This window comes from Muscardinus avellanarius, assembly GCF_963383645.1.
Source record: "Muscardinus avellanarius genome assembly, chromosome: 4".
NCBI classification, from domain to species: domain Eukaryota; kingdom Metazoa; phylum Chordata; class Mammalia; order Rodentia; family Gliridae; genus Muscardinus; species Muscardinus avellanarius.
This window is the reverse complement of record NC_137789.1, coordinates 40,859,325-41,351,638: the sequence shown is the minus strand read 5'-3', so window position 1 is coordinate 41,351,638 and position 492,314 is coordinate 40,859,325. Positions and strand designations below refer to the sequence as shown.

General features: G+C 39.1%; 2 protein-coding genes and 3 pseudogenes across 5 annotated transcripts; 2 read left to right on the top strand and 3 right to left on the bottom strand.

Annotated features, from left to right (window-relative positions):
• Window positions 1-18,463: 18,463 nt before the first annotated feature.
• On the top strand, window positions 18,464-19,900 carry KCNS2 (potassium voltage-gated channel modifier subfamily S member 2; the record flags this gene model as incomplete). Its single annotated transcript, XM_080693537.1, has 1 exon — window positions 18,464-19,900. The coding sequence occupies one exon, from the start codon at window positions 18,464-18,466 to the stop codon at window positions 19,898-19,900; it is 1,437 nt and encodes a 478-aa protein (XP_080549663.1).
• Window positions 19,901-47,130: 27,230 nt separating this feature from the next.
• On the bottom strand, window positions 47,131-370,485 carry STK3 (serine/threonine kinase 3; the record flags this gene model as incomplete). The annotated part of the gene is given in 15 exon segments (XM_080694746.1): window positions 47,131-47,289; window positions 122,695-122,870; window positions 144,232-144,424; window positions 177,277-177,402; window positions 179,619-179,756; window positions 265,249-265,416; window positions 266,118-266,282; window positions 312,079-312,193; window positions 322,742-322,870; window positions 330,894-330,974; window positions 362,802-362,838; window positions 362,841-362,978; window positions 362,981-363,122; window positions 365,859-365,910; window positions 370,445-370,485. Coding segments are annotated over 15 exon segments (1,860 nt in total).
• On the top strand, window positions 155,844-156,322 carry LOC308262502 (prostaglandin E synthase 3-like; annotated as a pseudogene). The gene has a single exon. The product of its transcript is annotated as a prostaglandin E synthase 3-like (transcript).
• On the bottom strand, window positions 295,588-306,255 carry LOC308261918 (ubiquitin carboxyl-terminal hydrolase 21-like; annotated as a pseudogene). The gene is made up of 5 exons: window positions 306,228-306,255; window positions 304,164-304,325; window positions 298,174-298,277; window positions 297,904-298,088; window positions 295,588-297,505 (listed from the first exon to the last, which is right to left on the bottom strand). The product of its transcript is annotated as a ubiquitin carboxyl-terminal hydrolase 21-like (transcript).
• Window positions 370,486-370,789: 304 nt separating the features above from the next.
• Window positions 370,790-372,304, bottom strand: LOC308262285 (TATA box-binding protein-associated factor RNA polymerase I subunit B-like; annotated as a pseudogene). The gene has a single exon. The product of its transcript is annotated as a TATA box-binding protein-associated factor RNA polymerase I subunit B-like (transcript).
• Between the last annotated feature and the right edge of the window lie 120,010 nt (window positions 372,305-492,314).

The following is a 492,314-nucleotide window of genomic DNA, read 5'->3' as shown; positions in this document are numbered from 1 at the left end:
GACACAACCTCTTCGAAATGTTAGATTATGAAAAATGTCAAAGCCAGGGGCTGGCTGGCAACGCTCCTGCTGATTTTATAAAGTTGTCTGTGGATTTCTATTTGCTTAGACAATAGGCTGGAAAAATAAGCATATATAACCAGGGTTTAGGGACCTAAGAAATCAATGTTTCAATCAGGTTAATCTGACTTTGCTTTGGCATTTTTTCTGGGCCATTCCTGCCTTTAGATACTCTATCCTATTATTCAACCATTTCACCAGCCATGTGACCCAATTTTGAGTATGAAAGAAAATGTCTCTTGTTGTGCTGCAGACTTCTACCATTTTTTAAAGCAGTTCTCCTCCTCCTCCTCCTTCCTCCCTCTTCCTCCTTCTTTTTCTTTCTTTTCTTTTTGCATGTGTGTTACTGGGTATTGAGCCCAGTGGTGTTCTACCTCTGAACTACACCCTGCTCTTTTCATTTTTATTTTGAAACATGGTCTTGCTAAGCTACTGTGCACTGGCCTCAAACTTGGAATCCTCCTACCTCAGCCTCCCGAGTGCTGGAATTACAGCCACGGGCCACTATGTCTGGCCACAGTTCCACTTGTTGATGCTTCACTAGATTTTATTTACTTGCCCTTCTTCCCTCGCAGGACCTCTTATCCCTAAATTGTCGACTAAACCCAGGGCCCAGCCAGTCAGCAGAAGCTCTCTGCAAATTCACTGCTGACAATGCCCCTTGAAGCATACTGATTATTTTGGATGAGGGAGAGGTGTCATTTCTTGGGCTTTCAAAGTCACCCACTCATGATACATAAGAGCAGTGCTGGGTTCTTGCATAGACACAAAAATGGAGTCTCCCACAGTTTGTCTGTGAGCCCCAGGGTAGCCCTGCTTGTACCCAGAGTGTCCCTAACTTCCTCATGAAAACAGCCCCTCTGGCTTTCCAATTATAGGCTCTCTGTGTGCACCGGAGGCCCGTGAGGCACTGATGCTCTACCATTCCCTCCATCCTTCAATTTCTCCCTCTTCTTTCCCAGGGCAACTCTACCACCAACATCTTCCATGTTCTACAGCCAACAAAGGATCTGTGCCTGCCACTTCATGTAAATAGGTGCTCAGCATCCCACACAAGGGCCAGCCATTCAACCAACAGCTAAGCCTCCAAACCCCACTTTGGATTCCAACTCCAGATTTTTCTGGCCCATTGTAGCCCATGTGCCAACGCATGTGTTTCAATTTTAAGGCTTGAACACTATGGTCAAAATGGCTCTGAGGCCTCGTACTGCCCTTAAGTCCCCCTTGACTCACTCTCAGCGGTCTTTGAGCTCAGGGCAATCTTCTGCACCTTCTCTGCCAAATGCCTTACAGGCCAGGCAGGGTGGTGCAGGGAAGGCCTCAGCGGCCCCTTCTCAGCCAGTGAGCACCATGCATCCCAGGGGAAGGACATGACCTAAGGCAGAGGCTCAACGCTCAGATTTTGTTTAGGATAGAAGGCCACTGAATCAAACTTATTTATTTTCTCTGCACTGTGATTCCTAAGTTTTTCCACATTATTCATAATTTGGGCTGTTAGGAAAGGGAAAAATTAAAAACCACTGATATAGAGATAATGGAATATCTTGGTGGTTATTGCATTAAAATCCAGACAGCTTAAAAAAAGGGAGGGAGGGTTGGAAGATCTCAGAAGGTGATCTCTCAGTCAAACTCTGTATAGCTCAAAACTGGGAAAGTTCACAGGCCAAGGGGCAGCTAGAACACTGAAAGCCCCACCTCCCTTCTCAGTGAAAACACTTGAGGAGACATGTGCACACTGTTCTTCGCCTTTATTGAGAGGTGGGAATTGCCCTTTGGATTGGGGGATCTCCAGCCATCCCTAACATGCGGCTCCATCCTCCTTTACCCGTCTGTGTTGCTCAAAGCTGTAGTCCTCCCTCAGTATCCGCAGAGCATTGATTCCAGGCCTCCCGCTCAAGATGCTCAAGTCCTTCATACACAATGGCATAGCATTTGCCGGGCGTGGTGGCGCACGCTTGTAATCCCTGCACTTGGGAGGCAGAGACAGGAGGATCGCGCAGGTTCGAAGCCAGCTGCGCTGGCTTAAGAGACTCTGTTTCCAAATAGAAATATAAAAAAATGGGCCTGGGAGTGTAGCCCGGAAGTAGAAGGGTTTCCAGGAACCCCAGTACCCCCCCAAAAAAAAAGGCATAGCATTTGCATAGAACCTCTGAACATTCTCCCAAGTACTTAAAATTTTTTGTTTGAGACAGGATCTTCCTGCTTTGCCTAGGCTGACCTCAAATTCATGAGCCTCTTGCTTCAGCCTCCCAAGTGCCCATATACTTTAAATCAACTCTAGAGGCCGGGCGTGGTGGCACACACTTGTAATCCCCGCGCTTGGGAGGCAGAGACAGGAGGATCGCGCAGGTTTGAAGCCAGCTCCGCGTGCTGGCTTAGGAGACCCTGTTTCCAAAATAAAAATATGTAAAAATAGGTCTGGGAGTGTAGCCCAGAGGTAGAAGGGCTTCCAGGAACCCCAGTACCACAAAAAAATAATAATAATAATAATAAACTCTAGGTTACTTATAATACCCAATACAATGTCAATACCCAATACAATGTTATGTGAATAGTAATTATGCTGTATTATTTAGAGAACAATGACAAGGAAAAAAGTCTATACATGCTCAATGCAGATACAATATTTTTTTCAAAAATTTTAGATCCACAGTTGGTTGAATCAATCTCTCCCTCCCTCCCTCCCTTGCTACTGCTGATAACACACAGTTGAATTAATAATAGTAAATATGTCTATGATATGACCTGGTGTGCTGTTTTATATTATTCTTCTTATTTCTTACCTCACTCAGTAAGTACACACACGTTTGCATGTCTACTGAAACAAAGCCATTTGCAGAAAGTATGGGGGCTAGGAGGAAAGAGAAAGATGGGGTAGATTCTGAGGGCTTCTTTTCACTGGATACTTATCCTCAAATCAATAGGCACTTTGGGATATCTCAAGGTCCTAAGATGAAGAGTATAATTTTCATCAGCATATTCTTTCATGAAAGAATACAGTGATCTTTCATTATTACATTCTGAATTAATATCAATACTTAGATGAAGCTGACAGTATTTCCTCTTTAAACCTCCATTTTACTTGCTGAGTTACCCTTAGTCAACAACAGTCTGAAAATGTTATGTGGAAAGTCCCAGAAATAACCCATTGATAAGTTTTAAATTTAGTGCCATTCCGAGTAATGTGATGAAATCTCACTCTGTCCTGCTCTATCTCACTCAGGAAGTGAATCATCCCTTTGTCCAGAGTATCCGTAATGTATATGCTACCTGCCCATTAATCACATAGAGGCCGTCTTCGTTCAAAACTGTCATGGTTTTGTGGTGCTTGTACCCAAGCAACATTTATTTTATTTAATAATTTACCCAAAGTGAAGGAAAAATTATAGTAAAAGAGGCACTAGTACATAAAACATGGAAGGAAAGGTTAACCCTGATACTGTGTGATAATGCTGAGGGGCATGTAGAAAAAAAATAGTATGCACAGGTTTTACTACTAACGGTGGTTTTAGGCATCCGAGGAGGGCCTAGAGGCCTTGAAACATCCCCCACAGATAAAGAGGTACTATTGTGTTTTTAACAAGCCATGAGTATTTAAATGTGCCTACTTAGTATATCCCACATAAATTTGAGTGTCCTAATGGCCCTCTCAGCTCTTATGTAGACAAAAGAAAGAAACATTCAGCTCTTAAATCTTCAAGGAATGGAGACTTAGACATGGATTTTCTGGATGAGGTGGGTGAGAATTCTGCAAATCTCTGACAGCACTTTCTCATGAGAAGCTACCACCCTGTGTGTTGAATTCAATGCAATAGAATCGTTCAGTCTTCCTACAGCTTTTCTAGAGTCAACAAATAACTTGTAAAACTCCCTTTCTGAAGTATGCAGGAACAACCAACACACCATATTGACGCATGACCCATGGGTCCCCATTCACACTCAACCCGTTCCCCCATTCAACTCAGATTCTCCTTTCTTCTACTCCCTCTTTAGAGTCTGGAGACATGGGCACCATATTTCTTGTCCTGCTATGTCATTAACAACCAGGTCCAATCACCCAGCCTCTTCCATAACAGTTTGCTCTTGGTGTTCTCCACAGGCCATATTTCCTCAAAGTTACAAGTTAAATGTTGGTTCTTATCACAATTCCAAGACACATGGGCAGCCTGGGGTGACACTGTCTCTCTCACGCTGGGGCCTAAGAAAAGCCTTTTGTTATGATCAGTATCATCCCTTGAGACAAAGCTGAGAACACACCTATCTTCAACCTATGCCCTGGGCTCAATCTAGGGGGCCTCTTGAATGGGACCAGGGAAACTGCCTCTCAATTCTCCCATCCAAATGCTTCTCAAGTTGAGGTGCACTGGACCCCACACTATCCTGGCTGCCCTAGTTTGAACTCCATTATTCAGCCTTGCTCAAGAAAGGTGCCAAATTGCTTCTTTTTGTTCCTCAGTCTTGATTAGCTGTTAGCAACAGAAGAAATTCAAGAGGCTGGTCCAGTTTAAAATTCAACTTCAAATTGCTCAGGCACTCTTTGCCAAAACTTGCTGATTTTTTCCCCACAAGGATTGATCCAAGTGCCTCTCATTATCCAAGCTAGCTTCTACTGCTCCCTCAGGGATGCCTCCTGAAGCGGCCTCTCTCACCGCAATGTGCAAAGACATGTGCGCCAGTGACAGCTTCCTAGTTATGGATTCACAATGTAAACCCTAGCTGCCCTCCACTCTCCCCTCTACTCCCTCCCTCTAGGGCTATAAGGTAGGCAGCCACTAAATCAGACATCTGGTGGCTTGAGAATTGCAAATAATCTCTACTGCTCAATACCTTTTGGCCTTTTCTCTGTCATCCCTGAAGTCTTCCAGTGGAACCGCTGCCAGCGCATCTCAAAGTCCTTGTCTCTGGTTCCTTGCATGAAGCTTCCCGTGAATTGCTTGCATTTCTAGTTGAAATCAGTTTGCATACAGAGTTTCAAAGCCAACTTGATTGCAAGCTTCTGGCTAGCAAGCTCTGATCCAGGGCAGCTGTTCCAAGCAGAAGCAGGGGAACAACTTGAACTAGTCCGAGTGTGCTTTTCATTGACTCACTCCTTGATAAACAGCTCCTGTTTCTTAAACAAAGTTGGGTGGCTGTGAAGATCAGGCTAAATGCTAATATCCAATTTGCAAGAAAGAGTTTTTGGAGACATTTTCCATCGAATCAATTCATGTGGCCCTGCCTGTATTTTATTTTCCATATAGTATTGGGACCTGAAAAACATACTATTCTCTAAAATAATAATTCTGATGTCCTGTCCTCAAAACTATATATTCTTCTGTAAAACAATACTTGTTATGTCAGGCTTTCCTGTGGCATTCAATATTTCATCTGACTCACCTGCATATGTTTGTATTATAAGGCCAACAATTTGGCATTCCCAGAAGGTATACCTATGGCTCAGGTCTATGATTATTATTTTTATCTAAAAAGCAGGAGACTATGCATTAGGCAAAATCTCACTCATCAGTCCCCCACATGTAAACTTTCCAAAGCTGGGTCTACTTGTGGTTCTTTCTGCATGGGATTACATTCTAAAACACATTCAAATCCATCTTTGAAAGAATGAAGGCCTTTTGTAGCATACACTAGTTAGCTCTTCACCATGCCTGCTTTCTCCTCTCCTGACCACACAGCTAGATGACATTTCCCAGCTTCATTTTCGGTTAGGAGTGGTCATATGACTGAGTTCTGACCAGTGAAATATCAGTGGCTATGATGTGCACCACTTCTCGATGTAAACTATAAAATCTAGTGGTCACATCTATAACCATTCTCTTTCCTCTTCTCCTGCTTTGATGTCCACAACAGTGCAAGAATGTGTTGAAGATGGGAAGGAGCCCAATTCCCTCAATCGCTTGCAGAATTGCTGCCCACCAATTTAAAACCAATATTTTGGACTCTCTGTAAATATGAAGTAAACTTCTCTCATGTTCGAGCCACAGTGCACTCATTTATTACTGCAGTTAGCATTGCCTTAAATCATACACCACAATGAGGCTTTTTTTAATGGGGCCACACACCCTACAGAAAAGCTTCTTAATATTCTTCTTCAGACACTTTCTCATCTTCTTCCAATTCAATCACTATTCCCTTCTAAAAGTCTGTGTTTTCCATTCCTGAACCTGTCTGCACCCACAATTCCCTGAGAGATGTGCTGGGCACATTCCAACCACTGTTCTTTTGAGGGGATGCCTGCACTCTTTCTCTGACATCCTGATATGCTTCAAAGCCTTCCTGGCAGCATGGAAGTTCTGCTCTAATAAGTTATATATATTCTCCTATAACTTTATTTAGACCCAGCAAAGGCAAACATCTCCCTATTCCAGACTAGACCTAACAGATGATTATTTAAATTCCCAAATAATCTAATATAAAAGAATTAAAATAATGTGGTATTATTGTAGTGTTTTATTTATTTACTTATTTATATAGTAGAACTGGCCGGGCGTGGTGGCACATGCTTGTAATCCCCGCGCTTGGGAGGCAGAAACAGGAGGATCGAGCAGGTTCGAAACCAGCCACGCGCACTGGCTTAGGAAACCCTGTTTCCAAATAAAAATGTAAAAATAGGTCTGGGAGTGTAGCCCGGAGATAGAAGGGCTTCCGGGAACCCCAGTACCACCAAAATAAATAAATAAATAAATAAATAAATAAATAAATAAATATTAAAAAATATAGTAGAACTGTGGGATTGAACCCAGGAATACTCTATAGCCAAGTTACACCCCTAGCCCATTTTATTTTATTTTTAAATTTTGAAACAAGGTCATGCTAGGTTACTGAAAGTCTTGTTATGTTGCTGAGGTTGTCCTCGAACCTGAGATCCTCCTGTCTTAGCCTCCCAAACACTGAGATTACTGGTATGCACCACCACATTTGGTCAATGAGTACTTTGAAAACACTATTTGTTGCATCCATCAGGATAGAAGAGACCATGTTAGAGGAAGCCACCAACACTCTTCACTTTACTGACAAAAGCCAATCACAGTTCCTCTCAAGCGCACAAAGTCTGCTTTGGATGCAGGAGTTCCCCTGCAGGTGGGCTCAGGGAATCTGGGCTGCTTTGATCCTGGGGCCTCTTCATCTCCACGTGCACTTGCGTAGCAGAAGAAAGGAACGCTGGGTCTTGCACACTCGCAGTCAGATGCACTGGCCCCTCTGTGCCACATCATCTCCAGCCACATCTTGCAACAAGTCACATGGTTCCTCCAGATTTGCAGGGCGCAGGGAAATGTCATCCTCCCATATGCGCCAAAGGAGAGACTGGATACGAGTGAGCAGTAAGCTCCACAAGATCCCCTTTGACATCTTTGATTTCGGTTTCTTAATATTTGTGCTATGAACTTCTGGCAAGTCCAAAATTTTCTCAAAAACAATCCTGTAATTTAAACTATTTTCACTGAGTCATTTGGACTCCTTATTTCCAGCCCCAGATAGTTAGGATGTGTGCAGTGCAAGGAAGCTAATTTCCTTTCATGTAAACCAGAGCAAAGGACACGAGACTCTCAGAGGAGACTGCTCCTTCCCTTGGGAGATGCACTCGGCGGGGGAGGCCGGTCTGGGGTGGGAGATGGCCACGGGTGGTGGCATCTCGAGCATCCTGCTCCCCACCAGTCCTCTTCTCAAATCACATTGCTTCCTACCACGACAAAAATATCCAGAGCCTCCGTCATTTTAGCAAGATTTAATTAAAACTGCCCTAAATTAAGAACATCTAGTCATTGTTTGCATTCCTAGATGCCTATGTTTAGTTGAGTCGCGCGTAAGCAGAGAAATGAAAAATTAGCTTAATTTTTTGGCTGTGGGGAGGAGTGTGAATTGGTTTTCTGTCACTCGTGGCGAACATCGCGTGTCTTCCCTCAGCTGGGTTTCTCCGATGGGATTGCTTCTTCCCACCCTCCTGAAGCCGCTGAGGACGAGCTGCAGCTTGGCTTTGACCTGAAGAAACCTCTAAAGCCCACAGACAGATGAGCTCAGGGGCAGGGGCTCCTCCCAGGAGCAGCTGTGGCCCACCCAGGCTTCGGAGCGACTGACAGCTGCTCCCGAGTGGGCTAGAGTGGAAGGGGGGGCTTCTCACATTTGAGCACTCGTCGCCCTCAGAGTGGAGCTGAGTGCTGGGGAGGTGTTCAGGAACCTCCTGTCTTGAAAAAAATGACTCAGGGAAACTTCCAGAATCCCTAGGTGGGAGGAACGGCTGTCTTGAGGCTGTGAACACGATGTTTAAGAACACAGCCCCTAGAGTGAGCCTGTTTTGCTTTGAATTCCAGCTCTGGCACCGGAAGCTCTGTAACCTTGACAGTGCACAAGCTTTCTGTGCCTACCCTGCAGATATTCATAGTGCACGCTCCACAGGCTTGTGGTGAAGATGGACCACATTCCTGCATGTTCCTCTTTAGAACAGTGCCTGGATTATAGTAAGTGTCCAATAAATACTGGTCTTTTATAGTGATTGCACGGGACCCTCCTTCTTTCCCCAGCACTGACTTCTGGGAAATTCCCATTCTGCTTCCCGTGGCTGTCTCCCAGACTTTCTTCCCGAGTGGCTTCCTGTTCAGACACTGGAGGGCTTTTGGCTTTATTTTTAATCCAAGTAGCTGGCCACTTTGATGGACAAGTGTGCAAGCAATGCAGGACCAGGGCTGAGAGGCATCAAGCAGGGTGGGAGCCCAGACGCAAGCCGGGGCTTAGGTCCAGCAGCAGGGGAACGGCCTGGAGCCAGAGAATCTCTCAGCAAACCCAGAGCAGACTCAGGCCCTAGAAGTAACCATGGAAACAGGAGCCCACAGAGGCATCCAAGGTGTGGGATGGGTAGGTGGGTGGATGGATCGATGGGCAACGGATGGGTAGAAGGGTGGGTGGATGTCACTTTCACGGCAGAAGGGTGAGGGCCAGGGGCAGCAGACATGAGCATGTCTGAGCTGGGGGAGGTTTGGGGAGCTGGCAGTGTGTCCTAGGTGGACAGCTGGGCACCAGAAAGGACAAACAGATCAGGGCAGAAAGGGAATCTCTCTGTGACAGTTCTCCCAAGCTCCTAGAATGTGGAAGGAGTAAAGGCCAAGAGAAGAGGATGGGAGAGAGGTCCTAGAGTGGGGTCCTTGTCCTTCTCCCTTGTGTTGAGGGCTCCCTGCCTGCTTTGCTTCCTTCCCAGCCCCTGCTCTGGGCTCCTGCAGTTGCAAAGTGCAGTTGGGGAAGTTGTATCCAGTAGGCCAAGCACCTCTCCTGCCACTGGTGATACCAGAGGTGTCACACCCAGCACTGTGATGGCACTGGAGAACCCTGCCACTAACTGTAAGTGCATGTCCTGGTTCTATGATTTCTAGGTCTGGCTCCCAGCCTCTGAAGCCTGTGACCTACCCAATATCTTCCATTGCCGCCTTCTTCTGCTAATTTCCTGCTGCCTCAACCCAGAATCTGGACCAGCGCTGTTCTTCACAGGTGCAGTGTGGATTAGTTCAGAACAAAACCATCATTCTGATACAAAGGAAACAGGTCCTGTCTAAGACTCAGAGACCACTCCTCAGTGCCAGCCCAGGTGTCCTAGAGAGACAGAGCATCCTGGGCCTGCATTCCAGAGTGAATTCCTTCCAGCTAAGAGCAATGCCTGGGAAGACAGGATGTTTACCAGCTTCTACTTGTCCACAGGCAATAGGAATCACCAGCATCTCCAATTTCTGTGACCTTCTTTTTCTTTCCAGAATATTAGCATCCACCCTGTGGGTACATGGGGTGGTATGATTGCATTCTGGACAAGCAGCCAGGACAGAAGCCAAGTCCACCACTTCTGGATCTGGCTAGAAAACATCTCGTGCTATCCTCCACACTCTTTCTCTTCCTTTATCTCTTGATTTGGTGCTGAGGAGATGGTCAGGCCCTAGAAGCTGACAGGGCTCTCGATGGAAGGTGCTTGGACCTAGAATCCCAAAACACCCAACAGGGCTATAACACAAATGAGAAACAATCATTGTGTCTAGACACTGAGGCCGGGGATTCTTTTTATACCCATTAGCCTTGATTCATCCTGTACCTCCTTAAGAGAACTTAGAATGCAGATTTTGGAAACCTAGAGACATGCTTGAGTCTAAAGATGCCACTTAATGGGCATCAGTAAGATGGAGGTAATAGTACACCCACGGGAGGGCAAGAGGCAAGCAGAGACTTACAGAGAGCTGAACACATTGTAAGAGCTCGTAACCGGCACCACGGTCCACATTCTAGTCACTTGCTATGTGCCAGGCCTTGGATCTTTACTGCTTCTGTTTATTCTCATAATAATCTTATGAATTTGGAGTTATCCTAGGTTTAATGATGAAGAACTCCAGACGTGGAGAGAGGACATTGTGTCCAGGACACCTGGCTGAAGGAGCTGGATTCTGCCAGTGGAGCTCCAGGATGCATCTGAGCCAGCGGCTTGGCTTCCCTTCATCAACACCCCTGTTGCCATTGTCCCCCTCCACTTCCTCCACTGTCTTCATCCTCATCCGTCACCTGCCATGGCAGATGGTGGCTGAGCTGCCACCGCTCCGTGAACACGCTGACAGCCTCGAGCTAGGTTGTCTGTATCGCAGCATCCCACTGGACTGAGAGAGAAGAGCCAGTAGGAGCAGCTGGGGGCCTCAGTACAGCTGTCCCTCACCCAGAGAATCCTGCCAGGAGAGGAGAGACAACAGAAGTCAGGACACACCTGAGGCCATGGAGAGGGAGTCCCTGAGGGTATGGGCCTCAAACTCTGTCTACACTGTGGGATTTAAGAAAGACCTAGGGAAGAGGGAGAAAGATGGTGGGACCCAGAGGCAAGCAAGGGTGAGGCTGCAAGGGGCCCTAGAGAGAGGTGGCTGACCCTACTTATGTGGCTCTGTTGCCAATGGTTGTGGTGACCCTAATTATTCCAGCCTTGCTCCCAGGATATCCTGGGGCCCTTAGCGAAGAGCCCAAGGGGGAAGTGCCTAGTGGGGTTTGTGGGGGGAGACCCCACGGAGAAGAAACTTGAAGCAGGAGCATAAGAAGTGAGATTCCAGCCTCCAAGGCAGACCCTGGGCATGCTGGCATCCTGGGTGGGGAGGAGGATCTGGTCCCCCTTTTTAAAAATTTAAATTTAAATTTGTATACTTTTATTGGTGTGTTGTAACTATACATTGTATTAGTCAAGACTCTAGAGTAGCAGTTCATAGGATATGTATATTATAAAAGGTGAGTTATCTAATCAGCTTAACTCTGAAGGAGTATAATCCCAAGTGGCTGCCTACACCCTGACGGCCATTGGAACCAGCAGCGAGTGGTCCAAGAACTGGAGTCTCAGAAAAGGAGCGACCAAGGAGCAGTCCCAGCCCAAGAGGGAAAGGCCAGGAAGCCCCTCAGAGCAATGTGGTGAGAGTCCAGCTAGAAGAACCCAGGGCCTAAATGAAGTCTGACATGTCCAGGCAAGAGAGGGTGCACCTTCACCAGGAAGAGCAGAGCTTTCCTTCCCCTCTTCCACCTTCTCCACCCTTTATTCCATCCGGGCCCCTAGTTTATTAAATTGTGCCCTCCACATCCAGGATGGGACTGCCCCGCTCAGTCTGCTGTCCCCCACGCCAAGCATCTCATCAACACACCTGAGGCCACGTAATCCCAGGTGTTCTGTAATCCCACCGAGCTGACAAACCAGATCAACCGTCACAGACATCGTAGATTCAAAGTGAGACCTGCACGTGTCACCTGGCGTATTTCCCTCAACGTCCCGCTCACTCACCTTCCCTCCACATATGCGATGGTGAGATTGATGATCATATCTTCCCATATGGACGTAGCATTATGTGAACTATTTCCTTCCTCAGCCCTCCTTCTCCCCTCCCCTCACTCCCTCAATCCCCTTCCACTGTTGTACTGGTCTCTCCTCATTCCTCTGAAGCCTCTTTTGTTTCCTATTTTCTCTCTAGCTTCCACGTATGAGAGAAAGCATACGACCCTCGACTCTCTGAGACTGGCTGACCTCACTTAGCGTAATATTCTCTCGTTCCATCCATTTTCCTGCAAATGACATAATTTAGTTTTTTCTCTGTGGCTGAGTAAAATTCCACTGTGCATATATGCCACACGTTCTTTTCCATTTATGTGTTGGCAGACACCTAATTTGGCTGTTGTGAACTGGGCTGCTATGAACAAGGGTGTGCCTTAACACTTATTAAGGGACTTCTCAACAATCCTGCTTCCTCCCGTCCGCCTCCAGGGAGCACGTGGGCATGGAGGGGCTGTCGTTGGAGAGGGGAGGTAGATAAAGCCAAAAGGCCTACACAAGGACCCACATATACTTAAAAAGACCTCAACCCTACATCCAGAAACAATGCAAAAGCTGTATATGTTTACTGTTGCCTCCTGACAAAGCACTTGATGAGGAATTGCATTCATAATGTGCTACAAAACTTCTAAAATCATTTCCCCCCAACCTTTCTCCTAATTGTGCCCCACCTTCCCCACACAAAGGCACATCCCTTTCCTCCCCACTTCAGCCTTCCCAAGGCGCAGACCTGGTGTTCCCACTCTGTGGTGCCCTCGCCTGCGTCCCTTCTCTCTCTCTCCAGGCCTGTCTCTACCCCAGCAGATTTCCATTGTAAATCCACCCAGACAGGCCTTGTCCTCAGTTCCATGACCACTGTACACAGTATGAGAGCTCAAGAGCTGAGCACCTTCTAAGGAGAAGAAACTGTGGCTAATACTAATAAAAAATTAATGGTCTCAAAGCAAAGGATTCTGGGAAGAGCAGGAGGTAGGGCCTCTGGGAGTGACAGAAAAGCCCAGAGGCTTTGTGACACCCTCGCTGAAGGCAGGTGCCACCCACCAGTTGGGGGTGGTTGGGGTCCTCTGACAAGCTGAGCCAGGCTCTGATCATCATGCTGTCTGCTGGGTGCATGCAGCTCTGTGTCCATGCCCCCAGTATCAGGCTGCTCAGACCCTCTCTACCGTGGCTTCTCATTGGAATCACATGGAGACCTTTAAGAAAATGCTTATTTCAGCCCAGCCAGACGTGGCGCCACACCCTTGTAATCCCAGTACTTGGGAGGTTGAGACAGGAAGATCGCAGGTTCAGGGTCAGCCTCAGCTACTCAGTGAGGTTAGGTTATCCACAACTTGATGAGGCCTTGTTTCAAAATAAAGAATAAAAAATAGGGCTGGGGGTATAGCTTAGAGGTAGAATGACCCTGGGTTCCATTCCCTGTACTGTAAAAAAAGAAAGCAAGAAGAAAGAAAGAAAGAAAGAAAGAAAGAAAGAAAGAAAGAAAGAAAGAAAGAAAGAAAGAAAGAAAGAAAGAAAACACTGATTTTCATTGGTCTGGGGTGAGACCCAGGGCATCCAGGAGTATTGGCTATTTTAAAAGATCCCCAGGTGATTCAAATGTGAGCTCAGGATGAGATCCACTAGGTTGCTACAGCCATTGGTTGTAGGGGAGAGGACCCTAGAGCTTGGGGGAGGACCAGATTCCAGCCCCAGGTACAGCAATGCTGCTCCTCCAGGATCCTTCTTGATCCAATAGGAAGAGAGTCGGGGCCAAGGCTCTGGCTGGCACAGAATAACTCAACCGAGCAGGAGCAGTTGGAGCCTCACTTATTCATCATTTAATTATGTATTCACTAACTACTTAATGTAAGTGCAGTGAAGGCGATGACAGGAAGTGACTGAGGGTCCAGGTTAGACTGGGCAGCCCGGCTTCTCTGAGAAGATGACCATTATATCAAAGCCAAGAGCGGAAGACAAAGCCTGCCACGTGAACTCTCGGGGCAGCAGAGAGAACGCAGGAGCAAAGGTCCTACAGGGGGAGGGGAGGAGGCACCCGGCTGAGGCACAACAGACAGAGAAGAGACTGGTGATGAGGTTTGCGAGGCGGGCGGGGCTGCACTGCAGAGGGCTTGGAGTGGCGCTCAGCAAGTGGCTTTCCTTCTCCTGCACAGGAAGCTCCTGAAAGATTTTTAGGAGGAGAGAACATGACCCAGTTGTGGTTTGTTTGTTTGTTTGTTTGTTTTTGTTTGGTTTGGTTTGGGCACTGGGGGTTGAACCCAGAATCATTCTACCTCCAAGATGTAACCCCAGCCCTTTTTATTTTTATTTGTTTATTTTGAAACAGGGTCTTGCTAAGTTGCTGCATGCTGACCTTGAACCTGCAATCCTCCTGTCTCAGGCTCCCAAGTACTGGGATGACAGGTGTGTACCACCTTGCCCGGCTCCAGATGTGTATTCAAAACACTCGGGCAGCAGTGGGTGTGTGGCTGGTGGGCAGCAGAATGGACACAGCACACAGTACACGCCACTGGGGTCACAGGCCCCTGTGATTACAGCCCAGGGGAAAAAGAGGCCTCAGCTCCTCCCTGCAATGGGGAATGTAGGTCAGGCAGCCCAGATCCCTTAGCCAAGCTGCCAGTGCGGCCCCCCTCGCCTGTCAGGGAGGAAAGCTGAGTCTGAGATGTGTGGGCTCTGCTAAGATCCGCGTTGGCAGGGGAGACAGATAATAGTTACCCAAGTGCAAGGATCTGGGCCACTGCTTGAGTCCCCTTGTCCTCCTTCCAAGGCTGACTCTGCCCCCATCCCTCCACCCCCTCTCGATCTCCCTAGGCCAGCCTCACACACGGCTGGGAAGCAAGAGGCTATATTTTAAGATCAGGGCTCAGACCTCTAAATAAACCATAAACAAAGCCAGCTTCCCCGGTATAGGAGGGAGACGACTCCATGTCTCCTCAACGCAGTGACTGGGAAATAAGCAAGTGGTTCTGCCTGTCACATACGCTTACCCCTCTGCAAAGGCGTCTGTCAGACCCAAAAGCTTCTGCCTCAGCCTTTCCAAGAAATAACTGATGTGGCCCAAACTCCAAGTTCACTTTGGTGTTCCAGGAAAGGTGGCCATGGGGGCTTGTCCCTTACTGCAGCCTCTTCACAGGAAGAGCTAACCAGGATCAGGTCCAGACAAGGAGCCAGCATATAGCTAGGGAAGAGAATGGGGCAAGGGGGAGGGAAAGAAAGGGGGAGGAAGGAAAGCAGGTAGAGGGCTCCACAGGAGTGGGGCCAGGAGCAGTGCTGTGAGGGGCATGGAGCGGCCCCTAAAAGAGAGGCGGGATGGCAGAGCCCAGAGGCCAGCCAGAGCCCCAGCAGTCTGTGGGTGGGGTGGCCGTGGGTGTGGAAGATGCAGAGACAGAAGGCAGAGGAGCTCTCTCTCCATGGGCAAAGTCTCCCACGACCACAAAGGAAGCAAGAACAAAACCAGCCAGGAACAGAAGGAACACGCAGATAAATACAGCAGGGGAGGGAGGAAAACCCCAGACACCAAACCCCAGTGCTTCCAGGAGAAGGACCCTCTCCAAACAGCAGGATGGGGGTTTGTGCAGGGAGCTCAGCTGGAAGAGTCAGGAGCCAGGAGGAAGGGACAGAGTGGCTGGGAACGGTGGCAGGCGGCACACAGATGTGTGGCAGGGAAGCCAAAGGGGCCTGCAAGCTTTGGAGTGGCCACAAGGGTGAGAGGGACCAGGGTGAGGGCTGGAGAGCACGGAGGGGGGAGGGTGTCACGAAGGCTGTCCCCCAGGAGCTGCGGCCCAGGGCGCCCACCTGCCACAGGGAAACCTCGCAGCCACCCTCCCCAAGGAGTGGGAGGGGACTGGAAAAGAGGGAAAGCGGCAAGCCCTCCTTACACAGGCACTGAAACACACACCTTTGGCAAAGTGGGCACACCCGGCTGCGCTCTCAGGGGCGAGAAGGAAACCCAGCCGCCTTCAGACTGCAGCCCAGCCAGGTGTGGGTGACTTCAAAGGATAGGTCAGCAGACCCAGACAGAAGGTGAGGTGAGAGCACACCAAACAGACTGGTCAAAAAAGACATAGAGACAAAGACCCCCATGCCAGCTACTGCTGGTTCATATCTCTCCCTCTCTCTCTCTCTCTCTCTCTCTCTCTCTCTCTCTCTCTCTCTCTCACACACACACACACACACACACACACACACACACACCTCTAGCATCAAGCAGAGAGAAAGGAGGATCATGTGGCCCTCACGCCCTGTTCTCTCTCCCACGTGCCTGGTTGGAAGGCCGCACACTTGCAGAGGCCTGCAGGGGTCTGGTGATGGGGGTGGGGCCCTCTCAGCAGGGATCACGGTGTGCTCACTGCACAGAGGGAGGGGAGTGGCTGGTGCAGGAGTAGTTTAACTTGGATCCAGGACCTTGGGTCCCCCACCCCCATGAAGCCAGACCAAGGGTCCTCTGAGGCCCTGCGGGGAGGCCCAATGCATCTACTGCTACCCAGAGCACCTCCCTAGCTAGAGGGCATTGCAATGGCCATGTGCTTCCCACAGCAACAGTGGCAGCTGCACTGTGAACCCAGAGCCACCCTGCAAGGGTTCTCCCAGGCCTCTGACCAGACAAGCCCCCACCTCCCTACTGAGCTCACACACCCCACAGTGCTCCAGCTGTTGCCAATGGGGACCACACAGAGGGCTAAGAGACCAACAGGAAGGGGCTCCCAGGGATCAGAGGTCTGTTTCTTAACTCAGCTCAGACAGAGGGGCTTCAAAACAACCCTAGGAGACAGGAGCTCAGGTCTGGGCCACAAGTCTTGGGGATGAGGATGGGTAGACACTGAGCACATCTATGCTGTGCAGATACTGTGCGCCTAGCACACCACACTACATATACACACGGCATACACCGAAGCCTCCCCGGGTCACCCCTGCACTGACAACAGCATACACCTCCCATCAGAGGACCCATTTTATGATGCTATACACATAGATAGTGGAAATTCCTACTATTCTCAACACACACACACACACACACACACACACCCCGCACCTCCAAGGGCCCAAACAGAATTCCAGGGCTCCCTCCCACACCAATGGGGCCGGCATTTCTGCCCCACCTCGCCGACCCGGCTGTTCCTCCATAGTGAAGCTGAGCTCAACCTCAGGCTTCCGTGTGACCCCTCCTCCCCTCCACCTTCCTTCGCCATCAACGCCACCCCCAGGCTGGGGGAAACTTTTCTTCAGGTCCCTAAACGGGGAAATCTGGAGATCTCTGATTTCTACCCCATCCCACTGCCCGAACACGCCCGAGCCCGCCCCTCACTCCCTAGCTGACCTCCCACCAGACCCAGCAGGGTAAGGTCACAGAAGGCAGCCCTCGGCCTGCGTCCTGGGAGAGGTGGCCACAGCAGCTGTCGCCGGAGGCTGTGTGGGGCGCAGGGAGAGGTGCCAGTCCCGCGCCAGGCTGGGGGCGCAAGGGGGTCTCGGTGACGCGCCAGGCTGGCGAGACTCTGGGCCGAGGCGGGAGCTGTCCGTTCAGCACCACCGCGCCGCGCCCCGCGCAGGGCCCGCGCCCGGGGCACCGGCCGGGCTCCCGCTCCCGCGCCCGCTCCGGCTCCGCGGCGCCCGCGGCGTGGGTCCTGCCTCCCTCCGAGGGCGAGGGGCGCGCGGAGCCGGGGACTGCCTGGGGCTCCGCGGGAGTCGGGGCCACGCAGCCACCTGTGAGCCTCCCGCAACTGCGGGCGGCGGCGGCGAGCGGGGCCGGAGCCCGGCGGAGCCGCTGGGGGACCCCGCCCGCCGGCCGGCCGGGCGCACACACAGGCGCACTCACACTCGCACCCGCGCGCACACGCACAGCCAGCCGGCCGCCGCGGCCGCCGCGATGCTCTCCAGCGGGTCGGGGAAGTTTCCCGCCGGCCTCGGCCGCGGGCGCCCGAGCCCCCAGGTAAGCCTTCCGGAACGCGCAGGGCGAGCCCGGGCAGCCCCGCCGGGGAGGCGGCGCACGCGGCCCCGGGGCGCGGCGCCAGGAGGGCGGGGGATCCCCGGAGCGCGGGCGAGCAGGGGCGCCAGACCTGGGGGCCGGACTCCGGGGACGCCGAGCGGCTCCCCCGGCCCCCGACCCGGATTTACGGACCGGCGCGGTGCATTTCCCCGCCCCCCCCCCAAATCTACGCGCCCCCTTTCTCGGCCCAGCCCTGCCAGTGCGCAGCTCTGCTCGGGTCCCGCCTGTCTGCGGCGCGCGGGCGGGGGCGTCTCCTCCGCCTGCCCACGGGCAAGGTCAGCGCCCAGCGCCGCGGGTTCCTGGAGCTGCGGGGGCGCGACCCTGACACCCCAAAAGCAAACAATAGCCAGGACTCCTGGGGTGGGGGTGATGCGCTGCCATACTAGCAGAAACATCCACCCTGCCTTTGGCTGGGAAGGGGCCGCTCCCCGCAGAGCCGCCCCCCACCCTAGTGTCCTTCAGCACCCAGAGGGTCGCCTGGGGAGGGCTGGGCCCGCCGGAGACTGGTGCGGCCAGGAGATGGGGGCGCGCAGGGCGCTCACGCTGTCGCGGTCGGCTGGGCTTTCAGGTGTAGCGCCCCCGCGCGGCGCGGGCCGTTGGGCATCTCCAGCATGACCGGCCAGAGCCTGTGGGACGCGTCGGAGGCCAGCGTCGTCGAGGATGCAGAGATCCGCATCAACGTGGGCGGCTTCAAGAGACGCCTGCGCTCGCACACGCTGCTGCGCTTCCCCGAGACGCGCCTGGGCCGCCTGCTGCTCTGCCACTCGCGCGAGGCCATCCTGGAGCTCTGCGACGACTACGACGACGTCCAGCGTGAGTTCTACTTCGACCGCAACCCCGAGCTCTTCCCCTACGTGTTGCATTTCTACCACACCGGCAAGCTGCACGTCATGGCCGAGCTGTGCGTCTTCTCCTTCAGCCAGGAGATCGAGTACTGGGGCATCAACGAGTTCTTCATCGACTCCTGCTGCAGCTACAGCTATCACGGCCGCAAAGTGGAGCCCGAGCAGGAGAAGTGGGAGGAGCAGAGTGACCAGGAGAGCACCACCTCGTCCTTCGACGAGATCCTGGCCTTCTACAACGACGCCTCCAAGTTCGACGGGCAGCCCCTGGGCAACTTCCGGAGGCAGCTGTGGCTGGCGCTGGACAACCCTGGCTACTCAGTGCTGAGCAGAGTCTTCAGCATCCTGTCCATCCTGGTGGTGTTGGGATCCATCATCACCATGTGCCTCAATAGCCTGCCGGACTTCCAGATCCCCGACAGCCAGGGCAACCCAGGCGAGGACCCCAGGTTTGAAATCGTGGAGCATTTTGGCATCGCCTGGTTCACGTTTGAGCTGGTGGCCAGGTTTGCTGTGGCCCCTGACTTCCTCAAGTTCTTCAAGAATGCCCTAAACCTTATCGACCTCATGTCCATTGTCCCCTTTTACATCACTCTGGTGGTGAACCTGGTGGTGGAGAGCACACCTACCTTGGCCAACCTGGGCAGGGTGGCCCAGGTCCTGAGGCTCATGCGGATCTTCCGCATCTTAAAGCTGGCCAGACACTCCACTGGCCTCCGTTCCCTGGGGGCCACCTTGAAATACAGCTACAAAGAGGTAGGGCTGCTCTTGCTCTACCTCTCGGTGGGGATTTCCATCTTCTCTGTGGTGGCCTACACCATCGAAAAGGAGGAGAACGAGGGCCTGGCCACCATCCCTGCCTGCTGGTGGTGGGCTACCGTCAGCATGACCACCGTGGGGTACGGGGATGTGGTCCCGGGGACCACGGCGGGGAAGCTGACTGCTTCCGCCTGCATCCTGGCAGGCATCCTCGTGGTGGTCCTGCCCATCACTTTGATCTTCAATAAGTTCTCCCACTTTTATCGACGCCAAAAGCAACTGGAGAGCGCCATGCGCAGCTGTGACTTTGGAGATGGAATGAAGGAGGTCCCCTCGGTCAATTTAAGGGACTACTATGCCCATAAGGTCAAATCTCTCATGGCAAGCCTGACGAACATGAGCAGGAGCTCACCAAGCGAACTAAGTTTAAATGATTCCCTACATTAGCTGGGAGGACTTATCCTCAAACCCACATTGCTGAGCTGCCTCTTGTGCCTCTGGCACAGCCCTGGCACCTTAGGGTGATGGCGGAAGGAGTCTGCCCAGGCCCTAAGGGGAAGAGATGCGTGGGATATGAGCCCCAGGTTGCTTTTAGAGTACTTAGTACCATTCTTAGAGGGTGGTGTGTCTGACACCACGCCTTGCACCTTTCAGCAAAATGACACTCATTGATCTTTGGATTGTGGGCATAAAGTGTTCATCTTTCTGCCAGATGAGTACCCAGAATGCCAATTTCTCTGTCTACTGTGTACACTATACCAGTGCTTGTGCCCAGTTACTACCTGTGAGTCATTTGTGTTCCTGTTTCTGAGGTTGTCGTGTGAGTTTTGTACAAATAGCCCCCCACGAGCCTGTCCAGTGGGAAGTGCATCTATCTCTGAGGTCAGCAAGGATATCATGCGATTTTGCTCACAATTGTGTGAAGACAAAGTCTCAGTTCTTTATCCACTGTTCTTGTTTAGTTTCAATCCCAAATCAAGGAGAATGCAAAGTGCAGCTCACGTGACCGAAGTCTGTGAGTTGATTTTCTGGGTGATCTGTGGCTCGCATGGGTGCACCGGACACTTTTAGGAAGTTGTACATGGATGTTCAGCTCATACATGTTACTCTTTAGAGAATGTTACTCTGTTAACTGTAGTGAAAACTAAAGTTGTTGCTTTCTCTCCCCAAAATCAGATGCATTAGGGGCAAGGACTTCAGCTAAAGAGAGACCAAACCCCAGGATGCCTAAAGCTGAGTCGGTGCTGGCTAAGCCCTTTTCACACAACGGCCAGGCCCCCACCTTCCTAGGTGGTCAGAGAGACATTTATTTCTGGCTGAGGTTCCTGGTCTAAGCTGTCCGACCAAAGTTTGCTGTGTCTTAGATATTAGCATGTTTTTGAAATGTGTATTTTTAAGATATTTAGGAATAAGGTCTTGTTGTCTTTCTCAACCTAGAAGAGATTCTCTGTTGTGATGTCTCCCGGAGGTGGGCATTTTTAAGTTGCTTAGCAAGGCAGTAGCTGAAATACTATTGTTGCCTGCTCCAAAAGCTCACAAGATGAGGGACCTTTTATTTCCAGGCAGAATTTGCTCAGATAACTTTGCTTCTAGGATACGGTGTGTTGTGTTTGATGTTAGGATTGCCCCAGAGTTCCTGACATGACTTGGAACCTGGTGATATCAGAAGTATATACTCAACACATAAATGTGCATGAAGGCAGCATGGCTGACCCAGGATGGAAATACTACCGTTTTCATTTCCATTCCAATTGCCATTTATTGGAGGAGGATGGGTAGAGGTCAGGAGAAAGGAAAGAGTTACAAAGCCAAAAATCATTACTTCATAAAATATAATAAGTGATTGTAAACTTCTTGAAAAACTTAAGGTTATTTAAAAGACCTTTAAACTGCTAAGCTTGTGTTGAAGAGAGACCACTGTGTCCTTCTCCACAATGCCCTGGCTCCTCCTTTTCAGTTAACGGGCACATACATTGTGAAGGGGAACCTGGGCCCCTTTGTACGATAATTCTTCCATCATCTTCTAGGTAATCTGACGGTTTTCCAGGTCGCTTTCATTATTATCCAGTCTTTGGTAGGGCTGTAGGATCCAGAGACCTAAGTATGGAGTTAGGCAGGCTTTTTATCCAAAACTTGGGCCTCCCGATAAGAGGTCCATTTGTGTTTTAGTTGGTCGAAGGTACTCCATGCCTCATAGGGGTGTGGAGAGGACCTTCTCAGAGGGCTGTGTGTACTTGTAGTTGTCATGGCTACTACAGTGTGGGTGATTTGGTGGATGTATACACTGGCCACTTAAGCTCTTGAGTGTACAGTTCAAATCCTTCCATCAGACTTCAGTCTCATGGAGGGGGGCAGAGAGATGGCCACCTCCTAGTGCCTACCTGCAGATGTGTTTACGTCTGTTTCTTAGAAGCATCAGGAGATGAGTTAAAGGCCACCGACCAGTGAGTCGGGAGAGCAGAGTTATTTTTCAGAATTTGCACATGAAACTCTTGGCTTGGGCTGATGTTTCCAGCCCTGGAGGGCAGAAAGTTTACAAAATCATCCCAGCTGCACCGAGGCAGGTGTTGGTACAAATTCAGGAGGACCATTCAGTTTGCCAAGGCCGATGGCCCTGGGTCACTGAGCATGGGGTCTCCGGTCACTGACCGTGAAGTTTGTGCAGAGTGGAAGCAGGGAAGGAGAGAGGATAACTCAGTCACTCTCAGGAGGATTTCGCTAAACAGGTTTACCACCAAAGAAAGAGGTATCCCTTGTGGTTACCTTTGCAGATGTGAAAGCTGGAAAACTTGACATTTCTTTTCGGTAATGACTTGCATTTTTCTGGTGCCTTTCATTGGGGGAATCCCAAAGTGCTTTAGAGACTGTCTTTTTAACATCTCTTGTGTGTGTATATGTATATATACTTGTAAAAAATATTCCTTTGCCTATTGATACCTTGAGTCACTTCTGTGCATGAGGATGTCCCAACAGCAATGAGTTCTCCAAGTGGTGGTTTCAGATAACTGGGAGAGAGACCAACCCAGCTTGCTTAAACAGTGTTGAGAATAGATGAGGACTGAACTGTGACCAGGGAACCTTCCCCTTCTCTGGAGTCCCACCAAGGTGTGAAGTTCACAAGTGCTGTCTCGAGACAAGGCCTTAGACTGGCCTTGCCAGATCGCACCTCGTGCAGCCATTTCCTCTAGTTCCTCTAGCTAATCAGGGCGGGGCGGGTTAATTTTATGCCCTGTCCTTAAAGGCCATATGCAGAAAGTGACATATTTGGCCATCAAGCTGTCAGACTGACCTGTGAACCTCCTTAAGGAGAACACAGTAGAAACCAGACCACTCATTTCCAGCTGTGGGTTTGACAGCAATTTCACTTCCAGTGTTTGAAGAGGATTCTTTTCAGTGCCACTGGGAGGCAGAAGGGCCAGGCTTTCCTTACACAGAGGGCCCGAGCATTTCAAAAGGGTTGGGTTGGGAAGTGATGCACGGTTCCTGCACGGATGCACATTGGTTTTCCACGAAACCCCTATATTTCCCGGGTTTGCGATAGAGGAGGGGCATGTTGTAATGCCGAGCTAACTTGTAGCTCATCAGGTAGTAATTGGTATTTAATATTTGGATTTGTTATTTCTACTTATCTTAGCACTCAAATAATTGAGCCACCTGCTAATTTCTGCCTCGTTTCAAAGAAAATGATTTGTTATGCACTTTGGGATAGTAGCAATCTGCACGGGCTGTGTGGTATCCACTGAAGGCTTAACTGGTATATCTTGTATGTTTCAACAGCATGACTTATTACAGAGTTGTAATTTCAACCATTGAGATCGCTGTATTTTCGATGTCAGTATTAACATCCATTAACACACTACTGTGCAGGCATCAAGGCGACCCCTGCCGAAGCGTTGTGTCTGATGGCTGCACCTTCATCTCCGTGCCTCAAATTGGGAATGAACGGCATGGCAGGACTCCAACCTCACGAAGCATGCAGATTAAACAGCAAACAATTATTTACACTCCTTGAGGCCCTTCAATTACATATGGAGTGGCAAACACAAGGACATTTGGAATTGGGGGACCGCATTTCCTGAGTGAGCCTGGGCTGCGTGAGCAAAGGTTGGGGAAGGAAATAGTTTCCTCTTTGCAGGCAGATGGAGGTGGGGTCCCCCACCCACCTTTTTGTTTTGTTTTGTTTGGTGGATTAGGATCTAGAGCCGCCACTGTGCTTGATGGAAGGAATGGTCCTGTGTTCTTGGAACCAGAGGCCCTGCAGGATGCTTCTCCCGCACACTGCCCCGCTCAGCATTTCTGATGTTCTGTCCTGCGAGCACTGCTGTCCACGGCCATTCTCCCTGCTCCTGGAGTAGCTCCCTGAAACAAAATTGGGTACTGGGTCACCCTGAGTGTCCTGGCTGGTTGGGTGTGACTATGGCTGGGGATTCCTGGGGCCTTCCCTTACCTCCGCTTCCCCTGCGCTTGGGGTCTGAGCCCTTTTGAAGGCTGCTGGGGACCAGGAGGAAGGGACTGGGCTAACCGGCCTCAGCTCCTGGCTTCTCTGAGCCCTACCTTCCACTGCTGCAGAATGAGGCGCTTGGATTAGATAATCCTTAAGGCCCTGCCCAGCTGTTTACCTCACTGTAAAAACAGAGTTTCTGCAAGCTTTGTTATGCCCTCATTATAGCAGTGAGCTGATCCCGATATCCCTAATTTATTTTTAAGCGGAGCAGAGGGACTGCTTACAAACATATTTCTATTTGGCTTCATTTTTCTCTCCAGCAGGCAGCCACAAGAGAAGAAGACAGTTTCAGGGACAACAGCACCAGAGAAATGCTTGGGCTAGTGTCTGTTCCAAGTGAATAGAGTTTTTAAATCATCAGCAGTGATCTCCTTTGGGCTTTAAATTATTTACACTTATTTACACATAATTCAGATTCCTGCTATTAAAAATCATTAGGCACAAAGGAAAATCATACTGATCTCACTTGGCTTTAGGGCTAGCTGATTATTTCTGTTCCCTTTGTGATGCCCCAGTCCCATGAGGTTACAGGGCTGCACCCAGGGCCCGGAGCGGAGATGATGGATAAATCTCCCACCCTGCATATAACTTACCCTGCGGAGTGGCCGGATCTGCAGGTGTCTTCTGCCTAAGCCAAGGCTGAGCCTTATCTTAGTCCTCACCTGCTCACCCAGTGGGGTATGGCTTGTCTCCTCCCCCAGCTGGGATGGAAACAGATGTGAGGGGTAATTGGGGCCAGGATGCCTTCTATCTTAAAAGGCAAATCTAGCCATGATTGTGCATGCCCATAATCCTAGTATTTAGGAGGCAGAAAGAGGAGGATGGCAGGTTCAAGGCCAGCCTCAGTAACTCAACAAGACCCTGTTTCAAAATGCAAAATAAAAAGGGCTCAGGGTGTAGCTCAGAGGTAGAATGGCTCTAGTTCAATTCCCAGTGTCTGCCCATATACACACACACACACAGAGAGAGGCAAACAAAACAAATACTTTCTATTGAAGAAAGACCTTACCACACTTTTACCTGGCATTTCTCCCCAAGGACCTGATGTGGGTATCACAATCCATAGATATAGCAGAGCTGAAAAGTACCCAATTTCCCTCCTTGTGTGGCCTGGTTTATCAGTCCCCCGTCCTCCTGGCCAGATTCTCCCCAGCAGGTGACGAGGTGAGCAGCTGCCTTGGAAGCAGGCAGACATGAGCAAAGGCCTGGCCTCCGAGACCTGCGGAGCACTGGCATCCCCGGCGCTCAAAGGGATGAGTGAGCCCCACGAGCTTGGAGTTTCTCCTGGCCCTGAGAAGCTGGCATGGTGGTCTCCACTCCCGGTGCTCCCCCATTTCATCTCCACAGTCAGCCTCTGATCCTGCTTCTCATGGACCTGTTCTTATCGCACAGTGCTTTCTCAATAGCTAACTTTGGTGGCCTTTCTACAGTTCCAAGCCCCTCAAATTCTATGACCCCATAGATCAGTATCTTAAGTTCTTGGCACCTCTCCTTTCTGGTGTGTGTGTGTGTGTGTGTGTGTGTGTGTGTGTGTGTGTTGAGTGGGAATTGAACCCAGGGACATTCTACTTCAGAGCTATATACCCCAGCCTGAACTTTTTTTATTTGAAAACAGGGACTCACTAGGTTGCTGAGGCTGACCTTGAACCTGGGATCCTCCTGCCTCAGCCTCCCAAGCATTGGGATCACAGGCGTGCACCACCGTGGCTGGCTTCCTCACTGATGTTCGGATGCTGTGTGTTGCTGGTTCTTCATTCTCCTCCCTTCTCTAGCACATAATGCTCACCCCCAGTTCTGCGCATGGCAGCCTGTAGCCAGCACTCGAATGACTCTGTGTCCCCACCATGTCTCTCCTGGGATCCCTGCCCCAGTTACCCACTGCATTTGGAAGTTGCCATGTCTGAAACGGAACTTACCACTTCCACTCCAGACTTCTTCCTGACCTCGTCCACATCTGGTTAAAGGGACCCCAGCACTTCCAGCCACTCGGTGAAATTTCAGTCATCTCTAATTCCTCCCCATGCGCCTAATGGGGCGTCATCATAGCAATCATTTCCTATGCGCTCATCGCCTGCCAAGGATGGCTGGTTCTGAGTTCCAGACTAGTGGATTCCAAAGGAGACTGGTGGCTGTCCAGCGCCCCTGCGCACCCAGCAATGTGTTCTGAGCACACTGACAGCCGGCTGTGGTAGGAACAGAATTGGATTTTTTTTTTTTTTTGGTGGTACTGGGGTTCCTGGAAACCCTTCTACCTCCGGGTTACATTCCCAGACCTATTTTTATACTTTTTTTAAAATTCGGAAACAGGGTCTCTTAAGCCAGTGCTGCTGGCTTCGAACCTGCGCGATCTTCCTGTCTCCGCCTCCCAAGCTTGGGGACAGAATTGAAATTTTTAGGGAAATTTTTTGCACTCAAAACTCTTCCTTCCTTTGCCTCTGTCTCCAGACATTTAAAAAATTCGTAGCTGTTTTCAGACTTAGTATGAAAAGAACCAAGTTGTCAGCAGTCAGATGCCCCTCTGTTTCTTCCTAAGACAATTGACTAACTGCTGAGTACCATATTATATTGAAGGAATATAAGTGGAAATCATATGAGGAGCTTTTTAACAAAGTAGACCTCTGGGCATCACTCATTTACAAACAGGCACTTGAGGTCGGACCGGGAATCTGCAGTTAAAAACCTTCCAGGATATTTTATTTATTATTTTAATTTTTCATTTAATTTACTTTATTTCCCTGTGGTGCCAGGGATCCAACCCAGGGCCTTGTGTATTCTAGGCGAGCACTCAACCACTGAGCTACACCTTGTACTCCCAGGTGATTTTTATTCTGAGACAGGGTCTCACTATGTTGCCCAGGCTGGCCTTGAACTTGTGATTCTCTTACCTGAGCCTCCCAAGTAGCTGGGATTATAGGCGTGCTCCACCTGGCCAGGCTCTGGTGATTGGGAAGCAGGTGGTCTGCAGAGCACTCGTGGAGAAACAACGTCTGGGAGCGCTCCCTCTTCCCCACTGGTCTGCCTCATTCCGCACCCAGCTGGGCCTCAGGTTCACCCATGTTTTCATGACAGCTTTGTCACGCGTCGGCCCCTCGTATCCCTTCTAAAGGCTCTCGCCTCTCCTCCTTACACCATGCTTTGTTCACTTCCAACAGACTTCTGTTCAGGCGCACCCACCTGATCCTTCCTTTCCCGCATCCCCACTCCCACACTGCCCTGGCTCATCTTCCCCCCCTCAGCATCTTAGACCTACTGGTGACTTCTTTGGCCACTTTGTTAATACAACCACAGACAAAAGAGATGAGGACATGGAGAATCCACGTGGGCCCATTAAGGGTCTAAGGTAGAGAAAAGGGCTCATTCAGAAAGGAGTTGCCTTTCGATGGGGCGAGATGAGGCGGGTCACAGAGACACAAGAGACCTGTGCAAGGGACACAGAAGTTGATAGCACACAGGGCCTGGTGATCAGAGTGTTGGATGGATGAGCTCGTCACCCCTCCAGAGAAGGGCTGAGGAGTCCCCAGTCCAGATGGACAGTGTCCCGAGCAGACATGTGGCTGTCCAGAAGTCCTCCGACATCCAGGAATGGGGCTTGAGCAGGCCGACTGGGAAACACGGCAGGAACAGAACTGGGGTCCTTGGGGGAGGATTTTTGCACTCAAAACTCTTTTCATCGCCTACATCGCCAGACATTTAAAGAATTCTGAGCTATTTTCAGACCTACTATGAAAAGAACCGAGGTGTCAGCAGTCAGGCGCCCGTCTAACTGTTTTTTCCTAAGAGGAGAGCTGGCACGACGCGCTTTTGATCTATCAGCCTTCTATCGGCTTCCTGGCAAGCCTCGTGAGCGTGCCCGGCCCACCCCACGGGAGCAGCGCAGAGGAACCGCTGTGTTCAGGGTCAGTTACCACGAAGGCCGCTCTCCAGGGACTGGATTCTGCAGTTTCTAAATACTTTATTGGTGCGTTGCAGTTATCACTCATACTGAGGTATACAGTGATAAGAATATGCATACACACCAGCACCCAGATCCCATCCCAGGCCCTCCCCTTTCCGTGCATCTCATTGAGATCGGTATCGGTAATTTTGCCTGTATACACATTTAAGCTGTTAGCTTCATTACGTCTCTATCCCTCTTTTTGTGGAAAGTGTGGGAAAGGAGGAGAGGAACCACAGCGCACAGAACCCAGGGTGTCCCCGGGCCTCCCCACCGACTCCGAAGAGAAGCCAGACAGCTTTCTGTATGCCTCTCTCTGATCTGAGATTTGAGGACTGCTTTCAGAGCTGGTGGGAACCAACAGACCCCAGAAGTAAACCAATTCCACGCTGGCCTGGGAACCTGGGAGCCAATGATCTGAGGCTCAGAAGGAGGATGACGGTGTTTTGCGCACAGCACTTAAATATATTGCCATGTAATTTTCCAATTTTAAAGCATGAGATCACTGATTATGCAGTGGCTTCTCCAGTTTTTTTTAAAAGCCCTCTGTGCGTATGTGTATATGCGTATGTGTGCACACATGTGTGGTGTGTGTTTACAGCCCTCTTATGCTAAAGATAATTTAAGATTCCAGCCAAACCAAACTCTACTGACCTTCGCATTTACTAAGATTTCCCTCTATCCGAGGGGAATATGTAAATGTGTGTCAAAGCTTTAGAACTAGCAAGATGCTTCTGTGTCTCGGGGACTCATTTATTTGCGCTGACATTTCAGGGAAGAGTTTGATGCTTGGAAACTGCAATGTGCAGATGTCACGTATTCAGTGAGGCGGAGTGGAGTGCTGGCCTCAGCACACGGCACCCGAACCGCCCCGAGCGGGCGCCATTGCAAAGCCACCGGCCGCTCGTGCTGGGTGCCACGGGCGTGCCTTCTCCACCCTCCGCCCCGCCTCCACGGTTTCTTCTGGGCGCCCTGGGTGAAATCGCACTGAGGTGGCCTCCCAGGAGCAGGTTTGTATTCGTCACGGAGGGATGTGCACATGCATGTATCTGAGTGTGCACGTGTGTTTGTGTGTCCGTACACCCATGCGTGTGTGTCAGTGTCTGTGTGAATCTCTGTGTGTGTCTGTGTGCTGAGTACACACGTGTCCACACGTGGGCATGTCTGTGCCTTTGTGTGTCCCTGAGCACCGGGGCCAGAGCAGACAGGCAGCCTCCTCTTGGAGGGCAGGGCAGGAATGGCCGCTCTCCCGGGCTCCCCTTTCACGATGTTGTTTCCACAGAGAGGCTGTCTCCACACTGCCCCCAATTTAAAGTGACAATTGGGTGGCATTTAAAGTGAAATTGGGTGACAGGAGGAGACACTGTCGCCCAGTGTCGTCTCCTCCTTATATTATCTCTTAGGAAGAAGTCTGACGTTTTTATTTATTTATTTATTTATTTATTTATTTATTTATTTATTTTTGTGGTACTTGGGATGGAACCCAGGGGCATTCTACCTCCAAGATACACCCCCAGCCCTATTTTTTTATTCTTTATTTTGAAACAGGGCCTCACTGAATTGCAAAAGGGCCTCACTAAGTAGCTGAAGCTGTCTGAGAACCATGATCCTCCTGTCTCCGCCTCCCGGATGCTGGGATGACAAGCGTGGGTACCAGCCCGGCTGGTTTCTTAAATGCATTGTCATCTCGCATCCTAATGAGGTTCAGTGTGATGTAGACACACATGGACACAGCACGTGGTAAGCTTCCTCTGGATCCCACTTAGTCCCTCCCCTTCCTTGAACACGATGGCATCAATAATCTGGTATGCACATATAACAGCATTTGAAGCGTTTCCTTCATTCTCCCTCCTCCCCCACCTCCCTTTCCTAGACCCCTCTCTGTCACTCCACTGGGGCTTCTCCTCCTTGATCTGGAGCCCCTCTTGCACCCTGATTATCTCTAGCTTCTACATATGAAAGAAAACGTATGACCCTTCACTTTCTAAGACTGGCTGATCTCACTTAGGATAATACTCTCGAGTTCCGTCTCATTTTCCTGAAAATCACATACTTTTGTCTTTCCTTATGGCTGAGTAAAATTCCATAGTGTGTACATCCCACAGTTTCATAACCTATTCATCCACGGATGGGTACCTAGGGTGGGTGGTTCCAGAATCCGACTATTGTGGATTGTGCTACTATAAACATGGACATGCATGTATCACTCCGGGGTATCTCTTGAAAGGAATTGAAGCCAGAATATTATAGTGATGTACGTAATCTATCATCCATGTTTATTAAGTGATATCTGATCCTCCACCTATTCCCCCCACAATAATCTGGAAGCTCCTGGAGTGTAGGGAAATTTATCTCTAGCACAAAGTAAATGCTGACAGATAAATGAATCAGGGCGGGGCGCCCTTTCTTTGCCACAGTGCAGGACAAATCGCTCGGCTGCGGGGAGCTGACTTGATCTGCAGCTCAGCTGATTCAAGTGTCCTGAGGCCTCTAGCACCCCCCCCCCCAGGCTGGACACCTGTGATGTCATTGTCACGGAGATGACAAGGGACGTCCTCCCTGCAAAGCCCAGCTCTGAATGAGCGCCGGAACCGAGGAAGGGTTACTGGATGTTCCCATGGGTGATGACTAATGCATGAGTCACTTTACAGGTGAATAATGTCAAAGGAATCTCTAAATAAGCACATAATTCCTCGGGAGCGGGGTCCAGCAGAGATCACCCACATTGTCAGACTTTGGAGCAAAGGTCACTAAATGTGGCCGCAGTCAGAATGGCAAGTATCCCTTTGTGTAGCTCAGAAGAACAGACTTAGCATTAATATTTCATTACTCATCCTCGAGAAAAAATCAAAACAAAACAAAACAAACAAACAAACAAAAATAAAGCCCAAAAACCAAATCTGGGTCCTTCATTGAAATGTATCCTCCCTGTGGTGAGCTAAGCAGAATGCGGCCTGCATACTGATTCAGCCTGCGGTTCACTGCCCAGGGCTCCAATGGCACAAGGCGGGAGCTGTGCAGGCCTTGAGAGCAGGAAGCACCTGAGTTAGGACTGACAGGGCCAGCAGGGCACGGGAGGAAGGAACGCAGTCCAGATTCCTGGGGCAGGACCAGGGACAGCTGCAGCCAGCCTCAACCCTGCTCCACTGGGCCAGTAGATCCTGACAGAAGAAGGCAAGGGGAGCACACAGGAGGCTGCTGGGAGGTGCTCAAGGACTGGTGGGGCTGAGATGGCCAGAGACCCTGGCTTTTTGGCTTCTAGGCTGGCAGTCTCAAGGCAAATTCATCCCATTTCAGTTTTCCAAATATATTTTTTCTAAGTTTTAAGTGTGGCAAAATGTATATAACATCAGATTTAGCATTTCAAGTGTGCAACTCAGGGGCAGTAGGTGCATCCACACTGGTGCAGCCATCCTTTCTGCTCATCTTTAGAATTTCTTTATCACCCCAAACTGAAACTTTGCCCCTAAACCATAACGCCCTGCCCCTCCTCCCCCAGTCCCTGGCCCATGTTTTCTACTCAGTTTTATTTCTCCATGCAAGTGTGTGTGTGTGTGTGTGTGTGTGTGTGTGTGTGTGTGTACCACTGCCTATTGGTACAGTGCAAAAAACTTACAGAGATCATCATTAAAATTCTAGGTCAGGCCGGGCATGGTGGCGCACGCTTGTAATCCGAGCATTTGGGAGGCTGAGACCAGAGGATCGCGGTTTGCAGACAGCCTCAGCTACTTAGTGAGGCCCTTTGCAACTCAGTGAGACTCTATTTCAAAATAAAGACTAAAAAATAGGGCTGGAGGTGTAACTTGGAGGTAAAATGCCTCTGGGTTCCATCCCCAGTGCTGAAAAAAAAAAAAAAATCTAGGTCAGACATTTACTAGCTATGAGAATTTGGTTAGGTAATACCATCTTTTTGAACATTTGGCTAAAAAACAAGGATGATGATGGTGATGTTAATAGTTAATATTCAGCTAAGCACTGTCCCAAGGGCTTTACATGTATTCAGGCTTTTAAATTTCCTAACAACCCTTTAAAAGCTGATGCTCAGAACAAAGTGTTGCTGTGCCTTTAGCAGCAGTCCTTGCAAGGTGCCAAGTAGATAGACCATGTAACAGGAATATCTTTTGTGCCAGGCAATGAGTTTTATAGTCATGGATTCATATTGACTTTTGTCATAACACTAGAAGTTAGATAATACTTTAATATAGTTTTAAAACGTATCAATTTGTAATTGTATAATAGTTGAATATATTTATCATAAAAATTAAACCTTATTTAAAGAACTCCAAGCCAGCATGACTATGGCCCTCTGTCAGTTCTCTCTGCTAAATAACTGCTATTACTGCATTAGTATATATCCTTCCAGAGCTTTCTGCAGAATTATAGGCAGATTTTTCTTTTTTGGTCCTGAGGATTGAATCCACGGGCATTCTACAAACTCCAAGCTATATTCCCAGCCCTTCAAAAAACTTTTTTGTTTTGAATAGGGTTTTACTATGTTGCAGAGAGTCTTGCTAAGTTGCTGAGGCTGGTTTTGAACCTGTGACTCTCCTGTCTCAGCCTCCCAAGTTCTGAGATTATGTGTGTGACACAACACGGAGCTACATACAGATCTTTATACTTATGAAACTGAAGAGTGATTTTGTGGATAGCTTCATTCTGGAAACTCATTTATTGAGAATCTACTACGTGCCATTACAAATTTGGGGGACTCCTCCTTGGAGCTCCACCTTCTTGGCTTCCAGCTTTGCTTCTTATCTCCTGAACTGTTGTCAAATGTGTTGGCCATTCCTCTTGCTCTGTCTGTCCCCCAAGATTTTATCTTTGCCCTCCCCCATGTGGCACAGTTTTCATGGCTCTTAAGAATTCTTCTGTTCCTCTTCCTGGCAATGGCAGCCTTCATTTCCAAGTCTCCCTCTCTCATCCAGCCCTGGACTCACGTCTCCACGGATGCCTGCTCCCGGGGTGTCTCGCAGTCATCTAGAACTCAACACATCCAACTCTGGCTCACTATCATCTTACCCTCAGACTCACTCCTACTCCAGTGAGTTGGGGGTGGCCCACTCTGGAGTGCTCAGGGCTATGTCTGACTTGTCTTTTTTTTTTAACCTCCCATATTCATTTAAAGTCAACCAGCCCCCTTGACTTGATTTCCTAACTAGGTCTTGGGTCTGCCCTTTCCTCTCCATCACACTGCCCAGTCATAATCAACCTTCAGTCCCCTTCCCTGAACTCACACAAAATCCGTCCTCTCCCGGTTCTCCAGGCTCCTCTTACCCCTCATCTCAGTCCTCCGGAGCTACGGCTGTATTCCTAGTTGAGACAAGGACCAAGTTCTAATTGCCCAGCTATCTTTGACACATAAGAGTTTAGAATTCACTTTCCCTGAATGTTTGCTGAATGAATAACATTTCTAGAAATTCTAGGTTAAACCATCAAGATGCTTTACCTAAGCCTCTCAATTTTTTACCCTGATTTGTAATGGTTTAGACTTGGGGTGCCCCCAGCCCTCACAGAAACTGGGTGGCAGGGCTTGGTTGTAATCTCAGCAGCGGGTGAATCCACTGTCATGATCTGGGTAGTGGCCGGGCCAGTAGGCCTGGTTGGAGAAGGTGGTCTCCGGGGCTGGGCCTTGGGTTATATATTGTCCCTCCTCCCCTGGCTTGCTCTCTGGCTTCCGGTCACCATTGCACTCTCCCTCTCAGCTCCCCGCCACATGCCCTGCGATATGCCACCCCCAGACTCACATGGACAGAACCCCAAAATCTCCAAGGAAAACTGAGCAAATAAATCCTCCTCCAAGTCATGTGTTCAGTTTTTAGACTGTAGCCATGAAATGCTCACTAATACATGGTTTAAGGGAAAGAGTGTGACAAGGGAAAGCAGCTCTCTGGCTCCTACATGTGCATGTGAGCTCACTGAGTTCTTACCATGAAGTTCATCCCTTGGTGTTTCAGGTGAGAAGCATTATAGATGTCATCTCCACTGTTCTCTGCGGTGAATGTGGGTCTGTTATCAATGCTTGGATTTTGCATATTAATCTTATGTATAACCAGTTAATATAACATATGACAAGCTTCATATAAAATTGAGAAGTGAAACCATTAGCAATATAGTATTGCTCTAAGTTGACTGCACGCAGCATGTTTTCATTTTCACACATTAACTCAATATTCTATTTTATTTATTCATTATTTTTGTGTGTGTGGGTCTAGGGATGGAACCCAGGGGCATTTGGCCTCTGAGCTACACCCCTGCCCTATTTTGTATTTTTATTTTGAAACAGGGTTTCGCTAAGTTGCGGAGGGCCTAAGTAGCTGAGGCTGTCTGCAAACCGCCATCCTCTGGTCTCAGCCTCCCCAGTGCTGGGATTACAAGTGTGCACCACCACGCCCGGCCTCAATATTCTATTTTATAAAGCATGTTTTTAGTACTGATTGGTTTCTCATAATGTAGGAAGCCATGAGACAATTCTGAAAAATAGAGATGCCCCTTAGTTTTCATTCCAATTTCTGTACCACTAATGATAAGAACAAAAAGTAAATGTCTCCTAACTAAAGAAAAAAAAAAAAAAAGAAGATCCTTTTTCTTGTTTCTGTGACGCAGATGTGAGGCATTATTCTGTTCTGCAGGAATCCGTCTAGACATGCTTTCCACAGAATTCTGAAGATGTGACTGTTTTCACTCCATTTCACTGAATACAGAAGCTCGTGCCTCTCTCTTTAGGAATTGGGTGGGTTCCTTCAGATCTTACAAGGTGGCTGGATGTGGGGGATGTGGCAATATTTGTCACTTAAATGTTCATAGCTGAGAGCATAACTGTTTGTTCAAGGGCAAAATGAATGCCTTCCCAAGATGCGGGTTTTTGGGTGCTGAATGATCTGAGTCAGTTTTGGGAAATGACCGCCATCTCCTGTTGTGACCGCCAGGCCCTTCTCGGGAATGCAGCTTGTTTTCAGCGCTTCTTTCTGCCTGCCTGTCTGTTCACTCATCTGTCTTCCCATTTTCCCACCTCACAAGTGCTGAATGACACTGGAGACACTGATGAGCAAACAGACCTGCTCATCAGGTCTGATGGGGACAAACAAGGGCATTTAGCAGGTGAAAACTAGGTTTATAAGACTTTCGGCCATTTCCCTAGACTCAGAATTTAAGTCACATTTCTTTTACCTGTGGCGCACTCGGTATTCAACGTGCCGCTGTTAAGCACTGTTACATGGAGGCCGGTGCTGGTGCTACAGGGAAGAGCAAACTGGGGGCTGGGCCCTGGCCTTCAGGCAGATGGCAGTCAGCAAGGAAGACAGACCAGGTAGATCAAAACCCGATGTGGATGGTGCGATGGCAGTGACCTGAGTCGGGGTGTTTGGAGATGTCCCTGAGCAAAGCTGATGGGGTGAGCAGAAGTTGGTCACTTCAATTTCAGGAGATTGGGCAGGAGCTCTGGCAGACATGGCTCACTGAGGCAGTGTTGAGACGAGAGAGGGAGGCAATGCCCTGGTCAGAGAACCATGTTTGCTTTAATGAACTTCCACTTCAAGGTGGAAATCTAGGGCACTGTAGATCGACTGAACCAATAGATGTGTGTGTGTGTGTGTGTGTGTGTATGTGTGTGTGTGTGTGTGTGTGTGAGATCTACTAAAGGGGACAGGCCTGTTAAGGGGCTGCTGCAACTGTGCCAGCAGGACATGATGAGGGCCTGGACAGAGGAGGGGACAGAGAGGAGGACGCAGACTGGAGAACTATTTGGAAGCCTGAGTTGACAGACTGGTGTGAGTACAGACAGTGAAGCCGACAGGAGGACCCCGGGCGTCCAGCTTGGACGACTGCATGAAAGATGGCGGCACCAACTGGACAGAATGGACGGGAAGATGCTGGGTCACGCTGAAGTCGAGGTGTGTTCGGGGCATTAAGAAGGCCTGGCTGTGGAACTTTAAGAAGTCTGGCCTGAAGGTAGAAGGTTGGGGGCCATTGGCATATATAGGTATTTACTGAATTGAGCTGATGCTGTTGGTAAATATTGAAAACACCATCAAAGATAGACCTGAAGATTCACCCACGTGTTTACCCTGAGAATATGGATCGTTAAATATCGATATTCGATTGGATATTGATGGTGTGCTATCCAGTGGCGTCCTTAGAAAAATATCTCTTATCTAGGTACTAAAATAGTTGGGTTTTATGCTTATCTTTTGTTTTCTGAAGTTTGAAAGTTTTTATAATTATAATATAGCTAAATATATTGTAGTGTGTGTGTGTGTGTGTGTGTGTGTGTGTGTGTGTGTGTGTTACTGGGGATGCAACCCAGGGGGATTCTGCCTCTGAGCTATACCTCCAGCCCTATTTTATTTTTTATTTTGGAACAGAGTCTCACTAAGTTATTGAGGCTGGATGCAAACCTGTGATCTTCCTGTATCAGCTCCCCAGGTACTAGGATTACAGGTGTGTGCCACCACGCTCAGATATATAACTCAGTGGTTTTAGTATATGTAGAGTTGTACAATCATTACCATCATCAATTTTAGAACATTTTATCACTCCTGAAATAAACTCTGTACCATTTTTTCATTCCTTTTTACTGCTGAATCATGTTCCCTGTGGATAGACCACATTTTATTTAATCTTTTCATCAACGGGTGGGTGCTTTTATCTAATAGATTATCACTATCCAGTAGAAATATAGAATGAACTGTAAACATGAGCTATATATGTAACTTTAAATTTTCTGGTAGCCACATTTTTAAAAAGTAGAAACAGGTAGATTCTAATAAGATATTTTAACCTAACATCTCCAAAATATTATTTCAGTAAGAAATATACATATTTAAATATTGAGATTTTACATTTTTTGTACGAAGTCTTTGAAATACAATGTGTATTTATTTATTATTTATTTTGTTGTGGTACTGAGGGTTGAACTCAGGGGGCTTTTGCCTCTGAGCTACACCCCCAAGCCCTATTTTATTTTTTGTTTTGAAACAGAGTATCCCTAAATTGCCAAGGATGGCGGTGAATCTGGATCCTCCCATCTCAGCTTCCCAAGTACCGACATTACAAGTCTGTTCCACCAGGCCTGATTATGATGTGTTTTATGCTCAGAGCCCATCTCCATTTGAACCAGTGACCTTGCAAGTGCTAGTGGCTCCCCTATCGCATAGCACAGTTAGACCATGTTAACTCGTCCTCTTCTTCACTTTGGCTTCTAAGAAGCTTTAGACCAATTTATACATAGTAAACAATCTTTCATTAATATGATCCAAATTGCTTTCCTACACTTGGTTTCCACTCATCTTTTCTGATTTGCCTTCATTTATGGTACTTTGTTGTACCTGATACACTTTCCTTTGTAATTGCTATGCTAATCTCAGTGGTAGAGCACTTGCCCACCATGCGTGGGGCCTGAATTTGATCCTCAGCACTGAAAGAAAAGAAAAAAGTGGAAACTGTTGCTAAAATGAAGATGAGCTTTTCACGTAGGCACATACTGGTGAGCTGATATGAGAGCTGGTTGTGATCATGTTCCCTCAAGAGCTCATAAATTGGTGCTCGGAGTTGGTGTAGTTGAGTCCTGAGGACTGTAACCGTCCGTAGATAAACCATTGCAGTGGTTTGCTGGGTGGTGACTGGGCTGTGTGGTCTGGCTGGAGAGGTGGGTCCCTGGGCTGTGGCCTTGGGGACTGTGTTGTGCCTCTGAATCCTCTCTGCTTCCAGCCTGTGACGCGAGGAGCAGAGCCCCTGTGCTCTCCCTCTCTCTGCTTCTCGCCACCAGGCCCTGAGCTCCTTAGGCCCAGCCTCACATGGATTCAACCCAGAATCTCCAAGAAACTATTATATACCCAAAACAGACAGACTGAGAAAGCAAGGGAAACCCTCCTCAGTGCAGTTCCTCTGAACACCTTTATTGGAAATGAACTTTCTCAGACACTGAAAGATATAATAAGTATTCTTTCTCATCTCTGTGCCTTCCTATAAGTTTTTCCCTCTCCCAAATTCCTTCTCTCTGTCCTGCCTTCCCAGGCCTCTAGAGCAGGTTTGAATAGCTCTTCAGCGAGGCTGTCCTCACTTGACTCCCAGAGGACTGTGGGTGTTTCTCTTACCGCGGGACCACCCTCATGCTCTGGACCTGGCTCCAGGTCCTCAGCAACAGCTGTCACCTTCATTTCTGTATCCACACAAAGCTGGAACATGGATGGTAAGTAACAGATGTTTGCTAATGAGTATTCCCTGGGTGTCAGCTGATATTATGAAGGCCTTTTTCGGTCTCATTTACTTTTTTTTTTTTTTGGTATGTGTGTGGTATTGGGGATTGTGAACCCAGGGGCATTCTACCTCTGAGCTACACCCTAGCCATATATATTTTTGCTTATTTATTTATTTATTTATTTTTTTTGGGGGGGGTCTGGGGATGGAACCCAGAGGCATTTAACCTCCAAGCTATACCCCCTGCCCATTTTTTTATCCTTTATTTTGAAGCAGGGTCTCACTGAGTTGCGGAGGGCCTCACCAAGTAGCTGAGGTTGTCCGCGAACCATGATCCTCCTGTCTCAGCCTCCCGAATGCTGGGATTACAAGCGTGCGCCACCACGCCCGGGTTATATTTATATATATTTATATTTATATTTATATATATTTTTTGAAAGAGGGTCTAAGTTGCTGAAGCTGACCTCAAACCTGCAATCCTCCTTTCTCAGCCTCCCAAGTACTTGGATTACAGGCGTTTACTTTTCACAACCCTCTGAAAGGTTGTCCTTTAGATAATCCCTTATATGTGGGGTTAACTCATCCATGGTTATGCAACTAGTTAGTATGAGCTTCAAAGGCCCCTAACTTCAAAAAGTTCTAATCTGTCATATAGATATGCTTGTCTTATAACAATCTCAAGAACTAAAGAAACGAATTTTTCTCTATTTGAACAGGGCAAGGATAGACTTTTTCTGTTGTTGCTGTTCAACGAAGTTAGAAATGGTATGGTACCATGGATGAACATTCTATTTGCATATATTTGCTGCCACTACTTTGGATAAGGGCCCAGGGGACTGGCAAAGCATTAGAATTCATTGAACAAGAATAATAAAAAAAACCAGGAACCCATTAAATTTGTGTGAAATTAAAATAATTGTGCATTCAGAACTTTAAAAACATTTTGTTTGGACTTCTGTGACTGCCTACCATATTCAAATTCAAATCATACCCCAAATCACTACTGATTTGTTAAAGCAATCAATTTGCTCTGAAAGACTGAAAAGCTTTGGGACAACTTTTTAAGGCTTGGGATCACCAGTCCATTATCAGGCTCTACCACTAGCTATAATTTTCAATGACCACATGGGAACTTAGTGATGGTCATCAGCTGGTATGCTTTAAAAATAAACTTCTTTACACTCTCTGAAAGGTCAACGGAAAATGAATTCATGGATTTGCACGTCGTTTCATTAATAATGAAACAGTTCTGAATTTTGGATTCCTCAGTGTATCTTTTTTTTTTATATCAAAGTCTTCTGTTCCAAGTGCTATTATGTCTTCTCATTTGAATATTCTTGCCAAGAATATTTTCTTTTAAATAGGAAAGAAAGCTGTCATGGAATAAAGGGAAAGGCTGAAAAATGCACAGCTGCAGGACTGCCCCCACCCCACATGTTCGGCGCTCACTGAACATTAGAAAGAGAATATTGAAAAGCTGAGCACACTAGTCTCAGGTTTTATTTAGCTTCTATGCAACTAATTACAGTTCACCTTGGAAAATTCTATAAAAATTTAAAAGACAACTAGTTGCTTGGTTTAAACATGGGCAGATGCTGGGTTTTCTACTAGAAAAAATTTAGAACTCATTAGCTTTTAGTGCTTTCTCATAAAAAAAGAAATATAGGGTATGACACTATTTTGTAATTTTTGTTTAAAATTGTCATTCACATCATGTTAAAATTTTTTTTCTTTTGCTCTCATTTCCTCCCCCTTCAAATCTTTCTCTTTTTATTGAGAATATTAAGTGGCTTATGAATAGAACAATAAATATGGAAAAATACAGAGAGGTAGACAGGCTTTGTGTGTGTGTGTGTGTGTGTGTGTGTGTGTGTGTGTGTGGTACTGGGAATGGAATGCAGGGGCATTTTACCTCTGAGATAGGGTCTCACTGAGTTGCAGAGGGCCTCACTAAGTAGCTGAGGCTGTCCACGAACTGCGATCCTTCTGTCTCAGCCTTCCAAATGCTGGGATAACAAGTGTGTGCCTCCATGCCCAGTTGGTAGGCAGGCATTTTAGGGATTCAGATCTGTTGGCTGCCTGGGAGCTAGAGGCATCTGCCTGGCCAATCTGAATCTTTTTGTGTAAGTGTAATTGAACAGGTCATGAGGACAGGAGGTGGGAGGGGCTGAGGGCATTTATGGCACTTTCTATTTTAATTTCTTCCAGAATAGGAAGGATGGGAGTCGTGCCAATCTCCTGGGATCTTATACCCATCTCCCCTGTAGGTGGGACACCTACATATGGAAAATCCAGTAGGGTCAGGTCCAAGACCCAAACAATGAATCACATTCACAAGAACCCTGTGAAAAAATAAACAAATATTATACATGATGAAGAACCATATCCTTCCAAACATAGTGAAGGAACTCATACCCCCTTTAAAAATATTTCCTGTTTTTATAAATAGAGGATCAGAGAAATGTAGGTTTGTGGATCATAGCCTCCTATAAAGCTATCAATATAAACTTGATTTTTAGCTTCCTAGAACCAAAATAAATTGAAACAAAGTCAATGACATATTTCATCTTTATAAGGACCAAGTATGCTAAAACTTTGGTGAAACAAAATTTTGGGGGGATAAATTTGAAATTTGATGTTCTTCACAAAAGGTACAATATATACTGGCCTTAACAGTCATCCTTATGATGAAGAAATAATCTTAAAGAGAGAAGCTGGACATGGTGGCATATGCCTGTAATCCTAGTACTTGGGAGGCTGACATAGGACACAAGTTTGAGGCCAGCCTCAGGAAAATTTTGAGATCATGTTTCAAAATAAAAAATAAAATGGGCTGGGAGTATAACTTAAGAGGTAGAACACCCCTAGGTCCAATCCTGGGAAGGAAAGTGACCCACCAAAAATTAGCTTAACACAACTTTGCTCTATACCTAAAGGAAATACTTTTAAAATAGAATAGTTTGCAGGGCGTGGTGGTGCACACTTGTAATACCTGCACTTGGGAGGCCGAGACAGGAGGATCACACTGGTTCAAAACTAGCCTCAGCTACATAGTGAGGCTCTCAGAAACTTAGTGAGACCCTGTTTCCAAATAAAACATTAAAAAACAGGTCTGGGCGCATAGCCCAGAGGTAGAAAGCCTCTGGGTTCTGCCCCCAGTGTCTGTCTGTCTGTCTGTCTGTCTGTCTGTCTGTCTGTCTCTCTCTCTCTCTCTCTCACACACACACACACACACACACACACACACACACACACACACACACACAGGTTAGTATAAATCACTACCTAAGTTGATTAGGGCCTTAGGGAAATCATATCTGGGTTCTGAGCATATAATTCCCTTTAGAAGTAACAATGAATCTGCTTATCAATGAACAGAACCTTTTTCTTTATTCTTTCAGAAACAATGCAGTAAATTCAAAAGGGTTTAAGATTTATTTTAAAGCTAGTATGTGTCCTATGCAAGGAACTTTGTTCAGTATTTTACATGCATTAGAACATGTGGCTTATAAGATTTCTGCATTATTGCAGATAAAGAATCTGAGACATAGATTGAATGCCCAGGACAACAAAAGTGTACAGAAAGAACTGGGATTGCAACTCAGGTCATTTAACTTCTGACACTAGGCTCCTCCTGTGCTGATGAATATTTTTTCAAAGTACTCAACATCAAAGGCAAACTGTAAGGGAGAGAATAGAACACATTATAGTTTATAAAAAACAGTGTTCAAGGCACAAGAACTTCACATGTATCCTAATAATAAAGGAAAAACATCTTTTTGTATAACTTATCTTGAAAGCTTGGATACATACACCCTGTATCTTCCCCCAACATGTAGCAAGGATTACATTTCAGAAAATGTAGGTTTCATTGAAAAACCAACAAGGTAAAATCAGCTAACAATGAACTTCTAAGTTTTATAATTATCTTCTAAATAGACCAGCAGGAAGGCATAGCAACATTGGCCAACATTCTAGAGCCAGACCTCCTGTGTTTATTAGGCAATGTGGTCTAGTGGAAAAAGCAGATTCTGGAGACAGATGGAAGTTTAAAGCCCGTACTGGCATTAACTAGTGTCTGACCTCATTTAATCTCTCCAGTACTTCTGATCTTTTCCTTTCCATGATAAGAAATATGGGAATATGCATCTTGTGAAGTTTTGAGATAAGGTATCAAAAGTACATGGCATGGCTAAAAAAAAAAAAAAAAAAAAAAAAACCAAAACCAAGTTGATATTATGGTTGTTTCAGTGATTGGATGCTAAGAAGAGGCAGCCTATATGATTAATGCAAACAATTTCATTGTTGGAACAATTGCATTTAGTAAAACTTTAATACCAAATTATATCTAATATTCTGGCAAGCACTGTAAGGAAACAAGATGGATAAAGAATGTCTTGGCTTTCAAAAACTTCACAGCTGGGCATAGTGGCACAGACCTGTAATCCCAGTACTTGAGAGGCGGAGACAGGAGGATCTCAGGTTAGACGCCAACCTCAGCAACTCAGTGAGCATTTCCAAAAAAATAAAAAATAAAAAATAAGTCGGGGGGGGGCAGTGTAGCTCAGAGATAGAATGCCTCTGGGTTCAATCCCTGGTACAACAAACAAAAACTTTACAACACAGAAATAAGATAAAAACATGACAACAGAGTTTGTTTCAGTGGGAGAAAGTTCTCAGATAAACAGTCACAGGTGATGAGGTCATAAACACGACCGAGGGGTACTGCAGGTCTTGAATACTAGGAGGCAGAGTTCACATTCAACTTGGGAAGCAATATGGGATGAGCAGAAAAGTGAGAGAAAGAAAACCACCCAGAACTTGTATTTAGGTAGCTTAGTGAAATGGAGAAGGCAGCGGCCCGCAGTCTAACTAACAATCGATTCGGCCCACGATAAGAAGAGCATGCCCTTGTAAGTGTTTTTCCAAGACTGGGGGGAGAACTGTTGGTACTGTGCTTTTCCTCTCGGAGTCTTTCTGTGACCCAGAAAGGAAGCGGGTTGTGGCTGGCTGAAGCTGAAGGTATTCTGTGTGGACATGGAACAGGGAGAAGCGGACCGACTCCTTGGAGGACATGTCACCCTCCAGTGTCTCTGACTACCCAACTAAGGTACAGAAGACCCTTGGATCCAGGTCTCATCCCACTGCTCATACAGAAAAAAAAAAATGGCTCTCAGTAGACCCCAGATTCCTTGCCTTCTGTGCCAAAAAAAAAAAAAAAAAAAAAAGAGAGCACCTGGTACTCCAAAATAGCTCTTTGATGAACTATCTAATTAAATGCCTGTGCCTGATAATAGCTTAGTAAAACATTGTAACTCTGATTATCTTAACTGTTCTATTTAAAATATCAGTATTTTCAGAATTTAATCATTACTCTTTAACGTATTGGACAGGAAACAAAAATAGCAATCTCATTGAGTGTTAATGTGTCAGTAACTTGAATAGATTTCCTATGACTAAGTTAAAAACATCTCATTAAAGTATTATATAATTCCCACTAGAGAAGTTAACATATATGTCAGCATACAGCGTGACTTTAAACTTTGGGGGTGTGATTCAGTAAATAAGCAGAAGAAAGAAAAATTAAAAGCATGCAAGTAATATATGTAAGATTGTTCATCAGTGTCTGACAGAAATGCCCAAATAATAGGTGTCATTATTTTGAAATCTATCTAAATATTTTCTTTTCTAACTTATATTGGCCGAAGTAGCTCTTATTTTGAACATAAGCCTATTTAAGCTGAAATAAGTGGTATAAATGTATTACTGCAAGTCTGCAGAAATGAGTCATTTAAGTTTATTAAATCAAATACAAAACTCTCATCTCAGGACAATATATACGACAATACTGGCTTTTCAGTGAGATGAAACCTTGACTCATTAGCTTCAGTTACATTCATAATACTGTATTTATTAAAGGATGAGGGCGTGCAGAAAGTACGCTTACCTATTTTTGGAAAGTTCTCAGCAGCCGAGGTCAAAATAAGAGGTTTCTTCTAGTTATTAAAATAACTAAAAAATTCTCTTTCTTAAATGTCATGATTAGTTAAGGCTTAAGTAGATCTGAAAGTTTCTTTCATGCCTTGTGTTTTTTCAAAACTTAAAATTAATTTTGTTTTGGTAGGGGCAGAGAGTAAGAAGATAGGAAAAGTTTCAAGACTGATCCTCCTAAAATGTCTTAAAGAGTTTTCCATACCTTTAAAATGAAACAATACCTATTGCTTTTAATTCCCTTAAAAAATGTGTGTGCATTTGTGTGTATTTAAATAGGGATATATCAATAGAGTACAAAGTCTATTTACATACAAATTACAATGTGATTGGAACAGGACATTAAAAGGAGGACTCGTGTTCATGCTGCATTAGTAAAAGTGGCTAAGAAACCTCATTGAATTAATTTGCATAAATGTTCTAATTTAGCAAACTGGAGAGAAACAGTTTTCATAAATTTTTGTGCATTTCACATGGGTAGTTGTGCTTGGAAGACAGAAAATCAGTCCTTTGATTCTTCCATCACATCAGGCAAGGTAAAAACAATTAATAAAGGAAAAAAGTATTTGATCAACTCAAATGACTGTCCCAGATAGACTCAGAAAAAGGTTAGCTAAAGAAGTAAGATAAAAACAACTTAGTCAGGCACGATGGTGCATGCCTATAATCCCAGTTTTGGGGAGTATTTGGGAGGCTGAGACAGGAGGATCACAGTTTCAAGACCAGCCTTAACAACTTAGCAAGGCCCTCTGCAACTTAGTGAGACCCTGTTTCAAAATAAAAAAAAATAAAAATAGGGTTGGGGGGTATAGTTCAGAGGCAGGATGCCCCTGGGTTCAATTCCCAGTACCATATGTGAGGGTGCATACCCCCATATAAAAGCATCTTATTAATGAACAAATTTCCAGCATATGCAAAATGAGTGTCTTATTTTTAATATTTTTATATGCTTTTCAGTATTTATCAATATTTTCATAATCTTAACACTTTTTTTGTTGTTGTACCAGGGATGGAACTCAGGGGCATTCTACCTCCAAGTTACACCCCAGCCTGATTTTTTAGCCTTTATTTTGAAACAGAGTCTAAGTTGCAGATGGCCTCATTAAGTAGCTGAGGCTGGCTGCAAACTCAGATCCTCCTGTCTCAGCCTCCCAAGTACTGAGATTACAAGTGTGCGCCACCATGCCCAGCTTAATCTTATACTTTTTATACAGTTATACAATATACTATTTGCAAGGACTTAGCAGAGACAAATGCCACTTCAAGGCCTTACCTAGGGGAACAAATGCCATTTTTGAGGGGGTACTGGGGATTGAACCCACAAACATACTACGAAACAGGGTCTTGCTAAGTTGCTGAGGCTGGCCTTTGAACCTGCTATACGCCTGTCTCAGCCTCCCCAAGTACTGGAATACAGGCATGCACCGCCGCGCCTGGCACAAAGCTATTTTAAAATGGAATAGAAGGTTTCTGTGGCAGGCATTAGTGAACTCCAGCCACATGAGATGGCTGCCCTTCCCTATTCCTTGGAGGTAGGTGCCCATGTTTCTAGTTCTGAGTGCTGAGCGGTGGCTCATCTGATACGTCGCTGGCAGCTAGCATGAGTGAGACTCTCCAGGGCCTCTCCCAGTGATGGACCGCAAGTGGCCCTGGGTGTGGGCTGCAGGCGCGGGTGCTCTGCCAGCCTGGGAGAGACCTGTCGCTCAGTCAGGAATACTTGTGTCATGTGAAGCACTTAATTTTTCAGGTTGCCGGGTGTATAATCTAAGCCATTTTGCCTAATATACTCCTTGCTTGGAAGAGAGACGGTCTAGGCCATGAGTCTTAAAAATGACACAGAGATGAAAAGTGCTGGGTGACATAGTAAATTTATTTGTCTTTATGACTTACACATAGTAATTAAACACATAAAAGAACAAACACTGTCAAGATGGCCATATGTAGCTTAGGAAACAACTGGTCCCAGTTCAATTATACAAATGTTCATTTAGCTTAGAAATGAGTTTCTTTTTAATGCTTTTAACCTTTTTTTTCAGTCCCCAAGGCTGACACAGTTTAGTACAAATGATTTTTGCTATTTTATTATCATCAAGCACATGATGTCAGCCAACTCCCAGGAAACAAATGAAATATACAAAAAAGTCTTGTGACTACATAGAGCACATTTCCACAGAAATAAATTTGATGAGCTTATTATAGTTTGATTCCATTTAGCTATCAAACCTACACATAAAACAATACCAACAAATTACATTTGTCTTAAGGTTTCATTTCTTTTAAAATACTTACTATACTTTTTTGTGCAAGTATTTCATTCATTTCTTTGGTTTTAAACATTATAGTTCTATTTGACCTAAATATATATAGATTTATTTGTACCAAATATAAAAAATCAAAAGATTAAATTCCAAAAAGGTAAAAATGGAATTATTGCTTCAATATAAAAATGTCTAGTCCATTTGGGTACTATTGCTATTATTGCTTTGCTTCTATTAAAAAATAACCTGGAAAATCAAGATATGCATCCCATAGTTCTCTGCTAAGTATAATTTGGTTGTACATTATCATTTGTTGATATGCTCCTACCTTCACCAATCAATCAAAGCTTTCTGATCCAGTCTTAAAAAAACAAAATGAACTGAAACAGCATAAATAAATAAGTCTACTTAAGGGGCTACAATAAATAGGCTTTCATAGGAGTAAGGAATACTGTAACATAAAGCCCTCAGTGCTGTACAATTAAACAACAGCTTTGGATCCTCAAGGTCTCCAAATCCAGCCTTTATTTTAGAACATAGTTTTATTGCAGGTATTCAAGCTGATAAAGAGAAGAACATATTTCTACTCTTCTCATTGTTTAAAAATGAAAACACGGTGGATACCATTGTAAATGCTAGCTTTTGGGAATTTATCTAGTATGTACCATCATTAGTTTTTGATCTTAGCCTAGCTGTAGAATACAAATCTCAGGGATTAAAAAAAACACAACATACTATTCTTCATTTCTTAGTGGTTTCTTGGTCTCCAGAGTAACTATTAGAAAAGAAATTAAACTCAAAAGTTTTGCTGCCTCCTTTTCTTCGCATCCATTGCATCCAGAATGGGCTGTCTTTTTGCAGTGTATCTTTGGCGAAGTTCTTCTATTTCTCGTTCCATCATGGGGTCCAGTGCTTTTAACCGCATCTGCAGTTCTTCTAAACTTAAATTTTTTAACTAGATGTAGGAACAAAAACAAAGACATTAATATGATAAAATTGTCCATGATACGTTAAAGTCAAACAAGCTTTACATAAGTGATTCAGCAAATTCATTACATCATTTTTGAAGTGTGGTTCAACAATTAAAACAGTAATTCCTTCCCTGAAGAATCCAGAAGCCACACCTTGCAAAGCCTCAAGTAATCTGCAAGAAAAACAAAGTGTCTGCTTCTGGGAAAGAGCAAATAAGAAAAATAAGCTGATGAAAGGTATCTGTCTAAAAAAAGGCACAAAGACAAATCTACAATCATCAACAAACAGACATTTAAGACCGAGCCTAGGACAGTCACTTTAACCCCTCTCTTCTCCAGTTGTGGGTGCTGCAATAATCACTAACACTCACAGAGATCACCCAAGAACAGGGGCAGGATCTGACAAAGGTCGAATAGTTTTATTCCCCATTTTATTAAATATTTAAATGTCAAGCACCCAGTAAAACACAATGACATTATCCAGAATATTGTTATCCCAAGTATTTTGACAAAATAGGATTTTAAATTTATGCTTCAAAATATCCCAAACCAGATATAAGCTGTGCTGTCTACCTTCTGATGTGGCTTTGGCTAATCTGAAAATGAAGTACCTGTGAAATTTTCACTGTATACATTAGTTTGATTATGTTGGTTCGGAAGACAAGAGCAGGATATCCTTTCCTGGCTTCCTGTGCAACAGCAGGGGAGAGGCCTCCTGTCATGTGGAAGGGGATAAAATCTGCTCTGCTACAGAACAGGAGCTATGGTATCTGAGCTTTACTGCCTTTACTTATATGTCAAAACAGAAAGATATGGCTTATCTCCTGAGAAACACATTTTAGGGCTGTCATGAGGGGCTTATAGGATGTCCTATAATACATAATATTTTACATATTATATTACATATTATTACATGGAGCTTTTATCTTGTTAACATAAAATTCAAAACTAAATATTATAGCAATGGTGGTGGGTAGGTAGTTAAAAAACACAATGATTTTCAGAATGCTGTCATTACATAATCGGCATTTTGGTGGGGATGGTGAGGGAGGCAAAGAAGCACTATTTCGTTGCCCTCAAGAAACATGAGATTAGCTGGAAGGGTTGGAGATCTCATGCAGTAAAGCCCCTTTGCGTGTGGAGGACACTGCCGTGGGAGTATCTAAGTCCATGAGCAAGCTGCTCATGAAACACTCTGCAAGTTCACGTGCATATTTTTCTGAGGATGGCATCTATGTGTTTTGAACAGAACCTCTCCCCCCATAAAAAGGAGAGGCTCACATAAACTCAGTGAAATTCAGGGAACGCATTCCGGCCCAGTCTCTACTCCCTGAGTTCCAGAATAGGGACTGGCTGGTCCTTGAAAAGAAGAACACTTTGAAGGGTGTGGAGGGCCCTAAGGAGGAGGCTGTACCATGTTAAGTCAGAGAATAAGGGGCTTGGGAGAAGACTCTGTAGTGGGGGCACAGGAAGTAAGGATGAGACCAAGTAAAGCAGGTTTGGACTTTGAGAAGCGATGATCAATTCTGGGGCAGGAAAATTATATAAGACCAACCAGACTTAGTTTTAAAAATGATAAATCCTACAGCTCATCTTTTGTTTTAAGATGAAGACTATCTTTGGTTATTTTATGAGTCAAGCTACAAAACACTCTCATTACTTATAGCCACCCAAAATAGTAACTAAAAATAGCATTTCTCAGCTGATTCTCCACTTTACTCACCATACCTGGCCCTAAGTGACTCCTGCTTCCCCAAATCAAATCTACTCTCATCTGAAAAAGATTCTGAGGATACTGAAAAGGATGAGTCACAGCCTCTGAAGGAAATCAAAATAAGTTCCAAAAATACTTTGTGGAACGGCAGTATTACGGGAAAGAGTGCACAGTCTCCATCAGGAGGACTGGAAGGTGAGCACCACTTAACTTTGGGGTAAAATTCTGGTATGTACAAAATAAGCCCTGTATTCTTTAGTCATGTAACAAAAGAACCTGGCTTTTGATTTTATGCTTTCATATAACATACACATATTTCATACTGTTATGCTTCTAATCCAAATATTAATCATGTACCAGTTATGTGTTCAGTTCTGTTCAAATCACTGTGGGGATAAAGATTAAACCAGAAGTTGAAGTGCCAATGTGGATACACAGTCACATTTCCCTAAACACACACACACACACACACACACACACACACACACACTCCCCCCCCCCCAGCAGACTCTACTAACGCTCCGATTCTACTTCAGTGTTCTTTAAGATATAATTTCTATTCAGTCCACATTAATCTTTCCCATCTCTGAGTTTCTATGTCACACTCATGATTTAAACAACACAATTTAGTATTGGATTCTAGAATCATGTAGAGATTGTATAGACTCCTAGAAACTATCCAACTATATTGCTAACTACCATGAAATGAAGGTCAATGATAAGTAGAAATAAGAACAGGTAAATGGGTTTCTACAATTCTAAGGAATTCAAACTAAACAATTATTATTTAAAAATTTCTTGCATTAAGATATTCCTGTGAATATCTTGTGCTACCTTCACTGGGGGTAATCTGCCAGTAGTTTATGACTATTGCATTATAGTAATGGATTGAATTCAGGAAAGAAAGCACTAAGAAAAAAAATTCTTCTCCTTTAACAGAGTTTTATATTTCCAATATGTAAAACTTGTGAGAAATAGGTCTGTGATGCTGGAGAACCTTATCTGGAATTGTTAATAAATTAGGTGTTCAACATAAGATAGCAAATAATCTTAGTTCTTTAAGTGATAAAACTTTGTCTCAATCATTTTCTAGAATGTAATTCATTCTTCAGATGAATATCCATTTCCCTAGCACTATTTGTTGAAAAGACTATCTTTTCTAGTGTTTTTGGCTCCTTTGTCAAAAAAGCAACAGCTTTAAGTGTGAATATTTGTTATGGTATCTTCTATTTCTTCAGTCTGTGTCTGTTTTGTGCCAATATCATGCTGTTTTTGTTGCTATAGCTCTTTAGCAAGATTTGAAATCAGGTATTGTGATGTCTCCAGCGTGATCTTTATTGCTTACAACTGTTTTGGCTAATCTGGGTCTTTTGTTCTTCCATATATGTTTTAGGACTGTTTTCTTCTAGCTCTGTGAACAATGACATTGGTTATTTTGATAGGGGTTTCACTGAATCTGTATATTGCTTTTTGTAATATGGCCATTTTGACAATATTTATTCTGCCTATCCAAGAACATAAGAGTTTTTTCTATTTTCTAAGGTCTTTGATTTTTTTCTTCAGTGTTCTATACTTTTCATTGTAGAGGTATTTTATCTCCTTGGTTAGACTTATTCCTAAGTATTGTATTTTTTCTAAGGCAATTGTGAATGAAATTTTTTCCCCCAGATTTCTCAGTGGATTCATGGTTGGTGGTAGAAAAGCTACTTATTTTTTAAGTTGGTTTTATCTCTCGCTATTTTGCTGAATTTGTTATCAGCTCTAAAAGTCTTTTGGACTTTAGATCCAAAGTATATGCTTTATTATCTCCTTAGTATAGGATTGTGTCATCTGCAGAGATAGTTTTATTTCTTTCTCTATTTAATTTCATTCTCTTGCCTTATTGCTGTCTAGAACTTCAAGTACTGTACTGAATAGGGATGGTGATAGTAGGCATCCTTGTCTTGTTACTGATTTTAGAGAGAATATTTTGTTTTTCTAGATTCAGTATGATGTTCAATTCAGTTTATCATATATTGCCTTTATTGAGGGAAGATCCTTTTATCTCTAATTTCTTCAGTGTTTTAAACATGAATGTCCATTGAATTTTGTGAAATGTTCTTTCTGCATTTATTGGGATGATCATATGATTTTTGTCCTTGGTTCTGTTTATTTGATGAATTATATTTATTGACATATAGATGTTGAACCAATCTTGCATCCCTGGGATGAGACTAACTTGATCATGGTGCATAATCATGATATGGTTCTGAATACAAATTGCTAGTGTTTTATTTAGAATTCTTGCATTTATGTTTGTCAAGAAGATTGGTGTGTAGTTTTCGTTCCTTGACATAGCTTTATTTGGTTTATACCAGCCATAAAAAACCCAAAATCATGTCATTTGCAGGAAAATGGATGGAACTAGAAAATGTTATGCTGAGATGATCAGCCACTCTCAGAATGTCAAGGATCATGTTTTCACTCATATATGGAAGCAAGAGAGAAAATAGGAAACAAAAATGACTTTAGATAAATGAGGAAGGAAACCAGTAGAATAGTGGAAAGGGGTTGGGGGAGGGACAAAAAGAGGATTTAGAAAGGAAACAGTTCAAATGATACGCTGTCCATATACGAAGGTATCATTACCAATCTTACTAATAGGCACAGGGTAGGAGACGGGAGTAATGGGATCGTATGTGGAGAGAAGTACATTAAGCGCTGTGTGCATTCATGTTTGTATCACTTTGAACCTTACTATGATGCATAATTACAACGCACTAAAATATATATAAAACATATATATCTGTATTCGTGTGTGTGTGTGTATGTGTGTGTGTGTAGAACGCACATAGAAACATACTGTGTAAAACAGAGGACATAGGGCCTAAAAAAAATATTTCCTTGCCTGGCATGGTGGCACACACTTGTAACCCCAGCACTTGGGAGGCGGAGACAGGAGGATCGCACAGGTTCGAAGCCAGCCTCAGCTACTTAGTGAGGCTCTCAGCAACTTAGTGAGACCCTGTTTCCAAATAAAGTATAAAATAGGTCTGGGAGTGTAGCTTGGAGGTAGAAAAGCCCCTGGGTTCCACCCCCAGTACCACACACATACACACACACAAATTTCCTTGATGATGAGTCATCATTAGTATATATTACTAGTCTGCGTCACATATTAGTTTTGTACTTTTCTGGCTTTTTATTTTCATTTGAGGGAATAGTGTCAGCTTTTTCCTGGATGTCATGGGACATATACTTTTCTATTTCAATATCAAGTCTGTTCATCTATGGGAAACTCAAAAAGCAATGAAACAATCTTACAAGGCATCACACTAGATAAGAAGAGGTCATGAACGAAAGCCCAAGGTGTGTTAGGATGACAGAACATCACTCTAGTGCTGAAGCTTTTTATACCTATTTCTACTGCTTGCATATTATTAAAAACCTGATTTCAGATTTTTGGTTGTGTATGATCGAGGTTACAGGAAATTTGACTTGTATAAAAGCTACATATTTAGCTATGTCTTCAGGTAGTTTGTTAGAGAACTTCAGAGGATTTTTTTACTAAAATATTGATTAATATTTTCTATGAAATAAGCGCTGTAGATACAGAGATGAAAACACTACTTTTTTTTTTTTTTGATGGTACTGGGGGTGGAACGCAGAAGCTTTCTAACTCCAGGCTAACCTCCCAGATCTGTTTTATACTTTATTTGGAAACAGGTTCTCACTAAGTTGCTGAGAGCCTCACTAAGTAGCTGAGGCTAGGTTTGAACCTGTGCGATCCTCCTGTCTCAGCCTCCCATGAGCGGGGATTACAAGCGTGCGGTACCATGCCCAGCTTAAACACTACTTTTTCTTTTTTTTTTTTTTTTTTTTTTTTTGGTGGTACTGGGGTTCCTGGAAGCCCTTCTACCTCTGGGCTACACTCCCAGACCTAATTTTTATACTTTTTAAAATTTGGAAACAGGGTCTCCTAAGCCAGCGCGCGCGACTGGCTTCGAACTTGCGCGATCCTCCTGTCTCTGCCTCCCAAGCACGGGGATTACAAGCATGCGCCACCACGCCCGGATTAAACACTACTTTAAAACACTACTTTGAAAAATGAGTGTTAGCTGGGCATGGTGGCACATGCTTGGAATCACAGCATTTGTGAGGCTGAACAGGAGGATCTGGGTTCGTGGACAGCCTCAGCTACTACTTAATGAGGCCCCTTGCAACTCAGTGAGACCCAGTTTCAAAATACTACAAAAAATAGGGCTGGGGTAACAGGGAATGTGCTGGTACTGGAAAATGACTTTGGAAAACGTATTGGAAAATAGCTTTGGTGCAGCGCAGACACTCAGGCAGGAAGGAGGAGGCAGCTGTTACCCTGCAGAGTTCCTGGCACCAAAAGTGATTAGCAAGAACAAAAAAACAGTTGTAGCCGGGGCCTTCTATTTTAAAAACAAGTTTACCTAATAAGTAACTTCTAGCAGAGAGGCTAAAATTCCCCAAAGATGTGGGAGGATGGTACAGGTCTTCCTCAAGGAAGGCAGATACCATGTGACCCCTGACTTTGTTAATCAAGTAACACATTTTGGGTCTTAACAAAGACTCGGACTTGCACAGGAAACAGGGGCATGTCTACACCTGCATCAGGTCTGGAGCAAATGGAAGAACTAAAGAGGATGTAAGATAGTAAACCCTAGCCAGGCGTGGTGGCGAACGCTTGTAATCCCTGCGCTTGGGAGGCGGAGACAGGACTCCTGATCGCGCAGGTTTGAAGCCAGCCGCACTGGCTTAAGAGACCCTGTTTCCCAAAATAAAAAAATAAGTATAAAATAGGTTGGGGAGTGTAGCCCAAAGGTAGAAGGGCTTCCAGGAACCCCAGTACCACCAAAAAAAAAAAAAAAAAAAAAAAGTAAACCCTCATAATCATATCTAAAGGCTTTCCCTGGAGTTAATGGGTGGATCAGGAAAACTATTGGTTAAGCAAGGATGAGATAATAATCTTTATAAAAACTGTTCAGTATTTAAAAACTTCAGTGTCTTTTCAAGGCACTCTACTACATCCCTCAATGAAGTGCTTTAATCTTTGTCCCTTCTTTCTACCTCTGTAATAATAAAAATTGCTTAAGCTTGCAGTACAGTTCTGGCTATTCTTTTCTAAAATTAGCTAAGACAAGAACCCGGGGCTCCATCTCACACCGTTTCATGGGGAATGCTTCTGGGTTACATTCCCAGTACCAATAAAAAAAAAAAAAAGAAGAGTTTGCAACCCAACTGGAAAGACAGGTCCATGCACAGGTAAATCATTAAAGGGTAGGAACATTGAAAAATTGAAATTAGGATGGGGTAGAGGGAAGACAAATAGCATGACAAGAAACATTCAAGGTACAATAATAACAACGAGGCAGGAAAGGATGGGCAAGGCCAGATTAATAAAGTCAAGTGTGTTGCTATAAATTTTCTGTGACAAGAAAAATGCTCAATGTGGCAGGAAAATATCTCCAATAACAGAGAAAACAGATTACCATGGGGGGAAAACAGAGGCAGGAAGACCCATCCATAGGTTCCTCCAACAGTTTAGTAAGAAGATGAGGTTTGAACCAGGGCAATGAAAGTGATGATTGGAAGAGGAAGAGGAATTTGAGAGATGTGAAAGTAGGGCTTTCTTTGCTAACTGACTGATGATGAAGGCTCAGGAAACAGGGAGCCTTAAGCCAAGCCTGTGACCCTCTGATTCTTGCATTCTGCATGCCTGAAAAACCAGCATCAAGTGGGCAATGCTGAGGCCTGTGGCTGACTTGAGCAGCAGCCAGACCCTCTTCATCATAGTTGCAGAGGGCTTTAGAGTGCCTGGATGGCTGAATATGGGGAAGCGAATCCCAGGGAACCCATTCCGTAGGTAGTTCAATGTGAACAGAACACCTCTATCCCTTCTCAAAGCAAAGTCTTTCAAAGGAGTCACTTTTATGTCCTCAGCTCTGAAATGGGTGGGGATGGCCATTTCTTAGATGCCCTCAGGCATCTCTCTATTGTCCGAGTATTTGACTTCTTGAAATGGTGCTAATCTCTTCAGCAACCATACCTTTTATGGCCTCAACTTTATAAAGGCTTTTTTTCTGGTAAAATTGCAAGCTTTCCAAATCTTTCTGTTCTACTTTTTGCTCCTGACATTGCAGCTGGTAATATCTATGCCACAGCCTGAATATTGTGCCATCCTGAAACTTCCTCTACCAGATAAACTAGTCCATTATCTTTAAACTTGGCGTCACAGAGTCTCAGGCCATGGACTAAATGTAGACAAAATTCTCTGCCATAGTAACACGAATGGCCTCAAGCCAATTTCCAACAGAGCCCTTATTTCCATCCCAAGCCTCAGGAGCACAGTCTTTGCTGCTCACATTCCTATCGGCAATCTGGCCTTCCAAGCTCATACCAGAATTGTCCATTAGACTCCACTTAACTCTAGGGCTTCTCCAGCCTGCAGAATTGTCTATTAAGCTCCACCTTAAGTCCTAGGGCTTCTCTAGCCTGCATCTCCAAACCTTCCCAAAATCCTCTTGCAAGCTAGTTTCAAAGGCTTCTGAATTTCATGGTAGGTATAGTCACAGCAATGATCTCACTTCAATGTTATTCAGCTGTCACTGTGATAAAATATCCGAGAAAAATAACTTAAAAAGGAAAGATCTGTTTGTTGTGTTTCAGAGATTTTAGCCCATAATCACCAGGCCCCATCATCGTGTGGCTTGTGGTTAGGCAGATTATCAACACAGCTGTGGTGGAGATGCACAGCTGCTCACCTAGCAACTGTGGTCCGAGAGGGCCGGGCTGCTGCTCAATCCTTGTGGTCATGAGGGATTAGGGGTAGAAGGAGCATGCCTCCAGTGACCTACTTCTTCCAGTTAGGCTCCCACCCCCTGACGTTTTTAACACCTCCCAACAGTGCCATCGGTTGGAGATCAAGTCTTCAACATATGAGCCTTTGGGGGACATCTCAGATCCAAACTATTACACTTGGGTAATGAGACAGAGATTGACACCATCAGTAAGGTAGTATATTTAATGAAATTGATTTTAGTCCTGCTGAGTCTGATGTACAAGTAAGGCACCCAGGTGGAGACATCAGATATGGATTGTAATTTGGGCTTTGAGAGGTCAAGAGAGAATTAAGCTAAAGATATAGACTCAGGGAACCATTAGCATTTAGGAGTCATTAGCAGTGAAACCCTGACTGAGGAGATTATCCAGGGAAAGAAAAGTTTTCTCCCTGAGCTTACAATCTGTCTACGGTATCCAACAGAAAGTAATTCCCAAGTATAGGTATTTTCAGTGAGTAACTTTTCTAATAGAACAATAATATCAGTAGGTTTTCTAAATAACTTGAGATTATGATATTGCTATTGTTTGGATCTGGGTGTCCCCCAAAGGCTCATGTGTCAAAGGCTTGTTCCCTAATGCAACAATGTGCAGAGGTGGGATTTTGGAAAGTGATTGGATCATGGGCTATGAACTCATCAATGAATTAATCCATCGAGGGATTCATAAGTGGATGGATTGTTAAGAGGTAGTAAAAACTGTAGGAGATGGAAGCTAGCTGAAGGTACTAGAAACATGCCCTTGGGGACTACATCTTGTCCCTGGTCCCTTTCCCTCCCTCTCCTCCCTCTTTCTTTGCTTCCCAGGTCCACCAGGTGAGCAGCTCTGTTCCACAATACCCTTCCTCCATGCTGCTCTCTCCACCACCGCCGGTGGCAATGGAGCCAGACAACATGGACGGGACCTCTGAAACTGTGACCCAAATAAATCTTTTCTTCTCTAAGTTGATTTTCTTAGTTTTTTTTTTTTTGTCACAGTGATGAAAATATGATTAACAGACACTGTATTGAAAAAAGGTTAAGTGATAGAATTTTTCACTTTTCATACAGTAGGTATCATTATAGTCATAAACTTCTAGCTGGGTTTTCTGATTAAGTTATAATCAGACTAATAATATATATTATCTGATATTTAATTTCTATAGTTTTATTAAGCTTTCCAAAGGCATGAAACTGTTTTTGGAGGGAAACATGGCAGAAGTGGCTTTTTTAATGGATTAGAAAACAGTATTGCTTAATGCCTTAGTAGTAAAAAGACGCACAGAACAAATATAATTTTATAGAGATTCATGAAGATAAAATTACTTGGTAATATCATACAATCCATTATCACCCTTTTATAATGCTAATCCAAATTAAAACAGGTTTTTCTGCCTAATAATTATAACATTAAAAGGAAAAGATGAGCTTTTTGAATATCAATATTATCATGACCAAAGTTTCCTTTGATACAATCAGTTTTCCTGAAAATCTTTATGAAAAAGAAGGAAAATCACTTTAGAATTCTTATGTTTATGGATCAACAGAGTCTGTGGTAAATCAACTTAATTTTTGTAATATAAAAAAGAAATGCTATAATTATGCCACCTCTTAACAATGTATTAAACACAAAGTACCTTATGACCACAGCTATATAGCATTTTACTAATTCCAAAACAAATGCAGATGTGAACTAGAGTTGAAGCAACAAGTCTCTGATGTACGTTTGTCCAAGTTGAGAAGTCAAGTCACTAAACAGAAGAATTTAAACCCATATATTGTGGGTTTCACTGCATGTGAACAAATAAAGACAATGAATTACTCATCTGGAAATGGTTTGTATATGTTTTAGGCTAATTATATTTCCTAAAATTTAGTTTTGAATTTGATGATGAAATAGGACTTGTATAACAAAATGGTACCCTAATTTTCAAGTTTTTATCACTGAGAGAATACTAGAGTTTGAAAACCTTTATAAACATTTTAGATACACACTTAAGTGTATATACAAGGGAATAGAAGAACTTATCCAAAAATAGAGTCAACAAATAAGAAATGTTCAGGACACCCGAGGCTCCCCCCTATTCACTAGCAACTTTTCTTTTGATATGATAAATACCAGGGGACAGGGCACAAATATATTAGATACATTTTGGTACTGGTGGTTGAACCTGGGGACACTACCTTGTAACTATGCTCCAGCCCTTTCTATTTTATTGAAATGGGATCTTGCTAAGTTGCTGAGGCTAGCCTCAAACCTGCAATCCTCCTGTCTCAGCCTCCCAAGTACTGGGATTACAGGTGTTCTCTAGCTGGCTAGTAAGACACATTAATAAAGACAGAGAAGAAAATAAATTTCCAGAAAAAGGCTTAATATAAGATCAAGTTAACTGTGTGAACTTGAGAAAAACAAATTTTGGTATGGATTGTTAAGAGTCACTGTGACTAGTCATCTGTTTAACAGAAGATTATACTTAAGTCAGGAATGCAAAAGAGAACCTCAGAGATAATCTACTCTAACCTTCTTATGTTAAGTGAAGAAATAAGAACTAGCTTGCTCAAGGTCACATTCCTGGTTGGTGGCAGAGCTGACCTTTGAGCCACGTGCCCCTGCCCTCCCCTGCGCTATATTGTCTATTAGTGTTGTGTTACTATAAATTTGTGGAGGGGAAAATCCCAAATATGCCCTTTCCAGTCCTATCCGACGACATGTGTGTGTGTGTGTGTGTGTGTGTGTGTGTGTGTGTGTGTGTGTGTGTGTATGTACTGGACCATGAGTGGGACCAAACCCACTAGACAGGAAGAAGTGTTGTAAAGAATGCAGCTGTCAGGCACAGGGACTGTCTCCTGTCTGGTTCATCTGGTTTGATCTGTAAACTCCTGGGGAGGGGATGATCCACAGTAGGCTCAGGGTATATATATCTGACCCATTAGATCTCAGTCTCAATACTTCGTGCTTCTTTCATGAATGACCCAACTGGTTTTCTTGGGTGGTTTTATAGTAGAAGAGAAAAGAGGAAAGAAGGCAGAGGAGGGTGAAAGCACACTCACTGTTTTCTATGGAGGACAAGCACACTGTTTCATTCTGTAAATTCAAATTAAGTAATTATACATAATTTCACTGGAAATTTGGTTGTATTTCTCAATAGCAAGTTATTCAGGTAGAAACCCACAGCAACTAAATTTGATATTGTTAATCTTGTTAGCACTGTCAGATAGTTAAAAATGTGAAATCAACCACAAGTGGGGTGTGCTGCTGAGAGATTCCCAGGATCTTCAATCTGAGCTGAAATGAAAATGTTTTTTAAATATTCAGCTATAATGGCCCATGGTGAGTTGAAACTTTGCATATAACATTTTCATGAAAAAGTTTTTTGAATTAGAGTAAACAGCATAAATTCAGCAAAAGGTAGAATTATCACCTGCTTTAAGTTTCAGGTTAGTTGGTAGGCTAGGAATTTCCCCAGGGTTTTTAGTGGTGGAGCATGCCTATCAATAATCCCAGCGCTTGGGAAGCTGAGACAGGAGAACTGCAGGTTTGAGGCCAGCCTTGGCAACTTAGACCCTGTTTCAAAACACAAACAACCAAAAAAGGCTCAGAGATAGAATGTCCCTGGATTCAATCCCCAGTCACACACACACACACACACACACACACACACACACACACACACACACACAGAATGGATAGATATTTGTTCATCAGTTAAATGAAAAAGTTAAAACTACTTTTCAATAAGTTTTAAGGTTTTGTTTGAAAACTGGTCGAATTTGGTATATTAATGGTAGCTTGGATAAGGAACACATTTTGTTACTGGTATCCATGGATTATCATATTTCATCCAGAAGGCAAGATAATAGGTCAGTATCCCCAAATCATTACATTGCTCAGCATCTCTTTTTTATTTTTTTATTACTTTGGTGGTACTGGGGTTCCTGGAAGCCCTTCTACCTCCGGGCTACACTCCCAGACCTATTTTGTATTTTTGAAACAGGGTCTCTTATGCCAGCGCGGCTGGCTTCGAAACTGCATTATCCTCCTGTCTCCGCTTCCCAAGCGCGGAGATTACAAGCCTGCGCCACCACGCCCGGCATAATCTCTTTTAAAAAAGGAAAAAGAAAACCCAAGTAAAAGGAATGCAAATTAATAACTCAATTACTAGCTCCTTTGTATAAAACAGTAGTAACAACTCAGAGATGTTTTGAGAAGATAGAAAATAAAGATATATCAATTCACTGATAATTTTGACAGCTTAAACTTTTAATAATTAGGATTATTTCTGAACTCTATTGAAAAGCTGCTTGCTTATTGTTGTCAAGAAAGAGTTGTCAGTAAAATGAGAACTTCATTTAAGTTTACATATCCAGTCTACTATAAAACTTAAAATATCACATTTAAGTGCAAAGGTAGAATTATTTTTGTCTTTTTCTTGAGGAGAACCCTAAGATTTTCATATTATTTTGTTTTGTAAAAAAATAGTTCTAATGCCACGAGAGATTCTTTAAAATTCTTAATCTTAAAAAAAAAACACCCTCCAAAAAACAACATGAAACTTAGCAGAGACAGATAGGATAGTATAGTTTTAAAATGCATAAATGTGATAATATTTCGAGACTCGATGAATCTATGAATTTCTGGAAAAATCAATATGTCAAAATAAATGATACCACCATGATGAAACAAATGGTCTTACATGTTAACACATTTAGTCAAGTAGTCAATCAAGAAAATCCTGTAACAAGGTTTGCTGTGTTGACTGGGAAAACAATTTCTTCCTAGCAACTGTTTAAATAAATCTCACAGATGCTACAGACCTTATTAGTGGCCTGTGATTAAAAAAATATGGATTGCTAATACTGTATCCTGACTCATCTATTTTCCCATTTGCTAGCAATTCTAAGAATATGAACTATCAACAGAATGGCTAACAACAATAATTTTCTATGGCAATTTTAATGCTGAATTGCCTATAGCATTTTTAAGATTTACCAGTGCATGCCTCAGACTGTTTTGAGATGTTTGTGGCCTGGAGCAACATACTCCCTTTTCCTTTAATATTCTAGTTTAGCTGAAATTTTTACTGTGTTGAACAGAATCTGATTTGGTTTTAGAAAACACTGTTCATGAAGGCTGCCATACTTGTTTTACTAAAACAAGAGCAGGAAACACACCAAAGAACTAGCAAAACTCATTCAATACACTGATCAGTTTAGATATATAAACAGGTAAGGTGCTTTCAACCAATCAGATTGATCAACAGGGATAATACATAGTACTTAGGATTGAAAAAAGTCAAAATACTGATATATCAAGGCATTTTCCAGATTTAATTTCTGCCACTGAGAATATGTTGAAGTTTCAGCTTACCAAGCTACTATGTAGCCTGTCTAAAGAAAAATCTATATAAGCGTTTAAGATATGCATTTATAAAAATAATTAAGATAGTGATAATTTCAAGCAACTGATATATTATAGATGGTATACACCTGTAGTCCTAATACTTGGGAAGCTGAGACAGGAAGATTGCAGGTTTGAGGCCAGCCTTGGCAATTTAGTAAGATTCTGTTTCAAAATAAAAAATGAAATAAGGCTGGGTGTGGTGGCGCACGCTTGTAATCCCCGCGCTTGGGAGGTGGAGACAGGAGGATTGTGCAGGTTCGAAGCCAGCCTCACTGGCTTAAGAGACCCTGTTTCCAAATAAAATATAAAATAGGTCTGGGAGTGTAGCCCAGGGGTAGAAGGCCCCTGGGTTCCATCCCCAGTACCACCAAAAAAAAAAAAAGAAAGAAAGAAGGTTGGGGTATAGTTAAGTGGCAGAATGCCCCTGGACTCAATACCCAGTAAACATCCTCATACTCTCATGATTACAAAAGATGGATTATCATAAAATCTTCTAGCAGACTCCTCTTCCTCATGACACTATCTACCCTGTCTGAGCTGAGCAACCATGTCTTCAGGTGACTGAGTGACTATAAGTATTCTGGGATTATAACTTCAAACAGCCACAAAGTGTTCTGTTTTGGCTGATTAACCTTACAGCATCTGGAAGAAACGTAAGACATTCAGATTCTGACCCCCTCACCCCCCCCCAAATGAGAGCAACCTGTTTCTTATGGATATTAATGAAAGAGAAGGGGAGAATGCCAATTATTAACCCTTTATAATAGGTTGAATACTACCCCAGGTTCTGTGTGTTTAATCTTAACAGTCACAGTAGTAGATAGATAATACCAATCTCATTTTACAGGTGAGGCCACTCAGAGAACAGGTCACCTATCCGAGATCACTCAGCTAGAGGTGCTTGTGCAGGTCCACAAGAAAACATCAAACTCGTTCACATTAACGGGACTGGACCCATGAGCTATTTCTTGGGTCTCCTAAGAGCTACAAAAGCACTTCAAAATTCAGTTATCATGTTAAGCAGCTTTTAAAAACAGATTACATATAGATTAAAAGTAGGGAAACATTACTCTTTTAAGAGTTCCTTCTTCCCAGTTTGAAGCTAGTATTTTATTTATATGTATTTTCGTCACAATTAATCTTATAAAGTACATAGGCTTATTGAATACTTTTTAATTGAACCAGCTGCTTAGTCCTTTGGGATAAGTCCAATAATCTTATCAATAAAAATATACTGTGACAATGCCGGGCGTGGTGGCGCACGCTTGTAATCCCCGTGCTTGGGAGGTGGAGACAGGAGGATGGCGAAGGTTCGAAGCCAGCCGCGCGTGCTGGCTTAGGAGACCCTGTATCCAAATAAAAGAAAGTATAAAATAGTTCTGGGGGCATAGCCCAGAGGTAGAAGGGCTTCCAGTACCACACACACACACACACACACACACACACACACACACACACACACACACACAAATATATATATACTGTGACAAAACCAGTAAGACATGCCTCCTCCTCATGTGAGTGGGACCCTGTCTTTGTTCATTGTCCCACAGTGAGTTTGGTGCTGTGTTTAGCCTGGACCTCAAAGATGAGCTACAAACTGATGAGCATTACAATTACCCTGTCTTGGAGAAATTCTGGGCACTCACTTTTAAAAAAGGATGATGAAATTTTATTTGCATTCCTCAATGGTAGTGGAATACCATTTCCTTTTATGCATTTCAACTTCTAGTAAGTAAATTTGCTAAAAATATTAGAAAAAAATTGGTTCCTGTACAGATCTGCTCTTAAAATATAACTTTTATAGATATGTATAAAGATGCAATATTTCTTTAAAGTTATGGGCCCAGGAAAATAAGATCTAAATAACTCAAAATTAATCAGTACTTAAATCTATCTGGATATATTAAGGACAGATAAAAAAAGTTTCATTAGCTCTGTCTGATTTATTACCTCAGTAATTCTGAATAATACTTTTTTTTTTTATACTGGAGACAATATCCAGACGCATTCTACCTCCAACCTATACCCCAGCCCTATTTTATTTTTGATTTTGAAAAAGGGTGGCCATAATTCTACTGCCTCAACCTCCCAAGTGCTGGCATCACAGGCATGTGTCCCATTTGATTAGCACTTTGAATAGTTTAAAACACTGGGGAAGCGTAACAGGAGCTTAACAAATAATGTGATTTTCTTCATATACTTCAATCTTTTGAAAAATTAACATTTTGACAAATATTTGTTTATGGAAGATCACAAAACATTATAAAACTATTTAAAATATATTTGTAATGGGGTGATATGTCTGTGGAACTATTATATACATTTAATATAGTTTGATTTTTCTCCAATTACACTTTTTTAAATTTTTTTTTTTTTTTTGCAATATGGTACTAAATTTTCCTGACATATTCCTTAAGGAATCTTGGGCAGATTTCACTAATTTCTGGTCATGTTTAGTTGTTAAAAGTCCAGAGCAATTATAACTCCCATCTCACATTAAAAATGACTTGCCATTTGCCTTTAGCGTGGGCTATATGCAGAACTTTCCCCCCATCCCTTCCCAAGGTCTGGTTCCTCTGGTCCTGGGAGCTGGAAAGGAGACAGCAATCTTCCCGGGTGGACGATCTTGTCTGCAGGGGAGAGGTCCCTGGTCTGGTAGTGGTTTGGCTGATTACTGGTGGTGTGTACACATATTTACTGATATGTTAAATCAGTATTATTCTGGTGCCTATCCCTCTCGAAAAGGGGCAATCTAACCCTCTTCTGGGTTGGTATTGCCTGCTCTGGCCCAGAAGCTATCTGGGCAGCATTATCACTCCTGAATTCCTACTTAAAGCACAGAGATCATGGCAATTCTGCTCCATACTCTCCAGGGCTCCCCTGGTTTCTTCTTTCCTAGCATAGTACTGTTATCCTACAGGCCTTGGGGTCACCTACAGAAGTCTCCTACATGCAAAACTCGTTTGGAGAGGAGGCATCAGTATATAAGTTAATACACCGCCAGAATGCCAAGAACTTGCTCACTAAGCTGTTTTATGGCACGTAAGGTGAACCAGTTGCAGGTTCAACTAGCTTCATAAGAGGCTGGCTGGATGCCAATCTCCCTTTCCTACAGGCACTTCTATTCTCTATGAGCAGCTCACTGGAAAATCAAGTCCCCTCACTTGTTTTCACCTAGGTAAAGAGACAGCTACTGTCTTCCCCTTGAACTAGACGGAATTCTATTAGGATAGGGATTTTGTCTTGTGAATAGCTGCATTCCAGTGCCTAGAACACTGCCTGGAACACAGAGGTGCTTATTAAATGTTTACTGAATAAAGGAAAGTGGCAGGACTCTTGGTAATCATTGGAGGGAGGAATCTGGCCTCAGTTGTTGGTGGGTCTCTTGAGAACATGGGGTCCCTGGAGTCTGGTGCCAATTCTGCAGCAATGCAAAGTCCTTTTCAACACTGAAGTACCTATCTAATTACTTTAAAAACCATGTGTACACATGTCTATGTGTGCTTCCAAGTAGGCAAACTTGTAACTGAACTAAAGAAAAAAAGAGTATCTAAGAAAATCAGTGTATTTTCAGATATTGTTAACTACACTCCAGGATATGGTCCTGTGCTGCACTACATTTTCATTCGGCAATTCTGATAATACACTTATTTTGAAAATAAAGACAGTCTTGGAGAAGTCTATTCTGTAAAAAAGATCTTTAAAATGGTAATAATACCATATTTTACTCCTTGGACAAACATGTACATGGAAGGAAGCATACAGGGCATAACTCTTACTACTATTACTGAGCATGACCATTTATGTAATTTCCTACTGCAGGGATAACAAAATGTTTATTCTGATTATTTAAATTATACTACCTTCATATCAAAAGGATATAAAAATTCATTTTATCTATAAAAGTTTATTAATAAAATAGATTATCAGTGAATCTGATGAAACAAATAGATTATCAGTGAAACAAATCATGAAACTCAGATTTTTATGAATAACGTTTTTAACATTTTTGTGTGTGTGGTATTGGGGATTGAACCCAGAGGCATTCTACCTCTGAGTTATACCTCTAACCTTTAAATTTTTTTTCACTTTGAAACAGGGTCTTCCTAGGTTTCTGAGAGCCTTGTTAATTTGCTGAGGGCAACTTTTTAATGGTGGGGCAATGCAAAAAATAAGATTCCTAACGCTTTAGTTTTGAAGTATCTAAATCTGTAGTTCTTTTAAAACACTGCAGAATAAGGATCAGTAGTTTTCAGAATGGTCTGAAAGATACTTAAAATATGAACTTGAAACATAGCAAATATGTTATATATAATATATAAAAATATATAAAATAATATATATATATTTATTTTTTGATGGTACTGGGGTTCCTGGAAAAACTCTTCTACCTCTGGGCTACACTCCTAGACACCTATGTTTTATATATTTTTATTTGAAAACAGGGTCTCTTAAGCCAGTGAGGCTAGCTTTGAACCTGTACGATCCTCCTGTCTCTGCCTCCCAAGCGCGGGGATTACAAGCGTGCGCCACCACACCCGGCTAGCAAATATGTTCTAAAACTTAAAAGGCAATAATAGCCGGGCGTGGTGGCGCACGCCTGTAATCCCCGCGCTTGGGAGGCAGAGACAGGAGGATCGCGCAGGTTCGAAGCCAGCCGCGCGCGCTGGCTTAGGAGACCCTGTTTCCAAATAAAAATGTAAAAATAGGTCTGGGAGTGTAGCCCGGAGGTAGAAGGGCTTCCAGGAACCCCAGTACCACCAAAATAAATAAATAAATAAATAAATAAATAAATAATAAATAAATAAAAAATAAAATAAAATAAAAGGCAATAATAAATGAGATCAAAGTTCTTCATTCTTACTTGCCACAGGAACTTAGAAAATAAAATTTACCAACAAGGGAAACATTTCAGCATTCTCAGTCTTAGAACGGCATGGTTTATTGCTACACCAGTATTTTCAGTTTCCCACCTATTAAAAGACAAATACACAATTACAATTAAAATTTCATAAAGAAATTCAGGTATTTAAAAGGATTAAAGGAAAAAAAAGAAAGGTACATCTTAAAAGACCTTCAAAATGTAAAATCCATACCTACTTTAATAGCCTTGTGCAACCTTAACGGCCAAACCAAGCTGCACGTGATGGCCCACACCTATAATTCCAGTACTTAGGAGGCAGAGATAGGAGGATCATGGGTTTCAGGCCAACTTTAGCAATTTAGTGAGATTTTCTATTTTTGCAGGTCTGGGGATGGAACCCAGGGGCATTCTACCTCCGAGCTACACCCCCTGGCCTATTTTTTATTCTATATTTTGAAACCGGGTCTCACTGAGTTGCAGAGGCCTCACTAAGTAGCTGAGGCTGTCCGCGAACCATGATCCTCCGGTCTCAGCCTCCTGAATACTGGGATTACAAGTGTGTGCCACCACGCCCGGCTGAGATTTTCTTCCAAAGTAAAAATTAAAATAGGCTTCAGGGTATAGCTCAGAAGCAGAATACCCTTTGATTCAATCCTCAATAAAACACACACACACACACACACACACACACACACACACACGAATGAAACTAAAGCTGACAGTTTCTGTCTTGTCTTTTCTTTAATATTTGTTTAAAAATATGTTCATAAATGCTATTAATGAAAGAAAAAAGAAGGTAGAAAATGAGATTAAGGGGACATAAAACTAGCAAATCATTAACTTAAATGTGCCTATGAGCAAGACGCCAGCTTTCGAAAATCAATGCTGCACACTCATGTTCACTACAGCACAATTCACAGTAGCTGAGTTATAGAGCCAGCCTAGGTGCCCAACAGCAACTGAATAGATAAAGAAAATGCCGTGTATACACATAGTGGAGTTTTACTAAATAAACCAGAAAGATAAACAAAATTGGGTTACTGCAGAAAAATGGATTCAACTGAAGAGCATATTATGTTAAACAAAACAAGCCAGACTCAGAAAGTCAAGGGTTTTATGTTTTCTCTCACATGCGGAAGCTGGGACAAAGGGGTCTCATGCAAGAAGGGAGACCATGTGTAGAGAAAAGGGATCGAGGTGTGTGGGGGAGGGAGGCAAGGAGTGACACTGGGAGTGATGTCGATCATTCGGATTATGTTAAATGCACCAGATAAATGCATACAAATATGCCACAGTTAAACCCATTATTCTGTATAACTGATATTCAGCCAAAAAATGCTTCAGACTTTCAACATTCAGGTTTGGAGAGAGGATAATAGTGTTTGTGAGTTACACTGTCATCTGAGATTTGACATCTAATGTCAATTAATCACTGAAAATAAAGACAAGAAAGTAACATGTTACTGTCATCTGCAAACACGATGGCTTAGAGGCATTTATCACAAACTAAAATCTTCACACTTGGATGACGATGGTAAATGAATTGTCCTCAGAAGCTTTACTTTTCTGTGTGGAGAAGCATCTGAGAATGGCATCAAATTAAGTTTTCTAACATTGTTTTTTTGGTATCAAGTAATGTAATAGAGAACATGGCATTTAAATTTTACCTCTAATTTACCTTGTGGAATGAGTACCTTCCCAAATGTTTCCTGAGGTTGTCAGTGCGAGGACTGAACCCATCTGCTATCTTTTCCAAGCAAGGCTTTGGCTTGATTGTCCCTTGAGACAGACACCTGCTTTCTGAGTTACTTAATACTAATGAAGGCACGGAAATGGAGGCAGAGACTGTGGCTGGGGGGCTTCACAAAGAGTGGCTGATCTGACTCTGAATCTATGTACTGGGAGCCAGGAGACTGTGGTTATGAGTGGAAACGTGGAGATCAGCATTTGAGCTCTGGTTTGAATAATATACATTAATAGAAAGTAGTTTTACTAGTAAATCTTTACATTTCATTTTACAGGATGAAATTTCAGCTCAGTCTTTAAAAAGTCCATTTTAATAAGGATAAAAGGAAAAATGCATCTTTAATTACTAACCAAATGAAAGACATACTGTTGGTTTACTTCCTGTGGAAAAAATAATAAAATAGCTATGTGGCTGTTAAATTCAATGTGTTCCTGAGGAACTTTCCACAAAATATTGTTAGCAAGTGACTGATATATACTGTTATTCAAAGAACAGCATATGCATTGGATAAGTACTCTGGTATTATCTTTTGTATGCACAGACAACATCATGTAACCCCCAATCCCAAACAAGTGATGCAATAGCCCTAGGGATGGGGACCTAGTGCTGACACCAAGTACTGGCATTCTTCAAGCATTTTTTTTTTTTTTTTTTTTTTTGCGGTACTGGGAATGGAACCCAGGGGCATTATACCTCTGAGCTATACCCCCAAGCTCTATTTTTTTTATTTTGAAACAGGGTCTCACTGAGTCGGAAAGGGCCTCACTAAGTAGCAAACCACGATCCTCCTGTCTCAGCCTCCCAAATGCTGGGATTACAAGCGTGCACCACCATGCTCAGCTCTCCAAGCATTCTTAAGTCGTAATATTGTGAGTAAAATTTAAGATTCAGAGTAGAAGTGCAATGCCAGAAAGGATAATTCTGAAAAATACTGTATGTGAAGGAATTAGCTACACACAAATAGTCTCAGATATTGCAAGCTGGTTCACACAACACTGCCCTTTTCTGGATGCCCATGTTAATCCTAGTTCTCCTGCTACAGTTCTTTTAACCAGAGTGCATGATCTTGCTTTGCCATCACCAACACACCTCTATCGCATCATCCTAGCTGCAGGAAACAGGCATGGCCCTGACTGCTGCCCTCCTCACGGTGTGCTGGCTGCCTCTGCTCACCCAGGCTCACCCAGGCCTGTTGAGTAGCCCACCCTCACTCTCACAGTCACTCTTAGGTCCCAAGTGCCAGCTGTGAGGGACCATGCTGCCAAAAGAAGAGGACTCTTAAACCCTGAGGCAGCTTTCAGATTCGGTTAGCTATCTTCTAGTGTTTTAATCACCAGAAATTGTTCTCCACTGGTCTTTAATGAACATCAGCCCCAATCATAACTAATATTAAAGGACATATTTTCTACTAGGCAGCAGAAATTTCCTCTGTCCTGAGCATAAAAAAAGACACTAACTCTTCAGAGTTAGTGGATTTTTAACCTTATCAGAGTGACCAAATGTTGAATAACTGGCAACTACTCTGTAAAATCTTAAATCTTGTCAGTGAAGTAACAGAATACCTGAAGAGTAGCAGCAAAAGTGGAACCAAAGAATAAAATAAAATAAAATAATCCTGAATAAATTGAATTTTAATCCAAGCAACTTTGAATGGGCAGGCCTCTTCTGAAAAGGGTGGGTGTGAAGTTCAACAGTTTGGCTCAGGGAGCCTGAAAGCGTTGTGAAGCGAGAGGCTTCCAGTTAGATCACTGGTCGGGAGAAGTCAGGAGGGCGGGTCACTTACAGGTCAATGGTGTTTGAAAATGAGAAAACCTGAGGCCACTGAGCTCCAAAGATATGAATGGTGGTGTCTACAGAAACCCCTCTCAGGGCAAAGCTTCATCCCTAACAAAGGCCCAGGTCGCTGGCTATCCAGCACCCTCTGGTGGCCAGATATGACCTGCAGATTGTCTACTTTTTTTTAAAGCACTGCACAATACAATTACAGACACATAGTTCATTGGCTTTAATAAGTTTTTCTAGATAAAGGGGAAAGTTTTCTTAAAACCTTTAAACTGTATTTAGATGGTATAGAGACTTGAAGATGATAGATACTTGAAAACTAAACTAGAAAGGTATGCTGAGTGTTTACTTCCTAGAATCTTTATTGACTTGCTTTACAGTAGGTAGGGGAGCTTATAATTGGCCACAAAAGGCTAAGATCTAATAGTTTTCAAATCATAATATATTTATAGTGTTTTAAAATTTGTATATAATGTTCATATATATTGTATGAGATGGCTCCACAATAACTCTGCGGACTGGGTGGAGACTATTTTGTAAATAAGCATTATTTGTACTTTGCAGATAAGATTAATGAGGCTTAGAATAATTAAGTAACTTCCTTAAGTAACACAATTCCCTCAAAATCTAAGATGTTCCAATAATTGAATCTAGAATGAATTAGCTTAGGTCTATAGTCTTTATTCTTTGCTTTTCAGAATAAAAATGAAATTTTCACAATAAACCAAAAAATTTAACTTACACTAAAATTTGGCTTCTCTTTGTTTCTGCTTTATCTACATGAAATAATTCAACAGTAATTACTATCACTGAACTAGCAAAATCCACATAAGGAGAAAATAAAAATCAGAAAGTGAAAAGTCACAGAAACCAGTAAGAACAAGTATAGTTCATAAAATCCACATTGAGCTGGGCAAAATGGTCCACAACCTAAGAGATTAAGATAAATGATTACACAAAGCACTTAGTATTTTTATAATTAATTTTGTAAAGTGCTTTCAAAAATTTGTTACTCTTTTATAATCCCTAAGAGATCACTGGGTGACATCATAGTCTTTACATGACTGATGAAGAACATTTCAAAAAGGACAGTTTAAAAGAAAACATCTTGCAACTGGAATCACAAGACCAAACCCAAGCAACACCACTTAACATTCCTGCTCCCCCATTCTGCACCAGCTCAAATGGGGGACAGGTGCTGTCCTGATTACAGGTATGTTACCCCTGAGCAGCTTCTTAGAAACTTAAGTATAATTCTTTATCTGTGTGCTTTTGTTGTGTGTGGTACTGGGGGTGGAACCAAGGGCCTTTTTATCTCTGGGGTACACTCCCAGACCTATTTTATATTTTATTTGGAAACAGGGTCTCACTAAGTTGCTGAGAGCCTAAGTAGATGAGGCTGGCTTTCAGTCTATGCATCATCCTGTCTCAGCCTCCCAAGTGCTGGGATTACAAGTGTGTGCCACCACGCCCGGCTATCTGTACACTTTCAAACTGTTAGTCTTTATAAAGTGTTGACATACTTAGTGTGAAATATATATTTAGTGTGAAATACTTTCTAATATCTCACATATTAAACAAATAAATCAAGAAAACGAATCTTGTCATGACTTTCATACAGTTATCACAATTCCATAATAGTTTCCTTTTGAAAGCCAAATTTCTCAGTATGGAGAGAATAGTGTCCACTCTTTAAATTGGTAAGCATCCTTCAGCTTACTCCACACTGGCTTCCGTCCTCCTCAGGTTTTCTACACTGCTCTTTTGAAGGCAGCAAAGTCAAATGAATTCCTTTTTGTTTCTTATTTGCTCCTGCAAGATATATTTTATATTCTTTCAATGCCTTCTTTTTAAATTTTTTATTGGTGCATTATAGTCATACATCCATCCTCTTTTTATTTTCTTTTGGTGGTACTGGGGTTCCTGGAAACCCTTCTACCTCCGGGCTACACTCCCAGACCTATTTTATACTTTTTATTTGGAAACAGGGTCTCTTAAACCATCACGGCTGGCTTTGAACCTGTGCGTTCCTCCTGTCTCCGCCTCCCAAACGCGGGGATTACAAGTGTGTGCCCCCACGCCTGGCCCATACATCCATCTTAATGGAGTACAAGATGGTGGAAACATACATGCACACACCACTCAATTAGCCCTTACCTAATTCCCACACCATTCTCTCCCCCTCCCTTCTTCTCATGCTTGACTTAGAGAATGACATTGATATGCTTGTTAATATACCACATGAACATTAGAGACTCTCCCCTCCCCCCATCCCCTCAGTTAGGTTGCCTTATTTGCTCATCTATAGTAGCTTCTTCTTCATCTAGGGTTCCTCCTATGACCTATTTTCTCCCTAGCTTCCACATATTAGGGAGAGCATCCTATTTCTTATTTTTTGTGACTTACTAATCTCACTTAGCATAGTGTTCTCCAGTTCTGAAAATCCCAGAATAGCCAAAGTAGTTCTCAGCAACAAAAACCATGTAGGAGGAATCACAACACCCGACTCTAAAGTATTCTACAAAGCCATAGTAATAAAAACGGCACGGTATTGGCACAAAGCAGATGCACAGACCAATGGAACAGAATAGAAAACCCAGAAACAAATCCACATACTTACAGCCAACTGATTTTTAACAAAGGGGCCAAAAACATACACTGGAAAAAAGATAGCCTCTTCAACAAATGGTGTTGGCAAAACTGGTTAACCATATGCAGGAAAATGGAAATAAACCCCACTTTCTATCCCTGCACAAGAGTCAATTCCAGATGAATCAAAGACTTGAAAATTAGTCCACACTTTCTCAAAACCTTTTCTGGCCTATTTTAGCTTATTTCCAAAGCTCTTAATTTCGTAAGCACAATGAAAAAAGTTCTAGAACTAAATACAGTAGATCTCTTATAAGATTTTTCTGAAAATGACTATTTTTTTAGAAAGAAAAAATATTAGAAATATTGTTCCTCAGTAAGATTGAATACAATTTGTTAAAGAATAGACTCAAATGAGTCTTGAGACAAAGCACCATTAGTCTAAAATATTTAAAAACTAAAATAGTAGAATTTCTTAAATAGGTCTTTTAAAGTATCATCTAATATCTACACTACGATAAAGAAGTGAAACAAAAGATTGTCACAGTGGCCCTGTGGGCTAAGAAGCTTGAGAATCTTGTAAGCAACAGATTTAACAATGACAACCTTTTTTTTTTTTTGCCAGAGTCGAAACAAAGAGTACTAGTTCTTCAACTAGAATTTCTTGGTCTTTTTGCCTACGACCTTCTCAGCTCACCCCCGCTGCACCACTGGCTCTGACTGAACTACTTTTTTATCATGAGTCTGTCATGGTTAAATATAGTAAACAGAGTAGCATGATGTTCTAGTTCACTTCAAAGTGAACTATTTAGAACTCTAAGGACTATGTAGGCCTTCCATACACTTAAAAGAAAAGGTAGATATACTAGGCAGAGAGAGTATAAAGATTTGACTTTTAATCCAATATATACTTACATGTAAATTAAAAACTTTTAGTCAAAACATTAGGGAGTAAAAGATTAATGTTCATATGAATTCAACATAATAATGTTCTCTGTTTTATCCAGATATGTTGTCAAAATCAGGGGTGTGGAGGGAAGGGCAAAAATCATGTGGTGATTTTCTTACAGACATGAAAACATGGGAGCACCTTGGTCCACTGCAGAGAGTGTTAATGCTTTGGCAGATTTGGGGTTATACCTAACTGGTATAACCCCAAATCTACCCAGTGTCACCAGTTAGGTGATGAAAGATCCAAGATAACTGTGAGGACTAATCAGAACCGTAAAGGGCACTGACGTGGGTCGTGCAACAGAATTATTTTTTATATTTATCAGCAATTTTATTTTATTTTATTTTTGGTGGTACTGGGGGTGGAACCCAGGGACTCTTCTACCTCTGGGCTACACCCCCAGACCTATTTTATACTTTATTTGGAAACGGGGTCTCACTAAGTTTGCTGAGAGCCTCACTAAGTAGCTGAAGCTGGCTTCGAATCTGAGTGATCCTCCTGTCTCAGCCTCCCAAGAGTGGGGATTACAAGCGTGCACCACCATGCCCGGTGTATCAGCAGTTTTAAAGAATATGGGTTAATGTTCTGGTTGTGCAACCCCCACTGTACCCTATAACTCAGATTTTCATCCCAAAGGAAAAAGGGGGAAAACTGATTCCAGGTGGAAACAACGTAACTCTCCCTGCCCCTTTTAAAATAGAGAACTGACAGTCACATTATGGGCAAACAAAAAACACAAACGCACAAACAGATTTTAGTGTTGCAATAAAACAAAACTTACCACCACAAAATTGTGGCATTTTAACAACATGAATAATAGACATTAAGCAAGTGATAATTATTCATAATTGATTTCATGTAAAACAATTAACAAAGCCAAAATTATTTTTATGGTCAACTCAAATTGTTTTCAAATTCTCTAACATCTGTAAATGATATCACCTCTGATGATCTCCCCTACAGCCATGCATGGCTTAATACTGTTACACCAAAGAAGTTTAGAATATACCACCCTCAATTATGGCACTCTGGCATATTGATTTTTTTTTTTTTTTTTTTTTTTAGTTAAAGACACTTGGAAAAGAGCAAGTGAAAGAAGACCCTAAAAGAAGGAGATGAAATTCCCATGTGAGATAAAGCCTCCTGTGCCAGATGGAAAGTGTTGTTCTTACCATTAAGAACACTTGACTGGACCCAAGAAGAATCTGCACCAACACAGCATGTTTAACCAGTCCTCTTCTTCCCAGTCACTTCTCTACACAATTACTGACCCTAGCCCAAGGCCCTCTGCTTTGTCACATTTTCATACTTTACTATTCTTTGTCCAGTTCAGTGTAAGTGCTCAACTCTAACTGCATTGGTGGGTCTTCACCAAGGCTCCTGTGCCATGTAAAATTTTCATTAAATGAACCAGTATTCGCTTCTCCTGTTGACTCTTTTTTTCACTTTCAATTTTATTTATTTATTTATTTATTTATTTATTTATTTTTAAGATACCTTTATTGGTACATTGCAGTCTCACATCATAATGTAAATCATATTGACAGTGACATACATGTACACCGTACTTGGTGGGCTCCCCCCACCTCATCTTTCCTTCTTCCCCATACAGAGTACTGAGATTGACATTAGTATTTTCAAATATGTACACATAGCTGATGGCAGTAATTACTTCATTGAACCCCAGTCTCCCCCTCCCCTTCCCTTAGACCACCTCCCTGGCTCCACTGAGGTTTCTCTCCCATTACCTGAGAATTCCTTTGGTATCTCAATTACTTCCTAGCTTCCACATTAGAGAAAACTTATGAACCTTCACCTTCTGTGACTGGCTTAGCACACCTAACATAATGTTCTCCAGGTTCTTCCATTTCCCTGCAAATGACATAATTTTGTTCTTTTTTATTGCTGAATAGAATTTTATTGTGTGGATATCTCCTAGTTTTGTAATCCATCCATCTGTTGATGGACACCTAGACTGGTTCCATAATTTGGCTATTGTGTACTATTATGTTATAAACATGGGTATGCATATATTACTATAGTTCTCTTATTTCAGCCCCTTTGGAAATACACCCAGGAGTACAACAGCTTAATCATATGGTGGATCCATTTCTAGTTTTCTGAAGAATCTCCATAGCAGCTAAACTAGTTTCTAAGCACTTTTAATTTTAGTGATAGTACCAGATAACTTTATAAAATGGCTCTGATACTTAATATCTCCACCAGCAACATAGGAAAAAAACACACATTGGAAAAAAGCTAGCCTCTTCAACAAATGGTGTTGGCAAAACTAGTTAATCATATGCAGAAAAATGGAACTAAATCCCACTTTCTCACGCTGCACAAGAGTCAACTGAAGATGGGTCAAAGACGTATAAATTAGAACAGAGACCTTGCAGCTACTTAAAGAGGGCATAGGTCCAAAACTTCAACAAATAGGCACAGGTAAAAAAATTTCTCCTGCTTACCTATTTGTATCAATCTAATTTTCAGGCTCAGATAAAAATCTCTAAGGTCAAGTTTTGCCTCACCTACAATATACACAAATCCTTTAAAGACACGTCTTAACTCCAGCTCCTTGGAGCCAGTGCGCTCTCAATGCCCACGCTGAGGACTGAGGGCTCCTGCACAAATCCCACTGAAGGTTTCTCCCCCAGAGTCCATGAGCAGTTCATTCAGCTATTTTCCCACTCTGTTCTTCACCCAAAGGGGCTGCCCCGATAGCTGAGAAACGCTGGACGGCCGGGAAGGTTGAAACTCCGTGGTACAAAGTTGTAGTAGCTGCCCTAGTACAGTCTTCATACCACAGAGTGGCTATGAGAGAAGCAAGATACAGGAAATGGAAAGGACATAGAGACGAGGCTCTAAGAGTTGGTTTCAGGGTTCCTCAACCTCAGCACTAGTGACACACGGGGCTGGGTAATTCTTCGCTTGCAGGGGCTGGCATGTGTGTTCTAGGATGTTTAGCAGCATCTCTGGCTTATACTCACTAAAAGCCAATAGTAGTCTTCAAGTTGGAACAACAAAATGTTTCTAGATGTTACCAAAAGGCCCCTGGAAGGCAAAACTACTTCTAGTTGAGAACTAATGGGTCTACTCCAGGGTCTTGAGCATAAAGAGGAATAGAAAGAAAATTAAAAGAGCAAGATGCTTGATTCAGATGCTTGGGGCATGTGTAAGAGTTAGAGGCTCTTGAACACTTATTTCTCTTTGAACATTCCTCAATGTAATGGAAATTTCAGATCGAACATGAAAACAAGAATATTAGAGGTTAGAGGTGAGAGAAATCTATAAGAAAGAATTCCAACCCCAAATAATCTGTCCTTCATTAACACAGCTACTAAAGAGCATTCAAACTCTTCTTAAGGATCTGGCTCATGACCTCTCAGGATGTAAAAGTGGAATTTGGGAGTGGGGTGGAAAGACTGAAGGGGAATTTGGAAGCAAAGGCTTACCACAGCTACACTAAGCTTAAGATCAGATCAAGTTTCCCTTCTGAATGCAGCAAAGACCTGGAACGTGTGAAAGGGTTGGACTGCACCCTTTTAGCCAACTTTCCCAAGCCTGGGGTTCTCACTAAGGAAGCTGCCAGAACCTAGAAAGCCCCTTACTACTCTCCAGTATTCTCAGAAGGACTTCAATTGACTAAAACTAACTTACAAAGGCAAAAGTACACTTTATTTTGTGTCTAGTCTTCTCTTTTCTGCCTAAAAATGTATAAAGTTGTGTGTGAAGAAAATCAGATGTGTTCTTTCGGTTTCTGAGACTCTCAAATAAAATAGAAATATTACAACTCATTTTAGAGTTGTTCTTAAATGCCTAACACAAAGGTGGGCACAGCTGGCTCCCTGTCCTCATGTCTCCCCTTTAAAAATTCTCTTTCCCTTTTGGCTCGCCCATGTACACTCATGCCCACATTCGTGCCATCGGAGCTTTCCTTTAGAAGCTCTTATATACTACTGTTATCAGAATCTGTCTTTATCTTGTTCTCAACTTTTTCCTGTTCCTGATGAGACAGCAGTGTATTTATCACTAAATGCATAAAATCCTTTCATCTCTGATGATCAAAGAATGCATGCCAAGAGTAGCAGTGGAGAAAATGTAGGAAAAAGGATGCTGTTCTGAGTATGACAAACCTCATCCTTCTCGCTGTTTTATGGTGAAAGCTTTGATTGACTTCACCTTTGTGGATACTTGAGGGAATTTCTTCATGCATGATAATGCGAGCCTGTAGTTTAGCAGGAAATTTGAGAGGAAAATATACTCACAGTAAATGAAAACAAGGGAAATCTCAATACAGAAATAGGAAATATAACAACAACAAAGCATGATCATTTTAGAAATGAAAATTTCAATATAAAGTTTCAATAAAAAATTTGCTAGATGGGCTTAGTTGCACAATGGAGATGACAAAATATCTACTGGACTAAAACCAGTAGAAATTACCCCATTTGAAGAAGAGGGAGAAAAGATTGAAAATAGGTCAACAGTTTTAGGTATCTTGAGAACAGTATCGAAAGATCTAACATAAACCTTTCCTTGAGTCCCAAAAGGTAGAGAATGAGAGAATGTAGCAAGAAGAGAAAAAAAACACCTATATTAATAATAGCCAATTAATAATAGCTAAAAATATTCCTGAATTTTCCAAAAATAAATATTTACAAATTTAAGATGCTCATGAACTACAGAACAACATCAATCACAAAAACATATGCCTAGGTTTGATAAAGAAGACCAATAAAAATGACAAACTACATACTGGAGATTTATTTCCTTCCTTCCTTCCTTCCTTCCTTCCTTCCTTCCTTCCTTCCTTCCTTCCTTCCTTCCTTCCTTCCTTCCTTGGTGGCATTGAGAATCAAACTCAGGGTAGACCTAATGCATGCTAGGCTAGGCAAGCATTCTACCAATGAGGTACACCCCCAACCCCACGAACAGCAATGTGAATTATCAGAATTCTTCCTAAAAAATGTGAAGCCCAGAAGACAAGTGAAAGATTACTTTATACATTTGAAGGAGTGGGTGGAAAGTATACTTTGCTTTAAATATAGGAGCACAGAGAGGTCAAAGTGATAAATGTAAAAAGATATAGTATGCAAAGAGTAAACATAAAAAGGCTACAGTGACTATATTAATAATAGGGCAGGAGCTGGGCATGGTAGTGCACACTTGTAATCCCTGCGCTTGGTAGGTGGAGACAGGAGGATCGCACAGGTTCGAAGCCAGCCGCGCTGGCTTAAGAGACCCTGTTTCCAAATAAAATATAAAATAGATCTGGGAATGTAGCCGGGAGGTATAAAGGTTTCCTGGAACCCCAGTACCACCAAAAACAAATAAATAATAATAACAATAATAATAATAATAATAATAATAATAATAATAAGGCAGGGACAGAGGAAGTTTATCACCTATCTAGTTGCCTCAATATATGTGATCCCAACACTCATCAAGAACAAACAAGCAAGCAACATCTTCAAATGTATCATGACACTAATTCAAACTATATCAGATAATCAGGATGATAACATCTCTCTATACCAGACAATCTTGACCAATGTACATTACATAGGCTAAACAGTGGAGTTTCTATCTTGGAATGCCCTCTACTCTGTTGCACTGTCCCCTGCAAAGAAATAAAACAGATTTCATAATCTACTAAGTCAGGGATTCTCAATTTAGGGGAAAGATTCAGGATATGCTCTTGTGTCAAGATAGGCTGGGGAAAATACATGCAAACAACAAATATGGCAGAATGTTAATATATGTTAATCTAAGTGGTGAATGTGTAAGTCATCACTGTACTATTTTCAGCTCTTTGAACATATAAAAATTTCATAATAAAAATTTTTCATAACAAAAAATGTTGAAGGAAAATTAGTTGGGAGGGCTTTATTCAAAATACTTCCCATTGTTACATACTTCTGAAACATGATTTTTCTCTCAATAAAAATAAACCCAAAGATTTGAATTCTAAGAGCAACTAAGAGCAAGGGTAAATGTTGTCAAAGTAACTTTGCACAATTCTTTCTAAATGCTCCTGATTAAATTAAAAAAAATGTAAAAGGTCAATGTTTTTCTATAGTGAGGAAGGGAAACATACATACAAGGACAGAGATGAGCAATATCTAGAATGGCTTAGGATGCATTTTCTGGCACATAGGTCACTTTGTCCCTGTGAGATGGCTCTTAGGAGGTAAATCTCAATATTTGGTCAGCAACTATTCAATTCAATAACCAATATTCAAACAGCAGTCCTGCAGATACCTCCAACGGCTTGATGTCTCTCTACATATGTCAAACAGAGAGAAAAATAATTACTAGCTACCTCCCAGAAATTCTAGAACATTTAATGAGACAGGGAGCCAGACCTCCATGGGAGTCAATTATTCCCTGGGTAGAAATTATGTTATTTGTGAGATGCTGTAACTCTAAGGATAATAAAGTATTGTGCAGGCATTACAAATAGCTATTTATTGATTTATCAAAGTATTTATATTAAATCTTTCAGAAAAACATGCTAATCTAGTAACAAGTGGTTCAATATTTTATAAAACTGTTTGAGCTTGACAGAATTAAATCATCATACAGATTTTTAATGTTTCTTCTCTGATTATTAGAGAGTGAGAACGAGAGCGAGAGTGAGAGAGAAGACCAATCTTTTAGTACAAATGAGTTTTAAAAATAGATAAGGAGAAAGGTCTCAAACTGAATCCAGACCTACCAGAACCACCTGCTACCATCAACTAAGTATTTCATTATGCCAAGTCCGGAGTGTCAGGATGTCAAGGCAAGGTTAGAATCTTGCCTTGGTCAGAAAAGATATGAATCTGCTGACAAAATGTGATTCAATTCTTATAAAAAAATGTGGCCCAATTGTAATTTACATGATTAATACAATACACAGAGACACCAACCAACACGTACTTGTGGATTAGTGAAGTCACTAGCTCTTTAAATAGTTCACACAGGATGGTCATGCTCGCATGAGTTAAAATGGGTAAAATTGATTTTTTACACTGGATTAGCCACACAACATTAATCATATAAAATATTTCCCTGAATGTCTTGGCACAAAAATGGGCCAATGTGTTCTGTTGTGGCTATTTTTTTCCAAAGTAAATTTAGACAAGGGGCGAGGGGGGACGTTAGAAAGTAATCACAAATTTCAAAATCAATAAATTCAAATTGTTTTTAGGGCGGTAAATACACAGGCCTGCCAAATGCTTCAGGAAATTGATGTACAATCTGTCTGGCAGCTGGACCATGTGAAAAAATTTTAGGAAAGACCTGAAAATAACCAAGGCTCTGAAGGTTCAAGAAATCTTGTTTTAGTAAGACCACTTTCCTGGTTCATAAAAATGATAAAAAAAAAAAAGCCAGGTAGAATAACCAATTTAACTTAGGGCATGGTGAATTACCTTGGGTATCTTAAACTGGTACTTTCATTTAGCTCGGGCTCAGAAGAAATGTCTTTCCAGGGTGATTAAGACCAGCTGCTGGGTGGCATGGAATTAAGTTATACAGCAGATCCTAGGGGTGTGTCTGAAAATAGGGGGCAAGACAATCTCAAAAACCCTAAGAGTGCTACCTCCTCATTCAGTGAAAATTAGTCATTTTTAAAATTGCCTTTTAAGATCAACCTCCACTTTGAACACTATGTAAGAGGATTTAGTTTTACAATATATGTGCTACTATGGCTTAAAACTTAATATACTTTATCCTAAGTTCCATAATTTTTCAAAACCAAGAAGCCATTTAAAAGAGAAAATAATTTCCTTCCTATAAAAATTGAGGGAAAATGCCAAACTTTGTCATTAAAAGTTGTTCTAGTTCGATACCAGAGTATCATTATTCTTTGGGCAGAAGCACTTATTTTATTGTTCACTTAAACATTACAAAAATAATACATATTAAATTAAAAACTCAAACAATATCAATATAATAAATAAACACGAAAGTCTATTGCTGACTCTCTACACCCAACCACATAACCGACCAAGGAAAACTACTGATTTGCTGTGTAATTTCCAGGTCTCTCGCCTTCCTTCCTTCCTTCCTTTATTATAGCACTGGGGATGGAACCCAGGGACATCTACCACCAAGCTACACTCCAGCCCTATTTTTATTCTTTATTTGAAACAGGGTCTCACTGAGTTGCAAAGAGCCTAAGTAGTAACTGAGGCTGTCCTTGAACTGTGATCCTCCTGTCACAGCCTCCCAAATGCTGGGATCACAAGCGTGTGCCACCATGCCCAGCACAGATCTTTTTTTTAACAAACAAACATATTCACACATAGATATTTTGATGAAAATGCAATATTTCTGTCTTGCAACTTGCTTTTATTGTATTAGAGAGTGTATAATGTGTAGCCTTCTCTATCAATATATCCATCACTTTGTTTTCAGTGGGGCAGATATGTATGTACACATGTATATGTACACATGTATATGCATGTACACACACAGGCTCACATACTTGCAGACCGTTTCCCAATACACACACACGCGCATGCACACACACATGTAACTGCTAGGTTCTTTCATTTGTTCATACATTCCTTATATCAGCCTTCACTGAATGTCTGCCATATTTGAGGTGTGATAATTGGTGAGAGGTACGAGGGAGCAACTTCAGGTGCTCCAAATACAGATTGGATGGGGGTTAGGAAGATTCTGCAGGAGGTAAATCTAAGATTAGTACTGAAGGGTAGATGAGGTTAGCTAAAGAAGCATATGAGCAGCCCCTTTAGAACAGAATGGAATGGAATTGGACAAACGCACGAACGACTAGCATGTGTCCTTTCATATGAAGGGCTCCCATCTTTTACTTTTTGTCTTTTTCAAAGTAACTCTAAAGAATACTGGAACTATGCTTTCCAAAGTGAAGTTAATGGTGATTAGTCATAAAGATACTACATATAATAGGAAACATAAGATTTAGCATTTTAAGACTTTCCTTTTGTGATTAATATACATGTGTAATATATATATGTACATGTATAAATATACTAAAATTAAGTACTGTAGCATACTACATATTGAAGAATAAAACAAATCTGACCTTTTTGATATTCCTGAAAAAACATAGTCTTTTATGTATTTTATTATAAACTCTGCTTTAATGGAAGACCAGGAAATTCCTCACATAAAACAGGTTGATTTAAATTTCATGTGGAATCAATATTATTACCCTAGAAGCCAGATTTATTTTAGTCATTCAAATTTTTATGTAGCATGTTTTATGGACAAACATATAACATATTATATGAAGTTCTAGAAAACAGATAAAGACATTCCTTATTCTCAAGGACATGACGTAATTAATAATCATCACACAGAGCTGGGCAAGGTGGCATGTACCTGTAATCCCAGTTACTTAGGAGGCTGAGATAGGAGGACCACAGATTCAAGACCAGCTTCAGCAACCTAGTGAGATCCTGCTTCAAAACAAAACAAACAACAACAGCAACAAAAAAGAGCTGGGAATATAGTTCAGAGGCAGAATCCCCAGTACCCCCACCCCCCAAAAAAGGATTACAATTAGGGGAATTGTGAACTGTTTAATGGAAGATACCCTTTAAGCTGTGTTCAGTTAGTAATGCAGAGGTAAAGGGCACTCCAAAACAGCACAGAAAGACACAAACATAGGGCACAGACAATTGTAGAAGTAGAGGCAAAGAAGTAGAAGTCTGCTGTGCATGTGCAGAGGGTAGTGAAGTGGCAGGGTGAGAACAGAGCTTAGGGTGTCCCAGAGACGGCAGCTTTGGGAGACAAGGCTGGCGAGGCAGAGGAGGGGAGATTCTGGAGCAGATCAGTTGCATACTAAGAAGTGTAGCCTTTATTCTAAAGAAAGTGAAGGGCCATTCAAAGTATCTCAAAGTGAATGGTGTGGTCAGAATAGGGATGCATGCGTTAGTGTGGAAAAGAAGACAAGAGCATGGAAACAGAATAGAGGCCCATGATGTAACTCTCAAGGAGAAATAATGCTGAGTTGAGTTTATTATTTATTATTATTTATTATTACAGCAGTTATGGAATCTGGAAGACGGGAAAAGACTAAAAGACACACTTTGAAGGCAAAACTATGTAGGGAAAAGAGCCCTGGGATTTGAATTGTAACTCTGGCATTTGGCAAGTTTAACTCTGTAAGCTATAGGTTCCTCATCTATAAAGTAGGAATAACGTACCTACCTGTGTAAAAACCTTTGGGAAAATATAGGAAGTTATCTAGATAAAACCTATCTGCATGCTTATTTATTCAACATGATGTAATGATACAAAGAATAAAATGTAGCTCCTATCTGGCTAGGGAAACATACAAAAACTAAAGTGCCAATCACAATGTAACTGGTCCTGTAGAGAGTGACACAGAGCACAGAGGAAAGGGTGTGTGTGAAGGCGCTGAGGGCAGTGCCGGGTGCCAGTGGACCTCTCTCTAGTCTTCAGGCTTGATCCAGGTAACTCACAACTTTGAGTTTTACTTTCACTTGAATGACCGCATTCCCCACTTTTCCACATCAAGTATAGTCCATCTGCCCCAGGACACTGTGTGCTGTGTGATTTATGGGGGTGAAAATAATAAAGTCAAGAGGAAGTGGTGGGGAAAAAAGGTGAGGTGAAGTGGGGACAGGGAGAGAAAGAAAGATTAGAAGAACATGAATGAATTTTAGGTAAATACCTTCTCAGGAAATAATACTTGAAAGAGAGCCAGATAATATTTAGATTCCTAGTGAGACAGTGTCAAGGCAGCAAAATCCAAATGAGGGAATCTCATGAGTCCCAGGTGCTGTGTGGTGAATTTTTTCAGTAAGTGAAGCTGGGTTGAGGTGGCTACTCTGAGTGTCAATGCTGTAACTGAACAAGTCTTAACTCCAAGCAACAGACGTGTAGACTATGGTTTAGACTGTTTGTGTGCATTCGTCTACTGCCAAAATGATCTCATTATTGAGAAAAAGAGAGAAAAACTTGATTTCAAATGGTTTAATCCTTTTATGCATCTATAAATTTACCTAGTTTATTTGAAAATACTTATTGAATGCTTGCTTTGTGGAAGGCACAGCAGGGGATGAAAGAATAAATCTAAATGATACAGATTTGCCACGAAGAAGCTCTGAACTCATTAATAAGTTAACCACAGAGGAGAAAGTGATAAGTTCAATAAGAGGGACAGATAAAATAGCATATGGTATGCTGGAGGGAGAGATTACTGAGCTGAGATCAAGGACATGCTACTGGCATTAGGACAGAGGGGGTTATATTGTACTATTCATTTGACAAACCTTCACTGAGTATATACAATATATAAGCCACTCACCTAATGGAACGAGACCTTGGTCTAATTTCTTCACTTAATTCACTAGTAACTTAGTTATCAGAGACTTAAACAGCACACCATATGCAAAGAGGAAATTTTAATTGCTATCTGCAGACTCCAAATCCAGTACTTCCTACTATTTCACTAAGTCTCCTCCAAATTCCTCAGTTTATTTTGTAACATACAATCATTATTTCAAAAGACATTCCATTGCTGGGTGTGGTGGTGCACACTTTTAATCCCTGCACTTGGGAGGCTGAGACAGGAGGATCGCACAGGTTCGAAGCCAGCCTCAGCTACTGAGTGAGGCTCTCAGCAACGTAGTGAGACCCTGTTTCCAAACAAAGTATAAAATAGGTCTGGGAGTATAGCCCGGAGGTAGAAAGCCCCTGGGTTCCAACCTCAGTAACACACACACACACACACACACACACACACACGCATTCCATTTTATTCTTGCATTAAATTTAATTTGTTTTAAAATGTCTCCTCTAACAATGAAAATGTGTCTTCATCTCTAACTAGTAGCTCCTTCTGAAGCAACTAAGAACAAAACATTGAATCCTGTGGCCATACAGCCATACCTCACTTATAGAAAGACTCTATTATCAGGGCCTTAGTAGATACCACAGTTGGAGAGCAGCACTAGCTTTAGGAAGACCTGGATTTGAATCTCAGCTCTAACAGTCACTAGGTATATGATCACGAGCAAAGTTACTCATTTTATATAATCTGTGTGCTCATGTTTTTCATGTTTCTTACTTTATGTAATAGCTAAGAGGCAAGGTGAAAAACTGGTACAAGTTTTGGTATAACTGTCAGAACCCTAGAGTTTCTTTATATATACTAAATTGCCACTCAATCACTTAAGGAGAAAGTTGAAAAACTGGAAACTAGGGCAGTACCTGTCTGACTCTACCCTTCTCCCCTCCATCTGTGGCACAGACCAGTCACTGCGTGATAGCTATGAAATAATGAAGGCACGCTAAGTAGCCTGGCTTCACAGAATCTATGCATGACGGGGAAGCATGGCTTCACCAGTAACCTATGCAGATGGAGCTACTGGCAAAAGTATAGTCATTTTACTGAGATAAGATATTGAAAATAAATTTATTCTACGAGGCACAAATGTGCTCTTAGAAAGAAATAATCTTGAGGGTGGGATTCAGATACAAGTTTATTGTAGAATGCCTTTGTTAAAAGACAGAAAATGGTGTTGGAATTGTCCCCTCCATACTCCCAATTTCTTTGAAACAATGCGGTAAAAAGATGTCCATGTTTCTTAGTTATTAGGGTAGGGTGTGGAGAGGGTAAAAAGGAAGAACAGACAATTTGGCACTGATTCTTTTCCTACTCCCAAATGCTGTAAACCAGCTGGCAATGTTTAGTAGCAATATTCTCATCTGCTAGGCACTGAAATTAATTTCCCATAATTGGGTAGGAAAAACACACCACATCTCAAAGAATGACATACTGACAGGGAACTTAGTGACAGACACTAGTGGTGGATATGCACATAGATCCAGAGAATATGAAAGCAGTCAAAGATTCACCTAGGTGATCTAACCAGATTGGACACAAAGCTGAAGAAGTAGAGACAAACTGAGTGTTCTCAAAATAAAGACAAAACTAAGAAATAGATGATAGAAATCAGAGAAGTGGTATAGCAGATGTGTAGCTGTTCCCCAAATACCTGGTCTATCTTTCTTCCATTCAGGATAAAGATAACACTTTGCAGTCTGTCTTGCAGCTAGATATAACCACAAGACTAGCTGGCCAGCATTGTGTGGCAGCTTCTGGGTACCTTCCTCCAAGAGAGCTGAAGCACCCCATTCCTCCCCTTCTCCAGCTTGCTTCCTGGAATGAGGTGCTTTCACCTTTGACCACTAAATGAGGGCAGCACCCTGGGAAAGGTGAGTGGGAGCTGAAAGGTGCAGGCCTTTAGACACAAAAAGTATTTTTTTCTAATTTTATTAATACTGTCAAAAATGCCCTTAAAACTATCTTTTGCACACACCTGTTTTCTTAGATTACATTGCTAGAAGAGAGCAAAAAGAGAGTAAAAGGATATGAAAGCACTCTAAAGATTCTGACACATCTAACCAAAGCGCTCTTCTGAAAGTTTAAATATATATGTTTACTGACATCCCAGCCTAATATTAGAAGCTAATTCCATTATTGACTGTTAGAACCCTTTTTATTTCAAGGATGTAGATACCATGTTATAAGTAATTTTTCCCAATTTACCTATTTATTTTTACTTTTTTTCAATTTAGTTGATTATTTTATTGTGCAAAAACTTAAAATCTTTATGTAGTACAATTACATTTTTTTAAAGTGACTTCTATCTTCATTACCATACACCAAAAAGCCTTCCTCTATATCAAATTATAAACATATATACTGAGCCGGGTGTGGTGGCACATGCTTGTAATCCCAGCATTTGGAAGACTGAGACAGGAGGATGGTAGTTCGAGGACACCCTCAGCTACTTAGTGAAGCCCTTTGCAACTCAGTGAGTTGCAAATAAATAATAAAATAAAAATACAAAAATTAAAATAAATAGTAAAAAAATAGGGCTAGGGGTATAGCTCAGAGGTAGAAAGCACCTTGGGTTCCATCCCTAGCACCGCAAAAAAAAAAAAAAAAAAAAAGATTATATACATATATACCTATATTTTTTCTATTAAAATTTTGCTTTCATTTTATCTTTAACCCATATAATTTATTCTGTCCACACATTTAACTGACTATACCAACAGATGAAACACATTCAATAACATATATTAATAAATATTATTTTCCTAACAATTAAAAATTTCATTTTATTTATTTTCATTTCCTGACCCAGTACTAGACCATTTTAATTACTGTGACTTTAGCAGATGGCTTCTTACTATCTGCTCAGACAAGAAATTAATATTACTTCTTGGTTTTCAAGAGTCTGTCATGCTATCCTATTGACCCTATGATGTAAAACTGAAATGCATTAATAAAAGAATAGAAATATTTTAAAGTCTGTTAGGTTTATTTTATCTAAATAAATGTTAGAAAAAAGAAAAAACCTGAAATTTTAGTTGTAATTGTATTAAATGATGGGAAACAATGGGAAGAGTGGGTCACACAACTTTAAAACATTAAGGTCTCCCGTCATTTCCACAGTTATGGAATGCCTTCCATGTACTCAACTGCTTTTATGTCCCTTTGTTAGGTTCATACAGTTAGTTATAGCATTTACTTAAGTTCATAGACAAATTTCTCAAATATGACTGTAGATCTTTTAGACATAGTTGAGTTATGATAAGTAGGATCTTTAAACATATACTTTTCTATGCTAATACAGAAAAAATGTTAATTTTAAAATTATTTTGTAACTGAACATCTTACTGGCACACTTTTAAAAGTAGCTCCTACTGGGTTTTCATAGGTAGACAATAAAATGTTTTCAATTTCACATGATGGTATTCTTCACTTCCTTTGCTATATTTACACTTCATCTTTTATTTCAAAACAATATTAAATAATAAAAGTCATAAATGACTTATTTTTTTGAGCCCTGACTTCAGTTCTTATGGGATTTTCATTTTATAACAATGTACAATAGCTACTGTGTCTTTCTTTTGACCTTTCTTACATTGGCCTCACCTTAAACCCACAAATATATTTCAAGTTTCTTGAAAGTAAAAACTTGTGTTTTGCTGATCTTTATAATCACTGCACACCAAGCACAGGGTCTTGTATAGAGAAAATGAATCATTAAATGGTGGTTCTCAAATCTGGTGAACCACTGGAATCGTGAGTGTGTGTGTGTGAGAGAGAGAGAGAGAGAGAGAGAGAGAGAGAGAGAGAGAGGGAGAGGGAGAGGGAGAGGGAGAGGGAGAGGGAGAGGGAGAGGGAGAGGGAGAGGGAGAGGGAGAGGGAGAGGGAGAGGGAGAGGGAGAGAGAGAGAGAGAGATATGCTGGGGATTGAACCAAGGGGAGCTGCACTCTCAGCCCTGTTTTATTTTATTTTTATGTGGAAACAAGGTCTTTGTAAGTTGCTGAGAGCCTTGATACACTGCAGAGGCTGGCCTTGAACCTGTGATCCTCCTGTCTCAGCATCCCAAGTACTGGGATTTATAGGTGTACATCACCATACACAGCCACATGAGAGATTAAAAAAAACAGTAACTGAAAGTTGCATAAGCCATTTATAAACTATAAACTTCCTATTCACAGAGCACAGAGCCTAAAGGCTTCTGAGGTGACTCTGATGATCCAACAGGTTAGAGACCTGCTAGTCTAATATTTAAACTTCTGAAGATTCTGCTACAGAGTAGGCATATGATTTTCAAAACAAATTTCTTCATGATTCAGATAGTGGTAGGTTTGGGAATTACTGATTTAGATAATAAGTCAAAAGGAGATCAGAATTTTATGTTATTTCTTTATGGAAAAATAGCGAGATCACATATATATATGTATATGTATATGTATATGTATATGTATATGTATATGTATATGTATATATATGTATATGCCAATCCTCTTTGCCACCTCTACTTCCTAAAAGTATCATTGACAACTGCCTAGTGGTATTCTTCCACACCTTTTCCTTGCTCACACAAAATAAACATGAGTGCGTGTGTACTTAGATTTTATCAAAACAAAGTAATAGGAAATATTATTTCATAACTTAGTATGTTTAAAATGTTCATAATTAATGATGAATATGCTCAGGACAGTCTTATTAATAAATAAGAACACTTATTAATAAAATAAAAACCAGTATATTTTATTTCTTATTCTTTAGCAAGTATAGGAAGAATTTTGGGAAACTCAGCTAGGAAATTCTAAAACTAGAAGTAAAGTTAATATACTAAAGCGTATGGGTTTATAGGTCAAAGAGCATCTTAAAAACAGTGCTAATATTGGAAGGCTATAAAAATGACATATAAAGCTTTCTTTTCTACACTGATAATAAAGTCATTAAACTACAACAAGAACTTTTATAGGTGTTACTTTGGCTTAGCTACTACTCATCTCCTAGGTGAAAGTTATTTTTAATATACAAATGAAACTAAGGTTCAACTGACCTCCACTTAAATCCTTTACCAAAACATGAAAGGTAGCACTCAAATGCACGCCTGAAATAAAAAATTCTGAACAGAACTGTTAGTAAGAGGAATGTAAACTACTGGCTAAGACACACACACACACACACACACACACACACACACACACACACACATAATCATGAAAGACTAAATTATGACTTTATAACATTATTCACTTGTCATTACTAAATTGTCATAAAAGTTCTCTGAAAAGCCCAATACAAATACTAATGATGGTTAAATACTACAGATGAATATTTCTAAATCAGTAGTATGTTGAAAATTAGAAGATAGCATAGGAGTAGTAGAGAAAAATAAAAGAGTAAAGTAAAAATAAAAGCAACAAGTAAAATAAGTTATTTTCCTCTCAAAAATTAAGTTGTGGGTACAGTGTTGTGTAGCTGCAATTCCAGTACTTGGGGGAGGCTAAGACAGGAGGATCACAAGTTTGGGGCCAGTGTGGGCAACTTAGTGAAACTGTTTCAAAACAAAACATAAAAAGGGCTAGGGGTATGGCCCAGTGGTCCCATGTTCTTGAGTTCAATTCTTAGTATCCCCTACCCCAATGAATCAAGTTGCAATTTAGTTTACTCCACAAGTATCTTTCTGGATTTAGAGTTTTAAAAAATGTTTTTCCTCTTGTGTGTCTGTTAGAAGGATATTTGACTCTATGAAGTTGAAATGGGGATCAGAACATGATAGAGAATCAAGTTAATCTGAAAGAGGTGCGAAACTGAAGAAAGGTCTAATAATCAAATGTGACTGTGCTGAAAATAATGAGAAGAAAGGGTTTTAAAAAAAGGGAACAACACTCAATGTGGTGGGTAATGAAAATCAACAAAACTTTTTTTTTTTTCCTGGTAGGAATAGAATGGGCTTTATGGGAGAGAAAATCAGAAAGATGTACAATATCAGATGGGGGTTGAAACTTATATATTTGGCAAGAGGCCTGATAAAAGGAGAGGGGAGTAATGACTAGGTGGTAGCCATGCCTCCAAGCCTGCACTCACCCCTATTTCCTAATTCCTCTGACACAGAATAACATTTGCCCCTCTCCCCATCCAGACTTGGCTCATCACCCAATGCGGAGTCCTGTCTCCTCCTCTTTTCTTAGGGATTCCATCCCACTGACTCTGTCTTTAGTCAATCTTCAAATCATGCTAGTAGAGCTTTTCTTTTCTATATAAATACTCAGGTTTTTCATTTCATATCTAAAAAAAAATAACAGAAAGCTTCCTGGTTGAGGGCAGTGGTGTATACCTATAGTCTTAGCTACTTAGAGAGTAGAGACAAGGAAGATTTCTTGAGCCCAGGATTTGGAGGCAGCCTGGGAAACACAGTGAGACATAAACCAACACCAATAAAACTTCCTTAACTTTAAGGTCCCCTCTCATGAATGCAATGCTGACTTCCTACACATCAAGTCCAATTTCAGTTTTTAGTCCTCTTATCATTTAATCTTGCTGGTCTTTTCTACATTTACTCTTTTTTTTTTTAAATCTTTTATAGTGAGGATTGAACCCAAGGGCATTCTACCTCTGAGCTATACTCCCAGCCCTATTTAATTTTAATTTTTTTGTTTTGAAGCAAGGTCTAGCTAGGTTGCTCAAAGTCTCACTAAGTTGCTGAGGCTGGTCTTGAACCTTTGATCCTTCCATCTTGGCCTCCCATGCATGGGAACTATAGGCATGCACCACCATGGAGAGAGAGGGAGGGAGGGAGGGAGGGAGGGAGAGAGAGAGAGCGCGCGCGAGCGAGCGAGCACACTGTAGAGCTCACTTTGGGTTGTGTCTAAGAAGCACCTCTTTCTGAATGCCTGACCTTACTTATACATCCAAAACTGATTCATTACGTTCCACCCGAAAAAGTTACCATTCTTTTATTGTCCCTCTCCTCCTTATCCTCAAGCTATTTAGGCGAAACATCTGGAAGTTATTTGCGATTTTCTCTCTCCTTTACTTTCCAGATCTGATTATTAAGAACTAGTGAGTCTTTAAAAACTATTCCCTGCTGAGTGTGATGCACACACCTGTAATCTCAAAATTTGGGAGGCTGAGACAAGAGGACTGCAGGTTTGAGGCCAGCCTCAGCAATTTAGTGAAACACTGTCTCAAAATAAAAAAATAAAAAGGGCTGTAGGTTGGGGGAAGAATGCCCCTGAGTTTAATTCCCAGTACTGAGAAACAAAACCAGACAAAACAAACAACACCCCAAAACAAAAACTAATCCACAAAACTTCCTCCTTCTAGTAATCCTATTACATTCATTCATTTCTCATGTGGACTACGTCATAATGCAAATCTCCTCCTCTGTTTACTTACTGATGCCAGGGATTGAACCCAAGGCACTCTACCTCTGAGTTACGCCCCCACCCTATTTTGCTTTTTTATTTTGAAACAATTTCAGCTCTTAACTTGTGTGGTTTTTTTTCCCACTTGTCTATCTGGTACATTCCTACTCACTCCTAGGTCAATGCTAACTTTTCTAACCCACTCCCTTTCCTCAGGTAGACTCTGTTGTTCCCTATATATTCTCAACTGTAACTTTGAAGACACATTAAATGAGTATCTTCTTGCACTGTAATTGATTATATGGGAACCTTAACTACTTAAGCTGGTTCAGAATAGGGAATTAAAATAAGTATCATTTCCCAGTCAGTAGTTATCAAATATTCTCCTAACATAAAAAGCTCTATAACAACATATGCCCAGACAGAAAGGTCTACTAATTAATTTTAAGCTATTGGGGATTAAAGAACAAGGGATCATTTCTTTTTGTTTTATCATTGTCTAGTACAGTGCCTAGCATACAGCTTTTAATATAGGCATTGCTTTTGAATTAAATCTTATTTAAATTAAGAATCTCTGTAACATTTACCCAACAAATATTTCACTGTACGAATATTGTGTGAGCAACCATCAGCTAGAAAACGCCGTTGGAGTTAGGTTACAGTGCTGAACACAAAAACCATGATGTCTGCTCCAGAAGCACTTAAAATGTGGAAGACAGTTTTAAAAAGAAAGTCTTAATGTATATAACAAAAGCTTGGTGAGAGACTATGAAAAAATATATTTTTTATTCCTCTTGAGGAAATCAATCCTAAACAGTGCTTAGACAGGCAAAAATGTAGGCAGTCAAAGACAGAGAAGTGGTGCTAGAGATAAGGAAACTGCAGCACAGATGCTCCAGAAAGAAGAATGGGGGAGGAAACTTGGTGAGATGCTGGGAGCCAAGCTGCAAGAAAGATTTCTAAGAGAAATTTAAGTTTTGAGATTTCCGGGAAGATGGCGACGGAGAAAAGAGGGGCTTACGAGCCCTGCTAACAACCAATCTCTATTACTACAAAATCAGTGCCTTTCATAGTCAGAAAACACCATCAGCAGAGAAACAAAAAATGTAATTACAAGGGACAGAGAAAAAGAGGGCTGGAAAAACGAGACACATAAAGAAACCAGATCTCAGTGCTGCGGCTGGAGCTGCGGCGCGGAGCAGCAGGCACCATCTTTCCTTGCAGCACCAGGCCCCCAAAGGAGGGGGACTCAGAATGGAGCTCAGAACCACAGAGGAGATACGCCGGCCTCACGGCCGAGGACGCAGCAGCAGCACCTTACTGCCGGCGGCAGCAGCAGTGCCTTACTGCCGGCGGCAATAGAGCCATACTGCCGGCGGCAGCAGCAAGCTCACCGAATGGCTCCAGACCAACGCACTCAACAGCCCACCAGGGTCCAGAGAGGAGCAGCGGACAGCGAGCCGAGGTGAGCCGCTGAGGAACAGCCGGGCGGGATTTGGCAGATTTCTTGGTGCAGGGAGCATCTAAAGCTCCCAGTGGCTGGGATCAGCACACCCTGCAGGGACTCAGAGCGGAGCGCAAAAACAGAGAAGAAATACGCCAGCCTCACGGCCAAGGGCGTGGCAGTGGCACCATATTGCAACCGGCAGCATCAGCAGCGAATTCACCGAGTCCACTACAGCTCCATCGGCGCATTCAACAACAGTGAGTCAAATTGCGGTCCCTAGAGGAGAAATCCCAGTACTGTACTCCCAGGGACTTGACCCAGTGGGGGAGTGGTGGTGGCAAAGATATCACACCATAGGAGAACGCCCAACCTGGCACCCCCCATGGTATAAAGCAGCCTCAATTGACTCCCTGGATCTGAGACTCTGCCATACAACCTAGTAAAGGAGTAGTGGGGACTGAGATACCACAGACTCGAGATCCAGAGCACCTTACATAAAGTCTTAGTGACCCAAGGGAAGAACCCAGAGAAGGCACAAACTTCCAAAATCATGGGAAAGAGGAATAACAATGAAGCAGTGAATGCCCACAACCCCACAACATCAGAACCCGATAAAACAGAAATTCAGAGATTTCTAGAAGATCAAATCAGGAAAATAACTGTAGAAATAATAGAGGTGTTTCAAAAAGAATTCAGAGAGCCAAAAAGAGATAAAAGATGCAATTAATGAAGTAAAGTCCTCAATTCAAAGTACAAACAACCGATTAGACCACATGGAGAATAGAATCTCACTCTTAGAAGATGATCAATCCAAAAATGAACGCATAGTTTCTAAATTAGAAAAAAAAATCCGACAGCAGGAATCTGACATTGAAGAAATATGAGCCCATTTTAAGAGAGCTAACCTAAGAATAATTGGAATAGAGGAGGGAAAAGAAGGTGAAACCAAAGGGATCAACAATCTCTTCAAGGAAGTAATAGCAGAAAAATTTCCAAACATTGAACAAGAGGTTGATACACAGGTCCAGGAAACTTATAGAACCCCCTTTAGATAGGATCGAAGAAGAGGATCCCCATGCCACATAATTGTCAAAATGACCAATGTGGAAGCCAAGCAGAGAATCTTAAAGGCAACAAAAACAAAGGGCCATGTGATATTCAGAGGCAAACCAATTAGAATCACTCCAGACTTCCCAAACCAAGTCATGAGAGCCAGAAGGGCTTGGAGTAACATATTCCAAACTCTGAAAGAAAACAACTCCAGCCAAAAATGTCCTACCCAGCAAAACTTTCTATCAAATTAGATGGGGAAATAAGAAGCTTCCATGACAAACAGAAACTGAAGGAATTTATGTCTTCAAAACCAGAGCTAGAGAAAATACTCAAAGAAATTAACTACAAAGAAGAAATAGGTAACACACACCAGAACCAGAGAAACAAGATTTTCCATCCAACAGACAACTAAGATTGGTTATCTGTGGAGATTCATTATTTATGTTAGTCTTTTACCTATCTCTAAATTGTATTGTTTGCTTTTATTGTTGCTAATTTTTAGGGTTTCTAGTTGGAATATTAATATACCTTCAGATATAGCATTTAGAAATATTTTATCCCATTCTATTAGTAACTGTTAACTCTGTTTACATTGTCTTTGGATATACAATATTTTTTTATTTTTTAGGGAGTTTGTTTACCAACTTCTGTTGCCTGTGCCATTGAAATCATATCCAAGAAATCACTGCCAATTTCAATGTTGTGAGGTTTAATGACCCAGATTTTCTTCTAAAAGTTTATAGTCTTAAGATTTATATTTAGGTCTTGTATCTATTTTGAGTTAATATTTGTATATGGTGTTAGGTAAGGGTCCAATTTTATTCTTTTTCATGTAATTATTATTTTTCAACAATATTTAGTTAAAAGATTATTATTTCCTCCACCAAATGTTTGTGGAAACCTTGTCAAAAATACCTTGACAATATATGGTAGAATTTATCTCTAGGCTTTTATTTAACTCCAATGGTTTATATATCTGCTTTTATAACAGTACTACACTGTTTCAATTATTGTAGCTTTATATGGTTTGAAATCAGAAAATATATATCTTCTAGCTTTGTTCTTTTTCAAGATCGTTTTGGGTATCTAGAGTCCATATTCCACATTAGGATAGATTTTTTTCTGAAAAATTAAATAAATGTATGATAGTTTTACCAAAAAAAAAAAGAAAAAGAAAAAATATTCTCAGGTAAGAAAGAAAGCAAAAAGAAATATTGAAATATTTAAGTTATCAAAAGCTTGGTATCAGACAAATGAAACTGTTATGTGAGATTATTATTGTTAATTTTGGATAAATTGCTATAATACTAGATGTCAACCACTAAAACCAAGCATGGGAAGGAGGGATGGGGAGAGAATGAGGTGGGGATCAGGTAGGGGCTAATTGGGCGATGTGTGCATGTATGTCTACAAAAGTTTTTTTTTTTTTTTTTTTTTTTTTTGGTGGTACTGGGGTTCCTGGAAGCCCTTCTTCCTCCGGGCCACACTCCCAGTCCTATTTTATATTTTTGAAACAGGGTCTCTTACACCAGCATGGCTGGCTTCGAACCTGCGCGATCCTCCTGTCTCCGCCTCCCAAGCGCGGGGATTACAAGCGTGCGCCACCACGCCCGGCTTAAAGTTTTTTTTTTTTTTAATCCCATTATGATGTATGAGTACAGTGCACCAATAAAAAAATAAATAAAAAAATTAAGTTTTGGAATCCCAGTTACTGATTCAAATTTTTACGATGAATAAAACCACTAAATTAAACACCTGTCTTCTAAAAGCACCACATTCCTGTACCATAAGACGACAAAAAGAAAAAAGAAGTTCCAAATAAAACACTTCCCAGAAGAAAAATCCATTCCATGGCACATTGACTAACATGGAGGAAATAGATTAACTAGGGAGGTTTTTCCTTGCACATCTCTAGGCTATGTGAAAATGAAAACAATTGAGACTCTGAAGTCTCAAAAGCTATCACAGCTCTATGAACTCTGTGCCAAGCAACGTATTAAATGTTCACTGTTGAAACAGGAGGAATACATTTTACCTTTTTATTTGAGATACAAGATTAGATTCTAATCTCTTTTGGTTTTCCATTCAGATGAGCACTGTAAGTGGGATCATACTTCTATATTATAGGTACATTTTTCTGAAAGTCTGTGAATACTTTAATTTAAAAGCCATGGACAGCAACCCAAAGGAGTTCTGACCATGCAAAATATTTTATAAATAGTTCCATGTGCACTGTTCATCTGGAGCCTCACTAGAGATGGATAATGACCTTGTATTTTGTACTCATTTACTCTGAATTAGCCAAACCTTCTGTTTTTAATTACATACTTAATTCACCTAGCATGGTCTAATTACAGAAAACAAAACATCATTTAAACAAAAGGTGGCCTTGAACTTAATCTATCAAAACACCAGTTAGTTCTAAAAGTTTTCAGTTCTTAACAAACTGCCAAGACATGCAATAGCAATTTTCCAAATGTGATCATACGCTTCTACAGCAACAGATTTACTACATAATCAAACATCTGGTATACTTTGAAAACTTGATGTGTCGGCTATTTATGCAAATCTGTTTAAATTCTGATAGACCTTAAAAATCTTAAAGCTGAAGTTCAAACTACATAATTAATTTTTAAATCTCTAAGGTCATTTTGGCCTTGAAATGATAAATTATCATAATCATAGCTACTTGTTTACAAAACAGTCCAGAACTTAGTACATGGAGTTTTCCCTAACTCCCCCAGTATAAACTAGCAGCCTTTCTCTGTGACATCATAGCACCTTATATATCATTCAACCACAGTAATCATAATGCTGACTTGTTTAAAAGTGTGTCTCCTAGATTGCAAATTTTTTGAAAGCAACACTGTGACTTTTAGACAACATGGAACACAGCACCTGACACTGTGCAGGTCCTTAGTATGTTATTCAGAGTAGTTCTATTTAAACACAGTGCTGTAAAACAATGTCTATTACATGATATTGTTTATAGAAAATTCTAAGAAAACCACCAAAGCCTATTCAAACTAATAAATGACTCTCACAAGGCTGCAGCATACACATTCAAAATCCAATGTTTCTATACAATAGTAATGAGCAAACCAAAAATAAATGAAAAGGAATTACATTTATATTAGCATTAAACCAATAGTGATAAGTATAACAAAACAAGTATAAAACCTATATTTCAAAAACTACAAAAATTACTGAAAGAGAAGAAGACCAAAGCAAATGGAAAGAGATCCCATGTTCATGGGTTGAAGGACTTAATACTATTAGGATGGTAATACTTTCCAAATTAATTTACAGAATTTAGAGATTCATTAAAACCTCTACTAAATCTTAGCTGCCCTTTTTGCAGAAATTGACAGACTAAACTTAAAATTCATGTGAAAACAACAGGAGGAGCTCTAGATGAAGAGGGAAATCCTACAGAGGGGCAAATAAGGCCACCTAACCAAGGGGATGGGAGGGGGAGAGGGAAACTCTCTAAAGCACAGGGTGTACTTATGCATATCAAAGTCAATCGCTAAGCCAAACATGGGAAGGAGGGATGGAGAGGGAATGGGATGGGGATTGGGTGAAGGCTAATTGGGTGAGGTGTGCATGTATGTCTCCACTATCTTTTGTCCCATTAAGATTATGACTACATTGCAGCAATAAAAAATTAAAAAATACCCAAAACATACAATGGAATATTATTCAATCTTTAAAAAGTAAAGAAATCCTGTTACATGCTACAACATGGATGAACCTTGAGAAAATTAAGTAAAATAGGCTAGTCACAAAAAGACAAACACTGTACTAATGTGAGGTATATGAGGCAAAGTATCTAAAATAGATAAGGTATCTAAACTAGTCAAATTCATAGAACAGAAAATAGAATGGTGGCTACCAGGGCTAGAGAAAGGGGGAAAGGAGAGTTGTTTCATAGTTATAAAGTCCTAGATTTGCAAGATGAAAGAGTTCTAGAGTTCTGTTTCAAAACAATGTGAATAAATTTGTTCTTTTTATTGCTGAGCCAGGGAGGAAGGGTCAGGGAAGAAGGCTGAGGTTCATTAATGGAAATGCTACCTTCAACTATGTGTATACATGTGGATATAACATTGTTAGCCTGAACACTTGGTTTTGGGAGGGAGGGAAATGAGGAGGTGGCAGCAAGTACTGTGTGAATGTATGCCATTGTCCATATGCTCTACATTATGATGCGAGATTATACTGCACCAGTAAAAATAGAAAACTGAAAGCTGGGTGTGGTGGTGTATGCTTGTAATTCCAGCATTCAGGAGGCCGAGGCAGGAGGACAGCGATTTGCTTGTGATTTGCGGACAGCTTCAGCTATTAGTGAGGTCCTTTGCAACTCAGTGAGACCCTGTTTCAAAACAAAGAATAAAAAAGTAGGACTGGGGGTGTCGCTCAGAGGTAGAATGCCCGGGGTTCCATTCACAGTACCGGGGGAGGGGGACAAACAAAACCTGTGAATATACTTCACACTACTGAATTGCACATATATATACATACATATATATATACATACATATATATATACATATATATATATATATATTTTTTTTTTTTGATGGTACTGGGGTTCCTGGAAGACCTTCCACCTCTGGGCTACGCTCTCAGACCTATTTTATACTTTTTTATTTGGAAACAGGGTCTCAAGCCAGCACAGCTGGCTTCGAACCTGCATGATCCTCCTGTCTCCGCCTCCCAAGTGTGGGGATTCCAAGTGTGCGCCACCACGTCAGCCTGAATTGCATACTTACAAATGGTTAAAATGGCAAATATTATATTTTTTTAACAAAAATTTAATTAAAAAGTTAAAAATCTGCCAAAACAATCTTGAAAAATAACAAAGTAAGAGGATATATACTTCCCAAGTTCAAAACTTACTACAGAGCTATCTATAATCATCAAGACAGTGTGGCAGTGGTACATGGATAGGCTACAGGTCTTTGGAACAGAACTGACAGTTTAGAAATATACCCATGTATAGTCAAGTGATTTTTGAGAAGGGCTCTATGACTAGTTTTCAGTGAATGGTCCTGAGATACCTGGCTGGCCACAAGCAAAAGAATGAAGCTGGACCCTGACCTTATGCCATATACAAAGTTAACTCAAAATGAATGAAAGACCTAAATATAAGATCTAAGCCTGTAAGACTCCTTGGAAGAAAACATATGTATAAATCTTTTTGGCCTTAGTTTAGGTAATAGTTTCTTCACTATGACAGCAAAAGCACAAAAGAAGAAAAGAAACTGGATCTCATCCTACTTTTAAAATGCTGTTTCAAAGGACATTGTCAAGACTGAAAAAAGGACCTGCATAATGGGAGAAAAAAATTGTAACTAAAATAACTGGTAAGAGACTCACATGTAGAATATATTAAAAACCCTATAACTCTAGATATAAAAGACTTATAACTCAGTTTAAAAATTGGATCGATATAGACATTTCTTCAAAGGTTAGATAGGCAAACACACAATGAGTACACAAGAAGTGCTCAACATCATCCAGCATTAGGAAAACGCGAATCAGAACCAAAACGAGATACCACGTCACACCCACCTGGATACCAAGCATCAAGAAGACAATAGCACGTGCTGCAAGAACACGGAGATGGGAGTGTACGGCAGGTAAGAACACAAAACGGAGCATCCACTGTGCAAAAGAATGTGACAGGTAACATTTCCTCAAAACGTTAAAGAACTACCACATGATTCAGTAGGTATATACCCAGGAGAAATGAAGACATATGTCTACAAAAATGTACACAATTATTTACAGGAGCATTATCCATATAGCTAAAAGGTATAAACAACCTAAATGTCCATCAGTTGATGAATGGATAAACTGTGGTTTATTCAGAATGAAATATTACTCAGACATAAAAAGGAACGAATGGACCTTGAAAATATTATGTCAAGTGGAAAAAAAACTTGATACAAAATGTTACATATCGCATGATTTCATTTAGATAAAATGTACAGAGAAGGCAATTAAACAGATTTAGAAGACAGAAAGTAAAGGAGTGATTGCCTAGGGCAGAGGGTAGTAAAATAGAAAAGGGAGAGACTAGGGGTGCTAGGTTTCTTCTGGTAATGAAAAATTTTTAAAATTGATCATGGTGATGGAATGCACTAAAAGCCACTAAATTATACTTATTACACAAGTGAACTGTACATAATAACTCTATAAAGCTACTAAAAACATACACTATGTTTAGAATACTAAACCAAAGCCTGTTCCTTGAAAAGGAGGGACTAATGTGAAAGTCAAAGGCTACAAATGACTGAAGTAAGACCTTCATATCTACATAGTCTTTCTGGTTCCTGATTTGATTGTTTTGAGAAATAGAAACAACTTGTTTATATTTTAAATACACTACAAAACAGATACCTAAACACTGTCCTTCTCAGATAAGAATGTGTGGCTAGAAAAGTGATCATGAGTAATTAAGGAAGCAGTATTTAAGACAGTCATTGCATAAGAAAAGGCCAAAAATTTGAGGAAGGGTTGAGTTCAGTCCAATAAAACAAAAATCTTGATGTAGGCTTATTAAGATAAGAGCTAGGGGCTAAAAGAGAATTCATAAAAAAACAGGCCTAGAAGTATGCAAAAGACAGAAAAGAATAGAAATTAGAACTAAGGTTCAGAAACGCATAGCAGGTTGAGAGAACAAATGGAAAAAAAGAAACACAATTAGTTCCTCTCTTTTTTTCTTTCTTTCATTCTTTCTTCCTCCCTCTCTCCATCCCTCCTACCCTCCCTTCCCCTCTCTAAGCTTCTGTCTTTAAGTCTCCACATTAAGACCTGGAAGGAGAAAGGGGCAGAGAAAACGCTTGTTATCAGGCCTTCCTCTGCACTATGGTCTGAACCGGGCAGGTATGGGGTGTTGGTGGGGAAGTGTGTGTGGGAAGCTGCTGAGAAGAAGAAATTCCAGAAACCACTTTCCGTGTTCCATTCTGCAGTAACATGTCACCTCCACATAACGTGGTCCTGCTCTCCAAAAGATTGTTTATAAAAAAAAATCATTATTTCAGCCGGGCATAGTGGCGCATGCTTGTAAATCCCTGCGCTTGGGAGGCGGAGACAGGAGGATTGCGCAGGTTCAAAGCCAGTCACGCTGGCTTAAGAGACCCTATTTCCAAATTTTAAAAAGTATTAAAAAAATAGGTCTGGGAGTATAGCCCAGAGGTAGAAGGGTTTCCAGAAACCCCAGTACAACACACACACACACACACACACACACACACACACACACACACACACACACAATATCATTATTTCATATTACTGTAAAACTTTTCATTTTCTAGCACATTTTGTGTGTTACCTATACAGTGAAGACTGTCAAGGTGATTAGGGCTCTTAAGATCCTGAGGCCAGGAAACCCATGCTAAAGTACCTGACTGGGCACTAAATACAACCAAAACTATTCTTGTAAGAGGGAGAGAAAGATTTCAAACAGAAGAAGGCAGTCTTGGAAGTAGAAGAGAGGGAGAAGGTTCTACACTGTTGGCTTCACGGATGGAGGAAAGGGTTATGAACCAAGGAACGCAAGGAGTACAATTCTTGAAGCCAGAAAAAGGCAAGGAACTCAAGATTCTTCCCCAAAGTACACGGCCCTGCTGCAGCCTGATATAGTCTGAAAACTCAGTTTGGATTTCTGGCCTCCAGAAACAAAAAAGAAGAAACTAATATGGACACTCCTCATCTTATGATGGGGTTACATCCTGATAAACCCATTGTAAGTTAAAAACACACCACATCTAGTATACCTTGCTCACTGAACATGAGCGCTATCAACATAGTACACTGCAGAACACAACCTATTTCTCCTCATGGTCACATAGCTTATCAAGGGCTATCATCATGGCCCCTGCCCAGCATCATGAAGGAACCAGGAAATGATAAAAATCCAAAGCACAATTTCTGTTGAATGTATACAGCATTTATACCGTTGTAAAGTTGAAGAATTGTACAGAAAAGCATAAGCCAGTGGCTCTCTGTACAGGTTTTGGTGCCTGGGAGTGAGGCAGTGCTGAAACAAATACCTAAAATTACGAAAGTAGCTTTGGAATTTGACAACGGGCAGAAGGTGGAAGAAATGTGAGGTATATGGCAAAAAGGCCTTAGAAAAGACTCTTGGTAGTAATTTGAACGTTAAAGTTTCTGCTGGTGACAGCTCAGAAGAAGAAAGGTGCAAGCTGGGCATGGTGGCGCACGCTTGTAATCCCAGCATTTGGGAGGCTGAGACCAAAGGGTTGCGGTTTGCGGACAGCCTCAGCTACTTAGTGAGGCCCTTCGCAACTTAGCAAGACCCTGTTTCAAAATAAAGAATAAAAAATAGGGCAGGGGATATAGCTCGGAGGTCAAATACCTCTCGGTTCCATCTCTAGGCCTGCAAAAAAAAAAAAAAGTACATAATAGAGAAATTCTAATTCATCTTGGAGAATGCATGTATTATCATTTACAAACTATTGGTAGAAATGTTCCTCAGCTTGGAAGGCAATGAGAAATTTTTTCTTTTCAGAAACTGAAAGGTGCTTTTATTTTTGTTGTTAAACAGTCAAAAAGCTTAATTGACTTGTGTTCCACAGTTATATGGAAAGCAGAACTTATAAATGATGAATTTGAGTATTTAGCTAAGGATATTTTCAAGAAAAAGACTCAACATAAGATCTGGAATCTTTTATTGCTTATGGTCAACCACAAAAAGAGACAGATTAAGAGAAGAACTATGCAAAAATCTAAGCAAAAGGAAAATAATATTTTATAATTTGGAAAGTTCTCAGCCTATCAGATTTTAAAAGATGTTCAAACTAAGGAAGATACTGTTAGGACAGCATGTTCTGGGTAGAAGGTCAAGGGTGTTGCAGAACAACTTTCTGCTACTGCTAAAGTGATTGTGTGACTCATGGATCTCCTTGACCAACTCATCAGAAGCCACCAGGAATAGAGAATTATCCAGGAAAGATCTGTGAGGGACCCTCTTGTTTAATGAGGCCAGTGCCTGCAACATACACAGATGGCTCCACAATGTTTTTAAGAATGTTATACTAGCAGAAACACTGCTGGCTTAGATGGAGTAAGGAGTAGGATAAAATATAGGAAGCCTGTCAATACTCCCAATACTATAGGCATGAAACAGGCTTGATAAAACTATGCAGCTGCAAATGTGTGCTTTTCTTCAAGAAAAAAGGTTGACTTGGAAGGTAGAGAGGGCAAATCCTTGGGCCACAGAAGTTACTCCCAGGCTTAAAACCCTATGGAATTTTTTTTTTTTTTTTTTTTTTTTTGGTGGTACTGGGGTTCCTGGAAGCCCTTCTACCTCTGGGCTAAACTCCCAGACCTATTTTTATATTTTTATTTAGAAACAGGGTCTCCTAAACCAGCGCGCGCGGCTGGCTTCGAACCTGCGCGATCCTCCTGTCTCCGCCTCCCAAGCGCAGGGATTACAAGCGTGCGCCACCACGCCCGGCAACCCTATGGAATTTTTGCTACTTGATTTTGAGATTGCTTGGGATTAGTGACTTCCTTGATCCTTTCATCATTTCCCAAATAACTTGTTTTCTAGTTTTATAAGACCACAGATAGAGAGGAATTTTGTCCCAGGATGGGTGATAACTAGAGAGTAACTTGTGCCTGATTTAGATGATGAAATCTGTGACTTTTGAGCTGATAGTTTTTAGATAAGACTCTGTTGTTGATATGATAATGGGTTTTTTGGGAATATTGGAATGGAGTGAATCCCTGGGGATCAGAGGGAAGATTGGTGAGATGAATAATGACCCTCCAAGACATACATGTCCTGATTCTCAGAACCTATCAATGTTATTTCATCTGACAAAGATTTTATAGATGTGGTCAACTTAAGGATTTTGCTATGAGTAGATCATCATGGATTATATGCAATCAGCATATAATCTTAAATGCAATCAGCAGTGTCTTTACAAGAAAGAGGCAGATGAACATTTTACCAAAAGAAAATGGTCACTGTGACAGAAGTAGAAAGAACAAGAGAAAAAAGATGCTAAACCACTGGCTCTGAAATTGGAGGAAGAAGTTTTGAATCAAGGAATGCAGTTCCTGATGTTAAAAAAACAAGACAGACTTTGTGCTAGAACTTTTGCAGGGAGCGCAACACTGCCAACAGTGGTAAGATTTAGTTCAGATTTCTGGTTTCCTAAAATGGTATATTACACTTATCCTGTTAGAGTAATCATCCCTCTACTAGAAAGGTGGAAAAATAGTTGGTGGCTCATGTTGTATGATTTCCTTTTTTATATGAAATATTGATAGGCAAATCTATACAATTAGGAAAGAGAACAGTGATTGTCTAAGTCTTTGAGGAAAAAAATATTGTGTTGGGGGGAATGGGGAGTGACTGGGTGCAGTTTCCTTTAGGGGTAATAATGAAATATTTAAAAATGATTATGGTACTAGTTGCACAACTGTGTATTAATTCAACCACCATGAAGCTGTATTCTCTAGATGGGTGAATATATGGTATGTGAAATATATCTCAGTAAAGCTGCCATAAATTTCAAAATAGTTGCAACTATATTTATTTATTTATTTATTTATTGATTGATTGATTGATGGTACTGGGGTTCCTGGAAACCCTCTACTCCGGGCTACACTCCCAGACCTATTTTATATTTTTATTTGGAAACAGGGTCTCTTAAGCCAGCGAGGCTGGCTTCTAACCAGCATGATGCTCCTGCTCTGCCTGCCAAGCACGGGGATTACAAGCGTGCGCCACCACACCTGGCTCGACTATATTTTAGACTGGCTCAACTATATTTTAGACTGATTTACAAAAAATAAAAAGAAATAATTGGGGGAAATATATATAGAAAATCAAATTTAAAATAAGGTTCTTCATTATGGCTGAGTAACATTCCATGGATGGAACTAAACAAAATTATGCTAAGTAAAAAGTCAGCCAGTAATAGAAACTGAAGAGTCATATATATGTACCTATGCTCATAGCTGCACAATAAGCAATTGACAAACTATGGAACCAGCCAAGATGTCCATCATCAGATGAACAGATTATAAAACTATTGGATATGTAAACAATGGAATTTTACTCAGCCATAAAGAAGAACAAAATTATGTCATTTACAGGGAAAAGGATGGAACTGGACAACATTATGCTAAGTGAGATTAGTCAGTCACAAAAATTAAAAAATGGGATGCTTTCCATAATATACAGAAGTTAGGGAGGAAAAGGGTCATAGGAGAAACTCTAGAGGAAGGAGAAGAAACCATAGATGAGGAAGTAAGGTGACCTAACTGATGGAAATGGAGTTGGGGGGAGGAAAATTCCATTATGTACATAATGTACATTCACAAACATATCAAAGTCAATCACTAAGCCAAACATGAGGAGGAAGGGGGAAGGGAATGGAGTGGGAATTGGGACAGGGCTAAATGAGTGATGTGTGCATGTATGCTTTTACCATCTTGTACCCCATTAAGATGTTTGACTATAATGTACCAATAAAAAAAATTTCACACGCTTATAAAAAATTTAAATCTACCCGGGCGTGGTGGTACATGCTTGTAGTCCCTGCGCTTGGGAGGCAGAGACAGGAGGATCACACAGGTTCAAAGCCAGCTGCGATGGCTTAAGAGACCCTGTTTCCAAATAAAAATATAAAAAAATAGGTCTGTGAGTGTAGCCTGGAGGTAGAAGGGCTTCCAGGAACCCCAGTACCACACACACACACACACACACACACACACACACACACACACACACACACAAAATTAAATCTAGTTGTATGTGTGAGGGGATGTATATTCCTTTAAAAATATAGATACATAACATTAAGACAGGTTATTTTATATAAGCTACCTTATGAACAAAAATGTTTCAAATAGACAATTATTATACAAATTGGTAAATTTAACGAAAACACCACAATAATATAATTTTATTAAGGAGAATTACTTTGACATACTTTACATTTTGACTTGAAAGAATCCTATCTAGTAATCAAAAAGCCTTTTTAGCAAAAAGGTATAAATAAAATATCTCATAAAACCGAAGCATTGGAGTTCATTACTTCTAAAATTTACATTGTCCAAACATAAAAATAAATACAAGGGAATAAAATGAATACAGAACGAGAAGTACTATGACAAACAGTATTTTAATAAGATTGTAATCAAAAGTTTATTAATATGATTTGCCTGTGTATTAAATTAAGCCAATATTCTATATTTTCAAAATTTATTTTTCTATTCAGTTACCACATAATAAAATTAACTTGAAAATTAATGTAATATTTTCCTATAACTTGCTAGGATTTTATTTAAAATATAATATCTGTTTACTAACATTTATTCAACTCACTTTTTAAAAATAAAAACAAGTTCTCTAATATTTTGTTAAGACTCAATATCAAAATATTTTGTTAAGTTAATAATGTAGGATAAATTCAAAAGAAAGGTTAAAAAGGGAAAACACTAGGATATAAAGTGAACCTTGTTAATATTGGTGTCCAGGTTACTCACAAATATAAATCAAAGCAGAAACTGGAAAATGAAAGAAGGATCTTGATGCTCATTATTTTGATACACAAGGGTTTCTATAGAAAAGATTATTAAAGACACTAGATGTTGTTTTCTTAAGTGCTACTAGGTATTATTTAACAGCCAAATTCAATTTAAGACCTAACCCAGAGGTACAGCACAAATATGCAAGTTCTATTTCTATTTATGTGAGAAGACAGTTATGTATGTTATTTTTTCCTTCCAATTTCTCAATCAGTTTTGCGAATAGTTGAAATGTTTTTACTAGGCCAAATAGCCCCATTCTCCTTACCTCCACCCACATGCTGTCCTTTTTTTTTTTTTTCTCTTATAACATCAGACAATTTTTTTTATTTTTTATTTTTTGTGGTATTGGGGATGGAAGCCAGGGGCACTCTACCTCCAAGCTATACCCCCAGCCCTATTTTTTATTATTTTATTTTGAAACAGGGTCTCACTGAATTGCAAAGGGCCTCATTAAGTAGCTGAGGCGATCCTCCTGTCTCAGCCTCCCAAAAGCTGGGATTACAAGTGTGAGCCACCGTACCTGGCTTCAGACAATTTTTTTTCAAACAACTCTTAGTAAGTCCTAACTGGTTATTAGACTTATTCATGGCTGCTCTCAATGAATAGGAAGTAACATCCTTCTGAATTAGTAATGATTTATAAAACATATTTAAATAGTTTTTTAAAAAGGTGGAAATCACATATGCACAAATAAGAAATGAACAAATAAGAAAATATCAAACTGAAGGTAAACACGTAAAATTTAAAATTCTTGCAAGCAATTAATTTTTTTTTAACTAGTAGGGGCTGGTGGAAATGCTATTTGTTTTAACTTTGCAAGCATTTGATTTGACTCGGTGGCAAACTAAATGACTATGTTGGAACTTAAAGCTTAATACCTACATAAAATAAGTCAGGAGATATCATTTACTCTGAGTAAGGAGGGAGAAACAAATGATAATATAGGATATTTTTCAAGTGGATCCCTTGACCAAGTTACTTTGTAAAGAGGGAATAAAAGGCACATAGAAGATATTTAAAATACTGCTGCTAAATAAATAAAATATTAACAAGTAAGAGGGGATATAATTGTTAGTATGTTATTCCAGAAAATACATCTAAAGCTGGTCATGGTGGCCCATGCTTGTAATCCCAGCATTTGTGAGGCTGAGACAGGAGGATCATGGTTCATGGACAACCTCAGCTACTTAGTGCGGTCCTTTGCAACTCAGTGAGACCCTGTTTCAAAATAAAGAATAAAAAATAGGGCTGGGGTGTAGCTCAGAGGTAGAATACCCCTGGGTTCTATCCTGACCCTCAAAAAAAATGAGAGAGAGAGAGAGAGAGAGAGAGAGAGAGAGAGAGAGAGAGAAGAGAAGAGAAGAGAAGAGAAGAGAAGGGGAGGGAATATAAATACACAGACATTCATAAGTATTTTAGGACATTTTTTTCTGAAAGGAAAGCTAACTGATACTACCCTAAATATGAGAAACTACATATTTTGTTAATTACGTTAATATAAAACTGAATAACAGTATCAAATCCAGAATTCTTCCTCTAATTATTACCATTATTTTTAAAAATTAATCATAAATTGTTTCCCCAAAATGATTTAGGTAAATATATAGGCATAAAAATTTCATCTACTCTCCTCTGGAAATATATTATCCATCTGAACATAGAACACAGAAGTTGAATAGAAAAGCCCAATTGTTTTAAAAGTATTTTTTCATCTCTAGAAGCTGGTTTTATTATTTGATGCAAATGTTAATATAGGACAGATTTTTCCTGTTATAAAATAAAGATAATTTTAAAGAACTATCCATTTAATTTAGAGAATATGCATTCAATTATTACAAATGGCAAAACTGAAATGCATGATACTGTCTTCAATTTTTAGTTATGAAATAAAACTGGAGTGAGCAGGACATGGTGGCACATGCTTGTAATCCCCACACTTGGGAGGCAGAGACAGGAGAATCGCGCAGGTGCTAAGCCAGCCTCGCTGGCTTACAAGACCCTGTTTCCAAATAAAAATATAAAAACAGGTCTGGGAGTGTAGCCCGGAGGTAGAGGGTTTCCAGGAACCCCAGTACCAACAACAACAACAACAACAAAAAAAAAAAACTGGAGTGAAAAAAATCCCATATCCATCATTTTTAAAAATAGCATTTAGCTTGTTAGATGAATGTGAAATTTTTTTTAACTTTCAAAGTAATAAAACTATAAATGAAGATGATGGCATTTGGTTGGCCTAAATTTTTCTAAGTTCTTTAGCATTAGTTCTGTTTGTTTTTACAGTTAAACTTACACAATCAACTTTTATAAGATAAATGGACAAAGAAATAATAAAATATTACTACAGACACACAAGATAAGTCTAGCCGGGCGTGGTGGCGCACGCTTGTAATCCCAGTATTTGGGAGGCTGAGACTGGAGGATCGTGGTTCACGGACAGCCTCAGCTACTTAGTGAGGCCCTCCACAACTCAGTGAGACTGTTTCAAAATTAAGAATAAAAAAATTGGGCAGGGGGTGTAGCTCTGAGGTCAAATGCCTCTGGGTTCCATCCCCAGACCCGCAAAAAAAAAAAAAAAAAAAAGACAAGCCTAATTTTTTGATAAGTTTCATTACTGAATTCTTGAGGACACAAACAAGAGCTAAACAAATACATAAATAATAGGCATCACATTTGGGCAGTACACACTTAATACTTTATTAATATCAATAAGTTCATACTAAAAGTAGGCAAAACCTCACTATCTGAAATTCTTCTCTTCAAAGAGAAAATCTTTAAGTCTTTAACTTATCTGTAAGAATTATCAGTCTACTCATGATTCTATGATATGTACTATGGGCCACCAAAATTTGTGTGTGTGTGTGTGTGTGTGTGTGTGTGTGTGTGTGTGTGTGTGTACATGTGTGAAACTGGGGATTGAACCTAGGGGCACTCTACCTCCAAGCTATTTTATTTTTTATTGTGAAATATGGTCTTGCTAAGTTGCTGAGGCTGGCCTCAAACCGTGATCTTTCTGTCTCAGCTTTCCAAGGATTGGGATTATAGGCATGAGCCACTATACCTAACTACCAGAAATTTTATAACCTCATATAGAATGAATTCTGAATGTCAGTCAGACACTGCCATTCAAACATAACTTCAATTAAAATTCAACATTTTCACTTTTATTTTATTATTTTTAAGCTTTGCATTTCCACTATAACCTTTTCAATCAGTGGTGCCAGGTCAATTCCTCTATGGGTAAAATAATTAAGATTTCATTTATTTCATGTGTTTATTTAGATTTCATGTATTTATTCCCTTCAATGCTTCTCCAGGGCAGCTACTAGTACTTAGTAGTTACTAGTACTTAGTGCAAGCACACAAAATCTTTATGCATAAATGATGAATGAACAAATAAGCTATAATATTTCTGTAGAGACAGAAACATGAAATACTCTAAAATGTCTCTTTAAGTCGTTTATTCTTATAATGGTGAATGAGAGCTTTTGGCTGCCCCTGACGCCCAAGACCCCACCCCTCTGTCCTTCTACCTGGCCCTTTCTTCCTCTCAAAGAGCTAAGCCAGAAGAGAAAGCACAACAGCTGTCTCGGGACACTTAGGTGCTTGTCCTGAAAAGCAGAGTGAAGAAGGAGCAGGAAGACTTAAATCAAACAGACATCAACATTTTTAACTAGACAGAATTTTACTAACCAAAATGATCAAAAAGTTGTAGTGTTTGCCTAAAGTACAAAAAAATAAAAATAAAAAAGAGCTGGAGCCAGGCGTGGTGGCACACGCTTGTAATCCCAGCATTTGGGCGGCTGAGACCTGAGGATTGCAGTTCGCGGACAGCCTCAGCTACTTAGTGAGGCCCTCTGCAACTCAGTGAGACCCTGTTTCAAAATAAAGAATAAAAAATTGGATAGGGGGTGTAGCTTGGAGGTGTGCCTCTGGGTTGGATAGGAGATGTGCCTCTGGGTTCCATCCCCAGACCTGCAAAACAAAAAAGAGCTGGGACCATAGCTTGGAAGTAGAATGCCCTTGGGTTCAATCTCTAGTAAAACACACACACACACACACACACACACACACACACACACACACACACACACTCTTTATTTATACACTGTGGCATCAGCAAAAATTTTCAAAAACCTGCTAACAATAAAACCTGAAACTACTCTTTAAATTCAAAAGTAGACTGACATTTTCTCCTACCAAGCAACCAACAAAATCCTCAGGTGACAGCTGTAATCTGCCTGCGCATACCTTCAGCCCACTTGTTGAATGTCTATCCACAGCACAATAGAGCCAAGCTCTTCTGCTACTTCTCTTGCTTGTTCACTTTTAATCTGCAAGAAGCCATTTTTTTCCTCAGAAATCCTTTCTATTGGGCAACAATCTCTCTTTACTTCAAGCCTTTCTCAGTTGATTTCATGTTATATCTTTCTATGTAAGATATTTCCCAATTCACAGCCCCATGCTACCTTTTCAACTACCCAGTGGATATATATGTCCTCAGGATATGCAAACTTAACACATCCATGACAGAACTCAGTAGCTCACCCTCTAAAACCTGTTCTTCACTTTATTTCCAGTCTTTATTTCAAAGGCAATATCATCAGTCAAATTCTGTGTGTGTGTTGGGGGGTACTGGGGGTTCCAAGGGCTTTTCGACCTCTGGGCTATACTTCCAGACCTTTTTTTTATACTTTATCTGGAAACAGGGTCTCACTAAGTAGCTGAGGCTGGCTTTGAACCCGTGCGATCCTCCTGTCTAAGCCTCCCAAGCGCTGGGAATTACCAGCGTGCACCACCATGCTAAAAAATCTCCCTCCTTACCTTACACTTCCCTGTACATAACTGGTTATCAGATCTGGATGAGTCTAAATGATATGCTTCAGATGACTTCTTGAATCTTGTCTCTCTTCTGGAATTCTACTATTTTTGCCTTAATCCACTTTGCCAGTTTCAACTGGTCCTTCATTCAGCTCTTCTAGGTCTCCAGTTCAATGCATGCTTTACTTATTCCTTTGATAATAATTCTAGCTACCCACTATCCAAAGAATTAGGGATAAATATGTACAAAAAGCCTCAGCTTGGTATCCTAGGCCATTCCTACATCACAGCCAATATTACTCTGTTTAAAAGCTTCCTAGCATGATCCAGGGCAAAATATTTCCTAGTAATTAATGGAAACATAAGAGTTTAAAATGGAGTCAAGAGAAAAAGTATAAGTAACAATAGTCAGGGAAGAAAATTATACAAGTGAGGGTTACTGATGTAAAGTGCAGAAAGATGCTCACAGGTTGACTAAGCTCTAGAGAATTCTGTTAAACATGACTTCAAAGGTGAAATTCTAGTGTACTGAAAAAGCTGCTCTAAAAATGATGACGACTGAGCTCAGGGATACATAACTTAATTTCCTTAACTCAGTTAAAGACTATTTTTTCTGGAAGATTATACTTATAATTCTATAATAAAGGAAAATGGAAAAACAGATGTTTGCAGACTTTAGATGCAATTCACTGATTTCTGCAAACCAAGGGAGAATTTATCTGCACTACATCTTGATTGCCCCTTATACAGATATCCTAAGGAAAACACAGTGTTCATAGTCAGGACACTTGCTAAACTGCTGAGGCTGACCTCAACCTGCGATCCTCCTGTCTCAGCCTCCCAAGTACTGGGATTTCTGACATGTACCAATACCCTCAGCTAAGAATGATTAAATATTCAAAGCCCCCAAAAAGGCAATTTCAAGAATTTTGTGCCATCATTCACCTTCCCTGATGTTCACCTGAGACAGAAAATGTCTTTCCATCAAATAGTATAAATAAGAGACTATAAATAATGTGAAAATGACTGTTTTATAGCTCTGCTACATTAGCAAAGATAATTTACCACTGACTACTTACGTCGTTAGTAAAAGTATTCACTTCAATAGTACCAACCATGACTGGGTTGTGGCCTTTCACATAAAGGTATTTACATTTTTGTGGCCTTGACTATTATATATATATATATATGTCTTTATTTGCATTCTGACATGAAGATACAGTTAAAAACTAAATCAGAGGCTCATGGAATTATAATTTGGTACTATAACCCAGCTTCCTGGGTTAACAGCATATTACATATCAATTTTTAACACATACCTTTACTTAATTCAGAAAGAAAAAGGTTTCTTTGTTAAGAACTATGAAATAAATAAATGAAATTAAGGTATGTTTTCAAAAAATGTGTTTGTCCACAAATACACAAATTAATTTGATACTGTCTTTCATTTGTCTCCTTGTAATATGTCTATAATTCTGAGAAAGAAAAGTTTCTACTACTTGTGAAATAAGACTTTGGTTTTGAATCATCACTCTTAGGTTTCAGATTTTAAAAACAAAGCAGTTGTTTACAAGATAAATCTTCCAGCTTAAAGAATTCAACTTAATGATAGCTTTCTATTTTAATGAGCAAGAAATACTATGGAAAAGGTTGCTAACCTAATGTAAGAACATGAGAAAAATGTGTTAGTGTTAGTTCAACCAAGCCAATAAATCTAGCAGGCTCTAAAAGAACAATCTACTTCTAACTATGAGAGATATACATCAGGAAGAATGATGGAAGTCAGTTATCCATTACAGCAACTTATTTAATATCTAATGGTTTATTTCAAGAGGTAAAACTTGTGGGTTGTCAGTCTTAAAAGATGATAAATTAGATTGTCTTTTCTTTGCTCCCGCATTCCACTATTGGGTAACACCTTTCTTGATATAATCATCCAACAGTCCCCAGTGCTTATTAAGTAAACATCTATATAACAAGGTTATAAACAGAAACCCTTGCAGTCAAATAACTTCCCCAGACATCAATACTAGCCAAAACATATGTTAGAGTACAATATCTTTGTTTTTAAATGTAAGGTTGCCAATTATTCAACACCATCTTCTAAAGAGATTACATTTTAAAAAGAACAAATTGCTATAAGGAAAGTTTGTACTTTTTAGAACTCTTTCTGTTAAAACATTTTTCTTTTTGCCGTGTGCTTTAAACATCTTAATAAATTCCAACATGGTGACAAAAAAACACATACTGCACCTGTGCTTTCTGTCTTAATTAATCCAATAAGCATAAACCCTCTCAGTTTCATTTGTAAGGGAAATGATGATATAATGAGTTTTAACATAAGGCATTAATTACCTAAATAAACAGAATTAGCTTAATGTTTTAGTAGACTTTGCCTGAACACAACCATCAAATAAAAACTTCAAAAACCATGAATTACTTAAAGAGCATACTAAGAAATAAGAAAGCAAAATGCTCTATTTCAGGTAGCCAAGTAGATTAAACTCATGAAAGAAACCAGAGGAGCAGTTCAGAGATGCCACAATTTTTATCTTTACTAAAGAATCAATTAAATTTAGTTTAGCTGCTTCATGACTATTAATTTCTACTTGTGCATAAACACTTATCGTTGACATAGACCGCCACTTTCCTTTCTCAACAGAGGTTCTGGCTGTCTTAAATGTCTCAGTCAACTGATGGTCAAAACCTTACAACGATTCAACACGGACCTAGACAATCACATGACACAAACTCTGCACACACCACACCATCTGTTGGATTTGACTGCCAGCACAATTTTCGTGAGCTGGCAAAGGACCGAAATAGTCAAGAATTCTGCAAGTATTTCAAAGTGCAGGCTTCTCATTAATTTTAATTTCCTGTTGGCTCTACAGGGAATGAGTGAGTAGTGAAAGCACAATGTGCCACATACACTCAAGTTCACAACATATGTACACCTGTAATCATAAACTCTTATCCAGGGCTATCCACTGAACCGTTGAGATTTTGTGTGTTTATTTCTTCTTTACCCTGCAAGAAATAAATCTGAAACAACTACAGTTATCTTTTTATACTTTGTTAATACTCTTGCAAACATATGGAAATACTTGGCAATAATCATTTAATTAATGCAAAGGTAATCAATGATAATGTGCTTTTAAAACTGTCACTCACATGAAGTGGTTTCCTCAGTTCACAGAACTAAGAACTGAAGAGAACAAGCAGTTCTTTGACTTAAGGATACTGGACAAGGGGAACATTTAGCCAACATCTCTTTAAAATGCAAAGGCATCATCTGTATTTAAATGGAAAAAAGCCAGCTAGCACACAGCTAGCAGGTGAAAACTAGTCATTGCTGCTGGCTCAGTTTTCCTCCATAGGGCTTTCTATGTACAGGTGCCCGCCTATGTTGCTGAGGGTTTTCTAGAGGGCTGCCTCACTGCCATGTTTTTGCAAGCTCTTATAGTCCACTGCAGTCTCATTTCTTTTTTCTTTTCAAAAAAAACCGAAGGCTTTATTGGTGTATTGTAATTATACATCACAGTGAAGTTCAAAGTGACACAAATATATGTCCTGGTGTGTTTCCCTTCAGATCCCCACCCTGCTACCCACTTCTCCCCATTCATGTCAGTGAGACTGGTGGTGATACCATCATATAAGATGTAGCATTATTTGAACTGTTTCCTTCACCAGTTCTTTTTCTCCTTTCCACCTCCATCCCTCTATCCCCTTTCATTGTCTACTGTTGTTCTTTTGAGCAATTATCCTCAATTATCTCTAGTCTCTTTTGTTACCTGCTTTCTCTCCAGCTTCCATATATGAGAGAAAACATGTGTCCCCTGACTTTCTGAGACTGGCTGATCTCATTCAGCATGATGTTCTCTAGTTCCATCCACTTTCCTGCAAATGACATTAATTTCGTTCTTCTTTACGGCCAAGTAAAATTCCTTTGTGTTTATATTCTATTACCCATTCACCTGTTGACAGATACCTAGGTTGGTTCCATAATTTAGCTGTTGTGATGTATGCTACTATAAATATGGATATACATATATCACTATAGTATTCTAATTCTTTTGGAAAATACCAAGGACTAGTAATAGCTGGGTCATCATGGTGGATCTTTATAGTAGTTTTGTTTTTTAATTACTCCTGCACAACTGCTGGTAGTGTAGAAAGTTGAGAAGACCCTGGGAAGAAACTATTTCCCCAGAACAAGAGAAGGTACCTAAAAGGGCCATGGTGGCATCAGCAGCAGGGTTGACACTTTCTCTGGGTTAACCACCTTCTGCATTTTGCACAAAGACTTTGGACCACACTGACTTATCAACCCAGAAATAGGAGGAGGAGCGCAATGTAAATGTACACCACTCTCAATATGTTCCACTTATAAAAAAAATTAAATTAAAAATAAAATAAAGGATAAAAAAAGAAATGCTAACTTACAAATCCATTTGAGCATAAAATAAAAATGGTTGATATACCTAATTTCTCTTATACTAGTAATTAATGTCAATCCAGTTTTTTTAAAAAAATATTGAAACCAATATAGTGGATTAACAGATGGCTTTTAGTTTTTGTTCTTATTCCAAAATCTTTACATTAAACAAAATATATCTATTTAAATATGATACTGCAATTTTTGCAAAACAAGATCTACACGAGCTCTATTTAGCACTAAACAATCTGGATGCTAAGGCTGTTTGGAAATAATTCTAACAAAAACTGAAACATTAGACTAGTGCTATAATAAACATATTTGCCTTTTACATTTGTTTTGGAGATCTTCATAGGCATACCCGAAACAACTATTTTTTAGTAGAGTTAAAATTATAAGGGCAATTAGCCCAAATACATTTCATCTCCTACCTTTATATAACCTCCCCCTGGACTGGTGACAATATATATTCTATTAGCATCTCATTATGTCCAGGAACATGACTTGAAACTATTCACGGAAGATACAAAAGCCAAATGCTAAAGATTTTATAAAGCTGAATTGCAATATAGGCTTTAAGATAAAGAATGTTTCCTATTCTGCACATCTGTCTAGCAGGTGCCTCCATGAGTAAGCTCTGACCTTTAGGAATCTGCTTTGATGCCTCAAAACACAGTAAAGTGTTTTCTTTCATTTTTCTTTCTTAAAATTGATTTTCATTGAGGCAGAAGAATAATCATTGTATGTCCTGAAAACATAGTCACAACAACTTCAGCCTATTTTAAGCAACTTCTGTTAAATAGGCATTGGAATCACATAAAATCCAATTCTCTTTTGGAAGGTAGCCTCGAAATACATCATAAAGAGAGGCGATAACATAAACCTCACCATACTTTATACTTTGATGAGTCAAATTTTTAAACATTCGTCATCTAATAAACGAGGGAATGAATACAACCAGATTTCTCTTATTAACAGCTGCTGCCTTAAGTGAAAATCTAGTTTGTTATTAGTCCACCTTCCTACTTTGTGAGCAAAGTATTATACCAAATCACTCCCGCTGTGCTCACCAGGCCTCCTCCCCAATTGCTTTCTGTCCCCTTAGATACTTCCCTTGTCTTTACCACACTCACTATGACTCTCAGCAATTCTTTATTCATTTCTGCCATCCTTCACTGATTTTTTATTTACTCCCATTTACATTCCTCTCAGTGGCTTCTACAAATATTTTTCATTTCCACAAAGTGATGAAAGGGTTGAGCATTTCCCAATGACAGGTGTAATAAATGCTGGAAGAACTATTCTAGTCATTCTCTCACTCCCTGGTCAGGCTATCTGCCCTGTGAAAGAAAATAAATTATTCTGCAAAAATTGGATCTAGTCATAATCCCTTGAAATCTTTTTCTACTGGGAGGTCCTTCCAACCTCTATTAAGCTTTTGCTTTTAATCATTTAGTTCTTTACTTTAACCAAAATAGTACTCTTCAAATTAAGTAAGTCACCTATTTCTGTTGAATAATCTTTTCCAATGTTTCCACATCTCTTCCTGCTGTTTAATTTCTTTTCCACTTTTTAATTTTTTTATTTCAAGCCCACGCCACATATTTGATTACCTATGTCTAGTCAGCCCAAATACACACACACACACACACACACACACACACACACACACACCCCTACATGCTATGTTTAAGATTAATATTCTTAAGAGCCTTTTTTTGAGGGGGGGAGTGGTACTGGGGATGTAACCCTTCTACCTCCAGGCTACACTCCCAGACCTAGTTTATATTTTATTGAGAAACAGGGTCTCTTAAGCCAGCAAGGCTGGCTTTGAACCTGCAAGATCCTCCTGTCTCCACCTCCCAAGTGCAGGGATTACAAGCATGCGCCACCACACATGGCTTTTTTTTTTTTTTTTTTTTGGCAGTACTGGGGTTGGAACCCAGGGGCATTCTACCTCCAAGCTATGCCCCAGCCCTATTTTTTATTCTTTATTTTGAAACAGGGTCTCACTAAGTTGCAGAGGCTGTCCATGAACCTGAATCCTCCTGTCTTGGCCTCCCAAATACTTGGATTACAAAGCTATACCACCACACCCTGCTCTTTCCTCTTTACCCAGGTGTGTTCTACCTCTGAGCTATACCTCTATACCTATTACTTTTTTTTTTTTGGTGGTACTGGGGTTCCTGGAAGCCCTTCTACCTCCCAGACCTATTTTATATTTTTAAAGTTTTTGGAAACAGGGTCTCTTAAGCCAGCGCAGCTGACTTCGAACCTGCATGATCCTCCTGTCTCTTCCTCCCAAGCGCAGGGATTACAAGCGTGTGACACCACGCCTGGCTTACATTATGTTTTGAACAGGGTATTGGTTAAGTTACTGCACACTGTCCTTGAACTTGCAATCCTTGTACCTGCAATCCTACCATCCCAGCCTCTCAAGTAGTAGTAGATTGTTTGCAAAGATGATTATAACAATTCCTTCCATTCTACAGGACCCTATGCAATTTGACTTTGCTCTACATCCCTAGAATTGGGCCTTCTTTTCTGACTAACACAACACTGTGACAGTGATGCTATGCAAATCCTTTCCCCACACTTCTTCTGTATTTATTATTGTGATCAAATATGCATAAAATTAACCATTTTCATGTGTATCATTCATTGGCATTAAGTACATTCACATTGTTTTACAAAAATCACCATATGCATCTCCATATTTTTCATTATGCAAAACTGAAACTCCAGGCCCACTTAACAATAACTCTATTTCCTACTCCCTCCATTTCCTTGGAAGCACTATTCCACCTTTTGTATCTATAACTTTCAACTACTCCAAGCCTCTTATGTAAGGAGAACTATACAGTATGTCTATTGTGACTAGTTTATTTCACTTAGCATAATGTCCTCAAGGTTCATTCACACTATAACATACTGAAGAATTTCTTTCCTTTCTAAATAATAACTCATTGTATATATAAACCATGTGTTTTTAATCCATATACCCACTGATGAATGTCTGGGTTGCTTCCACTTTCTGGCTATTATGAACAGCTACTATAAAAATGGGTGTACAAATACCTTTCTGAGTCCCTATTTTCACTTGTTTTGCATACACCCAGAAGTGGAACTATGAGATCACACAGTCACCTTATGTTAGTCATTTCTGAGAAACTACCATATTGCTTTCCATGGCACCTGCACTCTTTGACACTCCCACCAGCAGTGCACAAGGAAGGGTTCCAATTTCTCCACATCCTCATCAACACATTATTTTGTTTGTTGATAATAGCCATTTAATATGCATTAAGCAGTATGTCACTGTTTCTTTGATTTGCATTTCCCTAATGTTACTAAGCACCTTTTGATGTGCTTTTTAGCCATTTATTTATATTCTTTGGAAAAAACTTTATTCAAGTCTTTTACGTATTTTTGAAATGGACTGTTTTCTGTTGATGTTTGGCTGTTCATCATACATTCTAGGTATTAACCTCTTATAACCTATGATTTGCAAATATTTTCTCCCATTCCATAGGTCGTCTTTCTTTCTGTTGATAGTGTCCTTTGAAGCACAAAAAAATTTAGATTTTGATGTTGTCTGATTTATCTATATTTTCTTTTATTGCCTTCTGGAATCATATCCAAAAAATCATTGCCAAACCATTCATACATACATACAAACATGTAAGTATTTGTGTGTGTGTGGTGTGAGTGTGTGTGAGTGTGTGTGTGTGTGTGTGTGTGTGTGTGTATAACTGAAGATGAAACTCAGAAGTATTCTACCTCTGAGCTATGCCCCTAGCCCTATTTTATGTTTTACTTGGAAACAGAGTCTCATTAAGTTGCAGAGGGCCTCACTAAGTAGGTGAGGATGGCCATGAACCTGCGATCCTCTTGTCTCGGCTTTCCAAATACTGGAATTACGAGTGTGTGTTACCACATCTGGCTTCATATACATATATATATATATATATATATATATATATATATATATATATATACACACATACACACACACACACACACACACACACACATATATATATATATATTTGTTGTTGTTAAATTTTATAATGTTTGTTCTTACATTTAGATCTTTGATCCACTGAGCAAATTTTTTAAAGATTAAGAGTCAAACTTTATTTTGACTCTGGATGTATTTTGAAACTGGATGTCTTCATGAAGACATCTAGTTTTTCCAGTACTATTTATTTAAAAGACTGCTCTTCTCTACTCATTCAATGGTGTTATAATTTGTGTGTCCAACACACCCAAAGGTCTATGTATTAAAGGCTTGGTCCCAAGGGTTGCACTATTGGGAAGTAGTGACATATTTGAGAGATGGGGCCTACTGGGAGGTTTTTAGGTCACTGGGGACATGCCTTCAAATGTGACTGTGGGAGCCCAGCACCTTCTTCTTTCTCTTTTTCTTCCTGGACAAGAGGTAAGCACTTTATTCTGCTATTGGCTTCCTGACATCGTCATTCAGCACTTCTACCAGAGCTCTAAAAACAATGGGCTAACCTAATCATGGATTTGCTTCAGGTATTTTGTTAGAGTGGTAGGAGGCTCACTAATACAAATGATCTTGACATCCTTATAAAAAAAATCTTTTAACTGTAGATATGAGGATTTAATTTGGGGTATTCTATTCTATTATCCACTGGGGTATCTGTCTGTCTTTATGTCAGTACAATACTGTTTTCATTACAGTGGTTTATAGTAAGTTTTGAAACCAGTACATATGAGATCTTTGATTTTTCCAAGTCTTTTTCATTATTTGGGGGTCCCTTCGGCACATCAAATAAATTTTCACATAACAATTGCTACATCTACAGAAGCATCATTAGGATTTGGATATAGTGCATGGAATCTGTAGATTACTTTGAGTAGTATTAACTTCTGAACAATATTAAGTCTTCCAATCAATGAATAGGTGTCTTTCATGTACTGATGTCTTCTTTAATTACTTTCAGTAACATTTTGCAGTTTTCAGTGTCCAAGTCTTTCACCTCCTTTGTTAAGAACACTCCTAAATATTTCATTCTTTTTGATGCTACTGTAAATGAACAGTTTGTCAATTCTAAACTGAGGTCAAGTGGCCTTGCAACTTTTGTTCTTACCCTCCTAGAAGGCTACTACTGCCACATAAAAATCTCAGGCTTGCCTGATAGAATCATATGGCCTATTCAACACTACCAGAAACATGAGCGGGTAATTTGAGAGACTATTCAGCTACCTCAATGATATGACTACAGCTACCTGAGAAACCCAAGTGGAACTAGCAGAACTGCTTAGCTGAACCTGCCCAAAATGGTATCCCACAAAATAGTGAGCAAATCATATAGCTGCTATCTTAAACCATTAAGTTTTGGGATGGTAGCAAAATCTAACTGGAACAGAATTAAATCATTTTATTTGTTATTTCTTAACATGATGATTTATTCATAAGTTATAGCTAACTCATTTCAAACCATTTTCCAGAGGCTATTAAGATTTACTCCAACCGAGACAAGACAGAGTTCTTTGATGCTAAATACTTTACATTATTCATCATGTCCGTGAATGATTTAAAGATTCAATGTCAGTATCCTAAATAATTTATAATTTTTAAAAGTAAATAGTTTAAAATAAAACCTTATTAGCTGGGCATGGTGGCACATGCTTGAAGTTCCAGTACTTGAGAGGTTGAGACAGGAGAATCACGGTTTGTGGACAGCCTCAGCTACTTAGGCCCTCTGCAACTTAGTGAGACCTGTTTCAAAATAAAGAATAGAGACCCTGTTTCCAAATAAAAATATAAACAAATAGGTGTCTGTGAGTGTAGCCCCGAGGTAGAAGGGTTTCCAGGAACCCCAGTACCACCAAAAAAAAAAAAAAAAAAAACCCACAAAAAATAGAGCTGGGGCGGGGGTAGCTTGGAGGTAGAATGGCCCTGGGTTCCATCCTCAGTACTGCAAAAAAGCTCAAGGTCTATACAATAAATATCTTTACTTATTTTTGAAACTGAGTATACTGTCAGAAGTATCTCATTATTTGAATAACTGAAAATTCTCTTGCAATATTTGTCATTAAAGTTTTAAGAACTCCTAAGTACTTTTTTAAATTTGAGCCAGATTTAATTGACTATAAGCAACTATGGTCAGGTGCAGTGGTGCACACCTGTAATCCCAGTACTTGAGAGGCTGAAACAGGAGGACTGCGGGGTTCAAGGCCAGCCTCAGTATTTAGTGAGACCTTGAGCAACTGAGAAAGGCCCTGTTTCAAAATAAAAAATTTAAAAGGGCTGGCTGGAAATATAGATTAGAGTTAGAACACTTCTGGGTTTCATCCCCATAACAACAACAACAACACACACACACACACACACACACACATATTCTATAATTTTATATACGTATTTTGTATTTATAAACTCTGTCTCAATGTAATGATAAAACACAGGAGAAAACACATCAGAGAATAAAAATGTACTTACGAAGTCAAAGTCTCCATCTTGAGGAACTTTCCAGTTATCAGGAAAAACATTTTTAGACATAGGGAAGGATTCATGCATGTTCTGATTACAATTTTCATGATTCTTATTCTTGAAGTCCTGCTTATCAAAGTAGTCCATGAAAGATGGTCTTTGTACTTGTGGTGAAGTTGCATTTCCTTAGGTAAACAAAGAATATAAGGATGGTATAAGCTATTACATTTATAGAAACATGATCTTCACTGAAGCATAATATTTTTATTGAGTCATATAATAAATTTGTACTGGTCAAATTCAAGGCCAAAACAATTCATGAAGAACAAAGTAAAATACAATATGAGTTAAGAATCCAGACCAAATACAATTTAAACCAATAATTAGGAAAAGATCCAGAATATTCTTAGATTGTAGAAAAATTTAAGAATTATAGCAGAATATAATTGTATAAAAATAATATATACATTTAAAATTTGCCACAGAAAATAAATTTTTAAACACTACGTGGTTCAGGTGTTCTTTTTTACATTTATGCCTGCATTATTTTGTAAGTAAACACTTTCAGCTGTGAAATTGTAAGGGTTTACCCAGGTTCCTCACATTTATTTCATTACTTTCTCGTTGGTCCTCTCACTAGTTGATTCCCTACCCTCTGGACTTTCATAGTTATGCCTGCCATAGTAACATCCATGTCTCCCACAGCTATTTCTCTAGCCCAGACTTTGCTCCTAAGTTTTATATCCATCTTTGCAACTTGCTATTATTCTACTTGATCTGCGGTGAGTTCGAGTTAGCCATTACTTACTTAAAAACGAAATACAAGAATCTTCCCTTCAAAACAGCAGCTCTTTCCGCATGTTCCCTGTCAAGGTCAACATTATTTACTCAATCTCTAAAGTAATACATTTAAAAATTAATTCAGATAGCCGGGCATGGTGGCAAACACTTGTAATCCCAGCATTTGGGAGGCTGAGGACTGCGGTTCATGGCCAGACTCAGCTACTTAGTGAGGTCCTCTGCAACTCAGGGAGACCCTGTTTCAAAATAAAGAATAAAAAAATAGGGCTGGGGGGTATAGCTCGGAGGTAGAATGCCCCTGGGTTCAATCCCCAGTACTGCAAAAAAAAAATTTAATTCAGATGCATCTCTTACCATATAAAACTGATCATTAAGTCTTACTGTTCAATAAAGCTGTTTACATTAACCCTTTTGCTCTATTGATCACCACTACTTAGTTTCTCCGTATCCCTTGCTTGGGTCCTTGTAGAACTTCCAAGTGAGTAACCTTGCTTTCAGTAAGCCAGTTTTTATTTTATACTGTCAACATAGGGAATGGGAAGTTAGTATTTAAGGGATATAAAGTTTCAATTTTAGAAGATGAAAAGAGTAGCTGTGCCCTATGGTGCACACCTGTAATCCCACTTACTGAGAAGACAGAGGCAGAAGGAATATAAATTTAAGGCCCAGTTTGACAACTTAGATCCTGTCTCAACAAAAAATATGAAGTGCTGGGGGTGTAGCTCAGTAGTATAGCACTAGCCAAGCATGTGTGAGGCCCTGGCTTCAATTCCCAGTTCAAGAAATTAAATAAAAAGAAAAAAGAGGGAAAAAAAAGATAAAAGAACTACAGAGATGAATGGTGGTAATGGTTGTACAGCAGTATGGTCTTAATACAACTGAACTGTATACTTAATAATGGCTCAGATGGTAAATTACTTTTCCAGCTTTTTATTGTGGCAAAATACACATGCATAAAACAAAAGTTAACCATTTTTTAAGTGTATGGTTCAGAAGTGTTAAATATTACATTGTTACCAATCTCTGGAATTATTTTCATATTGCACAATTAAAACTCTACACATAAGCCAGGCATGGTAGTGCATGTTTGTAATTCTAGTACTTGGGAGGTTGAGACAGGAGCATCACAGGTTTGCAGTCAGCCCCAGCTACTTAGTGAGGCCCTCTACAACTTAGGGAGAACCTGTTTCAAAAATAATAATAATAATAAAAAGGCAGGAGTGTAGTTCATAGATAGAATGCCCTTGGGTTCATTCCTCAGTTCCTGGGGAGGAAGGGGTCTACTCATTACAACAACTCCACATTTCTCCTCCTCCTCACCCCTGGCAACTATCATTTTTACTATCTGTTTTTATGAACCTCACTACTCCAAATACTTATATAAATGCAATTATTTAAGTATTTGTTTAGCTGTGCGTGGTGACACAAACTTGTAATCCAAGTACTTGGGAAGCTGAGACAGGAGGATCAAGGGTTTGTAGCCAGCCTCAGCTACTTAGTGAGGCCCTCAGCAACTTAGTGAAACCCTGTTTCAAAATATAGAATAAACTGGGCATGGTGGCACAGCTTGTAATCCCCGCACTTGGGAGGCAGAGACAGGAGGATCTCACAGGTTTGAAGCCAGACGTGCTGGCTTAAGAGACCCTGTTTCCAAATTTTAAAAAATATATAAAATAGGTCTGGGAGCATAGCCCAGAGGTAGAAAGGCTTCCAGGAACTCCAATACCACCAAAAATGAAAAGAAAGAAAGAAAGAAAGAAAGAAAGAAAGAAAGAAAGAAAGAAAGAAAGAAAGAAAGAAAGAAAGAAAGAAAGAAAGAAAGAAAGAGGCTGAGGGTGGAGCTCGGAGGTAGAATGCCCCTGGGAACCCCAGTACCACCAAAATGGATGAATGAATGAATGAATGAATGAATAAATAAATAAATAAATAAATAATAGGGCTGAGGGTGGAGCTCGGAGGTAGAATGCCCCTGGGTTCAATCCCTAGTACTGGAAAAAAAAGTATTTGTTTGTTTTGATTATTTCACTTGACATAATGTCCTTAAGGTTGACATATTGTAGTGTATGGCAAAATTTCCTTATTTTTCAATGTTTTACTACTACATTGTATATATTACATCACGTTTTGTTATCCACTCATCTGTCAAAGGATATTTGGATTTTTTCCATCTTTCAGCTATTGGGAGTCATAGAGCTATGATCGTGACTATACAAATATTTACTAAAGATATTGCTTGCTGATTATGTACATTAACCACTTGTGTGTGTGTGTGTGTGTGTGTGTGTGTGTGTGTGTGTGTGTGTGTTACTGGGATTCTTGGAAACCCTTCTACCTCCAGGGTACACTCCCAGACCTATTTTATTTTATTTAAAAAATTTTTTTTGGTACTGGGGTTCCTGGAAACCCTTCTACCTCCGGGCTACCCTTCCAGACCTTTTCTTTTATATATATACTTTTTTATTTGGAAACAGGGTCTCTTAAGCCAGTGCGGCTGGCTTCGAACCTGCTCGATCCTCCTGTCTCTGCCTCCCAAGTGCAGGGATTATAAGCGTGCGCCACCATGCCCGGCTCCCAGACCTATTTTATACTTTTTTTTTTTTTTTGGAAACAGGGTCTCTTAAGCCAGCGCGTCTGGTTTCGAACCCGCGCGATCCTCCTGTCTCTGCCTCCCAAGCCCGGGGATTACAAGCGTGCGCCACCACGCCTGGCTAACCACCTTTCTTTTTAAGTAAGTTAATTCTTTATACATGTAGAGATCCTTATTTGCAAGTGATCTTTTTTTGTGTATGTGGTACTGACAATTGAACCCAGGAGCATTCTACCTTCAATCTATACTCCAGCCCTCTTTTATGTTTTATTTTGAAACAACGTCTAAGTTGCTGAGGCTAGTCAAACCTATGATCCATCTGTCTCAGCCTCTTAAGTACTGGCACTAATGGCCAATCTTATTTTTAATACCTATACAGATGCCTTTTTCACTTTCTTGTGAGTGTTTTGATGGTTAACCTCTGATAAGTGAGTCATTATGATACAATTTAGATATGAGAATAATATATTACCAAAAGTAATCTCTTTATTTTTTATTTTTAAACTATGAATTATATATTCTAAATGTGTTTGTCTTGACCCTTTATTAAACTGTAAAGCCCCTAACCTTTTGATTAAATAATTAAACCAACAAGATGACTCTATTAGTGAGTGTTTCTATCTACCCTGAGGTTCAATGCCTATGCATCTGCAGAGGAGTCATGAGATGCTACATGTTTTTTCCTCATTATTTTTGAGTTAGTAGAGGCTGCTGGCATTTTATCACTAGCAGTTATTTGTTGGTGATAAAATACCTTAAAATTATTCTGACTACTACAATTATTAAAATAATCTGTCCCAGTAGAAGTAGAAAGAATATGATATTCAGAATATGGGCATATTTGTGGAAAAATATAAGATTCTCAATACAACTGTTTCTCTAAAAACCAGTCTTTAATTAATTAATTTGGATGGTTTAAAATTAAATATGTTAAATATCTGGAACTCAAATCATACCAATGAAAAGGTTCAAATTCTGAATATATAAATATTTTGAATATATAAATATTCAAAATTAGACTATCTGTGGTAAACCCTCAGAACACAGAGAACTCTCATTCATATTCTACTTAAAAATAATAATAGTAAAAATTCAATCAACCAACCAAATACGCAAAAAAAGCCTCTTTATATTCAGTTCTTAAAGACAATGGCCAACGCTGCCTTTCAGTTACTGGTCAGAAAAGACTTTACTAACATATTAAAAATTAAAATACATATAAAATGTTTTATTTTAAGGATCAGTAAACATTAAAAATAAAGATAAAGACATCGCAGTTATGGTATCTATTTTCAACTTTGTTCCCTGAAATGGGAGAAAGGAAAGGAAGGAGGGAAGGATGGGACGGGACAGGACGAAGGGAGAAATTCGTTAATTTGACAAGGTTATTTATATTACTGACATTTGGACAGGACACATATATTCCATTAACATTTTCAACAGATCTTAAGTATCTTTGATTAGTCTTTGATTAGGCTTTATCATTATAAGACATATTTCTCTATCTTCAGAAGTAAAATTTGGTTCCTATGGTAACCTCTTATTCCAAAATAAGGTCTAGAAACTTAACCTCAGCTATTCTCCACTTCTACCCTATTTTCTAAGAATAAAAGGAAAATAAATCACATTAAAGTCTAGCTAAGCTTAATAAAATTTAAAAAAATACTTGACTAAATCAAATCACAAAGTAGGAATAAATAGATAATTCCATAAAGAAATCCTTTGCTTAATATCAATTCCTCCTTCCTTTCCTTTGATTTTTTTGGTGGTGCTGGGCATCAAACACAAGCATCATGCATACTAGGCCCAAAATGCACTGAACTACACCCCTGGCCCAACAAGAAGAATTCTGTAATGAATGGATTACACATTTAGATCTAAGTTCTGATTTTTACCAGAAAGTCTTAAATCTGTCACACACAAAAAGACATCTAAAAACATTAACATTCAGTATAATAAGGGTTATCAGCATTTATATAATCAGAATCAGAGGCAAGGATTATGAAATTTGGAGACACTAACTTGGGAGATTAAGAAACTAGTGAAGATCACCATTATAACTACACTGGACAAATGTACAAATGTGTTTCATAGAAGCATATTTATAGATAGCATTCTTTAAAAAGTAAATTCAGTGTGTAAGTCTTTGGTAACACACACACACAGCCAGGACCACAATGCTCTTACTACTTCCCCTTGGCTTCACTGCAGCCATTCTAGCTATGGTCTTCTTCATTTTCTCCTCAACTGGGAGGTAGGAAACTCTTCATCCAGAATCACCTATACTCTGGCGCTGTAATGAAACAGTCTATGGCATTTTTATATACTAGGGACTCTTGATTCATACCTTTGTATCTGAGAAAATTCACCCAAAGTACTTTAGAAATAAAAGGGAAACTGATCTTTTTCTACTAGAAACTAACATTTATGGAGCATCTCCTCTAGTATGACCTATATATTAAAAGCAATAGCAGCCGGGCGTGGTGGCTCACGCTTGTAATCCCTGTGCTTGGGAGGTGGAGACAGGAGGATCGTGCAGGTTTAAAGCCAGCCTTGCTGGTTGAAGAGACCCTGTTTCCAAATAAAAAAAGTAAAACAGGTAAATAAGTCTGGGAGTGTAGCCCAGTGGTAGAAGGGTTCCATCCCCAGTACCACCACCACCAAAAAAAAAAAAAAAAAAAAAAAAAAGAGCAATAGCATAAATAGCATACACTGGGAAGAAGGAAACAAAATCTCAGAGGTTACTTTTGTATTGCTATGGAGAATAAACTAGGAAGAACTTGAATCTTTTATAAAAACTTTCACAATAAAAAGTAAGATTGGCTCTGCAGGCATTCCTTTAGAGACAGAGAAAGTAGGTTAAAGGCTGAAAGGCAGTATTCTTTTCCACAGGGAGCCAGAAAAGTAGAAGTGTTGGTAACTAGTGGCAACAGAAAGGGCCACAGAAAGAAACTCCAGACCAAATCCTGAGTTTCATTCTGCAAAGTTGCATTGCAGAAGCCTACTTTCCCATCCCTAGCACTTCTGCACCTGCTTCTAATACTATTCCAGTCAGAATCTTCTAATTCATCATATGAGCTATCATGTTTCTCTCAGTGAAAAAATGGCTTATTTAATATTAGAAGTCCCCTTTCCTTCTCAGGGGTGAGAGATTGGCTCTCTTGTAGATAAGAGGTGTTATGTAATATCATTCTGGCCAGTGATATGTAAAATAAGAGTTCCTAAGAAAGTTCTGTTTTCTTGATTATAGCACCACTCCTGTTTCTTGCCTTTTCCTCCTGCCTGAAATGCAGACTTGATGGCTGGAGAGCAAGCATTTATTCTACAGGCAATAGGACGAGTGTAATACTCTACAGATGTCATCACAGAAAGGATCTCTAAAGATATCATGAAATCACTTTACATGGGCAGAACATTCTGCTTCTGGATTTCTCGTTACGTGAGAAAAGAAATTAACCCTATTTTGTTTAAACCACTGTTACTGGGGTTTTCTGGTCCATGCAGCCAAGTTCAGGTCTTAATTGATATATCTTTCTTTATAGGAAGAAGGAGGAGCAGTAATATTCAATTTTGCTGTGGGAACATCCCAATTTGAAACTTGGGACCCACCATTATACCTGGGTAGCTTAATTATCACTGCATTTCAGACACATTATAGTTTTAAGGGTCCTTTATAGAGTATCCTAAAAACCTATAGTGAAATGCCTTAGGGTTCCACAATCAAAATTTTGGAAAATAACCCATTTTTAAGTTAGAAATAAACATTTCTACATAGACTTAACAAAAGTCTACAATTCAATTTATTTCATTAAATAGGCTGTTTCATTAGAGTCTTCTTTTTGGATAACTTTATAATGAGATATTATTAACCAAAATAAGCTTACATATAATCTTCTATTCAAATGTTTGTGCTCAATGTCCAAATATTTCCACTGCTTAATTTAAAAGCTAGCATTAACATTTAGAGTATGTCTTTGTTATACACAAAGAAAAGTTATAAAATACTTTCAAGGTTTCTTAAGAGGAAAATAGATAAAATTTGTTCTGAAAATTAATGGAAGAGACAGCTGTGATTGCCTAGTAATATTTAACTATACAATATAAAACACATGCCACAGTAGACAGCTGAGTCTCCAGGGAGATAGATACATGTTCACAGAAGTAAGACAGAGCGGATGATGCTTCTGACTTACATTTACTTAAAAGATGAGAAAGAAGAAGTAGAAAAGGAAGAGGAAGAGAAAGAGAAGGAGGGATAATGCTGGGTTCTTCAAAAACAGAATGAAGCAGGAAATCTCAAGATAGTAACCACTGTCATATGTGATTGTGGATACTATGGCAAATACTTTTTTTTTTAACTCAAAGAATAATAACATAAAATGGACATCAATTTCTCAAGTTGCAGTTAAATTTGACCCCAGCCTATAAAAATATTTTTACTTTAGGAATAAATGTAATGTTTAAAATTATCTAGTTCCGGGAGAGAGGAAAGATGGTGACCGAGTAAGTAAAGCAGTGTCTATGAATACTGCTGACACTTGATCTCCACAGCTTCAAAAATAATGCCTTACATAGCCAGAAAATACTTACAATTGAGAAATAAAAGCTATAAATACAAGGGGCAGAGAAAAAGAAGACTAGAAGAAAAACCAGAGAGCAGAAAAGAAACCTACCTGCCTTGTGGCAGCAGCCACCACACTAGCGCCATATTGCCTCACAGAAACAGACTTCAGGGATGCAAAGGAAAACAAGGGGCTGAAACGACCAGTTGGTTGTAATTCAGCAGATCTTTCAGCTCAAAAACTAGCTAAAATTTCCAGTGGCCAAGCCCATCACACCCTCCAGGGATTCAGAGCGGAGCTCAAAACCAGCAAAGAAATACGCCAGCCTCACGGCCAAGGGTGTACCTTTGGTGCCATATTGCCAGTAGCAGCAGCAAATTCACCACGCCCGTGAAAGCTCCAGATCAGTACACACCAGAATCATAAGTGAAATTGCAGACCCTACGGGAGAAATCCCAGCGCTGCACTGCCAGGGACTCGCACAGCTTTGATAAACTCTCTGGGTCTGAGATCTTGCAGTTCAACCCAGTGAAGGAGTAGTGGTAGCAGAAATTACCACATCCTAGTCACAGTTACCCGAGGGAAAACACCCAGCCTGGTGCCCCCAGGGTCTTGCACAGCCATGACTAACTCCCTGGGTCTGAGACTTTGCAATACAATCCAGGGAAGGAGTGGTGGTGACTGAGTTTATCACACCCTCCAGAGATCCAGAGCACAGTAAGTAAAGTCCTGGTGATCTGGAGAAGAACCCAGAGAAGGTGGGAATGGGATCTGCTACTGATCATATCAGAAGCTCAGACAGACTCTGGCTCTGATCAGTGGAAAGTGTGGGGAAAGTCTTACACAAAACACTAAACCCAAATGAGTAGGATCTCTAGGAACACCACAGACATCTCAATTGTGGTGAACAGGGTGAAATCAGACTAGCCCAGCCCTAGCTGTGGAGAAAAGAGACTCCTACATTGAGTTTGGTCACAGAAGCATACGCTACCAACAGAGGTAGGGAGAGACCTAGAATCCAAATCAGTAGAAAGTGTGTAGGGTGACCTTCACTCAATATTAAATCCAGCCCCATTGATATCAACCATCTGCATAGACTGAGAAGACTCAGAGAACCAGACTCACAGAGGGAAAGGTGCCGGTGGCACTTGGTATATACACAGAGAGAGACTGCAAAGGATCTATGTATGCTAACTAGTCATTTATATGCAGAGTCGCATTAATTCATTGTTGGGTTGTTTGAGTTTTTTCGTTCTTTTTTTATGTGTGACAGTGTATACCTGGCTGTTTTTCTTCTTTTTCTGCGGGGGGACTGTGGGTTTTTTTTTTGTTGTTTTGTTTTGCTTTTTGTTTCTCTAACTCTCTTCCCAAATCCTCTTTCAAGATTCTTCCCTTCTATACACCTACTCTCTCCTCTTCCTTTTCTATCTTTTTATCACTCCCTTGTCTTGTATTAAATCCACTTCATATGACTAACCAGAAACTCTACATTGGATACTAGAAAACTATTACATTTGTACCATCTCTAATCTCTAGTATATACTACCTAACCAAACTCATATATATACACTATTTGACCCTATTTGAGATCATACCCTATTCTTCCATTTACTCCTTCGCTTCCCTCCTTACTCAACCTTCACTGTTGATTACAATACAACTTGCCCTTGAATATACCAGCTGACACCTAAAGACTTCGAGAAACCTACTAAAAGCAACAGGTATAAACTTCTGAAATGATAGGAAGTAGGAACAAAAATGGAACAATGAGCTCCCACAACCCCACAATAACAGAACCTGATAACACAGAAATACAGAGATCTCCAGAAGACCAAATCAGGAATGTAACTGTAGAAATAATACAGAATTTTTAAAAAGAATTTAGAGTCTGAAAGAAATAAAGGATGAAATCATTGAAGTCAAGGCATCAATTCAAACTATAAACAATCGGTTAGACCACATGGAGAATAGAATCTCGCTACTAGAAGATGATCACTCCAAAAACGAACACATAGTTTATAACTTAGAAAAAAAAATTGACAACAGGAATTGGAGATTGGAGAAATATAGGCCCATCTTAAGAGAGCAAACCTAAGAATAATCAGAATAGAGGAGGGAAAAGAAGGTAAAACCAAAGGGATCAACAATCTCTTCAAAGAAGTAATAGAAAATTTTCCAAACACAGAGCAAGAGGTCGATACACAGGTTCAGGAAACTTATAGAACTCCCTTTACTTTATTTTATTTTATTTTTGCGGGTCTGGGGATGAAACCCAGGGGCATTCGACCACCGAGTTACAGCCTTTGCCCTAATTTTTATTCTTTATTTTGAAACTGGGTCTCACTGAGTTGCCAAGGGCCTCACCAAGTAGCTGAGGCTGACTGCTATCCGCGATCCTCCGGTCTTAGCCTCTCGAATGCTGGAATTACAAGCATGTGCCACCAAACCCGGCTCTAGAACTCCCTTTAAACAAGATCAGAGAAAAGGTTCCCTACGCCACATAATAGTTAAAATGACCAATGTAGAAGCCAAGGAGAGAATCTTACAGGCAACAAAAACAAAAGGCCAAGTGACATTCAGAGGCAAACCAATTAGAATCACTCCAAACTTCCAAAATCAGGTTATGAAAGCCAGAAGGGCCTGGAGTAAAATATTCCAAACTCTGAAAGAAAACAACTTCTAGCCAAAAATTTCCTACCCAGCAAAACTATCTTATTAGATGGGGAAATAAGAAGCTTCCATGACAAACAGAAACTAAAGGAATTTATATCTTCAAAACCAGCACTAGAGCCAGGCGTGGTGGTGCACACTTTTAATCCCTGTGCTTGGGGGGCAGAGACAGGAGGATCATGCAGGTTTGAAGCCAGCCGCGTGAGCTGGCTTAGGAGACCCTGTTTCCAAATAAAAATATAAAAATAGGTCTGGGAGTGTAGCCCGGAGGTAGAAGGGCTTCCAGGAACCCCAGTACCACCAAAAAAAAAAAAAAAAAAAAAAAAAAAAAGCACTAGAGAAAATACTCAGAGTATAACTACAAAGAAGAAATAGGTAATACACGCCAGAACCAGAGAAAGAAGAATTTCCATCCAGCAGACTACTAAGCAAAGAAGAATAAACAGTATTTCAAACAGAAATAAAATCTTATATGTTAGAAATTTAAAAGAATCTTTCAATAATCACACTGAATGTAAATGGCCTCAACTCCCCAATAAAAAGACATAAAGTGGCAAAATGGATTAAAAAACAGAACCCATCTATCTGCTGATTACAAGAAACACAACTTACAAGTAAAGATAGTAACAATCTTAAGGTAAAGGACTGGAGCAAGGTAACCCATACCAAAGGAACTCGAAGCAGAAGTAGCAACTATGATATCAGACAACTGAGACTTCAAGCCTAAGCTTATTAGAAGAGACAAAGAAGGTCATTTTTTTTTTTATGGGTAAAAGGAACAATCCAGTAAGAGGAAATAACACTAATCAACATTTATGCCCCAAACATAGGTGCAGCTACTTTCATAAAACAAACTCTCTGTGACATGAAGCCACACATAAATCCCAACATAATAATACTGGGAGACTTCAACACCCCTCTCACACCATTAGACCAATCATCCAGACAAAAGGTCAGTAAAGATGCCTCAGTCCCAAAGAACACCATTAATCAAATGGACCTGTTGGACACATAGAATATTTCACCCAACTACAGTGGAGTTCACATTTTTCTCAGCTGCTCATGGAAACTTCTCCAAAATAGATCACATCCTGGGTCACAAAGTAAGCACTAGCAAATTCAAAAAATGTGACACACTTCCCTGTGTCTTTTCAGCATTAACTATAAGAAATCAACTACAAGAAGACCCAGAAATCAACTATAAGAAGACCCAGAGGAACCACATAAACATGTAGAGACTGAACACCACTATTCTGATTGAAGAATGGGTCATAGAAGACTTACGAGGTGAAATCAAGAAATTTATAGAAAGAAACAAAAATAAAGATACAACATATCAAAGCCTATGGGACACTTTGAAGGCAGTATTAAGAGGAAAATTTATAGCACTGAGTGATCATATAAGAAAAACAGAAAGTCAAATAATCAACCTAATGACACACCTCAAAGCCCTTGAAAAGCAGGAACAATCTAACCCCAAAGCCAGTAGAAGACAGGAAATTATTAAAATTAGAGCAAAAATTAATGAAATAGAGAATTAAAAAAATACAGAAAATCAACAAAACCAAAGGTGGTTTCTCAAAAAAAGTGACAAGATAAATAAACCACTAGCCAACCTAACTAAAAGAGAGAGAATCAACCCAAATTATGAAAATAAGAGATGAAGAAGGAGATATTACGACTGACAGTGTAGAAATACAAAGGATTATTAGAAACTACTTTGAAAAACTATACTCCAACAGAATGGAATATCTGGAGGAAATTGACAACTTTCTAGATATATACAACCTTCATAAACTGAGTCAAGAAGATAAAGAAAATTTTGCTGGGTGTGGTAGCACACACTTGTAATCCCAGCTCTTGGGAGGCTGAGACAGGAGGATAGCACAGGTTCAAAGCCAGCCTCAGCTACTTAAAGAGGCTCTCAGCAACTTGGTGAGACCCTGTTTCAAATAAAGTATAAAATAGGACCTGGAATGTAGCCTGGAGGTAGGAAAGCCGCTGGGTTCCACCCCCAGTGGAACCCAGACATGATACTATATTTAGAAAACCCAACAAATTCAACCAAAAGGCTTAGAGAACTGATCAACAAATTCAGCAAAATGTCTGGATACAAAATCAATCTTAAAAAATCAGAATCTTTTCTATACACCAACCATAAATCTATTGAAAAAGAAATTCAGAAACACTTCCACTCAGGATCTCCCACAAAAAATAAAATACATAGGAATAAACTTAACCAAATAGGTAAAAGATCTCTACAAAGAAAATTAGAAAACAGTGAAAAAAGAAATCAAAGAAGATCTTAGAAGATGGAAAGATCTGCCATGTTCATAGGCAGAATAAATAACATTAAAATGGCCATCCTTCCAAAGTGATCTACAGATTCAATGTGATGCCCATTAAATTACCAAGATCATTCTTCACAGACATAGAAAAATCAGTCCTTAAATTTATTTGGAAAAACAAAAAGCCCAGAATAGTCAAAGTAGTTCTTAGCAACAAAAACAATGCAGGACAAATCACAATACCTGACTTTAAACTGTACTACAAAAGCCACTGTAATAAAAACAGCATGGCACTGGCACAAAAACAGATACATAGACCAATGGAGCAGAATAGAAGACCCAGCCAGGCGTGGTGGCTCATGCTTGTAATTCCCGGGCTTGGGAGGCAGAGACAGGCAGATTGCGCTGGTTCGATGCCAGCCTTGCTGGCTTAAGAGACCCTGTTTCCAAATAAAAATATAAAATAGGTCTGGGAGTGTAGCTTGGAGAAGGGTTTCCAGGAACCCCAGTACCAACACCAAAAAAAAAAAAAAAAAATAGAAGACCCAGAAACAACTCCACACACTTACAGCCAAAATTTATTTTTGACAAAGGGGCCAAAAACATACATTGGGAAAAAGCTTGTTCAACAAATGGTTTTGGGAGACTTCCGGGAAGATGGCAACCGAGAAAAGCGGGGCTTAAGAGCCCCGCTAACAACCAATCTCCATTACCACAAAATCAGCGCCTTTCATAGCCAGAAAACACCATCACCAGTAAAACAAAAAATCACCAGGCTCCAGAGAGAAAACGGACTAAGAACAGAGCTCAGAGCCACAGAGGAGATAACCGGCCTCACACCCGAGGACGCGGCAGACGCGGCAGCAGCGCCATACTGCCGGCAGCACCAGCGAATTCACGGGAGGGCTACAGCAAGCCGAGGTGAGCCACTGCGGAACAGCCAGGCGGGATTTCTCCGCGCAGAGAGCATCTAAAGCTCCCAGTGGCCGAGCTCAGCACACGCTGCAGGGATTCAGAGTGGAAATCAAAACCAAGAAGAAAAACACCAGCCCCACAGCCGAGGGCGTAGCAGCGGCGCCACATTGCCACGGGTGGCAGCAGCAGAGAATTCAGCGAGGCCAGTACAGCTACATCTGCGTACTCAAGAACAGTGAGTCAAATTGTGGGCCACAGAGGAGAAATCCCAGTACTGTACTCCCTGGGACTTGACCCAGTGGGGGAGGGGCGGTGGCAGAGATATCACACCATAGGAGAACATGCAACCTGGCACCCCCCCACAGTCTAAAGCAGCCTCTATCGACTCTCTGGGTCGGAGACTCTGTGATAAAACCCAGTAAAGGAGTATTGGGGTCTGAGATACTACTGACTCGAGATCCAGAACACCTTAAGTGAAGTCATAGTGACCCAAGGGAAGAACCCAGAGAAGGCACAAACATCCAAAATCATGGGAAAGAGGAATAATACTGGAGCAATAAATGCCCACAACCTCACAACATCAGAACCCGATGAAACTGAAAACCAGAGATTTCTAGAAGATCAAATCAGGAAAATAACTGTAGAAATAATAGAGGTGCTTCGAAAAGAACTCAGAGAGAGCCAAAAAGAGATAAAGGATGCAATTAATGAAGTAAAGGCCTCAATTCAAAGCACAAACAACCGATTAGAACACATGGAGAACAGAATCTCGCTCTTAGAAGATGAGCATTCCAAAAATGAACGCATAGTTTCTAATCTAGAAAAAAATATCCGACAGCAGGAATCTGATATTGAAGAAATATGGGCCCATTTTAAGAGAGCTAACCTAAGAATAATTGGAATAGAGGAGGGAAAAGAAAGTGAAACCAAAGGGATCAACAATCTCTTCAAGGAAGTAATAGCAGAAAATTTTCCAGACATAGAGCAAGAGGTCGATACACAGGTCCAGGAAACTTATAGAACTCCCTTCAGACAGGATCGGAGAAGAGGATCCCCACGCCACATAATTGTCAAAATGACCAATGTGGAAGCCAAGCAGAGAATCTTAAAGGCAACAAAAGCAAAGGGCCAAGTGACATCAGAGGCAAACCAATTAGAATCACTCCAGACTTCCCAAACCAAGTTATGAGAGCCAGAAGGGCTTGGAGTAAAATATTCCCAATTCTGAAAGAAAACAACTTCCAGCCAAAAATGTCCTACCCAGCAAAACTTTCTATCAAATTAGATGGAGAAATAAGAAGCTTCCATGACAAACAGAAACTGAAGAAATTTATGTCTTCAAAACCAGCTCTAGAGAAAATACTCAAAGAAATTAACTACAAAGAAGAAATAGGTAACACACACCAGAACCAGAGAAACAAGATTTTCCATCCAACAGACAACTAAGATTGGTTATCTGTGGAGATTCATTATTTATGTTAGTCTTTTACCTATCTCTAAAGGGTATTGTTTGCCTTTATTGTTGTTAATTTCTAGGATTTCTAGTTGGAATATTAATATAATTCAGATATAGCATTTGGAAATATTTTATCCCATTCTATTAGTAACTGTTAACTCTGTTTACATTGTCTTTGAATATACAATTTTTTTTTAATTTTTTAGGGAGTTTGTATACTCCTCTGTCGCCTGTGCCATTGAAATCATAACCAAGAAACCACTGCCAATTTCAATGTTGTGAGGTTTAATGACCCAGATTTTCTCCTAAAAGTTTATAGTCTTAAGATTTATATTTAGGTCTATTATCTATTTTGAGTTAATATTTGTACATGAGATTAGGTAAGGGTCCAATTTTATTCTTTTGCATGTAATTATTATTTTTTAACAATATTTAGTTAAAAGATTAATATTTCCACCACCAAATGTTCGTGGAAACCTTGTCAAAATAACTTGACAATATATGGAAGAATTTAGCTCTAGGCTTGTATTTAACTCCAATGGTTTATATATCTGCCTTTAGAATAGTACTACACTGTTTCAATTATTGTAGCTTTATATAGTTTGAAATCAGAAAATATATATCTTCTAGCTTTGTTCTTTTTCAAGATCGTTTTGGGTACCTAGAGTCCATATTCCATATTAGGATAGATTTTTTTCTGAAAAATAAATATATAAATATATGATAGTTTCACCTAAAAAATAGAAAAAAATATTCTCTGGTAAGAAAGAAAGCAAAAAGAAATATTGAAATGTTATCTTTAAGTCATCAAAAGCTTGGTATAAGACAAATGAAACTGTTATGTGAGATTATCATTTTTAATTTTAGATAAATTGCCATAATACTAGATGTCAACTACTAAGCCAAGCATGGGAGGGAGGGATAGGGAGAGAATGGGGTAGGGATTGGGTAGGGGCTGACTGGGAAAAGTGTGCATGTATGTCTACAAAAGTATGTATCCTACTATGATGTATGAATACAGTGCACCAATAAAAATAAATAAATTAATTAAAAAAAATGGTTTTGGCAAAACTGGTTAACCATATGCAGAAAATTGGAAATTAATCCCACTTTCTCAACCTGTACAAGAGTCAATTCAATATGGATCTAAGACTTAGAAATTAGACCAGAGACCTTGAGGCTCCCTGAAGCGGGCATAGGTCTAACACTGCAACACATAGGCAAAGATAAAAACTTTCTCAACAAGACCCCAAAGGCACAACAAACTAAAAGGTGATTCAATACCTGGGATTGCATGAAACTCAAGACCTTCTGTACACCAAAGGAAACTGTCAAGAACCTCAATTGAGAGCCAACAGAATGGGAAAAGATTTTTGCCATCTACCCCTCCGATAGAGGACTAATATCTAGGATATAGAGAGAACTCAAGAAACTCAACACTACAAAAACAAATAATCCAATCAGAAAATGGGCAAGCAAACTAGACACTTTACGAAAGAAATTCAAATGGCCAATAAATGCATGAAAAAATGCTCAACATCACTGACAATCAGAGAGAGACAAATCAAAACTACCCTGAGATTTCACCTAACTCCAACTAGAATGGCAATCATTCAAAACACAAACAAGCCGGGCGTGGTGGCGCCCGCTTGTAATCCCCGCGCTTGGGAGGCAGAGACAGGAGGATCGCGCAGGTTCGAAGCCAGCCGCGCGCACGGCTTAGGAGACCCTGTTTCCAAATAAAAAATGTTAAAATAGGTCTGGGAGTGTAGCCCGAAGGTAGAAGGGCTTCCAGGAACCCCAGCACCACCAAAAACAAAACAAAACAAAACAAAACAAAAAAAACCCCACAAACAACAAATGCTGGTGAGGAGGTGTAGAAGTGGGAACTCTAAAGCATTGTTGGTGGAATTGCAAATTAGTGCAACCACTTTGGAAAACAGTAAAACAGTATGGAGGATCCTCAGAAGAATGGGAAGAAATCTTCCATTTGATCCAGCAATACCACTTTTGAGTATCGACCCCAAAGAAAGGAAACCAAACTACCAAACTAATGCATGTGTATCTATGTTCATAGCTGCACAATCCACCATAGCCAAACTAGGGAACCAGCCAAGATGTCCATCAACAGATGAATGGATTACAAAACTGTGGGATATGTATACAAATGTAATTTTACTCAACCATAAAAAAACCACAATTGCAGCATTTACAGGGAAATGGATGGAAATGGAGGGCATTATGCTAAGTGAGATGATTAGTCATTAGTCATATAAATTTTAAAATTTGGATGTCTCCCTAATACAAAGAAGCTAGGGAGAAAATGGGTCATAGAAGGAACTCTAGACAAAGTAGGAGATTCCAGATGAGCAAATAAGGTGACCTAACTGAGGAGATGGGAGGGGGAAGAAGGAAATTCTCTAATGCACTTTAACAAACACATCAATGCCAATCACTAAGCCAAACATGAGGAGGTTGGGGGAAGGGAATGGGGTGGGAACTGGGTAAGGGCTGATTGGGTGATGTGTGCGTATATGTCTCCGCCATCTGGTATCCCATTAAGATGTATAAATACAGTGCACCAATAAGAAATTAAAAATTAAGCCTGGCATGGTGTCACACGCTTGTAATCCCTGCACTTGGGAGGCGCAGACAGAAGGATCACGCAGGTTTGAAGCCAGCCTCACTGGCTTAAGAGACCCTGTTTCCAAATAAAAATATAAAATAGCTCTGGGAGTGTAGCCCAGAGGCAGAAGGGTTTCCAGAAACCCTAGTACCACCAAAAATAAAAAATAAAAATAAAAATAAATAAGAGTTATTATATATTAAATTACCTAAGTAGGCAGTACTTAAATGTGATTACACTTCAAAGGAAAATTAAATCTCAATTTTTTTCTACCTCCAGGCTATACTCCCAGACTTATTTTTATATTTTACTTGGAAACAAGGTCTCACTAAGTTGCTGAAAGCCTCACTAAGTAGCTGAGGCTGGCTTCGAACCTGCGTGATCCTCCTGTCTCAGCCTCCCAAGCACGGGGATTACAAGTGTGCACCACCATTCCCGGCTCCTATTTTTTATTCTTTATTTTGAAACAGGGTCTCACTGAGTTGCAAAGGGCCTCACTAAGTAGCTGAAGCTGTCTGCAAACCACAATCCTCCTGTCTCAGCCCCTCCCGAATGCTGGGATTACAAGTGTGCACCACCATGCCTGTCTTCAATATAAAAATTTAACAGCCAATAAAATTACAAAATGGATGGGTAATCATTTTACTTAGTGTAAATATTTTAGAATTGTGTTAGCAGAACTTATAGTAGAAAGTAGTTCTTTTATTTGTAAAGAAACCTTGACTATTTTTATTTAATATTCTTATTTTTAAATTTTTCATTGATGCATTGTAGTCATACATCTTAATGGGTTACAAGATGGTAGAGACATACATGCACAATATTATTTTATTGGGTTTTTAAGGAATAACTGTTAAATTCCTACAATATTTTCTTTAACATAAACTACTTACATTTTGCAAATTTTTTTTACTGCCCTAACACATGTGATGTCTTTGACACTTTTATTTTTTCATAACTATGCAGCATTAAAATTAATAGAATTTACTTTTTTCTATTACTAGTAACTTTTATGTTATAATGATTGCTCTAAAGATGAATTCTTACTGTCATATGAGAGTCAGGATCAGTGTAGAGGAATGAAAGCAAGTCTTGGCCACTAAGAAAAAATACAGACAAATTAAAAAGACAATCCTAAACCAGGCATGGTGGCACACGCTTGTAATTCCAGCATTTGGGAGGCTGAGACAAAAGTGCGGTTCACAGACAGCCTTAGTACTTAATGTGGCTACCTAGGAGATGCCCCAGATATATGTGACTGGGAAGAGCAGGAGTGAGAGGGTCAAAACAGTCATCACTGCTAAACTAGTTCTGGAGAGTTTTTCTTGCAATATGCCTGCAGGGCTCATGCTGTTTGTTTATTTAAAGAAATCAACTTTTAAAGCATTTTGTCGCTTTTCTCTACTTCCCTTCTAAAAGTTTTTGAATAATTTTGCTTCCTAGAATCAAATCATCAGTTTTTAGAGGTAAGGAAAACAGGACAGGTCTGTAATTTCTAACTTCATAAAGATATAAAAGAGAAAGCAGAGCATAATTTAAACTGACAAGAATGACAAAATTTAAATCAGACAACAAACTTGAAACTCCAATAGAAAAAGAGATGGAAATCAGAACCCTTGGCATAGGATGTAGTATTCTAGAGAGTTTAGAAAGCCAAAAATAATACATTGCTCCAATCTTTTTTGGGAACAAAAATGCTAAAGACATATTAGCAAATGAGGCTTTGACTGATGTAATATAAGCTAACATCTATCAACTAATTTAAGTTTTAAGGAAGATTTATATCATAAAGAAAAAGCTAAAATAACTATTTCCTCAAGAACATCTTCACATTTGTGACTATTTGTTATACTACAGTATAACAATCCCTGGAGGTTAGACTAATATCACTTGATTCGATTTTAAAGAATATCAACATTCCACATCATGAAATTACATCTAACCTGTAGAAACTAAAAATACATGAGAAGTTGACCCATGGGATGTAAAATTAGATTCCATGAAGATTAATTTTTTACAACTGTGTATATATGCTGATGTTCAATTATAAAACTACATGAAAAAGTTGTTTATATAGTTTTGGAGAAAACTCAGTAGCTCACTTGAAATATAGTAATACACTCAAGATCTTCTAACTGATCTGCTAAGAATACTAAATTGAGTAAAAGAATCTTACCATCTTACAGAAAAGTGATGCTACAAACTGATGGTAAATGTGTTAAATACCTTAATATAAAAATCTTTTTTATCTACAGGACACATGACTTATACCTTAACACCAGGTGGTTTGGGGGGGGGTACAAATATCCTATGTGTTTGAGAAAGCCATGTGCTGGATGCAGAAAGCCTATTGAAGACAGGAACCCAGCAAGAATTTTCACGAATTAGGCTGTTTTTCTAAGGCAAAGGTTCAGAAGATCCATCGGTGATGAGAGGCAGAAAATTGATTCTTGTATCCCTCTTCCAGGACTAACCATATATAGTAATCTGCACCTCCTGTTTCACAACCCTCCCCTTTCAAAGTATACGCCATGTGGACTGTTTATTAGAAAATGTGAAGCAAGCAGCAAGAGTACGCCAAATGACTTAGAGCTATGAGGTAGGACCTCACAGGGTGAGAAGCAACACAAGGGCATCAGCAAAATAAAAGGGACAGCAAAGAAAAAATACAAACATCAGAGAGGAAATGTCAACATCGACTTCACAGTACTAGCAAATCACTTGAGTATTTACAATTTTCTAGGCTCTCTGATGGCAAAAGTCAAGTAATCCTGGTTTTATGTTACTTAGAAGCAATGAGATGTAGTAGAAAACAACCTTGTGCTTACACTGAGACAATAACCACACAGGACTAGAGTGGTAGGGGGGAAGGAGGAAGGTTGAGTAGGTATGAAGAGGTACTTAGCCTGATTTTGCTTATCACTGTGAAAGCACAGTGTCCTGCATTGTCGACTGAAGTATCTTCAAAACATAATTTTAAAAAGAAAAAAAAATGCTAGTTTATGAAAAGACTAGCACCAGTTTTGTAAATGACAGGGGTCAGAGAGAATGTCTTTAGTCTTCATTTCAGCCCCTGCGGCACCCTGGCATTGTGCCTCACACATGGTAAACAGCAGTAACATGCACAGAACTGAAACTTCTCTGTGAGCATCCTGTCTCTTAATACTGCTTTGCAGTGTTTCTTATTTTCTTCCCACTTCAGACCTTATTTCTTTCTATAGCTGGTATTCTTCTGTCTTTGTGGCTTAACTGATAATTCAGACAACATGAAATAATACTATGTTGTATTTATTGGAGCAGAATTCTAGGTTTACTTCTTTAATTGAAAAAGAAAATGTAAGAAACACTATCTTCTTCTAAAATACTTTAAAAATTAAATTATGGGCTATAAACCTTCACACACACACAAAAAAATGTTACATAAACCTAAGTTAAAGATGCATTGCTTTGTGTTAAAAAGCAAATTTTTAAAAAGTTGGCTTGTGTAAGCCTTTTCTTTCTCTTTTTTTTTTTAACTGTCAAAGCCAAGAAACAAAAGTTTCCATAATTGTCTCTAAAAAGTAAGACAGAACTGTTCTGGTTGCTATATAAGTACACATGCAAAATAGAGAACTAATGGTCAATGGGGAAAAACCACATACTTTTCATAGTTCCATCTTCTTCTTCCTCATCCTCGCTGTTGATAACCATGGTCCCCAAGTCCGACTCTAACATGGTGCTGCTATGTTCAATCATGGTCTGGGCCCCTTCACTCATCGTGCTTGTGGCCCGCATGGTGCCCACACTTTCTGAACTAGTCTTCACCATGGTGTGGGAATCCAACTCATCTTCATCCTGAAAGCAGATCACCACAGTGAAGAAAGACTTCTCCAAGACAATTAGATTTCTTAATTCCTAACAAGAGTATGTATGTATTTCTTTTTTTTCATTTTTAATTTTTTTATTGGTGCATTGGAGTCATACTTTTTGTGTGTGTATTGTACTGAGGATGGAACCCAGGGGTATTGTACCTCCGAGCTACACCCCTAGCCCTATATTTTATTCTTTATTTTGAATCCAGGTCTCACTAAGTTGCAGAGGGTCTTCTCACTAAGTAGCGGAGGCTGTCCACGAACTCAGTTATTCCTGTCTCGACCTCCTAATTACTGGGATTACAAGCATATGCCACCATGCCTGGCTTATAGTCATACATTTTAATGGGGTAAAAGATGGTAGCATGTATTTCTAATAATGATAAAAATACTACTACTATTAATTTTTAGATAAACACATGCAAAAAATGTTTAAGAGCCAAAATTATACAAAATAACCTAAAGCTTGAATAATTAAAGCTCAAACAATATAAACTGTTTAATGAATAGGAAACTGTTGTTTTAAAATAAGGATTAATGCCGGGCATGGTGGCGCACGCTTGTAATCCGCGCGCTTGGAAGGCGGAGACAGGAGGGTCGCACAGGTTTGAAGTCAGCCTCGCTGGTTTAAGAGACCCTGTTTCCAAATTTTATACACACACACACACACACACACACACACACACACACACACACACACATATATATATATATATATATATATATATATATATATATATATATATATATATATTAGGTCTGGGAGTATAGCCCGGAGAAGGGTTCCATCCCCAGTACCACCAAAAAATAAAAATAAAAAATAAAAAAAGAAGGATTAAGATAGGCAAATTATCAACAAACACATAACAATATCATGACAAAGTAAACACACAAAAGACAGCTCCTCTAAGACAGAACATGTTGGTACTTTTTTATAACAAACATAATAATGTTCATAACCTCAATAACAGCTTTCTCCATAAATTGTGATAAAATATACATAACATAAAATTTATTATTTTAATCATTTTAGGTGTATAGTTTGATGGAACTAAGTATATTCATAATGCTGTAAACCATCACCACTATACATTTCCAGAACTTTTTGATTATCTCAATAAAAAATTCCATACCCACTAAATATTAATTCCTCATTCCCCTTTCCTCAATCCATTACTTTTATTATACTTCTGTCCTACAAATTTGCCTGTTCTAGATACGTCATATAAATAGAAGGATACAATATCTGCTCATTTGTGTCTTACTTAACTTAGCACATTGCTTTCAAGATTAATCCAGGATGAAACATGTTGTAATTTCATTCCTTTTTAAGGTTAAATGATAGTCCTTTGCATTCTGTTTTTCCATTCATTTGCTGATAGATATCTGAGGTATTTACCCATTTTGGGGAATGTGAATAATGCTGCTAAGAACACTGGTATGTAAGTATCTTGAGTTCTTGTTTCAATTCTTTAGGGCATACCCAGAAGTGAGATTGCTAGATCATGGTAACGCCATACTTAACTTTTTTTGAGAAACTACCAAACTGTTTTTCACAGTAGCTATATTATTTTACATTCCCACTGCTACTAGGTATATTCAGAAACCCTTATACCTGGGTTTCTGCATGTAATACCTCATATCTGAAGACTGTCTTATCTGACCTTCCAAAGTCAGGCAGATGTTGTTTTAAATCTTGTCTCAAATCACTTACTCTGCATCACATCTTTAGGTAAACCATTTAAACTTCTGGAACTTTAGTTTCTTCCCCTGGTGTTATGATGACTAAATGAGCAAAGGTATGCAAAATGTCTGCATACTACCCAAAACACAGTTTCATACCCTCCTCAAAGTTTACAACACTATACTAACCTTTCTTAGATACTATCTGTATCACAATAGTCTTCTACTTGACAATCTATAATGGCTCCCAGATCCTCCCACATAAAAGCTAAGTATTTTGAGATTTTAATGTTCTGTATGTATTTATCTCATTCTATTTCACCAATCCTATTTTTCCATTGTTCAAGTATCTTCCAGCATGGGCAGGCTAAACTTAACAGAATCTTCCTCCATCATAACCCCATGTGATGCCATGCTCATTAAGACTCTTTGATCAATACTTCTTCTCCATCAGAATGCCCTTCTCTTTATCCATTAAAGTAAGTTCTACTGAAAAATTATCTATTACCTCCATGGCTAATTCAGTCTTTGTTATTTTCCTTTTCAAATTTCTGAAGAATTTACAACCTATATTATATATTTTTGCATTTAAATTTATGATCTCTTGATTTATAAAGCATTTTATAAATGTCTTATAGTACTTCTCAGTCCAGTAAAGTTATTTTATCCTGTATTCAAAACACAGGAAGCATCTGTTTACTTTTTTAAGACCCTTTATACTTATAAAGAAATTAGTTCAGCCTCTGATTTCATATCTGAAAAATATGAGTAAGAGATTTCCTTAAAATCACATACCTGTTTAAAAGTAGAGCCTGAATTAACAAAGCTTAGATTTCTTAGCCTATTATTCATCACCTGCATGTACCTTTCTTATATTTAAATATTATCCACTTGAATTTATTAAGTTAGAGGCACAGGCTTACAATGTCAACATCTTGTGTCACCAGCTCCAATTCTGAGATTCACACAGATTATCCAGCTCATCACCATCTCCTACTCAGCCTACTGAAACCGCCCCCTAGCTGCTTCCCCTATCTCACAATTTGCCTCTCAGTCACAATAGGCACACTGAGCATCTTCAAAAGAAAAATCACACCATGTTACTCCTTTGCTGCAAACTCTACATTTGGCCTCTGATCACACTAAGAATAAAGTCTAAAATCTTCGTCATGGCCAAATGGGATCTGGCCAAGTAACAACAGCCAGGCCCATCTCCTATCAATTCCTTCTTCCTCACTGAGCTCCAGTCATGCTGGCCTCCCTTTCTAATTCTTAAGCATGTTCTTCTTTGAGTCTTCAAATTGGCTAATCTCTCAGACTGGAATGTGTGTTCATGAGACAGCTTGAGCATTTATTTAACTGAGGTCTCTACTTGGATGTCACCTCCTCATTAGGACTTTTTCTGACCTCAATTTAAACTGAAACCTCCATCACTCTATTCTTTTATCCTTGAGTATTCTTCACAGCAGGTATCTGGCTTTCTCTAACAACACAATGTAAGTTTGATGAGGCAAGGGACTTCTTTTTAACTTCTGAATTGCCACCGCTCAAACACCTGGCACATCATAGGTGCTGGATAAATGTTAAATGAACAAATTGACTTACTAATTCATTCAAGGACCATTGATTACACGTGTGTAATGTGAGATATAATGGACCAGGCATTGAAAATACAAAGATGGGTAAGGCACAGTTTTATTCATTTTGCTTTTAATGGAATCTGTGGTTTAGGAGAAATCTCCTGGCATGTCAACAATAAATTGCAAAAGTGTTCTCTCTTAAGTGCTCTAAGAAAAGTGTTGACAGTACAATGGGAATCCAAGAGCAGAGCTTCTAATTTTGCCTTTAACAAGTAAAAAAGTTCTCACAAAGAAGGCTTCTCTTGAGTTGTCTTTATTTTTCCTTAAGCATTTCTAAAATGTTTGATTAACATGTAATAGGTAAACATATTCATGGGGCATATTTTGATATTTCAATAGTTATACAACAAGTACTGAAAAATCAGGGTAATTAATGTTTCTCTCTCCTTATTGTTATTTCATGGAGACTTCAAGCTTCTCTTTCCTGCTTCTTGAATTAAGTCTTAAAGGATGAGTAGAATATATACGTAACACATGTACATAAATTTGGGTGGGGTGTTTTATATTATAACTTCTTTTCACATCAGAACTGTAAGCAGACATATCCTTTCTTAGCTCAGACTGCAACTGAAGTAGCTGTCACTATATTCCCATGGCACCTCATCCTTATGCTAATCATACACTTACACATTTGATTGCCTAAATTCCCCTATTGAACTCTAAAATTTATAACAGCAATAGCAGCTCTTCCTAAAACCCAGTACAAAGCACTATTTTTATTATGTATTTATCAAATGAATGTTAAGTTCTTCATTAGTAGACAATATCAAAGCACAGAACTAAGGACACTGTTATGTGAAGTTCTAGTGATAAAATTTTATTTAATATTTAATTTATTTAATATTTATTTAATTTATTTAATATTATAAACACAGAATGGATACTGAAGAAAGTTTGGAAGGGGAGATAATGCTACTAACTAAAGTTATCTGGTTGATCATTTTATAATGATAAAAACAATTACCACTGATAAGTTGGAAGCACTATATTAAAGTCTTTTATAGACGACTATTTCTCTTAACCCTGTGAAGTATTATCTCTCTTGCAAAAATGATAAACCTGAAGCTCAATTATGCTTAAATATTTGTTCAAGGTCATACAATAAACAAGTGGAGAAGAAGGACTCTAAGGAGGTCTACCTGATGTTAATGTTCAAGACTTAACTTCTAATTATGTAAAGTCTTTAGATTATCTACAGTACTTTTTGAGTCCAATTTAACTTATTTAGTAAGTTCACTACAGTATGTTTCATTTTGCTAAGATGAGGAAAATGACATACACATAAACAGACTGATTTGCACTTGATCAAACAGCTAATAAGTTTAAAATTTGGGATCTTTCTTTCAAGTAGGCCCCACCAAAAATACAAGAAAACATTGCTTTAATATTTTATCATGGTTGCAACCAGTTTATTCCCCAAACACTCAAATCTATTTTTGTATGTATGATTCATTTGTCTCTTATTCTTGTAAGATTCAGTGCTGTGACCACTGGAAACATAACATCTGGTTAGTATGAAATAGGACTTTCCGCCTGCCTATAGTCCCCACTGCAGTTACAAAGGGATAATAAAGCTTGCGCCTCAGAATTCCAACAGTAGTCTTAGGTAATTTATAAAATTGTAAAAAACAAAAAGAAAAGAACTGATCAAGTTGGGAAAGAATAGCTCTTACTGCATATTATTTTCATATATATAGTCTGTTTGCTAAAAGATGTTAATCTAATTTGCAAATTCACAGAAAAACAGCAATGGAAAAAAACAGCATGAATACTCAATTCACTAATGAAAGGGTAGCACCTAAACAGTAATTAGTTAAGTACAGATGGAATGAGAACTAATTTATTACAAAATTGAAAACTCAAACATTAATAATTTGGTGATGGTGTTGAAAACTTTTTAGCAACATTTTCTACTTCTTAAAAACCATAAACTCTAAATTTATTCTTGATATTTTAGAGTACTGTTAAAATTTCATTAGATACTTTATATGTTTTTATAAGAGAGCAGTTATTTATAATGTTTTTTAAAAGTTACACTTCATTTATATATACTCTATTATTCCTCAGTGAAGAAAAGCAAAGAAAAACATGTTGATACTTTAAATAAAAAAGTCTGCAGAACAGATGCTTCCCTGCTGCAGAAAGCAGCCAATTCCAGTAAGGAATACAATAGCATTTTCAATCAGTGGCCATCATGTGCCAGGAATGCAAAACAGAGTCCTGATGATAATCCAGCCTATGAATCATAAAACCCACATGGAATAAAAATATTTGAAAACATTATTAGGAAATCCTACTCCATTGCTAAGAGGGATTTATGCTATAACAGTCTCAAAAATAATAAGAGACTTTACATTGGGTATCTTCAGGTTATCATATCTACTAGCTTAAAGGAATTTTAAATATCCAGTAAATAACTGAATGATCTTAAGGATATTTACATAAACATTTTAGGAAGTATTTGTCATCTGTAACACTAATGAGATAGTTAGGCTGCTCCTTAAACAGATGACCTGAGAAGTATTCTAATCAATATCTATTCTTAAATGATATTAAAGACTTCTTTGTTGTAATACAACGACATAACAGTACAGTATCAGTATAAGACCAATGACCATAACACCATATATTCAACTGGACAATGCCAATGAGCAATCTTTCTACCACAGCATAAAAAAACTTAATTCTTTTCGAGAAGGGACATATGTTTCCTCTAATATGCCCAAACTAGGGAGCACTGGGGATACCAGAGGGACTCCAGACAAGGGAAGGGAAATCTCAGCAAAGTTTGAATGGAAAGCTAGGAGAGGAAGAAGACTGAATAAGGGGCTACTTCCAAATATGTGTAAAAGTATGAATATATATCATGTTTACCCTGGGCATTCATTGTTGGGAGGGAGGAAGGGAAAATGGGGGGGGGGCACCAAGTACAGTTTAAATGATGTATGCCATTTACTTTCAATAAAAAAGAATTTTAAAAAAAGAAATGGATTAAAAAATAAACTTTTTTTGTGTGTGGTACTGGGGATGGAACTCAGTGGCTTTTCTACCTCTGGGCCATACTCCCAGACCTATTATATACTTTACTTGGAAACAGGGTCTCACTAAGTTGCTAAGAGCCTCACTAAGTAGCTGAGGCTGGCTTTGAACCTGTGCGATCCTCCTGTCTCAGCCTCCCAAGCGCAGGGATTACAAGCGTGTGCCACCACCACACCTGGCTATAAACTTTTTCTTTAAAAAGGAAAAAAAAAAAACACAATCATGAGTGAACAAATTACACAAAGGTGCAAAAGTAAAGCAGTCTAGATACCTTTAATACCTCTTAAAGGTGCTAATGAAAATTAATGAAGAAAACACCTCCACTGAAGTTCTATACATAAATATGAGAATACCAATGCCAATCTTGTATGGGGAAGGAAAGGGAGTTGCGAGGAAGCTCACCAAGTGCTGTGTGCAAGTATGTCTCTATCACTCTGAAGTAATTATGTGAGACTACAATGCACCAATAAAAGCGTATTAAAAAGGTGCTAATCAAACAGCATGATAAGTGTAACAAACACAAATAAATGTACAGCTGAGCTTTCAAGATAGTAAGAGAAATCTCCAAGTGCCTGGAACAGATACATCTGTGATAATAAGCTAGATCTGACCTTAGGGCCTCCCTGGGACATGTAATAATGGGGATGCAGGATTGGTTCTTAAATATGGCTTATATTTTGATGGGTAAAGAGGAAAAAAAGGGAAGTCTTTTGGCTCTCTTCAAAGTAGAATTGGAACTCCTACCTAAAGTTGGAAATCTTGAAGGTCTGCATTCTCAGCAAAAGGGTAGATGAAGAAAACTTTACACATAGGAAAAAAAAGATGACATGTCTCACCTGAGCTAAGGTTAAGGATACATGGAGGGAAGCTCCCTTTAGAATTTGCCACTCTTGTTTGGCTTTGTATTTACATTACCCACTTAGTTCAGGGAACCTCATATTCAGAAATGAAATTAATGGAATGGTCTCAGTATGGTAGCATCCCACATGCCTGATGAAAATAAATGCAAATCCCTCCTTGAGAATTCAGCCATACTCAACCCTCAAACCAGAATTTACATCATTTTTTGAAATAAAATCCAGCTAAACAAAAGCTCACAATCCCAAAGATACATGAATAAGCATGATGAGAATGGTTAGAAATAATGATCAACAGAATTAAGATGCCTTTGCCCCTTAGAATTAGGTTAGTCCCTTTAAAAAGCTGGATTATACGATAAAAATGAGAAAAATAGACATTGGCAATCTAGATTGGGGGGGGCACAAAACTAGAAATATTCTGGCGAGAACAGAAAGTTATAAGTGAGTTTGCTAACATTAAAGAATGGCCTAAAATTTATGGAATGCTTTAAATCCTGGGAGCAAGCATATGTTGCTTGGCAGAGAGAAAAGAACCCTGGAAACTAAAGGATGAACTGGAGAAGGACAAGACTGAAGAAAGAGACTGGAATCAGACAGGTTTTACTGAAATCTAGATTTCAGGCTAATTAAGAGTCCATACTAAAAGAGTCACAATAACAGAAGTGTAAGTCAAATCTGTAGGAAATCATGTAGGAAAAATTAACATATTCTAGAAACATTATGACAAATATAATGGACTAAAATAATTTAAATATTCTGGACATAAAGAACAAATTGTCTCTAAGGAGAAAGTTGTAGAAGACTCCAATATTAATAAATGAAGATGAAAAACAAAAGATAATGCCAGTTATCTACAACTGAAAAGTGACTAAATAGACTTTGCCACTTCATCCTATGATGAAAAAATGAAAATTACTTATTTGTGGTGAAGAGGTCGGATTAAGAAGTCAACAGGACAAGTGCGATGTGCATGGCAACTTCAAGGAGATGAAACTGGGACCTTGGGGACTGCTGATTACTCAATACTACCCCCACTAACCTTGCATTGACATATAAATCTGAATTATTTCAGTTAGAAAAAGCAAAATATCAAAAGCTTTTACTGTACATTTGATTAAATGTCCCAAAATCATGGAAAGGCCTATTAAATACCACTCTTCTCCAGCAAGGTGAAACTACCGAAGTGACCCAACTCCCAAGGTTTCACCTCCAAGTATGGTTAAGAACAGCACTTATCCTGTTGTCCCTGCTATAACATGCATGGTTGTATCTGTTATTTCCACACAAGGAAAATAGTCCACAGTAGGATCAACTGGTTAAATCTTTTATCAAAAGATACTATGCTCAACCTAACTAATCTAAGAACTACTGAGAAAACATTAAAGAGTCTGCTTGATATAGCTGCCCTTAAGCATCACTTCCATGTCTGACAGAAAAAAAAGTATAAACTGGGTATTCAACCACTAAAAATTACTAATAATTCTAGTATTCAAACACTTCAAATTACTAAGAATTGTAGTATCTGGAAATCTGCACAGGTTGAACTTTCTTCCCATTGCTATAAGTAGGTGGTCCTTCTATTTCACTACAAAACCAGCACAATAGCTTATGACAGCTGCTGTCTTTGACATACCTGTCTTTAACAAACAGAAATTTCATGGATCCTAACTTTTTGCATGTTCACAGGCATGTTTTAAAGTTACATCAAAGCTTTCAGGATCTTCAAATGTCATAAAAAAAACTTGCTCATCAGTACAAGAAGCCTAAATGGTGAGAAGGCGTGTGGGCAGAACTTCAGAGGCTCCATGATGCAAGCCTGCACAAGTTCTTGGCATTATACTAAACGTTTCCAAACAAAAGATTATCTTCCATCCCCTGTGCACAATACTGATTCACAGCAGAGTAAATTTAAAGGTAAAAGCAACTTTAACCATGACTTTTATTTTTCTTCTCACAGCCAAAAGCATGTAAAAGGATTAACAAAACATAAAAAAGCTTATAAAATAAAATATTTTAGAATTAGGAGTAACACCTTTTAAACCTATTGTTTTTGCAAGCAGTTCATAAAAAATCCACAAGAGGGCACCAAAGACAAAAGTCTAAAATTCTATTACCAGCGATTTAGACAAATAAGTTCATAAAATAAGTTATTACATTTATTAACATATCATCAATACTTTTCAGAATAATCACAATATTTTAACTGCTTTCATGTCATATTTTTAAAAAGCAGTTATCTTTTTTTTTGGGGGGGTGGTACTGGGGTTCCTGGAAACTCTTCTACCTATGGGCTACACTCCCAGACACCTATTTTTTTATATTTTTTAAAATTTGGAAACAGGGTCTCTTAAGCCAGCGAGGCTGGCTTCGAACCTGAATGATCCTCCTCGTCTCCACCTCCCAAGTGTGGGGAATACAAGCATGCGCCACCACGCCCAGCAAAAGCAGTTATCTTATAAAACACTTTATATTCTTTTTTTTTTTTTTTTGGTGGTACTGGGGTTCCTGGAAGCCCTTCTACCTCCGGGCTACACTCCCAGACCTATTTTTACATTTTTTTTTAAATTTGGAAACAGGGTCTCCTAAGCCAGCGCGCGGGGCTGGCTTCAAACCTGCGCGATCCTCCTGTTTCTGCCTCCCAAGCGCGGGTATTACAAGCGTGCGCCACCACGCCCGGCAAAAACACTTTATATTCTTAAGGACAATGGATGTTATACACAATAAAGAATGGTCATATGACATTATCATTGCATTCTAAATTGCTTTTAGTAAAAAAGATTTATGATTATATATCTTATGTTCCTATAACTAATACATTTAAGGGCTAATTTTATCTTGAAAAGAATTTCTTGTTGAGAAAGTTTTTATCTGACAACAAACCATAAGGCGAATCAATACATGGGATTGCATGAAACTCAAGAGCTTCTGATCAGCAAAGGAAACTGTCAAGAACCCCAATCGAGAGCCAACAGAATGGGAAAAGATTTTTGCCACCTACCCCTCCAATAGAGAACTAATATCTAGGATATAGAGAGAACTCAAGAAACTCAACACTACAAAAACAAATAATCCGATCAAAAAATGGGCAAGTGATCTAAATAGACACTTCACGAAAGAAGAAATTCAAATGGCCAATAAATGCATGAAAAAATGCTCAACATGATTGGCATTAGAGAGATGCAAATCAAAGCTACTCTGAGATTTCACCTAACTCCAACTAGAATAGCAATCATTCAAAACACAAACAACAACAAATGCTGGCGAGGATGTGGAGAAGTGGGAACTCTAAAACATTGTTAGTGGGATTGCAAATTAGTGCAACCATTTTGAAAAAACAGTATGGAGGATCCTCAGAAGAATGGGAACAAATCTACCATTCGATCCAGCAATAGCACTTCTGGGTATCTATCCCAAAAAAAGGAAACCAAACTGCCAAACTAATGCATATGTATCTATGTTCATAGCTGTCCAATTCACCATAGCCAAACTATGGAACCAGCCAAGATGTCCATCAACAGATGAATGGATTACAAAACTGTGGGATATTTACACAATGGAATTTTACTCTGCCATAAAAAAATACAATTGCAGTATTTTCAGAGAAATGGATAGATGCTAAGTGAGATTAGTCAGTCACAAAAAGTAAGGACTCGGATGCTTTCCCTAATATGTGAAAGCTAGGGTGAAGGGGGTCATAGGAGGAACTCCAGGTGAAAAAGGAGATCCTATAGAGGAGCAAATAAGGCAACCTAACTGTGGGGATGGAGAGGGGAGAGAGGGAAACTCTTTAAAGCGCATGATATACTTATTTATATCGAAGTAAACCACTAAACCGAGCATTTGAGGGAGGGATGGGGAGGGAGGGAGGTGGGGACTGGGTGGGGGCTGGCTGGGTGATATGTGCATTTATGCCTACACAGTTTTTTTTTTTTACCGCATTATGATGTATAAATACAATGCACTAATAAAAAAAAAAAAGATAGTTTTGACCTTACAAATCCACTCTACCACCCCCTATATCTTAGAGATCAAGCTTTAAAAACTACGGATTTTGAGGAGAGTGAGGGGAGGATGGGATAGGGAGAAAACGCTGGAGCAGCCATCAGAGAGGAAAGGGCTCCACTGCCTCTGCAGCCAGCCAGGCCCGCCCACTGCTAGCCTGTCCCCTGCCCTGCTCACCATGCAGCCTGCTTCTGCAAAGTGGTATGATTGAAGGGACTATGTCTTCATTGAATTTTGTGTTGAAGAGAGTAAAGATGTTAATGTAAATTTTGAAAAACCCAAACTTATTTCAGTTTTGGAGTAAGTGATAATTTTACACATTTAAATGAAATTGATCTTTTTCACTGTGTTGATCCAAATGACTCCAAGCATAAAAGAACAAACAGATCAAGTTTATGTTGTTCACAAAAAGGAGAATCTGGCCAGTCTTGGCCTAGGTTAACAAAAGAACGGGCAAAGCTTAATTGGCTTAGTGTGGACTTTAATAATTGGAAAGACTGGAAAGATGATTCCGATAAAGACATGTCTAATTTTGATCATTTCTCTGAGATGATGAACAACATGGGTGGTGATGAAGATGTAGATTTACCAGAAGTAGAGGGAATAGATGATGATTCACAAGACGGTGATGATGAAAAAATGCCAGATCTGGAGTAAAGAATATTGCCGTCACCTGGATTTTACGAGAGTAAATAACCTCTGCAAGATTTAATAATTCAGAGAATTCCTGAGTTGATATCTCTAAAGGCAAATGTTGTATTTGCCTCCTTTAACCCATTTTTCAACATGGTTTTTTAAAGGCTTCGCTAAGGGTTGACAACCATTGTATGGGGCAATTTTAAGTCAGATAAGGCAATATCCTTATACATGAACATTTCCCAGACTTCTATGGAGCTGTTGAGGTCCTAGACAATTGATATTACAACAGCAGTTGTGATAAATAAAGACATTTCACCTAAAAAAAATTTTTTTATTCTTTTTTTTCTTTTCTGTTCCTTTCTGAAAGTATTCAAAAGCAAACAGAAACTTTAATGCACATTTAAAAGAAGCACCATTACTTACATAAATTTAGAAATATTAAGTTATTTTAAGAAGTCAACTTTAAAAACATACAACTGGCCGGGCGTGGTGGCGCACACTTATAATCCCCGTGCTTGGGAGGCGGAGACAGGCGGATGGAGCAGGTTCGAAGCCAGCCACGCTAGCTTAAGAGACCCTGTTTCAAAAATATAAAATAGGTCTGGGAGTGTAGCCCAGAGGCAGAAGGGCTTCCAGGAACCCCAGTACCACCAAAAAAAAAAAAAAAAAAAAGACTACTTAAAACACTAAAATAATAATATTAATTTTAACATGCATTTTACATTACCAAAACTCCAGATATAAAGGAAATTCTAGATCTGAGGATGGTCAGAGCAGAAAAAACCCTCTCCCCTAACCAAAATATTTATATCAAATTTTTGATTTAAGAACTGTCAAAGAAGGCCAGGGCCTGGTAGAGCATGCCTGTAATCCCAGTACTGAGACAGGAGGATTGCAGGTTCAAGACCAGCCTCAGCAATTTAGTAAGACCCTGTTTCCAGATAACAAATAAAATAGGGCTGGGGGTGTAGCTCAGAGGCAAAATGTCCCTGGGTTTAATCCCTAGTACAATTTAAAAATTGCAAAAGAAATATCTCTTGAATAAGTATGTACCTTACTAATTCTAAAATGTAAATAGAAGCTGAGTATTCCTTATCTGAAATGCCTGTGACCAGAAGTGTTTCAGATATATATATATATATATATATATATATATATATATATATATATATATATATGTAGCAAGAAGGTAATTTTATACAACAGCTTTAGTGTGCCTGAATTTTTACTGCAACCCATCACAGAGGTCAGGTCTGAAATTTTCTGCTTCAGGTGTCATATTGGTGTTTAAAATTTTTAAGATTTTGGAGCATTTTTAATTTCATACTTTCAGTGTAGGAATGTTCAAATTATACGTTCTGTGTTGATGATATTTTTTTAACAACTTAAAAGCAATAAGGAGTGAAAATCAAATAAAACCTGTAACAAAGCAACTCATATATTTCTTGATTTAATAGATATTTACCAATTAAATATTTACATAAAAGACTATGTACCAATCAGTGTGCTAAGATATAGTCTTTTTCCTTAAGGAATGTATAGTTTAGTCTAAAGTTAAGACAAATGCCCAAGCATGGTGGCACACGTTTGTAATCTCTGCACTTGGGAGACAGAGACAGGAGGATCACACAGGTTCAAAGCCAGTCTTGCTGGCTTAAGAGACCCTGTTTCCAAATAAAAATATAAAATAGGTCTGGGAGTGTAGCCCGGAGGTAGAAGGGTTCCATCCCCAATACCACCAAAAAAGAAAAAAGAAAAGAAATAAGACAAATGGAGTGAGATTAATATTAGAGCGTATAGCATGGAAACATCAGAATGCACACAGCTGAGCCCTGTACATGTGAGTATGGCAAAGACACACGATAAAATGCCAAATACAAGAATCAATTGCTTCCCTATGTGTCAGTTATAAACATGTGGATTATATATTTAAAAAAGAAATCAGATGCTCTCCCTAATATGCAGAAACTAAGGAGAAAATGGGTCATAGGAGAAACTCTAGATGAAGACAGAGAATCTATAGATGAGCAAATAAGGTAACCTAATTGAGTAGGTAGGAGGGAGAAGAGGGAAATTCCTTAATGTACATGATGCACATTCAAAAACACATCAATCACTAAGCTGAACATGAGAAGGAGGAAGGGGAGGGAATGGGGTGGAATTGGGGAAGGGCTAATGGGTGAGGTGTACATGTAGCCTCTACCATCTTGTACTCCATTAAGATGTATAACTACAATGCACTAATAAAAAAAAAGAGAAAAAAAATTTAACTCTCAAAAGTTCCCGGAGAAAAAGCATATACTTGAGCTTGAGTCTAATAGGTATCAAAATTTGTATGGGATTTATGTATAATGATGCAAAAAATAAATGTATAAATAAACCGAGTCTCATTCCATGTTAATAAATTAAAAACTAAATATTAAGACATCATTTATTTCTATATTAATGTATAGATTCAATTTCATCCAAAAAAATTCAAAAAGAAGCTGGTACAATGATGCACATCTGTAATCAACAGTAAACTTGGGAGGCCTAGAGAGGAGGACTGTAGGTTTAAGGCCAGCTAGCAGTAACTTAGTGAGATCCTGTTTCAAATTAAAAATAGAAAAAGACTGAGTGTGTAACTCAGATAGTGCATCAGTGGGTTCAATCCCCAGTACCAAACATACAGAAATTCCAAAATGTTAATTTGTGAATGTTGACAGAATTATCCTAACGATTACACAGAAAGGCAAAAGGCCTAGAATAGTCAACATAATAACATACCAGATAAGAAAAATAAAGTTGGAAGACTCACATTGTCCAATTTGAAAACTTCTATAACACTGTATTAATCAAGATGGTGAATGTACATGAAGTACATAAACAAACATGTCAAAGTCAATCACTACACCAAACATGAGAAGGAGAGAGGGAGGAGGGAATGGGGTGGGATTGGGTAAGGGCTAAATGAGTGGCATGTGCACGGATGCCTTTATAATCTAGTACTCCATTAGGATGTATGACTACAATGCACCAATACAATTTTTTTTAAAAAGATGGCATAGTATTAGCAAAAAAAAAAAGACTCATATATCAATGATAAGCCAATGAAACAGATTAAAGAGCTCAGAATCAGACCACACAAGTATAGTCAACTAATTTTTGAAAAAATGGACAGCTGCAACTCAATGGAAAAAGGATAAGTTATTTTAAACAAATATTTCTGGGATACCTGGACATCTGTTAGCAAAAAAAAAATTTTAAAGGATCTAGATACATACTTTAAAGCTATCACAAATATTAACTAAAAATTTATCAAAGACTCAGACGTTTATATAATATGTGAAATGATTAAACTTTCCCAAGTAAACACACACAAAAATATAAACCTTGAGTTTGGTATCGAGTTTAGACACCTCAAGTATGACCCACAGTTAAAAAAACAAAAAAGCTTATAAGGTGATATTACGTCTAAAATTCTCTGCTCTGTAAAACTTTAAAAAAGTAAAAGATAAGACATATAATAGGAGAAAATACAGAAAAAACACACACGTTGGAAAGATATTGTAACTAAAATACACATAGAATCCATAAATAAACAATATGAAAATAAACAACATTGTCAATGACTGGCCAATACATACATAAAAAGTTATCCAACAGCATTATCATTAAAAAATTACAAATTAAAAGAAGTAAATAACACTGAATACCTACTAAAATGCCTAAAATACAAAATCTAAAAATATGAATTCATAATGTACTTTAGCAGAAACTCATTCATTGTTGGTGTGAATGCAAAATGATATAATTTCAGAGTTTGGCCTTTTTTTGCAAAGCTAAACACATTATAAAATCCAGCAAATTGTTAATCCTAGGAATTTATTCAAATGATGTAAAAATTTGCATCTACAAAAGACAGAAATGCAAATATTCAAAGCAACTTTATTCATAATTGCCCTAAACTAGTAAGTAACCAAGATGTTTTTCAATAACTAATGAACAAATGGTGTTACATCCATGAGATGCATCCTATTAAGTGATAAAGTAAGCTACTAAGCTTAATAAGTAAAAAAAATGGGCGAATCTTAAATGCACATTATTGATTGAAAGAAGCCATTCAAGCAGGGTGGTGCACGCTTGTAGTCCCAGTACTTGGGAGGCTGAGACAGGAGGATCGCACAGGTTCGAAGCCAGCCTCAGCTACCTAGTGAGGCTCTCAGCAACTTAGTGAGACCCTGTTTCCAAATAAAGTATAAAAAAAATAGGTCTGGGAGTGTAGCCCGGAGGTAGAAACGCCCCTGGGTTCTACCCCCAGTAACACACACATAAAAAAGAAGCCATTCTTGTTTTTTCTAAATATCAGTGGGTTGTTCAAATGTACAAAAATAAAGATCAAATGAACTAACTAGTCATTCACTAAATATTTTATACATATTATATCAAGTACCATAAGTACTCAGGAATCATTTTTTTCCATTAGTAGTAATTAAAGCACACAGACTTTAAGTGACTCATACTAACTTTAAGTGTCTCTGTACTAACAAGAACTCTTTATTCCATTATCTAAACAGAATTTTAAATTTCTTTGCAATCTGTTGACAGAATAGATACCTACAAAATAATCAGATACATGTGTTTTTTTTTTAATGCACTTAAGTATAAATTATTTCCAAAAAGGCATCCTGTATTCTCTAAAATAATGTAAACTCTCATATGATGGGCAAATCACATAGATTTACTTTATATTATTGAGAGTATTATGATAAATATTCCTTTATTAGCAATAAAATGATATATCTTAAAGTTTTATTGCACAAAGGTAACTTGTTTTTGAATGCATAGGAAGAATTCAGGTACTTACAGTAAATATAAACAAATACAGATATGTTAATCAACTCATTGACATTCAGGAATGTCTTTCACTAACATTCAAAAACCAAATTCTTTCTCACTATGTAATACAGCTGACCCAGCAGCAAATTTTTATCACTGCTGGGAAATGCCAGAAAAAGAAGATCTTTGATATACTTAGCAATGCTTAAACTAACACAAAAACTTTGATATCAGGATTAATCTGCTATAGAAACCTCTGTTTGCAATTTGTTTAATTTTAAAAATCTGTACAATTATCCTAGCACCTATCAAAACATGTCAGTTTGTCAAAATGTATTCTCATCAGACAAGCCTTTTCTATAATAAATATAAAAATCAAATTCATAAGGCAGTTTTATAATAATGTTTCATACTTTTCCAGAGTAAAAAAGCATTTAGAGAGTTTTTTCATAATAGTTACAAGGGCACAGGTGTACAGCACTAAAATTTTAAAAAACATAGCTTGAAATGGTTATCCTACACTGTTTCACTTTCAAAAGCCTCACACTGAAAGTTGATTGAAATGTTAATTTAATTTTAGGCCACTACTTTTCTTCCAATTGTAGTAAGCTGAACTATGCAGAAGAAAATTAAATTTGGAAGAATGTTAAGCTGATATTAAAATAACCCATAAATTATTTAAAAATTGTACTCATGCAGAATGGAAAAAGCAGAATCCACAACTGGCTGGAATATTAACACTGAATATCAAATATAAATGATCTAATACCACAATTCAATAGGGTGAATTTCACAGTTTTGAATTTTTTAAATCAGGAAAAAATTTGATATATGTCATTTCAAATTTTAGCTTTATAAAAATTTTCAATGGTCCAAAGTCAAATTTGTTCTTTGTTATATTAGCCCAATTACTGGAGAAGAACTAATCCAGGGTCTGGACTAGAAAAAGCTACAATAAGAGCTGTTAGAAAATATAGGTCCTCTGAGCTAAAAACTAATGCAGAAGCAAAATGTGGCAATACAAATCTCCCACCATGCTAAAAAAAACCTTTCATCTATGAAATAATCAAACAATGGAGGAAACCGGGTGGGGTGGTTCACTCTTGTAATCCCAGTACTTGGGAGGCTGAGACAGGAAGATCGCAGGCTCATAGCCAGCCTCAGCTACTCAGAGAGGCCCTCTACAACTTAGCAAGATCCTGCCTCAAAATAAATAATAAAAAATAGGGGTGGGGTGTAGCTTGGAGATATAATGCCCCTGGGTTCAATCCCCAGTACCATAAAAAAAAAGGGGGGGGGTAAAGAATGAGTAAAATTTACATTGCAAAGAAATTGGGATAGCAAAATATCAATCCAAAATCTTCTGCTATATCCTAAAATACAGCCAATTTTCAGTACCATAACTAAGTATATTTGGCCAAATGAATCTTCCAAATTAGAACAATTTTTTTTTAAAAAAAGAACCAGCTTGAGGGAGGGGGGGTAGGGCACCAAGTAGAGTTTAAATGTATACCATTTATGTTCAATAAAAATTTTGTTTAAAAAAAAAAAAAAAGAACCAGCCAGTGTCATGACCAAAGGTAACCTAAATAAGCTGCCAATTCAAACTAAGAGGCATACAAACAACAATCCTGATTTCCCAGATCCAGATGTTAAGTACGGTATCAGTTAGATATGGTTCATTATTCTACAACTGTTCTTACACAAGTGGTGGTGGTCCAAGACAGTACCTTTTGCTCTACCACCTAAGAAAATGAGGTTGCAAAAGATTCTCTGATTGAAAAAAGAAAGGTATCACTTACTTTTATTCTTTTTTTTTGTGGGGGGGGGGTACTGGGGATGGAACAGGATCATTCTACCTCTGAGCTACACCCTTAGCCCTATTTTTCATTCTTTATTTTGAAAAAGTATCTCACTCAGTTGCAAAGGGCCTCACCAAGTAGTAGCTAAAGTTGTCCTTGAACTACGATCCTCCTCCTGTCTCAGCCTCCCGGCCTATTCTTATCAACTATAAATTTGGCATAAATTGACTAATTTGACTTGATTTCTTATAATGCCACCATACACTGCTTGTACCACTTTGATTTACAACTTTAGGCAATAAAATAGTTTGGGACAAACTACAATTTTTCTTTGGATTGTGCTAATATGTGGATACTCAAGAATTTTTTCATCACTGAAATATATGAAGTATTTTATAGATTTATTTATAAAGAGATATTAAATATATTACAAACTTAATGTCTAAAATTTAAAACACTTAATAACTGGCAAGTGGCAGACACTTCCATTAAAATGCAAGATACAACACCCAGATATAATAAACCTATTGTTCCCCAAAACACTTCTAAAACTAGAAAAAAGGCAGGTAAAAGAATAACCCCATAAAGACAGGCAGCACAAGATAAGAGATGACAGCAAATAAGGGACGTCAAAAAACTGGGAAGCTAGAAAAAAAAAATCAAAAGTTAGAAAGCAGACAAATTATATAAGTAGCCAAAAACTCAACAGACCCAAAATACCCAAAATGGAGGCATGCAAGGAGAAAAGTTATGAGATAGATAGCAAATTCAGGCTCCAGAGAAAATAACCCTAACTGTGTGCATGTGTGTGTGCATGTGTGTGTGTGCGCGCACACAGTACTGGGGATGAACCCAGGAGCATTCTACCTCTGAGCTAAACTATCAGCCCTACTTTTTATTCTTCATTTTAAAATAGGGTCTCACTAAGTTGCAGAGGGCCTCACTAAGTAGCTGAGGTCGGCTAAGAACCTGGGATCCTCATGCCTTAGACTCCCAAATACAGGGATAACAAAGAAAGAAAGATTATGAGGTCCAATAACCAAACAAAAGGAAAACAGGAGACCTAGAGGGAGAGAAAGTAAAGAAGAAAGTCAATGAAAGTTACCAAGAAATTGAAAAAATATAATTACACAGAAATTGAATGGTATTAGCAGACTGAAAAGTCAAAAATACTTCTCGCAATGAGTTTTTTGTTTTGTTTTTGTGGTGCTGGGGACTGAACCCAGGGGCGGTCTACCTCTGATCTATATCCCCATCCCATTTTATTTTTTGTTTGTTTTGAAACAGGGTCTCACTAAATTGCTGAGGTTGTTCTTAAACCTGAAATCTTCCTGTCTCAGTCTCTCAAGTACTGGGATCACAGGCATGCACTATCACAACCAGCTGAACAATACATTTTTAAAAACAGACACCAAGGCATATTACTGTGAAAGTTTTAAGTAGCAGGAAGACTATAAAGAGCCAAATTCTGATTCACAGGATTAGGTATTACAATAGCATCTGTCCATTTATCTGTTCACCTGGACTGGATCCATAATTTGGCTACTATGCTGCTATAAACATGAATATTTATGTATCATTATAGCATTTTGAATTAATTCCTTTAGAAATATGAAGGAATGGTTGAGAAGCTGAGAGAAAATGGGAAATATAATGGACTTTAAATAAAGAGGAGGAAGACAATAGGTAGTAGAAGGAGACTGAAGGAGTTAGGGCAGGGAAGAGGGAGGACTGAAGGAGGAAGCAGTTCAAATAATACTACTGCAGTATGTGAAGGTGTTACTATCAGCTTCACTAACATGTGGGAGGGGGGAAGGGGAGGAATTTGGAGAAAAATGCTCCGTGTGTGTGTGTGTGTGTGTGTGTGTGTGTGTGTGTGTGTGTGTGTCTCACACTGAACCTCACTATGATGTAATAACTGCAATGCAGTTATTAAAAATAAAACAGCATTGACCCTTGCATGGCCATGGTTGCTGAGCAAGGAAACAGATCAAGGCCTTAAAAATTGGAAAGGAACATTATTTCTAATCCAGAATTTTACACCCAATCAGTCAAGGGTAAAGATAAAATAAAAACATGGTCACACACGGAAGATCTAGAAAATGCTAATGTTAGAAAACTGCTAAGATATATATATATATATGGTCCATCAAAATAAGGAGGTAAAACAAGAAAGCCAAAAACAAAATTTCAGGAAGCAGGGGATCAATTAAGGAAGAGAAGAAAAGAAGTTTTCAAGATAATGTTGCTGGGTGTGGTGGCGCACGCTTGTAATCCCCGCGCTTGGGAGGCTGAAACAAGAGGATCTAGGTTCAAAGCCAGCCTCAGATACTTAGTGAGGCTCTCAGCAACTTAGTGAGACACTGTTTCCAAATAAAATATAAAATAGGTCTGGAGTATAGCCCAGAGGTAGGAAAATACCCTGGGTTCCACCTCCAGTACCACCAAAAAAAAAAAAAAAAAAAAAAGATAATGTTGAATGGAAATCTGAGGATGACAACCACACAGACTTCCAAAGAGTAATCAGTTCACAGTAGAGGACACTAGAGAGCTAGAAATAGAATGAATGCAGAAAAGAGAATGGTGCTATGTTACCAGTGTTTGAACTTACACAGAGGACTTTACAGCTCCTGCAAAGAGTACTGACAGTTACATAGAAAACAAAAAAGAACAATAAAATTTGAGATAATTATTACTCCCAAAAATCACAGAAAGAAATAGCATGCAATCTTAATGTTATGATCTTTGTAAATAGTATTAATAGTCATAACTATAAAAACACCAAGAAGAAATTTTAAAAGTGTCATTTAATTACATAGGAAAAATGAGAAATAATAAGCATTCAATTTTTAGAAGATTTTAATTTGTGGACACTAATTTTATCTCAAATATTCCCTACTAAATCTAATTTACTTTTACTTTATAAGAAGTAAAGGAATGGGAACAAATAAATTTTCTTTATCCAAAAAAGTTTTAAGTTTAAAGCTACATTGGTACAAATATCTACCAACTCTTCCCAACACATGAGACCATTTGATATTTGTTTTAAAATGCTTAAAAATAAACTTTGAGAGCCGGGCGTGGTAGCACACACTGGTAATCCCAGTACTGGGGAGGATGAAACAGGAGGATCTGGGTTCATGGCCAGTCTCAACTACTTAGTGAGGCACTCCATAACTTAGTGAGACCCTGTTTCAAAAATAAAGAATACAAGCCAGGCGTGGTGGTGCACGCTTGTAATTCCCCTGCTTGGGAGGCAGAGACAGGAGGATCGCGCTGGTTCAGAACCAGACTCACTGGCTTAAGAGACCCTGTTTCCAAATAAAACTATATAAAAAATAGGTCTGGGAATGTAGCCCGGAGGTAGAAGGGCTTCGAGGAACCCCAGTACCACCAAAAAATGAAATGAAATAAAAACAAGATTAAAAAATAATTTAAAAAATAGAGAATACAGATTTCTGGGAAGATGGCGACTGAAAAAAAGCAGCATTTACAAGTTCTGCTAAAACTCGATCTCTGTTGCCACAAAATCAGTGCTTTTCATAGCCAGAAAACACTATCAGCAGAGAAATAAAAAATGTAAACACAAGGGACAGAGAAAAAAAGACCAGAAGAACAACCAGAGATCAGAAAAGAAATCAAGCCCGCAATGCGGCGGCAGAGCCACACCAGCACCATTTTCCCTCACAGCACCAGGCTCCAGAGAGGGAAGGTAAACAAGGAGCTGAAGTGAGCAGCTGCAGAACAACCCGGTGTAATTCAGCAGTTCTTTCAGCGCAAAGAACTCCTAAAACTCCCAGTGGCCAAGCTCATTACACCTTCCAGGGACTCAGAATGGAGCTTAAAACCAGAAAAGAAATACACCAGCCTCACGGCCGAGGGCGTGGCAGCAGCACCATATTGCCAGCAGCAACAGAGAGTTCACTGCACCCCACCACAGCTCCTGATTAGCACGCATAATAACCGTAAGTGAAATTGTGGCCCCCAAAGGAGAAATCCTTATATTGCACTCCCAGGGCCTTGTGCAGCTTTGATAATCTCCTTGGGTCTTGTAGTCCAACCCAGTGAAGGAGTAGCGGTGGCAGAGATACCACACCTTAGCCACAGCTCCCTGTGGGAAAACGCCCAATCCGGCATCCCCACAGTCTCGTGCAGCCTCTATTAACTCCCTGGGTCTGAGACTTTGTGATACAACCCAGTAAAGGAGTAGTGGCGGCTGAGATTACCACAGACTCGAGATACAAAGCATCCTAAGTGAAGTTGTAGTGATCCAGGGAAGGCACAAAATTCTGAAATCATGGGAAAGAGGAACAACAATAGAGCAATGAATGCCCACAACCCCATATTATCAGAACCTGTAACACAGAAATACAGAGAACTCCAGAAGATCAAATCAGGATTATAACTGTAGAAATAACACAGGACCTTCGAAAAGAATTTAGAGAGAATTTAAAAGAAATAAAGGATGTGATCTTTGAGGTAAAGTCCTCAATTCAAAGTATAAAAAATCAATTAGACCACATGGAGAATAGAATCTCGCACCTAGAAGATGATCACTCCAAAAACGAACGTATAATTTATAACTTAGAAAAAAAATGTAGACAGCAGGAATCTGACATTGAAAAAATATGGGTCCATTTTAAGAGAGCTAACCTAAGAATAATTGGAATAGAGGAGGGAAAAGAAGGTGAAACCAAAGGGATCAATAATCTCTTCAAAGAAATAATAGCAGAAAATTTTCCAAACATAGAGCAAGAGGTCAATACCCAGGTCCAGGAAACTTATAGAACTCCCTTTAGACAGGATCAGAGAAGAGGTTCCCCACGCCATATCATTGTCAAAATGACCAATGTGGAAGCCAAGCAGAGAATCTTAAAGGCAACAAAAACAAAAGGCCAAGTGACATTCAGAGGCAAACCAATTAGAATCACTCCAGACTTCCCAAACCAAGTCATGAAAGCCAGAAGGACTTGGAGTAACATATTCCAAACTCTGAAAGAAAACAACTTCCAGCCAAAAATTTCCTACCCAGCAATACTATCTATCAAATTAAACAGGGAAATAAGAAGCTTCCATGACAAACAGAAACTGAAGGAATTTATGTCTTCAAAACCAGTGCTAGAGAAAATACTCAAAGAGATTAACTACAAAGAAGAAATATGTAATACACACTAGAACCAAAGAAACAAGATTTTGCATTCAGCAGACAACTAAGCAAAGAAGAATAAACAGTATTTCAAAGAGAAATAAAATCTTAACTTGTTAGGAATTAAAAGTTATCTCTCAATAATCACACTGAATGTAAATGGCCTCAATTCCCCAATAAAAAGACATAAAGTGGCAAAATGGATTAAAAACCAGAATCCATCCACCTGCTGCTTACAAGAAACACACTTTACAAGTAAAGAGAGTAACAATCTCAAGGTAAAGGGCTGGAGCAAGGTAATTCATGTTAAGAAGCCATCCTAACAAATGTGAAGTAGTATTTCACTATAGTTTTTATTTGTATTTCCTTAATGATTAGTTATATTATGATAATGATGAGTGACATTCATGTGTTTATTGGTTATATAAAAATCTTTGGTGATTCATTATTTACTTTAGTCTTTTACCTATTTCTAAATTGTATTGTTTGCTCTTATTGTTGCTAATTTTTAGGATTTCTATTTGGAATATTAATATACCTTCAGATATAGCATTTGGAAATATTTTATCCAATTCTATCAGTAACTTTTAACTCTGTTTACATTGTTGTTTGGATGTACAATTTTTTTATTTTTTAGGAAGTTTGTTTGTTTATTCTTTTGTTGCCTGTGCCTTTGAAATCATATCCAAGAAATCACTGCCAATTTCAATATTGTGAAGTTTTATGACCCAGGTTTTCTTCTGAAAGTTTATAGTCTTAAGATTTACATTTAGGTCTTTTATCTATTTTGAGTTAATATTTGTATATGGTATTAGGTAAGGGTCCAATTTTATTCTTTTTCATGTAATTATTATTTTTCAACAATATTTAGTGAAAAAATTATTATTTCCTTCACCAAATGTTCTTGGAAACCTTGTCAAAAATAACTTGACCATATATGGAAGAATTTATTTCTAGGCTTTTTATTTTACTCCACTGGTTTATATATCTGCCTTTATAGCAGTACTACACTGTTTCAATTATTGTAGCTTTACAAGATTTGAAATCAGAAAATGTACATTTTCTAGCTTTGTTCTTTTTCGAGATTGCTTTGGGTATTTAGAGTTCATATTTCATGTTAGGATAGATTTTTTTCTGAAAAATAAATGAATAAATGTAAAAAAAAAAAACCCAAAAACAAAAATAAAGACTACAAAATTGGGCTAGGGTATAGCTAGGGAGTAGAATGCCCCTGGGTTCAATCCCCAGTACCACAATAAATAAATAAATATAATTAAATAAATGAATAAATAAATTTTGAGCCTATACTGGTGCATTATCTGATCAATTAAATTATTTTGGTGCCTCTTAGGCACTGTTCTGAATGATATACACACACATACACACATACACAAACATACACAAACACACACACACACACATTTTATTTATTATGTCCTCATAGGAATTCTATTTACTGATGGAAAAATTGAAGTACAGAATCTTCTCAGTACTTAAGAAAACAGAAATAGGACTAAAGCAGAGTCTATTCTGCTTTTACATTATTCTACTATTCATTTAACCAGCTAGGTACATGAGAGGTTTCTGGACTGACTTGGACTGATTAAGGTTCAATTCTAGTTTTTGCCTAATTCACATGGTTCTTGAAAAGTAGATGGAGCTGAAACTCCCTATTCATCAGGGATGGGAGGAAAGGGGGAGGTTCTGAGAAATGCTTATTTATAGGCTGTACTACCAGCTGTAGGGGACAGCATTTTCCAAAGCATCTTGGCATTCTTCCCCACCCCCACGTTGAGGGCATCAGTGAAACAGATTTAAAGTGGATATGCCATTCTTCAGACATGAAGATCCACAACCTGAAATGCTTATTTAGAGTTCAAACCATAAAAAATGTCACCAGAAAGTCTTCATTTCTTTTCAAATGACAGAAGTTCTAAGATATAGTATGAGGACAATTAATAAGCAAAATTCTTTTCTTTGAATGATTACTAAGTTAATATGGAATAAAATAAAAACATATTTCTTTATATTAGAGTAGAAATAAAGGGCACGACAATGAAAAGATTTCATGTGAAGCTTAACACGAAGAAATATCACATCTAAAACTATAGCCAGCTCATTTTTTGACAAAGGTACCAAGTATAAACACTGGAAAAAGGACAGATTTTTTAATAAATGCTGCTTGAGAAAACTGGATATCCATGTGAAGACGAGTGGAATTAGACTCCTAACTCTTGTCCAACTCAAAACAGATCAAAGACCTAAAAATTAGACCTGAAACTTTTAATTACTTGAAGAAAACATAGGACCAACTTTCCATTATATTGGCACTGGTAGAAAAATCCTCAGAGCTCAGGAAATAAAACCAATAACCAATAAAAAGGATAAAATCAAATTTAAAAGCTTCTACACAACAAGCGACACAATTAAGAAGTGAAGAGAGAGCCTAGAAAAATGGGAGAAAATCTTTTCCAGTTACTTCTCTGATAGAGTGCTGAATCTAGAATATAAAAATAACCCAAAAATACTTATCACAAAAAAACACTCAAAAAATAGGCAGTTGAACTTAACAGATACCTCTCAAAAGAAGAACTATAAATGGACTACAAACATATAAAAAATACTTATCATCAGCAATTAAGAAACTGCAAGTCAAAACTATACCGAGATGCCATCTAACTCAGTTAGATTGACAATCATTGAAAACACAAACAATAAAGCTGGTAAGGATGTGGGGAAAAAAGAACACTTATACACTGTTGGTAGGATTGCAAAATAGTCTAACCACTATGAAAATCAGTATGATGGTTTCTCAAAAAAGTAGAAACAGCCAGGCATGGTGGCGCATGCTTGTAATCCCAGCATTTGGGAGGCTGAGACCAGAGGATCACCGTTCGAGTACAGCCTCAGCTACTTAGTGAGGCCTCTTGCAATTCAGTGAGACCCTGTTTTAAAATAAAAGAATAAAAAATAGGGCAGGGGATATAGCTCAGAGGTCAAATGGTCCTGGGTTCCACCCCTAGACCCACACACACAAAAAGAGTAGAAACAGAACCACCATGTGATCCAGCTACAGTATCCCTCAGTATCTTTCCAAAACAATTTAAATTACAATACCATAGTGACACATGTATACCTATGTTTATAGCAGCAAAATTTATAATAACCAAATTATGGAATTAATTGAAGCATATATCGACAGAAGAATGGGTAACAAAAATGTGATACACATACACACACACACACACACACTATGAAATTTTACTTGGTCATAAAGACGAATAAATCATGTCATTTGCAGGAAAATGGGTGGAACTAGAGAACATCATGCTAAATGCAATCAGTGAGACTCAGAAAATCAAGGGTCACATGCTTTATCTCAGGTGTGAAAGCTAGAAAGAAAATACAAAAGAAAAAAAAAACTGCATGAAAAGGAGGAAAGAGACCAGTAGAATAATGAAAGAGGTTTAGGGTAGGGAGGAGAGGAAAAAAATAAGGCTTGGGGAAGGAACCAGACCAAACAATGTTATGTTTGTATGAATATATTACTACTAATCACACTAGCATCTATGGGGGGACACCAAGACATGTTGTATACACAAGCGAATGTATTACTTTAAATCTCATTATATTGTATAACTACAATGCAGCAATAAAACTTAAAAAAAAATAAAAAATAATAGCAAGAATATGACATTAACGATGCTACCTATATAAGCTTCATGTCTTTAGTCTTAATTCAAAGGTCACAGAAGCTATATAATTCCCCACTTTTTGATTCTGTATGATGCTATTTTAAGAACATTTTCTTTGACCACTGCTTTGGTGTTCTAGATTATATTGGAAATAAACCTTGAAATGCAAAACAGAGAGAAGCGGAGGGGAGGGAAAAGGAGGGGATCCTAATAGGCTTGTGGTGTAGCTCAGTGGTAGAGTGCTTGCCTAGCATTTGTGAAGTGCTGAATTCCCCAGCATTGCAAAAAATTAGATAAAAAAGAAAGCATCCAGTTTTTGCTCAGCATTTTACTTAATATCCACACAATTAGATCCAATTGATTTTAAACAAAGCTGCCAGACACATATGCTGGAGAAAAGACAGTCTTTTCTACAAATGGTGTCAGGAAAATGGGCTATTCATACGTAGAAAAATGGAACTAAATCTTTACCTCCCACCCTGCACAGGAGTCACATCAAGATGTATCAAAGACCTACAAGTTAGACCAGAAGTTAGACTGTGAAATTACTAGAGGAAGGCATATATTCCAACATATAGGCACAGATAGAAAGTTTCTTAACAAGACCTCCAAAGCTCAGATAATTAAAATAAGAATTAATAAATGGAATGGCATTAAACTAAAATGTTTCTGCATATCAAAGGAAATCATCAAGAGTCTAAAAAACAGCCCATGGAATGGGAGAAGATCTTTGCTAGATCGTTTCTATCTCTTTAACAGAGGACTAATATCTGGAATATACAAAGAACTTAAAAGACTTTACACTAAAAAAAATTAAGCCGGGCGTGGTGGCGCACGCTTGTAATCCCGGCGCTTGGGAGGCAGAGACAGGAGGATTGCGCAGGTTCGAAGCCAGCCGCGCGCGCTGGCTTAGGAGACCCTGTTTCTAAATAAAAATATAAAAATAGGTCTGGGAGTGTAGCCCAGAGGTAGAAGGGCTTCCAGGAACCCCAGTACCACCAAAAAAAAAAAAAAAAAAATTTACAAACGGGCACTGTTGAGGTTCTTGGTAGTTCCCTTTGCTGTACAGAAGCTCCTCAGTTTAATGCAATGCCACATACTGATCCTCCTTTTAATTTCTTGTGCCTTTGGAGTCTTGTTGAGAAAGATTTACTTGTCCCTATGCATTGAAGTGTTGGATCTATGCCCTCTTAAAGGAACTGCAAGGTTTCTAATCTGACTTCAAAGCCTTTGATCCACTTTGAATTAAATCTTTTTCAGGATGAGAAAGTGGGGCTTATTTCCATTTTTCTGTACACGGTTAAGCAGTTTTGCCAACACCGTTTGTTGAAGAGGCTATCTTTTTTTTCTGTATGTTTTTGGCCCCTTTGTCAAAATTCAATTGGCTATAAGTGTGCAGATTTGTTTCTGAGTCTTCTATTCTGTTGAATTGGTCTATGTGTCTATACAGCTAAGGAAACTATCAGGAACCTCAACAGAGAGCCAACAGAATAGGAGAAATTTTACTCAGCATAAAGAAAAAAACAGTTACATTATTTACAGGGAAATGGATGGAACTGGAGAACTTTATGCTAAGTGAGATGAGTCAGTCACAAAAACTAAAAAATGGGATGCTCTCCCTAATATGCAGAAGCTAGGGAGAAAAAAGGTCATAGGAGGAACTCTAGATGAAGAAGGAGAAACTATAGATGAGCAAATAAGGAAACCAGGGGGATTGGTGGGGGAAAGAGGAAAATTCCCTTATGTACATGATGTACACTCATAAGCATATCAAAGTCAATCATAAGCCAAACATGAAAAGAAGGGAGGGGGTGGGAATTAGATAAGGTCTAAATGAGTGAAGTGTGCATGTATGCCTCTACTGTCTTGAACTCCACTAAGATGTATGATTACAATGCATCAATAAAAATTATTATTATTATTATTATTATTATTATTATTATTATTATTTTGGTGATACTGGGGTTCCTGGAAACCCTTCTACCTCTGGGCTACACTCCCAGACCCATTTTTTTAATATTTTTATTTGGAAACAGGGTCTTAGAACCAGCGCGGCCGGCTTCGAACCTGCGCTATCCTCCTGTCTCAGCCTCCCAAGCCTAGGGATTACAAGAATGTGCCACCACGCCCAGCCCAATAATTTTTTTTTTTTTAATGGGCAACTTACTTTTTTTTTTGGTGGTGGTACTGGGGTTTCTGGAAGCCCTTCTACCTCTGGGCTACACGCCCAGACCTATTTTTATATTTTTATTTGGAAACAGGGTCTCTTAAACCAGCATGGCTGGCTTCGAACCTGCGCAATCCTCCTGTCTCCGCCTCCCAAGCGCAGGGATTACAAGCGTGTGCCACCACGCCTGGCTTGCAACTTGCTTTTATAAACACATCACAAAAGAAGAGATACCAATGGCCAATAGATACATAAAAAAACGTTCAACGTCATTAGCAATCACGGAGATGTAAATTAAAACTATACTGAGATTCCATCTAACCCCAATCAGAATAGCAATCATCAAGAAGTCAAATAATAAATGTTGATAAAGATGTGGGAAAATAGGAACTCTTCCACACTGTTGGTGGGATTCCAAACTAGCCACTATGGAGATCAGTGTGGACAATGTGGTGCTATGAACATAGGGATGATTCTACGATATGATCTTGTAGTACCACTCCAAATTATGGAACCAACCTAGCTGCCATCAAGAAATGAATGGAATACAAAATTATGAGAAATACACACAATGGAACTCTACTCAGCAATAAAGTAGAACAAAATTATGTCATCTGCAAGGAAAGGAAGGATCTGAAGAATATTATATTATCTGAGATTAGCCAATCACAGAAAGTGAAAGGTCATATATTTTTCTCTAATATGTTCAAGCTAGGGAGTAATTGGGATATCAGATAATGGAGGAGAAACCTCAAGAGAGCAAGGGAGGTGAGGGGAGGGGAGGGAAAGAATAAGGTTCATTAATGAAAATACCACCATCGCTTATGTGTATATATGTGAATATACCATATACCAATGTCAATCTCAGTACTCTCTATTAAGAAAAGGGGAGAATGGGAAGGCTGGGGGTGGGCAGGGCATGTATGTCACTGTCAACATAACTTACATTATGATGTAACACTATAATGTCTCACAATAAAAGCACATTATAAAAATAAAAATTAAATTCGTCTATATCCAATCAACTCCTTGTATTTTATTTATGTTAACATTGTGACCCATCTGGGGAATATCTGAGCTTCAATGACAAAGCAATTCCTGTAAACTCCTTACCAACCTCTTAATCTACTTTAAGAACTATCAATAATGCTTATCAATGATGCATTTTATGCCTTATCTTATAAATTCAATTTAATACCAGCCATTCTACTTTAAATAATCATACTGTAAACCACGTGTGGAGTTTTTACCCTATTATTTTACTTAGGAAGCATATTTAAACACTCAATCAAATACTTGTACAGTATTTAAACAGGCTAAACCAGCAAATTTAAATTATCTTATAAGTCAACTAATTAAATATTATATGAGATTTAATATTGCTTATGGCATAATTAATAAATTATCACACTTTATGCTTACATATTGAATACTATAAGTAAATTAGCTAATCCAAATGAGAACTAGAAAAAGTCCTGTGTGCATTCAATTTTATATAAAATCAATGCCAAATTCTGTGTTGATTTGACCAAAAATGAGTATAAATATTGTAAAATATCTGACTTCTTCAAGAATATCAATTTAATGATATAAGTTAACTTTCTAATGAACATCAAGAGACCACTATCTCTTTGAGAAACTAGTTGTTTTCTTTTAAAGTTGTACATGTAATCCAATTTAGATGAATTTGTGAAAAAAACCAAATGAATGAATGGTCTAATCTCTTTATGTAAACATTTGAGCCTTCAATGTGAATAGAGGTTACTGAGCAAATGTGACAATTAATTTAAAATTTTGCTAAAAATTAATAGCCAATACAGGTTTCATTTTCATTTTTACTATAGGAAAAAGTATTTCAGATCAATTCTACAACTTTTGTTGTTCTTACAAATGCTTGCATATATGTATACATATACACTTATTTTTATATTCAGAGCAAAAAATAAAATGATCACAAGATCACTGCTGCCTGAGAAATTCTCAAACAAGCCATGTGGATATTGCTCAATATGTGACTCTGCCAAGACTTCTTTTTCTTATAATTTCAGTTAAAAACAACAAAAAAAAAACCAAAGCAGTTTTACTTAGAAACACTAACTTTACTCCAAAGAATCAATGCTTATTTCAAGGAAAAAAAGCCAAAAAACATAAAACATTATTTAAAATTTTCCCAGTTTTCACAGTCCTACCTGAAAAGTTGGAATCTAATTTCTCTAATTTCAAATGCAGACATTTAATATACATATCCTGTTAAACATGATAGCCTGTTTAGCCTAGCTTATCTTACACATGCTGAGAATACTTACATTATCCTACAACTACGCAAAATCACAAAGATGATTTAATAATAAAGTGCTGAATATCTTGGGTAACTCAATAAATGCTCTACTGAAAATGAAGAACAGGATAGTTGCATGCGTACACTTTCACAGTTGAAAACTCATAAGTTGAGCCATTATTACAAGTTGGGTAACCTCCGCATGCACCTAGGAATGAAATTTCTGAATCATACGGTAATTCTGTTTAATAGGGGTGTGTGTGTGTGTGTGTGTGTGTGTGTGTGTGTGTGTGTGTGTGTGTTAGAGACTGAATCCAGGGAAATTCTACTTCTAGGCTGCATTTAAGGCCTCTCTTTTTTTAAAATTGGGTTTCACTAAGTTGGTGAGGATGGTTTTAAATTCTTTAATTTTTTTAGAAAAATCACAGAACTGTTTTCCACAGAGACTGTATAGCATTTTACGTACAGAGGTTAATGGATGCTTCAATTTCTCCACAAACTCACCAATGCTTGTTATTTTCACAGCATAGTTAGTCACCAGTTAAAAGAAAGATACAGAAGATATGACACAAAAAGTGTCCAAATTTAAGACAACATTTAATCAACAGAATTAGTGTTAATTAAACACTGGGTACTGTGCAATGCTCCCATATCACCTTATATTCTCATAAGACATCAGAAAAAAATCACAAACATTTAATAAAAAAATTTATTTTTAAAATTTAACAAAGCAGCCGGGCATGGTGGCGCATGCTTGTAATCCCCGCACTAGGAAGGCGGAGACAGGAGGATCCCGCAGGTTCAAAGCCAGCCGCGCTGGCTTAAGAGACCCTATTTCCAAAAATAAAAAAGTATAAAATAGGTCTGGGAGTATAGCCCGGAGGTAGAAGGGCTTCCAGGAACCCCAGTACCACCAAAAAAAAAAAAAAATTTTTAACAAAGCAGTATGCTTCACTTTGTGCACTAAAACAGCAAGCGTTATTAATATATTTTAAGAAACAAAACAAAGTCATAAAATAATAACCCAAAAAATAAAAATAATTAAGTTTGGAGGATAATTACAAACCGAATTTTCTTCTTCCTCTTCCAATTCTCGCTGCTGTTCTTCATGTCTTTTAGCTTTGATCTCCATAGCTTCTGTGATCAGGTCTCTTAATATTGATACAGGTTTTGCATTCTTGATAAAAGGGTGCTAGAAAAGTAAAATTCAACGAAATAAGTTCAAAATATTTTTATTCTGAATTATAGCCAACAAATATTAAAATAATAGTAAATGACAGCCAGGATCATAGGCTACAATGTTTTTCCATCTACAGTTAAATATGCTAGATAAGAAAATATAACATTTTGACTATTTTTTTAAAAAGGGGTTTTGGGGTACTTGTTTTAAAAAATCTTTAAATCACACACACACACAAAAATACAACCCTGTTAATAAACCTAGATTACCATTAAAGATATAATTATTGAAATAATGTATATGTTAGTTGATAAAACAATAAAGTATATTTTGGTGCACACCTATAATCCCAATACCTGGGAGGGTGAGAAAGGCGGATCACAGGTTCGAGGCCAGTGCATAGTAACTTAGTGAGACCCTGTTTCAAACAAAAAAGTTAAAAAAGGGCTAGGTATGGAGTTCAGAGGCAGAATGCCCCTGAGTTCAATCCTCAGTATATATATATATATATATATATATATATATATATATATATATATATATATATATATATATATATATATTAAGGATTTTAAAGCAACCATCTAAAAAAATCTGCAATAAGCAATCATAAACATGTCTGCAAGCGAATGAAAATTGGTGTGTGGCACTATGTGAAACAATTGTTCAAAACAATTTATTTTATAACCACTACTTTCAAAATAACAATCTGATTTGCAAGTATCTGTTCAGACTGCTACCTCATTTACTCCAACAGCATTCAAAAGTACCTTGACTCCATAGGGACCGCCCACCCACAGACCCAGACAATCTTCCAGTACCTGCTCCAGGCCCTCCTGGCCTAGCTTAGAGTTTGTGATGGTGGTGGGACAGCCTATCCTCCCTTTTCTCCCAATTCTGCTGTCGCATCTACATGAGAGAGTGTCAGCATGATTCGGTCTAAGATTTGTTTACTGTATGCCTTCACCAAGCAGCCTCACCTCCTTGGACAGGATTTAAGGCTGACCGGTGGCTTTGGGTCTGAGCCCCAGTGGCAATGATTAAAGAGGGCATAACTACTTTTCTGCTGGCATTACAACTTGGGGCATTCATGTAATGCTGGCTTTGCTAAAAACCAGGGGTCACAATAGGCTTTCCCCCAAACTGCAAAGGAAGGCCTAGGAAGCCAGACAATATGTGGCAGGATCAGAATCTCTGGTAAGCTCAAATGGGGCAATTTGTGAACTAGGAGGATGCCAAGTTCAAGGTCAGGCCAAGTAATTAAGCAAGACCCTATCTCAGAAATAAAAAACAAAAATTAAAAGGGCTGGGAATGTAGCTCAGTGGAACCCCTGGCTTCAATTCCTGGTATTGAAAAAAAATTATCTTATATTTTATTTGGAAACAGGGTCTCACTAAGTTACTGAGAGCCTCACTAAGTAGCTGAGGCTGGCTTCGAACTTGTGTGATCCGCCTATCTCAGCATCCCAAGTGCAGGGATTACAAGCGTGTGCTGCCATGCCCGGTAACATTTTTTTTTTTTTTAATGGCAATTTGGGAAATAACTTTTTACAAGAAACATGCTTTGAATTATTTTGTCCCTTAAGAGTAAGAAGCATTGTGTAAACATTAAATTCTGTTGGGGAAAAAAAGGTTCATGAATACTATAAGTATTATTCTTATTTACATTAAATTTTAAGGCAGATTTTTAAAAAGTCTCCTGATATTCTGGATACAAAGATAAAAAATAATATGTAGACTATAGTCTTTATTTAGGCTATCTTATATCTAGCATTTACAACATGTAATAATCTTTTCAAAGAGTTTGAGATCTTATATTTACATATCTTACAGTGGAGCAAAAAGTCAATAGAGAAATGCTGAGTCAAAGAACCCAAGAAAATAATATGAGGGTAACTATAAAGAACTCATTTCTAAATTGAGAATCCTTTAGAAGTCTTATTTTAAAACAGCTTTACGGGGAAAAGAGTTAACAACAACAAAGAAAAAGAACAAAAAAGAAAAAAGGTAGACAACAGAACCTGGAAAATAGAAAATGAGACGACTGTATAGAAGAAGTGTGTGTGTGTGTGTGTGTGTGTGTGTGTGTGTGTGTGTGTCTTACCAATCCATATTTCCTGGGTAAGTTTAAATTTTTAGAAGACAGTTATGAAACTCAGAGCAATTTTGGCCAATGTCAGAAAGTCAAAAGGTATGAAGAAAATACTCTCCCCTTACAAGCCACTGACCTGGAGAAGTTGTGTTGCAGTAGCTCTCTGCTCAGGATTCTTCACTAAGCACTTTTTAACAAAATCAGTGAAATCATCAGACCATAGTTCTGGTTTCCTGAATGTTGGTGGTGGATTCGTGGGAATCATAAAAATAGCCTATCAAAATTAAACAACCAAAAGACACAGTAAGAATCAGAATAGCACAACCAAATAAACAAATCTCTTTATCTCTATTTTTTATCAGGCTTTAAATCGCAGAAACAATCTAAGCTGTTCTAGGATTTCCAGTAGGATTGCAATTCAGGAAGTAAATCCATCTGTTACTAATGTAATAATTTCCCATTAAATTTCCTCTATTTGAATTCAGTAGATCATCATTGAACACATCATTCTTCATTTTATTTATTATTTTTATCAGTCTCCAAAGACTTTACATTTCTAACCCTTTTCCTAAAGATATTTCTTAGTTAAAACAGATATATCCCCAAATTTGCTACTGCATGCCAGATTTATTTCCCACTTCAATTTTATATAAGTAATTCTGCTCACAATAGCTGGTGGTAGTTGAATTTGTATCTACAATCCAAATTTAAGCATAAATAAAATTACTGCTGTAATTTGAAATAGTACCTGGTAGAGCCAAGATTTTTATTTGCCCTCCTCCTGGTGGGAGGTAGATACTATAGATTGAACTCAGTCATTCTAACCTCTGAGTACACTCCCAGTCCTATTTTATTTATTATATTTTGAAACAAGCTCTTGGTGAGGCTGGCTTCAAACCTGTGATCCCTCTGCTCAGCCTCTCAAGTACTGTACTGGGATTATAAGTACATTCCATCACACCTAGCTTATTTCTCTGCTTAAATTTATGAGTCATGATTCCAAGTGAAAAATTTAAAGGTAATGTAACACTTTAACTTATTAGCAAATATTTGATATTATTAATTTAGTAGTAAGAGTACATTCAGGATAGTTCAAAAATTTTAATTTTTTATTGGTGCATTGTAGTCATACACCTTAATGGAGTACAAGACAGTAGAGGCATACATGCACATATCACTCATTTAGCCCGTACCCAATTCCCACCCAATTCCCTCCCTCTTTCCTCCTTTTCATGTTTGGCTTACTGATTGACTTTGATATGCTTATGAGTGTACATCATGTACATAAGGGAATTTCCCTCTTCCCCCCATCAATCCTCCTCAGTTAGGTCTCCTTATTTGCTCATCTATGGTTTCTCCTTCTTCATCTAGAGTTCCTCCTGTGACCTTTTTTTCTCCCTAGCTTCTGCAAATTGAGAGCATCCCATTTTTAGCTTTTGTAACTGACTCATCTCACTTAGCATAATGTTCTCCAGTTCCATCCATTTCCCTGTAATTGACGTAACTGTGTTCTTCTTTATGCTGAGTAAAATTCCATTGTGTACATATCCCATAGTTTTATAATCCATTCATCTGTTGATGGGCATCTTGGCTGGTTCCATAGTTTGCCCACTGTGATTTATGTGGTGATGAACACAGATACACATGTATTAGTTTGGTAATTTGGTTTCCATTCTTTGGGGTGGATATCCAGAGAGGTATTGCTGGATCATAGGTAAGTTTGTTCCCATTCTAAGGATCCTCCATACTGTTTTTCAAAGTAGTTGCAGTAATTTGCAGTCCCACCAGCAAGGTATCAGAGTTCCCAATTCTCCACATCCTCATCAGCATTTGTTGTTGTTTATGTTCTGAATGACTGCCATTCTAGTTGGAGTTAAGTGAACTCTCCGGGTAGTTTTGATTTGTATCTCTCTGATAGCTAATGATGTTGATTTTTTTTTTTTTTTTTTGCAGGTCTGTGAATGGAACCCAGGGGCATTTGACCTTAGAGCTATACCCCCTGCCCTATTTTTTAAAATTATTCTTTATTTTGAAACAGGGTCTGAGTTGCAGAGGGCCTCACTAAGTAGCTGAGGCTGTCCGCGAACCATGATCCTCCGGTCTCTGCCTCCCGAATGCTGGGACTTTTTCATACATTTATTTGGGCCACTTAAATTTCTTCTTTGGTGAAGTGTCTACTTAGTTCACTTGCCCACTTTTTGATTGGGCTATTTTTTTTCTTAGCATTGAGTTTTTTGAGTTGTCTGTCTATTCTAGATATTAGTCCTCTATTAGAGGAATACTTGGAAGAAATTTCCTCCTGTTCTGTTGGCTTTTGAAAGCTGTATAAAGCCTCCATCTCATCCCTGTCTTCCTAACTATTCAGTCATCACTTTTTCAATCAAGAGAATTAATCCCTAATATTCTTAGAAAATCACTACCTATAGTTCTTGATAAAATACCATCACTAAAATATCATTTTCCTTGAAAAATATGAAAACAAAATTGAAGCAAATGTATCAAATACTTTATAAATTCTGTTATCCTTTTATTTCCACATAATAGTATAAAATATAAGAGAAAAACGTTGTCATGAAATAGCGGGTGTGGATTACACTTGTAATCTAAGCGTTTGGGAAAGGAGGATCATGGTTTGTGGACAGCCTCAGCTCCTTAGTGAGAAGGCCCTTTGCAACTCAGTGAGATCCTATTTCAAAATAAAGAATAAAATATAGGGCTGGGGGTGTAGCTTGGAGGTAGAATATCCCTGGGTTCCATTCTCAGTAGTATGTATGTATGTATGTATGTATGTATGTATGTATGTATGTATATAGTGTGTGTATAACTGTATATTTATATATATATATGTATAACTGTATATATACACATATATAAATGATAGAAAGACCACTCAGTGGAATAAAGGTATTTTTTATTACTAATAGTCTTTTCAACAAATGCTGTAAAGAAGACTGAATATACATGAGAAAAAAATAAAGATGGATGCTTATGTTACAACATATACAAAAATAAACTCAAAGTGATCAAAGATTTAACTATAAAAGCTGAAAGTATAAAAGTTTTAAAAGAAGGGGGATAACTTCACAACACTGAATTTGGCAATGTTTTCTTGAATAGAAACAATAAGAAGAAATAAACTGGACTGCATTATAATTAAAAAAAACATATATCAAGGAAAACTATCAAATGAGCAAAAAGGCAGCTGGGTATGGTAGCACATATTTGTAATCCCAGTACTTGGGAGGCTGAGACAGGAGGAACACAGGTTCAAGGCCAGTCTCAGGTATTTATTGAAGTCCTCTTCAACTTAGTGAGACCCTTTTTCAAAATTTACAAAAAAAATAGGGCTTGGGGTACAGCTCAGATATAGAAAGCCTCTGCATTCTCTCCTCAGTGACACAAAGATGATTAGATAGATAGATAGACAGAAAGACTTTTTTTTTTTGGGGGGGGGTCTGGGGATGGAACCCAGGGGCATTTGACCTCCAAGCTACACCACCTGTCCTGTTTTTTATTCTTTATTTTGAAACTGGGTCTCACTGAGTTGTAAAAGATCTCACTAAGTAGCTGGGGCTGTCTGTGAGCTATCCTCTGGTCTCAGCTGTGCCACCACACCCAGTTTGATAGATAACTTTTTTTTTTTGGTAGTACTGGGGGTGGAACCCAGGGGCTTTCTATGTCTGGGCTATACTCCCAGACCTATTTTCTATTTTATTTGGAAACAGGGTCTCACTAAATTGTCAAGAGCCTCACTAAGTAGCTGAGGCTAGCTTCGAACCTGTGCGATCCTCCTGTCTCAGCCTCCCAAGCACGGGGATTACAAGCGTGCGCCACCATGCCTGGCTGATAGATAACATTTTAAAAGAGCAAAAAGGCAACTCATGAAATGGAGAAGATATTTGAAAATCAGAACTCCTACAGAAAATACAACAATACAAACTCCTACAGAACTCCTACAACTCAACATCAAAAGCACAAACAGCCCGACTTTTCAAATGGGCAAAGGACTTTAACAAACCTTGTTCACAAGACAATATATAAATGAGCAATAAGTACACAAAAAATATACAACATCAGTAGTCGGAAGAAAATATAAAACAAAAACACAAAGATTTCACTTCACACTCACTAGGTTGATAAAAGGAAGGAGAGGTGGGAGGAGGTACACACACACACACAACACACACACACACACAAACGAAGAAAAGAAGAAAGAAAAAACAAATGTTGGCAAGGATACGGTATAACAGAACCCCTTGTATATTGCAGGTGGAAATATAAAACAGTAGACATTGTGAAAAACAGAAGGTGATTCTTAAAAAAGTAAACATAAAATTGCCAAAAGATCCAATAATTTCACTTTTCCTTATACATTCAAGGGAATTAAAAGTAGAAACTAGAATAGATATTTGTAGAATCATGTTTATCTATTTTCAGATGGATGGATAAAAAACATGGTTTATAAGTAAAATATTCAGCCTTAAAAAGGAAGAAAATTTTGACACATGTTACTGTATGGATGAACCTTAAAGACACTGAGCTGAGTGAAATAAACCAGTGGCAAAAGGCTAAATTTTTTTTCCTCTTACAGAGGCCCTAAAGTACTCAAAATCATTTAGAGAGAGTTATTAGTTGATGCAAGAAGCTGGAAAAAATAAAGACTGCATAGTCAGAGTTCAATGGGCATGGCGCTTCAGCTGACAAAGAGAAAATATAGAGATGGATGGTGGTGACTGCTGCACAGTAATATGAATATATTTTATTCTATTGAACTGTATAATTAAAAATGGTTAAAATAGTGAATTCTATGTGTACATCGACTATGTGTATATATATATGTGAATATACCAATGTCAATCTCAGTATTCTGTATTGGGAAAGGGGGAAATGAAAAGGGGGAAGGGAGGCACAAAGCACTTGGTGCACGAATGTTATTGTCAACACGATTTATATTATGATGTGAGACTACAATGCACCCATAAAAGCACATTATAAAAATATGAATGATAAAGTAATAATCTGTTCAGAAATATTAGTTGAGGGCCAAGTACCCAAGAACATGGTGTTAGATTTTACATGGAAACCAAAGACTCAACAGGAAATAAAGTCACTATCCTTAAAAAAAAAAAAACTTCTAACCTCATTTGGTTATGAAAGAAGAGAAAGTAAAAGATTTAAAGAATAATATTATAATAGAAGCAGGGACATAATACATAAAGAAGAGAGATATTCCCATCAGAAGAGATAGCATGAAGGAAAAGGAAGAAAATGGAGTACTGCTGCTGAGAGGGAGTATTGCTAGAGAGCAAGCTCATTCATCATGTGAAGATTAAGGAAAGATAAGATTAGAAAAAGAACAAAAGATATGCAGTCCCAAGTTAAAGAATTTGATCTACAAGAAGGTATGCAAGTGAAAACTTCGGTGGCAGAGGTATTAGTTTTCAATCACAATATGTTTATGATCCATAGTTTATTAAAATATTTTTTAAATACTTTAAAAAATCTGGAGACACTCTATATATGGAATATAAAATCACCTAGGGGCTAATAGAGTATAGATATACCACAATGAGTAATAAAAATATCAAACTAGCCGGTCATGGTGGCGCACGCTTGTAATCCCAGCATTTGGGAGGCTGAGACAGGAGGATCATGGTTACCAGACAGCCTCAGCTACTCCGTGAGGCCCTTTACAACTCAGTGAGACCCTGTTTCAAAATAAAAAAATATAGCTGAGGGTGTAGCTCAGAGGTAAGACGCCCCTGGGTTCCATTCCCAGTCAAAAAATAAAAAAATTAAAAAAAAATAAAACTAGAGTAATACCTACAGGAATGAACTAGAAGAAAGAAGGCAGAGAAACTGACACTACATGTTAACAATATTGTGTAAGGGTTGGAGAAAGAATGATAGATTAGTCCAGAATTTAAAAATAAAAAATAAATAGAGACACCTAGATTGCAAGCCACTCAGGTATTCTAACAATGCACTGTCACTGTTTTGCTTGGTTGTATCATATTGTGTTGTGTTGTGGTTGAGATGGTAATTTAACTATGTCTCCAAGGCTGGCCTAGAACTGGTGATCCTCCCACTTCAGCCTCCAAGGTAGCTGATATTACAGGTACACACACTGCACCTACCTGTATCATTCTTTTGAAGGCCTTCAGAATATGCAGCCATTCATTCACTATAATGTATTATCACTGGTTTCTAACTTGGAAAATGATTCAAAGAACTTTCCATAGACATATGAAGCTCAATATCCAGGTCTGTTGATTCTAATTAAACGTTCTATCAGCATATGCACAATCTTTCAAAAAGGGCACATCTTTTACTAAATCAAAACATTCTCACACATCTTTCAGCTTACTACAAAGGCTACATCTATGATAGTTCTTCAAAAGCAGTACAGCCAGTACTACAAAGTAAACAAGTATTTATAAAGCCATTTTCTATGTGTTCAGATTATACTATAGTTTATAAGTAGCAAACTGATAGGCCACTGACCAAACAGCAACAGTAGGTTTATTCTGTTTAAGCAACATAAACTCAGACTCCCACAGTAAGAATATGATGGAATTAGGCTGACTTCAACCAGGATGCATGTTCTCCCTTTCCCATGGGCCCATTTTAGCCTGGCTCAATCATCTAACTGAGTCTTCTTAAGTACCTGGCTTAATAAGCCCTGTTAATACAGATTTAAAATAGTATACATGTATTGGATCCACAGAGCTCACAGTCAATTCTGTGGAAAAGAAGAAAAAAATGCATATAAAACAAATAGCAAGCAATTGTGGGCCATTCCACGAAATTTTGTCTGTAAATTATTTAATCAATCTCAGACCACTCCATAGTTGAGTTAGAACCTAATAAGGTTTCAGGGATGGACAAAATGAGGTTAACAGCAATTTCTGGAAAATGCATATAAATCCACTTGCTACTTTAAATTAGAGAATAAAAGTAAATTTGAACTCTCATCTCTGCAAAACAGGTTCAAAGAACCTGCCATAAGCCCCTATACAGACTGACCTCAAACTGCAGGTAAATGATACTAGATTATCTAGATAAATGTTGTTAAACCACTTTTGTTGCAAATTGGTGGATAATAACTTAGTGATTTACGTCCTTGAAGCTAATGCTCTTCTTTGAACTTTGAGCCAATAACCCCCAGTCTTATCTTCAGATAATCTTAACATATAAGGCTCACCTCAGCAGTAGCTATTAGAAATCCAAGAATAAAAAGCTTAACTCTAACTCCTATTTACCCAGTGCTATCATAAAGTGAACTTAAATGCCACATTCTACTCTAAAAACAAGCACTGAACAAGCATGAACACTGAGCATATAGTTCAAAGAAGTAAGTCTCATGATCCACCAAATGTCTCCAAGAAAACTACTAAAACTTTTACTTCCATTTGTAATGTTAGAAAATAAATGACAATCTAAGAGATTTTCTCACAGGCTCTATTATATTCAACTAAATTAATCACAAATCACCAAAGATCCTCTTAAAATTCTTCAGGTTTTATATGAGTTGATTAGGTAATAAACCCCAGCTGTAGAAAGTTTTTGCCAATTACTGGCTAGCCTCAGACTGACAATTCATTCCCTTGCCCACCAACCAGAATACACAGACACACATTACAGCCATATACTTTATCTTATCTCTAACACCATTTTGAATGTTATGTGATTATCTTGTGTTTGTTTCTACACAATGTGTTGCCTAACTACATATTGAACCTCTGATTAACTTTTAAAAAGAACTTCCCTGATCCCAAGTAGTCTTGAAAGCCAGGCAACACAGGCCTCAAAACAACTAATGATCTTCATGCTTGGAATTCCATGCCTTAGACTCCAGGAGTACCCAGAGATGTAGAAAGAGCTGGAACTGAGAAGTTACAATGCCTGAATTTTATAATCTCAGTGGTTGAGTCAACACATATGTTTAGGGCTGAAGCAGGTTGCTTTGTGAATGTACAGAAGCAACTCGCATGCCAAAATAATAAAAATATATTACACTATTTAGGAACCTCGGGTAGATGAGCAAAGAAAGGGTTATCTTCATAAGAAATAAATGAGATAAAGGATAGGAAAGCACTTTATAAAACCAGAGACCTAAACAAATATAGCTATTTCCTGATAGCAAACATAATACATATATGGAAAGCAACTAAGTTAAGCAGAGATCAATAATTTCTGAAAAGAAAATATAATAATAATAATTTCTAAAAGAACACTGCAGATGAGAGAGCAAAGAGTACAGTGTGAAAGTGAAACTGGGCTTAGATCCTAAATCACCCCTGACTGCAGTTTCAGTAGTTTTTTTATTGTTATATAAGTAAAGAGACTGCAATAGATGTTTATAACATTCTTCTTTGGGTATAAAAGATTGCCTAACAATCAAGGAGTAAAATCCTAGCTATACACATATCAAATGGCTAGTTAGAAGAAACAGAGAAGGATGAAAGCCTTCTAGATGTCAACATAAAATATAATCCTAAATGTCTATCACCACTACCTCACATGCAAATATAAACTATACAGAGATCCTGAAGAGACAACAGTAAAGTCTGCTGTGAACCTTGCTCCCAGAGTAAGGTTTCTCCAAGTAAGCACAGGTAAAATATCAGAAGAACTTACAACTGTAACCAGCTCTAGTTAGAGAAACTGTAACCAGCTCTAGTTAGAGAAACATCAATCTGGTCAATAAAGGACAATTTGGCAGACTGGAAATCAAATTAAGGGAGGAGGTGCAGCCTGCCCTGGCAACACGTAACTATCACATTAGAGAGTGCATATATAGAACATTTCCATCATTATAAGATGTTCTCTTGGACGGCCTTTCTCTGTCTAACCTCCAGGTTATAAGAAATACAGGGAATGGAGTAAAAGCTAAAAGGTTTACATTAGGGCAGGTTCACATTATGGGAGATCCTACTTCTTCAAAAGTTAGTGTCACACGCCGGGCATAGTGGCACATGCTTGTAATCCCCATGCTTGGGAGGCAGAGACAGGAACGCACAGGTTCGAAGCTGGCCTCACTGGCTTAACAGACCCTGTTTCCAAATAAAAATATAAAAAATATGTGTCTGGGAGTGTAGCCCAGAGGTAGAAGGGTTTCCAGAAACCCCAGTACCACCAAAAAAAAAAAAAAAAAGTCACAAATGGGAAAAAAAGTGTAGACATGCTGAAGAGGGAGAGGGTATGAATGAATTAAACTAAGAGGCTAAATACAGTATGTGTCGATTATATAAATGTAAATATTCGTGGATAATATGAGAAAAAAATGATTTTCTTAAATGTTCTCAGTCTTCAAGGATGCATACACAAGTAAAGGTTCAAGGATGACATATTGAATACTCGAAAAAATGAAGACAGCTACACAGAAAAGAAAAAGAGGGGAAACACTACATGGTGGATGGATGGATACAGGATAAATAGGCAGATAGACAGGTAGATGTCCAACGTAATCACAAGATCCTAATAAATAAAAGGGGGAAGAAGAAGATAACCAGAGGGAGGTGTGGCTATGGAAAAAGAGTTTTCTTTGAAGCATTATTTTTTTTGAAGATTTAAAGACGTTTATTAGAAAGATAGAAATACAGAAAATAGAAACACAACCCCATGCCAAATGGCATGGGGGGGGTGACTCAAAATGAATACACTCATGAAGCATTATTTAAATGTAGCTTCTTTGAAGATAAAGGAAGTGACAAAGACTAAGAAACGTGGGCAGCTGAGCGGGGCATGGTGGCACAGATGTGTAATCCCAGTACTTGGGAGGCTGAGACAGGAGGATCATGGTTCGCGGACAGCCTCAGCTACTTAGGCCCTCTGGTACTTAGTGAGATCCCATTTCAAAATAAAGAATATAAATTAGGGCTGAGGGTGTAGCTCAGAGGTGGAATATCCCTGAGTTTTACCTTCAGTACTGCAAAAAAATAAAAAATATTAAAAAATGTCTTTTATATTTCTAAAAAATACAAAAGCTTTAAAACATCTTTTAAAGCTAAAGGGGGCACAAACACAAAATTTCCCCCTTGAGATTCCAGAAAAAAAGACAATCCTACTAACACTTCAATTTTAGCACAATGAGATCTGTGTTGAACTTCTAGCCTACAGAGCTGAAAGAAATAAGCTTAAGTTGTGTAAACCATTAAATTTGTGGTAACTTGTCATAACAAAAATAGAAACCATATACCATTAATAAATTGGGAATGGGAGAGAAGAAAGAAAAGAGAAAGACAGCAGGAAGTGAGGAGACCTTGTCATCATCCAGAAATAGGCAGGGCAAGGCACAATGGTAGAACTATAGTACTTCAGGATGTGTCCTCTACTTCCAGGTTACCTCATGGCCAGTGACAGCCGCTCTAACACTGTCTACCACATCCTCACTTCAGATATCAAGAAGGAGAGTGGAGGGAGAGCAAAACAGGGTAGTAGTGAGTTCTCTTTAGCCATTTTCCCTACAGGTCAAAACTTTTCTTTTGAAGTATTCTAAATATTCTTTTCCAAGGATTTTGGAAACCTTTGAAGCTCTTTTCCAAGGAGTTTCAAAAACCCCTGGAATTACCTTCTGGTACGAAATGACTCCTGGTAAAGCAGAAGAGAGCTTCAGGATGTGGGCTGGGTGTGGGAAAGTACAACCACGTGATTAATAGATTAGGACTTTCAGCTACCGAACCTCTGGGAAGGGGATACTGAAGACTGGGTTCACACACATTGCCACTAATTTAATCAGCCATGCCTATTTAATAGAATCCCAGTGAGAATTCTGTATACTGACTCTCAGTGGACCGTTCTGGTTGGTAAGCACATTTGTGTGCTAGGAGAGATGTGTCTTGATTCCACAGAAGCAGGCACAGAAATTCTGTGGTTCTTCCCAGGCACTATCATTTGAGTTTCTTCATTTGGCTGGTCCTCTTGACTTGTATCCTAAAATATATTTTTGTATAGTAAAAACTGTAATCATAAGTATAGTACTTTCCTGAGTTTTTAGTCATGCTGACAAACTATCAAATCTGAGGGAGTTGAAGGAAGTGTTATATTTACAGCCAGTCAATCACAGGTAATGGGCAACCTGGGAAAATCATGACATGTAGCTAGCATCTGGCTGCAGAAGTGAATGCACGGCATCCAATTGGGGGAGAAACTATACCAGAATACAGGTGGCATCCAAATATAGCAAAATAGCCCTAGCCCAACCAGCCCAGAAAGGCTAAATGGGAAGTCTAAAACCTCTACCTTCATGAGAATGGGTGCCATGGTTCTGCCATGATGTTGTTAGAAAAAAAAAACTGGGAATCTGAGTCTTGCACCCCACTGGAGATAACAAGACTACTCCCCTTCCCTCCAGCAGTGTCACTGGAGACCGTGCACAGATATGACTTCTACCTCAACCTGACAAGAACGTGTCCTTCCTCCTACTTAGTGAGGAGATATAAAGAACAAACATTCATGACTTTCCCTATCACCAGCAGAAAAGAGGTAAGCCCCAGTGCAATGGAGATTACCCAGGGAACCAGACCCTTACTTCTACCTAGCAGTAAAAGGAGCCACCTGTACTATTGGCTATCAACAAAGATTGAGTGGAGAACTTGCACAGCAAATTTTATCTGGCAGTAATGAGCTCCCTTCCTTTGCTAAAGCAATGTCACAAAAGCAAAGATAAAATAGAAAATTTAAATAAGATCTAGTATCTGAGAATATGATTTTTGTAATGTTCAGTTCTCATCTGGGAATGGGCTTAACAAGACCGAGAAAGGTGATAAATTTACTGAAGAAAGATACTCAATAGATATCAAGACCAAAAGAACACAGGTATCAAAATTATCTGACAAATATTTTAAAGCAGCAATAAGACAGGTGTGTGGTGGCACACATCTATGATCTAAGTGCTTGGAAGGCTGAGACAGGAGAATAATAGGTTAGAAGCCAGTCTCAGTAACTTAGGAAGACCTTGTTTCAAAATATAGGGCTGGAGGTATAGCTCAGAGGTAGAATATCCCTGGGTTCAATCCCTGGCACCACGAAATAAATAAATAAATAAATAAGGAGGGAGTGAGGGAGGGTGGGAGAGAGAGAGGGAGGGAGGGGAGAGAGAGAGAGAGAGAAAGAGAGAGAGAGAGAGAGAGAGAGAGAGAGAGAGAGAGAGAGAGAGGAAAGCTTTGATAACAATTGTAATAGTGGCTGAAACAAATATAAATATACAAAGCCTTAGCAAAGAAATAGAAACTATAAAGAAAAAAATAAACAGAAATTTTAGAAATTAAAAAGTATAATAATGAAAATAAAAACTCATTGGTTTCAATATCAGAACAAAGACATACAGAAAAGAATCAGTGAACTAGAAGATAGAACAATAAAACATGTACCCAATGAACAGAGAGAAAGTAGACTGTGGGAAAGAAAATGAACAGAGCCTCAGAAACCCCTAAGACTAAATCTGAGGATTTAATATTCATGTCTTTGGAATTGCAGAAGAGAGGCTGAAAATAAAGACATAAGTACTGGAATTAAAGGCATGCACCCCCATATCCTGATGTTTTATCTATCTTCCTGTTATGTGTGTGTGTGTGTGTGTGTGTGTGTGTGTGTGTGTGTGTGTGTATGGTACTGGGGGTAGAAGCGAGAGGCTTTCTACCTCAGGGCTATACTCCCAGACCCATCTTATATTTTATTTGGAAACAGGGTCTCACTAAGTTGCTGAGAGCCTCGCTAAGTAGCTGATCCTGTTATGTTTTATCACTATAACATCCCTCTTGGGTCTTCGGTAATTTTCTAAAATTAACTTTATCTTATATTAATATAGTTACTTTCCTTGATTAATGTTTACATGACATACAGTTGAATCATGTTGTTTTGTGTGTGTTGTGGATTGCACTCCTTTTATTTATTTATTGGTACACTGTCATCATAAATCATGATGAAGTTCAGAGTGATAGAGACATAATGTACATAGTACTTGGTGAGTTATCTCCCTCCCTCTCCTTCCCCAAACCTGATACTGAGATTGGCATTGATAAGTTTGCATATGTACAATATTGACAGATGATACAGATCTGTACACACTTAGGAGACAAATCTTGTTGAAAAGAAATATAACTGTGACTAAGAAAAAATACTGTCAAATAAAAAATTCTACATGCAAAAAAGGGGGCGAACATCTCCCTGATTCTATTAGTCACTGAATACAATTAACCAAATATTAAATAGAATTAGTTATGGCTTTTAGACAAATATAAGTTTGTGTATATATAGTCATCCATTCACTAAGTGAACTTCCTAGACCAAAATTCTAATATACAGCTTTCCAAAGCTTTCAAAAAGTAATGAACTTTAATGATATAGAACAACTGGGGTTTGGTACAAGTACAAACAAGTACTGCAATAATAAATTATCATGCAACATTCAATGGTCCACTAAAAATCAAAGTATTGAGAATCTACTTAAAGAATACTAACCTAGACAGCTTCTGTAACTTGGCAGAAAATTTCCTACAAACACTACATTTAAAATAATTAACATATTTCGCTACCTTAAAAGAAAGATGAAGGCTAATAATGTTAGTGTGTTCTAATTTATTAAGTTGGAAAAATAGGTTTATGTTCTGGTTTTTTGGGACTGAGGATAGAATACAGGGGTATTCGTTCTACCTTTAAGTTACGCCTCCAGTCCTTGTTATTTTTTAATTTTGAAATAGAGCCTCATTAAATTGCTGAGGCTATCCTCAAACCTGTGATCCTGCTATCTCTGCCTCCCAAATTCTGGAATTACAGGTTTGTAATAGTTTCAATACACTTTTTTTTAACTCTTTTTTTTGGGGGGGGGGGTACTGGGGTTGGAACCCAGGGGCTTTCTACCTCTGTGCTATACTCCCAGACTTCTTTAATATTTTATTTGGAAACAGGGTCTATGTTGCTGAGAGCCTCACTAAGTAGCTGAGGCTGGCTTCGAACCTGTGTGCTCCTCCTGTCTCAGCCTCCCAAGCGCGGGGATTAAAAGCGTGCGCCACCACGTCCAGCTTCAATACACTTTTAACACTAAAATAAAAATATTCTACCAAACTAAGAAACAGAAATTGATCTGAAAATATAAAACTTATACTGTTTTTCTTTACTTTTCTTTTCTTCTTTTTCTTTTTTCTTTTTTCTTTTTTTTTTTTTTGGTGGTGGTACTGGGGTTCCTGGAAGCCCTTCTACCTCCAGGCTACACTCCCAGACCTATTTTACACTTTTTTTTTATTTGGAAACAGGGTCTCTTAAGCCAGCGTGATCCTCCTGTCTCCGCCTCCCAAGCTCAGGGATTACAAGAGTGAGCCACCACGCCCGGCTACTGTTTTTCTTTTTAAAATCATAAGAATCGCTTCTATAGCATTTAAATTTTGACCTATTTTGTGATATTATAAATAAAATATGACCTTCCATCATAGGCTGAGAAAGAAAACTCTCTCTTCTATATGGAAGATGTTTTGAAGGAAAAGGGAAAAATGAGGTGGAGGAGGAGAAGATGGAGACCAAGTAAAGCAGCTTCTACAAGTACTGCTGACACTCGATCTCTATAGCGTCAAAAATAACGCCTTACAAGCCGGGCATGGTGACACACACTTGTAATCCCCTCACTTGGGAGGCGGAGACAGGAGGATCATGCAGGTTCGAAGCCAGCCTCACTGGCTTAAGAGACCCTCTTTCCAAATAAAATTATAAAAAAAACAGGTGTCTGAGAGTGTAGCCTGGAGGTAGAAGGGTTTCCAGGAACCCTAGTACCACCAAAAAAATAATTTTAAAAAATGCCTAACAGAGAGAAAATACTATCAATAGAGAAATGAAAGCTGTAAATACAAGAGACAGAAAAAAAGGCTAGAAGAACCACAAAAGCAGAAAAGAAACCAACTAGAATGGCAACCATTCAAAACACAAACAACAACAAATGCTGGCGAGGATGTGAAGAAGTGGGAACTCTAAAACATTGATGGTGGGATTGCAAATTAGTGCAACCACTTTGGAAAACAGTATGGAAGATACTCAGAAGAACGGGAACAAATCTACCATTCGATCCAGCAATACCACTTCTGAGTATCCACCCCAAAGAAAGGAAACCAAACTACCAAACTAATGCATGTGTATCTATGTTCAGAGCTGCACAATTCACCGTAGCCAAACTATGGAACCAGCCAAGATGTCCATCAACAGATGAATGGATTACAAAACTGTGGGATATGTACACAATGTAATTTTACTCAGCCATAAAAAAACACAATTGCAGCATTTACAGGAAAATGGATGGATCTTGAGGACATTATACTAAGCGAGATTAGTCAGTCACAAAAAGTAAGGAATCAGATGCTTTCCCTAATATGTGAAAGCTAAGGTGAAAGGGGTCATAGGAGGCACTCCAGGTGAAAAAGGAAATCCTATAAAGGAACAAATAAGGCAGCCTAATTGTGGGGATGGGAGAGAGAGAGAAGGAAACTCTTTAATGTGCAAGATGTACTAATTCATATCATAGTCAACCACTAAGCCAAGCATGAGAGGGAGGGAAGAGGAGGGAATGGGGTTGGTTACTGGGAGGGGATTGGCTGGATGATGTGTGCATTTATGTCTACACAAGTTTTTTGCTTCATCATGATGTATAAATACAATGCACAAATAAAAATTTTTAAAAGAAAAGGGAAAAATGAAGCTAGAACAAAAAAGAAAAAGAACAAGGAAATAAAAACTAAAGGGAAAAAGTAAAAAAAAAAAAAAAAAAGAGAGAGGAAAAAGAATTGTGTCCCTCCAATCCTAATTCCTAATGTCATTATGTTTGCAGATTAGTTCTTATTTTTCTTTTCTTTGAAATAACAAAATACTTCATTTATAAACAATGTAAGAGATGGATGATCCTAGCTTTGTGTGGTTTTTGTGTTTAGGAAGTTTACCCAATTTAAATTAATAAATGTATTAAGTTTCACTCCTTTCTAAAAGTTCAATTTTAAAAAGAAAATTACTGTTTTAAAACTTCAAAACAGCCAGGCGTGGTGGCGCAGACTTGTAATCCCAGCACTTGGGAGGCTGAGACAGGAGGATCGCACAGATTCGAAGCCGGCCTCAGTTACTTAGTGAGGCTCTCAGCAACTTAGTGAGACCCTGTTTCCAAATAAAGTATAAAATAGGTCTGGGAGTATAGCCCGGAGGTAGAAAACCTCTGGGTTCCACGCCAGTACCACCAAAAAAACAACAAAACAAAACAAAACAAAACAAAAACAAAAAAAAAACCATTTTAAAACATCTAAAAAGAGTAAGAACTTACTATCAATAACCAGTAGTCTCCCTTTTTAGGCTTTTCTTAATTTGCCCCAACAAAGAGTTGTTGTAGGAGCTAAAGATGAATGCTAAAGAAATGAAGCAATGTTTGTGCTATTAGAAGAAGTTATAAGGATATTTTTATATTTTATATTTTATTAGGGTAGCAACATTAGGGTTTTTTAAAAATTATTTGATGAGGAGAGAGAAGGTGGAGGATGGTATGTTTATTTCACTTGTATGTGCACAGGGGTACTGGGGACATAACCCAGGGGCCTTCTACATCTGAGCTGTACCCCCAGCCCTATTTTATTTATTTTTGGAAACTGGGTCTCACCAAGTTGCTGAGGGCCTTGCTAATTTGCCAAGGCTGGCCACAAACCTGTGATCTTTCTGTCTCAGCCTCTCAAGTACTGAGATTACAGGTATGTACCACCATGTCTGTTTGTTTGTTTTTTACATAATACAGTATATAATTTTTTTATTTTTATTTTTTTGTGATGCTGGGGATAGAACCCAGGGGCATTCTACTTCTGAGCTATACCCCCAGCCCGTTTCTTTATTTTGAAACAGGGCTTCACTAAGTAGCTGACGCTGGCCACAAACCTGTGATCCTCCTGTCTCAGCCTCCCAGTTACTGGGATTATAAGCATATGCCACCACACCTGGTTACAGTGTACAAATTCACTAAATATAATTTTGCTCTTGCTTTTGGCTAACTCCTTTTTTTAAAAAATGGCATTTTTAAAATGAGGCACATACTTTCTAGTTACTCCCAATGTGTATATTTTTTATTTCTGCATTTGAAAACTGGTATTACTATATTACAAATGCATTTAACGTAACTAGAAAATTCTTATTTCCTCATGTTTACCATGCCTAAAATTTATCTCCATCAAGTGTTTTTTTTTAACTAAAACACTGTTTTTTGTTCATCTAAGTAGTAGTATCCATGATTTCATATTTACTTGTAAGAAGTTTCTTTTCCTCCACTCTCAGCCATTCTTCCTCCTTTTATAGCACAAAGGTCTATCCAAATGCAAATTTGAAAATGTTTAAGTCCAGATTAGTTATTTAGAGAGGTAATTATAGAACCTGGAGTGGTGGCGCATGCTTGTAATCCCAGCATTCGGAAGGCTGAGACCAGAGAATTGAGGTTCATGGATAGCCTCAGCTACTTAGTAAGGCCCCTCACAACTCAGACTCTTTTTTAAAACTAAAAAAGATTTTAAAAATAGGGTTGGGGTGGATCTCAGAGGTACAATGCCCCTGGGTTCCATCCCCAGTACTGCAAAAAAAAGTAATAATTAGGATTAAATGAGATCATGAGAATGGGACTCTAATCCAACATGCCTTGTGTCCTTGTGAGAGAGGTGGACACTAGGGATGCACATACGCAGAAACAAAAGCCATGTGTGGACACTGAAAAATTAGCCATCTGCAAGATAGGCAGAGAGAGGCCTCTGGAGGAGCAGAGCTACCGACAGCTGGGCCTTGAAATTCTAGCCTCCAGAAGGATAAGAAAATTCATTTCTATTAAGTCACCCAGTCTGTGGTATTCTGTTACAGCAGCACTAGTAGATCGATACACTGGACCTAGATGGGAGCAGAAACTGTGGAGGCTAGAAGTCTTCAGGTTTTCCTCTGAGTTGGAAGATCTGCCAAAACGGAGGAGCGCCAAGTTGGGATGATGAAAATTTTGCAATATATTCAGAAGGGAATGAGAGGAAGAGGAACATGGAAAGGCTTGCTAACAGTTGATTTTAGAGCAGAAATCAAAGTTTTGGTGGCACCAATCTTCACAGACATTACTTCTTATATGTAATACAACTAGAAAATATGACATAAAACAAAAAACAGACTAAACAGTCTTGGCTTCGCTGTTACCTATAAATGTAGTTTAGTAGCCTGGTTAGGAGGCCAGTGAAAAGGTAAAAACCTTTGAGATTTAATTCTGAATGAGAACTCAGCTCTGGTAGTGGAACTGTATCTTGAGTTAGTTGAGTTAAAAGTGTAACAACAGGTATAAATAATAAAAGTAATAACATCTACCCTTTTTAGAGTTGTGATGACTATAATAATATAGAGAGAGCTGCCTATCATAAGGTCTGCCACCTAGCAGGTGGTTAATAAGCAACAGGTTTTACTATAATTAGTACTATGGATTGGTCTAAGTTGGTACATTGCCAGTAGGATAGTCCAAAAAGAGAGGGAAAAAGAGGCATTAAAAGGAATTGGTGCCAGGCATGGTGGTGCACACTTGTAATCCTCGCGCTTGGGAGGCTAAGACAGGAGGATCATGCAGGTTCAAAGCCAGCCTCAGCTGGCTTAAGAGACCCTGTTTCCAAATAAAATATACACTAGGTCTGAGAGTGTAACCCGGAGGTAGAAGGCCCCAGGTTACAAAAAAGGAAGTGGTTAGCCAGGTGTGGCGGCACATGCTTGTAATTCCAGTCAGTACATGGGAGGATAAGACAGGAGGATCCCAGGTTTACAGCCAGCCTCAGCAACTTGGTGAGGCTCTCTGAAACTCAGTGTGACCCCCCCCTTTTTTTTTGGTGGTACTGGGGTTCCTGGAAGCCCTTCTACCTCTGGGCTACACTCCCAGACCTATTTTTACATTTTTATTTGGAAACAGGGTCTCCTAAGCCAGCACGCACGGCTGCCTTCGAACCTGCACGATCCTCCTGTCTCAGCCTTCCAAGCGCGGGGATTACAAGCGTGCGCCACCATGCCTGGCTCAGTGTGACCCTTTTTCAAAATAAATAAAAATAATAAAATAGGGCTTAGGGTACAGCTTATAGGTGGAATGCCTCTGAACTGTATCCCCAGTAAAACACACACACACACACACACACACACACACACACACACACACACACACACAAATAAATAAGTAAAAAAGAACGTAATTTAAGAGATGGGACAGAATTAAGCTAGAGAGGGGAAAGAAGTAAACCTCCAAAGCAACTGAGGCTACAAAGCAGGAGGAAAAATGAGTGGCCTGAGGTTGAGGACCAGCACAATTTTAAGACTAAGAAAGAAGATTAGGAAGTGAGAAAGACTGGCAATTAGAACTGAGAACTCCTGAGAAGACTGCTAAGCCTGCAAATCAGCAGTTATCCTAAGATGTAACATGACAGGAAACATAATAGAAAACCAAACTAAGTAGTCCTGGCTTTGTCATTAGCCAACAAGCATAGCTGTAGGCAGTCATCTGAACTGCCTGGGCCTTATTGCAACCCAAGGTCACTGACAAATTGTTTCTCGTTTCTCCTTTACCTCAATTCTCCTGCTCTCTTCTCCCCTCCCAAAACACACGTGTACACATACCCAACCCTCAATGCAGATAAAGATCAACAAAGAAGGGCAAACAGAGGTGAAAAGTAGATTTTCTAACTGACATTTGTCTTGCAGAACTTCTAAATTTCCCCTTCTCTCTTTCAGTCCCACCTGCAAGCCCCCAAAACCTGTTCTCACTGCTGGCTACCCTCCCAGAAAAGGCCCCACATTTTATGATTTCCTCTCCTTCCTAACATATCTTCCTTCCTCTCACCCATCCAATACTTCTACTGTTGACTCTATCTTAGTTTGATAAAAGAAAGGCAGCTGGACACAGTGGTGTCTGCCATTAATCCCAGTATTTGGGAGGCTGAAACAGGAGGATCACAAGTTTGAAGTCAGCCTTAGCAACTTAGTAAGGCCCTGTTTCAAAATTAATAAAAAAGAGAGAGAGGCTGCAGACATAGTTCAGTAGTAGACTGTCCCTGGGTTCAATACCATACATATACACATGGAGAGAGAGAGAGAAGGAGAGAGGGAGGGAAGGAGAGGGGGGGAATATCATTATCATAATAGAAAAAGGCAAACTAATTAAGCCATTCCATAATAAGGTGACAATGAATAACAACTTTGTTATTTATGTTTCAGCAAGGGTACTCTGCTTGATTCCAAATGAATCTATATGAAAAAAGTTTCAGACACAATGGAAAGGTTTAATTTGGGGCAAGGAAATGTGCTTATTCCCTATTTTTGTGAGGAAGAAAAAGGAGTATGTGTGGTAACTAAGAACAGACAACATTCCACAGAAAAGACACCCATAGTAACTCATAAGAGGCCCAGCACAGGCTGCTAAAGCAGAATTATGAAAGCAAAAGGCAGCATAAGGAAGCTGTCTACTCTACAATGACCCTGAAAACACTGGCTCAGGCCCAGCAATCAGGTCCAAGTAATTCTATTAATAAGATTCTCAAGTCATATTTATTTCCTGTTAGATGCAAGGGGTGAGGGAGGGAGAGGAACTGCCGCCTAAAATCTTTAAGAAACAGACTGGAAATAACTTTTTTTTAAATGGGAGATGCTACAGAAGAATATGCCTTAATGGCTTCAGAGATAAAAATGACAAAGACGGATTTCCTTTTGTTGTTGTTGTTAGGACACTTTTACTATGGAGATGCTTAACATCATTTCTTCTTTTCATTCTTCCAGATAACTAAAACAAAAAATTTGGACAAAAATTCTTGACTCTCTTTCAACATCCCACATTTATGCAATCAGAAAATTAAAAAAATAATAAATCTGACACTTCTTAATACCTTTACCACCCTGGTTGTAGCCATCCTCATCTCATATATTACCTGGATATTAAATAAGTAATCTCCTGACTGTTCACGCTGTTTCTATTCTTTCACCTTCGTGTGTGTGTGTGTGTGTGTGTGTGTGTGTGTGTGTGTGTGTGTATGTGTGTGTGTGTGTGTGTGTGTGTTAAGGTAGGTACTGAGGACTGATTCCAGGGGCATTCTACCTGTGAGCTATACTATCAGCCCTATTTTATTATTATTTTGTAACAAGGTCTTGCTAGGTTGGTGAGATTCTCACTACTTGCTGAAGCTTTCCTATAATCCATAATCCTCCTGTCTCAGCCTCCCAAGTACTGGGATTACAAGTCCACCTTAACATGCTTGGCTTCACCATCCCTTCTTAACAAAGAATAGGTCTTTTAAATCATATGTCAGACTGCATCGTCCCTCTGTTCAGAACCCTCCAATGGTTTCCTGTCTCACGCAGAGTAAAAACTAAAGGTCACACCGTGGCTTATGAAGGCGTAAGTGATCTGGCCCCCACTGCCCCTCTGATCTCATCTACTTTGCTTGCCATCTTACCCAGCTCCAGTCATTTAAACCTCCTGCTGACTCTTACACCAAACACATTTCCAATCAGTTTACTCTGAATCAAATGTTTTAATTTTTGTTGGTGCACAGTAGTTACATCTCATAACAAGATTCGAGGTGATACATTCATTTATGTATAGAACATCTCTTAGTGTGTTTCCGTCTATACCTAACTTTCTTCCTTCCTCCCTCCCCAGGCAGGCTAGTGAAAATTATTTGGTCTGTTTCCTTCTCAAGTCTCCTTTTCCCTTCTCTCCTCCTTCACCCAGTCTCCTTCCACTGTTCTACTAGTCTTCCCTTATTTTCATGAAGTCTTTTTTCTTTACTATTTTCTATCTTCCACATAGGAGAGAAAACAAGTGGCTTTGAATTTCTGAGTTTGGCTAATCTTACTCAGCATGATGTTCTCTACTTCCATCCATTTTTCTGCAAATGGCATAATTTTTCCCAGAAACCTGCATGGCTCATTTACTTTCCTTCTTGAAATAGCTATTAAGAGTCACTTATTTAGACAGGCCTTCCTTGACCATACTAACACTCTGTAGCCCGCTTACCCTGCTTCATTTTTCTTCACAGCAGTATCAGCACCTATTATATTATAGTTTTTATATACTTTATTATCTCTCTCCACTATAATGTAAATACCTAAAAGGTTAAAACTTTGTTTCATTCACTGTTTTAAGTCAGTAACTAAGACAGTGTCAGAGAAGGCACATGATAAAAGGCACATGAGACAGGACTGAGATGTAGCTCAGTTGCAGAGCACTTGCTTAGCATGTGCAAGGTCCTGGGCTTGATGCCCAGCATCAATAAATAAATAGATAAATACAGAATGAATACATACAAGAAGATTTCAGCCTTTCTGAGGATTATAGCAGTATACCTTTAAAATCTACAAATCTTGCAAGGAGATACAACTAGATTGCTAGTGAAAGTATATAAATATGTAAGCTAGTCCTCTTAGAAGACTTAGCAGTAAATGATTACCTATCAAAAGAACAAAGTATGTATGACACTCTTGCAACCAAGTCACCTTGAGAGAATAATTGGTACCTACAAGTAAACATGTGAAAAACTTTATACTAAAACTATATAATTAAGCACAGAGGGGAAGACCATCTGGCCAAGATCTGCTATGATTGGCACACATTCATATTAAACCCAGCTTCCCCAGCTCTAGATACAAGTGGGACTGTGAATTTGGCAACTCACCGGAGAGAAAGACCATTATCATCTGGGTTCACATTAAAGTTACCTCATTCTTCTATACTTAGATCAGACCCAGAGAATTTTTAACAGATTCTATTGGGCAAGTGCCATACTACAGTCAGTAAAGTTCAAAATTAGCATTTTAGATGCTAACCTAAAGAATTTCTATTTTGTTTCCCTAAAACTAAACTGTACTAAAAATAAAATATGATGAATTTAGTATAAAATGGATTAAAGAAACATTCTGCCAAAGCAAAAGCAAATTTTAACACCAGTCCTTTCCTTTTGTTTCTTTTGATTTCATTCATGTAGTACCTCACCCAGGGCAGAATGCATGGTAGCACTCAAGATATTAACTGATGAGAAGGCTCTTCTTTCTTATAAGGTTTATCTAAATTAATGATATACAATATAGATATGTCCATTTCGATCTTTCTAGTTATTAAAAATGCAACAAAAATGATGTACTCTAAATTTGTATGTAGATATATTCATCATATATTTAATAGCTACCATGTCACAAAACATTGTTTTAGACACTAAAGACACAAGATAAAGATGTACATCCTGCTGTCAATAAATGTATAATCTGTTAGACAAGTCATCAAGTCATACACACTATAGTAAAGTGATATCTGTGATCCTGCAGTGCACAGGTTACTAAGGAAGCTCAGAAGAGGGGTCCTAAGTTTGAACATGTAGAGGAGAAATAGAAGAAAATGCAGGCACAAATTAAAACTGAGCAGAGGACAGAGGTAAGAATCCTAAAAGTACCTATGAATGATAGTATGACTAACAGAAAGGAGATAACACTCAAATAGGAATGTATGACATCCTTATTTGCCTTATATGACACGCCTAAGAATTTGACTCAACCTGTAGACATTTTTTTTTTTTCTTTCCAGTACTGGGGATGGAAGGACAGTCTACTTCTGAGCCAGTCCTATTTTTCATTCTTTGTTTTGAAACAGGGTCTCATTGGGTTGCAAAAGGCCTCACTAAGTAGCTGAAGCTGTCCTCGAACCACAATCCTCCCATCTCAGCCTCCCAAATGCTGGGATTACAAGTGTGTCGCCACGCCCAGCTTTAAATTGTTTTTAATGAAGAGAATTTTAAGTGAGAGAGTAAAATGATCTATGTTTTATTTTACTTATTTTTATGGAGATTTTTTCTTTATTGATAAATTTAAGACTTGGGTATATAAAGTAAAACTAATTTTTGGAGGGGAGGAATCAAAACCCACAATACAAAAAAAGTCAACACTCTCTGGGTCATACCATAACCCAGAGAATATTTTTTTTAATTGAAAAATTCTAAGCGCTTCATAATTGACCTTTTTATACAAAATGATCTATTAAATTTGCAACTTGTGGTTCTTGATGTTGAGGTCCATAGTACAAGCTAGGAATTCTTCAAACTTTAAGCTGAATCCTGTAATGGGTTATTTGGCACTTGGATCGATTTTCCCTGTTGTTGCAGCAGCAACAACAGCCCTCACCTGCTGGGCAGCTTCTTTCTTGGCATGATCAGTTTGAAGAACAGCCACAGCTTCACCCGCCTTGGAGCGTAGAGACCCAGGGCACTACAGCATATGCAGTAGCTCGGAGTTGTCGATCTCCACCAGCATGCCTGTGATCTTCCCAGCCAAGTCTGAATGCATTGTTTGGATGAGTGGGAACAAGTGTTCTTCCCGCATCTGCTTCTGTTCTTGTGGGGGAGCTGCAGCCAGCATGATGCAGTCAGGGGCTCCTGTCCCTGCAGATGGACTACAGACTGCATGGCAGGGTGCGGGCTGTGGACACTGGAGGCATACTTGTAAGGTGCCACAGCCAGAGGAGTGACAGCAGCAACTGCAGCAGAAGGTGTGAGGCTCGGCGCAGCTGTCAGTCAGCCCTTGCTGGGTGGCACCAGCCTCATCAAAGTCCACAGTATGTTTTATTTTAGAATGACTGATTTTGTAGTACCATGAGGGTTACTTTGGAAAGGAGAGTGAGACTGAGGACAACAAGATCAGTTAAGGCATCAATATAGAAATATAGAAGAAAAATATATAAAGTCTGAAATAAAAAAAAAAAAAGATGAAACAGCCAAAGTCTATTCTGGGGTAAATGGGAAGAAATTTAAAATGAGGGGCACCCAAGCCTGTAAGGGTCCATAAGAGAGGAGGTAACTGATAGGAGGGCAGAAGACAAGAGGAGAAAGAAGATGCATACCCTTCTACCAAACCAGAAAAGAGAGAAAATGAGCCCCCAGAGCTCAGGCCACTTTACCAGTATTAAAGCCACTTCACCAATATTTTGTAATGATGAACATCCTGTCCATAGGCTATTTCGAGATTAATTTTCATTTTTATTATGCAAAGTGTTTTGTATTTATGTATCACATGTAGTATATAACAACTGTTGTTAGAATTACATCTACTTTATTTAGTAATAATTGTTTGCATGGCAATGTACTAAGTAGCTTTACAAAAATTATTTATTACTCCAAACCAAAACCCTATGAGGAATTATTTCTCCATTTTATATACCATTAAGAAAACTGAGGCACTGAGAGGTTAAATAACTGGACATGGACACTCAGAAAACAGGGGACAGAGTTGGAAACTGAACCCAAATAACCATGATCCAAAGCCCATGGTTCTTATACACCAAGCTATTCTGTCTTCTGTATAGGCAGATATAGAATATTTCTGGTTCACTAACTAAATAAGCCTAAAGACAACATATTTTCTAACAGAAAATATTTTAATTTCAGAATAGATATAGGAGAAAACTAGAATTTTCTGATCAGAAATTTTCTGGACTATGTTTAATATACTAGGTAAACCTAGAGAATTAATAGGTACCATTATTAAAAACATCCTCAGTAAGCACAGTCTTCTCATATGTGTAACTACATACATACAACAGAAGTTCTTAAATTTTACCATGCATCTGAATTTTCTTGGAGGGATTATTACAATGTAGATTGCTGAACTCCGATCTGAGGGTTTCAGAGTCGATGGCCCTGGGATAGGGCCCAAGAATTCACATTTCTAATAAGTTCCCAGATGCTGCTGAGTCAACTGGTCTAGAGACCACACTTCAAAAACTATTATTTACAATAACCCTATAAGGACTGAGAATATAAAAACACCTGACATATGGTAAGCAGTCAATAAGTGATAACTATAACTATTAATAATAAAAATAATGATGATGACCATTATTATCTTCATTATCTGCACAATTTCTTAAACTTTCAATCAAATTTTCCTCAAAGACAACATAAAACTGACGACATTTTAAGACTGAAATAATCTGTCTGCCAGCTCTATTTCATACTGCTCACAAAACATATTTGTAAAATGTACATGTGACATCAGTCCTTTCTTTAAACTGATTTTCTCCATCACTTATAAAGTACAAACTTCTCAGCATGGCCTGTAGATTTTTTTAATCCATAAGCCATTAACTATTGCTCATCTTTCAATATACTTTCAGTGCATTACCTACTTTTAAATATTCCCCTATACCACCTTCCCTTTCTAATAAAGCCATATATTCCTTCCATGATTCCAAAATTCCTCTACAACAATAAAAAATAGACAAGAATGATACTGGTATCAATCAGTCTGTATGGGACATTCCCCAAGGATTTTACACGAATCATCCCATTTAGTCCTAATTTAAGTCTCGTTTTACCTATAAGGAAAAAAGTGGGAATGAGAGGTTAAGTTTACCCAAAGTAATACAATTACCAAATAAAATAGAAGAGACAGGATTCTACCATTGCAATGAGAGTACATAAAAAATTACTAGTTTGTTCAATACATACGTATTTTTAGATACTAAATTTTTACAGATACTAATTTAAACAAATCTTCAGTTTCACAAAACTCAAAACTAAATAAAAAAGGGGAGGGGTTAAGACCCAAAGCCTGATCTCTTGAAACATGCAATCTAGTGAGAAAGACAGACATTAAAAAACAGAAATATTTAAATAAGTATCAAAAACAAAAATACAACATAAACTAAGATCATAATAGAAAGCTCTAACCCGTCTATAGTTACTAAACTTTATCATCAGTGTTTTAATACAAGAATGTGCCACACAGAATATGACTTGGAATACCAAGTAACTCCATTTCAAAACGACACTTTCAGGGTAGTTTTGATTTTCAGCTCTCTGATTCTAATGATGTTCAGTATTTCTTCATACATTTATTGGCCATTTGATTTTCTTCTTCAAATAACACTAACAGATACTCTGAAGTGTCTGTTTAGTTCACTTGCCCATTTAACTGGGTTACTTGTTTTCTTAGCAGTGAGTTTCTTGAGTTCTCTGTATATTCTAGATATTAGCCCTCTATTGAAGGAATAGCTGGCAAAAATTTTCTCCCAGAATGGTCAGCTCTCTTTTGAGGTTCTTGATAGTTTCCTTTGCTGTACCAAAGAATTTTAGTCTAATGCAATTCTACATATTGATCCTCCTTTTAATTTCTTGTGCCTTTGAGGTCTTAGTTAAGAAAATTTTTACCTCTGCCTATGTGTTGAAGAGTTAGATCTATGTCCTCTTCAAGGAGCTGCAAGGTCTCTGGTCTGATTTCCAAGTTTTTTTTTATCCATCTTGAATTGACTCTTATGCAGGGTGAGAATGTGGGGTTTATTTCCAAAAATCTGCATATGGTTAACCAGTTTTGCCAACAGCATTTGTTGAAGAGGCTCTCTTTTTTCCAGTGTATGTTTTTGCCCCTTTGTCAAAAATCGATTGGCTGTAAGTGTGTAGATTTGTTTCTGAGTCTTCTATTTTGCTCCATTGGTCTATGTGTCTGTTTTTGTGCCACTGCCGGGCTGTTTTTATTACTATGGCTCTGTAGTATAGTTTGAAGTCGGGTATTGTGATGCTTCCTACATGGTTCTTGTTGCTGAGAACTACCTTGGCTATGGTGGGGTTTTTTGTTGTTGTTGTTGTTGTTGTTCCAAATGAATTTAAGGACTGATTTTCCTAGGTCTGTGAGGAATAATCATGGTAATTTAATGAGTGCTGCATTGAATCTAACTCCAATTAGAATAGCAGTCATTCAAAACACAACAACAAATGATGGCAAGGATATGAAGAGGGAAACTCTAATATCTTGCTGGTAGAATTGCAAATTAGTGCAACCACTTTAGAAAACAGTATGGAGGATCCTCAAAGAATAAAAACAAACTTACCATACGATCCCGGAATATCACTTCTAGCTATCTACCCAAAAGAACGGAAACCAAACTACCAAACTAATTCATGTTTATCTATGTTCATAACCACATAATTCACAAATGCCAAACTATGGAACCAGCCAAGATGTCCATCAATAGATGAATGGATTACAAGACTGTCAGATATGTAAATAATAGAATTTTACTCAGTCATAAAGAAGAACAAAATTACGTCATTTGCAAGGAAATGGATAGAACTGGAAAACATTATGCTAAGTGAGACGAATCAGTCACAAAAAACAAAAAATGGGATGCTCTCCCTAATACACAGAAACTAGGGAGGAAAAGGGTCAATAGAGGAACTCTAGACGAAGAAGAAGAAACCATAGATGAGCAAATAAGGAGACCTAGCTGAGGGGGATGGGAGGGACAAAGAGGGAAATTCCCTAATGTACATGATGTACATTAATGAACATATCAAAGTCGATTAGTAAGCCAAACATGAGACGAAGGGAGGAGGGAGGAAATGGGGTGAGAATTGGTGTGATGTGTGCATGTATGCTTCTATGATATTGTACCCCATTAAGATGTATGACTATAATGCACTAATAAAAAACTTTTTAAAATGACACTTTCTTTTTTTGTGTGTGGTATTTGAAACAGGGTCTCGATGAGATGCAAAGGGCCTCACTAAGTAGCTGAAGCTGTCCATGAACTGTGATCTTCCTGTCTCAGCCTCTCAAATGCTGGATGATTACAAGTGTGTGCCAACACACCTGACTAAAAAATGACACTTTCAAAATCAAATTAAGTACTTAATTATAAAAGTCACATAATTCAGATTTAAAACATATTTAAATTTAAAGCAACATTTAAATTCTTCAGTTCTTGGGAAGCAGAGACAGTAGAATCACAGGATCAAAGTCAATATGGGGTAAATGAGATATGTTTCAAACATAAAAAGGTAGAGGTATAGCTCAGCAGTAGGACACCCCTGGCTTCCCCAGTACCATTAAAAAAATAAATTCTTTGCCCTGGTCAAATGTAGTTACTACGTCTATGAAATAGAAGGTAAGAGATATAAACTATCCACTAATAAAATGGCATTTGAAAATGTCCTTGCAATCAGTGAAGACAAAGGTAAAATGATATTCCAAGTTCCTTAAAATACTTCCATTTTGGACAATATTATCTTTTTAATGGTTAAAGTAGATTTAGACTCATATCTTTGTACAATGTATTTGTAAGATTAAAAAAAAAACTTTCATAGTAAGTTTAATAGAAAAACCAGTGTCTTTTTTTTTTTTTTTAAATAAGGGGGAAAATGCCTTAAAGCCCAAATACTGATCTAACAAAAAGACATGAAAGGTAAAATCAAGTATGAACCAGGTCTGGATCCCCATATCTTCAGTTTCTATTTATCAAACAGAAAAATCTTTCCAACTTTCTCTTTTCCTGTATAAGACCAAAACTATGCGATATTCTGTTTGTATTACAATTACACTAATTCAATGCAGGTCACTTACTTTTTACTGAGTCCAGATGACATTTGGTAAACTAAACATGGGCCAATTAGTTTAAAAAAAAAAAGGAAGAAAAGAAAAGAAAAAAGGAAGAAAGAAGTGTGTGCTGATTGCCTTTGGGTAGGTCACACAGTGGCTACAGAGCATCACAGCCTGAACTTCATTTTGGCTAACACCAACCAGACGGCCAATATTAAGTCTAGTATTTTTTATTTCTTTCAGATTTCTCACATTTGCTGGAAATTCTAATTTAAATGTATTTTCTGGTGAAAGGGCAGAACTCCTGCACAATACTGGCTGATTTCTTCTTTTAACTCAAACTATTTTTGCAGTTCCTAAGAGAATCTGCATATTGTTTTAAAAAGTAAAAAGATTATTTTGAAACTATTTTTTTTACTTACCACAGGTAATAAATAAACAAATGAAACTGACAATTTAGCTGACACAAAAACACAAAAAAGATGATCTAAAGCTATGACGTTTCAATATCAGTTTTGGTATTCTCAAGTCAACCTAAAATGTCATGTAATTAAGCATGGTAATGGATAGTAGAAAGTGGATGAACTGGATAGTAGAACGAAACAGTCATAAATCAAAGTAATATTACTTTAATGCTTTAGCTGCCACTCAACATTTTCTTATAGTCTATCAGGTAAAATTATTTGGTTTACTATTCCTTTTAAATTCTCTTATGAACATGCTTTCTGTCTAAAAATAAGTAGCTTTAAAAATTTGGAACAAAAATTAAAATAAACATAAAATTATAATTTAAAACTGTATTGAGCTGGGTGTGGTGACTCATGCTTGTAATCCCAGCATTTGGGAGGCTGAGACTGGAGGACCACAGTTCGAGGACAGCCTTAGCTCCTTAGTGAGACCCTGTTTCAAAATAAAGTATAAAATATAGGGGTGAGGCTGTAGCTTGGAGGTAGAATGCCCCTGGGTTCTATCCCCAGTACTGCAAAAAAATAAATAAATAAATAAAATAAAATAAAATTATATTGTACTTCTACAAATATATATTAATTCCTCAATAAATTTATATATTTCAATTGCTGATGCTTTAAATTAAAAACTACTCACCATTATTACAAAACTAGAAATCTCTAAATGTTTCAATGAGCCTGATTTTAAATTTTTGTTATTTTTAGATTGATATTTTTAAATTCTCTAAATTTAGCTGAAGAATATTATGTTCCTACAAGTATTCATGAATAAAGATACAGTAATGGAGATGGAAATTATTTACTCTGCAAATCCTGACTGCATGACTGTTAAATCACTTACATACGGCCAAATGATCTACAAGAAAGCAGGGAGGTCCTGAAATTGTGTACTCATATCCATTTTCAACTCCTGCACAGGTGACACAACCAATTAAGTCATTACTGAAATAAAATGAGAATAGAAGGCACTTAGTGAATAGAGGTGACTTCTTTAGACAAAATGAAAAACTAGACTTTTGCCATCTCATTAAAAAGTAGCTAGTAGCGAGCCAGGCGTGGCACACGTTTGTAATCCCAGTACTTGGGAGGCTGAGACAGGAGGATTGCAAGTTCCTGGCCAGCCTCAGCTACTTATTAAGGCCCTTCACAACTTAGTAAGACCCTACTTCAAAAATATATATATAATAGGGCTCGGGGTGTACCTTGGAGGTAGAATACCTCTAGGTTCAGTCCCTAGGACTGCAGGGGGAAAAAAAGCAGTAGCTGTAGATTACTTTCTATCTTCACATTATTTCATTAATGTGAGCCTTAATTTGGACCTTATATATGTAATTCCTAATAAAGAGAATAAATCAGACTATATCAAATACCCCGATGATAAGTTTTCTTTTACAGTGGATCTCCTCTGTAGAGGTTAGCAAGGAAAGAGGAAGGAGCAGCAGCACAGTCCTACTGCAGAACTGTGTTAGGCGGGGAGGATGAAGCCCACCTGAGGGAAGAACTCATCCAAGTTCCTGGCGTCTGGTGGCAGAAGAAGCATGTGTAGCCCCATGTGTGGGTGAGTGGAGTGGTGGCCACCCAGTAACTTTAGAGGATCAAGAAACCCGCTCTAACTAGAAAAGCCTAAGGAAGGAAGTATAGTGAACTGAACTGTAATGAAAAAGAATTTACATCATGGAATATATCTCTATAGCTCCTATGTGTGTCTTTTTTTGTTGTTGTTTTTTTACAACGAAGTACACTATTAGAAACTTCTTAAGCTGGGCGTGGTGGCGCACACTTGTAATCCCAGAATTCGGGAGGCTAAGACACGAGGATCGCGGTTTGCGGACAGCCTCAGCTAACTTAGTGAGGCCCTCTGCAACTTAGTGAGACCCTGTTTCAAAATAAAAAATAAAAAATTGGGCAGGGGGTGTAGCTCCGAGGTCAAATGCCTCTGGGTTCCATCCCCAGGCCCGCAAAAATAAATAAATAAATAAATAAATAAATAAATAAATAAAACTTCTTGAACATAAGTACTTTCCATCTTACACAAATGCAATTTTAAGTGACTTGGAGAATTCTTATGAATACAAATTAGGCCAACAATGTCTACTGAATGACTTTGATTCAATAAGTAAGTCAACTTTATATTCAACAAAAAGGAACAATATATCTATGAACAACTCAAAATATTAAAACCTTTCACATATAGAATTCACTTTTTTTTTTTTTTTTTTTTTTGGTGGTACTGGGGTTCCTGGAAACCCTTCTACCTCCGGGCTACACTCCCAGACCTATTTTATATTTTTATTTGGAAACAGGGTCTCATAATCCAGCAAGGCTGGCTTCGAACCTGCGCGATCCTCCTGTCTCCACCTCCCAAGCGCGGGGATTACAAGTGTGCGCCCACCACGCCTGGTGCTAGAATTCACTTTTATATACACTGCTGTTAATCCATGTTTGGGCCAGGCCAGACTTCCCTGTCTATCCTTTTTCACTAGGAGCAAGGGTAGACAGGTATTCAAACCTAATATATGTTTAATTTCACCTTCTTGAATTCAAACTATTCCTGCAAGATAATTCTTGATTCTGACTATTTTGCCATTTATTAATACTATCCCTCCTTACTTCTTTACATCTACAAGAAAAAATTATAAAAAAATGACTTTATAATTGCACCAAGTCATTTATAAAAGATGTTCAAGAAAATTCAGAAACTCAGTAGTGTATTTTATTTATCTACTTACAATAGCTGCGTTAGAGATTGTATAAAGGAGTAGATTAAAAACTAAACTAGAGAAACCAGTCATATGCTGACACTGAGGCAGGAGCACGGGGGTTGAAACAGGGATCTCTTACTGGTATTCATATTAGGAACACAGTGGGCTGACAAGAGGCAAAAGGTGAGACACAAAAACACCAGCCAAAAGGTAGCAGTGAAGTTAGGGTGAAAACAGTGTTTCTGAATAGAGAACAAGAATGGATATATTATGCAAAATGCATGAAACTATCAGACCAGACATTTAACACTGTTGTGAATTAACCCTAAAATTAATATGCTTAAATCCTAATCTCTAATGTGATGATATTAAGGAGTGGAAGTGATTCCTCTCTCCACTATGTGAAGTCACAAGAAGATGGCTACCTACAAATGGGGAAGCAACTCTTCACCAGACCTGATTTCCAGCCCCCAGATGAGATATAAATTTCTGTTGTTTAAGACACACAGTCCATGGCACGTTTATTACAGCTGGCCAAACTGACCAGGACAAATGTTTTAAACTATATTAAATACACAAAAGAGTTGGAATACAAAGCACAGAAGGGGGGAAGGGGAAATGTAAATTTCATTCAAATAGGAAAGTTCTCACTAAAAAATCATTAAATCATCCGGGCGTGGTGGCGCACGCTTGTAATACCCGCACTTGGGAGGCGGAGACAGGAGGATCACACAAGATCTAAGCCAGCCTCGCTGGCTTAAGAGACCCTGTTTCCAAATAAAATATAAAATAGGTCTGGGAGTGTAGCCCAGAGGTAGAAGGGCTCCAACCCCAGTACCACCAAAGGGAAAAAAAATCATTAAATTAATAAGCACTATTCCCCCCAAATTTGGAAATAATACAATAAAAGGTAGACTATAAAAATATTTTACTTGATAAAGTAATTATGTCTTTAGAAAAGAACAAATAAAGCCATGCATGGTGGTACATGCCTTGATATTCGCCAGTACTTGGAAAGCTGGAACAGGAGGATTGCAGGTTCAAGGTCAGCCTCAGCAACTTGGTGAGGCCCTCAGCAACTTAGTGAGACTTGTTTCAAAATAAAATGAAAAATAGGGCTGAGGATGTAGCTTAGAGATAGAAAGCTCCAGATTCAGAAAAAAAAGAAAGGAAAGGACGGAAGGAGGACTAAGGCCAGATTGAATATAAAATTAAAAACAAATAAATGGGCTTATATCCTGAAACAATACTATATATTATGGGAAAAGATTAGTGTTAATATGATCTATGCATAAAGCTGTAAAACATACAACAGTTCTATTTGTAGAAACAGTATTCTAGCCAGGCATGGTGGCACATGTTTGTAATCCCAGTACCTGGGAGGCTGAGACAGGAGGATTGCAGGTTCACAGTCTCAGCTACTTAGTGAGGCCGTTAGCAACTTAGAACCTGTTTCAAAATAAAGAATAAGCCGGGCGTGGTGGCGCACGCTTGTAATCCCCGCGCTTGGGAGGCAGAGACAGGAGGATGGCGCAGGTTCGAAGCCAGCCGCGTGCTGGTTTAGGAGACCCTGTTTCCAAAATGAAAATTTAAAAAATAGGTCTGGGAGTGTAGCCCGGAGGTAGAAGGGCTTCCAGGAACCCCAGTACCACCAAAAAATAAAAAAGAAAAAAGAATAAAAAATAGGTCTGGGTGTAGCTCAGAGGCAGAATATCCCTGGGTTTAATCCCCAATACCTTAAAAAAAAAAGTATTCTAAAAATCACAATACAAATATTAATCCTCCTGAAAGATCCCCCACCCCCCGGTACTTTGGATGGAACCCAGGGACATTCTACCTGAGTTACACCTAGATGGAGTTTTAAAATGCAAATTATCAGCCAGGCATGGTGGCGCACACTTGTAATCCCAGCATTTGGGATTCAAGACCTGAGGATCACGGTTCATGGACAGCCTCAGCTACTTAGTGAGGCCCTCTGCAACTTAGTGAGACCCTGTTTCAAAATAAAAAATAAAAAAATAGGGCAGGGGGTGTAGCTTGGAGATCAAATGCCTCAGACCCACAATAAATAAATAAATAAATAAATAAATGGCAAATTATCTCAGTTTCAAGGGTAAAATTTGTTCCTCCTTTGTTGAAAATAACATGTTATTGTATAACAAATGCTTTAACAGAATTACTACCCCTCAGTCACACAATAAATTTTTATAATGCTTATTATTTTCAACCAGGAATATGACTGGAAAAAATTTTACTCTTGTTTTCTTCATTTGATTTTCAAATAGAGTTCTACTATAAATATATAGTAAATCATTATGCTTCTATAACCAGGTTTGATATGAGGTGACTGATATTTTTAATATCTTTTAAAGTATTTTTCCACATTAACATGGATTCCTAGGTCCAAATCCCAGGACCACCAAGCGGAAAAAAAGATATTAAAACATAATGAGACTATGTTTCAAAATAAAAAATAAAATAGGGCTGAGGATGTAGCTTGTAGGTAGAAGGTCCCTGGGTTTAATCCTCTGTGCCATAAACAAACAAACAAATCAGTTCTACCTAATAAATTCCTACATAAACTTAGTCATAAATATATCAAGTTTCAAATTTAGTCTCAAAAAAGTACGTACATAAATACTGAATTTTATAAAATCTATTTCTCATCTTGAAAAATATGAAAAGGGTGATTAAACAGTCTTGAATATTTATAAGCAATACTATATATTTAGTCTTATAACTTTCCAAGTATACTTCCTAATTTATTTACCACTTTAGCTTTGTAGTTTACAATTCACAAGTTTCCTAGTACTATGTCTTTCCATAAAAGGATTTCCTCCACAAGTGGCTAGAAACACAGCATGTTTAAAGATTAATCATAGGTTGATTATTAAGTTATAGAATATTTAAGTCTTTTATTTCCATTTTTATATCCTGTTATCTGACTTTTAACTATTTCCATATTTATTAAGTTAAAGATCTAAATCATAGGTGTCGTGGCACATTGCCTATAATCCAGTATTTGGGAGGCTGAAAGAGGAGGATAGCAGGTTTGAGGGCAAACTCAGGAAGTAGTCAGACTCTCATCAACCTAAGAGAGATCCTGTTTTAAACTAAACATAAAATAGGGCTAGGAATATAGCTTGGACATAGAATGCCCCTGGGTTTAATCTTCAGTACCATTAAAAAAAATCTAATTCAGCTGAACTCCTGCTCTCCAAACTAGGAAATACCCTAAGTGTTAGCTGGCTCCCAGTTATGAAGAAATTAGTTTAAACATCAATTTCAGACCACTTTGTGAAATCTGATGCATTCCAATATCAAGAGAACATTCTTAAATATTAAGGCCTTTATCTTTATTATATTATTCATTCATCAAAAATAATAGATCAAATGATATTTGGTATATAAGATTAAATCATCAAAGAAATATTAGAATTAGTCTCTCAGATTTATTCAACTGAAGAATTTGCCCTGGGTATATGTACTCAACTGATCAAAACTCTTTTTTTCTAGTGCTTAACATATATTAGTGAATAAAAGACATGAAAACTTTTTACCCTCATGGAGCTTACAGTAGGGATACCAATTTACTATCTCTGTGTGGTGTCTCACAGAAAAACACAAAGATAAAGACACTGTACTTTCCTTAAGAACATTTAATGCAATTATGACAAAAAAGCCATATGCATATATAAATCATAACACAAACATATATACAAAGTGCCATGGGAGTAAAGAGGATGAAGCCTTTGTCCAGATGTTACTGAGCACAACATCACAAGCACCACAGTTCTCTGTGCCAGCATCAACCATACACAGGCCTCCAACCAAGAGAACAAGAATTGCATGATACCCAGCCCAGAGGTTAATCAAGGTGCTACCTTAGCTGACTTTCATAATTTATATAACCTTAGCATCTTCAAGGGTAAACGAAGGCAAAAATTTTTTTATTTTCTTATTTTTTATTTTTTGGTGGGACTGGGGTTCCTGGAAGCCCTTCTACCTCTGGGCTACACTCCCAGACCTATTTTATTTTTGGAAACAGGGTCTCTTAAGCCAGCGCGGCTGGCTTCGAACCAGCACGATCCTCCTGTCTCCGCCTCCCAAGTGCAGGGATTACAAGCGTGCGCCACCAGGCCCGGCAAGGATAAAATTTAAATAATCCCATTTTGCCCCTTGTTAGTAGCCAAAACAAAGATATTCTCAGGATGACAATTCAATTCATTCCTATAAAATTTCTAGATTTAATGAGAGCTTTACTAATGCCTACCATACTAATCTCTTATTGATATGAAAGCATTAGCTCCCATTTATTAAATGCTTTGAGCAGGAGAGGCACAGTGTACACCTCTCTTCCAGGTAAGAAGAGATAAGAAAATGGCATTCAAGGGATTCTGTAATTTGTTATTACAGCTTTTGAGCTGAAACATCAAGCAAATCTGTCTGAACATAAAATCAGGGATCTTTTCATTTTACCTCATAACCTCCCCCAGCCACAAAGAATCTTACTGCAATGCTAATTCTTCTTTGATGGTTATTTATAATCATCAAATAGAGATAATATGTGAACTTAAATAACACAGTTTATGTCCTTGTTTAAAATAGGTTTGCCAATATATTAGCCAAGAAGAGACAGACAGCTCCAATGTTCTTGTAAGCCTCTAGTGGCAAGTCTATCAAATTACATTATTTCCCAAAGCACAGAGAAAATAAATAAATAAATAAATAAATAAATAAATAAATAAATGTATCTTGAGACCTCTGTAGCAAAGTTTTACCTTCATTATTTCATCTCCCATTGCTGTCCCTCTGGCTCACTCCTGCCACATGGCCTCCTGGGAAAGTCTCAAAGAGCCAGGCATGTTCCCATCTCACAGACTTACACAATCAGCTCCCCCCCAGAGGTCCACGTGGCACTCCTTCATTAGCACGGCCTCCTAGCTACTGTATTTTAAAATACAGCCAGACCTTCATATTCCCTACATGCACTTTCCAAAGTATTTCTCAATCCAATTATGTATGTATATAATCATTTCATTTATTATCTAATACAAATGAAATATAAATAGCATTAAGGTAAGAATTTTTCTTTTACTCTGTGCTCTCTCTTCTGCCCACAGAACAATACCTGGCATTCAGTAAACATCTGTCAGCTGAATAAATGAACTTCACCATTTGAAAGAAAAAAAATTGAGAGTTTTATTTCATCATTACTGAAGCAGTCAAGTAATGTGGGGTTTTCTATTATTATTTGAGACATACTAAATTTGTCCTTTTTTGTGGTACTGGGGATGGAACCCAGGGGCATTCCACCTCTGAGCTACACCCCCAACCCTATATTTTATTCTTTATTTTGATTTTTTTTTGGGGGGGCAGGTCTGGGGATGGAACACAGAGGCATTTGCCCTCCAAGCTACATCCCCTGCCCTATTTTTTTTCTTTATTTTGAAACAGGGTCTCACTAAGTTGCGGAGGGGGCCTCACTAAGTAGCTGAGGCTGTGGCAAACTGCAATCCTCTGGTCTCAGCCTCCCAAATGCTGGGATTACAAGTGTGCACCACCACACCTGGCTTTATTCTTTATTTTGCAACAGGGTCTCACTGAGTTGCAAAGGGCCTTACTAAGTGGCTGAGGCTGTCTGTGAACCACAATCCTCCGGTCTCAGCCTCCCAAATGCTGGGGTTACAAGTGTGTGCCATCACGCTTCACCCAAATTTGTCCTTTTTATCTTAAGTCAGTAATCTTATTTTCATTCTTTCTTCAGAAATTTAACATTAAAATAAGCAGGTTTTATAAGTCAGGGTCTGAATGAAATGAAACTTGTTTATATAGCTATTGGCTCTCATTCACAGAAAGTGTTATTAATAACCATATAATTATTTTCTTTGATGTGGCACAGCATCTCTCACATTAAATGACATGCATTACATACTGAATACATTATATATTGCATGCATTTGTTTAGTATCGCTACATTTTTTAGAAGAAAACCTCTGGGGGGGGGGGACTGAGTTCTTTGTATAGTATAGAGACATTTTATAACCAAATATTTTATTTAAATATAATTTATTTTATTTAAAATATTTATATGCCATAAGAAGCTGAAACAGGAGGGTCACAGGTTTGAAGCTAGCCTCAGCAAGTTAGCAAGAGCATCAGAAACTTAGTGAAATCCTGTTTCAAATTTTAAAACATGGGCGGGGGTGTAACTCAGAGGTAGAACACCCTCGGAACCAAATCCCCAGAACAAAAAAGAAAAAGAAAATTCACATGAATAAAGTTTAGATCCCAAATACAATATAATGCCATATTATATTTAAGCTTTAAACTACCCTGTCCTTTACGTTATTTAAAAATATTTTTTCATAAAATAATCTCTTTCTCTTAAGTGAAGGCATATGACTTCCCCAGTTAAATAATATTTTATAATTTCAATTAAATAATTTACTGATGCCAACATATTTTAATACCATCCCTACACATTTAGAAGAAGTAAATAACCTAGAGATCAAAATACACAGTAAAACCATGGGAACAGCAGTTTTTCATCGCCAGCTCTCTCTGTGTAAACACTGAACGCAATTCATGCAAGTATGGCTCCACATATTAAGATGAGGAACATGTCTGTTTACATGTGTCTCTTTCCTGCTCTTTATTACACTGGAACCTGTGTGAGCCTCTGTGGTTAGATTTACTGCATGTTCGTATTAAAGTCCTAGTTCCAACATTTAAACATATAGCCACGAGTACCAATTACCACAGTTATTAGTATAACCTTGCTGTACCAAAGATTTGGGAGTTCATAAAGTTGGAATTGATTGTTTACAGACAATTACAGGTACTGAAATGATTTAAAACACTTCAACTTTTGCTTTGCTCTGCTGAGCTACACTCATTTAAACCACAGAACCAGATGCAGAGATTTAAATATCAACTTCTAATCAAAAGTCAGCACTAGTGTCTTAGCAGGTGGCCCTCCTCTGGCCTGTTAGAATCATTAATGGTGCAGGACTCTGGAAGCATAGTGACACTGGGTTCGCAATATTTTTTAGGATAAATGTCTTGCAAATATGAATTTAACTTACAGCAACATGTAAGGTCTAAGGAACAAGTGCACATCTCAGATACTGTGGAGTAAGTTAGTTTGTTAAGGGCGTAAAACTGTGACAAGTTAAATGGTACCCATATATTTCTTGCTAAACACTGAATTCTGTAGTAAACTGTAAGAGAAAAGGATATGAATCTATGAGAAAGAAATGAAATGAATATATGCAAGTACCCACATAATGTCAAACTCATAAACTGTAAGCTACTTTATAACAGAACATGTCTGGTTTATCCATCTTTGAATTCCTAGTGCTTAAATACAGAGTTGATCTTCAGTAAATACTAACTGAATATGTATGTAAAAAACTTATGCCATGAGATTTCTATATAAAAAATGGTTTCACTTCTTTTTTATGTGAACTTGAAGAAAATTAAAACATATCTTTCCAACAAAGTTGAAATCCAACCTAATCTCCTAAGAATCAATACTAAATGGTAGATGTGAAAAATAAAAAGTCAGTCAGCTGGACATCAGTATACACGAACTGTCATTACTAAACTCTTCAATGTTATACCCTCCCAGCGCTACCACTGAGATGAACTCCCCCTCGGCTATCTGCCTTTCACCATCATCATCATCATCACCATCACCATCATCATCATCATCATCATCATCATCATCATCATTTTATTATTATTATTCTTTTGATGGTGGTGGTACTGGGGTTTCTGAAAACCTTCTACCTCTGGGCTACACTCCCAGACCTATTTTTATATCTTTATTTGGAAACGGGATCTCTTAAGCCAGAGAGCCTGGCTTCAGACCTGCGCAATCCTTCTGTCTCCGCCTCCCAAGCTGGGGGATGACAAGCCTGTGCCACCAAGCCCGGCTCCTTTCCTTATTTTTTGCCAAGAAAAATCATCAAGGTGTTCTTGACCAAGAATGACAGCTATAAGCTTCTGTCCCATTTGAGTCCCTTTGAAGCCAGGATAAACGCTTGTGACTGAGTTGTTCTTTAAACATAGTAACTTGAGCCGGGCGTGGTGGCGCACGCTTGTAATCCCCGCGCTTGGGAGGCAGAGACAGGAGGATCGAGCAGGTTCTAAACCAGCCTCGCTGGCTTAAGAGACCGTTTCCAAATTTAAAAAAAATATATAAAAATAGGTCTGGGAGTGTAGCCCGGAGGTAGAAGGGCTTCCAGGAACCCCAGTACCACCACCAAAAAACAAACAAACAAACAAAAACCACCGTAACTTGGCTTTCCTCAAGATAACTTTTCTCTGCAGCTAATAAGTAGCCTGGCTCCCAATGTCATGTCCCTTCAATAAACCCTCGTATGAAATCTTCAAAGAGTAAAATGCAATCTACCTTTAGAACATGCACCTCGACTGCTAGCACAAGAGCACTGAGGACAGCAGTCCTTGCCATCACCACATTTTGCTGGGCCTCAACTCTGAGAGCTAAAAGACTTAGCTGGAAAAGGAAAGAGCAGTGTCCCACCACCTGTGCACAGCCTAACCAAGCCAGCAGCCTCCTCTCTTCTCCCCAAGCATCTGTGGAATCTCAGCTCTACAACACTGACTTATTTCCCAGGCACAGTATGAAGGGAAAGAAGTGAAAGGTCACTCTGAAAACTGTAAAAAATTTCCTAGCTCTAATCTTGTTCATTCTTGCCTTCGCACCCCATCTTCCACCCCTATAAATTGTGCCTTCTAGAGTCTTCTCCCACTAGAATCTTCTCCCACTCTTAAAATCAACTGCAATTTCAGAAAATGTATATTCCAGAAACATCCATCTAGAATTTTATGACAAGAAAATGGGGCCACTACTTCCTGAAGAATACTCAGGTAGTTTGGCCTAGAAATAGCCATACTAAATGAAAGCAAGTAAAAGCCAAATTAAATGTATTTCTCAATAACTGTGCTTACCCTTTAATGAGAAAGAATTAAATAAAGTCAGCCTCACTGATAACAATAACTATTTAAAAATATTAAGCAACACAGAACATACATTTTGAATGCAAGCAATCCTAATAGATATAAAAAATGGGGGAAAGACCTTATCATTCTAGCTCCAATTTCCTCCTACAGATCATACTAAAAGTTACCTGGCAAACAGCTTATTCCAGTAAATACCATATCTGAACACTTAAAAAAAAAAAAAAAAGACCAACTTTCTTGTTTTTCAAACAGATATAGTCTCCAAAATCTGAAAATCAGTCCATGCTATTTCACTGACAAGTAATTCAGAAGAATGAACTCTTGGCGTTTCCCAAGAAGTTAAACTGAAATTGCTTCTCTTTTCCCTTAAGCTCCCATATCCTGTCCAGAAACGTCTGGAATGTTAGGAATCCCAGCAATACTCTAACTTGGCACAACTTCCATCAACAACAATAACACCCCTTTCACCTTCAGCACTGTCCAGTCACCATCTATTAAAACTAGGGGGGAAATCCCAATTTTTACTAAATGAATTAAGCTATTCCTTCCTAAAATGTAGGCTCCTTCGAGATCCTTTGCCAGGTGAAAGGAAAAGCCTCTCTACTGTTCTGCTGTTAATCTGACACCTTTTCTTGATCTCAGCCTCTCTAGGTAAAAATCCCCGTTACCTCATTCTCCTAAGGACCTCACTCTCTACACTGACCTTAGTTTTACTTGACCTAGACACCTATCTCCCTTTTATATACTTGCTATAATAATCCAGTACAATTATCTACATGGCCAATTTTATGCAAAAGAGAGGACTTGTAGATGTGATTTAATTAGTATAGAGAGATCCCAACTCTAACATATACAAACATACACCTATGTACACACCTGCTAGAAACTAAAATTAGAGGTACATTTCTTTGCGTTAATCTTCTTCCCTCCTCCTCCTCTTCCTTCTACTCCTTCCTGTGTGTGTGTGTGTGTGTGTGTGTGTGTGTGTGTGTGTGTGTGTGTGTGTGTGGTGGGGGGGGCACTAAGGATTGAACCCAAGGGCATTCTACCTCTGATCTACTTTTATTTGGAAATGGTCATGCCAAGTTGTTTAGGGCTTCCCTAAACTGCTGAGGCTGGCTTCAAACCTGCAATCCTCCTGTCTCAGCCTCCAAAATACTGAGATTACAGGTGTATGCCAGCACGCCCAGTTCCTACTTCTTCTTGAAGTTCTTACCCACCCTTTTTTATTAGACCTTCTACTCTACTCTATTCTACTCTTCACCCTCTTTCATAATTCTCTCCAACTAACTTAACTGTTCTTTCATTTATACTGCACATCAACCCGGCAGGAAATTCTATTAGTTCCATTTTCAAACATACCCAGAATCTGATCAGGTCTTACCATTTCTGCTACTACCAGCCTCACATACACCACCATCATTTCTCACTTGGACTACTCTAAGAGTCACCCAACTGGTTTCATTGCTTTAATCTTTGTCCATCCCCACCACAGTCTATTCTCAACAAAATCAGAATAATCCTTTAGAAATATAAAGCAGATTGCCAGGCACGGTAGCACAGACTGTAATCCCAGTACTTGGGAGGCTGAGACAGGCCAGCCTCAACTGCTTAATAAGATCTTCTTTCAAATTTTTAAAAAATGTGTTTAAAGAGGAATGGGGTGTCTCTTGGAGGTAAATGCCCCTGGGGTCAATTCCCGGTACCCCGTTCTTACCACTCTGCTGCTCACTGCCTGTGAGGGTCTCTAAGACTCTGCTCCTGGTCTGACCTACCTCCACCATCCCCTCCCCTACGTCCCTGACTTCTCTGATCACGTACTTCTCTCTGCCTAAATTACTCTGTTCACTTCTGTTCCTCAACACACAGGGCTTCTTTGCAAGAGTAATTCCTGCTGCCCTAGAATAATCTCCCCAGAGAGGAAGGACTGCAGACAGAGGAGAGTCCTCAGCGCAGTGAAAGAGGGGACCTGAGGGAGGTGGAGGGGAGGAAGACTTGAAAAGGGAGACATGGGAATGGGCGTGATGTGCACACACAGACACATCAGAGCCAATCGCTGCGCTGAGCACAGGAAGCGGGACGAGGGGAGCACCTGGGCTCAGTGAGCTCTGTGTGCATGTAGGCCTCCCTGCCCTGAACGTCAACAAGATGCGTGATGACACTGCACCTTGAGGAAAAAAGGAAGCCAGGCGTGGTGGCGCATGCTGGTAATCCCATTATTTTGGAGGCTGAGACAGGAGGATCGCAGTTTACAGAAAGCCTCAGCTGCTTAGTGAGGCCCTATACAACTCAATGAGACCCTGTTTCAAAATAAAGAATAAAAAATAGGGTTGAGGGTGTAGCTCAGAGGTAGAATGCTCCCGAGTTCCATCCCAGTACCACAAAAAAAAGGAAGAAAGGAAGAAAGGAAGAAAGGAAGGAAGGAAGGAAGGAGGAAGGGAGAGAAAGAGAAAGAGGAAGGAAGGAAGGAAGGAAGGAAGGAAGGAAGGAAGGAAGGAAGGAAGGAGAGAGAGAGAGAGGAAGGAAGGAAGGAAGGAAGGGGAGGGAGGGAGGGAGGGAGGGATGATATCCTCGGGTTTATGGATTGTTTCTTCCCATAGTGTCTTAAACTCTTGACTCAAATAGCACTTTTTTAATGTGGCCTTGACTACCATATTTTAAACTGTAATTTATCCACCCAAGTTCTCTCTATCCTTTTTACTCTGTTCTATTTTTTTTTCTCATGTCCAAAGCACCTGGTCACTTTCCTACTATACTATATAAAATACTTATATTTGTTAATTTTCTATTGTTCCCCCCTCCCTGATGGAATGTAATCTTAGATTTATCCCAAGTGCCTAGAACTGTACCTAACACAGAACAGGCATCAAATAAAAATTTTTTGAATACACAAAAATATACTTGGGCACATTTAAATATAAGGAATATAAGCTGGGCGTGGTGGCACACGCTTGTAATCTCTGCGCTTGGGAGGCTGAGACAGGAGGATCGCACAAGTTCAAAGCAGCCTCAGCAACTTAGTGAGACCCTGTTTCCAAATAAAATATAAAATAGGTCTGGGAGTATAGCCCGGTGGTAGAAAGCCTCTGGGTTCCACCCCCAGTACCACCAAAAAATAAAAATAGATAAATAAATGAATAAATATAAGGAATATATACATATTTTATTTATATATGTACACATATACATATCTTAATGACATTTTCTAATGCCTCCTACCTATTAAATTGTTGATAATGCTTAATAAACTGTGGCCAATATATTTTTCCTGCTGCAGTTCTAGACCTTTTAATGTGTGTCCCATAAACTCAGTATGTATCAATGTCTTCTTTTTGCCTCAAGGTTGTCTTTTACTACTGCACTGTTAGCATTCTACTTGGGCACTGTTCAAACAAGAGCCTGTAATGACTGAGTCTTTCCCCTCCCTCCTGCTTTCCCACTCACTCTTCATCTGTCCCCTTTTGCAAACTCCAGGTGACTAATATTGACAACTTGACATGTACGACTCCACAGCTTGCTCACTGTCCACTTGTAACAACATACAAATATATGTAACAGGTCTGTGGGTTTGGTGTTGTTTCATGGGGGACAAGGTTGCCCTCACATACACTTCTCTGCATCTTAGTTTTCTCACTTCATATGAAGTGAGAATATGAAATCCACTCATATCAGCTAGCATAAACAGAACATTCTTTTTAAATGGCTGCATATTATTACATAGCTCAAATGTATCAAATGTATTCAACAAAAAACTACCTTTAGTTTCTCATCACTAACAAAACTACAGAGATTCTTACGTAACAAATATATATCCATTATTGATACTTTTATATTTATGAGATAGATTATCAGAACGAAAACTGTCAAAACTACTTTCTTAAAAAAAAAAAAAAAAGGACAGTAACCTAGCCGTGTTGCGAGGCGGAGATTGGAGGATCACAGTTCATGGACAGCCTCATCTACTTCTAAGACCCTTCACAATGCAGTGAGACCCTGGTTCAAAAGAAAAAAGAAAAAAGAAAAAAAAAAGGACAGTAAAATTGACATTTCTATAATTAATGCCTATTTTTATAATTTCCCACCAACACTGAGTGTTTTCATTCCTTTTCACCTTGAACAGAATATGATTTAACTTACATGAGTTATCTTAAAGTCATAGAGAGAAAAAGTATTATGGACTAGAGGAATTGGAGGGAGAGAAAACTGAGGAGTGCTTGCTTAAGGGGTACTGAATTTCAGTTCTGCAAGATGAAAAACTTGTGGAGACCTATTGCCTAACCATGTAGACATACTTAACATTACTGAGGGTATACTTGAAAATGGATAATGGGAAATGTTGTGGTTTTTACCAAAATTTAAAATAAATTTTTGGGTCTGATCTCTAAGTCTCTGATCCATCCTGAACTGACTCCTGTGCAGGGTGAGAATATAGAATTTATTTCCATTTTCTGTATATAGTTACCCAGTTTCATCAACAGCATTTGTTGAGGTTATCTTTTTCCCCAGTGTATGTTTTTGGCCCCTTTGCCTAAAATCAGTTGGCTGTAAGTATCCAGATTTGTTTCTGAGTCTTCTATTCTGCTCCATTATTATGCCTTTGTACTATAGTTTGAAGTCAAGAATTGTGATGTCTCCTGCATGGTTCTTTAAGAACTACTTTGCCTGCGGTGGGTTCTTGTTCTAAATGAGTTTAAGGACTGATTTTTCTATGTCTGAGAGGAATGAACTTGTTAATTTAATGGGTACTTCATTGAATCTGTAGATCACTTTTAGAAGAATGAAAGAATTGAATATTAGTGAAACCATTTTGGGAAACAGTATAGATCGGATTCCTCAAAAGAATGACAATAAACCTACCATATGATCCAGTAATACCACTTCTGGGAATCAACTCAGAAGAATGGAAACCAAACTGCCAAACTAAATATCTATTTTTATAGCCACACAATCCACAACTGCCAAACTATGAACCAGGCAAGATGTCCATCAACAGATGAATGGATTACAAAACTACAGAATATGTACACAAAGGAATTTTACTCAGCCATAAAGAAGAACAAAATTATGTCATTTGCAGGGAAATAGATGAAACTGGAGAACATTATGCTAAGCTAGATTAATTAGTCACAAAAAGTAAAAAATCGGATGCTCTCCCTAATATGTGGAAGCTAGGGAGAAAATGGGGTATAGGAGGAACACTAGAAGAGGAAGGAGAAGCTTTAGAAAGCAAATAAGGTGATCTAACTGAAGGCGACAGAAGGTGATCTAACTGAAGGCGACAGGAGGGGGAAGAGGGAAACTCCCTAATGTACATGATGCACATTCACAGACTCAGCAGAGTCAGTCACTAAGCCAAACGCGAGAAGGAGGGAGGGGGGACGGGGCGGAAAGTGAGAAAGAACTCAATGAATGTGTGCATCTATGCCTCTACCATCGTGTACCCATTAAAATGTATGATAACAAGATGCTAATCAAATATAATAATAAAACATAATAAACATTTAAAAATAATTTTTAAAAGAATGAAGGCTGAAAATAGAACATATGCATCAAAATTTCTCTTACAGGTAAAGAAATGGTCTATCTTTAAGGTTAAACACACATGTTATAGGAAAGTCAAAGGCTTTAATAATATTGGATGCCCTATGAATGTGATACAATAGCTTTCTCCACCCCATAATGACAAGTACTAGCTTTCTCCATATCAATAATGACTATCAAATTTATTTCTTAGAATCAGTCCCTCAGACATACTTATTCACCCTTCCAGCCACCAAATTTCTAGGTTTGCAAGCTACAACCTAAGACCTTTGCCAAGGCAAACAGTCCTCAGCATACAACCTGCAGTCCAGGAATTCTAAGTCAAGAAACAACAGTAGGGCTTCACTTCCCTCCTCAAATCACTTTCTTATCACCACAGAATACCCTGTTGCTGAGGACTTGCCCTCTCTCCTCAAAAATAAGAGAAAATTAAGATATCCCAAAGAGCACTGCTACTTGGAAAGATGAGATATGAGAATCACTTAAGGCCAGCCTGGGTAACATAGTAAGACCATGTCTCTTTTTAAACAGTAAAAAATGAAGATGTCTCCAGATGGATAAAAACAGAATGTATTGCTAGAAGACCTGTGGTATAAGAAAAGCGAAAGGGAGTCCTTCTGATTGAAATGGAAAGGCACCAGCCAGTGACTAGAATCCACACAATGAGCCAGACGTGGTGGTACACACCTGTAGTTCCGGTATTTGGGAGGCTGAGAAGGGAGGATTGCAGGTTCAAGGACTTAGCAATACCCTCTGCAACCCAGCAAGACTCTATTTCAAAACATAAAGTAAAAAGGGCTGGGAGTATAGTTTGGAGTTACAAGGCCCCTAGAACTCAATTCTAATACCACAAAACAAACAAGAAAATAAATAATAAAAAAAGCAAAAAAAAATCCACACAACGAAATAAAGAACATCAAGCAAAGACAACTACATAGGTAAATGTAACACAGGACACATATATTTTCTGTAAATATAAATTACAATTAAAAAAATAGGACTATAAATAGGTCAACAGAAAACCTGTTCTGAGAACAAGGTTTTTGATCTCACTTTTGGAACAGGGAAAGTAAAAAGAGATTTTAAAAAAATACAGAAACAGCATGAAGGGTCCTCAAAAGAATGGTTATGAACCTATCATACGACCCAGCTATACCACTCCTGGTTATCTACCCAAAATAACTGAAACCAGACTACCACTGTAATGCATGCATATCTATGTTCATAGCTACACAACTCATAATCGCCAAACTATGGAACCAGCCAAAGCGTCCATCAACAAATGAACAGGTTATAAAATTATGAGCTACAGATACAATGGAATTATACTCAGCCATAAAAAAGAACAAATTATGTCATTTGCAGGGAAATGGATGGAACTGAAGAATCTTGTGCTGAGATTTCAGTTACAAAAAGTGAAAGGTTATATATCCTCTCTCACATGCACAAACTAGAGAAAAACTGAGACACAGGAGGGGCTCCAGACAAAGGAGGAAAAACCTTAGTGGCATGAAGGAAGGAACCTAAATGAGGAAGACAGGAGAAGAGAGGAAGACTTGAAGAGAGAAACACTTCAATGGACATCATGTACATACATAAACTTATCAAAGTCAATCACTGTGCTAAGCATGGAAAGGCAGGGAGGGAGAGGAAATGAGGTGGGAACTGGGGGAAGTCTCAACAAGTACTATGTGTATGTATGTCTCTATCATCCTGAACTTCATCAAGATGTATGATATGGCTAGGCATGGTGGCGCACACTTGTAATCACAGCATCTGGGAGGCTGAGACAGGAGGACCATGCTTCTCAGGAAGCTTCAGCTTCTTAGTGAGGCCCTTTTGCAACTCAGTGAGACCCTGTGTCAAAATAAAGACTAAAAAATGGGGCTTGAGGTATATTTTGAAGGTAGAATGTCCCTGGATTCCATCCCCAGTACCAAAAATATAAAAAATAAAAAAGATGTATGATTGCCAGGTGTGGTGGCACACGCTTGTAATCCCTGCGCTTGGGAGGCGGAAACAGGAGGATCGCGCAGGTTCAAAGCCAGCTGCTCTGGCTTAAGAGACCCTGTTTCCAAATAAAAAGTATAAAATAGGTCTGGGAGTGTAGCCCAGAGGTAGAAGGGTTTCCAGGAACCCCAGTACCACCATAAAAAAAAAGATGTATGATTATAACACACCAATTTAAAAAAGAACTAACATCATCTTATTTATCTTACTTTCTTTATATCTTTTGAATCTGTCCCTTTCTCCACACAGCCCAAGTTCAATCTCCAGTATCATAAAAATACATACATTGCCGGGCGAGGTGGCGCATGCTTGTAATCCCAGCATTCGGGAGGCTGAGACAGGAGGATCGCGGTTCATGGACAGCGTCAGTTACTTAGGCCCTCTACAACTTAGTGAGACCCTGTTTCAAAACAAAAGAATAAAAAATGGGGCAGGGGGTGTAGCTTGGAGGTCAAATGCCCTGGGGTCCATCCCCAAACCCGGAAAAAAAAAATACATACATACATACATACATACATACATACATACATACTGAAATCTATCGCTTCTCAACTTAATTATTGGCAGCCTCCTAATCAGTCTTCCTAACTTAGTTCTGTTCCACCCTAATCCATTTCCTACAGTAGTCCTTAGTGATATAACAAAATTACATCAAACTTCCTCATTCTGCTTTAAACTTTCCAATGGCTCCCATAATCTTTAGAGAGAGAGAAAATTTAATTTCTAGCATAAAATGCAAGGCTTCATGACACAACCATTACCTCTGCTCCAATATCATGGCATCTATCAATGACCCACATGCACATTCCCTGCTATAAGCCTTTAGGAGCAATTTAGGATTCCAGAATGAGGGACATCTCCTTTTGCACATGTTTCTTCCTCTGATTAGGAAAATATTGCCTGTGCCACACCACATCTCTATACCAGCAAAGACGTCCTTATTCTCTAGGACTCAACACCTATACAGACACCCACCCCATTCCCCTAATACTGAGTTTTATCACCCCATGGACTCTAGACATAATATCCACAATACTTAATCAAGATGCACTGCAAACATCTATTTGCTATGTAACTCTCTGCACAGGCTATAAGGTATGTAGTCTTATAAAAATGCCTGGCATATGCAAAATGCCTGGCATAGAGTAGATGGTTAATAAACCTATCAAAATAAAGACTAAAAAAGACTAAACATTTGAAAAACAATGAGCCAAAAGAGAAAACAAATGGTACATTAATACACCTATATAGAAGCCACTGAATTTTACCATCTATAAAACCAAAGAATATATCTGAATTGAAGAAATAAAATTTGTAATCACTTAAAAACAAGTGAATCAGAAATAAAATAATTCAGTTCTTGATATTTGTAGCTTGTTCTTCAAAACATTCCTTATACTATAAGAAAGTAGGATCCCCAAAAATATGGATATCGTCCCCAAAAAGTTTTATTGTCACAAAATGAGTTTCCTTCAAATTCTGACAAGAATTTTCCAGCAACCTTACAGTAAATTAAACATCATACCTTATAATTGATATGTTTTAACGCCTTTATTTAGAAAAGAGACATATTACACTTGCTTTGTGGTACAAATTAACAATATCATAGGAATTTTTAATGCTATGAATTAAAACAGTGAAAACATGAATTTTTAAAACAGGAAAAGTAAAGGTTAAATAACACTATTAATAGTTTTTCAAGTGTGTTTAAAATTCTTGGAATCTACACATAATTTCCAAAAGACCTAAAAATGTATGTTAGCTGGGTACAATGTCATATACCTATAATCCCAATACTTGGGAGGCTGGGACAGGAGGATTGCAGGTTAAAGGCCAGCCACAGCAACTTAACAAGACCTGAGTTCAACATTAAAGAATAAAAGGGGTTGGGGGTATAGCTCAAAGGCAGAATACCCTTGGGTTCCATCCCAAGAACCATAAAAAAAGTATAATGTACTATACTACATACTGTATTCTATCTGTAAGGAGAAAGGTCCTATAGTCTATAGTATTCTCTCCTTTAGAGTTGACATTTCCTCACGTATAAAATAGAGCTAACAATAGTACCACCTCCTTATAAGATCATTGAGAGGACTGGAATTCATGTATTAGTATAGTGGTTAGCACATAATATAACATTTAGATATTTAAGTTTTATAATTACCAAATTATGAAATGCCTAAATCCCAACAGGTTACCATACTACAGTCCACAATGGAAGAGACCATACCCTCATATCAATCTAAATTCATTAATTTATCTTTAGCAACCCTAATCCTCATTTATTTCTACTTATTCCGATTTAACTAAAGAACTATTTCACAGTATTCTTCCATAGATTCACTCTTAAAATTGCTTCACAAAAAAATTCCTATGAAAATATAACCACCGCCACCAAAGAGACAGACAGACAGTAAATCAGTAATTAATTACAAGCCTTGCTCAAGTGTGGTGACACACACCGGTAATCACTATACTTGGGAAGCTGAGAAAGGACAATCACAGGTTTGAGGACATCCTCAGTAATTTAGTGAGGACTGTTTCAAAATAAAAAAAAAGAATGGAAGTATAGCTCAAAGGTAGGATTCCCCTGGGTTCAATTACAAGCCTGGACCACAACAGGACTGATTAGATGCTACCATACTCTGGGTCTCCATTTCTTCATCTGTCCAATAATGACCACAGTATCTCTCTGATATCATAAAAGTAACTAAAATTTTAAAAAATTATGTAGAATTATCTGCTAAACTAAAATTATTTCAAAAATACTATTGCAGTAAGAAGTCAAATAATATATATTCCACATTTTAAGCTCACCTTCTTTCAGAACCAGGTCTTGACTCCTTTTACTCCAGCTTTATTATGGTATGTACATGAATGCTGTATGAAGTCTTCCCTTCAAGGATACCTTACATTACCATGCATTAAAAATGTTTCCACAATGAAAAGGACTAACAAGCTGGGCATGGTGGCACATACTTGTAATCCCCACACTTGGGAGGCAGAGACAGGAGGATCGTGCAGGTTCAAGCCAGCCTCGCTGGCTTAAGAGACCCCGTTTCCAAATAAAAAAATATAAAATAGGTCTGGGAGTGTAGCCCCTCGGAGGTAGAAGGATTTCCAGGAACCCCAGTACCACCAAAAAAAAAAAAAAAAAAAAAAGGTCTAACAACTTTTAAACAATTAACAACAATTAAAGCATACATGGCATGACCAAAAGGTGAAAGAGAATCATGGTTGGCTGGCTTTGGGATTTCTCTTACAATGTTTTCTCTTTCTATTATATAATAAATTGTTTTCTAAAAGTTCTCTAAACATGGATCTCAAGTCCTAATTTAAGTCCCACTAGGACACCACATTGATGTGATTACACATGCTCTGCTCTCTTCCTGGGACACTCAGCAGTAAGATGGCAAATTCATGGAAAGCATGAAGAGTACAAGGATATATTTACACTACCTTTTATTAATTTCCTACTACGTGTCAGACACTATACCAGGCACCTTCAGCCAGTTTCTTATTTACGTCTCACATAAACTTTGAGAGGTAGTATTATCTTCTTTAATAGGTGAGTAAGCTATTTGCTTATGTCACAAGCATGGTTTAGAGAGGACAAAATTCTAAAAGTAAAGATTTGACTTCAAGGCCATTCTTCCCATCTCACATTACCAACCCAATGAAACAGAAACCACATTTTTAAAGTAGCAGGGGGTTTTGTCCCATTGAAATGTAGCTGGTTATCAAAGATTTTTAAGGAAAGCTGGGCATGGTGGCACAAGCTTGTAGTCCCAGCATTTGAGAGGCGGAGACCAGAGGATCACGGTTCGTGGACAGCCTCAGCTACTTAGCGAGGACCTTCACAAGGTCAGTGAGACCTTGTTTCAAAAAAAATAAAAAGACTACAAAAATAGGGCTGGGAGTGTAGCTTGGAGGTACATAGTTGGAGGTACCTGGGTTCCATCCCTGGTACCGCAAAAAAAAAAAAAAAAAAAAAAAGCTTAAAAAAAAGGTTTTTAGGAGAAATTTCATGCAGGGTTTTTTAGTTCCTTGAAAATAAATGAACACCATAAAGTAAGTTATTCCTAACGACTAGTTTATCCTGGAAGAAAATGTACTCCTCATTCAAATAACATTCTATTAAACCAGAATAACCTCTTTATCTTAATACAATGGTTTTGGTAAATGGCAAAAATCATACTAAGAAATTTTGATTCATCCAAAGACATTTTCAACTTACATATATAAGAAAACCTTGGGGAGAGGGGTGATTATTCAACCATATGTTCCTCAGTAAGAAAAGTAAGAAAAATGGTTTATCTTTAAAAACTAATCTTATAGTTAAAAAACAGCAGAATATCACTTCTAATAAATGTCAAATATTTAGGTGTCTTTATTCATTCTGCAAAAAGGGCTACCTAATCAAGTCAGATTTAGGGATTTGGCCTCCTATAAATATTTTCATGGCAGGATATAATCTACATTTCTAAAATAATACAAGGCCAATTTAAATTAAACAAAGTTTAATGATCTATGCACCCAACTCTTTTCACCATAAACCAAAATATTCCCATATGATTTTTTTCCTTTGGAAAACACAGGAATAAATCCTATTTTGATAAAGAAAACTGCAAAAAGAATACATGCTAATCTAACATGTCTGCCTCAGTCTACCTATTATAAGATATCCAATTTCAGTCTCTGGATATGGAAATTTACTAATTTTCAGTCTCTTATTTTACTGCTTCTAAGTCTTAAACTAAAACAGAATGACATTTCATGATGTACCAAACATAAGAATAAATGATAAAACCAAAAAAGAGTACAGACCCTATTAGAAAAAGTAACATAACTCAATTAAGCCTTACCTTTCCTCACAGATGTCTCAATAGTGTAAACTTTAGTTCACAAACTGACTACTCAGAACCTTCTAGAAAAAAAAAATCATACTGTCTTTTATCTCAATTCTCAATAAATAAAAGCATAATTTTCCACTAAGTTTAGAAAGCAAAGCTCTCTAAGCCCAGATATTTTTTCTCTTGTTGTTGTCATTCACTTTTCTAATTCTAATGAGAATGTTAGCATAACTAAAAAAGACAAACTAAAATTACTCAAGGATTTTTATGCAAAAATTTTGAATTATGTGTCCTAAACTCTTTCACTCCAAAGTGAATTCACAAATTCTGACAGATGTTTTATGACTATGCTTAAATATTTACTCAAAATATGATGAAATTTTTTAAAACCAGAATGATTTCATTCTTCTCAAAAACCAGGGTGGTCTATGGGCAATTTTGATACCAGTGGTGTTGCCGAGGGAACAAAATGAAAACAGGTGCCATCAAATTCAAATTAAAGATTTAGTTCTATTTTAAACCACCTTAAACAATGTTTCCATAAACTTTCTAACTGATACTACTATAAATTTGACAATATTTTATAACAAGAAAAGGATTATAAATTGTCTGCAGACCATCAAATTTTAACTGTAACAAATTTAGACTGATTGGCAACACTTCCTTTAAAAAAAAACTTTCATTAAATATGCAGCATCATTTTGAAAATAGAATGAATATATAAAGCAAATGAAAATAAAGAGAGCAACTAAAGTCCTTAATAGACTATTCCGCATTATTTTACTATCTTCTGAGTTCTATATAGTTTTAAAACTTATAAACCAAGCACAAAAGAAATTTAAATTCACAACACATAAGCAAGAAATAGTATAATTAGTGACATTATGGACAGCTTATAGCTTTTTCTCATAAACCTAATTAAGGTATAATAATTATTGTTAAAAACTGAATAAAATCTTTGTTTCCTACTTTAGTATTGAAAAGAACACAAGAATATGGCTCCTAAAACTAAACAGTACTCTTTTTTCCTCTTAAAAGAAATAAAGCAAGTACCTCAATATGTAAATCAATGTTTAAAAATATATTACAGTATTAAGATACTTTGGGGCCAGTGGAGTTTGAACCCATGGGTGCTTTACCACTGAGTTACAACCCAGGCCTGTTTTTTTTTTGTTTTGTTTTGTTTTGTTTTGTTTTTGAGACAAGATCTTACTAACTTTGCCAAGCTAACTTGAACTTTGCAATCCTTCGGCCTCAGCCTCTAGTCACTGTGATTACAGAATGTACAACCTGCCTGGTCCTAGAAATGTTCTTGTTTAACACAGAATCAATGACAAAACATTTTATTTGGCTAAACTCTAATGTAAGAAATAAGCAAATGAGAAATTAACAAATAGATGACATTGCATACAGGTTTATGCTCTTGATTAAGACTGTATACACATCTTTCAGAAAAGGTTAAGTACTTTATCACCAGTGAAGATTTTACAAATGTAGGTAAGATGAGGCATGCATTCTTCAGAATTATTAATTTAATTAGAAAACAATTTCTCTTATCAGTTTTGACACTTAAAAATTTTAAACTTGTTGGCCGGGCGTGGTGGCGCATGCTTGTAATCCCCGCGCTTGGGAGGCAGAGACAGGAGGATCGCGCAGGTTCGAAGCCAGCCGCGCGCGCTGGCTTAGGAGACCCTGTTTCCAAATAAAAATGTAAAAATAGGTCTGGGAGTGTAGCCTGGAGGTAGAAGGGCTTCCAGGAACCCCAGTACCACCAAAAAAAAAAAAAAAAAAAATTTAAACTTGTATGAACATTTAATCTTCCATTTATTTGTAATCTTTTATTGGGATCAGAAAGAATCAAATACCATAGTCATTTCAAATCTTTCAGACAGTTCAAAGTCTTACTTTTAGCAGTGCTCTAAAGAAACACCAACAGGTTCATTAGTATGAAATCATAACTTATAGGCAGCTCCATTTGTTGAATTCTTTCCAACACTAAACCAATACTTACATCAGGTAGTTTTCAAAAAGCTTAAAATCTCAGCACTAATAGGTAAATGTCTTTGAAATTATATTTCTAGTTTAAATTTCCCCCATTATATTGTATTTACAAAAAATATATATTTTCCAGATTAGTACTTATAAGTATTTGAATCCTAAAAGAAAAATACACATTAATATAAAGTAGACCAATATAAAATTTCCTTTACAGTTATGTTAGTTAAGGTTTCAAATAATCTCACTTGTGTATAATTATAAATTACTGTACTGATCTACTGCTTACTTTAAAAGTGATTAATCAAAGTCAGAGAAAGCCAACCATCAACTGAAGTGTGTTTCAAATTTCCTTTGCAAAAGACACGTTAAAAAAAAAAAAAAAAAGATGAGCCAATTTTACTTTAATTAAAACCTCATTTAGAAATATGAAATAAATGTTTTCTATTTAATTCCAATTAGATTTCAATTGTGTCCAGCTTGCAAACTGCTTTGCTACTTGGTTACACATGCTAAATTAGTCTCTTATGATTCATGTAAACAGATTTAAAACAAAAAGTTGGCTTTTTAAAATGATCTTAGTAGGTATACAGCTCTTTGTAGGTATACAGCTCTTTACATCTTATTTTAAACCAAAGAATTAATAATCAAGCAAATTAACTACAGGCAAATTAGCCTCAATTCATAATGATTTATCTATCTCCTATGCAATGCAATATGTTAGAATAAATACCTAAATTCTTCAAATTTTAGAAATCTTAGATTTTGATCATCTTTTTGTCTTGCATTATCTATCTATCTATCCTACAAAAAGCACAACAAATCTTTTGACCTGGATTTCTAGTTATAAATTTCTTTGCCAGAAGAGTTAGAAGTAACTCTTCCTGCTAGAAACCGGGATATGTTAAAGGAACTTAATCATAAAGCACCCTAAAATTCAACAAGAATCCTCTCTTATTAAATGATCATAATGCAAAGCCTACAATATACCATTAGCTAATTTTGAAATGTGTATATTGGTTGGTTCAAATACAGGAAGACTTGTCTGTTGTACATTCTGTTTAGTCAACAAATATAATGATAGAAGAAAACAGTTACATCTAAAATATTTGACTAATAAGCAGCAGTCATCAAAAACTAAAGTGGAAATTTTAGCAAAAAGATAACTTTGTACCTTGTTCTCTTAGGGGCTTCACACAGACAGTGTTAAGGATGTATCCCAAACATCAATGAATGAATAGGTAAGATGAGGTTTTCAATAGATCAAGTAATGTGTTACTCAGCCAAAGGTAACAGACTCCTTGTAGCACAAGGGTCAAGCAATTCTCCTCCTCCCCTCCTACAAGGATTGCTTATGGCTTTGCCCTTCAAGCCATCCAAAGCTAAGACACTCAAGATACCTTTCAGAGGAGACAAAAGATTAACTCAAAGGTCAAATACATATTCAGAGATGGCTCTAGCTCCCAGCATACTCCAGCCATAAGCTCCTCCACCTACATCTCTAGTAGATAACTGTACTTATAATAATTTTGCAATGCTTTTCATAAGGTGTTGACAAATATTTAAAATTAGTATTCATTGCACTTTACAAAAATGAATAGAAAAAAGAAAGAAGCATCTCACGATAAAATAGTCTAGATAAAAATAAGAATCAAAAAAAAAATAAGAATCAAATTCAATATAAAATCTTTGGGCTCAATTAGATGCTTACTAACTTTTAAGTCAATACTGCTTAAATATGAAAAATCAATTACAGGAAAGCAGAATGTACACATAGCCAGAAATGTATTATGCTATGAATAAGAACAAAGCAAAATGAAAAAATATATAATAAGTTCTCTGGGATAAGAACCTTTTCCTTTTAGTTTTTAGAGGGCTGTGTTTACTAGAGGTTGAACCCAGAGAAACTCTACCTCTGAAATACACCCACAGCACTATCTTATTTTTTACTTTGAAACAAGGTCTCAAAGTTTCTGAGGCTGGCTTTGAATCCATGATCCTCCTGTCTCAGCCTCTCAAGTACTGGGGTTATAGGCATGTGCTACCATACGCAACTAGAACCATATAAAATTTCTGTTAATTGCCTGTCTTCCAGAAATATTGCTTCCTATCAGAAGACAGTTTGTATGAATAGGAAGGATAACTCCTTACAGAGACTTAGTACCATACCATTGTCTAAATCCATCAGGAAAAAAAAAAAAAATCTTACTTTCCACCCACAGAAACAAAGCAAGAAGAAAAAAAAGTTAATTATAGCTATATACAAATGAAAATACCATGTATTCAATAAACATTTCACTGAAAGGGAATCATTAATTTGTGCGTGCACGAGCGCGCGCACACACACACATATACATAAAGATAGCAAAAAATAAAATATTTTAAATAATATAAAAATAAAAGGATTAAGGACTTGCTGATAAACTTCTCTGAGATTTATGTTAAGATTTTTAGATGTCTTTTTTTTTTACTGCTTTGCAAGAGACATTTTCTATAGTATAATTTTGTTGTTGGTGATGGGTTTTTGTTTGTTTGTTTGTTTTTTGGTGGTACTGGGGTTCCTGGAAGCCCTTCTACCTCTGGGCTACACTCCCATACCTATTTTATATTTTTTATTTATTTGGAAACAGGGTCTCTTAAGCCAACGTTGTTGACTTCGAACCTGCGCGATCCTCCTGTCTCCGCCTCCCAAGCGCAGGTATTACAAGCGTGCGCCATCACACCTAGCTATAGTGTCATTAATCAGATACCCTACTGAAACTGTTTCTCAAAAATACATTTTGCATAAAATTCCTCATCTGCATATCACTAAGTTAATTACTTGAACATCACCACCTCTTCAGCAGGCTCTAGAAGATTTAGGGGGGGGGGAAAGAGGCTTGGGTTTGGGTTTTCTTCCCTATACTCAAAGTTCAGCTAAAAGTAAAGGTCTATGAAAGAAACCCTTAGTTATTTTCCCAATGCTTTCAAAGCAATTGCTGCAATAACTCAAACCATATAATTTAAGAGTAAAGGGTTATTTAAGTTGACTTAACTTTTCTCAAAGAAAAGGGGGGAAGAGTTAGATAGTAAGGAGGTTAATGAACAGAAATCTGTGAAACTGCCAAATAATGGCAGATGCTAATCATCAAATTATAAATGTTTTCTAGAGGTAGGGACACTTTTGAACATTATATGCAGTTTTATATTTTAAACAAAGGGAAGCTATACAACTGCAAAATGTTTTAGGGGTTCTAAGAAGCAGCTACTGCACTTAGCTGTATATTTTTAATTACATATTATTGACTTTGGTTGGTAATTAACTCCAAAAATATAAAAAGTATCAGAAATATAAAAACTATGATGTTTGGTACTTTTTTTATGGACTCTAAGTTTTTACACAGGCAAGACATTCAACTATATGACCTAAATTATCCCAAGTGCCTTAATTTCATGGCTAAGCACATACTTAGGACCTACTTTATACAAAGATGAATAAACTACTATCTCACATCTAGGTTAAGAGGCCAGGACCTAGAATCTAGAATCCTGGTTCTCCCAATTACTATTTATTTAATCTCTCTATGCCTTATTTTTTATCACCTAAAAACTAGCTAATAGTAACACCTACTTAATAGGATTATGAAAATTAAATAAATCAATACGCACAAAATACTTAAAATACAACCATCAAAGGGAATAAAGTACTGATACATTTTTCTATAACGTGAGTGGACTTCAAAAAGATTATGCTAAGTGAAGCCCTTCTACCTCCAGGCTACACTCCCAGACCTATTTTTTTTTTCTTATATATATATACTTTTTACTTGGAAACAGGGTCTCTTAAGCCAGCACAGCTGGCTTGGAACTGGGATCCTCCTGACTCCAGCTCCCAAGGGTGGGAATTACAAGCCTGTGCCACCACACCCGGCTAAAAGAACACATTTTGAATGGTTTCAATTATCTTTTTTAATGGCCTAGGTGAAGCACAAGTGCCCGCATGCATTCATGTATGTTACTAGGAATTGAACTCAAGGACATTGTACCTCTGAGTACATCCCCAGCCCTATTTTATTCTTATTTTAAAACAGGTTCTCACTAATTTGTGGAGGGCCTCACTAAGTTTCTGAGGCTGGCTTCAAACCTGTGATCCTCCTGTGTTGACTCCCAAGTACTGGGAAAGGGAATGGTTATAAAATGCTTAATGGGTACAGAGCTATATTTTAGAGTGAAGGAAATGTTTTGGAACTAGATAGAGCTGGTGGTTGCACAACACCGTGAATGTGCTAAATGCCACCAAACTGTTTGCTTTGGCATGGTAAATTTTATGTTATATAAATTTTATAGTAATAAATTAAAATTTTAAAAAAAAGTGACAAATGCTGTATTGGCAACTTCAAAATATACTTAGAAATTGCCGGGCATGGTGGCACACGCTTGTAATCCCCAGGCTTGGGAGGCGGAGACAAGGAGGATCCAGGTTCGAAGCCAGCCTCAGCTGGTTTAAGAGACCCTGTTTCCAAATAAAAAGTATAAAATAGGTCTGGGAGTGTAGCCCGGAGGTAGAAGGGCTTCCAGGAACCCCAGTACCACCAACATATATACATACATATATATATATATATATGTACACACACACACTTAGAACAATGGTAGGGAAATAGAAAGAGTTCAATAAAGGTTAACTAAAATAATTGTAAAGAACACTATGTAACAGTCTAAAATTTCAAATAATAAATATGAGTTTGGAGTTTTATGCTTATTCATTTTAACAATTTAATTTCTTTAAACTTACCATGAAGTTCTGTACTTCATCTATCATCAATTCATTTCTCCCAACAAAGATACTCAGAAAATACATATGAAAATGGAAATTGTCATTTATTTGGACTGAGACACAGCTCACTGGTAGAGTGTTTGCCTAACATTCATGAGGGCTTGAAAGGTTTAAACCCAGCATCATAAAAATTAAACAATTAATATTTTTAAATAAAATTTAAAATTTTATTTTACATATGTACTGCTGCATATTATCTAAGTTATTTCTGACATACAAAGCTTGTGTGTTTCACTATCTAGGGGAAGAAAAAACCAAGTCAGCAAAAAATATTCATGAAATTACAACCAAAGAACTATTTTGTAAAGTGAACCCCCAAAATTATAAATATTATACAATTATACTGAGATGTTTAAATAATGAGACACGAGGATTGCAGGTTCAAGGCCAACCTCAGCAACTTAGCAAGGCTCTGTTTCAAAATAAAACATAAAAAAGGGGCAAGGATATAACTCGGAGAAAAAATGCCCTTGGGTTCAATCCAGAGTACCTAGTAGTAGTAGTAGTAGTAGTAGTAACAATAACAATAATAATAATAAAAGATTCCACGAAAGACTAACATATATTTAAAAACACAATGGAAGTTTCAATTTATGATGAAACAAATTTTCAGAAAAATTCTTCACAACAGAATATAAAAATGGAATATAATAGAATATAAAAATACACTGTTTCAAATAATAATAAATTAATAAAAATATATACCATGAAATACGTGTAAAATACCTTGAAAACTCATATATTTACAAAGGCAATGGAAATTTCAATTTCTTTTTTTTTATTTTTTATTGGTGCACTGTATTCATACATCATAGTGGAATACAAACTTTTGTAGACATACATGCACACATCGCCCAGTCAGCCCCAACCCAATCCCCACCCGATTCCCTCCCCATCCCTCCTTCCCATGCTTGGCTTAGTGGTTGATATCTAGTATTATAGCAATTTATCCAAAATTAAAAATGATAATCTCACATAACAGTTTCATTTGTCTGATACCAAAATTTTGATGACTTAAAGATAACATTTCAATATTTCTTTTTGCTTTCTTTCTTACCTGAGAATATTTTTTTCTTTTTTTCTTTTTTTTTAGGTGAAACTATCATATATATATTTATTTTTCAGAAAAAAAATCTATCCTAATATGAAATATTGACTCTAGATACCCAAAACGATCTCGAAAAAGAACAAAGCTAGAAGATATATATTTTCTGATTTCAAACCATATAAAGCTACAATAATTGAAACAGTGTTGTACTGTTCTAAAGGCAGATATATAAACCATTGGAGTTAAAAAAAAGCCTAGAGCTAAATTCTTCCGTATACTGTCAGGTTATTTTTGACAAGGTTTCCACGAACATTTGGTGGGGGAAATAATAATCTTTTAACTAAATATTGTTCAAAAATAATAATTACATGAAAAAGAATAAAATTGGACCTTTACCTAATCCCATATACAAATATTAACTCAAAATAGATAAAAGACTTAAATATATATCTTAAGATTATAAACTTTTAGAAGAAAATCTGGGTCATAAAACCTCACAACACTGAAATTGGCAGTGATCTCTTGGATATGATTTCAATGGCACCGGCAACAGAAGAGTATACAAACTCCCTAAAAAACAAAAAAAAATATTGTATATCCAAAGACAATGTAAACAGAGTTAAAAGTTACTGATAGAATGGGATAAAATATTTCTAAATGCTATATCTGAAGGTATATTAATATTCCAACTAGAAATCAAAAATTAACAACAATAAAAGCAAACAATACAATTTAGAGATAGGTAAAAGACTAACATAAATAATGAATCTCCACAGATAACCAATCTTAGTTGTCGGTTGGATGGAAAATCTTGTTTCTCTGGTTCTGGTGTGTGTTACCTATTTCTTCTTGGTAGTTAATCTCTGAGTATTTCTCTAGTGCTGGTTTTGAAGACATAAATTCCTTCAGTTTCTGTTTGTCATGGAAGCTTCTTATTTCCCCATCTAATTTGATAAAAAGTTTTGCTGGGTAGGAAATTTTTGGCTGGAAGTTGTTTTCTTTCAGAGTTTGGAATATGTTACTCCAAGCCCTTCTGGCTCTCATGACTTGGTTTGGGAAGTCTGGAGTGATTCTAATTGGTTTGCCTCTGAATGTCACTTGGCCCTTTGTTTTTGTTGCCTTTAAGATTCTCTGCTTGGCTTCCACATTGGTCATTTTGACAATTATGTGGCGTGGGGATCCTCTTCTCTGATCCTGTCTATAGGGAGTTCTATAAGTTTCCTGGACCTGGGTATCGACCTCTTGCTCTATGTTTGGAAAATTTTCTGCTATTACTTCCTTAAAGAGATTGTTGATCCCTTTGGTTTCACCTTCTTTTCCCTCCTCTATTCCAATTATTCTTAGGTTAGCTCTCTTAAAATGGACCCATATTTCTTCAATGTCAGATTCCTGCTGTCGGATTTTTTTTTCTAAATTAGAAACTATGCGTTCATTTTTGGATAGAGCATCTTCTAAGAGCAAGATTCTATTCTCCATGTGGTCTAATCAGTTGTTTGTACTTTGAATTGAGGCCTTTACTTCATTAATCGCATCCTTTATCTCTTTTTGGCTCTCTCTGAATTCTTTTTGAAACACCTCTATTATTTCTACAGTTATTTTCCTGATTTGATCTTCTAGAAATCTCTGAATTTCTGTTTTATCGGGTTCTGATGTTGTGGGGTTGTGGGCATTCATTGCTCCAGCGTTATTCCTCTTTCCCATGATTTTGGAAGTTTATGCCTTCTCTGGGTTCTTCCCTTGGGTCACTATGACTTCACTTAAGGTGCTCTGGATCTCGAGTCTGTGGTATCTCAGACCCCACTACTCCTTTACTGGGTTGTATCACAGAGTCTCCGATCCAGGGAGTCGATAGAGGCTGCTTTAGACTATGGGGGGTGCCAGGTTGGGCGTTCTCCTATGGTGTGCTATCTCGGCCACCGCCACTTCCCCACTGGGTCAAGTCCCTGGGAGTGCAGTACTGGGATTTCTCCTCTGGGGCCCACAATGTGACTCACTGTTGTTGAGTATGCAGATGGAGCTGTAGTCGACTCAGTGAATTTGCAGCTGCTGCCGCTGGTGGTAATATGGCACCGCTGCCACACCCTTGGCTGTGAGGCTGGCGTATTTCTTCTCTGGTTTTGAGCTCCGCTCTGAGTCCCTGCAGCATGTGCTGAGCTCAGCCACTGGGAGCTTTAGATGCTCCCTGCACCGAGAAATCCCGCCTGGCTGTTCCGCAGCGGCTCACTTCGGTTCGCTGTAGCCATTCGGTGAACTCGCCGCCGGCAGTAAAGCGCTGCTGCTGCGTCCTCGGGCGTGAGGCCGGCATATCTCCTCTGTGGCTCTGAGCTCTGTTCTGAGTCCCCTTCCTCTCTGGAGCCTGTTGATTTTTTGTTTCTCTGGTGATGGTGTTTTCTGGCTATGAAAGGCGCTGATTTTGTGGTAATGGAGATTGGTTGTTAGCAGGGCTCTTAAGCCCCGCTTTTCTCGGTTGCCATCTTCCGGGAAGTGGAAATTTCAATTTCTGATGAAACAAACTTCTAGAAAAAAATCTTCATAATGGAATATAAAAATGGGAATCAAGAACTGAATCTGCCTGGGGAAAGCAAATTTAAAAAGACATAAAAGCATAAAACTGAATCTCTGGCTATCAGAGATTCACCTTAGTTTTTTAAATTTCTATTAATGCTTTGTAATCATACATCAAAATGAGGTTTAAAGTGATAGAGACACACATGTACTGCACTTGATGAGCTTCCCTCTGGCTCCCACTCTACTACCTCCTGGTTCCCATCCTGGTTCCCATTCCACTGCCTCCCCTTCCTCATAAATATTATTAATTTTTTTGTATACCAGGGATGGAACCCAGGGCCATTCTCCCTCTGAGCAACACTCCCAGCCCTATCTTTTTATTCTTTATTTTGAAACAGGTTCTCAATGAGTTGCAAAGAGCCTCACTAAGTAGCTGAGGCTGTCCATGAACCCCAATTCTCCTGTCTCAGCCTCCCAAATACCAAGATTACAAGCGTATGCTACCATGCCCAGCTTCATAAATATTATTAAGATTGGCATTGTTAATTTTATAACTGTACCCAGTGTCAATTGAAGTGTGTCCTTCATCAAGTCTCCCTTCCCCCCACCTACCTTTCTTCTCTAGATCCTCCCAATCAGTCCTAAAATTCATATGGAAAAACAAAAAACTCAGAATAACCAAAGCAATTATCGACAATAAGAACAACTGAGGAGGCATCAAGATGCCTGGCTTCAAACTATACTACAGAGCTATAGTAATAGAAACAGCATGTCACTGGTACAAAAACAGACACATAGATTAATGGAATAGAATAGAAGATTCAAAAACAAACCCACACATTTAAATCAATTGAATAAGGGTGACAAAACATATACTGGAGAAAAGAGAGCCGTTTTTTTATATCTTTTTTGCCATTTTTATGTGGATCACATTGAAAATGGCATACATTCAAACTGTACTTGGTGCCCTCTCCCACCCGTCACATCCCCTCCCCCACTTCCAACAATGAGTATCCAGGTTAACCATGCTACATTCATACTTTTATACATATTCGGATGTAGCTCCTCCATTAATCAGCCTTTTAAACAAATGGTATTGAGAAAACTGGTTATCCATTTGAAGAGAAATGTAATTAAACCCCAACCTCTCAACCTGCACAAGAGTCAACTGGAGATGTATCAAAGACCTAGAAATTAGACCAGAGACTCTTCAATTACTAGCAAAGGGCAGAGGACCAATGCTTCAACATATAGGCACTGGTATACGCTTCCTCAATAAGATCTCCCAAACAAAAGAAATTACTTATTTGGAAACAGGGTCTCACTAAGTTGCTGAGAGCCTCAATGAGTAGCTGAGGCTGGCTTCAACCTGTGCAAACCTCCTGTCTCAGCCTCCCAAGTGCTGGGATTACAAGTGTGTGCCACCACACCCAGCTCAAAGCAAAAGAAAATAAGTCAAATATCACTGTTCTTTTTTGAGACCAAAATAAAAAAAAATTATAAGAAAGGAAAATATTCCATATACCAAAAATGAAACATCCTACAGTTTACAGAAAATGTATCAATAAATGATGAGATCACAGTTGGTTCCCAAACGGTTATAGCAGCCAAGAGACCAAGTCTTAAAATGCTTCATGTCAAGTAAAAAGCTATTAGAAAAAACTGTAAGGTGCTTTCTTCTAATATCTCTAAAGAAAAACCACGAAATAGTCTAAAATCAAGGGAATACTTCATATTTTCCACTTTTTTGCCTCATATATTTGTTTTACCACAAGAAGACTGTCTTTTTGTTTTCTTTGTCATGCCTAATGTTTACCTTAGAAATTTCCATGAAATATGTTACAAAAGATTCCCACTGGGAATAATAACCATATTTCAAGTACATGTTCATAAATGAGAAAACCTGCCATTAATTTTAAAATGAAATATAAGTGTTGGAATAAAAATTCAAATATTATATGTTGACACCAGTCAAAAAATTGGGGTATCATGCATGTAATCTTTCCTAGTTCAAAAGCACAGAATTTAGGTCAAGCTTCTTAGAACAATCAAATGTTTAACAAGTGAAGAAAAATATACATAAAATACTTTATGAATAAAGATAGTTTAAATATCTTTATTTGATCTGCAAAAAAATAAAGCATTTGATAGACTCCACATCACACACACCAAGACTGCTAATAGCCTAACTCAGTATGTTCTATGAGAACGAAATGTAAAACTATTAAGGATTATTATATAAAAGTACACATCATTATCTTCTTCTGTGAAGATTTTAAAGCAAATAAACCAATTACCTTCTTGGTATAATATGTGATTCACCCTAAGCATGGAAATGAGCTTTTCTTGAATCTCATGAGTTCTATAAATCTTTATTTATTTTTATTTGAAATAGGGTCCTGCTGTATTGCCCAAGGTGGCTTCAAACTCATGAGCTCAAGCAATCCTACTGCCTCAGCCTCTCAGTGACATGGACTACAAGCATGCACCACCATGCCCAGTCAAGCTCTATAATAATACCTATAATAATATCATGCACCTTGCATGCCTTCTTATCCTGAATGTTTAATTAAAAAAGGTAGTTGGTAAGGCATTATGGAACGGGTGCACAGGGTGTGTATGTGTGATTCTAGGTGGTATGATTCCAACTGTGTGTGAGTATTTGTGTTTCCTGAGAAATATATTCCTCTATTTGTCACAGTCAATGTTTCAATGAAATATGCTGTCACCATGGTGTGATCAAAGATATATGTAAAATGGGTATGCCATTTATTTCACAAGAAGTTTACCTCCATGTTGAAGTAAAATATCCCATCACAACCCAGAACAATGTTCTCAGTGCTCTATCAAGAAAATCTGTTTCCCTGTAGTTCTTCAGTCACTTTATAATAAACTCACCTCAGCGGGGCATGGTGGCGCACGCTTGTAATCCCAGAGCTTGGGAGGCTGAGACAGGAGGATCACACAGGTTCGAAGCCAGCCACAGCTACTTAGTGAGGCTCTCAGCAACTTAGTGAGACCTTGTTTCCAAATAAAGTATAAAAATAGGTCTGGAATTATAGTCCAGAGGTAGAAAACCCTCTGGGTTCCACCCTAGTACCACACAAAAAAAAATAAATAAATAAAATAATAATAATAATAAACTCACCTCTCAGCAGTCAAAAAACAAAAAAAAGAGGGCTGATGAACATAGGAAACAATATGGTTGTTCCTCAAATAAATGAGCCTAGAATTGCCATATAATCCAGCAATTCTATTTCTGGGTAAATACCCAGAAGAAATGAAAAGCAGGAATTCAATAGATACTTGATTACATTTTTTTTTTTTTTTTTGGTGGTACTGGGGGTGGAACCCAGGGGCTTTCTACCTCCAGGCTATACTCCCAGACCTATTTTTAATATTTTATTAAAGTAGCTGAGGCTGGCTTCGAACCTGTGCAATCCTCCTGTCTCAGCCTCCCAAGCGCGGGGATTACAAGGGTGCGCCACCTCTCCTGGCTGCTTGTATACGTTTGTTCAAAGCAGATTATTGATAATTATCACAAGGTGAAAACAATCCCAGTATCCACCAGGAGATGAATGAATAAACAAAATGTGGTATATACAAACAAAAGAACATCATTAAAAGGGAATAGAAGTGTGATATTGGTACAACACGAATGATTCTAGAACACACTATGTTATGTCAAAGAACTCAGAAACAAAAGGACAAATACTGTATGATTCTTCTTATATGAGAGGTACCTACAATAGTAGGTACAATTTATAGAAACAGAAAATAGACTGGTGATTACCTGAGGCTAAAAGGGAGGGAGTTCCTGTTTAAATAGGCATGAAGTTTTAGTTTGGGATGGTGAAAAGTTCAAAAGAAGGACAGTGGGGATGATTATAGAATAATAGAAATGCATTTAATGCCAGCTAAAAATGGTTAATAAATTTTATGAATATTTTACAAAATTTTCTAAAGCTGGGTAAATAACTCAGTAATTAGTTTCACTCTGATTTTTTTTAGAGCAGGTCCAAGTGCAGTTTGCTAAGAGGCTTCTAAATACTTTGTAAGCAATTGTACCAACACCAGAGATAACCAGCACTTCTGAAGCAAACATTGCCCAGAAAAATGACTACTGCCCTTCCTCCCACTGACCTTAAGTCTGACAACCATGTCAAATGCTTCATATTGCTTCTGCATAGGATGTGACGGGCTTTTCAAATATAGTACTTAACGTTCCAGCATGAGTATTTTATAAACAGAATATATTTTAAATCTGTTTTTCCCGTATCTGATGGCTATACTTCCACCCTAAATCACACTCCCTTCTACCTCACTAGTGCCTTGTTTCATTATGTATGACCTTTGGCCCAACTCCTTACATTTTTAGCCACCTCCTCAGAGTCCTTTAGCGCATTCAAAATCAGATTAAATCTCCTTATCCTAACATAATCTTCCCTGGACACTAAGACAGACAGACACACACACACACACACACACACACACACACCCTTGTCGACTTACGCTGCTTACATTTCTCTACTTGCCATTCATTCATTTCTTGATCCCTCAGTAACTGGCTCCTATCCCAGCATTTGACTGAATTATACTCCTAAAAATTAACCATGACCTCAAATCTGATAATCTATTCGTACTAACCAAACTAAAGGCAAAGAAAAAAAGCACATATTTACAAAAGGGCATCGATCACATCCTTTTAAAAACTCTTTTCTCCCTTGCCTGAAACAAGGATTCTCCTAATTCTTCTCTTTTTGGCCTCCTTCATCTCTCTCCTCCAAATCTCCAAATATGAGTAACTGTTGTTGAATTAACACTCATCCGTTTTTTTAATTTCTAAGAACTTCTCAGAATTTGTCTTCTTGAAAAATTGATACAGCAAAATGCTATATAAATAAATGCAGAATACCATCAGCATGAGAGAGACCAGAAGGAGCCAGGTAGTAAGAAAACAATCCTCCTCACTCCACTAAGAAGCTGGCAATAGAAAGCTTGTCTACTGCACAGGTATGTATCAGTGCTCAAGGTTAAGAAAACCACATTTGTGGTTTTTGGCAAATGAAATACATTTTAAATGGAAAAAAAACATTTTAATGTTTTCTTTTTAAAATGATTGTAGTGGTAGAAGGAAGTATCTAACAATCTGTTCATTATTAATTGCATGTTTTCTGATACGGTCAATTATTTAGGCCTGATGCAATCATTCAGTTGGTTAAGAATACTTACTGACACAAAGTTATAAGATGTATAAATTTCAATATAAATTTCAGTCTTAAAGCTAAAACAATAATTCCCTCTAATACTTTTTAAAATTCCATATAGCAATAATATTTGTAGAAAAGAAACAGAAAAATGAAATGTATACAAAAGTGATATACTATGTCTTAATTTTAAAAATATCATCCAAAATACTTACTTTCTCAAAAGGCATAATTTATTACAATTGACTTACTTAGGAGTATGCCAAATTAAAACCAAGGACTATAAGCCTTTATTGCACACTTCGTGACTAGACTGGAAATGGTTTCTTCACCTAAGATCTTCTCTTTTGGCTTAAAAAGCTATTCATTTTAGCTGGGCATGTTGAAGCATGCTTATAATCCATGCACTTGGGAGGCGGAGACAGGAGGATGCGCTGGCTTAAGAGACCCTGTTTCCAAATAAAAAAGGAAAGTATATACATAGGTCTGGGAGTGTAGCCCGGAGGTAGAAGGGTTTCCAGGAACTCCAGCACCACTAAAATACACACACACACACACACACACACACACACACACACACTCATTTTAAAGCTTTACCATAAAAGCAGAGTGTTTGTAATTTTTTTTTCTTTTAAGTTCAAAGACTTCAGGATACGGCAAAGTGGTCAATATACAATGTTAAGGAAAAAAGAAAAATATAAAACTATATAATCTCAGGGTTCCAATTTTGGGTAGAAAACAGTATGTTCTCATGGACATGGTAGATATTCAAAGAAAAACAAAGACCATATATCAAAATGTTAACTCTCTAAGTATCTTAGTAGTTACAAGTACCAGTGATTTTTATTTTCTTCCTTATATTCTTTCTTCCTTTATATCTTTTATTCTTTTTAATGACAAACACACATTACATTTATATTAGGTTTCCTGGAAGACTAAATCTATAATACACGACTCAATTCCTGCCTTTCTACCTACTTATAGAATAAAAAGACTATCTCCTAAAACAGTGTAGAGTGACTTTTTTAGCTGTTCTCATATCACTGATTCATCAATAAATTCTGTTAATTCACTTTCAAAATATATCCAAATCCAACTACTTTTTGCTGTTTTCACTGCAATTATCATCCTCATCCATGTGAGTTTATGCAAAAAGCTCCTAACTGGTATTCATGATTTCAACCTTACCACCCTTCAGCTCACATCACTCACTCTTCAACACAGGAATCCTCAGTGACTTCGCAACTCCTTTCAGAGTAAAACCCTAAGCACTGCCTGCAATCTTCTAGGCTCTATGACCTACACCAGGAATCACCAAGCACACGGCCATTTCAAGCCACTGAACATGCATGCAGTTGTTACCTCTGCCTTGTGTGTTCCATACCTGGATAGCCTCGTTCCCTTCAGGTTTTATCCAAGTGTCACCTTCTCCATGAGGCCTTCACTGACAATCCACCAAAAACTGAACCCAGCTTTGAGGTTTCCTATCTTATTCCCGTGCATTTTTCTACTGCAATATTTATTACTACCTAACATAACAGTTGTTATTTTCTTTCTTCTCTACATTCTCTCTCTCCTTCAATACATATAAACTCAATGAAAACTTTGCCTTTTTCTTTTACTGTTGCCTTGCCAGCACCTAGAACAGTTCCTAGCAAATAGTAGGTATTCAGTATATACCTACTGAATAAATTAATAAAATGTATACCAGTTAATATATAAGCTTAAAGCCACAGCTTCGAAGTCACAGTGGCTGCTCACTTAATGTCATGAAAGGACGGCAACTCCTTCATTCTTATTCTGCAAAGCAGTATCTAGAAACGATTTTACACAGCACAAGAAAGCTGAGGAACAGCTGTGGGAAACAACCCTGTGGACATCGTTTCTCAAACCTAAAAAGGAGTATCTAAGATATCACCTGCAAAATGTAGGAATAAAATTGACTTGATTTGATATCACATTGCTGTTACTGATACTAAAATGTAAGCAATACTGTCTAAAACCATATTGTTACTCTTCTTTTACCAAAATATTCAATTGCAGTCTATGAGACTGAATATAAAACTTTCCTTATGTATAAACAAAAAGCTAGCTGAATATCATACTACTATGCACCTGAGTATCTGTTATCTAAAAGATCTTGGGATCTTTTATAAACATCAATCAATGCCATGCAAATAGAGCTAAGGAGAAAGGCAATTAGATACTGTGAAAAAATGGAGGCAATCAGAAGAAATACAGTCCATGGTGGCAGTGACACAGCTAAGCAGGAGGTATGGATAATCTGGGTAAGTGCCATGGAAAAATAAATATCATGATTGGACTTGAGGCAAATGGAAACAGTTCAAATTGGCTTTGTACAGCACTCTGTGGAACATATGATGTCCATATGTCCATTACCAACAAACTAAAACATGGAAATAACAAAAGCCAATGCTATGATGGCTGTAAGAACATACCCAATGCCAGTCTCTACCACACTACAGCAGCATAACTTACTACAGCTGTCAGGTAAGCTGGCTAAGAAATCAGAAGCAATAAGAAAAGAAAAGGAAAAAGGATTAACTATAAACTGTCCTGTTTCCCTACAGAGGAAAAAGTGGACTGTGGACACAATAAGGGGCGAGAAACGAAACACAGCCAGGTGTGGTGGTGCACACCTGTAATCCCAGTACTTGGGAGGCTGAGACAGGAGAATTGCAGGTTCAATGACAGACTCAACAACCTAGTGAGACCCTGTTTCAGAAAAATACAAAAGGGCTAGGGGTATAGCTGGAGACAGAATGTGTCTGGTTTCAATCCCTAGTACCACACATACTTTTTCCCTGTTGAAACACAACTTTTTCCCTGTTGACCATTTCAAAAGTATAAAATAACTTACAATTAAAGAAGATAGAATTTTATCCAAAATTACAAATAATTTAAGATCCAGAAAACTAAATATAATTAAGAGTTGAATATGAGGGAATAACTTCCAAACAAAAGTTAAAAATACAACCTTTCAAGTTTTGAAATAAATAATATAGGACAAAGGTAGACTGATCAAAAGACAGGATAGGAATCTCCTTAGGTTTGGTGTTAGGGCTAACACTCTATTCAATTTCCTTTCTATTCTCTGTAGCCCCAAAGGTGATTCATCTTCAAGACACAATACAGTTGATATAAAAGAAGTAGTGCTTAAGCAAAAGTCATGAAAAACCAATTACAGAGCAAAACCAAAACTATGAAACACAAAACTATAAAAAGCAATGCTACCATCTTAGAATCAATATGGTGGTACTGACCTTTCAACTAATCAAAACCAGATACATATTCCTAGCTAGATTGGCTGCATACAAATAATCTCAACTCTAATACAGAAATATACTGGTTGTTACTCACTGAAACTATATCAATAATAAAAACCCAGCAGTTAAAAATACATAACTATTTTATAGTAAATAGCAATGTCAATCATGTTTCAACCTGACTTCCCATTCTACCCCTAAACCCCTAAACCTGAAATCAACTACAATTTCTTGAGTAGCTGGAGTGTGGTTAAGGAAAGGAAGCTATGCTTGTTTGTATGGAATCTGCCATTTCCTCCCTGCCAAACACTTGTTTAAAAAGTCATGTAATATTTCTATTAAATTGTAAATGCAGCCGACAAGGAAATGGCCTACTGGCAGTCTATTACCTTTGTGGCAGTGCCAATGAGCCTACAGCAAAATAGAGCACATGATAATTTCAACATGCATTCCCAAGTAACAAAATTGTACTTTACATAAATACCACAGAACCTGAGCAAGATCCAGAAAAAGCAAGGAAAATTTGCCCAAGCTTTCATGCTTGCCTATATCAATTGTATGTCATAACTAAAGCAAAATAGAAAAGCATCTACATATGTTCAAGAAGCTTGTGAAGTTAGATCATATAACCCTGGGAAAACTATTGCAACTTAAATCTGTGTATTTCTTGTTAACCACTGTAACAACTCACTAATAAAAATTAAGAAAAACTGTAGGTATCAAATGAACCAAAATGTACTAACTACATACAAAAATCCTTCAAGATCATAATGCAACTTATTAGCAGGAACATATGTTCAGTATATGCCACAATTGTTATGTTAAATTACTTCTTCCTTTGATATTATTCATTTGATTACATAATTTAAGAGATTCACAAGCCTTCCAATTAAAATGGTGACCTTCAGTTTATAAGTCACTTAATGCAATGCTTACAAAGTCACCTCTGATCATTTATTCTGTACCTTTCATTACACAGCACAACTACATATAATTATGTAAATGATGCCAGATGTAATAAAGATGGCTTCATTCATGAAAAAGTTATATTTAAAACTAAACTTAGTTTGGGGATACAGCTCAGTAATAAAGTACATGCCTAGCATGCACAGGGTCCTGGGTTTGATCCACAGCAACACACACACACACACACACACACACACACACACACACACACTTAAGCTGACATAATCATAATGAATCTATGATTAATGCATATAGTCCTCTAGGATAACTAGAGTTCTATTCTAGAATAATTTAATTAAAATGCAAACTTATCTTAAGTATGTCTTATCCACATTTCTTAAAAATATGTATGTCTAGGCATAATCCCAAAAGTCAAAATTGAAAGAAACATCATTTCTTCCAAAAAATGTCATAAATTTTCAAGTGTTACACACTAGAACTTAGAGTCAACACCTGATCTCAACATACCTCCCAACTTCCCACTATCCCAATTCATACTCAGTTAGCTATTTATGTCTTATAAAATGAATGCTATTTTAGGTTTCTAGCATAAACAATTACCATGACTGATTAAAAACAAAACTACAATGATCAATATAATAACCCTACACAATTGCTTTTAAGACATAAATCTTCCACTAGGCATAGCAGTTACATCCCATTAGCAAACCTATCCTCCTATGTTCAGAGGCTATCACTAGATTGCTTGCTCCCTAGTCTTCTTTCTGATCTCCTTCAATAATGGCACAGGCCAGGCTCAGGGGTGCATACCTGTTATTCCAATGCCTCAGAAGGTTGAGGAAGGAGGATCACAAAATCAAAATCAGACTAGGCAATTTAGTGAGACCCCGTCTCAAAAGAAAAAATTTGTAAAGAGCTAGCAATGTGGCTCAGTGGTAGAGTATGATTGACATTGATGAATCCCTAAGTTTAATCCCCAGCACTTTAAAAATAAATAAACAAATAATAAGGAAATGAGATAAAAAATACTCCCCAAAATAAATAATATGTATTATATCAATTTAAAATTTAAATGTTGAATAAATAAGTTGAGCTAAGTAAAAGGCTGAAAGGCAAGATATAAAGGATGATAGGCCTTTCAAGTTGTATTTGATTAGCAATAATTACTTTCATTTTTTATTTTATTTCACTGGCTCTTATTCTAAGTCATAGGTACAACATTTATTATTGTAAGAAAGAAGAATGTGAGCTTGCCAGATTTCAACATTAACACCACAGAAGTATCTTTGAGATAGAAATGGGAATAGAGCACATATTCAACAATAATATTTACTAGAAACTCTTATGCATAAGTCACCCTGCTAGGTTCAATCAAAGATGAAGATGAAACACACTTGCATTTAAAATTCAGATCTAGTAGAAAAAGTAAAATAGCTTCATCATAAAAAAATGACAATACTTTGTAAGTTCAAAAGTGCCCCCAAAAAAGTTATAAATGATGTGCGAGTTCAAAGAAAGGGAAGATTTTTTTTTTTCCAGGTCTGGAGATGGAACCCAGAGGCATTTTACCTCTGAGCTATACCCCCTTCCCTATTTGTTATTCTTTATTTTGAAACAGGGTCTCACTAAGTTGCAAAGGGCCTCACTAAGTAGATGAGGTTGTCCACGAATTGCAATCCTCTGGTCTCAGCCTCCCGAATGCTGGGATTACAAGCATGCACCACCACACCCGGCTGAAAGGGAAGAGTTTTAATCAGAGGAATGTGAAATTGCTGATCTAAATAATTAGGCTTACCTAAAACTAGCCTTTCCAGAATTAAGAGCATGTGGAGAGGGGAATAAAGGATCTCATATACCTATATACTCACTAGTTCCAGACTAAAATGCAGAAATGTAATGTGTTGTGACAATGTAAATAGAAAACACAATATAATTATACAGTATAATAAGAAGTCCCCTTGAGGATAATGACAATAACCCTCTGTTATTATTGAGAACCAATAATTTTGACTCAATCATTTTGGGTCAAGAAACCCTAGTTTCAATGAGCCACTATTTTCATTTGATGAAAACTAAGAACTGTCTTGCCAGAAAAATGCACATGTGCACAAACACCAATAATTAAGTGCAATTTCAAGGAGTCCACTAACTAAATTCTCTGCCCCAGAAAAGGATCATTGTACTCTTTTGTGAATCAGAATTTCTGTCACTGGGCTAATATAAATGAAAGGAATAAATAAAGAAGTAAAAAATATCTGTTCATCATCATTAGAAAAGAGAAAATGTATCTCTGTCCTCATGGCTCATTATCTCCGTATTTTTTCCCAGTAGAGGCTGCAGAAGTTATCTCATAGCCACAAGCAAGGGCTTTCAGCAACCTCCCCTGACTGGCAAAAACTGACACTAAGCAGGTTCAGTCACAGAAACAGTAACTCCTTTGAGTAGTATTAAGATCTACCCACAGCAAAATCAGATGGTGATAAACAGCTGCTTGCTCCTTCCCATAGATAGAAATTCTTACTTAAGAATGGTAAATATTATTAAATGGGGATATTCTTTTAAGAATCTGAACTCAGCTGTGTGTGGTGGTGCACTCTTGTAATCCCAGCATTTTCCCATGGACTGCCTCAGCTACTTAGTGAAGCCCTCTGCAACTTTGTGAGACTCTGTTTCAAAATAAAGAAGTGCCAGGTGTGGTGGCGCACACTTGTAATCCCGCGCTTGGGAGGCTGAGACAGGAGAATCACACAGGTTCGAAGCCAGCTGCGCTGGCTTAAGAGACCCTGTTTCCAAATAAAAAAGTATAAAAATAGGTCTGGGAGTGTAGCCCGAAGGTAGAGGGCTTCCAGGAACCCCAGTAACACCAAAAAAAAAAAAAAAAAGAATAAAAAATAGGGCTGGGGGTGTTGCTCAGAGGTAGAATGTCCCTAGGTTCCATCCCCAGTACTGCAAAAAAAAATAAAGAATTTTAACTCATTAATAGTTTGTATGAGACCTGAAAAGTAACTTCATAACATTGCCTAGTAGTTGTACAGTATTAATATTTTACATCTATTGCTCATACATATTACCTTATTTGATCTTCACAAACAACTAGGTGGACAGATAAGGATCCATTACAATCAATTCACAGACATCAAAACTGATTCGAGCAGGGCATAGTGGTGCACACCTGTAATCCCAGTATTTGGAAGGCTGAAAAAAGAAGAGACTCAAAACTAGCCTCAGTCACTTACCAAGGCTCTCAGAAACTTAGCAGAACCCTGCTTTTAGATAATAATAATAATAATAATAATAATAATAATAATAATAATAATTAAATAATAATAATAATAGACCTAGGACTGTAGCCTGGAGGTAAAAGGCCCTTGGTCCTATCCCCAGTATGAAGGAAGGAAGGAAGGGAGAGAGAAAGAGGAAATAAGGAAAAAAGGAGGAGGGAGGGGGAGGGAAGGAGAAAAAAAAGGGAAGAAAAATAAAACACCAGAGTCAGAACTCCAAAGTCACAAATACCAAGTCACAGGACTGTTCTGTAGCCACAATGGAAGCATTCCGATTTTCAAAGCCTTGTTCACTGATTCTTGTTCTACAAATGTGAACTACAAACTATTACTGGGTCATAAAATCAACTTAATGAAATTTGACTACCCATATATTTTTGAAACAGAGCTGGGCACAGTGGTGCACATCTGTAATCACAGCTACTCAGGGAGGCTGAGTCAGGAAGTAGACAAGTTTGAGGCCAGCCTCAGCAACTTAGTGAGATTCGGTTGTCTCAACACTTTTAAAATACTAAAAAATAAAGGCTGGGAATATAGCTTAATGGCAGACAGCTTGCCTAGCATGTGCAAAGCAGGGGTGTAGTCCCCAATACCACACACAAACACACACAAACGAAAGAGAAGAGAAAAAGAAAATAGGGAAGGTATAGAAATCAGAGTAGATGACAAATAATAAAAGTATTATTTCATGTATATTTTGGTGTGTTGTATGTGTGTGTATACATGTACATTCATGAAGATGCATAATATATCACAATGTAAAATATGTCTCATGGATCACAATAAAAATCTGAAATGTAAATGCTATTTTTCAGTCATTTATAAATATTTAAATTGTCTCCATTAAACTCTCCCCACACAGGGAAACATTGCATTTGTCATTAATCCACATTAAACCCTTAAAAAGATGGGTTGTAGTGCAATTCTTTCTCAATAATTATTACCCTAAGCAATACTTAATGGAATATCCCCAAACTACAATTTATATTCATGTAATTTGCATGTCAGGAAAATGATGATTGCTTCCTCAATAGTTACCAAACTAATCATGTTTATAGAGCACTTGGCAACACCAATAGCAAAGTTTGAATACAGATCAAGAGCGGGAATTCCTTTTTCCTTTGTAAGCCCCAGAAATGACCCCAGCAGGTTCAATCAAGAGAAGCTGAGATCTGTTATTGCTGTTTTCTTTGCTTGTTCATCTCTTCAAGAATAATTCTAACTGGACAGAAATATGTTGAAACTGTGATTGTAATAAGCCTTAATCCCCAACTTAAGGGCTGTAATGCCTAGTATCCCCGTGTGTATCAGGACCACACAGCAGAACTCTTTCAAATGGAGTAAAAAAACCATATGTCTTGAAAAAAGTACTAGAATTTTCCAACGACCCAATTTGTCTGATCTCTATGGATCCTTGTCTGTCTCTGCTCTGAAAGTATCATTAATAGAATCAAGGTATTACCTAAAATAATAAAGCAGTTGTATGACTATGATGTACCAATTAAAATGTAAAAATAATAACAAAATAATAATAATGATTAAAAATGTAGAAAAGAAGAAAGGAAATATGAAAAAAACACATGGAAATAAAGTCTAAGGTAGAGGGAGGACAATGTCTGAGCAGCACCTATAATCCTTATCAGGTGATAAATAAAATAAAAGTAGCATTGGGAAGAAGGAGGGGAGAAAGGAAGATAAGTTTAAGGAGAAAAAGCAAGTAAGGTATATATAGCAGTCTCACTTCTCTACGGGGGATATGTTCCAAGACTCCCAATGTGTACCTGAGTGAATCCATGAATTGTACCAACCCTATATACACTATTTCCTACATTTAAATACATACCAATGACAAAGTGTACCTTATAAATTAGGCAGAGTTGACGATTAAGAATTTAAATAACAGAACATTTAAACAATATGTTATAATCAAAGTTATATGAATTTTATCTCTTCCCAAGTATCATATATTGTACTCCTCCTTCAATGTCTACGTGATGAGATGAAGAGAGATGGATGAGGTAGGCATTGTGACACTGAAGTAGGCTAGTATGAAAGGGCTACTTGATCACAGCACTGTGACACCTCATAGTCAACCTGATACCCAAGACAGCTACTGAGTGACTGACAGGAAACACAGGCAGTGTGGATATGCTGAAAAAACTGTGTGAGATTTTATCTCACTCCTCAAAGTACAATACAATTTAAACCTATGAATTGTTTGTTCCTGGGGTTTTCCATGTATTATTTTTGGGTGGTAATGGTTGACTGTGGGTAACTGCAACTATAAAAAGTGAAACCTCACAAGAAGAGTACAACTTGAAATTCTTAGAGCCATATGAACCAGTACAATTTGTAATATACATACATATAACTGAATTAAAATAGTTACATTGTACGGTCATATAAACAACTGAACATTTATCTACCCTTTTATCTCCCACCCCCCCACCAAAAAAACAGAAAGCTAAATAATTCCAACATTAGAATCCTAATTTTCTCCATATTAGAAGTTCCAACAATTCAGGAATATGTCCATTCTGCTTCCTACTATTCCTCAAAGTCCAACTGGTTCGTGATAAATATGCAGCAAACATTTGTAGAAAGAAGTAAAGGAAAGGGGAAAGGGAGTGATAAAACATTGGAGGACAACGCCAAAATACCAGTCCTCAAACAGCAAGCATTCACAGCCATGACATGTAGTTTCCCTGGTGCAAAACAACAATACAGGAGAGCAGATACTCCCAATCACTCTCAAGGCCAAAGTCCCTGTTTAAATATAAACAATCCTCTACTTAGCAGACAAGCAATTTGCATATAAACCAAGAGTAAAATTTATTCTAATTCAAACACCTTTTGATGGACTGATCACAAAAGAAGAAATAAAAAGGTCTTAAACTATTAAACTTAGGGTGAAGAAACATGTTAAGGGGACAAGTGAGAGAATAAGAAACAGAGTAAAGTCAAATGTCTAGGAGACTTAAGCCAGGAATGGGAATGGGGCAGAACAATACCAGAGAGAAGGCAATAAAAATGAGACCAGAAACTCAATGACAACCTAAATATAAAATAAGCAAAGGGGCTGGGGAATAGATCAGTGGTAGAGCACATACCCAGCATATACAAGATCCTGGGTTCAATCCCCAAAACACACACACACACACACACACACACACACACACACACACACACACAGTGACTTACCATCACCAATCATCCTGGAAATGCAAATCAAATCACAATAAGATGCCAACTTATACCCAATACAACCGCTATAATCAAAAACTAAAAGCAAAAAATATAAAGGTTGGCAAGGAGGGAAACCTTGTACATTATTGATGAGAATGTAAAAGAGTAGGGTGGAGATCCCTCAAAAAACAAAATTACCATGTTACTATAAAAAATAATTACCATATGATGAAGCATTTTCACCTTGAGTATACATCCAAAAGAACTGACAGCAGTGTCTTGAAGAGCTGAGTGTATACCAATGCTCATGATAGCATCGGTCAACAATACACACAAAAATAAATAAAATAATATAAACTGGATTTTGATAAAAATTGTTTCACTTAACATTCTGAGATTTACTTGCACTTGTCATTACTAATTTTAATCTAGAAACTGAATATAAATTTATAAGTACATTTTCATCTCTCTCCAATTTAAAAAAAAAAGTGTAACTTGTTTTATGTGGCTCTTTACTAAATAATTATTACTATCTACCACCATGAATATTTGGTTTGTACACAAGCTTCTTAAAAAAAAGTTTTATCAGAACTAACAAATTTAGATAATCTCTTGCCATCAAACTACTCCACTTTGGTAATTTGAGTGTGTGTCACACACACACACACACACACACACACACACACGAGATTGAACTCAGGGGCATTCTAGCTCTGAGCTACATCTTCAACCTTATTTTATCTTTATTTTGAAACAAGATCTCACTAGGTTGATGAGAGTGTCACTACTTGATGAGGCTATCCTCAAACCTGCAATCCTTCTGTCTCAGCCTCCCAAGTACTAGGATTACAAACATGTGCCACCACACCTGGCTACTCCAGTATTCTTAATAGCTCTTTTATTACAAAATTCCTCCTCAAATATACTCCAAAATATCTCTTATTCTGGCACAGGAATGATTTTATTTAAAAAAAAAAAAAAAAGCATCTGATAGCCAGGCATGGTGGCGCACGCTTGTAACCCCAGCATTCGGGAGGCTGAGACCGGAGAATCGCGGTTCGTGGATAGCCTCAGCAACTTAGTGAGACCCTGTTTAAAAATAAAGTATAAAAAATAGAGCAGGGGGTGTAGCTCGGAAGTCGAATGCCCCTGGGTTCCATCCCCAGACCCACCAAAAAAAAAAAAAAAAGCATCTAATAAACCAAAGTATATAAACAAAGGACCTTATCCTTAAATGATCTCATGAGCATTCAAAGGACTCATTCTCAATTAAGTACAAATTTCTGACTTGATCACTTTCATTTCCTTGTTAGTACTGTCTTTAAGTTCTTCATATGCCTCGGGCTATGACATTCTCAATACATGTTCTACAAAAAGCTTCATCAGTGAAAAACAGAACATTAATTTGTATCTCCTTAAGCAGGAACAATTTCATTCTAAATTATCCAAGTTCACTAACTTCTCTTTTTGCTTCTTTTTGGTAGACTAAAAAAGAACATGTTTCAAGCAAACCTGGTGCCTGGGAATGGTAAAAGGATGTTATGCTAAGAAAATGACTGGTAACTCAAATTCCAGATCACTCAGCCTAGAAGTCAGTAGTGCTATTCAGGAGCATTCCTATTATGCACATCTAGTGGGAGGTATGGGAGAAAGGGCCAGAATCCGATGAAAACAGTCAATGGGAATTTCAGAAAGACTTGACAGACTCCCACTCCAGTCAGACAATATAAGCACTGACAGACACATTAGAACTCTGTCTCCTGTTCTAGACAGCCATCTCTATGCAGTAAATTGTATAATGTCTCTTATTTATATCAAAAAGAGCTGGCATTTTCCCTCTACCTACTAAGTTGCTCTTTCTGTTAATCACATCTTCATTCCTTTGTGACAACTATGTAGATTACTCATTAACTTCTTGCAACATTTAAAAAGTAGGTGAGAAAATATTTTTTAAAAACTGAAATCTGGCCGGGCATGGTGGCGCACGCTTGTAATCCCCGCGCTTGGGGGGCAGAGACAGGAGGATCGCGCAGGTTCGAAGCCAGCGCGCGCTGGCTTAGGAGACCCTGTTTCCGAATAAAAATGTAAAAATAGATCCAGGAGTGTAGCCCAGAGGTAAAAGGGCTTCCAGGAACCCCAGTACCACAAATAAATAAATAAATAAATAAATAAATAAATAAATAAATAAATAAATAAATAAATAAAAAAAAACTGAAATCTGTTACCTGTATCCTGCCACTCTGGAAAACTTAAAGGACTTATATATTAAATGATACCTATAATGGTGAGATTATATAATTTGTAGAACTTTTTTTTTTTTTTTTTTTGCCAGCCACTTTTGTACTAGCAAAGAGTTGGGATAAAGATGCAGAAGATATTTCTTTGGTATCTGGGCAAGAACATGGACCAAATTGAGTTCATATCTCAGTGCTCCCTATTGACAGGTTATGTCATCTTAACAAATAATACAATCCTTTAAATATCCATTCATCAACTCTCCTCATTAAAATGAAGACTATAATACTTTAACAAAATTGCTATAGTAAAATTAAACTTAATTTTAATTTAAAAAATTTTAATAGTTCATTCACTAATCAGTTTCATATCCCACCAGTTTTCTCATAATAGCCCTTTGATATAACCTCAATGAAACAATTATGATTCTGATTTAGTCAGTTTATAGAGGATACAAGAATCAGAATTTTTTCAAAGCTTCCCAGGTGACTGCAGCAGAAATGGAGAACACTGCCTGTCTACTTTCCTCTCTCTCTAGACTATATCCCATGGGTAATTACCTTTTACTCTTTCAACAACATTCTTAAAGTCTCTATAGAGAAGAATTTCCATCCTTTCAAGAAACTCATTCATTTAAACCCAAACATGAATATCAAAGCCATGATGCACTGCATATCACAGCTGAACACTGAGACTGACAACACTGTAGTTCCCTACTTTCCAGTTTAAGCTGGACTCTCAACAATCCTTTTTTATTCTCTCAGAAAGCAATTTCTTTATCCACCATTCCTCACCAAAATACTGCAAACCTTGATGATTCAATAAAGATTATTAATTTTATTAAGTTTTCAGCCTTGAACATATTACATTTTTTTCAAAATGGGAAATATTCATAAAGTACGTTCCTGGATGTCAAAGAATAACAATTATCCCAAGGAAAGTACTTTGCAACCAAACTGCAGGCTCACTAAGGTGCAACTCTTTTTTCAAGAGACACCATTTTTACTTGAAAGAATAACAGAGAAAATCTAGAGTTAATCAGACTTAAATGTTACAGACATTTCTCAAAAATAAAACAAGTGCACCTGTCATTTCAAACAAAACAACTCGTGACAATGATAAATTTGAGATTCAAGAGATAATTCAAATTTTGGAAAACTCTTATCAGTTACATGATCTTGACAGCTTCTCAGCACTTTCAGTTCAGTATTCTAATTTGTAAAATAGTTCACAAACACAAGAAAAGTTAATGAAATTATCATTTAAAATGCAACTTAAAATCTAGTGTCTTGGAAATGCATAAGGTAACACTTGACAAATTGTCCAACAAACCATTGAGTATACAATGGCCTGTGTACAAAATATGAGGAAAAAGAGTTATCTACTTCAGTGGTAGCTACCAAGGAAGGCTCTCTATAAACAAAATCTGAGTTGGGACTTGAAAAAATTGGTAGAAGTTAGAGTGATAGAAAAAAGTGAGCAATATATATAGCATACATTTTTAAAGAGAAATACTATCTTCAGATATATTTTCACTGTTTCATCTGTACGGTTTCAAACTCTCAAGTGGTCCTTTAAGATCCTTGAAGTAGGAGCAATATACTATAATTCTTTGCTCTCTGCTGGAAAGACTAACATAGGGTCCAACTTTATACTGAACTATTTGTTTACCTGGTAAAGTAAGATTTACAAAAGAAGGAAACAGAGCAGTAATAATGTAAGGCCTGCATTAAATCCCAGCTCTGAAACTTAACTAGGTTGTCTTGGATTAATCAGCAAACCTTACTTCTTCAAACTCAGATACATACCTTGTTTAAGGATCACCCTACAAACTTCCTAACAATACTATAAATATCTTGACAGTACCACGAATAACTAATGATTAGAGAAAAAATGAAAATTTATGTTCCTGTTTCTATGCTGACCTTGCTATTTACCATGTTTATTTTCAAATAAAAATATATTATTTCCAGTTTTCACTTTACAAACAAGGACTTATATACACACAATGGTACATATGGTGTGTAACTGTATTACAAAAAGAATTATCTCTATCATGTTTCAATATGACACATAAATTTTGAAATATTTTCAGTACCATATCTGTACTTTTAAAATACACAATAGCATTGTAATGAGGCCTAATTCCAATTTATTTCTCTTCAAATATAATAAAATACTGCATTATTTTTCCTTCTATCTTTTACTACACACATTTTTCCAGTCGCTCTATCATCTCCTCTTCTACAAACACACACACACACACACACACACACACACACACACACACACACACACACACCAAATACATATGCTTATATCCTTGAGATAAACACAGCCACTAGAGGGCAATAATTATACAAAGATAAATGTACTTATCTGTTGTAAATTGGGATTCACATAATAAATCTAAAGACTATTTCATTACAAATCCTACAGCACAGGAAATTAGACATGAATGTGCAAGCATTCAAAAAAGCGTTTAACAATGTACAAAAAAAGAAATTCTATTTTCTCAATAAGTGATTACTACAGAAATATACTTAATTCCCTTAAAGATAGAGATCAACATTAGAAATCAAGGTTGTTTAATATCAGCCTCAGTCTAAAGAAGATAAAGGGGAGAAAGAAAAACTTAAAAAGGTAGACACTACAGAGTGGGTAGAAGAGTGAGATCTGATTTATCAACTCCTACTACTGAAAAGCAAGGGTTTTACGGGTATATTTTTAAGTGGGAGGAATGGTGATTATAAAGATAAACATAGCTTCAGTTCATTTCTCACAATTAAGAATGCTGACGAGCCAGGCCTGGTACCATATGCCTGTAATCTCAATACTTGAGAAGGATTGTAGGTTCAAGGCCAACATGCACAGTTAGTGAGACCCTGTTTCAAAATAAAAAGCAAAACAGGGCTGAGGGTGTAGCTTACAGGTAGAACATCCCTGGGTTCAATTCCCAGTACTAAAAAGGAAAACAATAATGCAGAGGGCAGAACAACTAATAGTCACTATTTTTTTTATTTCTTATTTTTTTATTTTTTTGGTGGTGGTACTGGTGTTCCTGGAAACCCTTCTACCTCCGGGCTACACGCCCAGACCTATTTTATATTTTATTTGGAAACAGGGTCTCTTAAGCCAGCTAAGCTGGCTTCAAACCTGCGCATCCTCCTATCTCTGGCTCCCAAGCGCGGGGATTACAAGCGTGTGCTACCACGCCCGGCTAATCACTAATTTTTGACAGAGAATTTTACTATTTTGTGTACAGAATTTAAATTCACATGAACTTGCTTATTACTTACAATGACATTACAAAACTTTAACACTTAACAAGTCAACATTTTTAGAAAACTGAAATTATCTTACCCTCATTGGATGTATATCAGCATAAGGAGGTTTTCCTTCAGCCATTTCTATAGACGTAATGCCAAGGGACCAGATGTCAGCCACACAGTTATATCCTATTTCTTGAATTACTTCAGGAGCCATCCAAAATGGAGTTCCTATTACAGTGTTGCGTTTTGCCATTGTATCCTGCAGTAATATTACATAGCCATAAACACTACTACAAAAACACAAAGAAAATCTGCATGCCAACAAATTTGTTAAAATACATGTTAAAACCCCAAATACCACAAATTCTACTGGATGGTAATTTCCTAAAACTTCAACTAGTTATAAAATGACATATTTAGAAATTTTAAATTCTGAAATAACCAAGAACCCACATGCAACTTATCTCTACCTCATTAAAGATAGCCATTAAAAATAGTACTATAAGCCGGGCGTGGTGGCACACGCTTGTAATCCCCGCGCTTGGGAGGCGGAGACAGGAGAATCGCGCAGGTTCGAAGCCAGCCGTGCTGGCGTAAGAGACCCTGTTTCAAAAATATAAAATAGGTCTGGGAGTGTAGCCCGGAGGTAGAAGGGCTTCCAGGAACCCCAGTACCACCAAAAAAAAAAAAAATAGTACCATAATAAAAGCTACAAAAATCAGTGTACCAAGGGAACCAATGTCCCTTTCACAACACTTACACAGCTTGATGACAAGATATATTTTCATGTTCAATGTCCTTTAAATGGCCAATAAAATTATTCAACTCAGGACTCTTTCTCCACAAGAATAAGGAAATTACTTATTTCTTTCCATACTCCCAAAAAGTTATCAGTTTAGTCACAATCAAACCTGAACAAATAAGCCAAAAACTGTTTCCAAATTATTAAAGTCAACTTACTGTTAACTGACCAGCCACTCCAAAATCTGCCAATTTTGCATGTCCTTCTGTATTGAGGAGAATATTTCCAGCTTTTATATCTCTGTGTATTTTTCTCATAAAGTGCAAATATTCTAACCCTTTCAACGTAGATTTTAGAATGGTTGCAATTTCATCTTCTGTTAACTGGAAAGGAATATTTTAAAAATTATATTGAAATACCAAGTACCTCTTTCTAATGGACATTAGGCTGCTACAAAAAGGCTAAAGTGTAAATACACAAAAACCTCTTCCACACACACAAACACAAATATTCTCTGGCAGTCATAGTACACACTTATCTCTTTTCTTTAATTATCAATTTCATTCATAAAGCAAAAAACATATCCCCAAATCAGTATGACCATAAGAAGTCAGTATGTCCTATATTCTCTAAACCTCCTCATGCACTACTGGAGCTATCTGTCCTGAAAAAGCAAATTCAGACACTACTTCCTGTGATGCCACAATTCTTGAAGAAAATGAAAGCCAACAGCTTCACATGAAGGAAAGGAAATGAGGGAGGACTGGTTTTAATGTGTTGTTGTTTTCTTTTTTGGAGAGATGAAGGTCCTGAGGTTGAACCCAGGGCTTCACATTCACGAAGCACACACTCTTAACACTGAGATGTATTCCTAATCACCCCCTCCCCCCAAAAGAGTATTTCTACTAAGAGGTGTGCGTGTGTGCGTGTGCGTGTGTGCGTGTGTGTGTGTGTGTGTGTGTGTGTGTGTCACATCATATATATTTGATTTCACTAACTTTTTGGAAAAAATGAAAAGGAAGAAACATTTCTAAAGCTCATTCTATTTACCACTATCCTGATACCAATACAAAAATCTTCAGTAAAATACTGGCTAATCCAATTCAGTTGGAAATTAAAAGATTATATACCATGAACAAAAGAAATTTATTCCTGGAATATAAGGATGTTATAACATATAAAATTTAAGCAATGCAATACATCATCTTAACAGACTAAAGGAAAAGAAACCACAAGATCATCTGAATTGGTAACCAAAAAAATCATTTGTCTCTATGTAATACCTTCTCACAATAAAACCATACAACAAAAGAGAAATAAAAGTACTATATATTATTCCAACATAATAAAAGCTCTATGTGAAATACCTACAGTGAGTTCATAACCAATGGTAAAAGAGATCTTTTCTTTTAAAATCAGAAATGAGGATGCTTTTGCCATTTCTGACTGGAAAGTTCTAGCCAGAGCAATTAGGAAAGAGAAGGAGACAAACAAGATCCAGTTCATGCAAGGCTTCACCTGCCATGAACCAGGAATCTGAATATTTGAAAATTCTGGTATTTCCAGAAAGGTATTCTTTGCCTCAGATAAGATAGTCTGACTTGACAGTCCACAGAAAGCAAAGTCTGTGCTCTAAAGCTGCACTATCAATACAATAGCTACTAACTATACCTGGTTCCTAAACATTTGCAATATGCCATATAGGTAAAATATACACAAAAGATCAAGGGTAATCAAGAAAAAGAATGTAAGATATCTTACTGATAATTTGCATACTGATTTCCTATTAAATGTTATATTTTAATATTATTATTAACATAAGCAATATATTATAAAATAGTGTTTAATACATGTTAAATTATGTATTCTTCATAGTATACTTTTATTTGGGGGGGGTTCTAGGGATGGAACCCAGGGGCATTCTACAGCCTAACAGCAGCACTGTTAGAATGCCCAACATTGAGGCAATCCCTAGCAATATGTGACCAGTAATGACAGCAGCCACTTCTGGTTGAGTAGCTTTCTTGACCATGGCAGAGGCATTGTAGTGTTTCTTTTTTTTTTTTTTTTTTCCCCTACCTCCGGGCTACACCCCCAGCCCTATTTTATATTCTTTATTTTGAAACAGGGTCTCACTGAGTTGCAAAGGGTCTCACTAAGTAGCTGAGGTGGTACATTAACTAACTCTGATCCTCCTATCTCAGCCTCCCAAATGTTGGGATTACAAGCATGTGCCACCACACCCGGCTCCGTATTATACATTTACTATTTTAATAAACTTAACTTCACCTGTTCTTTCTTTTTAATGTGGCCACTTGAAAATTTTAAATAACATGATTCATGTTATATTTCTGTTACAGAAAACTACATAAAAAAAGTCCACAAGAGCAGGGACTTTGTTTTGTTCACTGATGTAACCCAAGTTCTTAGAACCATGCCTGGCATACATTAGCGCTCAATAAATAATGCAGGAATGAATACAAACTTGTGAAAACGAAAAGAGGATGGGTTTGGTGGCACACACTTGTAATCCCAGTACTTGGGAGGCTTAGACAGGAGGATCACAGGTTTACAGTCAAGTCTTGGCAATTTAGTGAGGATCTCCACAACTTAGTGAGACCCTGTTTCAAAATAAAAAATAAAATAGGCCTGGGGATGTATCTCAGAGGTAGAATGCCCTCGGATTCAATCCCTAGTACCACAAAAAAGCAAAAAATATATCCTTCTCTGATGTTCCCAATCTTTCTAAATTAGTGGTTTGCAGTCAAGGTCAGAGATACGAGGGTTATGTTGGACCACACACTGCCAACAGTGTAGAAGGTATACAAAGTGGTGGCCTTATCACATCTGGGTTTTCTGCTCTCTCCCCAATAGCTGCATAAAACTTAAAAGGCTTCAGGATGTTGCAAAAGCAGTACTGGTCCATCTTGTTAATTACTTCAGTTACCAAGACTTTAATTTTTATCCTCCTAATGGTACACTATTTTCAACCAACAGATAAATCATTATTCCTCCACTAACTCTTTGGTATCACTGCTCCTATGTCCTATATTTCAGAGCTATACTACAGAAAGTTCAGGATTAAACAGACCCACTATACCTCAATGCTATACTGATTTCAATGCTAAAAGTCACTGGACAAAATCATAGCAAACCGAAAGGGAGATTTGCCAGGTATCTTACGTTGATTCATGAACCGTATGGCTCTGCTAGATGATTTGAAAGTTTATTCAAATCCTATGATTGTATAACAAAAATTTTCATGTTGAAACATGAACAATTAAGTAAATTTATACTCAACGGATCATCAATCTTGTTCATTCAGCACATACCTAACTTGCCTGGGCTCTACTATACAAGCACTGTTAAAGATGCTGAGTAGACAGCGATAAAGGAAACTGACAGTCCCAGTCCTCAGAAGATGCTGCATATTCAATGATGAAGAAAATTAATAGTACCTATCCTCATGATGCTTGTAAGAATACCTGAGGGCCTAACCTGAATTTACTCCAAACTGTTAAAGGTAAAAAAGGAAAACCTGAAGTGAATTTCATTATAATTTTCTCCTGTTGGTAAGACTGTAACTCTCCTTACTTCAGAGTTACAGTTCTTATTACCTCATATCTTCTTCTAACAAAAATGATAGAATAAATGATCATTCATACAAGTACCTAAATAATAAAGTTATTTGTGGTACAGTATTATTTGAACAACCTATTTGAATGTCAAGGCTCAAAAGGTATCTTTTATGCCCTTTAACTTCAAATCTGTACATTTCCTAGCCGCAATAAAATCATTTTAAACATTAAAGTGAATAAATATTTTATAAAACAGAGGCATAATCTTAAATTTCATTTTACAATATTAAATAAAAATCATAGGATGCCATTTTTTTTTTACTTTTTTTTGTGTGTGTGTGTGGTACTGAGGTTCCTGGAAACCCTTCTACCTCCGGGCTACACTCCCAGACCTATTTTATACTTTTTTTTACTTGGAAACAGGATCTCTTAAGCCAGCGAGGCTGGCTCTGAACCAGCACGATTCTCCTGTCTCCACCTCCCAAGCGCAGGGATTATAAGCATGCGCCACCATGGCCGGCTGCCATTATTTTTTATACTTTAGTGGTGTATTGTAATTATACATCACAGTGAGATTCAAAATGATAAAAAGAAATATGCACACAGTAATTGGTGTTTCCCTCTGAACCCCACACCACATGTCAGATTGGTAGTGATATTTTCATATGTGAACATAGCATTACTTGAACTGATTCTTTCATCAATCCTCCTTTTTCCTCTCCTTCTCTCCCTCTCCCAATCTCCTTCTACTACTCTACTAATCTCTCTTCTCATTTATAGAGTCTCTTTTGTTTCTTATTTTCTCTCTAGCTTCCACATATGAGAAAACATACTACCCTTGACTTTCTGAAATTAGCTGATAATATATTCTCTGGTTCAATCCTTTTCTAAATATGACATTTTTTTCTTCTTTATGGTTGAGTAAAATTCCACTGTGTGTATATACAACATTTTTTTATTCATTCATCTGTTGACAAACATCTAGGTTGGCTCCATAATTTGGCTATTGTGAATTGTGCTGCTATAAAGATGGTATGCATGTATCACTATAGTGTTCTGACTTGAATTATTTTGGAAAGATACTAAGGAGTGATGTGGCTGGGTCATATGTTGGTTCTATTCCTTGTCTTTTGAGAAATCTCCTTACTGGTCCATAATGGTATAATGACTTGCAATTGTACTAACATTGTATAAGATTTTCTATTACCCCACAACCTCATCACGTGTATTATTGGGAGGTTTTTTTGGGTTTTTTTTTTTTGTTTTTTGGTTTTTTTGGTGGTACTGGGGCTAGAACCCTTCTACCTCTGGGCTACACTTCCAGACCTATTTTTTTATATCTGATTTGGAAACAGGGTCTCTTAAGCCAGCAAGGCTGGCTTCGAACCTGCGCAATCCTCCTGTCTCTGCCTCCCAAGCACAGGGATTACAAACGTGTGCCACCACGCCCAGCTTATTCTTTGTAATCTTGATTATTGCCATTCTAAATTAAAAGTTAGATAGAGCCGGGCGTGGTGGCGCACGCTTGTAATCCCCGCGCTTGGGAGGCAGAGACAGGAGGATCGCGCAGGTTCGAAAGCCAGCCACGCGCGCTGGCTTAGGAGACCCTGTTTCCAAATAAAAATGTAAAAATAGGTCTGGGAGTGTAGCCCAGAGGTAGAAGGGCTTCCAGGAACCCCAGTACCACCAAAAAAAAAAAAAAAAAAACAGTTAGATAGAATATTAGCATAGTTTTGATTTGCTATTTCTCTGGTTGCTAATAATACGTGCATACTTTTCAAATACTTATTGGCCATTTGTATTTCTTCTTTTGAGAAGTATCTGTTCAGTTCAACTGCACATTATTTGATTGGGTTGTTTGCTCATTTCTTTTACATTACTAGGGATTAAACCCAGGGCCTCATGTGTGCTAGGCAAACACTTTAACATTAAACTATAACCCCAGTGCAAGCTTTTTGAGTTCTTTGTATGTTCTATACATTAGCCTTCTATATGAGTCTTCAGATGAGTAGGTGGTAAAGATCTTTTTCCATTTTTTTACCTCATTTCAGGCTTAATTGTTTCCTTTGCTACACAGAAGCTTTTGAATTTGATGCCATCTCATTTATTGATTCTCAGTTTTATGTCCTGAATTTGGGAATCTTTTTGAGGAACTCTCTACCAGTACCTATATGTTAGACCCCTGGCTTTATGCTTTTACTAGTAATTACAAATTTCTGGTCTAATTTCTAGATCTTTGATTCATTTTCAGTTGACTCTTGTACAAGGTCAGAGAAAGGGGTCTGAATTTATTCTTCTATTTTGGGATATCCAGTTTTTCCAGCACTATTTGTTGGAAAAGCTATCATTTCTTCAGCATGTTTTTGGTTCTTTTGTCAAAACTTAACTATCTGTAAGTGTGAGGGTTTGTTTCCCTATCATCTATTCAATTCTATTGGTCTACGTGCTCTACCATTAAACTATATCCCCCAACCCTTCTTCTATTTTATGTTGAGACAGAGTTTCCTAAGATGCCCAGGCTGCCTGGAACTTGTGAACTTGCCTCAGCCTCCAGAGCAGCTGGGGTAATTTTGTCTTTTGACAACAGTTTATAATTAGTATTTTTGTGATTTCATAACTACTCAAGTAAGCAAGCAGAAACACCTATTGCTGCCCCCCCTTTTTGCACAGTAGTTTGGTGGGGGTTTTTTTGAGTGTCAACAAACATTTTGGACTTCATATGTCCCCAATTCATGATTTACCCTAAAAGCCTAATTCCCCCACAGTCTTTCCCATCTCTGTTAAAAGCATCTGGATCTACCTATAACTCCAATTATGGAGATACTTTGACTTATCTTTTTATCTCCTTCTCCAGACCTTGCATCAAATCCATCCATCCTAGCTCCAGAATGCATCACAGAGCTGCTTCTGTTCTTACTCTGCACTCAACCCTAGGGTCCTGCAACAGTAGCTTTCCAAGATACTATGCTGCCTCCCAATTACACTCCTTGCTTCTCTACAGGGTGGCCAGAGCAATCTTGTTTGTTTGTTTGTTTGGGTTTTTTTTTTTTTACTACCCTTTTATACAGATACTCCTCTCATACCACTCTCAGATGTCACAAACAGGAATGTATGGATCGGTCCCAAAATTAATAAATAGGGTATTTCCAGAGTGATAATCAAAATATTTGACAAAAAAGAAAGCCAATGTCTAATCAGAATAGTTGCCAGACATAATACCAATCACTCCTCACAACAGCCATACACAAAAAGTAAAATTATCATTCCTAACTCTCAGGCATAGTGTTTGCCTCACCTCAGCATTCAAGTTTAAATTCTCTAACAGAGTATGTCAGTCAAACAAGACAATTATACCTACTAGTGAATCCTGAAAGTATGCATAATCACCTAGCCTAAAAAGTAACCCCATGTACATTATGAATGACTTTATGAATATTTTATTGAAGACAGATGTTGTTTAATCCCATACCTGTACAAATAAATGGATTTATTTGTAAATAAATGGCTTAAGCATTTTAAAATATTTAGCCGGGCGTGGTGGCACACGCTTGTAATCCCCGCGCTTGGGAGGCAGAGACAGGAGGATCGCGCAGGTTCGAAGCCAGCTGTGCTGGCGTAAGAGACCCTGTTTCAAAAATATAAAATAGGTCTGGGAGTGTAGCCCGGAGGAAGAAGGGCTTCCAGGAACCCCAGTACCACCAAATAAATAAATAAATAAATAAATAAATAAATAAATAAATAAATAAAATATTTATATAAAAATAGAAAATTTACAAGTCTTTGAGCCATCTCAAGTTGATTCCTGTGCAAGGTGAGAAGTAAGGATTTAGTTCCATCTCTCTACAAATGGATAGCCAGTTCTCTCAGCACCATTTGTTGAAAAGGCTGTCTTTTCTCCAGCATATGAGTTTGGCCCCTTTGTCAAAGATCAATTGACTATAGGTGTGTGGGTTTGTTTCTGTATCTTCTATTCTGTTTCACTGGTCAGTCTGCCTATTGTTGTGTCAATACCATGCTGTTTTTACAACTATTGCTCTATAGTATAATTTGAAGTCTGGGATTGTGATGCCTCCTGCCTGGTTCTTGTTGCTGAGATTGCTTTGGCTATTCTGGGTCTTTTCTTTCTCCATATAAAATTAATGACTGATTTTTCTAGGTCTATGAAGAATGTCATTGGTATTTACTTGAGATGGATCAAAGACTTGGAAATTAGATCAGAGACTGTGAAGCTATTAGAGGAGGGTATAGGCTCAACACTCCAACATATAGGCACAGGCAGTAACTTTCTCAACAAGCCCTCCAAAGCACAGGAAATAACTAACAAGTGGGATGGCATCAAACTAAAAAGTTTCTGATCATCAAAGGAAACCATTAAAAAACTAAAAAGACAGCCTACAGAATGGATAAAGATCTTTACCAGCCACCACTCTGATACAGGGCTAATATCTAGAATATACAATAAGCTCAAAAGACTCTACACTAGCAAAACAAACAACCCAATCAAGAAATGAGCAAATGAATTGAGTAGACACTTCACAAAAGAAGAGATACAAATGGCCAACAGATGCATGAAAAAATGCTCAACATCATTAGCCATCAGGGAAATGCAAATCAAAACTATGCTGAGATTCCATCTAACCCCAATAAGAATGGCAAGCATAAAGAAATCAAGTAACAACAAATGCTGGTAAGAATGTGGGGAAAGAGGAACTATTACACTGCTGGTGGGAGTGCAAACTAGTTCAGGCATTATGGAGATCAGTGTGGAGATTACTTAGAAAACAGGAAATGGATCCACCATATAATCCAGCTATAACACTCCTGGGTATCTTTCAAGGATTGAAATGAGAGAACTACAGTAACATATGCATCCCCATGTTCACAGCAGCACAATTCATAATAGCCAAAATATAAAACCAACCAAGGTCTCCATTAACAAATGAAAGGATTGCAAAATTATGGGAAATACACACAGTGGAATTCTACTCAGCAATAAAGAACAAAATCATGTTATTTGCAAGAAGATGGAAAGACCTGGAGAACATTATGTTAAGTGAGATCAGCCAAGCACAGAAAGAAAAGAAAGATATGTTTTCTCTAATATGTCCAAACTAGAAAGTATTAAGGATACCAGAGGGACTCCAGAGAATGGAAGGGAAACTTCAGCAAAGCTAGAAAGAAAGTGTAGGAGAGGAAGATGACAACTGAGGTTGATTAAATGGAGAAGTTACATTCAAATATATGTATAACTGTGAATGTAGCACGGTCAACCTGAACATTCATTTTTGGGAGGGGTGAAAGGGGAAGTGGGGGGCACCAAGCACTGTGTGAATGTATGCCATTTTCAATATGATCCACATAAAAATAAAAAAATGAAAATAAATCATGATATTCAAAATAATAATAATATAATAAAATAGAAAATTGAAGTAGGTTTCAAATCACAAGGCAGGAAAAACAGTTTCTAACCAAGTAAAGCAAAAAAGGATTATGAAAATGTATTAGCATTGTCTACATTAAAAAAAGTTTAAGAGTCGGGCAAACACTTGTAATCCCCGCGCTTGGGAAGCAGAAACTCGAAGATTGTGCAGGTTCAAAGCCAGCCTCACTGGCTTAAGAGACCCTGTTTTCAAATAAAAATATATATATATAAAATATAGTCTGGGAGTATAGCCCAGAGGTAGAAGGGTTTCCAGGAACCCCAGTACCACCAAAAAAAAAAAAAAAAAAAAAGTTTAACAAATGTCATAGCACAGTAAGATATACTGTGTAGAATTATTTAGATCATACAAGGCCGGTGCTGGGGCCTCCGAGGCCGGGATAAGAGCCTGCCGAGGGGTTAGGCCGGTGCTGGGGCCAGCAAGGCCAGCATCAGAGCCTGCCGTGAGGCAAGGTCGCTACTGAGGCCTCCGAGGCTGGGATCGGAGCCTGCTAAGGGGTTAGGCCGATGCCGGGGCCAGCGGCCAGCATCGAAGCCTACCATGAGGCAAGGCCGGTGCTGGGGCCTCCGAGGCCAGGATAAGAGCCTGCCGAGGGGTTAGGCCAATGCCGGGGCCAGGGGCCAGCATCGGAGCCTTCCATGAGGCAAGGCCGCTACTGAGGCCTCTGAGGCTGGGATCGGAGCCTGCCAAGGGGTTAGGCCGATGCCGGGGCCAGCGGCCAGCATCGAAGCCTGCCATGAGGCAAGGCTGGTGCTGGGGCCTCCAAGGCCAGGATAAGAGCTGCCAAGGGGTTAGGCTGGTGCTGGGGTCAATGGCCGGCATTGGAGCCTGCCGTGAGGCAAGGCCGGTGCTGAGGCCTCCGAGGCCGGATCGGAGACTGCCGAGGGGTTAGACCGGGGCTGGGGCCAGCAATGCCTTCATCGGAGCCTGCTGTGAGGCAAGGCCGGTGCTGAGGCCTCCGAGGCCGGATCGGAGACTGCCGAGGGGTTAGACCGGGGCTGGGGCCAGCGAGGCCGGCATCGGAGCCTGCTGTGAGGCAAGGCCGGTGCTGGGGTCTCCAAGGCCATGATAAGAGCCCGCCGAGGGGTTATGCCGGTGCCAGGGTCAGCGGCCGGCATCGGAGCTTTCCGTGAGGCAAGGCCGCTATGGAGGCCTCCGAGGCCAGGATCGGAGCCAGCCGAGGGGTTAGACCGGTGCTGGGGCCAATGGCCGGCATCAGAGCCTGCCATGCGGCAAGGCCGGTGCTGGGGCCTCCGAGGCCGGGATCGGAGCCTGCCGAGGGGTTAAGCTGGTGCCGGGACCAACAGCCGGCATCAGAGCCTGCCGTGAGGCAAGGCCACTACTGCGGCCTCCGAGGCCGGGATCGGAGCCAGCTGAGGGGTTAGGCTGGTGTCGGGGCCAGCAAGACCAGAATTGGGGCCTCCCATTAGGCAAGGCCGCTGCTTGAGCCAGCGAGGCCTGGATCAGTCCACCGGGTAGCCAGGCCACTACTGGGGCCGTCAAGAGTGGGATCGGTACTTGCAACGCAGCATGCACAGAGAAATATCGCAGAAAATATAAATCAGATGCTTCCCCTAATCAACAGGAAGAGGTTGAGCTATAGAAAGGGCCCTATAGTGAAGCAACTAATGTGACCAATCAGAGGGTATGGAATAGTGGAGGATGGAGCCTCTTTAAAACGCAGGAGGTACATAAACAAATGTATCAAAGTTAATTACCAAACAAGCATGGGATCGAGGGAGGGGGAGGGAATGGGATGGGGCTGGATGAGGGCTAATTGGATGATGTGTGCTTGTATATCCTCTCAAGTCTTGTACTCCAATGTGATTGATATATAACTACAATGCACCAATTAAAAAATAAATAAAAAGAAAAAGAAAAAAGAAAAAAGAATTATTTAGATCATAAAGAGAGTAAATAAATCCTTCAGAAAAACAATAAAATCTCAATAAATAAATAGGCCAACCAAATGAATATATAATTCACAAAGCAAAAAAGGAGCTGGTTAATTAATATATGTAGAAAATATTAACTTAAAAAGTAATTGGCCAAATTTCAGTCCTGTAGCACCAAAATGCAGATAAATCTTAGTGAATTTAAAGGATTAAATCCTTATCTGCTCTCTTAAATATAAAGTGAATCAAATGAACTCTGGACAAGAAAACACTCTACATTAAGATTTAAATCACTCCACAAGTACTGTGTGTCACTAATAGAGAAGAATGAAATTATAAAATAACATATTTTCAATGGCAACTATATACCACACCTTGATCTTAATGTTTAACATTTTCATGTCTTTAGACACATGTTGACCATTGTGTTTACCAAAAAATAAAGAAGTTGATCATTATAGAAATTTGTTTTCAAATAATCTCTAGCTGTTTTAACAAGTTTAATGTACATATAACACAGCCAATTACCAAAAGTAGTGAGATTTTTATTGGGAAACTATTTCTTCTCATTAGTAGTACCTCTTTCATTTCTCCAAGAATTTTATCATTTCAAATAGGCCAAAACCCAACTACTTCAAAACGGTCAGTTTTATACTAAAAACAGCTGGGGGAAAATCCCGAAAGAGATCTGCTTCAGATGGAAGGAGGTAGTGGAAGATTTTAGTTCTGAGTTAATAAATTCTCAGATCATTCCCAAACCACAGCTCACACTTCTTTTCATAATATCTGTTAAGAGACAAATGAAAATTTTACCCACATAGCACTTCATTTATGGATTTAATTAAATTATCCTCAATACTTTAAAGGTTTCATTTCATTTCTGTCACCATACAAATAGACGTCATTTTAAAAATCATTTGAATTTTTTATAGTCTGTTTTTAAAAAAAAAAATTTTTTTTTAAAGAGTGGTAGAAAGATTATAAACCCTGAATTAAATCCTCAGCAATCAGGGATGGAAATAAGACTTTTGTAACTGAGCTAATACATTAAAAGACGGAAGTCTACATCTGGTTTCAATACTGGTATGAGTTCACTGGTAAATTTAAAAAGAATTTCATCGTACAAAAATAAAAAGATGGTTTTGATAGGTTTTAGTCTTCTGGTTACTTTTGTTTCTAGAGTCATATGATTAGTATAATAATATGATACACTTAATATGTCATTGTATATATGGTTTTGATAAAACTGTACCCACCAACTTGTCTCAAGAGCACATACATAAACAATTTTAAGGTATACTGACTGCCTTAATGTTTGTTTGTTTGTTTGTTTGTTTGTTTGTTTGTTTTTGGTGGTACTGGGGATGGAACCCAGGGGCCTTCTACCTCCGGGCTACACTCCCAGACCTATTTTTTATATATTTTTTATTTGAAACAGGGTCTCTTAAGTCAGCTGAGGCTGGCTTCGAACCTGCGTGATGCTTCTGTCTCAGCCTCCCAAGCACAGGGATTACAGTAAGCATGTGGCACCACGCCCAGCTACCTTAATGTTTTTATATCAGTAAAAACAAATTCAAGTGAAGTTTTTGAAAGTTCATACAATATTAGGAATTTAAATTTTTATAACAAGTCTATGACAACCTTACTTAAATCCCATCTTTTTATGTAATTATTTATGCATAGAAATAATGTATTAATTCAACATTTAATACCTGTTAGATAAGGATACAAAAGAATTAGACATAGTTCCCTTTCCAAGTGGCACAGACAGATATTATATCATAAAATCTTAAGTTTCACTCTTACAATGACTTTGCATAACATTTTAAATCTCATTTGATCCAAATTCACTATCTAGTCCTTACACTGTGTTTATATGCCTGGACCACATCTCATTTTCTTCATGAAATCATTCAGTATTTCCCAAGTCAAGAATTTAGCGATCCACTGACAACAACTGCTTACACTGACTGAGGCTACCATCAGCCATTCTAGATGTATGGTTTTTCCTTTATGCACAAACACAACAGTAGGAGGTAGGTACCAACAAGAATTTAGTGAAAGCTTGCTACTCTTCCTATCTTCATGATGCTCAGAAGTTTGTGGGACAGGAAGGGAAGAAATCTTGAAATATAGTTATGCCTGTAATAAAAAAATGAGCTATAGAAGCACTCTAAGAGAATGGCTCATAAAGCTAATCACTCATGAGAATCAGTGCTCTTAAAATAAAATCTAATTCATCTACTATAACCTTCAAGGCCTTAAATGGTATAGTTCCTGCCAGCCTGGACCATCTCAACTCACAATTCTCCACACTGAGAGAAACCTTCACAGAAGAGATGAGAATTTTTGAGCTGACTCATGAAGAATGAGCAAAGTTGATCAGGTGGCCAAATAAGGAAGAAAATATTATGTGAAAAGCCAGTGGACAGAAAAACATGAAGTCCAGTACCAGGAATGGCTTTCTGTGTTTGAATAAATGTGTATGGTAAAATAGTACAAAATGGCCGGGTGTGGTGGTGCACGCTTGTAATCCCTGTACTTGGGAGGAGAAGACGGGAGGATTGTGCAGGTTCAAAGCCAGCTTCGCTGGCTTAAGAGACCCTGTTTCCAAATAAGAAATATAAAATAGGTCTGGGAGTGTAGCCCAGAGGTAGAAGGGTTCCATTACCAGCACCACCAAAAAAAAAAAGAAAAAAGAATAGTACAAAATGGTGTGTCAGGTTAGGCAAAACAACTTTATACATCTATAAATGCTCAAGTGGAAAAATAACATGACCGTATGTGAACTTTAAAAAAATAAACCAAAAACTCTAAACTCAAAACCAGAACCTAAAAGTAGAAAAATTAATGAGAAAAATATAATAATAATGTATAGTAACAGTAGGAGTTGCTGTAGTAGAAGCTAATAGGTATATAACCCTGCTTAAAATCCCAAGTGAAATTTCCATGGTAGAATTAACAAATATCTTAAGCAAAATTATTAAAAAAAAAAAAAAACAGAGAAGCAGGAAGGGACCAAAAGCAAAATTCTTATCTCTTTCATAATTTAGGTAGATTCAATATTAGAATCTATTTAATCTTTTCCCACAACTGAAAATGCCTTATTCCTAAAAGAGTAAAGTAGCACCCTTGCAGTCTAAGAAAACTGTTATTAAAAGTGAGTATGCTCAGCTGGGCATGGTGGCGCACACTTGTAATCCCTGCGCTTGGGAGGCAGAGACAGGAGGATCGCGTAGGTTCGAAGCCAGCTGCGCGCGCTGGCTTAGGAGACCCTGTTTCCAAATAAAAATGTAAAATTAGGTCTGGGAGTGTAGCTCGGAAGTAGAAGGGTTTCCAGGAACCCCAGTACCACCAAAAAAAAAAAAAAAAGTGAATATGCTCTTTGATTCAATAATTCTATTCCTAAGAATGTACCTAACCACCATAATAAAATAAACAAGTCAATACATATGAACAAAATTTCTGCAACTTTTTATTTAAAAAAAGTTGGAGCCAAGCGTGGTCGCACATACTTGTAATCCTAGCATTTTGGAGGCTCAAACAGGAGGATTGCAGTTTGAGGCCACCCTCAGCTACTTAGTGAGGCTCCTTGCAACTCAATGAGACCCTGTTTCAAAATAAAGAATAAAAAAATAGGGCTGGGGGGGTAGAGCTCGGAATTAGAATGCCCCAGTTCCAACCCAGTACTGCAAAAAAAAAAAAAAGTTGGAATTCATTTTATCTAGGAGACTTAAACAAAATCATTCAAGTACATACACATAGAATCTATAAGTACTGATATAAAAGGTATATAAAATGTATAAGAAATCTAGAAAAAGGCAAGATATAGAACTCCACATGAACTATGAATCCCTTGCATAAACAAAAGTATATACATATGGGCAGAAAAAAATCCACAATTAACTGACATGACCTCACCCAACATGAGAGATGTGCATGGTGACACTTTCTTTTTTACACTCTGTGCTACTTGAATTTTTTGTGATGTTCTCATGCTTATTTTTTCTTAGTTTGTACAAAAGATGCAAATTGCCGAGCATGGAGGTGCACGCTTATAATCCTAACATTCGAGCTGAGATGGAGGATCAAGGTTCATGGACAGCCTCAGCTACTTAGCGAGGCCCTTTGCAACTCAGTGAAACCCTGTTTCAAATAAAGAATAAAATAAAAATAGGGCTGGGGGTGTAGATCAGAGGTAGAATGCCCCAGTGGGGTTCAATCCCCAGTACTGAAAGAAAAAAAAAGATGTGAATGGGGAAAATTACACACAGGTTAAAAGTTCAGATAATTGTGTAAATCAATTTTAAAATCTCTCCAGTTTAAAAGAAACTGAAATTCCACTTTCCAGAAAATTAATTTATGTACATTTCTTAACTACCTAAGATGAAGCAAAACTACTGAATGAGACAAAATGATATTTTAGTGTTTTTCTAATGCTGGAGAAGATCCATTATTTCAACAAATATAATAAAATTATTAAAATCCATAATAATAAAAAATGATCACTTTTGTTGGGTGTGGTGGCGCACACTTGTAATCCCTGCACTTGGGAGGCTGAGACAGGAGGATCGTGCAGGTTCAAAGCCAGCCTCAGCTACTTAGTGAGGCTCTCAGCAACTTAGTAAGACCGTTTCCAAATAAAATATAAAATAGGTCTGGGAGTATAGCCCGGAAGTAGAAAGCCTGTGGGTTCCACTCCCAGTACCACCAAAAAAAAAAAAATTATCACTTTCAAATTTTTTGCCTTAACAATAGTAAAGTAGAAATTTATATTTCTATAGAGTTTCACAGGCTACAGAATGCTGACATTCATCACCTTTGTGCCTCACAAGAAAACAATGATGTAGGTAAGGCAAGTAATATGATATTAGATCCATTTGGAGATTAGAATTCTGAAGTTTACAGGAGTTACACAATTTACCCAGGGTCACAGAGCTAGTAAGTAACAACCCAGGTACTGAAGCTTGGTCTTCTGTCTCCACATCTAAGGCCCTTCCACTAAACCACATCACTCCAATTGACTGCTATTGCAGTGTGCTATGGGCCAGGTTTGGATCTGGAGTGGCAGGCGGGAGACATGGAGGGATGTATAATATAAAAATGAAGTGTATGAAGGTAGACCTGACTGATGAAAGGGAAGAACTGGGAGAAATGCCAAGAAGAATGGCAACAAAGGTGAAAACTGGGCAACTTCCCAGTAAGGGAAGCCAAGGAAATACCTTTGTAGGTTTAATTTACTTAGTTATGGTAGACAGGATAGTCTATTCAGGTGACTATATTGTAATGTGGAAAATCATAAAGTGTTTATAATCCAATCAAAAAAATTTACAAAGGCTGATGAAATGTGATGTGTACAATGCACTTAATCAGAGATTAAGGCATGGTGGCACATTATTGCTATGAAAAATTCTAACAGTCTAATTCTACAATGCACAGTCATAAATTTCCATTATTGCATATTTCCAGGTTTTTTGGGTTTGTTTTTTTTTTTTTGTGTGTGTGTGTGTGTGTGTGTGTGTGTGTGTGTGTGTGTGGTACTGAGGGTGGAACTCAGGGGCTTTTCTGCCTCCGGGCTATACTCCCAGACCTATTTTTTTTTCAGACCTATTTTTTATACTATATTTGGAAACAGGATCTCACTAAGTTGCTGAGAGCCTCACTAAGTAGCTGAGGCTGGCTTCGAACCTGTATGATACTCCTGTCTCCACCTCCCGAGCCCGGGGATTACAAGTGTGTACCACCACACCCGGTTATTTCCATTTTTTATATCATGGTTCGGAACTTAACAAAACAAATGTTAAGAATAAACAAAACTCAATCTCACTCCATGGGAAACATCAAATAAAGAGAACAAAGTTATCACTTTCTACACAAAAGGACTCATTTAAGAATTCTAGTATAGCACTGAATAGCAGTAACTGCTCAGAATAATAAGGTTTTCAGAAAAGAGGCCAGAGAGCTGGGTATGGTGGTGTACACTTGTAATCCTAGCATTTAGGAGGCTGAGACAGGAGGAATGTGGTTCAAAAACTGCCTCAGCTACTTAGTAAGGTCCTCTACAACTCAGTGAGACTCTGTTCCAAAATAAAGAATAAAAAATAGGGCTGGGAGTATAGCTGAGGTAGAATGCCCCTGGGTTCCATCCCCAGGAAAGGAAGGAAGGAAGGAAGGAAGGAAGGAAGGAAGGAAGGAAGGAAGGAAGGAAGGAAGAGGGAGAGAGGGAGAGAGGGAGGGAGGGGCGAGCAGGCAGGCCAGGGACCCAGAAAAAGCAACAGGGTCAATATACTCCCATCTAAAGAAAACCAGGGAGCCAGGTATGGTGGCGCACACTTGTAATCCCCAAGTTTGGGAGGCTAAGACAGGAGGATCACACAGGTTTGAAGCCAGCCTCAGCTACTTAGTGAGGCTTTTGACAATGTAGTGAAACTCCATTTCCAAATAAAATATTTTTTTTAAAAAAAAGGGGTCTGGGAGTATAGCTCGGAGGTAGAAAGCCTCTGGGTTCCACCCCCAGTATAACCAAAAAAAGAAAACCAGGGTCTTAAGCTGGGCAAAGTGGCGCATACTTGTAATCCAGCATTCAGGAGGCCGAGACAGGAGGATCCAGATTCACGGACAGCCTCAGCTACTCAGTGATGCCCTTTGCAACTCAGTGAGACCCTGTTTCAAAATAAAAGAATAAAAAATAGGGCTAGGAGTGTAGCTCGTTGTACAGTGCCCCTAGGTTCCATCATTGGAAAAGAAAAAAGAGAGGAAAGAAAGAAGAAAGAAAGAAAGAAAGAAAGAAAGAAAGAAAGAAAGAAAGAAAGAAAGAAAGAAAGAGAAAGAAAGAAAGAAGAAAAGAAAAAACACCAAGGTCTTTCATCCTGATAAGAAGACTTTTCAAGAGAATTCTTACAGCAAATATTTACCACCACATAGCAGAAATGGGCTCCTTGAGGGACATCAACCTTATTGTCCCTTATTATGAAGGAAGAAAAGAGTTGGGGGCTTAACACATTTCCTACTCAATGTCATAAGATACCATCTCCAAAGTTTAACATTCACTTTGGGAGCTACTTTAGAGGGATTTTTTTAAGTTGTTTTTGTTGTTGTTTTCATTTCTGATGTATTTTTTAGATTTAGTAAATATCTAGAAACATACAATCCTTTTGCCAGTCTGGCACTCATTCTCCCTTCTCCTAACAATACTGTGTTTTCCTTTAGAAAATCACTACTTCCCCATCCTTAGACCATGTATTTCTATTAGCCAACTTCATCCTGGCTCCTTATACATGTGACCTAAATATAAGCCAATTACCATCTTGTATTCTAATGGACACAACTGATTTGCTCAGAAAAAGGCACATGACCCATTCTAAAGCAAGGAGGGATAAGACTGCCATTCTTTTCTGCTGGATCTCAACTAGAAAGGCAAAACCTAGAGAACTTCTAGTGGCCATCTTATGCTGTGAGGGAAGAATCTGTGTGAAAGTGGAATCAATTAAAAAGACGTATCTGAACAAAGAAACAAATTCAAGTAAATCTTTTAACCCTGAATCGAGGCATGCACAAAACCAACCATGAAGAATTTTAGTTATTTAACAAATAAATTTCCTTTTTGGCTTTATTTTAAAAGTTTAGGCCAGGTTTTCTGTAACTTGCAACCAAGAGTTGAAATTAATGCAGTAAACTAGAAGTTAATACCAAAGATTAGGGAAGTTCCTGGGAAAAAAAGGTTTGCTTGAAGCATATGCCCCCAAGTCCAGAAATGTTAGAGGTTATTCCAGATATATGGGTATACAATCTCTGAACTGATTTCTATTTTCTGTTCCCAAAGAAAAGGAACATGCACACTTAAAAAAAAAAAAGTCTTTTTGCTTTCATTTTCCTAGCACAACCTCTCCCAGCTAATACATATTTAGGTCAAGTTGTACTAATATTGGATTAATATTATTAGACTTCATTTCATAAAACTCCTTGAATGTTTCAGCTTCCCTTTGTTTTATGACATACATCATATAATCAAACTCAATGGTGATTAAAACCCCGTCTGAAAAACTAAATGGTTTAAATCTCCAAAGTAATACATAAGCTTACATATAAGATTTTATCTGAACATCCATCATGCCTCAAATTCTAACTTCTTTATAACCAAAATTTCTCTCCCTCTCTCTGAGGTAAAAAGAATACAATTTAACAGGGCTCTCAAGTATTCAGGATGAAGAAAACACCAGGATAAATAGCAAAATAGCTCAGTAACTCCCTTCTACCCCGTCCTAGTCTCTCTTATCCCACCCAAAAGAGGAAAGCTGAGAATATAAAATATCCAAGGTTTTAAACAATAAAAAAGTTATGGGACTTTTCCAGAAAATCACTAATCTTCTCTTCAACACAAAGTACATACATTAGGAAGTATAACTAGAATATTTTAACCATTATTACATACAAGAGGGCAAAGAGAGGTTGTCTTTCATGAAATCTGGATTGCACATGTCTGGCAGGGAGAGGATTAATAATCTATCACAAAGTCCTACAACTAGTGACTCAAAATGAAAGCTTTCACTACTTACACCATATGTAAATACATATATATACATGCTGCTTATAATCCCTTGATCTACAGAGAAAAGAGAATTGATACTCTACTGTGAAAATGGTCAGTGGGTATACATTTTAAAATCCTTTCCCACATGAAAAGATTCCTAAAAAAGAGATCAGAAGACAACAAAAAAGCACTCAATATATAAGAAGTTGTAAATCCGGGATGAAGCAGTATCTATTACACAAAGGGAGAACATGCAACAAAGTGATTAGGAAAGTCAAACATGAATTAGTTCAGTAACACAGAGGCAAATGTAAGCCCCAAGAAAAGATCGCATATTATGGAAAAGAAATCCACAGAGATTATAAAAAAGACATATATTATTAGCAGTGATATAATATTAAGTCAAATAAATCTTAATAATCAATAGTAAGCATTTGGTATGCCTTCACCAAGCAAAAAAGCCTGTTTGAAGAGGCACATAATTAACATTAAGGCAAAATTTTACATAAATTTTACATAAAATTTTAAGTACCAGAAATCAGCCATTTACTATAAAGACTATTATAGGCAAGGCATTAATTCTAAGAGCACAAGAGCAAAATAGCCTAGTATTTTTTTAATATTGTCTGGTTCTATTAAGGAACTTTTACTGTACAAAAACTATAAGCTCTATTTTATGGAGTATATACTTTCTTCATTAACAATAATTCATAGTATCAATGATCAATGCTAGAATTCTGTCCTTGGTTCCATAGTCCTCTATTATTATTCTACCCAAACACATATGAAAGATAAGGCTCACAATGTGTAGACATTTTCCATCTATTTAAGAGACAATAGGATGATAATGACAATGACAATATCAACAGCAAGTACACATAAGGTTTTTTATGTGCTGACACTATATATACACATGTCATCTTCAAAAAAATTCAATGAAGTGGGGTAGTCTTATCCCATTTAATGCCATTTAAGTCACAAATTAGTTTAAAAATTTGCCCAAGTTCACACAGTTGAGTATGTAGCCAAGGCAGCACTCAAACCCAGTTATTCTGGATCCAGAATCTGTGTTCTTAATAATTACACTTCAGTTGTGGCAGTTAAGTACAGTTTCAATGCATTATTTCCATAATCTACTTTGCTTCTCTCCTTGATATCCTTTTCATCTGGGAAATAGATCAATAAGAATTCTTACCTCATATGATCAGTAATAATTCCAATCCTCATGTGAGGATTAAATGCAATAATTTAATATAATGATGTATTACAAAATACCTGGCATATAACAAGTCCTATGAAAGTACTGTCTTTATAATAATCATCAAATGTCTGACATTGGCATTGAAATAAATATCATTGTCCTAGAACTACCAGAATTTACCAAGCAGAATGATGTTAATATGACTTTTACACTTCTAAAAACATGGCAATCAAAGCTGGGCATAGTAGTGCACACTTCTAATCCCAGCATTTGGGAGACTGAGATAGGAAGATCACAGTTCACCGACAGCCTGAACTACTACTCAATAAGGCCCTTTGCAACTCAATGAGACCCTGTTTCAAAATAAAGAACAAAAATAGGGCTGGGGGTGTAGTATCGCAAAAAAAAAAAAAAAAGTAGCAATCAAAAGAAAATAGGACCTTCCAGTTATTTCCATGACAAAATAGCAAGTATACCACCAGTCTTCCGGGGGGGGAAAAAAATGTATATCAGCTTAAAAGCTGCTCTCTTAAGTCTCATCCTGATAAAGGTAGATATAAAAGTTACATAATATAAACAAACTGAATGTTTATATAAGCTTTAAGATACAAAACCTATTTGTTGTGTTAATTCAATTTTCTTCTGCATATCTGGATACTCTATAAAGTCTTAACCAGAGTACCACACTCAGGGCTTAGACTTTACCAAAGAGCTACTATACACTATGGAGACTAAAATACACAGCAATTCTTTAGTCCAAGAACCACTGCTGACCAATACTTAAAATCTGTTTGTAGTGTTCTGCTGTGACAACATACTCGTACAGGTCACACTGTACAGCTGTGCTGGGATTTCTCAAAGGTACAGAAAAAGGAAGAGAATCATCAGATGGATCCTAGAAAACATCCATACTCAGCAAAGATTATCAATCTACTTTTCAAAGCAGTTGTACTAATTTAAAACCCTAAGAGTATATACAGTATACCTAAGGCATTTGGGGGTAAAGAAAAAATAATACTGATTCAAGTACAAAACTCACGTGAATTTATAGTTAATCTGTTTAATTATTTGTCTCTCCTCTGAAATTCCAACAAACTGTAAGAAAATTCCTTAAAACATAATAAATAACAAAAGTACCAGCATGCCCAAACTAGGAAACGCAAAGGATACCAGTGGGACTCCAGATATTGAAGGGGAAATACTAGCTAAGTTTGGATGGTAAGATAGGAGAGGAGGAAGGCCGATCTTGATTAATGAGGGTCTACACCTGAACATGTGTAAAATTATGAATAAGACATGGTTAACCTGGACAACCATTGGTGGGAGGGGGGAAGGGAAAACGGGGGCGTGGGGGAGAGGGCACCAAATATAGTGTAAATGTATACTATTTATGTTCAATAAAAAAATTGTTAAAAAAAAAAGTACCAGCAGAGAAGAGTCTAATAAATTCTGGAACATTTCTATGGATAGAATATCAGTCAAGAGCATTCAAACAAGGGGTCTGGAACAAAAGGTAATACTTCAGAGGGACTCCAAGTTTAGAATCATACCCTGAGAGCACAAAGTAAAAAAAAAAGGGGGGGGGTGGAAAGACAGTTGGCTTTTTTATGGGCTGAAAAGAAGAAAATAAAACAAGAACTGACTCGAATCCCCAGTCCACTCTTACCCCCAAGTATAAGCAGATTCTTACATGGTTACATCTAGCATTACTCCTCAGAACAAAGCAAAACAAAACAAAAGGTGTTTTTTAAAGAAACTGAATAAATAGCCTTTTAGGGTTCTTCCCTCTAAAAGCTAGCTCCAGACCCATTCACCCTCACATTATGTCTGTCAGTCAAAAAGATTTGTCCCATGGGCAAGACCAGAATAAACAAAACAGTGAAACAATAACCCTAGAAGAAACTGAGATGATTCAGAAAACTACAAATAACTTCTTTAGAATTCTATTCTTAGAGCAATTTGGAAAGTTTTTGCATCCATATAACAGCATCACTTATGAGAAAGGAAAAATAAAAACTGAAAGAGTTCTTATAAACTGAAATATAATTGCTGAAATAAATTCAGTTAAAAAGAGTCAGAGAATAAAATAAACTATCTCTACCTCCTCCCAAAAAAGTCAAGAGACAAAAAGGCAAAAAATTACATATATACAAATTATAAATACACACACACACACACGGGAGTCAATCATTCAATGAAGGAAACAGGAGAAATTATTAGAAAAATTTTTCCAAAGCTGAAGGAAGACAAGTATTTATATGAAAAGAAACTACTGAATATTGAATATAACTAATAAAAAGGACTAGCACCTGGGCATATATTTCCGAAATACCTTATTCCCTGAGAAATATCTGAAACATCAAGATAAAAAGGCCCCAAAATTTCCAGAGACTAGGAGAACTTACATTTAAATAAGACTCTGATAAGCATTATCCATCACATTAGGCAATACTGAATGCCAGAAGATAATGGAGGAAAATCTCAAGGCTCTGAGAGAAAATTATTATTAACTTAAAATTCTGCAAGACTACCCACCAAATACAAAGGCAAATTAAAGGGATTTTCAGATACGCAAGGATTCAAATAACTGACCTATTCTTGTATGATAAAGATAGAAATACAAAACAAAGATGAAAGATCAAGGAACAGGAGACGTATAAGGACATGGGGGCACTAACCCAGGGATCCAGGACGCAGCTGCACAGCAGACCTAAAGAGCAATGAGTCGACATTGGAACAAGAACACAAGATGTGCCAAAGAATGTCTCTCAAAGAAGTAACACACACATTTGAAGAAGTGGATAAAATAAGTAGGAAGCCAGAAGACAGTGGCAAAATAAGGATGGTATCACAGCTTTATCCAACATGGAAAAAAAAATATGTAATGACATGATCCTAACAGCTTCAACCTAAAATATGGCAACAATTTTGATCAATTGATGAAATATGAGAAAAGTAAATTCACTTAAACCAGATGCAGGGGACATTCTCTTTTGGTGACTTAGGGGTATGACACAATTTTAGTATATCCTTGTTTCTTCTCCTAAAATGTCCTTTGTACTCCCTTCTCTGATTCATCCATTTACTCATTCAATCTTTCAAATATTTACTGAGGATCCTATATGCCACGCACTACCCAGAAACTGAAGATTAACGAGTACACACGAGTACACACACACACACACACACACACACACACACACACACACACACTACTCTTGGAGTTTGTATTTGATGATTACTACTCTTTCAAGAATCTGCTTTGTAATCCCCACGCTTGGGAGACGCAGACAGAAGGATCATGCAAGTTCGAAGCCAGCTTCGCTGGCTTAAGACCCTGTTTCCAAATAAGAATATAGAAAATAGGTGTCTGGGAGTGTAACCCGGAGGTAGAAGGGTTTCCAGGAACCCCAGTACCACCAAAAAAAAAAGAAAAAGAATTTGCTAAGTGACCTTCTCTTTCTCTGAACTATGCCTATATTTTTTACTCCTAAAGAATTCTTAACTCTGTGAATTTAGCTTATTATATACATATTATCTCATTGACTATAAAACCATACAAAAACAACAATATTTATTAGTGTTGTTTGTATCTCCAATGAGGTACACCGAACCTAGATCAATGTATATGTTACATCTGACATGTAAATAAAGCTGTCAACATAAAGCATTATATAAATGCTATTTATTACTTAACAGATGAGGAAACTGAAGTCCTTGTCAGTTAAATTATTTTTCCCAGATTATAAATCTAGTTTAAAGAAAACCAAAACTAGAATCCATAGTGCTGAAAGTCTGGATTCATGCTATTTCTACTATACTAGGTTGAATTAAAACAAGTGGCTCAATCAAAAAGTGAGCCTAAATTGGGGAGAATAACCTTAGGCAATTTCTTAGAATGTTTCCAAGTATATAATAAACATCTAAGACACAGACTCTATTTCTTCCATATGTCAAGGCATAGCTTTACAATTATGTAAAGATTATTTTGAAAGCCTCTAATCAAAAAATATAACCTATCTCTTAAAAGCTTCAGTTTCACAGAATTGTACATTACTACATTTCAGTATATATTATTTGAAATGCATAAATGTTTAGAGATGTTAAGTGGCATTTGATGAAATATAAATTGGTGTTTTATTTTAATTTCCTTGCAAAAAGAGAGTCAAATAGTAATCCCATAAATATACCGACCTTTTCTTTTAGTGCAAAAATACTTCACTGCTCAAAAAATAAGTTTACATTAACTTACAATAACAACAACAAAAATGTAGATTTCTTTTCATGAGCAAAGAAGGCTTGTAGTTAGTTATCAATGTAGACATTTTTAAAGATAAGCAAAAAATTAAACACAGAAACATTACAAACTGATGTAAAAATCAAGAAACTAATGCAACATATCCTGGAATGTCACACAAGTTTATTGACAAACCCACTTCTTATAGCCTTTGGTATGTGGACATATGTGTTCAATAATCTACATTATTAATACCAAGTAGTAGTAGCTATGAAATTACAACTTATCCAAAAAATAAGCAACACTGAATAGATTGGTAGGGTCATTTTATGTTCACAGAATAAGCAACTAAGGAATCAATTATGTTTCAATTTAACAAACACTTATCAAAGGCTTGCTAGGTGTCAATAGCTATTCTAGGCACTTGGAATATTTCCAAGATGAATACACTGAAACTCTCAAGAAAGGCAACTACAACCAGTCTTCTACCAAACCCCAAAAGGTAATTAAATGTGATTTCCAAGAGTAAAATAATGTGGCTAGATTGACTAAAAAAAGGTTTCATCAAACTTAAAAGATAGATTTAAAATACTATAAAAAATCAGCTACTAAATGTATTTGAAACCAAGACCTAAGCTGTGTTTTTAAGTCTAATCAGAGAAATCAAAAATGTATTACTTACAGATTCCTCCATATACGTATAAGCCAAAAAGATTAAATGAGAACTAACTTAACAGAGATTTTTACTCATAATACTACTAGAAGTCAGAGAAACTTTTACCACCCAGTGGAACATAGTAGAGTTTCACTTTCATGCAAATTCTAGTACAACTGCCATTAACTGCCACAGTTACAGCTACTCATCAGCTCACTGGCCAACTCTGTGATCTATGCCACGCCCAGCACCAGCACCTAAGACACAATCCCCACCTTTACTACTCAACCTCAATTATCCTCACTGGCATGTGCACAATTATCCCTCAAACCTAACTCCGGGTCCTTATCTTTTCCTAGATGTTTTCCAAAGAAAAAGTACAGGTCAAATTTTAACGCTCCTTCTTTAATATCTATGCTAACAATCAGGTACTTCATTTTACAACTTTAAAAATGATATGTAGGCCGGGCGTGATGGCAAAGGCTTGTAATCCCATCATTCAGGAGGCTGAGACAGGAGGATTGCAGTTCAAGGACAGCCTCAGCTACTTAGTGAGGCCCTTTGCAACTCAATGAGACTCTATTTCAAAGTAAAGAATAAAAAATAGGGCTGGGGATGTAACTCGAAGATAGAATGCAGCTAGGTTCCATTGCCAGTACCGCAAAAAAAAAAAAAAAAAAAAAAAAAAAAAGATATGTAAAGTACTCAGAACTATTAGCAAACTGTGAAGCAAGTTCTGCAAACTGGTCAAATGAGATCAACAACAACAAAAGGCAAAGCAGAGGCACACAAATGATACACAACAGGCAATACAAACAAGAAAAGCTGTTCAGCTGGCCAAGTAATACAAATAGGCAAAATAGTAACAGTGAAAATTTTAACAATGACAGCATTTATTGTGCTATGTGAGACTATGCCACAAAACTTATCCAATTAGTTAATAAATTAATTACTGTACAGACAACAAACTCCCTGGGGAAAAAAAAGGAAATTTCAAATAAGAGATAATATTTTAAGCCAGGCCATATGGATGCAAATTCACTAAGAAGTAAAGTGAGAGAAACACTCAAAAGTAAAAAAAAAAAAATGAGGTAAAAGTAGGCACACAAACATCAAAATATGAATCCAGTTTTTATTCCAGGAGCCAATTTTTAAAGTGAAGCTGAGTCTACAGTATATGATAAAATAGTGAAGTTAAAATTTATGGGTGGGAGATGAGATACAAACTGCTTAAACTTATGTCTAAAAAAATTGAACTTACAGTGTACATGCTGGTGCGTGCTTATCATCACAGTACTTGGGAGGCTGAGACAGGAAGATCACATGTTTGAGTATATCCTCAGCAAGTAGTGAGACTCTCATCACCCTAGTGAAACCCTGTTTCAAAATAACAATAAAAAATAGGGCTGGAAGTGCAGCTTGGGGAGGTAGAATGCCCATGGGTTCAATTCACAGTACTACACACACCAAGAAAAAAAAAAAAAAGAACTTAAATGTTTTTTAAAAGACATATCACTTAATCATACTTGTTTTTCTTATGCTTTTAATATTAAATTTTAAGGAAACATCTGATTAAAATATATAGCAGTGTTACAGAGCACACCCAAACAAGAAGACACCGACTCAAAGTATAAATTAAGCCTTTAATACAGATTCGAATCCAGACCCAAGCCTCATCTGTCACAGCAGAGATAGCAAGGGCCCCGATCATAGTTAGCAAGCATCTTTTATACCTTTGCAATGAAGCTGTTGTTGTACAAAACTGATTGGTTGACCTTTACTTAAACAAAGCAACAATGTAAAGCTTGGAGTTGTGTAGGAAGGCACAGATCGTTATGAGCTTGTTTTTACATATTTTCCAGGATGTAGTTTACATGAATATGTCCAAAACACCAGATGGCCTGTTTATCTAACTGAAACATTTTCTAAACTAACTTCCTCTTGCTCCCCTCCTTTGTTCTCAGGCCTTGTCCTTTTTCTGCCTTGACATTCCCTACTGGTCTTTACGGGGAATCAAATCATTGATTCAGAGGTCATAAGGCTCTCCCATAGCTAGGTTTTAATAGCGATTAAACATCTTAGAACACTTGACCCCAAGTACAAAGATGTTCAGGAACATTTTAGTGGATATATTTCTGCCTACAGTCTGTATCTCGGGTGGTCTCGTGGAGGTGACACTTCCAACTAGAGCTCTATCCAGAGTTCGGGTTACTTCCCAGCGATAAGAAGAGGCACAGTGTGGGTAGCGTGGGCAAGGGTGATATTCATCTGTGGCTAAGGGTCAGGAACCAGATGGCGAAGAGGAGTGTCACACCAACCTGACCTTTAACAGGTTGTTGGAGAGGCTGACCTCTTATCTTTCATCTTCCTCCTGGGCCTTTTGGATATGTGTACAGTGTATCCAGTATTGTTTTTCTTTAACCTTTACTGCAGAGTGGGTGTTCAGGATAACAGGATGTGGTCCACTGGGGTTCAAGAGAGGCAGGGTCCCTCTTCTTTACCCAAACCAGATCGCCTGGCTGGGCCACCAGAGTATCTGTTTGTTCAAGGCTCCGTTTCTGGTAGGCCGCCTGCATAAGTTGTTGTGTTTCTTCCCGGGTCGCTTGGAGTGCCTGTAAAGATCTTAAAAGATTGTGATTTGACAGACCTGCTAACTGTTCTTCCCTCAGCCGGGGAAGAATAGGTGGGGGGGTGGCCAAATATTATTTTATAAGGAATTAGTCCCTTTATATAGGGGGTACACCGTGCCTGAAAGAGAGCAAAAGGAAGGAGACTGACCCAGTTATCGCCAGTCTCTAGCTTTAGTTAAGGTTTCTTTTAAGGTCCGATTTAGTTTTTCTACCTGTCCTGAACTCTGAGGTCTATAGACACAATGTAATTTCCAGTTTATCCTAAGTGTCTTAGCCAATAATTGAGTGACATCGGCGATAAACGCCGGACCATTGTCAGACCCCATATATAGTGGTAGGCCAAACCGAGGGAGAATCTCGGCGAGGAGTTTAACTACTACCTGAGTTCTTTCGGTTTTGGTTGGGTATGACTCAGGTCATCTGGAGTATCTACCATAACCAAGAGATACCTGTATCTTCCAGGAGCTGGAGTCAGTTCCCAGTGTTCTCCGGGACTCTCACCTCTGAACCAGGTTCTTAATGGTTCTTGGTGTAGGGGTCCTGCGTTGACCTTAGCGCGTGACCCGCACCTACTGGCCAAGTCTTTGTACATCTTATGGAAGCAGTTCGGCCAGTTTGGTTCCTCCAAGGTGAGTGCTCTGCTATGTCTGGTCCACAATCTGGCGCCCCAAGACCTGGGGAATAAAAATTCTAGAATCTGGTAAATAGAGCCACCCGTTTACCAGGTCTTGCCTGGAGTTTTTGCACCATAGCTTGGTTTTTTTTGGAGTACACGGGCTGTGGAGACAAGAGGTTTATCAGGAACTAAAGTTAGAACCTCAAGGGCCCTACTGGTCTTTTGGCAATGTTCTTGGCCAACTAGACTTTTGACAATTTTTTCTATTTAGGGCCTGTGAGGGGTCTTTTCGATTATTAAAGACCTTCTGGGCAACCTCAACCAATTCCGAAAGTGATTTTCCTGCAAAGCCCTTTAACTTTCTAGGGCTGACTGGGCCACAAATTGGACAGCCAGTGCTCGCCTATTTTGAGGGGCATCCAGGTCGATGGGGGAAGTCCGGTATGCCTCTGATAGCCACTCCAGGAAGGCCGTAGGGCTTTCTCCTGGACCCTGAATTGTCTCAGTGACCTTAGAAAGATTTGTGGGTTTACGGGCAGCTGCTCGAAGACCTTTGAGCAGAAGCTGGCGATACTGATCGAGAGCCTCCTTATTGTGGCTGGAGTTTGGATACCATCTGGGTCAACTGCTGCGAAAAATATCTTTTAGAAGTTTAGCATCAGAGGGCAATCCATCTGGTTCAGTAATCTGTTTTTTAGCCTTTATTTTAATTCTCTCCCTCTCTTCAGAGGTGAAGAGGGTCTAAGAGAGAAATTAAACCTTGGGGATTCTGAGAAAAAGAGGGATTTCATGGGGCTGGGAGACAAAGGAGCCTTCAGGTAGAAGGGTCCCTTCTTTAACGGGAGCTACGCCCTCCTCCCACCTCCCCAATAAGTGGGAAGCCTGGGATTGGGGTGCTGGGGGAGTCACAGGCGCCGGGGCAGCTCTTGCATCTGCTGGTAGAACAGCACGTAGCCCTCGCTGGACGCCACTTGTTTTTTGCTGATGGGGAAGACGCGGAAGTTGTTGAAGACATGCCAGCCAGTCTGACAGCGGCACAGGGCTATGTAGTAGCCGTAGTGGGCGCTGCCCAAGTGGTTGCAGAGGACGTACAGCTAGTACACAGGGCTTCTGGTTTTGTTGCTGGCAAAGTCTCCTAGGCTCAGTTGCTGCAGCGGGAAGTCTACACCTACTGAGCTTTTATTGATGAAGTCTCGGGAGGTGGAGAATCGATTCAGATAGAGCACGAGGATCTGGGGGAACCGCTTCACTGTTAACTTTTTGGTATTTCGTGTTTTCTGCCGACATCGGTCACACTCTGGGGCATTCTCTGACTCTAGCTCCTCTTCCTTGGTGAGCAGGGTAAAGCAGTCGCACAGAGACACCTTGCCCTCGGCAAGTCCTTTTTTGGGAATGGGCAGGGACAGGTCACAAAAAACCTCAAAGGTCGTGGAACGATACCCACAGGCCTGGCACTGGAGACAGCTTTTTAGCTGGCCCACAAACTGGTCCACAATCTTGCTGTCCTCTCGCTCCAGGTAATGTTTCCACATTAGGTTGGCCCGGTCGTCGTCACTTAACTTGGGTTCTTCTAGCAGAGTCCCTCCTCGGCGGGGCAGGGTGGAAGCTGGCCCATTGGTCAGGACTGGCAGAGGCTGGCGGCCTCGGCAGTTGATTTCAAGGTGTAGCTGCTCCATCAGGAGCTTCAGGAACTCTTGGGCATCCTGCTGGCTGTATCCAGAGAAGAATGGAACGTATTTCTGGAAGACCGCCCAAAACTGAGTAGAATTCACAGCCTCGCAGGAGTCGGGGTGCCAGAGGGCGCCAATCACATCTGCAAAGGCTTCTGTGAGCTCTTGGGCTCAGCCCCCACCAGGCATCTCTTGCAGGAAGTCCCTCTGCGGAGAGGCCGCGTGCTGCTGAGGCACTGCAGGACGGTGTTCGGGAAGCACATATTGCCCAGGTTCCACAAGCCAACATGACCAGAGCCCAGCAGTAGCGTGTGATGAGCCATCTTCTCATCGGTGTAGAAAGGCTCAGAGGGCCACACAGCTATCATGTGGAAGGTGCTGTGGGAAGCAGGGGCTCTGTCTAAATGCTAAGCAAGGTCGGGGGTCCAGAAAAGCCCCCAAGGCAGTGCAGCTACGTGCTCCGTCACAAGGTGCAGGACTCGGGCCGGAGTGCCAGGTGGCCCAGCGCAGCCCCCAGCTCTGCGGGGCTGCAGTGTCCTCCCAAGGCAATCCCCTTTGGACGCAAGTCCCTGCTGCTCATAGGCTTGGAGCGGGCTAAGTTGGTCCGGGATGGGAGAGGCAGAGCCACAGCGGGGGGTGGTGAGCCAGGCAGGGGAACCCCGTGATCGGCCCGCATGGGGCCTCTGGGGCGAGAGCCCCAAGGTTCGTCCCCTGTCCAAGCTCCAGTTTCTTGAGCCGCTCCTCAGGGGGATGTGGCCAGGGAGGCAGAGGTCGTAACATGAGGTTCGGCCCAGGGGCTGGGTTGTGGCGCTTCTTGCTGCGGCCTGAGGGGCAAATAAATGGTAGCTTGGACCCCACTCGGGGTTGGATATTTACAGGTGGCTCTGGGCTCCAGCCCAGGTGGTGCTCAGAGGCCTGGGACAATGTGGATACCACAAGCTGAACCTGTCCCCCCCCCCCCCCCGCAAGGCTGCAGGGGAGGGCGGCCTGGGCCAGGCTCCAACTCAGGGCCGCCCCCTCCTGGCCCTGAGCAGCCCCACAGCAGGCAGAGCTGCATCTCCAGCTACGGCTGTTGCCCTGATCACCTCCACTGCAAGGGTCGCCCCCATCTTTGTTGGTCCCACCCGGCCACTGTGTCTGATTAGGCAGTGGCCTGTGACAAGATTCCAGAGGTCAGTATCAAGGACTTGTCCCTTAAAGACTCTTTCCGGCTCAGGTTGACACTCTTTAAGCCATGAAGGCTGGTCACTTACTATATCAATCCAAATGTCTATATAAGGTATTTGATGAGGTGCTGTGCTAGGTGCTGACTGGGTTCATAGACAACATTCTGAACTGCAAAACAAATATTTTTATCTAAAGTGCCATTTGAGGGCCATCCGACACCATAAGTTGGCCAGTCAAGCTCACAAAATGATTTTTAAAGTGAAAGCATCAACTCTTACACCATGTTTTCCCTGTTTTTTGAAATCCCGAAAATTTTTAAGAAAACATTCCAAAGGAGACAGGGTCCCTGAGGAGGACGATCCCTGCCCCACGTCAACACCAAACCACAGAGACAAAAGCAAAGCGACGGAATACAGACAGAAAAACACCACAACGAAAATTTCCAGACCAACAGACAATTTACCAGAGCCTTTGGCTGTCGTCACAGGGGAAGGCATGGACCAGGAAAATAATGCGGCGTCCTGCTTTTCCGCGGTCCCAAATGGAGCACTCCCCAGAAACCAGAAAACCTGAATGACAGGCCTGTCTTACCTGATATTGTCAGCCGACGAGTTGAGGCTTCAGAAATTGGATGATTTTAGAGACCTCTCAAACCTGTTCCCCTTGGAACCCGGGACCGGAACCAGGGAGAAGTCTGAGCGGCATCTCGCTGGGGCCTCCAGACGTCATGGAGCGCGCCCGAACAAGAAGACCACCGACTCAAATTAAAGTATAAATTAAGCCTTTAATACAGATTCGAATCCAGACCCAAGCCTCATCTGTCACAGCAGAGATAGCAAGGGCCCCGATCATAGTTAGCAAGCATCTTTTATACCTTTGCAATGAAGTTGTTGTTGTACAAAACTGATAGGTTGACCTTTACTTAAACAAAGCAACAATGTAAAGCTTGCAGTTGTGCAGGAAGGCATAGATCATTATGAGCTTGTTTTTACATATTTTCCGGGATGTGGTTTACGTGAATATGTCCAAAACACCAGATGGCCTGTTTATCTAACTGAAACATTTTCTAAACTAACTTCCTCTTGCTCCCCTCCTTTGTTCTCAGGCCTTGTCCTTTCCTGTTTATGTCAAGGCAGGCCTTGACAGCAGTTGATAATTTGAAATCATGAATTGTTTCCTATTACAATTTCCTTCAAAGATAAGCATAATTCCACAAAAAGTATGCTACTTCAGTGGTAATCTAAAAGTCATTGCTCTTAAATTTAAAAACCTAAGAACAATTATCAACTTTCTAAACCATCAACTAATTTTGTTTCTTCACCATAATATGACTTGGCATATATAAGTTATAGTCAGTCAAAATTCTAATTAAAAAAAGAAAGTTTCTAATAATGTAATACAACCTAATTCATTCATTTGAATTGGCATATATATATATACTTGTGTGTGTATATATATATAATACTTGGCATATATATATATATATATATACTTGGCATATATATAAGTTATAGTCAGTGGCATATATAAGTTATATATACGTTGACATATATAAGTTACTTGGCATATATAAGTTATAGTCAGTCAAAATTCTTGGCATATATATAGTTATAGTCAGTCAAAATTCTAATAAAAAAAAGAAAGTTTCTAATAACGTAATATAACCTAATTCATTCGAGATTCACTATTAAAACAGCTATGAAGTTGCAGTACATACAAAATCAAGTGAACTAAACTTAAGGTTTCAGGCCTGAGCAGGACTATGCTGCATCAGAACAATAGTCAACATATTTGTGCATCCATCTGACCGTATTTTTAGCAAACCTTTATTGCTTTCATTCACATTTTCAAGATAACCACAAAAATCAGAATTTGAATGATTGTGTTCTCGCATATTTGGATTGATAAAGGTTAAAGTTGTTAATACAGATGCCGGGCGTGGTGGCGCACGCTTGTAATCCCCGCGCTTGGGAGGCGGAGACAGGAGGATCACGCAGGTTCAAAGCCAGCACACTGGATTAGGAGACCCTGTTTCAAAAAAATAATAGGTCTGCAAGTGTAGCCCGGAAGTAGAAGGGCTTCCAGGGACCCCAGTACCACCAATCAATCAATCAATAAATAAATAAATAAATAAATAAATAGTTGTCAATACAGTTCTACACCCACAGGCGGTATATGAATTCACTTTCATGAGTGTAATCATCAAAGAAGGCACTTCAAGAGCTCTATAGACAAATCCACAAACCAGAGCAAAAGGAAATTCTGGCCAACAAGCCAGTATCTGATAAGTGCCAAACCAGTCTGCACCAAATACACAACATAGATTTCAGGAAAAAGACTAAAACGACTAATATGACTAAAAAGATTAGAAGGATGAACAAAGGCATTCGGCAAGAACCAATACAAAAAATGTTAAATAGAACTTTACTGGTTGGATTAAAAGAAAAGTGCTCCAACAGAAAGTACACAAGCAAATGACTAATTGTTTCAAAAAAAAAATCAACAACAGAGTAAGAATAGGACCAACAGCAAGTAGACTGAGGCTGCAATAGTGAATGACAAGAATACACAAAAATAGTTTCTTATACACCCTCATTAGCTAATTAGAAAATAAAACAACAAAAAAGATAAAACTTATGATAGCGGTAAAAATGACAAAGCATCTAGAAACAAATCAAATTTTAAAATGTAAGGTTAGCCATGATGCATGCCTGGCTAAGGTGTTACATGCCTGTGATCCCAGCACTTAAGAGACTAAGACAGGAAAATTGCAGGTTTGAAGTCAGACTTAGCAACTAAGTGAGGCTCTCAGCAACTTAGTAAAAATCTGTTTTCAAAAAAAAAACTTTAAAAAGACTGGGGGTATATATAGCCCAGAAGTGAAGGCCCTTGGGTTCCACCCCCAGTACCACAAAAATAAATAAATAAATAAATAAATAAATAAATAAATAAATAAATAAAATATCTAAGATTTTAAAAGAGATTTACAAAAGCATTTAGAGAAATAAAAGGAGAACTGAATATCAAAAGATATCCTATGACCATGAATGACAACATAACAATCAACCCAAAAAAATCTTTAAATTAAATGCAATTCTAATCAGAAGCCCTGTAAAACTTGACAATTTAGTCTATAAGTCATATGGAAGGTAAAGAAAAAGAAAGACAATTAAGGGAAATTGTGTTCCAGATATCAAACATACCACATAATTAAAAGCATGCTTCTGTTGCAGAAGCAGACAAATAAATCAACAGAATAACAAGAACAAAGAGGCCAAATAAATTGAGAACCATATATATATATATATATATATATATATATATATATGGAACCTTAGTAGAGCAGAATTAAAATCAGTTGTAGAGGAATTAATTGCATTATGACAATTAGATTTCCAAACAAAAAGAAAATAAAAATAGACTGCTTCCTCACTATTAAAGTAAATTACAGCTAAAGACCTAACTTATAAAAACTTTTAATTTTTTTTTGTCTAATTGAAACCCATTTTAACTACAAAGAAACGAGATTAAAAGTACGTGGATACAGAAAGATCTGCCATGCTAACATTAATAAGAGAAAAGTGGGAATAGCTATATTAATTTTGGACAAAGAAGACTTTAAAATAAGAGAAGTTGTCAGAGAGAAAGAGGGCCATTAAATAGTAATAAAGGAATCCATACCCTATGAAGATCCAACAATTTTTTTCTGTGTATATACCTAACAACAAAGGATGAAAGTATGCAAGGCAAAAAGTTCTAGAAATATAAAGACAAATAGATGAATCCATTATTTTAGGTGACGACTTCAATACCCTTCAACCAGGAATGGACATATCCAACAGGCAAAAAATTAAAAAGGACATAGTTGAACTTGATAGCACCATCTATTAGCTGGGTATAACTGACATTTAAAGACTGGCCAATAGCAGCAGAAAAAAATACTCTTCTCAAGCTCATATGGAACGCTGGCCAAGATAGACAATATTATGGACTATAAAACAAATGTAAAACCATAGAAATTACAGTGTCTACTCTTAGAATACAGTGAAATAAAACTAGGAATCAATAACAGAAAAATAACTGGACATCCTAAAAATATTGTGTGTGAAATTAAATAACACTTCTAATAACACTTCTAAATAACATACAAGTCAAAGAAGAAATTCAAGATAAATTTTAAAATAGTTTGAACTAAGCCAGGCGTGGTGGTGCATGCTTGTAATCCCCGCGCTTGGGAGGCAGAGACAGGAGGATTGCGCAGGTTCGAAGCCAGCTGCGCACACTGGCTTAGGAGACCCTGTTTCCAAATAAAAATGTAAAAACAGGTCTGGAAGTGTAGCCCGGAGGTAGAAGGACTTCCAGGAACCCCAGTACCACCAAAAAAAAAAAAAAATAGTTTGAACTAAATGAAATTAAAAATTTTCAGTTTTTCTTATGTGAGCACTCAGTGCTATAAATTTTCCTCTTAAAACTGCCTACAAAGTGTCCCAGAGGTTTTGATATACTGTCTATTTTTGTTTCTAGAAATTTCTTGATTTCACCTCTTATGTCTTCTATGACACATTCTTCATTCAGAAGTGTGGTGTTCAGTCTCCACATGTTCATGTGGCTTCTCTGGGTCTTCGTATAGTTTATTTCTAGTTTGATTCCATTATGGTCTGAAAAGACACAGCAAAGTATGTAACATTATAATTTGCTAGTGCTCATTTTGTGGCCCAGGATGTGATCTATTTTGGAGAAGATTTTGTGAGCAGCTAAGAAAAATATGAACTCTGCTGTAGTTAGGTGAAATATTCTATATGTGTTCAACAGGCCCATTTGATTAATGGTGTTCTTTAGGTCTGAGGCATTTTTACTGACCTTTTGTCTGGAAGATCGGTCTAATGTGAGAGGTGTGTTGAAGTCTCCCAGTATTACTGTATGGAGATTTATGTGTGACTTAATGTCACAAAGAATTTGTTTTATAGAAATAGCTGCACCTACGTTTGGACATAGATGCCGATTATTGTTATTTCCTATTGTTGGATTGTTCCTTTTACAAGTAAAATATGACCTTCTTTGTCTCTTCTAATAAGTTTGGGCTTGAAGTCTAACTTGTCTGATATCATAGTTGCTACTCCTGCTTGCCTTCACGTTCCATTAGCACAGATTACCTTACACCAACCCTTTACTTTATGTTTGTTGCTATCTTTACTTGTGTGTTTCTTGCAAGCAGCAGATAGATGGATTTGGGGTTTTAATCCATTTTGCCACTTTAAATCTTTTTATTGGGGAGTTGAGGCCATTTACATTCAGTGTGATTACTGAAAGATGATTTTTAATGCCTAACATATAAGATTTTCTGTTTGAAATACTTTTTATTCTTCTTTGCTTAGTTGTCTGCTGGACGGAAATTCTTGTTTCTCTGGTTCTGGTGTGTATTACCTATTTCTTCTTTGTAGTTATACTCTGAGTATTTTCTCTAGTGCTGGTTTTGAAGACATAAATTCCTTCAGTTTCTGTTTGCCATGGAAACTTCTTATTTCCCCATCTAATTTGAAAGATAGTTTTGCTGGGTAGGACATTTTTGGCTGGAAGTTCTTTTCTTTCAGAGTTTGGAATGTGTTACTCCAGCCCTTCTGGCTTTCATGACTTGGTTTAGGAAGTCTGGAGTGATTCTAATTGGTTTGCCTCTGAATGTCACTTGGCCCTTTGTTTCTGTTGCCTTTAATATTCTCTCCTTGGCTATTACATTGGTCATTTTGACTATTATGTGGCATGGGGAACTTTTTCTCTGATCTTGTCTAAAGGGAGTCCTATAAGTTTCCTGAATCTGTGTATCGACCTCTTGGTCTATGTTTGGAAATTTTTTTGCTATTACTTCTTTAAAGAGATTATTGATTCCTTTGGTTTCACCTTCTTTTCCCTCCTTTATACCTATTATTCTTAGGTTAGCTGTCTTAAAATGGGCCCATATTTCTTCAATGTCCAATTCCTGCTGTAAAATTGTTTTTTCTACGTTATAAACTTAGAAAACTGCATTCCTTTTTGAAGTGATCATCTTCTAGTAGTGAGACTCTATTCTCCATGTGGTCTAATCGATTGTTTATAGTTTGAATTGATGCCTTTACTTCAATGATTGCATCCTTTATTTCTTTCAGACTCTCTCTAAATTCTTTTTGAAAGTCCTGTATTATTACTACAGTTACATTCCTGATTTGATCTTCTGGAGATTTCTGTATTTCTGTGTTATCAGGTTCTGATATTGTGGGGTTGTGGGAGCTCATTGCTCCATTGTTGTTACTCCCTCCCATTATTTTTGAAGTTTGTCCCTTCTCTGGGTTCTTCTCCGGGTCACCAAGACTTCACTTATGGTGCTCCGGATCTCCGGGGTTTGTGGTAATCTCAGCCGCAACTACTCCTTTACTGGGCTGTATCACAAAGTCTCAAACCCAGGGAGTTAGTCAAGGCTGTGCGAGACCCTGGGTCACCGGGCTGTGCATTTTCCCAGAGGGAGCTACAACTAGGGTGTGTTATCTCTGCCACCACTACTCCTTCACTGGGTTAACTGCACTATCTCAGACCCAGGGAGTTTATTAAAGCTGTGCGAGTCCCTGGGAGTGCAGCATTGGGATTTCTCCTCTAGGGGCCGCAATTTCACTTACGTTTTTGGTGCGTGCTGGCCTGGAGCTCTCCAGGCATGGTGAACTCGCCGCTGCTGCTGCAATATAGCACTGCTGCCACAGCCTCAGCTATGAGGCCTTCGTATTTCTTTTCCGATTTTGAGCTGCACTCTGAATCACTGAAGGGTGTGATGAGCTTGGCTGCTGGAAGTTTTAGACAGGTCTTTGCACTGAAAGAACTGCTGAGTTACAACTGACTGATCCGCAGCTGCTCACTTCAGCTCCATGTTTACCTTTTCCTCTCTGGAGCCTGGTACTGTGAGGCAAGATGGCGCTGGCGCCGGTGTGTTGCCTGCAGCCACAAAGTGGGCAGGTTTCTTTTCTGCTCTCTAGTTGTTCTTCTAGTCTTCTTTTTCTCTGTCTCTTGTATTTATAGTTTTTATTTCTACTGATAGTGTTTTCTGGCTATGTAAAGCGTTGATTTTATGGCAATACAGATCGAGTTGTTAGCAGGATTCGTCAACGCTGCTTTTCTCAGTTGCCATCTTCCCCGAAGTCTCCTATAAAAACTTTTAAAAGAGAGCTCTACTTCTGGTAATAGTGCACTAGATAATTCAGACTACTGTTTGCTAAAATAACTAAAATGTCTGGACAAAATACATTTAAATATCTGTTTGAAGACTAATAAGATACAAAAGCAATATCTGCTGTGTGGAGTTCAGATGTAATAAATGAAGAAAATCCAAGAGTTACAAGGGCCACTTTTCTAAAAAGGCATCTGTAAATTACAACATTGAGACCACGAGAGGCTAAGAAGCAAAACAAGCTTTTGAATAACTTATAAGACAACAAGACAAAAATTGGTGAATCAAAATCTATCAACAGGTTAAGAAACCCTAGAATATTACAAGGCTATACCACAGACGCCATGGAAGATCAAAATCCAGATTCAAACTATCTCTACTGCTGACTGAATTAACGTAATCCAGAATTACAAATGCTAGCCACCCAGGAGAAGTAGACAAAAATCTTTGGTAAAAGACAATCATTTTGAACTTCAAATAATCCCTGCTAATTTTTTTATATAATGTCTAGCACTATTTCAAAGATAACCAACACAGACAAAAAGAAAATCAAGAAACAATAAATAATAGTAATTAACCCATAGGAGATTAAGATAATGAAGTTATCAGACTCGAATAAATATATTCTATGAAATAAAGGGCAAAATTTCACATTTCTGCAAAGAGCTGGAATTGTCTTAGAATAACCAAACAAATTCTAGAACCTAAAAACTAAGTAACTAAAATTTAAAATGCAATGGATGCTTTAAAATTATCAGAAAAGGCAAAGAGAAAACTAGTATACTGGAAGAAATATCAGAGAAAATTACTGCCTGAAAAAAAAAATGAAAAGTAAAAAGGTACAAAATGAAGAGAAAACTAAACTAAAATACATGCATGGTTTGTACCCCAAAATAAGATAAAATGAGCTAACAATACTATTTTAAATGATAATGACTAAATTTTCCAAAACTGATGACAAATATTAAGTTGCAGAAATAAAGTACAATAAGAATTCCACTATGGATAAATACCAAGAAAATCACAACTAAGCTGGGCATGGTGACACACACCTATAATCTCAGTACTTAGGAGGCTGAGAGAGGAGGATGGTAGGTTCAAGGTCAGCCTCAGCAATTCTATGAGATCCTGTTTCAAAATAAAAAATAAAATAGGGTTGGGAGTATAACTTGGAGATAGAATGTACTTCATTTCAATCTCCAATAACCCCACCCATACACACACACAAAAGGATATCACTACTAAACACATCAAAATAAAGCTTCTGAAAGCCAAAGGTAAAACTCGTATAGGCAAATGAGAGAGAGAGAGAGAGATTATTGTTAAAAAAAAATGGCAAAATGTATCAGTAAAGACAGTGTATGCTAGAAGGTTTTGAAGTAACATCTCTAAATGCTAACAACAACAACAACAAAAAAAAACAAACCTAGAATTCTTTATCCTTCAAATATATGATTCAAATATAAAGTAAAATACATTTTTTACTTCCGGGAAGATGGCAACCAAGGGAAGCAGCACATACCAATAAAATGCTGATACTCAATCTCCATTGCCTCAAAAATAGCATTCTCAAAGCCAGAAAATAGTATCAGTAAATGAATAAAAATGATAGATACAAGGGACAGGGGAAAGGAAGATTAGAAGACCAATCAGATAGCAGAAAAGAACCCCGACAGCTTGTGGCGGTGGGAGGCACCATCTTGCCTCACAGCACCCTGACTCCAGAGACGAAAAGGAAAACCAAGGACCTGAAATGAGCAGCTACAGGGCACTGGGGTTGTAAGCCATCGCAACCTGTGCAAACACCAGCTACAACCTCCAGCAGTGGCAGCCAAACTCACCACACACTCCAGGGATTCAGAGAGGAGCTCAACATCAGGAAAGAAACCTGCCTGGCTCAAGGATGAGGGCACCGCGATGGCGCCATCTTGCCTCACTACCCCCGACTCCAGGGACAATCAGGAAAACATGCAAGAAGCTGAAGTAAACAGCTGCAGATAATTGGAACTGCAAGTAATCGGTTCCTCCTGTGTAAACACCAGCTACAAATTGCAGAAGTGGAAGCCAAGTCCACCACACCTTCCAGAGATCCAGACCTTAAGTGAAGCTGTGATCTCCACAGAACACCCAGTGTGGCACCCTCAGAAACTCCCGCAGCCGTGAAAAACTCCCTGGATCTGAGATTTTGCTGTGAATTCAACCCAGCGAAGGATGGGATTGAGTCTACAACTTGCAGCAGAAGCGGCTGAGCTTACCATGCCCTCCAGAGATCCAGAGCTGCATTCAATAACACCATAAGTGAAGTCATGGTTCCCTCAGGAGAATGCCCAATCCAGTGCCCCCAGGGACTCACGCAGCCACAATAAACTCCCTGGACCCGAGACTTTACAGTTCAACCCAGAGAAGGTGTGACATTATGTCACACATAAATCCCAATTCAATAATACCAGGAGACTTCAACACTCCTCTCAAACCATTAGACCCATTTTCTAGACAAAAGGTCAGTAAAGATGCTTCAGACCTAAAGAACACAATTAATCAAATGGACCTGTTAGACACATATAGAATATTCTACCCACTACAGCAGAGTTTACATTTTTCTCAGCTGCTCACTGAAACTTCTCCAAAATAGATCACATCCTAGGTCACAAAGTGAGCACTAGCAAATTTTTAAAAATGTGACATACTTCCCGTGTCTTTTCAGACCATAATGAAATGAAACTAGAAATCATCTATAAGAAGAGACAGAAAAACCATATAAACATGTGGAGACTGAACAACCACAATGATGAAAGAAAAATGGGTCATAGAAGAAGTAAGGGGTGAAATAAAAAAAAATTTCTAGAAACAAAATAGAGATACAACATAAGAAAACATCTGGGATATTTTGAAAGCAGTATGAAGAGGAAATTTTATAGCACTGAATGCTCACATAAGAAAAATAGAGACCAGGCGTGGTGGCACACACTTGTAATCCCCACATTTGGGAGGCAGAGACAGGAGGATCGTGCAGGTTTGAAGCCAACCTCGCTGGCTTAAGAGACCCTATTTCCAAACAAAAATATAAAAAAATAGGTCTGGGAGTATATCCCAGAGGTAGAAGGATTTCCAGGAACCCCAGTATGAAAGAAAGAAAGAAAGAAAGGAAGAAAGAAACAAAGAAAGAAAGAAAGAAAGAAAGAAAGAAAGAAAGAAAGAAAGAAAGAAAGAAAGAAAGAAGGAAAGAAAGAAAGAGGGAGGGAGGGAAGGAAAATCATCAAATAAATAACCTAATGACACAACTCAAAGTCCTTGAAAAACAGGAACAATCTAACTCCAAAGCCAGTAGAAGACAGGAAATCATTAAAATCAGAGCAGAAATCAATGAAGTAGAGAATTTAAAAATACAGAAAATCAACAAAACCAAAAGCTGGTTTCTCAAAGAAATTCAAATGGCCAATAAATGCGTGAAAAAATGTTCAACATCATTAGCAATCAGAGAGATGCAAATCAAAACAACCCTAAGATTTCACCTAACTCCAACTATAATGGCAATCATTCAAAACATACAATAAATGCTGGCAAGGATATGGAGAAGCAGAAACTCTAAAACATTTTTTGTTGGAATGGCAAATTAGTGCAACCACTTTTGAAAACAGTATGTTGGATCCTCATTAGAATGGGAAAGAACTGCCGGACGTGGTAGCACACACTTGTAATCCCAGCGCTTGGGAGGCAGAGACAGGAGGATTGCACAGGTTCGAAGCCAGCCTAGCTGGCTTAAGAGACCCTGTTTCCAAATAAATATGTATATATAAATAGGTCTGGGAGTGTAGCCTGGAGGTACAAGGGTTCCATCCCCAGTACCACCAAAAAAAAAAAAAAAAAAAGAAAAGAAAAGAAAAGAAAAGAAAAGGAAAAGGAAAGAATGGGAACAAATCTACCATATGATCCAGCAATACCACTTCTGGGTATCTACCCAAAAGAAAGGTAACCAAACTACTAAACTAATGCATGAGTATCTATGTTCATAGCTGCACAATTCACCATAGCCAAACTATGGAACCAGCCAAAGATGTCCATCAACAGATGAATGGATTACAAAACTGTGGGATATGTACACAGTGGAATTTTACTCAGCCATAAAAAAAAAAAACCACAATTTAAGGGAAATGGATGACTGGAAGACATTATGCTAAGTGAGATTTGTCAGTCACAAAAAATAAGAAATAGGATGCTCTCCCTAATATGCAAAAGCTAGGGAGAAATGGGTCATAGGAAGAACTCTAGATGAAGAAGGAGATTCTATATATGAGCAAATAAAGCGGCCTGAAAGGATGGGGGGGGAGACGAGGGAAATTCTCTAATGCATATGTTGTACTTTAACAAGCACATCAAAGTCAATCACTAAACAAGCATGAGGAAGGAGGGAGAGGGGATGGGGCAGGAATTGGATAAGGGCTAACTGGGTGTATATGTATGTATCCACCATCTTGTATCCCATTAAGATGTCTGACTACAATGCACCAATAAAAAACTTTAAAAATACTTTTTCATGCAAAAAAAAAAATGAGATCTTTTCACTATCCTACTCACACATAAGGAAATATGAATAAATGTTCTTCAGGCAATTGGGAAATAAAGGAAAGAATAAACAATATTAGCGCAAGTACATGAATTAATATACTGACAATATAAAGTAACAAAAATGTTTTGTGCTACTTAAAGTATATCCACAATTAAATGAAACAACAAAGCATATTTTAAAAACCAAAAGAGCATACAAACCCTAAAATAAAAAGTTGTCATATTCTTAGGAAAACATTGTTTAATGACTATAAAACAACTACTAGAATGAGTTTTGCATCTGTTTAACAAATATATGATAATTGTTTCACTCATCACATTTTTTTAAAGCTAGTCAATCAGAAAAACATGCCTCTGAAAACATAGGCAATCCAGATTATCGTTCCAGGACCAGGCATGGTGGCGCACACTTGTAATCCCAGCATTCGGAAGGCGGAGACTGGAGGATCATGGTGGTTCACAGACAGCCTCAGCTACTTAATGAGGCCCTTTGCAACTCAGTGAAACCCTGTTTCAAAAATAAAGAATAAAACATTAGGGCTGAGGGGTGTCACTCAGTGATAGAATGACCCTGGATTCCATCACCAGTACCACAAAAAAAAAAAAAAGGTTATAGTTCCAGTGAACATTGCCATTAAATGATCAATTTTTTTAAAGGGATGATACATATCTTTATATTGATAACCTTAACAATAACAGTAATCTTTTGAAATTTTGAGATAACAAATAAATGAGATACATCCTCATGCTGGAAAGGAATGACACTAATGTTTTTAAGGACTAACTGAAGTTGTTATCAATGCAACACACAAAGACAATAAACCCACAACTCCTGATCAATCTTTTGTCTGACTCTGGGTCTTTATTTTTATTTTTATAGTAGTATTGGGAAAAGAACCCATGGGTGTTCTAACACCGAGATATACCCCAAACATTTTTTTTTTTTTTTTGAAACAGGGTCTTGCTAAGTTGTCAAGGCTGGTCTCAAACCTGCAATCCTCCTGTCTCAGACACCCATGCACTGGAATTACAGGTGTGCACCACCATGCCCAGCTTAGGTCTTTATATATGTATAAAATTAAACTGTTGCCATGCTATACTAGAACCAAAGATAACTGTGCTCTGAGAATAACGCTCACAATATTTCAAAATTATAATTCCCCAACATGTTTGGTGGACTCTGTGTTGTAACAAAACATGTGAAAAGGTAAATCTTTTCTCTGATAACTAGTGAAGGCAATCCCTGAGGATTATGATCACATCCATATCCATCTTCAAAACTATAGTGTATACTTTCACAGTATGCAATTAGCAACAAAAAAACAAACTTTTAGACCAAATAGTTCCTATGTATTCAAAATGGCAACATTAGCACTTAAACTCATGAAAATAAAGATGTTTAAAATTTCCATTTCACCCACTTTTACTGTATACTCCTACTTGATAATTTAAATACTAAATATATGTTTAGCCACGAAATGATATTAAAGTACTTCTCTAACTGGAGTATAATAAATTTCAATTAAAGCATTATTCTGCCACTCAAGAATCATTTGATTTACAAAAATGCTAGCTAAGCACCAAGAAATTCTAAAATACATAATTAGAATGTCACAGATCACTTAATCCATTCTGTCAAAACAGGGATTATTTTAACTTTTCTTTCATTTCCTTAAAAATATCTTATTTACTTTATTTTCTCTAACAGACAAAAAATTAGTAGTATAAACTTACAACGTATTTCCCCAATCAAACTTTAAAATTATTCTGGTTAACCACAAATTGACTCAAGTATTAAAGTATTTTTTCTGAATGCATTTACTGAAACATGTCTGACAACATATAATAATGTTAAATAGTAACCACATTACTGTTCTACAGAATTGCAAATTATTTCACTGATTATTCTATTTACCACTCACAGATAAAAGGGTCACTCTGGATCTTGGAAGATATCCAAATAAACCAGCTACACTGGTAGCTTCAAGTAAACAGTTTTGTAAATAGCTCTTCTATTTAAGGTTAAAACATAACCATAAATGCTTTTAATAAGCATTACATTTCTCTAAAGTAACTTCATGAAAATAAAAATATATTCAAATTATCTAGCTCTATCACTTTCACACATCTGAACAATATTAAAGAAAATAAGAATTTACTTCAATTATTTTTAAAAATTTGAAACATGTAGCTTCTTCAATGTTTACCACCCATAAATCTCAATACAGAAAAAATTTAAAAATAAACTACTAAAATATTATAAAGTTTAAGAAATTTTAGCCACAATTTATGGCACTCATATTTCTTCCCCCCTGTGTTTCTGGGGGTGGAACCCAGGGGCTTTTCTACCTCCGGGCTATACTCCCAGACCTATTTTATACTTTATTTAGAAACAGAGTCTCACTAAGTAGCTGAGGCTGGCTTCAAGCCTCTGCGATCCTCCTGTTTCAGCTCCCCAAGCGCTGGGATTACAAGCGTACACTACTATGCCCGGCTATGACACTCATATTTTTAAAAATAAAAAAAATTCACATGCTAATTCTAAATGAAGAAGAGTGCCATGCTAGTTTCTTAGTGACTTACCAACATGTATCTCAATAAATAAACAATCATGCAATTCTTAAATCTGTCATAGATAGGTATGTGGCTGGTTTTCACACCTCCTACTAGATAGATCTCTTTATACTGCTTAAAAGATTTTCTTTTTGTCACACTAATATTTTCTTTTTAACAAAATACCACCTAGTCAGCTTCTAAAATAGGAATCTTTAGAAATGAGATTAGCAAAACAATTTTAAAATACTTACTGTTTTATTTCGTAATCTAATTATGTCTGAGACAGAGCCAGCTCCACAGTACTCCATAACAATCCAAAGGTCTGTGTTCTTAAAGTAACTTCCATAATACTTTACAACATATGGGCTAAAGAAAAATAGAGACAATTAAATTTAGTTAATTCCCAAAGAACAGTTTTTCTTAATCTCAATACAAAGTATTTTCAGCATTTCATAAAGTTACAAAAAGTAAACTTCTATTGTACATCGGATCATCTGTATCTAGAGTTCACCAACTGTGTATAATCAGGCTTTAATTCATGGATGAAATTTAACAGGATTACAAACTAGAGGAGGCCCAAAAGTTTTGACTGATTCCCAAGAAAAATAATGCTTCATTTTGGCAAAGAACTGATTTAATATAAGGATCACATGAAAATATTTTTCTTTAAAACATTTTTTTTTATATACTGGGGATGGAACCCAGAGGCTTTCTACCCCTGGGCTACACTACCAGACCTATTTTTTACATTTTATTTAGAAACAGGGTCTCACTAAGTTGCTGAGAGCCTCACTAAGTAGATGAGGCTGGCTTCGAACCTGTGCGATCCTCCTGTCTCAGCCTCCCAAGCGCAGTGATTACAAACCTGCACCACCACGCCCGGCTAAAACATTTTAAATATAAATCTTCTAAAGGACTTTGCATTCAGTCAAACAAATATTAATGCTCAATTTTAAACACTCTATATTTTAATGAAGCCAAACTTTTTTTTTTCTGTCAAAAATTTTTGGCCTTTCTCCTGGGCGCAATGATGCAATCCAGTAATGCCAGAACTTGGATGGCAGAGACAGGAGGATCATAGTTTCAAGGCCAGCCTCAGTAACTTAGTGAGACTCTGTTTCAAAATAAAAAATAAAGGGTTGGTGTATAGCTTGGAGGTATAATACCCCTGAGGTTCAAACCACTAGTATCACAAAATAAATAAATTTTGGCCTTTAAAATTCTAGAATAAAAATAATTATACATAATTATTAGTATACATATTATAAATACAATTTGCTTAAATTCTGATAATTAAAATTATTGAGCCGGGCATGGTGGCGCACGCTTGTAATCTCAGCACTTGGGAGGCTGAGACAGGAGGATCGCACAGGTTCGAAATCAGCCTCAGCTACTTAGTGAGACTCTCAGCAACTTAGTGAGACCCTGTTTCCAAATAAAAATATGAAATAGGTCTGGGAAATATAAAACAGCCCAGAGGTAGAAGGCCTCTGGGTTCCACCCCCAGTACCACCAAAAAAAAAAAAAAATTACTGATAATCCAAAGTATCTTTAAATGAGAAGCTGTCTTCCAGAAAAAAAAAATAAACTATGTTTATAAGCCAAGTTGTTTCAGAAAAACTTAAAAAGAAACAAATGACCATCACCATTAATATTTACTAAGGATATACTATATAAATTGATATATAAAGCATCTTACCCAACTCAAAGAGGCAGTTCATAATCACAGAATACATTAAAAAGTAGAGACTAAAAATATACAAATTAAATGCTACAAGAACTCAAAGAGGAATGACCAGAGTGGAGCAATCAGAAAGAACGTTGTGGCAAGAATTCAATTTGAATGGGATTCTGAAAAAGAAATGTTAAAAACTCCAAAATATGGGTGAAGAAGATAAGAACATTCTAGAAAAAGGGAACACAATGAGCATACAAATAGAAAGGAAACCGTATGGCATGTTTAGGGACAACTTGTTCTACCAATGCTGCCATCTAGTAATAGCTACTATCAAAAATGGTGGCTGCCTTCTTAGGTATCAATGCCAGATAAATAAGATGCAGGAATCAAATAAAAAGCAATAAAAAGTACACATACAGGGTATTTAATAGTATAATACATAATATAATACATATAGACACCATAAAAAGAGGTTAAGAGAAGATAGGAAATACTTTTGGTTTAGTTTTAAAGTCAAAGGTAAAGCAAGTTGGTTCAACATGAAGGGCCTGGACTAAAAGAGGTGGCCAACAAATGGCTAGGGGCTAGAATTCAATCTTGTTTTATCCTCACTCCCTCTAGGACAGACTTGCTTCGCACTGTCATTGGTTTCACTCCGATTCTCATCTATATACACCAAGTTACCTTCCTTTAAAACAAAACTAAGCTGGTCATATTGCCTTCCTGATGTAAAAAACTCCAATGGCTTTCCATCATCCAAAGCAAAAAGTCTTAAGTGATTCTTATTACATACAAAATCTTTCGCAGTCTATCACTTTACTCATATCTCTCATTACTCCCCATCTTGTGGCCTTAAATTACCAGACATACTTGGCTTTGCTAGAGTTGGGAATGGAAAGCATGCATGAAGAGTTCATAAATGTCCATTTGAAACCACTTAACCAAAGTACTTGTTTACTAACACATGAAATAAACGTATGCTCAGAATTTCAAAGCACTGAAAACATGAAAACACTTTCTTTACATCTACTTTGTAGAAATCTATTATAGAAAACAATGCTCTTATACCTGGCTGTGCATCAGAACTACCGCGATCCAGGCCCCAAAACTTAAGAGATTCTGATTCAATAGGTCTTTTTAAAGCACTACAGGTGACTCAGGTATACACGCAGAGTTGAGCTTCATTTTGGGAGAAAGACTACATATCCTTCAATGAGGAAAATATTTTTATTGGTGTGTTATAATTATACATCACAGTAAGATTCAAAGTGATACATTCAAACATGAAAACATCACTTGGTGTATTTCACTCCACATCTCAGCCTAGTGAAAAAAAACCTCTTTAGAAAATATTAACTTTCTCACTTAGAATTTTGAAAGGTAACTATGTTCACTGAAAAACACATCAAAATGGAAAATTTGTCTTGCCATATACACTAAGGAATCAGAAATGCTAAGGGTAGGAAAAGTAGGGATTCTAATTTGGGCAGCTACCTCAAAATGCAATGCTTTCGGGAAAGATACACAAGTAGATGGGCCAAGTTTCTACAACTCTATATCATAAAACATGGACTCTGTAACTTTAACCTGGAAAGTATTTATGCAAGTAGACTAAAGAGTCACATTAAGGACACACACTAGAATTTCTATCATTCCTCGGACATTCATTTATTGACTCTACATTTAGGTCAGGCATTAGACTAGGTGGTCAGTATGCAGTAGTGAGCGGAACACAAGTCTGACACTCATATAGCATATACAACATGAAATATACAAGCATTAGATACGTAAATCACAAATATTTATTATTATTAGCCATGGTAAGAGTAAATGGTATGCTGAGATAAACTGGCTCGGTTTTATTTTGCAACTCAACATTTCTACAAATAAAAGTCTTCCTAGATCATATGAATAAATAAAATATGTTCATATTCCATGGCAGCCCCTGACTTAGAAAACACTGGAGTAGCCGGGCGTGGTGGCGCACGCTTGTAATCCCTGCGCTTGGGAGGCAGATACAGGAGGATCGCGCAGGTTGGAAGCTAGCCGCGCGCGCTGGCTTAGGAGACCCTGTTTCCAAATAAAAATGTAAAAATAGGTCTGGGAGTGTAGCCCGGAGGTAGAAGGGCTTCCAGGAACCCCAGTACCACCAAAAATAAATAAATAAATAAATAGAAAACACTGGAGTATATGAAAAGCTTTGAAAGTAGGCATGAGGAGGCTTTAACAATAAAATGCATCCACCCACTGAATTGCTGTGAACTCCAACATTCATAGATTGAGAAAAGAAATGCTTATCCCCCAGAGTTCACATGTATAGAGTAGGCTACTTATTGGTCATCCTATGATATTCTCTATCAGTGCCTTTTTTATTTTAAAGCACTTTCTACATCTTGCAATTATTTTATCATTAACTTTTATCTGCCTTCCCAGAAAAATAAATGCTCGATGAGGTTAGGTGCCAATCTGTCTTGCTCTCCTTTTTTAACCTTAACATCTCCCTTTTCATATGTATAAACTAAAGAATCAATGAATAAATGAACAAAGAAATAACAAAAATAATAGACAAGACCTAATAAAGGCCTTCTCAGGGAAATAATATTTAAACTAAGATAAAAATGTTGACATGAAGTTAGAAGATACAGCAGCCAAGCACCAAGTAATGTCTATGCAAAAGCTCTAAGAGCAAATCAAGTTTGACAAATTGAAAGGAGATGGATGTGCCTACAATAAAGTGAGTTGGTGATAAATTAGAACATAACAGAGCTGCAGACATAGGCAGATGCCTGATCATGAAAGGCCTCAAAACCAAGGTAAGGTAGCTGAGCTTTAATACACACGAGGAAGAGAAAAATCTGAAGCCAAGGAATAACATGATCTAATTTGCACTTTTAAGGCTTCTTTGGCTGCTGAACACAAAATAGATTGAATCGAAGCAAGTGTGTATAGAGAAAGACCAATTTAAAAGTTATTTGAAGCCAGGCATGGTGGCACACGCTTGTAATCCCTGCGCTTGGGAGGCTGAAACAGGAGGATCGCGCAGGTTCGAAGCCAGCCTCAGTTGGCTTAAGAGACCCTGTTTCCAAATAAAATATAAGTAGGTCTGGGAGTGTAGCCCAGAGGTAGAAGGCCCCTGGGTTCCATCCCCAGTACCACCAAAAAAAAAGTTATTTGAATTTTGAATCTATGCATGAGGAAGAACGCATTAAGCACATCTTTTTATTTTCTCTATTTTTGATGCTTTGACATGCTTTGACCTTACCTTGACCTTACTGAAATTGGAAGGATTGCCCTTGTTAGGAAAGGAATTCGTTGTGAACATACCTTTCATATGAAACCAGTCATTCTAGTCTATAAATCCAACTTCCATAATTATGCTCTAGAGTCACTATTCCCCTGCCCTGATAACACCTGCCCCTCACTAAAGTAATTCCAACTAGCCCATCTCTAGTGAGCACTATTTAACCCTGTCTCAGCTACTCCTTCCTACAGAAACTACAATAAAAGCTCTAGCCTATGTTCTCTCCTCCTTTGCTCTGCCTCCTGACTGACCCTGGTGCTTGCTTGTGTAGCCACTAATGACATGGCCTGTCTCCTTCTCCTAGGGTCTGTGAGTAATTATACTCTATCTTTTTAACATTTTCCATGGAAATCATCTCCTAATCTGCTGGTCTTATAATAATTAAATAATAATAAAATATATATTTTTAAAGAGATTATTCAAGGACTGGATTACAGACAAAAAAAATAATTTCAATAGATATTTTCAAGGTACATTCCACACAAATTGGTAGTGAAACAGCTGTGAATCAACAAGCAAGTTTTCTTCTATGCTTTATCTTCTGTGCCTCCCCCTTTGATTACATACTGAATATACATTAAATCTCAAAGCCATTGTTTTAAAATTTTTTAAAGTAATAAAGATGCCAATAGGCTCAAAGAGTTGAGGACCTAGGAATTCTAACTCAGCTTATTAGCTTATTTCTACTGACACAGCTATCATGCATTCAAAATCATTCATATTTCACCCAGGATTGGTGGCACGTGCGTTTTTTTGTTTTGTTTTGTTTTGTTTGTTTGTTTGTTTGGGGTGGTACAGGGGTTCCTGGAAACCCTTCTACCTCCGGGCCACACTCCCAGACCCATTTTTCATACTTTTTTTAAAATTTGGGAACAGGGTCTCTTAAGCCAGCACGGCTGGCTTCGAACCAGCGCGATCCTCCTGTCTCCGCCTCCCAAGCGCGGGGATTACAAGTGAGCGCCACCACACCCAGCATGGCACATGCTTTTAATCCCAGTACTTTGGAGGCTGAGACAAGAGGATTGCCCTCCACAATTTAGTGAGACCTTGTTTCAAAATAAGGAATAAAAATTAGAGCTGAGGGTGTAGCTCAGAGGTAGAATGCCCATGTTCAATCCCCACTACTGCAAGGAGAAAATCATTCATGTTTCATTCGTATATCTTTTTTTTAAACAACCCAATCAAAAGGCAATGTACATGACGTACATTCACAAACATCAAAATCAGTTACTAAGCCAAACATGAGGCAGAGAAAGGGGAAAATAATGAGGTGGGATTTGGGGAAGGGCTAAACAAGTGATGTGTGCATGCACGCCTCTACTATCTTGTACCCCATTAAGATGTATGACCACAATCCACCAATTTTTTAAAAAAGCATTCACTGAACAACATATATGGCCTAGGAATTTATGCAAGAAAATAATAAATCAAGCTAGAATTTAAATATTATCCTGTGCAGCACTGTTAGGGGCCAAAGCTAATACTGTTCATTCAAGCCAGAAAGTTAACTAACTATACAATTACTTAGATGTTTTAGCATTTTTTTTTTTTTTAACCACCACACTGATCTTTAAAGGCTGGGGATGGAGGGTAGAGGGTCTCATTCAAGATTTCAGCTCAATGTTATATATAAAGAAACACATAAACTTTTTATTCATCCCTAATGTCTAAGAATCTTGACCACACCACCAGATGGATTTGTAATCTATAGTTTGGGCACTGTTAAACAGGAATAAGTAGTTAAAATTTCCACTGAGTAGGACAAGGAAAACACAAGAGGAAAAACCATGGGGAAAATTTTTTTAAACACTACAAACTCTATTGCCTCCCCCTAGGATAACTTGGGAATGTTTCACCTTAAACTGTTAGGATCTTTTTAAAAATATTGTTTTCTTCCACACTGGCCCTGGATTCAGTAAATGTGTTAATAACTAATCTCAGTCATTAGCTAGTAGTGGGATCTTAAGCAGTTCATGTAAAATCTCTAGGCCTATTTTTCTGTATCTGTGGAAATATATGCTTTAGCACTTAAAGCCTCTTATGCAAAATAAACTTTTAGAATTAGTCTCAATATATAAAAAAAGACAAAAGCAGTTCATAAAGTTTTTCATTCTGCTCATGTATCTTCACTGTTTGAAGACAAGATTCCTAAAACTACCTCTTGAGAACAAAGTACAATTTGGAAAACAGTAAACTAGCTAACTTCAAAACTCTATAATAATTTATACATTCAACAAATATTTATTAAATATGCCTACTCTGTACTGAACTAGACACTGAACTAGGCACTGAACTAGAAGATTCAGCCATATATAAAGCAGATGAGCTTCCTCCTATATTTATGCCAAAACACAGCATTCAGCATATGTTTAATATTCTCTAAAATAAACAAAAAAGACTGAAACATCCCTCATAAAACACTCCCTTAAAGAGTGCCAAAAGCAAGATAGTTTGCCAAATTTCTAAATAGTTGAAGAGATTAAAACAAAACTTAATTTCCAAAATGCATATCTCATTTTTCTAATCAAAATTTTAGTGTCTTATGTGGGAATTTGTCAGTTTATACTGTTTTCTTCCAAATCAATTTAATGCTGGTTTTCAGTAACACACCTACAATAGGGCTAGTAATCAGTACCTACTATGTAATGCTTGTATCTCTCATTTCCTACTATATTTTTTACTTGCCCTTGAGCATTTTTAGCATCTTTTAAGTATTTTTATCACTTCATACAATATAAATTTGAGGGTAAAATCTAAAAGGCAGAAATAACTTTTATCAATGTTTCACTGTTTTTTCATTCAATAAATAGTTCAGAAGTCCCCACAATGTACAAGGCACTCTGATACAAAATGGTAGAAAAGCTGAAGTATTCTATTCACATCTCCCCCCTTTTATTCTTTACTCTTCTTTCCTCTTAAAATTTTAAAGTGAATAATGATAATAAGGACCTGATTTCCCTAAGGTTCTACCAATCTATAATGTTCTTCCCTATACCTCTCAGACATAGCATACTCATTCATTCATTACAACAAAAGTACAGTACTAGGCATAGTAATGGGTGCTAAAAAGTTATGATTCCTTTTCTTAAGGAATAAAGAGAAAGAAAATTAGACATTTCAGAAGGAAAATCTACAAGACTTAGTGCCATCAGAAGTATTCAAAAAAAAAAGAAATAAAGATGATTCTCAGTTTTGCTATTGGAAAACTAAACAGACAGATCACAAGTTCTAGGCTAGCTTGGGTACCTTAGATAATACTTGTCTCAAAAAAATTTTTAAAGGGCTAGGGAGCCAAGAATGGTGGTACACACCCTTATAATCCCAGTATTTGGGAACATAAGACAGGAGGAACACAGGTTCGAAGGTAGCCTCAGAAACTTAGCGAGACCTTGTTTCAAAATAAAAAATAAAAATAAAATAGAGCTGAGGGTGCAGCTTAAAGATAGAATTCCCACTGCAAAAATGGGAGCTGGCAAACTAGGGAGGTAGCTCAGCGTTAGCTGCACTTACCATGAATACATACAGAATTGGAACAGCTTATCTGGAACAATTAAAAACTTAGTTATTATGCCAGATACAATGGCACATATCTATAACCCCAGTACTTGGAAGGCTAGGACAGGAGGACCAAAGGTTCAAGGCCAACCTCAACAACTTAATGAGACCCTCAGCAATTCAACAAGACTTTGTTTCAAAACAAAAATGATACATATTTTTTAAAGGGCTAGAATGCTCCTGAGTTCAATCCCTAGTATCACAAAAAATAAAACAAAATTAAATTAAATTAAAAGGGCTGGGATGTAGCTCAGAGGTAGAATTCCCCTGAGTTCAATCCCCAATCTCACAAAAAGGAGAGGATGTGGTTGTTGAATGCTAAATATGAAGTACAGTTGAGCTGCCAGATAGGACTAGAAATATTCGTTAATATTTGAGTAACCACTATGTGGCAGGACCCAAGAACACTAAGTAAAACATAATCTCTGAACTCAAAGGATTTAAGACTCAGGTGACAAAGAATATAAGTAGAGAGGGTCTTAGAGACTCTCAGGCAAGAGACTAGAGGCATAAAGCACTGGCTGGTAACACGTATACCATCCTTAAGACACCAGACTTATGTAGGCAATGGTGACCCATTTAAAGGTTTTAAACAAGGAAAATAATGCATTCCTCTGATTAACTATAGGCTAAATATCATCCTAATTCATATGTTCTGTATCTCAAATAAAGACTTCACTGCTGAACACTGTAGATGGGACTTTCCATCATCAACTCAATTTTCCTATCCAATCCCACTACATACCAATCTCTGCCCCATACTTTCCACTCTAATAATTCTAGACATTGTCAAAACAGCACTCACCTGGGAGCCACTTTTCACTCCTCTACCTACAATTCTCTTTGCTCTCTCATCCCTCTATTTCTTGCCACATTAACTCTTCCTTGGCACTGCAGACCTCCTGACTACCCTGGCTTAGAAAGATGCCTTGTCTTCTTGTTCTCATACCAGCCACGCACCAGTCAGTATGGAGTGCTATGTTAGAGCTCTTTGTTTATATATCTGTCCTCCCAACTAGACTAACAGCCCTTCAAGAAAAGAAACAGAATCTTAGTTCTTTTGCTATTCCTAAATACTGGGCCAGTACCTGGCCAAAAGGGGATGTTCAGTAAACACTTTCTGAATGAATTATATTTTCATAAAGTACGGCTTTTTAATTAGTTAAAACCAATTGTGGGCCAGGCATGGTGGCCCACACTTGTAATCCTAGCATTTGGGAGGCTGGGACAGGAGGATCATGGTTCACAGAGAGCCTCAGCTACTTAGTGAGGCCCTTTGCAATTCAGTGATACTCTGTTTCAAAATAAAGAATAAACCAGGTGTGGTGGCCACACTTGTAATCCCACCATTCGGGAGGCAGAGACCAGAGAATTGGAGTTTGAGGAGAGCCTCAGCTACTTAGCAAAGCGCTTCACAACTCAGTAAGACCCTGTTTCAAAAATAAAAAGACTAAAAAAAACTAGGACTGGGCATATAGCTCGGAAGTCAAAAGCCCTGGTTCCAACTCCACTACCACAATAAAAAAAAAAAAATTAATTAAAAAAAAAAACCTAAAAGAACAGAGAATAAAATATAGGGCTAGGAGTATATATAGCTCAGAGGTAGAATATCCCTAGGTTTCAACCCCAGTACCTCAAAAAAGGAAAAAAATGGTATAAGCCAGGCATAGTGGCACACACTTGTAATCCCAGTACTTGGGAGGCTGAGACAGGAGAATCATAGGTTTGCAGTCTGCCTCAGCTACTTAGTGAGAGCCTCTGCAACTTAGTGAGACCCTGTTTCAAAATAAAGAATAAAAAATAGAGTTGGGAATGTAGCTCGGAGGTAGAATACCCCTGGGTTCAATCTCCAGTATTGCAAAAATAAATAAAAATAATTTAAAAATTTAAAAATTAAAAAAAAAAAACTCGCTTAAAGCCAGGTGTGGTGGCTCACACTTAAAATCCCAGCCAGCATTTGGGAGGCTGAGACAGGAGGATTGCGGTTCATGGTCAGCCTCAGCTACTTAGTGAGGCCCTTTATAACTCAGTGAGACCCTGTTTCAAAATTTTAAAAAATAAAATATATGACTGGAGGTTTAGCTCAGAGGTAAAATGCCCCTGGGTTACATCCCCAGTACCACCAAAAAAAAAAAAAAAAAAAAAAAAAAACCTTGCTTAATGTCAAAAAATCTAAGAAAGCTACTTGTTCCTTTATATGATTTCCATCTCATAAGCAAAGAGCTATTAACCCAAAAGATAAAGCTGTCCTTATCTTCCTTAAAGATTAGTCTCACATCTTAATAGGAAGTCAGGGGAAAATAAACTAAATAACAAAAATGCATTTCATATATTATTAACAAAATTCATTAAAATTAAGACAAAGAAAATATCTTCATACCTGTCACATTGCTGCATTATAGAAATTTCTTTGATTATTTCCTGAAGATCTGATTCAACTGGTACTTGTTTAATGGCAACAACTTGACCAGATTCCTTATGTATTGCTTTAAATACACTTCCATAAGACCTAAAAAGAACCAAAATATTATTTTTCCTATAAACATTATAACTATTAAAGTCTACTATGAGTCTTTGTCATGTTTTCTAATTTAAAATACTACTTAAATGGTAATAAAAATAAGACAAAGTAATGAATTAGTTCAGTTTTATTGCTTCAATTACAAACTTAAAGGCATCAAATTCATATATAAATTGCTATTTTTCTTATGGAAGAAAAAAGGAGACTTACGGTTTGTCAACTCAAATGCAGCATTAAGAAGATATAAATGGAAATTTAAAAAATGAACAGATTAAAATCATCCTAAATCTCAGGTTAGGTGAAAAGAGTAATCTCAAGAAAAATAATCCTCAGAATATCAAAGTCCCATCTCTATTCGGAGGACTTAAGAAGAGCTATCAAAGTTGCAGACACAGGGAATCTGACATTTGGTTCTCGGTGAGTTATAAATCTAAGGGCTCCTCAAGTGCTCCTTTCACTATCTTTACCTCATGAGAAAAACCACACATGCACCAGTAAATAAAAGGAGAGACAGAATTTAATGGTCACTTGTTTGAAACTTTTTCTGTTCCAACTCTTGAAACTTTACCAGTAAAAATAAAAAACAGGCTAGGAGTGGAGCTCAGAGGTAGAATGTTCCTGGGTTCTATTCCAGGACCACAAAAATAAATAAATAAGTAAATAAATAAATAAATAAGAATAATGTGCTTTAAAAAGCAAAAACAATGAGGGAAGAAGTCATTTACAATTTAGTATGAACTAGGAAAGAAGATTAAAAACTACTAAGATTTACCAAGCACTTATTGGTGCACACCAGGTATTATGGTAGGTGTTAACAAATTGATGTATTCCAAACTCATCACTCTCAATCATGAGAAAAAAAATACCATTATCATCATTAAAAGATAAGGAAACCAGCCGGACGTGGTGGTGCACGCTTGTAATCCCCACACTTGGGAGGCGGAGACAGGAAGATGGTGCAGGTTCAAAGTCAGCCTCGCTGGCTTAAGAGACCCTGTTTCCAAATTAAAAAATATAAAATAGGTCTGGGAGTGTAACCCGGAGGTAGAAGGGTTTCCAGGAACCCCAGGACCACCAAAAAAAAAAAAAAAGATAAGAAAACCAATGTCGGGCGTGGTGGTACACGCTTGTAATCCCCGAGCCTGGGAGGCGGAGACAGGAGGATCATGCAAGTTCCAAGCCAGCCAACCCCAGTACCACCAAAAAAAATAAAAAATAAGAAAACAAAAATACAGTTGCCAGTTACTGGCAAGTCCAGAATCCAAATACTTTCTGACTCCAAAGATCTTCATACTACCTTATGTCTACAGAAGAAAAAGAAAAGCAAGGCAATGGAAAACAGGGGATATTTGCTCTGCTTCCTAATATTAGAAAGCTAGACAGAATTGTTTTCTTTTTTTATTATATACTTCTATTTGATACACTGTATTCTCACATCATAATGTGGTTCAGAGTGATAGGATATAAATGCACATAGCACTTGGTAGGCTTTCCCCTGGCTCCCTTCCCATTTCCCCTTTGGAAAGATACCCAGGAGTTAGCAAATCATATGGTGGATCCATTCCCAAATTTCCTGTAATCCTAGCGCTTAGGAAGCTGAGACAGGAGGATCAAAGGCAGCAAAGACCTGCAGCAACTTAGCCAAACTCTTTAGTGCTGTATGAAAGGAGAGAAGGTTAGCACTTTCAAATTAACAGTCTTGGCCTGGAGTGGTGGTGCATGCTTGTAATCCTCGAGCTTGGGAGGAGGAGACAGGAGGATCATGCTGGTTCGAAACCATAAGAGATCCTGTTTCCAAATAAATTTTTAAAAAGCATAAAATAGGTCTGGGAGTGTAGCCCAGAGGTAGAAGGGTTTCCAGGAACCCCAGTACCACACACACAAAAAAAAATTAAGTCTTTTAAGTAAGTGGAAAAGTGACAAATAATGAAGCAGTTACTTTGACAAAATAAATTTGATCCTATTACCCATATCTTTGGGCCCTCTAAGATTTAATTCAGCTTGTATTCAAAAGTCACCTCTGGATAGGAGTGTGTGTACATATCTTCCCTCAAAAGGAAAGCTGACATACAATTCAGTGAGAAACTATCAACTGTCAATTAAGAAGCTCCATCACTCTTTTCTAAGGACTCTTCAAAACTGAAAAAGAAAAGCTGAGAACTCCATTTCCAGAATGTCCATCCCTGAATGATTTTTTCAGGATTAAAAAAAAAAAAATGTGCCAATGAGAAGGATATGCATTAAAAAGAAGTCGGGCGTGGTAGCACACAATTGTAATCCCAGGACTTGGGAGGATTGCAGGTTTGAAGACAGCCTCAACAACTTAGTGAGGCCCTCTGCAGCTTAATGAAACCCTGTTTCCAGATAAGAAATAAAACTGAGCTAGGTATTTAGCTCAGAGGTAGAATGCCTCTGGGTTCAATCTCCAGTGCCACAAAAAAAAAGTAAAAAAGAAATTATTATTATTATTCTCCAGATGTATTTTTAAGAAATGCTGTGGCAGACATGAGATGAGCCCTACAGTGGCTTCCTGCTGAGCTTCTGATATGCATCACATGCCTGCAAACAGATAGCTGGTGGAAGCTTCTCAAGACTCTTTAGGATTCCACCTAAAGATTCTTTGGGATAAAATTTCAGAGAAACTTACATTTCAGTGCTTCAGGCTGAGATCTTCAGTGCTGGCTTCCCCAACTTTTTATCTCTGCATGGTCTGGCCCTTCTTCAATTCATTTGCACTCATAATTTTATAGTAAATTCTTTGTAGTCAGAATTTACAGAGTGGTTTTCTCTCTTCCTAACCATAACCTGCTACCAATAGAGTTTTGGAGAAGGAAGCAATTTTGAGGGAAAGAATCACAAAGGTGGAATTTTTTTTTGTGTGTGTGTGTGTGTGTGTGTGGTACCAGGGATGGAACCCAGAAGCATTCTACCTCCAAGCTATACCCCAGCCCTATTTTTTTTTTTTTTTTTTTTTTTTTTTTTTTGGTGGTACTGGGGTTCCTGGAAGCCCTTCTACCTCCGGGCTACACTCCCAGACCTATTTTTACATTTTTATTTGGAAACAGGGTCTCCTAAGCCAGCGCGCGCGGCTGGCTTCGAACCTGCGCGATCCTCCTGTCTCTGCCTCCCAAGCGCGGGGATTACAAGCGTGCGCCACCATGCCCGGCCCCAGCCCTATTTTTTATTCTTTATTTTGAAACAGGGTCACAGGGTCTCACTGAGTTAAGAAGGACCTCGCTAAGTAGCCGAGGCTGTCTGCGAACCGCCATCCTGCGGTCTCCACCTCCCGAATGCTGGGATTAAAAGCATGTGCCACCATGCCTGGCCCCAGCTGGGAATTTTATACTTATTCTTTCTTAGACTGGAGGACAGGAAAGTCACAAATCTTGGCAATCAGTGGCAAAACAGACATTTAAGTTATCACCTAGGTGCCTGTAGTCCAGTCAAAGCTTTGGCCGACCAAGTAGCTCTATCAAAAGACTGTATGGTTTAAATATATGTATAGAAAGAGAGAGAGAATTGGCAGCAGTCTCTGCCTGTAGAGAAAATTTATAGAACATATATAACAAGCTCAGGATTAAATGCCCTGCTCAAGACTGAAAGAACCAGAATACTTCTGAATACCCAAAAGAATTACATGATTCTGTAGATATAGATTACATATAAGTTTAGGAGAGAAGCTACTTTGCAAATTGAATTCACACTACCACTAGGTCTGTCATGTTAAAATTAAGGCATTTAACAGTAAAAAGAAGTTCCCAAGGAACTGGTATTGGGACATCTAGGCATTCTCATGAACCTGAATACTCTACATCCTCAAACCCAATCAAAGCCTTCCTTGCTAGCAAAAGCAACCCTGCCTTCCTTGCTGAGAAAACGAGCATCCAGTGCCTGAAGACTCTGTGATGACCTCACCTGAAGCGGTCACTTTTGAGGAGAATGAAGATCCTCCTCCAGACTACTCCACCTCTACTTCTCACTGTTTTCACAGCCATAATTATACTCAAATCCCCAAGGGTACCAGAGGATGAGTATAATCTAACTAACCCAAATTGGCTACTATCCAGACCAAAAAAGTTTTAAGCGTTTGCCAAATTTTATCAGTAGACCCCTAAGAACATGTTCTATGGATTGGATATGGTGTCTATCCCTAAAGGTTCATGTGTTGGATATATAATCCCCAGTGTGGCAATGCTGGGAGGTGGTGAAACCCTAAAGAGACAGTGCTAAATGCAAGGTAATTAGGTCAATGGGAATGCTGCCCTCATAAAGGATTAAAGCTATTCTCACACAATGAGTTAGTTCTTGAGAAGGTAAGTTGTTACAAAAGTGCAAAATGGGTCAGGTGTGGTAACTCACACCTATAATCCCAATACTCAGGAGGCTGAGACAGGAGAATTACAGGTTTGAGGCCAGCCTGAGCAATTTAGCAAGGCCCCAGCTACTTCACAAAACCCTGATTCAAAATAAAAAATAAAAAACAAGTTGGGGCGCAGCTCAGAGGTAGGATGCCCCTGGGTTTAATCCCTAGTACCACAGAGGGGGAAAAAAATAAGATGGCTCTCTACTATCTCTCTGGCTTCCTGTCTCACCATGGGATCTTTCCCCATTGCCTAGACTCCTACTATATTGTATCTTACTCAAAGAGACCCTGACTGGATACCAAATTAATAGAACCCCTAAGTGTTGAATTTTTGGACTCCAAAACTATAAGCTAAATAAACTTCTTTTGTTGTTATTGTCTCTCCTTTAATCCCCTAATTCTCTTTTCTTTTCTTTATACATTAACCAGCATCAGGTGCTTTGTTATAACAACAGAAAACAAACAAAAACAAATAGATTCTAATATTTCCAGGGAGAACAAAATTTATACACATGGATACAAGATGAGAAATTGCAGATTCATTATTTAGCTCTAAGAGTTGAGGATGTTAGAGATAACACACTTAGTCTGGAATTTCTGCCCTTGCACCCATAACAGTTTGCTCAGCTAAGTAACTAAAACCTAGGACTCAAAGTGGCCTACTTTAAGTGAAATGCCAAGCAATCCTCAGCATACTTTGAAGGAAGGAAAGTAAAGGCTCAAGGAAATGGGATACTGGAATAAGAATATGTTATGTATGACTTGCTAATTCACTCCCTATGCTTATAAAGAAGGTCCAGAGGATACAAGCATAAGTGAAATCTCTATAGTACAGGACAGAGATAACAAAGACACCAACATTGAAATGAACTCCCGGTAACATTTATGTAACAGTAGTGGTGTGGTGTCCAAGGACAAGAAAAGTTCAGCATCTATCTACCCAAGATAAGGTGAGATGATTACCATAATAGGAAGCAAATCAAGGCTAAATTAGAGTTTTTTTCTGTACATCTAAGTTTTGATATTAAAATTATGCTGATTTCATTAAAATAACTCTAATTATAATTATTTGTCCTTTAAACACTGGGTAAACTAATAAGCTGGTACCTTTCTGGGGGAGCAGGAGTAAAATAGCCACAATATAAAATTTACTTTTTTGAACATTTAAAGTATACAATTCAGTGGCATTTAAGGTATTCACTACGTTTTGTAACATTATCTCTATACAATTTCAAAACATGTGGAACCTGCTTTCTGTCCTATGGCTTTATATATTTATAAAATATGTGACTTTTTGCATCTGGCTTCTTTCACTTTTCATAATGTTTTGGAGGTACAACCATATTATAGCACATATCAGTACTTCATTCCTTTTAATGAATATCATGTCATTGCATAAATATATTACATTTTATTTATCTACTCATCAGTGATGGACATTTAGGTTGTTTCCACATTTAAGCTATTGTGATACTGATGCTATGACCTACTTCCTTAATCAATAAATATTTAGTCAGCTTTCTACTTTCTCTGTCGTAACTGATCTATTTAATTTTTAACTTCTTAGGGGATCAGTTCACATAATATATGTGTTGTTAGGGAATCATCAGGTTCTAAATTTTCAAAATATTTGTTACAGAATAACATGTAGTCCTCTCCTAACTCCTGGAATCATTTCTCTTTCAATAGTTATGTCTTTCTTTCTTATTCCAAATCTTCTATATTTTTGCCCTATATTCTTTTCTTTTTTAATAGTGCTGGGGAATTAAGCCCAGGGCCTCCCAGCTCAATCCCCAGCACTATTAAGCTACACTCATAGCTTCTATTTTCTTTAGTCTACATCAGAAGTTGTTTTACTATTTTACTGGTCTGTTCAAAAAATTTTGTATATCTTCATCATCCCTAAATTATGGTTTGTTATTTCATTATTTTCAACTTCTTTTAATTCACCCTTCCTAGTTTCTTTTGATATATTTTATCATTTTTCTAAGTTGTTTAAATAAGCACTAAGTGCCTTTGGTGTTACTGTCAGGATTTTTTTGTTTTGTTTTAGAGGTTTTATTTTTTTTTTCACCTTTCTTCACTAGTAAGGAAAAAATTAAAACTAAAGCTTTTCATCTAATTAGTTCTACTGTGTTCCTTAGGTGTTGGAACACCTTTTCATTATTTTCTAGTTAATCTGTAATACCCTTTGTAATCTATAGATTACCTCTGGTCTTTCCAATTAGTGCGGGATTTTGTTATTTTGTAATTATTTCTATTTTAGTAGACTGCAATCATAAAATATGACCCATGAAAATATTTTTGGAATTTATAATTTTTCTGTGTCCATGAAGAGAACCCTAAAAAAGAAATACATGTATGTGTATGTGTGTGTATACACACACACACACACACACACACACACAGAATGCAAAGTAGGTGTGGACATATCCTTGCATACACATATACCCACACAAATACAGATAAATAAACATATTCAGTACTTTATGTGCATATACATACAAATGTATTATGTTATCAAATTCATTAGTAACATTTAATCCCTGTGTCCTCTGTTTTCTATTATATTTGTCCAATTCTAAAAGAAATATCTTGAAATTTCCCATAAATTATACTTTTACAAGATTCCCTACTAGATTCTCTTTATATTACTAATAACTTTTCCATCATAAATTTAGCTGCCATGTTGTATGACACAAATGTTTTGGTATTAATTGTCTTTTGTTTCATTACCTAATGTCCCTCTTTATTTAGCCTGAATCTTTTCAACTAATTTACCTACTATAAATATTATCCTTTTTGCTTTTATTCATATTTATCTCTTTCTTATATGATTTTTAATGAAAATATCCTTTTATTTATATTTTTCATGTTATACCTCTTATTCTGTGGTATCACAGACTATAGGTACATTTAAATGTTCTCTAACAACTTGTCCTTTAATTTGAGAAATAACATTCAGTAAAAATATACTTGATTTTATTTCTTCCATCTTATAAAGGTTTAGCTTACTATTTTATATTTTCCTTCTATCTTCTCCTTTTTATTATTCTTGCTAATTTAAAGTGCTTTTAATTCTGTTTGTACCTTTTTTTATTTTGGATGCTTTTTTACATTTTGCCATTCCATTTACATTATGATGTGAGACTATAATGCACCAATTAAAGCATAATATAAAGAAAATGCTTCCTATCTTTCTCTATGCTCAAAGAGTGATGTGTTTCTCTACTATAATTTTGAAAGCATGTCAACTATTCCACTGCCTACACATACCGATTTCCTCATCAAGAAACTCATTTCATACCTACTTTCAAAGCAAATAGATCTGGCCCCAAGGTGCTAAAAGGTGGCCTCATGGCACTTACCTAAAAAAGTCAAAATCTTTCAAGCTTATTAATTATGCCATATGATAAACTAACAAACCTCTTAAAATTAATTTTCATGTTTTTCATACACATCCACATTCTACTTCTCTGAGAGATACTAGCACAATTTGATCTTGGAAATTCCACATTAATTGCCAAATTTAATTGGTATTAGTATCAAATTCAAACAAATATATTCTAGTGGAAAGGTTCATACGGCATAGTTTTCATAATAGTTCTATAATTATCTAAATAATGCTTTCATATTTTTTGTACTTACCCTTCTCCAAGCTTTTCTAGTACATCAAAAACTTCTTCAGGCTGCTTAGTCAGACTGTCTTCACTTAGTTTTTTTAGCTTACTGATAAGAAAAAAAAAAAGAAAAAAAATATTTTCCTTAGGACCTTTTAGAAAAAAATTATAACAGGAAATATAATAAAATGGCTCAAATATCAAACAATATAAAAAAGAACACACTGAGGCAGTCTCCAAGTCCTGTTCTTCATATGTTGAGCAACAGCCTCCAAAATAACCTCTTGTGTTAATTTCTTGTGAAGCTTTCAGACAAATATAAATATATATATTCTTATTTCTCCCCCTTAAACATACAAGATATGTTTACAAGTGCTCTTAATAGTATAAAGAAGAATAAATTTCTTACTTAACACTACAAAGGTTTCACTTAACAAAGGGGATACATTTCAAAATATGCATCATTAGTCAATTTTATCACTGCATTAACATCATAGGGTACACTTGCACAAAACTAGGTAGTAAAGCCTAACACAGACCAATAGTACCTATAAATGGAAAAGCCTATTGCTCCTGGGTAGCACATTAATGTAATCCCAGCACAGAAAGGCTGAAATAAGAGGATTTTAAGTTCAAGGACAACCTAGGCAACTTAGTAAGACCCTGTCTTAAGTTTTAAAAATAATGATAATGATAATATAATAATAATAAAGCTGGGGATGTAGCTCAGTGCATGAGACACTGGGTTTAATCCTAAGTACCATTTAAAAAAAAATGAAGTACTGATACATCCTATAATGTGGATGAACTCAAAATCATTATGCTAAGGGAAGGAAGCCAGGCATAAAAAGCCACATATTATGATTCCAAGTATAAGAAAGATCTACAATATGTAAATCAACAAAGACAGAAAACAGATTGGTAGTTGTCTAACCTTGTAAGAACTGATGCCCTGTTTTCTAAAGTAGCTATTTGATTTTGTTTCCAGCAGCTGTATATGGGAGATCTACTAGTTCTATATCCTTGCTAATACTTGGTACTGCTAGTCTTTTTCATTTCAGCTCTTTTAATGTGTGTATAGTGTTTGTTGTTTGTTTTGGTTTGGTTTGGTTGTTCTGGTGATGGTGATAGTACTTGAGATTGAGCCCAGGGGCATTATGTTTCTAAGCTATACCCCCAGCCTTACTTTATTTTGAAATAGGGTCTCACTAGGTTATGGAGGGCCCTCACTAAGTTACTTGTCTCAGCCTCCCAAGTACTAAGATTACAGGCATTTGCCACCACAACTAGCTATCTCATTGTAGTTTAATTTTTATTTCCCTACTGTCTAGTGATGTTGAGCATCTTTTCATATGTTTACAAGCCATTTGTTTGTATATATTTTGTGAAATATGATCAAATCTTTTGCTTTTTATGTAGGGTTTTTGTTTCATTATTGAGTTATGAGTTTTTTATGTATTCTGGATGCAATTCCTATATCATATATGTGGCTTCCCTTCCCAGTCACAGAGAGTAGATAATTTCAGATCCTTGTTTTGTATATTTCTATGTTTATTTGTAAGTATCTTTAAAATATTGTGGTAAAATAGATATAAGATTCATTACTGTAACTACTATAAGATGTATAATGCTGTGACAATGACATTAAGTCCATTCACAATATAATGCAATCATTCTTACTTTCTAGTTCCAGAATATTTTATCATCTTGTATGGAAACCCTGTAACCATAAAGCAATCACTCCCTATTTTCTCCTACTCTCCCCCACTCCCCCACCCCCATGCCTGGCAACTACCATTTATAGGTACTATATGGTCTGTGTTAGGCTAGGTCTATGATAGACTATACTATCTAGATTTGTGTAAGTGTACTCTATGATGTTAATGCAGTGATAAAATTGACTAATGATGCCTTTCTCAAAATGTATCCACTTTGTTAAGTAACACCTGTGTAGTATTAAGAACTTTATGTGTTCACCAAAGGCACAAATATTCACAGAAATGTTATTCATAACAACCAAAAGCTGAAAAAATCCAAATGTCCGCTAATGGTGAATGAAAAGCAAACTATAGTAAATCCAATGGTATTATTATTATCCAATGGTATTACTACAGTAAATACTATAGTGGTCGTCAATGGAATACTACTCAGTAATATGACATAATAAACTAATGATATATTTAAGATCCAGGACAAATCTCAAAACTATTATCTCTCAGCAAAAGAAAATCAGGAAGAAGAATCTTTTATTTTATGTATCTCATACCTCAAAAAAGTTAATTTTACAAAAAGTCTCTCAATGTTGGTAAGGAACTTACTGGTGATGACAACAAGAGCAACTCAGTGGAATGGTGGAGGCAGAAACCAGACTGCAGTGGTTTTGAGACAATGGATAAGTGAAGAAGTACAGACAACAATTATGAAATATTCTATACTTAAAGTTTCTGGTAAGAAAGAAGAGGAAGCAAAATGTACAACAACACACACATGCATGGGCAATGCCTGTACAAGCATAAACGCTATTTGGGATGAATAATAAAGAAACATTAAAAATACAGAACAAGAAGAAATAATAATAAAGCATGTCCCTGAAAAGGCTGGAATGGGATCCAAAGCACATGTACATAGGACCGCCTTAACCTTGAAGGTGTTAAAGCACCTCTCTGATTATAATAGGAGTAAAGGATGTGCAAGGTTATAGGTTAAGACTGTAGTGCGGTATCAGAAAGTTGAGGTAGTTCTCATATATTGGCCTCTATGTGCTTTATAAAGTAGGAGGGCAATTCATCTGTTCTACATTAAAATCTGATATTTGAGGATATATGCCTTTATTTTTAATAGCCAGAGTAGAACATTAAAAAAAAAAACTACCTCATGAAGTTTAATAGGATTGCTAATAGCAATGCAGACCTTATTAATGTTAAAAGAACACAAATTTAAAGTGGCAATCTTTGAGGTTCTTTGTACACTTTCTTCACAGTTGCTCAGAAGTCTGAAGGTAGGGAGGAGAAAGTAGATAGGTGTCCAGAGTTGGCCAGGCAAATTTCAGAACGACAAAATAAGGATGTTAAAAATATTTTTTTAAAAAGCCGGGCGTAGTGGCGCACCCTGAGGATTGCGTGGGTTCAAAGCCAGCCTCAGCTACTTAGGGAGGTTCTCAGCAACTTAGTGAGACCCAGTTTCCAAATAAAATATAAAATAGGCCTGGGAGTATAGCCTGGAGGTAGAAAGCCTCTGGGTTCCACCCCCAGTATCACCAAAAGAAATATATATAGGAAGCCTGGCCCACACTTGTAATCCCAGCATTTGGAAGGCTGAGACAGGAGGATCTGGGTTCACAGCCAGCCTCCGTTACTTAGTGAGGCCCTCTGCAACTTAGTGAGATCCTGTTCCAAAATAAAGATTAACAAATAGGGCTGGGGTGTAGCTCAGAGGTAGAATTCCCCTGGGTTCCATCACTAGTACCACCAAAAAAAAAAAAAAAAAAAAAAGAGATCCAGAGGAAGATGGCTACCAAGTAAAGCAGCTTCTTTCAACACTGCTAACACTCTATCTCCATAGTGGCAAAAATAACGCCCTACAGAGTCAGAAACTACTATCAATAGAGAAATAAAAGCTATAAATACAAGAGACAGAAAACAGAAGACTAGAATAATCTAAAAAGTAGAAGAAAAAAAAAGCAACCTGCCGTGGCGGGGGCTGCCCCACCAAGGCCACCGTGACTCACGGAATTAGACTCCAGGGAGAAGGAACTGAAGCGACCAGAAGCACTCCAGGCAGATGGAATTCAACAGTTCTTTCAGTGCAAAGACGAGCTAAAATTTTCAGCAGCTGAGCTCACCACCGTCTCCACGGATTCAGAGCACAGCTCAAAGCCAGAAGGGAAATATGCCAGCCTGACTGCCAAGGGTGTGGCAGAGACGCCATATTGCCAGCAAGCCAGTGAGTTAACAAAGCCCAGGAAGTCTCCAGCGAAAGCGCCAGTGGAGTGCCAATACAATCATAAGTGAAATGGCGGCCCCTACAGGAGAAATCCCAGCATTGCAGCTTTGATAAACTCTCCAGGTCTGAGTTCTTGTTGTTCAGGGCAATGCAGGAATAAGGGTGACAGAAACTGCTACACCATAATTGCAGTTCCCTGAAGGAAAGCCCCACCCCAGCGACCTTAGAGTCTGGTGCAGCTGCGACAAACTCCCTTGGTCTGAGACCTTGCGAGACAACTGACGGAAGAAGCGGTGGCAGTGGAGATAAACATACCCCCCAGAGATCCAGAGCAAAATAACTGAAGTTCTGGTAAATTGGAGAACTCAGAGAAGGTGGGAGTGGGATCTGATATTGATCATATCAGAAGCCCAGAATGACTCAGGCTCAGACCAGTGGAAAGTGTAGAGGGACTCTCATGCTTAACTCTAAACCCAACAAACAGGACTGCAGGGAACACCACAGACATTCCAATTGTGGGGAACAGGGAGAGGTCAGAATAGCCCAGCCCGAGCTGTGAAGAACTGAGACCGCTACATTGAGTTTGGTTTCTGAGGCATACGCTGCCAACAGAGGCAGGGAAAACCTAGGCTCCAAGTTTGTGGAAAGCATAGAGGGTAACCTTCACTCATTATTGATTCCAACCCCACTGATATCATCCATCTGCAATAGACTGAAAAGACTCAGAGAACCAGACTCACAGAGGGAAAGGTCACCATAGCAATCAGTATCTACATAGAGAGAGACTGCTGAATTTGTTTGGTGGAATTGTTTGGGTTTTTCATTCTTTTTTTTTTTTTTTTTTTTTTTTTTTGTGTGTGTGTGTGTGTATACCTGATTATTTTGTGGAGTTTTTTTGCTTTTTTCTTTTTGTTTGTTTGGAAGGGGTTTGACAGTCTTTTGTTTTGTTTTTATAATTTTTGTTTTGCTGTATTTGTTTTTGTTGTTTTTTAACCCTCATACCACATCCTCTCCCAAGCTTCTTCCCTTGTACAAACCTACTCTCTCCTCTCTCATTATCTCTTTTCTTCTTTTTATCGCTCCCTAGTCCTGTATTGAATCCAATTCATATAACAATACCAGAAACTATATATTGGTTACTAGAATTCTACTACATTCGTACTATCTCTAATCTCTAGTATATACTACTTTAACAAACTCATATACTCATACTATTCGACCCTATCTGACCTCACCCTATTCTTCCATTTACTCCCTTTCTTCCCTCCTTACTCAACCTTCACTGTTGATCACAACTTGCCCTTGAATATTCCAGCTGACACCTAGAGACTGAAAGAAATCTACCAAAAGCAACAAGTACTACCTTCTGAAATCATGGGAAAGAGGAACAACAACAGAGCACTGAGCTCCCACAACTCCACAATAACAGGAACTGATAACACAAAAATTCAGAGATTTCCAAAAGATCAAATAAGGAATGTAACTGTAGAAATAATTTAGGATTTTAAAAAAGAATTTAGAGAGAGTCTGAAAGAAATAAAGAATGCAATCATTGAAGTAAAGGCATCAATTCAAACTATAAACAATCGATTAGACCACATGGAAAATAGAACCTTGCTTCTAGAAGATGATCACTCCAAGAATGAACAAATAGTTCATAAAAGAAAGAACAATTCGTCAACAGGAATTGGACATTGAAGAAATAAGGGCCTATCTTAAGAGAGCTAACCTCAGAATTATCAGCATAGAGGAGGAAAAAGAAGGTGAAACCAAAGGGATCAACAATCTCTTCAAAGAAATAATAGCAGAAAATTTTCCAAACATAGAGCATGAGGTGGATACACAGGTTCAGGAAACATATAGAACTCCCTTTAGACAAGATCCGAGAAACGGTTCCCCACACCACATAATAGTCAAAATGACTAATATAGAAGCCAAAGAGAAAATCTTAAAGGCAACAAAAATAAAAGGCCAAGTGACATTCAGAGGCAAAAAAATTAGAATCACTCCAGACTTCCCAAACCAAGTCATGAAAGCCAGAAGGGCCTGAAGTAACACATTCCAAAGTCTGAAGAAAAACAACTTCCAACCAAAAATTTCCTACCCTGCAAAACTATCTTTCAAATTAGATGGGGAAATAAGAAGCTTCCATGACAAACTAAACTGAAGGAATTTATGTCTTCAAAACCAGCACTAGAGAAAATACTCAAAGAGATTAACTCCAAAGAAGAAATAATACATGCCAGAACCAAAGAAACAAGAACTTTCATCCTGCAGACAACTAAGCAAAAAAGAACAAAGAGTCTTTCAAAGAGAAATAAAATCTTAACATGTTAGGAATTAAAAATCATCTTTCAATAATCACACTGAATGTAAATGGCCTCAATTCCCCAATAAAAAGACATAAAGTGGCAAAATGGATTAAAAAACAGAACCCATCTATCTGCTGCTTGCAAGAAACACACCTTACAAGTAAAGATAGAAACAAACTTAAGGTAAAGGAATGAAGCAAGGTAATCCATGCCAATGGAACTCAAAGGCAAGCAGGAGTGGCAATCAAAGGAGTACAAATGGGGAAAGAATTCAAACTTTCACTATTTGTAGATGACATAATACTATATTTAGAAAACCCAATAAACTCAACCAAAAGGCTTATAGAACTGATAAACAAATTCAGCAAAGTGTCTGGATACAAAATCAATCTTAAAAAATCAGAAGGTTTCTGCCTTCTGCCGGGCGTGGTGGCGCACGCTTGTAATCCCCGCGCTTGGGAAGCAGAGACAGGAGGATCACGCTGGTTCAGAGCCAGCCTCTCTGGCTTAAGAGACCCTGTTTCCAAATAAAAAATATAAAATAGGTCTGGGAGTGTAGCCTGGAGATAGAAGGGCTTCCAGGAACCCCAGTACCACAAAAAAAAAAAAAAAAAATCAGAAGGTTTCTGTATACCAACCATTAACCCACTGAAAAAGAAATTCAGAAAATACTTCCACTCAAGATCACCCACAAAATAATAAAATACTCAGAAATAAACTTAACCAAGGAGGTAAAAGATCTCTACAAAGAAGATTATAAAACATTGAAAAAATAAATCGAAGATCTTAGAAGATGGAAAGATCTTCCATGCTCATGGATAGGCAGAATAAATATTATCAAAATGGCCATACTACAAAAAGTGATCTACAGATTCAACACAATGCCCATTAAACTACCAAGATTCCTCACAGACATAGAAAAATCAGTCCTTAAATTTATTTGGAATAACAAAAGGCCCAAAATAGCCAAAGTTGTTCTCAGCAACAAAAACCATGCAGAAGGAATCACAATACCTGACTTTAAACTATACTACAAAGCCATTCTAATAAAAACAGCATAGTACTAGCAAAAAACAGATACATAGACTAATGGAGCAAAATAGAAGACCCAGAAACAAGTCCACACACTTTCAGCCAATTGATTTTTGACAAAGGGACCAAAAACATACACTGGAAAAAAAGATAGCCTCTTCAACAAATGGTGTTGGCAAAACTGGTTAACCATATGCAGAAAATTGGAAATTAATCCCACTTTCTCAACCTGCACAAGAGTCAATTCAAGATGGATCAAAGACTTGGAAATTAGACCAGAGAGCTTAAGGCTCCTCGAAGAGGGCATAGGTCCAACACTGCAACACAAAGGCACAGATAAAACTTTCTCAACGAGACCCCAAAGGCACAACAAACCAAAAGGCGAATCAATGCGTGGGATTGAATGAAATTGAAAAGCTTCTGTTCAGCAAAGGAAACTGTCAAGAACCTCAATCGAGAGCCAACAGAATGGGAAAAGATTTTTGCCACCTACTCCTCCGATAGAGGACTAATACCTAGAATATATAGAGAACTCAAGAAACTCAACACTAAAAAAACAAATCATCCAATCAAAAAATGGGCAAGTGAATTAAAAAGACACTTCACGAAAGAAGAAATTCAAATGGCCAATAATGCATGAAAAAATGCTCAACATCATTGGCAATCAGAGAGATGCAAATCAAAACTATCCTGAGATTTCACCTAACTCCAACTAGAATGGCAATCATTCAAAACACACACAACAGATTCTGGCGAGGATGTGGAGAAGTGGGAACTCTAAGACATTGTTAGTGGGATTGCAAATTAGTACAACCACTTTGGAAAACAGTATGGAGAATCCTCAGAAGAATGGGAACAAATTTACCATTTGATCCAGCAATACCACTTCTGGGTATCTACCCAAAAGAAAGGAAACCAAACTACCAAACTATGCATGTGTATCTATGTTCACAGCTGCACAATTCACCATAGCCAAACTGTAGAACCAGCCAAGATGTCCATCAACAGATGAATGAATTACACAACTGTGGGATATGTACACAATGGAATTTTACTCAGCCATAAAAAAAATACAAATTGCAGTATTTTCAGGAAAAAGGATGAATCTTGAGGACATTATGCTAAATGAGATTAGTCAGTCGAAAAAGTAAGGACTAGGATGCTTTCCCTAATATGTAAAAGCTAGGGTGAATGAGGTCATAGGAGGAACTCCAGGTGAAAAAAGAGATCCTATAGAGGAGCAAATAAGACAACCTAACTGTGGGGATGGGAGGAGGGTAGAGGGAAATGCTTTAAAGCGCATGATGTACTTATTCATATCGAAGTCAACCACTAAACCAAGCATGGGAGGGAGGGATGGGGAGGGAGTGAGGAGGGGATTGGGTGGGGGCTGGCTGGGTGATATGTGCATTTATGCCTACACAAGTTTTTTACCGCATTATTATGTATAATTACAATGCACCAATAAAAAATTTAAATAAAAAATAAATTTAAAAAGAAAAAGAGAGAGAACAGATCAAGAATTAGACCAGGCAGAGAAAGAAATAAAAACAGGAAAACGCTAATAAGCAGGGAGAATAAATGAAGTAGAAAGATATCTACACCAGAAAAATACTCTTTAAATTTTTCAAAGAACTTGACAATTATGCCTTAGAAAAGTGCTTCACGTCTTTCATGACTAGGCAAGCAAAAGTAACTAAAGATAAACCATGCACATGACATAGTGACAGAGGCAGCAATATATTAACAGATCTCCTTAAAAGCCAAAAGTAATCCTACCACTACGTAACTCCCCAGGAGTTAAAACAGTTTCCCTCAAAGAAGGCTCATAATCTGGTTCACTTTAAACAAAAAAGTTATAGGTCCCCCAAGGAACGAAGTAAATACAATGAGTATTTTCTATTAATGCACACATCTTATTTTCTCAACATGTAAAACAAATGAAATGTTACTCATTAAACTTGGGCCAAAAGAATCTTTAGGGCATTTGACAAGTGAAAACACAAGATATATTTTAGTAAACACTTATGTTTTATGTAATTTTGTCTTTATTTCCTATTTCTCTTTCTGGTATTTTAAATGAAAACTGATCTTTTCTGTTATAGTTTAACTTAAAATAATTTTTATATTGACTGCTTTAAAACCTTCATAATTCAAAATTTTCTTATAATTAAAAATCAACCTAAGACTTCTGGGAAGATGGCGACCGAGAAAAGCGGGGCTTAAGAGCCCCGCTAACAACAAATCTCCATTACCACAAAATCAGCGCCTTTCATAGCCAGAAAACACCATCACCAGTGAAACAAAAAATCACCAGGCTCCAGAGAGAAAGCGGACTGAGAACAGAGCCACAGAGGAGATAACCGGCCTCACGCCCGAGGACGCGGCAGACGCGGCAGCAGCGCCATACTGCCAGCACCGGCGAATTCACTGGACGGCTACAGCAAGCCGAGGTGAGCCACTGCGGAACAGCCAGGCGGGATTTCTCCAAGCAGAGAGCGTCTAAAGCTCCCATTGGCTGAGCTCAGCACACGCTGCAGGGATTCAGAGTCGAAATCAAAACCAAGAAGAAAACGCAAGCCCCATAGCCGAGGGTGTAGCAGCGGCGCAATATTGCCACAGGCGGCAGCAGCAGCAAATTCAGCGAGGCCAGTACAGCTACATCTGCGTACTCAAGAACAGTGAGTCAAATTACGGGCCCCAGAGGAGAAATCCCAGTACTGTACTCCCTGGGACTTGACCCAGTGGGGGAGGGGCAGTGGCAGAGATATCACAGCATAGGAGAACGTGCAACCTGGCACCCCCCACAGTCTAAAGCAGCCTCTATCGACTCTCTGGGTCGGAGACTCTGTGATACAACCCAGTAAAGGAGTAGTGGGGTCTGAGATACTACTGACTCGAGATCCAGAACACCTTAAGTGAAGTCATAGTGACCCAAGGGAAGAACCCAGAGAAGGCACAAACATCCGAAATCATGGGAAAGAGGAATAATACTGGAGCAACGAATGCACACAACCCCACAACATCAGAACCCGATAAAACTGAAAATCAGAGATTTCTAGAAGATCAAATCAGGAAAATAACTGTAGAAATAATAGAGGTGCTTCGAAAAGAACTCAAAGAGAGCCAAAAAGAGATAAAGGATGCAATTAATGAAGTAAAGGCCTCAATTCAAAGCACAAACAACCGATTAGAACACGTGGAGAACAGAATCTCGCTCTTAGAAGATGAGCAATCCAAAAATGAACGCATAGTTTCTAATCTAGGAAAAAATATCCGACAGCAGGAATCTGATATTGAAGAAATATGGGCCCATTTTAAGAGAGCTAATCTAAGAATAATTGGAATAGAGGAGGGAAAAGAAAGTGAAACCAAAGGGATCAACAATCTCTTCAAGGAAGTAATAGCAGAAAATTTTCCAGACATCGAGCAAGAGGCCGATACACAGATCCAGGAAACTTATAGAACTCCCTTTAGACAGGATCGGAGAAGAGGATCCCCATGCCACATAATTGTCAAAATGACCAATGTGGAAGCCAAGCAGAGAATCTTAAAGGTAACAAAAGCAAAGGGCCAAGTGACATTCAGAGGCAAACCAATTAGAATCACTCCAGACTTCCCAAACCAAGTTATGAGAGCCAGAAGGGCTTGGAGTAACATATTCCCAATTCTGAAAGAAAACAACTTCCAGACAAAAATTTCCTACCCAGCAAAACTTTCTATCAAATTAGATGGAGAAATAAGAAGCTTCCATGACAAACAGAAACTGAAGGAATTTATGTCTTCAAAACCAGCGCTAGAGAAAATACTCAAAGAGATTAACTACAAAGAAGAAATAGGTAACACACACCAGAACTAGAGAAACAAGATTTTCCATCCAACAGACAACTAAGATTGGTTATCTGTGGAGATTCATTATTTATGTTGGTCTTTTACCTATCTCAAAATGGTATTGTTTGCCTTTATTGTTGTTAATTTTTAGGATTTCTAGTTGGAATATTAATATACCTTCAGATATAGCAATTGGAAATATTTTATCCCATTCTTTTAGTAACTGTTAACTCTGTTTACATTGTCTTTGGATATACAATATTTTTTTTATTTTTTAGGGAGTTTGTATACTCTTCTGTTGCCTGTGCCATTGAAATCATAACCAAGAAATCACTGTCAATTTCAATGTTGTGAGGTTTAATGACCCAGATTTTCTCCTAAAAGCTTATAGTCTTAAGATTTATATTTAGGTCTTTTATCTATTTTGAGTTAATATTTGTATATGGGATTAGGTAAGGGTCCAATTTTATTCTTTTCCATGTAATTATTATTTTTTAACAATATTTAGTTAAAAGATTAATATTTCCACCACCAAATGTTCGTGGAAACCTTGTCAAAAATAACTTGACAATATAGGGAAGAATTTAGCTCTAGGCTTTTATTTAACTCCAATGGTTTATATATCTGCCTTTAGAATAGTACTACACTGTTTCAATTATTGTAGCTTTATATGGTTTGAAATCAGAAAATATATATCTTCTAGCTTTGTTCTTTTTCAAGATCGTTTTGGGTACCTAGAGTCCATATTCCATATTAGGATAGATTTTTTTCTGAAAAATAAATATATAAATATATGATAGTTTCACCTAAAAAATAGAAAAAAAATATTCTCTGGTAAGAAAGAAAGCAAAAAGAAATATTGAAATGTCATCTTTAAGTCATCAAAAGCTTGGTATCAGACAAATGAAACTGTTATGTGAGATTACCAATTTTATTTTTAGATAAATTGCCATAATACTAGATGTCAACTACTAAGCCAAGCATGGGAGGGAGGGATAGGGAGAGAATGGGGTGGGGATTGGGTGGGGGCTGACTGGGAAAAGTGTGCAAGTATGTCTACAAAAGTATGTATCCTACTATGATGTATGAATACAGTGCACCAATAAAAAAAAAATACAAAGTAAAAAAAAATCAACCTAAAATATACATAGAGACACATATCATGCATTTTTTGATATTTCTGACTTGACAAATACAAATAATTAGCATAATTTCATTGGCTTTGACATACTGTGGATTTAACACCTTATAATCTAATTTCATTGGCTTTGACATATTGTGGATTTAAAACCTTATAATCTAATCACAAATATATTTGTAGTCACAGGTTCAAAAAATGTATTCTTGACTCAGTGTCTTTATAGTGTCCAGGTACTAGGGTATTTGTGGAGAACAAGTCACCCACTGAGCATCTTTCTCACAGAACTTGAAAGACAGGATTTATTACTTGCTTATCCTAGAATTCTCTTTTTACAATAAATAAGTGGCTAGTATAATTTCGTCACCCCATTGCTCCAGTGTCAGTGTGTCCCCCTACTCTCAAAAACTGAGGTGCTGAAACTAAAAGGTCAATGTGATATATTAAGAGGAAGATCCTTCAACAGGTGATCAGGTCCTGAGGATTTATCTTCTTCTCATGAATGGGATGAAGGCACGCTAAGAGAGGGCTGGCATGGCATATTTAGCTTCTTTGTTCTGCCTTTTGTCACAGGGCCACACAGCATTTCTCCTCTCTAGAGGACATATCAACAAGGGGCCATCTCCAGACAGCAGAACCAGCCTGCACCTAACCCTTGGGCTTCCTAGCCTCCTTAATTTTGAGAAAATAAATTTCTACTTTATAAATCTCACAGTATTTGGTTATAGCAACACAAAAAGACTAAGATATCTATTATTCACTACCTCATAGTGAATGGAAGGATAAAAGCCATCTTCTCTCATACTGTTCATTTTAATTCTTTTTTGATCTTTTTCTGTGATAAATTCTCTAATCAAATGTCACCTTAACCTTACCCCAATTCAAAAGCTTGTATGTTTCACTTTTTGTTTCCTGCTCAATATAAAAATTTCTGCTAATATTAATCTAAGGTTTCAATACAAAGTTCTAAATCTTCTCTGGGAGATGGGGAAGGGGAGTTCTGAATAGACCAGTCTCAGTTTTCTCCAAAATCTTTGTAACATTTTATAATTTCAAGATTAAGTTGCATATAAGATTGTATCACAGATAATGGTACTGTGGTGACAAACTGTTTAATAGTCTTACCATTTAGAGATGCATGCTTAAATAGCTAAAAATATGATTCAGAGAATACTGCAAAAATAATAAAGGATAAGGTATGTGTACAAAAACATAAATTATGCAAGACTGACTGGGAATTAATAACTTGAAACAGTTATAGGTACAAAAATATTTACTCTCTATTTTACAAAACTATTTAAAGTATTCCATAATTAGATTTTTAAAGAGTAAACATAATTTAAATTATTCTTAGAAATAACTAGAAACAAAAAAATTAAAAATAATTTTTAAGTCTACAAGCAAATTACATGTATAAATAAAGAATATTAATTAACTATGGAATATCCATTTAATGAGATACAAAGTAACCACCAAAATATCATGTTACAATGCATATAGTGCATTTTTCCTCAGCAATTTAGAAAACCATTAGCAACCTAGCAAGAACCTGTTTCAAAATAAAAAAACTAAAAGGATTGGAGGTATAACTCAGAGGTAGAATGCTGCCCTGGGTTGAATCCCCATATCCCTGCCGGAAAAAAAACAAAACAAAACAAAACAAAAACGTCATGCTGTAGGAAAACTCACTGACAAGCCAGATGTGGTGGCACACACTTAATATTCCCAGCATTTTTTGTTGTCGCTGTTGTTTTTTGTTTGTTTGTTTGGTTGGTTGGTTTTGGTGGTACTGAGGATGGAACCCAGGGGCTTTTCTATCTTTGGGATATACTCCCAGACCTATTTTATACTTTATTTGGAAACAGGGTCTTACTAAATTGCTGACAGCCTCACTCAGTAGCTGAGGCTGGCTTCGAACCTGTGCAATTCTCCTGTCTCAGCCTCCCAAGCACTGGGATTACAAGGGTGCGCCACCACACCCGGCTATAATCCCATCATTCAGCAGGCTGAGACCAGAGGATCACGGTTCACAGACAGCCTCAGCTATTTAGTGAGGCCCTCCGCAACTTAGTGAGACCCTGTTTCAAAATAAAGAATAAAAAATAAGGCAGGGGGTGTATCTCGGAGGCCAAATGCCTCTGGGTTTCATCTCCAGAGCTTCAAGGAAAAAAAAGAAAAGAAAGAAAACTCACTGATATAAGACAAACTCATGATGTATTTCTTTTCTGGGGGGAAGGAGCCTAAGAGATTTGTTTAGGGAGGTGGGGGAGTACAGTTAAAGAGAAGGCCATGATAAAGGGGTTATATTCCAGAGAAAGAGTCTGAAACAGTCTGTTTCCAAAAATGGAAAACAGACCACAATATATTCCAAAGAGTTGAAAAGGGCATGAAAAAAACTGTGTATAAAATTAACCCATTTTCATTTTTTCTTTTAAATGTGGGTGTATCTGTTTAAGTTTTTGTGCATGCCCATCCCAAAATACCAACAGACTTTTGTTTTGTTCACTGCTACATCCCCAGCACCAAAACTGCCTAATACATAACAGAAACTCAAATATTTGCTACATGTGAATTCTTTAGGATTCCAAGCAATAGGGTGTGATGTATAGGGTGGTTCTCTATGATTTTGTGTCATAAAGCTTCTGAAATAAACATTCATAATTTTAGTAAGTGGGGGGAAACTCTGAAAATTTCATTCCATGTGACAAAATCAAAATTCATCTACACATATTCATAATTATCTCATGAAATCTACTCAATAATAAAACTATTTCATTTACTGAAAATAAAAGCCTCTTTCATAGATTTTTTATTAGTAACTGGCCAATAATAAAAACAATACCTGTTAATTAGTCTAGTTACACTACTGGGCATTAAGTCCAGGGGTGTTGCTACACCCCTCAGCTTTTTATTTTTTACTTTGAGACCAGATCTCACTAAGTTGCCAAGGCTAGCCTCAAACCTGCCTCAGCCTCCAGAGTTCTGGTATTACAGAAATGTACCACCACACTTGGCTTTGTTAATCAGTCTTGGTCTTGTGAACTAATTCAATTACTGCTCGGCAGTGGCACAACCAGTATCTTTAAGAAAGTCAGTATTTCTAAACTGAATCTACCCAGGAAGTGCAAACAAAATTGAATGTTAGAAAATAAAAATTGGCCAAATTATGTTATGTACATGTACAAATATATAACAGTGAATACCACTATTATACATACCAATAACTTTTGTGCAAGTGTGTGGTGGTGGGGATTGACCCAGGGGCATTCTAGCTCCGAGCTGTACCTCCAACCCTATTTTATGTTTAGTTTGAAACAGGGTCTTACTAGGTTGATGAGAATCTCACTACTGCTGAGGCTGTACTCAAACCTGCTCTTCTTCTGTCTCAGTCTCCCAAGATTACAATTGTGCACAACCACACTCAGATTAATAACATTTTTAATTGAAAATTGAGATATAGTCCTTGACAACCAGGGGGCTCTAAACCTAGTACAAAAGATAAATAAAACCTAAGTGAAAAATAATAAAGGTAGCTAACAGTTATTAGATGCCTTATGACATTGTACTGAGTACCTAACAAGTATTTTCTTAAAGAAAAAAAGAAGTCAAGGGACTTTTCCAGTTACTTGGGTGATAAATGATAATAGAACCAAACCAAGGTCTATGCAAGAAATGATATGGTATCCCTCATTTATAAAAAGCTGGAGATGTAGGTCAGAGGTAGAAGGCTCCTGGACTCAACCCTCAGTACCAAAAAAGTAAAAGTAAGATTCAAGCCGGGCATGGTGGCACATACTTATAATTCCAGTACTTGATAGGCTGAAGCAAGAGGATCACAGCTTTGTGGCCAGCCCCAGCTACTTAGTAAGGCCCTCTGCAACTTAGACTTTGTTTCAAAATAAGGAATAAAAAATAGGGCTGGGGGTGTAGCTTGGAGGTAGAATACCCTTGGGTTAAATTTCCAGTACTGGGGGGAAAAAAAACTGAACATTTTAAGTATTTAATGAATATTTAGCTTTAACCTTTAAAAAAAAATCCAACCAAATATATCCAAGTAAAAATTGTCCTTCTGTAACATTTTAAAAAGTATGTTTCTTCAAAAGATGTTGACATTGCCAGACATAAACTTTTGAAACATTTTGGAAATTGTCTTGAGAGAAAAATGCTTAACAACATAGAAGTTTAATCTTCTGTTAATTAGTTCATTTAATCTTCCCAAAACCCAAAGAAGGTACTAGTATAATCTTCACTTGACAAGTGAGGATACTGAGCCTTAGGAAAGTTAAATGTCCACCACTGTACTGTAGTAAATGGTAGAGCTGCAATTAGAACCAAGATCTAACTGGTTCTTTATCACTTAGTATCACTGTTTTAATAGTAAAACAGATGTAACTTGATGACCTCACAGAATATTTACTTTTATGAAATGGTATTAAATTTATGGGGAGTTAGCCTAATTATTGTCACTATACTCTGAAACCACTAAGAAAATAGATGGTTTGCAATACAATTATTTAATTAAGGGAAAGTTTTGTTTTTCTGCTCTTTCTTGCCATTTCCTCTCAAGTTGGGATCTTTGCCCAAAAGTACTCTAAAATTATAATTTCCTGTTAAGTTTGAAAGAAAAAGAATCTGAGGGTTTTTTCTGTTCACCCTTCAACCCTGGACTCTCATTTTTATTTTCTATTTTTTTTCTACTTATCAACTGGAAAGTGATATGACTCCCTTTAATTTCTTATAACAAACATACAGGAATTTAACAGATGCTGCAACATCCCCCCTATCCTAGATGTTACTGTAGTTAGTTCTTAGTAACTAACTTTTCAAAAACTACAAATCCAGAAAATGTAACCAGAAAAATAGATTTGAGACTGCTCCAATGTATTTATGTTCCACTAAAATAAAAATGCTTATATTTTATAAGAAATATGCAGACCTTACTTGGGAGACAGGAGGATCACAGGTTTGAGGACAGCCTAAGCAAATAATGAGACTCTCATCAACCTAGTAAAACTCTGTTTCAAAATGTAAAATAAAATAGGGCTGGGAGTGTAGCTTGGAGGCAGAATTCCCCTGGGTTCAATCCCCAGTACCCCCCATACACACACACAAAGAAATATTCAGACCTATAAAGTTTATTAACTTTAATCCAATTCATTAAAAAGTTTGAATATTTAACAGCCATATTTATATTTGAGAACTTAAAATACAACAGAATTTTTAACTGACTATTTTAAAAGGATGGAGATGCTTTTACATGAAACATACCAAATCCTACCTATGTACTATCATATGGAAAAAAGACCACCATGATTTGTACCAAAGAAACTATCTACTTTAAAAAACTGGACTTACTCATATATCGTCTTCTTCATTTCCCTAAGCCTCAAATTTTGCAGATTAAACATGAGGATTCAGACTTTATGCCCTCATAATTTCCCACCCTATCCCTAGTAGAATATTAATTGCAAAAGTACCCAGACATTAATAATTAATAAAATTTTAACCTCAAGGAAAATTTAAACTCTGATAATAATACAACATTTACATATTTCAATAGGTTCTATACTTTAACATCTGATTATTTTTATAGGATATCATGAATAGAGATGGGGGCCATGGAGGTGGTGACTATTCTCGGCTGTTTGCACAGATGGGCACTATTTTGCTTGATTTCTCAGTGCTATCTGATTACATAGCAACAACACACATGAAGTAATTTCTCAGTATTTTACCACTGCTCTTTGTAAACAAACTGAGAGTCATAGAGTGAAAAATAGTTCATAATTTTGGTGCTTTGTGGAAGTAAGTTCTGGCCTTTTAAGTTGGTATTATTTATGCCTGTTCATTTTTTAGAAATGAAAATAAAATCTAAAAGTCCTGGCTGTACCTGATTTAAAAAAAAAGATCAGATGATGAGTAGCCTAAGTATATCACTCAAAGGAAATTTAAAATAAACTACTGTAAATATAACATTATTGTTTTTGTACAAGTAAAAATATCTTCTGAAATTACAATTCACTTTGATATACCATGAGTCCTAGCTACATAATACTCCAAAATTACAAACCTATTTAAACTTTGGATCTTATGAAAATTTTTAAAATAAAATCTTAAAGAAAAAAAAATTTTTCTTATTAACTTTAGAAACCTGGGGCCAGGCGTGGTGGTGCACACTTATAATCCCAGCATTCTGGAGGCTGAAACTAGGAGGATTGTGGTTTGTGAACAACCTCAGCTACTTAGTGATGCCCTTGGCAACTCTGTGAGAACCTGTTTCAAAATAAAGAATAAAAAATAGGGCTGGGGTGTAACTTGGAGACACAATACCCCTGGGTTTAATCCTAAGTACCACAAAAAAATTAAAAAAAACTTTAGAAACTTGAGTTTAGGGCTAGGGATGTAGCTCAGTTGTAGAGTACTTGCCTAGCAATGGGAGATGCTCTAGGTTCAATCCTAACACCAAAAAAAAAAAAGGAGAGGAGAAACATAAATTTAGAAAACTAGGGAATATTTTTTCTCTCCTTAGGCTTTCTACAACTTAGTGAGACCTGTTTCAAAAATCAAGAATGAAAATTAGGGCTGCAGGTATAGCTCGGAGGTAGCCCCTAGGTTCCATTCCCATACCACAAAAAAAAAAAAAAAGATTATTCTGAGGATGCAATTATGAACCTGAACAGAAAAAGAGAAAAAGGCCTCTGGTAAGCAAAGGCTGGCACAAAGAACATATGCTTTACTATGAAAGAGGGGAAACTACTGTCAGATGAGATAATTATTTCTAAGATAGGCATCAGTTTAAAGAAGCATATAGCAATAAGAAAGGACAGAAAACAGTAAAAGATAAGACTAGGTTTAAGAAAAGAAACACTTCTAGCCACATATAGGAACAAAGTTTTAAAAACACATAAAGATTACACAAATTGGAATATTTCCCCCAGGACATGGTGGCACACACTTGTAATCCCAGCATTTGGGAGGCTGAGACAGGAGGATGGCAGTTCACTGGCAGCCTCAGCTACTACTTAGGGCGGCCCTTTGCAACTCAATGAGACCCTGTTTCAAAATAAACAACTAAAAAAAATAGGGCTGGGGGTGTAGCTCAGAGGTAGAATGCCCCTAGGTTCCATCCCCAGGACCGCAAAAAAAAAAAAGAAGAAAGAAAGAAAGGAAGGAAGGAAGGAAGGAAGGAAGGAATGGGAGAAGATTTTTGCCACCTACTCCTCCAATAGAATGTAATCTAGAATTATATCTAGAATATACAGAGAACTCATGAAACTCAGGACTAAAAAAAAAAAAAAAAACAATAATCCAATCAAACAATGGGTAAGTGAACTAAATAGACATTTCATGAAAGAAGAAATTCAAATGGCCAATAAGTGCATGAAAAAATGCTCAACATCATTAGCAATCAGAGAAATGCAAATCAAAACTACCCTGAGGCCATGTGTGGTGGCTGGTGGCACATGCTTGTAATCCCTGGGCTTGGGAGGCTGAAACAGGAGGATCCCACAGGTTCGAAGCCAGCCTCAGCTACTTAGTGAGGCTCTCAGCAACTAAGTGAGACACTGTTTCCAAATAAAGTATAAAATAGGTCTGGGAGTATAGTCCAGAGGTAGAAAAGTCCCTGGGTTCTACCCCCAGTACCACAATAAATTTTAAAAAAACTACCCTGAGTTTTCACCTAACTCCAACTAGAATGACAATCATTCAAAGCACAAACAGCAACATATGCTGGCAAGGATGTAGAAAAGTGGGAACTCTAATACATTGTTGGACTGCAAATTAGTGCAACCACTTTGGAAAACAGTATGGAGGATTCTCAGAAGAATAGGAATGAACTTACCATATGATCCAGCAATATCACATGGTTTTTATTTTATTACTGAACAGTCATTAAAACAGATGGAGCAAGTGCTGGGAGGCAGTAAAAGAGAGGAGCATTTTCTTATCATTGGCCTAGTTCTATAAATTTTTTTAAATATATAGGAAATGGCCGGGTGTGATGGCGCACACTTGTAATCCCAGAGCTTGGGAGGCTGAGACAGGAGGATTGCACAGGTTTAAAATCAACCTCAGCTACTTAGTGAGGCTCTCAGCAACCTAGTGAAGACCCTGTTTCCAAATAAAATATAAAATAGGTCTGGCAGTGTAGCCCAGAGGTAGAAAAGCCCCTGGGTTCCATCCCCAACACCACAAAAATTTAAAAGTTTTTTTAATTTAAAAATTAAAAATATAACAAGGCTGAGAATACAGCTCAGAGGTAGAATTTCCCTGGCTACAATCTCCAGTAATAAAAAATAAAGAAAAAAAAAACTACACTGAGATTCCATCTCACCCGAGTCAGAATCACTATCAACAAGAATACAAAAAATTACCAAGTGTGGTAGCCTACACTTGTAAATCCCAATACTTGGGAGACTGAGTTAAGAGGGTCACAGGTTTGAGGCAAGTCTCAGCAATTTAGTGACACACTCAAACTTAGCAAGACTCTGCTTCAAAATTAAAAAATAAAAATGGCAGAATGATCCTGTATTTAATCCTTAATACAAATAAATTGATTCATTCATTCATTCATTCATTCTAGGATACGAGGCGGGGGACACTCTTAGACACTACTGGTGGGAATGTAAATTAGTACAACCACAATGAAAAACAGTATGGCTAAAAGTAGAACACCATACATTCCAGCTACACCACTCCTCTGGATATGCCTGAAATATTAACATCAGCACACTTTTAAGGTATCTAGATATCCTTATGTTTAGCATGACAAAATCTACAAGAACCAAGTTACAGAATCAGCCTACAGTAGAAAAGATAAAGAAAATGTGGTATATAGACACAATTAAGTATTATTCAGCCATAAAAAAAACAAAACTGTGTCATCTGCAGGAAAATTAATGGAACTGGAGAACCTCATGATAAATAAAATAAGTCAGACCTGTAAGTATGGCATGTTTCCCCTCATATATGGAACCTAGGGGGGTAAAAAAAAAACACATGAAAGTTGAAGGAAAACTATTAGAGATGAGGAAGAAGACTGCAGCAGAGAGAGGAGGAAGTCAAGGAAGGTAATGGGAGATATGAGCAAAATATGTTACACTCACATATGTGTGTGCCACAATAAAATCCATTGTTCTGTATAATTAAAATACACTCAAAGATTGGGTAATATATGCATGTATGTCTCTACCATCATGTACCCCATTAATATGTATGACTACAATGCACCAATAAAAAATACACTAATAGAGCTGGGTGTGGTGGTGCACACTTGTAATCCCCACGCTTGAGAGGCGGAGACAGGAGGATCACACAGGTTCGAAGCCAGCTGTGCTGGCTTAAGAGACCCTGTTTCCAAATTTTAAAAAGTATAAAATAGGCCTGGGCGTGTAGTTCGGAAGCAGAAGGGCTCCCAGGAACCTCAGTACCACCAAAAAAAAAAAAAAAAAGTAATAGAAATAAATTTTTGAATGAGCATCAATGAAAAATGTTATGAGTGCTATTTGCAAAATAACAATAATTTTCATATCAACTTACAGGCATAACTTAATGTCTTTAACATAGTAAACATACTAAAACTCATTCTTTCTTCAGTTATGTGACATATTGACAAATGAAAACTACAAACTGTGTTACTCAGATAAATACCTCATTTTGCTGATTAAAAGCACAATAAAATTTTACAAGGGGAACTAGTATCAAAAGAAAGGAGCAACATTTGATCTTTAATATCTGGATGTGTCATTTTATAATTAATCATACTATAGTTCAGAGTGGATTTATATAAAGCAGTCTTGCATTGCCCTGGATATTTTCTTTGTATGCAGATATATTATTATGTATACAAAGACATGGCAAACTAAAAGTTCCATCTAAAAAATGAGGTCTGAAATGGGGCCTTACCAAGACTGATGCTGTGCCATCTGTGTGGTGGTGCATGCCTGTAATCCCAGTACTTAGAGGCTGAGACAGGAGGACCACAGGTTCAAGGACAGCCTCAGCAATGAAGTGAGACTCTCAGCAATCTAGCAAAACCCTGTTTCAAAACGAAAAAAAATAAGAAAAGGTCTTGGGGTATAGCTCAGAAGCAGAATGCCTGTGGGTTCAATGCCAGCACCACACACACACACAAAAAAACCATGCATATATATATATATATATATATATATATATATATATATAATATCTACTTATATTTACATATATATAAAAAATATACATATACAAAAGATATATACACACACAGCGGTGTTGTCTTAGATTATTTTATTTTCTATATTCTTTACATTTAAGAAAAGAAAACACTAGGTCATCTGAAACATTTAAAGGTAAGAAAGAGCCAGGCACAGTAGTGCACACCTGTAATCCCTGCTACCTGGAGGCTAGGGCAGGAGGATCACAAGTCTAAAACTAGCCTCAGCAACTTAATGAGATCCTATCACAACATAAAAAATAAAACAAGGCCAGGGATGTAGCTCAGTGGTAGAGCATGTTCTGGGTTCAATCCCTAGTATGGCAAAAAAAAAAAAAAAAGAAAGAGAGAAAAAAGAAAGAAAGAAAAGAAAGGAACCAGGCCTAGGAACACACACCTGTAATCCCAGTACTTAAGAAACTGAGAGAGGAGGATCATAGGTTCAAAGACAGCCTCAGCAATATTACTGAGACTCTCCGCAGCCTGTGGAGACCTTGTTTCAAAACAAGGTCAGAGGAAGAATTGCAGGGTTCAATCCCCAGTACTACAAAAAAAAAAAGTGAGACTGAATATTAGCATAATAGTGGGTTAAAGGGTAATGAGTAAACAAGAACATAAAAAGACCTCCCAATTTCTGACTCAAACTTAAAAAGTAAATGTAAAATGGAGATGCTCATGGAAAAAAAGCTCAAAACTGATTCTCCTATCTATGAATTAAACACTATTAAAAACAATAGGATATCAGTGCCCAGGTTAAGGTCTTGAAATAACATCCATCACTAAAAGAAACTAGGGCGTCTGAGAGAATTGCTTGATACTAGATCTGGAACATGAAATGTACAAGAGGAGCCTTGACTATCATATCACTGCAGACAGCAAGGAAGCTATAAAAAAAAAAACCACTAGGGTCATATTCTCTCCTGAAAAGACTCCCACTAACTAAAGAAGGAACAATCTGAACTTCAGTGACAATAACTGAAAAGGGTAAAAATCCATCAAATATATTTAAATCCAATACCTCATAATAGCATTTACAAAAAGAATGAATTAGTTCCCCTTGGAAGAAAAGAAGAAACTCAATCATTATCTAGAGAACTGGTAAATAATTAGAATGAAACAAGCATTCATTCTGTCTTTTCTTTATAAATGATACCACTTGGTAAACAAACAGGAAGTGAAGGGAAATAACTTTACAAAAACACTCATAGTAAATGGAAAAAAAAATGATTCCTTTAAAAGTTCACCATTTTGCAATACTCAATGAATTAAAAGCACTAACCATGAAGAGCTGCTAATCTCACCAAAGAGAGAGAGAGAGAGAGAGAGAGAGAGAGAGAGAGAATATGAATAAATTTAATTAACATTAAGAGATTCCTGGGAAGCTGAAACTGGAAGATTACAGGTCAGAGGTCAGCCACATCAACTCTATATGACCCTATTGGGTGTAGCCCAAAGGTAGAATGCCCCTGGGTTCAATTCCCAGTACCCTCCCCAGAGAGGGGGTGGGGGGAGATTTCTACTTTCTTGCCATATCCCACCTATAACAATGCTTAAGGGATCAAAATTGAGTCTGATCTATCTCTGAATCCAGATGCCCATTTGCAGGGAATAAAAAGAACAAAGGAATATGTTTAAATGAATCTTGAATAAGCTATCAGCAAAATGCAGATTGTGAGAAACTGCACTTCAAACAACCTGAATTCTTCAAAAAGAAAAGGGGAACCAGGCATGGTGGCGCACACTTGTAATCAATCCCAGTATTTGTGAGGCTGAGACAGGATCGCATAAGTTCAAAGCCAGCCTGAGCTACTTGGTGATGCTCTTGGCAATTTAGTGAAACCCTGCTTTCAATTAAAATATATATTTAAAAAAAATAGGTCTAGCCGGGCGTGGTGGCACACACTTGTAATCCCCACGCTTGGGAGGCTGAGACAGGTGGATTGTGCAGCTTCGAAGCCAGCCTCAGCTGGCTTAAGAGACACTGTTTCCAAATAAAATATAAAATAGGTCTGGGAGTGTAGCCCGGAGGTAGAAGGCCCTTGGGTTCCATCCCTAGTACCACCAAAAATAAAAATAAAAATAAAAAATAGGTCTGAGAGTATAGCCCAGAAGTAGAAAGCCCCTGGGTTCCATCCCCAATACCACATAAACAAACAAACAAACAAACAAGAAAAGGGGTAGAAGATTAACCTAAAGATTGAAAGTGATGCCAGGCGTGGTGGCACACACTTGTAATCCCCACCCTTGGGAGGCAGAGACAGGAGGATCGCACAAGTTCGAAGCCAGCCACTCTGGCTTAAGAGATCCTGTTTCCAATTTTTTTTTTTTTAAGTATAAAATAGGTCTGGGAGTATAGCCCAGAGGTAGAAGGGTTTCCAGGAACCCCAGTACCACCAAAGAAAAAAAGAAAAAGAAAAGATTGAAAGTGACAACTCATACCAAAGCTACTTTTTTTTTTAAGAGAGAGAGAGAGAGAGTGTGTGTGAACGAGCGAGCGAGCCCAAAGCTACTTTTTAATCAGCAAGGTTAACCTAGAGTATCTGGCAACATATTTTGGTTATTACCATGAAAGGCAGGATAATGTTACTAGTGGGGAAAGCTGCCCTGATGGTGATGGAGAACTCAGAAGAGGCTTCTGAATGGTTATTACTAAGGTGTCTGCCTTATAATTCACCAACCCATACATTCATTTTGTACTGATTATATCACAATAACAATTTTTTAAAACAGCAGGTTATTAACACACCTGAACATTTCAATATCTAACAAAGTCTAGGTCTGTTTCCCATTCTTCAATCTGGTGAAAACAAGAGGTTATAAGAAGTCAGTACCCATCATTTCTTCTCTACTCATTTCTTCTTCCAAGAGAACCAGTATGAAATCACTTTCCTGGGCAGGGCATACACATTTGTAATCCCAGTACTTGGGAGGCTGAGACAGGATGATCATCGGTTCATGGCCAGCCTCAACTACTTAGTGAGGCCCCCTGCAACTTAGTGAGACTCAGTTTCAAAATAATAGGGCTGGGGGGTGTGGGTCAGAAGTAGAATGCTCCTGGGTGTAATCCCAGGACCATTGGGGGGGGGGGGGATCACTCTCCTGGCTGTGTAGAATTCCAAGAAAGAGAGACTAGATATGCAAACCTGTTCCTCTTTGAGTCTCCTCCCAAGACTGTTCAACCTCATGACACAGTAGTCAGGATTGATTCCTCTTTCTTCCTCATTTCCCACAGCTAAGCTAGCCTATCAGTAGGTCCTTCATTTCTAACTCCAAAATATAACTTAAATCTGTCCACATCTCTCCATCTCCACTGACTCCACTATCTCTAACAATAAATTATTGTAATAGCCTCCTGTTTCTGATTTTATTCTTAATCCTCTACAATATACTCTAACCAAAGCAACATCAGAATGATCCTTTTTTTTTTTTTATGGTGGTACTGGGGATGAAATCCAGGGTATTCTACCTCAGAGCTACATCCCCAGCCCTAGCCCTAGCCATACTTTTTATTCTTTATTTTGAAACAAGGTCTCACTAAGTTGCAGGGGACCTAAGTAGCTGAGGCTGGCCACAAACTTGCCATCCTCCTGTCTCCGCCTTCCAAGTACTGGGATTACAAGCATGCACCACTCCAGAGTGATCTTTTTAAACTATAAACTACTTAAGACCCTTTAACAATAGCCCATGGTACTCTGACAAATCCAATTCCTTTCCATGCCCTGCATCTGAATCTCTGTCCATCTCTCTGACCTCATCTCTAGCCACTTTCTCCCATACTACTACCCAGTCACAATGGCCCCATTTCAATTCCTCCCACAAACTACACTCTTTCCACCTTCAGGCATTTTCATGGCTCACAGGAACCACACCCTACCGGACTGCTCACTCAACTGATTTCTCAATGTCAAGTTGCAGCTTAAATATCACCTCCTCAGAGCAGTCTCCTCTAGGTGCTCTATTAAGCAGGTTCCAAATTTTTCCTATCAAACAATGGTCAAGCTTCTTCTAACTGTAGGTCTCTGAGTCCCATGATTTCAGAAAACCAAAAATCCTAAAAATGAAAAGATCTAGAAAAAGAAAATTCGTCCATATTTTGACTACAGAAATTACCTCATTCTTGGATCAAAAATGCTCAACAATTTTTCCATATACATATAAATGTATGTGTGTATCAAAATACTGATATCTGCTTATATATAAGATAGCTGAAAATTTTATTCAATTACCTCTTTATTAAGATGTCTTATACAATCTACAGACTGAGAACTGAATACTACCCATACTAATGAATTACCATGGTAATAGCTTTCAGTAATTCTCATTTCCTATGAAGTCATTTTTCAAGATATGTCCTTTGATGTACTTTCAGAAATTCAAGTTAATCTGAACTTCAATATTCATAATATGTAGTAAAAATTATTTTTAATATTCTTACATGTCTTTTACATACTTGCTAGATTATTTAACTTGAGACTATATAAAAAAGTTACAATAACACTTTTCAAACACAGTCTTTGTTCTAAGAGCTAAAGGCTTCTTGAAATTATAATAATCCCAACATGAGGAAATTCAAATAATATCACCATAAAAAAAGATTGGAGCTGGGCGTGGTGGGTGCTCACTTGTAATCCCAGTACTTGGGAGGCTAAGACAGGAGGAATCCCAGTACTTGGGAGGCTAAGACAGGAGGATTGCTCAGATTTGAGGCCAGCCTCAGCCAAAGAATGTAACTGTAATTTAAATAAAAAACCACTCCTTATCTGCGAGAGTATGCTTCAATAGCTTACTCTTATTATCCTTCCAGTATTTTCATTGATCCACACCAACTTTTCTTCCAACTATACTGTAATTAACAAATTTTAAATAACTACTAAACTTATAGTCTAGTTGAGGAACAAGGCCTATTTGGCAAAGTCAGTCTCAGCCTGTCTCTGACTGCCTGCCTCTCTCTCTCTCTCTCCTCTCTCTCTCCTCTCTCTCCTCTCTCTCTCTCTCTCTCTCTCTCTCTCTCTCTCTCTCCTCTCTCTCTCTCTCCTCTCTCTCTCTCTCTCCCTCTCCTCTCTCTCTCTCTCTCCTCTCTCTCTCTCTCCCTCTTCCTCTCTCTCTCTCTCTCTCTCTCTCTCTCTCTCTCTCTCTCTCTCTCTCTCCAGCAATGATATTCTATCCTCTCTCTTTGTCAAATATTGTATGAAAGGACATGCCTCTGGCAACCAGAGTTCTCGTGCTTCTGAAGACCTCTGCGACAGACCAGTTAAACAAACCTGGGAATCTAAAAGCCATTCTGGCACCTCAAGTCAGTGACAGGGGTGACTTAATTTACTACCTATGTTCTACACAAGCCTTGCTAGGAAACCAAATCAATGAATGTGAAGGTAAGAGGTGCCTTACAGATTATCTAGGACCAAAGAATGATACCCAAAGAAGCAAATTTCAAAATCAGTGACAAAGCTAAGTCCAACACTATACACATGTGTATATAAATATATACACAGATGTTGACCTGTATATAAATAACATACTAAAAATACAGAGACATATATGGGAAGGACATATACCCAATGCAAGATAGTGATCACCCTCTGGAGGCTAAAAAGGAAAGACAATTGAGGAGATACACAAGGGGAGGAGGCTCCAAATGTATTGTTTTATCTCTTAAACTGGAAATTTTTTTTTTTTTTTTTTTTTTTTTTGGTGGTACTGGGGGTAGAACCCAGAGGCTTTCTACCTCTGAGCTATACCCCCAGACCTAATTTTTTTATATATTTTATTTGGAAACAGGGTCTCAGTCTCACTAAGTAGCTGAGGCTGGCTTCAGACCTGTGTGATCCTCCTGTCTCAGCCTCCCAAGCATGGGGATTACAAGCGTGTGCCACCACACCCCGCTTAAGCTGGAATTTAATACACAAGGGTTTATTAAATAAGTTAAAATCCATTATCTTTTACATGTCTAAAAAGAACAAGAAAATGGCATATAATCAAATAAATATCATATCAGGAATACACAGTAATATCTCAGGCTAGAGAGTACTCAGAGAAGATATTTTATGGCAGGGCGTAAGGGAAAATGCTTGTAATTCCAGAACTTGGGAAGGCTAAAAAGGACAGCCTCAGCAAGTAATGAGATGCTCATCAACCTAGTGACCCTGTTTTCAAATAAAAATAAAATAGGTCTAGGGGTGTGGCTCAGAGGTAGAATGTCCCTGAGTTCAATCCCCAGTACCATAAACACACACACACACACACACACACACACACACACACACACACACACAAAGATACTTTATGAAGCAGGCTTTGAAATACAGGCAAAAATATAATAAGCTTTTCTAAAGGAAAAGCATGAACAAAGGCAAAATTGGGAATACACACACGGCTTGCAACCTAAACAATAGGGAAACTTTATAGGGACAGATTCTCCTTGGAAAATAGAAACAGAAGGCTACAAGTTAAGACTGAAAGCAAGTAGTGGAGGTCTTGGATACTAAGTACACAAGTATATCCCCAATCTAAAAGAAAAGAGTAGCATAACTGAAGGGATGTTTTAGGTAAATAAATCAGAAGCCATGTGCAGGCTAAACTAAAGCACTCTGCATGGAATGACGCACTAGAAGGCTCTGTAGTTCAGCAAAAGAGAAAAGGAATAAGGGATAGCAACTAGGTCCTGGTGTCCTGTCACACCAACACAGGTGCTTCTGCTGTTATAATGTTGCTACTGTTAAAAAAAAATGGGGACACCTCTGGACTAAAGTGACCAGTTAGAAGGCACAGCTGTGATTCCAATGTGAGCGTCCTGGTGCCCAGGAATGGAACAGTAATCTTGGGAATGAAAAGGAGAAGGGGGAATTCATAGACTATTTATGGAAAATGTGGTAGAACCTAATGACAAACTAGATGAAATAATGAAAAAGTAGTCCTACATGAAAAAATTAAAAATGCCAACGGCAGTCTTACAGAAATTGAGAATAAGAAAAGGAGACCAGGATATCACCGACAGAGATGACCACTGTTATGAAATGCTAAGAAAGTTTCAAAATGGTATTACTGTTTATAACCAAGTACACAACCTCATAGCCAATCAGACCCAGAATTTTGTCACCTTCTTTGCTTGACCAAGTTATTTAATCTCTCTGAGCCTCATTTAATAAAGAAAACACAAGTCAGCAACTAACATTATTGAACCCCCTATGGAGCATTGTACTAAGCCCTTGACATATGACTTCATTTAATCCTCATAATACATTTTACAGATGAAAAAATTAAAATTTGGAATTAGCATAAGTGACAAAACCAGGATTAGTACTTAAGAATGTAACAATATTTAATCACAGTATATACCACAGTGTATAAATCACGCATATACCAGTGTATAAAATTATATTGCCTAGTGACATCATAGCCTTCTACACAGCTCTGTGTAAGCACATTCTGTGATATTTGCACAACAAACACCTGGTAATGAATTTCTCTGAACAAGGCCCATTGTTAATTAACACATTACTGTATAAATTTCCTGACAAACAATATGACCTCAAAAACTGTAGCTACACCTTATTATTAGATTATGATCAATAGGGACAACACAAAAACTTATTGCCAATAATTCCTGTCATAGCCTTCCATGTGTCAAACTTTTAGTGCTCTCATCTATAAAAGTAGAATTACTGCATAGGTTTAATCCTCACAAGGTTGCTGTGAGGATTAAATATGAATATGAAAGTGCTATGAAAAATTTTAAGAGATAGTCAAATATTGAGAGTAATATAGCTTTTGCTCTTCAGAAATGCCTTCCTGAGCTAGGGGCAGTGGGTGCACCTGCTACTCGGCAGGCTGAGGCAAGAGGATCTCTTGAGCCCAGGAGTTCAAGACCAGGCTGGGCAACATGGCTAGACCTGTCTCTTTTATTTAAAAAAAAAAAAAAAAACTAAAAAGAAATGCCTTCCTGAATCAAAATAAGTCTCAAAGAGAGTTAAAAATAAGCCTGTTAAATGTGCAACCACCATGGAATTACCACCCACACCTTCCCCTCACTCCTCCAGGTTGTCTAATGTCTTCGAAACGGCAGGGATTCTCCTACACCTATAATGAAACTCTGATATCTTAAGTAGAGTTATTTGATAGAGCTTCTACTTCAATACAGAGTTGTTAAAATTGACCTATTACATTACCTCAAAAGTGACCCACCAGAGTTCTTCCAAGGCAGAAAGAAAAAAAAAAGAGTCAGTTGTGGTGACACGTCTATAACCCCAGCACTTGGGAGGCTGAGAAAGGAGGATCTCAGGTTTAAGACCAGCCTCAGCAACCTTGCAAGACTCTCAGAAAGCTTGCAAGACTGTTACAAACCAAAACAAAAAAAAAGGTTAAGGTGAAGCTCCTAGGGGGAATGCCCCTGGATTCAATCCCCACTTCAAACAGATGAAAACAAAGTTCCTCATTTTCTTCTATAGTATTAAAATTAGGTGTTCAGTGAGCACTAGAAAACAGAAGTCCTATAAAATGCTAGAAAAGAATCTATCTGATGACTTGTTTCCAGGGCTTTGATAGCAGGTCCCTTTTGGTAACCTTTCAAGGATCTCCCTTTTTCACGTGAACAGATGGTTTCCAGGCCTCAAGTCTCAGGTATCTAGTCACACAATTCACAATAGCTCCCAAAGTCTCTACCTTTTTAATTATTCCATGTCCTTGATTTCTAGCTATCAAAGCACATGAACTCTTTAATCTTCACGACAGCACTCTCTCGGAGATTATTACCCTTATTTTACAAATTGAAAATGAAATGTTGAGGTTAATCAATTAGTTGATTTATTTGGGGGGGAGGGATAAGCAATGTGCATTATGAACTTATATCAATGGACAACATTTAGTTTCCAAATATCGTTACAAATATTAATCCAAACATCGTAGTTTGTACACATACACTTCCAATATTATAAAAGATTAAATATAAACAACATATACCATACCGACGCCTCACTATTTTTACAAGCAAAACTACATGGGGGAGGGGTTCTAATTTAAGATTCCCACTGCCTTGCATCCATAAATTCTTTCGAACTTGAGTGCGCAGGAGAAGAGCACCTGTCAGTGCAGCCCAGCCACAGTTAAGTTTGACACCCTGTGCAGCTATTAATACTTCATTCCTTAAACCGTAAATAAACGGCCCGCCTTCCCCCGAAAAATAAAAGGGCAAATTATAGAGACCAGCTGACAAAAGAGCCTGCGTGGTTGTGGAAGGCCGACCAATTTCCTCGTTTCAGGTCTCCAGGCGGCGGGGAGCTGGCACGAGGGCCAAGCGCCCCGCCCCGCGCTCGGCCGCCCGCGGTCCACGCGCCAGGCCGGCCGGCCAGGGCCGCAGGGTGGGCCCGGGCCTCGGGGGCGGCGCGGCGAGCCCCGGCGGCCTCCGGAGCTGGGCCGGGGGAGAGCCGGGCGCAGGGCCGGCCTGGCGCCCCCGCCCGCCGCGCCCTTCCCTCCTCCTCCCGCGGGCCTTACCTCTTGGGCGCGGGCGGCGGCTCCATGGCGGCCGGGGACAGAAAGAGGGGCCGGGCAGAGCGCGAAGGCCGGAGGGAGGAAAGGAGCTGGGGCGCCGGCCTGTAAAGCCCGGGGAACCAAGGAGGGAAACTCCGGGAACTCGGACCAACTTTCCCGTAACTCCACGGCGGATCTCCCTCCAGCCCCGAGCGCGGCTCCTCCCGGCCGGCCCCGCCCCGCAGCCGCCCCGAGAGTGGGCTGAACCCGGCGCCGCGGACGGTGGGCGGAGCCGCCGGGCAAGGGAGTGGGCGGGGCCAAGAGTTGGGGTGGGCGTGGCCATCTCTAGGGGCGGGGCCTGCTGCGGCGCCTAGAGAACGAAGGGAAGGGGCCAGGGCCACGGCCGGGAAGGCGGGCGGAGGCGGGGCTGGAGGGCGGGGCCTGCTGCGGCGCCTAGAGAGCTAGGCGAGGGGGCGGGCCAGAGGAGCCTGGGGCGTGGCCTCCGCCGGCCTCCGAGCTCCCGCCGCTGAGCCAAGCTGGCCTCTGGCTCCGCTCTTCACCCGCGGTCACAGTGCTCGCCTCAGTGTAATTTGACTCAGTTCTCTGTATTTCTCAACGATACATCCCAAACATCTTGGGAAGCCGTTTGAAGTACAACTGACTGCCCACGCTTCCCTCACGAGTTCTGTTTATAATTATGGGTCTGTTTTCCCCCAGCCATTTGACATTTTGTAGATATAGCAGAGACTCTATCCCTACTACTGGAAATTCTTGTTTGATTTTTTTTTTTTTAGACAAGCGCCTCACTACGTTTCACAGTAATTATATCTAATTATAGAGAAAGTAATTGCTGCAGTGATCTCTCAGTGCACTGGGGCCTTTGCTGGCTGTCCAGTTGGGTAACCTGCAAACCTATCACAAATTATGGTGCCTGGAAAAGTACTCAAGAAAGTCTCCAGCCCGATTCCTTTCCTCCTAGGTCCTCTCCTCAAACCCCTCCCAAAAAACCATTTGCATTACACCTCTCAACCCTGACATTTATAGGCATCTTTCTTATGACCATGTACAGCTGCTGTATGAGTTTTATTGTTATTGCTAGAAATTGTCAAGATGCACAATTATAAAGGGTTTTCTTGGAGGTTGGAACAATGAATATGAAGAGAGTGTTCAATAATATAACACTTTAGACAAGTATAGTTCACTCTTCTTTTTGAATTATTTAAAGTTCCACTATGTGATAAGTTTATATGACATTTCTGAGCCATTATATCCCTTCCTGAACTTAGTTAAATTTATTAAGACCATTCATTGTTGAAACAAAGTCAACTTCTATGAATAAGCAAGATTATTAAAACATTGTATATTCTTTTTTCTGAGCTACACCCATTTTAATTCTTTATTTTGAAACAAGGTCTCACTAAATTGCAGAGGGCCTCACTAAGTTGCTGAAGTTGTCCATGAGCCTACTATCCTCCTTTCTCAGCCTCCCAAGTACTGGGATTACAAGTGTGCACCACCATGCCCAACAAATTGTATGCTCTTTCACATTTACTGAAGATCTAGAATCTATTCAGAAGCAACAGAATAAACAAAACAAGTAAGTCATTAAAATGATCAAGCTGGAAAGGACCTTTGAAATTATCCTATCCTACTGCTCACTCTCATCCTCACTCCATCCATACTCCCCTCTCTTTCTATTTCATCAGGAAAACATCTCAGCCAGGCCTGGTGGCACACACCTAAAATCCCAGTAGTTGGGAGGCTGAGACAGGAGGATTGACAGTTCAATTTCAGCTTTAGCAATTTAGCAAGATGCTGTTTCAAAATAATAAATAAAAATAGGGCTAGGGATGTAGCTTGGAGGTAGAATGGCTCTGGGTTCAACCTCCAATACCACAAGAAAAGAAAAAGAAAAGAAAAACATCTTGAGAAGTTCTTTCATTTAAAAACAAAAGTAAGCCGGGCATGGTGGCGCACGCTTATAATCCCAGCATTCAGGAGGCTGAAACTAGAGGATCGTGGTTTGCAGACAGCCTCAGCTACTTAGTAAGGCTCTCTGCAACTCAGACCCTGTCTCAAAATAAGGAATTTAAAAAATAGAGCAGGGGATGTAGCTTGAAGGTCAAATGTCTCTGGGTACCATCCTCAGACCCGCAAAATACATACATACATACATACATACATACATACATACAAACATACAAAAGTATCGTACTTTAAAATAGGCTTCTTGTTGTCTTACCACTCTTAAGCTCCAGAAAGTTTTCCCAGCCAAACTATCAACAGCATACTTACTACCTTCTGCCTTTAGGTTGTGAAAGAGATGCCTGTCTTCTATGGTCCACAGTGCTCTGTGCTGGCTTGTCTGCGACACTTAGCGCACTGTGTTGACGTTCTGTTTATTGACTGGGCATCCCAACCCAACTGTGAGCAACTAAGAGCCAAGCCATATCTATACTGTCTCAGTCCCTCACATAGCCAGTGCAGGCGCTAGGCTGGATAGCCTCCCTTTGCTTCCTCAGATACACTCTCCGTCCCTCCCTACCTGCTCTCTGCACCAATGGCCAACTTGAGTCACTGGCACCATTGGGTTCCCCAGCCCACTGACATAGGGCTGGGTCTGACAGGAGCCCCCGAAGGAGGTCGTCAGGGAAAGAAAGGAGTGTGAAGCCACTGTTTATTTATTCCCCTGGCGCCCTTCCTTCCTGTAAGGTCACCTAGGACTGTGTTCCGGGGAGTCACTGCTCCTGTCAGGAAAACCTACCCAATTCTCCTTCCTTCCCCTTTGCAGCCTAGGGATCACAACTCATCTGCTGTTCCTGGGTTCCTTCTCTACCTCAGTGTTCCTTTCTACCTCAGTGCTCCTCTCTACCTCAGTGCTCCTCTCTACCTCAGTGCTCCTCTCTACCTCAGTGTTCCTCTCTACCTCAGTGCTCCTCTCTACCTCAGTGCTCCTCTCTACCTCAGTGTTCCTCTCTACCTCAGTGCTCCTCTCTACCTCAGTGCTCCTCTCTACCTCAGTGCTCCTCTACTGATCATGTGTAATTAAATCCTCCTCGACTGACCTCAATTTAAATCTACCTTCCGAAGGATTTCCTTTTGGAACCCTGACTGACACACTCGGAAGGAAGGTCTATAGAAAAGGAGTAATAACATCAGAAAATAAATCTCCAAGATCTTTCTCAATTTGAAAAGGAGAAGACTACCAGTTAATTATATGTGATTTCATTAGGATCATATGCTTAGCCTACATTATCTCATTAAGCCCTTAAAACTACCTTATCAGGTAGTTATTTCATTTTAGAGGTAAGGAAACTGAGGTTTTAAGGGGCAAAGGGAATTACCCTGAACCAAACAGTCTGCATTCTAACCTAGTCCTCCATGACCCCCCCCCCCACAAAGCCAGACCTCATTCCAGTGTAAGTCAGTCAACAAATATTTACTGGGCATTTAAATATGCCACATACTATTTTAGAAATAGGGGGTTTAACACCGGGCGTGGTGGCGCACGCTTGTAATCCCCGTGCTTGGGAGGCGGAGACAGGAGAATCGCGCAGGTTCGAAGCTAGCTGCACTGGCTTAGGAGACTCTGTTTCCAATAAAAAATTTAAAAAAAAATGGGTCTGGGAGTGTAGCCCGGATATAGAAGGGCTTCCAGGAACCCCAGTACCACCAAAAGAAAAAGAAGGAGGAGGAAGAAGAGGAGGAGGAGGAGGAGGAGGAGGAGGAGGAGGAGGAGGAGGAGGAGAAGAAGAAGAAGAAGAAGAAGAAGAAGAGGAAGAAGAAGAAGAAGAAGAAGAAGGAGAAGAAGGAGAAGAAGGAGAAGAAGGAGAAGAAGGAGGAGAAGGAGGAGAAGAAGAAGAAGGAGAAGGAGAAGGAGAAGGAGAAGGAGAAGAAGAAGAAGAAGAAGAAGAAGAAGAAGAAGAAGAAGAAGAAGAAGAAGAAGAAGAAGAAGAAATAGGGGGTTTATCATAAAGAAAACATATACATTTCTGTGCTCCGGGGGTTTAATAGACAAAAAAGTCCTGCCCTCCTTCTGTATAGAGAAACATAGTAAGATAAATAAGTACCTAGTTAGTAATGTTGAATGGTGAAAACTGGTAAAGAAGAAAAAGTAAATATATGCTAAACAGTAGCAGGAAAGAATGCAATTTAGAAAAGGTGGCCAGGAAGGCCTCAAGGAGGAAGTAACCGAGGAAGAGAGAGATCTACACAGACAGCTAAAGCAAACTAGCATAAGGCCAAGGGAATGGTTGGCACTAATGTCGGGAGGCAAGAATGTACCTGGTTTGTTGTTACTGAATAAAAGTTGGTTTTCTCCTGAATTACTTATAAAAGAAAAGGGAAAAAAATGCCTTGAACTTCTGTTTTGTCTGTGGAAAGCCAGCCTGAAGATCTTGAGAAGAAAAGCACAGAAGTTCTTATTCAACCTCCAAATAAGAGGCTTGCTTGAATAATGGACGCTGTCGAAAGTTCTGAGATACAGACAAGGGCCACTCAGCTTCACTTAATTGTGAAATGCACTGCAAAAGCTATCATCTCCCAATAGCACCAAGAGAGGAGGCTGGGCCTTTCACATGTGGGCCTTTGAAGGACCTTTAGCCAAACCAAGCAAGGGCTCCAAAAGAAATGTGAGAGAGATCTGCAATTTGGAATCCAGGTCCTATAAATAACAAAAAGCATATTTTTTTAAAAAAAAAAGATGACACATACAGCACCAAATTTTAGAGGTAAAATATATTAGGATAAAAATATTCCTTATTATACTAGTGATTGCTATTCACTGAAACTATAACTTCGTATTCTTCTCTCTTTTTGTGTGTGGTACTGGGGATGGAACCCAGGGGCATTCTACCTCTGAGCTACACCCCCAGTCCTATTTTTTATATTTTTTGAAACAAGATCTCACTGAGTTGCGAATGGCCTCACCAAGTAGCTGAGGCTGTCCTTGAACTGAGATCCTTGAGTCTCTGCCTCCGGAATCCTGGGATTACAAGCATGAGCCACCATGCCCAGCTTCTTCTGTTATTTTTAATCTTGAAAAATACTATTAATTAACAATTGTTAGAGAATCTTTTCTACGATTACTAGCAAGAAATTTGGGCAGAGAAAAAGCTCTGAACAAATATGTTATATTGAGTAATTTTTATTTGCAGGGAAATTTGACCCATTTCCTGATTCATAGTTAGACAATTTTTCCCTGTTTCCTTACATTGTGGAAGAAGTGAATAGCTTCTGCAGGCCTCTTTTTTAAGAATACTAATCCCTTTAATAAGGGCAGAGCTTTCATGACCTCAATTCTTCCCTAGAGCCCTATCCCAAATACCATTACTTTAGGGAACTAGCATTTCTTTTTTCTTTTCTTAATTTTCTTTTAAAAGCTAGAATTTCAGTATATGAATTTCAGGGGAACATAAACATTCAGACCATAGCACTAGTATTCTTTGGAGTTCTCTTTGCTTGGTACCAACCCATTTCTTGTTATTCCAATCCTGGTAATAGCTAATAATTCTTTATATTAAACTTTCCCTGTTCACATAACTGTGGTCTTTGTCTCTTGTGGGTTTTGTATCAGATCGGACCTTGACTGATACAGAAAACAACAGCAAAGAATTATAGACTTCACTCCAAACTCAGAAAAATGCTTGATAAGATCAGTCTGATTTCATTTGAGTTCAATATATAAATACCTACACTCGCAGTTTTAAAAACTTTTTGGTCTCAAGACAATTTTACACTCTTTAAAATTTTAGTGAACCACAAAGAGCTTTTGCTGCTGACAATATTAAGAAATTAAAATTGAGGAACTTTTAGATGTAAGAGTATACAAGTGCATATTCCCTTAGCCATCACAGCAATGATCTCATCACATATCATGTAGCATCTGGAAAATTCCATCATATACTCATGAGGGACTGAGAGTGAGGAAGGCAAATAAAAGCATTGTTTTAAAAATAATGTTGACCTCATGGATGCCTCAAAAGGGTCTTGGTTACCCCCACAGAATCTAAGATCACACTTTTGAGAACCACTGATGTCCCCTAACTTTATATAAACATAACTAAGACCTATGGGAGGAAAATATAGAAGATATGGTCCTTGCTCTCAACACTTAGTTGAAAAGAAAGAATATGTAATCATAGCCAGTCAGTAATTGGGAAACTGAGACAGGAGGATTGTAGCTTTACAATCAGCCCCTCAGCAACTTAGTGAGACCCTGTTTCAAAATAAAAAGAGCTGGTATATAGCTCAAAGGTAACTCTGGGTTCAATCCCTAGCACCACACCACAAAAAGGATAAAATAAAAGTAATATATAAAATAAAAGGATATATAAAAGTAAAATAATGATTTAATCCTATATGTGATAAACAGTAAGTTGTGTCATTCAGAAAAGTGTTGACATTTGGAATGATAAAGACTGAAGCTCAGCAAAACAAAAATACCTTTTATAAAATCTACCCTCCTTATGCATCAGTTATAAGAGGGGGAAAATGTTCTGTCATATATAAGCTGAAAATATCTCAAAACACGTTTCTGTACGATTGGTTGAGACACTGAACACAAGGACAGAGATAGGGAAAAGATCAATGCTAAGAACCTAGGAACTCCATCAATTGAAGCCTTTCTGTGGCTGTCCATAGTTACAATAATATAAGGAACCTAAACACTATAGCCAATCTGTTCTTCGCTTTCATAATTTCTATTTTTTATTATTAGTTGTCCATTTTATTATAGAAATGTTAGAAAATACAGAAAACATAGGTAAGAAAACAAACCCAAAGAGAGCACACAGCACTTGGGGACACACTGTGTTCAAGCAGACACCATCTGACCTTCTTAGTGATGCTGCATCTGCATCCCCGGGATGCTGATGCCGGCTCTTCTGTGTCTATCACTTGTGTTTGTTGTCAAGGCGTTCATCAGCAGGGCGCCTCTCAGGCCCCTCCTACTTTACTTTTGATGAGTAGGAGCTTGGAAATTCAAAGACTAAGCTGGACAGAAACACTTAAAGGCAGAGTTTGCAGGCTCCAAGTGAGGGGCTGAGGGGCTCTAGTCATGATCTTTGCGATTTATTTTATTTATTTATTCATTTATTTATTCGTTAATTCACTGTGGTACTGGGGCTTGAACCCAGAGGCGCTCTACCTTTGAACTTAACGCCCCTAGCCAGATTTTATGTCTTATTTGGAAACATAATCTTGCTAGGTTGATGAGTCCCACTACTTGCTGAGGCTGTCCTTGAACCTGCCATCCTCCTGTCTCAGCCTCCCAAGTATAGGGATTACAGACATGCGCCACTGTGCCCAGCTTGTGTTTTTTATATGGAGACTTTTTTGCACACAGTGTTTCCAGGCTGTGGTCTAAAACAGGAAAGATGGATTTTACAGTCTTGGTGCATAAAAGTAATGGCATTACTGAAACTTACAGAAGCCATGAGTGGTGTGGAGAAGACAGTCTCAGTTGTTTCATCTCTAAATGTATCAAAGTCTCTTGATGCCTCACTGTGGTATTAAATCTAAGAACAGCCACCCTTGAGCCCCTTTGAAAAGCACAAAGCTATCAGATCAGTCCAGCAGAGTATCATTAGAAAATACTTAAAGAATCACTAAGAGATAAAGGGCATAATGTATGTTATCCAGAAAAATGAACAATAAATACCACTTACGGAAGAACACAGTGTCTCTTCTGGTCAGCATCCTCTGACATTTCTGCTGCTGGTTGATTTCACTGTAGATGAATTTTGCTAGTGGGAATAGTGTGTGCAATTGATGACACCATCTTGATTTTTACCAGCTTTTCTAAAACTCTTACATAAGACTCAATGTAGAATTCTGAGTTTCTTGACTATTAGTTTATAATCTTCTGGTGCTGAGTGTGCAGCTCAGTGGTATAGGGTATGGTCACTTAGCATGATTGAGGCCCCAGGTTTACACTTTAAAAAAATAACTACCTATGTGACTTTAAAAAAAACTTGAAGAGACTACATCTTCAGGCAAAACTGGAGATTTCATCATGCCTTATATTTTTTGAGTTCTAAAAGCATCATGAACCTCTTACAGAATTTCTGGGTACTAAGGCAGTATAACATATTCTTGGTTATCAGTGACTGGCCTTTCTTTATCCTGACTCTGTGGAGGCTATGTCCACGGGAACGAGTTCTATCAGTGTCTTCTTCAGTCCAGCTGAATTGAAAACTTGAAGGGCTTTTCTTCTCAGTCGCTGGTATTGAATTGACCAGTGTACCACATTGTTTTTGTAGCTTTACCACCAATTCTCTTCTTTTACATACTACTGGTCTGTCGATGTGTGAGTGGTAAAGTGGCTTCTCCCTTTTCCAAAGGTATTTTGCTCCTGTCTCCTCCCATTTTTGTTTCTTTTCATCAGAAGCTTTCTTTATAACTTGGAGTCACTTTCTGAAATCAAACCATGGCCTGTCTTCTTCATTGTCTTCATTATATAATTCAGCAAGATCAGACAAAGACCATTCTAAATTGTCATCCAATAAAAAGAGCAGTTTCAGTACTACTACAGTGACAGCTACAGCTTGGATGTCTTGAACGTCATATTTGACAGTTTTTGCCATTTCGGCCATTGGATCAAATATCAGAAAATCCACTTCTCCTATTCTTGTAATTTTTAGCACTTTGCAGGTTAGGCCATGCACTTAATCAGGAAATCGACTTCCATTAAGTATTTCATACACGAGATGTTGGGATGAAGATATAGCAGTCTTCAGTTATATCTGAAAAACAAGGCAAATCTAAAACTGTGGCAACTTCAATCATGTTTTTATCCTCATAGTCAGGCCAAGACTCAACAACAAAGATTCCCACCACGCCCATATAATTTTATCTCTTCTGAAAAATGCTGAAAAGCATTTATGTAAGGAATATGGTCTTCTTCAATAAATCTTACAAGATATGAAAGGGTAATTGTTTCTCTCCGCCAAAGTAATGACAGATAGCAGAAAGCAAGTGTCCTTGGCACAGTCATCTTTCCAATTCCCTCCTTCAGCTGTGCTGAGTATTTGACTCCATCAAGAAATCCAGAACAAACAGATCAGATTTTGATTGCAATGCTTTGGTGACAGGAAGATGCACTTGAGTTTGGATGACAGACTGAAACCCTGCTCCACCCTTCACAAAACAAAGACAGTGGTCACTGAGCAGCACAGGCTCACTAGCCCAGTCTGCGTGACTTAGGTTATCTTCCAAAACCTTAGCTTTCCTTCCACTGGTATAAACTGGATTTTTATAGTATGTCTGCTCTTCTGAAGGTAGTGCTTCCAAAAATTATGTAAAGCTTCACTCTTTAATTCAGGGCTCACTCTGAGGTTCTTTAGGGCTTCTGCTTGTTGATAAAGTATGTGCTGAAAACCTTCACATTCATACCAATCCCAGTCTATTTCTGTACTGTTGCAGCAAGAAGTGCAATAATATTTGCCTTCATGAGCAAGACCCCAAGATACCACAGCAGCGCCCTGAGAAAACTGCTCTTTAAACTCTCTTGCCTCCTCCAAATCCATTCTTGCCACTGCAGGGCTGGTTACCTGGGCATCAAGCACCGCTTCTTCTTCTTCTTCTTCTTCTTCTTCTTCTTCTTCTTCTTCTTCTTCTTCTTCTTCTTCTCCTTCTCCTTCTCCTTCTCCTTCTCCTTCTCCTTCTCCTTCTTCTTCTTCTTCTTCTTCTTCTTCTTCTTCTTTTTTTCAGTACTGAGGATGGAACCCAGAGGCATTACCTGTGAGCTACACCCCCAGCCCTATTTTTTATTCTTTTATTTTGAAACAGGGTCTCACCGAGTTGCAGAGGGCCTCAGTAAGTAACTGAAGTTATCTGTGAACCACGATCCTCTGGTCTCAGCCTCCCAAATGCTGGGATTACAAGGATGCACCACCATGCCCAGCAGCCACCACTTCTGAGAGCCTCCCATTTCTCTTTTTATATTTTTGATTTTCCAATTTCTTTTTATTCCTGACTATGGCCTCTATGAATAATTTCTAATTTGTCTTGTCAAAAGAAGAATAAATACTTGAAGGCCAGGAATACTACAGGACTAAGAATACTTTAGATATACAGGGAATGGTGGCAGTGGTAAATGCTGTTAGAAATAAGGCCATGAGGCCCAGGGCAGGAAGAAGTAAAATACAATCAAATTAAAGATAAACCATGTGTGCAAATGAGAAGAGGCAATATTTAAATGTTTCAGGACTTCCGGGAAGATTGTGACTGAGAAAAGCAGCATGTACGAGTCCTGCTAAAATTCTATCTCTATTGCCACAAAATGAGTGCTTTTCATAGCCAGAAAACACTAGCAACAGAGAACTAAAAAATGTAAACACAAGAGACAGAGGAAAAAAAAGACAAGAAGAATAACCAGAGACCAGAAAAAAAAAAAAAATCAAGCCCGCAATGCGGTGGAGGAGCTGCACTGGCACCATATTCCCTCACAGGCTCCAGAGAGGAAAGGTAAACAAGGAGCTGAAGTGAGCAGCTGCGGATCATTCAGGTGTAATTCAGCATTTCGTTCAGCGCAAAGAATGCCAAAAACTCCCAGCGGCCAAGCTCATCACACCTCTCAGGGACTCAGAATGAACCTCAAAACCAGAAAAGAAATATGCCAGCCTTGCAGCCGAGAGCGTGGCAGCGGCGCCATATTGCCAGCAGCAATAGTGAGTTCACCCCGCCCTGCAACAGCTCCTGATCAGCGCACATAATAGCCATGAATGAAATTGTGGCCCCTAAATGAGAAATCCCTGTACTGCACTCCCAGGGACTTGCGCAGCTTTGATAATCTCCTTGGGTCTGATATTTTGCAGTCCAACCCAGTGAAGGAGTAGCAGTGGCAGAGATACCACATCCTAGTCACAGCTCCCCGTGGGAAAACACTCAGCCTGGCACCCCCACGGTCTCATGCAGCCTCGATGAACTCCCTGGTTCTGAGACTTTGCAATACAACCCAGTAAAGGAGTAGTGGCAGCTGAGATTACCACAGACTTGAGATACAGAGTACCCTAAGTCGTGGTGACCCAGGGAAGGCACAAACTTCTGAAATCATGGGAAAGAGGAACAACAATAGAGCAATGAATGCCCACAACCCCATATTATCAGAACCTGCTAACACAGAAATTCAGAGATCTCCAGAAGAACAAATCAGGAATATAACTGTAGAAATAATACAAGACCTTCTAAAAGAATTTAGAGAGAGTCTAAAAGAAATAAAGGATGTAATCATTGAAGTAAAGGCCTCAATTCAAAGTATAAACAATCTATTAGACCACATGGAGAATAGAATCTCGCTCCTAGAAAATGATCACTCCAAAAACGAATGCATAATTTATAACTTAGAAAAAAAAATCAGACAGCAGGAATCTGACATTGAAGAAATATGGGCCCATTTTAAGAGAGCTAACCTAAGAATAATTGGAATAGAGGAGGGAAAAGAAGGTGAAACCAAAGGGATCAATAATCTCTTCAAAGAAATAATAGCAGAAAAATTTCCAAACATAGAGCAAGAGGTTGATACACAGGTCCAGGAAACTTATAGACTCCCTTTACACAGGATCAGAGAAGAGGTTCCCCACGCCACATAATTGTCAAAATGACCAATGTGGAAGCCAAGCAGAGAATCTTAAAAGCAACAAAAACAAAAGGCCAAGTGACATTCAGAGGCAAACCAATTAGAATCACTCCGGACTTCCCCAAACAAGTCATGAAAGCCAGAAGGGCTTGGAGTAACATATTCCAAACTCTGAAAGAAAATAACTTCCAGACAAAAATTTCCTACCCAGCAAAACTATCAAATTAGATGGGGAAATAAAAAGCTTCCATGACAACCAGAAACTGAAGGAATTTATGTCTTCAAAACCAGCGCTAGAGAAAATACTCAGAGATTAACTACAGAGAAGAAATAGGTAATACACACTAGAACCAGAGAAACAAGATTTTCCATTCAGCAGACAACTAAGATTGGTTACCTTTGGAGATTCATTATTTATTTTAGTCTTTTGCCTATTTCTAAATTGTATTGTTTGCTTTTATTGTTGATAATTTTTTAGGATTTTTATTTGGAATATTAATATACCTTCAGATATAGCATTTGGAAATATTTTATCCCATTCTATAAGTAACTTTTAACTCTGTTTACATTGTCTTTGGATGTACAATATTTTTCTATTTTTAGGAAGTTTGTTTATTCTTTTGTTGCCTGTGCCTTTGAAATCATATCCAAGAAATCACTGCCAATTTCAATGTTGTGAAGTTTTATGACCCAGGTTTTCTTCTAAATATTTATAGTCTTAAGATTTACATATAGGTCTTTCATCTATTTTGAGTTAATATTTGTATATGGTATTAGGTAAGGGTCCAATTTTATTCTTTTTCATGTAATTATTATTTTTCAACAATATTTAGTGAAAATATTATTTTTTCCTTCACCAAATGTTCTTGGAAACCTTGTCAAAAATAACTTGAAAATATATGAAAGAATTTATTTCTAGGCTTTTTATTTTACTCCACTGGTTTATATATCTGCCTTTATAGCAGTACTACACTGTTTCAATTAATGTAGCTTTATAAGGTTTGAAATCAGAAAATGTACATCTTCTAGCCTTGTTCTTTTTCTAGATTGTTTTGGGTATTTAGAGTTCATATTTCATACTAGGATAGATTTTTTCTAAAAAATAAAAAAATAAATGTATGATAGTTTCACCTTAAAAAAAAAAGAAAAAAATATCCTCTAGTAAGAAAGAAAGTGAAAAGAAATATTGAAATGTTATCTCTAAGTGATCAAAAGCTTGATATCAGACAAATGAATCTGTTATGTGAGATTATCATTGTTAATTTTGGATAAATTGCTATAATATTAGATGTCAACCACTTAGCCATGCATGGGAAGGAGAGATGGGGAGGGAATGGGGTGGGGGTTGGATAGGAGCTAACTGGGTGATGTGTGCATGTATGTCTACACAAGTGTTTTATCCCATGATGATGTATGAATACAGTGCACCAATAAAAAAATTTTTTTAAAAAGAAGAAAGTTAAATGTTTCAAATTCTTGAATTAATACATATACTTAGTGTAATTCCAATTCTTAAAAATGTCAAAAGAACATTTTATGGAATTTAACAAAGTTAATTCTCATCTTCAAATAAAGAGGGGAAAAAACATCTAAAAGAGTCAGTAAGTTTAAGAGCTGGGTGTGGTGGCCCTTGCTTATAATCCCAGCATTTGGGAGGCGGAGACCAGAGGATTGTGGTTTCCTGATAGCCTCAGCTACTTAGCGAGGCTCTTCACAACTCAGTGAGACCCTGTTTCAAAACTAAAAGGACAAAAAAATAGGCTCAGTGTGTAACTCAGAGGTAAAATGCCCCTGGGTTCCATCCCAGTATATATATGGGCAGAGAGAGAGAGAGAGAGAGAGAGAGAGAGAGGGAGAGAGAAGAGCATGAGCACCAGGTATGGTAGGTCACACCTATAATCCTAGCACTTGGAAAGATGAGACAGGAAGAGCACAGGTTTGAAGCCAGCCTCAGCAACTCAACAAGACCTTCAGTAACTTGGTGAGACGTTATTTCAAAATAAAAAGGTTGGGAGTGGAGCTCATAGGTAGAATGCTACTGGGTTCAATCTCCAATACAAAAATAAAAAAATAGAAGAATTAGAAGAGACTTGTCCTAGCAGGTAGCAAAACATAAAACTATGGTCATCAAAGTAGTGGGGCATTCATTTAGAAATAGATACATTGATATATGTAATAAATATTAATCCCCAAAAAGAACCATTTTCATATAAAAATGTTGTTATGGTAAAGTGATATTTTACATTACAGAGGGAAGAATAGGTCAATCAAAAATTGGAAAAAATAAAATAAAGTTAGATCTCTATTTCAAGGATCCTGCATCAGCTGGGTCCTAGAAATATTGCAAACTCCTAAAGACCCAGCCTATACTGCCTTACCCAAAAAAGGGCTCATCATTTAAGTGGATGACTCCAGAGACTCAGAGAGGCTTTAGGGACATGTTGGGTAGTGGCTCGAGACGGATATGAAAGACACTGATGCTTTTTGTTTATTTCTCATTTTTTGTCTCTCTGTCCTGACCTTTTATTTTTTCATGGTTGTGGGGATGGAACTCTTCTACCTCTGGGCTACACTACCAGACCTATTTTTATATTTTTGTTTTTGGAAACAGGGTCTCTTAATCCAGCAAAGCTGGCTTTGAACCTGAAAGATCCTCCTGTCTCCGCCCCCCAAGCTCGGGGATTATGAGCGTGCGTCACCATGCCCAGTGTGACTTTTTTTTTTTAATGGCATCTCACCAAGTTGCTGAGGGTCTTGCTAAGCTGTAAAGGCTGGGCTCAAACCTGTAATCCTCCTGTCTCAGCTTCCCAAGTACTGAGATTACAGGCATGCACCACCACACCTGGTTTGTTTGTACTTTTTCAGTCAGCTTCATCCTAAGGCTAAAAAGTTGCCCAAGTTCTAAACTTCAAATCTGCACCCCAAACTGCCCCCAAAGGAGTATTTTGGTGGAAGCATTTTAGCAGCATTCTCCCAAAAGAAAGAGGAACCCCCTCTCATAATCCTTCTATAACCTCCATTTGTCACTAGCTTAAACTGTCAGCTGGACTGTCAACCAGCATGCAATGATCAGTTTACCTCTGAACCAATGATCGGCTTATTTGAATAAAACAGTGTGAAAAGAGGGATGGAAATTCCATTTGATCTAAAACAGCAAGGCCTTCTCTTAGAGGTATGCATGTTGTCAATTTCCAGGACCCACACAAAAGAAATGTCTGTCCCACAGAAGCGAAGCCGAAGCAGCAGCCCCAATGTGCACTGTATCATGTATCATGCATCAGAATAAATTCCAGCTGCATTACAGAGCTGAATGGTTAATAACTGACCAACAGGACTCCACTCCGGAGGAAGTGGAGCATAATTCCTTATTCCTCAAATGTGCACTGCACAAAATGACTTATTTCTAAAGAGTACAGAATCAAAGATGTGTGGAGGGAGAGTAACTACAGTCAAAAAGCACTACCTTAATCCAGGCGACTCCGGTCAAAATCAAGGGGGATGTGTCATACTGATAGTATGCACAGATAATCCAATGGGATGAGAAGGGCACTTCAGCTCTGTGGTCTCCTTCCCTCAAACACAACATCAGTCAGTTTATAAGAAAAGAATCACACAAATCCCACTTGAGGAACATGTTAGAAAACATCTGACCAGTACTCCTCAAGACTGTCAAGGTCATTCTCAAAAACAAGAAAAGCCTTGCTGGAGAAACTTGAGGTAAGGTGGAGGTAAGTGACAGAAATGAGGACTAAATGTAGTGGGGTATCGCAAATGTATTAGGCATCCAGAAACAGAAAAGGGACACAGGTAAACACTAAGGAACTCTGAATAAAATAAGACAGCTGATAACAATGTCAATATTGGTTTGTTAATTGTGGCAAGTATCTTATGGTAATGTAAGATACTAATAACAAGGGAGATTATGTTTGGGGCCTATGGATATGCTCTGTGGTGTTTTCACAACTTTTTTCAAACTCCAAGCTGTTCTAAAATTAAAAGTTTATCTTTAAAAATTTTAAGAGGATAAATGAAAGTTTGAGTCTGACAGTTAAGATGGCGGTGGCCATGGTCCCACTGGCGATGGCGGCAGAAAAAAAGGATAAGCTTTCTTTGGGGAAACCCTGGACACCAGATTTTGGTTTAATCTTGGATTGGGACAACTTAAGGAGATGCTTCTGGCCATGGCTTCCTATCTAGAATACAGGAGAGAGTGGATAATGGCAGAATTAGAAGCAAGATGACAATGAGGCACCCGTCATGCAAGAAAAGTGATTTTTGGAAGAACATCCCAGAGGGATTAGAGAAAAGACCACTCTAGCCACGTATGCTGAGGACTCTTAACATCATACTTTGTAAGAAAAATGACCCAGGCGTGGTGGAGGGAGCCAAGCAGCACCGGACAGCGCGCGTCCCGGGAACTCAGCATGCCCGGCTGCTGTGCTCCTATGCTGCGCCAGGGGCTGTGGTGTGCCTGGAACAGAAGATCCTGCTCTTCATGGTGGGGCTGTGGGCCTCTGCTCATGGAAGGGAGATAAAATTCATTGCTGTTGAGTGCTCGATCTCATAACCTCTTCAAAAAAAAATATTGGAGAGGTACCAAGATGGCGGCGGTGGCAGCCAGGACTCAGGAGATCCATACAAACTCTATCCAATTCACCTTGAACTTTGGGGGAAAAAATCCCTGTGAAGGAGGACTGCCCCTGCCGCACAGGCTTAAGAACTCTGGATGTCATATCATGTAAGGAAGGAGCTCAGTAGAGAAGTAGGTGGAGGGTGACCACGTGGCAGCGCCGATGGCGCGGAGGGGCCAGTGGAGCAGCAGAGAGGTGGCACCAACAGAGCAGTGGCCCAGAGGCACCAGTGGTGCGGCGGCCCTGGCGCTGGTGCCTGCGCCAGAGGTGGAGGCTATTATTTTGGAGAGGCAGACATCTGATTCAGCCCAACTTGATCTCCTCAAGGATTTGCCCCAAACATAGAATTTGGAGGGGCAGACAGATCCAGCCCAGTCCACCTTGAGCTTTCGAGGAAATCTCCCCAAAAGTAGACTGGCTGCTTCTGCCACACATGCCCGAGAAGACTGGACAACATGTTAAGTGGCAAAAGGGTTTGGGGGGTATCAGAGGGAGCCCCGCATAGCTGGGATGGGCCTACATGTTGTGTGTTCTGGGAGTGATCAGCCCTCATGGCCACCGTGCTCTTCAGCACAGAGTGAGAGGCCAGGGTGCACGTGGAATAGCAGAGCCTGCTTTTCGAAGTGAAGCTGTGGACCTCTGCCTCTGGAGGGAAGACAAAATTTATTGCCACTAGGTATTTGGGGTCCAAGCTTTTGCAAAAGACATGCTCTGCTTTCTCATATTAAAAAAAAAAAAATGGAAGAACGCCAAGCATGGTGGCGCACACTTGTGTTCCCAATGCTTCTGAGGCAAAGACAGGAGGATCCCGCTTGTTCGAGGCCAGACTCGCTGGCTTAAGACACCCTCCCTGTTTCCAAATAAAATAGATATAAAAAAAGAGGTCTCTGGGAGTGTAACCCGGAGGTAGAGGTGTTTCCAGGAACCCCAGTACCACCAGAAAAAGAAAAGAAAAGAAAAAGAAAGAAAGAAAAAAAGGGAACATCTGTAGACGACCTGCTCATAGTGACAGAGACCAGAGCCCGATGCACAGCAAGGCCGGTGCTGGGGACTCTGAGGCCAGAATAGGAGACTGCCGGGAGGCTAGGCCGGTGCTAGGGCCAGGGAGGCCAGGATTGGAGCATTCTGTGAGGCAAGGCCAGTGCTGGGGACTCTGTCCAAGACCAGGATCGGAGCCTGCCGAGGGGTGAGGCCAATGCCAGGGCCAATAAGGCCGGGATTGGAGCCTGCCATGAGGCAAAGCTGGTTCTTGGACCTCTGAGGCTAGGACCAGAGCCTGCCGAGGGGTTAGGCCAGTGCCGGGGCCACCAAGGCTGGAATCAGAGTCTGCCATGAGGCAAGGCCAGTGCTGGGGTCCACAAGACCGGGATTGGAGCCTTCCAAGGGGTGAAGCAGGTGCCAGAGCCTGCTGAGGGGTTTGGTCGGTGCTAGGGCCAGTGAGGCCGGATCAGAGCCCACCATGAGGCAAGGCTGGTTCTGGGGCCTCCGAGGCCGGGATTAGAGCCTGCCGAGTGGTGAGGCTGGTGGCGGGGCCAGCAAGCCCCAGATCTGAGCCTTTTGTGAGGCAAGGCCAGTGCTGAGATCTCTGAGGCCAGGATCAGAGCCAACTGAGGGGTGAGGATGGTGCAGGGGCCAGCGAGGTCGGGATCGGGGCCTGCCATGAGGCAAGGCCAGTCCTGGGACCTCCGAGGCTGGGATCGGAGCCTGCTGAGGGGTTAGGTCGGTGCCAGAGTCAGCGAGGTCGGGATCGGAGCCCACCATGAGGCAAGGCCGGTGCTGGGGCCAGTGAGGCTGGGATCAGAGTCTGCTGGGTGGCCAGGACAGTGCCGGGTCCTTCAAGAGTGGGATTGAAACATACAATGCGGCATACATAGAGAATTATCACAGAAAATAAAACACCAGATGCTTTCCCTAATATGCAAAAACTAGGAAAACATAGGTAATAGGAGGAGATCTAGTTGAAGAAAGGGCCCTATAGAGGAGCAATTAAGGTGACCAATCAGAGGAGATGGGATGGAGGAGGATGTAATCTCTTTAAAACTCATGATGTACATAAAAATTTTATCAAAGTTAATCACCAAATCAAGCATGGGATTGAGGGAGGAGGAGGGAATGGGATGGGAATTGGATAAAGGCTAACTGGATGATGTGTGCTTGTATATCCTCACAAGTCTTATATTCCATTGTGATGTGTGATTGCAATGCATATATATATATTAATATATACATATAAAATAAATAACAATTTTAAGAGCCAGACATGGTGGCACACACTTATAATCCCAGCATTTGGGAGGCTGAGACAGAAAGATCATGGTTCGAGACAGCCTCAGCTACTTAGTGAGGCCCTTTGTAACTCAGTGAGAACCTGTTTCAAAATAAAGAATAAAAAATAGGGCTTAGAGTGTAGTTTGGAGGTAGAGTGTCCCTGGGTTCCACCCCCAATATCATAAAAAAATTAAAAAGTTAAAGGGTGCCCAAATAAATACGAAAGATCTTAAAGTGAATATAACAATATTTTATAATCATAAGATAGAAGACATGATAAACAAAAAGTAAAACTCAGAAAGCAGAAAGAAAAAGATAAAAGATTTGACTATATGAGAACTGAAAACTTCTCTAAGAGAAAAGATAGTAACCTAAGTTAATAAATAGCCAACAGAATAAAATAAAAGTTTTTTCAACAAATATAACAGATGATGAGCTCATATCTAAAATACATAGAGAAATAAAGAAACTAGGAAAAAGTCTAAATAAGTAAATGGGCAAACTATCTAAATTGACAAATTCACAGAATAATTATACATAATTAATAAACATGAAAAGAGGCTTAACTTCATCAATAATCATGACAATGAGCCAGGCTTGCTGGTAATCCTGGTATTTGGGAGGTTGAGATGGGGGATAGCAGGTTTGCAGCCAGCTTCAGCTACTTAGTGAGTCCCTCTACAACTTCGTGAGACCCTGTTTCAAAATAAAGAATTAAAAATAGGGCTGGGGATGTAGTTTGGAGGTAGAATGCTCCTGGGTTCAATCCTCCATACCACACAAAAAAGAATAAAAACAATAATAGTCATGGCAATGCAAATGAAGGATACAACAATATTTTCAAATCATCATAATCACTGGGGGGAGTGAAGTAAAGGGAGAAGTGGAAGGAGAAGAAGCACAGCAAAAGGGGGCGTGTGTCAGCAACATTGGGAGTAACTTGGGTTTATCAATCTGAAAAGTGTAAGACTAACAAGACTTCAGAGAGCCTGTGGAAAAATAGCTATAAACTTGTGTTGCAAAGTTTAATACAGAAATCACTGAGGTAGAATCAAATTTCTGCTGTCTTTGTCTCAGGAAATATCTTGGTGAGCTTCTGTGGTTGGGAAGGTGGCATCCAGCACCTTATTTTATGAGGCCATATGTAAACAGACAGAGGGCTGGAGTCAGAATTGGAACTGTACTATATAGGAGTTCCAAATGCTTTTTTTTTTTTTTTTTGGTGGTGGTACTGGGGTTCCTGGAAGCCCTTCTACCTCCGGGCTACACTCCCAGACCTATTTTTACATTTTATTTTTGGAAACAGGGTCTCCTAAGCCAGCGTGCTCGGCTGGCTTCGAACCTGCGCGATCCTCCTGTCTCTGCCTCCCAAGTGCGGGGATTACAAGCGTGCGCCACCACGCCCGGCTGTTCCAAATGCTTTTGGATCCTAGGAAGTAATTTAATGAAGTACTGAAATAGAAACAAAATAGAGTTGACCACCACCCAACTGCGGTATATTCAAGGAAACAATAAATAAACTCATGGCTATGCATATTTTTAGATTTGTGTTACATTTTATCTTTTCTTAAATACTAAGTGCTGGTGATCAATGGCTAAGTCACCTTTATCCTAAGTTTGGAAAGTGGTTATTTTTTTATTATTAAAAAAAAAAGTAGAGTGTCCTGGAAGAGTGTAAGTTGGAAGAAGACATGTCCAAGCTCAGCCATTTACCTGAGATCACCAAGTTGTAGCACACTGCCTATAAAGAAAGAAATAGCCTCATATGTTTCCATTTAAAAAGTCAAGCTGGTATGGTGGCACATGTTTGTAATCCCAGCACTTGGGAGGCTGAGACAGGAGGATAACGGGTTCAGGGTTCAGCCCCAGTAAAAAAAAAAAGTGTCAGGGTGAGCATCAATTATGAATAGGGTTCATTTAAGCAAACCCACAAACATAAGAATATTATCAGGAAAGGATATTCCTCCAAGCTTTGAGGCAATATTAATATTACTAAAATAAAGTACTAATATTTGTAGGGAAAACACTTCCAGTTATAAGTATGGGCAATAATTTCCTAAACTAGAATTCAATAGCACAGAAAATAATAGCAAGATTTGACAAATGGGATTACATCAAATTAAAAAGCTTCTGAAGCCGGGCGTGGTGGCGCACGCTTGTAATCCCCGCGCTTGGGAGGCGGAGACAGGAGGATCGCGCAGGTTCGAAGCCAGCCGCATGCGCTGGCTTAGGAGACCCTGTTTCTAAATAAAAATATAAAAATAGGTCTGGGAGTGTAGCCCAGAGGTAGAAGGGCTTCCAGGAACCCCAGTACCACAAAAAAAAAATAAATAAATAAATAAAATAAAAAGCTTCTGTATAGCAAAGGACACAATCAAGAGTGAAGAGATATCCTATAAAGTAGGAGAAACTCCTTGCCACCTATTCACCTGACAGAGGAGTGATATCTAGAACATAAAAAGAACTCAAAAGCCAGGTGTGGGTGAATGCTTGTAATCCCAGCATTCGGGAGGCTGAAACTGGGGGATCGCGGTTCATGGACAGCCTCAGCTACTTAGTGAGGCCCTCTGCAACTCAGTGAGACCTGGTTTCATAATAAAAAGAATAAAAAAAAATAGGGCAGGGGGTGTAGCTCAGAGGTCAAATGCCCCTGGGTTTCATCCCAGACCCGCAAAATATATATATATATATAAATAAATAAATAAATAAATAAATAAATAAATAAATGTGCCAAGCATGGTGGTGCACATTTGTAATCCCCGTATTTGGGAGGCTGAGACAGGCGAATCACAAGTTCGAGGCCAATGCACCATAACTTAGCAAGTCCCTGTTTTGAAATAAAAATAAAATAGGGCTAGGGGTGTAGTTGAGTAGTAAAATGCCTCTGAGTTCAATCCTCAGTACTATCAAATAGAAAGAAAGGAAGGAGGAAGGGACTGGGAATATAGCTCAGGGATAGAGCACTTGCCTAGCAAGGACAAAGCCCTGGGTTCAATCCCCAATACCATGCAAAAACAAAACTAAACAAACAAACAAAAATTAACAACCAAAACAAGCAATCTAATAAAAATCATTGGCCAAAGAATAGACAGTTTTCAAAAGTACCAATAACCAGCTAGGCATGGTGGTGCACATTTGTAATTCCCCTGCCTGAGACAGGAAGATCACACAGGTTCGAAGCCAGCCTCAGCTGGCTTAAGAGAACCTGTTTCCAAATAAAATACAAAATAGGTCTGGGAGTGTGTCCCGGAGGTAGAAGTTCCATCTCCAATTCCATCTCCAATATCACACACACCAAAAAAAGTTTGAATGGAAAGATAGGAGAGGAGGAAGGCTGATCTTGATTAATGAGGGTCTATATCTGAACATGTGTAAAATTATGAATAAGACATGGTTAACCTAGACAACCATTGGTGGGAGGGAGGAAGGGAAAACGGGGGTGGGGGGAGAGGGCACCAAATATAGTTTAAATGTATACTATTTATGTTCAATAAAAAAATTGTTAAAAAAAGTACCAATAGCCAATATGAAAATGCTCAACATCTCTAGCCATCCGAGAAATGCAAATCCCATCTCAATCCAGTCAGAATGACTATCATCAAGATTACAAAAAAATCCAGGCATGGTGGCACATGCCTGTAATGCCAGTATTTGGAAAGCTGGGACAGGAGGATTAGAGGTTCAAGGCCAGCTTCAACAACTTAATGAGACCCTCAAAAACTTAGCAAGACCCTGTTTCAAAATAAAAAAATAAAAAGGGCAGAATGTCTGTTGGGTTCAATTCCCAACACCAATAGTAATATAATAATAATAATAATAATAATAATAATAATAATAATAATAATAATACAATATTAAAATACAAACATATGGGGACTCATACACTGTTAAATTAATACACTGGGAATATAAATTAGTATAGCCACTTGGAAAACAGTATGGAGGTTCCAAAAAAAGTAAAAATTAAACTTCTATATGATTGAGCTATACCACTCCTCAGTATGAACATGAAGAACTCAAAGTCGGCATACCTGCATGCTCATGCTTATCATAGTGCTATTCACAAAACCCAAGTTATGGATGGAATCAGCCTCCGTGCCTGTCAGTGGGTAAAGAAAATGTGGTATATACATACAATGGAATATTATCCAGCCATAAAGAACAAAACATGTACAAGATAATGGATGGAACTGGCAATTATAACACTAAATAAAATAAGTCAGACACAGAATGAAAGGTATCACGTTTCCTCTCAAATCTAGGAAAAAATAAGAGAAAATGAACTGTTAGGAGAGGGAAGGGGATCAGGCAAAGAGATTGGAGTAAAAGAAGGAAATAAGGTTGATTGAATCAAAATGTGCTATATGCATGTATAAAATTGTCACAAACATTATTTTGTACAATTAATATGCACGACTAATTATAATAAAAATGAAGTTCTAATGTTTGATAACAGGAATTCATTAACCCATGTAATCATATACCTTGAAACTAGAAACAAATTTGAAAACTGAGTACTGTTATCACTTTAGTTGTCTCTAGCATTATCACAGATTACAGATCCATAAGCAGGTTTTTGTCTTGTCTTGTTTTTAGGAGAAGGAAATTCCAGGCATGCCCTGAATATTTTGGAAATCTCATAGTGGAAAATAACCATTTTCCACACAAAGCCCTGTTTTGACTTGGAAACTTCTCCCTGACCTGTACCCTTATCACCACCACTGTCAATAACAACACTTACTGAATAATCATTTTGTACTCAAAGGTATAAATAAACTTTCTTATTTTTTAAGCATCTGATCATTTAAAAATGCAAATCTTTTTTCAAGCCATTCCTAGCAATGGTCATGCAACAAAATCCTTTGGAAATAAAACACAGCCTGTGAACATCCTCTAGGTTGAAGGGAAGTAGGGTGGCATCAACAATCGAAAACAAAAACAAACTTTCCTTCCTTCACAACTTTACTTAAGATGTGAACTCTGCCTGCTGCACAACAGGATGAGTCCAAGGTGTTTGCGATATTGGGTTTTTAGTTGGCTCCCTTTTTATAAAATGCACAAAGAACCTAGTGAATAGTTAACAAATTAGTACACTTCTGCTGTAACTTGGACCTTAAATGTTCCCCAAAGGCCATGTGTTAAAGGCTTGTTCTCCAGAGCCATGCTATTGGGAGGCTGAAGAACTTTTAATAGGTAGGGCCTAGTGGGAGGTCTTCAGGTCATCAGTGTGTGAATGAAGGACACTGAGACCCTGTCCCTTCTCCTTCCTTTCACTCCTGCCCATGAGGTGAGCAGTTTTGCTCCTCCAGTCCTCCCACCATGAGGTGCTACTCCACAAAAGGCCCACAGCAGAAGGGGCCCAGTGATCACAGACTGAAACCTCCACAACTATGAACACAAACAAAACTTTTCTCCTTACAAGTTGATTGTCTCAATTATCTGCTATAGTGGCAGTAAACTAATGCAACATTCCCGCATGCTCTAATGATATCTGTATTCGTTTATTAATAAAGTATAGTCTTCTGCTGAGGTCTGAGTGTTTGTGTCCACCCAAATTCCATGCATTGAACTTTTTACCTCTAACGTGATGATTTTGGGAGGTGGGACCCTTGTTAATTCATAGGGGTGAAGCCCCCAAGAATGGGATGATTAGCAGCCAGTTGTGGAGGCACATGTTTATAATCCCAATACTTGGCTAAGACAGAAGGATCACATGTTTGAGGCTAGCCTTAGCAACTCGGAGAGGCCCTCAGCCACTTAGTGAGACACTATTTTAAAAAAATAAGTCTGGGATATAGGATATAGCTTAGTGGTAGAATGCCCTCTCGATTCAAGCCCCAGTACTAAAAGAAAAAGAATGGCATACCTGTGTACACATCTGTTTGTATGACTTTGAACCTAAAATGTATAATTGCAATGACCCAATAAAAGTATATAGAAATGAGATTAGTGCCCTTATTTATAAGACCCTAATAGGCCTCTTCCCCCACCGTGTGTGTGTGTGTGTGTGTGTGTGTGTGTGTGTGTGTGTGTGTACTAGAGATTGAACCCAGAGGCATTCTACTTATGAGCTATACCTTTTGCCCTTTTTATTTTTGTTTTCTAACAGGGTCTCACTAGTTTGCTGAGAGTCTCTGTCCTTGCACATGCAATTCTCCTGTCTCAGCCTCCCAAGAACTGGGGTTACAGATGTGTGTCATCATGCCCAGTTTCTCTTTCCCTTTTCTAATACATGAGCACACAGCTAGAAGGCATCACTGATCAAAGTGGGTCCTCCATAGACAATAAATATACATTGATCTTGGACTTCGCTGCCTTCAGAGCTATGAGAAATACATTTCCGTTGTTTATGTCATTCTGTTATAGCAGCCTTAATGCGTTAAGGCATCTTCATTGAAGAAAACCCGGGAAATGTACAAAGTAATAAAAGGTAAAAGAAGGTAGCATCAATAGGTATATCAAGAGGTATCCATCCAAAACACAGTTTTGAACATTTCATTAAACCTTTTGTTCATCTTATCTTACCATTGTCAAATAACATTATATCCTAAGAAATTCCCATATTACTAAAGTCTGTGTAATTGTGTACAGTACTTTATAATGATGTACCTACTCTATTTTATGAATTTATTTTGCATCTAGTTTTTCACTATTATATACAAAGTTATATACATGTATATGCACCAAATTCATTTTATATTTAGTACTACTTTCTAGGGCAAATGCCCACAAACTAAATTCCTGGGACAAATAGCACGAGTAGTTTAAAACTTTCATATATTACTTGAAACCAATTATTTCAAAAATCGATTTCCAAGCCAGGTGAAATATTGCATGCCTGTAATCCAAGTATTTATGAGACAGGGAGAGGGGAATCTCTGGTTCGAGACCAGCCTAGGCAACTTAGTGCAAGATCTTATTTCAAAATTTAAAAATTCAAAAAGGTTTGGGGTGAAGATTAATGTCAGAACACCCTTGGTTTCAATCCCAAGTATTACACACACACACACACACACACACACACACACACACACACACTGATTTCCAAGAGATATTTTCATATATTCATTTGGAAATATAAACCATTAAAGGCTTTTTGGAGGGTAATTTTATAGCATCTTTATAAATAAAAATGGATATATGCTTTGAACCAGCAATTTCACTTCTAGGAATCTTTCCAACAAAAATACTTACACATATACACAAATATGAACATGCAAGGGTTTCATTTTAGCACTGTTTAAATTAGGAAGAAAATTGAAAGTAAAGGGAAATGGTCAAATAAATTATGTTATGGCTATATTACAGAAAATATGAAGCTTTTGAGAACGAAGTGGCTTGTTATCTTACTAACATGGAAAGATCTCTTAGACCAAGAGGTAAGTGAAGAAATAAAAGTTAGTAGATGAACAATCAGAATCATTTCATCTATAAAAAATGTGGGGCTAGGGAGCAAGAAAGTACATATTTAAGTCTAAACAATACCCTAGGTTTGGTCCCCAGCGCCACCAATGCAGCACTTAAAAATCAATAGGCATTACACTTCTGTGCCTGAGACCACTAGTTGTCTCCACAAAATCTGTTTTCCCTTCCTCCCATAATAATACTAAATTTGTGCTAGTCACATTTCCCAGCCTCCCTTGCAGTTAGAATTGGCCATGTGAAGCCGGGCGTGGTGGCGCACGCTTGTAATCCCTGCGCTTGGGAGGCAGAGACAGGAGGATCGCGCAGGTTCAAAGCCAGCCCCGCGCTGGCTTAGGAGACCCTGTTTCCAAATAAAAATGTAAAAATAGGTCTGGGAGTGTAGCCCGGAGGTAGAAGGGCTACCAGGAACCCCAGTACCACCAAAAAAAAAAAAAAAAAAGAATTGGCCATGTGACTAAATTCTGGCCAACGAGGTATAAGCAGAAGTCTTTGGGGGCAATTTCTGGGAATCTTCCATAAGAAACAACTGGTACACTTTGTTGACTGATTCTCAGTAGCTTAAAGCAGCAGTCCTTTATTCTCAGGGCTCTCTGGGGCAGCTGTGCAATGTATGGTCACCGGGAGCCCAGACGGAAGTGTAGCTGCTCACTCTGGGAATGGTGATGCCAGAAGGGAGGAGGACAAAGAGAACCCTGTAGGCTTCTGAAGTCCTCTGCTTGGAACTGACACACAGTTACGTCTGCCTACACCAAGCCACTTAGCAATCCCAAAGGAAGAGGCAGGACAGGATTCTCTGTCCATAATGAGACCAAGGCAAGGATGTGAACTAGGGGCTAAAATGGGGAGTAGGAAAATTAGGATCTATAAAGATTAGTCAGTTTTTCAGGATGTCAGGGCCTGTAATTCAAACCTAAATCTACTGGATCCAAGGTCCACATTGTTTCAATCTTAGTCTTACGCATTTTTGTATTTTTATTGTTTTAATTCTAGTATAGTAGAATAAATTATTCTCCATTACTTGGCTTTCTCTTTTCTTTTTGGTATTATAATGTGTTTATGTTACAAATAAACTTTAGAATCATTTTTTTCAAAGTCCCAGAAATAAATCATGAGGAAAGAAAACAAATTAATAATAAAAAAAAATCTGGAAGGAAGCCCATAATTTGGAAAGCCAGTCTTTAAAATGGCTAGTTTTCCCTAAAAGAAACATGATGTGTCTGTCTATGACTAACAATTTGATTTATGTTAGCCTATCTTGCTAATATTATTCAACTATCTTTTTGGATCTCCTAGGTTGTTCAGTCATTTATCTATAAATATTAATAATGTCATTTTCTAACATTTACAATTCTTATTTTGGTTTCCTGCCTTTTTATGTTGGATAAAATTTCCAGAAGAAAGTTATTGAAGGATTTCTCACCAAAAGGCACCATGATGACAGTTTAAAAGATTTTTTTTAAGCTGGATATGGTAGAACATGCCTGTAATCCCCATACTTGAGAGGCTGAGATGGGGGGGGGGGTGTCACAAATTCAAGGTCAACCTCAGCAACTTAGTGTGACTCTGTTTCAAAATTCAAAAATAAAAAATAGGGCTAGGGTTGTAACTCAGAGTTAGAATGCTCCTGGGTTCAATTCCCACTACCAAAAGCAAAACAATAACAAAAATGTCTTTTAACCTGATTCAGGGGCACATGCCTGCAATCGTGGTTACTTGGGAGGCTGAGGCAAGAGGATTTCATGTTTATGTAGGGAGATTCTGTTTTCAAAAAGAAAGAAAGAAAAAAAGAAAAGAAAGATAAAAGCTTTTAAAACAAACAGTAAAGTGTCCTTCTGAATAAAAGAAAAAAGTCTTCATGAAAATGGAAGGTAGGCCAATAAAGTGGAGGATATGGATAGAAGCCTTGAGGAGGGCTGGGAAAAGGGAGATACTAAAAATTGGCCAAATCGGGCTATGTGCATGTACAAATACAAGCCTCAGCAACTTAACCAGAGCCTGTCTAAAAATGTGTGTGTATGTGTGTGTGTGTGTGTGTGTGTGTGTGTGTGTGTGTGTATTACTAAGCAATACCCAGAGTCGTGTGTTTGCATTTTTCTGCCTTTTTAAGTTTTCTAACAAGCAGACTACACAAGAAGCATTCTGCTTTCACAGGATAAGAAACCAACAATGGTTGCAGCAGCGCTTCCTAGGGGCAATGACTTGAGATGCCAATTAAGTTCCTTCTGTATTCTGAACTTCTGCTCCTATTGTTTCTGAGATTTTATTCTATACTTTTTGATTCCATGGCTACCCTTTACCCTAGCAATTTTGGTTTGACCAAACTAGTTCATTCCCATTGCTTTCAAGAATAGATATCTCTTTCTATAAAAAATAGATCATACTTCTTTCACAATTTTTTGTTTTGTATTCAGTTGTTATAAAATTTAAATTCATATTTGTAAATTTTATTTTTATGTGTTTACTTCATATTGCTACATGTCAACAGCTATTTTCTACCGCGACTTTCCAATCTTTATTTATTTTTTTAGATTTGATAAGTCTCTTGGTATTGTAGAGCCCATGTTTGAAAATTTTTCCAGACAGGATATATAAATGGTCTGATTCAGAGACTTTAATATTTGAAGGTACCATTTTCCTGACATCACAATGGTTACAGCATTCTCACTCTCAAGTTTCTGTGGATAGATGTTGCTTAATTGTTTTATGTTACTGCACAGAAGCCTGAGGCTGGTCTGTTATATTTCCACTGAAAATAGTCATTTTTCTGTGTTCATATAATCAGAACTTTTTTAATGTTTTTTTTTATTCTCTCTACTACAATTGTTGGTTCTACCTTCAAAAGTTCTACAAAGTTAGTTGGGATTCTTGTAGTTGTTATTGACAAAAAATCAACTTAAATTCATTATATTGGTCATAGTTTAATGCTAGGCAGTTAACACAAGCCTGTTTAAGCAGAGAGATACTGACTGAAGAGTTAGTGGCTACAGGACTATGTATGAGGAGGCTGGACTTTGAAGAGCAATTCCTGGAGCTATCTGAATCTGCCCCAGCTAAGATGCTCCTGCGGCTGGCGCTTTAAGTCACCAATGCTGACTCAAACCCCACGCTGCCCTCAACCACATAGTGACGTAAAATCTCAGTGCACCAATAGAAGTATTTTTAAAAAAGAAACACTACAAGCTGGGCGTAGTGGTGCATGCTTGTAATCCCAGCATTTGGGAGGCTGAGATAGGATCGCGGTTAGCTAGTGGACAGCCTCAGCTACTTAGTGAGGCTTTTTGCAACTTAGTGAGACCCTGTGTCAAAATAAAGAATACAAAATAGGGCTGGGGGTGTAGCTCGGAGGCAAAAAAATAAAATAAAATAAAAAAGAAACACTACACTGCCTCTGCCATGGTCGAGAAAGCTGCCCAATCAGAAGTGGCTGCGGTCATTACTGGTCACGCAGAGCTGGGGACTGCCTCGATGTTGGCGTTTGAACAGTGCTGCTGCAAAGCATCCGAATGCCTCTGCCAGCGTGAGGCCAGGATAGCCACCTGAATGTCCATAAGCCCCTCCTAAATCTCACTTGGTGGATACTATATCACACGCAAAAATCATCACTTCAAAGACATCTGGGCAATGTAGACTACTTTTCCAGCCTCTGGTGCCAATTTGCATTATCTGCCACACTAATTAAGAATAAAGGAAGATTCAGTGATTCATGAACCTGAGACATAAAAGCAGTAAAGCTGGCTCAAGACATGACTAAAACTTTTTTTTTTTTCTCTTTTGTGGTACTGAGGATTGAACTTAAGAATGTTCTACCTCCGAGCTACATCTCCAGCCCTATTTTATTTTAATTTTGAAACAGGGTCTCATTAAGTTGCTGAATGTCTCACTAAGTTGCTGAGGCTGGCCTTGAACCTGTGATTCTCCTGTCTCAGTCAGAATTCTAAGTATCAGGATTACAGGTGTTCACCACTGAGCCTGGCTGGAACCAGAAATTTAGACCACATTACCAGCATTCTTTCTTTCTTCCTATTCCTTAGTTCTGATTTCATTCATTCGATTAACATTTATTGAGTACCTACTGTGTGCCAAACACTGTTCTGAGTGCTGGGATGCTACAGTGAACAAAACACACATAAATCTTGGCGCCCTTGGTGCTTCCTTTCCTCGGTGTTAGCTTCTTTCTCTGAAAATGGCAGCAGAAATAGTTCCCAGGAGTTGGGGGCTTATAAGCTACTTACTACTGGAAATAGCACAAGGCAAATGAACTTCCCTCCTCAGAATCTATATAAATTGCACACTATAAAAAGATTCTAATTGGTTTTATTATGAGATGCACCCAAGACCAATCAGTATTGGGTATGTACCATATGTCTGCCAGATGTTGGAGAGGCGGCTCCCAACAAAAGAGGTGCTGAAATGACAAAGACAGAGTTGATGGCTATTGCATTCCATTCCTAAACAGCCCAGGCTCCTACACACACACACACACACACACACACACACACACACACACACACACTGTGTGTTTGTGCCACTGATCCGTATTTCCATACATTCCTTTTTTAAATGTGTCCCTACCTATTACAATGAAAGATTCTCTTCTACAAATGAAAACACACTCTATTCCTCACCCAAAGAAGAAGACTCGAAACTTAACTAGCCACTACTTTGTGCTCTGAAGTCCAGAGTATTAGCTCCAGATATGATACCTCATCAATTATCTATGGATAAATAAGAAATATAACTACACCAAAGATGTTTCAATATATGAGAAGAAAAACAGGAAACTACGACAAAAACGCATACTTGAAAACGAGAAACCAACTGCCAGTGCCCACCATTCTAGAGCACTTATCTAAACTGCCAGGTCCTGACCTAGCAGTACAGTGAGTTCTTTTGCACTGTCAAGCCCATGGACTACTAATCAAATCTCACCTGGTGTTTAACCTAACCCCCAGCCCAGTGGCTTTTTATTTTCTTTACCACAGTCCTTGACGCATCTGCTCAACCTCAGACCCTTGGTTTACCTGTGCTCCTAGAAGCTTCTGTCTATCAATCTGACCCACCCAAGACCCAATAATCTTTCTCTGGATCACATCGCAGTGATTGTCTTCAGTAATATAATTGCTCTTACTTTTGTATTGCAGAGAAGAGACAGCTGGAGGTATCTGGGGGAGGCGCTGGGGGCCGAGCTTCTAACCCTGTCATCTCTTCTGCACTTCCCACCTCCCTGACTTGGCTCTCATTAACTTTACCTTCAGGTTCAAGTAGACAAACGCACGTGGCTAGCTGACTCCCAGGTCTGTTAGATTAGTAGTTAGAGGCAGACAGGTCTTTTCAGCAGAGCTTGCTGTTTAGGCAAAATAAAGCCTTCATTAAAAAAAATAAGTTTTATTGACATAATTTTCATACTATGAAATTCACTCATTTAACAAATACAGTTCAGTTACTTTTTAGTATGTTAATATAGCTGTGTATTCATCACTGTAGTCAATTTTAGAACGTTTTCATTACTCCATAAAACGCTTCTTTCCATCAGCACTCACCTCCCAGTTTTTCCATCCCCCAACCTCTGGCAACCACTAACCTACTTTCTGTCTCTATAGATTTGCCTGTTCTGGACATTTAATACAAATGGAATCATAATATGAGGTCCTTTGGGACTGGCTGCTCTCACGTAGCATAATGTTTTTAAGGTTCATTTGTGTTGTAGGATGTATCAGAATTTCAACACATTTTATTGCTAAATAATGTGGTATTATATACTACATTTTCTTTATCCATTCATCAGTTGATAGACATTTGGTTATTTCTTACTCTTTACTATTATGAATAATGTTGCTATAAAAATTCATGCACATGTACTTATGTGAACATCTGTTTTCATTTCTTTTGGATTGTCTAGGAGGGGAACTACTGGACTATAAGCAAAATCTATGTTTATCTGTTTAATAAAGATGTATTTTTCCTGATATTATTTTTTATGGTACTGGGGATGAAACCCAGGGGCATTCTCCCTCCGAGCTACATCCCTGGCCCCATTTTTTATTCTTTATTTATGAAACAGGGTCTCACTGGGTTGCAAATAGCCTCACTAAGTAGCTGAGGCTGTCCATGAACCATGATCCTCCTGTCTCAGCCTCCCGAATGCTGGTCCTGATATTATTGAAAGCACCAAAAAGTCATTAACTTATTCTAATACCTTAATATTATCTAGAAGCCATTAAAACACTGGACATAGGAAATACAAGATCAAATTTCCAAAATACGAGTGATTTCAATTTTTTTTTTTTTTTTGTGGTACTGGGGATGGAACCCTCCAACTCTGGGCTACACTCCCAGACCTATTTTTTTTATATCTTATTTGGAAACAGGGTCTCTTAAGCCAGCAAGGCTGGATTCAAACCTGTGCGATCCTCCTGTCTCTGCCTCCCAAGCACGGGGATTACAAGCATGTGCCACCAAGCCTGGCTCGATTTTTAAATTTAATTTGTGGTTTAATTTCTGATTTACCCTATAACCTAGATGTGCAGTTCAGGTGGTGATAGAAGACTCTTCTGCTTATCATACCTCAACTCAGCCAATTCTTTTTTTTTTTTTTAACTAGGAATTGAACCCAGGAGCATTCTACCTCTGAGCTATACCCCCAGATCTATTTTTATCATATTTTGAAACAGGGTTCCACTAATTTTCTGAAGGCCTTGCTAAGTTGTTGAAAATGTCCTCAAACCTGCAATTCTCCTGTCTCAGCCTCCCATGTACTGGAATTATAGGTGCATACCACCACGCCTGGCTCAAGTTACTATTTATCTTATGGTTGCAAATGAACACAAAGGTGAGTCTCCTACAACAAGAGGGTTAATTATGAGATGTGACTTCACATACAAGAAGACGCAGGGTTAAAAAAAACAGAGCAGGAATGCTGGCTTTGGTGGGGCATGATTGTAATTCCAGTACTTGGGAGGCTGAGACAGGAGGATCATGGTTCGCAGACAGCCTCAGCTACTTAGTAAGGCCTTCTGCAACTTAGTGAGACCTTGTTTCAAAATAAAGAATAAAAAATAGGGCAGGGGGTGTAGCTAAGAGGTAGAATGTTCCTGGATTCCAACCCCAGTACCGCAAAAAACAAAACAAACAAACAAACAAACAAACAAAAAACACTGAACAAGAACAGACACCAGCTCTTTTTTCGCTTTGGCTTACTTCTCAGGTGGGTTTACTCTACCTGATAGCAAAAAGAGCTCTTCAAAGTCCATAAATTAAGTTGGCAAAAACAAATTCACATCAGCTCTCTATAATAATGCTACCTGGTCCATGTTGGGGGTAGGGCTCCCATTTCTGCTCCTAGTTCAATGTCTAGAGTCAAGGGAAGAGAGTGGTTAGCCTGAGTCATACGACCATTACTTATGGCAGGGTGGAGATGCAGAGGTCAAATGATTGATTTTGACACTAAGGATGGGACAAGAAGTTACTGAAAGAAAGAGAGCAACTGTTCAATGCACTTTCTATATATTTAATCTCATAATTTTTATTTATCTCTATCAGTTTTCTCTGGATTCTATGAAATACTTCTCAGATTTTCCCCATATAATTTATTCAGTTTTCTGAAAAGATAAGCTGCTTAAAATTTTCCTCTTGCACTTTTGGCTTCCATGTAGAGTTTTTCTTTTGTGCATGTGTGTGTGTGTGTGTGTGTGTGTGTGTGTGTGTGGCACTGGGAATGAAACCAAGAAGCATTCTACCTCCAAGCTACACCCCCAGACCTATTTTTTTATTCTTTATTTTGAAACAGTGTCTCACTGAATTGCAAAGGGCCTAAGTAGCTGAGGCTGTCCGCGAACTGTGATCCTCCAGTCTCAGCCTCCCGAATGATGGGATTACAAGGGTGCACCACCACGCCCGGCTCATCTAGTTTTAAAGAAATGATTTATGTATTTATCATAATAAATACATAAATGGCCGGTCATGGTGGCACACGTTTGTAATCCCCACGCTTGGGAGGCGGAGACAGGAGGATCGTGCAGGTTCGAAGCCAGCCACACTGGCTTAAGAGACCCTGTTTCCAAATAAAAAGTATAAAATAGGTCTGGGAGTGTAGCCGGGAGGTAGAAGGGTTTCCAGGAACCCCAGTATCACACACACACACACACACACACACACACAAATGTTTATTATGAGTCTACTCTGCCCTGGATACTAGGCTAGGACAAGGACCTTGTCTTCAGAGAGGTGTGGTGGGAAAGGAAAAAATAAACAGAAAATTAACAATCAAGTGATATGATTAAAGTAAGCTCAAGGTGCTTAGAAGTCCACAGCACAAGCTGGGTGTGGTGATGCACACCTGTGATCCCAGTACTTAGGAAGCCAAGACAGGAGGAGCGAAGGTTCAAGGCCAGTATCAGCAACTTAGCGAGACCCTTAGAAGCTTAGTGAGACCAAGTTTTAAGGTTTAGAAAAATAGAAATAAAAAAGGCTGAGGATGTAGCTTGGAGGTAGAATGACCCTGAGTTCAATCCTCAGTACCAAAAAAAAAAAAAGTGCACAGCACAGACATTGAGTCACTGATGGGAGTATTCTAAGTGTTTCTAAAGGTGAGGTCAAGATTGTTCAAGGTCACTACAGCCACCATGGTGAGAGATGGTGAGGACCTCAATTGTGCAAGTGTACCAGATGTGTGACCTTCACATGTCCAGCTCTTTCTGGCGATTGAGGCAGAAATTCAGCTGGCACCTTCTCAGAGATTTTCTCTGTCCTTTTAGAATGTGATCATCATATGGATAACAACCCCTCAACTTTAAAGCAATGGGTCAGACGTCCCTTCTCAGAGACACCTTCATTGGCCACTTTAAGGAAGCAACACACGGGTGCACGCAGCAGGTACATATGTAAGTACATACGTATGTACATACGTAATTCCCACAAGGGCAAGGATCTCATTTCCTCCTTGACCTCCATACTTCAGAGCCCACATGTATAAGGAGTGTAACAGTGTGTGTTTGGTGGAGGAATGTTGAATGAACTAAAGCTATTTTCATCTTCAGGCAGTGTGGAAGTCCATCAGGTCCAGATCTGGGGGCGGGGTGGGGGGAGGCTCTGTGGTGAGGTCGTGGTTGAAAGGACAGAGGTCACAGAGACAGAGGGATCTTCCGGGATGGCCTTCCTCTGGGGCTCTTATCTTGTCTTTTATGTTACTGCATTTCTACCTGCCTGGCATGTATTCATTAGTTCTTTAATATAGTTGCAATTAACTCTAAGAAGTATAAAAATCCTGTTTTTGTCAGAGGTTATCTTCTCCATAAGAACCGATCTGCAGAATAAAGCAACATGGGATAAAAGAAGGAAAAAGAGGAAGAGGACAAGAAGATAAAAAAAAGGATGAGGAAAGGAAGAGGAGGAAGAGGAGGAGGATACGAAGAAAAAAATAAAAGGTAGAACCAAGAGACAGAAAGACTAGAGGATGGTGGGCAGCATCCAGCTGCATCTCCAGCGTTAGCCTTCGCAGCTATGCAGACCAAGAAGTTGCATTTTGAGATAAGCTAACTTATTTTGGTTTTCTGGACCTGATCCAGTTAATAGTATATCTAAGCCAGGCATGGTGGTGCATGCTTGTAATCCCAGCACTTGGGAGGCTAAGACAAGAGGATTGCAGGTTCGAAGCCAGCCTCAGCAACTTAGTGAGGCTCTCAGCAAGACCTCAAGATCCCAGCAAGACCCTGTTTCCAAAAAAATAAATAGGTCTGGAGTATAGCCTGTAGAGATAGAAGGCCCCTGAGTTCCATCTCCACTACCACATAATAATAATAATAGTAATAATAATACATCTAATAATCAGTCCATCTCTATACCTATGTATTATTATGTTCTTTAAGACACAGTTCACAAATCCATTTTTCTGGTTTCTCCCTCTATCTTTTTCTAGGAGAAAAATAAAAACTCTAGGCGTTTTTATCCATTCCTTAAGATTTTAAAAGATCCAGAGGATGGAAAAAACTCTGTAGGGGTGATTCTCACAGTTTATTTTTGTTGCATTTCTCTCAAATATCTTTACATGTTTATGTAAGATACTACTGTGGATCTCATGTTATCCACAGAATCTTAAAAGGAATTATTAGCATAGCTGTGGCTTTTTCCCTTTAAAATAAACCTCATCTTACTTGGAATTTTTATTCCTCAAGGGACTGTCTTTTTCCAGATACACATATTACTAAATATTTTAATCAAATAAGTGATCAAAAATATTTTCCATTTTACTTCTTTTATTTATTTAATGGATTCATGTTACCCATTCTTTTAAGAAGATAATTAATTTTGAATAAAGGCTTAGCTTTTATATTCCATAATATGAGAAAATGATTTTTTTTCTGGGACATATAAAATGTTAGTCTGCATATTGTTTGGTATAGTCATATATAGCCCAAGAATAGATTTTAAATTATGCATACCAGTGTTACTAAATTAAATTAATTGTTCTTGGGACATCTGTCACAGTTAAGGAGTTCAGTTTTGGGTGTAGCATGAGCAAGTTATGTAGATCCCTTTAGGATTCTTACCTTAGTTCTACTCTTTCTCTCTCATTTCCAGTGTGGTTGGATAATTTCACATGTTGGGATCTTTTGAGTCTCATGGCACCAAGCCCTGGAAGTGGTTTCTGCCTTTACCACAATCTCAGAGCAGGTCCTGGGTTAAGGCAGATATATGTTCAAAACCAGGCATAAAACTCTGTTCTTACTGCTGCTTTCTGATCTTTCAATCTAAAACATGGTCTGTTTTTCCTTCTTTTGGTTTTTTCCCTTCCCTCATACACACGCGTCTTTATTCTGTTCCTCTCTCTCTGGAGTCTGGCTTCCAGCGAGTGCTATTTTATGCCTGGTTCTGACTTCTCTGCTAATGCACATTCTGGCCTCTGCTGCTTCACAGGTTGCTGACCCCTGACTTCTTTTATTCCTTCCAACTCTTGCACCCAGCCACTCTCATTTGTGGTCCACAGTTCTGGTGCTAATTCAGTGCCTCTGCCAATGCTTAGAGACAATCAAGTGGGATAACTTAGAGAGCCAGGAACCAAGAGAAAAACATGAACTACCAGAACTGACTCAAGAAGAAATAGAAAATCCAAACAGAAGTATAACAGGTAAAGATATTGAATCAGTGATTTTTAAAAAATTGTCTACAAAGAGAAACTGAAACCTAGGCCCAGATGCCCTCACCATATAATTCTACTAAATATCAGTGAAGAATTAATACCACTTCTTCACAAATTCTTCCAAAAAAATAGAAGAGGAAGAAACATTTTTCAAATTTTCTGAGATCTGTATTACTTTGATACCAAAACCAGATAAACTCATCATAATAAAACAAAATTGAAGAGCAATGTTTCTTATGCATGTGGTTGCAAGTGAGCAAGAAAAAGGAATAAAAAGTATCCATACTGGAAAGGAAGAAGAAAACTATTTTTAAAAGTGACATGGTTTGCTGGGCGTGGTGGCACACGCGTGTAATCCCCGCACTTGGGAGGCAGAGACAGGAGGATCGTGCAGGTTCAAAGCCAGCCTTGCTGGCTTTAGAGACCCTGTTTCCAAATAAAATATAAAATAGGTCTTGGTGTCTGTAGCCCAGAGGCAGAACCATCCCCAGTACCACCAAAGAAACATGGTTTTATCTATAGAAAATCCTTTGGAATCTACCAAAAAAGTATTCAAACCAATGAATGAATTCAGAAAGGCTGCAGGATGGAAGATAAGCATACAAAATATAAATTTACTATATTTATACAGAATCTATACCCCAATACTCCAAATGATAAATCTAAAATATAACTATGGAAACAAATAATTTATAGCAGCATCATACAGAAAACATACATAAGAATTTAATAAAAGATGCATAAAATTTATTAATGTAAGTTAAGAGAAGAAAATAAAAATAATTTAAAACCACAAAAATGTATAAAACACTCTGGAAATTAAAAACATTTTGTAAAGAAATTAAAGAAGAAGTATCTAAATAAATGGGAAAGCAGCTTATGTTCATGGATCAGCAGACAACCTTGCCAAAACGATAAACTCTTCAAACTGATCTGTAGATTCAGTACAATTCCAAGGTCCATCCAGATGATTTCCTTTTCAGTAAAAACTGGATTCTAAAATTCATAGGGAATTGCAATGAACCCAAAATAGCCAAAACAATTTTGAATAAAAAAGAATAGAGTAATACTCAAATGTGTCAATGTCAATATTTACTACAAAGCAACAGTAAACAAGACAATGTGGCACTGGCACAGGAATAGAATATAGGTCAGGGGGATGAAATTGAGAGCCTAGAAATAAAATCATGCATCTACGGCCAACTGATCCTCAACAAGAATGCCAAGACCATTAAATAAGGAAAGAATATTTTTTATATTTATTTATTTATTTTGCGGTACTGGGGATGGAAACCAGGGGCATTCTACCTCCAAGCTACACCCCCAGCCCTATTTTTTATTCTTTATTTTGAAACAGGGTCTCATTGAGTTGCAAAGGGCCTCACTAAGTAGTAGTTGATGCTGGTCTTGAAACCAGATCCTCCTTTCTTAAGCCTCCCAAATGATGGGATTAAGAGCATGGGCCACCATGCCCAGGTAGAATCGTGTTGTTGTTGTTGTTGTTGTTTTAACAAATGGCGTTGGGACAACTGTAGAGCTGATTTTTAAAAAAAAACCTAAGTTGAGCTGACTGTGGTGGCAAACACTTGTAATCCCAGACTTGGGAGGCTGAGACAAAAGGATCGCAGGTTCACAGCCAGCCTCAGCTAACTTAGTGAGGACCTCTGCAATTTTTTTTTTTTTTTTTTTTTTTTTTTTTTTTTTTGCGGTTCTGGGGATAGAACCCAGAGGCATTCGACCTCTGAGATACACCCTCTGCCCTATTTTTTATTTCTTATTTTTGAAACAGGGTCTCACTAAGTTGCAGAGGGCCTCACTAAGTAGCTGAGGCTGTCCGTGAACCGCGATCCTCTGGTCTCAGCCTCCGGAATGCTGGGATTACAAGCGTGTGCCACCACACCCGGCTAGACCTCTGCAATTAAATAAGACCCTGTTTCAAAAAAAAAAAAAAAATAGGGCTGGGGGTGTATCTCAGAGGTAGAATGCCCTTAAGCTCAATCCTTAGTATGGAATTAAAAAAGTAAAGTTGGATCCTCATCTTATATTAAAAATTCAATCACAATTAGTCAAAGACATAACCATAAGAGCAAAATCTATAAACTCTTAGAAGAAGACATAGTGATATTTATTTCTTCCTTCCTTTCTTTCTTTCTTTCTTTCTTTCTTTCTTTTCTTTTCTTTTCTTTTCTTTCTTTCTCTTGCTGTGCTGGGGGTGGGATTGAACCCAGGGACCTTGCACATGCTAGGCAAACACTCTACCATTTAACTTTATCCCCAGCCTTTCTTCATTACTTTAGATGTATCCATGGTTTCTTAGATATGAGACCTAAAACAATAGCAACAAAAGAAAAATAGATAAGTTAGACATCATTAAAATTTTAAAGGTGTTGTAAGGTACTCATATCTAAAATGTGACTATCTGTAGGCAGATAATCCTAATCCCTTCGGCCTTTCTCCACACTCCAGTGTGTGGAAAAAATATCTCTGAGCATCGGCATGAGAATGCTTGGGAAATAGTCATGGTATTCACCCAAATATTTTCTGAATGTTATGCTCTTCCACACAGTTCTTCCATTCCCATACTGTTTGCTGATGAGCAGGTTTCTTAGTTTAATAATGGTCAGGCTTATCTGCTGTAAGGTCACACACCTCAGGGATATGGTAGAGTTCAGTCCTATTGGGACCAACCATATCAAAGAGACTGCTGGCCACCAGTAAATTCCAGGCAAGGTTTTTTCCCTATTAACATACTGGTTAGAAGGAGTCTTTGTGGTGGGCCAAGGAGAGATAGAAAAAGTAACTGGCCTGATTTCATCTCCGTACTTAAAGAAATAGCAGATTGAAGATTTACTTCTATAAGATGTGTGTGTTGGGGGGATACTGGGGATGGAACCCAGGGGCATTTATCTCCAAGCTATACCCCCAGCCCTATTTTTTTATTCTTTATTTTGAAACAGGGTCTCACTGAGTTGCAAAGCCTCGCTAAGTAGCTGAGGCTGTCTGAGAACCATGATCCTCCTATCCCAGCCTCCCAAGTACTGGGATTACAAGTGTGTGCCACCATGCCCAGCTTACTTCTACAAGATTTTTAATTCCTTCTTTGGGACCAAGTTCATGAAAGACCAAGGAACTTTTGACTAAACTAGATATATGGGGTATTTTGCAGGCAGGGGCCGCATGATCTTGGTTTGTTGAATTTTTGCTTTCTCAGTTAACATATCAAAGTAGAAACATTCCAGTTTCCCCAACAGCTTGGAGGCCAACTCAAGTTTACAATCCTGCTTCTAAACAACACCCTGCTTCTAGCTTGTGTGACCCCTCCGCCTCTCACTCCTATTTATTAAGCGTCACTCTGCTCAGGACTACACTAGCACATGATGCGATTGAGTAAAACTCACACTTTTCTTTAGACTCTTACAATTGTATCATATGTAGTGTCACTTGTTTCTACATTTTGGTCAAATAAATTTTTACATAAATGAAAAAATAAAGTAAAATGTGACTGTCCTCTTTCCTTTCCTTTTTCTTTCTTTTCATTTTGTGGTCCCAAGGGTTGAAATCAGGGGCATTCCACCTCCGAGCTATACCTCCATTCCTTTTTATTTTGAAACAGGGTCTCACTAGGTTGCTGAGAGTCTTGCTACATTGCTGAGGCTGTTCTCAAACCTGTGCTCCTCCTGTCTTAGCCTCCCAAGTACTGGAATTACAGGTGTGGGATTATAATATATATCATATTATTTATTTTATTTTTATTTTTATTTTTCGGCACTGGGAATGGAATCCAGGGCAGTCTACCTCTGAGCTACACTCCCAGTCAATTTTTTTTTTATTCTTTATTTTGAAACAGGGTCTCACTGAGTTGCAAAGGGCCTCACTAAGTAGCTGAGGCTGGCCGCGAACACAGATCCTTCTGTCTCAGCCTCTCAAATGCTGGGATTACAAATGTGTGCCACCATGCCTGGCTATATTATTTCTTATAATATACTTTTTTTGCGGCACTGGATATTGAACCGAGGGGCATTCTACCTCCAAGCTACACTCCCATTCTTATTTTTTTATTCTTTATTTAGAAACAGGGTCTCACTAAATTGCAGAGGACCTCACTGAGTAGCTGAGGCTGGGTAAAAACCTATGATCCTTCTGTTTCAGCCTCCCAAGTACTGGTATCACAAGCATGTACCACCACACCCAGCTTATAATATATATTTCTAAAGTAGGTTACTCGTGGCAAGGGAGAAGGAGGAGTTGAAGGTGAGGGAGGGAGTAGCTGAAAAGTAGAGGTCATCTTCTTGGGTGATGCAAATGTTATAATATTGATGGTGGCAATGGTTGCACATACTTGTGAATGTACTAAACACCATGGAAGTAAATACTTTAAAAAGTAAATTGAAGCTGGGCATGGTGGCCACGCTTGTAATCCCAACATTTGGGAGGCTGAGACAGGAGGATCATGGATGGATAGCCTCAGCTACTTAGTGAGGTCCTTTGCAACTCATTAAGACCCTGTTTCAAAATAAAGAATAAAAAAATAGGGCTGGGGGTGTAGCGCAGAGGTAGAATGCCCCTGGGCTCCATCCCCAGTACCACACACACAAAAAGTAAATTTTATGACATATGAATTATACTTAAATAAGAAGCTGTTAAGAATCAAACAATAACTAAATCCATCTGAAGGTTATATTTGATGACTTCTCAAAACACTAAAAAGCTTGGCACAGTGCAGACTTCTGAAGGTTGAGCTTCACAAATCTATTTATTTTGCAATTAATGAAGGTTAAAGGAACATTCTCTCAAATCGTGACTTGGGACCTTGGAGTTTCTGGTTATGACTAAACACAAGTGCAGCCCCTCTATTGTCTTTCAAAGAAGGATTTATTTGACTTATTAACAAATCAAGAGAACTAAGTTTCTATCAAGAAGAGCAGAATAAAGAAAAACGATTAAATGTCTTATTTGCTCATTGTTTAGCAAAGTATGCTAGTGGATAATATGTAGGTTTAAATTTGTTAAGAGTCTTACTGCCTTTTGAAGTTCTTAAAAAAATGATGCATTAAAGTCCATTTAAAACTTCTAAGAGTGACATTAATAACTGTAAGTAGAAGCTGAATGAGTATTTCAAGTTAAAATTAACTACTAGACTAACTACTGGCTACAAGCAATGAAAATAAATTCAGAGTCATTGAGTTAAAGATAAAAGGGAAAGACAAATATGAATCCTGAGGAAGGAGGAGGATGACAGAATCAAGAAAGAGGCAAATCTCGAGAAAAGAGAGAAGGAAACAAAAGGCATGTATGAAGTATTTAACTGGGTGAAGGAAAATAGAGTAATTTTTAAAAATTTTTTAATTGGTGCATTATAAAAATAGAGTAATTTTGATGAGGTCTTTTAAAACTACGTTCTCACATGTTTATTAATGGCTGAGTGTGCATATGGGTGACAATTTTTATCATGTAACAAAACAATCTAAAAATATTAAGGTGAGTTGGATGTAGTGATGCATGCTTGTAATCCCAGTGCTTGTAAGTCTGAGAGAGGAGGATCACAGGTTCAAGGCCAGCCTCAGCAACTTAGCTAGACCTTGTTTCAAATTAAAAAGTAAAATATGGCTGGGGTGTATCTTGGAGGTTCAGCCTCCAGTGCCATAATAATAATAATAATAATAATAATAATAATAATAATAATGTGAACCTGGACATTTTTATGTCTCTTGTATCTGTTTCCTACGTTTAGCAAATAAAGGTTAAAAAAAATTAGGATTGTAGACTTAATCACTATCTGCTCAATCTGAAGAAATAGTGAAGGTGATAAAGTATCTAACAATAGCTCTCTCTACTTTAATGGAAACTCAAATGAAAATCAGGATTACTAAACACTTTTCAATTAGAGGGAAGCCAGCATAGTCTCTGTAAGAAGAAAATAATCCTTGACTAAAAGTACTTTCAGAAGAAAAATAAATGTGTGAAGCAAGGGGAAGTCATGAGTATATTTTATTCTTAGAAAAGTCTTTGAAAATTTTTCACACTGATAACTATTTCTTAATTGAGTTACCCTGGCCTCAGGTAGAGAGTTTTATTATGGATAAAGAATTAGATCAAAGTGGTAGGGCAGGGATATTATTAAATGGAAAAGTATAAATTATAGTATTTCTCAATCAACTGTAGATCAGTCTGATATAATGGCTTACTATGTTTTGGAAAAGAGAGTGAAAAGTAAAATATCCAAATTTGAAAATGATACTAAATTATAATAGAGAGTTATATGACAAAATTATAGGGATAAAATATGCAAAGCAACAAGGCAGAATAACTTTGGCCTAAACACAAGTTAACAAACACATTAGTGGAAAAATTACCTAGCTCCGGTTTCAAATGGATTTGATTGCTAAGTCACAATGAAGTACAGGGATTTAGACATCACTGGGGTTATTCTTTAAAGATATTATGCATGCTGGCACCTGTCTGTAATTCCAGTATTTGGGAGGCTGAGACAGGAAGGTCTCACGAAGTAGTGAGACTCTTTCTCATCAAACTAGCAAGACCCTGCTTCAAAATAAAAATAAAATAGGGCTGGGGGCGTAGCTCAGAGGTAGAATGTCCCTGGGTTCAGTTCCCACTACCACACACATACACAAAAAAGAATATGTATAAACCCAATTTAAAATAACTATCTCCACACCGAGATTGTTAGTTATAATACTAATAAACGATGTAAAAATATTTTTCCATGCATGGTGGCACACACCTGTTAATCTCAGTACTTGGGAAACTGAGACAAAAGTATCACAGGTTTAAGGCCAGCCTCAGCAATTTAGCAAGACCCTATTTCAAAATTATTTATTTCCACATGGGGTGTATCTTGGAGGGAGAATACGCCTGGGTTCAACCCCCGGTATCCTCCTAAAAAAGATATTCTGATGTGCTGACAAAGTTCAAAAGGTCAGAACAAGGTTATTGTAAATAAGACAATTGACGTTGCTGATTATTCTATCCATGAACAGCACTGTGCTGTGGCTACTCTGAGCAAATTTGGTTCTGAGACCCCGAGCATGACTTAAGGAGCTGGCCATACAGGGCATACTTACTTATCCCCTGCAACCATGTCCTGCAGCATGAGAGTGATTATCCATAGAGACAAAATGGGGGTTGGCTGCATCCTTGGAAGAACTGAAATGCCATTTTATGGGTTCTGTTAAGCACTAGACAACAGAGGGATTAACTTGGACGTTTCCTGAGAAGCTACAATGTGAAAGGCATTCAGGATGCCAGGGGGACACACGGATAAATAGGACAGTGTTCCTGCCTACTTGCACTGCAAGAAGACACAGAGGAATACGACGGCAGCAATGTGGTTGAGATGGCAATGATGCTCTGTGAAAGGGATGGTTGAGGGTGTTCAGAGGAAGGGGAAAACAAACTTCTATTTGTTCATTCATTGATTCATTCAACTAACACTTACTGAGTAATACTCTTCATCCATGAATTATATCAGTAGTTACTGCGTACTATGTGCTGGCCACTCTTTTAGGTATTAGGAATACAACAGTGAATAAGACAAGGTCCTTGTTCTCATAGAGTTAAGATAAATTTTACTTTGTTTTATTTATTCATGTATTTATGTGTGTATTTTGTGTTGCTAGGGTCTGAACCCAGAGGCAGAGGCATTCCATCTCTTAGCTACACCCTTCACCCTATTTTATTTTAGGTTAGTTTAGTTTTTTTGTTTGTTTTGGGTTTTTTTGCAGGTCTGCGGATGGAACCCAGGGGCATTTTACCTCCGAGCTACATCCCCTGCCCTATTTATTTATTTATTTATTTTGAAACAGGGCCTCACTAAGTTGCGGAGGGCCTCACTAAGTAGCTGAGGCTGTCCACGAACTGCGATCCTCCAGTCTCAGCCTCCCAAGTGCTGGGATTACAAGCGGGCACCACCACGCCCAGCTTAGTTTAGTTTAGTTTGAAACAGGGTCTCACTAAGTTACAGAGGGCCTTGCTAAGTCGCTGAGGGTCCTTTGATTCTCCTGTCTCAGCCTGTCAAGTACTGGGATTACAAGTGTGAGCCACCACACCCAGACTTTTTTCTGCTTCTTAAGCACATGAAGACCCTTCCCACCTTAGGCCTTTGCACATCCTATTTCCTCTTTCTAGAAAGCTCTTCCTCTACATCTTCACACAGCAGCCTCCTTCTCGTCAACAGATGTCAGGTCAGACACCACCCTTCAGAGAGACTTTCTTTTCTGGTTGTATATATAAAGAATCTATCAACTTATCAAGGCTCTCAGCAACACAGCAAGACCAGGTTTCCAAGTAAAATAGAGCTAGGAGTGTAGCTTGGAGTTCAATCCCCAGCAACACACACACACACACACACACACACACACACACACACACACACACCCCACAGGCCCCACAACACACACACACACACACACACACACACACACACCCCACAGGCCCCACAAAAAAAAGGGGGGGCTGCAGGTGCTGCTCAGTGGCAGAACACACACTTAGCATGCGAGAGGCCCTAAGTTTAATTCCCAGCACCAAACAAAAAAATACCATACCAGCTCTGGAGTTCAGCCAGCCTGGAGAAGTTAGACAGTCAGTGCTGGAGGAAGACCTTGCGCTTCCCTTTGAGGGTCCCTCACAGCCCCGCAGAAGGAAGAGAACACAGAAGCAATTACGTGAGAACATGAAGAGTGCACACGTATATGAGACATTAGTTTTATTTTAAAAATGAAACAGGAGGTAAAGATGATAGGCTATGAATGATCTTTTCAGAAAGAGCCATAACCATGAGGCTAAGGAAGGGGGCCAATGAGTGAGGATACTGCAGACACGAAAATCTAGACTCTAAGCTAAGGTCAAGCTTTCTGGTGGGAGCAGAAACCGCAGCAAGAGGGCAGAGAAGATGCTGCCAGCTGAGCAGGAGTGTGTGGGGCTGGGCTCCTGACACCGCAATTCCTGCAGAGCAATTCCTGAAAGTCAGTAGAGCCCACCTCCTTTTCCAGGACAACCCAGAAACAGGACTTGCAGGGGTGTGACTTTCTTTCTTTCTCCTTCCCTTCCTTCCTTCCTTTCTATTTTTTCTTTCTTATTTTTTCCTTCCTTCCTTTCTCTTTTTTATTTTATTTATATGCTTTTGTGGTACCGGAGATTAAACCAAAGGGGTGTTCTACCTCTAAGCCCCAGCCTCAGCCTTTTTTATTTTTATTTTTAAACAGTGTGTCACTAAGTTGCTGAGTTTCTTGCTAAGCTGCTGAGACTTATTCTCAAAGCTGCAATCCTCCTGTCTCAGCCTTCTAAGTACTGGTCTGAGTCTTTCTTTGTTTCTTTTTGTGTGTGTGTGTGTGTGGTACTGGGAATTGAAGCCAGAAGCATTCTACCTCCAAGCTGCACCCCTAGCCCTATTTTATTCTTTATTTTGAAACAAGGTCTAAGTTGCAGAGGGCCTCGCTAAGAGGGCCTCACCTAAGTAGCTGAGGCTGAGCGTGAACCTGCTATCCTCCTGTCTCAGCCTCCCAAGTTCTGGGATTACAAGCCTGTGCTGCCATGCCCAGCTCTGAGTAGTTTTTTAACTTAAGTTTCACTCCAGCTGAAAAACAAAAGACCCTGGGAGGAGAAACACTCCCTTTAATTACCTCACAGGGAATGATGGGGCTTTCGTTTCTTTGGCAATTTAATCTCCAAGAGGTCTCTGTTCAGAGAGAATGGCACTTGCAGGGTCCCCTGCACCCCACACTCCGCCCACTCACACATCCCACTCGGCTTCCAGCAGGAGCCTGACAAACCGACATGGCTGAGATGGAGAACTTCACCAAGACCAAATTGAAGAAGACAGAAATGCAGGAGAAAAGGCCACGACCTTCCAAAGCAGCAGCGGAGCAGGTGGATCACATGGAGGCGTGCGCCACCGCGGCCTCGAGCACTCCACAACGTGGCCTTACCGTGCTTAACAGATTAACCTCAGAAGATGCAAAAGGCGTGGACCAAGTTTAATGGCCGTTTTGACCCTCTCACGTTAAAGAACCAGGAACTGCTGACAAGGGAGGGCCAGCTGCCTCTCCCACCTGCCTCTGGTAGCAGCGAAGGAGAACACGCATGCTGGTGAAGGAAAGAACTGGGTGGAGCATGGGGGAGGTTGGTGGTAACATCCATGCTGTCCAAGGTGTCCCGGCGTAAGGTGCACCTGGACACAAGGTGCAGGTTAGTCAGGGTGCCACGTTTTTGTTATTGTTCAAATGATTTTTAATGATTGAAATGCACAATGATCATTATGCAAATAAGGTTTTACAACTTGAAGGGAGAGAGAGAGACAAAGAGAGGACGGCAGCACCTTGGTATGAATTTGTATATATGGTTATAACTCTTTCTACTTTATAAGGAGGAAAAGAGATGAGATAGTAATGGGGTGCTTGGAGCTTATGAAGAGAACACAGTAAAGAAATGGGGCTTGGGAGGGTTTTTTGAGGTGTTTTTTTTTTTTTTTTTTTTTTTGGTACTGGGGATTGAACCCAGGGGCATTCAACCTCTGAGCTACATCCCCAGCCCCTTTTTATTTTTTGTTTGGAAACAGGGTCTCAGTAGGTTGCTGAGAATCTCCCTTCATTGCCTTCATTGCCGAGGCTGTTCTCAAATCTGTAATCCTCCTGCCTCAGACTCCCAAGTACTAGGATGACAGTTATATACCACCAAGCCCGGCTTAAAGAGATGATTTTAAGAAGGCAGCAGAAGGGGTCTTATGAGCCAGGTTCAAAGTCCGTGGTCTTATTCAATATTCACACTGCTATAATATAAAGTGACTGAGTTGGGCATAGTGGCGCACACTTGTAATCCTAGTACTTAGGAGGCTGAGACAGGAGGATCCCTGTTTGCAGTCAGGTGCAGCTACTCAATGAGGCCCTCTGCAACTTAGTGAGACCATGTTTCAAAATAAAGAATATAAAATTGGGCTGGGGGTGTAACTCGGTGGTAGAATGCCCCTGGACTCAATTCCCAGCACCCCTTCTTTCAAAAAAAAAAAAAAGACTGACCACACAACTTCAAGGAAGGAAGATTTTTTGCTCACAGTTTTCTGGAAATTTCGGGTTCAGTCCATGTGCAACCAGGGTTTGGAGCTCAGAGTATGGTGGTAGGGAGAAGAGAGAGAGAGAGAGAGAGAGAGAGAGAGAGAGAGAGAGAGAGAGAGAGAGAGAGAGAGCGCTCCAGGCTCTGCTCTCACATAATGGAGGCCAGAAGCAAGAGAGAGCAAGTAAGGTGATTCAAAGACACACACATACTCCCTAAGGCAACACCTGCAAGGACCCACCTTCTCCAACCACAGCCCACCAGCCTAGGTTTCCACCCAGGTAAGTCCATTCCTAAGCAGTTATCTCCTGATGAAGTACAACACTCAAGACTTACTGTGTCAACCTTAAGCTCTTAGGGGACAGTCTATATCTGACCTGACACCCATTCACTTGGCTGCTCTGTGGGGCCTGATGAAAATTAGTTATTTGAAGTCCTACTTTCTTCATCTGAAAGAATGTGAGCCCAAAGGATTCACTGCAGAAATGGAACTGGGTAATTGAAGCGAAAGGCCCTTTCAGAGTCAGTAATATTCATCAATCTCTCTTACCCACTATAGTCTGCAGCCATGTTCAGTGGCCTGGGTGGAAACTCGGAGCAGAGAGCCACAGACCCTGAGGGGAGAGGGAGGTGACCAGGAGAGCTCGGTACTGCTCACTAGACAACCAACAGAGGAAACTTGAGTGCAAAATGAGCATTAGAAGCTTCCTGCCAGGAAGGATTCTGAGAGGAAAATCTGCGGGACTCCTAGAATCTTCCGTTCTCTCCTTTCTGAATGGGGGACTAACACAGACATTGGTTTCAAGGGTGTTAAAATATAACAGGGCTAAAATCTCTCATTGCCAGGATTTTGGTAACAAAATCCAAACATAAGGACTACTAAGCCCTCTTGCCAGAATTTAAACCAAGTTAAGCTGAATCAATCCACTATATATTCAATGAGGAAAAGCATTTTTTACACTGGGATTCCAGCAATCTTCAGCTATGTAAATCTCTAGGCCTCTTTAATACCATGTTAGTCTAGGTTCACATCAATTGTTTCTTGCCAGGAAAATGGGTTTTTCATTTGGAGGTGGCTTCATGCCAGACCGAACAGGGCTTTCTGGAGGCATTGGAATGCTCAAATGTCACCAGTCACAGCCAATACGATTTCGGCTCATAGGATTTTCGTTAATGCAATCATTTAAAGAAACAAGAAGGCAGAAATGAGGATACTAGTCTCAGAAGGCCACAAAACCCATTGAAATGTCATCTACTGAAGGAGGAGTCAGGTGACCTCTGTTAAGGCTCTTAGATCTATTAATAAACTAAATGTGGGACTTAATTGGATGAAGTGACAGATGTCTAATATTTTTCATTCTTCATTCTTATGTACACAAAACAGGTTCAAACCAGCCTAGGAGAGATTGAGCCACTCACCCTGTGGATTGGCCAATTTAGTCGGAGGCACAGAGGCACTCCCAAGCATACCAGACTCCTTGGAAATATGTTAAGTGGTACTGATGATGGCCAGGGCTGCCAGGGATGTCAAATGTATTTAAAAGTGAGCAGAACCCAAGCCTACGGCCCTCTGGGTGGGGACACAGTTGATTTCAGAAGGATAGGATTCCTTTTTTGTGGTGTGTGCAGGAGGCCCCCAGCCAAAGATCTCGCCCAACATAGAGCCTATCAAGATTATAAGAAGAACCAGGCATGATGGCACACACCTGGAATCTCAGTCCTTAGGAGGCTAAGACAGGAGGATCACAGGTTCAAGGACAGCCTCGGCAATGTAACAAGACTCTCAGAAACCTAGGGAAAGTCTGTTTAAAAAATATAAGAGTTTTTTTTTTTTTCTCAAAATGGCGACTGAGGGACACAGCACTTCTCAGTAGCTGAAGCAAATAAAGTTCAAATACTTAGAAAGCAGTGTCTTAATCAACAAAATAAATACATACCAGGAACCAAAACAGATCCAGGTACCTCGGCAGAACCCTGAACTTGAAGAAGAAGAACAAAGATCGGACACCGGACCTGCTGCAGATACTATCGGAACTCCCGGCGGCAGGCTGCTTGCGCAACTGCCTGCATGGCTGCCTGCCTGATAGTACCGTGGCAAGATAATTCGGGACTGAAAATGCACCTAGGACCTCATCTTAAGCAGCGAGCAGCAACCACGTCAGAATTCTGTGTGCTCACCAGCGACTAGATCACAACAACACAGTCTCCCACGGAAACCTGAACCAAGGAAACCAGGTACCTGAATGCGTCTTGGGAAAGTACGGGTCCCAGCGTGCGCCGCAGCCCCAACCCCCCAGAACTGGCCCAAGCCTCAGAACACAGCACTCTCCTAGCGCACCTTGTCTGCACCCCGGTCCCTTGCTAGTAGTCAGTGCCTGTGCCACTGCCACCCCTAAATCGGAGCCTACCTGTGTGTCTAGCCCCCGCCACCTTGCCAGAGCCTGCCTTCCAGGCTGCAAAAGCCCTGTGTGCCCCGGAAATCTCCTTGGGGCACCCCCAGCTTCTATGTCCCACGGGAGGCAGAGACCATTGCTGGACACCATGCACTGTCTGTACACCTGGAACCTTGAGCACCTATCCTGCACCCCTGGCCCACCGCTGGGTGTTCCCACCCACCCGGTAGCCAGATGCTTAGTTCTAAGTGAGAACACAGCTCAATACACCTTGGAAGAACATACCAGCAGCAATAGGCAACTGCATCCACTCACACCTGGGTCCAGTAATAGCAGTGCACCCAGTCTGCACTCTCGGAATAGGCAGAGCTTCGGCAGTAAGTGTGGGCATCCAGGAACCGGCATCCATTTGCCCAGGGTACATCTTGGGACCACACCGGCTAGCCCATCTGGAATTTCCAGAGACACAGGAAAATCCATCGGGCCACAATATCTGCACAGGACCTCAGGGGGAGGTTCCAATTGTACTTTGGTCATCCTCCACCCCTGCTGTAGGGAAGCACAGGCAGGAGTAATAATCTTTTAATTAAATATTTAAATAATAATATTTAAATATTTAAATAATAATCTTTTAACTAAATATTGTTGAAACATAATAATTACATGGAAAAGAATAAAGTTGGACCCTTACCTAATCCCATATACAAATATTAACTCAAAATAGATAAATAATGATAGTAAATATTTATTCCCCAAATGTGGGTGCAACCACATTTGTAAAACAAACCCTTCTGGATATAAGATCCCAAGTAGACCCAAATACAATAATTATGGGAGACTTTAATACGCCTCTCACACCACTGGATCGATCTTCAAGGCAAAAGATGAGTAAAGACACTTTAGAACTAAAGGAAACCATAAACCAAATGGACCTAATAGACGTTTTCAGATTATTTCAACCAGGAACTACAGAATACACTTTCTTCTCAGCAGCCCATAGAACCTTTTCCAAAATAGATCACATCCTGGGACACAAAGAAAATACCAGTAAATTCAAAAAATGCAATATAATTCCATGCATCTTTTCAGACCACAATGGAATAAAAGTAGAAATCAACAACAGGAAACTCGAAAGAAAGTATTCAAATTCATGGAGAATGAATGATACACTATTGAATGACAAATGGGTATGAGCAGAAATTAGGGAAGAAATAAAGAAATTTATGGAAACAAACGAAAACAGAGACACAACCTACCAAAATCTATGGGACACCATGAAGGCAGTACTAAGAGGAAAGTTTATTTCATTGAGTGCCCACATAAAAAGGACGGAGAACCACCAAGTAAAGAACCTAATGACACAACTCAAGGATCTAGAAATTCTGCAACAGTCTATTCCCAAACCCAGCAGAAGGCAAGAAATCATCAAAATTAGAGCAGAAATAAATGAAATAGAGAACAAAAAAACAATTCAAAGAATCAATAAAAAAAAAAGTTGGTACTTTGAAAGATTAATAATATTGATAAACCCCTGGCCAACCTAACCAAAAGAAAAAGAGAATCAACTCAAATTATCAAAATTAGAAATGAAAAAGGAGATATCACCACAGATAGTGAAGAAATTCAAAAGATTATCAGAAACTACTTTAAAAATTTATACTCCAATAGACTTGAAAACCTGGAAGAAATTGATAGATTTCTAAGCACAGTTAACCTTCCTACACTCAGCCAAGAGGACATAGCAAGCCTAAACCAACCAATAACAACCAAAGAAATGGAAACGGCAATAAAAATTCTTCCACCAAAGAAAAGCCCAGGCCCAGATGGGTTCCCAGCTGAATTCTACAAAACCTTCAGTGAACAACTAATACCAATACTTCATAACATGTTCCGGGAAATTGAAAGAGATGGAACTCTCCCAGATTCCTTCTATGAGGCCAGTATTACATTAATCCCCAAACCAAATAAAGACACCTCAAGAAAGGAAAACTACAGACCAATATCCTTAATGAACATAGATGCAAAAATTCTAAACAAAATATTATCTATACGCATTCAAAACTATATCAAGAGAATAATACATCATGACCAAGTCGGTTTCATCCCAGAAAAACAAGGCTGGCTCAACATACGCATATCAATACATGTTATTCACCACATAAATAGAACCAAGGACAAAAACCACATCATCATAGTAATAGATGCTGAAAAAGCATTCGATAAAATCCAACAACCATTTATGTTAAAAACACTGCAAAAAATTGGGATAGAAGGAAAGTACTTCAACATCATTAAGGCAATATACTGCAAACCCAAAGCCAACATTATATTGAATGGGGAAAAACTGCAAGAATTTCCGCTACAGTCAGGAACAAGACAAGGATGCCCACTATCACCACTCCTTTTCAATATAGTCCTTGAGACTCTTGCTGCAGCAATCAGACAAGAGAAGGAAATCAAAGGAATTCACATAGGAAGAGAGGAATTAGAATTATCCTTATTCGCAGATGACATGATCCTTTATCTGGAAGACCCAAAGAACTCAACCAAAAGACTTCTGGAGCTGATTGACAAATTCAGCAAAGTCGTAGGTTACAAAATCAATCTAAAGAAATCAGTGGCTTTTCTTTATGCCAACAACGAATCCACAATGAAAGAAACAAAGAAAACAATTCCATTCACTATAACCTCAAAACCAATAAAATACCTAGGAATAAACCTAACCAAAGATGTGAAAGACCTCTACAACAAAAACTATAAAAGATTAAAGAAAGAAATTGAAGAAGACCTTGGAAGATGGAAAGATCTCCTGTGCTCATGGATAGGCAGAATAAATATCATCAAAATGGCCATTCTGCTAAAATTGATCTATAGGTTTAATGCAATTCCCATTAAAATACCAGTGACATTCTTCAGAGACCTAGAAAAATCAATCATGAACTTCATATGGAGAAAGAAAAGACCCAGAATAGCCAAAGCAGTTCTCAATAATAAGAAACATGCAGGAGGCATTACAATCCCAGACTTCAAACTATACTATAGAGCAATAGTAGTAAAAAACAGCATGGTACTGGCACAAAAACAGATATACTGACCAGTGGATTAGAATAGAAGATACAGAAACAAACCCACACATCTTTAGTCAATTAATCTTTGACAAAGGGGCCAAACACATATGCTGAAGAAAAGACAGCCTTTTCAACAAGTGGTGCTGGGAGAACTGGCTAACCATTTGTAAAAAGATGAATCTTAACCCCTATATCTCACCTAACACAGGAATCAACTCAAGATGGATCAAAGACTTAGAAATTAGACCTGTGAATTAGACTGTGAAGTTAGTAGAGGAGAGCATAGGTTCAACACTACAACATATTGGCACAGGCAGTAACTTTCTCAACAAAACCTCCAAAGCTCAGGAAATTAAAGCAAGAATAAACAAGTGGGATAACATCAAACTAAAAAGTTTCTTCTCATCAAAGGAAACTATCAATAACCTAAAGAGGAAGCCTACAGAATGGGAAAGGATCTTTACCAACCACCATTCTGATAGGGGGCTAATATCCAGAATATACAAAGAGCTCAAAAGACTCTACACTAGCAAAACAAACAACCCAATCAAGAAATGGGCAAATGAACTAAATAGACACTTCACAAAAGAGATACAAAGGGCCAATAGATACATGAAAAGATGTTCTTCATCACTGGCCATCAGGGAGATGCAAATCAAAACTACACTGAGATTCCATCTAACCCCAGTCAGAGTGGCAAGCATGAAGAAATCAAACAACAACAAATGCTGGCGAGGATGTGGGGAAAGAGGAACTCTTTTACACTGTTGGTGGGAATGCAAACTAGTTCAACCACTATGGAGATCTGTGTGGAGATTCCTAAGAAAGGTGGGAATAAATCCACCATATGATCCAGCTATACCACTCCTGGGTATCTTTCCAAAGGGGTTGAATTCAGAGAAATACAGCAACATATGCATACCTATATTCATAGCAGCACAATTTGTAATAGCCAAAATATGGAACCAACCCAGATCACCATCAACAGATGAATGGATAGCAAAACTGTGGGAAATACACATAATGGAATTCTATTCAGCCATAAAGAAGAACAAAATTATATCATTTGCAATAAGATGGAAAGCCCTGGAGAACATTATGTTAAGTGAGATCAGCCAAGCACAGAAGGAGAAGATGCATATGTTTCCTCTAATATGCCCAAACTAGGAAACACAAAGGATACCAGTGGGACTCCAGATATTAGAGGGGAAATACAAGCTAAGTTTGAATAGAAAGATAGGAGAGGAGGAAGGCTGATCTTGATTAATGAGGGTCTACACCTGAACATGTGTAAAATTATGAATAAGACATTCTTAACCTGGACAACCATTGGTGGGAGGGGGGAAGGGAAAACAGGGGTGGGGGGGAGAGGGCACCAAATATAGTTTAAATGTATACTATTTATGTTCAATAAAAAATTGTTAAAAGAAAAAAATATATAAAAGAAAAAGGGCTAGGTAGAGAGCCAGGCCTGGTGGCCCATGCTTGTAATCCCAGCATTTGGGCAGCTGAGACAGGCGGATCATGGTTCTGAGACAGGCAGATCATGGTTCTCAGACAGCTTCAGCTTCTTAGTGAGGCCCTCCATAATTCAGTGAGACCCTATTTCAAAATAAAGAATAAAAGCTGAAGACTGAGGTTGATTAATGGAGGAGCTATATCCGAATATGTGTAAAAGTATGAATATAGCATGGTTAACCTGGACATTCATTGTTGGGAGGGGGTAAGGGGAAGCGAGGGGGGCACCAAGCACAGTCTGAATGTGTGCCATTTTTAATATGTTCTACATAAACATTTAAAAATAAATTAAAACATTAAGAAGGCACTAAAATTACTTAAAAAGATACAAACATTAAACAAAAAAACAAAATAAAGAATTAAAAAATAGGGCTGGGGGTGTAGCTCGAAAGTAGGATGTTCCTGGGTTCCATACCCAGTACCAAAAGAAAAGAGAAAAAAAGAAAAAAAGGATGTCTTTGTAATAATAGTGTGCATGAGGTCATCACTGGTACTAGCATTTACCCTCTTTTTTTTGTGTGTGTGGTACTAGGGGTGGAACCCAGAGGCTTTCTACCTCCAGGCTATACTCCCATACCTTTTTTATATTTTATTTGGAAACAAGGTCTCACTAAGTTGCTGAAAGCCTCACTAAGTAGCTGAGGCTGGCTTCGAACCCGTGCGATCCTCCTGTCTCAGCCTCCCAAGCGCAGGGATTACAAGCGTGTGCCACCACGCCCGGCCATTTACCCTCTTTGTTCTCTTTGCTGAGTCTCCTTTAGGCAGACTCCTTTAGGGCAGTGTGGCATTGAGGAGAAGGCAAGCCGACTCTGCTTGATTCCCTGGGTCTGAACATGGGCTCACCTTCTTACTGGTGCCTTTCCCCCCATTACTGGGGACTGAACTAGGACCTTATGCATGCTAGCAAGCACTCTACCACTAAGCAACATCTCCAGCCCCCATCTGCTGAACAGGCGACAATAAGCAAGTCACTCAGCCTCCTGAGCTTCAGGTTCCCCATATCCAGTGGAGACAACAGTTGCCCTTACCTCAAAGATTCACTATGAAAAGTTCACATGCATATACCTATGTGGGTAATTAGAACAATAATAGATGTTTACTATAAATTAATCAGCATACATACATGTTAAAAATTAAACCAATCCATCACCATCCATATTCCCACCCTCTATAGGTAATGAGGATGTTTTAAGAAGTACAAGTGAGTAATGACTGAAACAGGCATTCACTTATGTAATATTTAGTCTTTTTTCCATAAGGAAGATTTTGTTGTGGGCAACAAACTGTATTTCCCAGCCTCCTTATCTTTTTTTTTTTTTTTTTTTTTTTTTTTTTTTTTTTTTTTGGTATTGAGGATGGAACTCAGGGGATGCTACCTCTGAGCCCTTTTTATTTGTTTATTTTTTGTTTTGTGTTTGAAAAAGGGTCTAAGTTGCTGAGGCTGTCCTCAAACCTATGAATCTCCTGTCTCAGCCTCCCAAGAGCAAGTACTAGGATTACAGGCCTGTGCCACCACACTCAGCTTTCCTTTTCAAATAAGGTGGGTTGTATGTCTGATGTCTGGCCAACGAGATGAAAATAGAAGTTGCTGGGCGGGGCTTATAGGAGAGCTCTTTAAAAAGAAAGCTAAAGCCAAGTGTGGTGCCACAGGCTTGTAATCCCAGCATTCACTCGGGAGGCTGAGACAGGAGGATTAGGGTTTGTGGCCAGCCTCAGCTACTTAGTGAGGCCCTCTGCAACTCAGTGAGACCCTGTTTCAAAATAAAGAATAAAAAATAGGGCTGGGGGTGTAGCTTGGAGGTAGAATGCCCCTGGGTTCCATTCTTAATACCATAAAAAAAAAAGAAAGCAAAGATTGATATGTCACCCTCCTTCCAGTGGCCAGGACACTGTGTGGTTCTGGATGCAGCCCAGTGCCCTCGGGAGAGTGTCCCCAGAAGAAACCGCTTGTCCACTGTGCCATCCAGTTCCCCTGGCCACTGAGTTGCTTTAAAGAAGACAGAAGACAATGCCACATTGTGTCCACTACGAATGGCAAGGCAGCAGACAGCAGATCAAGCAGGCCACGAAGCTCTGTGAGCTCGGTCAATGCCCCGAGTCAGGTCCCATGGCTAGAAGACACATTGGACGGGCTCCTGATGGTGATGTTCTGGATGTTGCCAAAAGAATTGGGATCATTTAAACTGAGTCCAGCTGGCTAAATCTAAATAGACATTTTTTTTTCACCCTAAATAAAAAAGGGGAGACAGAAAAAGATGTGGAAGAGTTCGGAAATTTTTAAGTAGTGTCTTTTAAAGCTGAATACATGCATTCCTTGTGACTCCAAAATCCCTCTCTTAGGTGTACATGCAATAGAATGGCATACATATTTTCTGCTGAAAGTCATGTTCATAGCAACTGTTTTTAGTAGCCTCAGAATGGAAATTACCTAAATGCCCATGGACAGTAGATCAGTATGTACAGATGTCAAATAGAATTGGCCTAGAACTAGGCAAAAGAATTTGTGCTAGGCTAACTGTATTAAATATTCATATTTGAGCATCTAAGCATAAAAGACTGATGGAGAGAAAAAATATCAGTAGAGTGAATAAATACTGGAATGGAAAACTATGCAGCAATGAGAATGGACAAACTAATACTCAACACCATGGACGAATTTCACAAATAAAATATTGAGAAAACACACCGACACTAATGAGTATACAGTCTGATTCCATTTATATCAAGAAAAAAACAAGCAAAATAATCTATATTAGAAATCAGGATTATGGTTATGTTTGGAGGGATAGTGATGGGGGTTGGAGACCTGAGGGAGGCTTCATGGATGCTGGTGATTTTCTGTTTCTTAAATTAAGTGATAGATCCATGAATGTGTTTAGTTTACAGAAATTCATTGAACTTTATGTGTACATATCATATATACACAATATGATATAATATGTATATGATACTCCAATTAATTTATTTTTTTATTTTTTATTTTTATTTTTGGTGGTACTGGGGTTCCTGGAAGCCCGTCTACCTCTAGGCTACACTCCCAGACCTATTTTTTATATTTTTATTTGGAAACAGGGTCTCTTAAGCCAGCGCGGCTGGCTTCGAACCTGTGCGATCCTCCTGTCTCCGCCTCCCAAGCGCGGGGATTACAAGCGTGCGCCACCACGCCCGGCTCCAATTAATTTAAAAATATATGGCTTTGCAGAGAGACTTCCGGGAAAATGGCGACCGAGAAAAGCGGGGCTTAAGAGCCCCGCTAACAACCAATCTCCATTACCACAATATCAGCGCCTTTCATAGCCAGAAAACACCATCACCAGAGAAACAAAAAAATCACCAGGCTCCAGAGAGAAAGTGGACTGAGAACAGAGCTCAGAGCCACAGAGGAGATATACCGGCCTCACGCCCAAGGACGCGGCAGCAGCGCCATACTGCCGGCGGCAGCGGCAAGTTCACCGGATAGCTACAGCAAGCCGAGGTGAGCCGCTGCGGAACAGCCAGGAGGGATTTTTCAGCGCAGGGAGCATCTAAAGCTCCCAGTGGCTGAGCTCAGCACATGCTGCAGGGACTCAGAGTGGAACTCAAAAACAAGAAGAAATAAGCCAGCCTCATGGCCGAGGGCATAGCAGCGGCGCCATATTGCCACTGGTGGCAGCAGCAGCGAATTCACCGAATCCAGTACAGCTACATCTGCGAACTCAAGAACAGTGAGTCAAATTGCGGGCCACAGAGGAGAAATCCCAGTACTGTACTCCCTGGGACTTGACCCAGTGGGGGAGGGGCGGGGGCAGAGATATCACACCATAGGAGAACGTGCAACCTGGCACCCCCCATAGTTTAAAGCAGCCTCTATCGACTCCCTGGGTCGGAGACTCTGTGATACAACCCAGTAAAGGAGTATTGGGGTCTGAGATACTACAGACTCGAGATACAGAGCACCTTAAGTGAAGTCATAGTGACCCAAGGGAAGAACCCAGAGAAGGCACAAACTTCCGAAATCATGGGAAAGAGGAATAACAATGGAGCAATGAATGCCCACAACCCCACAACATCAGAACCCAATAAAACAGAAAATCAGAGATTTCTAGAAGATCAAATCAGGAAAATAACTGTAGAAATAATAGAGGTGCTTTGAAAAGAACTCAGAGAGAGCCAAAAAGAGATAAAGGATGCAATTAATGAAGTAAAGGCCTCAATTCAAAGCACAAACAACCAATTAGACCACATGGAGAACAGAATCTCGCTCTTAGAAGATGATCATTCCAAAAATGAATGCATATTTTCTAATCTAGAAAAACATATCCAACAGCAGGAATCTGACATTGAAGAAATATGGGCCCATCTTAAGAGAGCTAACCTAAGAATAATTGGAATAGAGGAGGGAAAAGAAAGTGAAACCAAAGGGATCAACAATCTCTTCAAGGAAGTAATAGCAGAAAATTTTCCAGACCTAGAGCAAGAGGTTGATACACAGGTCCAGGAAACTTATAGAACTCCCTTTAGACAGGATAGGAGAAGAGGATCCCCACGCCACATATTTGTCAAAATGACCAATGTGGAAGCCAAGCAGAGAATCTTAAAGGCAACAAAAGCAAAGGGCCAAGTGACATTCAGAGGCAAACCAATTAGAATCACTCCAGACTTCCCAAACCAAGTCATGAGAGCCAGAAGGGCTTGGAGTAACATATTTCAAACTCTGAAAGAAAACAACTTCCAGCCAAAAATTTTCTACCCAGCAAAACTTTCTATCAAATTAGATGGAAAAATAAGAAGCTTCCATGACAAACAGAAACTGAAGGAATTTATGTCTTCAAAACCAGCGCTAGAGAAAATACTCAAAGAGATTAACTACAAAGAAGAAATAGGTAACACACGCCAGAACCAGAGAAACAAGATTTTCCATCCAACAGACAACTAAGATTGGTTATCTGTGGAGATTCATTACTTATGTTAGTCTTTTACCTATCTCTAAATGGTATTGTTTGCCTTTATTGTTGTTAATTTTTAGGATTTCTAGTTGGAATATTAATATACCTTCAGATATAGCATTTGGAAATATTTTATCCAATTCTATTAGTAACTTTTAACACTGTTTACATTGTCTTTGGATATACAATTTTTTTTATTTTTTAGGGAGTTTGTATATTCTTCTGTTGCCTGTGCCATTGAAATCATATCCAAGAAATCACTGCCAATTTCAATGTTGTGAGGTTTAATGACCCAGATTTTCTTCTAAAAGTTTATAGTTTTAAGATTTATATTTTGGTCTATTATCTATTTTGAGTTAATATTTGTATATGGGATTAGGTAAGGGTCCAATTTTATTCTTTTCCATGTAATTATTATTTTTCAACAATATTTAGTTAAAAGATTATTATTTCCACCACCAAATGTTCGTGGAAACCTTGTCAAAAATAACTTGACAATATAGGGAAGAATTTAGCTCTAGGCTTCTATTTAACTCCAATGGTTTATATATCTGCCTTTAGAACAGTACTACACTGTTTCAATTATTGTAGCTTTATATGGTTTGAAATCAGAAAATATATATCTTCTAGCTTTGTTCTTTTTCAAGATCGTTTTGGGTATCTAGAATCCATATTCCATATTAGGATAGATTTTTTTCTGAAAAATAAATATATAAATATATGATGGTTTCACCTAAAAAATATTCTCTGGTAAGAAAGAAAGCAAAAAGAAATATTGAAATGTTATATTTAAGTCATCAAAAGCTTGGTATCAGACAAATGAAACTGATATGTAAGATTATCATTTTTAATTTTGGATAAATTGCTATAATACTAGATGTCAACCACTAAGCCAAGCATGGGAGGGAGGGATGGGGAGAGAATGGGGTGGGGATCGGGTGGGGGCTGACTGGGTGATGTGTGCATGTATGTCTACAAAAGTTTGTATCCCACTATGATGTATGAATACAGTGCACCAATAAAAAAAATACTTAAAAAATATGAAGTTCTGATGACATAATTCCAAGCATTAGCCAGTAGGTGAAGAAGGATTCGAAAAACTTAAATGAAATAAATATTTTGGTGATTATGGCCTTATCTGAAGATAAATTAGTCCTGTACACAGCACATCTGAAGTTGGTTAATTTGGCAGTGTTGAGAAAAATCTTTGCTAAGCAAATTTGCTTTAGCGGGTAACCAGGGATTAAAGATGACAGCAGATATGTTCTTCAAATTTTGAAACATGTAGCCAAGCATGGTGGCACATACCTGTAATACCAGTTACTCAGGAGACTAAGTAAGTAGGATCTCAAGTTCAAGGCCAGCCTTGGCAACCTAGTGAAGCCCTGTCTCAAAATATAAATAAATAAATAAATAAATAAATAAATAAATAAATAAATAAATAACTGATATATACCTCAATGGTAAAGAGCCTCTGGGTCCCATATCTAGTGTTGCAAAAAAAAAAAAAAAAAAGTTGCCAGGAGTGGTGGCGCACGCTTGTAATCCCAGAGCTTGGGAGGCTGAGACAGGAGGATCGCACAGATTCCAAGCCAGCCTCAGCTACTGAATGAGGCTTTCAATAACTTAGTGAGACCCTGTTTTCAAATAAAGAATATAAAAATAGGTCTGGGAGTATAGTCCAGAATTAGAAAAGCCCCCTGGGTTCCACCTCCAGTACCACACACACACACACACACACACACACACACACACACACACAAAGTTAAAAACCACCTATATGAAGTCAAATAGTCATATAAATCTAGTAGAGATCTGGGCATCATGGTGCACACTAAGTATAATCCTAGTAATTGGGAGGCTGAATCAAAAGGATTGCAGGTTCGAGGTTAGGCTTAGCAATTTAGCAAGACCCTCAGCAACTTAGCAAGACCCTGTTTCAAAATTTAAAAATAGTGCTGGGGGTATAGCCCAGAAGTAGAGTGCCCTTGGATTCAATTCTCAGTACCAAAAAAAAAAAAAAAATCCTATAGAGAGATGTTGATGCTGTGTCCAATTAAGAATAAATCATATTTCTCAGACTTCACAGAAGGTATTTTATGTATGTTATCTCATTTAATATGCACAAGAATTTTAAAAAGTAAGTATTCTCTTTAGGGACTCTAATACAGACTAGACTCCTTGAAAATAGATGGGCATTACTGATACAAATCTCCTAAATTATTAAGTCTTGTATCATTCAGGATGCCTTTGGTTGCAACCAATCAAATTCAGGCTAACTCAAAAAAGGAGGAAATTTGAGGAAATCCTATGTCTGAGAAATGTAGGAGTAGAGCTAGTTTCTAGCATGGCTCCTTCCTTCCTTCCTACCTTCCTACCTTCCTTCCCTTTTTATACTAGAGACTGAGCCCAGAGCACTCTAACACTAAGCTACATTTCCAGCCCTTTCTATTTTATTTTGAGACAGGTTCTTACTAAGTTGCCCAGGCTGACCTGGAACTTAGGATCGTCCTGCCTCAGCATCCCAAGTAGTTGGGATTATAGACGTGTGCACTGCAACGGGCCATCCAGGTCTCGTAAGGTTCTGTCTTCCTCCATCTTGAATAGGCCTGCTCCATTGGAAGGTGACCTGTTCTCCAGCATCCCTAGCTTTATATCCTGCAAATGAAGAAATCTAGCAGAGAGAGAGAGAGAGAGAGAGAGAGAGAGAGAGAGAGAGAGAGAGAGAGAGAGAGGGGGAGGGAGGGAGGGAGGGAGAGAGAGAGAGAGAGAGAGAGAGAGAGAGAGAGAGAGAGAGAGAGAGAGAGATTCCCAGTAGCTTTGGCAGGAAGGCACTGATTGACCCAAGTTGGATCACATGTTTGTCCATGACCCAACTGATGTGGCAGAGAGGACAATTATATTCCCAATCCTTGTGGCTGCAGGGGACAAGGGCATTGCCAAGAAAGTCATATGAAATGAACTGTCCACAGTCAGAGGGCTCTGTTACCCAAAGAACAGATGTCCTCTACTCAGGAAGATTTCTTGGGAATTCAAAAGTTGATTAGTGAATGTTTAAATACTACTACATATGCTAATGCCTTACATTTGGGCAGCATTTTACATCAAAGAGCTTTGAGATGAGCCAGGCCTGGTGGTGCACACCTGTAATCTCAGTACTAGGGAGGCTGAGACAGGAGGATCATAGGTTTAAGGAGGGAGGGAGAGAGGGAGGGATGAAGGGAGGTGTTCTTTCCCCCATGCTTCTCAGTTGTCAAACAGAAGCAATCCAAGGCAGTCTTCCTATACCTTTTTCTTTGCTAGTTTTTAAGCTCACACCATTGCTCAGGGAGATGGTGAAGGTGTATACAAAGGTGGCTTTACACCATCAGCAGCCAGTGCCCTTGGCTATAAAGTATTATGCAGACATCAAGCCCATATTCCTGCCACCCTAGGAGATAGTAGAGTATCAAGGCCTGCTGTGACTATCACTGCCCTGCAGTAACCATCGAGTGGAACTGCCCACTAGCTTTACTGCCAGGCCCAGAGTCTGTCCACAGAGTAACACACAGGCTGCCCCAGACAGATTCTCCCTCCTGGTGTCCTCTCCCAGAGTGGCTGGATACTGCAAGCTGTGCTCCTGGGCACAGGCCAGCGTGCTGCTGCTGCACTCTGCCACTGCTCCCTGCTCCACCCAGACCCAAGAGTTTTTAGGTCGTGCTGCTCAGATTTCTCAGGCATGTTGCTGATGGAGCAGAAATTCCAAATTCTCCGAGGTTCTCAAAGTGCTTACTGTTGAGTGTCCGTGTCTAGTTCTTGGATTCCATCTACTTGGAATTTGAAAGCCGAGCATTCATTCCTTACGGTCAGTCACAGCCTACATCATCATCATCAACAAGAACTTGCTGTGAGCCTGTGTGACTGGGTCTCTAGAGCTGTGTCTCGCTCTGTGACTGCTGAGGGCTTTCCAGAAGGTGACGTGCTCCCCACCCAGGCCAACAGGGACCTTAACCGGCCCATGACCCACCGGCTTTGCACAGGCACTTTACAGAAGTGAGACATGTGGTGGCCCCTTGGGAGTGGGATCCCCAATTGCGATGAGGCAGAGGTGGTCAGAGGCACAAGGAGCTCTCTTGTTGTAAGTAGTGAGGCACTGTAGTGGGAAGACTATGAGCTAAGCAGGAACCCCTAAAAGATTTTACTAAATGTAAAATATTTTACTGTACTATGTGTCAGACATTAACAGTAGTGGGTCAGGTTCCCCAGAGAAAAGACTAAATGTAGAAGGTTCCTGGGATGTGACCTTAGCCAATGGGTGAGAGGAATGAAGAGGACGGAAGTGGGAAGAAGAGGTGGTGGCCTGATGACCAGTTGCAATAGGAACCTCAAGCAATCTTCCTATGGAAGCCTCAGGGGCTGGGAACCCTCCACCCATTTTGGGGGGTTTGGAGGATTGAGCCCAGGCGTAGTGGAGAGCTATATGCTCAGCCTTATTTTATCTTTTTTTTTTTTTTTTTTTTTTTTGGTACTGGGGTTCCTGGAAACCCTTCTACCTCCAGGCTACACTCCCAGACCTATTTTATACTTTTTTTTTTTAAATTTGGAAACAGGGTCTCTTAAGCCAGTGAGGCTGGCTTCGAACCTGTGCGATCCTCATGTCTCCTCCCAAGTGCAGAGATTACAAGCATGCGCCACCACGCCAGGCTCAGCCTTATATTTTAATATTTTATTCTGAAGTAGGTTCTTACTAACTTACTGCACATTGGCCTCAAACCTGTGCTCCTCCTGTCTCAGCCTGAGATTACAGGCATGTGCCATATGTCTGGCTCTGGGAAGGTCTTCAGAGTTGTTCTAAACAGAAATAAGGAGTGGCCTTTGTGCCTTGCCCACGTTGTTGATAAGTCACTGGGTGACCGCTGCCATGGGGAAAGGCCATAATTTTGTGTGTCTGACTTCCTCTGGATAAAGGCAGTTTCTGGAAGAGGCTCAACTGGGAACTGTTAATAGGTGATGCTCCAGGCACTAGGGTGGGGGGTGTTGTTCCCGAACAGGTGATCTGAACAGCAGGCCATAGCATCTATTACCTTATTCAATTTAACCCACATGAAATACTATTAAGTAGTTACTGTAGTCGCCATTTTACAAAGAGGAAACTGAGGCTCAGAGAGGTATCTAACCTCTCTACGTTCACACAGTCAGGATTAGGACCCAGGGTCAAACCGAGTAAGAACATCCCTATGCTTTCTACTCTACCACGCTGCGTTTGAAAGGAAGCGAAAGGAGAATTAGGGAGGCGATACTGGAGACAACCCATCTCCTTCACAATTTTGTTAGAAATGGCTTAAGGGATCCAGATAACAGCCGGGCATGGTGGTACATACACACCCTGTCATTTCAGTACTTGGGAGGTGGAGACAGGAGGGTTGCAGGTTCAAGGACAACCTCAGAAACCTAGTGAGAACCTCAACAAGTTAGTGAGGCCCTGTTTCAAAAAAAAAAGCAGGGCTGGGGTATAGCTCAGAGTTAGGAGGTAGAATGCCCTGGGTTCACTCCCAGCACACACACACACACACACACAAAGGAGAAAGAGGAAGAGAGGTGCACATAACATGATAGTGTGAGTTGGAGCAGTCTTTGGAGCTTCTGAGTCGAGCCTAACTGGCTTGACTATCAGCTTTGCTACTTAACAACCTTGACAGGCAGTTAACCTCTTCTGCCTCCATGTTCTCATTTGTAAAATGGAAGTAGTAATAGTAAGGGCCCCACAAGGTTATTGTGAAGTTTACATGAAAGAATAAGGTGGGGATATAGCTCAGTGGTAAAGTATTTGTATAGCATGTGCAAGGTCCTGGGTTCAGTTCCCAGCACTGCTTAAAAAATTAAAAGAAGAAGTAAAGAGAGAATGCAGTACATGCTAGACCAGGCCCATAATAAGCAGGTGGTGAGTGTTAGCCAGTATCATAACATTTCCATTTATAGTAACTCTTATGATTGTGCAGGAAACACTGTCTCCAGGGCTCTGCTGAGCCTTGCTTGCCATTTCCACAGAATGATGCCTCTTTGAGCACACACAGCCAGAGATGACTCTAGATGCTCCAAGGACCTGGATGTGTCGAGAACCCTGCTTTTAGATGGTCAGTATCACACCAGAAAGGTTCTAAGTGCCAACCACACCTAAGCCTTCAATGCACGATAGATAAAAGTGTTAAGACAGCTTTTATTAGCTGCCAAACAAAATATCTTTCATTGAAGTCAGCTTTTTAGAAATTTTGGATGGTAAGAATGGAGACTATGCCTCAAAGAAACCTCAGTTGAGTTTTGTAACCCAAATCCCATAGCCTGGGGAGAGAGATCATTAACCTCATTGCTGCAATTTCACCACCACTTCCGCCAGAGAGCAAGCTCAGGGAGCCAACCCCTGCACGTGTTGCTTAGGTGTGTGGCCTGTGTTGATTACCACAGACGTCCCCAGAGCTGTTCAGTGACTCAGAGGGAGTTCTCCCTCCGCTCAATTGTGCACAGATGGAGCCAGATGAAAGAAAGGACTCTGGAATTTAAATCAGCTACTTTTTCTAAAAAATAATTTTTTTTCTAAAAAATATTTTTTAAGAAAATTACTGCCCAGCATGCTGGTGCATGCATGCCTGTAACGCCAGTACTTGGAAGGCTAAGACAGGAGGATTGCAAGTTCAAGGCCAGCCTCAGCGACTTATGAGGCTCTCAGCAACTTAATGAAACTCGGTTTTAAAATAAAAAAAGAAAATTGGGCTAGGGGTATAACTTGAAGGTAGAATGCTCCTGAGTTCAATCACTAGTATGACATGAGAGAGAGAGAGAGAGAGAGAGAGAGAGAGAGAGAGAGGAAGAAGAAGAAGGAGGAGGAGGAGGAGGAGGAGGAGGAGGAGGTGGAGGAGGAGGAGGAGGTGGAGGAGGAGGAGGAGAAGGAGGAGGAGGAGAAGGAGAAGGAGAAGGAGAAGAAAATTATTTAACCAAGGGTCATAGGTTGAAGTGTGGCCCCCTCAAAGGATATGTTCCCCTGTAATGTGTCATTATGTAGAAAGAGTTTTTGCAGATATAAGTTAAAGAACTCAAAATAAAATAATATTCAAGGTGGATCTTAAATCCAAAACAAGTGTCCTTTTAAAAGAAAGGGAAGCTGAATGTGGTGGCATACAAAGGTAATCCCAGTACTTTGGAGGCTGAGACAGGAGTGTTGCAGGCTTAAGACCAGTCTCAGCTACTTAGTGAGGCACTCAGCAACCTAGCAAGACCCTGTTTCAAAACAAAACAAAATAATAATAAAGGGCTAGGGGTATAGCTCAGAGGTAGAATGTCCCTGGGTTCTATCCCCAGTGAAAGACACAGGGGGAGGGGAGAGGAGAGGACAGGAGAGCGGAGAGGGAGAGATTGATTTGAGACTTACCAAAGATGGTCATGTGAAGACAGAGGGGTAGACTGGAGTTAGGCAGCCACTACAAAGGAGTCATCAGAGAGGGAGAATTCTCTCTCAGGGACTTCAGAGTGAGCATTGCCCTGCTGATACCTTCACTAATGATTTCTGCTCTCCAAAAGTACAGAAAAATAAAATTCTGTTGTTTTAAGACTCAAGTTTATATTAATTTATTAGAACAGTGATAAGAGACAAATACATCTCAGTTGGCCAATTAAAATATATAGTCCTACCCGGGCGTAGTGGTGCATGCTTATATCCCGGTATTCAGGAGGCTGAGACTAGAGGATTGCGGTTCGCAGACAGCCTCAGCTACTTAGTGAGGCCCTCTGCAGCTCAGTGAGACCCTGTTTCAAAAGAAAGAATAAAAAATAGGGCAGGGGCTGTAGCTCAGGGGTCGAATGCCCCCAGGTTCCATCCCTAGACCTGCAAAAACCAACCAACCAACCAACCAAACAAACAAACACATGTAGTCCTACTTTGTTGCTTGCTGTTTAACCCACATATATACCTATACTATCTATCAACATGCTTATGATTTTTAAATATATTCAACAAATGCAAGCTGCAAACAATCCAGTATTTGTTTTAAAATAATAAATGTTAACCATCTATTGTCCAACAGCATGTGCTCAATGCATTTTTCCAAATAAAGAATGAGAAGAAGCTGTTTGTGGTGGTGCACACTTGTAATCCCAGTACTTGGGAGGCTGAGACAGGAGGATCACAAGTTTGTGGCCAGCCTCAGCTACTTAGTGAGCCCCTCCACAACTTAGTGAGACCCTGTTTCAAAATAGAGAATAAAAAATAGGACTGGGGGTATATCTTGGAGGTAGAATGCCTCTGGGTTTAATTCCCAGTACCACACAAAAATAAAACAAAATAATGAGAAGGCTTTATAGCCATATATGTGCCTATAGGTAGGCCTGGGATCCTATCCTCTTATCCAGATGTGAGTAGGCCACATATGGAATTAGGTCATCTCTCTCAATGATGTAGAAAATATCTGATTTTTTTTCCCCATCAGTAGATTAAAAAGAGAGAAGAACATCTGGGTGCGGTGGAGCACGCTTGCAATCCCAGCATTTGGGAGGCTGAGACTGGAAGATCACAGTTCTCAGACAGCCTCAACTACTTAGTGAGACCCTTTGCAACTCAGTGAAACCCTGTTTCAAAATAAAGAATAAAAACTAGGGCTGGGGGTGTAGCTTGGAGGTTGAATGCCTCTGGGTTCCATCCCCAGTGCAGCAAAATTCTTCACTGAAGTAGCTGCCGCGGAAGGTATTCAAGTGAACCAGGTGCTACAGCAAACTGGTAGGAGCATCCTTTTCTGCAGTCGGAGCTCTAGCTCTGTTCTGCTTGTTGACATGGAGGAGTCAGGCTGAATGTTATCAAATCTGATTTTTCAACAGACACTAGAAATTTGGATTTCATGTTAAATAACCTGTAATTAACTAATGTAAGCGCCTACTTCAACTTTTCAGGCCAAATAAAACACAAAAGCTCAGACCTCTATGTTTCTACTTGTGACCTTTATAAATAAAGGTCATTTCCATCTATTCAGAGGTTAAAAGAAACCTAGGCTTCAGACCACAATGTCCAGGCCCCTTCATTGGAAGAGATAGGAAAAAAATTCTTCTCATTCTTTGCTGATGAACCTACAGCCTTGAACACAAGATAGAGATACTTTTGTGATTAGGTTATTCTGCCACGTGGAGTTTTAAAAATAAGTTGTCCTGCCAAGTAATCACTGTAGTAAATGGAGGAAATGCTCAGTGAGTGGCAGCTGTCACCACAGATATGATTTGCTCTCCTTCTTTGCATGAATTGCTCTCCTTCTCCCTTGGATAGCTAAAGAATAAGGATAGGAGCAGGACGATGAGTTACCCAGAAAATGGCAGAAGAGTTTTCAATCCTAAGCAATCACAGGGAAAGATGCTCATGGACTAAACTGCAGGGTCTGTTCCAAGTGAAGAGCCACACTCTCCACTGCCCTCAGGGCCAAGCACACTCGTAAGAGAGTCCCATTGTGGAACCAGAGGCAACAGTTCTGTTTGTTTACTTGTTTTCATGTGTGTGTGTGTGGGGGGGGTACTAAGGATTGAGTCCAGTGGCTTCTACTTCTGAGCTAAACTTACAGCCCCCCCCCCACTTATTTTTTAAATTGGGTCTCTCTATGTTGCTGAGCGTCTCACTAAATTGCTGAGGCTGGTATTGAACCTGCAATTCTCCTGTCTCAGCTTCCTAAATACTGGGATTACGGTGTGCACTGCTACACCCAGCCAGGCCAACAGTTTTAGTGTTGAGCATAGTCCCCCAGTATCTCTCCTTCCATCGCCATCAAATGTCCAGTCTGTTCCAGGGCACGAAGTAGAAGTGGCTGGTGGCTGGGGCCCCTCTGCCATTTGGACAACTTAAGACCTCTAGGAGCCGAGGACTTGGGGGCTTTGATGAGGAAAAAGCTTTTAATTCCTCCTAAAAATAAAAGCCAAACCACCGCCGGGCGTGGTGGCGCACGCTTGTAATCCCCGCACTTGGGAGGCGGAAACAGGAGGATCGCGCAGGTTCAAAGCCAGTCACGCTGGCTTAAGAGACCCTGTTTCCAAAAATAAAGAAAAGTATAAAATAGGTCTGGGAGTGCAGCCTGGAGGTAGAAGGGCTTCCAGGAACCCCAGTACCACCAAAAAAAAAAAAAAAAAGCCAAACCACCAAACCACCACCAGGCTCAGTTAGCTGCTTGGAGAAGTGGGTCAAGGACCAAGACAGCACTAGATATTCCTCTTAGTGTTTTCATACTGTAGAAAAAAAATATTAATCTCTCAGTAGTTTTAGCTACACCATTATCATTTAGAGGGGACTTAGGGTCTGCACAAGGGAAATTACTGATTGGAAATCACTGAACTCTGGCTGCCATTAGAAAAGCTAGCAAGCCAGGCAGTGTGCAGGATTGTCTACAGTAGACCACGCACAGGCGAGAGAGCCAACAGGCTTTCTGTTGGGAATGACAGCGAAACCTTTCACCACACTGAGGCTCTACAAAGCTCCAGCCTCCTGGGTCGTGGGGCTCCTAGCAGGGCTCAAGAATATTTGTTGTCTAACCATCTCTAAGAAACGGCGTGAATGTGAAAATGCCTCAGTCTCTTTCTGTTTCAACTTCTTCAAACTGTGACCAACAGCACCCCTGGCTGTTGCAAGGAATTGTGCAGATCAAAAGAGAAAAATATGTGTTTTAAAGTATAGACAGTATGGTCATCAATTTGCATTTTGAAAAGTGAGAAGTGCCAAGAGTAGACTGCTAACTCCTTAAATCAAAGATAAAGGAACTTTTATTCTGCTTAAAACAAAAAGATCCTGGCTATTGTATTAAAACTCTAACATAACCTTGTACTGTTATCTCAGATTTTGTTACACATTTTGTTAGCTAGGATGACTTGATTAGATAGATACTGTGATTCCAAATTATGACATTTATTTCAAAATGTTTTTGAAACAACATGTACTACCATATGTTATAACTAGAAGTTCAAAGTAAACAAATCTTTCAGGGTTCATGTAAGCTGTGTAATGACCATGCTGCCCATACAAAAGGGCTTTGTTGGTACTGGGGATTGAACCCAGAGCCATTCTACCTCTGAACTACACCCCCAGTCCTTTTACTTCTGTTTTAAGATAGGGTCTCTCTAGGTTGCTAAGAGTCTCGCTAGGTTGCTGAAGGTTTCACTAACTTGTTGAGGCTGGTTTTGAACCTGTGATCCTCCTGTCTCAGCTTCCTAAGTGCTAGGATTATAGACCTATGCCACCATGCCCTGACAGAGGTCATTTTGATAGCAAAGCAAGATTATATCAACACTTCTAGTAGCTATAATTCTATCAACTGTGAGACTGAAATGTAAAATAACAGGTGGGTTGACCTTTCTATTATCGCTATCATCCAGTTTCCATATTCCAGAGCTTAACATGTTAGAACAATGTCTTCAATTGATGTTTTAGATTGTCATTTTTAGGTTCAGTTTTAAAACTGGGCAGTAATTCTGTCAATAAACATAGTCATTGCATGCTTATATGTAGGGGAACCAGGTATGGTGGCTCATGCCTGTAATTTCAGTACTTAAAAGGCTGAGGCAGGAGGATTGTAGGTTTGAGGCCAGCCTCAGAAACTCAGTGAGGCCCTCAGCAACTTAGTGAGACTCTCTTTAAAAATAAAAAACTGCCGGGCGTGGTGGCGCACGCTTGTAATCCCCGCGCTTGGGAGGCAGAGACAGGAGGATCACGCAGGTTCAAAGCCAGACGCACTGGCTTAAGAGACCCTGTTTCAAGTATAAAATAGGTCTGGGAGTGTAGCCTGGAGGTAGAAGGGTTTCCAGGAACCCCAGTACCACCAAAAAATAAAAAAAAAACTAATATGGGGCTGAGGGTGTAGCTCAGAGGTATAACACCCCAGTACCACACACACACACACACACACACACACACACACACACACACACACCAAAAAAATGTTTGAAAAGATACTAATTACTATGTAGTTTCTTAAAAATATTTCCCAGACACTTTAAAGCCACAATAATAAAACAAAAGAGGAATCTGAGGGTACCTAAGCATACTAGTCCATTCATACTAGTCCATTCTCAAAGTTTTACAGATGAAGAAATCAGGCCTAAAAGTCCAGATGAACTGACCTACTCAAAACGGTATTATTAAATAATTATCAAACTTGTTGCAAAAAAAGTCTATTGATAGTTGTATAAGCACACCCCTCCTCTTGATATAAATAGATTATCATAGGATGTGCATAATGTAATTAAGGAATTAACACATACTGAATCTATAAGAGGCGAATTTAAAGGTCAGCTCCCACCAGGCATGGTGGTGTATGCTTGTGATCCCAGTACTTGGGAGGCTGAGACAGTAAGATCACAGGTTTGCAGCCCACCTCAGTAACTTAGTGAGACTCTGTTTCAAAATAATAAAAAAAATAAATAAAATCGGGCTAGAGGTATTGCTGGGAGATAGAATGCCCCTGGGTTCAATCCTCAGTATCACAGATTAAATAAATAAATAAATAAATGTCAGCTCCCAACTTGTATAAATGCAAATAAAGGCACCTAATTAGAGAGTCATCAGAAAATTCCTGAAAGGGGTCTTGGAACCCAGTCTGTGGTCTTTCATATCAGAATCACCTAGAGCAGTGACATTCAAGGTTTTTAGCTAATAACACCCTCAATTTTTATCATATGTAGCTAAATGGATGTGATCTCTGATAGACCATAAATACAGATATTTTAAAATAAATGGTCACATCAAATTTAAATGAATCTCAAATAACAAATATCACAATGATTGGCTGCCTTCATATATAATATCTTCATATATAGCACTAAGAACAAAAAACAAAAACCTGAACAATCATTAACATTTGGAAATTTGCATCTTTCCTTTCCTTCCTATACTTGTATAGAATTTTATCTTATTTTAGGCTTTCTTTTATTGTTTAAAAGTCTTTTATTAATTTCCCTCTCATAATTCTCTGCAACAGGAATATTAATAAAAATTTAGAACGTCAAGAATCATATGTTGAGCCGGGCGTGGAGGCACATGCTTGTAATCCCAGCATTTGGGAAGAAGAAACCAGAGGATCATGTTTGGGGACAGCCTCCGCTACTTACCAAGGTCCTTTGCAACTCAGCGAGATTCTGTTTCAAAAATAAAGAATAAAAAATTAGGGCTGGGGGTGTCTCTCAGGGATAGAATGCCCCTGGGTTCCATCCCCAGTACTGCAAAAAAATATATATATATATTTTCTTTCATCTATGGAAGCTAGAGAGAACAAAGGAATACAAAATGGGATCTTACAAAAATAGAAAGGAGAGTGGTAACATAGAGGAAGGGAGTAGAGGGAAGGAGGAAGGAAGGGGAAGGGGAAGTACTGAGAAATAAAATCAACCAAGTTATATTATGTATGTATATATACCAATCTATCACAATGATCCCCTTTTAGGTAAAATTATAATGCACCAATAAAGTAATTTAAGAAGAGAAGTATGATATAAATTGGATTCAAAAATTTTGTCTTATTTTCTGTGAGTCCATAATTATCTGGGTATTAAAATTGTTCTGATTTGACTTATCATTATAACTATTGTAAATTCACAAACAAAATTGAAGTATTTGTTTAAAGATCATTGAACATATAAAAATTTATTTTTATTTTTTGGGCGGTCCTGGAAGTGGATCCCAGGGACTTTTCTACCTCCGGGCTATACTCCCAGACCTATTTTATACTTTATTTGGAAACAGGGTCTCACTAAGTTGCTGAGGCTGGCTTCGAACCTTTGCAATCCTCCTGTCTCAGCCTCCCAAGTGCTGGGATTACAAGTGGGATCCACCACACCTGGCTAAAAATTAACTTTAAAAAAACATATCTCTCTTAATTAAATTAACCAGATTTTTTTCATTTAGTTCATGTGAGCCTGGCATGGTGGCACATGATTGTAATCCCAGTACTTGGGAAGCTGAGACGGGAGGATCACAGGTTTAAAGCTAGCCTTGGCAACTTGGCAAGGCTCACAGCAACCTAGAGCGACTCTATTTCCAAATAAGAAATAAAATTGGGCTGGGAGTATAGCTTGGAGGTAGAATGCCTCTGGCTTCAATTACCTAGGATAAAAAAAATTTAGCTCATGTGTCCATGAATTAATATGATTTATAGCTGTAATTGGACAGGTTTTTCTATCATCTCTCTCCCTTGTTTGTTTGTATAATAACTGTAAACATTGTGAAATTACATTACAAAGCAGATAGGAACTGGAGGAATTGTTATTATGCCAATCAAGTTTTGAATTTCTCCTAAGTTATATTTCAAATATATCATCAAAAATAACTCTTAATGATCTAACAGATGATAATTGGATTAGATTATCCTTTGGGCTGAAGAGAACATAAAATAGAGACCTCCTAATTGACAAATAGTTTCTTACACAGTCACAAAAATCACTCTATTTTTCTATTTCTGGTTTATCTACCAAAAAGACTCATTAATAAATCATTTGGGAAAATGGGAAGGCGAGGGAGGGCACAAATGTATGTCATTGTCAATATAATTTACATCATGATGTGAGACTATAATGCACCAATCAAAGTGCCTTAAAAATAAAAATAGGGCGGGTGGGTGTATGGATTGAGATAGAATTCTCTGGCTTCAATCCCTAAAACTATAAAAAAAATTAAAAATAGAAGAGAAATGAAAAAAAACTATCATTCATTATACTTGTTACCCTTTCATACAGGGACATCATGTTTTATCCTTTGGACTTAGACAAGAATGGGAACACAGAATCATCTTAATTTCATTGTATTTCTGCCAATACAATTTTTTCAGCTAAATGTTCTTCATCAACACATGCTGTAATATATATTTTTATCAAAACTTGGAGCTGAACATATAGCATATCAAGTTATGGCAAATATCTGCCAAATAACCTAAGGAGCTAAAGAGCTAATCCTCTTAATCCAATCAGGTTTTTTTTTTTTACTTTCTCAAAAAGCCTGGTTTCATTTTCCAATTCTTTGACACCAATCATTTCAAGTTGAAAGGTGCATATCAAATGTGTTGAGTATAGATATGATGTCTTTGAAAGCCAAAAGCTATTAGTTTTTTTTTTACTCAGAATAAAAAAAAAACAGTGAAGTATCCTGCAAAGTTTAATTTCTAAACAAGTAAACATCAGCCTCCATAACTCCACCAAAGCAAAAAGTTTCTAGAGTCATTCTTCTTATTCAAGTGGAAATGTCCTGGAGGCCCAAAAGTGGGATGTCCACAGAGGGCCACACGCAGCTGTGACCCGGCCACCCATCCTCACAGGGAGCCATTGTGAGCGAGTCTCCAGCACCAGCTATATAAGCCCCTTCCACTGCTGGGTTTTTGTCCATGAGTCTAAGGAGCTCTTGGTGATGACCTGTCAGAATCCAAGATAGAGCTTTGGGTGGATTGGCAGCTTTGAATCTGATTTGTTGGTTTGGGCTTTTAGTTTTGTTGTTCTGTGTGAGCATTTGTTTGTTTGTGTTTGTTATTTTGCTGTATTTTTATTTGTTGGTTTGTTGTTGTTTTGTTTTCAGCTAGCATCGTTACTCACTGTTGCAGCTTTTGACGGACAGTGCTATGAGAGAGAATAGAGAGGCCTGGCCAGGCCTCATGGCCAGCTCTCCCTACAAGGATAGCCTCATGAATAATTACATGGTCCTGAAGGACACTGGCAAGGATGGTTTTGCCCAAGTCAAACTGGCCTGTCATATCCTCACCAGGACTGAGGTGGCTGTGAAGGTTTTGCCTTCATTTAGGGACAACTCTTTTATTTGATCTGAAATTGTTATCATGAGGCCAGTGGAGCACCCAGTCATAGACACAGCTGACTTCACCCACCTGGTGATGGAGCATGAGGAGTGGGGGCTGCTCTGCATCGCATCAGGGAGGCCTGTAGCTTGGAGGAGGCCTGGAGGGTGTTCCGGCTGGTTGTGAGTGCAGTGTGCTACTTCCAAAAGAGGGGCATCTTGCACATGGACCTGAAGCCGCACCGCATCCTCCTGGGCTCAGAAGGGAACATCAACATCACTGACTTTGGGCTGAACTGCCGCTTCAAAGACAGACACAAGCTGACCACCACCTGTGGTACTCCCACCTACTGCACCCAAGAGGTCTACAAGGGCGAAGAATGTGTCCCTGTTGTAGACCTCTGGAGCCTGGGGGTCCTCTACTAATTTATGCTGGTAGGCTATGTGCCATTCACCGGCACCACACAGGAGCAGCTGCAAGAGAAGGTGCTGCAGGGCAGGTACTCGGTGCCCCCTCACATCACTGTCCAGCCATGATTCATCCTCAGCCCTTTACTGACTGTTAACCTGGAAGTGAGGGCCACTGCTGATGAAATCCTGGAGCACTTTTTTGTTTGTTTGTTTTTGCCGTACTGGTGATGGAACCCAGGGGCATTCTACCTTCGAGCGACACCCCCAGCTCTATATTTTTAATTTTTTTTAAATTTTGAAACAGGGTATCACTGATTTGCAAAGGACCTCACTAAGTAGCTGAGGTTGTCCTCGAACCGTGATCCTCCTGTCTCAGCCTCCCAAATACTGGGATTACAAGCATGCGCCACCATGCCTGGCTCTGGAGCATTCATGTCTCAGACTGGGTAAGGAGCATTCACCTCCTCCTAGGGAGCTGCTCCCCAAAAGCCTGAACCCTACAATCCTGAGAGTCATGCTCTGCCTGGGTTACGACCCACATCAGACCTGACTGACAATGTCGAACAGGATGTTTGACAACGTAATGGCTACGTATCTGCTGATCCAGCACCATGTGAGCCATGGGGCAGGGTGCACCTTCCAGACAGGATTTGGGGTCTGGTGTAGCGCACCACCTCCATCCCCAGTAGATCTTCACCTTCCCTCTGCTGCCCAGGAGGAGAGCCAGCCAGCCTGACCTTCCCTTCTTTCAGTTCCTGTCTTCTAAGGACACACAGTCAAGGCCAAAGGGCAGAAAAGACAGCCTGCCTGCCATTCCCTGAGTTGCCCCCTGAAGAGGACCCCCACTCCCAGTGCAGCCCCCAGCATGGCCCTGAGGACCCCCAGGCCAGCACCCGGCAACCCCATCATGAGCCCGCCTCCAGGACCCAGGATGACAGAGAGACTGGAGGTGGCTCTCCAGGAGGGTTGTTACCTGCATTGTCCACACCTGACACCCGTTGCTGCGGTGTGCTGGCCTCTGGAGCCAACAAAGTCACTCCAGAGAGAGGGGGCAGAAGCATCCCAGACTATTGAGCAACATAATTGCTCCAGAGAGAGAGCAGACAAATGAGGTGGATGGAACCAATTCCCTGGAACCTGAGTTCCAGAGTGGACTCAGCTGAGGACAATGTGCTCCAGCTGCCAACGGCCAGCGCTTCTCCACAGATTTCAGTTGACAGGCCCCTGCCTAGGAGAAACCAGAGACAATTTTCCCCTGAGATGATTCTTTTTTTTTTCTTTTTTTGCCATAATGGGGAGTTACAAAGAGTCTAAGTAGCTGAGACTGTCCGTGAACTATAATCCTCCTGTCTCCGCCTCCCAATTACTGGGATTACAAGCATGCACCACCATGCCTCGCTCCTGAGATGATTCTTAATAAATTGTTGTAAACTGCCAGGCATGATGGTGCACACTTGTAATCCCCACGCTTGGGAGGCTGAGACAGGAGGATCGCGCAGGTTCGAAGCCAGCCTCAGTTACTTAGTGAAGCTCTCAGCAACTTAGTGAGACCCTGTTTCCAAATAAAATATAAAATGGGTCTGGGAGTATAACCTGGAGGTAGAAAGCCTCTGGGTTCCACCCCCAGCACCACACACAAAAAAAAAATTGTTGTAAATTTTATAATAAAGGTGAGATACTGGCCGGGCGTGGTGGCCCACGCTTATAATCCTGGCATTTGGGAGGCTAAGACAGGAGGATTACGGTTCGTGGACAACCTCAATTACTTAGTGGGGCCCTTTGCCACTCATTGAGACCCTGTTTCAAAACAAAGAATAAAAACTAGGACTGGGGGTGTAGCTCAGAGGTAGAATGCCCCGGGTTCCAGCCCCAGTACCACAAAAAAGAAAAAAAAAAGTGAGATGCTTCCTAAATAAATTTTTAAAAATGACTATTATAAACAAAAAAAACAAATTAATATGTCAATTCATATTTCAAAAACATCATAAAAACCACTATGAAGACCTTCAGGAAAGTACCACATATGATTGCTCACAAAGATCAAATTGATATAATTAACGTAAACTCTTTATAACATGATATTCAAATATGATAAGCCAGAAGCCAGGCGTGGTGGCACATGCTTGTAATCACTGCACTTAGGATGCTGAGACAGGATGATCGCACAGGTTTGAAGCCAGCCCCGGCTATTTAGTGAGGCTCTCAGCAACTTAGTGAGACCCTGTTTCCAAAGTATAAAAAATAGGTCTGGGAGTATACCCCAGAGGTAGAAAAGCCCCTGGGTTCCACTCCCAGCACCACTAAAAAATAAAAATAAATATAAATATGATAAGCCAGATGATAAATCCATTTGTTTTTGTCTCACTAAGGGTCTCACTAAGTTGTTGAGAGCCTCACTAAGTAGTTGAGGCAGGCTTTGAACCTGTACAATCCTCTTGTCTTGGCCTCCCAAACTCTGGGATTACAAGCGTGCGCCACCACGCCCAGCAATAAATCCATTTGTTGAGTTTCCTTACTTCTAAAAATGTAACATGAAGCCGGGCGTGTTGGCACACGCTTGTAATCCCAGAGCTTGGGAGGTGGAGACAGTAAGATCATGCAGGTTCGGAGCCAGCCTCGCTGGCTTAAGAGACCCTGTTTCTAAATAAAAAAATATAAAATAGGTCTGGGAGTGTAGCCCGGAGGTAGAAGGGCTTCCAGGAACCCCAGTACCACCAAAAAAGAAAGAAAGAAAGAAAGAAAGAAAGAAAGAAAGAAAGAAAGAAAGAAAGAAAGAAAGAAAGAAAGAGAAAGTAGGGCAGGGGTTATAGCTCGAAGGTTGAAAGCCCCTGGGTTCCATCCCCATACCTGCAAAAAAAAAAAAAAAAAGTAACATGATGTTTCACTAAATTTTTAGGTTTTTTGGTGAGGTGAGTAGTACCATAAAAGGCATAGTACTCCTTTGTAATCTTATTTCAATCTCTGGTGTTTATTTTCTGGGGGGAATGTGCATCAAAAATAAAAATCAAACTCCATTAAGGAAATTAAAACAAACAACAAGAGAAAATAATTGCAAAAGACATATCTGATAAAGGACTTGTATCCAAAATATACAAAGAACTCTAAAACTCAACGATAAGAAAATAAACAATACTATTTAAAAGAGGGCCCCAAATTTGAAAAGATCTCACATCACCAAAGAAATATATATAAAGATACTTAATATCATATGTTATTAAAAAATTGTAAGTTAAAACAACAAAGAGAAACAACTATACACCTCCTTGAATGGCTAAAATGTAAAACACTGACGGTGCTGGTGCTGGGGCTGGTGCTGGTGGCGTGAGGGTGTGGAGAAACGGGAACTGCCGCTCACTGCTGGTGGGATGCGAAATGTTACCACTAGTCTCAAAGTCAGTATGGCAGTCTCTTAGAAACCAGACATATTCTAAGGCATATAATCCAGCAGTTTCATTCTTTGGTACTTACACTAATGACTTGAAAAATTATGTCCTGCACACACATGTTTATAGCAGCACCATTCTTAATTGCTAAAATGTAGCTGATCGTGGTGGCGTACACCTGTAATCCCAGTACATGGGAGGCTGAGAGGAAGATCATGGATTTGAAGCCAACCTCAGCAACTTAGAGAGGCGCTCAGCAACTTAGCAAGATCCTGTTTCCAAATAAAAATAAAACACCACTGTGGGGGGTGGGGTAGCTTAGAGGTAGAAAGCCCCTGGGCTCAATCCCCAGTATAATAATAAAATAATAACAACAACAACAACAACTAAAACTTGGACACAGCCAAGATGTCCTTCAGTAGGTGAATAGATAAACTGTGGTATATACAGACAATGGTATCTTAATTACTGCTAAAAAGAAATACCAAGTTACTCAGGCTACACTTGAAATTGTAATCTTCCTGCCTTAGCCTCCCTAGGAACTGGAATTACATGTGCATGCCTCTACACAGAGCTGCATATTATTTCTTATTAACTGGAAGAAGAAAATATGTAATTTGATTAAAAAGAGATGAATGTGACCATAATTAGAACAAATATTTCATGATATGATTTGATAATGAGGATCGCATGGGTTCGAAGCCAGCCTCAGCTACTTAGTGAGGCTCTCAACAACCTAGTGAGACCCTGTTTCCAAATAAAATATGAAAAAGGTCTGGGAGTATAGCCCGGAGGTAGAAAGCCCCTGGGTTCCACCCCCAGTACCACACACACAAAAAAAATGTCACTCACTCTTTCATATCAATGCCCTCCCTATTTTTTTTTACTAACCATATAATGCATTCTGTATTTTTATTTTATTTCATCTTACTTGTGGTACTGAGGATTGAAAACAGGGGCATTCTTCTACCTTTGAGCTACACCCCCAAAACTGCTTGTGTTTTATTTTGAAATAGGATCTTGCAAGGTTACCGAGAGTCTCACTGTATTGCTGAGTCAGTTCTTGAACCTGAAATCTTCCTGTCTCAGTCTCCCAAATACTGGGATTACAGGCATATGCCATCATGCCTGGCTTATTTTTATTTTAATATAATATGCTTCACAATCTGTGTGTCATTCTTGTGCACAAGTCATAGTAATACTATCTCTATCATTTTAATTTTAGAATTTGCACGGCCAAAGCAAGCACTAATGCCTGCCTTGCTTTGCCCTCTTCTTGTGTCTGCTCCATCTTCTCTCCCAGAAGCAGTGGGGCCACTCACTCCTTCAGGCAGATGATGGCACTGACCCTGACCATGTAACATTTCCTCCACTTCAGTGTCACTCAGGGGACCTCTCAGTTCTTTTCCCAAATTCCTGAAGAAGGCACACAGAATGAGCCGGAATGAAAAACAATGGGTTAGTCTTACTGACTAAAGCCAGAAGGGCAGAGTTACATATAAATAATGCAGCCGAGAATAACCTCTGCATGTTGGGAGGGGTGAAGGGAGAGCAAAGAAAGCAGTTTAAGAGGGTCATTCTGAGGGGAGCAGGAGACCCTGCTTAGGACAGCTAATCAGGAGACAGTAAGAGAACACTCCCAAATTATCAGCTATTAGTTACTATAAAGAAGGAGGTCGCTGGGCGTGGTGACGCACCCTTGTAATCCCCACGTTTGGGAGGTGGAGATTGCACAGGTTCGAAGCCAGCCTTGCTGGCTTAAGAGACCCTGTTTCCAAATAAAAATATAAAATAGGTCTGGGAGTGTAGCCCTGAGAAAGAAGGGTTCCATCCCCAGTACCACAAAAAAAAAAAAAAAAAAAGAATGAGGTCATTGAACACTGATCACCAAAAGCACTTTTGCTATGTCTTCTAATTTTGAATGTTATTGGCAAACCTAGTGCCCATCCAATTCCCATTCCTTCTTTTTCCCTCCCTGAAAACCTTCAGAATATCCTATTATTCCTTGTATTCTGAAATTTCCAATTGATATTCCAAGGTGGAATTGTATTTTTATTACTGTAGGTAGGCACTTTCAGAGAGCCTTTTTTATTTTGATCTTTGTCTTTTTCCTTGTTAAATATTTCGTGTGAAGCTAGGCGTGGTGGCACACGTGTGTAATACCAGCACTTGAGGGGTTGAGACAGGAGCATTGCACAGGTTCGAAGCCAGCCTCAGTTACTTAGTGAGGCTCTCAGCAATTTAGTGAGACCCTGTTTCCAAATAAAGTATAAAATAGATCTGGGAGTATAGCCTGAGGTAGAAAAGCACCTGGGTTCCACCCCCAGTACCACAAAAAAATAATATTTTATTTGAAGACAATTTCAGACTTTTTACAAAATTGCAAATATAGTAATTGCCAGATCCCCCAAACATTAATATATTTAATTAACATTTCATAACCACATGGTAATTTGTCAAAATTAGGGAATTAATATTAATACAATAGCATTACCTTTAGAGATCTTATTCAAAGTTTGTCAACTGTCCCATTGTTTCCTTTTTCTGACCCAGATTAGACTAAATGTTTACACCCCCACCCCAAATTCATATGTTGAAATCTTCACTCTCAAGATATATGGCATTAGGAATGCTTTTTGATGTAATTAGGTTATTATGTAATTCCATAGCCCTGTGTGCCTCCTATGTAAAACTCATACCAGATGTAATGTCATATCTATCTACATGATTATTTGGTGAATTTGACTCCAGGTATAGAATATAAGCTTCATGACAGCAGTGATCATGTCTTTCTGGGAGATCACCATTATATCCCTAATATCTGAATTAGTGATGCCTAGCACATATTATGTACTCAATAAATATTTATTGATGAAACAAATGGATGACTCTTTTCAGAAAAATTCAAAATGCTTGAAACCATTTGTTAAAAGAATTAATTTTGGCTGGGCGTGGTGGCGCACACTTGTAACCCCAGCATTTGGGAGGCTGAGACTGGAGGATCACGGTTCGCAGACAGCCTCAGCTACTTAGTGAGGCTCTCCGCAACTTAGTGAGACCCTGTTTCAAAATAAAGAATAAAAATCAGGGCAGGGGGTGTAGCTCGGAGGTCAAATGCCCCTGGGTTCCATCCCCAGACCCACAAAAAAAAAAAAAGAATTAATTTTGCCTAAACAGGGTGTGGTGGTGCACACCTGTATTCTCAGTACTTGGAAGGCTAAGATAGGAAGATTGCAGGTTCAAGGAAGCCTCAGCAATGTAACAAGACTCTCAGCAACCTAGCAAGAGCTTATTTCTAAACACAAAATAAAAAGGGCTGGGGTGTAGCTCAGAGGTAGAATGTTCTTGGGTTCAATCCACAGTATTAAAAAAAAATTAATTTTGCCTAAAATCTCAACGAATATTGCGGTACCATTTTCCAAGTTCCATGTGTGGTTGGGCATGGCTTCGTAAAAGAGGTTAAATAAACCTCACACAATTGAAGTACCCTGTTAACAATGAGGCATGTGTTAGACAAATCACCTCTAACTCAATTGTAACTGACCACATCATTATAGAGAATGGCCTTAGGGACTTTAACAAACCTCTCATAATAGACCAGAGCTTGGTCTTTCCAGGGCTGTAAAATCACTGGGTAATTAGCTGAACCAAGACCAGGCCTGCCTCTTGCTCCCACCCAGATGTGCACTGACTTCAGGAGAGCACTGCTCATATTTAAAGGTGAGAGAAGGAGGCTTCCGAGCAAGAACGTACCAGGGGTCAGTAATGCAGAAGCCAGTTTTTCTCTTATGTATTTATTTATTGATGGTACTGGGGATTAAACCCAAAGCCTTGACCAAGCTAGGCAAGTGCTCTACCTCTGAGCTACATCCCTCTCTCTCTTCTAAAAGATGGTGTTTGGGAGAGCATGTGCTTAGTACACATAAGGTTCTGGATTCAATCCCCAGCACCCACACCTCCCAAAAATGATGGTATCATCTTCAACAGTTGTGTTGCTTCTTTAATTTTGTGTTTTTATTTATTTTTTATTTTATTTTATTTTAATTTTTGGTGGTACTGGGGTTCCTGGAAACCCTTTTATCTCCGGGCTATACTCCCAGACCTATTTTTATACTTTTTATTTGGAAACAGGGTCTCTTAAGCCAGCGCGGCTGGCTTCGAACCTGCCCGATCCTCCTGTCTCTGCCTCCCAAGTGCGGGGATTACAAGCATGCGCCACCATGCCCGGCTTGCATTTAGTTTTTTGTTGTTGTTATTGTTGTTTTTTTTTAATTGCTGCATTGTAATCATATATCACATTGGAATACAAGACTTGAGAGGATATACAAGCACACATCATCCAATTAGCCCTCATCCAGCCCCCATCCCATTCCCTCACCCTCCCTCGATCCCATGCTTGTTTGGTGATTAACTTTGATACATTTGTTTATGTACCTCCTTCGTTTTAAAGAGGCTCCATCCTCCCCTATTCCATACCCTCTGATTGGTTACCTTAGTTGCTTCACTATAGGGCCCTTTTTATAGCTCGACCTCTTCCTGTTGCCCCTTTCCTCCTAGTTTTTGCTGATTAGGGGAAGCATCTGATTTTTATTTTCTGCGATATTTCTCTGCATATGCCGCATTGCAAGTACCGATCCCACTCATGATGGCCCCAGTAGTGGCCTGGCTACCCGGTGGACTGATCCAGACCTCGCCTGCTGTGAGGCAAGGACGGTGCTGGGGCCTCCGAGGCCGGGATCGGAGCCTGCCGAGGGGTTAGGCCAGTGCTGGGGCCAGCGAGGCTGGCATTGGAGCCTGCCGTGAGGCAAGGCCGGTGCTGGGGCCTCCGAGGCTGGGATAAGAGCCTGCCGAGGGGTTAGGCCGGTGCCGCGGCCAATGGCTGGCATCGGAGCCTGCCGTGAGGCAAGGCCACTACTGAGGCCTCTGAGGCCGGTATCGGAGCCTGCCTTGAGTCTAGGCCGGTGCTGGGGCCAGCAAGGCCGGGATCGGAGCCAGCTGAGGGGTTAGGCCGGTGTCGGGGCCAGCAAGACCATAATCGGGGCCTCCCATGAGGCAAGGCCGCTGTTTGCATTTAGTTTGAACAGCCAAAATTGCAAATAATTCAAATGTCTTTCCCTTGGGCAAATGGTTAAATAAACTATTACACATCTATATTATGGAGTACCACTCAGCAACCGAATGGAATTAACTATTAATACATACAACTTGGGTCTCAAGGAAATCATGCTGAGTGAAGAAAAAGGCAATATTCAAAGCTTACATACTATATTGTTCTATATTTACAACATTCCAAAAATGACAAAATTGTAGAGATGGAGAACAGATTAGTGTTTTCGGGAGATTGGGAGACAGGAGAGGGGAAGGGCATAACTATAGACCAGCAGTTTAGTGGGTCTTTGTGGCAGAACAGTTCTGTATCTTAATTGTGGTGGTTACATGAATCCATATGTGATGAAATTGCATAGAACAATACATATATACACTATACACACAAATGGATATAAATGTGGTAAAATCTGAATAAATTCTATGGGTTGAAACAGTGTCAATTTCCTAATTTTAACATTGTACTAGAGTTAGAGAAGAGTTAACCATTAGGGAAAGCTGAGTAAGACATTCATGAAACTTCACTATTACATTTGTAATTTCAGTGGAACTATCATGACTTTGAAATAAAGTTTTTAAAAATGGCTATACAAGGGATTTCTAGCAAAACAACATATTTGGTGTTTACTTTCCCTTCCTTTTGAAGTCTCACTAAAAGGAGTAGAAAAATAAGTTATGAACCTAAAATAACACATATACCCCCGTATAGGAGACCATGGAAATCAAGAGATAATTATAAAACTTTTAAATACTAAAAAACATATGGACAAATGGGAACTATTTATGGTTGGGTTCTCTGAAACCGTAGTTGTAGAGATGACTTCAGGGCAAAGAGCAGTCAGCTGTGAAGACTCCTTTTGGACAAGGGCACTAAGAGGAACATCATCTTATGTAAATCTGGACAAATTACCACTAAGCCAAGCAACCAGGGAGAATGGACAGCTCAAGAGGCCACTGCTGGCCGCCTCATCTTTGAGGCAGGTGCTTGATGATTTGACTAGAAGCCAGACAGTTGGAGATGAAGTCGAGCAGATGAACCCTTTTTAATAGGGCATGTTTTAGTTAGCTTTTTTTTGTCGGTACCTGCCTAGCACAACTTAGAGAAAGAAATGTCTATTTGGGGCTCAGGATTTCAGATGCCAGGCCATGGTCAGCGTGCTCCGAGGGAGGAACTGTGGCAGCAACTATTCAGGGCATGGCGAAGAAAGAAATGTGCTTTTACCTTGTGGTGATGAGGAAGCAGAGAGGGAAACTGAGAAGAGGGGGCAAGGGACAGATACAGCCAAAGTCCAGTGATCTAGCTCCTCTTCCAGCTCCGAACCTGGCTGTATAGCTTAGCACATACATGAGCCTTCCTGAGGGACAGCTTATATCCAACCTATAACAGAGCAGGAGAGTTGAGAGCTGGTGGAGAATCAGAGTGATGGCTGGCTGTGGGTCTAGAGGAGCATCTGAAGTCAGAGCTATTCAAGAAAAGCAAGCAGAGAACATGGGGGCTGAGGTCGTCCCCAGTGCCTCTAGCATTTGAGGCTTACTTTCTGGACTAGCAGGTGAATTGATCTGATTCATATGGTAAAGGTTAGGCTACACAGCCCTAGTCTAAACCAGTGGTTTTCAAGCTTTTTAGAGCAGTGGGAGATCTCCTCCAAAGGAAGTCTTATGTGAAAACATAAACAACCAAAATGAAGTGAGGTTACTCTGGTAGAAGCTGGAAATGGGATCCAAGGCCTGACCCCAATCCCAAGGCCTCCTGATGGTCCCACATCCAGATGTTGAAGCAAAAAGGTAATTCACAGACGTAATAGCAATTCTATTGAGAAGTTAAGTTTGGATCTGTTTTTTTCAAGTATGCAAATTAACTCAAATGTCTCAGGAATCCAAAAAAGGAAACTTTGAATTAGCACAGCAGTAATAGCTTTCTGTCTGCTTCCTAGGCAGTCCCCTATGGCCCCTGTAATTTAGCTAGTTAAACCTTTTCCTCTGGCCAGTCAAACGTGAGCCAGGTGGGCTTCAATGTATGAATCAATTTGGAGTTTGCGTCTTCAGCTCATCCAGAGTTCCCAGGAGCAGAGTTCAGTCCTCCTTCTCCTCCTGCCAACAAACACACAGAGAGGCCAGCTCGACGTAACTGAAAACAGAGTGGCCCTGCAGCCCCTCTGACAAATTACATCAAAACAAGCCAAAGCGAACACAACTGTCTCTACCCGTTTCTTAAAGGAATTGCCTGGGAACCATTTCTTTTCAGACCTAATTATAAAGTCAGTTTTCAATTACAGAATAAGATGGTATGAAAGCCAGTGTTCAACAAGCAGAACAAACAAACATGCAAAGATAAAATGCAGTGGGCTTTTACCCCAGAGCTGTTGCCAGGGTCAGCAGAGATGACGCTCTGCCAGCCAAGTCTGGGGTGCCCTGGAGAACTTCATGCCTCTCCAGGGAGACAGTTCTCAGGACCCCCCTCCCCTCTGACCTTTGTAAAGCTCTTATCTAAAAAACAAATAAATAAACTACATTTCCCATAATTCTCTTTGGTTGGGCCTGGGGCTATATTTTAAAACACTCTGTAATTGTGAAAAAAAAAAAGGTAGAAATGTTTAATGACAACCTTTTGACATCCAGAGTTGACTCAGCTTATTTCAAATCTCATCTTATCACCAGTGCCCTTGGGCATGTTTTTAAAGATAAAAATACCAAACTATTAGACTGTGCCAGGAACAGCAAAGCATAATAGAACAAAAGTCCAGTGTTTTTTTACACTCAGTGTTATGTAGTACACTTCAACATTAGCATGTGTCCTTAAACATTAGCATGCATCCAAATCTCCTAAAAGACTTGTTAAAACACAGAGTGCTGGACCCCACTTCTACAGTCTCTGATACAGCAGGTGTGGAGCGGGGAATCCCAAGAGTGTGCATTTCTAACAAGGTCTCTGGGATACCAATGCTGTTGGTTCTTAATTCACACTTTAAGAAGCACTGAGGGGCCAGGTGGCAGCACACTCCTGTGATCTTAGTACTTGGGAGGCTGAGTCAAGAGGATTGCAGTTTTGAGGCCAGCTTCAGTAACTTAGCAAGATCCTATTTCAAAATAAAATGTAGCCAGGCGTGGTGGCGCACGCTTGTAATCCCCGCGCTTGGGAGGTGGAAACAGGAGGATCGCGCATGTTCAAAGCCAGTCTCTCTGGCTTAAGAGACCCTGTTTCCAAATAAAAATATAAAAAAATAGGTCTGGGAGTGTAGCCCGGACGTAGAAGGGCTTCCAGTAACCCCAGTACCACCAAAATAAAATAAAATAAAATAAAATGTAAAATAGAGGGCTGGAGCTATGAAGGTGTAGCTTGGAGGTAGAATGCCTCTGAGTTCATTCCGCAGTACCAAAAAAGAAGAAAGGAGGAGGAAGAGGAGGAGGAGGAGGAGGAGGAGGAGGAGGAGGAGAAGGAGAAGGAGAAGGAGAAGGAGAAGGAGAAGGAGAAGGAGAAGGAGAAGGAGAAGAAGCAGCTCTGTAGCTCAGTGACAGAGCAGGTGCTCAGTATACATGAAGCCCTAAATTTAACTCCCAACATCAAAAACAAACAAAAAGCTGATGGAGATTATCTGCATGGCCTATTCCACAAAAGTCTTTAGTTACAACATTCAGGGATAAATTAGTGAACATAGTACCATTTTTTTTCTACCTTGTCTCTGTGACGGCAAGTAAAAAGAGAATCTTAGAAAGCACCAAGTGGACCCTATGTATCAACCTGTGACCCTTACTGTCAGGACATTAGACTTTGAGAAACAGGACATTAGAGTTGGAGAAAAATTATCTAGGCATACCAGTCAGTCTTGACCAGCCAGCAGGGTCATGTAAATAGAAGTTTTCACTAGACTTTTCTAACTCACAAACCTACCCTCTTCTACCACAGGCCTTGGTACAACACATAATTCAGCAACTAGAGTTTCTTGAAGGAGAAAAGAAAACACCTATAAAACTAGTTGTTTTGTAACTCCGGAGACAAAGAGAACCCCTCCGGAGGTTAGGTCAGGGTTCACAACCATCCATTATCTGCAAACATAGATATACAGATAAGCCGTTATTTTGGTAAAGATACATCTTCTACGCACCACTCGGCTTGGCATCATGTTTGTCCTTGAGTTGAAGAAGGATAATACTTTATTGTCTTAGCCTTGAGTACGGTTATCAGTGCCAGTACTACGAGACCCAATTTGAAAGATCGCCATGCTGCCTGACTCACAGACGCCTTTCATTCAATTAAACGGCACTGTTGAAAGCACATAGGTTTGTACATTGTTGCATAAGTGAAAAATCCAACTTTCCAACCATTTTGAAATGGTTAAGAAGCTAGGAGGCTGGGAATGTAACTCAGTGAGAGACGGTGTGTGTGATGGGCATGCACAAGGCCCCGGGTTCGATTCTCAGCACACGCACACGCGCGCGCGCACACACACACACTCACACTCACACATACGTGCCCGTGCCAGCTAAGAACTTCTGCAGATCAGTCTGCCAGGGTTGGGGCAGCAGCTCTAGCCTGAGAGGAGCCCTGTACAGCTCAGCACCACGTGGTACAGATGTTGGCCAAAGAAAGTGCTGGCGGCCCCAGGAGGAACAGAGACTTAATTCACTTACAGGAACTTTCCTGAAAGAGTCATTTAAAAAGCATTTAAGGCAGACCAGGTGCACTTATTTTCTTTTTAAATCTCACTGCTTTGTCAAATATTCTCATTTATGGCTCCAATGTTCTTTATGTGCAACATTAACTATCCTTTGAAGCACTATAAATTCTAATGAGAACCATAAAAGAATTCATTGATAATTAATAGATTTCTGGATAGATTCATTTAGATGGATAACATCCAAATGTCTATGCTATCGTACTCCCTCTCTCCCTTTCTTTCTTTCTTTCTCTCTCTCTCTATATATATATGTGTGTGTGTGTGTGTGTGTGTGTGTGTGTGTGTGTGTGTGTGTATAAACAGGGGGTGTAATATAGGTTGCCCGGAATTTTTAAAAAATGTTTTTTGCAAGTCATGCATACTTTTTTTTCCCCCTTAATTTAAGACAGAGTCTCACTATGTGCCCTGAGACTGGCCTTGAATCCTAGATTCCAATCCTTCTATCTCTTTCTCCTCAGTAGCCAGGACTATAGTCATCCCCCACCTTGCCCAGTTTTACTTAAAAATAAATAAATAAATAAAGCTGTGTGTGTGTGTGTGTGTGTGTGTGTGAGTGTGTGTGTGTGTGATACACGGTGCTCAGTAAAGAAGGCTGATTCAATTCATCATGCCATGCTGTCAAAAGGCTTCCAGCTGTCAACTCTTTCCACTCTGAACAGGAGGTGGGGAGAATGGGACCTGAAGAAAGGTGAAACGTCATGATGTGAGGGGCTGAGGACTGGACCCGAGTCATTTAGATGAAAATAGCCAATAACCTCAATAACTCTAGAAGATACTGTGTGGTCCTGCCCACTCTGAGACTTTAAAAGTGGTCAGGCGCCGGGCGTGGTGGCACACGCTTGTAATCCCTACGCTTGGGAGGCAGAGACAGGAGGATCACGATGCTGGTTCGAAGCCAGCTGTGCTAGCTTAAGAGGCCCTGTTTCCAAAAATAAAAAAGCATTAAATAGGTCTGGGAGTGTAGCCCGGAGGTAGAAGGGCTTCCAGGGACCCCAGTACCACCAAAAGTGCTCAGGCCACAAACAATCTTCATCCTAGCACGACAAGCACCTTCCTATGCCAGTTATAAAAATGAGTGCCAGCACCATGCTGGAAGGTAACAATTTGGGGCAGGAGGCTGTGTGTATAATGTGACTTGAAGTGAGACAATCATCACCCCACCCCACCCCAAATGTTTATGCTACAGACCTGGGTCATGGACGCCTACAATTCTACCATTAGGGAATATATCCTCCCCAGTCAGAAACTTAGGCATTGTTCTTGACTCCTCTCTCCTTCTCTGGCCCCATTCCACCAATCACACATTCCTCCAACACAGCTGGTGACTCTGACCCTTTATCTTCATTCCTCTGACAGTCCAATAGTTCAGGTTGCCATGGACTCAGGCCAGGATGACCATAGTGACCTCTTGACTTGTCTCTGGGCTTCTACCTTATTCTCTATGCTCCAACTTCCACAAATTCCATCTTTCTACGATGCAAATCTGATTATGACAATCCCAGTTTAAAACCATTAGCCAAAGGCATGTATGGCGATATTGCACCTGTAGTCCCAGATCTGAGATGGGAGGATCACTTGAGGCCAGGAGTTCAAAACCAGCCAGGGCAACACCCAAGACCCCATCTCAAAAAAAAAGATATTTCTTTATTAGCCAGCTCCTTGTGGCTCTCAGGATGAGGTTGAGGCTCCTTAACAGAGTTGACAAGGCCCCTGTAGGCTGGCCCTTGCTGACCACTCTAAGCCCATAGCTTGCCACTGCCTCCCCATCTGCCCACTCATCTTTTCTTGGTCCCTATGTTAGACAGCTTTCCATTACTGTAACAAATGCCTGTAATCCATCAATTTACAAAGAGGAAAGGCTTATTTGGGCTTGTGACTTCAGAGGTTATTTTTCTTTTTAATATATTTTTATTAGTGTGTTGTAGTGCCCCATCATAACGTAGTTCAGAGTGATCGGGACATACGTGCACACAGCCTTGCTGAGCTTCCCCCGGCTCCCTCCCATCCCCTCCCCTTCCCTGTACATGATATGAATATTGGCACTGGTGATTTTATGTATGTGCATAACACCAGTGGACAGGGGTTTAATCTGTGGTTGGCTGGCCCCGCTGCTTTGGGCCGGTGGAGAGACAGCACATCAAGGTGGGGAGTGCAAGCTGCTCACCTCTGGGCATCTGGGAGGCAAAAGAGAGAGAAAGAAAGAGGGGGCCTGGGGCTTTCAATATTCCTTTTGTGAGCATGTCACCATATAGCGAGAAGACTTCCAATGAGGCCCTGTCTCTGAAAGTTTCTACCACCTGCCAAGAGTGCCAAGGTGGGGCACTCTTGCTTCTAGGCATTTGCACACATTGTCCCCTTTGCTCAGAACACTCCCTCCACTTTTCTGTCCTTGTTCCCAAAGACCACATAACCCTACATTTTAGTACCTTCTTCCTATGTAAGTTGTATCCACTTGTCTATTAGACTTTGTATTTCATGAATGCCAGGACTATCCCTTTCTTACTACTGGATGCACAGTGCCCGCCATGTAACAATAACCCAGTAAATATCTGGTAAATGAATGAACAAGAGAATTCCAGGAAATGTCTTATCTTCTATTAACACACCAATGTTGGTAATTCGTGCTGTGAGGGTGGGCTTCCTGACTACAGCACTCTGAGATTATGTTCCAGGCGGTTAAAAACTCAAAGGCAGAATTGGTTCTGGAGAACCAGGGGATAGCATAAAGGCAATGGTAAGTCAAAAGAGAAAGGGGCTAGGAGGGAAGGAAAACCAGAAAACCACTGGGCAAAGCTCACAAGTAAAAAGAAAATAGCAGCTAAAACTTAACTTTGCTTCCAAGGCTACCTTCTGGAAGGTGGCTTCCAAAGCTTGGGTTGTAGAGTACCAGCACATGGCCCCGCAGCTCCTCCAGGGCTGCCAACCACTGGTTGCACTCTGTCCCCAGGCCTGCGTCATGGAGAAGACTCTTCACCTGGCCAGTTTGACTGAACTTATCCACGCGGGGGTGATGCCTAATTTCTTGCTTATCACAGGTTTTCAGAGAAGTATTAAAATTTCACCAGCCCATATTTCATATGTTTCCCTCTCCAAGTAAGGTTGTATTTCCCTTTTATATATGGCCAGTACAGAGATGGAATAATATGTAAAATTAGTATGTTTGTTTGTTTGTTTGTTTTAATAATGACTTCAATCAATCATTCAGTGATGTTTCTGGGAAGGCAAAAGTATTTTCTTTCCACCCCATGGTTAGAGGCATTCTCCAGGGCTCAGCCATGACTCTTGATGTTCTTTTGAATTCTTTCCTTGATGAACCAGTTCTACATCATGGCTCTCACTTTTAGGTTGAGGCAGCAGACTAATGATGCCTTAATCTAATACATCCACTCTGATCACATAAGCAGACCCAGACCACGTTTTTCAGTCTGTAGGATTTTTACCTTTTGTATCTCACCAAGAGTTCCAACTCAACAAATCTAAAACCTTTTCTTTTTTTAAGATTCTGGAGATTGAACTTCTGCATGCTAGATAAGCATACTACCATTTTTGTTTGTTTATTTGTTTTCCTGTTTTTGAAATAATATCCCAGTAGGTTGATAAGGGTCTCACTAAGTTGCTGAAGCTGGTCTTGAACCTGAGATCTTCTTGTCTCAGCCTCTCAAGTACTGGTATTACAGACATGTGCCACCACCCAACTCAAACTAACTCTCAACTTTGTTTCCATTCCCAAAATATTAAGCCACATCTGTAACGTCCAGCAGCACTATCATTCTCTCAGAACATCACTCCTCCTTCTAGAACATAAACTGTGACCTTTGCAATGGAGCCTTCCTGACTGCCCTATTTAAAATTCCACCTCCATTTGGAGGTGTAGCTCAGTGGTAGAGCACTTACCTTGCATGTGTGTAGCCCTCAGTTTGATCCCCAGCACAAATATAATTTTTTGGTGTGGTACTAGGGATGGAACCAGGGGAATTCTACCTCTGAGCGACACTCCCAGCCTTATTTTTTTATTCATTATTTTGAAAAAGGGTCTCACTGAGTTGCAAAGGGTCTCACTAAGTAGCTGAGGCTATCCATGAACCACGATCCTCCTGTCTGGGCCTCCCAAATGCTGGGATTATAACTGTGTGCCACCATGCCCTGCTAATTTTTTTAAAAAAGTTTTTTGCAAAACATTATAGTGTGTTCCTGTAGTCCTAGCTGCTCAGGAGGTTGAAGCAGAAGGATCATGAATTGAAGGCCAGCCTGGGCAACATAGTGAGACCTTGTCTCAAAAACAAACAAATAAAATTGCAACTCCATGACCTCAGCAAGTGTGTGTGTGTGTGTGTGTGTGTGTGTGTGTACATGTTAGTGTTGAACCCAGGGACATTTTACCACTGAGCTACATCCCCAGCCCTTTTTATTTTTTTGTTTTGAAAGGTTTCTGTATCTTTCTTTTGTGAAGTATTTATTTAGTTTAGTGTCACATTTCTTGAATGGGTTATTTGTTTTTTAGTGTTGATTCTATTATGTACTTTTTTTTTTTTTTTTTTGGTGGTACTGGGCCCTTCTACCTCCGGGCTACACTCCCAGACCTATTTTTATATTTTTATTTGGCAACAGGGTCTCTTAAGCCAGCGCGGCTGACTTCGAACCTGCGCGATCCTCTGTCTCCGCCTCCCAAGCGCGGGGATTACAAGCGTGAGCCACCACGCCTGGCTTTATGTACTTTTTATATTCTAGATATTAGTCCTCTATCACAGAGATAGCTGGCAAAGATCTTCTTCCATTCTGTAAGCTCTCTTTAGACTCTTGATGATTTCTTTTGATGATCAGAAACTTTTTTTTTTTTTTCAGTACTGGGGATGGAAGCCAGGGGCATTCTACCTCTGAGCTACACCATCAGGCCTATTTTTTATTCTTTATTTTGAAATAGGGTCTCGCTGAGTTGCAAAGGGCCTCATTAAGTAATAGCTGAGGCTGTCCACAAACCGCGATCCTCCTGTCTCAGCGTCCCGAATGCTGGGATTACAAGCGTGAGCCACCAGGCCCAGAGATTAGAAATTTCTTAATTTAGCCGGGCGTGGTGGCGCACGCTTGTGATCCCCGCGCTTGGGAGGCGGAGACAGAAGGATCGCGCAGGTTCGAAGCCAGCCGTGCTGGCGTAAGAGACCCTGTTTCAAAAATATAAAATAGGACTGGGAGTGTAGCCCGGAGGAAGAAGGGCTTCCAGGAACCCCAGTACCACCAAAAATAAAAAGAAAATAAAAAATAAATAAATTTCTTAATTTAATGCCATCCCATTTGTTAATTCTTGTTTCAATTTTATGTGCTGTGGGGGTCAAATTGAGAAAGTTCCTACTGTGCCTATATATTAGAATATTGGACCTTTGCCCTTCTCCAGTGACTTTATAGTCTCTGGTCTAATTTCCAGGTCTTTGATACATCTCGAGTTGACCTAAGTTGACCTGTGCAGGGTGAGAGGTAAGGATTTAATTCCATTTTTCAACAAATGAATAACCAGTTTTTCCAACAGCATTTGTTGAAAAGGCTGTCTTTTCTTCAGTGTATATGTTTGGCATCTTTGTTGAAAATCCAGTTGGCTATAGATGTGTGGATTTGTTTCTGTACCTTCTGTTCTGTTCCATTGGTCCATGTGTCTCTTTATGTGTCAGAACAATGCTGTTTTTATTACTATAGCTCTGTAGTATCATTTGAAGTCAGAAATTGTGATGTTCCTGCATAGTTCTTATTCCTGAGAATTGCTTTGGCTATTCTGGGTCTTTTTTTCTATATGACATTTATGACTGATTTTTTTAGATCTGTGAAGAATGACATTGGTATTTTGATAGGGACTGTAGATAATTTTTGGTAGAACGGTCATTTTGATAATATTTATTCTGCCTATCCAAGAGCAAGGGAGATCTTTCCATCTTCTAAGATGTTTAATTTCTTTCTTTAGTGTTTCAACATCATTAGCAATCAAGGAGATGCAAATCAAAATTATACTGAGATTTTATCTAACCCAAATCAGAATGGCAATCATCAAGAAGTCAAACAACAATAAATGCTGGTGAGGACGTGGGGAAATATGAACCTTCTACACTATTGGTTGGATCGCAAATTAGTGCAGCTGCTATATAGATCAGTGTGGAGATTCCTCAGAAAACGGGGAATGGATCTGCCATATGATCTGACTATACAACTCCTAGGTATATTTCTAAAGGGGATGAAACCAGAGAACTACAGTAGTTTATGCATATCCATGTTCATAGAAGCACAATTCATAAGAGCCAAATTATGGAACCAACCTAGGTGTCAGTCAACAGATGAATGGATTACAAAATTATGGGAAATACACACAATGGAATTCGGCAATCAAGAAGGGCAAAATAATGTCATTTGCAGAAAAATGGATAGACCTGGAAAACATTATGCTAAATGAAATTAGCCAGTTACAGAAAATGAAGGTTCATATGTTTTCTCTCATATGCAGAAGCTAGGGAGCAATCAGGATACCAGAGAGACTTCATGTAATGGAAGAGAAACTTCAGTGGGAGAGGAGAGGGAGGATGAACGAAGGAATCACTTCCATCGATATTATGCACATATGTGAGATACCAACGTCAATCTCAATATCCTGTATGGGGAAGAGGGGAGTGAGAGGGAGTGTGCATGGATGTCACTATCACTGTGAACTGCATTATGATGTGAGACTATAATGCACCAGTAAAAGTATAAATAATTTAAACATAAATAAACAGGGTCTTCCTAGGTTGCTGAGAGTCTCACTAAGTTACTGAGGCGGGTCTCAAACCTAGAATGCTCCTGTCTCAGCCTCCCAAGTACTGGGATTACAGTGCATGCCACCACACCCAGCTGACTTCAGCAGTCTTGTTTCCCCTTAAATTGCTCTGCTTGGCCTATAGTACTTATGATTTTGTAACAGACTACATATTGTACATACCTATTTCTTATTTACTGTACTCTCCCTCGTCCCCACTGGAATGTAAACACCATAGAAGATGGAGGCTTGTGTCTGTTTTTATTCACTGATGTTCTCCCAGTGTCTAAAATAGTGCCTGACATACAGCAGGCACTCCATGTGTATGTGCTGAATTATGTCATTCATTCCTCAAGAATATATAACAAATAGCCGGGCGTGGTGGCACACACTTGTAATCCCCGCGCTTGGGAGGCTAAGACAGGAGGATCGCACAGGTTCAAAGACAGCCTCAGCTACTTAGTGAGGCTCTTAGCAACTTAGTGAGACCCTATTTCCAAATAATATATAAAAAAAGGTCTGGGAGTATAGCCTGAAGGTAGAAGGCCCCTGGGTTTCATCCCTGGTACCACACACACAAAAAAAATATAAATATATATATATATATATATATATATATATATATATATATATATATATATAATTTTAAATACCTCTCTCCTCTGAATAGAACTTAAGCTCTGTGAAGTGGTAGGCTTGGTTTTCTTCATTTATTGCTATGACTCCAGAATCTAGAATAGTACAAGGTATCATAGGTGTTCAACAAAGTCGCCTTAAAAGATGAATGAATGGATGGAGAGGAACTTGAATTTCTTTTAGCACTAAGTACTCAGCTAGGCACTTGAAGATTCTGTGATAAACAACTAAATATGACGTGGTGGGATAAAGATACATGGTAGAGGTAGAACCAAATGCTGTGTGAGACCAGGAGCAAGAGCACTGAAGTTAATTCTTCATATCTGGATCTTAAGAAAGGACCTGTTCATCCTCTCTACATGCCATACAAAAGGCCTCACAGGGATTCTAGCAATGTTTCTCAAATGTTGCTTGCCTCTGGGTAACAATTCACACACTTGTAATCCCAACTCAGAAGGCTGAGGCAGGAGGACCATGATTTTGAGGCCATCCTGGGCAACTTGAAAAGACCCTGTCTCAAAATAAAAGATAAATGGAACTGAGGATATAGCTCATTGGTAGAGTGTTCCTGGGTTCAATCCCTAGTATTGCTTAAAAAAATGTCATTTACATACCATGCCTTCCCCACCAGAGAGTCCTGTTAAAATAGATCTTTGTTTGGTGGCCCTGAGACAAGCCTTAATATTTTACATTTCTAACAAAGTCCCAAATGATGTTAAGATTTCAGATCCCCAAACCATATGTTGAGGAACAAGCACCCATTCTCTCTTATTTCTTTTTACCAGACTCCAATCTTGTTCATGTATCTAATGTTCCCTCCCCCCCAAAAAAAAAACTCAGAGAAAGTCATCTCAGCCCCAGCTCCAAAGCCAATCAGTACAAGACATTCTTCTGGCTGATGAGAATGGAAGCTAAGGATGGGTACATCAGGGAAAGCTTTCTCTTTCCTTTCTGGTATCTTTAGACAAGGAAGCATGTGGCTTGAGCACTACAGACAGCCCTTCCAGAAGATGAAGAGCGTGGGTCTCAGGAGGAAGCCCATGCCAAGAACACCAAGGGGAGAGGAGAGAATGAGTCTGCCGTGACATCACTCAGCTGCTGATTGTGCCAAGCCTGGAACCTACCCTGCCTCTGATCCACCAGGTAGGTGAAGTAATAAATGTCCTGACTGTTTAAGCAAATTTCAGGTCAAGGATTCTCTTATTTGCAGCAAAAATCATCCTAATGGTTCCATATGACATTTGGCTGTGGGACAAATATTTATTGAATACCTTCTATGTTACAGGCACCATCCTAAATAAACTAGACAGACATAATTCTCTACCCTCACAGAATTTATAGTCTAGAAGATAGAGTCCAAATTTTTTAGATGAACACATTTTTATTTTATTATTTATTTTCTTGGATGGGGCCGACTTCCCTCTTCTTGGCTCTGCCTCTGAAATGGTTCTTATTAATCTCTGCCCTTGTACAACCGCCTTGTTGCTAAATTGGAGCTTTGTCTCCTCACACTTGAACCCTGCAACACTTCTCAGATTCCCCGCTTGAACCCAATCTACCATCTAACACTGGCACCCCATTAATCTTTGTAAAACATTCAAATTCAGGAGATAAATATCTCCAGAGACCACCATTGCTTATGGCAGTGGAGCTTATTTTATTAAAGTGAGAACCTGTTTCTTCAAAAGCAAAAGTTGTCCTACAAAACTGCAACAAATAAGATAGGTAAACAGTGTGTTGCAGAAGGGCAGGAGAATCAGCCTCTCACCTGCTCTGCAGGTCCCCCCTCCACTGCACTCCCCCAAACCCCCACCTCTGGTGAGTCCTGGAGCTCAGCTGGTGCCTCCACTTCACATGGTTTCACAAACACTGGCCTTGTTATAGGGTAAAACCAAAGCCTCCTCCGCTTGTTGTCTATTACCAGCCTTATGATCTGCCCCCAGATAATTAGGGTCAGTCTCCAAACTATCTTCAGCATACAGATTCACTTCAGGCCTTTACTCCAACTATTTCTTGCATCAGGAAGTTTGCGTGTCAGCGTGTGTATATGGAAAATTCACCCATCTTTTCTAGACACCTGCAGGCATTACCAGTCACTCCTAGGCCTCAGTGTTTTCTTTCCTGTGATTGGTAGCACCAGAATCCTTATTCATGCATCAAATCACTATGGTGCCAAAGATTTGGTACTCAAAGAGAAAAGGTTTTTTTTTATCCCTCTATATTAGATATAGTCCTCATTCTGTCATTTTATCAATTCATATTATTACTTACTTATAAAAATCAATTCATGTGTACAGTTCCTCAGTTAAACTACAAATAAGGGTAGGTCTATATTTCCTCTTTCTTTCCCTCTCAATTCCTAGATCAGTTTTAGTTATTTAGCAAGTACTAAAAAAGCACATACAGGCTGAATGAACAAGATAAACATTAATTTGTGTCTTCTAAAGCATGCTTATATGGTCATGGCAACATATCAAACACAGGACAGCCTTACAGTTTAAAAAACTACATTAAGAATCAAGAAATCTGAACTCTTTTCACAGGAGAACTATTAATTGACCAGGACATCATTTTGTCTTCCGGGTCTCTGTTTTCCTTATTTCCAAAAAGATCCTTGATTAAATTTTTCTGGCCCGGCCTGGTGGCACAAGCTTGTAATCCCAGCATTCGGGAGGCGGAGACCAGAGGATGGCAGTTCACGGACAACCTCAGCTGGACAGCCTCAGCTACTTAGCGAGGCCTTCGCAACTCAGTGAGACCCTGTTTCAAAAAAAATAAAAAGAGTAAAAAATAGGACTGTGGGCTCAGTTCAGAGGTAGAATGCCCCTGGGTTCCATCCCTAGTACTGAAAAAAGAAAAAAAAAAAGAAAAGAAAAAAAATTTTTCTGAGAGTCAACTTTAGGGATATCCTTCAAGTTTGCTGGGAGAAGAAACAGTCAGATTACCAGGTTGCTAGTGGGATCCCTGGTTGTATCTGGGTCCTGGACTTTTAAACCGTAGCCACATGCCAGACAACTGGAAAACGGTTCCTGACCCAGAGCATGACTGAGGACCCTTCTTGGTGTGAACTCATTGTCACTCTGTCACCATCCAACAGACTCTGCTCGTTGGGCAGTGTTTCATGGCAAACTGTCAGGGGCCCTTAACCTGCTTCAAATCCAGTTCCCACATAATTGTCAGGCTTAGAAACCAATCCCTGGTCTAAGCAACTGTGATTAAAAAAGAAAAGCCTCTACAAGTGAGGCACAAACCTAGCACTCCATAAACTCTTCTGTCTCCCTTACTAAAATGTTTTATATACTTTAGCCAAATATATTCCATCAAGAATAACATAAAACATAAAAGAAATATGAAATTTGAGTGAAGATTACATTATTCAATTAGCAGTGAGTTAATTTTTCTGCATGATACATAAGTATACGAGAAGTAGATGTAGAGAAGAGACAAACTACACAAATGCATAAAACCACTTTCCTCAAAGACTTCCAGGGATCCAAAGACTTTAAGCATAATATGATATTCTTTTAGTATTGAAATTTTAAAGAAGATACAGGAGGTAAGTGTTGTATAACTTTTTTTTGCATGTGTGGGTCTGGGGATGGAACCCAGAGGCATTTGACCTCGAGCTATACCCCCTGCCCTATTTTTTATTCTTTATTTTGAAGCAGGGTCTCACTGAGTTGCAGAGGGTCTCACTAAGTAGCTGAGGCTGTCCGCGATCCGCAATCCTCCTGTCTCAGCCTCCCGAATGCTGGAATTACAAATGTGCGCCACCACGCCCGGCTTGTATAATCTTTTTTTTTTTTTTGAAGATTTAAAGAAGTTTATTAGAAAGATAGAAATAGAGAATATAGTGTCAGAGTGCTGTGAGGGACATCCCCCTCCCCTTATAAAGTTAAAATGTTAGGATATAGAACTAAGTTAGAATAGACCTGCAAGTTTCTGCTTCTGTAAACCCGCTTGCTAATATAGAATTAGGTTAGAGTAAACTTGTAAGTTCCTGCTTTTGTAACTGCTTGCTCAAGTCCTGGCTTCTGCAAACCGCTTGCTTATGCTTCCTTATGCCCCATTTGCTTTAATGTTAAAAGTTGTTTTGATCTAAGAACCTGGTTTGTTGTTAGAAATTGTTTTAAGGTTAGACTTGTCTTTTAAGACCATTGTTTTGATGTTAAGAGTTGTTTTTAAAGTTTGAAGTGTTTTTGAAGTATTTTAAAGTGTTTTAAAGTATGAAACTATTTTCTTTCTTAAAAGTGAGTTCTAAGCCTTTCATCGCCTTATCTATAAGCAAACATCTGGCTTTTACAGCCCGGGCTAGAGGTTACCATAGTAACCAAGCACATAGAGATAGTCATTCCTTGTGGACTTCCGGTAAGATGGCGACCAAGGAAAGCGGCACTTACAAGTCCCGCTAACAATCGAACTCTATTACCACAAAACCAGCGCCTTTCAGAGCCAGAAAACACCACCAGCAAAGAAATAAAAACGGTAAATACAAGGGACAGAGAAAAAGGGCTGGAAAAACAAGACACCAGAAAAAAACCAGCCCGAAGGGCCGCGCCCGCCGTGGCGCGGAGTAGCCAGAGGAGCCGGAGCGGCCCTAGCCGCAGCGCAGAGAAGTCAGAGCCGGGGCGCGAAGCTGGGCGGCCGGAGCAGCCGAGCGGAGCGGCCAGACCAGCCAGAGAGGAGCGGCCAGAGCAGCCGGAGAGGAGCGGCCAGAACAGCCGGAGCAGCCAGAGCCGCTTCGCAGAGCAGCCAGAGAGGCCGGAGCGGCCAGACCCGTGGTGCGGAGCAGCCTGAGCCACAGCGCAGAGCGGCCGGAGCGGCGCGGCTTACATCTCCCCTAGCAGCACCAGGCTCCAGAGAGGAGGGAGACTCAAAACAGAGCTCAAATCCAGAGAGGAGGTACTCTGGCCTCGCGGCCTAGGATGCAGAAGCAGCGTCTTACTGCTGGCGGCAGCGGCGAATTCACCAGACGGCCCTAGACCAACCCACACAACCAGCCACCAGACGCCTGATAGGAGGGGTGGACAGTGAGCCAAGGTAAGCCGCTGCTGAACAGCCGGGCGGCAGTCAGCAGTTTCTCCGGTGCAAGGAGCGTCTAAAGCTCCCAAGGGCCGGGCACAGCACACCTGGCAGGGACTCAGCGGAGCTCAAAACCAGAGAAGAAATAGGCCACATCACGGCCGAGGGCGTGGCAGTGGTGTCATATTGCCACTGGCGGCAGCAGCGAATCCACCGAGTTCACTACAGCTCCATCAGCGCACTCAACAAACGTGAGTCAAATTGCGGCCCCAAGGGGAGAAATACCAGTACTGCACTCCCAGGGACTTGCGCAGATAGTCTCCCTGGGTCGGAGATTTTAGCAGTGCAGCCCAGTGGGGGAGTGGCAGTGGCAGAGATATCATACCATAATCACAACTCCCCACTAGAGAACACCCAACTTGGCACCCCCCACGGTCTAAGCAGCCTCAATTGACTCCCTGGGTCTGAGACTTTGTGATACAACTCAGTAAAGGCGTAGTGGTGACTGTGATACCACAGACTCGAGATCCAGAACATCTTAAGTGAACTCATAGTGACTCAGGGAAGAACCCAGAGAAGGCACAAACTTCCAAAATCATGGGAAAGAGAAATAACAATGGAGCAGTGAATGCCCACAACCCCACAACATCAGAATCTGATAACACAGAAATCCAAAGATCTCTAGAAGATCAAATTAGGAAAATAACTCTAGAAATAATAGAGGACTTTCGAAAAGAATTTAGAGAGAGTCAAAAAGAGATAAAGGATGCAATTAATGAAGTGAAGGCTTCAATTCAAAGTATAAACAACAGATTAGACCACATGGAGAATAGAATCTCGCTTCTTGAAGATGACCATTCCAAAAATGAACGCATAGTTTCTAATTTAGAAAAAAAAAACCCGACAGCAGGAATCTGACATTGAAGAAATATGGGCCCATTTCAAGAGAGCTAACCTAAGAATAATTGGAATAGAGGAGGGAAAAGAAAGTGAAACCAAAGGGATCAACAATCTCTTCAAGGAAGTAATAGCAGAAAATTTTCCAGACCTAGAGCAAGAGGTTGATACACAGGTCCAGGAAACTTATAGAACTCCCTTTAGACAGGATAGGAGAAGAGGATCCCCACGCCACATAATTGTCAAAATGACCAATGTGGAAGCCAAGCAGAGAATCTTAAAGGCAACAAAAGCAAAGGGCCAAGTGACATTCAGAGGCAAACCAATTAGAATCACTCCAGACTTCCCAAACCAAGTCATGAGAGCCAGAAGGGCTTGGAGTAGCATATTCCAAACTCTGAAAGAAAACAACTTCCAGCCAAAAATTTTCTACCCAGCAAAACTTTCTATCAAATTAGATGGAAAAATAAGAAGCTTCCATGACAAACAGAAACTGAAGGAATTTATGTCTTCAAAACCAGCGCTAGAGAAAGTACTCAAGGAGATTAACTGCAAAGAGGAAATGGGTAATACACGCCAGAACCAAAGAAACAAGAATTCCCATCCAGCAGACAACTAAGCAAAGAAGAATTAACAGTATCTCAAACAGAAATAAGATCTTAACATGTTGGGAATTAAAAATTATCTCTCTATAATCACACTGAATGTAAACGGCCTCAACTCCCCAATAAAAAGACATAAAGTGGCAAAATGGATTAAAAGCCAGAATCCATCCATCTGCTGCTTACAAGAAACACACCTTACAAGTAAAGATAGGAACAAACTCAAGGTAAAGGGCTGGAGCAAGGTTATCCATGCTAATGGTACTCGAAGACAAGCAGGAGTAGCAACTATGATATCAGACAAGTTAGACTTCAAACCCAAACTTATTAGAAGAGACAAAGAAGGTCACATTTTACTGGTAAAAGGAATAGTCCAGCAAGAGGAAATAACAATAATCAACATCTATGCCCCAAATATAGGGGCAGCTACTTTCATAAATCAAACTCTTTGTGACATGAAGTCACACATAAATCCCAACACAATAATACTGGGAGACTTCAACACACCTCTCACAATACTAGACCGATCTTCCAGACAAAGGGTCAGTAAAGATGTCTCAGAACTAAAGAACACCATTAACCAAATGGACCTGTTGGACACATATAGAATATTTCACCCAACTACAGCAGAGTTCACATTTTTCTCAGCTGCTCACGGAACCTTCTCCAAATAGATCACATCCTGGGACACAAAATGAGCACTAGCAAATTTAAAAAATGTTAAATACTTCCCTGTGTCATTTCAGACCATAATGGAATGAAACTAGAAATCAACTATAAGAAGACCCAAAGAAACAACATAAACATGTGGAGGCTGAACACCACACTTCTGAATGAAGAATGGGTCATAGAAGATGTAAGAGGTGAAATCAAGAAATTTCTAGAAACAAATGAAAATAAAGAAACAACATATCAAAACCTCTGGGGCACTTTGAAGGCAGTATTAAGAGGAAAATTTATAGCACTGAGTGCTCACATAAGAAAAACAGAAAATCTTCAAATAAATAGCCTTACGACACACCTCAAAGTCCTTGAAAAGCAGGAACAATTGAACCCCAAAGCCAGCAGAAGAAGGGAAATTATTAAAATTAGAGCAGAAATTAATGAAATAGAGAATAAAAAAACAATACAGAAAATCAACAAAACCAAAAGCTGGTTTCTTGAAAAGATTAACAAGATTGATAAACCACTGGCCAACCTAACTAAAAAAAAGAGAGAATCAACCCAAATTATGAGGATAAGGGATGAAAAAGCAGACATTACTACTGACAGTTTAGAAATCCAGAGGATTATTAGAAACTACTTTGAAAAACTATACTCCAACAAAATGGAAAATCTGGAGGAAATCGACAACTTCCTAGATAAATACAACCTTCCTAAACTGAGTCAAGAAGATATAGAACACTTAAACTAACCAATAACAATCAAAGAGATTGAAACAGCAATAAAGAGCTTACCATCAAAGAAAAGCCCAGGACCAGATGGTTTTTCAAGTGAATTCTATAAAACCTTTACAGAAGAGCTAATCCCAATACTACTCAAACTATTTCGGGAAATAGAAAAAACCAGGACTCTCCCAAACACATTCTATGAAGCCAACATCACACTAATACCCAAACCGAATAAAGACAGTTCAAGGAAGGAAAACTACAGGCCTATATCTCTGATGAACTTGGATGCAAAACTATTAAACAAAATACTAGCAACACGTATTCAAAACCACATCAAGAAAATCATTCATCACGACCAGGTAGGGTTCATCCCAGGGATGCAAGGCTGGTTCAATATATGAAAATCAATCCATGTAATTCATCATATAAACAGAATCAAAGACAAAAACCACATGATCATCTCAATAGATGCTGAAAAAGCATTTGATAAAATTCAACATCCATTTATGATAAAAGCACTGCAGAGAATTGGAATAGAAGGAACATATCTCAACATTATTAAGGCAATCTACAACAAGCCCACTGCCAGCATCATATTAAATGGGGAAAAACTTCAAGAATTCCCCCTAAAAACTGGAACGAGACAAGGATGTCCACTATCACCACTTCTCTTCAATATAGTACTAGAGACTCTAGCCAGAGCAATAAGGCAAGAAAAGGAAATCAAAGGAGTACAAATAGGAAAAGAAGAACTTAAGCTTTCACTATTTGCTGATGACATGATACTATATTTAGAAAACCCAACAAACTCAACCAAAAGGCTTATAGAACTGATCAACAAATTCAGCAAAGTATCTGGATACAAAATCAATCTTAAAAAATCAGAAGCTTTCCTGTACACCAACCATAAATCCACTGAAAAAGAAATTCAGAAAACACTTCCACTCAGGATCTCCCACAAAAAAATAAAATACATAGGAATAAATTTGACCAAGGAGGTAAAAGATCTCTACAAAGAAAATTATAAAACACTGAAAAAAGAAATCGAAGAAGATCTTAGAAGATGGAAAGATCTTCCATGTTCATGGATTGGCAGAATAAATATCATTAAAATGGCCATCCTCCCAAAAGTGATCTACAGATTTAATGCAATGCCCATTAAACTACCAAGATCATTCCTCACAGACATAGAAAAATCAGTCCTTAAATTTATCTGGAATAACAAAAAGCCCAGAATAGCCAAGGTAGTTCTCAGTAACAAAAACCACGCAGGAGGAATCACAATACCTGACTTTAAACTATACTACAAAGCCATTGTAATAAAAACAGCATGGTACTGGCAAAAGAACAGATATATAGACCAATGGAGCAGAATAGAAGACCCAGAAACAAGCCCGCACACTTTCAGCCAATTGATTTTTGACAAAGGGGCCAAAAACATACACTGGAAAAAAGATAGCCTCTTCAACAAATGGTGTTGGCAAAACTGGTTAACCATATGCAGAAAATTGGATGTTAATCCCACTTTTTCACCCTGTACAAAAGTCAACTCACGATGGATCAAAGACTTGGAAATTAAACCAGAGACTTTGAAGCTCCTTGAAGAGGGCATAGGTCCAACACTACAACACATAGGCACAGACAAACATTTCCTCAATAAGACCCCAAAGGCACAACAAATTAAAAGGAGAATCAATACATGGGATTGCATGAAACTGAAGAGCTTCTGTTCAGCAAAGGAAACTATCAAGAACCTCAATCGAGAGCCAACAGAATGGGAGAAGATTTTTGCCACCTACCCCTCCGATAGAGGACTAATATCTAGAATATACAGAGAACTCAAGAAACTCAACACTAAGAAAACAAAGCATCCAATAACAAAATGGGCAAATGAACTAAATAGACACTTCACAAAAGAAGAAATTCAAATGGCCAATAAATGCATGAATAAATGTTCAACATCACTGGCAATCAGAGAGATGCAAATCAAAACTACCCTGAGATTTCACCTAACACCAACTAGAATGGCCATCATTCAAAACACAAACAACAACAGATGCTGGCGAGGATGTGGAGAAGTGGGAACTCTAAGACATTGTTGGTGGGATTGCAAATTAGTGCAACCACTTTGGAAAACAGTATGGAGAATCCTCAGAAGAATGGGAACAAATCTACCATTTGATCCAGCAATACCACTGTTGGGTATCTACCCAAAAGAAAAGAAACCAAACTACCAAACTAATGCATGTGTATCTATGTGCATAGCTGCACAATTCACCATAGCCAAACTATGGAACCAGCCAAGATGTCCATCAACAGATGAATGGATTACAAAACTGTGGGATATGTACACAATGGAATTTTACTCAGCCATCAAAAAAACCTCAATAACATCATTTTCAGGGAAATGGATAGAACTGGAGGACATTATGCTAAGTGAGATTAGTCAGGCACATAAAATAAGAAATCAGATGCTTTCCCTAATATGTGAGAGTTAGGGAGAAAAGAGGAGCAAACAAGACAACCTAAAGGAGGAGAAAGGAGGGGGGAATAGGAAAATCTCTAAAGCTCACAATGTACTTAAACATATTGAAGTCAATCACTAAACCAAGCAAGGGAGGGAGGGACGGGGAGGGAATGGGGTGGTATTTGGGTAGGGGTTAAATCAGCGATGAGTACATGTTTGTACACACAAGTTTTTTACCCCAATAAGTTGTATGAATATAATGCACCAATAAAAAAATAAAAAAATAAAAAATAAAAAAAAAGAGATAGTCATTCCTTGGCGGGCCGTGACGTAGAGAGGCTGAGCTTTAAATCTATTTGCCATGATTCAAGTGTGTAGTGTGCTTTTTAAAAAATTATCGGTTTTACTTGTTTACCTTTTTATTTGATTGGCTGTATCCTACCTTTTGGCGGGCCGTGACGTGTGTAACCACTCCCTTCAGGGGCTATAAATATAGAGCCTGACGTATGTTCAGGCTCGACTCTGACCACTTGCTTTCTGTTTGGGAGGCTGAACGCTGGCTCGGCCAGGGTACTCCCTGGTAGCCACCCAGACAGTTCCTCTAACGACAGTTAGGCTTGAGAAAGTTTCGACCCTGGCTTGCCAGTTGGAGCTGCAGCACTATAAATTCTGTGTGTGATTTACATCCTTGGTGTGTTCTTCGTTATTTGGGGAAGGGGTGACTCCCAGACCCTAACAATAGAAATATAGCTCCATACCAGACTAGCATGGAGGGGTGACTCGAAAGGAATATACCCTTGTATAATCTTTTGACATGTAACTAATTCAAACTCATGGCTTGAGACATACTCGGTCACTGCCAGTAACAAATTCTCCAGCTTGTGGACTGGTCCTGACTCCCTTGTGCTTGGATACACACACACACACACACACACACACACACACACACACACACACACCAAACAGTTGAAGTCCAAAATGCTAAGTCACAAGGGGACCTGCTGGCCAAAATCTGATTTCCTTTATTTCCAGCCCTTTTTTTTGTATTTTTATGTCAAGTTAAAAACTACTAAAAGTGTAAAATATAGAGGGAGAATATAAAATTCTTCAAATCTTATCACACACATATATTCCCTGCTCTGCCAGCCATATTGAAGTGCAATTAACCAGTAAAAAAGGGGGTGGAGGTATAGATCAGTGGTAAAATGTTTGTCTAGTATGTGTGAGGCTTTGGGCTTGATTCCTAGCATTGTTCACACACACACACTAATCATATATCCTTTACAGTATGTAGCACAAAGTTTTTAAACACATTATACATGGGTTTTTAATATATTCTCTTATGCTATTTTCCCACTTGTCTTTTACATTATTTTAAATTTAATATTGGCATAAATAGTTTGAAGGATATTAATACCACCTTTATAATTGTCATCTTTAATCACAAATAGATGAACCATCCTAGAATATTTTTCTCTTGACCACAGTGATGAAATAAGTGTTTCTTATTTACTATGAGCTTTTATTAAGAGCTGTTGTTAACTACGAACTTCCTCCTCCCTTCCAAACAGCATTACCTCACATTTTCAGTTAATCGATGGCTTTACAGAAATATGCGTAGAGATTATGTTATTTTAAGAGAGTGAGAGGGAAAAAGGGAAAGATGTGTGCAGAGCTCAGAGCTCTGGCCTGGCCTCCCACCGCACACCAGGCTGGCTCAGCCCTTCCCTGGCAACTGCAGAAGCAGCAGGGGTTCCCAGGCTGAATTCCATTCCCAGGTAGCTCACAGGGCAGCTCTGGTCACTGCTGGGATGTGTGGGCCGTGCCCACCTGCTTCCTCAGCAGCCTCCTTCTTCTCTGGTTCCCTTGGGGAGGACTGAAGCCACCACGGCAGGGGATGGAGGCAGCTGGGGAGGGCAGGGCAGCTTTCTGTGTCCTGTGAGAGCGTCTCAGTTGTCTGAAATCCTCAGCCTTTCAAAGTGGGCTGATCCCTACACAGAAATGTGAAACTGCCTTGAGTCAAATAAATCATTAACAGGCAAGCTGGGAACCCGCAAGGCAGTAACGAGGACCAAGGGCCCCCAGCCCCTCTCAGAAGCTTTGGCTTCATATGTGTACTCTGTTTCCTCTCTCTATTCACCCAGCAACTCCTTTTGCTGTCCCTGGAAGGCTCCAGAAGCATTCCACACAGCTGAGTATTCCCTGGTTCTTGAAACACTATTCTGGGCTTCCATGACGTCAGCTGCCATCTCCTGGGCCTTCTGCTACTTGTCTGGATATTCCAGCTCACCCTCCTTGGCCTGCCGGTTCTCGTCAAGAGTTCCTCAGGGCACTGCTTTGTCCTCTCTTTGAACTCTTCTCTCCCTAGGCGACCGCATCCATTTCCATGATTTGAAATGTCATCTACTCTTACACTTTTATCTCCAGCTCAGACTTCTCTTCTGAGCTCCAGGCCAATTTGTCCCACATTTTGGATATAAAATCTCTGCTTTTCTAACTTAACTCGTCCCAAACTCTGGATGTTAACACCCCAATACACATTCCCCTAGATTGTTCCTTCTTCCAACATTCTTTCAGTAAATCTCAGTGATGCTCAGTAGTTGGTGCATGCAGGAGACCCAAGAGTTATCTTCAATACTACCCTCCCCACCCTACCCAACCAATCACACTTCCCTCTGAAGTCCTCCTCTGTCATATTGCTCACATCTTCCCTCTGCCACCATCCTGGTGACATCCAAAGAGTCTCTTTCAATGGCCGGCTAGCTAATCTCCCCAAGTCCTCCACATGGGAATCAGGGATTATTTTATTTTATTTTATTTTATTTTATTTTATTTTATTTTTGGTGGTACTGGGGTTCCTGGAAGCCTTCTACCTCCAGGCTACACTCCCAGACCTATTTTTTTTTTTTTTACATTTTTATTTGGAAACAGGGTCTCCTAAACCAGCGCGCGCGGCTGGCTTCGAACCTGCGCGATCCTTCTGTCTCTGCCTCCCAAGCGCGGGGATTACAAGCGTGCCCCACCACGCCCGGCCAGGGATCATTTTAAAGCATGGCAAACAGGATCATCTCATTATCCTACACAAAGACACCTCAGCGGCTTCCCATTGCATTTAATAATAACACCTAAAGTATCAGGCCCGATGCAAAGAACCCTATAGACATTATCTCAATCTTCGAAACTCTGCAGTTACCATCCTATTTTACACATAAGGAACTGAGAGCCGGGCGTGGTGGCGCACGCTTGTAATCCCAGCATTCGGGAGGCTGAGACCGGAGGATCGCGGTTCGCGGACTGCCTCGGCTACTTAGTGAGGCCCTCTGCAACTCAGTGAGACCCGGTTTCAAAATAAAGAATAAAAAATAGGGCAGGGGGTATAGCTCGAGGTCAAATGCCTCTGGGTTCCATCCAAGACTGCAAAAAAATAAAAATAAAAATAAAAAACTGAGGCTTGGAGAGATAAAATAACTTGCCCAAACTGACAGAAATAGAATAGGTAAAGTCAGAAATTAAACTAGTATAATTAATACTGTTTAGATAATGTTAAAACCCAAAACCCAAGGCTCTTCAGTTATACTGCCAGCTCATCTTTCACTTAAGAAGAGATCCAAACACCCTAACCCAGCCTAAAAGGCACTGTGGGCCTTGTCTCCGCTGCCTCTCCAGGGTTTCTTCTTTATCTCCTATGATGCTCACTGTGTCCTAGACCTCATGACCTTCTGTGACTCGAATAGTCCTTCCTGCCTTGGGGTCTTTGCACCTAAGGTTTCCTCTGCCTAATACTTTTCCCAATGTGTATGACCCAAGGCCTCCTCATCCTTCAGGACACACCTTAAATAGCAATTTCTTATTAAAAGAATTTTTCCTAATTCCTCATATAAATTATTTTATTATGTTATACTTTTTCGATGCATCCTATACTTTCCTTTCTAGCACTTACCAAAATTAATTACACACATATATTATAAATAATAATTATTTAGTACCATGCTTAATATTAATATTATTGATAATATTTAATAACTAAACATTAATTTTTTGCCGTACTAGGGATTGAGCTCAAGGGCATTCAACCTTCATGGTCCACCCCCAGCCCTACTTTTTATCCTTTATTTTGAAACAGGATGTCACTAAGTTGTGGAGGGCTTCACTAAGTAGTTGAGGCTGTCCGTGAACTCAGATCCTCCTGTCTCAGCCTCCCAAGTACTGGGATTACAAGCATGTGTCACCATGCCTGGCTACATTAAATAATTATTATCTCCCCTATAAGGATAAGATTCATGAGATTGGAGGACATGACTGCTTTATTCATTACTATATCCCTTGAGCTTAACATAGTGGTAGATAGATACTTATTTAACATTATCTAAACAGTATTAATTATACTAGTTTAGTTAAATATAGCCTGTGCTTGGTATATGTGACACTTTGGTTTCAATCCCTAACACCAAAACAAAATAAAACCACTACTACAACAAAAAAGCCCACTAATTAAATAAGATGAACAATTTATGCACATCAGTAAGAAAACAACTACATTTCCCAGAAGATAAATAGATAAATGGTATTAGTTAACAATTGATAACATGGACTAAAATAAATAAATGGGGGAATGTTCTACCTACTCACTAATCAAATACATTGAAGAAATGAGATATACGTTCTAATAGCCAAAATGAAAAATAAATAAATGAAACTTTTTAATGCTAATAGTAAAATTGGACCTTTTATATTTTGTTAGGGAAAGTGTTAATTGGTGAAAGAAAGCAAGAAAAGGAAGAGTCTTATAAAAAAAAAAAAACAATTTAAGAGCCTGGCATGTGGCACACACCTGTAATCCCAGTACTTGGGAGGAGACAGAAGGACTGCACATTTGAGAACGGCCTCCATGACTTATGGAGACTCCCAGCAACCTAGCAAGACCTTGTGTCAAAGTGAAAAATAAAAATGGCTGGGGATGTAGATGTAGCTTGGACGTAAAATACTCCTGGGTTCAAGCCTTTCTCTCTCTCTCTCTCTCTCTCTCTCTCTCTCTCTCTCTCTCTCTCTCATACACACACACACACACACACACACACACTACAATTTAAGTATTAAGAATCTTAAAATATTTATATCCTTTTATCCTAAATCTATTCAAGATTTATATTATAAAAAGGTAATCTTAAAACAAGTTCCTTTTATATTAAAATATTAAATCTCAACTTTATTATAGTGAAAAGGTACAACTAAATGTCTAAAAATACACTGTGCTGTGTCCTCTGTACCAGACAGCCATTAAAATTAAATTTATCACAACTTCACAATAACAGGGGGGAATGACTAGGCTTTGACATTAAATGCACAATCACTCATATTATGTATGCCGCATATAAAGCAATTTTGGCCATTATCTCACCCCAAATAATCACAATATTTTTTAAGTGCTGGGTATTGAACACAGGGCCTCACATATGCTAGACAAGTGTTCTTTTTTCTTTCTCTTTTGAGGCAGTGTTTTGTTAAGTTGCTGAGGCTGGCCTAGAACTTGTGATCCTTCTATATCAGCATCCCAAATAGCTGGCATGTGTGTAGTAGATGTGTGCCACTGCACCTGGCTCTAATGAAAATTTTAGATCCATTGGATGTTTAAGGGTAGGCAACAAAAAACTGGAATATGTAACATTTAGCAACTAAAATGAAATCTTTAATTACTTTCTTATAATGTTTAACCTATTAATTTAGTCTTATAGACATATACAAAATCACATATATGAAAAAATTATTTTTAAAATTGCTTTTTCTACTGCACATATAATAAAAAATGTGTTCAGACTCTTCACAGGCATGTTTAATATCAGTGCCTTCTATCATCTCTAAAGAGATAAGTTTACCAATTTTTCAAGCCACCTCATCTTAACATCAGTTTAAATTAGCTGAAATATAGTATTTTTTCCTTTAAAAATTTTACTATAGAAAATTTCAAACATAAAGAGAAGTAAATAGAAGTCTCAATTATTACCAACTCATGGCCAATTTTTAAATATATATGTACATGTGTATGGAGGAGAATATATATCTACAATACCATTATAGTATCAAAAAATAAGTCCTTCACATAATCAAATGTTCAGCAAGTGAAATTTCCCTAATCATGTCATAAAGTTGTTTAAATCAGAATCCAAATTAGAGTCTTCCCTTGCATTTGATTGATATGTGTGTGTGTGTGTGTGTGTGTGTGTGTGTGTTACTAGGAATTAAACATAGGGGCGTTGCACCACTAAGCTTTACTCCCAGCCCTATTTTGTCATTATTATTATTATTTTATTTTATTTTATTTTACTTTATTTTATTTTGTGGTGGTACTGGGGTTCCTGGAAGCCCTTCTACCTCCGGGCTACACTCCCAGACCTATTTTATACTTTTTATTTGGAAGCAGGGTCTTATAAGCCAGTGCGGCTGGCGCGATCCTCCTGTCCTCCCAAGTGCAGGGATTACAAGCGTGCGCCACCACGCCCAGTGTCATTATTATTTTGAAACATGGCTGGCTTAGTTTGTACACTCTGGCCTTGAATCTGTGATCCTCCTGTCTCAGCCTCCCAAGTACTGGGATCACAGCGTGCATACCATGCCCAGCTTGTTGATAGGTGGTTTTTAATCCTCTTTTCGTCCATAGGTGTCCCCTTCCTCTGGCTCTTTATTCCTTTCACTCGGGCCATTGGTTGAGTGACCTTTAGTGTTTCCCACATCCAGAATTTTGCTGCTCACACCCCGTGGTATCAGGTAACATGTTTCTCAGGAGGCTTTAACACATTCTATCTGTTGGGCAGCCAGACTGTTTCCTAGGTGGCATTGAGGACTTTCCTCAGGAGGCAAGAAATGCTTGGCTGTCTTTTTTGTTATGATATGATGGCCATCAATCATCATTACCCAGATCCTCAATTTCAGGAGAGGTGCAAAATTATGCTATTCTATCATTTCTGCTTCATTTGTTTATTGAACCCGGGGCCTCACACATGCTAGGCATATATATGCTCTACCGCTGAGCTGCAGCCGCAGCCCCATTTGTTGGTTGGAATATTTCTATAGGGAGAGACTTGTGTCATCAGCTTTTGATTTACCCTAAGGTGTAATATTATGGAAAGGCAGGCTAAATGCTTAATAAAACCTCTTTTTTTCACTTAAATTTTTTTTATTTTTTATTGGTGCATTGTAGTCATACATCTTAATGGAGTACACGATGGTGAAGGCACACATGCACACGTCACTAAAACCTCTTTATTAGTTTTCAGAATAATGAATTGGTTCTCTAATATTTTGTAACCTAATGTGTGTGTGTGTTATCCATTTTTGTTTTTGCTTAATCTTATTTGTGACATAGTACTTTTTATTTTATATGGACTTCTGGCCCTGAAATATTTATTGCAAGTACAAACAATGATTAAGAAACTATTAGGATAACTGAATTTTCTGTGATCTAAACTGTTATACAAATGGATTAATATACTGTATTAGTGATTCTTGTGGCTGATTTCTTTCACTTAATGATAGTTTCAATTTTCACTATTTATCTATGATGTGGCAAGTATCAGTACTTCATCCCTTTAGATGGCCAAATAATATTCCACTGTATGAATACACAATATCTTGTTATTCATTCACCATTTGACTGACATTTGGATTGCCTCCATTTTTTTTTTCCGGGACTGGAGATGGAACCTAGGGGCATTCTACCTCTGAACTACATCCCCAGCCCTATTTTTTATTCTTTATTTTGAAACTGGGCCTCACTAAGTAGCTGAGGTTGTCCTTGAACCGTGATCCTCTGATCTCACCCTCCCTCCTAAATGCTGGGATTACAAGCATGTGCCACCACGCCTGGCTTGTCTCCATCTTTCTTTTTTTTGTGTGTGTGTGTGGTACTAGGGATGGAACCCTGGGCCTTCTACCTCCAGGCTACACTCCCAGACCTATTTTATATTTTATTTGGAAACAGGGTCTCTTAAGCCAGCTGCGGTTGGCGTTGAACCTGCGCGATCCTTCTGTCTCCGCCTCCCAAGCACGGGGATTACAAGCGTGCACCACCACGCCCGGCCTGTCTCCATCTTTTAGCTATTATGAATAAAGCTACTGTAAATATGCATGTACAAGTTTCTATGTGAACATATGTTTTCATTTTGCTTGGGTATATACCCGAAGTAGAATTGCTGGTTGTCTGGTAATCCTATGTTTAGGATTTGAGGAGCTTTCAGACTGTTTTCCAAAGTAGGTACGCCATTTTTCCAAGCAGGTTCAGCATTTAATATTCCCATTAGCAGTGTTTGAGAGTTCTGATCATCTGACTTATCTGAGTTTGTCATTCCAGCCATCCTAGTAGCTGGGAAATAGTATCACATTATAGTATAGATTTGTACTTCCCTAACTAATGATGTCAGGCATATTTTGTGTGCTTATTGGTCATTAGTTCATTTTCCTTCACTTGTTTTTGCAAGTGAAGGAAAATGTTTTTGTCTTATTTTGTTTTGCAGTACTGGAGATTGAACCAGGGGCATTCTATCTCTGAGGTATACTCCCAGCCCTAGTTTATTTTTTATTTTGAAACACAGTCTCACTAAATTGCTGAGGTTGGCCTCGAACTTGTGATCCTCCTGTCTCAGATTCCCAAGTACTGGGATAACAGGTGTGGGGTACCACATCTGGCTCCTTCACCCATTTTTAAATGAGTGGTCTTTCTGTTGAGTTGTAGGATACATGACTTTAACTATATATTTTTGGGGGGGCACAAAATTGAACCCAGAGGCATTCTACCTCTAAGCTAAACCCCCAGCCCGATTTTATTTCTTATTTGGAAAGAGGGTCTCACTAGGCTGTGAAGGGCCTCGCTAAGTTGTTGAGGCTGGCTTCAAATCTGTGATCCTCCTGTCTCAGCCTCCCAGGTGCTTGGATTACAAGCATGCACCACCACGCTCAGCTTTATATATGCTTTTAAAAGTCATCTTTAAAAGATTTAATTTCTAAAAGCCATACGATTGTGTAGTCATAAGGTCAGGAATGAATTTTTTACTCCATGTTAAGTTTTGTAATAACATTTAAAGATCCCAACAGATGATCTTAATAAAAATGGAAAACTAACATAGACTGAAGTTTTTCCAAGCTACCATGTCTTTTCCCAGTAATATATTGCTGTTCAAATAAAGTAATTGAGAAAGATCCTTCTATAACATAATAGGCTTTGTAAGAATTTGTACATCTAGTGATTTTTTTTTTTTTTTTTTTTTTGCGGTACTGGGGATGGAACCCAGGAGCATTCTACCTCTGAGCTACACCCCCAGCCCTATTTTTTATTCTTCATTTTGAGACAGGGTCTCACTGAGTTGCCAAGGGCCTCACTAAGTAGCTAAGGCTGTCTGTGAACCGGGATCCTCCTGTCTTAGCCTCCCAAATTCTGGGATTATATAAGCGTGCGTCACCACACCCGGCTTCATCTAGTGATTCTTTACTGAGGAACACTTTAGAAAACACTTCTTTTATTGGATATGTATAGTTAGTTGATACCTGTGGATTAAAATAAAGCTCTGTACTATACTCATGTAGTCCAGGTTACAGGGCAATTAATCATCGGCCCTTCTGAGTTGGTTCTAGGCAGTAGAAGATTACAATGTTAAATGATATCACACAAGAATGTATAGCACAATCCATGTCCTGCCTGGGAGAGTATCCTTCTGCAACTTATTTTGGTCAGCTGGGTGTGGTTGGTGCACCCCTGTAATCCCAGTACTTGGGAGGCTGAGACAGGAGGATCACAGGTTCTTGGTCAGCCTCAGCAATTTATCAAGGCCCTCCACCATTACTGACACCCTGTTTCAAAATAAAATAGGGAGCCGGGTGTGGTGCAACAGGCTTGTAATCCCAGCATTCAGGAGGCTGAGACCGGAGGACCACCATTTGCAGACAGCCTCAGCTACTTAGTGAGGCCCTCTGCAACTCAGTGAGACCCTGTTCCAAAATAAAGAATAAAAGATAGGGCAGAAGGCTACACTCCCAGACCTATTTTATATTTTATTTGGAAACAGCGTGATCCTCCTGTCTCAGCCTCCGAAACGCTGGGATCACAAGCGTGCACCACCACACCCGGCAAGTCTCTCGTGTTTTAAAAACACAAACATCTCCCTTTTTAAAATGTACAATAATACATTCATTTGATTTATGCTTCTTCCATATTCCACATATTAAAATGCCTTGCAAATTAGATAAAAAAATCAGAAAAACATTATCATGTCCAACAGAATTCTCCCTCCCTTCCCTAAACACTAAATACGTATCCAGAAACAGAAAAATAAGAACTTCTCCAAAGGAGAGCCAAGAAGCTGTTGTTTGTTTTTTAAAAGTTAATCCAGTGTGTAAAGCTGGTAAGGAAAGCCCATCCTCTTAGCCAGAGTTGCATAATCTTCAAGAAGAGTCCCCAGAGAGTCATAACCAGAACTGTTGATTCAACACCCACACTTTCTGTGCAAGACGCTTGGCCTTCTTCCAGACTCTCCGGGACGAGGTATCCACATGCGCCTGAGTGCCGCCAAAGAGATGCCAGGTAAGAAGATTCTCACACAGGTATTTCAGGGTTCAAACCCCTTGCGCCACCTTTACCCACTCAGGCATTAAACTAAATCCCTTTCACACCACAATGTGACTGAACCAGAGGAAAAGAATCTTCCATGGCAGGCGTCAACGAATATCTCTCCTCAAGCTGAGCGTGGCAGCGCACACCTGTAATCCCTGCCCCTGAGAGGCTGAGAACAGAGGATGGCAGGTTCGAAGCCAGCCTTGGCAATTTAGCAAGATTCTCAGCAACTTTTTGAGTTCTTATTTCAAAATAAAATAGGTCTGGGAGTGTAACTTGGAGGTGGAATGCCTCTGGGTTTAATCCCCAGTGCCCTCCCACCACAAACACACAGTATCTCTGCTCAAGAGCAAATAAATCCAGTAGTAAAAACACAGTCTTCAAGTTAAAGAGTTCCAGGGCCCCTGGGGTCTCTACTGACAGACCTCTCTACACTCTATATCCTTAACTCAAAATTCAGAGGCTGCATTTATCAGACTGAAATGACCTGGGAATGTTATGAGTCCTAAGTTTCTTTCTATCCAAACATCCCTATGGTAATCCAATAAATTAAGGTGAAAAACTGCTTCAGTAATACTCATTTAAAGCCAATTTTTACCAAAAAAAAACCCTGCAGGTTATGTTCATGTGCAAGCATGAATGTGTACACATGTGTACACACACACACGCGCACACACACACACACACGCATGCAATACCACTCACAAAGTAAGGGGCTTGAAGTGATTTCAATGGTTTGTTCACACAGGCCCAAATTGCTCAACTTTGGGTTTCATGTTGCCGCTATTGACACCTTAATTGTACCAGGTTATTTTTCGTCCTTTCAAACTGTCCTCATCTCTCTTTAAGCAAAGTGGATTTCTAAACGTGGCTCCACAAGACAGGGTGGTGGAGCCGGCACCATGTGCTTGGGGGCATTGAAGAGCTAAATGTGCTGATGTGCTGAGTGTGTGCCTGAAAGACAGATATGACACAAAGACAATGGATTGTGGCTGATTGAAGCAGACATTCCTAAAAAATTAAAGATGAATAAATCTTTCATGAAAGAGAATCATGTTTTATGTGTTATAGGGCAATCCTCTATTTAGGACAACATTTTAAAAAACACACCGGATTTCAGTCCAAATTTATTTCTGCCGCTTGCTGTATAATTTTTCACAAGGTCCTTAAACCCTCTCTCTGAGCTTTTTAAAGTTTCCCCTCTAAAAAGTGTAGAAAAACACTCACCTCAAAGAAAAGAGTGGTTGTGAGGACTGAATAAGAGACTATGTAAAAGTGACCGCCTAGAACCTAATGTGCTCCAGTGTTACTTGGATATTATTTCATCATTTGATGAATCTTTTTGAAATGTGAATAATAACCAACAGTGTGTGTGTGTGTGTGTGTGTGTGTGTGTGTGTGTGTGCTTTTAAAACCTGGGTCTTATAAAAAAAATAATTCTTAGGGCCAGGCATGGTGGTACATGCCTGTAATCCTAGTACTTGGGAGGCTGAGACAGGAAGATCACAGATTCAAAGCCAGCCTCAGAAGTTTAACAAGGCTCTCAGCAATTTAGCAAGACCCTGTTTCCAAATTAAAAAAAAAAAAAATAAGGAAGTGGGTGTAGCTTAGATGTAGAATACCCCTGGGTTCAAAACACACAGACACACACACATGTATAAAACACACACACACACACACACACACACACACACACACACACACACACACACAGTCCTCAGGTAGGACACATTCATTATTCTATCACACAGAGCAGCAGTAGCCACCACTCTGAGAAAATGTCCATCCCACACCAACTATGTGCCAATATGGTTATCCTCCTTTTCTTTCTTTCTTTTCTTCCTTCCTTCCTTCCTTCTTCCTTCCTCTCTCTCTCTCTCCCTTCCTTCCTTCCTTCCTTCCTTCCTTCCTTCCTTCCTTCCTTCCTTCTTCTTCTTCTTTCTTTCTTTCTTTCTTTCTTTCTTTCTTTCTTTCTTTCTTTCTTTCTTTCTTCCTGTGGTACTGGGGATTGAACTCAGGGGCATGCTACCTCTGAGCTACACCCCCAGCCCTACTTTTTATTCTTTATTTTGAAACAAGGTCTCACTGAGTCGTGAAGGACCTCATTAAGTAGCTGAGGCTGTCCACGAACTGCGATTCTCCTGTCTCAGCCTCCCGAATGCTGGGATTACAAGTGTGTGCCACCACGCCCGGCTGGTTATCCTCCTTTTCTAATCATAGAAATAAACAGTTGAAGGGTCATTTTTACCCTTTCTCCTATTTTATAACATCTTTTCCAGAAAGCATGGAAGGTAGAAAAAAATGATCCTTGTTTCCAATGAGTCTTGTTTCCAAGACCTACAGCAGCACAGGCAGCACTGGGGCTCTGCACAGCTCTCCCTACTGTTTACGCCTCACTCTTCTTGCAAAGCCTTCAAATAAAGAAAGTGTTTGGGCCTCAGCTGCCAGCCTAGTGCTGGGAAGGATGCAAAATCACAGCAGAGGGAGCAAGCTCTGTGTGTAGAGTCAGAGTCCACAACTGAGACTGAGCTTCTCTTTCTGTAACACGAGTATAATTGACCTCTCTGTCTTGCCTGGTTACTGGGCAAGATATATTCACACGCCTATGAGTGGCAGCAAAGCGTGATCCAAATATTATTATAATGAACTCCCATGCATTTAAGAAATACTGAGATTACTGTCCTGGGCTCTGGGGACATAGCATTAAGTAATCAGACTAAGGTCTCTGTTCCTTTTGCAGCTTCCTATGTAACTAGGACAGTTTCAGTTTGGGATTAGTACTAGATGAGAAATAAACAGAGCAGTGTAATTAAAAAAAAAAAAAGTGGCCGGGTGTGGTAGCACATACTTGTAATCACAGTATTTGGGAGACTAAAACAGAAGGATTACAGGTTCAAGGCCAGCCTCAGCAACTTAGTATGACCCTGTTTCAAAAGAAAAAAATAAAATAGGGCTAGAGGTGTAGCTTAGACGTAGAATGCCTTTGGGTTCAAGTCCCCAGTACCCCCCTCCACACACACACACGATGAAGAGCAGGTTAGTGAGCGCTCTCTGAGGTTCTAGGTTAGTGGGTTTCTTGAGCAAATGGAAAGAGCTAGCTATGACCAGATCAGAGGATGGGCTTTGAGGACTGAGAAAGGTACCTGCATTTCTGCTGTAGATCCTGAGCTGGACACAGCCTGATGTGATAGTGGACTAGGAGGATGCTCAGTGCGCCTGGAACAGGATAACCAACAGGAGAGAGCAGAAAAACAAGGTCAGAAATAGATGGCAGTCCAGGCATGGTAGCGCATGCTTGTAATGCCAGTACTTAGGAAGCTGAGACGGGGGATCCGGGTTCACGGCCAGCCTCAGCTACTTAGGCCCTCCTCAACTTAGTGAAACCCTGTTTCAAAATAAAGAATAAAATGTAGGACTGGGGGTGGAGCTCGAAGGTTGAATGCCCTTGGGTTCAATCCCCAGTTCTGGAAAAAAAAAAGAAAGAGAGAGAGAGAGAGAGAGAGAGAGAGAGAGAGAGAGAGAGAGAGAGAGGGAGGGAGAGAGGAAGGACTAGATGGCAGCCAGGACATCGAGGTCATAATAAGGATTATTCTAAAGACTTGTTGAAAGGCACATATTCCTGTTTAATTGCCTCAGACACACAACAGACAATAAATATGTGGGTTCATTGATTTTCTACATACATAATACCTTGAATAAATCTGTTTAGCAGCCATCTAATTGACTAGGACTCTGAGCAAAAGGCAGGTGTACCAGTACAGTCTTTTAAAGAGGCAACAATGTGGATTGCATTCCAGGAGAGCTTCTCATCTGTTATGAACTGTATGTTTGTATCCTCCTTCCCACCCCCAATTTAAATCTTGAAGTCCCATGTGAGGGTTTTAGGACATGTGACCCTTAATAAGTGATTGGGTCATGAGGGCAGTGCCCTCACGAATAGAATTAGTGTCCTTTTAAAAGGGACCCCAGAGAGCACCCTTTTCTTCTCCCTTTCTGCCGTATGAGGACACATCAGGCAGCGGGCAGACACTGACTAGTCCAGTCCTTTGATCTTGGACCTCCAGGCCTCCATAGCTGTAAGAAGAATTTTTTTTTCTTTGCAGTACTGGGGGTGGAACCCAGTGGTATTCTACCTCTGATCTACACCCCCAGAACTATTTTTTATTCTTTATTTTTGAAAGAGGGTCTCACTGAGTTGCAAAGGGCCTCATGAAGTAGCCGAGGCTGTCCGTGAAACGCGATCCTCCTGTCTCAGCCTCCCAAATGCTGGGATTACAAGCATGCACCACCATGCCTGGCCTTAGAAAACTAATTTCTATTGCATACATGCCATCCAGGCTATAGTATGCTATTACAGCAGCCCAAACTGCCTTGGCAGAAACCTCTCCTTTCCAGTTATAGATTCCAGATTTCACCAAACCCCTACCCAACACCAGGAACTGAGCCCAAGGTAAGTGCCATGCTTTCTGCATCTAATAAAACAGAAAGCAGCCCTAAGCAGGGTGGCAGAGGACGGAACATCAGCTTGGAATCCATTCTCTGCTTCTTTACAGCTATGCAACCTTGAGCAAGTAAACCACCTACTAATAAAGGCAAGTGTTTATGTGATGCTTTCTATGGGTCATACACTGTTCTAAAGACCTGTGTATTAGCTCAGCCTTCAAGAGGGGATAATAAGAGTGCCTACTTCATAGCCTGGGATGTCTGGTGTGAAATGATATACAATAAATATTTGAACTGGGCTTAGTGGTGCATGCTTATAATCCCAGTACTTGGGAGGCTGAGACAGGAGAATCACGGGTTTAAGGACAGTCTCAGCAAGATATATTCAATATAGCAAGACCATGTTTCAAAGTAAAAATTAAAAATAAAAAAAATAGGGCTGGGGGTATAGCTCAGAAATAGAATGCCCTTAGGTTCAATCCCCAGTAACACAATAGATGAATAAATAAATGTTTTTTTCCTTCCTCCTTTTTCTTTAATGGTTAAAATAGTTGCCTTCAAGCTGGATATGGCAGCACAGGCTTGTAATCCCAGTATTTGGGAGGCTAGGACAGGAGGATCACAGTTTGAGGACAGCCTCAGCTACTTAGGCTCTTTGCAACTCAGTGAGATCCTGTTTCAAAATAAAGGATAAAAGTTAGGGCTGGGGATGTGGCTCGGAGGTAGCATGCCCCTGGGTTAAATCCTCAGTATTGCAAAAAATAAAATAAAATAAGCTGCCTTCAAAAGCATTAGAAGAGATAAAATATATAAAGCACTTGGTCAACATGAAGTTTTTTCCCTGTAAAGCTAAGCTCTAGTTTATCTGAAGGGTCAAAGTCTGTTGAGGGACATAAAGAAGCCAGCTATTTAGGATACATTTTGTTGCTAACTTATTCTAGAGGTTGACTAAAGGCCTTGCATATAATAGATGCTCAAAAAACATTCTTTCCTCTCTTCTGAGACCCAGAGCTACATTAAAAGGTATCTGTCCTGCCATGCATGGTGGTACAAGCCCGTAATCCCGGTACTTGGGAGGCTGAGACAGGCAGAGCCCAGGTTTGAGGCCAGCCTCAGCTACTTTTCAACATCCTTACAAACCAAGTGAGACTCTGGTTCAAAATTTAAAAATAAAAATAAAAAGGGCTGAGAGTATAGCTCAAAAGTAGAGTGTCCCTGGGTTCAATCCCCAAAACAACAACAAGTAGCCATCCTACCTCAAACTTACTAGTTAACAATAGGAAAAAAAATCTAAATCCTGTTTTAGGTGATATTGTCTAGTGCTCAATCTCATGGCTCAGCAGAGAGGTCAACAAACAGAAAGAATGTGAGCAGGGGGCATGGTGCCTCTGTCGGCCATGTCAGGACCAGCCACGGACTAAGAGGCAGAAGCAGAGTCATACAAACAGAAGAAAGAGTCAAGGGAGCTGGTGCAGGCAGGTGGCTCACACAGTGACAAGCCCTGTTCATGAAGGATGAAGTAAAGAGTGTATATATGCTGCGGTCTCTCAAACAAGACCCACCAGTGTATGCGTGTGTGTTGTCCCCTGGCTAATACCATATGCAGCAGTCCCTGAGGGTAGAGTTGAGGGGTCCCTCAAATCTCTCTCCTATTACCACTGGTCCCTTCAAAGAGGGACCTTTGGGTCTAAAGGCTACATCTCCAAAGACCGCTGCAAAATGCCAAGATTTGACGAGGGGTTAACAGCCATCCTGTAGCATCTACAGTAGATGAAAGTGTATCGTCTCTATAGATAATCCTGCTCCTGTCTTGGGAACCTGGGAGCAGAGTTCAGAGATAGGCCATCGATCAGAAAAATCTTTGTCAGTTCTAAAACAATTTCCCCTCCAAAAGATCTCTGGTTAAAAAAAAAAAAAATTCAAAACGATTGTTGCTTAGGGAGATTGACTGGGAAGGCACATGAGGAAACTTTCCCCATCTTGTGTTGGAGTGGAATTGACATGGATGTTATTTCCATTTGTCAAACTTATGCAGCTAAAAGATGTGCATTTCACAGTATGTACATTCTATCTATACATTTGTAAGAAAAATAACAACGAAGTGGGAGGAGAGTAGTATCAATAATATAGAAATGGCAGAACACAAAGAGTACATGAGAATTTATCATATGATTGTGTTTACTTTGTATATGTTTAGAATTTTCCATAATAAAAAGCTAAGAAAATCTTTTGTCAGGAGCAGAGAGGGAGGTAGGACTAAGGACCAGGAAGGGGCCGTAGGGAATGAGTCCCACAAGGGCAGCGTGGAGAACAGATTAAAGTGTCTGAAGGAAGAGAGCCCTTTTTCTCCTGCACAACGCTCATCAAATTTAATCCTATATGTTATATATGCTGTTATTCTTAAAAATGAATCTTTTCCCATTGCATTTGCAAGCTATAAAATCAAGCTAATGCTTTGTGTATTTGCATAGACCACTATCTTAATAGTTACAAGCACTCTAAGGGGAGGAGAATTAGAAGGTAAAAAAAAAAAAAAAAACTTTGTTTAGTCACGTTCCAGTTCAGCCTCGCTCAGACCTAGTGAGACACTTCAGAGGAGAGAGACCCACAAACCCTAACTAAAATTGCTTAAGAAACTTCCACATGAAGATTGTTGTATTCCCAGAAATGGTTCTCATCAAACGAAATATTGGGGGCGGGGGTAGGTTAGTGAATAGCCTTCGTGTGTAGATAGATTTCTCCACCAGGGCCTGGGGTTGTCAGAACAAGGCCTGCAAACTCATGGAAATTAGCAGTAATGAGACATAAACAGTCAAACCTCAAAATAACATCTCTGGCCTTTAGAATCAACACAGCTCTCCTGTCAGCCTGCACCTGGCCCGTCCGGCTGAGTCTGGAAGCCAGTGGGGTTTTAGGCCCCTTTTAACAGCTGCCAAGAGCACATTACTCATGGCCGGGATTCTGGCCTTTTATGTTGCCACAAGTGGCCCAGCCGTTGCTTGGGCCTGGTGGACTCCATTGCCATTTTTTTCTCAGGCCCCGGGGCTGATTTTTCCAGAAGCTCCAGTTTGTCCAAATGTTACCCATGTACACTGAGCAAGCCCCCCAGGCTCCCGTGCTGGCCGGCAGCCACATTCACTGCCTGGCCACATCCTCGGGTCCCTAGAGAGGCAGGGCAAGAGGCTGAAGTTAGAAGAGCCGAGGGTGACCACCTCACCCTGGGAAACAGTGCTCTGCCTGGCAGTGCAACAGGCCAGCTGAGAGGTGCCAGTTGAACACATAGTTTGACCATGGATGTCACCATGAAACTGCCAAAAAGCCTACTTGTAGTATCTGTGTACAGATACCCTGAAAATAGGTTGGTGAGGGGGTGGGGGGCTGGTTGGTTGGTTAAGTGAGTGAATGGGAGAGCGTATCCAGGTTTTAAATTCCCTCTATCTACTTGACGAGGTTCTTTCTGAGTTCCTAACCTGCTGGTCAGCCTCGTGTGATTGGATTTGGGATTATATTCTAATAGGGTCATTAGACTATGATAACGATAAACTCATATTTTAGTGTAATGGTTTGGTTTCCCTCTATTTTCCCTTTTGGACTTACAGTTCGAGGGCAGGGGTTCTTTTTTGTTTTGTTATGTTTCTGTGGGATGGAACCCAGGGTCACTCTACCTCCGAGTCATACCCCCAGCCCTATTCTTTTTATTCTTTATTTTGAAACAGGGTCTCACTGAGTTGCAAAGGGCCTCACTAAGTAGCTGAAGCTGTCCTCAAACCGCGATCCTCCTGTCTCAGCCTCCCAAATGCTGGGATTACAAGTGTGCGCCACCACGCCCGGCTCAAGGGCAGGGATTCTGTCTTATTCACTGCTCTATCTTCAGGGTCTGGTACAGAGAAAGCCCTCAAATAAATTTTTACTGAATGAATGAACGTGTTGAATTTTTTGTCTTCAAGTCACTACAGCCTACAAGCTCCTGAGGGCATTTTATACTGCCCTGAGCTCTGTCAGCTGGGTATCCAGAGCTGTTCCCAGATGTTTTTCCCTTTCTCCTCCCTACCAGAGAGGTTAGAAAGCTCCTATGAAATGAGATGTAGCCGGATGCCATTGTTCTGACCAGTACGGCATAAGAGGGGTTGTGCTGGGGTACTTCTGGAAAAGATATTGTGTTTCCTGATTTTAAACTTTTATTTTCAGACAAAAGAAGTGGACTTTCTTTTGGTGCCCTTTCTCCTTTCTTGTTGCTATGAATGTAGACTTACAGTCAGACACTGTGACAGCCCTCTTTCAGTCAATACCAACAGGCACGAGGAGGAACATGTAACACCTTTCCAGGTGTAGTCCTAGTATTTGAGAGGCTGAGACGGGAGGATCACAGGCTTGAGGCCAGACTTTGCAACTTAGCAAGGCCCTTAGCACCTTAGTGAGTCAAATTAAAAATAAAATAGGATTGAGAGTGTAGTCTTGAGGTAGAATGTGCCTAGGTTCCATCCTCAGTACCACAAACAAAACCAAAACAAACACCTGATTGTAGAGGAGAAACATAAAAATAGCCCACCTCTTTGAGCTTCACTACCCATTAAATCATTCCTGGAACCAATGACCTCCAGCTTTTGTCTTAAATAAGACAATATAAATATTTGTAATGTTTGAGTTCACAGTTGGTCTCTTGTTCTATAGTCTATTATCTGAGATAAAATACTTCATAATCGGTATTTTTCTTCCTTCCACATTAGATAGATAAGTAGGACAGAGACTGTATGTATGTATGTATGAATGTATATACAGTGTGTGTGTGTGTGTGTGAGAGAGAGAGAGAGAGAGAGAGAGAGAGAGAGAGAGAGAGAGAGAGAGACTGTGTATGTGAAGTGTTTTTCTTTTACTTACTTTCTTTTTGGAACTAGGAATTCAACCTAGGGCATTCTACCTCCCAGCAACAGGGTCTAAGTTGCTAAGGTTCTTCCTAGGTTGCCGAGGCTGGCCTCAAACCTGCAGTCCTCCATCTCAACCTCCCAAGTACTGGGATTACAGGTGTGTGCCACCATCCCCAGCCAGAGACCGTTTTAGTTAACTTGTTATTCCCAAGCACATAGCCCAGAACATGCTACATGGCAAGAGCTCAAGAATTATTGAATGAATAAACAAATGAATCAGGAAGTGAATAAAAGAAATTCAGAAATTCTTTTATTGGTATTTCCTTATACGCAGGACACTGCTGGTTGCTGTTCTTAGACACTTTTACTTAATTGAATATTTTAGAACGACTGTATTTATTTGTTTATTTTGTGGTACTGGGGTTCCTGGAAGCCCTTCTACCTCGGGGCTACACTCCCAGACCTACTTTTTATATTTTTATTTGGAAACAGGGTCTCTTAAGCCAGCGCGGCTGGCTTCGAACCTGCACAATCCTCCTGTCTCTGCCTCCCAAGCGCGGGGATTACAAGCGTGGCCACCACGCCCGGCAGAACAACTGTATTTATGAGGCATTGGTCACAAACTATCATAGTTCTGGGTTCTTGTTCTTTGATTTTTATAAATTATGGTTTATCAAAGTAAAGGCTGTTTGCTTATTTTCTTAATACACACATATTCATTCATTCTTGAAGCTTGAAGAAAAGCAACTATTCTTCTGTTCCTCTATTATGTTTATTAGCAGAACCCTTTCTATGAAATATGGAAACTATTTTTCTTCTTTGAAATTAGCTAAAATTGGTTCCGCTGAGGATTGTCAAACTTAGGCTGTTTGCTGACATCATTTCATTTAGAGTACTAGGATCTATACCATCCATGGGTTTTCAAAATGTTTGATGTTTGGAACTTTTAAATTAAAAAAAAATGTGGAGCCTTGATCAAATGGAAAGGTTTAAATATATATCTAATGCAAATTATGATGAAGCAAAATTTATACTAGCTTACAGTCACTGACCCATGTTAAGAGGGCTGAAATAACAAAAGGAACAGCAATAATGCAAATATTATGTTAATAAGTTTAGGAATTGGGGTTGTGGAAATTATAATAGAATGTCTCTTTTCCCTTTCATGCTGTTCTTCATCAAGGCCCAAGTGAAACAAGAGTAATAAATTTTCCATCCACAGGTGGCAATGCTTGTGTTGTTTGCTTTGTAGAATGAACCTTGATTGCCTTTCAGAGCCAATGCACCAATAGCTGGCAAAGATGAATATGATATCTTTTTAAAGCAACCAGATCCCGAAGTAACATCCTCCTGCAAACATAAAAGAGAACTGTGACAGAAGAAATCATAAAAACAAACAAGCAAACAAACCTAAAACCTCACAGTACTTATAAAAATGGCGTGAGATACCTCATGGCCTATCCTTTCCAACCGAGAGAGGGATTCCTCCTAAGATGAAAGAACCAAGCAACCCACAGCAGGAGGATGAACGGTTGTGCAGCCTAAGGTCTAGAAACAAGAGGGAATATGCTATAGCAATTAAAAATCCGGAAACCTGGGATGCTGGCCAAGTCGTGGAAATGTGTGTATGGAATAGAGTTAAATGAAAAATGCAAAACATAAAACTACACACACAGATTATGGCTTTGCAAAAGTATGCGTGTGCCTATATGTTGACAACTATGGGAGAGAATTTGGAAGTGTGTCAATTGTTTTATGTTGAGCCAGCCAGTTCTGTGGAAGTTTACATTCATGATATGAGAAAAAAGAAACACCCTAACAATAGATCCATCCCCAGTCCCCTGAAAGAGTTATCAAACCTTCGAGCGTATGTGTGTGTGTGTTACTAGGCATTAAACCCAGAGGCATTCTACCTTGGAGCTATACCCCCAGCCTTTTTTATATTTCGTTTTGTAGCAAGGTCTTGCTAGGTTGTTGAGAGTCTTACTTACTAGGATGTTAAAGCCATCCTCAAACCTGTGATCCCCCTGTCTCAGCCTCCCAAGTACTGGGATAACAGGCATGCATCGCCATGCCCGGCTTCAAACTTTCTTTAGGATCTCATGGATGTTTGAAGCCTCAGAGAGTCCATGCCAAGAAAGCAGAGAAGCCTGAAGACCTGGAGCTCGCTTTGCTTCTGGAAACTGCAGAGGTGACTCTCCCCCGAAGGCCTCCCTGCTCTTATTTCTCCAGATTGTAGTTTGGGCAGTGGGGAGAACCTCTGTCTTTTTAATAAGCTTGTGAACAAAGGCTGATTGCTTCCCTTGTCAAAAAACAAACATTATCTGCTTCTGTTTCTCTGCTAAATTGAGTTTCTGCTTACCCTAACTGGTTATATAAAGGCTTTATATACACAGGAAAAAGAAATGACAAGGTTGTGTAAGCAGGCAGCCCCGGGTAGAGTTGTAAAGTTGGAACAGCTTGTTTCTGGGCCATCCTTTCTTCTTCATGCACACTTCTCCCACATTTAAA